Genomic DNA, 530,524 nt, shown 5'->3' with positions numbered 1-530,524 from the left:
AACTAACTTGGTGGGGGGTCCGTTTTATTTTAAAGGATATTGAAACTAAATACTGAATATAAAATTCAGTGCATGAACACACATTTATATTTTATCGAACTTTTTACAAAATAATTTTTCCCAAGACTTATTATGAGGAGCCTACTGATTTTTTAAAGATATTTTGAAAAGCTTCACGTACCCCCTGCAGTACCTCCACGTACCCCCAGGGGTACGCGTACCCCCATTTGAGAACCACTGGTCTAAGATATTTGCACAAGAAGCTAGACAAAAACCCTGGGTAAGATTTAGTGTTTTTGTAGTGTAGGGTACACAGTTAATGTGGGAAACAAGGAATCAATGCAAGTACACATACAGATGCCACCCAAAAAACCCCCCAGAATCATGAAGTGTAGGCATATCTCAAAAATTAGTCAAAATATTGAAAGGAAGTCTGGATGACTCACACTTCTCAACAATCAACTGAGCATTCTTTATCAGTATCGGAGCAATCAGTCACTTCTTATAAATGCTGAAGATCTTTTTACAAATGCTTCCATTGGTAGTTTAGAGATTTAGCTTTGGTAGTTCATGACGGCACAGACTGACAGATTCATCTACAGATTCTTTAACGGAGTCGAGTCGGGGCTCAAACCGAGCCACTACATTTCATTTTTGGGGGGAGTTCTCTGGAACATCTGGAAACTACTGTGGATAAAGAAGGATTCTTTATAAAATCAAGAAAATTACAGACAACCCAGAGCATTTATGAGACCGCGATACAACCTCAGAGTCTCTTCAGTCATCGGCTTCTTCAGTCTGTAATACAGAAAATTGAGAGAGCAAAGTAATGACTGTAATAAATTAATACTGTTGTTATTGAAGCAACAAGATTATATTAGCAAATTAAATTAATAGCATTTCAATACTTTTTAAATCAAATTATACACAGACAAACACAAAACCTTTACTCTGTTAGTGGAACAAAAAGTCAATGGCAACAAATTGTGATTCACCCCACAAGTCCTTATTTAGTGTGAGGCTCCTGATGTCAGGGCCAGTCAAATGAATATTTCAACTGATTTAAATCTCAAGCACTTTGGAAACAAAGAGACTTTATTAAAAATTCAATCAAACCCTTCATGACCAATCTCAAACTGAAAGAAAGCTCAGTAAGAGTTATTTTCGGCGTGCGCTCCGGCAGCCATAAAAGGCTGGACATTGATAAAACTCTGTCTCACATTAGTTTGTGTTTTCTTCCATTATTGTGTAAAAATAAACATGACTCGCAGATGACTGAGGTTTACATGGGAGGAAGGACTTCCTGTTTATGTGGTATAAAGGGAGAATACCCAGTGCCTTCCTTCAGTTCACCACATCAGACTGATGAGCTGGATCAGACGGACCACGTTCTTACTGCTCTGAACTGGAACTAAGCCGACTGGACGCAACTGGATTTATCTTCAGTATTTGGAAATTGTATCTCTTGTGTAGCCACTGACTCTGTGCTCGTCAGGTTTGTGATTTACCAGACATTTCCTGAACTAAATATCTACGTAATCAAAATCAAATGAGCTGTTTTGAACTGTTCTTCTTTCCCTTTGCAGATTTTCCTTTCTAAGGATCTGTCTGCCACGATGCTGCTGTCCTGGAACTCTGTGAAGCAGCACCTGGAGGAGACGGCCTCCCAGGCCTTAGACGTTTTCACCACCGGTGAAAGGACGACCTGGAGGAGGACCTTCCTCCTCCTCCTCACCTGCATCACGTCGAGCCTCCTGCTCGGCTCCCTGCTCCTCCTCTACCTCCTCTTCGCCGTGGATTACGAAGTGGAAGTCGCGGGTGGCATTACGGTCTGCTTCGGGGTTTCACTAACCGTTGCCCTTTTCGTTTCAACCAGAGCGAGATGTCTGGGGACTCTGTTTGTCGTTTCCATTTTCATGAAGAAGAGCCGGAACCTGCTGCTGACCGCCGGAACGAGTTTAGTAGTTCTTAAAAACGTCCGCAACACTCTGCGGAACCTGGCCCGCCTGACGGGGAGCATGATTTGCAACCTGAAGGCAAAGAAAGAATCCGTCGTCGCTCCATTTAGCAACTATGTCAAGATGCTGGAGTGGATCGGAGGCGTCCTCAAAGGGGTCACCGACCTGGGAGTTGTCAACCTTGACTCAAAGCTGAAGGTTTCGCCGAGAATAGAGTCGGACGTGTTGAGGTTGAGGCTGAGCGAGGCCGAGCAGAGGCTGAACGAGACCGTACGGTATTTTCACGGCGTCATGGAAACGGTCTCCTCGGTGACGGACAAGATGCTAACCGCCGTCAGCTTCCTGGTGCTGTTCATGTTCATAGCTGTGCGCGTCAGAAAGTACCGCAGCGACGTGAAGTACGAGAACAGCTTCATCAGCGCGCGGTTTGTCGAGTTTGACGCAAAGCAGAAGGCCGAAGGGAAGCCTCACGTTCTCCCGCTCACCCCGAAGGAGGAGAGGCGCTACGCCGCCATTCCCTCGGTGCGTCCCACCAGCAGCGAGGGGAAAGCCATGCTGAAGTTCGGAGCTCCGGTAATCTCCCACGTTGTGACCTGGGCCCTTTTCATAGCGGTGGACGCCTTGCTGTACTGCTTTGTTGATATTGTTACCAAGAAATTAACGGAGCTGAAGCCATTCCATGTGCCCCTGATGATCAGCTTCAAAGTAAGTTTTGGGATTTTTAATATAGGTTGATTTTTTTTTTCTTTTCGTAAAAAAAATGTAGATAGAAAAACAGAGAGTAAATTTCTGCAAAAAACCCCCAAAAACAACTCTGAGATATATCTCAGAAATTTTCTAGAAAAAAAAGAAGAAATTTTTGAGTTACAAAATTGAAATATTTTTGACTTTTTGAAATTTTCAGGGGTTTTTTCCCATAACATTTCTGAGATTAAGCCTTTAAACATTTAGATGAATCCAAATGTCCTTGTTTTTCTAGAAAATTTCTGAGTTTTTTGTGTAAGTCTTCTCCTCCTTACAGTGGCCCTAATAAGTCATTGTAGATCTTCCCTTTAATAATTTGGTTAATCAGAAGACTCGCTCTATTTCCTTTTCAGGGCATTGCGACTTTGATAGGCATACAGATTGAAGAAGAAAACCGTCAAAAGGATTTTTCCTACTCCGTGACTTTGTTTGAGAGGAAGTGTCTCCCTGAACCCGAGCTGCTGTTGTCTAACTCTGTGCTGCCGCTGAGCGCCATCCTCATCACCCTGATCATTATGGCTCTGATGGCTTCCAAAGTCTCCCAGCTCAGACTGATGGTCTGCGATCGGTTCTTTTCCGATGCCAGCAATGCAAGGGTGGAGTTCCTGCATCGCAAGATCCTGAGGAAAAGATTGCAAACGAACAAGAAAGAAAATGAAGGCAGCATTATGTCATTTATTCTAAAGGTTAGCCTATAAAATTATTGCATTATGCTATGTGTGCTAAATGTACGTTGAACAATGCCTCTAACAGGAAGTGTTTTTTCTCTCTCTCTCTTTAGCTACATTTCTGGTGTCCGATGTTCTTCCGACCCAAAGATGAGCCTCAGAGTATTGCTTAAAGATATGGTTCTGTTTACCCATAATGCTATCACATTCAATCAGTCGCAGGTTTGTTTAAGACACTGACTGTTTTTAATTTTTAAAAGAATGGTCCATCTTCAGGATGGAAGAAATACGGATCATGGTATTTAAAGAATACATTTGTGTGGATGCACAAAACCTGGAGTCAACTATGTTTTTTCCTGGTTAAGATCAGGAATGCTCTGATCTGACCCAACGTATCGACTGGAGATCGAAATCAAGACTTTTCGATGACAAACCTCGACCTCCATGACTCATTCAGCAGGTCCAGTGGTCTATGTTCTTGTTAGCTGCACCTCGAGAGACATGTGTCCCATGTGAGGCCAGATGTTTAAAGCAACAACTGAGAACACTACACTAAGTGCCGTACACATTACTTTGTCGCTCTACCAAGGCTGGGTCTCTAGATGACACCAGGAGCTGCTCCAGCTCCTGGTCTGTGTCATGTGACTGCGCTATGTTGTGTTCAGGTTCCTCTGGCTATTTGAGAGGAGCTGCACAGAGAGCAACGCAAACACTTCTTTTGGAATTGTATCATGTTCGATGCAAAGCACTACGTTTCTAAAGCAGGAGTTCAACTTTTTCCTGTAAGTTTTTTTTTTTTTACACAGTGAACAACGATGAAAAGTGTTACAAACTGTCGGATCAGCAAGTCAAATCAAAACAGAGCGCAAACAAGCTAAAGGTAGCTTCAGTACATCACCGACAGGAGCAAGATGTGAGATCATTGCAGATCCCTGAAGACTGTATGAGAAGACTGTATAATAACACACTTCACAGCATACTGTCTGTAGCTAGCTATTCTCACCAAAATAAACTATGTGGGCCAGCACATTGTTGACAGCATGTTTCTGTCTGGCAGAAACTACGGTTGGGACAAAATATGTTCGTTGTCAAGGAAAACTGCTACTCCAGTGCCCAAAACTTTATTGGTGAGTGAGTTAAGTAGTAAGCAATTACATTATGTTGACTGACGCACTGATAGAATAGAATATCTTTATTTTACAGGAACTTAGCATTGCTGGAAATTGACCAGAGTTTGCCAAAATGCTATTTCTAATTTATATATACAGTATATGTATGTATGTATGTATGGATGGATGTATGGATGGATGGATATAAGGCATTGAATTTAAAAAAGCATCAGACTGGAATTGGGTAAATATAATTAATTGTCTTGGATAAATATTTGATAAATACATCCTGACTGAGACATTCCAGTATAATCTGATTACTTGCATGAACGCCTGCAGGTCACTGTGTCCAGCTCCCCAGGGAAAACGTTGCATCAGGCTGATTTAAGCAGTGTTTGAGAGGAAGTGAAAACTGGTTGACATTGGTAGAGACAATGGAAATCAGCCAATACTCCAAGTTGCCTTATTGAGTTGAAACTGTAACTCACAGTTTCCCTAATATTTTTTTTGCACCAATGATAAACAAGAAAACTGTAAACTATCTTTTTGTGTATTCTGAAACACTAAGCTGACAGATCTGATTGAGCTGACGTACTGATGTGACAAAAACTATGAACATAATAAATATAACGTTCCATTAAACTGTGCTGTTTTCATTGCATTTGCTGTGATATGTCTACACACGTCTCTCAAACCGATGACAAACCATGAGTCGGTTCAATTCAGCTTCACCGAGTTCTCACTTTCATTGTGTAAGGAGACAGGTAACATTATTTTTAGACAAATATCAGACCATATTTCACATATAAATAGATTTTTGTGTGTTTTTTTTCACACAGAAGGCTGCAAGGAACCTCATTTTCGGTGCGAAGCATTCAGATGCTATGTCTGTGCATGCTGCAGAGTGTAGAGCAGCTCCAGTTGCTTATATAACCTATGACAGATATACCCTACATGTGCAGCAAGCAGCGCTATGTTCTCCCTTTTCCTGCGCTGTCATTTCCTGTACAGATCTTCCAGGAGTTTCTTCGCCTCTCTTAGAGCTCACAGCCAGCTTCGACTCCGAGAGGTGACGGCTGAGTAGTAAAAGGTCAAAAACTGTAGACTTGCATGCTTTTCTTTGGCACTATTTTCTGGTAGAAAAAATATGGATGGTATGATGTTTGCAGCCTAACGCTCCAAAGGGGGGAAACAGACGCATTAGTACATGAACCATCAATTATTAAAACACGTGTAAGTGAAAAAGTCAAAATTTGCTTCACCCTTTAAAAGAATTCAGCATAGATGATGATGATGATGATGATGATGAAGCCCAAAATAAACCTTGATATTTTGTTAGATTGTATTAAAAATGTCTTGAGCACTTTGATTTTTTTTTTAGCTTTAAGTTCCGTTTGTTGACTTATTTTTTTGTCACTATTGTGTGTATTTAGTATTTAGTTATCAGCATGTCAATCATGCGTAACGTCAACGTCTCATGAAATTACGGTTTGCAAAGCCTGCGGAGTCGCTTCAAACTAGATGAAATTCACATGTTCCCTTTTTAAAAATTCACTCAAAATTAGCATGACAATCAAATGGATAATTTGATAATTTAGTTAATGACTAAAATAATAATAAAAATGTTTGTAGTGTACATAACCCTTAATTATTATAAAGGCTTTTAAAGTATGTAACTATTAAAAGGCTCAGTTTTATGCAGAATTTCCTGTCTGCACGTTTCTGTTCTTCCATTTGGGTACTGCTACCAGAAACAGTCCCAAAAAAGAAGAAAAAAAAGACACCTGGTCGTTTTTGGGGAATACGTAAATGTTCTACAGGTGTCTGCAAAACCACCTGTTTAACAAAACCCTCTGAATTGTTGCACAATTGTATTATTTAGCAACTCCCAGCCCCTCACCTGGCTACCTACCCAAGTTAGGCTCCTCCCACTTCCTTACCAGACCGCTAACTTTGTGCTGCTGAATTGACGCCGCAATGGCTGCTGGGAAATGAAAAAACGTTTTGCTCTTGGCCGCAATCAATCAATTCTGAGCGTTTTGTCCATTTTCTCCCAGTCATGGAGAACAGAGCTGGGTGGCTTCATTTGATGTTTTGCTTGAAACGTCCCTGTGGTGTTGACAGAGATGAAGGAGTCCTTTGAAAACCACCAACAGGGCAGCAGGGTTCACCAAAAGACTTCGACTAACAGGAAGGTTCTGTTCGTCACAAATCTGCAGAAGTCGGCCATGTAAGTACATAGTATAATTATGTCTTGTGTGTTTTGTATTGTTGTCATTTAGCCCGAGCTAACACTGGGATCAATGACGCCTCTGCTTGTATCTCACGTTACGTCACCCAGAATATCTGCGCACTTACTGTCGGAATTGTAGTTAATTGAAAGCGATACTGTACATTGAGAAGATGCAGTGTTTGTGAAAACACGTTGGACACTCAGATCTTACTGATATTGTCATATTATTATTATTTAATTTTTTCACTTGTTGACAGACGTGCTTCTCCTCAGTCTCATCTCGCATATATATATATATATATATATATATATATATATATATATATATATATATGGTTTTTTTGTTTAAAAAGTCGCATTTGTGTGGTAAAAGAAAAAAGACTTATGAATAATTATTGTACTTATTGTTTGTCTTCGGGTTCAAAGATGTCTGTTTGTACCACTGTTTATGTGTTTGGAGCCATTTCCTTGTGTCTGAGGTGCGAATGTAAACCTGAGTCGGGAGGGCGGGGCCAGCAGCAGCTTATTTGCATAATCGTGACGTAGTCCTAAAACAGCGCGTTCCTAAATGAGCTAAAAACATGCGGAACTTATGGGGTGAAATCTTAATATCTGAGAATGATTTTGTGTATTAAACGTATTGAAAATGTTTTGCATAGCCCACTAAACTATCTTAGCCTGATAAAGGAAGCACAATACTGGATCTTTATTAAAACAAGATCTTTTATCAGTTGCTGAAAAGTTGCTTTAAGTCTATGAAGATACTTGCAGTAGCAACTAGACTAAAAATGCTTGGTAGATATTGCGGTTTTGCAGTGGGGCCATCGGCCAGGTCACCAGGAAATGTCCCACAGCTTCCAATGTTCAGTCCGCCTATGCCAGAGAGGATTGGTTTCATAGAACCTCTTTACATAACTTAAAGAAAATGAACATGTTTTGCCTCATTTTTATCTGTTTATTTGAATTCAAATGGCAAATCACGGTCGTGTGTTTATGCTGACTAATGGAGCACAGCTGGTTACATCATCCGGAGCGTGGTGCTGATGTCTCGTAGAAATGCGTTATGGTACAGTAACAATTCATAAACCACCACTTCCCTCATCAAGCATTGTACTGCCAGAGACAAGAGGAAGGAAGTAGCTTTTGCTCAAGCATGAGTAGACCTTCTGTGAGTCACACGCCGCCACTGACCCGTGTGGAAACCTGATCACGCTGTGTCTTAACTGGCCCTGTGGCCTAAAACCACGGCGGCACGCCAAGCCCAATGGGAAGCGGGCGCATGGTGCTCAGTGACGGCTGCAGACCTTTTCTTTTTTTTTTTTTACTACCAAAATGAGAGAATGCATCTCCATACATGGGCATAGCTGCAGCGCATGGGGCCCGCTCAGATCCCGCCAGATCAGCACGCACAGCCCGTCTGGGTCAATCACGTAAATCTGAACACTTTCATGCACATGTCTGTGTGTTTTTCATGAATATTTCATCAAAATGAAAAGATGCATTCGGGTGAGAAAAATCAATCCCGTTGCCAAGGGCAACAAGCACTGGGGAGAAATGGGGATTAAAGATTAAGGAAACTGGCATGAAAGAAGAAAAGAAGCAGATGCAAGTTCACATCTAGATGCAGTTTTATTGCACAACTACCACAATATGCAGTGTATGAATGGTACAACTATTTGTTTTCCTACCGTCTTATAAACATGAAATTGTGCTAAAACATGTCACCTTGAAATATTTTACATGACTGCATAGCATAAGCATGAAAGCTAAAAACATTTAGTGGGTTCTACAGACCAGCCCGTTGAGCAGACCCATCCTGAAAGCCTGACACAGCTGAAGAAATGTACCACAGTTTTATGTTTCAGTAGAAAGCTGAACGAAGTGTTGAGTAGTGTTAACATAAAGGGACCTCCTCCACCGTTACTGCAATAGATTCACTTTAAATGTCTAAAACTGTCATATCTATAAGAAACGTCTCTTCTTTACTGCTTTGATAGCATCTTGGTCATACTGCAGGGACACAGCTGGACATCCAGAGAGACTTTCATGTTCTCGGTCAGTTCAAACGGAGATGACTTTGCCTTCATAGGGCTTTCTGATCACAGCTGCAGGTCTGTCCACCTGCAGGCGACACACAAAACCAAAAGAAAGGTTAAGTCTCTTTTATGCAGCTCAGTGAATCCACCAGTAGCTGTGTTTCTATTGGCCATAGAATAACACAATTTGACATTTCAAAAATAAATTCGCTTAATAGAAATGCGGCAAATTTGAAGAATTCTAGTTTTTTGATAAAACGTTTTGGCACTAGGAGGAAGTGGGGTCTGTTTGGTCGCCACTTGTGCAAAAATGCAATGGCAACACTTTTTTTGCATCACACGAGTCACGTGATCAACAACTGGATTTTGCCACTGGCACAAACCACGTAGAAGACAACAATCAGTAGTTGGAGAATGATTATCACACGAACAAACTTACTCACGTGTGATTTAAAAAAAAAAGCATTTCTTATTTAACGGAAACTCCGCAATTGCAAAATTGTGTTTTTTTGACATTAGCTGAATATGATTTTTTATTTATTTATAGGAAACGCAGTTAGTGATCGCTAAGTAAGGTTATGTGGGTATAAACTGGTGCAAATGAGTTGTAGATTGCCCAAAGAGTTTTAAATCAAACTTTCAGCAGGATGTAGTTAGCAGACAGTGACTGTGATGAATTATTTGGATGTTGGAGGTATATATTGAACCGTACGCTGTGCTGTCTTGACGTCGATGCGTTCATCGACTCACCTGGTCTCGTTGCCTGATTCTTTTGTAAACTAAGTCGGAGAACGGTCCTCTGTGAATGAACCTGCCCTGACCCGGTGAGATGTGGAGCTGCCCGTCCTCATAAACCACTTTCCCTCTGGAGATGGTGACTATTGGGACGCCGTGGCACTCCATGCCCTCAAAGATGTTGTAGTCCACGGCTTGGTGGTGGGTCTTGGCTGATATCCTCCTGCAGAGTCCGAAACATAAGAACTTTTCAGTAATTGGCCGCAGCTGAGAGGAAAGATCTTCAGTGAGACTGACTGAGTCAAACAGCAATCACTAAGGTTTAACCTTCATGACTTTTTTTTTTTTCTCTTACATACAGCATAACCAAAGCCTCTTTCTGTCAGTAAAAAGCATTTCCACATGTATTTATTTCTTATTATGTAACTGTCCCATCAGTTCAAACACTACTGGAGTATTTACACATCATAATGCTAAAATTTGAATCTGGATATTGAGTGTGGTATGAGTTGCATAAAAATATGGAATGAGTATTTTTCAATTTTCACCAAAACAAATTTAAAAATGCATCTATTACATAAAGTAAAAAAAAAAAAAAATTTATGCAAAATCAGAACTCATGAACTTCTTTACAATAGAAGTGGATTTATTTTCCACAACCACTGCATTTATTTCTTAGTAACGTGATATAAGTGAACTCAAAGGTGTGTAATTCAGTTGAAGCTGATCTTCTTTCAACCCACACCTTTTTATCTATAAATTACATTTTGAGGTTTTCTCAGGAGATCCCACAGATCTCTGTCAGATTCAGTTCTGGACCATTAAAAACATACAATATCTCCACATAAACTAATTATGTTTAATTTGATTGTATGTCTGGACTGAAAAATATTCTGTCTGTATTTTCAGGATTCTAGCACCACAAAGCTTTCTTCAGATCCACTTCGACACAGTCCACTACAGGAGTTCCTTCCCACATTTAAACCCAAAAATATTCATACCCTGTGCAGATTTGTACATTTCCATGTACATTATATTCGATAATAAATGGAAAAATCTTTAGTGGAATTATTTCAATCAGATTTAATCATTTTGCATGTTTGCTGTGGTATGATAATGAGTTGATGATGATGGCATCGTTGCCATCACCCTAATTCTGTATTTTTTATAATTCTTCAGAAACAAGAAGTGGACTCTGACTGGACTACTTGGAAAGGTTAAAATTATTTCCAGTTAAAAGAAATGTGTTGGTAAAAATAAAAGATTAGATTACACATAAATCTGTGAGGGGTATGATTCATTTTGGACTAAATTGTATCTTTTTAAAGAATCTGGGATAATGACTTAACAGGTCTTCTAATTTCCTTTTTAAAACAAGCATCACTGAAATTATTTAAATTAAATGTAGGTTGTTGGGGACTTTTTTCCCCCTAAACTGCAGTAGTAAAACCTGCCACCAGCCTTACAATTTAAATGTTCTGGGTGAAGATTTACATTCTGGATTAGACGTGGATGCTATTTAGACAGGAAGTGTCAAACAGTGTAACAGTCTAAGCAAAGCTGCCCGATGGTTACAGCACACTGATGGCAGCACCTTGCCAAGCTTTTAACACATCCTGAGGAAAACACAAGCAACACGTCCATCATCTCCTGTAGCCTCTTAACAGCCAGAGGATTATCTAGACGTGTGATTCAGTTTGAAATCCAAACTTGCCTTCACCACAGACCACACACACCAACGCCTCAATACTATAATCTGGTATTGCTCAAGGAAGTAATTTTTTCTTTTCTTTTTTTTTTTAATTCAGTTACAATAATTTGCAAAAAATATGCATAGACTCCACATTATAAGTTAGTTTTGTCTTCACTTGTTGTAAAGATCATATGCATTTTGATTAATGAATCCGGTTGGCTCTGGAGTTGTAGCTTAATGTATTTTGAAGCCCATTAGTTCTGCTTCCGGATGCTGGAGAAAATCTCTCCGTAAACAACCCTCTGCGCTGTACGCACACTGATGCTGCCCTACAAATAAATCACATCCAACTGAAAGACCAGATTGGCATGCCAGAGTAACACCAGTCTGACTCAGTCTCTTCTTTAAATATGTCGTTTCCCTCCACCTGCCCTCCGCCTTTCACACGCCTCCAAAGTTCTCATTGTTACCCAGAGTCCTACATCACGGCCACCGCTGTGTGCGCTGACAAAAACAAGATGTGTCCTCATTACTCAAGCAGCTCAATTATGAGAAATGAGGCGACTCGAGCGAGTGTTGGTTACGCAACCGTTTGCGGTGCCTGGTCCCACCGGATGTTGTTGAGGCGACGCTTGTGCCGGGGGCGTAATTAATTACGCCGTTTCACAGATGACTTCACGGCCACGGCAGCTGAACACGAGGCGAGCGCGTGGTTGGAACGCGCTATGACATCGCATACACGCTACGACTGGAAGGACAGTGTGGAACCGAGAGAAGTCCAACATTGGCATGACTACCGGTGATCGTATAAGGGTCACACCAGTCTCCAAATGTAACCAGTGTATTAATTTACAGCACATTCAATGGAGAGATGATGACTTTGATCCAGTTTATGTACAGTAAGCTGTTGCACTGTAAAAACTAAATCTTACCAAGCAATTTTGGTCTAGTTTCTAGTGCAAATATTAGTTTTATCGTATTTCAAGAGTACTAACTTACAAGTAACTTTTCAGCAAGATATAGGACCTTGTTTTAATAATGGTCCCTTAATATTGTTGGAAAAGTACTGGTTATGAAATAAATAATCTCAGTGGAGGAACAAGAAATTTTAACTTGTATAATGTAGAGAAAATGTCTTGTTTCCGAGGCAGATTATTTTACTTATAATTACTACATTTTCATCATTATTAAAGGGGAGGTACTATTTGAAATGTTTTGAGCTTTATATAATGTTATATTATTTCCTCTTCAAAAACATACCTGGGGTGATGCCTGGATCCTTTCATGCGTATTTGAGAAATCCTTTAATCTCCCATGGCAACCACTCAGCTGGTCGAAACAGGGTGGACCTAGCTCCGCCTTCTTAGCGAAGCTCCTCCTCTGAGCTGTAGTTTCCAAGCTTACGAGCTTTCACTTCACAGAGCACTCCTCCCACCTACTTCCCCACTCAGCTCCTTCAGACTAGCCAGCAGCAATTAGCAAACACCTGGTGGAACTGTGCTTCTGCTGAGCTCATTATAGGAGCTACTTCTCAGTGCAACGCTGATAAAAAGTTAAAAGGTTTTTTAGAGGAGCAATGTTGTGATAATTTTCTGATGGAGGAGTTTCAAAAAGGAGCAGGAGATCTTAAAGAGAAAGAGGCCCAATTTCAAGGCGTTGCATTACAAAGTAAAAATTTTTTTAAGTCATATTATACATTGTATTTTTATAATACTGAAGGTAACATAGTTGTGCTATAAAATGCCTCTATGTGCCCTGAAAGCGCATAATACTGACTTAAAAAGAGCTCCTATTTCTTGCTGTAAGTTAGTTTTGTCTTCAAGTCAACTAAGATATCTTCCCTATAAACTAGACCAAAACTACTTGGTAAGAGCTTGTGTTTCTGCAGTGTAGAGATATTCCCGGAGGGCTCAATCAAGATCCAACAACAAACGGAGCAAAGCGCAGCCTCTTGTTATATAAGTCTGACACTACATATGCCACTGGAATGCTTCCTGGCCCTCTGTGTCTGTATATTTTGCAATTGCTCCACAAAACAGCTACTGTTTGTTTTAAATCTGGAATCAGGGTGCAATAATAATGGGTTCACTTGATTTTTATTTCATTTTTTTTTTCTGTTTTTAAATGCAACATTGTGACATTCTAAGCCGGTTGCTGAAAATAATCTGAAAACTGTGTTCTATGCTGTATGACTATTGGAGCTCCCACATGACATACACTGCTCAAAAAAATAAAGGGAACACTTAAATAACACATCCTAGATCTGAATGAAAGAAATATTCTCATTGAATACTTTGTTCTGTACAAAGTTGAATGTGCTGACAACAAAATCACACAAAAATCATCAATGGAAATCAAATTTATTAACCAATGGAGGCCTGGATTTGGAGCCACACACAAAATTAAAGTGAAATAACACTACACGCTGATCCAACTTTAATGTAATGTCCTTAAAACAAGTCAAAATGAGGCTCAGTATTGTGTGTGGCCTCCACGTGCCTGTATGACCTCCCTACAACGCCTGGGCATGCTCCTGATGAGGTGGCGGATGGTCTCCTGAGGGATCTCCTCCCAGACCTGGACTAAAGCATCCGCCAACTCCTGGACAGTCTGTGGTGCAACGTGACGTTGGTGGATGGAGCAAGACATGATGTCCCAGATGTGCTCAATCGGATTCAGGTCTGGGGAACGGGCTGGCCAGTCCATAGCTTCAATGCCTTCATCTTGCAGGAACTGCTGACACACTCCAGCCACATGAGGTCTAGCATTGTCCTGCATTAGGAGGAACCCAGGGCCAACCGCACCAGCATATGGTCTCACAATGGGTCTGAGGATCTCATCTCGGTACCTAATGGCAGTCAGGCTACCTCTGGTGAGCACATGGAGGGCTGTGCGGCCCTCCAAAGAAATGCCACCCCACACCATTACTGACCCACTGCCAAACCGGTCATGCTGAAGGATGTTGCAGGCAGCAGACCGCTCTCCACGGCATCTCCAGACTCTGTCACGTCTGTCACATGTGCTCAGTTTGAACCTGCTTTCATCTGAAGAGCACAAGGCGCCACTGGCGAATTTGCCAATCCTGGTGTTCTCTGGCAAATGCCAAGCGTCCTGCACGGTGTTGGGCTGTGAGCACAACCCCCATCTGTGGACGTCGGGCCCTCATACCATCCTCATGGAGTCGGTTTCTAACCGTTTGTGCAGACACATGCACATTTGTGGCCTGCTGGAGGTCATTTTGCAGGGCTCTGGCAGTGCTCCTCCTGTTCCTTCTTGCACAAAGGCGGAGGTAGCGGTCCTGCTGCTGGGTTGTTGCCCTCCTACGGCCTCCTCCACGTCTCCTGGTGTACTGGCCTGTCTCCTGGTAGCGCCTCCAGCCTCTGGACACTACGCTGACAGACACAGCAAACCTTCTTGCCACAGCTCGCATTGATGTGCCATCCTGGATGAGCTGCACTACCTGAGCCACTTGTGTGGGTTGTGGAGTCCGTCTCATGCTACCACGAGTGTGAAAGCACCACCAACATTCAAAACTGACCAAAGCATCAGCCAGACAGCATAGGTACTGAGAAGTGGTCTGTGGTCCCAACTGCAGAACCACTCCTTTGAGTGTGTCTTGCTAATTGCCAATAATTTCCACCTGTTGTCTATTCCTTTTGCACAACAGCAGGTGAAATTGATTGTCAATCAGTGTTGCTTCCTAAGTGGACAGTTTGATTTCACAGAAGTTTGATTTACTTGGAGTTATATTGTGTTGTTTAAGTGTTCCCTTTATTTTTTGAGCAGTGTATTTGTCACTTTTAGATCCTCACAGTTCCCCATGGGCATCATCCCACTGATAAACTGCGTATCTGGCTTATGTAACAGTAGTAAAAATGCTTCTCTAGAAAACATAATTTCCTAAAAAAGAAAAAAAGTGATAAGAAAATAGAAACACTGCATCCCCCCCCTAAAAAATGAACTATCCCAACATTCAGCTGGATTCAGATGTAAATTGTGTTCCGCATTCATTTGCAGCTGCAGATAAAAGATGACATCCAGACTTCTGGATGAAGCACATGCGTAATCAGCTTAGCATGTGTTAAGGTGGCACAACACGAAAGATAGAGTGCTTCTTTTTTTAGTTGCCTCTTATCTATAAAGTGTATGCTTTCAAGTGCTACAACTGTTATCTTATTTGTTATCTTTATGCGTTGAAGTCACGCATCTCCCTGGTGTTCCAGCAGCACCGTGTTCACTTCACCGCTGACAGAAGTGTTGGAATATTTGAACTGTAACATACAGTATGAGAACCTTGAGTTTTGAAGGTTTCCTAAGGATGGGGTCCTCACCTCGTCAGGTTGGGGTCCCACACCACCACGTCGGCGTCTGAGTTTTTGCCGATGCGGCCTTTCTGCGGGTAGAAGTTGAAGATTTTTGCTGCGGTGCTGCTTGTGATGGCCACGAATCGATTCTCGTCCATTTTGCCGCTGTGCTAAAGGGGGGGAAAGACAGGACGCAGAGAACGTGAGGGGCCCACGGCAAATGACGACAATATATGGAATTAGCACACAATAGGTCAGCACTTAACTTTGCAACCGGCAGCCCTCTCGTGCCAAAATATCATCTATAATTTGTGATTTGTAAGCAATGTTGCTCATAGTAAATCTTTCCAGCCTGGCTGAAAACACTCCCCACAGCAACAGCAGGAGAACGCAGCGTCAGCAACTCTGCAGCAAATCTGCTGCTTTGTGACTTTATTACATTTTCTGATTGCGATGCAGAAAGAAACAGAAATGTGCTTTTAACATTACTGTATGCAAAGAATACACACACATACACACCCCAGTTTGCATTTCTACCCATATTAGGACTTTGCATTGACTTCTATTTATTTTACTAACTGCATTCATGCCTAACAGACATTTTACGTAAGCCTAACCATTACTAGTCTATTGCTAACCCTACCCTTACCCAAAACTTAATTCACACTGTACCTCTAAACTTAACAAGCAGTAGACAATAGAATTGCAAAACTAATAAGGACCCGAAAAATGTCCTCACTTCCACAAATGGCCTCAATTTGTCGGTGAAAATGGGGAAAGTGGTTCCCAATATGCAGTATATGCAAGTACACGCCTACACACACACACACACACACAGAGTATCTATCCATCTTCACAGGGACTTTGTATTTGCTTCCATTCATCATTTATCAATTTCTATGGACTAACTGACGCCAACCCCAAACCTAACCTGGACTTAATTTATGTTAGCCCCAAAATGGCACCCCACAACATAATATGCGTTAGGAAAATGTTCCTTACAGTGTATCAAATACAAAGCCACACACACACAGAGATTAGGTTGTGACTATGTGCATTTTGAGATTGGAGTTCCTTTTTGTCCTTTTCACTTCACCATGTTGGAGTTACGTTTTAAATAGATAGTTACATACATGGCTCTTATTCTGATACATATCTCTTATTCCAGTGAACAATGGGGAGTAACACAGACTATCATTCTGCATTGGCTGCTCCTAAACAAGGACAGTGTTCTTGAAAGCATGTACATACCACTTGAATTTTTTCACATTTTTCCCTTTACAACCAAAAATCTTCAAATTTATAAGAAATTTTAAAGAGGTGTCATGCGATAGATCAACACAATGTAGTGCATAATGTAGAAATGTAAGCAGTTTGGTTCAGGTTAGACAGTAAGCTTAAATCTGTTTATTGATTTTGTCTCTGAGCTGTTTAGTGCCACACACAGCAGATGTTTAATGCAGACCTACCACTCCTCTCTCCCAGATGACAGACATCCTGTCCTCCACACCATTCACGCCATTCGGGATCTTAGTGAAGTCGTCTTTGCCCAGGGCCTTCTGGCACACAGAAAAGGTGCAGTTGTCCGTTCCCGTGACACTCAAATCATCACTACACACAAAATTATAAAATAAAAACTTTCATATTTTAAATCTGATAAATTCAGAAGAACCGTTAAAAATTAAAAAGTAAAAAATCGAGATACTGTGAAAGAATTCTATACTTTTAAAAAGTGAAACTCAATTTATATAGATTAATTACATATAGTGATATATTTCAAGTGTTTATTTCTCATAATTCTGATCATTACAGCCTGCAGGGAATGACCACCTGAAATTCTCTCTCAAAATTTTTATATTGTGAAAAAAATTAAATATAAGTCATGGTATCACACCCTAATCAGCTAGTGGACTCCTAACACCTTCAATGCACTGAAAAAAGAAAACGGGCGATCCAACTAAAAACATTTAGTAAATTTGTTCCAAGCAAGCTAATCAAGTTTATCCAAGTAAATATATTATGTTTAATAAATTGTCATGCTAAACAAATGTAAATAAAGTATGTTTGTCAAACTTAATTTGTTATATGTAATCAAATTAACTCGACTTCTTTTAAGTTGGGGCTCCATTATCTTTTTTCAGTCTGGGTCAGTCGGCTACAGTCTTCAGTACTCAGAGCCACTAAGCACAGATGAATCCTATAGTTGGGCTGCAAGGGCCTTACCTGGGTTAAGGAGAAAAGAATGGAGCTGTTGCTCTGTGGTCCAATGTGAGCTTTACACATGAAAGTGACATTTGCATTTCATTTGGAAATCTAGTACCTGGACTTCCATTACCTCTCAACAGGCTAATCGCCTCCGTGCCACGCTGCAATGATGCAGCACTTATGTGATACATGAGTTTCACTTTCTGAAATAAGTGTCAAGGAATATCAAACTTTTTCACAATATTGTAATTAAAATGCACCTATGTGCTACATACTAAATTGCTTGGCACATTTTGTCTTTATGTCCACCTACTTGGCCAAGAGGTCCATCAGGTACGCTGGGGTGCTGGGATCAGGTCTAAGAGGAGGGCCCATAACAAAACCAGCAGCATGGGCCCAGTCTTTGTGCCAGTAGTGGGACCCATCAGTGCCTAACCCAGCTGCAATTGGCTCCCCGAACACCACACGGCCTTTAAAACAGTCAACAAATAAAAATAAGACACACTTCAATTACAACAGAGCATCGTTTATTCGCATTTTCTATTTGGGCTCTTTGTCTGTCGTCATCACATCTGTGGAAAGGCTTATGATTAGATAAAAATATTTGAAAAAGTTTTTATAAGACCACTAGACAAATTAGTGTCCTAGACCACTGTAACAAACAAACCTAGTTCATAATTTTAACTAAAATAATGAGGGAGAGAGTAGTTCAGTTATGCTAGCCCGATTTTGACAACCTTAACATGTAGATGTGCTGCAGAATTTTTCTAGGTACAGCTAAAAAACCCCTCAAAGAAATTAAGGTGACCCACAAACCAACTCTGACAAATCATCAGAAGAGCTGGCGTTTAAATTAGCTAATTAATCACCGCTGTGTTCAGAAGATCACTTATTAATAACAAAATAAACATGATAAAGGAGTGAATGTTCTCTTCTAAGTGTGAAATGTTTGCATGTTTTTTTAGTGATGAATTTTGATGCTGTTGTCAGTCGGTTGCTTTGGTAGCAAGTCTGTGTGTAGTGTAGCCGACACAGAAAGCATTGTTCTGCGCATCTGCAAAATTTCTGAATGCGAACAATAACATGCAACATGTTTATGGTTTGCGGCCCCTGCCTAGTCTAGACACGCCCCTGGCGGCAGTAGCCCCCACTCACCGTCCCTTCGTGAATCAGCCACCACCTTGGCAGCAGATTTGCTCATGACATGGACCACGTAGAGCGGGCAGTTGACAGCGTGGGCGATGGTGATGGCTCGCTGCGTGGCCTCAGCCTCCACCTCCTCTGGCCGACAGAGTTCATGACCTTCAGGCCCCCTGATTCCCATGGACAGCATCTTCTTGGCCCCCTTTAGAGTCCCAGCAGAGGACAGACGCAACAAAGGCAGAATGAAGTGCAAAAGAAAAACAGGGTCTTCTAAAAGAGTTTATACCACATGAACTTTGGCTCATACGATGTCCAACCACAAACCGTAATGTTCTTTGTTAGGATTTTATGTGACAGATCAACACAATATAAGGCATAATTGTGAAATGGAAGAAAATGATGCATTATTTTCAATTTTTTTGTGTTTGGCCCCAGTTACTCTGATATCCCTAATATACAAACCCAATGCAACCAAAAGTAACTAAATTATTGATTGGACCCACGTTAAGTGTAATTCGAAGTCTGAATAAAACTGCAACCATTTTCCTTCTGATTCACAACAACTTTGTGTTTTATCTGTCAGATTAAATTCTAATAAGACACATTGAAGTCTGTTTATGGAGAAATCAAAGTAACTGGCGCTTTAAATGTTTTTATTTCATTGCAAAAAGCATAGCATGAATAAGAATTTTGGATTTAAAATTCAAATTCCTAAAAACTATTAATCATCAAAAGCTAATCAAAATTCTGCTCAGCAGCAAAAACTATTTATTTCCTCTTCACCGTTTATACAAGCAGCTTTTCTAGCATTTGCTTCCCCCTGGTGGTGGTTTGATTGAAAAACAGGATCCAAATGACCCTGTTCAGATCTCTTTAACAAGAAGCAGGTTCTGGTTCGGATGCAAGTCGGTTTTCTCTCAAAGTGATAAAGTCAGAATAAAGGCAGTTGAAATGTCTTTTAATGACCCACAAAAAATAACTGGGAGAATTTTTATTTAGCTGTTTTTTCTGAGTGCTTTTATTTTTCATGTGTATCCTTTTATGTAGAAGATTCAATGCTATTCTGAAATCAGACTTTTGTGAATTTAGCAACATTTTCCACTATAGTTTCTACCCTTGCTGTTTTCACTATAGTTGAAGCCCAGCTGGCATTAAGGTCAAACATTAACTCACAGCTACTGTACATCTGGCCTTGCATGTATGACGTTGGACATATTAGGGCCGTTGTTGATGGAGAGAAAAAAAGAAGAGTAAACGCAGAAATATTTAGATTAATCTCAGAAATGTCCTAAAAAAAAAAAAAAAAAATTTTTGAGCTTGAAAAGTCAAAAACTGGTCAAACGTTCGACTTTTCTTACTCAGAAATTTCTTTTTTTTTTTTTTCTAGAAAATTTCAGAAATTTCTTTTTGGCAGAAATTTACTCCTTTTTTGTTTTTTGTTTTTCTCTCTACAACAACCCCAACACACCGCCGTATTGATGGCTTTGCACTCGAGTCACTTTCAGAAGTCAAGCAAACGTCTCATGTGAAATCAGCGCTAGTGTATAAGTTCATATTGTTATGGGAAAGATTTTATTATGGACTCTAACATGGAAACAGTCGATGTTTTTATTTTACGAGTAACTTCCTTTTAAAATTGGACAAAAATCCCCCCATAAAAATATTTGGAACAGCAAAATACTAAAACTTCTTAGAACAAAAACTGATACAAACCTCTGCGATCAAATCCCCATTTTCAGCATGCACTTGAGCTATAGCTCCAATCTCTTTACACTGGGCGAAGGCGGCGTACAGCTCAGAGTCCTGAAGCATAAACACATCCTTATAGGCCATGAACATCTTGAAGGAGTTCACTCCCTTTTCTTTGGCCAGAGTTTCCATCTCTTTCTTGACCTGCATTTTGTTTAAAAGAAATGCAGCAGCTCAGAGGAGACAGCAGGACATTTGGAGTTTTGCCTCTTTTGACAAACGTAGTGCATCAGCAGGAGTCTGTGCCTTCACCTCTTCGCTCCACCACGTGACAGCGACATGCAGAGAGTAGTCACAGCAAACTTTGGCGTCGGCTGTCCTACGCCAAGCATCGTAGGCCTCCAGGAGAGACGTCCCCTTTTGGGGGATGACGAAGTCCAAGATCATTGTGGTCCCTCCGGCCAGAGCGGCCTGAGGAGAGGCAAACGTTACCGCAGAGGAGGAAGTTGGTGAATAAGAATAGCTACACTCACAAGAGATGAATAGGTCACAAAACATCTGATCCCTTCACTTTGTTCTGCCGGGCATTTGATGCCGGAAAAGAAGCAATTTGACCCTTTGTATGTCACATCACTTTCCTTAGAGCGTGGCCCACTCCACCATCAGAGTCGTTAAAACAAGCTATGAGCGTCTTAACGCCTGTAAAGCTCGTCAACAAACAAACACTTTTATTTAGTTGATTTCACTGTAAAAATGGTTGCATGGTGTTTCCATGGTGAGCTGCACAGACGAGGATGGAAATCAAACTTATTCCAACATTTCTTTGAGGAAAGAAGACTGCAATGGATAGCGGCCATCAGAAAGACTGGCAGACATTAGACTCTTTGCTGCAGCCCCAGCTCCAGACGATTTTAACAGGGGGGGCATCAGTTATTTTGGGGGGGGGGGCAAAATGAATACATAGCAATAATAATATTACTCAAGTAAAAGAAAAAGTTACAATGCAGTAAAACTACTCATATAAGTACCTTTTTTTCCAAAAACATTACTCAATGTAACAAGTACTACACACTTTTGAACATAAACATCAGTAGCCTACAGGCTACTAGTTAACAAACCTAAGATGCTGTATTTGTATCAGCTAGCCATCATTTCCATTACCTGCATCCAACAGCATTACTCAACTCAGTTGGTTAGTTTGGGGGGGAAAACTGTGCAAAGTTCTTTGCGTTTTGCTGGTTTGCTGCCATGATTCCAACGCACACCTGAGTAGCTCTGCACAGCAGCAGCAGGTCTCCTTCGCTGCCGGACAGGTGTAAACCCAGCGCGAGCCTCGTAGCGCTCATGTTGCGTTTAAAGGCGGCTCGGAAAAACAGGTCACAACGTGTTAACAACAATTAAACAGTTTTAATGGCAGAAAAAAGTGACATAAGGTGCTGATATTGGAAGTGCGGAAGCCCCTACTGCATCAAATCGATATAGGAATAACAGAGAAAGTTTCCCCCTTTGATCAGGATCTGAGGTAAAAACAGCAAACAGCTTCCAGTCCTGGGTGGGGGGGCGCCTGCTTTGCTGATTTGAAGCAAACTCTTTTTACGGGTTAAGAAGATTAACATTCATATATTTCATAAGTGACCTTGGTAAGATCCAATCAAATGTTGCATTATGGAAAAGGTACCCATCTCATCAACCATGAAGAAAACGCCCCAACATCATGTAGCCCTCCATGTATGAACAAAACTGGTTGACATCAAGACTTCTGTACGCTTTTATGTCTGCTCTGGTGTAAGAGAAAACCCTGTTTATGATATAGTGGTATAAATCATATAGCACAAATTCAGGCAGATTTGAGAGCGAAGGTATGGGTTGGTTTCTAAGCTAGTTACTTCTAACTTTTGTAAATTGTTACAAAAATGGTGATTAAACTGTCATGTTGTGAGCGTATAATATGAGACATAATCTGTGAAAAGATTGAGCTCCTCCACTTCCTCTCAGCATTACTATTACCGTCTGAAGAAAAGAAGAAAAGCAGCAGGCCAGGTCTTAGTGACATCATGTGCATACTGCTAAATATGCTAATGGGAGAGAAACAACTCACCCTTCCAGGAGAACTGTTTATCCTCTGTTGTTAGTAGCCATGCTAGTTAGCCTTAGCATTTATAGCAGACCCCACTGTGGTAAAGTAGTTATAGCATAGCACAGATGAAGGTGAAAAGGGTCAGCAGCATATACATGAGTGTGATTGACAGCACTAAGATTTGTGAACTGTAACTAACTCTGATTGGTTGTTCCTGACAGAGCTGTGTATTGGTGCAGCAAGACCATAAAGGAGAAGGCAAGGGAGCTTGATTTTTTTTAAAAAAAATTCTGATTACTTGTTTCATATTATACTATCACAACATAGTTATAGTTTTAACAAATATGTAAAAAACAAACAAAAAACCCCTAATTCTAAAATATTTTTTAAATAAAAGTTACATATTGTAGTTTTAAGGAGGAACTGAGTTATTTGGGGCGTTCCATGCCCAACTTTATTTCTCTGATTGTGTGTAATATTGAACCAATACTGCACCTTGGTCCCGATGTGGAAATCGTCCACAGCCTTGGTCCCCATGAACGCCAGCTCCATGTGTGTGTGTGTATCTATCCCGCCCGGGATCACCAGCTTGTCTGTGGCGTTAATCACCCGCACTCCGGCTGGGATCTGGAGGTTCGGCCCGACTTCCACTATTTTCCCATTTTCGATGTAAACGTCGCTGATGACGGAGCAGTCCTCGTTTACAACTTTTCCCCCTTTGATCAGGATCCTGCTGGATTCTGCCATTCCTGCTGCAGGCGGCTAGATGATGCTGCTGCTGCTGCTCAGTGTTTGCAATGAGCAGCGGGGAGAGAGTTTGTGCAAACTGAACTCTGCTCTGTTCTCTTTGTGTGCGTAAGGTGAAAGTTCACCTGTCAGCTCCACACTCTGCAGGAGACGTGTTCATGTTCAGAGGTGCTCGCAAAGGGAGGCGTGTTAAAAATTGGAACTGCAGTTTTACCTAATGCAACAAAAGTGATATATTTTCTTTAACTTCCTTAGATTCATTAATCTTTCCATAAGTCAATATATTTTAATCATTTATGCATGATATATATCTATATATTCATTGATCTAATGCGGTTCATTATCTCCTTTCTGAATTTCTAAAATGCTTCTTGACATGTACTTTTTAAAATGTTCCCCTATCACTTCATCTAAGCATTAATCTCTTAAGCAGAGTTCTGGACATGCATTGAGTCGGTCTGTTCCTCCTCAGCCTAGTTTGACATTTATAAGAAACTTATTAAAGACAGGATGTTATGACAAGGTGAGAGCGAGGCCAGCATTCCTCTCCTATCCCAAAATCTAAAGTTGTACCTCTGTAAAACAGTAACCAGGATTTGTTTTTAGTCCGCTGGTTTCAGGATCAGCTCTCCGTCCTTTCGCTTGTTGATTAATCAGTCGTACGACATTTTACTCTAAAATATCTTCCAGCGCTCAGCAGGCTGTGTCCAACTTTTGGTTTCCTCCAGTTCATCAACGATCATACCACCATTCAATATGAAATAGTGAAAACATCTTGACTAGCAACTTGTACTGTTTGTAATGCATATCTAAACCAGAAAAAAAAAGAACTTTATAATTATTTCACGTTGTTCCTCAGCGAACAATAAAACAATCATTACCTGGTTAGTGTCAGGACATCTGGGGAACTACTGAAATTAGAAAGTACAATAATGGGTCATTAGGGGTTTAATAATTTTCCAATTCAGCCCATCTGGAGGTTGAGTTCCTCTGACTGTGTGTGTGTGTGTGTGCGCGCGCATGGGTGTGTGTGACCTCAAGCAGCCGTTGTGAACACTCCTGTTGCATCTACCAGCAAAAAAAACTATTTTACACAGTAGAGCCACTGAATGTACTTTTATTTGACCTCTTACCTGGTAAAGTTTTAAGGAATTTTATGGAATATTCCACACTAAAATATTCAACTTGTTTAATTACTGGAAAAAATACAAAGCAAATATTATCAAAATAAAAATGAAACAGAAAGAATGACTGCAGCTGCTGACTAGTAGTAACTCATTGTCTCACGTTTTGCAGCGACTGCTCTCTCACACACAGTGTGACATCACCTCTACTTTATGATACAGGCAATTAATAAAGAAGGCAAGAACTAAAAATATTTTTAACACTGTTTTGACTTTTTATTTTATTTTTCTAATGTTTTCGTAAAAGGTGTGACGGGTCCAGAAGTGTCTGGAGACGGGACAGCTTTACAACGTTTTCGCATTTAAAAATGTTTATTATCCACAATTAACCATGGTATGAAAATCAATCAGCATCTTATTCTCACTCAACAGATTCCTGCTGTAAATGCGCTATCTCAAATATGACTTCATATTCTGATAAATGATTCAGTCTGCTTGCTTGTTTGACTGTTTGTTCTCAATATCTGACAAAGAGAAACGGCGAGGCTCTAATTTCGCTGCGATCCCTCTGGAGCGTGCAGACGCCTCTCTTTCATGAAGCCTTGCTAACCACTGGGAGAGATTAATATTTGAACTGCAGTAGATTTGTTGTCTGCGGCGCAATCAGTCCAGACAACTTCCGCTCATCCGTTAGCGCATTACCAAAACAAGACACATTGGAGGGAGACAAAGACGCATGCGGTGGCGAGATAAGCGCGCACCGGGCTTAGGAACACCTAACCTTCACAGTCGCAATAAACAATAACATGTGACTTAAGAGGATTTACATAAGATGAGAGGAGTAATCAGAGGGAACGGGGGGGAAAAAAACCCAACGAGGCAGCAATGGCATCTCCTGAAAAGTCCCGGCATTGCTGACTGAGGGAAAGTTGTGTTTCTGCTGGATTTGGAGGAAAGCCTCTGTTATCGTTTTTATTTCTGCCACACGCTAACATAGATGTCTCTTCCTTTTTTTTTATTTTATTTTTTAAAATTTTTTTTGCCACAAAGTGAATTTTGGCAAGCGTGGAAAACTGCGGCGTCGGAAAGGCAAGGCGTGCAGCGAAAAGTGACATGAGATCATCCTGCAGCAGATTATCAGAGCTTTCTGCTCAGGATTGTTTACTGGGTTTGGGCTCCGATTCACAGCGTCATCTGCATTCACTGCAGATTTAAAAGAAAAATAAAATCAAGTTCACATGGCATTCATGTAAGACAGTATTCACATCCCCTATACTTTTTATAGATACTGACTCATTATAACCACAAGCGTAAGTGTATTTATCTCGCCCGGAACGTTAGCTGGAGATAAGCACCAGCACCTCCCGACCCCACTAGGGGACAAGGGTGTCAGAAAATGGATGGATGGACTTTAGTGTATTCAATTAGGAATTTATCGTAATGGACGTAAACAACGGACTACATGACTGTGAAGCAGAAGAAGAAAATTATTTGTAATCATTTTTATAAATGTACCCTTAAAAGTAAAAACATTTGTTAGAGGCCATGTTTCATCTGGACAGATGAGACCAATTGGCTGAAATTGGTCTCATTGGTGGTGGTATGGTGGCTGCCACCACCATACCACCACTTTGAGGTATGGTGGTGGCAGCATCATGATGTGGGAAAGAGTTTTGAAGTTGGGTAGATGCTTTATACAAGACAACCCCTCGAGGTAAACTTGCTGCAAAACACTCAATACCTGGGGGAGGATCATTTTCAAACTGGCAACCCAGTGGTTGAAGGATGAACTCCTACAGCCCCTCAAAAACTCTGAAGTTTGTGTGTTATGCTCAGATTGTGAAAATGTCCACTGGACATGGATGCATCTGCCATAAAAGCTATTTATTTGAAATAGCTAAAATGTATTTGTGGAGAAGGTCTCCACAAACAAATGTTCCTCCTTTTTTTGTCATTTATTGCTTCTTGTTTCTTGAAAAACTTCTCAGATCTGTATGAACTGTTGTTTACGTCTGATCTGGTTAGACCAGGATTTTCTTTTAGGCGAAGTTCTGTTTTGGTTCAGTTCCGTTCTGACAGAGAGAGAGAACTTATTCTGTTACTTTTCCAATAAAAAAATGAAGCAAAAATAATTCTAAGAACAGAGATTTTTTTTTTTACATGTTTTTAATTGTATCAATATTTCTGCGTACAATAACCAGTCACACTCGCATGTTTGCAGCTTTATATTTAATATGACCCGTTTACAGAATGCAGGTATAATTTCTTCTTTTTCCCCCATATTTTCTGTAATATTAAGCGCTTGACTCAGATTCACCAATGCTGGTTATAGAACTGAAATGATTAATCAGATTAATTGTGATGAACCAATTATTGAAATCAACTAATTTAATAAGTGATTAATATTTAACTGAAGCATACAGACTCCAAAGAAACCCAAACAATTTTCTGAAAGAACAACATATTCAGAGCAGTACTGTGGGTACAGAAAAATATGCACATTTTGCATTTAAGATGACAAAACTCAGCTGCAGATTCATAATATTCACTAAAGGCTTGTTTTTGCATTTTAGGCAATAAAATGTTTTTTTTCTTATTTAAAAAAAATGAATGGAATATGTTTATTTGGATTATTTAAAAAATTTCTAATATTGTTTAAAAAAGGCTTGAGTGGATAAAATGAAGCATCTGCAGAATGCCGATTTTTTTTTTATCCGATTAACTGATTAATCATAAAAATAAAATCAACAGAATAATCGATCACAACAATGACTGATGGTTTCAGACTTAATCGAGCGTTTGTCAAAACGTTTTTGACCAGTGAGACTTAATCTGACTGATCGTCGGTTATCAGAAAAGAAAAAAAAGAAAAGTAGAGCAGGGCTGCGTTGTCACGAATCACACACCAGAGGGCAGTGTTCTCCTCAGGATGAGCTGGGACCTGCTGCAATGTTTACTGTACAATCCTGGGGTAAAAAAACAACAACATAAAAACAAAGCAATTCCAAACTATAGTAAAGAAAATAAGGCTCAACTTTCCATGATTGACGGGAACATTTGTAATGCATCATTAAAACGATGAATAGAAAACGCATTAGTCACTCTGAGATGTATTTTCAGTCGAGGAAGACGTGGGTGCGTAGGGGGGGAAGGCAAAATGATGTATTGCTATGGAAAAAAAAATTAAAAAATCAGTGTCGGTAATGACACCAAACTACTTTAGGGTATTCAGCACTAATTTGCAGCGTTGAAATAAAAACTATCTGCATAATAGGGCATTAAACGTAACTTAAAGCGGGGCAGGATTCCCCGACTCGACTCCTTACGGGAATCTGCAGCTCCCTCGCAACGTTCGTCAGTCACATTGTGGAGGCGAATGCATCACGAGGCGGCTGCTGAGCAGACTCTGTTAAAAAAAAAAAAAAAAAATGTTAAGCTTCCAACAATAGGAGGCAGAAAATGTGAAGGGAAACAATTAAATTACGCCTTGCATGAAGTTTGCTTTTCATTTTGTGAGGCAAATTTAGTGCCACGGTTAATCATTATGCTGTTGAACATGATTTGCAAAAAATATTCAAGAGCTTTATGTGCCTCAGTGCCCCTTCTGTATTGAAAAATAATGGGCCTCTATCCAATTAAAAACTGCATTAAATCTCTAAAGTATTACATGCACTTTACTGGTATCTCTTTGATGAGGCTTTTCTGCATGTGCAGATACAGACAGCACACTGAGAAAAAGGGGGCTTTGACGAACCCGCTCCCTCTTAAATTTGGAACAGGGGTCCTGGATTTTATTTATTTATATATATATATATATATATATATATATATATATATATATAAATAAAATCCAATTGTTTTTTCATGGGTAATGTAGGTGCAGGCGTGCATTTGAGCTGAAAATGAAGCCGAATTCATCGATCTGGAAGAACTTCCTCATTGACATCCAAAGACAAATCACACTGAAAAATCTGTCATTTAAGCAGCATTAGATATTTCATAACAGTGATCATATGTGTTTGGATAAAATAACACAAGATTTATGTTTTCCTTCCTCCTCTGATGGGCGGTGAGTCATTGTTCTGCTACGCAGACATGCGAATGGATGATTTATGTTGCCATCTGTTTGCTTTTGATCATAATTTCATCAACTTTTTCTTTTTTTTTTTTTTGCAGAATGACATTGCATGACAAGATTTTTTTTTTTTTTTTGCGACATATACACACACACTCCCACATGGACGAGCTCCTCCCCTTCACTTCCCCCCTTCCACCACCCCAAAAAACTTTACTATAATTACGCTCCCTTTCCATCACTGTCTCAAAACCAACAACCCTTAAAAAAACCCAAAAAAGACAAAAAAAAATTTGACTAAAACTATGATTACGAGCCACAGACGAGGACAGACTCGCGACCGACTTACACTCCCTCTGTCTGCTGGTGTTAATTAAAAAAGATTTGCAACTACATGTGTCTGCAGATAATCAAAATGTCTTCTGCAGCGGCTCTCCCAGATGCATCGGCACTCCACAAGCTCATTTGCTTGCTTGCAATCTCATGTTTGTTTCGAATTAATCAATCTAACCACAATTGAGTTAATTAATTAGTGTTTTAATGCTACTCTTTATAATTGCAGTCAGATGAGTCTGCAGACAAAGCAATCACATTAATGCAAATACAACTGATAATTGTTATCCAAACTCTCTCCCCTCTTCTCCACCCCTCCATGCAGAAGCTTTGGGGAAGAGCTCTTGTTGTGGTGTGAAGTCCTGAGGTTTCCTGCAGTGGCCACTAGATGGCACCATTGAGCAAAGTTTCAGTGTCTCCTTGCGGCTTCGGTGTTGAATTAGCTGCCCTATATTATCATTTCTCTAGTAGAGAGTGTGTCCACATATGCATTGAGGAATAAATGATGATACCCTCACTCATACATGGACGTCTACAGTCATAAAGCGACCTGTTAGTTTAAGCAATAAAAGTGGTGTAGCAGTTTGCAGGCATTTTGTGCGGGGTCTGTGGGGTTAGATTTTAAACAATTTTCCTGAGTTAAAATCCTGCAACTGTAAGAGCTAAAAGATGGTTAAATGAATAATTCAATTTAATACTTTACTTAATTTATTAGTTCACCAAATTCAGTTTTAAACACTTTTAAAGATAATTTCGCACTAAGGAAGGGCATTTATCGTATCGCTTATCACTTATCGAGATACAAGAATCTTGATTTATCGCTGTCACGATAAATTCCAATTAATTGTGTTTAAGACGCCTCAAAGCAGTCTGTGTTGTCTGGATTGTTAGTTTTTTTTCCCACTGTTTAATAAGTAAGAGTATCGATAAATTTGAAAATATGCTTAAATACAGTTACTGTGAGCAGTTAATGATATAAAATGCTCTTCTTTATGTGGCTGGCGGAGCATAATACAAATGTTTTTTTTCAAGAGCATTATGTGTGTTTGTGGGGCTATTAATGCTTTGGCAATCAGTCACAGTCATACAGATACCTATAAAAGAAGTAAGAAGTATTTCTTATTGTCACTTTTATTGTTATCGCAACTGTACTGCAAATTACCTTGGTAAAACTTCGAGTCCGTGTCGTCCACCCTTATTTCGCACAAATTTATTTATCAGTTTGTTCTTTTCTGTGCCATTTAACATGAAGTTAAACTTTAGAGTTAATGGGATATTATTAGTTTGTATGATCCACAACTCTGGAACAAACTTCCAGAAAACTGCAAAACAGCTGAAACACAGAGTTCGTTTAAAGACATGAGGCCCACCTGTTTAGAGTTACACTTGATTAGTAGTAACTAGAACACTGATCAACATATTTGATGTGTATTTGCTTGATATTTGACAAAATGTAACGTTCATAGCTTGTTTCACAATTAATAATTATATTAAGATGTTTATGATGTTTTTATGACATAAAGCTCTTTGAATTGCCTTGTTGTTGAAACGTCCTACATAAATAAGCTACGCTTGACTTAACTACATTGTAATAATCTGAAAATACATACAGTTCACATGCACTAAATAGTTTATAAACAAAAGGATGACCATGTGTTTCATATCGCTCAGTGCAGACTCATCATCCTTCAAACACGTTTAAAAGCTCAGATTACTCAGTAACAGACACACTTAATTAACAAGGTTTCAAAGTGTTTCATTGTGCTAGCTAAAGCTAGCGTTAATGGCTCCGGATCCTGTCTGTCACAACAGCTGCATCCTCCTTAGTAACACAACTATCAGCTCCTTCACTGCTTTCTTTCATGAAGTCATCTGCTGTTAAAAAAAAAAAAAAAAAAAAAAAAGCAGCAGAAATAGAAGATGGTTTGTGTTTCAGACACGCTCTTCGCCAAAAATATCAGTAAAGAATAAAAAATCGAATCATTCTGACTTGACATCCTCAGCCAACGTTGCCTCAGAGTGCGTCATTAGCATCACTGCTGTCATTTAAAAAGAAACGAGCTTAGATTCTGCTTCAGCACAGAAACTCTGACAACTAAAGGTTTCGTGACGATACCCAACTTTTCCTGAATTATGACAATAACTCAATGCAGCACATCTAAAACAATCAACCTCTGTTAAACGATCAAAATCTCTAGGATTCATTATGGGAAGTAAAGCAACACGTGTTTTGAACTGAACCATTGATAATTACAGATATGCTTAAGTGAAATCTTTTCTAAGGGTAATATTTACTGTACGCCAGATTTTATTTTACAGTGCAAGTGAGTCTGACTTCCTCATTACAGTAAACGCTTTCTCAGTAACAAAGTTTCATGACAGTTTTTAGCTTCTACTAGGTTGATGTATTCAATCATAACACCTCGTATAGATCAGTGTCTCTGTTGTGTTATACTTAAGCCTATAGTTGATTATAAATGCTAATTGCTTGAATATTTATAGCGACATGCCTGAAACTCCTTTTAGGTGCATCAGTATAAAAGAGGGAGGTGAAAAGTCAACAACTCACAAGTTCATCAATCCTACAGAGTTGAAAAAAAAATCTCCATTTGAAATCTATCAATTTGATTAAAAACATTTTGAGCACAAATGTTTTTTTTTGTTTTTTTTTTTAGTGACTAGAAGCTGATATATTTTTACAATTTTATTCTTTTTTTTAGGGGCAGTTCTGCCAAAGTTGCTCAGTTTGTGTCTGGCAGGTTATTATTGAGCAGAAATAGTTTGTAAAATAAGAGGTAATAATAATAGTAATAATAATGTAACGATCTTGGTTTTCTATTTTAAAGTTTAAATAAGGATCTCCCTCTAAGTGTCACCTCCCCCTTGGCGCGAAAGCAGCAAACTGTTTCTCAGTTGCCGCCTTCGCTCCCTAAAAACGTTCAAATCTAAATGTTTTCTTGAAACATTTTCATAATCATTAGCGCCATCAGTAACTGTGGCTCATTTTAAAAACTCCTGGCTTTGCATATGGGGGGGTGAGGGAGGAACGTTTTGTTTACCCAGTTCCTGGTGTTTTTCAGGAATACACTCCCATCATCCAGCAGAGAGAGAGGGAGCCATTATTCCCTCATCTCTTTAGTTTATCTCCTCTGATGATCTGCTCAGATAGATATGACAGCTGAATAAATATGCAAACGCAGAGCCGCGGCTTCCACACACTCCAGCTCCGAATTTCCATTCTGCTCTCCGATTTAAGGAGGAACAGTGCATCGCGATAACAATGGGACTCCTCGGGGGGAGTCGGATGAATGATCCCTTTTCTTCTTTACCATCTCGCTGATAAAACACAGATATCAGCCGAAGAGGAAGAAAAACTCGACACACTCCTCACTCATTCGCTAATTAAAAATCTCTTTTCACTAAATCTGCCATTGATACTTTCTGAGGAGATCTTTGAATATCGCGGAATAAAAAAATGGGATTCGTGAAATCGTCTTTAATTAACTTCAGTCGGCGGTGTCACTACTCTTTCTACCAGCTCTGCTGTGTCCTTCAGAATCTCCTCCGTTTGAAGTCGGGATGAAGCGATCGCATCACAAATGTTTTTCACTTAATTACCTGAGAGCTTTTACAGGACGGATGTGAAATGACAGACGCCATAAAATCAGATTATTAGACTGTAAAACTCTCATTCAGAGGAGAATATTCAGGGTTGTTTTTTTTTTTTTTCCAACGTCTTTTCTTTCAATATCAACATTTTATATCCTTTTTTTCCCCACTATGTTGAAAAAACACTTTTTAAGCTCTCAATATCAACATTTTTCTTTTTTTTATTAAGCGATCGATGTCCACATCTTAAACAATAAATGAAATAATTTGGAACTTTAATTAAAAGAAACTAAATATAATAATAATAATTAAAAAAAAAATCATTTTAAATGTTTAAAGAAAAACACATTTTTAGAATTTGGATCATTGCTGCGCTGCTGGACTTGAGCAACATATGCTGCCTTTTTATAGCATACTGGTGACTATCTCAGCTTTAATACTTTGGGCTTTCGCCTGGCCCCCAGTTCCCAGCATGCTTTGAAAACATGCAAGTCTCTTTTCAATCAGTTTTTTTTTTTTTTTTTTTTTTTGAGCATGGCATCGATACTGGCTACATCTGTGGCTCTCTTTGGCAGAAGGATCGCCTTGGGAGGGGGGGTCAGATTGACCCAGCTTTAACGCAAAACTGGGGGAAGAAAAAACAACCAAAAATGAGAGAGATGGCAACAAAATAAAGGGGAAGAAGAAAAAAAAAACACGGCTTCTCTATATTTAACCAAATCTGCAGCTTACTCGGGGAAAACACATGATGATGATATCCTCTTAACAGACCTCGCTAGCAGAATTACAGCAGCAAAGCGGGGCGGAGGGGGTAAAAGGTAGGACCAGAGAGGAGGCGCGGTTATTACAGCGCCGTCATTATGTTGTGACTGTGTTTCTGGCCTCTTTCACCTTCTGCGGTCAAAAGATCAGCTCTACAAAATTAGCAATTAACGCAGCAACACTGACTCTTTCAGGGGAAAAAAAAAAAAAAAAAAAGAAGCTCAGCATTACCATAACATCCCTAAATAAGCAGTCGCTATGTGATTATTTTCCTGTTGGGTTGCTGCTTTTTTTTTGGAGAGGGGGGGGGAGTGGATTTATTATTATTTTTTGCCTCCACACACTCGAAGAAGAAAAAAGTGTGGGTTTTTCTACGTCCAGCTGCTCTGACGTGGATCTAAAATTAGATCCCTCTTCACTGGCAGGTTTCGTGTTGTTTTTTTTTTTGCTGAATCTTAATTAACGATTAGTTAAAATAATTCTCGAACTGCTTTTTTTTTTTTTGTCCTCGGTGGAGGATGGTCTGTTATTTTAATTAAGCAGAGGTCAGATTTATTAACTCAGCAGGAGAGTGTGTGGAGTGAAACTGTGAAAATCAGCAACAATGTTACGCTCTCTGCCACTCAACATGTCGATGTACGTTTTTCTTTCTTTTCTTTTTTTTTTTTATCTCTCCTCCTTCGACAAAACTGTGAAACAAGGAGGGAGGAGAGGCATTGTGGGGAGGGAGACGATGTTTTTTATGCTTTTGTTGTTTGTGGATTTATTAGAGTTTCTGCTTCCCCCACCTGATGTTTGGGGGGGAGCTGAAGAGGATGACGTTTCTATTTTTTTTTTTTTTTACATTTTCTAACATTTTCTGCATTTTACATTTATAACACACAACAATAAATTTTCCCGCCAACACGTGGACATTAAAACATTTTTTTCTTCTTCTTCTTTTTCGACACTGAATCCATTAAACCCAAAATAGAAAGCGGCTCCAAAAGCCCCACAGCATGCGGTTCATGTTTTCTGCATTCGTTTGTTAGAAATCTCTGCAGGGAAAAGATTGCAAAGTGCGCTACACGTCTGTCTGCGGCCATGCAGCAATTACTGCCAGAAAGCTTTTGACTCCTCGTGATAATGCGATGCCTTTCAGAAAATTACACAGATTTCACATCAAACGCTGAGCATACCTCGGCGGCAGTTGGGAGCCTGGAAGAAAAAAGGGGGAAAAAGAAAAATCCTGACATTCATTCGTCCAATCCTGTAAAGCCCCCTGCACCTCTACACGCCTCATCCTCCCTGAATCTACAGTAGGCTTGATTTGTCTGAGGGGGTGAAAGACAAATAGAAGGGAAGCTGTTTGCTCTCCCTGGTCAAAACTGTAAAAATCTTCTTAATGAGTAATTTAGCGTCTTTATTTAGGAAAAGCGTTCCTACAAGCATAAAGTCACAGGCTGGAAGACGAGCTCTCCGCTCTATAAATTTATGTATATTAATAAATAAGACGTGACAAGGTCCTACAAATTACATTTGTGAATGTGTACACTGTGAAATACTTAAACTTACTTTAGCTTAAAAATGAAGGTTTAGCTAGAAATTAGTTTTGGTTTTCACTCTGAATTTGAATGTCATCAAGTTGATTTTAGCAAGAGACACGTTGTCCAAACCTTGATTTTTAAGATCTGATGGCTCATTGATCTTTAACTTAATAGTTTTCAATTAATTCCGTAAACCACGTAAATATTTCACAATATACAAGAAAACTGCCTTCAGTTAGTTGAACAAGAACACGTTTCTGTATTATTTCACTCGTGTGATCAAGTTAAAATACATACTTGTTTTCAGTTAGCTTAAATTCTTCAGTCGTAGCCAACAACAACTTGGGCAGTTCATTTCTCTGCCGTAACACATTTAGCAGCGAGTACACAAAGTTTATGGCATCAAGACCCGCCTCCTGGCTCTGATTGGTTGTTTTTGGTGCATTTCTTCATACGGCAATAGTAGCTCAGGAAAGAGGAAATGGATCGATCCATTCAGATGATCTGTCCCAATACAAATTGTCATGACATGACAGTTTTAACAAATATATGACATATTTTTATAACTGTTACATAGTGCAGCTTTAATAGAACATCTGTTTGATTCAGGTCTGTAAACAAGGGAAACTTCTAAAATATGCAGGAAACCTTCAGGCCCTTCAGGACCAACTCTGGACACCACTCATCTATACACACTACTCTGAGCGATCAGCCAGGATACTGGACATGGGAGTAAAGTTGGTGCACTCACTTTCTACTCTTAATGATTCGTTTTTCTGAGTTTCAAGCCATATAAAACAGCCAGACTGGCCTCAGAAGTCATAATCCTGACTTGAAACCTCAACCTCAAAATCCAATATGGGATTTCTGCGACTTTGTTTACGGAATTGACAGTTTCTAAATCAGTAAATCTGTCGCAAAGCTAGTTCTTTGCATATTTTAACATTTTCAGCCGTCATGTCCTGTCCAAACTTTATGACAAAAAAAAGACTAACCTGTCTTTTTTTATGGGCTTGGTTTGCCCATTTGATGAAATGCAAAGACTTTTCAACCACATGGAGACATGAACAGATGTTCCCCCAACTTTCACTTTTCAGCCACATATTTCATTGTTATGCTGAAGAAAAAAAACACTGTAAGAGACGAGTCCCTGTAAAACAAGAAGAAGCATACAAAATGGTGAAACGGTTCACATTTAAATACTAATAGTACTAATAGTGTTGTTTTGCCAAATTGACGATCCACAAAGAAAGGTGACCCAGACCAAAGATTTGTCAGTGTTTGCAATGGTAAAAACATCTGTAGCTCACTCTACAACTTCAATACTCCTCTAAACTCAAGGTCAATTTAAGTATCACAGTAAAATATAAACCTGCCCCCAATACATTGGGACTCTTAAGAGCATCAGACATACAACTCTCAGAGATGAACTTCCACAAGTACGAGATGAACACTGCCTTCCAAAGTGACATAAATTGTATTTTTCTATCAAATGTCTGCACAATCTAATTAGATTTCTAAACACTGACCATTTTCAAATGGCTTTATTCTCTGAATATGTGGTTTTATTGACTAAATCAAACTAAATCTCCGGATAGTTCTATACTGCCCACATTTTTAAATGCTAGAACTGACAAAATCTAGTTTTCTAATTACTGCTGTATACTGAACTGTCAGCTCTGTGTACGTTTACGCCTCTAGTTGAGGTAACTTTGCTCTACAGACGTCATAAAAATACAGACCCCTCTTAAGAAGTGCATTCCCAGTCCATGTGCTTTTATCTCGATGATGCTCTATGTAGCTATATTTGAGTTTTGTTCCTCGCTTTTCACTCCAAAGTTGAGCGGCCTTGTCACCACAATCTGGTACTATTTATACATGGTGCATTCAGTGGTCTGAAAAGTATTGCATTTTTGAATTTAATTTTTGACTTGATGATCACCAGTGAGGGCTGACTGAGCTTCTGTCCAGTCCCAAAGACTCACGGGGGGAACAAAAACTTCAAGAAACGAGGAAAAGCCTCGAGACTTTCGCACTACACTCAGGAACCAGCCAGAAACCCCTTCGGTTCCCAGACCCGTATCAGTTCGCAGTGGGGTGAGATCACATGGAACCCCCCCCGCAATTTCTGACATGGCTTAACTTGTTTTAATCGCGCTCGTTACTTTTCCTGCTGGAGGTTTATTGCCATCAGGTGATCTGCCAGCCTCCTTGCCGATCCGAGCCGCGTGTTTTCCTTTCTGGAGGGCCGGGCTGGACGGGCTCGGCGCTGACTGAAGCTCTGCGAACGATGGCTGAATCTAGCAGGTGCATTCGGCTCGCATACTTCTGATCAGCACACCGCCGCTCTTGTCTTCTTGTAATAAGCTCCTTCAGAGATCAGTATGTACACCTCCCCCCACCTCCAACCCCTTCTCTTTCCTGATACGATCTGGAGTATGTAGTTCTCTCTTTCCCTTTTATTCCCAACTCTTTTGGTTTTTCTTAAGAAAATGTCAGTTTAATCATATCTTAATGCTTTGATAATGGGTTCTTTTACACGGGCAAAGAACAGTCACTTCAGTGTCTTACAAGCCCAGGATGTGGAGGGAAGAAGAGAATGTCTCTAAATTAAATTTACCCAGGCCCTGCCTCTTGCACCGTTCGTGTGTGTGTGTGTGTGCGTAACAGTAGGAATCGAGGCTCTTTTTCACCCTCTTGACAATCACACAAAACATGTAATTGTTTCCCATGTGTAAGTGAGGACTATTAATATTTAAATGTCAGCTTGCCTGATTTAAATAATTGTGAGCGTTCAAGTGGCGACTAAGAAGACATGTCAGAGCGGGTCAAAAACCTGCCTTTCACCTAATCGTCTTGTGTGCTTTGTCTTTACCGTTCTTTTTTTTAAAATTATTTTTGTTTTATTTTGACTCGTCGAGCCACTGGTCGCACGAGACTTTGCTAGTTTTCTCCTCGGTAGGTTTCTATCCGGCAAGCGGAGAAAAGAGTAATATGTCAACAACAAACCGCCAGAAGGAAACCCTGAGAAGACGCGAACACGCAAATAAATTATTTGTAAAGTGTCACCGCTTGCTAACAAAAAGGAGGAAACGGTCCCCCGATGGAAGTGAACGTGCGACTGTGCAGGTGTGACGCCAGCTGCTGGGTCCCTGAACACACACACACACACACACACACACACGCCCGCACGCACATACACACAAAAGTTCCCTGTCATTCACAATGACAGGCAGGTGAGGCGGCGAGCGCACACTCACACATTCCCTTACATCAACTACAAGAGCACGGTTGTTAAGGTGTGTGTAGCTCCAACTCCAAAAAACGAGAACTGTGCGCTGAACTCGTACCGAGAGACGTGCGAAGGGAGGAAAAAGTGGGGGGGAAAAAGTTCTTCATGCTCTGGGGGGAAAAAAACCAAAAAAATAAACTAAAAATATAAACTGTATTGATTGGATGAGGGGGAAAAACCAGTGGCGGATCCGTAGTGCCACCCACTTTCAGCCATTTAGACGGAGCGAGAGGGAACGACCGCGGGGCATATTTAAACAGCCCTGTGGCTTTTCCATGTTGCTGTCAGTCTCTGAGACAGAGGCGCTGCTGGCTGCAGGCTGGTGCTGACCTACTTGTGACTCGTTATTGCAGTAAATTAGAGGGGTGGCTGATGCAGTTCCACAAAGGTAGTGGCGGAGGGGGAAGAAAAAGAACCGCAGCAGTAAGAACAAATAGCCATTTCTGCTGGAGTTCTAATCAGCACAGCAGAAGCAACCGCAAAGCATAGGAGAGGTCGGGGGGTTTGGGGGTTTGGGGGAGCGGGGTGTCCTGCCTGCGTAAACATTATCTGCGTCTCAAGATGGATCCTTGACTAATCCTGCTGCCTGAGCTCGGCGTTCCCAAGATGCTCTGAGAGGAAAGGAGGAACTCTGGTGGAAAAGGGGGGAAGAGAGAAGGCCGCAGATTTATCGGGAACCAGCCCAGTTCGGTTTTCCCGTGTCGATTCAGGAAAACCGACCCGGACCAATTGGACCAACGTCACCAACAGCTGCAAAGCAATTGGGCGCAAATCTTTGTTGATATTCTGCTAATATCGAAAATAAGATACAATTCCAGTGTTTTTCCAATAAATAATACATTTGAAATAACGCGTGAAGGATTCAACACGTTGGAACGGCACCTTCCAGTTTATGAACTGAAGCTCAGAGAGCTCTGGAGGGGGAAAAAGAAAACCATCATTGTCCTACTATTTTCTGCTGTCTTCATTGTTGTTTTTGACAGTAGTAACACCCGTCTGTTGATCATGTGACTTGTATACTGTGAAAAAAGTGTTTCAGTTGCTATTCTGCGAAATACATCTATTTGGATAGAGCTGAAAAAGCACCTCATCCTAGGACAAGAACGCTTTCCTGGAAAGTGAGTTGTTTTCGAAATTGCCGTGTTTCTGTTAAGCAAATTTAATTTTATTTCAATTTTCACAATTTTATGGTTAATGGAAACACAGCTACTGTGATATATGATACAAGGAAAAGAAAAAAAACACTGCTCCCAATGTATTTGTTATATAAATCTAAAAGTTGAGGTGTGAATTTGACTTGAGCCCTTTTGAGTCAATATTTTGTAGTTGCAGCTTTTGCTGCAGATACAGTAATAAACATTTTGAGATGTGGCTCTTTTAGACATCAGTAATTCCTGTCACACATATTAAAATTTAGACTTGAGCTTTAACTGGGTCATATAAAATATGAATATGAGTTAAGCTAACCCAATCAGTTTAGTTCTATCTCCATGTTCAGGGTCATTGAGAAGCAATTGTCTGCTGAAGGCATGGACTAACTTTTAAAGGGCATAAGATGCAAGCTTCTAGAAACAGTCCAAGCATAAAAAAAATCCAATTTTTTGGTAAGTTGATCGCTTTTGGTGCCTGGAAATGATGTGTTTCCAAAACCCCCAGAATTTTACTTAGCAACCTAACCTGAGATCCAGAGTATTTGTTCAGCTGATTTCACTCCTGCATGTGCCGTACAATGGCTGCTGGAAAAGACAAGCGTTTTGTTGTTGATGTGCCATGCAAAACCCACTTGCTGCATTGTTGGTTGTACAGGAGGCTCCACATCTGCTTTTCATAAATGTTCGGTTGTATAATTGCGCATTTGTTTTCAGCCATCTTCACGTGCTTGTATAAACTTTGAGTTGGGGGAGGGAGGGGGGTGGGCGGGGGTAGTGGTCAGGAGCAGCTAATTTGGATTTAAAGTGACAGGAGGCCCTCAAACAACTCATTTTGAAAGGAACTCAAATTAGGCAGATATGAGCAGACTAAAATCTCATTATCTAAGAATAATTTTGTGCAAAATGATTTTTCCTCCCTCGCCTTCTCATTTGTCCAGAGTATGTTCTGTGTCCCCTGTGTGGCTTTTGGTAAACAGCAGACTGAATTCCTTATGACATTCATCTTGCCAATATTCTACAAAGGCCAAAACGCAAAAAACAAAAACAAAAAAAAAGCTTCAAATGCATACTTTTACAAGGCACTGTCCTTATTAGAATCATAGTGACTTTGGCCAACAGTACAACATTACCATTATGCAAAAACGCATCCAACAACAAGGAAGAAATTCCCCTTTTATCTTTTAATTAGCCTGTTTGCATTGTCCGCTACTGTAAGCAGCAGTTTTGGTATTTATTTTCTGAAACGCAGGCTGCCACGTCGCCGCCGTCCTCTTTGATTCAGGCTAATGGAGTCCCACCACGCCGCACAATACGTATGAAAAGCTTCTAATTCCGAATCGTCTTAAAGGAGCACGGCGAAACGAGGATGCCTTTCACGACGCGTGTGCACAACATAAGAAAAGGAGAGAAAAGACTCGAGGAAAATCTCAATGTAATTTTTAGTTTTTTGTTCACATGATCATTTTGCTGCCATTCACAGGGAATGATTAAAGGGACTCTACTTATTATTGATCCCTGAACAAGCAACTGTAGTCAATCAAAAGAGAATAACAGATTCACATACATTAACGTCAGCCAAGTCATGATCGTGGCTGCGTAGTTTTGTGGTTGTATGACAGCAATAGAGTCACTAGAAGCACCATGAGTCATTATGAAATACCGTTTTGCAGGACAAGCTTTGGACAGACCACCAAAATATCTGGAACTCATCACCGTCTGATTTTAAGACCATGACTGACATTAAAATATTAATTTCAAGGCTTAAAATGAACCCGACTTGTTTTTATTTTAAAATATAATTGTTTTGATTCAGTTTGAAATGCATTGTTTTATATCTTTTTTAAAAAAAAATCAATTACAGAACTACGGCTATAGACATGTTGCAGTGTAATGTCATGCTCACAAGATCCTGCTCTATGTCTCCCTCCTGCAGGGCAAAAAAAAAAACTGTTAGCCGACGACGATACCATTGGTTTTAGCATATCACATACATATAAATATACAGTCTATGTGATGTATAAAAAGGAATGCAGTGCTTTGCTACAATTGGATAACAAGCTCAGGAAAAAGTTTTTAAAAAATTTAAATAAAAAAAAACATAGTGAGGGGAAAGGGAAGTAGGTCAGTTACGCTAGCTTGACTTTGACAACCTTACTACCTAGATGTGCTGCAGAATTTGGTGTGTTTCAATTCGGTTAACCCACACACCGACTCTGACGGATCATCTTGAGAGCAGGTGTTTAAATTAGCTAATCTTCTGCCACTGTGTTCAGATGATCTCTTATAAACATGAAGCCTGAAAAGATGATACTGTAACGGACTGAATGTTCAGTTCTTTGTGTGGGAAATGTTTGCATGGTTTTTGATGTTAAATCTTGGCACATTAGTGTTATTGTTGTCATCAGTCCGTTGCTATGGCAACGGGTCTGTGTGGCTTAGTCGACACGGAAAGCGAGAAAAAAAAGAATACGGGTGGTTTTGAGTGGTTTGACGGTTTTTCCGCTTTTTTTTACCCTTTGCTGTGGCGCACTGCACTAATTAATCACAGCTACAACTACAGGTTTCCTTTTCTTAACGGACTTGTTCTACCGCTGGATGCCAAGTAAAGGATTCATCGTTTTGCCCTCCAGTGTTGTGTGCATGCCCGAAATTTCCAGATGTGAACAGCTGCATGCAACGTGTCAATGTGCAGCGTGATACTGGCATTAGATTTCCTTTTATCTGTCCCTATCAAATGAGCAATAAAAGAAAAAAAAATTAAATTGCGTTCCTTAACGTGTGGATGATGACTGCATGTTCAATATAAAATCGAGCAATGCCCTTTTAACTTTGCTTCATTTTTTCAACTAGGAAACAGATTTGTTGACCACTGATGTGATGAGTGTCTAAGCCGTATCCTGCTGCTGCTGCTAACGCCGCTTAGCAGGACTCTGTCACTGGCACTCTGCTGAACTGTCAGGGTTACCATTGAGATGAATCTAAAACTGGCCACAGGGTTATTTTTAGACTTGGCTGCAGGATAAAAAGTTTTCTGAGCCTCACAAGTAGGTCAGCTCAAGTGGCGTTCACATCGAGGTTATATACAATTACTGAAAAGTAGCATCTCTGGTCCGGGGCAACTTTTTTAATCTACTCCCCAGTGAATCAGCAAGTCTGCTTCTTTCCTTACCGACTTCTTCTTCTTCTTAATTTTTTTATTTTTTTTAAATCTTCTCTAATCCACACACAGTTTGTTCTACGAGTCGGTTCTGTTGACGTACCTGATTTGAACGTCGTCAGAAAACAGCTGTTGGAAATTTGTACAGTTGCCGCAGCTTTTCCCACCCAATGGAGGCGGCTTTTTAGTCTCTGATCCAATAGTTTCTTTCTTTAAACCTCTTAGGCTGAACATGCATTACAGCAACGTGTCACAGCTTTCCAACGTTCAACCTTCTGCTTCCTTCCTGCTTTCGATGTTTCATTATGCTCGAAGTATAGCCACCGTGCTGAATTCATTTTCAGCTACGTTATACTTTTTTTATTTTTTATCAAGTTGCATTTGTTTTCGGTTTCCCGCCGGTGGACCTAGGTCCTGAAAGTTTTTTTACATTTTTTTTTCATTTGCCAGTTTCTTTGAGGTTCAAAGTGAATCCATGAATACAAAGAGCTAATACGGTCAATGCAAAAAAGAAAAGAAAAAACAACCGTGCGGTATCCCACCGGCGTGTTCAGCTGCATTAATTGAATAACAGTAGGAGAGCAGGTGACAGTGTTGGAGTAAAAATGATGAGTGGCATGTCCTGCATTCCAACTTTGACAGGTAAACAATCTAATTGATTTCTTTCTCCTTTTTTTTTTCCTTTTTCTTTCCGCGGGCCGTCTCGCCGGACTGTTCGGCGTCGCGTCTCCAGTGGAAGCGGTGACCATCCTCGGCGTTTGCGGAACAGACAAGCCCGTCATCTGTGGCGCTGAAAACATGTCAAGTTAGGACGAGTAATTTGCGGTGATGAATGACAAGTGCGGGCTCCTGTTCAGTAGACTGAGCGCTCATTAGAAAACACATTTTCAGATGTCGCCGGGCTCCTTTGTTGTCGCACTTTTTTTTGTCGGGGTAGAATAAACAGATAATGCTGGAATACTGCAGTGTCACCGAGATGAGCAGAAGGAACTTAAACCTCAATTGACATGTCTCAGGCAGCCGACTTTTTTTGAACGTTGACAGCCATCTGTGTGGATTCCTTTCACTCTCCACTAATGAGCTGTGGGTTGTGGAGACTCAATCTACACAGGGTTGTCCCTCGGGCCCTGTGCAGCTGCTGGGCACACACACACACACACCCACACACACACACTCTCTTGTGCATACACGTTTCCCTTCTCTCCACCAAATCATCCCCAAACACAAACTCACACTTACATTTTTCTATCTTCACAAGGACTTTTTCCTTTGACTTCCATTCGTTTTTTTGTTGGTCTTCATAGCCTGACCTTGACCCTACATCTGACCATGTAGGGTTTAGGTTTCATTCCAAACCTAAACTTAACCTAAAACTCAATTCACAGTTTAGTCCTAAATCAAACTCTTAACCCAAAGGCAACATTTCTTCTGATGGAGTTCAGGCTTTTTCTCTTTTAATAGAAAAAAAGGTGACACACTCACACACACACCATTGTACTTCCATGAAAGTAGCTTCCTTTCATTTTAGTAACATTTTCCACAACTTCGACTTTTAGTGGTCAGTTCTTTATCCTAACCTTAACCAAAACGTAAACCACACTGTACTCCTACACCCAACCAGTAGAGCACAGTAGACCTGAGACAAAAGTAAGGAACAGGAAAATGTCCTCACTTTCACAAATGACCTCAACTTGTTGGGGAAAATTGTGACAGTGGTCTGCTTTATATAGCATATACAAATACATATACATAAGCTGTTTCTCTGTAGAGACTTTCCATTGACTTCTGTTCATTTCTACATCCTAACCTGATCTTTCGCCTAAACCAGCGGTTTCCAAACATTTTGCAAATTAGGCCAGAATCCCAAAGTGTTAAAAATACTCAGGGGTCATCCAGTTTTTCCAACGTTGAACATAGAATACATTTGCTTTGAGTTTTTTTAGCTACTCACAAACAAGTTGAATGTGTAGTATTTTTTAAAGACAGAAAGTGGCAATGTTTCTGTCTTAATAAAAGATGTACAGTAGTAGAAGGTCCTAACTTTTTGGAAAAAAAATTTTCAGCTTTTTTTTTTGTCTAGAAAAACTTGTAGTCTATTCCCAGCAACAACAAAAAGATCTTTGTTGAAATCAAACCTTCAGCTATTAGCTAGCGTGTGTTGCAGTGGTCCAGTCAAAGTGCAGACCTGAATCCAAATTGAAAATGTCTCACACTCAAACTATTTTAGACATTCTCCAGGTAATCTGACTTATCTAGAACAAGTTTCAAAGATGAACAAGCAACCATTTTTCAGAACTGGTGTAGAACTAGACCAAAAAACATGCAGCTTCAAGTTGAATAAAAACCAACAACATACATTTGAATTTTCTTTGTAAAAAATAAATAAAAACATGCATTTGCATATGCACTATTTTCAAATTTAACAATACTTTGATTCCAAAGGGAAACTAAATTCTGCGTTTATCTTTCATACAAATTCCCATAAACTGGGTTGAAGTGTAAGAATGTCGCGTGTCAAAACGGGGGAAAGTTCAATACTTTGCCAGGCACAACATGCTGCTGCCTTCCGGTGTGTTTTTGCGTCTCACTGCGGTAATAATTTGTGTGGACGATGAGGTAAGCAAAACGATCAGGTAAACAAACGAAGCAGCGCCGTGTGGAGCAAATGGCAACCAGAATACGTCGGGTCAAAGTCTGACAATCCGCTGTTTTCCCCCTCGTGACGCTCCGTACCTGTAGATGCTGCGACAATGTGACGAGATCCATCTGATCCATATCACTCGCAAAAAGCAAATGAGCTGGAACGTGGCTGATAGTGTGTGAATAGAAAATGACAGGAAGAGCCTAATCAATGTCCTGCAGGGCTGGCAACCACGTCGCCTTTGTTTCTTTTTGTAAATACAAGCCTCTTTAACATCACAATGTGAGCCATTATCTCTCCTGGCAAGGTAAATTTTTTGGAGGAGCCGTCGCACAAAATGAGAGCGAAAAAATAAAACATACATTTTCTCTCAGTTTGGAGCGGATCAGTTGGAAGAGATCTAAAGTCATGCAAATGCTACGGCGGGAAAATGCTGGCAATGCTCGTTCTAATTATTCCATATCAGCACATTTGCATGGAATAGATTTTTTTTTTTTTTTTTTTTTAAGAAGGGAAGAGTTAATGATCAGTGGAGCTTGGGCATGGAGCCTGTTTAGGAATTCACAGCATTTTGATCTAATCACAGAATCAAAATATTCATGAAACACAATGATATCTCCCCCTAGCAGGCGGCTAGCCATTAATTTTCAAATTCAGGTAATTTATTAACACTTATCAGGGGCTGAAAAAGCCTTGCTCTGTGTTTGTAAAGTGGCTGAGAGGGAGAGGAGTTCGAGAAAACTGATTCCAGATGATTTATAACCATGTGCTAGGTGCATTTTCAACCAGGTATTCAATTAGAATGCATGTCCAATTTTCCATCCTAGATCTACAGTTAAAAACTCTATTAAAGCACCATTTTCCTTAGCATACATATCTATTATCGGTGTTCGCAGCAAATTTGATAACTTTGGCTCCGGCTCTGTCATTGTGCTCGTTTTGTGCTCCTTGCTCTCTTTCTCCCCGCTAATTAGAATATATTTGACAATGGACTACAAGGTGCTACTCAGGCATATTTTTCCCCAAGTGTGTTAACAGCTTGCTTTAATATTTATTTGTGCTATTAAAACTGTGGTGATGGCGTCAGAATATCACAGCCGCGGTCATTTGCCGCAACCTCAGAAGCTGCAGTGCCTGATCGTTCTCACGTTGGCTTTACAAAATCGTGGCCCTGCCTCGCAGCACACACAGATGGCACACACAGAGTTAATAACTCTTATGAATGCAGCATTTTAGTAAATCTTTCTAGTTATGTAGGCAGTATTTGAGCCCAGTTTTGAAACGGCAACAACTGATTCAGACTTTGCTTACGTGTTTGCCGTTTTGGCATTTAATGCTGACTTTTAAGTTAAACTTTCACATGACAAACAAAAGATTATTCTAGTTTCATTCACATCTGTTTGACAGGTGGAGACATTTCAAACATCACTTCACACCTGCTCCTATATAAAGGGTATATTTAAGGTCACTTAGTCAACTAATGTAGGTAAATAATTTACTTACGGGACAGGGACATCATTGTGTCAATTGGTAACTTTTCATCAAAGTTGACAAAAATCACGTGGGGTTCCCCAAGGTTTCATGTTGGGACCCCTCCTATTTAATGGCTACATAATCCCACTAGCTCTGGTTGTAACGAGATGAATAACCATAATAATGCAGATGATGCCGTCAACTGCAGCATCTTTAATTTTAGTAAGTATTCTAACTTTACGTCTTGTGCTATTACAATGATTTTTCTTTTTTTTTTTTTTTTGCTTTTATGTTTCATTTTGTTAAGCGCTTTGGATAGCATTTTTGCATTCCATCTTTTTCACACTTGTTCTTTGATAAAAAGTACTGGTGCTAGGATGAGGTATTTTTCTGGCCATGTCAAAATGTATTTATTTCACCAAACCGCAATGGAAACCTTTTTTTTCCACATCAGACGAGTCACATGATCAACAACAGGATGTTGCCACTGGCGCAAACCATGAAGACAGGAAGCAGTTAGTGGAGGATGGCGCGGCATGTTTTTAACGACTTATCGTATGAACAAACGTGATTTTAATTGTCTCTTATTTAATGGGAACACTGCAGTTGCAAAATTGTGTTTCTTCGACATTAGCAGAATGTCGACAAAGTTTTACACACTTTTGTAATGCAAACGTAGCTAGTGATTCCAAAGAAAACGGTGTATTCCTTGGTGTTCAGCACTGCGATAGACATTGTGTCTTTGGTAAATCATCATGGGAGTTGTGTGCACCATCTACGCCAGAGTGCAAAGATATCATCGCATGCCTACTATTGTACATTTACACATCTCCGGGAAACAGACGGCCACATATCTTCCAAGTGTTGCTCAAACAGCAGCGGTCTGGGAAGAAGGATGGCCCAAGGACAAGGCTCAAAAACAGCAGGGCTGGCCGCTTTTTTGTCTCTCACTAATAAAGTGGGATGGATTCAAGCAGCCCCCGAAGCTAAGCTGAGCCGAGCCCTCAGCTGCGATCGCGCCGTGATAACAAGATGGATCAATACATGCGTTGTAGAGGTTAAATGATGTTATGTTGTTGCTTGTTATTGGACATGGCGTGTCACAATCCATGATACTGACACCTTTTTTTTTTTTTTTTACCAAAGCCAAGGTAAGGTTGAAGGCCTTTCACTGATCCTGAAATAAAGGATTGTGTGCCAAAGTCTTCATCTCGACAGTCAACTGAACCTTCCTGGATAAACAAATCCATTTGCCTGGTTTAAATGTATGTGTGTGGGTAAAAATAAATTTAGATTTATTTGATGTACAAATGAAACATCTGACAATTAACCTTTGAAGCCTTTAAACAATAAAATTGATCACCTATGAATGGTTTTATTTCTAGTAGGCTGTATTAATCTACTTTGGAAACGGCAAAAGACACATACATGGGATACATAAAATAAGATTGCTGTCCTTTTTCTATTTGTTTGGTTATGTATTTTGTGTTTGTTATAACACATATTGCTGACTATTTTTTCTTGATTTGAGCAAGATGTCAAAGAAAATGAGTATTAGATTCTTTTCGTTGGCTAAAAATTCATACTGCCCAAAGAAACAGCCTAGACATCCAAGTTCATTTTCTACTGCAGTAACATTATCATTTAAAAAATAGTTAGAAAAAGGATAGCCTTGCCAAATAGATCAAGAAATCACTTTAATCAAATCAATGCTGCGACAATTATTGGCGCCCCCAAAAAGCTCATCTAAAGAAATTTGACATTTTATTTATTCATTTATTTTGTTTTGTTTTGTATTTCACTTTTTTCCAAGTTCAAAATTAGAATTTCATGAAATCCTGAAGTTCATGGCATCACAAACTCTCTCAAGTACTAGGAGATTTTAAAAACAGTTCTGGTGGAGCAGCCAAATCAACACAGAAATAGTTGAGTTGGCTCCTCCACAAAATCACCATTCTGCCAAGGCTATCACCCCCAACTCCAGTCCTAAAGAAAACCTGAGAGACAATTTGCAGAGAAGAGAGCACAACATAGGGTTCTGGATGATCTGTACAAAGTATTGATGGTAATGGTACCAGTAAGGGTGACTGTCACTGGTGATTTCGTGAAAACCCATTTCTTCATGCAAGACAATTCCCGACAGTGCGCAGATTAAACGTTGGTTTTCAAAAATTGTGCCTGAATTTAAACAGCAATGAAAGAGCAATTTTATTTTTAAAGTTTTTACATGTTCTGTTATGTTCACTCACCTACTACTTGGATTACTTTATTAAAAATGTACAGATGTACATACATCACATATTACCATCGTAAAATAATGACCCAAGTCTTTTTTTTTTGCCAAGTGTTATATTTTCGCATAAAACATCTTTTGGAAAGAAAGAGATGGATGGTTTTTATTTTTATTTTTAAAATTACCTTTTGCAAAAAAATTCTTGGGCCATTGTTTTAGGAAGGTGACGATATGCAACACCGCTGGAGAAAACTTTTTTTATTACTAGAAATAAAGTGTTTAGCATTCATGTAAAAATAAAAAATAAAAAAAAATCTGCAATACTTTGCTACTCATGCAGGAGAACAAGCCACTTGTAGTTCCATCTCCCAAATCTGTCTGTCTGAACAAGACTGATTTGAGGAGGGCTCTGTTGTACTTAATCCCGGTGGAATTTTGACCAAAGCACGACTCAGATATTTCATTAACCACGGCGTCGTCAGCCTGTTAACGGGATATACTATCTGTCATCACTTTTATGGCAATAATCCTTACAACTCCATCCAGATCCAGATTCTTGACGGCAAAAGCAGAGGCACGCAGCATTCCCCATTTATGGCGAACATCGAGCGAGGCTGTAAAACAAGCCAGAGATTTGTAGAATTTATCTTCGTAATTCATATTACCTGAAGAAGAGTGCTGTAGGATGAGTAATGTATTCTGGCAGTGGAAGGTACCTGTTGGAAAAAAAAAAAAAAAACATTGCCTTGAGACAGCTTTGTTTCAGCTTTGTTGAACAGGTGGTGTGATGAGGAACTCTAAGTGGCCTCTTACTCGTGCAAGTTTTAAATGTATTTAATGAGCTCGGTTGTTAACAAGTGGAAGAAAAAACAGGATTTCTCATACATTACCTGGGTTCACTGTGTTCACTCGTACCCCTTCACTGTCCTCTTCGTGTGTGCCAGGAAGAGAAGAGAACGCTTACAATTTTTTATTAATTTTCCTGAGAATCTGTTGGGGTGCTGTGGTAAAGGAACTAATAATGAAAGTGAGCTCCATGGAGCAGAAACATTTGGACGGTGATTTATTTATTTTTCATTGACTGAGGAAGTCTGTAATTTCTAAGAACAGCAGATCACGCACCAAATTAAGTCTTACCAGTCATGCATGCTGCTAGCTTGATCACTTAAATCCCTAAAGGAAAAACTAGGCAGTAGAGATGGACGAGGAGAAAGCAAACTTTGGTGAATTGGTCAGAAGTTTGGCACCAGTGTTTTGAGCAACCTGCAGACAGAACAATGATGCTTTGCTTAGACCGTGAATAATGTGTTACAATGATCCAATCTTGAAGAAATAAATAACAGTTTCCAATTTGGATTGTTAGATGATGCTACTTACCAATATTTTATGAATGATTACCAGAAACTGATGATGATCGTTTATTGTAAAACCAGAGTCGAGGTTTACCCCAAGGTTCCTGATTGGACGCTTGGCATAAAAGACAATAGAACGTATGGTTTCCATGGTAAAAGTTGTATACCTTTTATGGAGCTCAAACAAGGACTTCAGTTTATTCATTTAGTTGCAGAAAACTATTAGGGATTAAACTTTTTACACAAAGTATTTATGTGAGATGGTGAGCATAGAGACCTCATGAGACTTAAGAGTTGTAAAGCTGGGAGCCATATGAGACGTCTTTAAGATTATTCAAATCTTTCTAAAAAGGAAGCATGTAAACCAGAAATAAGTGCCCCAAAACAAAACCCATAATGGAGATAACTTAATCCTGGCATAAGAGACAATAGAACCGCACCAAGGAAATGACGTAACATCCGAAGACGACGACAGAACACAACTTCCTTCTTCACAAAATGGAAACAAAAGTGGAGTGGTGTCAGATTTTAGAGGTTGTAGGATTGTTTTTTTATATCTTTGGGAAAAGACCACATGTCATTTCTCCCTGTAGCGCTAGACAAGTACATTTGTTTTGGTTGTATTTACCCAGAATGCCCTGCACTATGGTCCGCTTCCTGCTGTTGGAGCATTCTCCGGCCTGCTTGCATCCACATATGTATTCGAACCACACTAGATTTCACTTTAATCAAACCGAGATCCAGTTTGCTTTTTCGGTCCGCATCAGAATTCAATTGCACATTCACACCTCCACAAACAAACCAGACTTTCTAGGCAAATGGGCCTATAGTTTGATTAAAGTGAACTATACAGGGCTGTTGTGAATGCACACTTAAACACAACACAACTTTTTCGTGAGACAAAATTGTAAAATTTTACTAAAACCAGTAACCCTGCATAAATTTTCTGTCCTGTTAGGAATAAACAGATGAGTTGCACACGTTAAGCCATCATTGATTTCATTGCCAGTAATACCTGATCGGATAGCTATTAATATGTTCCATTCACAATTTGTGCTGAAGTGCTCAGTGCTAATACCATGGAGGGCTGTAGCTTATATTACCAGTCACATTACTACAACCAGCAATTAGCAGCTTAGGCTGTACTTGGCTGCATGTTGACAACTCCGACTCTTGTTTCTGAGGTGCGCAACTTAGCAGTGTTGGGAGGGGTGGGGGGGGGGATTATCAGTGCTCCAAATTACATAACTGAACTAATGAGATACATACTCGCACAGTCTCAACCCGTATTCCCACCGGGTGCCTCACTGGCGGAGTGAAATATTCCACAGGTCCCTGTGGACTCGCAGCACATCGCTGCCTGTCTGGGGAAGGGAGAGCTGAGCAGACGGGTGAACACGGAGAGGAAAGAAATGAAGATGTATCGCCACCAAAAGGTCTGACTGACACAAAGCTAATAAGCTGTAATTGTTCAGCGGCTGGTTTGGAGCGTCGTGCCAGAGTGAACTAAGGTGAAAATGACTTCCAATACTGTGTTGTATTTTAGGATTGTTTTTTTTTTTCTGTAGCTGATGTCTCATTAGACAAAAAAATTTTAGTTTTCATACACGGGGGTTCATTCCCATCAACAAAACACGCTATAGAAAACGAGAGATTGTTAAAGTTGCCAGTAGATGGAGATTATGAATATTTCTTCTGGAAATTCAATACAAAGCAAACCAACTGTTTACTTGGTGACAAGAGTAAGTGTGAGACTAAGCGTGTTGGGAAGGAAAAACACTTAAAACAATGACATCTTCCTTTCTCTGAAGAAGTAAAAGCTTGTCTTCACTTCCTAATGATCTGGAACTTTGTTTATTTTCATTTCTTCAATCTGTCACCAACATTTCCAATGAAGTAATGACTGTCAGTGTTTTGATTTTTAGCTTTCATCAGATGTTGCGGTCAGTGCTTGAGTAGCTTTTTTATTTTAGTAATTTTTTTGGTTAACTACTTTTCATTTTCTTCTTCTTGAGTAAAAATAAACATATATATTTCTACTCTTGGGTATTTTTGGGGGATATTCTATCCACCTCTGGACAGCAACCGCTGAAAGTCTTGGGACTGGAGCAAAGGTTCATCTTTCAGCTTCAATAGAAAGTTAGAGTTCAAACCAAAGTATTCATGTTTCAGAATGGTCTCTATGTGTAGAAATAACCAAGGGGTGTGAATACTTTAGCAAAGCGCCGTAACTGGTGAGAATGTAAAATGTTGGCCGCATCTGCAGCTGTGTTTTGTCTCATTACTTATTTTATACCCACTGATTGGTACCTGCAATAAAAAGACCCAAACAAAAGGACTCTGCGTGACTATATTCTATCAAAAAACATCATAAAACTAATCTGCGCCAAAACTGGATATTTGTGACGAAGGCCTCGGTCGGCAGCGGAGTGTTCCCACACAGTGTTAATCGCGGGATTGTGAAGCGACTATTTTAACTCTCCGCAGCACAAAACTGTTGGAATTAAAGTCCAGCCCAATATAGAGACGAATCAAGCTAACTGGAGGGGACAGATTCACAGCATTATTTATCATGTTACAATGAGCTTATCCCATAATTACCGTATGGTAATTCCCTTATGGATGTCAGCTGTGTTTTTCCTCTCGCTCCTCATCCAAATTAAAATCTACACTGTCTTCTTTATCATTTTAACTACAGTATATTACCTCTAGTGCTAATAATGAGGCTTTTAAAAGACACTTACCTAAAAAAAAAAACTAAAAAAAAACCCTAATTGTTTTTGTTTGATTTTGGTGACACTTTATCAGGACTGGTAGTTAATTAATAGCAATTATACATTAACTATTAAAGGAGGAACCTTATTAATTAATAGCCTCAGATGCAATTAAATTACAGATGCACACACCAATTTAGCTACCAACTTTCCTTAATCCTGCGTAATTTCAAAGGGATTTGAGGAAGGGGGGAAAACGATTCATTATGGCTGCAGTAGGTGTTAATTAAGAAGTAACTAGGGGGTGCATCTAATATGGATGCTCTGTGTGTGTGTGTGTGTGTGTGTGTGTCAGGGCAGGCATGGGTTCAGGCAGGGTATTTATGGAACACAAACAGAACATACAAATTCAGCACACAAAGGCCACATTTCTTCCAAGAGTGAGCTATTTTACAGACGCAGTCTTGTTTTGCTCACGATGATGTGGAGTTGCGCGTTTCCGTCTGAGCAAAGCCGCATCGTTGTCTGCGTTTCCATTAACCGTAAAGCAGCGCAAATTGAAATTGTGAGAAGAAAAAAAACCCTCAAGGCTTTTGTGCTAGTATGATGTGGCTCGTCGGCCAAATCAAAATTCTATACTTTTATCAATTATAAATACTTTCTTGGCATCACGAGTCATGTGATCAGGAGCCGGATGTTACTACCGGCGAAACGACGGAGACGACACAGGAAGTAGTAGGAAGATGATGGTTTGGTTTGGGCCATTTTTTGGACAATGTGAGCGCAGTTCATAAAATGTTGCGTGTTATTCCATCGTGTTGAATCCATAATTTATCAGTACAATGCCAAATACAATTTCCCCGATACGCCGCTCCCAAGTATAAGGAGCTTGTTGCTCTAAAGTCTGAATAAGACGCAGACGTCTCCTCCGACGGATGAATTCTTAATATATGTCATGTAACTGCTTATGTCTGTCGCTGCCATGACTTTTAGTGACTTCAAGATTATTCACATGCAATTGTAATCTGATTTATTAGTTAATGGAAACACAGCAATTGTGAAATTGTGGAGTTTTTCCGACTTTAACAGAATATCGACAAAGATTTGTGCATATTTGCAATGGAGACGCAGCTTATGATAAACGGTTTCCATCCTTCATCATATTAAAAACTGCTGTCACTGAATCTCTGAACATTTTAGGGTCTTGTGCGCCACTGATTGTCAAGGATGAAAATCACAAGGACGTCACTATTCCAAACAGAAGAAAATGGCATTTGGTGCAGAAATTTTAAACGTGGTTGAAAAACATTTGACTTTCAAACTTCTTGCTGTTGAAATTCCTCTTTGCACTTCTCAGAAAAATGTTGCTCCCTCCCTTTCCACCCATGATTGCAGCCTACTACAACAGTTTAGTTAAAATGAGAGACAAAGAGCAGCTCGGGGGATCTTCTGTAAGGTTTAGAGGAGCAGTGCAGCTCACGAGGGAATATCCCAGGCAACATTCACGATGTCCGATTATGTTAATAGTAAATCCAATTATGCACTCACACCGTGGTGCTTGGAAAATAATCTGGGCTTGTTGCCCATTTGGTCCCAGAGAGATGGAAGCAGGTTTTCTTATTTTTAAAAATTTGTTGCATCACTGAAATGATTACCAAAATAGTGTAATAATAAAGTGAAAGGGAATGGTTCATCCAATATTCACTTTACTTTCCATTTACACTCTTAATAAGTCACTCATGGGATCAGTGAGCAAAGCTTAAAATACTGACCATTCATAACTACGTCACCTAATCCGACTGAGGCAGAATGGCGGACATTGGAAATGAGAGTGGGAAGCATTACATAAAGAAACTGTAAATGTTTTTCCAAGTTGTTTTATGACAGCGTAGCCATGGCTTCTATTTGTTCAAGCTGAGTTAATTTGCCTGTGGATGTAGCACACCTAGTAGTGGCTTATTTACTTTTGCAAATACCACTGGAAATGGCTAGCTTAGAAAATCACTAGCTGGAAGTAACTAGCTTAGAAAATAGCTAGCTTAGAAAATCACTAGCTGGAAGTAACTAGCTTAGAAACTGACCCATACCTCCTCTATCCTGACTTCTTTGTTGATTTGATAAACCTGTTACATGATTTATACCACTGTCATAAAAGGTGTTTCCCCTTAAACTGGAGTAGACCTAAAAATGTACCGAAGTCTAGACACAAGCCAGTTTTGTTGTACATGCTATGCTACATAATGGTGGAGCATTTTCTCTATGTTGACTAAAGATTTGATGCATACCTTCTCCGTTACACAATATTTGATTGCATCTCACTAAGCGTACTCATACATAGTATATATCTTCTTACTTGTAAAAGGTGTTTGCTGCATATAGTGATTACACCAAGGGCTGACAGTCCTTATCATAAGTGCTACCCATGGCTGTCGACCTTCCGCATCAAAAGGTTTATGATAAAATGACAAGTTTGGTTTGGATACTTGTCTGTTGGTGCAGCTGTCTGCTAAGCAACCTATGACCATTTTTACAGTGAAATCAACTAAAAAAAAGGGATATTAGGCTTCCAACTGTCTGTTTTTTGACAAGCCACTGTATCCCACATGGGTTGTTTTGACATCCGTCATGGCAGAGCGGACCACTTTCTGAAGAGTGTGATGTCAAAAGGTCAATGGCTGAAACACAAACCTTGTGCCGTTTTAAACACCAGCTCGTTTTTATCTTGGTAGTCTTTTGTTTCCTCAATCTAAACTAGTAATGGTGACTGCTAAATGCTGGGACGTTTTATCTTATCTCGTTCTCTGATTGCCACAGTTTACAGCAGCTGTAAGACACTTTTATGTCAAACAACTTTTGTGGTGTCACTCCAGTAGCGGTGTCTGGTAGTTATCGCTCTGTTCTGGATGTCATCTGGAGTGGCAGGCAGGAAGTTAGCTGGAGTACGATCGTAACACGCAATAACAAACACAGCTGTGAAACACACTCCTATGTGTTTCACAGCCAGCATTTTCTATTACCAATTACAGTATTGACAGGTTTGTGCTGTTCTTGTATTAAAATTTTTAATCTAGATCAATTAGGCTGATGAAACTTCATGCTAAAACACAAATTTTACAACATGTAAAAAAAATGATTTTGCCGCCTGTCTGCAGTTAGTTGTCTAAAAGAAGAAAGTACATTGGTGCCTTTTTTTTAATTTATTCGACCCTTAAAAGTGTAAGTAGTTGGATCTAGAATTTCACAATAAAACATTAGCAGTAAATTAGATGAACTACCGGTAGGACAATTTTATATGGCCTGTTACACAATGTAGTTGGTTAATTGTAATTAAATTTATAGTTGAAACAAATAGGCCTGACACAATAACAAATTTTGCTGGACGATAAATTGTCCCAGAAGTTATTATGACGAGCGATAATATTGTTTTGAAGCCACTGTCAAGTAATATAGTGGTAATGGCATAATAATGCAAGAACACATTCTTGACGATCAATAAACTTTAAGTTCTATTGAACATTTAACACTGAAACTGGAAGACCTAAAATAAAATACCCAAAATAAATAAACAGAAAAACAGAAACAACAAATAAAGTGCATCATGAAGTTTCTGTGCACAAAATCCTGCTTCAAAAAAGTGGCTACTTGAGACCAAAGCACCAGACTGAAGACTTATAATCCAGTTTTTGGTAGAAAGAGAAACAAGACAAAAAAAATTATTCAAATATAAATTGTTGGATTTGTTTTCAATTTATTTGGGACTAATTGATTTATTGCGACAGGCCTAATATTGAATAATTTGAGTCTAATAACAAAGTTGGATACAAAAGTGCATATAAAAAGGCCTTTTAAAATATTTCAGTCAGTATTTAATTCATGTCAACTGTGCAAAATCGGACATCTTTGTAGTTGGACGGTTGTCTCTTCATCTATATATTTTATAATACTCCACACTGATTTGAAATCATTGTGATAGAGGGTCATGTTGAACTCTTATAGGAAATAATCTGAATGTTCAGCCCAATAGATGAATCTGTTATCGCACCAAAGGAGTGTTTGACCTCTGAGGTATTCCTCAGTAGTGTTTTTTTTTTAACTTTGATAGGTAATAATTGTTCCCTGGCTCTGCAGCACGTTTTCTTTTCCTGCTGTTTTTTTTTTTTTTTTTCCTTTTTCGTAGCTTTTTCAGCCCTGATCCACGGCGATTTCAACATTCGCCGTTTGTGTCGCACATGAAACGCCCTCTGAAGCACCCAACTGTCTGTGTCTGCGCTAATTAATGTTTACTAAACTTGAAAGCCGGTATAGGCTACACTGGGAACCATAATTACAAATGCGCCTTCAACGGCAATTTGTTTCTTGGGTGACTGAGAACATTAAAAGTCCGACTTGAAACGAGGCCACAAAAGCTAACAAACACATGTATTTCCACTATTCGAGCGCATTTTGATCCCTCAAGACATGCTATCAGTGACAAGTCCCCCTGATCGGAGAAGAAACCGTGCAACGCAGTCAAACCAGCAATTAGTGCAAATTAGCCGACATTTTCAAAAAAGAAAAAAAAAAAGAAAAAAGTCTTTGCTCTGAAAATGGCTGCTTTGTAGTTCAAAAGAAAAATTCCCATTTTGGCCTTAGAGTGGGAGGGTTTCCAGCAAACGCTTAAATCCTAAAAATAAGTACTGCAATCTTCTGGCACAGACGCACTGTAATGCTTAAAAACAATTTAGCAACTGTCATCGCTGTAATTACAGTAACTAATTACCATCCTCAGCAAACAAATAGCTTAACATAATACGCAGACCCAATCAATTTGAAGAAATGCAAATTCTGAAAGTTAAAAAAAAAAAAAAAAAAAAAAAAAAGACAATTTGGCAATCCTGAAAGAATTACGGGGAAATAATACACTTTGTTTTATCCGCACATAATTCCCAGGGAATATCATATCATAAATATTTGCATTCAGTTCTTATCAGGACATTTGCATTTGCCTCTTATCAGCCGGCAAGCCAGGCACTGGCAGATAGGGAGGGCTGCCTCCACGCCGTACACACATTTCTAATGAGTCACGTCGCAGGCTGATATCATATTTTGGCTAGAACTTTATCACCAAAACGAGGAGGTCATTTTCTCCTGGAGTTGGCTCATCTTGGAACTGTCTTTTGAGTTTTTTTCTCCCTCTCCCTTCTTCTGATGTGATTCAGCTGAGATTCTTCTTCTTTTTTTCTATTTTTTTTTAAAGCCCACAAAAAGGATTATTTTCTCTCCTCCCCCCCCCCAACCGAAACGGGGCCCCGTATCAGTGGCACGTATGCTTGCAATGATTATCATTCTGTCATAAAATATTTCAGTTTTATCAGAGTATTATTTTATTTGCCACAGCATCCCTTCGGAACAGAGGCTCTGGGGGAAGGAGGAGAAGGAGAGAGGAGGAGAAGAAGAAGAAGAAAAAAAATAAAGAAAAGAGCTCATCTGCATGAACAGCAGTGGATGACAGGCGGGATTCTACGAACCGCCATCTCATTTTTTATTTATTTATTAATTTTTATTTTAGGTGAGACGTGTGCAACAGTTTCCGGCAGGGGGGAGGAAGAAAAAAAAAAAAGAATTTAAAGTAATTGTTTGATAACATTTTCAAAATGGTATTCCACAATAACAATTTCATGGTGAATTGCAGAGTATAATTATAAATCAGCCTTTTTTCCCCCTCTCCCCTCCTTTGGACAGCCGAGGAACACTGGGGGTCAAGTAAAGTATCCTAGTCAAATTCTCCTCTCATTAGCGCAATCGCTTCTCTCTGCTAATTATTTCCTCCCTGTCTCACCCGCGCTGCCTCTCTCCCTCCCACTGGAGTATTTCACAGACACATACAGTACAGAGCTGTGTAACTGTTTAATGTAATTTGCCTTAAAAAGGAAAATGCTGTTCTTGCAAAAATCCCCTCCTCCCCCATTATTTTTTATTTTTTCCATTATTTACAGCTTGATCGGACAAAATGCTAAATATTCTTTTGATGTAATGTAATCATGCAAATTACGAAAAAAAAAATGCACGCCAGTGTACGATTGGCTTTTCTCTCTCTCTCTCTTTTTTTTAAATTTGTTTTTATTTTTAATGTAATTGGGCAGGTGAAGTTTTGTATGCGGTTAAAAGGAACGGTTCGTTTTCCTGCCAACAGTGAGGAAGGGTGGGAAAGGCAGAGAGGAATAATTGGGAAAATTCAAAGACGGACCAATCATTAAAATGCGCTTCAAGGAAGGAATGTGACAAAAAAAAAAAAAAAAGATGATAGTCAAAATAAACACAAAATTACAATTTCTGCTACTTCTGCACGGAAATGTCAGAAATAATAATAAAAGGGGAATCGGTTTTGGTCCAGCCGTCGTTATGGCGCGACGCCTCCTGCAGCTGGGAGCAGCTGGATCACCTAAAGGATTCTCCTTAAAGCTTATCTCAGGCTTTGTTTAGACAGAGGAGGGAAGACATTCCACAAGGCCCAACTCTGATGGACTATCAGGGGAAAAAAAACCCACATTCTTACAACCAGCAGCTGCTCTTTTCCAAGCAGCACCTCAAAACGTTCACAGACTTTTTTTTTTTTTTAAGAACTATCTGGATTTACGGCTGCATGATATTAGAAAAGAAGTAGGTTTTTTTTTTTTCTTACCCTGCGATATATATTGCAGTATGAAAAACTACAATAGTTTTCAAAGTTTTTTAGTTTGCATTTGAGAGTTATTCCTAGGCTGAATATTTAATATATATATATATACATGTATATATATATATATATATATATATATAGATTAGATATACTGTGTATATATATTGCAATGGCGATATTGTTTGCCATATCTGCCCATGTTGTTCTTTCCTCTCCTTCTCATCTGAGCTTCCATCACTCTGTGACCTTTAGCATTTTGGTCAATGTCATCAGTATCAGGCGTGAGACTCTGTCCACCCGGCTGCTTATCGTCACCTTCCAAAAATAATGGCATAAGTCATTTTTTTACCAAACTCATTTTTGTTTTGGGCCAAATCAAGATCACGAATGCTCTTAAAGGGCCGGCTGTGACGGACTGTATTGATAAAAGCCGTCCGCAAAACTGTTTTAAAATGTCAATGAATTCTTAAAATTAAATAATATTGAACATCTTTTTGGTCCCTCCAGGACTTTACAGTTGTTTTGTTGGGTTTCTTTGCAATGAAAATCAAAGTGTTTCTGGTACTAATATGGAAATAATTTCCATATTTGCGCATATTTATGTCGGCGAATTACTTTTTATTACTGTCTGTACAGATCATGGATTACAATTTGACATTAACCAAGGCTGAGGTAGCTGTTTAGTTTTGAGAAAAATCTGCAATAAACTCCCAATTATGTATTGGTGCAAAAAAGTGAAGGGATTTGTTGATTTTTTTTTTTTGCATACATTTTCATGATAATTCGCAAGAAACTGGAGAGGGCCAGGACTGGCAGATATAATTTGGCAGGAAACAGAAAAGCTGCACTGAGTTGATTGATAAAATAATATTTAAACACACTTAGTGTTTAGTGCAGAACCTAAGAGGGCCACATAAAAAGCAGTGGCGGACCAGATTTGGCCCACGGGCGTCCAGTTTGACACATGTGATTTAGGCAAAATAAAAAATCACTTTAGGTGAAAAATGACATGGGCCAGTATTTTCGGAAAGTGACAATATTTAATTATAATGAAAAATGCAAGTTCACAACACTGGACTATATTACCCAGCAATTACCGCAGTCCAAACAGTACTTTGGGATATGAATATCTCACACGCAGACATTGTGTTGACGTGATATAAATGCAGCCCTAATGCAGACCCATTTTCTGAGTTTTTTATATTTTACTAAGAACATGATATCATATGATCACTGTGAATCTCCTCCTTCCTGAAAACTGAATGAAAAGAGGTCACTGCAGTGCATTGTTGGTGTTTTGTTTCGTGTATCGTCCAGTTCAGTCCCACTGAAATGATTTTGTTACCGTTTGGACCAAGAGAGCCAACCACTGAGAAAATGTACTAATGGATAAAAAATATATTGTTTATAAAAGCTTTACTATGCCAGTTCAAATATGGAAGATGAATAAAATGACTCTGACATGACAGTAAAGGCATCATTCATTGTCCTGCCTCTGTAGAACACAGTCTATGTCCAAACCCGTCTTTCCTTCTGTTTAACATGCACAAATCAGGGGAGCATCAATAATAAATCGTACTTTAAAGAGATGCTTGGACATGATTGTCCACAAAGTGTTAATTATTTCCATTAAGACTCCCATATTGTGCTTTTTTTCCTTAAAAACAAAGTAAACAAAAAGATGAGAAGCGGTATTACAGGCACTTTTTTTCGTCAGTTAAGCTAGTACCGTGACCGGACTTTAGGCTTCTAAGCACGACAAAAAGAAGTAGTTGTCATTGTCAATGACGGTTTCACAACTTGTAAGATTTCATCCAAAGTGCCTCTAATTGCTAAACTCGTGTTTGAACATGGCAGCTGTGTGCTCTTCTGAAGCATGAATAGCTTTGGGTCGCATTGAGTACCAGTTTAGCCAGCGTCTGACACTAGCTGGGACCAAGAAATTTGAGCTGTGCTTCAGTTTTTTATTTTTTTAATAAGCTTGTTAGAAAGATGACACCACATGGTACAACCGTTGAATAATGACAAATAACCGGGAGGTTATGGGAATGCCTTTGCCACAGAATTGAGAATATATATGGCGGCTTTATCTGCATTAGTTACTGTACGCCCGACACCTTGATATGGTCAGGATGGTATATTACGCCGTACCTTGGTCGTTCCGTTGATGTGTTGTATGAAACCTTGGATCGGGGTCGGATTCAGCAGATTTATGACTCTGAAGCACTCCTGTGCAATTCTCGGACCGTTTCTGTAGAAAATAACTGTTGAAATGCGTCGGCATTCGAAGTAGAAGATTATTGGAAATTTGCTGAATTCAAATGAATAATCTCAAATAATTTAGCACCACTTTGACAGCAAAAACACAAACGATGGATTTTTAAAAAATTTTTTTTACTTTTTAATTATTTTAAAGGAATTCCAGTTTTCAGGGTTAGACTTGAAACTTTTCTATTGAAAGTTTACGGATTATGCTCGACAGCAAACGCCACACTAGGAAGTCAAAGAATTAAAATGAGTTTTATTTCTGATAAGAGTGGTGAAATATGTGGACAAAATTGTACCAGAAGCTTAATGCCTACAAAATAAAATCATATCATAAAAATTAGCTTGTACTGTATTAATACAAGAGACATACAATATCTTTATCATTTAAAAATGTGTAGATTTATTTCAATAACTTATAGATTAAACAGACTGATCTCTTCAAGCTTTTATTTCCTTTAATTATGACGATTCTCTGCTTACAGCTCATCAAAACAGCACATTTAAGAATAGAATATTACATGAGAACAAACAAAAACATTTTTAATACAGAAATGTGTGCTTGATAGTTAATCCCTGCTTAATGTAGCTAATTTTTTAAATAAAATTAGCAACCTTGCTTAATTGGAGTGCATATTCTAGTTCATGGAATATGATTGTATGAATGACTATTTTGGAACTTGAAGAAATGAATAAAGTCAAGTCTGACCAAACAAATAGTTTAAAAGTGTCATGTCCAAAAATGCATATAAAATCCCTGCTCGCGATGAGTCAAACGTTTGAGCAGCGCTCTCTACTGGTCGTACTTCTGTAAGCTTAACCAAGGTTTCAAACTCTTAGCTGTGTATCAGCAGACTAGAACGCATCTTTTTCTCCGTCTCCTTTAAGCTGCTATCCGGGGCGCAGGTGATGAGCGTGTCTTTTGCTCATCACAGAGCAAAAGACACGCTGCTTTATGGGGCCCGTTTGTAAAGTTACACTGTCAAAAATTAACAGCAATAATTCGGATAATTTAGTTTGTCATGAGAAAAAAGATTTCAAAGTCAATTCCCTTTAACGAGCACGCAGGAAACGTTTCGTCTCGAACCGTACCGTCCCCCGTTTCGCATCGGTCATCTTTTCGGCGAGACACGCCAGGCGGACAGTCAGAAGTGCTATGCTTTGGTAATGCAAGGCCAGCCTCCACTATGACAGAGCCATCAGTGCTCTCTGTAACCCTTTTACTCAGATGTCGCCCACACACACGGAGTGAAATTGACTGTTTGGCGCTGGGGAAATAGCATATGATGGAAGACAAGGACGCTGCTGGGTGGAGTCAGGCTGATTAAGTGATTGGGACCATTCTGGTACTGAAAGGCTTTCTTCAATCCTGCAGATACCATCATCCTTGGGCTTTATCTTTGCTCTTGAACTTATTTTAAACACCCTCCATCCCCCGCCCCAACTCACCACCACCCTCTGCTCTCTCTTCATTACATACTGTCCTCTTCTTTTGGTATCCAGTTTCATTGCTGCAGATTCATCTCGGACATCCCTCCTTTCTGTCACTGTTTATTTTGAGGCCGAGGTTTTGAAGATTAGCGGTAGCTGCACGTTCTCTTAAAAGCTGCTGTTATGAAGGCTTGATTCGAGAAGCCAGACATGGCCTGTGCGACGTGTAGGGAAAGGACTAAATGTTTGTTTATGATGATAATAAACTAATTAGGCTGTCTAATAAAAGAAACAACAACAAAAAACAACACCTAGATGATTAATTTTAAATAAAACATTTGCTGTGCCCATTATTCCCTGTTTCCACTGTTAATAAACTGACTATTCTTTGTTGCCATCGGCAGCAGATTCAGTGCCTAGTGATCGCAACAGTATAAAGACTGGCTGGTTTTGACTAGTTGGATGAGATTCCATGTTCTTGAACCGATGTAAAGTTGACCCAATAGAACAAGCTTTGACCTCGCTTCTAGGATATACGACACCTATCTTATATTAGGTTCCTTAACAACGAGACTTTAGTCATGTTTGAGTTTTCACCCATCAAAATGACTTGCACATCAATGTTGTTAATTAGCCATTTGACAGCCATAAAACAAGATATTTAGTTAAACCACTGAGTTTATCCATGACTCTTAAGCAAAAAAAAGTACAAGGAATCTAGCTTATATCTACTTCTAACCTTTTATCCACGTGTTGTGTTTATTTAGTTCTTGTGTTGTTGCATCTTCCCCTTGATTTCCCCCAGCTGTCCTTTGTTTCCTACCCTGCATGTATTTAATGTCACCTGTGTCTTCGTTTCACTGTCAGGTCCTAGTCTAAAGTAGTGAGTCGTCTTATGCGTGCCTGTGTCTGCCTTCCTAGTGCTACCAGTGTGTGAGCTCCTTGTCTCATTGCTCACCTGTGCTGCCTGGACTTTGTACTCATCCGTGATCTACATTAAAACCATCATTTTGCAGCTCAACCCTGGGTCCAGTTGTGTCCATCCTCACCATCAACCCTCCAATCATGACAGGTAAACTTGAGTTAAGCTGCTTCCTCATCACTGTTTCTCCATCACTATCTGTTTATTGTTATTGCTTTTAGCCCCCCCCCCCCCCCCCCCCCCGAAAAAAAAATCAAGATTTCGTACTTTTAGAAATGTTTGTACTTCTGAAATTTAATGTTATTTTGAAAATATTCCTCTTCTCTTGACTGTGGCTCTGATTCCTGTTTTGGGCCTGTTGATTCCTATAAAGCATGAGAGGTTCGGACCCCTGATCAAACCCAAATTACTGTAAGTAATATTATGTTGGTACATATATTTACTAGACTCAACACATTTCTGTGCACTAAGCTATGAGCAGAGCATTAGAAAGTTAGCTAAAATTGTTTGCTAACTGGACTAATGACTGGACTAACAACGACTGGAGTCAAAAACACATTTCTATGAACTAAGTGAATAAGTAGAGCATTGGAAAGTTAGTTAAAATTTTTAGCTATAAAAGAGAATTTAGTTAGTTAGCTCTAAGAGAGCTACTGTCTGTAGATACATGTTCTGGAATCAAAAACATATTTTAGTGCGCTAATGAATAGGGCGCAAGAAAGTCAGCTAAAATCGTTAGCTAAAATCCCATGTCTATGAACTAGGATATGGGCAGAGCTTTAGAAAGTTGATTAAAATCAATGGTTGTCACTTGATTTAAATCCAGAATTAAAAAGATTTTTGTGCTTTTTTTTTAACTAGATAAACCAGGATTATATTTAAAATAGATCGTCAATATAAAACAGACCTGTGATCATAGCCAGATAACCGTGGCTATCTTTGGAAACTCTGAGCTGGCTTTTTTTGCTAAATTATCACTTTATTCCAGAAGGTATAGAGCAGCTTTATTTTCATTAGTTTAGTATTTTAATGGCAGCTTACAAAAATGAACTTGAAACAGATTAGGCTAACTTCCTTTCGTAAAACTACATCTGCAGAACACAAGCATAAATATTTTAATGTGAACAGTCAGGTTTACGAGGTTTATGTCTACAAAATAAAACCCGAGTTTATACAGTTTCATTCTGTGTTGAGCTAAAAACAATGAGTTCACCGTAACTTCATCTGTTGTTTACAGCTCGGTATTCCGGCTGCCTTCCGAATCCCACCCAAAGTGATCGGGTGTCTCCTTCATCTACATGATATCAATGCTCGTCTGCACCACAAAAAAAAAATGTAATTGCATCACTCAACAAGCAGGTTAAGAGATGGGGTGGAAGAAATTAGCCTTTTTTTTTTTATAGCGCAGATTTCCCTAGTTGTTTTAATAACCCATCTCAAACCTGTGATCTAATCTACAGGAACAGTGGAAGTAATTAAAGTTGAAATTAATTACTGCCTGAGCCTGATATTCTAATAATGGCTTTGAGTTTTGTAGCAGGAAGTTGATATTTTGTCGCTCGTGTTTTATCTCTCTTGGCCGTGCGTGATTCTCTGCTCTTACAGATTATTAATATAGTCAGGAAGGGAGCAGGAAATGGCAGATAAAGGCGGGCAGACTTTCCTTTCCAGCACTCCTCCTGACCACACTGGCCCCTCTTGACAGCTCCGAAGCCCCTCCCCACCGCCGCCGCCCCCCCTCCCCCCCTCGCTCTTCTTTTAACAGTCACTTTATCGTGAAAGTATTTAGAGGAGATACGGCGGTAGAAAGCGTGGGCCTTATGACTGCTTTTGATAGAAATTATACAATTGTTCATTAGTGGTTAAGATAATGCCCCTCACCCCTTCTGCCCCCTACACCACCACCCACCCACTCTACCCCCCCTACCCCCCACTCTGTTTTCCCATTGGGATCTCATTTAGGAAGCCCAGCATTCAGCAGTGCATACTGTTGGGGTTACGGATGTGACACACACAGGACCAGCCTCAGACAGTGCAGCAGGAAATGTCAAGTTAAGTGAAGGAAACAGTTCGGCCTGCACACTCTGCTGAGCAGGGTACGTACCTCCCTGTGTGCATGAGGAGGGTGGAGGGGGGGTAACGTGTGAGCTCGTGCTCCCTCTGCCCAAGTCTGTCACTCTTACAGTGGCTATCATGTTTTTAATGGAAAATGGTCAACTAAAATCAAATATTAAGCTTTGATAACCATGGTGGAGGAGCAGTGCCCTCTGAAGTGGAAAAAGCTTTCAGCTTTCTTTACACCGTATCCCTTTTCACCAACTCGGGGAGCTCCGGGTCGATTCCGAGAGTCGTGTTTGCTCCAATTCACGTCGAGATAATTCGGTCCTCGGACACCTCCTTTGTTAGATCTCATCAGTTTGTTTTATTCATCCCATCTCGGCGGCTGGGAGCCGCGTCCGCAGAGCGCCAACTTATTAATTAAGATTTCATCCCTGCGCCTACTTTCTTTTTCTGCGCGTTCTGCTGCTGGAGGAAGCAGCTGTTCATATTTTCATACATTTACATACTTAAAGGGATAGTTCAACTACTACTGAGCGATGGACCTGATCTCAACGTTGAGGCCACACACAAGACCTCCTTTAGATATGATGAGTCGCTGGGTTTCCATTACAAACGTGCGCAAAGGTTGGTTTTTTTTTTGATATTCTGCAAATGTTGAAAAAACACACATTTTCATTGAATGAGAAATGCAATTAAAACACACGTGAAACGGCTTGTACGTCATTAAAAATGGCTGCAACAGATGTAAATAGTTACATGAGCTATATTCATATTCATATCAACACTTTCCAATCATAAACTCAACTTTTGATGAGCTCTGCAGTGAGAGTTCTGCATAAGACCTGCCGCAGCCTTTTGTGTCAGTCTCTTTCCTCACTTCACTTCATAATTAAGTAACTCAATAATGCCTCTAAGCTGTAAGCACAGTGATGTTTTTCTATTAACAAGAGAGTAGTTTCTTTCTAGTTGTGGAATATTACAATTGGTTTTGTCTTCTTGACATTCAGTGTCTTTTGCAGTGGAAATCGGATGCACAATAATAATAATAAAAATAGAAAACCTCAAGACATTCAAGACGTACATACTTTTTACATAAGAGTTTCCAGCAAACTTCAATCAAGTTCCAGAAGCGTGGATTATCTTCAGCCTGTTAATCCTAAAATCACCAACAAATTTGAGATTATAAACATCTTGGTAAATCCCAATGTAATGTTTCAATGGTTCGCACTGACAAAATGGGGACAGTATCACACATACCCAATCGAAAATATCCAACAAAGTATCTTTCTCGTCAGTAACATCGTGTTTCGTCTAGGCAAGCGTCATCACAAAGGAACAGAAAAACTCACATAAAAAAAAGTATGGCCAACTGGCCGGCAGTCGCATTAACAAGAAAAGAAGAAGTATCATCAGAGCAGAACTTCCTTGCCAAAACTGAAGTCGGGTGACAAACACCCTCTTTCCCCCTGTCTCCTGGATCAGCTATAAGACGATTTCAATGACATGCAGAAGATCAACTGTTGGGAGAGTGAGGACTGGGAAGACAGGGGCTTAGAATCGCGGCCGGATCAGAATGAGATGAACATACAATCAGAGGCAGCGCCACACGGGCTTATCTGCCCTTTCACGATGGCTGTCATCATCTGAGAGTTCACTCAGCTTCTCCTCTGCCAAGATGAGAAGGCTTTTTTTCTGGCAGAAAGTTTCCCCCATTTTTTTTTTTTGCTTCAGGAGAAACTTCTGGAGGAAACTTGCAGTGCCGGACAAAAAGAACACATGAAAGTCATCAGGAAGAGGATGGGGGGGAAGGAGGAGGGTGCAGCAAAAATGAGAAGTCAGAAGATGTCAACCTGGGTGAATATAACAGAATCAAATACACGGAGGGCGAGATACCAAGCTGCAGGGCATACAGAAAAAGATTAAATAATGCATGGATGTGGGCAGGCATGGCTGTCGAACACACACAAGGCTTGAAATAAAGTTAGCTTCCAATTACAAGCCGCTCCTCTCTCTCTCTTTTTCCCGTTCAACTAGATCACTGATCTCCTCTAATGCGGAGGCACGCTTTCTGTTCCAAGCCCTCCCGCTGTGATATGTTATGCATGCATACGTAACGCTCCATAATGCGCACACCGCCACGTCCCCTCCAAAAACACAGTTTCCCCTCCACCCCCACCGTCCTCCCATGAGTGTCATTTTGATGCGAGCTAATGATGGACTGTCGGCATACTCGGCATATGTTGCATATACTTCATACAAGCCCCCCCCCCCTTTGGCATCGGTCTTGTCGGGGCTGTGTGGGAGATCCCGTGACATAAAATGGCTCCATTTCAGTGCACATCACTGAGCATATCCCATACAAGGCTGCGGCCAGTGTTTATAGCTTACCCCCTGTGAGGTATTGGCATCCAGTAAGCGGCTCTATATCTGAGGCAGCATTGTGGCTGGTGTAGCCGTCTCCCATGTGAGCCTCGCGACGCGAGGTGATTAGAGCGTCTCTGTCAGCGGCTGAGGGGGGGGGGACAGATGGAGCAACAGAGGACTTTCTTGAGAGGCTATGGTAATTAGGAGTGAAAGGAGAGAAAATGGCGGCTTCAGAGCGACCGGGTTCAGGGACGGGCTTTAAACAACGCCTTCCGAGCGGCACGGGGAGTTGTAGGCCTTTTGGCCAGTCAATGTGGCATTGTTGGGTTCGTGTTAACATGTTTGCGCATGCTGTGATGTTCTCGCCGCAGGATCACTGCTCTGGTGGAAGCGCTGTTCGTGGAACGGAGAAGCGGGGATTTCATTTTCAAGCATTAGCAAACATATAAGCAAACTGCTTATATTCAGCAACTGCGTCTGAAAGTTTGAGTTTTACAGTATCCCGCCTCCGCCACAATGTAAAGTACGTCACCTTGGCATTAAATAATAATAAACCAACTAAAAGAGACAAGTTTCAAATGTTTTAGAAAAGAGATTGACTTTAATAAGGGGAATAGTTTCAAGCTGACGCAATTCTGAATATTTGTTTATACAAGGAAGTAAGTTGATTGAAGTCATGATAGAAAAAAAGATTTTAAATACTATAGATGAAGCAGCAAATTTATTTAGGTAAGCACAACACATTGACTGCAAGAGTGCGCAAAACTTTGTCTATATTACGCTAATGTGAAAAACATCCACGATTTAGCATTTACAGTGTTTCCGTTAAATAAACGCAAAATTCTGTGGTTTAATGACCAAAGACATTTCAACCTTTATTTCTGGGAAGACTGAGAGTCCCCCCTGTATCCCAGAAACATTGTGAAAACAGTCCTAACATCTGAATTAGAACCGGCAATCTGTGTTGGTGTCCCTTAATGACCTAGCCAAAAAGCTTTCAGTGTGTTTTCATGAACAGAGTAAAGATTTTAGAAAACTAAAAAGAATCCCTGTTTGGAGTGAAATGGTTCAGGTTTGGTAAATCCAAGTGTTTTTGTGTTTTGAACTGAAACATATCCAATGCAGTTCAAACACAAGAAGTGAAGATTGCTACGTTTGGTGTTAGCAGCGAACGGTTAGCTGGTTATCATATTCTCTCAGAGAATACAATAGCTTAGCTCATTTGTATTTTCTCTGTCACTTTGTCATGGCTTCTTTTTTCTGTCAAATGCCAAAAAAAAAAATACTGCAACATAAAAATAGTTTAAAAGTGCTTGAGACATACTATGTTTTTGTTACGGGCTGCTATATACATCCCCAATAAGAAGTTAAAGCACATTTAGCTTAATTTAAAGCTCAAAGCTAATGCTAATTAAGTGTTGTAATCAGCTAACGGTTAGCTGGTCATCAACATGCCAGCTAACTCAATCAGAAGAACAAGACACTTCAAAAACGACTTCCTTTTTGCTTCAAAATAAGAGCCTGAAAACATAGCTTCAGGATGTTGAGCTTATAGCTTTATGTGGCGCTACTTCACCAAGTTAAGAGCAACTAAATACTACAGAGAAGAAATATTTTTCTGATACTGTGAGGTCGGAGATTCTTGCCTGAACAGGTTTCAGAAATTTAAATCTTATGTGTTTCTTCTCAGAACAAAATTATAAAACTTGGAAACATTATTTGGCCCGAATGAAAAGCTGTAAACATTATTTTAGGAATTACCTGCACATTACTAATGCATAATAAAAACCCAGATCTCTTTGAGGCTTGCAGAACTGACATTAATTCTTTCTTTTGACCCCCTTTCTAGTAAATAAAATCCAGCTTCACTTCATCAGTGTTAAAAATTCAAACGACCCCCCCTTTCTCGCCCTTCCACAAAGGGGATGATTTGTCCACACTGTGATTAATTGCTTTGTCAACCATCAATCTCAAACACCATGAAATAGCCACAGGACCTGCAGCCAGCAGGTTGCTGGTGAAACAATGGCAGTAAAGTCCCCCAGGGGCCACATATTAATGAGGCTATAGCCACACATAATAATTCAGCATTAAAATGTAATGCATTCTTTAATTAATTAAGTCTCGTTTATAAACACCCCCAACCCTATTTCTGTCGCTCCTCTTACTTGACCTTACAAGGAAGTATTTAAGGTTTTCTAGTGGTGCTTTAACATATTTACATAGAGTTAATGTGCCGATGTCCTGATGACGATTTTATTTTATTTTTTTCATCTAATGCAGATTGGGTTGTTTGCATATACCAAGATGCAGCCAGATGCATTATTAAAATAATTACCATGCAGATATTCATACATTTCTTCAGAATTACACCAAATAAATCAACAACAGCTATTTTTTTTCCTCCAAATTGAGTTCTTACAGGACAGTCTTTGATTTCTCAATCTGATTCTTGTACTTGAATGGACTCAAACCAGGTACAGTTGTCTGCAGTGGATCCAAGGTTCTCGACTTCAACCGCCCGCAGGTACCTGAAATCTGTAAATACTCTAAAAAGGCTTGTAACTGCTTATTTTAATAGCGCAAATATACCTAAATATGCATTAAGACGGACAGTGGAAACTATTTTCTATCTACAAAAACACACATGATCACTCGTGTTCCTGAAAAAGAATGCCGCTCCAGCCAATCGCGTGTCACGTTGCATTGTGCTTTTGGATTTGAGCTTCCCATGCTCTCAATGCTCTACGAAAGAATCTGAGAACAGGCACATTTTCCAATAATAATTTGGAGTTACTTTCCAGAAACAAATTCGTAAATAGGTGGTCATTACATGTTTTACTCCACTTCTATTTAATGGGTTATGAGGAAACTTTTAGGAAAGGTTTTTATTCCATATGGCATACTTCAGTTTTAAACACTGCAGAATGTAACGACTTGTGTTTCAGCTGGAAAAACTCTCAAAACTGGAAACCAGGGGTTGATGTGCGGGGATAGCAGGTCACATGACACAAACAGGAAACAATACAACCTCTCATTTAATTGTAACCTTTGTTGTAAATGATATGCTTAAGTTTCAAAACTTGGGTATCCCACGGGTTGAGATTTTATTAAGTCAAACATCATCATTATCATCGGTCATAAATCACCAATCAAAACGTTGTCTCTTGCTAGGATACGCCGTATAACAGTATGATACTTTCAGAAAAGTAGGACTGCAGTTTTTACTAGCTAACAGTAGTAAAGACCAGAATAAGCACATGAGATAAGAAAAACTGCATGAACAAACTATGTTCTCCATGGTTGAAATATGTCAGGAGAAATTTATACAAGGTGCACAATAAGAGCTGAAGGCAGTAATTTCATTTACTTGTGGAGAAATATTGATGTCAAATGATACGGAGCAGGACGGCAAACATTTCATATGGCAAGCTGAGAATTTCTTATTTACCCAGCATTATGAGAAGACACCAAATATCTTCTAAACCATACAATGAGAAATAAATGTGTCGCATGCAATTTATAAAATGCAGCTATGAATTTTGATCACTTTTAGTGCCTTCAGTTGTATGAAAAAGGTGCTGTCAGTGAGGAGCGCTCATTAAGACAAACTACCTAGAATGGAGGTCATGATCAGATTCACTCCTTATAGATTATTTAAACTTTCTGCAATAGGATACATAAAATAATCTGTTTTGGTACAAACTCTACGTTTTGGTCTTTACAAAAACTTTGTCAAAAACGGCTTTTCCATTTCTTAAAGTGGCATCTTTGTTTTAAGCCTCTCTACTAAGGGAGCAAGATATACAGGCATCAACATTGGTATCGGACAATGTTGGTCTTTTTTAAAAAAAATGTTTTTATTGGTACAACATGTAAAACTGAGCTAATATTAACAATCAATGATTATTTCCATCTTGTTGTTCCACTGTGTCAGAAGCATAGGGAAATACATGATATTGGTAAATATCAGTTGTCGGCCATGACAGCAGCATATTGGACATCGATATTGACCCAAAATTTCAAATCGGTGCATTCATGATCTTTACATTAATTCGTACATGACAAGATAAATATACAGGTGGAGGATTTTGCAACTGAGGCCTTTCTTACACTCAAACAAGGCAAATTTAAAGGTAGCAGTTAAGCAGACTGGTAAAGCACACATACCATCAAATGACCGCCTTCCAGCCCAGATACCAACAACCTGAGCATCAAATTTCATGTCGCACATGCTGGCTTAAAAAAAAAAACAACCTTACATTGGTTTCCAAATTGGTTGGTCACTCCAACATTTAAAAATAGGTCAATTTTTTTTCCAATCCAAAGTGTCTGCTAGGTTCTGTGATTTCAGAATGATGTATGGGGTAGATTTTTTTTTTTTTCACCCCTTTTACCCCTGGTAAGTGAAACTCTAGAGATTCCAGGCACAGCAGGCGCTAAAGTGTGTGTTTCTACCAAACTTCAGAGGGATGTGGAAAATACACATCAAGAAATTGGCAGAATTAATTGTTTTTATTCTGATGAGAGATGCTGTGGTACTGAAATCTCATTTTTGAAATAAAAAAAATATATATTTATATTATTTTTAATTCCTCCCTTAGGACGGTGTGTTAAAATTATCCCACTGGAATATTATTTCTCTTTGGAATACGAGCAAAGCTTTTCAGGATGCAAAATGCAGAACAGAAACTGCACTCTGAAGCATTTTATTCCTGTTTGGGGATGGAGAGAGCAGCATTCTGTCGCTGGACGTCTTCCGAGTTCAAGTTAGCTCACGTTAGCCAGAGCTGATTTGTTCCTCCACAGCCTCTTTAATTTTTATTGATGTCTGCAGACTTCGGCGCGACCCCGGTGATTAAATCAAACCTAATCGGGGTCGGCCGGTTTTGGCTGCACCGAAGCACCTCGACATCATCATCCTGCTGAACCCCAAGCTCTGCTCTCGCTTCACCTCCCAGGACTCCCCGGGCGAGCCGGCCAAACCGGGCCAAACAGCTGCTCGTCATACGTCTTGTCACAAGCCCTACTCGTACTCGCTTTTGTTTTTTTTTTTTTTGGACAGCGGCGCTCTTCCTTTCTCCGGGTTTGGGGTTCGGAATTTCACCGCGATCCAAATCAGAAATGAGACTTTGTGTTTAAGATTTCACTTCCAAGCTGTCTCTGCCTGTGGGACCTGCTCCTTGGGCTTTTCATCAGCTGCCATTTTCGACGGCATGCAGTAATTTCATGGCTCATTGCAAGCGCTGAAAACCTTTGAAACTGCAAATGTTAACTTTGCCTGGCCTGGAGCCATTTAGGAAGCGATTAATTTAGCAAACAGAAGTGAGCCACTTTCTCCTCCTAGCCTGCGCATAATTTTTTTTTTGGGGGGGGCAGGGGGGTTAGGGGAGAAAACTGGGGAGGCGGGTGTGGGTTTCTGTATTTGAGTACGAGTGAGCAATGTAATGACGGCTGCTGTAATTGTGGCGGGTGTGAAAATGGTTCCTACCTGAGCCCCTGCTTATCTGACTCATCTCTGCTGTGCTGAGCTTCCACAGCCCGGCTGATTGAGAAGAGGTGGAATCACTTGCGGCGTGCTTGACCTTATTTCTTGTTGCAAGTTGTTAAAGCGTCTTTAAAAAACCCCAAAACGAAACAAAAAACGTGTTTGCGGTCCCCCTTCACCCCCCAACAATGTGTTCAAATTTCCTACCTCTCATCAGGAATTTCCCATATTGTCACATTCCTAAAATAACCTTTTTGTGTTTTTTTTTTTGGTTTTTTGTTTGTTTGACAAAAGTGATTTTGTCAAAAAAAAAAAAAAAAAGACATTTCTTTTCAAAAGACGTCTTAGGCCAAAAAATGAAAAAAAAAAATCACTTTTGCCAAAAAGAAAAGGAAAAAAAAAAAAAAAGGAAGGTGACGATATATTCTTCGACTCGACGTGGAAGCGAGTGTTTAATTTGGATAAAAGGAAGGAAGAGACAGTATTGGGAGAGTGATGCGTTTTGGCTGTGGTGCAGTCAGGAAATAGTGTGGATCCCAGTGAGAGGCTCATGGTGTTTGCCCAGTATTCCTGGAGGCTTGTTTTGTCACAGACTCTGTGCAGCAAGGCATGGGAGCGGCAGAAGGCAGCGGGTCGGCCAGCCTTCCCCCACAGCTGTCCTCCTCCGTTCTGGCACCCGTTCTTCACCGAGCCAATATGAAAACAAATTCTCAGCCCTCTTTCGCAATTAATTTTCCCTCGCAGCAGACACAAAAAAAAAAAGAAAGAGAGGGAGAAAAAAAATCAGTCTTGACAACATAACATATAGCAGGTTGTGTACAGAAAATCTGGCTGTACACAGAAGCAGAACAACCTCACAAAAATCTGTTTGTTTCCCAAGAGTAATTTTTCACTCTGCTGGGAGCAGTTGTCTCGCACATATTCCTCCTCATGTGCATGTAGATCAGTGCAGGACTGTTGAAGTGGTAGTAAAGTGAACAAGTGCACTATGGGGAAATGCATTAATACTTTATAGAGCCAACATCCATTTTTGTATTTATGGGTAATAGTTGTAGCGTGGGTGTTGCAGGGTAATTTTAGGGAACGTCTCCTTTTGCTGTTTCCATTTCTGAGCTTTGGAAGAAAAAAAAAAAAAGATCCATTAATGTACATAAAAAAATGAGTTAATTTGTTACAGGTCAAATTTATGTATCCAAGTAAATACATTAAGTTGGACAAACTTAATTCAATCAAACTCATTTTTAAAAAAAAAGTTGGATCATCTGTTTTTGTGTTTTCTTTGTTTTTTCAATATGGGATCATGCCAGCTTTGCTCTCATTGATTGAAGTGTTAAAAAAAACCTACATTCTTGTTGGAACAAAAAAAAAGAAGGGGTGAGGGCTAAAATGCCAAAATAACACAGGAGGACAGCTGGGAACACACCAAATTCCTATTTGGACTCTTACCTCTCCAGCACGCCTGTGTGGCTGTGTCGGCCCGCGCTGCGTTTAGGAAACGACTGCTTCCTTTACCTGGATGCCCCCACAAACTACATCTGCATCCTGTTTTACCACCCAGCCATCTCCCCCATAAGCCATTAATTTTACAGAAAGCCGTTCACAATAACTATGAGATACTGGGCAGCAGCGTTCAAACGCTTTCTTCCTCCTTTCTTATCATAAAGGTCCCACATGTCTTGGCAATATCCCCAAAATACAAGAAAAAAAAAAGGAGAGAAGAAGATAAATTTGTCCTAATTACGTCCCTCGAACAATGTTGTTTGACGGCCAAAGACATCAAATTAAATACTATTTTGATTTCGCAAAAGTGGTGTCAAGGTCTTATATTTTCATTGCAGGTACGCTGCCTGATAAATATGAGGGAGAGAATAGTAATTATAGGGTGGAAATGACATCTGAAATTAAGCAAATTGTGAAAGGGTTTGCCTTTTAAATGGGTTTGAGCCAGGAATTAAAAAGACCATTAACTGGGAAGAGGCAGGTGTTATCCTCACGGCCCAAAACAAAACAAACAGATAGGGAGGAGGAGAGCGAGTGTGTGTGTGTGTGTGGTGAGTGTGTGTGCTCATGAAGAGAGATGCAGGTGTGTGCTGTTATCTCTGCAATCCCATGTCATTACCCAGTGAAGGTGTATTTAGCTGATTTACTTCAGTTTCAGTCTTGTGATAATTTCTAATACCTTGTCTGTTTTTTAATGAATACAGAAAAAAAAGCAGCTGGGTTATTTCTTAGCTGCTGTTTTAACAGAAGTTGGGAAGTTTTAGCCAAACATTGGGTTAAAAAAAACAACGTGTGACCCGCGGTGTGGAGTTAGTGAAGAGACAAGATGGAGTCTCATGGTTCTTCGCAGACATTCAGAACGAAACAAAAAAACCCGATCGGACTTTACTGAACCTCTAACACAGGAGATGCTGTTATAATGTTAAATCTGCAGCATGCAACTTTGATTTAGTTTTTTTTTTTACATACATGTTAAAACTGTTACCATGTCGTGACAGTAATATGAGACAGACAAATAATCCATACTTCAGCTTTAATGTCAGAGGGGTGAGCTCATCACTTTAGTTCACTCTACAAAACTACTTTGATCAATGAAAGCAGCGTTAGCCACTTACAAGCTAGTTAGCACAAGCCAGTGCTGTCTATGATCAACAATCATACTTCAACCATTAAGTCGATATAGTCATGTAGTATTTTGTTTTGTGTCATATTTTGAGTATAAAAACAAAAATTAGACTCCTTGAGATTGTTTTTGGGTGGATGGTGTTGTTTTGGTTAGCGCTGTAGCCCAACGAGGCGCTAGCTTTGTTGGGCTACAAGTTCTCACCAGGCATTTGTTTTTTTTCTGGGTTCCTTTCAGGTGAGCATGTCAGTTTGAATAGCTCCCAGTTGTGAGTATGTTCCTCACGGTTATTTGCATAGCACTAAAGTTGTTTGGTTATCTCCTCTTGACCATTAGAGATAGGCTCATGTCCTTCCATGATCCTGCAATGACGAAATGGGTATAGAAAATACTTTGTTTGACAGCATTACCTTACCACAAATGTTACTTGTTCAGAAAACTAGGTAAAGGTTTTTTTTTTTTTTTTTTTGCTGAAAAACTAATCCATAACTCAACATCAATGTGCGAAATTAACCGGACTGAGACCACCTCAACAAGTGAACTCTGGTTCCTTTAAAGCAGACCAAAAGTGGCAGGTCTGAATACACCTGTAGTGAGGAAGATCTGGCAGTATCCCCTGAGAATTGCCCAGCAAAGTTGTTAAAATGTATTTTTCAAGTGGTTTTCTGTACCTGAGGAGGTAGCGAACTAGTTAGATCAGTTTCTTAACATATGTATAATATCAGAACGTTCACTGCCAAGCTTTTTGGTATGTATCATAAAAAGTTAAAGGACGGTTCTTTTAGTCTTTAAACATTTAATGAATCAACCTAATAAATCTAAATAAGAATTTGTCACTGAGGATCATACACATAAAACAGAGATCAAATAAAAAAAGAATTTAATCACAAATCGCTAAAAAAAAATCCGTATGAAATGATTTAGTAACTCGCAATGTTGTAAAATTATTAAACTTGAACAAAGAAGTGTCATTCTGAGAACATTTGTCTTAAATGACCTTCATTCATCAAATGTTTTGTTTCATCAAAGCGAAACATTTGTTGTCGAAAACAATCCACTTGAAATTGTATTCTGTTAATATTAAAACTATCAATAAAAAAATTCAACAAAATGGCTAACGGACAGAGGCTAAACAAATGAACTAGCTAGCGTCTATTAGCTACTTAGCATGGAGGACTTGCTTGTTCTGGGTTTTATTCTCAATATTTCCCTGAACTTTGTTCGATACGAATGATAGTTTAAAGAAAACAGTGATACGGACGCCGTCTGACATGGAAGAAAAAAAGAAACTAAAAACGACGGCCACGCCTCAACAACTCATGGGAACATCTTGTTTAATTTGGGGCAGCTACTTCAAAAGAAAACTTGTGGCCGTGACTGGTTATGATTGTCATTACCATGGAATAAATAAGTCATTTCCAAGAAATATTCTTTTCTCCCATGTTGCCAGAGGGGCTCCGAAGTTTCACACGTTATTTTGAAGTTGCGTATGAAACTTCGCATGTCTTGCCGCTCCACTTTGTTAGGTGTGGTCTAACAGCAAAGGAGTTCCAAGTCCTCATTATAAAAAAAAGTTTTTAAGTTCTACTGACTAAATACTTTTCAGATTTGCAAACAAAACTTTTTAAATATTCATATTTCCACTGAGACCCATTTCTTTAAAGATTAGTTATTATTCTAGCAACAGTTGCTCATGCCAGAAACATATTTGTTTTGTTGAGCATTGTCTTCGTTTTGCACTTCCTCAACTAGCCTGCTGTTTTGAGTCGTTCTGAATCCCAGATTGAAAGCGCCCGAGTTTTTACTCATAAGTAAAGTGTTGCACAGAGACTGCGCCAGATTTCAAAAGGCAGAGAGGATCAGAGTCTCATTTCACCCCATTTTGTGTTGCCATAGTTCTTTTTTTTCCCTTCTTTTTTATCAAACCCATGCCTGTTCTTTTCGTGAGCCCAGAGAAATTCAAAGGTGATGAGAGGTCTTCTGCCTGATAGGACACAAGGCCAGTGTGGTGATCAGACAAAATTACATGACATCCCCCTCCCTCCCCCTGCCTTCTACACTACACTTGCCTGCTTTTATTCTCTCTTCTCATTTAATCAAAGTTCTTGCCGCCTGATGCTGCCCTCTCTCTTGGCCAGGTGTCAAACACTTTCCATTGATGTCAATGTGGTGATAATCACAAAGTCTATCCACAGATGCCAGCGCGCGCCGGCATTTCACAGGGGCACCGCATTCTCTGCTCAACACCTCTGAGGCATGTAAGATTATTTTCTCCCAATCTGAGAGGGAGAATAACCTCCATGAAGGAAGCAAATCACAATATAAAGTAATTAAGCACATTATCAACGCGGAGGTTAATTAGCGAGACCTTACACTGCAGTGCCACTGGTAGCATTGCAAACAGACAAAAAAAAAAAAAAAGAAACAGTCCAGCTTTCGGGTTCTCGTCCGCTTCCGACCGTGCCGCCGCGCGCTCGCAGGCGGGTTGATTGTCACCGTTTGGCGCTCTGAAATTGATTAAACAACTTGCAATCCAGCTTAATTAATAGGAACTATCTGCAGTTCAGAGCGACTTAGCCGAACGTCTCGGCGCTGCCCTCCTGTCCTCTTTTTGCTTAAATAATGGTAGAAATTAATTAAACTCTATTCCACACACCATGCAGCAAACCCCTTTAAACAATCTTTGATGCTACCGTTTACACTGAAAGGTATACGCATCCGGTGCAGCTAATACACGGCTAGCCCGGTTGTTTATGCCGTGACAGGAAACGGACCGTGCCCAGCTGCGGTATCACAATGCCGGGGATGACAACATGCTCAGCCTCTGTATCTCCGAAGTGCAGCCGAGTCCAAAATGGCACACTGACAACAACATACATAGTTGCTGCATAGAAACAAAAGACGAAGCATTCCTAATTATTGACAAGCAACATATATTTACTTTTCCTCATTTGAAAGTGATAAGCCCTTGAAGCTCCACTCAGTGTCTGCAGTGTGAAGATGTCCCTATCAAAAAACAACAGGCACACCTGCTTATTCAGGAAGACTTGGCAAGAAAACAGCGGCCCCTCTGCTGCAGCTCCGGGTGAAGCCATTAACTAACTTAACTTTTCTTTTTTCTCCACACACATAAAATGTTTTGATTGGTCCTTTTTTGCTTCATATCTTCCTTCACTAGAAGGGGAGGAAACACACACAGGGGTTCAGGCTTCAAACTTGCATGTACATTTCATTATCCTTGTTTCAGTAGTTTTAAAAGGCCTGGCTCTCTAAAGTGGTGATTCATGAGAACTCCTACCCTGAGGCTTTGGGCTACAGGAGCAGTTACAGCTAAACGTGCAGCCAGCCTTTTTTTTTTTTTTTTTTTTTTTTTTACATACTGTATCTCAACTCAGTTTCACTACAAGGGAAACTCTGGGGAAAAATACGTGTCCACATATTGGTCTATTTGGGTTGTAAGAGATGCCTAAATTGGATTATGAATTAGCATTTTGAGGGAAAAAAGGCAACGGAAACCTCCAGTTTTTGCTTTTTTGCTTTTTTTAATTAGGTATATATATATATATTTTTAAACAAAAATAACCAGAGCAAATTGCGATTTGGTTGTTTACTAAGACTACGTTCACACCGCACTCCACCTAAAAATTCCGATTTGAGCCACTCCCACATCGGATCGTTAACGAGCGTCTGCAGTCTGAACCGTCATGTCACATTTTATCCGACTTTTACGTCACTGATGTGAGACATGGATCGTAATTCTGCTTCGGAAGACGCGATTTGTGGAAAATCCGGATGTAAAAGATGGCAGAAAATGAATTGTAGACGGCGTGCTGCAGCAGACGCCAGCGGTCTTCTTCTGCGAATGCAGGCCGCTTTGGAGTCACAAACCATTCACACAGAAGTCTGCTTTTGGTCGCATTTAATTAGCCGTATGAATGACGACGTAAAAATGTTCAAAAATCATAATTGAACAGCAACACCCGCTTTGAGAACGTAGCCTAAAAGTAATAAATAAAAAAAAGCTATCAAAACCAGACTGAACATGAAAAAGTAATTTTCTCCTTTGTTAAATTACAAAACAAGCTTTTTCAGAAAGATGAGCTCAATTGGCCACACCCAACACAGATTAGCATCCGTACATGCTTTGGAACAGCTTTGCTCCTTGACGTTATGGACGGCTTTCTACAAATCACAAAACTATGAATTCTGCTCCCAGGCAGTAAATCCTGGAGGTGGACATCAGCCTTGGTTTAATGTCTTTAACTTTGGTATGCATCAGGGCAATAGCAGTGTTTCCATTATAAATGTGCTCAAATCTTTATTTGCTCATGTTAAAAAAAGAAAGAAGAAAAAAAGAGCTCAGTGTGTCATTGAGGTGTTGGAGAGACGAGCTCCTTACATTTATACACCGAATAAAGTGCTTCCATTGCAGTTTCGCAAAATACATCTATTATGATATGACCGGGAAAACCACCTCATCCTAGCTCATAATCTTTTTCGCAGAGATCCTGAGGTTTTTTTTCCCCCCCTAAATAGCCGCGTTTCCATCAAGTGAATTTCTTTTCATAATTCCAATTTGCACAATTTGAGGGTTAAGGGAAACACAGCTATTGATGCTAAGGCACACAAGCTTCAAAATCTGAAACGTGTGTGTGTGTGTGTATATTTTGTTATGACAGAAATTCAAGTAGATTTTCTCTACGCTGTGTACCCCACATGCAACATAAGAAAGAACAGCTGCTTCTTTGCTGTGAAGCTCAAAAAGCCAAATCGGGGAGCATTCTTCACCCCTCCCTCTCTGTTCTATCCATCCTGCCCCCCCCCCACCACCACCACCACCACCACTCCATCTCTCTTTTTTTTTTTTCTTAAATGGCATGAAGGTTGAGATGGCTGGAGTCCAAGATCATCGCGCCTGAGACCACACAGATGGGGAGAGATAAAAGTTCTCTGTGAGCCGCTCACAGTGCTGCCATTTTACACAGAAGGAGAAGGGACATGAAGAGGAGGAGGAGGAAGAAGAGCGAGGGGGGAGGGGGGGGGATAAAAGGGGGAGCCACCTGCGGCCGTGACATCACCACCGCCTTATCGCATATCATGTATCACCTGCAGCTCCACGTCAGGCCCAAAGAGACAGATTTCATCTGTCATCTCTGAGAGGATCTCAATATAATTTACTCTGCTGATCTGACATCCAGAGGAGAGGAGTAGAGTTGCCAAACCTAATCTTACAGATGAGCACTCTCCTTTTTCTGCCCAGTCATGTCCTTGTGTGCTGATGTGAAGGTGGGAGAGGGGCTCGGCGTATCGGATTCGACTGTCATTTGAAAAGCAGCATCTCGGGTTAAGTGGCGCTCTTATGGTTTTTCATTTCGCCGCGAACTCGATCCGTGTTGGGAGTCCGCCTGATGTTCCAAAGAAACATCCCATGATTTTGTGCGTTAACTTTTTTTTTTTCTATAAATGTTATATATTTGACAAGAAAACTTACATTTAACTCACTGAATGGAGAAGTTTTCCCAGATGATGTCTTCGCCGTTGCACGGTGCAAGAAATGTGTGTGTGGTGGGGGCAAGGGGGCGGGGGGGGGGGGGAGATTGTCGTAAAAGCCAGAAGCTAAAAACAGAATTGGTATCAAAAGCATAACCTAATTAGAAGGGCTAATCAACTTTAATGTCTTATTATTTAAAGGAGAGCAGAAAGATAATTAGTCTTGGGGTTCATACTCCGTTTCTTTTGCAGTCACGCTGCTAACAAGAGTTGATGCTGTCTAGAATGGCCGCCCACGTATAAGAGTTAATTGCAGGCCTTTGCCCTCCAGCACCCTCCTAGTCATGGAGACAACAGGAAAATTGGCCATTCCAGCCGGGCTGGAAATCGTTAATATTTAACGGCACTTTTTGAGAGTCGAACTGTCTCCACAAACTTAAGCAGACCTGGCATGACCTGCTTCAGACCTGCTGCAGCACATAAGGAACATATATGTTCCTTTAGAGCGCAGAGACTTTTAAATGTCACATTCTGCTTTTTTCTTCTAAAGATATTTTTAATTGAGAAGATGCCTTAAAAAAGATGTAATGGTTGTTGCATTGTTCCATTCAGCAGTTGCGTAGTAATAAAATTTAATCCACATTCAAATTTATTTGAGATTAATTTCAAATTTGAAACTAATTAGCGTAGCTGGGAGGGCTTAGAGCCACTGGGTCCTCTCTGAGACACAAGGGAATATCTCTATTTTAGTTCCTTTTCTTTTTTTTTGTATTTATTTTTTTCCGCTTAAACTTATACGGCTTACTACAACCTAGAAATAAACATAACAGGCACAATTGACTGTAATTTTGCATAATATTGCAAATGTAATTTCAGTTTTATTCGGTTCTGAATAAAGTATCCAAAAACGGTTCTTTTTTATAGACTCCCAGAGTAATCTTTACGTTGTCCTGTTCTACCTAATAATTATTTCTCATTTGTGTAACAAAGTAGCTTTTTGCTCACTTTATTTATTTTTAATCAAAGCACAGACGGATGTATTCAACTCCTTCTGTTAAATATGTAGAAGATCAAAATATTAATGAAAAGTGTGTTCAATGCCTGTTACAAGGTTATTTTTGCCTTACACTAATAAGGCGAAAATAACAATTTAATAACAATTTAAACCACATAAAAAAAGTCAAACAATTTTCCCCATGGTCTGAAGTTAAATCAAATCAAACTTCTTTTTTTTGTTTGTTTGAGGTTAGTTACAATAAATCTACAATGTTACTTTCTTCAAATTCATAAGTTTCTATACATTTGGCAACAAACTATTTCGAGATCCTTGTGTTAGGAAGTCCAAAAGGTTTGACCCATGTCATGGGCAATTATTCCTGACACTGACCAAATGAAAGTAAACTTCTGAATTTGAAGACATTTTTTAAAAAAAAAAGCTCTAAAAAATGTTCTTGCAAATTTTTACTGCTGTTTAGCAAATAGCCTGCTAAAAACCAGCCGTTTTGTTCTACGCTGTGCTTTGCACAGTCTGAGCTCTCATCCGTTGAGAAACGATTGCTTCCTGGAGGCGTGGACTTTGTCGGGGCTTTAAATTTGATCCAATCGCTAACGCTTGCCTGCGGCGACGTATGTAGCGGAGCAGTTTTGACGCTACGAAGCTCACCGGAAGTTTCCAACGCTGTAAACAGCAATTCTCCACTGTGAAGAGAGAAATGCCGATCCGCACGAGGCTGCTGTTAATTTGAATTCAATATCTGGAAGGATGACCGACTGAACGGCTTCGTTCACTTCCTCCGCTGCCATCGCTAAAACCGCAGCCACACTAAAGCGGCGCAGAACATAGACGTCATCGTTCGCAACTACTCCCTGTCCTCAGTTTGGAAATTCTACTGGAGAGACTCCAACTCAAGGGGAGAAAGTCCAAACTTTCCTGCAAGTGAGATTTTATTGAGCAGAATTGCACAGGATGGCAATGCTAAGCCGGCAAGAAGAAAGGAAGTTGGTAACTCTAACAAGAGGAATTTGGTCGGATTTAACTTAAGACAGTTGAGAAAATGTGTGCATGTGTCTTTTTATTTAGTTTAAACGTATGTCTTTAACTATGTATACAACCCTGGAAAAAATGAAGAGACCACTGAAAGTGACCAGTTTCTCTGATTTTACTTTGTATAGGAATATGTTGGAATAAAATGAACTACTGACAGCATGTCCTTTTATAGACTCTCTGAGTCTATAAAAAATTTCCACCGCATGGTGTACAGTGACACAGTTGGTAGCACTGTTGCCTTGCAGCAAGAAGGTCCTGGGTTCGATTCCCGGCCTGGGGTCTTTCTGCATGGGGTTTGCCTTTTTCTCCCTGTGCATGCGTGGGTTCTCTCCGGGTACTCCGGCTTCCTCCCACAGTCCAAAAACATGACTGTTAGATTAATTGGTCTCTCTAAATTCTCCCTAGGTGTGAGTGTGTGTGTGCATGGTTGTTGCCCTGCGACAGACTGGCAACCTGTCCAGGGTGAACCCTGCCTCTCGCCCGGAACGTAGCTAGAGATAGACACCAGCAACCCTCCCGACCCCATTAGGGACAAAGGGTGAACAGAAGATGGATGGATGGATGGTGTATTTATGTTTCTATTTATTTATCTTTGTTAATCTGCTCTGTGCAGTTTCTGAAAACAACAAACAGTGGTTTGGGTTTGGGGAGATTGAAGGTCTTGCACTAAATGTAACGAAACAAGCCGAGCAAAATGATCCAAAATGCCAACATGCAGTGACTGGCTGCTGCCAGGAAGACACAGGGAGATGCAATTTTATATTTTGTAGATTTGTTCTAAAGAAGTATGTTTTTTTTCTTCTTTTTTCCAGGCAAAAATGTAATATATATTTGCAGAAAATGAGACATGGTCAAAACAACGAAAAAGATGCAGTGCTTCCAGACCTCAAATGATGCAGAGAAAACAGGTTCATATTTATTTAGAAAGAGCAGTACTAATGTTTTAACTCAGGAAGAGTTCAGAAATTAATATTTGGTGGAATAACCAGGAATTTTTCAAAAGGGGTCAGTGCAGTGGCCTCTTAATTTTTTTTTTTGCAGAGCTTTATGTACATATGTACAGTATATGTGTGTGTATTCTAAAAGTAGTTCTAAATGACTTCTCTACACACCGGTCGACGCTTTCTCCTTCGGTCTAGTTGGTTGAACCGGATTTAATCCAGGGTTCCTAGAATCAGAAGGGTCGAAAACAAATAAATGCCATGATTTTTAGATTTTCATTGGGGGTGGGGAGAGTCTGGAAACCATTTATCCTTTTGCTTCCATTCCACATTTACGCGTTTTGTCGTTTTAGCCCATAAAACAACTAAACTAAAACACACTCAACCACTGGTGGGGAGTAAAACGAGGAAAGGCGAAAAAGTTCAAGAGACGTAAACATTTTAGCGAGGAGGCAGCGCGTTTGATCACGCCTACCTGTTACAAGAAGTCATTCACGGTACCGTTCAAGGGTAACTCCGTCACTGTCTTATGACTTTATTATTCCCTCTTAATCAGTTTATAAATATTTATGAATCACCACAGCCACCTTGGCTTGCTTTGCAGATTGAAGCCGCGGTGTGCTACGTTAAGTTCCAAAGCAAGCCTTCGGTCGGGCGCAGGCAGATAGCGTGGCCAGGAGATTTGTGACAGAGCGGAGCATGAAACCCATCACTTGATGAGTGGAAATCCCTACTTTCTAATTAATAGAGGTACACAGGCCAGGAGGATAAGGAGGATCAGGGAAATGAAATCAGCAAAAAGATACCATCACTCATTTCTGAGGTCCATTGTAACACTTCAGAATCTGCTGTAATGAATCACTCAAGCATTCGGCAGATACATTTGAATGGTTGTGGGGGGGATTCATTGTCCGGCGGAGAGCATTCGATAAGGATCTTTTCTCTTGCCTTTGCCTCTCTCCTTCGGCTTCTTCTTTTTCCCCTCTTTTGTCAGGAAGCCCCCGCCTGATCAAAAAGCAAAATCAAGGCTGGAGCAACAGGTATGCGCCCTCTGAAAGGCGGCCGTAATCTGCGAGCGAACTGGAAAGCTATCTCGGATTTAAGAAGAAAAAGGAAAGGGGGGTTGTGAGGGTGCTCCGAGAAGTTACAAGGAATTTGTTTCTGGAGATCCGCTCAAGGGTGAGACGAGGAAAGGTGACGGTGTAGGTTTCCTGAAAACAGGTGGAGTTGTAGAGTTACATGGAAGAAATACAGAATCTTTAGAATCTTGACTTTTTTTTTACTATATTTTTTTTTTATCCAGTCCAATTTGGGGTTCTTATAGTTTTGAGTTTCTCATTATAGTTTAGTTTTATTCCGTGGTGAACATATTGACCTTATAGATATAATACACTGAGAGTTTTTGTGTTTTATGAGTCTGTTCATTAGACGTTCGAACAATTTCAGTTCACGAACAAAAGCAGTTTACGTCACCCGTCGCCACCTGTCCGAAAATTATTTGCTAGTTCGCAAAATGGTGACAGCAAAAGTTGGGAGAAAACACCAGTTATTTGGTTATTCAACAATAATTGAATAGATTTCTTTAAATTGTATTTTTGTTGAGTATTCATTACCCAGTCAAATGCATACATAATCACAATACAATACTTTGACCTTTTTGAAATTTAGCACCTCAAAATTAACCAAAGTATGAAAAATAAACTAACTAAAACTACTACTATAAATAATACAAACTAAACTGGAACTAAACAATATTTAACTAACAAATATGAGCAAGCACACCAACGACGAATTAAAACTAACTGAATTTTACAAAGTCACAACAAAAGCTAAAACGACAAACCCAAAGCTGTTGTAGCCCATCTGTGAACAGCTGTTTTCAAGTCCTACCACAATTTCTCTATGGGATTGAGGTCTGGGCTTTGACTAGGACTCGCCAAAACATCCACCTCTCTGTGTATCTCTAGCTTGTCGCTTTGGGTTGTTATCTTGATGGTAAATAAAGCCGTAGTTCTCTCGCAGATGGAATATTTCTGCTGCATTCAGAAACTTCTAGCTTCTGCTACTCAGAAGCATCCCCCACAGCATGACGCTGCCACCACGCTCCACAGTGGGGACGGTGTGTGTGGGTTTTCTTCAACAGCGGCTTCCTCGTCACCGTTCTCCCATAAAGCTTTGAATGGTGAAGAACCCGGGCAACAGTTGTTGTCTGCAGAGTTTCTCCTGTCTCGGCTGCTGAAGCATGTAGCTCCTCCACCGTGATGCTGCCACCACCATGTTTCACTCTTTGGTAACCTGGTTACCATGACTGCGCTACCATATTTTTCTCTCTTTAGTCTCTTTGGGTTGTGAGGAACATGTCTTGATAGATTTCCACCTGTAGAACGTGAATCAAAACTGCCTGATATTGAAAACTGTTCATAATTTCCTCCAGTTTTATTAAATTTGATCCAGCTTAAAAAAACAAAAACCCGAGCATGATGCTGCCACCACCATGTTTCACTCTTTGGTGCCAAATAAACTCAAAATTTAAATGCCTTTCAACGCTTTGACCAAAGTTTTAATAACAATATTGAGAAATAAAGGTGTTGCATGATTCAGTCAATTTTGGGATGACTTTGGAAATTCAACTGTAGAAAAGAAATCTATATCTTTAAAAAAATAATAATTTAAATGTAGAAACACAATATGTTAGAAGAAGGTGACAAATTTCACAGTTCTTCTCTAGACGTAGTCTAAATAGATGATATGAAATAACAGAAATTGGTAATATAAGGTCTTTTATCCTTTTCAAAAAGAACTTCTAGTATAGTCATGTATTCGTTTTAGCTTATTTTATTGTGGTTGTATTCTTAACGAGCACCGATTTCGTTTTATTGTGTCCTGCCTTTATTTGTGTCATTTTGTAAAACACTTTGGTCAACACGAGGCGTCGTTGGACGGTTCTATATAAATAAACCTTATCATTATTTTTAGCATATTTGTTTGAAATAATGCAATAAATAAAAAATAAATTCCTATAAACTTCAACTTAAAGCCAAACTAAATAAAGACATTTTTAGCTTGTCTTAGAAAAATATATATATAACAGCACCATAGAGGATTTAAATGTGTGGGACCTAAAATAGAGTCTTGTGAAACACATTTCATTAAATAACATTTTAATAAGCTTTTTTTGGGTCACATTTATTAAGAGTTTAATTTCATTTACATGCAAGTTGAACCATTTAAAGTCGAGAAATTTCAGAAATTTGAACCGGCCTCAGTCTGCACCAAGATCCTATAATACTAAATGTTTATTCTAATTAATATTACATCTGAGATCATTCATTTTCTGTTTTATGAGCGGATCTAAATGGAGGCTGGTATTTTTCTAGAATGTTATGATGGTTCAAATGAGCCTAGACTTCGGTCTAAACTCATAAGCATCAAGGTCACTCCTTTCATTTGGGCCTTGACAGTGTTGGCCCTGGAAGGTGAAGGCGAACGGAAACCTGGCCAACTGGCGAGATTTATGAAAAGCTGTTGAATTTCATTGACGAAGTGTGGGTCAGCAATGGCAAAATTACCAGTAAATGAAATTATGAGCCTTATATTTATGCGTGTGTTTAGAATATGCAACGTTTCTATCATATTACATTTAATAAATTGTACAGTATGTTGGATGAACATGTAAGATAGACTAATAAATGGGCAGGTAACCCATATGCACCATTTCTTTCATATTCACTTTTTAAAGGGGCAGTGTTACGTATTTTCCAGGCACTTAGTGTCATTTTGTAGCACATTCAAAATGCTGCAGATGTCAAATGACTTGAAAGAAATTTGACTTCATAACTAACCGCCTTGAAATCGTGCCTCTGTCTCTTTAAGACGTTCCTGCTCCTTCTGAGACTCGGCCTTCAGGAAGTCATCACAACATGGCTCCTTTATTAACCCTTTAGCAACGTTTTCACCGGAGTCTCACTGAAAAGTAGCTCCTACAGTGAGCTCAGCTGATGCTCAGTTCCACCAGGTGTTCGTTAATTGCTGCTGGCTAGTCTGCAGGTCCACCCAGGACACTTTTGTTCATCTGAATGGTTGCCGTGGGAGAATAAAGGATTTCTCAAACATGCATGATCGTGTCAAAGCAACACTGTATGTTTTTGATGAGGGAGTAACATCATAACTTGAAATAAAGCAAAGAAAAAGTAAATTTGACACAACACTGCCCCTTTAACTGTTGGCTTTACGCTGAAGATTCAAAGACAGCAACATGAATACCAAGCACCTCTCTATTGAACAGTCCTTAACCACAACAAGAACTGTTACTGCAGCATCCGGCTCTCCCTCCCCGCCCCCGAACGCGTCGTCCTTATATCACCAGCCTGTAAGCGATGACGACGATAATGAAGATGATTCATCCGCAGCAGAAGATCCAGCATTAACCTCCGACCCGCAAACAGAGCGCGCCCAGGAAGAAGGGAGGCTTTAAACCCGCTTGTCTGTTCGCAGCCGCCGTGCAACATTAACGGTTTAATCTGCTTCCCTTTAAGGAATAAGAGAAATGCAAGCCTAAGCCCCCGAACATATTAGCCGCTCGTCACAAAGCTGGCAGGAACCGCGCGCGCAGCTCTTCCGACAATTTTTGGGAAACGCACAAAAAAAAAAAAAAAAATGGTGAAATCCGAAGGCAACACGAAACGAGAGGAAACAAACGCTGCGAACGCCTTCCTGTATCCCGCTTTCACAGGCGAGATTTACCAGAACCGCCGTTTATGTTCCCATAATGCACCGAGAGGACGTCGCGTGTAAATACGCGGAATCCGGTGTCTCCTCCGTTTAGCCCTTGTTTGTTTGTTTTTTTTTTTGCTTTCCACAGATTTGAGTTCTCCTAAGTGGTTTAATTCGAACCCAGGGGAGCAGAAGACCATGAAGGAAATTTAAAAAAAACAACAACTTATTTTTCCGTCCACATTTCTTTACTTTAGCTCTCACATCACCGACGCAATTATTTAATGTACTGTACACCCACTCACAGCCTGCGTGTGAGATATGAATATAATTGTACGTTGCTTTTTAATTACAGGGAGAAAAAAAAAATCTAACTTGTAAGATGATTGGGCTGGAAGGTACCACTGCATTGTTTTTGGGTTTTTTGTGTTTTTTTTTCAGTTTTCGCTCTTTTTTTTTCATCCTCGTTTTTCTGATTATGTGAGCTGGGCTCCTTTGCGAAGCGATGATAAGCAGAATTTCCATGTTCTCTGCATAATTAATCCATCTTTGCCTCTCTTCATGCCAACTCTGCCGTTATCACGGGCACATGCCTGAATTGCAAAAGAATCCTCTCTTCAATTGGAACTTATTGATATTCCCGAAGAGGAAAAAAAAAAGAGAGAGAGAAGGAGGAAAAAAAAAACTGGAAATCCTCAAATTTAAGCCACAGATTGTTAAATGGATTAATTTCGCGGCAATCGCAGGCATCTAACGCGGGGAGACAGGCAAAGCAAATTGAAAGTGTCTCCTGTTTGTGGAGTTTTAGTCCCCAAATGATAGGGGCTTATTGGCATGTTTTTTTTTTTCTCCTTTCCCCCCCGCCCCTCTCTTCATAGTGAGAAATTACCATTTATTTGCATGCCATAAAATACTTTTATATGGTTGAAAATTCAGAGGAATTTTCTTTCAATGCCTGTCGTCGGCTTCGTGATAACAACTTCGGCTCCCCACATCTGGACGCTTTTGATACTGCCTGAAAGGAATGTCTGAATATTTAATATTTTTATCTGCTCTCATCGATGGTTTCACCATTAAGGATGGCTCTGCTGTTTGCATGGAGCCTGGCAGATGTAGATTTATTTATTTTATTTTTTTCCTGAGCTGTCCACGGCCTGCCTTTCTGTGAATATATTGAAGCATTTTTTCCATTTTGCTGTGCACTGATGCCTCTGCATATGTAATAAACCAGCAGACACACTTATAAAATACATCAACAGACTGTATTATAACACTGCATTCAGATGTGGCTCCTCAGTCACTCGTGCTCATACAGGGAAATGGGTTAAGGGGGAGAGAGGGAGGGAATCCACTACATGCATCAAAAATAATTTACTTGACCTCATAAAATCACAAGATGTCAAAACACCGAGAGTGTTTGTGTGTGTAGAGCAGTTTAAATGTTATTTGCGCGACGCATCGAATCGAGGACATGATCGGAACTGGGTTGAAAGTCGAATCATATTCTATATGGTTATTCTGTTGTTGATTTTTAGTTGCACAGAAAACACAGAACACTTAAATTGTTCGATCTGGGAGATGAAGAAGAAGAAGAAGACGTAGTAGTAGAACTTAGGTCTAGTAAAAAGGAATGAGCTATGACTATAACCTTCAAATTGTTTTTCAAATTAGAAGAACCAAACATATGTTGGTATTTACATCAAGGAATTGGGGACAGTTCTGACTGCACTTTCCTAGTTATCGATATAGGAAACAATAAGACTGTTAAAACCAAGCTAATTGGATGAAGGTACAGATGTAAGAGGGATGGGCTTAAAAATAAGTTTGTATTTCGACCCACTCCTTTGACTGCTTAAATATATCTTACTACTCTTCTCCATTTGTTTGCTTTGCTTTTAAATTTATTTTGTTTGTATTTAACTTTGTTTATTCTTTTATTGCACTTCATTCAATGAAGTCAAACAAAACCATTCATTCATTCATTCAGTCATTCGTTAGTTTATTCCACACCCTTCGTTTCTTCAGCCTCGTTTCAAGGAGGTTCATTCCTCAAAAATGAACCTCCTTGAAATTCCGAGGCATATTGGTGATTTTAATCCACAGAAAGCTCGCCGGTTTATCCTCTGGAGGTGTCACAATCTTCTCTTTTGACCACATAGAGGAAAAAAGAAGAAGAAGCTGAGATTAGCTGTAAGAATGATCTGCCCCTATACTTCTTCCTTCCTCTTCCTCCTCCTCCCAAAAAAAAAGAGCTTTTATTTACAGATTTGCTCACTCCCATTGGGAGGGGCGTAGTTTGTTCATCCCGCCCCTCGTTTTAGCGTCTTTATCACCTCCCCTTGGACTTCGTTGTTTTTTGGGCTTTTTGGTTTTTGTTGTTTTTTTTTGGTGGAATCTTAAGATGCTTGTGGGGTTGTGTGGCTTTTATTGATAGCCATGTTTTTATATATATATAGTTGTTTTGTTTAGCTCCCTGGTAAATGGAAGGGACGGGAAGAAGATGGGAAGTGGCACACACACACACACACACACCACGGGAGAGAAAGTGAGAGCGAGAGCAGAGCGTCCCTGGAAAGAGCTGGCGCCGAGGCCTCCGGGGCTGCGGGTGGTGCTGGCAGCTCGGCCAGCGGAGTGGGCACTTTCTCAGACATCTGTTTGCTCACTGCTGCTGGAGACGATGCCTGGTTGGCTGGAGGTTTAGGGCGGGGGGTGAGGAGAGTTGCCGAAGAGGTAGCAACTTTCTTCAGTTGCATACTGGAAACTCTTTTTTTGTTGTTGTTGTCGTTGTTGTTGTTAGAGGTCAGCAGTTCAAGAAAACGTAACGCTTTGTTACAGCTTTCAAATAATTCTCCTTTTAAAAGAACAATGGTGGGAATTTCATCAATCAACCATTCATAAGACACATGTGTAAACACAAAACATGTGCATATGAAGATAATAAAGAAAGAAGGTTATCTGTGTAATGATACACCACTCTACTGAATCAATACACTTGATAGAATAGTATATTTTACAAAGGGTGTACTAGAAAATTTCCCTGGATTTCCTTAGTTTTGAGAGATCGGTGTTCAGCCGATACGTACATGTGAAGCTGATCTTATCTAAGGTCAAAAAATCGTTCACTGCCATCTTTTGCTCTGCCAGATGAGAGGTTAGTAGTCACCCCAATGTCGCCAACTCAGCGACTTTCTTGCTACGTTTCAGACAAAAAAAAAATGTATCAGAAACAGCCAAAATACAGTCGGCATGCCAGGCTCTCTAAAGCTCGGCGATCGGCCAAAGAACTGCAATCGGTGCACTCCTGATATTTTATCGTTTCCTTCAAAGTAAAAATTGGCCGTACTGTCTTTTGTTTCTTTAGACAGACGTGTTCGATAAGCAGAAATACAGCGCTCCATTTGTTTAGTTCTGACTTTTTTTTCTTTTTTTTTTTAGCAAATCTGATCTTCTCAAATTATAAATGTTATCTCTTACATTTTTCCCCCTCATACAGCACCGCTATTATAGATGCAGGAAAAAAATAGTTATGTAGGCTGGGTGCCACCCCGAGCCGTTCTCCCTCCTCCCACCTCCCATGTGCACTCCCACCCTCTTAAACTACACACACACACGCACACACACTCCCACTTTACTTCCTCACTAGACAAACCAATCCCCAACAGCCAGAGGGTGACACGACAGCAGGCGGACTTCCACCGCTGCTGTCCCAGCCGGGCTGCTGCTGCTGCTGCTGCTGAGGCGGCTCTTTAAGGAGGCAGCCGCTGTCCGCGCCGTGGCTGTGTCACTTCCAAGAGCCACCGGACATGTTGTGGTCCCGTAAAAGAAATCAACCTTGTAATTTGTCACGGCAGAAGGCCACTCCTGTGATATTACTCAGTCAGCGCAGCAGCTCAACCCAAACGTAATAAAGAGGAAGGCTGCAGCTGCTGCTACAAGAGAAACATACAGGCTGAATGTAGCCCAGTGCAAGGAATGTGTGTGTGTGTGTGCGGGCGCGTGCGTTTTTTTTTTTGTTTGTTTTTTGGCGTAGGTCCTTCTAAGTGGAACCGATGCCGTGCTGTGATCACGTGTTGTAAGGGGATGCTGTTTAGGGAAGTGGGTGGAAATTTATTTGGATAGAAAGAATCCACTGGGTGTAGTTTTATTTTTCTAAATTTACATTCAAACATATTAAAAAAAAAAAACTTTAAATTTTGTGCTTTATTTAACTTCATTTGTATAATATCATATGATTATTTATGTCCTAATTTCTGCGCACTCCAGGAAACAGGAATCTGAAAATATCTACATCTTAAAAAATAAGAGAAGAGTAATCCAGATCATTTTGGAAATATATATATATATATATATATATATATATAAACAAACATGTTAGCGTTTTTAGCTTTATAAAAAGCTAATATATAGATTTTATTATATAGCAAGGAACTATATATTAGTTTTTGGTACTATGTTATTTTGTTTTTTAGTTCAATTGATTCTGCATTGCTGGCTGTTTTTATATTATGCATATTAATTATATGTATTGTATATTATTATAGTGTTATTAACATTAACTCACTTTTCTGCTGCTGTTTTGTGCGACAAAAAAACAATCCCCAACACACTGTACGATAATTTAATAAGTATATCAATTATTAGTGTGTGCGCAGCATTTCTCTACAGTTTTTTAGTTTTTTTCTGCATTGAAAAGCAGAACTGTTTGCATCTGTAACACTTTTTTTTTTTTTTTGAATGAAGTCATAACAGCTCCTGTCTCTGTGCTCCCTCTAAAAAAACAAAAACTGGATGCATCCATGAAACATTTTTTTTTTTTTCCTGAGTGTTGTTACATTTTTAATGATCAGTCATTAAGCTCCAGTCAGACTGAGACAGATGCAAGCAGGAGACAGGATGACATTCAACATTGACGGGGAGCATCAAGCAGCCAAAAACATTGTTTTTTAAGAATGAACACAACTAAACGCCCCGACACTGAATGCCGCCGCTCCAAATGTGACTTGGCACTTCTAATCAAATGATTTAGCACATTAAATCAACCTTTAACCCCCTCGGCTCCCCGGTAATCAGATTATATGAGCGCGCTGCGCCGCATCTCGCAGCATACAGTATACCTTAACCTATTAATGTGACCAACCTTGTGTCAGTGATTTCCCCTGCGATGGAATCAGTATCATGTTAATTATCACAACCATCTGGTCTGAGCAGTGAAGAAAAAAAAAAAGAAAAGAAAAAAAAAGAGAGAGAGATCTCTATTCCTCTTGCAGATTTGTAGCTGCCAATCAAAAGTCGGCTTCAAACGAGCCACTGGGGCTCAGGAACAGCACAGGAGAAGCACGCTCCGGTCTCAGAGGATTTAGGAGTGGCGTTAAATTAATCTGGAGCTGGCAATTTGACTCCACTCCCTCACTGTGTTGTCGCTCTCGCCACAAATCATTATTGATTTTGGCGCAGGGTGCCTTAATATACCCCGAGATAGGCTATTTATGGGTGGTTAACATGGCCGTTCTTACTGAGGCCGTTCCCACTTGAGTTTGTTCTCGTGTGTGTGTGTTTGGGGAGAAGGGGGGTATTTAAAGTAGAAATATGTGTATCAAAGTATCACAACATTTCCACCAGTCTGACTTTGAATTGCTTCTGCCAAGATTGGCAACTGCAACAATTCTTTGTTTTTGACTCCGTGCCATGACATCAGCGTGACTGGAGCAGGACCAAAAGCTGCAGACGAGGGAGGAGAAAGGGGGACAAAAAAAACAAAAGAAAAAAAAGAGTTGAGCAAAAAAGAAATGTATATGTTTCAAACTTCAACGGGGAACAGCAGGAAAAGCCAGCCCGCCCTACATGTCAAGGTGAACCGCCGCTGACCCCTTGTGCCACATAAATTATTCCGCGGTTTCAGACTCCATCCCAAAGTTGTGGAATTGGGTTACGAGATAATTTCACAGGCCACTTGCTTGTCTTCCTTGGCAGTCCAACTGGCTAATTGAAGAGAGTGATTTCCAGTTTGGGCAGCTATTCAGAACATGGCAGTCAAAATCTGAACCATTCAAAGACTCTTCTTTTCTCAGGATCTTTTTTTTTCTTTTCTTTTTCATTTAACCAAATATTTCAAATGTTTTCATCTCGCACAGAAGAGACTAATTAAAAACACTCAGATTTGGACGGATGGTTTATCAAATAAAACCAAATGCAGGAAAGTAATCCATTCCTCCAGCTGAAAATCGCCATTTAGTTTACAAGCAAAACGCACCGATAAACAGAGTTTAACTAATCAAATTGGTGTAGTTGTTTTAATCATAAATTTAAATAAATTTTTGACACTTTCTTACTGAAGAAATTGAGTACGATTCTAACTATTTTTTTTTTTTAGATCAAATAAATTCTAATACATTAGATTTGATATATTTTGACTTCAGCACTAAACATAACAGGAAACATCTGGAAACGTGCATGTTAGTCATTTAGAAGAACAAAACTAATACTTTCTAAACGCTATCACAGGATACAGCAAATATCCAGAGTCATCTTTTTAAATATGCATTTATAACCCACAGGCTCACATCGATCGATGGCGAATAAACCTAATTACTAAGGAGTCGGTCCCATTAGTGTTAAAGTAAATTGATGGATTCAGAAGATCCACCAAAATAATTTGCTGAGTTCTCCTTGGCAACAGAACCCTGGCAGTTTCTTTCATGAGGTCTTCTGTCGCTTTTGTAAAAGGTTGTTCTGTTCTGGACCCTTTCTCCAAAATAGAAAACTTTCTCAATCATAAGTCATAAGGAATTCTGAACTGTGTGTATTACTTCATAAAACAACCCATGTAAGGATGTCAGCCTTAAAGCTCTGCTGGATTCTTCACAAGATGAATGATGAGTCAACACCTTCACTTGAATTCCAGTCTCAATGTTTGCATAAAATTTGGTACCAAAAGCTAAAAGTTCATGTTCTTAAAATGAGTCTTTTAGTCAACATTACTCATTCCATTTTGAAAAATCTTAATGACTAATATGCATTACACTGCAAAATTCTTTTTTTAAATTTTTTTTTTGTTTTACAGTGTAATAGTCATAATTTCTCTTTGTACTCTCATTTCTCTTCTGAATATCCTAAAGATTTTTCTTTTACACTCCAACTATAATAAAAACATGTGAATGTTTTCATTGTTTATCATATAAGGTTAGAATAGGAAACAAACTCCCACTTTTGCAAAAAAAAAAAAAAAAGAAAATGTCCTGCAGACATTTTAATATTTTTGCAGCCAAAGTGAACCCAAACTGTAAACACAGTTTGTTGTCTTTGCAACAGTTCAGTGTGAAAAGTGTACAGTGTGTTACTTTGGATTTCACTGCGCTTACTGTATTCTCGGTTCTGTACAGTATCGTCTGTTTTCATCGTGTTGCAGACACTGCTTTCTGCATCCTACTCCTTAAATGGATCTGAATGAATTACAGCAGATATGTACTTTCAGTTATACTGTATTTTTAGTTTATATATCTATATATATCTATATATATATAGATATAAATATATATCTATATATATATATATATATATATATATATATATAACTTTTTTTGGCTGTTATGTTTGCAGTATTGATTCCTTTCTATATGTTTAACATTGATTTTTACAGTACAGCTAAATACAGAAGCTACTGGAATCTGAAAATTGTGTAAACAATTTACAGTGCATCTTCTGGGTGATACGGGGTCAAAGTTCAGAGAAATAGTCAAAGCACTTGTTTGACTGTCGGCAGCAGCAATTGCCTTTATAAAGTCCTCCTGTGTGTTTGTGGGGGTGTGTGTGTGTGTGTGTGTGTGTGTGTGTGTGTGTGTGTGCAGGGGTGAACTGGTCAGCGATATAAACGGAGCCCTGTATTAACTACAAAGCTCCAGTAAAAAGGGTCGACCTAAAATAAACTGCCTGCTTTGTTCAGCATTATAATAAAGTAAAAAGATGTATATATATATATATATATATATATATATATTTTTTTTTTAACTCGGCATCAAAGTTATGAAAAAATAAAAGTATTTCCACCAAAAAAAGAGAAAGAAAAAACAAATAAACAAAAGGGACTAATTAGCGGAGGCGCCCCTAATTAATAAGAGGGGAGCGAAAGTGATTGCGGATCACATAAAGTTCACGACGCCGCGCGGCTACGGTGCCCGGGGAGGAACAAACCTTATCTTCAAACAAAAGCGCGAAACGTTTTCACCTCCCCAGTCAGTCCGTGCGGATCGCGGCGAAGCACAGGAGAGGAGAGGAGGGGGGGAGAAAGAGGAAGAGTACGGGAGAGAGCGACAGGGAGAGGGAGGGTGTGTGTGTGTGTGTGTGTGTGTGTACGCGCATTTGTGTGTTAGAGCGAGCGAGAGAGGGAGAGAGAGAACGCGCGTGCGTGTGTGTTACTGTGTGTGCGCGAGGGAGAGAAAGTCAGAGCCGGAGCCAGAGAGACGAGAAAGATAAAGGAAAAGACAGACGGAACGATAGACTTGTGCGTTTAAAAAAAAGTGCCGGTTCCTTCTTCTTCTTCTTCTGCCTTTATAGTTTCCAGCAGACAACAACAACAACAACAACCCCCCCTCCCCCTAAAAAACAAAAACACCCCTCACTACCACCAACCCCTCCAAAGAATCGACTGCTTGGATGAAGCAAAACCTATCGATCTGTCAGTAGCTACTACACCTGGATTCACTGAGCAGCCGCACAGCAGGCATGTCCCGAAGGAAGCAGAGCAACCCGCGGCAGATCAAACGTAAGTTTCCTCTTTTTTTTTTTGCTTCTTATTAAATGGGATGTTTCAGCCGAACAGTGAGAATGATTCTGAAGCTGATTCCAGGAGCGCTCCACTGTACCGCCGCCGTGTTCCGCTCGCCTGTCACGGCGCTTCCTTCGCTCGACCTCCGCGCTACGTTTGTGTCTTTTAAAAAAAAAAAAAAAAAAATTATTATTATTAATAATTCAGAAAAAAAACCCGACCACAGCTGAATCTGATTGTTCGACTGAGAACTTCCTGCAAAGTTGCAGAGGGGAGGAAAAAAAACGGACTTATTTACTTCATTTATAGTTGCGTTAAATCTGAAGTGCGGGGAAAGTGCACCACTTTGAGTCCTATAATAAAGCGATTGAAATTGTAGGCCTAAAATATCGAGACCAAGTTGAAAAAGTCATTGTTTTCCCACATCGATATGAAGTGAGTATGTTTGCAACACACACTCTTTACACAGAAGCTGCACACTGTCGCGTTTTTCCACCTTCTTTTTACAGTTTTCAGCTGTTTTTCTCCCCCTCTCATGCACACACACCGTCTGTCAGGTGTGTGTGCGTGAAGCATGCGGTGGAAAGGCGTGCTCAAGTAAATGTGGCATTTGTAGTTTATCTTAAATATATGTAAAATACACTGTATAGAATTGTTGCACCCAGTTATAGATTACACTCTTTCTTGAAATTGTTTTAAAAATGGATGCATCTTCCTTTTACACTGTTCCCTTTCATAATTTTTCATGCAGTTTAAAGAAGGAATTAGAGCATAGGATTATGACCTGCATGGTCATTTTCAAGTTAGTTATTTTTTAAAGAATTACAGCTTTGAAACAACTTAAGAGAAACAGAATGATTTTCTGCCGCCTGCAGATGAGGCAGAAATACATGGTGTTGTAAACACGCTGTTTTAGCTGTCATCTTAAGTGTGTGTGTGGGGGTGTGCGTGTGCTGTGTGTGTGTGTTCGGTGTGACAGCTGTATGTCGGCTCTGAAAGGAGGTTAGAAAGGGCAGATTGTTTGTAGTGTGGAAAAGCGGTTCGGTGATCTGTTGAGCTTAAAACGTTTTATTGAACGAAATGTTTCGTTATACTTATTGGGGTGTCTTTGCGTGTGTGTGAGTTTGCATAAATGAAGTAATGTGCCTGTTGATGCACAAGAGTGGCTTTCTTTACTTATTTTGGTGACCAATGACAATTTTGTGCAGCTTGGTTTTATTTCATTTGTGAAGACAATATTTGAATTTTTACAGATTCTAGAAAATTAACGACGGTTTGTTTTAAATTTTCTTTCTTTTAGTTCAATCTATTGTTGTAATTGTTTGACTTATATATATTTATATATAAAATAAATTAAACTTTTTTTCTTTTTAAAAAAAAAAAACTTTTCCTCTTAAAGCCTTTTAAATGGCTTTTTACACAGTACACTTCAAAAACTAACTAGAGAGAAAAAAAAAGACTCGATTCAGTTTTTCTGCTTAGTGTTCATGTTTCCATCAGCATTCACCTTAAAGCCAAAACAATGTGTGACGTGACAGCAGGCCCTCTGGTGTTTAGACCAATCCCGTCGGTGCCTCCAGATGTGTTGTCGTCGTGGTCGCGAAAGCAAGCCCGACTCTTATGTTCTGCTTTCGTCACTTTGACCTGGCCTTTTCCCCCCCCGCTGCATTAGCATGTCGTGTGTAAGATCTTGTTTTATATGTCGCTGGTGGTGTGTGGTTGGATAACCAAGCAGCACTTGGAAGAAGAAAGGTCACCAGGAGCCTAGATCCTCGTTCCCGCGCCGGGAACTCCGGAGGAAAAAAAGAAAATAAAGGCAGAGGAGGCAATACACAGAAAGTCAGGCACAGACAGTCATTCTAAAGGACAAAAAGGTTGTTGGGCGCAGTCCCCCCCCCACATCACCCCCACCCTTCTCTTTTTCCTCCCACCATCCTGCATACATTGGACCGTTATCTAAAATTGTGATTTATGCAGTATTTTAATATTTTGCTTATTCTTTCCCCTTGGGTGCTCTCTGAGCGGTGATAAAAAGGCGATGCTGAAAGAGCGCCATTAATTTGCTCCGATGACTGAGGAGATAAGGCCAGATAATGGGAAAGATAAGCAGAGGAGATATACCATCAGAAACCCGATTATTACCATTAAAATTCCAGCCCAGCAATCTGCAGCTGGCTGATAATTCCTTCTCCGTTTCCACCACTTTGGATGATAAGGCAAAAAATAGTCACTCAGTGCTCCTTGATTAGGCTGCCTGGATATCCTGATAATACAGTGATAAATTATGTATTTTCCTCCTTGTTTTTTTTTTCTTTTCTTTTTTTCCCCTTTTTGAAATGCTTCTTCTGATTTTTATATGTATTTATTTATAAATATATATCCCCGTCGCCCCCCCTTTCTGGGTGCCCTCCTTGTTGTTGTTGTTGGGGGTTTTTTTTCTCGCAGAAAGAAAGAACCCATTCACTTTTATTGTAATAAGAGTTTGATAGAAAGAGGAGATAGCGGTGGAGGTGTTTTTGTGTGGGAGCACATATCAATGTTATCAGCTCATCTCCCTGGGCCAGCTGCTGGCTGCTGTTGTTTTTAGCCTTATCACCCTGTGCCAATATGCCAATAAATTGCCCAGATTGTTAGTCATTTCAAATGTAAGGGGTGGAGGGATTCAGGAGAAATTGACAGGAATGATGAAAATATCGCTGATGCTCGGCAGAGTGCGATTAGCTGATGTAATATGATGGGCGAGTTCCACCAAGCTCCCCTCCATCCCCTCTTCACTCGCCTCGCTCCTCCCCTCGGCCGCCCCCGCCCGCCTCGCCTCAGCTTCTGGTGGAGTCCATACCTCCACTCGTAGTGAGAGGAGGAACATTTTGATGCTTAATAGGAAGGAAAGATACGGGCAGGCTGAATTGAAATCGGGACCTCTCGGAGTAATTTTTCTGTAAAATTGCCCCCAAAGTTTCGCGTCGTGCAAAGAGGGGTGTGTGGGGCAGAGGGGGGACATATAGATGATGTAGGGGGAGCGCGCCTTGGCCAGTGTTTATGGCGACACATTGAAGCACCCCCCTCGGAGGCTGGGCGCCGACATCCGATGTCAAATGTGCTTATTAAACTGACTTAGTGCTCTCCCCCTTTTACTGTTGTCTCCGCTTTATAGACCATCTGAGAATTCATGTTGCATCCTGCGGCTCTTTTACCCGCCATTGTGGAAAATCAAGCACCAGGCTGTGGTGATTACTGTAAGTTTGTGTTGGGCCTGGGCGGCCGGGTGCACAGGTTCCCACAGCTAACCACGAGGTCGTATTGTCAAAATGTCAAGTAGCTACAGCTGTACACACCGCTGTGTACAACAAGGATGCGTCGAAGTTAGATTCTCATCCTGATTCAAAATGATTCTTATGTTTGGAAAATTGCCAGTCACCATTTTTTCTTTTTTCATACATAAAGGAAAATATCGGGATTAAACATGTTAAACTTAGTAGTAGTTTTCTGCTACCTCTTTAATAAATTTTAAATACCAGCTGATATTAGCTGGTTGGTTAGTCAGGCTATGTGCTCAGGCTGAATGTGCAGTGAGCTACTTAGTAGACAGGCCGCTGCTAGCTGTCAAAAATGAGTGAAAAAATAAACTGAAGAGAACATCTTAATAAATGATGCATGGCACTCCTTAAGTTTTCACACAATGGCTTTATGTTTTGTTTTGCCACCAGAATCTTTCACATTTGTTCTGTTTTTAATCGAGGGAGAAATGTGCTAGTCAGCCAGCTGACTAGTAGAACTGTGAAATACGACATATTTTGGTAATGATCTGTTATAAAGTAAATAAAGGGTCAGTATAGTCAATAATAATAATATCAGTTATTACTTAAGTTTGATATATTCCCAAACTTCCAACCTCTAGGTGAGTTTGTCTAATTTACGTATATAATGTGCTTCACTTGGTGAAATAAACTTTTCATTAAGATTCTAATTGTTTGAACGGCTCTGTAGATGTTGAAGAGGTGCTGATCTAAGATCAGATGCTGGTAATAAAGCTGTGAAACAGCCCTTTAAAACACATGGTTTTATTTAATAATCTGTAGAGTATGCAGACAGTGAAGGCTTTTAGCTACTGTACTTGTTTTTGAGTCTCAAATTTCCAGAATTTGATAAAAAAAAATAAAAAAAAATCTGAATTTCAATCTGGCAAAAGTGTGAAATATTTTGCAGAAGCAAATTAAATAGATGACCAAATATCTGGCTCATGTCATGTCCAGTAAAACCCTCAGGAGAAAAAGCAACACTCAATTTCATGTTCTGTTTTCCAACCACTGCTAACTTCCTTTGTACGCGTTGACCTTTTAGCTAACGCTTCATGTGTGTACCCCTTGGAAAAAAAAAAAAGAAATGACAACAGAGTGTCTTTTCTTCGCTCATCCAGTCATTGTGAACCTGAACCTCAGCTGAGCAGGGCGCTCTGCTCCAGCTTAATGTCTGCTTTTTATCACACCAACCATTTTTTCCATCTCTGCTCCACAGTTAATCTCTCCAACTCCTTAGCATACGGCCACTTTATGTAACGTCAGCATACTGTTTATCATATCAGGTGACATTTCTATCTTGGAGGGGCATTTATCAGAGGCAGATTACACTAGTAAGGGATAAGGGGAGTGTTTACAGAATTGACTGCCAACATCCTGTATCTGAATGTGAGTGTGTGTGTGTGTGTGTGTGTGTGTGTGTGTGTGTTGTGTTTGCTCGAGTATACATTGGTGCGTGCGCGACGAGCATGTGCTTACGGGTTTTAGCAGAGCCGTCGGAGCTGTTAGCTTGATGTGCTTTACGTGTGTGTTTTTTCTCGCTTTGACTTCTCATCCGCTTTTTTTTCTTTCTTTTTTTTTCCCCTTCTTCCTCCAACTTAGCTCAGCTTTGCTTCGTACGCCGAGAAGCTGCGTACGCGCCGCGTTTCACCCTTGGCCCGCCGAACGCTGGCAGCCCGAAGCAGTCAGATGTTTTGGGGGTGTAGGAATCAAAAAAAAAAAAAGAAAAAAAGAAGGAGGGAAAAAAAAAACGTTCATGTGCCAGCTTTCCTGTATATTTAAGGGTCCTCCTTTCATTTGGGTGACAATCACGGCGCGTCTCTCGTGTTTCTCTCGTCGATTTCTGTCAGCAGAAGAATGGTCGTTGAATGCCAACTTTCCCTCAAACATCTGTTCCCTGCCAATAACAGCTTGTGCCGTTGCCTCGTCTTAGCTGAAGGATCCCCAATTGCCTCCTCACTTTTGACACAAAACAACAATACAGATGAATGTCATCTCCTTTCATTGTGTGTTTTTTTTTTTCATCTTTATTTTGTGTCTAAAACAAAACAGTTTTTTATTTTTTATTTTTTTGTATATGGTCTTTGTGCCTCCCTGGCTGTGATTGGTTCCTCTATTCCAGACTCCAAAGCTATAGGGCGAGGATTGCACGGCAGCTGCTGCTTCCTTTCTGTTTGAGACGGCGGTGCCTTCGCTGAGCTGGGGGCCGCTGGGGGCCGATGCGCTGCCGCTCCCCCCCCCCCTGCTCGCCCTCCCTTCAGCCTGCGGTGCCCAGGGCAGCGGCGGGAGACGTGGGCAGGGGTTGCCACGAAGGTGGAGGTCACTTCCTCTCCCAGGCTTCCTCTTTATCTTCCTTTTTCCTGAATTCCTCTGCTATTATTCCAATAACCGCCGGTTCAAGCCGCTGCCATTGTGTTTTCATTTCATTCGGGGGGGGGGCTGGATCTGTCACCACTCTGGATAAAAATGTAAATTTTTGAAATGTGTCTGAGACAAAACTTGAAGCCCTGGAAAGGCCTTTCAGTGCAGCTGGGATTAGGCTGGTTACTTATATGGAGTAAAGAAACAAAACATATTCTGATGGTTTAAAGTCAGCTTTTAATGGCCTCTTGAAGAGAGTGCAGAAAGGCAGGGTGTGCCCCTCCCAACCTGTTGCTGCACACCACCAATCAGCTGGCTAATGAATGTCACTCCATTTTTGGACATTTTTCCATCTTATATCATATCTTTGTCTTTTACTTATGTATTTATTAGTTTGTTTTGTTGATTTATAGTTTAATATGAACATGCCACATGTTGACAAAGTTTTGAATGTGAAAAGTAGAGTGAAGAAAAAAATCTACCCCTTCTCTCTATAGTCAATTGACTTTATCATAAGCAATTAAACATCAATCAACCATCCATAGAGATACATCTTTAATCCCAAAACAGACAATGTGTGTCTATGAAGGCACCTAAAAATCATGGCATATTTATGCAATATGATAAAATTAGCTTTTTAAGCAGACTTAAGGTCACATTTTGCTAGCATCCCAGAGAGAGTGAAGAAATGCAGGGTGTGCCCCTCCCAACCTGTCGCTGCACACCGCCGATCAGCTGGCCTGCAAACGCGGCTCCATTTTCTGGAAACATTCCCGTCTCGCTTCCGATCTCATTGTAGCATATTCACCCAATGTTATCAAATCTCACACAGATCTGCCTTTTCAATTTTCCCACATTTTGTTCCTGGAGCGCGTCCCTCTCTGTGTTTGTTCAGACTTTAGACCGGCGATGCCCACCGAGCCCCGGGAAACAATTGACTTTCAGTCCGCTTTAAGTTAATAGCCTTGTCGCCTCCTCGTTCCGATCAATATTGGTATTAATTAATCAGCATTATCAGGCACGGGATCTAGTTCCATTTGTTGTTACATCAGCAAAATATCAATAGAGAAAGTGGACTCCCCCGATCGTCATGGCAACTTCATCTCTCAGGTCAAAGAGAGTTTATCTTATCTCGCTGCAGAGAGTGGCAAACTGCTCAGGAATCTAGTTTGGACTCAAAGATCATTGATTTAAGCTTTTTTTCTCTCTCTCTCACAACCCCACCTTGTTGTGTTAGGAGGGAAAGGGATGGGGGCAAAAACAACAACAAAAAAAAAAAGAGAGAGAAAAGAAGGCGGCATTCTAATCGCAGCCAAGATGTGAGATTTAAATATTGATGTCTGAAGGCCATTAGAGCAAAAAGGGCCTCTGGTCTTGCTGTTGTTCAAGTACGTCCTTTTAAGACCCAGACAAAGCTGTGATTATCAGAGGTGTCACCGTAGAGTATGTCTGTATAGCTGACAGAGTGGGACTGCTGGAGGGGGGGTCAGTTTCCTGTTAACGCAGCGCTCTGCACATCCTGGCATTTCTACAGGCCTCTCTGCATGTTTGCTCCCATGATGGGATCGTACTTAGAAACATTTGGATACTTAAAATGATTGATTTGTGCGACATGAGGTTTTGCCAGTTTTGATGCTTTGTTTTTATGCATGAGAATATCAAAACACAACTTTTCCATGTCATTTTGCAAATTAATAGTAACAAAAAAAAAACCTCTTAGTAGGGTCAGGGTACAGGGTGTAACATAACAAAAGTGCCAACCAAGCATTGTGGAAGACCTGAGTGTCAAACGTTTGAGCAGCGTTTGTGCTGCAAAATGTTTTGCTTGTACCTTTTTAAGATGGGGGGGAAAAAAAGTTTTCAGAGGTCATCACCTGCCACCTCATTTGATTCACAAAAATGAAATGAAACTGGTGGTTTCAAATTGCTGTCACTAGAAGCAATAAATCAATTAATCAGATGATGAATTAAAACAAACTCAATAATTTCCATGTGTATGATTTGTCGTTTCTTCTGGGACATTTTATCGTCCAGCTTCACCCTAGATATGCTTGTTCACTGGGCTGATTGACCTTCGCTGACCTCTGGAAACGCTTATTGATATCTTTAAAAAGACAGAGGCGCACATGAATTTTTTTTTGCTGCACAAATGTTTGACACAGAAGGTAGGCCTGGTTTGATTTGAAGGTCAATCAACTTCACTTAAGTTTGAGGAGGATCAACACATCTTCTCCAATACATCTTGCAAATTAGCAGGTGGTTGTTAGAATCAGAGCGGAGTTGTTTCCTTCTTTTTTTAACACATAGAAGTGTTTAAAAATGCCAAAAGAGAAAATCTTGCAGATCAAAGTAAGAATCCTTTGCCGTCTTCCATGCAGGTTTTGAAGTTGTGCGTTTTTCGTCGCTATTTTTGCCTATCGGAAATGCAAATAAGTCCTGCACTGACCTCCTTTTTTTGTGTGCAGGAGACACAGAGAGTTGATTATAAATTTCCTCCAGCCAAGCCCTATAAATTACAGAGCAGAGTGTCTGGCTCTCATGGGAAGGTAGGCCTGGTGTGAACTACCCAGGAGTAGTCTTTGGGATCTACCTCGCCGTACTGCCGAATGTTCCTCCGGGCTGGAGCAGAGAGCACGGGTACTGCCTGTGCGTGTGTGTGTGCGGGTGTACGTGTGTGTTTTTTTTCTTTCCCCTTCTTTTTTTGCCTCCGGGACACAATTGCCTCATTTAACATTCTCTATTTGGCCTCTGCCAAGAGGGGAAATAGCCAGGGTGAGAGAGAGAGAGGCCGCCACACATCATGAATTCTTCTTTCATTTAACTTGCACAGTCCCTTTTCACCTTGGTGATGCGCACGGATCAGGAATGAAGATATTGCTCAATTAAGGGGGATTTCTGAGGTGGCTCCTGAGGTATTGCAGTTATTTTTGTGCCACGCCAAGGTTCTGATGTATCATGGATATGGATATTGAGTTCACCGCATCCGCGTGGCGCTTTGACATCCTCGGCAGCCCAGAAGAGAAACAGCTCGGCGCCCTGCAACAGGAAACTCGCCTTCATGTTCGCTCGAACAGTCCAGGGGTGGAAATGTGTCAGTCTCCGTCTACAGGCTTATAAATAACTTGTATGTGTGTGTGTGTGTGTATGTGTGCGCACGCGAGTGTGTCTATTCAGACCCGTTGTTTGTTTCTTTCAATCGAATTAGCTACAGATGATCAAATCATTTTCATGGATTCTGTCAAAACTGATATTAGGGTTTTGACTGAATCTTGGATGAGAGGAAGGAGAGGGGCCGTGTTGGGGAAAGATGAGTCACATCTTGCAGCAGGCGTTGTCACGTTGCGTTCTCGGCTTTGTACAATGTAAATATCGGTTGATGTTTGACTCAACAAGAAAGGTGAATTTGATCGTATTTTCTGCAAAAAAAAAAAAAAAAGGCCGGGGTTAGGACGGGGGCTTTCCGAGCTGGATAGTAGCTTGGCACTTCCAGAGAGTGATGGCCTAATAGCTGTTCAGTCTAAATCTCCGGCTTGGCAGGAATTACCGAGGCTGTATTTGTGGGGGTGCGGCGAGACGCGGAACTTTTGCGGCGGGTTTGAGACGCGCCCGGCGTTGCGGTTCAGGGATAGCTGGCAGCCCGAGGATTAAGCAACAAGCCTTTCACTTCGATTTGTTCATCAGCATTTTCCTGCCAGACAAACGCCACAAAACGCACACCGTCTTAAAGGTTTGCCGGAAAATCACTAATGACAGAGCTTTGTACACAGATAAACAATTTCTGTCAAATGCGTTGGGGAAATTATAAAGCAAACTCGGGAAACACGCTAATGCTTTAAAGAGGCTGTGTTTAGATTTGCACCAGTGCAAAGCCGGCAAAGCTGTTGACAGCACAGCTTACCCCCGTGATGCGATCAGAGGCCGCATCTGCCTGCGTGTGATTAGCGAGAGAGTGAACGGCGACGCACATATATACAAACCCGAGACGATGCTCAAGTGGAAACAGGTTGATGAGGATTGATTATATTTATTGCAAATTGCACAAATCGATTTAGATTGAGTGAGCGCACCGCTGGGCAAGCCACAAAAGGCCGGGACGTGTCGCGCGGAGCACGTCTTCTTCTTTTTATTGTCTTAAAGCGGGCTTTGTGAAGTGACACAGTAAACACCAAGAGAGAAATGCAGCCGCTATTATTTCACATTCAGCCCATTTTCTTTGTCTGTGGGAGTCTGCGTGTGTGTGTGTGTTTGTATTTCAGAGAATGCTTATCTGGTAATTACTAAAAACTGTTGACACTGAGCAAGTGCTGTAGCCAACTAAAATGCCTTTTTGTCTTATGATATCAGATTGGATTTTTATCTGAGGTTCATGCAATCGTGCATCCCTGAAAAGCAAAGATAACCGCCTCAAACTCCTTATTTCTAGCATGAGTGTAGAATTAAGAGGCTTGTTTAAAAAAAAAAAAAAAGAAGGGGTGGGGGAGTCATTACATCTGCTGCTCATATTTTTTTCTAAAACACATAATCTATATATATATATATATATATATATTTTTTTTTTCTCCTTTCTGGTTGAGTATTAGGATGTGTCTGTGAATCTTATGTCTGACCATAATCAAGTTCTTTTTAAGCTTCAGAAACAGGATAACAACTGGGTCAGATGATAAGCCCGGGCAAAAACGAAGGGGAGGGGGTGTGAAAAAAAACTCCTGTGATAGACGAAGGGAAAATCTGATTGATTGATGTCTGCTGGATTTGCCACCATCACAAGCCAGCTGACAGTTAGTTTGGGATCGGATGATTTTGCTCTTAAGATTGGGGTTGAGGGGGAGCTAGGCAAATATGAAGGACACAAAGGTCAATGGCTTCCCTCCTCCTCTCCGTATCTATCTCTCCCTCGCAATAGCTTGCTTTGACAAACTCTAATATGTTGCTAAGCTTTGTGGCGGCGGGACACATGGTCATAGTTTGTACTGTAATATCCTATAGCGGTAATCTCACGAGGCAATGATTGAAAGTGCTGGAAGAACCGGGTGCTCGCAGGGACCCGTTGACATCATCAGCTGCCGTGGACTGGCACATGTCTGCCGACTTGTTTGAACCGTGTTTTTCCCCCTTGGGACCGAGTAAGTTAAACAACAGCTACGACTCAAAGGGAATCTGTTATTGTAAGCAGGATCTGATAAGACGTTGCCACATTACGAGTTTGTGTAGCAAAGAGGGGCAAAAATGGAGTCTCCAGCGAGTGCGGTTTGGGGGAACGTGGAACTGTGACAAAGAGTGATTGGAGGCATATTGTAAATAAACACCCAAGTCTTTTGCGGCTCACTCGTGGTGTCTTGAGAAAGATGTTCCATGCTAGGTTTCAGCTGTTATTGGTGCTGCTCTGGAGTTGACCCTCTCTGGCTAAATAACAGTGTTGCCAGGGTTAAATTAAACCAAAGTAAACTCTTGCAAGATGCTTATTTTCCCTCTCCTTGAGCAGAACAAGCTGTAATATTTCCACTGCTTGGCATTTTGTTCCTTTAACCAGTGTTTATATTCAGTAACACAGGGCTTTAGCGGTAGGGATAGTAATGATACATCCAGCTCAATAGGCAAAATTGTGGCTTTCTTGTGATTTCACAACAAAATAAGTTTCATGAGTTTTGAAGAACCTGTTCACTGTTATTTCGTCTTTGATAAGCTAAAATCTTTTGGATGTGGAACTAAATTCAGAGAAATCCAACAGTCGTTGCAACTGCTGGGAAAATAATCCTACATAGCTCAGAGGCTAGCACTGCTGCCTTGCAGCAAAAAGTTCCTGGGTTCAAATAGGAGCATGTTTCCCTGTGCATGTGTGGGTTCTCTCAGGGTACTCCGACCTCCACCCACAGTCCTAAAACAAGACTGTCAGGTTAACTGGTCTCCAAATTTTTCTTAGATTGTGTGTGTGCACGTTTGGTTGTCCAGTGTATTTCTGTGTTGCCCTGTGAAGGACTGGCAACTTGTCCATGATGTACACTTTCTATGGCACAATGACTGCTGGCACTATCTCCCCCTGAACCTATTTGATGTTTTGAAAAACAAGTAAATCAAAATTATGGTGTAAACATCTGATAAGTTTACAGTGGTTCTCCACTTATTCAGAGTTCAGTGTTCTCGGATTCACCAAATAGCAGATTTTTCTATGGGATGTTGTGTTAAATTTGCCTGTCCACTCATTTTTCTTGGAACTAAAATACTCGAAAGAAAATTCAGCTTGGGTAACTGAGGTACCCAAGCTGAATAGGTAAAATGTACTTGACACGCTATTGGCTGGTATTTGCAAAGCTGCCAATCCAGTTGCAGCATTCATTTTCCTTGCCACTGATTGGCTGTACCGTCTATAGATAAGGAAGACTGGGCATGCTAACCTCTGCGGTTATGCTAAGATGGTTTCCATTGTTAGTATTATTTCATGTAAAGGTATATTCTGTGTTTTTACTATTAAAACATTTTGCTATAAACCTTTTTAGAAAGGATCTCAAGTATATATGGACCTATTCGAAAGTGGCTGTTGTCCATACTTTAGCCATTTCCAAACAACAGCTTTTTTTCCTGTTTTGCAGCATCTATTTTAGTGACACTTTCCTACTTTATGCACGTCTAGCATTTTCCCTGGAATCTCAATTAAAGATCTATAAAACATAATACCCGTAGTTTTCAAACTAAATTTCTAAATCCTCTGTATACATTGGTCTTCGATAACTAGTCTGATACATCCTTTCTTGTTATAAAAAAAATACTGTGAATTATTCTTTTAGTTTATTACTGGTGGTTAAGGGTTAGCTAATTGTCTTTAGCTAAATCTTCTCTGTTGAACTCTGAAAGTATTTTTTTTCTAACAAGAACACAAAATGGTGTCACATAAATGATGTAAAAGCAGTTGAGGCTTCTTCAGTGTTTTTGTACCTAAGTATATATTTTTTGGGATGAAATATTAGCATATATTGCAAATATAACAACAGATTAACTTAAAATCCATTTCCTTGTTTACTTCAAAGTAAGAATCTCAAGCACATTTACAGCACTGTCAGCTTTAAAAGAGACAAAGTCACATACTGGACGGCGCTTAGCTAGACAAACAGACTAAACTTCAATGAGACATGTCATTCTGTTCTGATATTGAAAGATTTCATGGAATTGGGCTTGTTGCAAAAAAACTATAAAATAAACAACAATGTGTCCTTACTGATGTCTGATGTTAAATAGGTTTTCCTTTGAGGGCCCACGCCTAACAGACATGTCCATTAGCTTTGTCTGGGAGCTGCTTTAAAGATCAAGGTCTCACTTGTAATGAAGTGGAAATGCAAATGCAAGTCAAATTCAAACTACTGTGGATCGCTTGTTTTAATCAAGTTTTCACACAAAAAAAGAAGAAATGTAGCCTCCATTCACAGCCTCTAACCAAACAATAAAAAAAGGATAATCCGGAGACAATTCCCATCCAAATAGAACCGGACATCATTTAGGGGAAGAGACAACAACTCTTTGTTTGTTTGAAGTGGTTGATATGACAACCTCCTTGTCAAAGACTCGGGGCGAATAAAAGGGATTTGTAATTACCATAATTATCTCTTATATGTTTTCACCTAATGATGTCCATTAAAATGCCCGGGACTTCATTATAGGCCGCTTCACTGTAGGTTGGCATACACTCATAATACGGCATGTTACATTACACAGAGCACAAGTAATGAACTTCTTTCATCAGAGATGTTTATCGCGCAGCACTTCTGGGGGGAAAAAAAAGCCAATGTACTTCAGCTTTTTGTTACAGCTGGATTATAACAATTCTCATAGTTCCCACTTATCTTTCACATTTTCTCCACATGTGATATCAACCCAATTGGCTTCATGTCTAAACAGGACGGCTCCCCCTAATCTAGACCGCTGTTCGTTTCATGTAAAACATCTCATTTTGTGGCTTAGGCTGGTGGCGGGCCTTATCGTTACATAATTCGCTGCCCTCAACGTGATTTTCTTTGTGGCAATTTATTTAAATTCCCCCATGTTTATATATTTTCTGTCTCCTTTCATTCACAATGATTGCCTTTTTTTTTTTTTGTAAGTTCAAAAGGCTCATCTCGGAGACTTTTGGTAACTCCGTAGATACGAGTTGGGAGGGGGACGAGCGGAGCCATTTTGTTGGAGAGCAGACGAAGGAGGAGTTTTAGCACGTGTCCATCTGTGACTTGAGGCATTAATCTAAAAGGCTGAACTAACTCCATCTGAGGGACAGATATAGCCCCCTTTTACCATCCTCACCTCACCAGGTACAGCGTTTGGGAGATCTTGGCTGAATAAATGCGTCGCCGTTCTGCTCCCGCGCTAAGGCCCCTTGGTCCCTTGCATGTGGCTTCGCTCCTGTGGACGCTTTTGGTCTTTGTCTGCCACCTATCAGCCTATCAGCAGTGTCTCCGAAGCCCAGTTGTATAATGCACCGTTTATGGCTTTGTGGGAGAGAGATGGCGGTTGGGTGGCAGAATAGCTCCAGGCCTTCCCTTCAGTGAGTGGATTAACGGCGGCCCGCTTTAGCGCTCTCAACTGCGGTGTGAAATCGGCCCTGCTTCGGCGCCGCCGATCAGGCTGCCTTTCTCTCTCACTCTCTCTCCCTTTTCCTTTCCATCTCTCTGTCTCCTCACCTCATGCAAAGCCTCTCCCAGCCATCTGTGAAATGTGGAAACTCTGTGTCTAAGTTGAGTTCAGATCCCATCCCCTCCGTCAAGCTGAGGCCAGCAAGCAAATGGGCAGGCAGTCGGCAGAGGGGCTTTGCAGGGGAGGAGGAGGAAAGGAAGGAGAGAGATGATGAGGTGGAGGAGGGTGGTGGTGGTGGTGGAGATGGCGGCGGTGGGGGATCAGCTCACTGATGTCGTGCCGCGTGTGCAGGAACCCTGCCTGTTCTCCGCGGGCGAGTTGGAGGAGGGTCCAGGCCTGGGTGCCGGCCGAGAGATCTCTGGTTCCTGCTTGCAGGTCCAAATCCCCCCTGTGTGTGTGTGTGTGTGTCTGTGCGGAGGCGAGGCGGTGGCACAGCTCCCCCTGAGCCCCTGCCCAGTCCTTTGAAGATAAGATGGTGATACAGACTCCCTTTCGGTACGAAGTGAACCGACCGTCTTTGTGCGACACACATGCCTGTCTCCGCAGGAGCCTGCAGCCGAAACACCTATGGTCTTTACTGAAACGAATCGGCTTCATGGCCTCTGGTCAAATTAGATTATGAATGGGTGACAAAATTCTAGATCATATGTTTAGGATATTCGGGGTTTCTTCCACCATTTTCATGCTGATAACGTTGAGTTGTGCTATGGCTGGTTCTGTATTTCCATTCGATTTCCCTCCACTGAGAAGAATCAACTCTTCATTTTACACCCGCTACTGACTCCCATTTTCCATGGCAACTAGTTGTCATCTTAACTCGGCTGATTTCTCTACCATCTCCCCTCTATTGCTCTTAATCATGACAGTTTTTTAAACATGCCTCCCCTCTGCATTTAAAAGCATATTTTGTGGCACTCACAGGCCAATTCTCCCACTTCTGGCTCTCCGCAACAGCTTTTCAAAAGAGCGTCCGTGGTAATCAGGCTTTTGAATTATGAACTCAACATTCCCTCTTCTTTCTTTCTTTCTTTTTTTTCTCCTTCTAGCCTGTGGCTTTGGGGGTTCAGATCCGTGCATAATGTCTGGTGATTGCGCGGCATTATGGTGGTTTTGGAAAGCCGGGGGTTTGAGGTCCAGCCACGCATCATCTTTCCGCAGACAATGTGGATCTGTGCGTCTCTCTGAGCTCATCAGGGATGGGGCGTTGATTGCTTTTTGATTCCCCTCCAACGTGGACGAGGTCCTGCATACATCAACTAATTAGAACGTACTTAGAGCATGTGTATGTGACAGACCCCACACTTCTCATCAGATCCTCAGCCCAAGTGCACTAACCACACACCAAAAGGCTTTACTCGATTCAAAAGAAAAACAGCTCAGTGGCGGGATGTGATGGCTGGGGTGCGTGGGATGGGAGTTGATGTCAGGGAGAAGTAAAACACTATGACTGAAAGGAAAATGGATAAATGACACTAATAAAGACGTCCTAAATGCCACCAAACAGATTCCCTCTGTTTTTGCTTTGGCTAAATTGTAGAACGGGAACAAAATCACTTAATGAAGAAGGCTAAAAGCTCAGTAGAAGCCCTAATCCAAAAAAATTCAAGAATCTCTAAGGTTTTAGGTCCTCAGTTGACCACGTTTTCTTAATGACTTCACATGGAGTAAACATGGAACAGTGGTGAAGCTTCTCAGGAAATTTGTTCTTGAAATTAATTCAAGAACACAACAAAGATTCATCCAGGAGGTCACAAAAGGGCATAAAGCAATTGAGCAAGGTAAGCGAATGAATTTTGCTCCCAAGCAGGAAATCTTGAATGAGAATGTCTGGTCTTCAGTTTACCATCCACAAACTTTATGTAACGCAAAAGAAGAATCTTATCGTCCAAAGCACGCTAGCAACTCTGTCTGTGGATAGCTGGAAAAAAAAAAAATCTAAGTTTTGGAGTTGCCTTGTCAAACTCTGAACTTCATGCCAACTGATAGTCAATATGCAGCCATTTTTGGGTTATAGCTTCACTACTACTTGCTAAAAGCATCTTATGGAAGTATTTTTGCGCAGGACAGTGTCAGGATGCTACAACTTGTTTGATTATCAATAACATTAGACTGTGACAAAAAACAACAAAACACCCTTACACATTTGCATGTGTAAGGGTGCAAATACTTTGGGTTTTTATAAGGTAAATAGATCAACTATTGAGTGCAACAAAACTCTCCAGACCACATTCGGGACCTTTAAATGGATGCTCAGGATTGCTTAGGGAGGTTGTTGCATCTACTTAAGCTGCATAAATTTACCCTATACCATCAATTCATGCACATTAATGAAATTACAGTGATGGAACATCAGAAAATATCTCCTTTCAGGTCGTTTCAGAATGCCTTCATAAGTCAGCCCGTGGGACCTTATTTCTGTTTCTTTGCCTTATGAACACACACACACAGAAACTCACCGAATGTCCTAGCCTCATGCTATGATCTGTAGAAGGTATTGGGGTGTTGCTATATATTTCATAAAGGCATTCTATTACACCCCTGTGGCTCATAGGTAACAGCACACTGTGGTCTGGTCCCCAGGCAGCGGAGAATAAAGTGTAGGACGTGGCGCTGGAACAGGAATCTAACTGCTGTTTCTGCGGCAAATCTTGACTTGGATCTTAATTCCAATAAAGAGTTATATATTTATAAATTTTTTTTTCTCAAAGCATAAGCCAAGCAAGAACACTCCACTCTGTGTTTTCAGCAGGTGTGCTTTATTCAATATCATTTCAGATAAGAGCCGTAATCCGGTGGAGGAGGAGGGCATGGTGATGTATATTGACCAGCTCAGTGATAGCGACGCAGCGCACCACTACCGTGCGCAAGTAGTAAATAACGATTTGTGTCATCGGCTCAATCAGGTGCTGAGGATTATGGAATTCCGTCCTCATTGTTGTCAGCTTCCAACTTTATCGGAAGGAGTCGGAATATTTAAATGGGTCACGACTCGGGGAAAGGGAAAATACAGCAGCGTAGAAAACTGCAACTGCAAACTTCGGTGTGTTTTATATCCATTTTATGTATTAAAATGTGACAGAGTGACTAGACCTGTCGTAATAAGCAAAGAAATCAATTATTCGCATCTCAGTAATTTCCAGTTTCATGATTTATCTTCATTTATCTCACTCCTTCTACCAAAAACTGAATGACTAAACTCTTCAGTCTGGTGCTTTGGTCTCAACTAGTCCCTTTTTTGAAGGACAATTTTGTTTAGAGACTTTATAATTAATTTCATTTCTTGCTTCTATTATTTTGTTTGTTTATTTTGGATATTTAAAATGTCTTCCAGTTCCATTGTTTAATGTTTGTTAGAATTGAACGTTTATTGATCTCTGAGAATGTGTTCTTCCATTACCACTATATCACTTGAAAATCGCCTCATACAAGATTTCTGCTTATAGCAATAACTTTTGAGACAATTTATCATCCAGGAAAATTTGTTGTCATGTCAGGCCTAAGAGTGACAAAGTTGTTGTAAAGTGGAGGGTTTCCCTGTTTTAATGAAAGTCTGGAAACATTGGTGTACATTTATATTCATCTCTCAGTACTTCGATCTCTCCACATTAAATCCAGTGGAACCAATTTCCTTCAGAAGTCGCTTAATTAATAAATGGTGAGTAATTTAATCCCAGCATAAACACATCTTTTGAATGAAGTTCTCAGATGTTTGCTAGACAAGATTACTGAGTTAACAGAATCACAAAGAGTAAAGGAAACACTGGACAGGTCAAAGTTGCGATTTTGTAGCTTTAGGAATCTCACTGTTCACACCTTCGTCTTCCACCACTCATCTACCAAGTCATGGCCGTTCTACTTAACTGACTCGTAGATTACACAGTGTGAAGTTTTGCACCTGAAAACACCATCTGTGCAGTGAAGCACGGTGGTGGCGGCATCATTCTGGGCAGTGACAGGGACGTTGGTCAGAGTTGATGGCTGGCTAGTGCAAGCAAAAGGAAAATCCTGGAGGAAACCCAGTTGAAAGCCAAAAGCAGAGTTGAAATTACATAGAAATCCAGATGAAACTGATGTTCACAGATGCACCGCATCAACTTAGACAATTTTACTATTTAATAAGAAATATGGAAGCCTTTGATTAGAGACATACTGTACTTTAGCTATGAAGTTATTCACCAGTCATTTGCAAATGCTGTAAAAAATATTTAAAAACATGTCAAGTAGCAACTAAGTCAGGGGTGTCCAAACTTTTTGTCACATGGGCCAAAATCAAATTAAAAGTAGTTTTTTAAAGAGCTAACTCCACAAAGAAATTGCCAATTTCCTTTGCCAACTCAACAATAATGAAAACATCTAATATTTTGATGAAGGAAAATAAATTACATTTATTTGTAGAAAATCTATGTTTAGACCAAAACCTGAAAAGGAGTTTTGCCCATTTGCCTCATTAAAAGAAGAGGATGCAGTTTGCTAATTCTTTGGGACTTATTTTGGAAAAAAGAAAAACATACAAAAACTTAGTCTATTTTCAGCACAAGAAAGGGAATTGGGTCACTCTCTATGAAAATACCAGCTGCAATTGTTCAGGTCTTTTAAATTAATTAAATGCAGATTTGGGTGCATTAAAATCTGCTTTAGAGTAAAAATCTCTGGGTAAATGTGGTCAGATTTACTATGAACTAAAGGACAATTCAAATTCTGGTTATTAAAAATGAATGTTTTGTGTTGTGCCTGACTTTTGTTTGATTAGAAAATCATTCCAGGGTCCACAAATGACCTCAGGTCACGCTTAGAAAGCTGAACTATCCTTGGACTGAGTATTTCAGCTTCCAAAGCTGCATTTTCTCTCTAATAACTTAGATAGACGCCACAAAAAAATCAATGAATTGGCAAATTTTTCACTAATTATCTAGAATTACGGTCCATAGAAGAATCAATAAATACTGAATTGTGACTAGGCCCTAATCCACTATCCTGTGTTTTCTGTAATATTCTTATGCGTTTAAAATATCTGACTTAATAAGGTCTTCCATAAAATAGAAAATAGTTGAGTTACAATATTTCCACTGAGGAGAAACAAATTTTGCTGCTTCCGAAGCTTCTCTTCCTTCTCGAGGCAAGCTAATGCACTAGCATTTGGCTAACGTTGGAAGAGCCCCTATTAATAATTCATTCATTTTGTTTCATGTTGCGATCAAAATTGCCCCAATATATCAAGAACAAACATTGATAAAAGTGTGCAGAATCCACACAAGCTATTGTCGGATTTTTGACTGCAGCTTTAGTGGGAAGTGATTGGTGTCTGTGCCACCTCCCTTCTTCCCAGACAGGATTGTTGCAGAGTTGCTAGAGCTCCAGCGGTGAGCCGGGTCGCTCGGGTCAGTACCACACCGCTAACAGTCTCACCTTTCAGAGTGACTTCCATCAGTGCAGCTCAGCCCCTCTGTTGCTCCCACATGCTTCATTTCATCAGGGTTTCTTTTATCTTGACCGGCCAGGCCCACGACCCCTGAGCACTGATAGTCCGACGCGACTGCCACAAAGCGTTACTGGGGCATTGTGGAGAGTCAGACAGAACCTAACTGGGTTAAGTTTTCTCTTCCATTTTAAGTTTGTGCCGGCGTGTGAGTCAACCTGACCCGGATGTGTGTTTCTGCGCCAAACGGTTCGGGTGTGAAACCTTCAAACAGAGTTAACCATAAGCAGGATCTGACTCAGAAAAGGCATTTTTATATGTTTGAAGCGTGTTTTTTAAAGACATATGGGATGGCAAAAGGTGCGACGGAGGTTTTTACATCTAATTCTGAAACACAGAAGCCCTGATTACGCTCTGAAATTTCCAATTTCCATGAACCATGAGTGTGTCATGTTTACTTTTCACTGCATGCCAGAGGAGAAATAAAATGCTCTCGGTTTCCTGTAAAGACGGGCATGAAAGGAAGCACCGAGACTTCTTTTAGCCCTTTCTCCGGTGTCGCCCCTCTCTACCGCTCAGGTAGTCTCTGCCATCTGACTGCTGTTTGAAGTCGGCACAAGTCGGCAATATTTGCTTTTCAGAAATCCTCGCCCACTCCGTGTCTCTTTTTGAAAATATGACCCTTTTCGCAGCCTCTATCGGTTCACCCTCTAAGAAAGAAATGGCTCAAATTAGCTGCTTGGTTCAGTCAGGCCTTTTCTGTATGAGGGGTTTCGGTTCATTTGTTGTGACAGGGATCACCCTGGGTGATGGACAGCTCTGGGTGGAGGGGAACAAGGGGGTGTTGGAGAGTGTGAGAAGCTAGGCGGGGTAGGGAGTGGCGGACAGGCCCCGGTTCAGACCTGCTGGGGTGCGATCTCACCAGAGAAGCAAGGCTTGGCCAATCTTAGGCACCCTTCCCTGAAAAGCAAGTGACAGAAGGTGACAGAGAGGGAGATTAGACAAAGCGTTTGTCAGAGACAAAAAAAGGGGGGGGGGTAAGGTGCAATTTTTCATATAGTGGATTCTTTGAAATCTTTTATGTTTTCTAATTAGAGGTGGACTGAAACATCAATTTGGCTCTGATAAGGACGATTAGTAAAACATTTCTTTTTTCTGATAAAGGAGCAAACCATCCATGTACACTGGCTGGTCATACTAACAACACTCTTCAGTATTGAAGTAATTACTGCTGGAGGAAGACACAGCTTTTTTTTCTAATATCATGAGTCAAATACATGTGAGATGATGTTTAAAGGGGCGGTGTTATGTTTTCTGGCCACATAAGTAACTGTGAGCTTCAGCTGTTATGAAAACGCTGTATTTTGCTGAATGATAAATTGTCACAGAAGTTATCGCAATAAGCGATAATATTGTTGTTTTGAGACGATTTTCAAGTAACATAATGGTAATGGCATAATAACACAAGTAGATCCTCTCAAAGATCAATTAACTTAATTTTCTAATAAACATCTAACTCTGGAACTGGAAGACATTCTAAATATCCAAAATAAATAAACAAAGCAACAGAACAACAAATAAAATGGACACTGAAGTCTCTGTAAACATTTTCTCTTCAAAAACTCCTTAGTTGAGACCAATGTACCAGACCGAAGACTTTAATCATCCAGTCTTTGGTAAACAGAGACACGCAAGAGAAAATCAAATAATCATGCAAATGGAAATGATCAAACTAATTTATTACATTATTAATTTATTGAATTGAATTGATTGAATGTATATATTAAAAAATAACTTAGAAGAAATTTGATTTTGCATCATAGCTTGATATAACACCTTGAAATTGGCCTCTGTTTCTTTAAGAACCTCCTACCCTGTCTGACATCCCCCGACCCTAAGCACGTCATCAGCACAATGCTCCTCTTTGATGTTCACAGGCTTTCTTATGAGCTCAGCAGGCGTGAAGTTCCACTAGGAGTAAATTGCTGCTGCCGCTAGTCTGAAGGAACTGAGTGGAGGAGTTGTGGGGGAGGAGTGCTCTGTGGGATGGGAGCTCGGCTGTGAACCAAGGCTTTGGGTTAATGGACACCTTGTTATATGAGCAGACGCTTATGCACCTCCAATGGCCGCCATGCATGAATCATTCAAAGCAACACTCAGGTGTGTGTTTGATCAGGAAATGACGTTATGACACGATATAAAGCTCAAAGAAGTCAATTTTTTGTAAAACTTCCTGTTTAAGGAAGCTCTATTTTCATAACGGTTGTTCATTCAGGCTGCTACAACAGAGAGCTAGGCTTCAGGATATGTTGGGTATTTTGTTACTTCCTTATTTTGCACTTTTAAAGGGTTGTTTCAGAACCAACTTTTGAAGGAACAACAAACCACCCGGAAGTAATTTATTCCCGCCTTGGGGCCGTTTTGTCAGCCTGGCAACTTAAATCTGCGTTGACTTAAGCAGCTAACAGGAACGCAGCAAAGTTGATCTCTGACAGACAGACAGACCTGTGTCTGTGTCCCACTTTTGAAACTTTTGGCAGAAAATTACAAATCTTAAAGTCATGGTTAGGATTTGCAATTTGTGCATCTGTTTATAGCTGGCAATGCTATTGAAGTTGTACTTTTGTGTTCCTGCTAAAACGGGGAAACCCTTTTTTTTTTCTTCTTTACAGTCACTTCTCTTTCTCACACACACAGTGTGACATCATCTCTGCTCCCAATTTAAATCATTATTGGCTCCTCACAGCTGGAAGGCTTGACAAAAATATTTGAACATTGTTAATCACAGAGAAATTGTATCTGGTATCTGCATTGACGGGTCAAAAATTAGAAAAACTTATTTTTCGGAGCACCACACTCTGATTGGCGCGTATTTATTTATAATATATACTAAATTAATTTGATGATGTATAAATTGCTTCACCTCTCTGGACCGCCACCCCTTTCAGTGTAATGAATTAAGGAGGTGACGTTATACTTTCTCCCGAAATACCATCCAGCACGAGTGCATGTTTTGCTGCCTTGGCTGCTATTTTTAATGGCATTATTCAAGAAGGGAGTGCGCCAGAGCTTTTTCCCTCATGGGTGCGTGTGTGTATGTGTGTGTGTGTGTGTGTGTTTATGTGTAGGTGGGTTGGAAAGGGGGCTGCGAAGCAGGCTGAGACCCCGGCGTTATCAGCGCCAGATGCACGTTGACTTCAGACTTTCAATGGAAGGTAAAGAGAGAGGGGAGGGAAATTAATGAGAGCCATAAAACCAGCAGGATAAATAATTAGCCAACTGGTTCTGAGATCCGTCCCCTCCTTTTCGTTTGCCGCTTCAAATAAATCCTCCTCGCAAAGTTTCTTTGTCAAAACTGCGAGTCGATGCCGGTAGTTGCATCTGTGTGCAGGCTCATTTGCATTTTTGGACTTTTTTTTTTTTTTTTTTTAGGCTTCAGCTGCTAGTATTTTTGCTGTGTTCACCTGTCTTTTTTTTTTTTTCTCATTGTGTACACATGAGTGACACGTTTCTCTGTCTTCCCACTGATAATTGACTGGACCGGTGCCTCCTTCCACCCTGCGCAACATGGATGGACACACACAAAAAAAGAAAAATACTTTGAAGCTGCTCATAAATCATCTGGAGTGTCACTTTTGTGTCCACACAAAATGTTTTGCTTCGAATAGTAATAATTGTAATGGGGGCTTGTTTGCTCAAGACTTTGCTTTGCACAGACAGCAGAAGCGTTTTAAACTGCACGTTTGTCCAACAAGTGATGTCACTTCTCTGAACCATCTACCACTTTCCTTTACTTCCCCTCGGCTCAACCGTCAGGATCAAAACTAATTTTTTGCTGCATTAGAGGACACTTTGTGCCAGTGTGCTGATCTGGAGTGTTTACATGCGATTCAGTCCCTGAGGATTTTGTATTATTGTTGTCACACTGTATGGAGCACAGCCACTCACATTGTTCTAATACACCAAGCGGTAGATTTGGGGGGGGAAAGAAAAGGAAAAAAAGCTGAGCAATCACAGAAAGACTTACCCTATCCTGCAGTCTTTTGATCGCTATTCATATGTCTGTGCTAAGTAATCTTCCCCCCTAATCTCATTCACAGATATAAATAAACAAGCAGTGCTCTAAATGACACGAGAGCACACGAGTGAACATCCAGGGGGATTATGGTAATTTTCTGGATAAATAGGAGTGTTTAAAAATGGGGGAAGTAAAATTGTTGTTTTTAAAAATGGGTTCAGACTCCATGAACCCAGAGACAGCAGATAATGTGCGAATAAACTGACTCAATAATGGATGAAGTGGCAGCTGACTTTATCTGAAGATGACTTTTTTAAGACAGGTCTGGATATATAATCATGAGGTGCTTATTGGTTTTATGGCATACGAAGGTTTCAAAATTAATGTCATTTTAATTGAATGCCGGTAAAAGAGCCAGTCTGAGTTTTCTCCAGCTCTGTGGAACATATAGGAACTATACCCCTTCCCCACCTGTTGCTGCACATTGACAGAAATAAACAAATTTGATGTTTGGAAATATCTCCTGTTGTGATAGCAACACTATTACTCCTATTAAGTTAATGGGTTTTTTTTAAAACTAAATGAAAAAACATTTAGTGGTGGTAAGTTTCCTGTTGCCAACTCATAGTAAGGAATGTTGCTTCTGGCTGTACCAAACGTTCTTTTTTTTTTCATGGGTTTCCTGGTGATTCTGACTACAAAGATGCACTCTTTATAGTTAAAACGTTTTGGTTTGGTTTTAACCCTCCAGTTCAATTGGAGGCCTGCAAGCAAAACCAGTAAAACATGAATATTTGTAACTTTTTGTATACCATAGCTTATGTCGCAGCAAAGTAAGTCAATTACAGTTTGATTTTTTTTTGCGGACTTTCATACAGAGATCTGAATAGTTTCTAAACATAACAGTGTGGCTAAGTTGGTAACAATGAGTAAATTATGGGAAGCTTGTTTCTGCAGCAGCAGTCTAGCTATCAATTCTACCAAATGTGTTATAAAGAGAAGGAACACTTATTATTGTAAATAAATAAATAAACTCCTGCTACGTACAGATGATTGTTACTTTTTGCTTTACATGAAACTAATTTGACTGTGTTGCACATTTTGGTTTAAAATTTTCGTTCAAGTAATGTCAAACTCCTCATAGCTGCAGTTTCCGAGCTCCCGCCTCACAGAGCAGTCTTCTCCCCCAGACTAGCAAGCAGCAATTAGCAGACACCTGGTTGAACTTTTATAACTGAAGGTGACATTGTTTCTTGATTGTGCTGTAAAATAGCACTGGGTGCCTGGAAAACACATAATGCTGCCCTTTCAAGTTTACAGTACTGTGAACATCCTATGTTAGCAAATGCGTAGCGATACAGACATAGCTTCAGAAACTACTAACACAATCAACAAAACACTGTGCAGATCAACGTTCCCACAACGCCAATTGATTCTTTGGGTTTTGGCCTTTTATTTAATCTTCTCTAACTTGACATTTGCTAAGTCAGAAATCAATTATGTCTTCTCTTCAAATGAAAGGCAAAAAAACCCTAGTATGTGGCTTTAAAGTCAGCCTAGCTCGCCTTTGACACGGTGCATTACAAAGGGAAAGGAAAATCACACTGCATACCTGATCCATAAAAAAAAATAAAAAAAACCTTTGAAATGGATTGCTGGGTGCGATCCAGTCTGGCACAAGTCATGGCATTGATGGCACAGCCTCTGGGTGTAGGGATGCTTGGCCCTGGACAAGGCGGTTGCTGGGCCCCGTATCAGTGGGCATGGGCCCATCCTCCGGGAGCTCCTAAGCCATGCTGTCTGAAGAAGAACTGATGAGGTTGGCAGCACATGTGGGCAACGTTGCAAGTTTTTTTGTTGTTTTTTTTTTTTACTTCTGTTAAACGCGGAACCCGATGTTATCATCTTTGGTCGCTACAGCGACAAACCGGCCGAGACGGCTTTCCGAAACAAAAACTTTGACTCTTTTATTATTCATCCCGTCTACACCAGTTGCGGACCAGTTCCCTCTTTAACCCTCGATGTGATGAGCGCACATTCTGCAAGTCAGGAAGCTGACAGCCGGAGGAAGTTTTCAGAAATGGTCGATAATCCGCCAAAGGGGGAGGCAAAGAAACTTCCATCTTTGATGAGAAGTTGAAAAGAGCGCGTTCCACTGTTGGCTTGGCAGAACGGCAGACATGGCCGCGGGGCGGGGCGGGTTCTGACCAGGGACTGAGCTGTTTTAATAGGGCTCACCCAGGGTTGACGAGAGTGCCGAACGCACTAAATCAGAGGTGTGAGCTGGGGCTGCCAGTACATATCTTTTGTCTTTCATTATCTTTATTTCCTTATTATTTTAAATGGCCAGTGTGTGCATGTGTGAGTGTTTTTTTTCTCTTCTTCTTCTTCTCTAGAAGCTTTTTTGATATCCATTTAGATTGGGGCTTCATTAAAAAACCTCAGACAATGGAGTGACTTCTAATTAAGAAGTGCCGCATCTGGCCCCTGGCACCCTATCCCGTTGTTCCATCTATTTTGCTGGGGAGAATTCATTTGTTTCTTAATTAAGAAAAACACCAATAGCGTGAAAAATCTGCTTATGGTACCTGAATCCTAATTAGCTAAACAGTGAGGGGAAGGGGAAATCACATTCCAGTAGCCCTAGAAATGAACTCAGAGCTGATAAAAATGAACTAACTAGCCTTGCATAAATCCAAGCTGTGGGAGAAAGTGTACCATCATTATGGCTAAGACAATATGCAAACTATCTTCAAAGAAATCAAATTGCCGGAATGTTTTCATTTGCATGTATTAACCATTAACATAATGAGGAGAAGTGACATTGGACCCGGATTGTGTGTCTGTTCGGATTGATAACTCCGCTGCATCTGCAAATAGTCTCCTCTGCAAAATTATGCTAGCAGTCAAATCAGTGCTGAACTGTGGAGGGAGAGGGAGAATGATGAAGAGAGAGAGGGAAGAGAGAGTGGAGGCTTTTGCGTTTTTGTTTTTTGTTTTCTCGTTTTATCGGGGAGCTCCGTGCAAACCTGCTGCAGTGTTGAATCTGAGCCATCACCCCCCCACACACACACACTGCCCAACAGCAATCCTTAAACGGCGAAGGTGCCGCGAGTCATTGTCTCTGAGACTCTGCGGAACGCCGCCATGTGTGTGTCTTTAGAGAGACACACATTTAGCCGGAGACGGACTCTCGAGCGAGCACACTTCATGCCCGTATCGGACATACTCACCCCCACACACGCGCCTTCACACACACACTCGTGCATACATGTGTCAACTCCCTTTCCCAACACACACACACACACATCCGAAGGCTTCCAGGATACCAAAGGCTCACTTATCTGCTCCGTAAAGACTCAGCATGGCCCACATTGGCGAGTTGGCGGGCAACCAGCCAAACCCGCTGTGTAGTTCCCCCACTGCAGGCGTCATGCAAAACACCCAACAGTCTTCAAGGTTCAAAATAATATAAATATATATATATATATTTTTTTTTTCCCAGCATGCTATTTCTCAGGATCAGCCTTTTAGGTCAAATTATTCAATTAAGTGTCTGTTTATTACTGATACCAAAAGCTGGGTGGCAGTTCTACTTATCACCTTTTTTGCAGATTGGTGTTCTCACGGAATACCACCATAAAGATTGCCTTGGCTGTAATTAAAATGGCACAGGGACAAATTTTGGTGCAGAGCTAAGAAATGAAGGAGGTAGGGCGAACCGCTGGGGCTGCATTCAGAGAAATTAAGTTGAGCCCTTAAATCAAAGTTACAATGTCTGTGTACCTAGCGTAGAAAGGGGGGAAATAATGCCACCTTGTCGTCATAGTGAGGTGGGACACGGTCAGCGAACAGGGTTGTTCTTTGTGGTTCCGACTGAAAGAAGCAAACCCGAGTCGGCGATGGGTTCTGTGCCTCTTCAGGCGCTTTCTGAATGCCAGCCGGGCCGGCGTCCATCCACCAGTCCAGTGTGTTTGATGAGCTGTTGGCAGACTCCGGGGACACGTGTTCCCCGTTCCTCGTGGCAGACGCACCTTTCACCATCTCTGACTCCAGTGAGCCTGCATGCGACTTCTCAGGCGGGGGAAGAAAAACCAAAAGGAATCAAAGCGTATAATCTGGGAGTGTTAAGCCAGAGAATAACGGGGGGGAGAAAAGAAAGACCTGAGCGACTTTTGGATTTCGACAGAATCTTCTGACAAAAAAAAAAAAATTTGCATTGTTATCTCAGATAGCTGGTGATGTTTTTACTTGGTTGTACATTTTTTTCAGGGGGTGAAATATGTAAAAATGTAAACCGAGCCTCTAACGACTCCCTTAATGACGCGGATCTTGCCTTTCCCTCTCGCTCTCTCTGCCGGAATCGCGTCTTAGCGGGCTTTCTCGGCGCGGAGGATGTCTGATATCTGAATATTAAAAGGGAGTTTCAAGCTCATCTGCAAATGTGATTTGCACATATCACACTCGTGCAGTCGTCAAGCTGCTTCATCGCCAAGCTTTCTGAGCAAAGAAGACATGGGGAGGGGAGGGGAGGAAAAAGAAACAGAAAGATGCACATATGGGTTGCTATTGATGTATTCCGTTTTTGACCTAATTTAAATCCCTGCCAAACGAGCTCATATGCATACTGTACATTTGCTAAATTACGGAGTGTAAACCTCGTCGTCTCACCGAGACAGGTGTAAACATCAGTGTTGTCATAGTGCGGCTACCTGTAAATATGATAATTGGGCCACTCTGCAACAGAGTCCCCCTAAACCCCCACCCCCAAAAAATAATTTGGACATCATTTTGACGGCCCTAGGGATTGCCCCATCGTTGAAACGAAGGTGGCCCATTGACATGCCGTACACGGCAGGATATAATTACAGCCGCCTGTCTTTGTTCCCGAGTTTGCTCTCAGAACACCAGTAATTATTTGTGATATTTTGGTATTCTTTTACGAGTGAGCTGCTCTCTGTGGACTTGGATCATTACACGGGTGAAAATGAAGTTGCGAATGAGCTCCTCCGCTGCCAAATCCCCAAAGTTCTGCAATTGTGTCAGCAGGGCTGAAGGTTTAGTCACGATATTTTTGGAGCAGTATTGCGGTAACTGTGGAGGCGGGTGTTTATTGTGTCGTTTTGTCATTTATTGTGATAAATTTCTTATCATGATAAGAATTTAGATAGATTTCAATTAATGGTGTTTTAAACCCCGCAAAAAACTGTCGTTTTTGCCAGGGTTGATAGTTTTACTATTTTCTCCACTGTTTAAGTGAAAGCATCAATAAATACTAATAAGTTTAAAATTACAGTTACTGTGTGCAGCTTAGTGATACAAATTCAATTTCTAGTCAAGGGTAGTGACTTTTATCATTATCACAATAATACTGCAAATTATTGTGATATAACTATAAGTCCATATCGTCAACCCCGAGATAACGACAGAAGTGACAATATAATTGCTGTCATGCAGTCACAGTCAAACAGTTACCCAACAAATAAGTAATTAATAGTTCTTATCATCACTGTTATTGTTATCTAAGGGTAAGCACTATCGACCTAAAGTTTTATCATGAGAATTTGCGGTACTGTTCTGATAATCATAAATGTGACAATAAAAATGTTTTATTACTACTATTTTAGGCAACTGTAAGACTGTGTGTCACAGCATTTATAGTCCCACAAACACAAATAATTATTTCTTGAAAAACAGTCCCACTTGTAATACCTTTCTTTGGGAGATGGGTCACATAAAGAAGTGTGATTTGTGTCTCTAAACTGGTCACAGTAACTCATATTGCTTTTAATACAATAAACATTGGATAAAACTAACAATTCCAACAACACAGACAGTTGGGGGGGTTTTAAACATAAATAATTAGGATTTGTTGTGGCAACAATAAATCTACATTCTTATCATGATAAGAGAGGTATCACAATAAACGATACGATAAATGCCAAATGTAACATAATGACAGGAATGTTGCTAAGTGGAGGAAGTTCCAGTACAAAAAAAAAACCTGATTTGAAATTTTATTTGGGGGATCTTGACACACAACGGCTCCCGTTCCTCCTGATTTCCGGTGTTGTCGTCGGCTATCTGCAGAGCGTCGGGCGGACGGCGCCGATAATAAGGGGGCAGTGCCAGAATATCTTTAGGGTATGAGGCGTGTCGAGCTGCGGTTTGTTGTCATGATAATCCCCTCATTTGTAATGTCGGGATCAGCGGGTTACGGCTCTCCACTTGCCTCCCGTGTCAAGGCTTGGGACCGGCGAGGTGGATTGTCATTTCTGAAGCAATATTTTGACAGCGCCTTCACTTTACTCGTACGCCGAGGCTCAAAGGTCAGAGCTGTGCCACTTCCATTTACTGTGCATGAACACTCAATCCCCGAGGAGCTCTCTACATCTCCCGCCCTGCCACACACTCTCTCTCTTCTTCTCTCTCTCACACACACCACTCTTTGTGCCTCTCGCTTGTTTTAGAAGATAGATGTCAGAGCTGCTCCCCTCGTCCAGCTTTACAGCGAGTTTAAGGCTCCTAAACTGCGGGGGCAATTACGGACTCTCTGTGTTTGCTACGGAGTAACTAGGAAAAAAAAAGCTCAATATGATGCCTGTTTTCCATTTCTGCCACCATTCCAATTAGTGTATCAGAGTCGGTCCTTGCCTACCTCCTATCACTCAGACGCACAAACACACACACACACGCATGCACACCCTGCTTTTTTTTTTTTTAACGTAATGTGCTGTGATTTTCGCTAAAACGCGACGTGTCAATGGTGTAGCTGTCATCCGTTTCCTCTGTGTGCTCAGTGCCACCCCTCGCATGCACAGGCGGGTTGTGTCAACCAAATAAGGCACTTGTCAGTAACACAAAAAAGACATTGTTGCCGGGCCATTGTTACCTGCTCTGCCAGCTATCATATAGAAAGTGATAGAGTGACGGTGTTTCTGCTAGCTCCAGAGCCCCCCCACCCACCCCCCGCCCACACACCCCAGGGGTATTATGGGTGTAAATCTACCTCTCACAGTTGCGCTCGGGGCTAGAGAGAGCATCATCATCATTAGCCACAGCAGATGGAGGGGCTTCAGCGCTGCGTTGTTTCTGCTGTACCAGCTCTGCTGCTGTCAGACTGTTTCTGCTGGAATCTGGTCTGGCACAATGCGAGTGGATGGGAGCAGCAGCACACAGTTAGTGATGAAATGGACATGAAATCAGTTGAAATGCACACACACACACACACACACATGTATATATATATATATATATATATATATATATATATATATATATATATATATACACACACCAGGAGACTGATTCATCATTTGTTTGTGTAGTTGTGATTGGGGAGGTTTAGTTAAGCACAGCTCAGATGGTTTGTGTTATTTTATTATATTTTGTAGACAGAGAAGAATCAACATGGTGATGACTGAAAATATGACAAAAAAAATTACAACTATAGGAACGTTTGGCTACAATTTTTTAAAGTAATTTGTTATATGTTTTTGTGTTATAATAATGTAAAAACGATCTTTTGTGTTTGAGCGTTTGGTCGTTTGATCCGTTAGACGCCCAAAACTCACAAGGTCTTAAAGGCGATGGATTCTTTCTTTCTTCATTTATTTTAATGACAATTATTGGGTATAAAAAGGTCAACTCTAATTCTATTGATGTCAAAAATGACATGCTCTAACAGAGTGTAATATCTGGCTATATTTGTTTCATATCTAGGTGCATCCAGGGCTTAAATATTATGTCTGATTTTCTCGGGCTTTGGGTCATTTTGCCCATTTGTTGATGAATACCCACATTTCAGCAGTTTGACTCTTTGGTTACATTTTATACCTATAAACAAACCATTTTGTAGCCAGGTGCTTAAACCATTGTGTATCAGTTTATTTATTTTTTGTTGTAATTCAGTATTTTCATGAATTATGGAGATAATACCACAAAATATCAGCTCTAACATATCATTTAGCTATATTGTATATTATTTCCCAAAGATTTTGTTTTGCTTCACCGTTCTATTTATTTGGCTCTGATGAACCCCTGGTCAAACCAAAATAACTGAGCAACCTGTTCTATTGATTGTTGTTGTTGCATAACGATTATTTGTCACTCCAGACTTTGAGCATGTTGCAGTTACTTTAAAGCATGAGGTGTCAAAGGAAGTATGACATATTTTCCTGGCGGACTGATTCAAGTTTGATGTATGCCCCATGGCAGACGGGTCCACTTCATATCGGAGAAGGTTGGTTAGAGAGCTAGCAAAAGTATAAATTAGGCAAAATAGTCAAATAAAAGGAAATAATTTCCTTTTTCTTGTTCATAAAATACATAAAAACAGAATGATCCCATTTATTTCTTGCCATAAATGCTCCACCAAACGGCATGTTCATTGCACTTTGATCAAGTTTAGAATCAGGTTTGGTACAAATGCTGTCCATGGGGGGTCATCTCGGAATTCCTTCATTTTCCGTCTCATTCCAGGATGAGATTTAATCACCAAATAAAATCCAAACAGTTTTCATAGCTCTTGAAAGGGTAAATGGGAGTTTTCCAACATCGGAATTGGGAGGCGAGACGTCGAAGATTTAAAATCGGCACGAGCCGGTAAAGACGGGAATCGCTGCGTGTCAACTACTTTTGTCACCTGTAGAAGCAAAAGTTTACAGAGATGAGAAATAAGGCCCAGCTCGCCAGCCGATGTAGGAAAACCTTCAAAACTTCATCATCCTTCATTCGTCGTTTCATCAGGCACACTGACGCAGCCGCCGAGCTTCCATGTACAGTGCAGCAATAGGTGGGATTTCATGCTAATCGCAACAATCATTTGTCAGCAGGGGAGTATTTATCTCCGGCAGCCACGAGCTGTCCATTGATGCAGCAGCATTTCAACATGTATTTGAGGCCTCGCTATCCAGGGACCAGCCTGTGTGTGTCCATGTGTGTGTTAGGGGGCCCAGTTTTCTCTGAAGCGCTGGCAGAATCCTAATGGTCCGGCGTGAGGATTTCACATGGCCACGTCAAGAATCACGAAGAAGGCAGGGGACGGAGGGAAGAGGGAGAGAGAGAGAGAGAGAGAGAGAGAGAAAGATCCTTCTCGGTCTGTGTTTTAAAGGACAGTGCTTTGAATGTCATTTGACAATTTCCTTTTAATTAGAACTAATTTACAGAAAGATGCCCAGCAGCTAATCTTTACAGGATAATTAACTTCTATTTTCTTTACTTTTAATTAAAAAGTGGGGAAAAAAAAAAAAAAGATTTAGCTGATCCATAAAGAATTGTTCTTTTGAAATGTTCATCAGACTTCACACTTCTTTTGGCATTGGTAATATTTAGATCCTATCTGCCGCTCGCAGTCTCTCCACTGAGTTATTGCAGCGATTTTCTCCCTCTTATCCGGGGGTATTAAGAAGTAGAACTATCAATAGCAGAAATAGGAACCAGAGGCAAATTAGAATTGAATTAATGAAGAATTTATTGCAAAAAGACCCCCACCCCCAGCCCCCACCCGCGTATCCTTTATAATACTGGGATGAAATTGACATCTTAGATATATCCGTTTCATAGAAATTCCTTGATGGAGAAATGCTGTTTTATCGACATTTTCTGATACAGTAATCAGCTTCCTTGTTCATAAAAAAGCTCTTTAATTTCTTTGAATTGATTCTGGACTAAAAGCTAATTGTTGCAGAGGCACTGTTTTTTCTGATATTGCTATTTGAGCCCCCCACCCCTGCAGGCTTGCAGTGATAAATTCTCCACGTTTTTTGGGGGGGGGGGTTCTCCCTTTTTAGGTTAAACAGCTGCGTCCTAATAAGTGTTTAAGTCACAGTACGATCGCCTTGTGGCTCAACAGAATGAAAAGTCCCCTCAGCCTCATCAGAGCTGTGGGAGAAAAGTCCTTCCTGGCCAGTTAGCACCTTCCAAACAGACTTTACTTAGTGGAGATAAAGTGAGCCAATATGAGGTGAGCGTGCTGCAGACAGAGCCTCCACTCATCTGCAAACGAGCCAGTGGCTGAAGATGGATGCCCCCACTTAACCATGATAGCTCCCTGGAGGAGCCTCACTCAATGGCTTCATTAAAAGTGAACGTTGTCGTGAAAAGCTCGCTTATAAACCAGTAATTAAGAGCACACATATTTTACCTGCTTTGTTTCAGCTGTCACCGTCACATGGTTAACTCACATTTCCTTATAAGTAACCGGCCGACTCGTAAATCACTCGGTTTGACGAGAAGCGGCGAGGAACAAGACTTTGTTTGATTCGACTGCATTTTAAGACCATTATTGTACCTATACAGATAAAACAAACTGTTAATTTAGTGACGTAGCGCAGGTTTACAAGTCTAATATGTAGCCTCCTTGCAAGACCAGAACAATCTAAGTAATATCCTGAAGTATAGAGACTGAGCAGTCCAATTGAATCTGATTACATAGACACTTTCAAATTCGGTTACATACCAAATTGAACAGTGAATTACACTGAATTAGATATACAAACAGTCTGACTGTTTGTATATCTAACTTGGGGTGATATTAATCAGTATTTTTAAGATGCTTAGGTACATTAGTTTATTAAAATCCACTTGCTCAGTTAAATGAGGTGAATTCTTAAATCATTCTGACAATTACTTTTTTCAGCTGATTTGCCCTTTCATGTTAGAAAAGCTACTGGTTCGTGCTTGTGACTAAAAACAAAACTGAAATAGTTACTGTATATCTTTTTAAAAATCAGTTTTAACAAGTTGGCATATAAACCATTCTCCTGATAGCCACAGCTAATATGTGCTATTCGGTGGCAACAACTGCCTCAGAGTTGGGAAGCTCAGCTTGCTAGCAGGTTTGATGTTAACATTAGCACCGTTGCTAAGCTAGCTAAAACTAAAAGACATTTTCTCAGTCACAGGTTCAAAGATTTATTTTTTCTAATAGAACTATTGGCAGCATTATAATGTTAGGACTCTATCAATTGAGGTTTTGTAACATTGCTGGATTTTTCTGATGACAAACAATTACACAACCTCAGGCAAGAAGTAACTTCAGCTAGGTTTAAATGCACACTCTACACACTTCTGTTTCTGACATGTATGGGGTCTTAAAAAGTTGGTGTTTTGTTCTGAACATCCTGGTCAGAAGGGAGATCCAAGACAGACTTGGATTTCTTCAAATACTGGCAAAAAAAAGGTCTTACCAAAAACTGTCCAAATCAAAACATTGTTTTTGGCTACCATATTTTTACCATTAAAAATTTAACACGGTTTAGATTGAAATGTTGGAATGTCAGTATGCGGCTAAAATTTGTTGATAATAATCAGTGATAGTTAAGGTAACATGTACAGTACAGACCAAAAGTTTGGACACACCTTCATAGTTTCCTTTATTTTCATGACTATTGACATTGTAGATTCACACTGAAGGCATCAAAACTATGAATAACACATGTGGAAATATGCACTAAACAAAAAAGTGTAAAACAACTGAAAATAGCCCTTATATTCTAGTTTCTTCAAAGTAGCAACCTTTTGCTGTGATTACTGCTTTGCACACACTCTGCATTTTCTTGATGAGCTTCAAGAGGTCGTCACCTGAAATGGTTTTCACTTCATAGGTCAACCTGCCCTGTCAGGTTAATAAGTGGGATTTATTGCCTTATAAATAGTCATGAAAATAAAGAAAACCCATTGAATTAGAAGGTGTGTCCAAACTTTTGGTCTGTACTATATATAGGTATAAAAGAACTGAAATCACATACAAGAGCTGAAAAACATATTTAACGTGTTTAATATCTTATTCGTAAGCTACTAGAGAACTTAGTTGATATTTTCTAATTTACACAGATGTACATTTTGTCTTTTATATCATAATGGTCTTGAAAGGTTTTTGAAAAGTCTTTTTGAATTTTGTAAACACCTGCATAAGCCCTGAAATGATAAACAATGAATGAAATACAGTATCTAGGTGATTATGCTGCTAGGGATTCACTGATATGTGCAGATATCAATATTGGCACATATCGCTATGGCCGATAACCAATATTTTACCGATATTATCTATATATTACTACCATTTCGACACCTTTAGAATAAAAAAAGCGACCAAAACACAGAAGGCAACAGATGGCAGTTCATATCGACTCAGGTTTATTCATTGGACCGATATGTTAAAAAGAAATTATGTGTCCCCCAATACCATTATATCATGTATCACTGTATGCTACCCAAACAAAGGATTTTATTTTAGTAAAATTTAGCAGCTTTTGAATTTATAAAGTAGTATACTAAAATATTGATTATTTAAAGGAGAAAAACAGTAGTTCTATCCAAAATTCAGTTTCTACAGTGTAGAAACTGACTGTCTGGTACAACAGAGGTGTCAGTGAAGCCCTTATTAGTTGGACCACATCGAGCGACTTCGTTGGACCCGTCGTCATATCAGTCCTCCACTCGGCGGTGCGAGTCTCCTCCTGCAAACTCCGGGCGGGGAGAGGGAAAGTCAGCAGAGTGAAGCAAGGACCCGGCTAACTCCACAGAGAAAGTGGCTGGCATCTGCTGAAGCCCTCGGGCACGCTCAGAGGTGCCTCCAGCATTTTAATGGCGTAGTCAAATGCCAGCATGTTTTCATGCTATTCCAATTCAAATTCATTGGATAAAGAAGTGAGAGCGTGGTATTCTCCTTCAGCGGCCCAGACAGAAGCGACAACTGGGCGCGACAACACAGAAACTTAGCAACTCTGGGAAACACGCCGGGATCCAACGCGGCGTCTGATTGGAATAATACACTCGACCAGAACTCTGTTAAGCTCCGTTTGTGAAATGTGAGCGGAATAAATTTATGTCAAGAAGAAGTACATTTTTATTTTTTTATTTTTTTTCTGAACGTGGGTTGAACAAACCAAGCTTTCATGAGAAGCCAATGGGTGTGTTTCAGTCCTGTTGCACATGGAAACTCCTAAATGAATGATTTCATCACGTTACGTTTCGATGCCGTGTCATCTGCAGCCCCTCAGAACAGTGTGTATTTAATGAGTAGGAATATATTTATAATGTCTCCCGCCTCCTGCCTTTTTCTCTCTCTCTCTTTTTGCCACACTTTCCAGATGAGTGTCGCCACTGAGTTTTCAAGCAGTTTGTTGACTGCTGATTGTAAGTGCCCGAATTTAGGAAGGCAGCCATTTCTAATCACGAGAATTACATTGCTTAGCAACCGGAAAATCAAGTTAAACAATACCATTGCTTATTCTTGCTCAACAGACGGCAGCTCGCAGAACGCATCAGTCTCCACTGAAGCTGCTCCACGCTCCTCCCAGAACACGCACACACATTTACACACACAAAAGCAACCATTCACAGACAATATACAAGTGGTTAATTTACTTTTGACTTGTGTTACGCCATTTGCTCCACATTTAGCTTGATCACAGACTGTGGAACTTGGAGGACTCGTTTTGGTAAGGAAAATGTTTGAAATGGAATATTCCTTTGAGGCTTCCTGTAGCATATTTAGGCTATTAAAAGTTGCATAAATGGTATCTCTTTCATTACGGCGATCAAGGATTAAATTAGAAGCGTGAACCCTGCAAGTCGCCTCTAAGACCAAGGGAGCCCTCTGCTTCCCAAAGGTCATTAGAGTTGAAGAGAGAGTCTCTTTTTTTATATTTATTTAACTCATCCCTCAAGTCGAAATCTTGCTTTCCTCCTTTGCTAAAGTTTCACCCGGAAGTGAGGAAGTGGCCGGCGTCAGCGTTGGCATGGAAACAGGCCAGAGTTGGCAGAGAGGTTGAGCTGCTGTGTGGCCCTTTGCTGGATTTTCAGGTTCTGCATTATCCATTGGCGTTTAGTCTCAGGTGCTCATGTTTTATCCCTAAGGACCAGCTTGGACACAATTTCAATGGATTTTCATTTTTGGATGGGAAAAAAATCCCAAAACAAAACTATATAGGTGGGTGCAAAAAATAAAAAATAAGATTTTCATGCTTATAGAGATCTGCTGCTTTGTTCTGTCAGATTCAATTACCTCACCTCTAATTATGGAGCTATAGAGGAGGCTGGGTTTGTGATCCCCACATCACACTGTGGAGCCTGCTGATAATGCGCGGTATCGCTATCACAGCCCGGCCACAAGCTCTCCCCACATTGCGGACGGTTGGAAAAAGCATCCCATGAAATTAGCAGCCACATCTACAGTTTTGCACATCTACATATTTCTTTAGAGCTCTTCCTTTTTGTGCGTGTTGTGTGTGTGTGTGTGTGTGTGTGTGTGTGTGTGTGTGTGAGAAAGAGAAAGGGCTGTGGATGAAAGGTTGACACATTTTTTTTCCCCATCATCTGTTTTTATCCACTAAGTCACAGACTAAAGTGTGGAGTGTTTACCTTACAGATATGCTTATTCCTCCACCTGTGTCCGTGCTCCTCTTCCTCTCTGCTCCTCTTCCTTGGTGACTCATTAATCCTCTGTCCATCATATGGTCTCAGAGTATCACCCCATTTTATAGACCCAGCGGGGGCATCACCATATCCCTCTCTGGAGCTCCACTCCGCATGGCCGATCCCTATCACACAGAGGCCATGCCACGAACAAAAGAGCCTCTGTGATCAAGCCAGCATTGGGCTAGCAACGTCTCTATTAGCACAGGCTGCTCCTGCTGCAGGAGTGTTTGAGTGATTTCTCCCGGTGGCTGATGGAAGAAGGGTTGCTGGGATACCTGAACAATAGTGGTATAACATCTATACCCAAAATGAGAACGATTAGATGAGATTTTAGTTGTAATTTTGCCATTTCCACTTTTTTGTTCTTTATTTTCCAATAGAGTGCTACTTTCATCATGTCTCGTTCTAAGATGGCTCACAATGCCAAAAAGCCCTTAGAGCTGCAGTATGTAACTTTTAGAATTTTTTTTTTTTTTTTCACATATTTGTTCAAACTGTCACCATGTCATGACAGTAATATGAGATGGATAATCTGTGAAAACATTGAGCTCCTCAACTTTTTCCCTGTGCTGCTATTGCAGTCTAAAGAAATTCACTGCTCCCAGTCAAAAACAACCAATCAGAGCCAAGAGCAGGGTTTTAGCGCTTAGTCATCCTTGTGCATGCGCTGCTAAATGTGCCAATGATTGAGAAACAAGTTACTGTTCCACAAAAACCATGTATCTGCTGGTGGCCTTGCTAACTAGCCTTTGCATCCCCATCGGGATCTTCTGAAGGGGTGAAGCTGTATCGTGATTGACGGCGCTAAGATCCTGATTGGTTGTTTCTAGTTAGCACTGGGAGTACTGGAAGAAGGAGCTCGATTTTTTTTTTTGTTTGTTTGTTTTTTTTCTACTGAGCCATACTATAATGTCATGACATATACAGTTTCAACAATGTAACAATGTACATGTATATATATATTTGAAAATGCTTTATAAAAGTTTCATACTGCAGCAACAAACTCTTTTTCTGAAATGTCTTAATATAATAAAAGTTTCACACGCCTATAAAATCACCCAGAGTGAATGAAATTTAAAACTAGATTTTAGCACCATTCGAAGCTAACAGTTAGCCAGTAACCAATATTCTCACAGCATTAACTAAATTGCTAGCATTTTGTCTGGCACTTTGTTGCTGTCTCTCTGGTTTACCAAGCAGCCGAGTATCTTTTTTTATTTAGAAAAAAATGATGGAGGGATTCTTTAATACTATTGTAATGAAGCGTCTCTTTGCTCGGCCTGTCAGTCTTAGCCAGCTATATTTACAATAGAACATAAGAAAATGCAACTTTGTAAACAGAAATGCCTAAGCACAATGTTTAACACACTATTAGCTGGCATTTAGCAAAGCAGCTAATCCAGGAGCTCCATTTATTTTCCTTGGTGTTGATTGGCTGTAGCTCTAAGAGTGGAAATAAGGCATATTGATTGTAGAAGTTAGCGTCTGATGTAGTGCTAAGATTGTCTTCACTGTGTGTATATATTACATATTAAGGTAAACCTGATGTTTGAACTATTAAATTATCCTGTTTTTAGAGGGACTGGCTGGATGTCGTCCATAACCCATGTGAATCCCAGGAATAACCTGTATTTCCTGTCTTACTTCAGTGTCTCAGGCTCTTAGCAGTTGCTTAAATTTCCTTCACCAGATGAAGTTGTGGTGATAGCAACAGAACAGTGCTTAGAGAGACAAATTTTAAAAAAGAAAGAAATGTTGTGACGTTTTACTGTCCCGTCACCCCTCACCTGGACAGGAACCCTGGTTGAGAGATGGTTTCTATATGTCGAGTACAGGGTTCCTCAAATCCAGGCTTCACAGATTATGTGCGCCTGGTCCAACAACCCGAATAAAACCTCTGAATTACCTCCTCAGTATACAGTCAAATTCACCAGAGTCCCACTGATGACCTCAATGTTTGACTCTGGTGTGTTGAAGCAGAGACGTATATAAAAGTTGCAGTACACCTGGCCTTCATATATTTATTAAGAACGTACAATCATTAAGTCAAGTCAAGTTTATGTATACAGCACATTTCAGCAACAAGGCAGTACAAAGTGCTTTACATCAATCATAATTAACAAAAATCTGTAATTAGACAGTCCATTCTATTTTAAAGAAAAGTAAAAGAAAAACAGAACAACAATAACCCACTCATCCCACCATCTCTCTCTCTTTTTTTTCTTTCAATCACTTCTGTGAATTGACCTGCATTCAAAGTTGAAAAACAATAAAGGAACAAGTTGGTAGTTCTCGGATGGGCTAGGAGGAACACTGGTGAAAAAAAAAATCCTGATTTTCTAAAGATGAAATCTTCCCAAATAGAACATTTTAGAAAATGAATCAATAAAATTGATTTATGGCCTAGCCATAATGCCCAACATGTTGCAGACCAGATGGAACACAAAAAAACAAGTTATTTAAGTTTAGCCATCCTTTAATCTAGTTACTCTAATATAAAAATAAAACATTTGAAAAGCTATCAAAAGGAATCAATTGTCACAAGCTAAACTTTCTTTTTTGTTTCCTAGTAAAGAATGGTTGTTTATATTTCTTGTCTCAGTTCACATCACAAGCGACACACGTGAAGTCCGCCGCAACACAAACCCTCACTCTGTTGTTTTGGGCGGTGCAGTGAGATGCAGGCGTCCTCTCCGTGGCGTCGCTGGCCATCTGAACTCCGGAGGAGGCTCGATAAGAGAGGCAGAGGCAGCAAACATTCCTCTGGCCCAGTTCGTCATCGTTCCCCCCCCCAAAGCCCCACCAACCCTCAAGCCCCCCCTATAGAAATGCACCGTCGAGCGCGGGTCACACGGAGAATGTGACAGGATTTTAAACAGTACACAACTAAATATAGCAGGGACACCACTATCAGAAAATGAGTTAGGAGTGTGGTGCTGGTCGTTTAGAAAGTCATTATTCTTATCATTGCTGTCTCTGAAATAATTTCAGGTCTCTCCATGCAATGAATACTGTATAATAAGCTAAACATGTGAGAATGCGGGGGCAAACTTTTTCGCAATCTACGTGGCTCTCGAGAAGTCGCCCCTCCTCACCCTGCCGGGCCTCCCCCCCCCTTTTTAATGTCTGGAATATTTCATTCCTTTCCATATTCAGGAAGGCCCACCAGTATCTCTATCAGTCTGAAAATGCTCCATTTAGTTACTATCTGCTAGAGTGGGGAAGTGAGATGCCCTTATTCTGAGTCTATTAAACCTCAATTCTATCTCATCTTATCTACCTAATCTCTGTGTCTTATTGACCATGAAGTTTATCTGTAATCTCCCTTTACTCTTATTATCTCGCAACACTGTAGGTCTATTTTCCGGCGCTGCTGTATTTTTGCGAGCAACAGAGGAAGAATCATTTAGTTGTACACACGGTTCTCATTCAGCTGTGTAATGGAATGTGTACAGACCGCGCAGTATAGAAATGTATTTCCCCCCCCACCCCACCCCACACACACACACACTTCTCTCGCTTTCTCTCACGCCGTCTTCATTTGCCTCGGCAGAAGCTTTTAACGCCAGTCATACAAGCTCCCCCCCACCCCACACCGCCCCACCTTGCCTTGATACCGTGATATTTATCTCCTGGTATCATCCTCAGCGATGGTGGACTCATTGAGTCACTTCACGCCTCACTTCACTCCTCTGCGAATCAGCAGAAGGCATCAGATAAGATCATAAAACTGTATCCTCATTTAAAAAAGCGCCACTCGGCCCTCCGCAGCGTCTATTAGAGAGCCGGCCGCTAATTCTTTTTCATGTCCGGGGCTCCTGCCGACGCCGGATTCTACAAAGGAGTAATTTATAAGACTAATGAAAAGAGCAAGCGGTTTGTGGACATCAGGGGGGGTCCCCACTCTTTTTTTTTATGAGGGAAGAAAGAGAAACGGGAAGAGGCCCGCCGGCCCCGTGATTTTCTTAGCTGAAATTATTGCTTTATTAAAGCTGAAGGGTCCAGCCGCCCTCCTGCAACAAGAACAAACACCGAAAGGCTTGTAGAGGAGATGAGTGCGCCCTGTTGGAGTGATGAAGACACAGGACTCAGGTGACAAGTGGGACATGAAATGCATCACTGGTTGACTCTACTGTTGCTTCTTTTTTTTTTGCAAGAAACTTAACAAGGTTCTATTGTAGAAAAAAAAAGAAGCTTTCTGGAAAACTCTGGAATTGGGTTTGGGATTTTTTAAAATTTAGGTATGGAAAAAGAATGTCTATTATAGTAAAATGTCATTTCTAGACTAAATCCCTTGAACCATTGTCTGAAATGGAAACCATTGTTTCCTTCCTCCCTTCTTTGCTTCACTGTGTCCTTCCTTCCTCCTTTATGTCCTTGTGTGTTTATACCAGTTCCACGTCCATGCTTACTTATTTTCTTCCTTTTCTCTCCATTTCAGCCTAGTGCCCTGCCTTTCTTTCCATCATCGTTTCATTTTCTTTCCATTATTTACTTCCACATTTACTTCTTTGTTGCATCTTTCCTGATTTAATCTTCCTTCTTACCCTTTTCTGTCCTTTGTGTCCTTCCTTTCCCCCTTCCCTGTGACTCTTTCAAATTTTACTTCCTTCATTTCTTCTTTCTTTCCTTTCTTCCTCGTGTCATTCCTTTCGTTCTTCCATGCTTTCCTCATTGCCTTTTGCTTTACTTGTATTTGCCTTTCCTATAGTCCTTCCTTCCTTACTTCCTTTCTTCAATATTTATTTCTTCCTTCCTTATGTTCTACTTTCATTCCTTGTTTATTTCCTCCCTTTCTTGCATTTGTTGTCTTTTTTCACAGTTCCTTCCTTGCTTCCTTCCTTGCGTCCTTCAGTCTGTCACTTTCTAGTTGGTGCAGGTTCCAAACATGAAACCTGCCTGTAATGTAAAGATTCTCAGGAAGTTCATATCTTACAATTTGTGGCAGGAAAGAGAACACTAGAAACTGAGGTCTGGGAAAGTATGGAATTTGTTTTTATAAAATGTGTAGGAACTGTGTTAAAAGGACTTTTTTTTTAGGTATATAAAAGCTGCTCCACTGCCACTAAAAGCTCCATTTCTGATACGGTTTCTCCTTTATAAATATAATAAAAAGCTAATTCTGTCCTTTGTCCCTTTTTTCTTTCTTTTAGAAACAAACTAAAACTCACCGTGTTTCATCATTTCTCTTTTTTTTATGGTAATTCCCAGAGGAATATAAAAAAAGAAAAACACACCGCAGACATGTTTTCAAGACACAGAAATGTGTGCAAGATGCACCATTATCTTAATAACATTCAGGAGCTGGGTGAGATGTGTTTTTTTGTGTGTGTGTTTTTTTTTCCCCCCCCCTCTAAGAACTAATACAATTCAGGTAGCAGTACAGTAATTCCATCAACAGCAATTGATTGAAGCCAAAAATTGTAATATGCAAATACCAAAAAGAGATGTACAGCTACGAGCAAAACTCTGAAATCATTTAGATTTAAAGAAATAATATTGCACAGAGAGAGAGAGAGAGAGGGGGGGAAAAAGAAAAAATTAATCACACGGAAAAGTGTCTCCTTTAAGATTGCACTGGTGTATTACCCGGAGGCATAGAATGTAAATGGAAAATCAACATTGTACCCTGTGATAAGGCTAACAAATTAATAAAAGTATTTTCTTTCCCCCTCCCATGCTGATGCCTGTATGAAAAGTCTAGAAAGGATCTTTTTTTCCCCCCCTCTCCATCTGAGTGAGGTTTTGTTTTGCAGGTAGAAGGATTAACACCAGGCTCACCTTGGCTGCGTGTCAACTCGCTTCTCTCACCAGCACGCCGTCACAAAGGGCTTCAGCTGCAGCTACAGTGGAAAGACTTTGTGAAATATTGCAGCAAAAAAAACCCCAAAAACATATTTTTATTGTCTGCACCTGAACTAAACGCCTGAATGTAGATGGAGAGCGTAGACAGTTAGGAGTTGCATGTGAATGGGTTGGATTGCAAGAAGAGCAACACAGAGAAACAGAAGTTCTTTATTTATTCTTGAAAGCCTGAAGGATGTGATGAAACTGCTGAACACATTCCCCCCTTATGTGTGTGTGTGTGCGCGTGTGTGTGTTCCCTTAGGTCCTCTGGAAGATGGCCTCGAGGAAGAAGAGGAGGAGTGCGTCTCGGAGGAGAACGAGCTCCTGGCCAAAGACGAGTTCTCGGTGGAGGAGAACTTCACGGCCGAGTTTGAGAGCGAGAACATGAGCTGCGAAGACATGGAGTACTTCTGCAACAAAGGTGAGAGGGGGTGGATATTAAGCATAACGCTGACTGCAAAACCCTAAAAGTTAACTTAAAACTTACTCAAATATTCCTGGCGGAGCTTGCAGGCGTTTGAGTCATTCCTTCAGTCCTGATATTTGATTCCGAGAGCGACGGTTTGATCTGAGAGGAAGATGGCCTCGCCCCTTTATAAAAAATTGTTGGAAAAATTCGTTTTGTCAGTGATGGCGCTGTGAGGTTTGGCTGTGGTATACCCCGGGCCAACGAGAGGCCTTGCGCACGCTCGCCAGCACCTGCCGCTGCTCCGAGGTCCAGCACTTTAAAGCGCCGCGGCGTCGCCAAGCGCGCTCCGGTCCTCTTTGAACTGCAATTCAATTAGATTGCCTCTTTGTGTGTTTGTTTCATTTCAGTCACACCTTGCCATCACAGGAGCTAATTTGCGGTCTGCTTCGGGTTACAGTGTGAAGATGACAGGCTCCCCGCCCCGTATCCCAGCCGAACCGTCCTCTTCTTACCCTCGGGTTGTGTGGCGCTCGCTGGCCCCAGGTGGGCCCCCCCTCCGCCCCCGCTCTCGTTGGCGCACGAAACCCTCAAATTTGACTTTTTAATGAAGAACCAGCGCTTTGAATGTCTGCCCCTTCGTTCGTTTTTCAAAGGAAACATTTTGTTTAGAGCTATTCCTTCCACACTTCTAAACTGATGTGCCTCGTGGGATTACATTAGTCGGGACAAAACAAATCTTTCATGTTTCGGGTAGGCTTCGCCCCAGTAATCGTATCAATACCGTTTTTCTTTTGTTCTCGGGGGAGGCGAAAAAGTTGCAATTGTTTAGAAATTGCAATTACCGGCGATGTCTCGGTTGTTTCGTCCCGTTTCTTTGTTTTTCTCGTATTGTACCCTTCCTTAAACTTCAAAGTACAACGCACTGAGCCTCTAATATACCCAATAGCCATGAAATAGATGGGTGCTGCATACAATGGCGGCTACAGTGGTTGAAGGGACGAAAAAAAGTCGAAAAGTTCCGGAAATCTTCAAAGAACCTTGAAAGAACCGCTTGATACTCCCTTTGTTTTGGATAAAACCTCCCGAAACTAGAACTCAAATCTTCTTTCCGTGTTTTTTTTTTTTTTTAAACAAACTCAACACTACACAGCAATCCCAAATGTCAAATACTTCTTTCCGTGGGCATTGGTAATCTGTTTCTTGTCACACACAAGCCTTAGCAGTCAGATTTTTTTGTATTACTTCCCTATCTAAGCTTACAGTAACTAAGTCCCCCCATTGCCTCCTAAGACCTAAGTGATGTACTATCCACTGCTCGGTTCTCCGCGTGCCAAACTCGGTGCTATCTTCAGGTGTAGCCGCACCCTCCCTCCCTTATGATCCCTTCCTCAATTAGATCTGTATAAAACTAATGTCATAGTGGCTTAAATTTACCCCACTTATGTGAAATTGCTGCGAATTAAACGGGATGCAATCCTGGAGGCATTAAATGGTTTAAGTGTGTTATTCCTCGACTATAGGAAGGGAAAAAAGAAGGAGAGAGAGCGAGAGAGAGAGCCCTTGATTAACTAAACCCTCTCAAATGCGATGGCGTGCTGTAATTAGCCCTGAGCGGACTTGAACGTGGGTTTTAAGGCAGCCACTCATCCCATGGCCTTTATCTCCGGCTGCTTCCCCGAGAATAAGGTCTCCCGTGTGAGGTTCCTCCACTGAGCAGCGGCTCTCTGGTCTTAGCTTAGCCTTGTATCTGTGTAGTCACTCTCTGAAATGGGCTTGTCAGGGGGACCTAAAACCTCCATTAAAAGTTTCAGTCCATAATAGGTATTAAAAAGCTGTAGGAACACAAAGAGGAGTACCAATTTTCATTAACATATGAAGCACTTATTAACTTTGATCAGAGAGCGGTGAAGAAGCAAAGCCGCTTAAAGGCGCAAAGGTCAGGAAGTTGAATGCCACCAAAGACTCAGCCATTTTGCCTTACCCTCGCAGAAAAAGGGGACTCCCCTAGATAAGTGTGCGGAGCACCTTGACGTCCCGTTTTTGGTCCGAGGCCGGGGAACCTTGAAGCCTCTTCATGGTTGAGTCCTTCATTGTGCCATGTGCTCTCATGGGATTTTTGGGGCTATTGACATATCAGCGCTCATTTCTTCCAGACCTTCCCAAAGTCACTTCCAGAAGTTGCATCTCGGTTTTCTGCGAATCTCTTCACTTCATCGCAGGTTGCTTAGGCTCTAATACATCTACATATGAGATCTTTGTTTTTCTCTTTTAACACCTGTACAGTGTCTTGCAAAAGTATCCGCTCTTTTTCAACATTAATTTTTCACATTTTCTCACGTTGCAATCACAAACGCCAATGTATCTGATTGCCTTTTGAATAGAGATGCACTGATTGATATTAATATCTGTATCGGAAACGATATTGAAAAGAAATCCAGGGTGTCTGTGCCTGATCCCAAAGGACAGATGTGTTCAGTTAAATCCTGTGCTTTGTGCTCTGAGAGACGTCATGCTTTATTACTTATTTTACATTATATTTAGAATTCGTAATTGAATTTTCTGAACCATTTCAAAGAAGGTTTGTTGCAGTTTATTTTTTACATGTTTGAATAAGGTAGTCAAACTATTGTTTTTGTCTCAGTTTTCTGAAGTTCTGTTGTTTTTTTACATGTTTGACCAGGCTTGGTGTATTTCAGTGTGCTGGACTGGTGCAGAGTTATCAAATAAGTTTGCAATTCAATACATTTATGGCTTTCTTTTTTTTTTTTAAAGAAACAGTTTAAGTCAATTCGGCACTGTTGTCCTGCATCGGATCGGTATCGGTCGAAGCTGAACCTCGGATATCTTCGTCTGTATCGGAAGTGAAAAACGTGGATCGTTGCATCTGTACTTTATAAGAGAAAGAGCAACACAATGTGGAATAATATTGTGAAGGAAGTGGAAGGGGGGAAAAAAAGGAAGCATGGTTAAATTTTACAAATCTAAATGTGAAAAGTGTATATATTCAGCCAGCTTTTTGGCAACAGTGAGACACGGTAGTGGCAGCGTCATGCTGTGGGAATGCTTTTCTTTAGCAGAGACAAGGACTCTGCTAAAGAGTCTGCTAAAACGAGATCAGGACAGAGGTTCACCTGCTAGTGGCTTCAATCAAAATGCATTTGAGTGTGACCAGTCAAAGTTCAATGCTACATCAAAATAACGATTCTGAGGCATAAGTTGGGAGTAAATGCTCTCCCCAAAGGATTTGAAACTGTAATATCAGCTACAATCATATTAAAACTGCTAGCTGTTTTTATTTAGTTATACAATACTTTATGTCGGTCATATTCGCCAAAGTTTGGGACCTAATTTTGATAGCAATTGTGGAGAGGTTAAAGCATGCAAATTGGAGAATATTTCAAAATACATTCACTGCCTTCGATTCGCTTGAATCAACTTCAGTTAGTTAGCACTTTTTTGTCACGCCATGGCAATTAATTGGGTTAATTGTGACACAAACCCGCGTTTATTAAAGTCCAACCTCAAGAAGAAGGTTTTGCAGTGAAAGTCTTTGTCGCCTCTAAAGGAGTCTGCTGTGCTTAAAACACTCTGCTCAAAACAACTGGGGAAAAATGGATCAGCACCCCGTGGAGAGCAAACGAGTTTTAACGTTCATGGCATTTTAAAGACAGCCTGTCCGCCTCTCAAAGTCGCAAAGACAAATGGACTAACATATAAAGAAATAACCTTTCTTCTCTCAGGTGATTAAACAAGAATCTTACCTGAAACAAGTTCCCCTCGATTTCACATTTATGGGAGCTTTTTCTGTTTGTGAAAAAGCGTGCAGATCAACACACACACACACACAAACCAACAACTCCACAGCTAAGATTTATTCCCCGCTGAAAGCGCCAGTCTCTGGAATTGTGAAAAAGACTCCTTTTCAGTGGCATATTTTTTTCTTCTTCTTCTTTTCTTCTTTTACTGAAACTGTGAAATTTCACCTTGCTGGTTTACCCCCTGTTTTATTGCTGGCTATATGTGGAGTTCAGCACAGGATGTTGCCACAAGCTGTTCCCTTTGAGCGGTCCAAGTCTTGTCTGATGACAAACGACTTCCCATCTCGGCTGCGACAGTAAATTTACATGTCACTTCATGTGTCTCATTTCCTGTGTAAAAAAAAAAAAAAAAACCTTTTTGGGAAGTCATATTCCATGATTATATTTATTTATTTTTGCCCTAAGACTGCATGATTTTTATTGTCGCTCCCTGTGTGTCAGGATATATCAATAACAACTAAACGTGAACGCTTGCGCTCCGTGCGCCGTCCTCTACAAACGACAGGAATTCCAATGGGGTGGAAACATTTTATCAGAGCAGAAGTGGCAGGTGAAAGCAAGGGCTGCAGGACTTTTGGCGTAGCGGATGAAAAACCCACCTTGACCCCTCAATATCCTCTCTGTGAGGAAATTCGCTCGCTTCAGTCGGAGGCATGGAGCGGGGCAGGGAGAGAGCCCTAGAATTAATTAGTCTTTGTGTAACGCAGAAGTAATCAGAATCTCCTGCAACACAGGAGGAAAGATCGCCTTTCACAGCTGCCAGTGCCCAGAATGGTAAATGTGGAATTTTTAATGCACAGTTGATGCTGGAGAATATGGGGAAATGCTAATTTGCGGCGCGATAAGATGAATCGAGTCATCCCTTTAGCCCCATTTGACTCAGTGGAGGAAATTAATCATTAATGTTTGTTAAGTATGACAATCTAACTGGGCCAGATCTACATGCTCAAAGACTGAGGCAGAACGAGATAAAGGCCCGGGCTGCAGACAGGGAGGAAAACTGCCAGATTCTGTAATGATGGGAATTTATTGGCATTTAAAGAGACAGTGCCGAGGCATTTCTCTAATAGCCTCCCTCCAATGGAGTGCTGGGCCCGCCACAAATTGCATGCAATTCCAAACCCCCACTTTTTTTTTCTTCTTTTTTTTTTTGTCAGATAGCAGAGAAGTCTTACAGCTATGCTTGACTTTAGTGAAAAAAGGTTGCTTTCTGGAATTGACTTCATCTGTTGCGGCATAATCTGCATCAACATGGCAGCATCCCGTATCAGAGGCGGAAGGAAGGGGGAACAGCAGTCCTCCAATCAAATGTCCTGAAATCATGACCCAGCTGCAGTGAAGGGTTTAGAAAGTGTGGGTAGGTTCAAATTATAAAGCCAAAAACTCCAGCGTATACCTTAAAGGTATAGCTCAGATTGATATCATGTAAAGTTCTGTGATATTATCAGTAATACTTCCCTTACCTGAAGTAGACAGATATTTTATCGAGGGGTGCAACAATTGCAGTTTTATTGATTACCAAGCTTTAAAAAGCCTGACCTGCAAATTCAGATTTTGAAATGTTGCTAAATATAGCAAGAAAGTCACTGAGTTGGTAACAGTGGGGTGGCTATGAGATTGGCGGATATGATCGGCTTCACATGCAAGTATCGGCCGATCTCTGAAAATTTATGAAATCGGGGACAATTTATTATTTAGAATTTTTTTTATTTTTTTTTACCCCTCCAGGAGGTCTTTCTGTGGGCTCTAGTGCCCCTTATATGAAAGTAGGCTGACAGAAAAGGGGGAAGGAGAGGGGGTCGCGCTATCCCCTACGCCACCACGACACGCCCAACAGACGATTTATCAATACATCCCTAATCCTATCTCAATGATAGAAAAATGACATATGTAGAAATGTTAGCTGGTATCAGTTGATTGTAGATATTTCAAAACTGTTTAAATTCATGGGAACCCAATGTTATTTAGGTTCTGAAACTATTAGATGTGTTCCTGGTCCAACACACCTGAATCAGTAGAATGAATTCTCTCCTCTGTCAAGTTGTCCAGAGTCCTACTAATGACCTGATTGCTTAACTCGGGTGTGTTGAACAAGGAACACAGCTAAATGTTTGTCACGTATGAACCTGCCGAGATCATACCATGAAGGGATAGTTAGGGACAACTGAAAGTAGCAGGAATGACTGAAAATTGGAAATCATATATGTATAATATAAACCCAATCCGTTCAATGTCCGTCATGCTCTTTCCAACCCCACAGGCATCTCCTCATCCCTTCATCCTGAAAGTGTTTAGTTACAAAAGTAAAAGTTGGTTTTCTCAGGTTGTGGAAGTCAGGCTAACGTAACGTTTCTTTGTCATATGCACAGTAGAAACACGTTTCTTGGTTCTTGGCACTACTTGCAGTTTTCTGTGTTCCTGTTGCGTGAAATAACATCCAACCCATTGCAAAATTTGTCCAATGTATGTGGCTGTTTTCTCAGCCAAATATTGCCTGTGTAACATTGCATTGATGGAGGCGGTGACAGAATGCCTGTACAAAAATCCAAAAGGTGATCCACTCTTGACGGACTTGTGCTTTGTTCGATTTGCCTCAAAAGATAGCACTTGGAGCTGGAAAATTATAAGCAAAACAAGCCAAGAATTCGGTACTTACCCCAAATGTTAATTGAAATTGAAACACCAATATATTCACAAATATATTTTAAAGCAGTATTTGTGCCACTGAATTGATGAGATAAAAACTCTTAGAAGCTAATCAAAGTCTTATATTAGCCACTTTCACATTCTAAATGTGTGGTAGCCATTGTAGATGCTAAACCATCTGAAACCATCAAATGAAAAAGCCGAAATTCTGACCACAAAAATCGAAGCATGCCTACGCATGCTTCGATTTTTGTGGTCAGAATTTCGAGTTAAGCAATCATTTTTGTTGCAATCTGATTTCCTAGTATAAAGCAAAACATAATTAGAGAGGACTAGTCATAGACGATGGAGCGGATCGATAACACAGTCAACCTTAACCTGAGTAACTTTAGTGAAGTTACATGGACATTGTTCATCTTACTAAACAAAATCTAACATAACAACTGTCTCATGTGAAAGAGCAGACATTTAATATAATTAAAATATCTATATGTCTCACTGACATTAACATTTGTAGCTTGTATTGAATTAAATCGCTAAAATCATCTTAACGCAGAGGCCTCATCTGATTAGCTGTTAGCCTTTTGAATAGTTCTGGGGATCTCTTCACTTTTCTACAAACCTGCTGCAGAATGACATCTCTGTCTAAGAAGCAACAACTCACACCACGACATTAGCTTCCAAAATAATTTATTGTGATACATTGACGTTGCGGCCGGTCTTTAGAATCTGTGGTCGGGATTAGAGAGCTCTGAGCTCCTTAAAGTCACACACCACAGATTGACATTTTTCAAGGGCTTTTCTGAGCAGAGACAAAGCTAAAAGGGAGAGGAAAAAGCCAATATGACTTTGTTGCTACCTTGCTCGAGGAATTGTTTGTGTAAATCGCCTATAAGCTTATTGACCCGAATGCGTGGCCCGCTGCGTGCGGCTGTGATTTGGCTGGAGAGCCGTCCTTTGATGGAGCAGCGATAGGGCTGATTTTAACAGCTCACTGGCTCCTCTTCCATGCCCGCCAACCCAGAACGCAGCGGGCCGCTCTAACTCGCCTCGCCTCCTCTCTCCAGCCCCTCCCCCCCCGTCCCTCCTGCCCTCCTTAGTCTTCCTCCACTCATCCTTAAATGCGACCATTCGATCCGAATTGCGAAAGGGGGCCCGAGCCGGACGTAAATTACAGTCGATAATATCGAGGAAGATCATTGACAATCTGTCTTCTTTGATAACACCGCAGAGGGTTTCATTTCGAATTATGAAACAAGGCTGAGTCTCGATTACTTAGAGCACAAATGAAATGGAGCACCTCAATCAGTCGGTTCATATCAGATGGATCTTTCAAAATGTTAAGCTGCAGCTGCGAAACAGTGGAATGCTGCTGCAGCGTTTCTTCCCTTCTCTGCTTTTTTTTTTTTTTTCTTACCGACATTTGGGCCCGGAAACTTCATCAAAGCCTCGTGACATTGTTCCCTGTGAGGTTGCCTGGGCGATTGTGTTTAAAATGCACTGCAAACTGCATTAGATAGAAGGCAGAAAATCCTTAATCACTGCTTAATTAAGGAATCATCTTGTAGCTTCATTTCCCGGGCTGTAATTAAACACTTCCAATACGTTTCGTTACAGGGCTTAGCATGTTCGCCTGAGATCAAGGTAGTGCCTTTAATGTTATCTCGCCAGCTCCTTTTTTTTTTTCCCCCCGCAAACTCCGCTCCATTGGAAGGAACTGTTGATACACGCCTTTGTTATGCTCATCATAATACGAGCCTGGTATGCTAAAGAGGTTCTCAGGGCCCAGCAATAAATAGTGGGGGGAATTGAGTTGAGTGGGCTCCTCGTTAATACACTGGGAGGAAGGAGGAGTGGAGGGAGAATTGCCAGCCCAGGCAGACATTTGTATAAGCAAAACTGGGTCATAATGACCTCATGGACTGTAAGTAGGACATTTCTGAAGGCTTCCCTTCAGTATCACTTTTTCTTCTTTTTTTTTTTTTCCCGTGCATCTCCTATTTTAGTGTGAGGCAGAAAGCTGACATCCTTTTGGCAACGTTTGCTGCCTTCTTTGAAGTGAGCCATGTCAGAGGGAAAAAAAAGCTAAACAAGCACAGTGTGAGTGCTTGATCTGGAGATGAACCAAACTGAGGATGGACAGTGTCCTGTGGGCTGTGGCACAGGAAGTGTGACAGCACAAAGCTGGAAATCACAAACATAAAGTAAACAACCAACGATAAGCTTTTTATATAGCGACGGTTGCGACATATCGAGCTGGTTCTCAGGTTGAAAAAGAGTATACATTTTCATCAATCTGGCCATGTTTATGGACACCACTGGTAAAGATGTGGAAACAGCATTCAAACAAATTTACATGTTATTGAAGTGACATATTGGCAGTTGTAAAAAAATAGATATTTCAGTACTATTCTTCACTGAAAAAAAGTCCCACACGTGAAAATAATTGTCCTAACCAAAATCACCACTAGCACAACGATTGGAACGCTCCTGAGAAATACCTTCAAAATACAGTAACAATGTGTATCCGCAGGGTTTTGGGACTAAAACCGCTCATGAAAACTGAAGAGCCCCCTCTGAAAATACCTAGAACTGCAGATTTTAATAATTCAGACACTAAATATCACTTAATATGCTTAACATGTACAGTAGAAACTGTCGTAGCACTACCGCAGAAGCTAATATCTACAATCTTTCTTAACTCTAACTGCTTGTAGACAGGGGTCTACTGTTAAATGGACCTGAGATATTTTCTGAATTTGTTCTTCTTAATTTGATCAGCTACCTATGAACTTATAATTAGTGATCCATGGTTTCTGGTCAGATGTTCCCCTGAGGTATAAAAATGACCACATGACACAGGGGCTTGTTTCTCTTAGCTTGTTTCAGGTGGTTACTAATCGTTTTTTAGAGAGGCACAGCAGGAAAAAGCTTTTTCTGTTCAACCATGATAAATGAAAACATGTTGAGTTTCCTTTCAGTCTGCTGAGACTTTTAACTGAAGCTGCGTTTTCTGGTCAGATGAGATTCATATTGATCTTTTTTCGACAGCCAGCTGTGGAGGGTTTGGTGTAAATTAGGATTGACATGTGGAATAGACCTTATGCCCACTGTCAAAAATAATAGAGGATGTGAAATACTGTGGCTTTGTTTTATCTGAATACTTTGTGAGTATTCATGGCATTATGAGGTCCAAACTACAAACTACAAGGAGGTTTTAACCCTTCACTGTTACCCAAAAGCACTTGCATGCAAGTCAATGGGTGTTCCGGTGTTCTCCTGACAGCTAAAGGGCTATAAATGTAAATCCAGTGACCTTAGGTTTACTAGACAACACCACAACCTTCTGAAGGATAATAATTTGAAATTGTAAGGCCAAATCAACACAGAAACAGTTCACCAGACATTAAGTAAGCGTTCTTCCTAACCAGATGATCTACATTGATCGTCTAAAAACGAATGGTCAAAGATCGAGCCCTCTGTACATTCCATCTTATGAAAAACATATAGGACAAAACTAAGTGGACTTTACACTACTGCAAATAGATTACTGTATTTCAAGGCATTCGAAACATCTTTATCAAGGGTTCCAATAAATGGCACTGTCCACGTCCCTTTTCTGTGGAGAATGCATAAAGTAATCCATCGTTTTTATCCTGGCCTGCCTGTCCTTGGCCGTTCATTATTGGGTTTAAAACATCAAAGGAGCGAAATACATCTGGTGACAAAAGTGAAGGAAAATGTTCCACTACAAGCCATCAGCCGCCGCACGCCCCAAGCAGGTTTCGCAGTTCGGAGACACACTGTGCAGCCGCTGTGTCAGCCACATTGGATTTATACACTGGAGGCACCTCCTAAGCGCTGATTTATGTTCCCATAAACTTTGAGCGCAAACTGTGCTTACTGTAGACATGCAAAAATAGATTTTATTTTTACAGTAAGTGTATCAGCGAGCGCTCAACAAGCCCTCCAGTTTGGCGCTACCGCCGCAGACTGTGTTTAACTCGGCCTTTTAGGTACTTACATCCTGCAGAGAGATACCCAAATATCCTTTAGCAGGGCGTGTGTGTGAGCCCCGAGACTGTAAATCAGCCCCCTACATCCTATAACACACATTCTAGCTCGCTCCACAATAGATCAAAGGGTAATAAATAGCCACCTCTCTCCCACACATTGCTTTCCTTCCTGTTCCACGGGGCTTCCTCCTGTCCCCGCAAGTCCTCATGGGAAGGCCTTTCACACAGAAGTACACAGCTGGGCCCGGTGAGCTCATCGCAAGCGCGCATGTACAAAGCTATACATACGCGACAAACACACAATGGCTCAAATGTTGCAGGAAAGAGATATAACAGCAAGTGATTCTTGCTGGGACACGATCCAAAGTCCATAAGAGTGTACCCTCTGGAAGGGCAGAGCAGTCCATAATGCAAGCACTCAATTAAATTAGGTCTCTGAATATTAAATTTGTGGAGACGTTCACTCTCATTTGTGCTTTGTGGGACTTATGTGTTTTTTATCTTATTTTAACCTTTTGCAGGAGAAGAGGACGGCAACCGAGAAGCAGGAGATGTGGAGATGGAGGGCCAAGGCGAGAAGAGCAGGAACGCTGCTGCAGGGCCTGAAGAATGGGATGGTCCAAGTAAGAACAGCATCTCTACCACTTTATTGCCCTGCATGGTTTAAAGGAAAAATGTTTTGGTGGTGACTAAATGAACAAGGCGGGGTGGGTTTTTAAGTAGGACTGCACATTAAATCAGAATTAAATCAGAAATATACCATTACACCTGATGGCAGATGGAAACCTCCAGGAGGCTAAAGGTCACTGAGAATGTTGGAACCACAGACAATATAGAGAGCAGCAAGGAACATGTTGATTTATCGCAACTGATATCATCATCATCAACAATGATGTCATCATACTGTTTATACTGTATATATTTGACCTTTTGCACGGGAGCTGCAATGGAAATTTCGTTGAATTCTGTTCAATGACAATAAATGCTATCTATCTATCTATCTATCTATCTATCTATCTATCTATCTATCTATCTATCTATCTATCTATCTATCTATCTATCTATCTATCTATAAGGTTTTCTAATGTAAATCCAGATTTATGATCAGAGTAAGAATCCACATTTTCTTTCGAGAAAATGATTCATAAATCAGCAAAGTCCAGATTTGACTTGTCGGTTTTTATTCTTGTCTAATTTTTCAGATTGGAAATCAAAGATGGCTCATTTATCAATCATTATTGTGGAAGACATATCTTGGTTAAAAATGTCTCATGTTCTCTCCACATGTCATTGTTACCACTCATGTTAGAGCAATTGTTTGAACATAGCAATAAAATGCTGGTAATATTTAAAATATCACTGAATGAAATGATTTTCTACTGTTTTGCAGTACAGTGTAGCTGTTGTCATGATGTAGCCCGTTTGATGACGTTTATCGCAGTTTATTTTTGTGATGATCTGACTGTATAGTTCTGCTAGATTTATGGCAAAGACAACATTTAGGAATTTTTAAAAAAAGATTTATTGACACTTTTTTTTTTTGGCATGTCGGTAAATGCCACAACATTTTAAGTCACGCCTTTAGCTTAGCACAGAGAGGAAGCTCCAAGAGAAGATGCTGCTAACTTTGGCGTCTTTAGAGGCTAACATTTAGCTGGATTCTTACAGTGTTTCCAAATTGTTGGCTTAATTTTCAAATTTCCACAACACAAATAGTTTAAAAAGTGTTTCTACAATGTTTTTGTGACCGTGTGTTGTTAGCTAACTAGACAATACAGCTGTCTTAGCCGGCTGTTAACATGAAAAGCCCTTTCTTATGTCAAACTAAGACACTCAAACATGGACTTAATAGTGTGTTCAGCTTAAGTCTCTCAGCTTTATATACAGGATTCTTAATATTAACTTACAATTATTACACTAAAACAATCACATGCTGACAGATGATGCTCTTTGAGACAGACTTAGCTTTGGCGTGAAATATTTTGATGTTTTAATATTGAAAGACCTCTTAAAACCATATCTCGTTAAGGTCAACTAAAGATTAATAAGTTGCTACTAAAGACGATGAAATGCAATCCAAAAGCACAGCTAGGAAGCTCTAAAATGCTAACTTTAGCAGCTTTAGAGGCTAACACTTAGCTAGATTCTTACATTGCTTCCAAATTCTTTGCAGACTTAGCTTTGATGTGAAATATTTTGATGTTTTAATATCAAAAGACCTCTTTAGACCATATACTGCTAAAATTAACTAAAGATTAATAAATAAGTTGGAAGTCAACACTATTCAGCTATATTAGGTGATTTAAACAAGACACATTTTAGTGACTGCTCTACTTAAAAGAATCATGTCATCCAACCTAGATGCACTTTCTCCAAAATGTTTGCAGGAGAGACGGATAATAGAGGGAGCTAGATTGTTGCACGGCAATCACTGTTCAGCCAAAGCCTGCACACACACTGCTGAACAGACAAAATATGACTCCTTTTACTGCATAAAATGACCTCCAGAATTTATTCCAGGTACACGAGTTTGTAAAAAAAAAAAAAAAAAGAGAGAAAGAGGGAGATGAAAAAGCGAGAGCTGTAAAAAAAAGAAAGAAAAAAAGAGTGGATTTGGGCAAGTTTCGCTCGCTAGCTCAGAGCCCCCTGGGGTGTGTATTTTATACTGACAGTGAATCAGTGTTATCACACCTATCAGATAATGCATTTATCATTAAATTTCACATTTGCATTTAAATCTGGGGAAGGAAATGAGCATTGCTGGCTAAAGATAAGAGCGCTGGGACGACAGTAATAAACCATCACTGTGATCAGTCAGGAGACAGGGCTGAGGGGGTCAACTCAGAACTATGGGGGCCGTGACAAAAAGAAGGCATCACAAGCGGCAGGAAAGAGGGAAGAAGAAGAAAAAAAGTGCTTTTGGGCGAGAAAACACTGAGCTTAAAAATACTGCTGTGAAAGAGAAGGATGGATGTAGCATGACTGGATGTATGACTGGCTGTAATTATGCTTCCTCGTTCACTTAGCCATTAGAATGAGAATTAGGGGCTCAGAGCCACGAGACTGGACAAGCAGGGAGAGAGAGAGAGGAAAGTTAGGATTTCATGGAAGAAAAAGTGTCTCTTGTTTTTAGTGAATGAAGTTAAACTCTGGAGGTGGTGACATGAGAGTTGATGCATATTTTATGTTTTACAAAAGCACAACATGTCTAGATCCAAGTTGTCAAAAACATCCTATGCTCTGTCCTAATCTGTGAAGAACAAAAATGACAACTGGCTGCATGACTCATTCGTTCTAGGGGTGGACCAAGTGCAGTTTTCTGACTCATCGCTGATCAGCGATCTTTAACAATCCTGAGGATTTTGGCTGATACTGTTTTTTTGTTTGTTGTTTGTTGTTTGTTTGTTTTTTTGTGTGTCTGAAATGGTGCTAAATATAGCAAGAAAACCTCTGAGTTGGCAACAATAGGGTGACTTTTGTCAACTGGAAACGTTCAGACATGACCTGGCAGTCTATTTGTCAAACGTCTCTCAGCAGAGCAAAATACGACAGTGGCTGAGGAAGATAAGATCGATGGGTAAGATCGACTTAACCAAAAAGCTAGACCAACTCAAAATTGCACACATTTGTGTTTCCCGGGAGAGAAACGATACATTGTTTTCATAAAGGTGTGTGTCGTGTGTTTGTGTTTAGCCCCTCTGAGTCAACGCTACTCCTGAACTGCCTTCAGCTATTCAGACATGTCCCTACCTCAAATCCAAAGACATTCCAAAGACACCCACATAGCATGATGCAGCCACCACCATGTTTCACTATGTGGATGGTATGTTCAGGCTGATGTACAGCGTCGTATTGGATGTTGCAAGGAGGATGTAAAGTTTGATTTTGGTCTCATTTGACCTCCTTAAGTGCTGCTGTGTTTCCTACAGGGTTTGTTTCTAACTACAAGAAGAGCTTACTAATTGTAGGGTTAGGTAGTTATCATATCATTTATCATTTATTGTGATAAGTTTCTTATGTGATAAGAGTTTTAATTTGTCGTTTTCACAATAAATTTCCATTTATGATGTTTAAATTTTTTTTCCAAAACTCTCCATATTGTTGGAATCGCTTTTTTTTTTTTTACTGTTTTCTACACTTTTTCGTTCAATGAGAGCATCGGTAAATATCAATAAAGTTGAAAATCTGATTAAAAGCATGTACTGTTGTACTGTGATACAAATCATACTTCCTTGTGTGACTGGTGCCCTAAAAATGGTTTTAAAGAGCGGTATTTGTAACTTTGATGCAGTCACAACCATACAGTTTTACCTGAACAGAAGTAAAGAGTTCCTGTCGTCACTCTGCTGCTCGCGATAGTACCACAAAATACTGTGATAAAACTTTAAGTGCATCTCTACTAGTTACTGTTTCAACAATTTCAGTTCAGAAATGTTCTCTGACAAACCCACTACCCCCAGACAGAATTATTCACAGGTGAAATGTGGGAATTTCCGCTACTAATTACAATTGTGCACTTTTCAGATTTGTATTCGCAAACTTTGAAAGTCATGTCTCATTTTCCTTCTGTTTTATCAAACTGCATAAGATCTGTAGCATAAGATCCCCATGAAATGCACTGGCGTTCGCGTAGCGTGGCAAAATGTGGAAAAGTTCAAGGGGTGTGAATACTTTTGTGGCTAGGTTATCGGTTCAACATCTCCCACTTGTTTGCTTGACATTTGTACTGTGTACCGGCCGATTAATGAGCGACGTACACCGAGGCTTTCACGCCCCGGCTGCGTTTTCTCAATGGGCCGGCGCAAAGTGGGCCGAAATTAATCTTGGCGCATAATAATGCCATTCACTCTCTCATCACTGCTGCCACGAAAGGTCATTTCCCTTTTTAATTTTTCCCATTGTGCCGGGAAAAGTCAGATGGGCATGTTATAATTTGAATAAAGGGGGGAGAATCAGACAATCAGATAGGGACATTTGAAATGACATGACTTCCTGTTCAAAGTGATTAAAAGCAAATTTATTTAGTTGGAGACTGTCTCCCCTTTAATCTCTTTGTAAATGTTCCGATAGTTTCGGCATTCAGAAGTTCTTTGTTATTCTTTGGCTTAAGTTTAAGCAGCTGTGATTAGGATCACCAACAGATAATTTTTAATCACAGCGCGCGTGCGTGCATCTGAATGGGCCGTGTTAATGTCCGCCACATTAAAAGCGAGCGGCGCCTTTTAATGAGGTGGGCTGACTCGGAACAAGCCCACCTGCTTTGGTGACTCTATTGAAGCACCTCCATGCCCGTTTTCCCTTTTGCTGAGTAACAACAAAAGCCTTTTACAATCTACATCCTGTAATTGAACGCTCTTTTTTTGTGTGTGGGGGTGCGCGCGCATATGTTCGCCGCATTTCATCTCTACTTTAGTAAGTCATGTCAAGTGCTGTCCACGATTGCCTCGCGTTCTCTGATTGTCTTGTCTGTGTGGAACGGTGGAGGAGCGAGCTGAATGAGTCACTATTAATCTGATAGCCGGCTCCTCTCTGTGTTGTTCAGAGAGCCGGGTCTCTGATGTGGAACACCCAGCGAGTTCCCTCTCTCTCTCTTTCACTCTCATTCCCGCTACAAGTATGTCCTTAAGCGAGTCTCCACACTGATCTTCTGTCTTGTGTTCACTCCTCGTCACGGATGTTTCCCAATCAGCCGCTGATTCCCGAGATAGGGCGTCGAGCCATTGTGTTCGTTTTCAGAGACGGGCGCCGATAGGGATCTGACGCGGCTTCTCCCACTTGCTCTCCTCGAGGCTAATTGTGGATGGTGTGCGTTAGTTAGCTAGCTGTGCTAATGAACTTGTTCTCTGTCTTATCTAAATGGTTTCTCGTGTAAACCACACCCTCTTCTGAAAATCAGGAAACTCCCAGGGTCTGTTAGGGATCCAGGAAGTTTTCATGAATTTCACCATTAAAATTTTGTATAAAATGGTAAGAAGTTGGTTTGTTTTTTTATTGCTTTTGATGGTCAGTGTAGCAGCTAGACCAGCTGCCTTACACCATAAAGGTCCCGAGGCCTGTCTGAGAGCAATTATTATATTTACTTTGGAGCATATGTGAGTTTTCTCTGGGTATTTTGCAATACCCATACATGGATGCCTGATACTTAGTTAGCCATTTGTATATGTATTCAGTAAGCTCCCATTGCTGAATGAACTTTTAAATGATTTAATATTATAAAATGATCGATTATTACTTGCGTAAACAGTACACAGCCGTGAGACGTCTACGTTCTTCTTTGGGTCACTTTGGGATCGTAAACCGTTCACACAGAAGTCTGACTGCGGTCACATTTAATTTCATCTAAGGGCATTAAGACCTTCTGTGTGACGGTAGCCGGCACAGCCATCCCACATGGAAACATCAAGTCCCGCAGAGCATTACCCAACCTGATGTAAAACCTGCTCTTTGGCCGAGGAAAATAACTCTAAAGTCAGAAGAAAATACAACCCTGTTGATGCTGTCGGGGTTACTGGAGGCACATTTTCATTAAAAGCTCACAGTGCCAAACTGAGGCCGTGGAGTTTGAAAGGCACGGGCATTTACAAGGCAGAGAGGATGCAGTAAAAGACACCGATGGTTTGGACTCCGACGTCCAACGAAGGAGCGGACCTGACCTGACATTAAGAGTCAGGATCACGTTCTTTTAGATGCTTTGATTTTAACCAGCAGTTTCTTCCCTCTTTTAAAAAAAAAATCATATTAGGTTGGCAGTACAGCTTTTGTACCAGGAAGGATGCAAAACAGCTTACAGGTTGACAAACTCACTATCACAGCAGAGGGAGAGCTTTAGAAGAAAATGGTGTTGTTTCACTCATTTGTGATTTTTTTTTTTTTTTTTTTGAATCACAAATGAGTGACCCACCACAGAAGGAGGGGCAGATGGAGGAAATAAGTGTGGCCAGAGTGGCAGCAGAAGAAATATGATTACCTTTTTACTCAAATCTCTTCTATCGGTGGACTGAAGGCCAGGTTTCTGCAGCCAGCTGGGCGCCTGCCAGGGCGAGGCAGGGGTCATCCGAAGGAGTGGCCATCTGATTCACCCAAAGATCACACTCACACACACACACTGAAATACTTGCACATCAATAAAAATTAAAAAGAAAAAAAAACCCCACATCCTAGACATTTATTTTACACCCCCTCCCTTCTTTCCCTTTCAAGACATCAAACATGCACATGCTGAAAGCACAGCTTCACTCACATATATAAAAGAAAAAAGTCTCATTTTTTTTTTCCAGCCAACCCAGAAGGGGGATTTGTGGCCAATCCATCTTCTGCCACACTCCAAAGAACAAAAACATGAAAAAAAAAAGAAATAAAACAATGGCCATTTCAGGTTTAATGCACATATGTCATGGTAGAAGAAAACCAAGGACCAGATGGCCGTGATACTGTGGCAGGTGCCTCGACAAATGTTTGCGGTCACCCGTGCTGCTATTTATATCGAGCCGAAACACAGACAGGCAAATATTTGCAACAGGACAGAGGGGCCCTTTATGTTGGGGGGTCAAAATGATCATCAATATAAACAGATGGGATCAGACGCTCTGGACACCTGTCAGATTAAAAATGAGCAGTTATTTTGATTGTCAATAACTTAAGGTAAACTAAAGAAAATAGAACAAAAATCAAAGTGTTATTCTAAAATGTGTTCTTTGTGACCCATAATTTTTTACCCACGGTTCATCAGAAGGATTAGAGGAGGAGTTCTGAAACTTTGTGTTCAAAGTACAAATCGGGGAAAGGTCAAAGGAACATCTAGAGATGAGCAAGCTGATGGCAAGCTTAATTAATTTTGACAATAAAGTTTAATGAGTAATCTCATTTTATTGGTGATCTTAACTTCATTGGCTTTCATGTCCCCATCTATGTGCGATAATGAAGGAAATAAACTGGACCTAAAGTGTAACCAGACACTGTAGCATCCCAACTGAGGTAAAACTCACAGATACCCGGAGACAAAATACACACGATGCTCATGGAATAATGTCTGCTTTCAGTGAATTGCCTAAACATAAAATATCTGAAAGTCATTTTGAGCTTTTTTCTAATTCCTTTATTCTCTGTAGCTAAAAGTAGCTGAAAATCAAGTAAAAATAGTTACTGAAGCTGTGTAAAAGAATATTTCTGTGTTGATTTGGCCTACATTTATTGGGAGATTTTAAACTATGCATTTAAAAAAAATTCATTTGAAATAAAAAAAAGTAATCCTTTTTGAAAGTAAAAAATATTTATATATAAACTGGATTTGTTTTTTTTGTTTGTTTGTTTGTTTTTGGCCTCTTAGCAGCTCCAACACAGGTGAGCTGGGTTTAGAAATGCATGTCCACTTGGACACACTATTACTTATTTCTGAAGGACTTTCTGACTCAGGTCTTCTGGTTCTGGTTCTGGTTCTGGTCTGCTCTGCATCCTCAGAACTAGAACCAAACATACAGGAGCCGCATTCAGTTTTCATGCTCCACTAGTCCGGAACAAACTTCCAAAAAACTGCAGAGCAGTCGAGACACTGAGGTCCTTTAAATCGAAGCTAAAACCCCACCTGATTACAGTTGCCTTTGATTCCCAATAACTGGAACATTGATCAATATATTTTTGAACCATATGTGATGATGATTATTCTTGATAATTTTGATGATGAGATTTGACAAAGTATTTTTACTGCTCGTTTAATAATTGGTTACTGTATGATGTTTTTATGGTGTAAAGCCCATTGAACTGCCTTGTTGCTGAACTGTGCTATTGCAAATAAACTTGACTTGATTCCACACAAATTGTGAAAGAATATTGAGAACACAGTGAGATGCAAAACAATATTTCATCTTACTATGTAGAGGACGTACAGCAATACAATGGTCTCAAACGTATTTACTTGGTGCTAAGCTAATGTTAGCATTTTCTCTGTTTTTATAGGACTTGTTGATAAGTCGGCTCATAACATATTATGAGTTGGAAGACAAAACATCCCCAGAGTTGTTCTCTTGTTTCCTAAGCTAGGACTTCTGCTTTAAGTGCCGTAATTATCAATGACTGGTATGTAGGAGAGTCCTTCTCACACAACTTGCTCCAAAGATGAGAGCAGTGGTTCGGATTCACTTCGCTCTTCAGCCTGGATCTTGGTCTGAATCTGGACTTCCATCATTTACTGGTTCTGAGCGTGAATAATTCCAGGTACTTTTGCGGCGAGACTTTACTGCGAACACATTTCAACAGCCAAGTTGCTCTCGGGGAACGAGAAATTTTTCAACTCATCACCCGAGTCCATTATAAAGTCAGGGTGTCGTCAGGGAGGGAGGGGCGAGCCGAAATGAAGCAGAGAGACAAACGGCGCACCCAGATGCAGATTAGGCTGCAGAAGATGAGGGTGTAAAAGGGATTTAATGGTAGGATGGATTAGAGAAATCCTTGTAACAATGTTAAATAATTATGGTTCCAGCCGAGATCAAAGCACCATTGATTGAACCCCTCAAGCCTTCAGCACGCAGAGTCTTGGAAAGCAAAGATTGGTAAACACGTGCTCAGACCACTCCGGCTGCTCCACTTAAATTGGATTGGAAATATTAGGATATAGATGAATCCTTCAGGAGGCTTTTCGCAAAGCTTTTGTCACCGGAAATGTAGCTTGGGAGCGCTATGAAAGGTTTGATAGTGTACTGTCTCGACAGAATCATAAGAAGAGGGTGTCGCAGCTGTCTCCGCTGATACCTAAGCGTTTTAAGTAGACTTATAGACACACTTGACTGTTATATCAGCAAACCGAAAACTTTCGGCGCAGGCTTTTCGTTCAAGGTTTTATTTATTTTTAATTTTTTTATCAACCTCCCCCTCTCCACCTCACCCCCTCCCCACACACACACACACTCCGTCTCTCCTTCGTCATGTAATCAAGAAATTTGGACGTGCATCATTGCAATTCCTCCACAGAAAGGGAAGGTTTTTATCTCGCTCCTCCAGAGGTTTATTCAAAGTCTTCTGACAAGTCTCACAAAACATGACTGACACTGCGATTGCTGATACAGATGATGAAAGTCCATCAGCCGGCTCCTCGGCGAGTTCTGGGCTCTGGGTAATGTAAAATTAAATTGCAATCAAAGTGCCTGAATGTAAACACCGACTTGCCGTCTCTCTAAATACGCTTTGTTTCTTAAGAGATTGCCGACGAAGGCCTCGCGTTGCCTGCGTCACCTGTGTGTGGAGAAAACACCTCCACCCTCCCCGAACCGCACACACAGTGATGAATGATGAAATATGCAACAAAGAGATTAGACAAATCACTGTACTCCTGTGCCGCTTCGCCTCGATGCAAATTTAGCCACTGATCCGCTGTATAAGAGGCTTTATGAGGGAACTTCATGGTTGTTAGTTATATAATCTAAAATAGGGCAAAATGCAATCACCGTTCTCATCATCTGAGGAAGATGTCACTATATTCTGCTCCAGTTTTTTCCCTCTTCTTTCTTTTTGCACATCTGTGGGATGATGCGCGGAAGCCGAGAACCGCCGTAATAAGATCATTGACTTCCAGCCATTTTGTCCGCATTTCTGTCCACTCACAATGGAGCCTTTTGACTGTAATTACGATTTTCAGATGATTCACGCAGAAAGAAGAACGGGTGGGGGGGAATAGAGCCGCTGCTAAGTATGGCGGTGTTAAAGCGCAGCTGGTGGTGATGGTTCTGCATTGGGTCGTGACACCCGTTGTGTCTTTCTTTAGAGCGTGTTTGTTCTGCAGCGGTTGCCCTCTGAGGCGCTGTGGCTGCTCAGGTTTTTTTTTTTTTTTTTAAGACGTATCCTTGTAATTGGCTGAATATGTGATGTGTGTGTTTAGCATTAGCATGGAGACTCCCCATGCAATCGGCGCTGGAGGATATAGCACTGGGTAAACTCTGGGATTGCTCTGTTGAAACTTGCTTCCATTTCTTGCCGCCCCTTCTTAAATAAAAATTCTAGTTGAGTGAATTTGGGTTAAATGATTAAAGTTTTCTTTTTTTCAATCCAAGTTCTCAAATTGTCCATAAATTCTTATGCGTTTGTTGAATTTTACTGTCAGCAAGTTTTCAGTTGGTCCCATCTGAGCTGATTTTCACTCAATGCTCCCAAATCCTCAATACTAGAATGAAATATTAATACCCCTGAAAACTCAAGCTCAGACAGATTGTATAATAAGCCATTTTTAAATATTTTAACAGAGTCTTAACTGGGTTCAGGTCTGGACTTTGAGTGGTCCGTTTTAGCCTGAATGTGTTTTCACATCTAAATCATTTTGATGTAGGTCTGGCTTGTTTTTGTCAAGTCTTTTGCCGCCTCTAACAGGTTTCATTCCTGCTTTTCTCAGTATTTTCCACCGTGCTTCACAGCCTCTCTTCCTGCTTTCCTAGCATCCCAACAGAGTGATGCTGCAACCACCGTGTTTCACTGTAGGGGCACGTTAAGGGTGCTGTTGCACTGTTAGTTTTCCTCCATAGCAAAGGGCTTTGGGTGTAGACTGCCAACCAAAGCAGGGGTTCCCAAACATTTTGGCCTGTAATTTTCTTAAAGAAACAAGACCAGTGAGTGAGGGTTAGTTACCTGGCTAACTCCTTATGAAATATATATTTCACTCTTCACATTTAAATTATGTTACATTTCATCATTTAAAAGTCATATTTAGTAATTTAGTGGAACAATTCCTTTGGTACATTTATTTATTTCATTATGCAAATGCATTTAATTATCCGATCAGTGTCTTGTGACCCCCTGGGGACATCGTGACCTCCACTTGGCCTACATTTCCAATAAATTCTGTGCTTGGTCTTTCTGTTGTGATGCTGCACAGAGAGCACTGTTGCCTTGTAGCAGAGGCTACTGGGTTCGGTTCCCAGCTTGGGGTCTTTCTGCATGGAGTTTGCATGTTCTCCCTGTTTCTGTGCGGATTCATCGGGGGCCTTCAAAGGAAAAATTGTATTTATACTGAGATTGCACTGCATAAAAGGGAATTTTATTTACTAACTGTGACCTCTGAATGAAAAAAAAAATCATTCAGGGTTGCAAGAGTAAAGGGGGCTGAGTGCATGTGGGGTTCTTTTTATTAAAAAGTTGAACAGCTAAACTCTACATTTTATTGGAATATCATGAAGTAAAATGAATGAAAAAAATTGTTATTGAAGCATGTAGCTGTGACTAAAAGTACAAGAAGGTAATGATGATACTTTTGCATGGAAGTGTACACTATTGTTCCTGTCTGTCTAGCGCACTTGTACCAGAGCACTGCCTTCACACTGATTGGTTGACAACCTTCTGTTGACGATTGTCATGCCAACCCTGCTGCCTCTTTGGAGGTGGGCGTGTGGGCAGGGCCTGTTTGTCGAGGGAATTAAAGTCCCCCCCAATAGTAGCAATAATCGCGATTCTGGAAAGTTAATAAAAAATGGCATGTTCTCCCCCTGATCGTGCGAATGTTGTGGTATTCAATTATGCAATTTTCATTGGCATATTAATCATCTTTTCAACAAACAAGCCACCGTTAATTAAAGCAAAGCATGGATAAAGACGTGTTGCCGGATCATCACTCCGTTTATCGCCGCGCGCACACCCGCAGTTGAGTAAATTCAGGCTGTGAGGTGAATTTCAATGGTCTCCCTGTTCCTTCGCTCAGTGTGTTTGTGCTTGGCTGTATAGGTAACCTGATATTTGTGCACATCGTGTTACAGGTGTGGAATCTGGGATGTTGTACAGAAAATAATGCAACTGATAATTATTTTCGTTATTTAGCTTTTTTTCCTCTCTCTGACATATTTTCCTGGCAGATTTGAATGAAAATTGTCACTGATTGGGTCTGCTACAGGTAAATCATTTAACTGTTTGTTATGGCTGCCCACTGGCCATACTAAATTATTGGCTCTCAAAGTGTACACACCCTGGTTTCTATCATTCTTCTTGTACAAGTCAACTGAAAACAAAAAGAAATGGAGGAAATAATATATCAGTATTTGGGCATTTAGTCATTGGCTAAAGCCAACATAACCAGGGCGGTTATAAAAGATAAAAATGATCTCATTGGACAAACGTATCAGTCAGGAAAAGGGTATCAAAAAATCCAATGTTACTTTATTTACATAAAGGACAATTCCATCAAGTATTGTTTAATTAACTTTGTTCTCCATGTTGATGCATCACAAAAAAAATTAGAAACAAGTCACCGGAGCAGAGACAGAGAAAAAAATTAAAACACCCATTTGTAAGAAAATAGTGACTGAATTCTTTTTGGGAGGGGGGCAAAATATACTTGTTGAAGTCATGAAGAAGCCATTCCATGCAAATTAAACTTTGTTTTTGAACTCAGCTTGCTTACAGAGTTAATCTGAGCTTTTTTGGGCAGGCAGGAGAAACTCACAGCTGATTAACATACCAGGCTTTATGGGATATTCACACGCTTTTGTTGTAGGTTTCAGCCAATAGGGTGAAAGTTTAAAGGAAACACATTAAACACATTACGATCTCCACCACATCACCTGACCACATGCATGTATGCAGGTAAGCTGGAGATGTAGAGGGATTTTATTTCTCAGCATCATTCAATCATATAACATTAAGACTTTGATATTACTTAGCAAGAGACTATCACTAAGTTTGTCAAATTAGTAGCTGTCTATTTAGCTATTTGACGGTCTGACTTTTATAGTAGATATTTAGTGAAGAACTGTACAAATGTACATAATTCCTCACTGCGCTAGATAAATGTTCAGTTATTAATGTTACCTATTAAGTACTATCGTCTCCTGTGGATTCAAAAAATGGTTAATGGAAGCAAAATGAAGAGAAATATCGACAGTGGTGTTCAATCACATTTCTGCAAAAAACACAGCAACAAACTTCTGACCAATCACACAACACTTCGCAAACCACTCTGTCAAAGTTGGATTGCTCTTCGTGAACAAAATGATGCAATTTTCGTCATGCGTCTACATAAGTCAGTGGATTTCCTTTGGCCTTAAAAGTGCGCAAATTGGAATTACGAATATAAGTCTGCTTAATGTAAACACACACATTTAGAAAACAACTCGTTGTTCGATTAAAGGTTTTTGCACTAGGATGATGTGGGATTTTTGACTGTATCGAAATGAGCACATTTCATAAAACTGCAACAAAACACTTTTTTTGAGTCATGTGATCAACAGCCAGATGTTAGTACTGGCAGGAAAGCCAAAGAAGTGGTTGGAGGATGATGGCGCTGCATGTTATTGACTTTTTGCGTAAACAAAATTATTCACACGTGATATTATTTCCATTTCTTATTTAACGGAAACACTTCTTTATGCAAAATTGTGTTCTTTCGACATTAGCGGAATATTGACAAAGCTTTGCGCACATTTGTAATGAAAACGAATCTAATAAGAGCCGATTTCTGCACTTTGGATGAAGTAGGTGGGAGCCTGAAGACATCCAGAACTGGTTTTACTTTCCTTTTTCCTCTGCCGTTTCCCCCTGTGTGCCTTGCGCATTGCTGGCAGGGGATGGAGATTACTGGGGATCTGGGAAGATACGGACTTCTCTCTAATCAAAGCTCTGCTGTCATTCAGTCGCTAAATAGAAGTAGGGAAAATGTCTTGGTGACAGGCTGCGCAAGTGCCGGCAGAGGAATGGGAGGGGGGAAAAAAGGAGAATTGAAGGCATCTGCAGACGTGCCGCTTGTCCCCCGTCCCTCATTGTGGAGCAACTTTATCAGTGCCAGCCGCTCACCCACTCGCTAAACTGGAGGGCCAGTCGCCTCTTAACTTAAACATAAGATCTTTGTGGTTTGAAGCACTCGGCTGCTCTGCTCCCAGTGTGGAGCTGAAAGGCAAACACGAGTCCAGTGTCGCCGTCTGCCATCAGAAAATCACACCTCATGGAGAACTTGTTTGTGCTGCGCTAGCTCGAATCTAAATGCACTCAAACAGACTGTTGCACCGGAGCAAGATCCCCCACCTCCACCAGCACCATCCCTCAAAAGGAGAAGAAGAAGAAAAAAAAAAGGGAAAGATGATGGAGAGAGGAAGCGAGATGGAGATGGAGAAAAGAGGCGGAGGAGTGAGAAAGGGGGGAGAGAAAAGTCAAAAACCTCCACATAACAATGCCGGAGAAAAATCAGAACATTTTCCACCGAAAGATGGGCCATTTCCAAATCCTTGTGCCCTATCAGACAAATTAAAGTAAATCAAGCATGAAATGAAGCAGAAGAGCCCGGAGATAAGGCTCCTTTAAGTCGTTTACAGATTAGGACAGAGGAAGAGAGAGAGAGGGAGAGGGAGAGAGGTGCATCTGGTCTCTGGCTGTGAAGGAGGCTAGTTTCTCATTTCACAATAGCAGGCTGTGTATAGGATTACTCTCCCCTGTCACCGACATGAGGAGCGGTGGGGGAATAGACGTCCACAAAAAAACGTGTCTTAATATGAACCCCCCCACCTCAGAAACCATTCCGGACCCGGGACCTCTCAGTGCCTGGAAGATGTGAGTCTGTGTGTGTGTGTGGGGGGGGGAGGGGTTCAGATGCCATGATAAGCTAACGCGAGCCGAGCGGCGTACGTCTGAGCCGCTCCATGTGTCGTTTTGGATGCCCCCTTCACCTTTTTCTTTTTGCTCAAGTGGCTTCATCACACACACACACAAAAACCCCAAAGCGGTCTGGGGATTGGCCGCCCCGCATCACATGACTGTGCGGCTGTCAAGGAGAGTTGGACTATGGGAGGAGGAATGGGGAGGGGAGTTGTTAAATTATATCCTCAATATAGTTTAAGGTTGGGTTTTTTTTTATTGCTCGGTAAACTGGGTTGTTTAATTTTGTATTTCCTGCCTCTGTTTTCTGCCTGACATCAGCAGATTATTTGCGGTTGTATTTTTAGGCCTCGTTTAATTGCGGAATTAGACTTTGGAGTGTTCAACACACACACGCCTTCGCAGCGACACACACGCTCCCCCGGAGACGCCCACCGTCTGCCACACGAGGCCGTGCCGCTCCCAAACGCCTCGCCGGGGTTCCTTCCGGGGTGGAGGGCGCTGGCCTGAAACCCACGACCTTGGCCTTGCCTCGCCTCGGAGCCTTGGGGGTAGCTCCGGTATCGCACCATCTCGGAGCATTTTAGAAATACTCCTGAAACTCAATGATTTAACCCGCTTTTTTTTACGCTGTTCGCATCAAAACTGGATGAAAAGGAGCTTAATCCATCTTATCTGGTGACTGTCAAACTGCTCGCGCTAAAACCTACTCACAAAAGACAAGTAGGTCACCCAGGAAAGAAATAAACAGAATTCCCTGTTACTCAGGGGAAGTTACAGCCTGGTAATTGACTTGGGAGAAGAAGCATGAGCAGAAGCTTTAAAAAAAAAAAAAAAAAAAAAAAGGAAAAGTCAGTTTCTGAATTAACTGCAGAACGTTGAACAAACAAGAAGACACTGTTTGCTGGTCACTTTCTTCTTTGGTGATACATACACTTGTATTTCTGGATTTCAAACCAACGTTAAAGATCAGTTTGAGATTATCTAGCTATGATAACCAGACTGCTTCAAATCATTTTCATCTCATTCAACAAAGTAAGATATTATTGAAAAGGGCCCATTTATTTTAGGAACTTTATCACTTATTGAAGCGCATCATAAGGATTTCTGTTCATTTTGATGATGCTCCACTTGATGGAAACATGTTTAAAATTAGAATGTTACTTCAGACCAATAAAGAGTCATTTTTAGACACAGGAATGTGGCCTTACTGAAAATGCCGTTTTTACTTCTATATGCAGACTAAACTAAAAATCTAGAAAAAAGAAAAAAAACGGCTAGATTTTGTGTTTTTCAAGTAATTATTGTGATTTAGCTCAAAATCTTAACCAACTTTGCTTAAATGTAACATAGTATAACCAGTTGGCATTCGATAGCAATTAGCAGGGCCTCCAGTCATAGAGTGTATGTTGCTTTAACAGACTGTATCCTTGACACCGATGATCAGGCTGTTTTTGGTGTCATCCATATTTTTTTGAAAGACATATAAACAAATGATTTCACATCAAGACTCAAACAGCAACTTCCCTTTTTAGTTTTTTCATCCTGTGTGTCACCCAAGCAGCCTGCAGTCCCACATACACACACACGCACACACACTGACCATCCCTCACTCATCCTGTCACGCTCAGGTAGAGTAATGTCCCTTTGATGGTTTTGAAATTTGAAAGAAAAGCATTTAAACAGATCAGATTGCCGCGGGAGCGCTTTGTGTCCTCTAGATGTTGTCTGTGATATCTGTGTGTGAGGACAGTCATTCTTTAAGTTTTGCTGTCTCCTCTTACATGCCTTCAGCAGGAACTGCAGTGCCTGGCTCAAAGATGGATGCCTCAGAGATTGTTGTCAGCCGTCCTGCTGCTAACTTCTCCAGGCTTTTTGATGAGACCGAGTGTCTGACAGCTGGTATATCTCAGGTGTTCAATGACGCCCAGCTATAGTGGTTCTGTTGCTGTTGTACTGCAGGACTGAGCTTCTGGTCTGTGTGTAGATTCGCAGTAGCAGTTCTGTAAAACGTCCTCATTTTATATTGTCCTGGTTAGTTCAATTTCTTTAAAGGGCAAGGCTACGAAAAGATGATTCAGTGAAGGCTTATAATTCAATATCAAATCAATTTGTTGTCATTTTTAAAAATATTTAATTATAGATGTGCGATATATCAGCATTTACATTGATATCGGTCAATGTTAGTCCTTTTGTAACATACTGGTAACAGGCATAAATAAATAAATATATATACTGTGTATATATATCAGTACTAGTATTGGCCCAAGTTTTCATATCAGTGCATCCCTATATTTAATGATATATATGACAGTCTTGGATCTTCATCTGATTACTGTGAAATCTATTTAGATAGTTATTAGCAAATGATTATTGGACTGAACCTATATGGGAATTGAACCCACATCTTCCCAAATGCAGGATGAGAACCTTTCCTACTGATCTACAACAGCATCCAGTCGTCTGCTGCACTAAGGTCTTTATCTTTACTTTATAAACCTGGCAGTAATACGTATTTACAAATACAAGAGCAAATTATTGTAAGCAGAAAACAAATGGTAATCAGTTTTCTGTATCCTTCATGTCTGCTGTGTGCTGATTTTGTTTGTGAATTTAAAATAGAAGTTTCAGCTACTTGGCTCAATCTGTTGTTGAATTAACATTAAAGAGTGTTGGCCCATTTTATGACCATACATGAAAATCTGTTGTGCAACCGACCTGAAGTGGAATATATAGAAGATGATTTACTAAATTTACCAACCGGCAATTTACTGAGAAATACCTCCTAGGTCATTTATTGACCAAGGTCACTACATATGATGTCTCATGTTGGTGAGAATATGATAATGTGAAAAAGTGAGTCTGAATATTTTATCTAAAGCACAGCTGCCCTAACCTCCTGCTTAGCCTGTAGGTGGAGACTCACAACTGAAATCCAATAATACCTTTTTTAAAATATTATTTATAAGTTTTCACTTGTAGTTTGACATATCAGGCTCAACAGACACAAGTTGTATTTAAAACAAAAACAGAATACAAATCAGCGTAATTCAAGCCATCAGTTTGAAGCAAGAGTCATCGAAGAATTTGTTCTGATTTCCTTCATAGTTTTCCTTCAAGCCGATCTTTTCCATCGAACTCATCAACCTCAGCAAAGGTCTAAAAGTCAATCACTCTCCTCTGTTGCTCTGCTGTGAGGTTTTACTGACAGACTCACCCACAAGGTCATGTTTGCCGTCAACATTAGTCAGCCCACTGTTGCCAGCTCAGCGACCTTCTTGTTATATTTAGCAACATTTCAGACAAAAATATAATTATCGGCAAAAATCTGAATTGGTCGGGTTTTTTAAATTTTGGCAAAACGATCGGCCAGAAAACTGCCATCGGTGCATCCTATGTTTGAATTGTCAGCTTATGACCGATCCCTATGCCAAACAGAGATGAAACAAAACAAAAGGAAACAAAACAACAAGAAAAAAAAACATGGTACTTATATTTAACCCTCTGACCCCCTTTCAAGATGCTACACCCATTGGGTTGATTTCCAGTTCAAAATGCAACTACCTCTAAGTCAGTGTGTTGGACCTAAAGGTAGGTGGAAAGGGGTGAAGTAGGAGGTTTTTTAGGGTTGGGGAAGAGGGTGGGGGTGGGGGACCCCCATGTATTAAAACAAATGTCCTTCTCAAAGATAATAGTGCGGGCTGCGGGTTATAAATGATGCATTTTGCTCACCGAGACCTGATAATAGCAGTTTGGGCACAAGGGGAAGAAAGTTCATCGCTCTCTTATCAAAGCTCTGTGACATTTCTCCTTCAGCTGTAAAATTCCATATCACATATCTGCTTTAAAGATGTGGAACCTTTTGTTGAACCGATAGAGCACGTTCCATTTCGTTCCAATACGGCTCCCCTCTCATGGTATATTAATTTATAGCCCATTTGCCGGCTCCGTAACGCGGCCTATCGGCGGAGATGACTGGGATTCGGCGGGACGTCTGCGGATTGCAGCACACAGGTTATTGAACTTTGAACAGCAGTAATTTATTTGCTTTGATTCAAAGGCGCTGCTTGATATCAAGGAGGACGGTGTGGTGTGTGTGTGTGTGTGAAGCCGGAGCCTCTCTCCACTTGCTCTCACTCATTCTTTGTTTTCCTGCAGCATCCGTCCTTACTGTTAATATGCTGCCGGTAACCGGGGGAAGAGGTGAAATCAACCAAAGGCTGCTAATCAGGCTGTTTCTTTTTCTAAAACTAGCGGCTCCTTTTGGTTCAAGTGGCGTCTTTGAACTAGTTAAGGAAGTTAAATTGTCGTTAAACACACTTTGGTCTGATCTGTTTGCTTTGAGCCTGCTGTAGGGAAAATGTGTCATCCGTCTCCATTAACACGTCCACTTCAGACTGCAAATAAAAAAAAAATACAAAAAGATATCTGCACTTAATGTGCACTGAAAGGAAACAATGACATACAGTCTAATATATGGCTGCTCAAAAGTAACATTGTTTACTTTGTCATCTGGAATAGAATTAGATATTTAAATGAAGGTATTTCCAACAATTCTCATAGTTTTCTGGTTTTATTTCCATTGATGTTAGTTGAAGCATTAGCATTTTACCTGGGATTTAGACATTTGCAGTGATTACTACATTCAAAAATCATGCTACATGTTGTGGTGGCCGCAGGGATGCTTTTCTTCACTGGGAATGGATTGGTAGATGGAGCTAAAAACAACCTGAAGAAAACCGGTTAGAGGCCACAAAAGGCTCTAAACACACTGCCAGAGCTACAGTTCAAAGCATGCTCATTCCATAGAAAGGCCCAGTCAAAGTCCAGTTTGAACTCCAGTTAAGGATCTGTGTAAAGACTTGAAAACTGACCTTCACAGACACAACAGTTTGATTGAGTTTGAGTTGTTTTGCTAAAAAGGGCAAGAAAAAAAACCCCATTTGTATAAATGCAAAATATTTTCTCATGGAGAAAATAAAAATAAATGCACACCACACTTTTCAGTCTTTAAGTCTTTAAAGGGGCAATATTTGTTTCATTGAATGGGGGCAGATATTATAAGTTTACACTTCTTTCTGCTCCTTTTCATTCAACACTTATTTTAGTTGTTACAAAATGCATTCAAATTTATTAAGTGAATGAAATGGAAAAACAAAATGAAAAATGAAATAATAGAGGTGTGATCTTGTGATGACTTCCTGAAAGGGGAGTTCAGAAAGAGGAGTTTTTAAAGAGACAGAGACCCAATTTCAAGGTGTTAAGCTACAAAGTCAAACTTGTTTTGAGTCATATTTTATATTTTTATGGTATTTCATAACAACTGAAGGCAACTTGATTGTACTATAAACTGGCACTTTGTGCCCAGAAAACATAATACTGCTCCTTTAACTGTGCAATAAGGATGAATACAACCATTTAATATCATAAAGCAAAAAAACAAAAAAACTGTTTTTTACTTGAATGACACAACCACTGCAAACCCTTCTAGTCTCTGTAAGGTTGGGCGAAAGGCGAATGCAGCGTACGCTTAGTGAAATAAAAATGCTTCTTTATAAATAACTGGAATGAAAAGAGAAAATTACAAGCTGAAGGATTGTTGAAAATCCCTTCATTATATCTAATGACATCATTCAAAGGTAGAATGTGGCAGTTCACCTCTCTGCCTGTCAATGGCTCACACCCCCTTATTCTTTAGATCATAGCAGGCTGGCGTCCCGCCACCGAGAAACTCATTAGCTCTCAGTTGTACGACACCGGAAGGAGAGGGGAACGCCCTGTTTCTCACCGAAAGACAGCAGAAAAGAAAGACAGGACAACACGCACACCTAAAAAAAGAAACAAAAAACAAACAGATGCCAGCAGGGAGCATCTTGGATGCTATCTGAGGAGGATCTCCCTACACAAAGGGACATTCATTGGTCTGCCAAGTATCTGTGGAGTGCAGAGACAGACCCTGGAGTCTAGCGACAGATGATGATCTTATCGAAGGGTGGGGGGCGTTGAGGCAGTGGGAGTAGGGGGTGAATGTGGTAAAGAAGTTTGGGTGGAGATTCAGATGAGGGAGAGGCGGAGCTCTTGAGCCCCGTGATGAGCTCATGTACTGTACTGCCAAGTGTGTGGCATTTAGGCATCGGATGGTGAGCTCAGTGTCCTAACACAGTGGTCCCCAACCTTTTTAGTACCGCGGACCGGTTGAGACTTGCGCGCAAGACTTCAGAAACAACCTTGACGTCGAGACGACCGACACCGATGCTGCTCCTGCTGTTTCTAACTCGTTCTGCTGCTTGTGGGCTCAATGTTGGCGCACAAGTCATAACCGACAGAATCCGGTTAAAGGATTTCCAAAATTTAAGATCCTCCAGACTCAACACATAAAACGGAAGTATTTAATTATTTCTTGCGCAGCCCGGTACCAATTGGTCCACGGACCGGTACCGGTCTGCGGGCCGGGGTTTGGGGACACTGTCCTAACAGACCATTACCAGCTTTTGGTTGGTTCTGCCTGCTGTACACTGCAAAAACACAAAATATTAAAGTATACACTTGAAATAAGATAATACTAACTAGTAACGTTTCAACAAGATATAGGAGCTTGTTTTAAGTCAGTAATTGTGGAATATTTATGAAAAAGTACCAGCTGTGACTGAAATACTAGTGGATCTAGTACTAGTATCAGTATGAAGGAATTATTTGCTTTAAACAAGTTCATATTTCTTGTTGGCTTTTTCAAAAAAAGAGTTGGAAGAGAGATGGAAACACATTTGCCCAAGAAGTACTGACACTGGTGGGTCTGTGTCATACCAGAGGCACGAAACTCTGAAAAATTTTAAAGTCCAGACATCCAGTATGAAGGGGAGTTCATGGAAACGTACTGATTGATGTTATGAAGAGTCGAGGGAAGCTCATTTTTTGTCATGGCTGCTATTTTGCAGAGACCCTCCACTTGTATTTGCAACAGATGTGACAAGCCATCTGCGAGCCAAAGTCCTCAGGCAACATTTGGTGTGGGATGCACACAACTGGCACCTAAACATGGTGGACCTCAAATTATATCATACCCTCTTTATTACCCTCTTCTTTTTGCATTTGCACATTACCTTCTACGTGTTTTCATTTTTTTGTTTGTTTGTTCGGTTTTGTTTTGTCACAAAAAACCCCACCCTGGATGTAAAGAGAAGGAGAAAGAGCCAGAGTTGTTGGCTGGGGAAGGCTTGTGGTGTGTATGTGTGTGGGGGTGTGTGTGTGTGTGTATGTGTATGTCAAGCGGGGCTAAACAGGAACTTGCATCCAAGCGGTTAAAGGCCGTGGGTCTTATCTGAGGACAAACAGAATGCATCAAGCGGTGGCTGTTGCTCTCAGTGATGACGGCCAGCTGTGCACCAGTGTTTAATTATTTCTGTGTAATGAGCTTACCCACCTTCCACTGCAGCACCAGGAAGGCAGCATGCAACAGCAGGAGCGGGGGGAGGAGAGAAGGACTGGGGTGTGGGGGGGAGCAGCGGATACAAAGGGAGGGGAAGGATGAGATAAAGCTGTCGAGAATATCTAACTTTAAGGCCGATTCCAAAACCACGTAATCTCTCCGAAGCATAAATAAACACTGAGTTCATGTGCTGATGCTTCATTAACTTTGCATCTGCATGTTCAGAAAGGAGCATGTTTTTATTTTAATAATTTTTTTTTTTCATAATACGTGACATTTACCTTTTTATTGTTGCAGAATTGACCGCCATTGATGAGGAATGCGATCGGGTCGTTTGTAGCCGGCGGCGTCTTTAGACACGGCCTGGATCGCAGCTGTACATGCAAAGCAGCGCATAGGCACACATTTCCATACCAACACAACAGACTGGCAACAATAGCGCGCCAACAAGATACATGGCTGATATTTACAGAGTAGGCCGACGCTGAATAGGTCGTTATGAAGCGGACGCGTCACAAAGTTCACCGATCGCTGCAGCTCATTCAGCGCGAGTCGAACCTGGTGGCCTCACGTGTTAACAAACGCTGTTAACCAAGCGTGTCTGGTTTGTTAAGACACACACACATGCTGGGTGGGGGAAAATAAAAACAAGCAAATTTGGGTTATTTTGCTTACCAAGGCTGAGGTCAAATATGAATGATTTAATAGGGTTGGAATCTGAGTTTGACCAAACATACTGGGTTAGGTTTTCATGGTTCGTGTGGCTAATGTCAAACAAATATGGGGTAAACTAGCCTGGTAAAAACCCTTGTTCTATTATTCACTTCATTCAGAGGGTCTGGACTAGGGGCTGTTAAGAAACGATTGCTTCCTGTAGGCGTGGAAGTTTAAAATTTTACCCAGTTGCTAACTTTTGGCCGTGACATATGTAATGCAGCAGTTTGATGCTATGAAGCAATTGTAAACAACCATCCTCCACTACAAAGAGAGAAGTGGCAAGTTGAATAAAATGGCTATCGCTCTTAATTCAGTATTTGGAGGCGTGGCCAACACAGACTGAACGCCATCGCTCACTTCCTCCACTGCCAATGCTAAAACTAGAGACAGGCTTCAATTCTAAAACAACGCCGAAAATTGACGTCATCATTCACAACTTCTCCTTCTGTTTGCTGATTGGTCCAGTTGAAATTCTACCTGAGAAATTCATTTCAATGGAAGAAATCCCAGACGTAGCAGTGAAGGGAGATGAGAATCAAGCTGAATTATATAGGAAGGCAAAAGCCTTCCAAGAAAAAAAGAAATAAGATTATTAAAAAATAATGTTTGGTTAAATTGACTGATTCATCCATCCATTTCCCATACCTATTTAATCTGTTGGTTTTTTCCATTTCAAAATAAAACACAAAACATATAGTCTCTTTGCTCACCCCACCAAGACCAATGTTAGGTTAAAACGACCCAACTTCTGTCCTAACACCATGTTTCACAAATAATCTCACGTAAGCACTGTCAAGTACTACTAGAGGTACGTTTGGTCAGATTTCCCTCGGCTTTACGGCGTTGCCAGAGCAACCGGTTTGAACTCCTAAAGCGCTGCATACTTTCTCTCTGCAACACACGCTGGAAACATCCTCCTCTGCAAACCACGTCACAGCCCGCCACGAGGTTTATCATAACTATTTGATTAATCGCCATCCTGGAAAAAAAAGTACACTGAATCTAAGTGATAAGATAGCCGGGGGCGTCGGGGAGGTGAGCACCGGTAGTACTAACAGTGCTATCCGGTCCCGCTGTTAATTAACTGCGGCTCTGCAGAGCGCTAACAAGGGATCTTGCTTTCCTGGAACAACAGAAATAGGCCTGCCACCAGCTCCCCTCAGCAGCCAGCGAGCCTGCACTGTCTCACAGAGATTATCTCCACACAAGACACCTTTCAAGTAAGGTTAGGGCTCCCTGCGTCTGAGGAATACCATCAGATGGATGCTCGCTTGATTTGCTAATCCACGCTGAGAATGCCTGGCTTTAACCTTCACAGTTTATATACATATATATATATATATATATATATATATATATATATATATGTAGGGATTTGATGCTATAAGAATAGTCAATGTGTCAGTTTAGCAGATTGAGGATGAACATGATTGTGATTTGAAAAGCAGAATTCTGACAAGACTAATTAAAAAAAAATAAAGAAATGTTATACTGTTGTGCTTTTAGGAGAGCTGGACGCGTTTCTCAAAGATGGCGAGCGTCGGATCCACAGCCGGCAGCAGCTTCCTGTGGGGACAACATGGGGCCCGTTTGAAGGAAAGATTGAGATGAGCACTGACACCACTGCACTGGTATGTCCTGTATACTAAACATGTAACACAAGAAAGAAAATAATGGAAGAAAGGGGGGGTTCACATCAAAATGCAGTAAAATTGTCATTTTAGGAGAGAATCGGCTTCAAGTAATCGAGCAGGAGTTGATTTGTTCTAAAACTCATTAGCTAAACTCTGCCATGGTTTAGAAACTATTTTTAAAAGTGTTGAAGGAATAGCAGTTTTAAGAGAGTATTCGTGTAGATGTGTGATTTACAATTTTTCAGCATGAATGTTGACAAGGCAGACAGAAAAGCAAGCAGACTGTGCAGAGTTCACCACATCCTGCTTAAAAAGGAGTCACTTCATTGAAAACACTGCAGCAGGGGAGCATTTCAGTAACTTTATTTTCTAAATGGAACCTCACTGAAAAGAGCTATCAAAGAGTCATATCAAAACAGAGAGCAAACAGGCTAACATTAGCCTAGCCCTCAGCAGTTGACAATGTAAACATTGTCCACTGAAGTGCTATTTGAGTTTATTGAAGGGGCCATATTATGTAAAATAAATTTTGTGATATTTACATCATGTTTTAATACTATTTCCTCACCATAAACATCCGTGGAGTGTCGATTTAATTCTTTTATGCATGTTTGAGAAATCCTTTAATCTCCCATGGCAGCTGCTGAGCTGTGCAAAACCCCTTGGGTGGACGTAGCTCCACCTTCAAGGCGCAGCTCCTCCTCTTAGCTGCAGTTTCTTAGCCTGAGCTTCCATCTCTCAAGGTGTGCCCCCCTCCACATGACTCCCCCACTCAGTTCCTTCAGACTAGCCAGCAGCAATTAGCAAACACCTGGTGAAACTGTTCATCAGTTGAGCTCATTATGCAAGAAACCCTGGTAAAAAGGGTTAATAGAGGACTGATGTTATGATGACTTCCTCAAGGGGCAGTTCCAGAAAGAGCAGGAGTTTTTAAAGAGACAGATGCCAAATTTCAAGGCATTTAGTTACAAATTCCAATGTTTTTATAGTCATATTTGATATACAAGGCAATTTTATAACAACTGAAGATGGCATAGTTACTTGATTGTACTATGAAATGGCACTATATACCTGGAAAATACATAATACTGTCCCTTTAAGCACTGTTGCTTGGCAAGTGAAGTCAGTAACATCTTTGGACAAAGTTGGTGGAGGGTTAGTGGCAGATCATAGAATTTTTCGCAGTCACTGTGAAGCAGCATATTGAGGCTAACCTGCAAAACCACTAGCAGGGTAACAACATTATCTCCATCTGGAGTTAGTCCCTCAACTTCACAGTTTCCAAGCACTTTAAGTGGCACGTGATTTTACAAAGCGTCAGATGTGACACTGTGATAGCAAATGGATATTGCTACAGGACTTAGTTTGGTATCCCTAGTCCTTTTGCATTCCACTAAAGTAAAATGTTACACATATTTTTAGCAAGTTTTAACCGCCTGGAAGATAAATGATAACAAGCACACATCCAAAGAGCACATTCTTACCATCACCCACGACATTCTGACCTACAGAGTTGACTCCTTTTGGATCAAACGTAAGGTTTTGAATTTATTTTTACGACTGAATTTGCACATGTCACGTCAAAACATTTTAATTGGTCGATTTAAAGCCCGAGCCATGCTTCAGCTGAATGAAGTAACTATTCATTATTTTCTAACAGTCTCCTGCACACAGAAGCTTCATATCTCTCATTTCAAAGATCCCAGCTGAGGCTGGCGTTGACCTGCTGCTCTGCTGGAGTGACGAGCCCTTCATGGGGGTTTGATCCTACATCCTACATTTGGATTAATTAAGAAATTCCCATTAAAGTCATCAACGAGCCTCACAATTCATCGTGTTAAAACACATAAGAAAAAGTCCACCCGGGTTTCAGACTCAGAGGCCGTTCCTTTCATTTTTTTTTTTTCTTCCCAAGATTCCTCGAATGCAGAACTTTTATTAAATCATTTTTGGAGTTTTCGCTGTTTTTAAGCTCCCCTCGTGGTTTTGAAGTCATCAGTGGCTTTAAATAACTTTGGTCGTATTATAGCCATGAAATGTGGCTTCTCTCAGAGTAAAGCCGGTTATCCTTGAGTGGAAAAGCGATTTGACAGAGCAGCACCTCAAGTTGCCTTCCCAACTGATCCACTCCATCTACGGTCTACAAGTATTCACACCCCTTCAACCTTTTTAGATTTTGTCACGTTAAAGCCACAAAATTCACTGGTTTTCATTGGGATTTTGAGCGATAGACCAACACACAACAGAATGATTCTGAAGCGGAAGGAAAAGAACATACAGTTCCGAATTTTAAGTGTTGCTTTCAATTTTGTATCGTTTCTGTAAGCAATTTCAGGGTTTCCCCCAGAAAATTGGCTAAGACCGTGGTAGGGGTGCTAGGTCAGCCCACTGTGTTCTTGTGTTAAACAATGTTAAAGGTTGACAGAAAATTTGAAATTATAACTAAGTAATTTTGTTATTGGAAGATTTTATCGACAATAAATAAGCAACGGCAATAAAGTTTAAGAAAAAGGCAAAAACAAAAACAATTAATGAAAATATATCTTTGTTTGTTTTGTTGAACTTCAGTTTAGCAAGTTAAGCCTGGAAGCCCGCCAGGCTTAATAATACACTGGGGGAAACTTAATATTCAGACATACTTTACTGATGCTGTGGGGTTTACCTGCTTTAGCTACATGACACGATGCTTCTGTTGCCTCGCCACTTGTTGTGCCAAAAATATGAACTACTTTTTGCTGTGGCTTCAGTTCATTTAGTTTGTGTTGTTCTTTTTCTTTTTTTAAAATAAAACAAACAAACTCCTGGGACTTTGTCGTAGAACATCTTCAAATCCAGCCCATTAAAATCCAAACTTTAAATAGTCCTGGTTAAAATTCCCTCTTTTTTTATGTACCTTGAGCCAGACTTTGTCTCCTTATGCATCGTGGCTTTAGATGCTAGAAATTTGATTCATTTCGTCTCTGGAATGGGCTTTGTAATGTTGGCTAAATGTTTGCGGTTCCATTTTCTGGCTTATATTTTTCCTCATGTCACTCTCACCCCCCCTCCTTCCCCGAAGAGCTGTGGCATTTTCAGGAATTAAAAAAAAGACATGCCTCAGTTTTAGATGCTTTTTTTTTTTCTTTTGTGAAAAAAACATTCAAATTTCTCCATTTAACTCAATTATGCAAAATTTTTTGCTGGTTTATCACAACAACAACAAAATCAACTGTAAAACACTATCAAACATTATCTACATGAAGCTCCCCCTCTTCCCCCCAGCAAAGTGCCCAAACAAACCTTCAGCTGTCTGGAAGCCCCTCAAACTCACCACACTAGTGTTTTTCACCTTCCTGAGTTTCAGTCTTTGAATATTTTCCAAAGATACAAACAAACTCATCTCCCCCACCTGCCGAACGCCACGCATGCAAACGATTATCGCTCTTGGCGGAGAGCTTGTTCATTTGAAACTAACTACCCTCTGGAGAATTCATCACTGTTTCCCACATCCTCCCCAACTTTTCTTTTTCCTCTTTTTTTTTTTTAAATGGAGTGAGCAGGTGCTGGTCATCACCTGTAATGGGCTGTGGAGGGGTTACAGAATATGCCTAACCTCCCTCGCAATTAAAAAGCCGAGGAAGAGACTCTGCCTTTGAGGATCTCCTGCGTGTCTATTCTCGCGGGGGCTTTTTCAATGCTTTGCTGCTCGCCCTCCTCCACTCAGAAGTTTCATCTCTCAAACAGGGTAGAGGCTGTTAGCAGCTTCTCACCATTTCTTATTAAAGGCTAGGTCAGCACGGCTGGCGTCTTTTGTATAAGCGACCTTCCTTCTTAGGGTTCATTGTAACTTTTTACTTTGTTTCTTGAGCTTCTGCATATGTCAGAAACTTCACAAGGGATTCCTCATATTTACAGTATGCGGGTCTCGGTTTTTTTGAGACGTTGTTTTCTCGTTACAGGCGCGGCATACTTTCGGGAACATCTTTTAATATATTGCAGCGTTTATCATCTCAGTTATTTCAGTGGGAGGCGAGGAAGGCGTTCGAATCCTGGAGACGGGAAGAAACCTGGACGCCGCACGTGGAGGATGGAAAAGTTGAGCTAACGAATGCGACCGTGAGGAGGAGGAGGAGGGGACGGAGAAAGCCTGGCTAGATTTGATGCATGTGAGGGCGACCGGCGCTGCAGAGCGGGGTCAGGAGGTGGCAGAAAGCAGTTTGAGCTAGAAATAAAGCCTCATTGCTTCACGGGCCTTTACCTCACCAAGGAGGCACGCTCAGTCATTCTTATGAAGTGTGACCTCCGCTCACTATTAAATCTCATTTTTACTCGCTTAGACTTTTTTTTTTCTTTTTTTTTTTTTTTGAAACCCGTAAAGGTGAATGAATTACCCATAGGCAGTCAGGTAGGTGGCAGGAGCGACACCTGAAAACACACGACCCGCCAGTGAGATATTGATATGCCCTCTCTCTGGAATCAAACATATTTCATTGCTCTGGGCAAGAGACACGCCGTTTAAGGCGGGACTTTTTTAGAGGTCGAGGTATTTTCGTCGAGCCGCTACGCGACGCGAGGCGCACAGAGCCACTCCCCGATGTGACCGGCGTTATGACAGATCTAGAGTTTAGTTGTATTTTCAGGTGTATTTCTAATTCAGTTAATCATGATTAGCTTTTAGAGTATGTATGCTAGTATTTTTAAATTATGAGTTACATATTGTTTAGTTTTATTTTGTTGTGACTTTTTAGTTATGATTAGTGTTTAGAGTGTGTTTGCCAGTTTTTACATGTTTTTATTAGTAGTTTCAGTTTTTTCATACTTTTAGGTGCAGAATTAAAAAGAAAAAGGTCAAAGTATTGTATTGTGATTCTGTGTACACAGATTGAGTAATGAATGCACAACACAATACAATTTTCAAACAATATGTTAAATTATTGTTGAGCAATAATTGACTCTGGAGTTTTATCCCAACTTTTGCCGCCGCCATTTTGCATTTGGCGCCACCAGGAGGAGAATGAAGTGCCGTAATTTGTTGACATGTGACGTAAACTGCTTGTGTGTGGGAGAAAAAAAAATCTATTTCACATCAGTTCAAAAGGCTAATAAATAGATTCATACACACAAATATGAAGGATATTCTATCTATGAATTCAGTATGTTTTAGCTAGTTTCATAAGTGCACAACATAGTTCCAGTTAGTTCTAGTTTTTCCCCTTTAATTAGCTGCAGCGTGACACTGAAGGACACTAAAGCAAGATGACTTGTTAAAGTGGCTAACGGTAAATAATGAAATTACTGTGAATTTCAGCAGCATTTGCAGTAAAGCGAACAGCAGAGGAGGCATTCAGGAGGAGAATGTGCTGGGTTAGTGCTGGCGTCTGGGGAGCTGTGTGCTGCGGAGGTGTTTCACATCCCAGAGGGAAGGTGTGTGTGTGTTGGGGGGGGAGGTTCAGGGGGGTGTTTGGCGTCCGCTGTGGGCCCGTTGGGGGTTTGGCTCCAGGTGGACGACGGGCATCGGTGGCAGAGCGGAGTGATGGATGATGCTAAGAAAGAGGGGGGGGGGGGAGTGGAGCGTTTCATATGGTTGTCCAGGCAGGCCTTGAAAGAGAGGTGTGAAGCTTGGAGGAAAAAAAAAGTGAAAAGAGATAGAGAGCGCCGGAGAGAGAGAAAAAGCAAAGAAAAAAAAACAGAAGGGAAAGAGCATGACAGGAAATCTGGGCATCTGCAGGACAGAGATAGGGTCATATCTCGACCGTTTATCAAAGAGGAAAGCAGATTTCACAGCTGATGGGTTGCCGTGGCAGGTCTGCAGACCCCAGGGGGCTCGGCTTGGCGTGATGGAGCGGGGCTCGAGTTATTGCTGCTGCAGACCTGTTAACACAAACACATCGCACTGTCAGCGCACGCCTGGCTTCTTCTGCGCAGCTCTTCATCAATTCTTGTATAACTTGAGGACTGAAGGCAAACATACAACTGGTTTATGTTTGTTTTGATAAAGAAATGCACAATAGAGCTGAACCGATCCGTTATTTTGGCGCCAATTTGAACTGATTTTTTGTAAAGCTCTGCAGATATAGATTTTTGATTCATATATGGACTTGGAATAAATACTAAAAATATTTTCTTTTCTGGGTAAAACTGAAAATCAAAATGGAGACGCTCAGTTAATCCATTTGTTTGCTAATTGCTGCTGGCTAGTTTGAAAGAGCTGAATGACAGAGTCATGGAGGAGTGAAAAGTTCAAAAGCTTGTTAACTGGAGCTCAAAGGCGGAGCTAGGTTCACCCAGACGTTTTTACACAGCTGAATGGTTGCCATGGAGATTAAAGGATTTCTCAAACATGCATGAAAGAATCAAATTAACACTCCAGTTATGTTTTTGTTGAGGGAATAACATTATGACATGATGTAACGCTCAAAAAAGTTGATTTAACATAACACTGCCCCAATGGGGAAATATATTTGGAGGGTTAGCTTAGCTTAGCCTCAACTGAGACAAGAGCAGATCAAGTATAAATCAAAGATGGAGTCAAAAACTTGAGTTGGAATGCTTTCGGTAGTCGAGAAGGTTCGAGTACAAACAGATAGCAGGCAAAAAAAAAAAAAAAAAAAACACACATAAGAGTAATACTGCTGTTGTTAGCTTCTTGCCCTGCTCCGCTCCTCTTCCTCCTCCTCCGCCCTCTCCTCTCCGTCTGACTGATGGAGCTGCCAGTGCGCCGCCTCATCCCTCACTTCAGTCACTGATCAATCAGACCATTAGACTCCAATTACAAGCCGAGCCCCGGCGCAGGTGAGCGACGAGCACATTCAGCCAGGGCCGCCGCCGACGACAGAGCGCCTCTCCGCCCGGCTCCGGCGCGCTCTCCCCAAATTAACGCAAATTAATAGTGACACGCCGACATAAATGTCTGCAATCGGCGGGGGCCAAATTAGCACTCTGGGTCGAAGCTATTGAGTAGCAGGTGTCTTTAAAAGCGGTAATTACCTACGCTGGACGGAACCGGGAGGAGGAAGGGCCCGGCCCCGCGGTTTGCCTGGAGTAACAGGCCTGGCCCCGGCGAGCCTGGCCCCCATTGTAGGTGTTAATAATTGATTGGGAGGCAAGCTATTAATGAGTAGCAGATTTAGAGCGGTGTTGTAAATGTGTGTTGATGAGGGTGTTGCTGCCTCTCATACAATGCCTTACCAACGCTAATTACCGGGGGGCTTAGTCAAGGTGCAACTGTAATGAGTCTGGATTCAATAGCGATCTGGTTGTTATGTGTTTTGAGGGCCTTTTAGTACAAATTACACAGTAATTGAAATGCATAAAGCTTGCTTAATTCCAGATAGGATCTATCAGGGTGTTGTGGGTTTTTTTTTTTTCCTATCTTGTCTTCTGTCTTAATTTTATTAAATTAGCTCGGCTTACTGTTATGACAGATTTAATCGTACAAGAGCCTGGAAGAAAAGGGCAACAATCTGAAAACGAGCAGGTTAAACGGATGTAACGAAGATAATGAAGGAGTTGAGGTAATGTAATCTAATTTACGTTATTTTAAACAGACAAGCATCGTTTATTTCTTATCTTACAAAACGATACAACACATCGTAACTGTGTCACGTATTTATTGTTATGATTGTAATCCAGAGATTTAAGCATAAATATAGAACAGCCCCTAAATCCAATAGTTTTTAATGTGTTGGTGAGAATTAGGTATGATTAAAAAAAAACTGGTACCAAAATACAGCATGGATTCCAGTAGTTATGGAAAGTGCTATTATTTTAGGGGCCCACTGATAAATCTGCCTCAATTTTCTTAATTTTGGGAGATCGGCCGATACTGGCATGTCAACATGGTCTTCTCCACTTTGTTGCTATATTTATCAACTTTTCTGTCTAAAATCAGCAGGTCAGCCTTATTAAAGATGATCATTACACCCCTACCATCTTACACTCACTTCAATGACATCCAGAGTGACCGACCAAAGTTTTTTTCTGGCTTGATGGAGCACAGAGGGACACAGTGAGGGCCCTCGCCCAAATGCTGCTACGGGCTGCCCCACAGCTGGCTTAATGAAGGCCACCTATGGCCAACACATTTCCCTTTCCTTTTAGACACCAAAGTTTGGCAGTTTAGCAATATTTCTGATAAACAAAATCACTCTTATTAAGGTAAAGCAATTCATATCAATACTCTTGGGAAGTTGCATCTATTACTTTGCTGACTGCATGCCAGCTACCTGAGCATGTCGTTGACTAATTACACAGAAAACACTAAAATATTAGACAGAAATGTATTGTTTTTAATAGAAATTTTCATTAAAACCTTTACTAAATCTTTTCTAGATATTTCTCAAATGTACGCATGTTAAAATACATACTACACATAATTCTATAAATATTAAAATATAGTTTGCGCTACATTATCTTAGCTGTAGTTGAGATTATGTTTTTTTTTTTTTTTATTTAGTTTATGAAATTATACCAACCTTCCTTCCATCAACAATGTGTAGAAACAGGTGGGGGTGGGGTAACGCTGTGTTGTTTGGTTCTCCGTACAAGCAGAGAAAACACTAGCTGTCAGTAGCTGTGTCTCCATTGATCATAGAATTGCACATTTTGACATTTTGGAATGAATTTACTTTATAAAAACACGGCAGTTTCAAAACAACTCTTGTTTTTTGTTGAAAAAACGTTTTGGTGCTATTATAAAGGTGTTTTTTTTTTTGGTCATATTAAAATTGGTTTATTTCACAAAATTCCAATGGAAACATTTTTTTCCATGTCACACAAGTCACATGATCAGCAATCCAAAGGTTTCCACTGGCACAAAACATGAAGAAGGCACCAGGAAGTAGTTAGAGGATGATGACGCCTTCATGTTTTTTATGACTTATTGTGAACAAACATATTCACATGTGATTTTAATAGCTTTTTTATATTTAATGGAAACACCGCAATTGTGATATTGTGTGTCTTCAAGATTAGCAGAATATAGACAAAGTTTTGTTCACATTTGTAATGAAAAGGCAGCTGCTTGCTGGTATCTTACTAAAATTAATTAAAAGGATGTTGTTGTTTTTTTTATCAGTTTGACACCATATCTTGTTGGAACGTTTGGTTTTGGCCCACAGCTCCCATATAGCTGGAACATCAATTAACCCTTCACAGATTTTGACATTAGTATCCAAGATTCACACTTCATATCACAAGTAAAATTTTGTAGGGTGAATTTCAACGTTATCTCAAAACATTTGTTGAAACATTCATTTAAAATAGGAATTTGCTTCACCTAAAGAAAAACAAGCCGTCATTTTCTGTCGAAATCTGCCCAGAGTTCAGTTTCACACTGAAGCAGGATCAGGTATTCTGCTGCAATGTGAACCAGAACCAGGTGCAGCTGGTAAATTTTCTGCATACACACACACACACACGCCCACGCCGACGCACACGCCAACGCACGCACACACATGCTGCGTTTTCACATCTTTACACGTGTTTTCGGTCTCAGACGCTCGTGAAAGCGGTGGCGAGTGGGAGGGAAGGAGCGGCGTCTGATGCTCTTGGCTGTGAACAGAGAGCTTCGGCTCTCAGACTACAGAAGAGCAAAAATGTCAAGATACTGTCCCGATTTTCACCTGGGACAGAGAGAGAGAGGTGCGCGCTGTCAAACCAACGGAGGTTTGATTATTGTGTAATTTTGTACAAGCCTAGGAATATGGGCCTGGAAAACGCTTCGGAAATTATTCAGCCCCATCACTCACGCTATTTATCTCAGCCCCCTTGTGCCCACCCTCTCCCTCCGCTATGTTTATTGTTAGCTACCCCTAAACTTTAACAAGTGGTGGCAGATTTTTCTGTTTCAGAAATTATATTTTTCTTCTTGTCATTGCTTCATTAATCAAGAGGAGGCATTCTGAAAAATGTTTTGTTTTGGAGGCTGCAATCTATTTTGTGTATGTGTGCGTGTGTGCGGGCGTGTGTGTGTGTTGTAGTTAATCTGCGCCCGTGGCAGGTTTCCCCTCCGAAACGCAGCGCTAAGCAGCGGTATCGCAGGCCTATTGTTGTAGCCTCTGTCATAGCAAGGAGAGCCTGATGCAGGCCTGGGCTCGCCTGATAAGGAAAAGAGGATTCAACATGGCTGGAAAGGAGAATCAGTGGGACTTGAGAGTGGAGTACGGATGGGGCAGATGTGCTCTCACACACATACACACACACAGAGTACATACAGAGACAGACAAACATACAGAAAGATTGCATGCACACTCACACACACACACACGCAAATCATAAACCATCATCACACTGGCACATGCCCAAGCAATTATTTACAGTAACATCCAATTACATATGCAAGAAGGCACCCCAGGATAGGACCTCTCTGTAGCATAGCTGCTAAATCATACACGCACGCACGCACATTCATCAAATATGCAAAAAATACAAACATACAAATAAACTTAACATTGAAAAAAAAGGCTGAGGTCTGCGCATTTCCTTTATATTTGCATTTAAACGTGGCCTTTGCTTTTGCACATGAAAGTCGCACCGTCTTGGATATGGTTCGAAAACGCTCGACATTATCACAACTAACAGGATTTAAATTTTCTGTGTTGGACACACAAATAATTTTGGCAAGCCGAACGCGGCTCCGTCTAATGAAATAATGGGCCCAAATTTTAGGCGGAGAACCAATTTGTGATTGCATGCATCAATTATTTCTTGGGCTTAAACCAATATCAGAGCCGGGGTCTCTTCAGATGGGTAAAATGGTAATTATCTGGCCGGCGTTCCCATACTCAGTGGTGTCCCTGAGATTTTTATCGATTGGGCTGCCGATGGCTTTCGTGACTCCACGTGGGGAAAAAAAAGGGAATATCAAAGCGCGTTCTGCTGAAGCAGACTTTATGTTTTGGGGTTTTGAACACATAATATCGATAACAGTGAGTGAGTCAGATATAAAAGGGAGAAGAAAAAAAAAGCATGTTGCCGTTTTTGACTTTTTTTTTTTTCCCAGTCCCACACCTTTAAAGTTTCTGTGTTCATAGCTGGAAGTCACAGCCGCCCACTGCTCCGCACATTAGCCGTGAAACAGTCAGCCAGCCAACCTGTTCCGGCTGCAGCTGAGCCTCACTGTTCGACAGATAAAACATGGTTGACTTGATCTACAAGTGAACCTGACATTTTGCTGTCCTTACATCACAACACAACTACCCAAACTGAAATGGCAGGTGCCCTGATAAGCAGAACAGGACCCACTGATTTGCTTTGTGCTCACTGTACAGTAATGGCTGCATGGTTTCCTGAAGAAGCCCAGCATGCAGTGACTTTATCACGTCACAAACACAAAGGAGGCAATCGTTTGTCTTTTCACTTTATAGTTTGTCGCCTTTTTAGATTTAAATCCGATGTTATCAAGCTTGATAACATCGGATTTAGCACATAAGTGATGGCGCATAAAGTGTACTGTGGCTGTCGTAGGAATTATTAGACTGCTAATGTCAGTTTCATTGAGCTCCCACAGTTGTACCAATCATAACGTGGTTAGCAGAAATCCTATAATTCATTGAAGTATGACTCACTAATATCTCTAAGATAACTAAAATGTTCGGATAATGCTGGCAGTGATAATATGATTTGGCTTTTGCTATAAATTTTTGCAGTAAATTACGTCTTTCAGAGTTATTCAAACGTCCAATAATTAACCTGATAATTTTTCCAGATGTAAAAGTCATCAAACTGCAAGTTATGATGGTTTGGCAAACGTCCTTTCTGAAATATGTCTTAGTCTACTTTATTACTAATAAAACAATATTTCCCTGGGAAGTGTTCAAACTCATGCTGCACACTAGATGTTATAATGCTAGTTATTCATAGTCATTTATGATTTAAGAAACTAAAAGTTTGGCCTTTTGTAGCCTAGTCTATGTATAATATGCAATCCTATTCGTTAAATTAGAATATTGTCAAAAGGTTTATTTTTTTAATAACTCAGTTCACAGCAATACAAATTAATCAGATATATAGGGATGTTTTCACACCTTCATTTCTGTTAATGTGATGATTTCCTGCTTGCAGCCATTGCAGACATGACACTTAAGATTAGGATTACTTTTATCAGACAAATAAAAAAGAATTTTAATTATACAGAAAACGTGGGCTTAAAGAAGAGTCTATTTAAGATCTGCTTCAAGGTTGTTGCATTAAAATAACTGCTCTTAATCTGAAAAATGACCCTCATCAGAAGACATATTCTAATTTACTGAATATAGATGTATTTATGCTCTATCCTCTAATAAAGTGTTTCAGCTATAGAATACGCAGACTTCTTCCACTTTCACCCTGTTTATGTTCTATGTTACACAGAATCTGGATATTTCTGCTTATTGTACAGCTACGATGTGTTGGGGGGGGGGGGGGGGACAATAAAATCGTTTATTTTTTAGGATTAAATCACTTGGGGCAACACTAGACATGAACCTGTAGGAGACTGAACACCTTGGATAAAAATATCATGACACTCATGTGAAATTGCAGAACAAAAATACAGAATTTGATGTAATTACTCTACGCAGAAAAGTTACAACTATGCAAAATGTTGCAAAAAATCATGCATGATAAAAATGTCACTTTAATAAGAAAGGTAGGTGCTTCTGTGGTTCCCACATCATTACTGACCTGAAATATTCCCCAACAGCCAGATTTGAGCCTCTTGCAAGTGAAGGAAAAGGTGTAGGTGCCCTATTTTAAGCCTGCTGGGCATTAGGGTGTAGCAGCAGGTGGGGGAGGGGCAATGTGGTTCTACTCAAATCTTCAAAAAAACTGGGAAAAACTCCTATCACTTTAAAAAGTACAAGTGTTGTTTTCTATGAATGCACTAGTGGACTCAGACAGAGACTGGATCTTTCCGCCTCGATGGTTTTCAGTCCATCAGGGTTAAGTAAGAGCTCAAGTTCTGGGATTTACTGTCTAAACTAAGCTTCTTGAAGCTTCTTGAAGTTTAAACCACGCAACAACAGCTCAATATAAACATGAGCGCTCAAGAACTAGAGATCGGTTTGGGCTGGCATTAGACTCACATATTTATTGCAGGAGTTTTATGAACTCAGACAACTGTTTTGTGGAAGATTTGGTTGAGATACGTCTTTCACTGTGATCTGCTGCGCCTTAACGCAGCCAACGAGTAAGCAAAGCTCCGTCTCAGTCTTTACAGAATGCCTTTAAGGCCACAATAGCGAAGCCGAGAAGTCCCTGGCTTCACGCATATCGCCTTGTTTTACAACCACGCAATATGTCTTCCCAAATGAACGATCATCCACCACTTCAGTACACAACAGACCCTCCAGTGCAGCAAAGGTGCAAGAGGAGGGAATAAGAGGGAAGGAGCTAAAAGAAAGGAAAAGAGAAACAAAGTTGAGTGGTGCCAGCTGCTTTGCCATCTGTCACTGTCATGGCTGTAATTTGGGATACTATGTTGAAGCAAGTTTCTTGAGAAGAGCTGGACATAATTCTCCTTGTTTTCATTTGCAAGTCCCTGACGGCCGCCTGGTGTGTGCCAGTGCAAAAGTGAACACTGAAAAAAATGTTTAAAGAAAGACGAGGATGGCAGACCTTGAAAAAACAACCTACTAATTTAGCTGTATGTGGGAAACGGATCGTAGTAAGGCACTCGATGTTTTTTTTCTTCTTTACATCCAGCCGGTCTCTGCAGGTCACTATTAGAAATTAAAGAGGTTTACTCGACCCTCTCCTTCTGGTCACACTGGCCAAGAGGAAAGTGGAAAATAGCAGAGGCTTAGCTCCCTCTTCCAAAAAGGATGGGCACCCTACAGGGATGCAAACCCCTGCTGGTAGACCTTGATAAGTCCTCCCTGTCCCCTAACCTTGCCTTAACGCCTTTGATTTTTCCAGCCTTGTTGGCTCGGGGTCAACCAAAGACAAAGGCCCAGTCCAAATGTCTCTAGATGGATGAACAACCAAGCAGAAGAAATCCAGTCTTCTGACAAAAAACAAAAAAAAAAAGAGGAAGTCCGCGACAGAGATAAGAAATCTGATCGTTGCTAAAGCCAGATGAAGGTCTGGAGAGTGTCTGTTCCCTCTCCTTGGTGGTCCAACAGCGCCTCATTAGATGGATTTGTGCGAGGCTGTCGAAGGAGGAATATTATACCACGGGTTTGTCTGCAGACTAATTGGGTAACAAAGACCGTTTCCAGCTCGAGAAACCCATCTTTTAACGGTGCGTGTGCTGAGCCTCTGATAAGAAAGTTCAAGTCTAATTCATTCGGCGAGGGCCAAGTTCACCATCTTTATCTTATTTACTTAACTCGGTGTAAATATTGCGAGGATTTTTATATGCAGCGGATTTAATAAGACCCCATTTCTCTGAAGTGCACGCAGGGATCAGACTATAGAAGGTGGCTAGGTGGTGCAGATATCAAACAGCTACTCGCCGGTTCTGTTCGTCGTTAGAAGGCAGTTCCAACTTTTCACGTTTCCTCTCTTTTGTCTTAACCTCCAGTCACGTTTCAATCTGTTGCACTTTAAACTGCAGTTAACTCGGTGCCATTTTGAACTCTTTGTCACATTGAAATGTATAAACTGGGGGTGAGTCTTCCGTAATATAAAAATCACACACACTAGATGCTTTTCTAAAGCATCCTGAAATTTCTAACTCCGCAAGTGAAGAGCAGGGAGTTCAAAAGAATATTAAAATCCAATACCTAAAGGGGGGCACCAAGGTTTATCTTAAGTCGGAGGCTTTATTCAAGCATCATGCCTTCTACTTTATTGTTTGTCTTTATTTACTGCCTCTGACTGATCCTAGTCTTCCATGCGTGGTTATGAGAGCAGGGATTTGTTGTGACCCCATTGACTGATTGGCTCCTGAGTTTCCATTTCTTCCTCTTTGAAGAAATCCCAAAGCCTGCGTGTTTATTCCAAGCAGGAGGAAAGAAAGAAAGGGGGGAAAAAAAGGGGATGATCTGTCCAGAGAATACGCCACCTGCCACCTTGACCCCCAGGGGCCATGGTAATATCCATGCAGGTGAACATTACCAACTTGGGGTTCTCTATTATGTTCTCCACACGCGGCTTCCTGCCGCTTGGGAGTCAGACTTGACTCGTGCGCCGAAGATCAAACAAGTTCTTCCCAAAAGGAATTGAAATGGGAAATTTGGAGTAATTCAAATAGTGAGTAGTGAAGCGACAGGGCTGTGTTTGGTCTCCCTGACCGAAGCCAAACACACTCTACATGTGGGTGTGTGTGTCCTCCGAGACATGATTAAGTCCTGGAGCACATGCATTACAAATATGGCTTTCACTTGTTTACGACTTCAAATAGTCGTCAGGACATAGGCGCTTTTAGATAGTTACAGCAATACACACGCCTTTGGTTGTAGAGTTTGCTTTCACAAAGGAAGGTGGGTATATTGAAACTGGATGCCTTAGGAAGGTGGAAATAAAATACAGTGAACATAAAAAGTTTGCACACCTCCGCTTTAGCTTAGCCAGGTTAGCCAGGTTTTTGTGGCGGAAAAAAGGAGGAGGGAACAATAGGTTTCCACCGTTTTAGTCTGGCGTATATTCTATACAGTTCAACGGAAAAACAAATCTGTTTGGAGGTAAATAATAAAAGAGACTGTGAAACTTTATTAAGCAACTTTTTTTTATTCAATTTCAGAATTCAGTCTTTGGAAGCATCTAGATCTGGTCACATTTTCCTGCTTTGCCTCGCTAAAGTTCTACAAATCTATCAGATTGCGACACCATTTCCTGTCCTCGTACGTCTTCAGGTGTTTTTATGTCCGATTTAGTTTAAGAATCGGCCATGGTTTCTCCAAAACTATACATTTTTTGTGTAGAGAGTTCATTTTGACAGATGCTAAGACATGCTGATTGTACTGGGTCCACTGGCAGATTATTTCACTTATAAATATTAAAGGAATTATTCATTTTAAACAAACTCCTATTTATTCCTGAACAGTTATTTGTAAGTTAGGTTTGTCTTATTTCATAAATATGAACATATGTGCACTAGAAACTGGACTTTTTGAGTTTTTGCAGCGCATCCTCCCAGATCAGCTTCCACCTAGGATTTCTGTCAGTTATGGAGAAACCTTATGTTGCCATCTTCTCATATTTTCACCAATTATTGACGACTCTCTTCACTCCCAGAATGGATCTTTTTCCAAGCCTCTCTCCTGACTGATACGTTTGTACAATGAGAGAACGTTTATCCTTTACTAATTTCTCTGCGAATACTGGCTCTAGCTAAAGTGTGTGAAAGAACAAATGAAAAATAAAGTCCTTCTAGGACAGCTGAACTTTAATTCAGATTAAACAAATTTCTCTGTAATTGATAGTCGCTGTGTTCCTAAGAAGAATGTGCTGCACACTATGCAACCAGGTTATTACATCTCCTTTTTTTTTTTTTGTCTTTTCCCAACATAGCAGATGTTTTTCAGTTGAAAAATGCATAATTTATCTTCTATTCATTTTTCAAACCTGGCATTCGGAGAGTTTTTATACTCTCTGTGTAGTTATTTCAATAGTTCAACTTAATGGAAAGTAAATGTAGGAGAGTGAAGAAAGAAGGGGGTTCATTACCTTTTAAATAAGCTGTTAGGGTTTAAAGTCACTTCTCCAGTTCAGTTGGTGCCTGATTCAAGACGACATAATGTTGGGCTGTGCTATTTACAATTAAGCACCGCTTCTTAATCAACAACCCAAACAGCCTGTCATCAGTCCGCTTCATTACGCTACGAGGGGGAAAAAAAAAAAAAACTCGTCCCAACATACAGAAAACGCACCACGCCACCCGTAGTCGCCACAAATACAAGCACTGTGTGCATTTCAATAGAGCGAAATAAGCAATAGCGAATGCAGCACATGAACTTTGATGCTTACAGTCCAGTCAGCAGGATAAAAGGTGATTTAAATGAGAAAATATTTACCGCTCATAGCGGCACCATGATAGCAGCAGCCAAATAAAGGCACATGTGATGGGTGTCCCTTTAAAGATTCCGGGAACAGCGGTGACTCTCTCTCAGTTTAATCGATTTTAAAATGAAAAGTCAATTTAACAAAGTTGAAAAGGGAAAGATGGGGCTGAGGGAAGAAAGAAAGAGAGAGAGAGAGAGATGGAGGAAGAGGGTAAGAAAAGGGGTAAGAGGGGGGGGAGCGAAAAAAACACATTCTCTTGCACTCAAGCAGTAAACTAACTGCCGCACAGAGCAGGCAGAGATTTCAGCTGAATTATCTCCCACCTCACATTTGCTCTTAGGCAAGCAGTTTAAAAAGCCAAGCGATTGAGCCAGTGATCCAATTTGAAATGCAGAAATGATTAGAGCAGCTTGCCTCATTTCATATCGAAAATTCTCTGATTTATGACAGGGCACCAGCCAAGATCTATCTCTGAAGGGAATTAGTGTGCGATTCCTGCATATTTCTGTTATTTAGTCTCCCCAATAGCAGATGCTCTAGCCTTAGAAAGAGGAAGAGAGGTAGCGAGGGAGGTGGGGGGGGGTGGAGAAAAACGGGACGAAGGCAGAGCGTAGCTATCTTTTCATTTCGGCAGATGTATCCACTGTCGTTTAAAAATAAAAGAAAAAGAAAAGAGGAGGAAGTGACTCAAAGGAAGACTTGAGAAAAACGGAGGCAGGCATTTTGCCACTGTAGTTAGGATGTTGTTATTTCAGAAACCTAGTTAGGATTTACACACAACTTGGATTGCGGTAGAGCACAGACTACAGGGTTGGCCTAGCTTTTTTTTTCTTTTTTTTTATTTGAGAAAAAAAAAGACCTCTGCAATTCATCCATCCTTGAGGCTAAAGAAAATATTAATACGCAGAGCGATAACAAGGGCTAGAGGAAAATCTCCCTTAATGAAATTTCCAGTTGACCACATGCAATTTGTTTCATCGCACTGAACAACTAATTGCAACGGACGTTATCAAGGTGTGAGTGTGCTGTCTGCTGTAAACTGACTGGTAGAACAGGTACAAATCCTTTATCCTCTCTCCCATGTTAGAAACAGAAAACATAGAAACTAGACATTCCTCATACATCGCTCTGTGTGTGTGTGTGTGTGTGTGTGTGTTCTTGTTCATCTCTAAAACAGGACTTGAGTGTCGCAACATGGCAACAATAACATCATTAATCATTTTTACAGTAAAATCACAGACACGACTATCATTTTTTATTTTTGCTAAATATTGCCATCTGTTGACATCTTTTACAGCAGTTCATATTAATTACATGCACTGTCATACCTAAAGTGTAATTCACTTAACAGGTGATATACAGCACAGACATTTTGTGTCAAGATCATCGAGTGCAAATTCATCTCAGGTTATCAGCTTAACTTCAGCAGAATGTTATTAAGAATATTGTTATTAGTTTCAGTAAGAAACGGTTTTCATAATTTCATAACAGATATTGGCAGACATTTACGCACACATATTGTCTGAAGTGTTACTTTTTGTAATTTGTAATTTCAAAGTAATTCGAGCTGTTTATTGTAAACAGCTCAAATTAGTCTTGAGACATTTTAAGTTTAGAGAGCATTTTATTTGCGTAAATCTCTTATTGTGAAGGTCTGAAGGAAGGTAGGTGTCTTAATGCAAAATCAATGTTTCTTTGCTTCTGGATTTAAGAAGTTCTCAGATCAAATGACACTTTTTCAAATAAACAACGGGTGATATATCTTGCACTCATGTCTGAGGATGTTGTCATTCTTACTCTTCTGTAAAAACAGCACATGTCGCAATGGATGCTAGTTTTATTTAATTTTTATCTACACACATTGTGACCAATTCTCAATTCACTTTGGTGTTGAGGTCTGTTAGCAACTTTTAAGAACTTTCGAGACTTAAGGACACCCAATAGCTTTTGTCCTTCCTGACGACGTGTCAACACTCCTGTCAGTCCAGCTGCATAGTGGGAAACAATTTAAACTGACAAAGTAAATCATTTTGAAGACTGTAGATATCCAGCTAGCTTACTTAGCATTAGCCGCTAGGCCTTTAATGGCTGAGTTCCCATGTTACAGGGAAAACAAATTATCTTTAAAAAACCTTACTTGTGCAAATACAAAGTCATTTTTATGTTTATAAGCTAAACATAAGGCTCCCACACCTGAGAACAGTCCCATGTTTTCAAGTGTTTTTAGTATTTGCATTTGCATTTGCATTTAGTTAGCCTCTGATCAGGCTTTCCCTGGCTGATATCAGTTTTTTTTTCCTTTTCAGCTCTGACCTGTTAGGTCCATTTATGTTTCTTTTTGTTATTTTCTTTTACTGTAACATGTGAAATAGACAATTTACTGCATGTTCTTGAATTGAGGCACTATCTTTAAATCCCAAAATTTGTCTTTAAGCTAAAAATAAAAATTCATGGGGTTGTGTAATGTGTCTATTGTCAGAAAACAGTTTTCTTAGTTTTGATTCATTTACTAAGTTTTGGCTTACTAAAACTTGGTAAATTGCTGAATTCGATGCTAATTCTTACCACTGTAATCTTTAAAACCAGTAACAGGGTATCATTCATTAAAGTCTTACATTTGTGTATCTAAAATTAAGACCTTGAAATGCCTTAAGTTCACCAAAGAAATGTTAGTTGTCATTAAATAAGTTAATCACAAGTCTTAAGTTTTGTCACAGCAGGACTTTTTAGTCTCATATTTTCCATGTAGTTAATTTTTTTCGCAGGACTTTTCTGTCAAGCAAATGTTTTAGTCGTGTGCAAACATCTTCATGATGGTCTTTGATTTGAGGCAGTTGAGGTTACCAGGAACTAGCTGCTTGCTTGCTTGCTAGCTAGCATTTTTTTTTTTTCAATCTACCATGGGAAAGTGGGTTGGCCCGCTTTTGTTGCCAACCCATAAAATGTTACGTGCTTTCTGCTAAAAATCTTAGCACTACTATGTAATATATCTAAATTTCTTTGTACATTTATCTCATGATAGATGTCCTAAATTTAATTCGTACTGGTCTTAAGAAGCCTTAAATGTGAGTTGGTGAAACCTGAGTTATTAGGTCAACCTTATGAAGGAAAATTATCTAAATAAATCTGATGAGTCTGATAAAGAGCATAGAGCCACAGTACACAGAATGTGTCCTTATGGATGATGCTATGATCTCAATTTTTTTTTTCTCCCAAAATAACACATTTTAGTGCTTCGCTGTCAAATTGAATCATATTGCCCTCCTCTTTCCGAGTCTTAGAATTTCCTACGTCAACACAGGACACATTTCACGACACGTTTAAATTTATTTAAGCCGGTCTTGTTTTTTATTAGAACAGTGCTGCGTTCACACCAGGTGGGAGCCGTAAGAATTCGGGGAATGTCTTGATATATTCAGACTGAGTGGTTTTGATCTCTCAGTTGTCTAAATCCTGCAGCTGTGGGATCAAGACGGATACAGTGCCAGGCGGTGACCTTGTTGGAGGGAAAGGGGGTCGGGGAGAGAGGTGCTTGTGATGAGGAAAATAATCATTCCCAACCGAGGTCCGTATCGATTTCACCTGCCCTGACCGTGAAGCGGTTTAAGAGTAGCCGGTGGTGGTGAAATGGTCAGCCGTGATATCATTAGCTCGTTGTTTACACGGGGAAACCGGGAGCGAGGAGGAGAAGGCTGAGTGTCACAAGCCACTTTCTTCTTCACCTCCTTCAGCTGATCAGAGGATCATGGTATCAAGGAGGGATTAGTAGCAACTTGGGATTTGTGTGATTGGTTAATTTATTGCAGTGATGGCAGGTCTTTCATCTATGGCAACATTTAATCAGCGCAGCCACAGAGGCTATTACAGGTTAGCTCCTTTCTGGAGTCAGACTGGATGTGCCATCAGCTCTATCACAATTCCCCCTGAAATTTCCAAATTATCTGGAACAGGCTTTAGCTCCTCAGTAATAAAAATTAGAACAGATTCCTGATAGAAGCTTTTTGCTCACACAGGGCCAATTATAAATAGTGCAGTCCTGGCTTGGAAGAAGGAAAAGAGGAAGAAGAAAAAAAGAAAGAAAGAGAAAAAATCCAGGTCTGAGAGATGTGCGCGGAAACTTATCGTTCAGCCCCGGCTCCGCTCTGATCCAAATCCGTGTGGCTGAAAATTTATATTAGATGTTATCACAGAGGCACCTAAGTCTTGAAAAATCAATGAAGGTTATCTTTTATGTTGCAGCAACTTGTGGAAATATTGATTTTCATTTTACAGCGAATTTGGAGCATCAGTTTGTAATCACTTCCTAGCTGACTACACTGTTTAGGTCACTGTATCTCTTACACAGGGGAGGGGAGGGGGGGACGGTAACGGAGCTCAGTGGGGAGAAAAAAAATACAAGAAGAGTATTGAAACCACTGGAGTGAAGGTGGAAGGTGGATAAACCAGAACAGAGTGCACAGAGATGGGAACTTGGAGGCTCCCGCAGCGATAACTGTTAGTTTGTTAAACTGATACTGAATGATAAGTGCAGCATTTACTCAGTTTAGAATTAATTAATCGTACTAAGAATAAAAATGATTGAATAAGGGCAAAAAAAAGTAACATTTGCAACTCTTTCACTGTGATACAAGTGTTAAATTTATAACTGTCTTGCTTGGGTCACATACCAGTATTACAATATTCATTGAATTTAAAAGTTATCATTTCAAGACCGCTTATATTTTTTTTATGTTCCAAGGGTTTAAAGTAGGTGCTTTGCCAAACTGCAATCACCAAATAGGAACTGGGCCAGAAGAACAAGCTGCTTCCATCAGCGGCTCTGGGCGGGTTTTTAAAGAACAAAAGCCAATCAAAATGTTGTCAGCTCAATGTTTAAACCTGCAGTTAATTTTGCTTTTGATTTTATCCAATCTGTTGTAGATTACTGTTGTATATTCGTCCCATAAGGTGGTGCTGTCTAGTAGTCGGAGGTATGCCCGGTTAGGACAAATGTAGCTCTAGTGTCTATTAAGCACCTACATTTATGTCTACTGTGTGTAATGTACTCAAATTAACAATCGTTAGTTAATGTGGGATTGTTTGACAACAAAGACACATTAGGTTTTTTTCATGTAACTTTAAACAAATGGTTAGATGGATGGACCACTGACCTAACCTGTTAACAAGCTTGTTGTACTCCTGCTACTGTAGAAAGAGCAGAATAAGCACTACTTGTAGACGACAAAATTAGGCATGCGTGCTACAGTCTGTGTATTAAAATTGAAAAATTAAAACAGAGGTATAATGCAAATTTGACTTTTTTTTCAGTTTTATATCATGTTATGACATCATTCCGTCATCAAAAATTGTTCATTTACGCATGTTTGAGAAATCTTAGAATCTCCCCTGGCAACCAGTCAGGGATGCCTAAACGCTTGTTCATACTACGCGCCGCCTATTTACCCAAAGTCCCACACTCAACCCAGTCACCCAAATGTTTCCATTTGCATTTGCAGACGCTCCGACGCCACGTCGTCATAATCCCAAATATGTCGCGTGCCTTCGTCTCTTTGTTTTGGTGGCACCTGCAGGCGTGGGTGTGCGTGTGTGTGTGTGCGTGTGTGTGTGCGTGCATCGCCCTTTTCAAAAGCACATATTTTAGCTATTTATTTTTATGTAAATCTGCATTTGGTGTGGAGGCGGAGAACGGGGAGGTGGGCGTTGGTGGTGGTTGCTGATAGGTTTCCAACAAAATGTAGCCAAAGGAAATAAAAGAAACTGATACCTAAATTAGAGAATTTCAAAAAGAAAAAAAGGAAAAAAAAGTTTTAGGAAAGGCGAATTTCTCTCAATAACAAGTGTGAAGATCTCCCATGAATGCAATAGATGGTGCAAGCAGCTGGAATATCATGAATTCCCGCAGGCGTGCAGAGATGGCAGAAGGGGCCCCTCTCACTGCCTGAATAAGAGATGGCTCCAGCCTGGAGATCTGAGAAAGGGTTAATCTGATTCCCATTTCAGATAGTCGTCCTGGCAACAATCGGCCGGTCTGCTCTGCTCCTTTGACAGGGGTGTGAGATTTTCAGGTTACAGAGATAGAAGACTTTATTGTGAGGCTAATTTGAAATGTGAAATTGTGGATGACTTAAATTACAGAGGTCCCCCCCCCCAACACACACACACACACACACACACACACACACACACACACACACACACACACACTCTCTCTTCTTTCTCTCTCTCTCATCTGCTGCCAGCACAGGATAAGAAGATGCCAGGAAGTATTAAGAATATCAACAGACACAATTTACTGTCTGTGTTTGATCAATTTGGCACTGTGTCTTGCCAACGCAGAGTTTTATATATATATGTATATATATATATATATATATATATATATATATATATATATATAGGTTTTGTTTTCTTACTGTTGTTTTTAATTTTGCACACAGATCAGATTGCTATCAGCTCCAGAAGCTCAGTTTGCTTTTTTTCTTTCTTCTTTTTGTAAATGATGCTCTTCAAATAGAGGGAAAGAAAAAAGAAATCTGTCCTCCAGCCTCCGACTCAACAGAGTTCATAGAAAGAGACACGGGTGGGTGGAGGAGTAGGAGGAGGAAGGGGGGTGGTGGGGGCACTGCGCTCATCTCTTGTGCATATCTGTGCCAATTCAGACCTTTAACATGCTCAAGTGACATTTGCATTTATCCTTGAAGGTTGTTGCCTTTTGCGGGGGAGAAGTAAGTGAAAAGCTCCGGAGAGGGCTGTGTTTTTTTTTTTCTCCTTGCATTAGTCAGATGGACAGTGTCCTGTCCCTGGCTCGCTCAGATGGAAAAAAGAGAAAGAAACAAAGTGTCAAGCTTGCACACCCAACCTATTTTTTTCTTAGCTAAACTATTTCTGTAGCGTCTCAATAAAGAGAGGGATGGGAAGGTAGCATGGTCAGAAAGTAGTGGCCTCAGATTTCTGACAATGTGGGCACCTTAGTGAGTTACAGTGCCTTGCAAAAGTATTCATACCCCTGGGACATAGTTATCAATTCAATTCAGCTGTACTTTGTTAATCCCAAATGGAAATTAAAAGTTGTGAATCATATAATCCACATTTTTATCAAAGCAGGAAGAATCTCCTGTAGCAGTCTGCATTACACCGGTTCCGAAGAAGCCTCTGACTGAATATATTTAGTCTGTTGTTTTCAGTCTGATGAAAATGATGCTCAGGGTTTGTCTTCCATCTTTGCACAATAATCTCCGGGGATCAATAGCAGATCCCTGGAGATCTGATTTAAAGAAGTGACTTTTTTCACTTTCGAAGTCGTTGCCAATTCAAGCCGTTTAGCAAATTAAAAAAAGCCGAGAAATGTCATGTGGGTTTGGATTCAGTGTCAGATGTAGGGTATCTGAGCCCCTACATTTGATTCAGGTGTGTTAGAACAGGACATGTTAAACTCATCTGCTTAGAATGACCTTGTCAAAGTCCAGATCTAGATCCATTAGTGAACTAGATGTTCTCTTCATCCAATATGACTAAGCTTGAGCTGTTTTGGAATTAAAAGTGATCGAAATATGTCTTGATTTGTGTCACTTTAAGTCTGCACACAAAGATTTTTCTCATTACATTGTAACAACATGCTGAAGTTCAAAAGGTACAAATATGTATGCAAGGCGCTGGGGAAACAGAACAGAGAAAGAATCTGGTGACACTGCACCATGGGAATGTATTACAGTGGACCTTGTTCTCTATCTCTATCGCTGTTAGATTTTTTTTTCTCTCCTTTTAGAAGAATAAAAGTCCACGTTTGACCTCTGACCAAGAAGAAAAACGACCTTACACGTTCAGAATAATTTTCCGGCATATTATAAAAACCCTAACCTCAATCGCCCTTTGAAATGGATACTGATTCTTTAAATTCTTCCACCGCTTGTTTCAGGAAATAGTGAGATCCTGGTGATAGCGCAGCACAATGTGCCCAAAGTTCACCGCAAAACACTCACTTCCTTCTCTCTGAAAGTCACCATCCTATTTATTTTCCTTCCGTTTTCTTTTTTTTTTGTGATTACTGGACACCTGGTGTATTCATCCTAATCTGGACCATCTGATGCTGGATCACCAAGTTCACTTTCTCCTTTTTGCTCTTCCTTTTGCAGCGATTTGTCATCATTCCAACCCATTCTGCAGCTTTTGTCTGGAGGCAGTCACACACACACACACACACACACACACACACACACACACACACACACACACACACACACACACACACACAAGCGCCTACGTGTATTTGTGGTTTATGTTACCAATGGGACACACCTTTCACACATACAGACATGCACATAAACATCCATGACTTTTACATTCTCCTCACTGGACTGAAGTTCCATGCTGTTTTAGCTCCTGAAATCGTCTCTTTATGGCCATTCAGGCAAGCCGAAAGCGTAACTCGGTGCTTATTAATATTTGTTTAATCACCAAAATAAGCAAATGATTAGTGTCTGTTATCTGTCCTTGACCAGAAGACGAAGAGCACGGTCCCGGTGGTGCTGAGCGCCGGCCCCAGGTGGCTTCTGGATGTGACTTGGCAGGGAGCAGAAGACAACAAAAACAACTGTGTGGTGTACAGCAAAGGTAAGCGAGCAAGCTCCGGCGTCCCGTTATCTCCCCTCACCTCGCCACGCCACAATCCTCAACTCGCCCTCTCCTCCCCCTCCTTCTCCCTCCTCTCTTTCTCGCTCTCCTCGCTCCTCAAAGTCGCAAACATTCACACATAATTGCATCAGCACAAGGACGCGTGCCGAGCCGCTTTTAGCGCCATATCTGCTTTTCTCATCCAAAAGGTCATTTATAATATCACTAAAACTCTGATTAGGAACTGAGAAACATCACTTGACATACAAAGTTAATGGTCTTTAAGATCTCACAAAGTAATTAATGCCCCTATTTTTTTTTCCCTCAGTTACACTAAGTGAATCACTATCATGGAGTAGATAGTGAGGAAAGCTTAAGAGGAGAAGGGTTCAGTTGCTCCCAGAGCAAAGCTGTACATCTAAGATAAATCAGAGACTTAAAAAGACAATACTAGTGAAGGACTCATATCAATGTGTTGAGAAAATGCAGCTATCTTTGATTTTTTTTATTTGTTTTTTACAAAAATAGGATGTATAAAATGCAAAAGCATTTAAATGTAACTATTTACAACTGTGCAGCAGAGATTAGGATGGAGAAGGTTCCTGGTCTGTGGGTTCGTTTTAACAATGCTGCTTCAAAACCGATAAAACGATCCATCATACCGGTTTAAAGGCCTTCTAATTATAAGGCAGAGAAAGTGACAGCTCCATGAAGGATGGAGTAATGCAGTGCTGCCCCTCCCCTACCTATTGCTGGGCACCTTCAGGCAGCTGGCCTCTGTGTTTCTCTCATATCTGACCAATTCAGGGGTTTTTTTAGAGTAGCAAAATGAAAAAACAGAACATTAGCTAGATGGTGCCTATTTAATGCTTTGCTTTAAATACAAGAGTTAGCAAACTACAAGCTATTTCAAAAAATCTGTTACATCAGACATTTCTAGTGTGAAATTTTTTCCTTAAAGCTGCAGTATGTACTTTTTATAAACAATGTTTATTTTATTATTATTATTATTTTTTTACATATTTTCATATTGTGACGGTATAACATCTTTTTGACTCTGTGTTTTCAGAAACAACCAATCAGAGCCAGGAGGAGGGTCTTAGTGCTTGTGCACATGCTGCTAAAGATGCTAATGGTGGAGAAAGAACTTATAATTGCAGGGAACCTGTTTATCTGCAGTCAACTGTGGACATGCTAACTTGCCTTAGCGATAACTGCGGGCTCTCTTGTGGGGAGCTAGCTGTAGCTTAGCAGAGAGTGAGGGCATGTGAAACGCATATATGAGCATGATTGACAGTTTGGTTGTTTCTGGCTGGGAATGGTGAGCCAGATTATTTTTCACAGATTGTGTGTGTGTCATGCAATACTGTCACGACATTGTGACAGTTGTAACAAATATGTAAAAAAAAACCTTGTTTCTAAAAATTATACACTGCAGCTTTAATACTGTAATAAAGTGAACTTGTACTCAATCTTATCATACAACATATTGTGCTGATGTCTTCTGGAAAAAATATTAAAAGCCTCTAAACCTCACTTCTCATGAAAGCAGGAGACTTCAGCAGATATAATAAAAGTGAGTCGTGACGGGCACTGAGCAGAAACACAGCACAGTAAATACGTAAATAAAGTTGAGCAACGGATCCCAAAGGGGCGAGGGAGAATAGGGGGCTCCATTTATCACTTTTCAAAAATGATTACCCCGTGACAATACCCCCAAAGCTGAAACGGAGCTTCTTCTCCCTCAAAGTGAATAAGTGGCAGGAGTGGGATTTGCAACCCGGATTTTCGGTCTCCCAATTCTCATCTACTAATCACTAGACTGCACTGGGGAGTTATCCTCTTAACCGGCTACTTAACTTTGTGCTCTTTATCACCGAATCATTAAAGTTTTGATAAGCTGTTAAAGAAGATTACACACTTCTTTTAAAAAATCTTCTAATCTTGGTGCACAGAGGCTGACTGTATGAAACAAAAAAAAAGGGCAATAACAAGATTTTTCACTTTTTTTTTTTTTTATCTTCTCCCCCAACAGCAGCAACTTCACAATTGTCAGCCTTTCGTACATGTATTCCAGAGATAAGATCGCTTACAATGCGGGCGAGCGCCATCACCGCGGTGGGGTATTGCTGGCAGTTCCTTTGTTTGTCACTTTTAGCTTGACCTTATTAAATTAAACACAATAAGATCTCCAGACGAGCCCTGGAGAGAGTCGTTCTGTGTTGTACCGTATGAGTTCATTACCCTAAATCCCTCCACAAGAATCAGAGCATGCTTGCCAACTGATAATGCTAAATGATCATGGAGAAAATGTTGAATGTAAAAAAATTAATTTAAGTCTCAGAATAGGGGTTGAAAAGCTTTTGTCGTCTTAAAGCATGTTTCAGGCAACTATTTATTGTCAATGTAAATGTATGTACTTATACCATGCTACACACTTTTTTTTAAGTTTACGACATTATAGTGAATAGAAAATAGGCTGTAAAATCATTTTTATACCATCTGAGATCAAATATTCTCAGAGTTGTAACTCTTTCCTCGACTCACAGAGCTCTGTAGTAATTTTTGCCAATAAGATTTAGATAAATTGACTTGACGTCGTTTTATTTTTATTTTTTTTCCTCCCCAAGATTTTTGCTCTTGGCTATCTCCCCCCCCACCCCCCCACCCCTACAAGGACTTGGAGTAAGTTCTGAAAGTGTTGAAGCGTTTGATGACGGCCAGGCGTTTGACTCTTGCATCCAGACTATGACGCCGCTCATTCTTCTCCATCGGCTTCTTTTACATATTTCAATCTATACGTCTTGTGCGGCCCCTCCGGAGGTGACATTGAAAAGTGAGTGCCGAAACTCTCAAATCTTTGTCGGGTTCAGTATTGAATTTTCACTTCAGTTTTGAAGTTGAGCTGGAATTGGGTTTTTCATATCGAGTGAAAGACCCAATTCCCCTCCCTCCTCAACTTAAGGAGGGGGTGGGGGAGGGGGACGCCTTCCCAGAAGTCTGACAGGAACTAACTTTATACCCGGATTGTTAATATCTTCACTCCGGTGCCGTTTCCCCTCTGTAGGCTGCTTCATTGCTCCCCGAGATGCGTTATTTATGGAAAACAGTGAATATCTAAATGCACAGTTTGCTTACAGAATGTGTTCTGGCTCACGTTTCACTGGTCGCGGTTTTCTTTAAGGCTGCCTGCAAAGATAGTAGCACTTCACTTTGGATGTTTGCCCGTGTGAGTCTTTGGGGAGAGAATATCTAAATAAAGAGCGGTGACTGGTTCGAGTGGCTCTGCCCTTGTGGCGGCCGCTCTGTCCTGGGATTTCCGTATTTCTTCTCAGTCTCTGTTCCAAGAACTTGTTGTATTGTGCAGAGATTTAGTGTGTTTTAACACATCGACATTGTCTATATTAAATCGATCTCTAGCCCTGATTTAAAGCTATAAATAGGCAATACACATAAAACACAAACTAAAAAATGTGTAATTGTCTGGGAATCTTGAAGAAATTCCTAGAAGCCCAAAGAGAAAGTAAAACAGAACTACAGATTTTGTGATTTAGAATAAATTAGTTAACTTTGTGCTGTTTCTTTATATTTCATTTATCAATATGTTTTCTCAAAGAAGCACCAATCAGAACTTTCAGCCAGATCCAGTGGCATCGCCTTTGTGTCGTCATAGTTACAGGATGTCTCATGGCAGATGAGGAGCGGATTTTGAGATGTATTTCTAAAAATATATATATGTTTTTTTAAACACCAGTGATTCTAAAGTTAGGAGAATAAAACCATGTCTGGAACACGTGGACCCCTGGTCCTTATCAAATATGAAACTATTGAACTCATCTTGATTTAAATCAACATAGTTCTAATCAGAACGTTCTACATTTAAACCCAGCCCATTTTTTTTACCTTGAATAAACCATATCCATATTTTAATAGACACCCAAAACATTTACAAATCCAATTTGTTTTCACTTTCAAACCCAATCTATCCTAAATTTAGCTAGGGGGCAGCTATTTCGATCCATTTTCAACCAGGAAGTTCTCTTTGGGATTTCCCGTTTTGTGCAGTTTCAACAGTCTGACCAAAGCTTCTTTCGGATGAACAGGCAAAGGCAAGCATTGAAACTATTTAAAGAATGCCCTAAATAGGGATTTAAAGAGATTTTTTTTTAGGTATTTGTACTCTTAACTGTTCCCTTTCTTCCAGCAAGGGGCAGCAAGAGCCCTGCAGTGGAAATAAGGAAAGGAGCAATATCTGGTTTTCCCAGGCTGTCAGCATGGCCCTGTTTGTTTTACATTAAACTCCCAGGAAGAGCCTTAGCAGCCAGCCATTACTAAAACTCTCAACTCCACCACTGCGCTAACTCATTATCGAGAAATCCACCTGGAACTCCCACAATGCTCTCTCCTCCACACTCCGACAGTTGCTTTGAACCTCAGAAGTTATAGGAACAGGCGGCAAGTCTGCAGAGTAATTATATGTTACAGTAACACTGGAGACCACGGAGAGAGAGAGAGGATGACAGACAGCAAGACAGAGAGAAACGGGTGGGGAATTTTTCTGTACAGATAAACAACAGGAATGATGAACACTGCAGCTGGAGAGGAGGGAAGACTTAACAGAGAAAGCAAATCCAGACATATTTTGATTTCTTTTTTTCTTATCATCTAACTCCTGCTGGTTGAGTACGTTAGCAGTTCAGATGCTGCAAATCTGTATGATTGGAGGGGGTTTTTTTAGCCTATTTAAGCAAAACCCTGATTTTGGTTTCAACCAAGCTGGTTTTATTTTAAAATGTAGCTATGAATGGTACCATAGTTAAGCCATAGCTAGCTGCAGTCTAGTTATGGTGGGCAACTAGGCTGTAGGCGGCTAGCTGCCTGGGAACTTAGCTCAACTGAATTTGGGCTAAATTTACAGGTCTTAAATCAGCTAATAATAAGTAGTTATACTTCTATGATTCTATGAAAAGCAAAACAACAAAAAAATCTATACAATAAACATGCTTACTTAGGAATTACTAAATTTAGCTCCACATTTAGTTCCACATTTTATCTCAAGTTTATGAAAATGAAGACGCATATAAAAAATTGCTGAAAAATAACATTTGAAACTTTGTTAGATTATTTTAGATAATCTTTACTTAATATTATACAGTTCTATTTGTACTTTTTTGTCTCTATATGTGGATAATACAGTGGAATCAGAGTGTTTTTACTGAGGGTTCTCTTCGCATTAGACTGTTACAGCAGTCTTTAGTGCTAAAATAAAACATATGTCTCAACTCACTGAGCCTTCATTGTGCCTATTGTTACCTGGCATCTGAATCCAGTGGAACCACATGTCCGTTGACTGTGAGCACATTATGTGGCGTTATTCAGAGGTCACCCAAACTTTTCAGCTGTAAGCCTCTTAAACCAGACCGCATCCGGATACAGCATGTCCACTCCGTCTCCAGAGCAACTCAGTCTATTATTGCTGCCGAAATTCACCAATGTGACGAATGTTCTACGTAAATCCAGACAGAGCAGAATTAGCTAACTCTGTCTTTGTGTAATATTATGTTCTCCAACTCATGTTCCCTCCCTTCGTTACCTCTGCAGACCTCTCAGACGTACGTTGAACTAGTGGGATCTATCTGACTTTTTTGGGGGGTGTTAATAACCATCCCTGCCACATCTGCTGTGAAAATGTCTATATTTTCTCATTCATTTCTGCTCTGCTCCCATGCAACATGCATACTGCATCAAACGGTGAAAGGAGGGGTGGAGGGGGGACTCTTACAGTTCAGCATTTAATTGTTCGGTTGAACCCCGGCTCTGTTGGAACGACTGCGGAGAATAGGAGGAGGTACGCGAGGTTATTATCTGTTATCTGGGAACATAGCGAAATAGTGTGACGGAATAATAACTAAACAACCGACACAATGTCAAAATTTCATTATCAGTGTATTAAAACAAAATTGTACCCTAAAGGAGTTCCCCCCACACCCCAGTCAGCCCCCCTCCGCCACAGCTCCAAGCAGCCGACTAATTATGTTTAATTAAAAGACAACAGAGATCAACAGAATCATTTTCATTTGGAAATTATTAATGATTCCACTGCAACAATAATTGATTGCAGTGAGCCACGCGATAACTTGGTACGGTCAGGCTGGAGTGAGCCGGGGATTGGGGGAGTACGGGGGATGTGAGGGGGGGAGGGGGCTGCTGTTGATTTAGGCTTTTTGGCACTCACTGCCTGAGAAACGAACGCCTTTTAACCGAGGTTTCTCAGGCAGGAGTTTAGAAGAAGTTTAAAAAGCTTCCTGAAATGAGGAGAACTAAAGCCAGTCTGTTTTGGGGGTTTTTTTGCATCTCATAAGCATAAAGCATATTTGCTCCCTTAGAGATTATTTTTAATTATGTTTTTTTGACACACTTAAATGTTACAGATTATAAAATACATTTTAACATCAAGTATAATCAAATTTTATGCAAAATAGAAAGACACTTCACCTATCTTGCCTACTGGTGTTGGTCAGAAGGACCGATGATGCAAAATTTGCAGCCTGGCTTCTGTCAGCCTTGGAACAGCTCGTGAGAAATCCAAAGCCTCAGAAATGTCCCTTTCCAGACATAGAGAGGTTCAGTATTTTATTTTGTGTTTGAATGTCTTTGCATCAGGGCATTAAGTGTTGCTTTTTGAGATATTTCAGCCTTCATTGTGGTCAGAATCCGCCAATTTGTAAATTTGGGTCGATATCGATATCCAATTTTAAGACTGCTGTTAACCAATATTCACCGATATTGTATTTATTTTCTTCTTACACTTTCGACACCAGGTCGAACTGATCACACCCCCTACATTTCTTTTCCGCTCCATTTAAAGACCCCACGACGTTGCGTTGTCACTATCATTGTCACATTCCCCCCTGACCCTCTTCTTCCACATGGTTCAGAAAGTGCAATTAGGAATCCTAATTGCACTTTCATTATTTACTTTATAAGGTAAAATGAATAACAAGGCATGATGGCGCTCAGTGCACAAAGCATAGAATTAGACTGAATAGATCCGCCTTTATGGATCAGGCACAATGTCACCGATTCCTGATCTACAATTTTTTTTCAATATTGGAACCAATACAGATGTTAGTATCGGATCGGTGCATCTATGGTAGCAATCACGTTTTCACACTGGGTCAGGTTGGTTTGGTAGCTTTTTTTTTTCTTATTGAGGGAAATCAGAAACCCACTGCATTTACTAAGGTTGTCCCTCGTCCTGCCATTTTTAAAAAACGTGAGAAGAGAAAATGAAAAAGCAAAAAGAAAAACAGAAGACGACTGTAAATGGACACTACTTTCTCACTTCACTACATACATACAGACTCCAGACGCTTCCCCTCCGTCAGCCTTCAGTGTGCATTGTGTCCTCCCACCATGCTGGCAGTTGCACCCACATTCACTGCAAACGCTCACACAGCAAACATCATAGAAATGCTTCATATTGTTTGCTGACACATATATGCCCATATGCATTCATTTTGCGCTAAGCCTCCCAACCCCCAGATAAAAACCATAATACGGGGGCTGGATGGGGGGGCACATGTTAGCCGCATGATGGACACTGATGAGGGACAACACTCTTGTTCGCACATATATCTGTTTACCTTGTTGTGTTCGCCATCTAGGCCCGATATGCAATACGCGCTAGCAGCGTGTTAGCGATCCAGTCGGTCCCACAGTGGACGTGTGCCACTGGGGGTGCGGCGCTAATGAGCGTGGGCCGTCCTCAGAGCAGGAGGGTTTGGGTTGTGCCATTCACTCTGCATATTTAAATGCCTTGTAGAGCTTAAGTAGGCCCACTTTTCCATGTCAGGGCAGCGTTCAATCCTGCTGCGACCATTAATTATGATACCATTGTGCTCCAGTGTGGCTAATAAGAGTGATGTACTGCACCCTCGTGGCACTATAATCATCTGAGTGAAGTACCTGGACTTCACGGCGCTCGCGTTAAGCACCACGTGAAGAAGAAAGGAGCCGCAGTGAAGTGGGAGCGTTTCTTCCCTCGCTGCTGACCACCGGCTTTCTCCTTGATTTGACATGAAAGTGTGGCCACCGATTTCAGTTAGTCAGCGAATGAATATCTAATCAATAATAAAAAATATCTAATATCTAATCAATAATAAAACAAAAAGAACAGCAAGTCTTTTTCATTTATTAATGCCAGGGAAATGAGTTACAACAACCTGCGTGTTCATGAAGTTTTTCATATGTTGTCATATTACAATCACAAATTCTCAGTAGAATATTTTTGTGGGTTTTATGTGACCAACATGAAGCACTGAATAAATTTAAAGTCGGGGGGACTGCGTCTCTACTATGAGCGCACCGATCGCCGATCTTTAAAGATCTCGACCTGCCGATTCAGATTTTGGATTATACCGTTTTGCTTTGTTTCTGGAAAGTCACTAAATATAGCAACAAAGCCACATTTAAGCATCGGCCAATCACCCAAAATGAATGAAACTGGGCCGATGTATCGGTGCACACCTGGTCTCTACTAGAATTACTTATCTAGCCTCCTGAGATCCAGAGAAAAAAAAGTTTTTGAATTTCTTATTTCTTTACACTACATGACTCTTTGGAGTGAAAAAACATCACTGCAATTGAAAAAATTTCAAAACATGTTTTTATTTATTTTTTAGAGTACGTCCTTTGGAGAGGACATCGCGACTCTCTTGTGGCAAATATAAACACATTTCGAGGCCCAGGATGTCCTCTGTACGGACCAATAGGATTTAACACAGTGGCATGTATGGTTTCAGAGTTATGAACAAAAAACCTATGTGCTCCACAGAGGACAAAAATGTATTGCTGGGTCTCAGGAGGCTAGAGATTAGAATTTTGCTCCCTCTTCTTTCCAAAACAAGCCCAGTTAGATTGGATGGATGGAACTTATAACAGTGGTTCTTAACTCGGGTTCTATCGAACCCTAAGGGTTGTTTAAAGTTGTGATGACACGCCCCGCTTGGCCATCACTTGCTGCAGGGGATCACGTTACATTGCTTGCCCAATCGGTGCTGCGGGGAATTTAGTGCGTGCATTAGTCAACAGCTGTCGTAGTTATACGTCGTGTGGTTTCTTAATATTTGAATTCATACTAAATATGTCGAGCAAAAAAAGAAGAGAAGGAACAGACTTTGCTGCGAAGATGACATGAGAGTAGCACTTGCCAAGGTGAAGCCATGCATATCTGAACTGGTCTCCCAAAAACAACAGCAGAAGTTACACTGATTAACAGGTGTGTCATTTGGTCAATGCTTTATTCTGGCCCCAAAAAAGTATTTTGTGGTTTCGAAACGACAAAAAACTGATGAAATTTAAAATAATAATAAAAAAAAAAAGTTATTAAAAAATGTTAAATTCTTCAAATAAAATCCAAATTTATTTTTAAGTAAAGTATTAAAAAATATATTTTTGGGGGCTTAAATTCTTTTATGGGGCCGAAATATTTTTGGGGGGCCAGAGTAAGGTCATACCGTAGTTGGTTGTGAGTTCATGCACTGTGTTGGTTTTGTTCTTTGAGCAAGGTGATGTTCATGCACGGCTCATTTTGTGCACCAGTAAAAAAACCATATACCTACAGTATGTCTTGAATTTTGAAAAAAAATCATATTTTATTTATCACTAAAGAAGGGCTCAGTGAATGCGCATATGAAACTGGTGGGTTCGGTACCTCAAAAAAGGTTAAGAACCACTGACTTATAAGATACTCAATTACTGTAGATTTAGGTCCGGACTTTGACTAGGCCATCCTGTGATAGTAATATGCTTTGAACTAAACCTGTATTTAACATTGACATTCTGGTGAAAGATGAACCATCAACTCTCACTCCAGCTTCCCCACAGCATGATGTTGCCACCACCATGTTTCGTGGTGAGAAATATATTTTTTATGTTGTCTGAAAGCAGCTGGTGTCACTGGACTTTATTTTGTTGTCAGATTTCATATATATATATATATATATATATTCTTTTTATTGTCGCTCTTTCTCATAAAATCCCTACATTGTAGTCTGTGATTGCAGCGTGACAAGGTGTGAAGCAGCTGAAGGGTGAAGACTTGTGTGAGGCGGTGTGTCTGCACAGGTCTTACAGGACGTCTTTCCCTGGCTAAGTGGGTTTTAAGAAGCTTCCTCTTAATATTTGGTGCGTGTCTCCTCAGCAAGCCTTCAGTACTGCTGGAGGAAAAAAAAAAGAAAGATCACATTCCATTACATTAATCACTGCAAGTTAATGTGATTATATGTACTTTATATTTCCCTTCTTAACGTCCCTTCCCTTAACGGCATAATCAATGACCGTTTTATATTCATTGAAAAAAGTTCAGCGGATATGAAAATAAGCCTCTTGCGACTTTCCCTTTTTTAATCTACTCTGGGATCTGGGATCGGTAATTAAAGAGTCCGACTTCCCTATGTGTCTCCTAAAAGAGGGCCCTCAGCCTGCTTCTTGGGGCCTGGGCACCATCCAGCCCCCCCAATCACCCCAACCCCTTGGTCTCTGCCGCGCTTAAGTAGGTGTGAAAAGCATTGTCAGTGTGCGTTGGGATAAAGCTCCGCCGTTGGACGCCATTGGTCAGAGTCGACCCCTCTCTCCCTTACAATGCACATAGGCACACATAGATAAAAATCCAGGGGAAGGTTGGTTGGAATAATCAGGGACAAAAGTTGAGAGAGGAGGTCTTTTAGAGACATGTGGAGGGTGGAGGGGGTCTGTTTTCATCTCTCTGAGGACGAGAGAGAAGGAGGGAGAGAGATAGAGGGAATCGCTGAGGTGGAGGGTTGTTTAAAGCGTCAGTCAGTGTGATGGAAAGCCACATGGTTAAAGTCTCTGTGAGGGCCGAGACAGGGCCGTGGCGAAGGGGTTGGAGGGGGGAGGGGCGAACACCCGAATGTGACGCTCCGACATGCTACGAAAAGATGGAAAAAGGAAACGCACAAAAAATGGCTATGATTTCCAGAAAGAGAGGAAATAAACACGCTACTGTATATGTGATAAGCTAGTGTTGAGAACACAGAAGGAAATAAAAATTTACTCTAGCTACTTAGCACTACATATAAAAGGAGCTGGGTTCTTTTGTTTTGTCTTTTGATAATGTATACTCCTGGAAATCAATTTTTAGCTATGACCAAAAAAAAAAACCTAATCAGATGTTCTTCTGAAGAAATACCTGGAGATATGACTAAATTGTTTTGTGGGGGTCGCCACCGTCTTCATAGAGGAGAGCTTCGGCGATAACCTTTCATACGAACCTTCGCAGCTAATCCATTTTATTGATTGTGTACCCACCTGTGTGAAAAACAGCGCAGCGGCCGAGGTGTTTAGAAGCCACGTATCGGGGGCCATATCGCACCTCTTTCCTTTCTTATTTCACGAGACAGAGCAGCACAAGCAAAAAGCCACCTCTAACACACGCACCTTATCGGCCGGTTGCTTTATCTTGTGATCTGGTCCAGGGATCTTAACTGCTCTGGACCTCGGGGCGACGATGAACCGTAAATAGCTCAGTAGCGGTTCTGCAGGAAGAGATCTGCCAGAGAATGTGTGGGAAAGTAAAATTCTGGACAAAGACAGAAAAAAGTTCTATTTTAAAATTAATGTTCATCAACTATAATTATCTGCCTATATATCTGTATCTTTCTATCTGTCTATTGCTGTCTGTCTTTTTATATGTTTAGCTTTTTGTCAGTCTTTGTATCTGTCTTTCTTCCTTTATATCTATCTTTATATCATCTATCTATCTGTCCACTTCTTAGTAAATTGACTTTTAAGGCTTTTTTCTCTAAGTCTCATGTGTTATAATTTTGTGTCTTATCAGGTGAAAACTAGTCTAATATCAGATTGACATTCCTAATAGCCAGACATTATGTCACATTCTTTCAAATTCAATCAGTTTTGTACCATTTACATTCCATTTGATTATATGAAATACACATCATTCACAGGAGCCTGTCAGTTTAACCTCTATCTGTATTTGCCAAGGCTGTCCACTGTTTTGAAGCACTGCAGTCCACACCACGAGAATCACCTCTTCAAACAGGCCACGTTTTTTCCTTTCCCTCAATTCTCCATTGATCTGCTTCTGTGCATTACTATAAGCAGCCAACTTCTTTTACTAACTTATTAGATTTAGATTCCTGACCCTTACAGCATTTAAGCTCTGTCAGTTGACTCTATTCATTCAGAATCACAAAATTCTGCTGAGCTAGGTAAGTGGGAGCCCAGATTGTTCGTTACCACAAGACTTTCGAGGATAGCGTAGCATCTGTAGCCATGCAGATCTATGTAAGACCTCTCTGAGCAAGATGAAAATCTCCCGAGGATGACCTCCACCGTTTGGACCGGAGGTGTTGGAACAACTGCGTGCCGGGACTGACAGCGGCTATCAGGAGGCAAAAACATTCACCGAACTCCCCTCCCCCCTGGTTGACACGAACACTGGCTTTCCCACATGCGAGTCTGATGCATTCCATCTTCAGCGCCCTACGCGACCCGATGCACTCCGCATCATCACTCACACGCCACACCGTGGGCGCTTCATGTAGAGGGATGTCGGATGTAGATGTGAGTCTAAGAGTAGTTCGACGTGGCCGTAGCTCCCACAGATGCTAGGGTGCTGTCCGGTTTTGTTTACTGTAGCACTCTTTCTTTCTTTTTCTTTTTTTTTTTACATATTTAACAACACCGCACCTAAAGCCTTGACCGTGAAATTTTCTGCTTATGAGGTGAACCCTGAGGCTTTACTGCCTGAGCTCTGCTGAACTCTGCCTGTCGCCGGCGCTTGACAGAGACCGGTGCCTCCTGTTCTCGGCGAGCGCGTGTGAGAGGAAGAGACGAGCAGACAGCCGTGCTGTAGGTACAGTAGCGTGGCGGAGCAGACATCGGTGTCGTCCAGGTCAGACAGGGCCATCCATCCTCTGAAGCCCCAGGGAAGAGAGAGAGAGAAAAGAGGAAGAGAAAGGGAGAGCGTGGAGGAAAGACGTAGTGTGTGCATGAGGAGGAAGAGAGAGAGATGAGGGGATGAAGGGGGGGGTGGGGGTTACTGATGCACTGTTTCTCTTAACTCTGTCAAAGCCACTCCATTGTGCTCCCCTGTGCAGTGAGTGGAAACCAATCTGTCATCGCTCCACTAGCCAGCACACTGGAAGAGGGCTAGACTGCTGGAAACACAAGTCTATTCAACGTGAAATGTAACTGAAATCTGAGCTGTTGGATAGCTGGATCGAAAAAAAAAAACCCTTGATGTTAGATTTATTTATTTTTTTTTTTGAACCCCACTCGCTCACACACTGTGAAATGAGGGCTGAGTACAGTATTTGAGTCGAAGCGAGATAGGTTTCTCTCATATCTTGCCCCCTTTTCTTCCCCACAGAGAGGTGATTGACATGTTTTGTTGATAGAACTCTATCCAAAGCAATGTGTGGTTTGCATAGGCATGAAGGGCTTCAGTTAAAACCTCCTTGTGCAGTATCACCCGGCAAGAGTCGGACTGCTTTTGTTTAAATTTCTCTTTCTGGCACCGACGGTATTTAGACAGTCGCAGTGACAAGACAAAGCCTTCCGGCGCTACTGTACGGGTTTCAGCTTAGCTTTCTTATTCCCGTTCGCATCCCCATCTTCCTCACACCTGTCACCTGCTGTTCCGAACCCCAGCGTCAACATGGGAGCTGCCCTGATCTTGCTAAGCCTGCATACCGTTGAATGGCGGCCACTAATGCTGTGTTCCAATGCCGTTCGGAGTCATCGCTCCCCCTGTCCCTTTTGCACCATTTTCCCCTGTAATCTCCCCACTCCTCGCTGTTGTGGGGTGGCATGCCCGCTGCTCCCGCCACTATTTTCCATCCCCTCTCCTTCACAGAATCAACACCTCCACCATTTTAATCCTTTTGACCCAAGCCCTGTGTGTTTCCCTGTATCAACAGCTTCTGGAGATTACATCCTGCTTGCCTCCTTAGAGCCGCAGGCTTCAGTCAGTCGGACTGCAGCTGCCCGGCACATGCTAGGGTCTTAGTCAGACACTGCTGGGTGTGATAGCCACTGTGGCTAGTTAGCTCGGTCAGGGTCAAGCCAGAGAGTGGGCGGATTTGAAGAGCAGTGGGAGAGGGATGGTAGGGGTTATGAAATAACAGAGGCTTTTTGGAGACTTAAAGTGGACTCTGGAACTTTGATTCTTATGTTTGGACTGACCAAATCAGCAATTTTACACTGCAAAACTAAAGAAATGGCATATTTTCAAGTATTAATTCCCTTACCTGTTGTAGATAGATGGTGCATCGCGGTGAGTTTGCAGAATAGTCAAGAAATCTTCACAGTAAGTCAGATGAAACCCAGTTTTAGCTCATTTTAGCTAGTTAGCTTCATCCAAAGTGAACAGATTCACAGATCTTTATTGGCAGATATTATCACACAACACATTTTAAAGTTGGATTGTTGGAGGTTGTTGTCTGAAATTATCCATTATATGTAGCTAAGTCTGCCTGCTGGGAGATGACTAGAGATTCACCAGTCAGTGAATCAATTGGGAACTTTGTCCTTGATTATCTGTGATCTAAATAATATTTCCTTGTTCAATATTCAATACACACATCAAAACTGGGAACTGGGTTGTATTTGATGTCTAAATACATCAACCAACAGTACGTAGGATGATTTGACATTTTCAAATCGTCCTGCATACCGTTTGACGAGTTCATGAACAATCGGATAAGGTTTAAGGTCACAAGTTTTGATTCATAAATACGGATAATGTTGGAAACCCTTCACTTTCTGTTGGAGTCAAATTTATCTCCTCAATGTGCAGCACATTTTTCAACATCAGCAGGTCAAACCTCAATGAAAGCCAGAGCAAATTTTTGACAGGCAGCTGTTTGTGTGGCGGCAATGATTATGGTGCATCCCTGTGCTTCTCCAGTCCTCGTCAGTCTACATGGACATAAGTAATCGGAATAAACAGCCGATCGAAATAAAAATGCATAATGTAAACGGCTCAATCAGAAAATTGGTCAAATTTTAAAGGACATTTATGTGTTGCTTAGCCTGTGGCTTAAGTATGGAGTGCAGTAACATCTCAAGCAGTATTAGAACCTGGTCACACAGAAATCAAAAATGAAAACATTCCTGTGGTTGTTTTTTATGTTCGGCTTATACGGAAGTATCACTTCTTCTCTTGCGTTTTTTTTAGGGAAAGTTTTCAACTATTTGCATGTCTCTGCTTCTATTGTGCACAAAGCCCTGATGCGTGTAAACGCACGTCATATTTGATTAATGAATTTTGTGTCTCCGTAAATGATACATTCGGATTACATAAATCTGAAAGCACTTCAGTTGTTTAGAAACCACTTGATAGAGCTTGAAGCCTCTTAACATAGCTTTGTGGACTTGCATGGATTTTGTTATGCTAAAAAAAACCAACAACAAACTTGAAAGTGTTTGTCTTGCGAAAGTAGTGTAGTTGGTTAATATTCGCTAATATATCCGAGTTGATAACTTTCATGCTTCTGGTAAATGTCTCATACATATGGCTCATACTTACAAGCCAAATTTAACTTAAAAAGAATTTGATGAAATGTAGCCAACACTGTCATGTAGCACTACCAACATGTTTGATTCTAAATCATACCTGTAGCACGCTGCTTTTAGCTAAAATCAGCTAGAATAACAAGCAGGTATGATTGCTAGTATACTGCTAGCTGTTAGCTGCTATTATCTACAATCAGCTAGCTGTCATCTTTCCATCGCTTTGTAGTATCCTTCCATTTTCCACAATTTCACTGTGACATGATGACATATTCCTAAGAAAAGAAATGACAATATTATTGATCATGACCTACCTTCAAAACCTATCCCTTTAAATTCAGTTTTTCTTTCATAGAAAGTGTATTTCTGATGTTTGCAGCCACCGTTCTTGGTGAACCTTACTTGGTATGCTTCAGACCTTCGAGTGCTACAGAAAGAAACCCAGTGATTTTCTTTTAAGCAGGAATTTGGCAACAGTGGAGACATGAAACTCCCTTTTAACAGGAGGATAGCCATCTGCCAGGCCCTGCTGGAATGAAGGGAGAGCAAAGACAGAAAGGCCACAGTTCAAAGATCACACTGAACTGAGAAATATGAAACAAATCAATTCATCTATTTGTTGCAGACTACATTTCCGGAATATTACATACCCAAGAAGAGCTGTTGTAGCTAAGATAGAATCAGTTTTATTTTTCACGTAAAGTTAGAGCTGATGCTGAAACCAGGTGTCGTTCCATAGTTTGTTCCGGAAGTGAACGCTCCTCCTCTTTCATGTCCCGTTTCTGTTAATGGGGGCTTTGCCTCTTTATTGACGCAAACTTATGTGATCGCTACATTTTTCCTCATGCTCGCTTCTCCTGTGGGCCACATTAAACCGAGCCCCCCGACCCAGACTCTATAGTTAAATGAAAGCCTGTCAGCATGTTGCCCCCTCATATCGGAGAGCGGGCCCTTTCATACAGACGGCCTCTAAACGCTGATTAGTGAGCATTTTGATTAAAATTCCAACATGTGCGATCCTCTGGTGGAGCCAATCGCCCTCCTCCTCCTACGCCTCCTTTACTGGTTGCGTCTGTGCGCGAACATACAGTGAGACGTACATTAACACACACACACACACACACCCCATTCTCCCCTCCCTGCCTCCGTCTAGCCGTACCATTCTCATGCCTCAGCAGAGTGCAAGGCTGATTTAAGGGGGCCCTTACAAATGGGAAGGTTGCGAGCGAAGACAAAAACCAGAGACAAATCATGGCGCGGCCGCCTTCAAGGTTCCACCGGCAGAGCCGCACAACCGCGGGGGGGCGCGGGTGAAAAGCGGGCAGAACGGTGAAAAATACACACACACTCCATCCTGTCACAACGCTTTTGGCTTATCTTGAGTGACTGTCAAGGCTGCAAATATCAGGGAACGGACAGAAATATATAAAATTAATAAGCCGCTGGATGTTGTTGGGAGTTACGACGCTTCATAAATCCTGGTTTGATCGTGGCGGACAAGGCTTAAATCCGTTGCTTCCTAATGCGCCCAGCAAGTGATTTGGATTGGATTTTCTTCTGTTTAGGAGATAGAAGCCCTTAGCTGGCAAAAGTAAGATTTCTCATCCACCCCTCCCTTTCTTTCCTTTTCCCTTTCATGAGTGACAAATATTAAAAAGAAGGCCTGAGGGAAGTTGGCAACCGTTACCACCTCTAATAGAAGGGCACAGGCGGAGCAAGGTGAAACTGGGGCCAAAGGCAGAGAAATGCTGTTCAAAGAGAAGCGAGCGGGAGAAGGAGAAGAGGGAGGAAATGCTCCAAACTTATCAGTTGTACTTCCTCTGTCGGGTCAGGGGGTCCTGGAGCTTTTGTTTGTTTGTTTGTTTCTCATACTGAGGGGATGGATGCTATCTCTCTCGCCATCCAAGCAGGTCTGCTCTGTCGGGTGTCGCTGGTAATATTTCATGTCAAGAATTAAGCCCGCCTGCCCACCGACTCCTTCCAACAGCTACACAGCCACCGCATCCATCACCGTCCCCAGTCCTCTCTTTAGGATTGGCTTGTGTAGCTAAATGAGGCTAAGAATCCACTCAGGAACCGTTCTTATGTATAGGTTTAATGCGTGTGTCCTCTGTTCGCATATTTCAGTGAAAAATTTATTTTATGGAACTAATTTTCTGAACAGCTGATGGCTTTTCACGTTGTAATCGTTTAAGTATTCTCATTTTATTGACTGGTTTAGTCTTTAGGTTTTTAAAAGGAAGACTGAGAAGACTTAAAAATGCACTTTAAACATAGGTTTAAGGCTTGTGTTCGACAGAAAATGTTCATGTCTTCATTAGTTCTGATGAGTAAGCAGTTATCTCAATCTGTGTGTTTAGATATGTAGCAAAAACTGTAGATATCTTACAAATCACGCATTGTTTTAAAAAAATCTCTAATCAGTGTAGACGATTTCAGGCTAAACTAGTTTATACATTGTAGTTTTTATGTTTTCATCTATGGGTTAATGCCAGAAAAACTATTAAAGTACAAATTTTTTCTACTCTCAATTAGAATAAATATTTCACAAATGAAGAACTCTATTTGAAAGTGTAGAATTAACCATTTTTGTTCAATCAGAGATGCAAATGCAGTTCAAATTCCAGAAAATATGTAAACAAAGCCTTTAGTTTCACACCGACACGTAAATTCGAAGCAGAAGCTAACATTAGCCGGATTAGCGGCTAACAGAAAGTCACTGGTTGTCAGTGTTTACGAATGGTTTTCATCATGTCTGTAACTCCTTCACAGGTTTCTAATGTGTATCTAAACTACTGATGCACTAACTATTCAAAAGGAATCCAGGTGTCTTTTATGTTTATTTAGCCAAGTGTCACCTAGTCTGTCAAAGCTAATGGGAAACTCAAGAACTACTTCCTTTCTGCCATCAAAATAAGAGGGCTACACATTGAATCAGCAGGGCTTCAAGTTCAATACTAGCTGCTGTGAGGAGCAGAAGAACAAATCCTTCACTCAAAGTTTAAGACCATAAAGGTAAGACAGGATTCCTAAACAGTGTCCTGTGTTTTTATGTCCACAATTAGCAGCAAAGTATCTTTTTGGCAAAATACAAATGACAAAACATTTGTTTCTGTTCATCTGGCCGTGTGCACTTTAACCACAGGCAAACTAAAAGCCAACATAAGACTGAATGATTTTCCCCAGTGTGAAAATCATAATTAAATATAATGTTAAGAGTCCATCACTTACCTGGTGTGACACTGTTTGAATGCCAGGTGGTACTTTTAAAGTGCCAGGTGGCATTTCTCCTGTGTGTGTGTGTTTGTGTCATGTTGGTTTATTAAACATAGCAAGTAACAAATGCTACACCTAAAAGATGCAAACTGTGATTTTTATTTATCTTTTTTGCATCCCATATGTCCACTGCTGACTCTCCAGTGTTGAATAACCAGAAACTCTTTCACTCGGCTGATTAAAGACAAGCAGGGACGTTCTGAAACTGTCCTAAAACATTATTATCCTTTAAGCCATTGCTTTGGTGTGGGTTGCTTTCAGGACAATGGATTAGGGACCACAGCCTCTTCTGAATACTTGAGATCCTCTGTAAAAATGCTTGGAATTACCTATTTTAATAACTCGAACACCAAATATTGTTTAAAATGCATTAATACGCATATCAGAAACCATCTTGCCACAACAACAGAAGGTAACATCTGCAGTCTTCCTTGTTTCCATTCTTATGGTTGTACAGCCAATCAGCAGTAAGGGAAAGTCAATGATGATCCGGGATTGACTGCTTTTCAAACACATCAATAGCACGTCAAGTAGCATCGCGGTATTTCAACTTCCCATGACTCATTTTTTTTCACCCAAATATTTTATATGTTCTTTACAAAAAGATCCATAGTTACGTTCCACACAAAAATCAGTCAATGCTGAGTCCATTTTACCTTCATCATCTTGCTTTATGGTGTGCCACAATGCCAAGCAACAAAAAAAACTGTTCACACCCTCCTCAGGATGCGTGTGGCTTATACATTCTCCAACTGACTGTGACAACTAATAGTTTGGTACGAACACCGGTACACACCATTGATATTTCCATTTTTCTTTTTTGCCACGGGCCTTCAATTGTGGAAACACGGCAGCGGAGGAATCCTCTAATTAGACGACTTTGCCCATTCTCCAAGGCTTCGCTTGTCAATGAAACGTTGTCAGTGACGACGACGCCCCTCTGAACGAAAGACTCGGCGGTTTTGAAGTGCAAAACGCGCGTCACGTCGTCTCACTCAGCAACATCCAGATGAGACGAGTTGTCAGCAGAAGCGAAGTGACAACAAAAACATCTCTGGTGGACCAATTCGGCATAATGACGCCCCCCCCCCCTCATTCTCTCCTCTCCCCCTTCCCTTGTTCTATTTGGGAGAGGTCATGCTTTTTGAACACAAGCTGTAGTAAAGTAAATTTATTCCACTTATTTCTTGTAACGGCACCAAAAAAAAAAAAAAAGTAATGAGGTGTTGGAGATAAATATATGAAGACAATAAGCCGTGCAGTTGTTCTCCAGTAGCCTGCTTTTTTGAGTCAATTAGCACGTTTTAGAGACTCCAAAGAATATCATTGGCTTTTCAATATGCCGCATTTGACTTTTTAAAAAAATTTTTATTCAATTACATTATGTGAGTTCTGTAGGGGATTCAAGGCACAACATTCATAACAGAGGGGTGCCATCTTTGTTGCAATACTCTCCGACACTCCCCCCCCCTTCCCACTGCACACGCCTGTGGCGGTCGCCATGAATTATTCAATTTTCTTCGTCCAACACGGCAAAGCGAACGGGCTCGGCTGTAAACAGATTTTCTGCTCGCCGTCCTCACAGATTTAAAGCATGCGGGACGGCGTGAGAGCCAAAGAATCACACGAGCGGCCCCGTTTGACCTTTTCTGACATTGAGCTCTCCTTAACTCAGAAAATCGTTACTGTTTTTGGCTTGTTGTTGAATTCCTTAAAAGTGGATAAGCGTACTCGTATTGCTCAGTTGTCTCATTTGTTTATGTCATCAGACACATTTGGTTTAAAAAGTAGTCGGACATGATGAAGTCTAATAGAAATAGAGTTGGACTCTGGCTATGGATAATCACCTTAGTTCCTCACTGACTATTGTGCCCTGAAATAGAAAATATGTATATTACATGGACTTCAAATCCCTGAAAAACGTTTTTTTTTTCCTAGAACAAGAAAATTGACACATCCATTGCCATTACTGCTGCTCCCATATTTGGCTAATGGAGATTTCACATTACAGCACCATGAAATATGCTCAGCACTTAACAAAAAGAAAGAGAAGAAAAACTTTTTAAACATCTCCCAGAAGAAGAAACGAGAGAGAGAATGGAATCTACCAGATTTGTTTTCTTCTTCTCTGCCTTTCTTTTCCCGCCACGTCATTTTCGCTGCTGCACGGATGAGCCCTGACCTTGAACCGCTCGCATCGACACGCGCAGATCTGTGGCGGTGACACATGTCGCGTGTTGGGGGAACGGGGGAAACGGGAAGCGGAGGAGACGAGAGGGAGCAATCTTGGTCCGTCGCCCGGTCGGAGTCGGAGTCCGCCCCCCCGTGTCAGAGGACGGCCATGTTTGGCCCCAAACACAGGCTGCACCTCATCCACTGATCTCAGCAAGAGAACACCTTTTGGATGGAGGGGGAGCGGAGGGGGAAGAGTAAGAGGGTTCAAAGCTGCCCTTTAAGTCTTGTGCGTGTGGAGAAGAAGATGAAGAGTGGAAGGGAAGAGAAGAAGAGCCTGTCTCCAGATCCCGCTCTTGTAAAGATGACCTGGCTGAAGCAGAGCCAAGCTTCCCTTCCCTCCTTCCTGTTGTGCGCCTCACTTGCTCTCTCGCACAAACTACAAAAGGCAAGATGCTCCTCGCAAAGAGACATTCTTAGAACTGCCCTCTGCTTGCCTTTCAAATCGCAGGTTTGCAATCATGAGGCTGAAAGCACGTCAGCTACGGAAGAGGATTAGGGCCACTGAGAAAAAAAACGAAATTCTGACTTTTTTCTTTTAAATTTGACTTTGATTCCAGAATTCTGACTTTAATCTCAAAGTTATGACCTTCTCCACAGAAATTCTGACATTTTTCTCAGAAATCTGTTTTCTCAGGGTCATATGCTCGTAACATAATTGACACATACCTAAGAATGTTTATCTATTTATTTGGGTTTTGACGATGGACACAGAATTAGACTTCTGGGTTTTAGTCAGAATTTTGATCTTAAAATCAAATTTCTGGGGAAAAAAAGTACAAATCCTGAAACAAAATTCAGAATTGCAAGAAAAAAAGTCTGAATTCTGAGGAAAAATTACAGAATTCTGAGAAAAACATCAGAATTCTGAGAAAAGCAGCAAAATTTACAGAAAAAAAGTTTTAATTCTTAGAAAAAAAAAATCATAATTGTGAGTCTAAGGAGAGAATTCTTCTTTTTTTGTTGTTTGTTTCAGTGGCCGTAATCCTTTTCTGAACATTATCACACTTTGGATGACATTACCACACAAATCGACCCGATGTTTCTGCACAACAGTGTAACGCTTGACTGGACTTTTTTTTTTTTTTTCTTCCCTCACCCTGATAGATTGCACTGCGCCCGGTGGAATAATGTGTAATTGACTCACAAAGGCTCTGAAATTGAGATCAAAAAGCTCACTGAGCAAGATTAACATCGTTATTTTACAAAGATGGCTATTGTCACCCAGAAGACAAGCGCCATTGTGTCCCGGGGTTCTTGTGAAAGTATTTATCTTGGAGCATCAAAAGGCTGCCTTTCACCTTCAGTCGGAAGCTAATTGATAGACTGAGACCTCGTTTCTGTGCGCCGCATCAAGCAGAGACGCCGGGACTTTAAACGTGTCTGTAAATAAATAAATCATAAAGTTTGTTTGTTTTTTTTTTATTCTCCCGAGTCAAAAGGAGTCCCTTTTTTTTCTTTTCTCTTTGTCTTTTTTTTTTTTTTTTGCGTTTGCACCAACCATGAGGCTAAAACCCCCAAAGACTGGAACGTTTAAGGAAAGCTCTTAAATAGCGGCTCTGAAGCCGGGTCTGAGCTTTTGTCATCACGCTTCAAGAATTTTTCTTTTAATGTACTGTAATGTGAAATTCAGTGGGGACACGTTTAATTGAGTTTTACACAAACCAGTTGGGAGTAGCGCTGGAAGGTAGGTGATGTTGAGGTTTTTAATCTCTGGCTCCGGAGAGGCTTGTTGATGGAGTGGTTCTTTCTCTTTGTGGGGGTGGGGGGGGGGAGCCTAAGAAATGATACATCCGTGGATAAAACCAATTGGCAACCCTCAAAGGGACGTGGGGAGGGGGTTGAGGGGGGGTTGATAAGGCAAATCCAGCACTTGTAGAGAAATAAAAGAATCCAACTGTTCATTAAAATGGGAAACAAAACAGGCGATTGAGAAGGAAGGCAGCCGGCTCGGTGGAGGAGTGAGCGCAACAGACAAACAGAGCCAGAGATATCAGAGAAAAGGATTGGAAAATAATCAAGGATTTGTGAGAAGAATTAATAAGAAAGATAGACACAAATAAGGACTTTTTCTTTTTTGTTTCGGATGATTTGGAAAATTAGGAAGGATGGACGGCAATAATTAAACAGTTGAAACTGTGGCATAAGCTACATGGACACCGATTAGAAGGAATGATTGAGATATAAAGGTTGCTTCCTTTTTGTTTTTATTGCTTTAGACTGTAAGGCAGAGGGGCTTTTTGTAATCAGAAGGACAAGATATTCACCGGATGGACAATAGTTAGAAACGGATTAATGAGGAGCTTTTCGCTGACTGTAAGTCGGCCGCCTATTTCCTGTAACTTGAATAGAATCTGTCGAGAAAATGGAGGACCTTTGACCTTCAATGAAAGGCTTCTTTCACCGTTGAAAACATTTTTGTAGCATAAATGTTTTCAGAAGACCAGACAAAAGCCGATAGGCAATCAAATCAAATAGAAAGTAAATGCTTAGCGTTAGCTATGAGATTAAAGTTCTTTAACATTAACAAGATTAGCTTTATTTATGGGTCTACTTCTGTTTGTCAGACTTTCTATTATTGATTAGAATTTAGTGGTCTGACCTAACGACTATTTTTCACTGATTCTGATTAAAGAACGTTTCCAAAACAAACGTTCCATCACAAAGATTGAAAACTCAAAGGATAAAACGGAGCTACGTCGCTGCACTCTGTTTAGCCTTCCTGTTCTTTACTAAAGGTCTTGCTCTCTCTCAGCAGAAATGTAACGGTTTCCTCTGCCTTCATCTTAAAAATAATTACTGATCATTCAGTATTTTAACGACGTCCACACAAAGTGTTGTTGTTAGCACTGAGGTATGTTGCATTCAACTACTGGAAAAATATTGGATTTACAAGCTTTCGTAACACTTTATTTGACGGGTTGTGAATAAGACTGTCCTGACACCATCATAAACATGACATAACACCTGTTATGAACATGAGTAAGTCTTTATGAATATTTCTGACTGTGGTCATAAAGTGTCATTCAGTAAATCATGACACTTTTAATACAAAGTTAACTTTATTCAAAGTGTCTTTATGACAACTTTACATTAACCAAGAAATCATGATCTGAAATAAATTTGTTACAAAAGTATTACTGATTAAACTTTAGCTTTAATAACATAAAGCCACATAATTTTGAAAGTTTAATCAGTAATACTTTTACAACAAATTTATGTCAGATCATGATTTCTTGGTTTTTTTAGTCAAGCATAAAAAATGTTTGCTTCAAGTTGGGAAAATAAACAAAAGTGTCCTTCGACGTTGGAATTCCGAAATGGAATCAACCTCAAAATCCGTCATAGATAACCACCTCTGCTTTACCACCTCTGCTTTGCTACTAGCTTAATTTTGCCAATGTCGATGAATACAACACACTAGTTTGTGGCTTAGCTATTAATTTTTTTCGTATGGTTTGGCTAAGAAACTCCATGCCAAAGCAAATGTTCCTTGTATTTACTAAACCAGGGGTTCATAAACTTTTCCAAACAGCTTTAGCGTCTGGGGAGGAAACCCCTTTTCAAACAATATGTAAATATGTAAAAAACACCCATTTTTACAATGTTTTTCATACTTTTATTCAATATTCAGTCATTATTACATTTGTCCCCATACCTCCTGATTTTAGATGGGCTGCTGGACAGTTTCTTCTGTCTTTTTCTTGTCTGAAATGTTTCCATTTCATGCCTTCTATCTGTGCTGGCTTGAGGAGCAAAGCAGCTTGATGAATTTGACTGGCAACCAATCAGAAAAATTAGCATGACAAATAACATTTCAATAAATTATTCCAACTTATATTTTATAATAGTAATTGGAAAATAGATTCAATGTTTTGACACAAAATTATGATTAAAAACCGTATTCCTTTTTATTTTCTTTTGCTTTATTTCTCCTTACCTTCCCTCCAACCTTCTGAGGCCCGCACTAGTGGCCCCCACTTTGAAAAACACTGTACTAGCAGATGCAGGCCATGTCCCGTCAGTGGCACTTCTACCACAGTTTGAGAAGCGCAGGTCTGGAATAAATCAGCCAAACTGTGACATTTCTGTGGTCTGCTGGAACACCTAGCGCTCAGCGAGTTTTGAAATGTCTGCGCTTGCTCTGAGCTCTGTGCCGGATATCTCTGTGCGCCGCGGCCAGATGTCGGCACGCTCTTGCTGTCGGACATTCGTGACAGTGATTCACCTCCCGGAGGTTAGCCGTCTCCCACACCGTGACCCCGCTCTCTGTAATGAGGTTTGGAGTCAGGGACTTAAGGTGATGCAAACAAAGGGCTAATGAAAGCCTGAAGAGGAGAGGCTGGCGGTAAGGTGAAGCAGGGGGGTGAGGGGGGTAAAAGGAAACCAGCAGTGAAATATTCAGCACCACTTGTTTGATCGGGCGCTGAGATATTCTGTTGGTGTTTTGTGTGAAAGAGAGCCATTCATCAACATATCAATAAATATATGGAGCAGATTATTATTGCGTTTGTTTACCATGACCCCTCCCCACCCCGCTCCCTCCGACCCTATCATAAATAATGTTCCTGCCGCTGCTGCTTGTATTAATTATAATTACAATGCTGATAATGCTCTTTTATTGCAGCTGAATCAGTTTTACAGTACTATTAAGACCCACAAGGTCACAGAAAATGGCCGGGGCGAGGGACGGCTCCTTGTAAAGCCAGAGCTCAACCTGACGAAGGGAAGGAGGAGGCAGCGGGCCAGGCAAGACAGGAGGCTTTGAGCCACAGACGTTTCTTTATTTCATTTACGTGAAAATATATATTGTTTGCCAGGTCTGGTCAGTGTGAACTTTGAGTGTTTTCAAGGAGGCTTTGCTTTTGTTTTTTTGTTGTTTTTTTTTTTTTCCTTTTCAAAAAATTATTCAAAATGTTACAGTAGCTGTGTCATTCTGGCAGTAGAGGAGGTGCACCATGTGCTGGTTTAGTCCTCGACCTTTGACTGTTTGCTGCATGTCGTCCTCTTTCTTTCCACACCACTATAAATAAAGTCCACTACCACCAGCTGTGTCTCCATCGACTGTACGGCTGCGCTATTTGACATTTCAAAAATAAATTGGCTTAATGGTAACATGCCAATTTCGAAAAAAAGATAAATTAGTTTTATGATAAAACCGTATCTATAGATATTGGTTTATTTAGCAAAACTGCAATGAAATGCTTCTGTTTTTTTTTCCTCATCACGTGAGTCACATGATCAACAACCGGATGTTACAACTGGCAGAAAAGACAAAGCAGAAAACAAAATATTTGGAGGATGATGACGCAGAATGTTTTTTTTCATAACTTATCACACGAACAAACGTAGTCACATGTGATCTAAACTGCGTTTTATTCAATAGAAACACCACAATTACAAAATCGTACTGTCGTTTACTCAGCCAGAGGTGCTGGTGGCAATGTAAAGCAACAAATAAAATACACCTGAAGATGGGTTATCAGCAAAGAACAAAATATATATATATATATATATATATCGAACACGCGTTTGGATATATATATATTCTAATCTCCATCCATTTACAAAACAAAGAAAATGAATAAATTATTATTTGGGACCCTCCCCTGGTGATGGCCCTGGTTAGCCCCTGGCTTAGCTCCGGCCCTGTAGATAGGAGCATGATCTCCATGTAACCAGTTGATTTTCAGCAGTCACGTGAATCTGTTTTTGAGCACTTTAAAAGTGAAGCCACACGTTGTCCAAGCAAACCCCCGTGACAGATTACAAAGATGGGCCGGTTGCCTCACTTCCTCGCTTCTCTTCGGCTCTCGTTTGCATTTCTTGACAGTTCACAGGACAGAGTGTGTGTGTGGGGGTTTTTTTCTACCCAAATGTCGAATCTCTACTTACTCTAAATTCATAAGGCACCCCACTGGCCCGTTCCTCTGTTTCCCCCCCTCCCGCCTTCCTCATGGGTTCGACTGTCAGATGGCCCCACAACAATGGATCTCAGCAGCTTATCAACCGGCTCCAACCTTTGTAGCTTGCTGTGTTCCTTTAAAGAGTGGATTTAGCATTGCTTGGTGAGGTTCAAACCGCCAACTCACGACACAGGTTTTCTTTTTTTTTTCTTCTCCCCGCTCCAAATCTACATATCTGTTTAGTTCATTTTCACATTTAAAATGCATTGCCACACATTAAATTGGTCTCCTCCCAATATAGGGGGGGCAGAGGGCGGCAAGACCACAGTGGTTTTTCTCTGGTGTGTCTTCTCAGTGCATCATCACCTGTTAGAATAACTGAGCCTGTAATCTTTACAGTCAACATGATCCTAATTAGTGTTGTGCATACACAGGGATTTTACCAAATTAGAGATGCATATTTACTTCCATGTTTCTAAATAACGTTGTGGGTGCGCAACTGTAACTCTCATGCACTCAGTATTTTCGCACCATTAATAATCAGTAGTTTATTCCCTTTCTAGTGTAAGTATGGGGGGGGGGCTCTGTGTTAAAATGACCCATCATTCCCTTGTGAATGCCTGCATCTGTCATGAAATTATACAATCCATCAGCCCTCATTGAACTGGGCGTTGACTCCGAGCCGGTCGGTGAGGGTGAGGGGGGTGAATCTTGATTATGGACTCTGTGATATTGTAAACAACTTGAGATTCCTCTGAATGTTTTTGGAGTAATCAGTTTGTGCAGATGTGTCTCCCCACCATCCATTCTTTTTCGGCAGGCGCCATCTTGAACGCTCATTTCCATTCCACCATCCCATTCTGCATACAAAGCAGATTTGCAGATAGTTAATCCTTGTAAGTTATTTTCTTTTTTTCGTTTCTAAAGACAGGTTATTAGAGTGTGCCCCTCTGAGTGTGTGTGGGTGTGTGTGCGTGGAGGAAAATTATGTACTTTTTTTTTTTTAGAGATGGTGACAATGAGCTGCGTCTCAAGGCGAGAGACACAGTAAATGTCTGTTTTCACCTCTCACCCTAACAACATCCAACCTCCTAAAAAAAAAGGAGCATACACCAGGTACCCTAGCAACCCCGTCAGAAACACCCCACCTCCCCTCCTTTCACCCTTCCCTACACACACACACACACACACACACCCCTTCTCTCCAGCACTGCCACCCAAATTTCTTCGAAACGCCTGAGGCTAGAAAGCTGGTTACTCTCCCCCTTGGCTTCCAGCTCCAAATTATTTGCTAGAGTTAGCTTGCACCCATCATTTCGCAAGACCAACTACCAGCGCCCCCCACCATCAGCACCCACCCAACACCGTCTCAAACATCCACACCCCACACCCTCTCCACCTGTCACCTGTCAGATGCACCCCACCCTTAAGTGGCCGGTTATTTTGCACTGGTCTAAGATGTCTTTCATATCATGGCTCATTAAAGCGCAGCGCAGCAGGCAGCATATTTACATAGGCTATACCGGGGGAGGTTTTAATTTGCGTCGGTACAGAGCATGACCGGAACTGAGCAATGCATCGCCAAAATGACTTCTTCACACGCCGGCCCACCTCCTTCCCCTCCACCATCTGAAAACATGTAGCCGGGTATAATTGCTTGAACCGGGGCACAAAGTCTGAGACAGAGCCCTTCGCCGAGGGGAGGCCGAGGTTTCTCCCCCGGCGACAGAGCGGGGAGGCCAATCAAAGCCGGGCGAGCGAGCGAGTGGTTGTGATCATCCGACTGAATATATAAAAACCATTAGTCTCTTCAGAAAGTCCAAACTCTTTCAAGCGGTTTACAACTTTCTGATGCTTACTCACTCTGACTGGCTGCCGTTTTCATGGCCCAGCGCAAAGTCCAACCGTACTGCCAAACGCAGCCCCGCTCTCGCCGCGGTAATGGCCGCTTTTATGCTTATTTAGCAATTGAGAGGCTTTTGTTTCACTCTTATGCCACACTTTAATTGGTACAGCAGAGCTTCTGTAGCTTTTTCTGTGTTTATTGGTTGTATTATATATTCTGATGATTTTTTCTCTTTGCCTGTGATTTGTTAAGTTTCTACGTTTTGTATAATTAAATGTCCCAAAACACACTGCTTTGTCACATCACAACCAAAAATCATACAAAGTAGCACATAATTGTAAATTGTAAGCCAAGGTGCATAGTTTTCAAAATAAAATAAAAAAACAAAAGTGTTTCATAGATGGTTTTGAGCACCCTTTACCCCAAAATAAAAGTCTGTGTAATTTTTAGAAGTCACCTTATCAGTTTTCATATTACATTGGTTGGTGAAAACTAACACTGTGCATTACTCTGAACAGTGAAACAAAGTGGCGGCAGCATCATGCTCCTGAGCAGAGGTAGGAAAAGTTGGTCAGAGCCAATGGGAATCCTGGCAGAAAAGCTGTAGAAGACTTGAATGGGTGGAGTTTCACCTTTCAGCAGGTCAGCGACCCAAAACATACAGCCAGAGCTACAATGGAATGGTTTACATCAGGGAAGTTCAGGTGTTGCAATGGCCCAGTCGAAGACCAGACCTACGTCCAATTGAGAATCCGTGGGAAGACTTGAAAATCAATGTTCCCAGATGTCCTCCTTCCAAACTCACTGAGTTTGTGCTTAGAAAAAGATTTTATATGCACCAAAAATAGTACACACATAAACCAGCAGCAAATATGAAAAGTCTTCTGTAATTTCTGCAATCTTTTCATGTTTCAAATTTCAAATGGATTTATTTGTCAAGGAACAGTGTACATTAACCAATATATAATTTAAGTGTGCCAGAGTTAGCTAAAATGAGCTAATTGTCATTGTCAGCCCCTTTGCTAGTTGTTAAAACCAACCTAAAAAACAACTAAATTAAAGTCCCACATCATTTACAGTTACACAATAAAATTACACATGAAACATTACATGAACCATTAAAGATCAGTCATTCTTCATCCTGTGGGTCCTAATGGAGACATTGTTGACTACATTTAAGTCAAGTTACTTAATGTATTTCACTGTATTGGTTCAATTCACTTAAGTTTTTTTTTTTACCAGCAAAATGGTTTGAAAACTACCTATCATTTTTCATCCCAATCCATTGAAGTTTGTATGAGAAAATACTGAAAACTTCAAGAAGCAATAGTAAATGTACAAGGCACTGTTGAGCTTTGTTTTTTTTGTTGTTTTTTTTACTTCCTTTTAGAATGCTAATTATGTATCTGACAAAACAGTCAAGCTGCCAGCCCTGTGAATTTTCCATCCCAAACTGCATCCTCAGATAGGATCTCCGCCGAGATTCACCTAAACCGAGCCGTCCCAGGAGCGGAGACTCCCGTATAAGTTGAAGATACCGCTATCAGCTGCCAGTTCGGCAATCTATTCAAAAAGACAAGAAGCTACGGAGGCTAATATTGTCACAAGAGGCTCCGTGTCACTCCCAAATGACACAGGACTCTGGGATTTTCAGCAGTCGCAGAGTCTGCTCCTCAAACATTTGTTCTCCTCCCACATCTCTCTAAGGACTCATTGCTACAAACTGGCTCCTGCACACGCACTCCAAATAGCAGGCTGTTCATCATGCATTGTCATAGAACCCCCCCCCCCCCCCCCCACCCTCCATCCCACCCTTACACAAAGACCCCCTCCTCTGTCTAGTCCAACCAATGCTCCTGTTGGCCCTACATCCCACTGCACAGCTCCGATATCAATCAACGGCAATGAGGCTGGCTCGGGTTTCCCTCATCATGGCGGACCTGCGCCGCCTCGCCCCGCGCCCAGGCACCACACCCAAGCAGGGAAGGGTGCCGCGCCACGCCATGTGGGACCGGGCAGATAGGTGGGAGAAGTGGCCGGACAGACAATCGAGCAGACAAGACACGCAGCCGTGTGATTTCAGAGTAATTTTGGAAAGCATATTGTCTAATTTTGCCATCTGTCTGGGAGGGAGTGATGGCAGCGCGGAGCTCATTTGCCGTCTGCTTGCTTTATTGCGGCTTTACGGAACAAGTTTTTTGGAGCGGGACGCGGGGCCCGGGTGCGTCGCCCAGCGCAGCCGAGAGGCGTGTCCGTTCAGGCACCAGGCTCCCGGCACTCCATCAACAGCTACTGTTTGTCTCTCGCCGAGAAGCACATCCAAAATAACATACTTACGTATTAAAGCTTCGATCATTCGTTGGCTTGTGATTAAAAAATATACAACAAAGAGCTTGACAAAGGCCATCTGAGCTCGAGGATTTGCTCAGATTTCTGAGGACAAGTTGTGGGGAAGAATTGTTTTGCACCCAGCGTCCGTTTTGAGCGGTGCCTCCTTCCACCAGGCCATTATGAACCGGGTCCAGTTTGCTCTCGCACACATACATCGCTGTCACACATTGTGGATCACGTCTGGTTCAGCTGCTCCTTGGCTCTGACATTAATACAGAGCAGATTGGTGGAGATCTGCAGCCCTTGTTGTTTGATCTTTCCTCCTCTTGCCACATTTCCTGGCACTGCCCCCCTGCCACACCGCGTGGCGCAGGCAGGACTGGCATGGCCTCAACGTGCCTGCCAGGTTTGTTCTCTGTCTTCTTCGCCTTCCAACTTATTCCCTTATGCCCGCTCCATGGATTCGGCTCTGCAAATTACAAGAGCTCCCCTACCCCCAGCGACAGCCTGGATTCAAGAGACCTTCAATCTATCAGTTTGTCTTCTTCAGAGAGTAGCGGTGCTACCTCGGCCTATGATGTGTCACTCGCATTCCTTTTTTCCATCGTAATTGTCCTCTACAGTAAATTAGGTTATCTTCCTCATACTCCTTTCCAAGTTGAACTGAGAATGGTGTTCTGTGAAGATTCGGTGTTGGCACAAATTACATAAACTATCACATATTAGAAGTATTAAGCTGTAAGGCCATGACTAAACATAGGATACAAGCCAAGAAGAACAAAAGACTTCCCTGAGCCAGCAGAAGACTCAAGTTGAACAAACACCGTGTTTTATTATCAACCCATCCCCTTCCATTCTCCATTTGTTCAAGACCATCATTTAGCTTGTTATGGCGTCCCTGTCAATGGAGGAATTGAAGTCGAGTCTCAATAGAGGAAAATTTTAAATGTCACATTATGGAATGTATGAATTAAAAGCAAACACGTTTCGGAGGTGAAGGCAGCATCAGCGTCTCCCGAAGTGTTTGTTCAAAGGAATGACGTTTGCCACACAGAAGTGTCCTTCCTCTCACGGTTCTCCCTTGAGGCTTTGATCGGAAAGTTGGCAAAAAAAGAAGAAGAAAAAAAACATCTAATTGTGTGTCTTCACTCAATTTGTGCAGTCTATCTTTTTGCTTCCCTGTACCCCCAACTCACCCTCCCGTTTATGACTCGGCATCAGATCTCAGCCTTATCTTCCCCCCTTTTCTGCATTAAGCACTTCATTTGTGACTAATGGCACGCGCGCGATCGTTATCGTCCTAATTTATTCCAAGTTTAAGATGAAGCGGTGGATAAGGTGCGCGAGACAATAAGTTGAAAAAGCCAGCGTGATGCCTCAGTTAATGAGGCACATATTTTTCCTTTCTTTTTTTTTTATTCTTTTTTTTTGCACCGTCGGGGTCAAAAGCAGAAGGAACACTGATTGAGAGCGAAGCGAGGAAAAACTGAGATGGCATTTCAGAAAAGAGAGGTCGAAGGAGGGCTGAACCGCGGTTTTCTTTGCTCTAAATGAGCTTTTGAATGAAATGTGAGATCAAACCTTGAAATGGAAGCTTGCAGATCAGCTGGAGTTGAAGACTGGCTAAGGCCTATGAAGAAGAAACTGATAGAGTAAGAAACGGAGGCCATGGACTGTAGTGAATCCCGACCATTTTAACCAAAGTAGCGAAAGTTATAAATTTAGAACATGCTAAGTTTTGAGAAAGGGTCATGTTTTATGTCCAACATCATGAAGCTGTAATAATGTTATCACCTGGATGGAAAGTTCCTCATGGGTTCGACTGTCAGATGGCCAAACCAGTTTTCAGGAAACTAATCTTGATAAATATATTTACAGTGCATTGCCGGGGTATGCCTACCCTTTGGAGATTGCACGTTTCATCATGTTGCAACCACACATTGCTACATTTTTATAGACAAAGTAGTGTATCATTGTAAAGGGGAAGGGAAATACTTTTTTCAAAATAAAAACTGGAAAAGTTTTCTTTACTGTGAAATTCCTTAATAAAAATCAGTGCAACTAATTGCCTTCAGAAATCACCCAGAGTGTAGTCTAACCCTGTGGTTCTCAAACTTTTTTCAGTGATGTACCCCCTTAAAAATATATTTTTAGTCAAGTACCCTCTGACACGGGCAAAACATTTTTGGAATTAAAAAGAGGTACAGTGCTGTAAAATCACTGTCTGATTTATTAAAGCCAAACAACTTATATCAGTGAACCTGACAAATACATCCATATTGCAAACATTGCATGGTTAAACAAAAAAGAAAAACAGAAGACGGTGACCACCAGGAAGGTATAAAACCAGTCAAACCGTTTTATTTTAAAGGATATTGAAACTAAATACTGAATATAAAATTCAGTGCATGAACACACATTTATATTTTATCAAACTTTTTACAAAATATTTTTTCCCAAGACTTATTATGAGGAGCCTACTGATTTTTTAAAGATATTTTGAAAAGCTTCACGTACCCCCTGCAGTACCTCCACGTACCCCCAGGGGTACGCGTAGCCCCATTTGAGAACCACTGGTCTAACCTAAATCCAGCTGTTGTGTGATACAATCAGAGGTTTGTTAGAGATCATTAGTGAATGAACAGCATCACAAAGAGGACAGAACACAACACAAGTCAGAAATAACATTGTAAATTATGTTTAAAGCAGTGTTACTTGATATAACATCGGACAGATTATTGTTCAATCTGTCATTTGGCAGCAAAGACGGAAGGATTTACCAGAGTCCACTAGGAAGCAAATCAACTTCAAAGACATGACCTTCCACTACATCTGATAAAACAGCAATATATATATCAAAATAATTTACCATGACTCCCACGCTCAGCTCCTTCAGACTAGCCAACAGCAATTAGCAAACACTTGGTGCGACTGCAGCTCAGTAAATGGCTGGTAAAACCGTTGCTAAGGGCTTTATGGTAGTTGTGATGACTTCCTGAAAGCTGAGTTTCAGAAAGACCAGGAGCTTCTTAAAGAGACAGGAGCCCAATTTAAATGCAAATTCAAATTTCCTTGAAGTCATATTTGACGTATAGGTATTTCTACAACAACTGAAAGTGTCATAGTTACTTGATTGTGCTGTAAAATGGCACTATGGACCTGGAAAACACATAATGCTGCCCCTTTAAAGCATTAAATCTTCATTATTACAGATGTTCTCCAAAATATTGGCTGCTTTTGTTTAGTTAATCTTCACAGAAACTTGAGGTATTCCTTGACTTTTGTTGATGGCCATGAAAGTAAACCGCTGTCATCCCTGCACATTTTCCCAAACCGTAGGTGCTCTGCTCACAAAGAAGGCATTGTCTCTACCATGAAACTCTCAGACGCCACTTTTCCTGCTCCACTGTGATGGTTTCTTACATGGCTCCGGCTTCATATATCGAATTCTTTATTTTTGACCAAAGGCGGCCCAAAGACACAGAGCAGAACAAGAGATGAGCTCCATTCATCGGTTTGGCAACTACTCCCTCTTCCATCCACAAAAGAAATGAAAAGCCTCTCTGAGGAGCGAACACGACGTCTCCTAATGTGAACACAGGATCAGTGTGTGTCTCAGGCCTCCTGGGCAACATATGGAGCCCTCCAAGTTAGCGTTCAAACTTCCTAGCGGCTATTGTGGAGAGTGGCGCTCTGAACGGGGCCCTCTGAGAGCTAATTAGAAACCCTGGTGCATAAACCTTGCCTTGGAGTTGCTGTGGGCTGCAGCAGGGCCTAAAACAAGGCAGGATCTGTGCTGCCTGCGAGATAATAAACACGATTTGCATATAATTGTCAACGTCTGGCATCCTCTGACGATGGCCAAGCAGCTCTTCTGAGACACATCGATCAAAAACAACAACAACAAAAAAAAAGTTTGGGCAGAGCGTTTGTTTACAGGCTTCCGTAATGTGAGAACAATGTTTGGACTCGTTCGGGTATTTTTTTTCGTAAGAGTCCTGAATCCCAGTAAGTCCCCCCGCCCCCCGCTAATTATTCCTCTCACCCTCCACCGCCTCAAACTTATGATTGGTTACAGATAATAAGGAATCCCTACAAAACATATTTAGCTGCAGAGTAATTAAGCTGTATTAGACTTCATTCATACCTGCCAGAGTGTAATACTGCACTGTTACACGGTGACGCTTTCAATTAATGAAAATGTCTAAAGCGGCATACATCTGGGATCAGCGCGCAGGCTTCCAGCTCCACTGTATTTGTCATGCGCTGTAAGCCAACACAATTACACAGACCTAACTGTAATTGCAAAAGTAGCAGCTCTCACAATGGCGGAAATAGAATTATCTCGACGGGGGAAAGCGCTAGCAGGTCCAGTGGGTCATGAGAAAGAGGGGCGGAACGGACGGGGTGAGAAAGAGAGGGAGAAAAACGAAGAAACGGAAGGAAAAAAAAAGTGCAACCTTTTACCAACCTGTAAATCATGCTTCACTTTTAAGCGGAGGGGAAATAAATAATGTCTGAAAGTGCAATGATTTTGGTGATTTAGTGGAGCTTTTGAGAAACGTATTACTAGAGGTGACAGCCAGTGGGAGATAGGCAGGTTGTGTTAAGAGGAAAGGATAAGAGGCTATGACATTATGTCTGCGGGGTTACAGTGTCAGAGTCAAAGCGTGAGCCACTATTACTGGATCAATACTCCTCAGTTTTGCACTTATCTCTGGGCTGATGGTTAGCAGCAGCTTCTCTGGGTAAACACAGGTACTAAATGCCACTACTGAGAGACCCCCACCCAACCCCCTCCTCATTTTTCTACTGAGAGAGAGAAGCATTGGATCAGGAAATAATAAATGTCTAACGTTCTCTTTTCCCCCTTTTTTTGCAAGCAAGAAATTCTATAAAAAAATTTACTTTGGCTATTCTTTCGCTGTTCTTAAGGGGATAGTTTTTGAATTGAGGCTATGTGGAAAGGTTTTAATAAACAGATAACATCTGATTAAAGCTGCAGTATGTAAGTCTTACAAAAATGTGTTTTTTGTGCATATTTATTACATCTATCACTATGTCCTGAGATTTGAGACAGATAATCTGTGAAAAGACCAAACACTTCCACCTCCTCCTTGTGGTCCTACTGTCATCTGCAGAAATGCTTCATTTTTGACCAAAGGCAGCACCAATTGGCTGTCAGAAACAGAAACAGCCAATTGGTGTTTCTGACCGTGCTAAGGAGGGTCTTAGCACTGTCAATCAACTTTGTGTATGCACCACTAAACGTGTTAATGGCGGTAAAACAACTTACCGGTCCAGGAAAATTGTTCATATGCTCATATGCAGTCGTCCGTGGACATTAGCAATCAGGCTATGGCTAGCTAGGCGGGATAGACAGATTGGATCATATATTTGTAAAGAGTCAACTTGAATAAATTTAAAACAAGTCACAAACCAGTGGTTATTAAACTTTATATGACTACAGTTATATGTACTTTATGAGCAATACAGTTCTGGCTGTGTTACCAAGAAAGTAATAATGAAAAATTGCCACTATGTGTAGAGACCAACCACAAAAAACAAAGAGTAGAAAAATTTGGAGTGAGACTTTCCTGTGTAAGAGTCGGCAACCCGGTAAATAAATTTACTTGGCATCATTATTTGGTATGAATCCAGATTAGCTTGACCCAGATGCTAAAGCTAATAGTTCAACTTCTACGCCTTGTTATTCCTCAGGAACGCCATAATATTTTATGCTAATACTGTTTCATGAATCTTTAAACTGTTGCTACACAAGCTTTTTGTGAATATTTTTACGTATTTGAGTTTTGTTGTCTCTGAAAGTTGAGATTAGAGGGAATCTGCCATCAATGTGAATGTAAAGTATTTCCAGAAAGAGTAACTGCCTGTTGGAGAAGTAAAGTTACGTAAAATTAAAATCTGTATGTTCTGTATGACTGTCTACTATAAAATGAAGGGGTGTAAAAAGCAAAGTGTTGGTCTTTTAAGCTGGTGCTGTTTTATTGATTTCTATCTTGAGGCAGTTACACTTCAGAGATTCTTCTATTCTTTGTACAAGATTCACACAAGAAGGTAATTGGTGGTGCACAGCCTGCTTCCTCCATTTACTGTGTCAACAGTTGTTAAATTTTCTATAAATAATAATCCAATGCTAACATGACAGTAGTTTAAAGTTGTTTTGGTACAGTAAAAGTCACCTGAGTATTGTCCCCTCGCAACCTAGCTGTTACCTTTAGCCTCTGGATCCAGCTAGTCAGAAATCAGAGATAGCACTTCATACCCACTTCGTATCTTCATTTAGCTAACTAATTTAGCTAACTTGAGATTAGTCAATAGGTAGTCAGAGAGCAATTTATGCCAAACGTTTAATATCTTATAACAGCTGGGGTCTCAAAAATGTCGTAGCAGTTTATGCTAACACTTTTTAAGGAACCTTTATTACATTATCACAATATGTAACTTATGTTTATTGAGAAAATAAATACAATATAGCAGTCTAAGCTAACCATATTCCCTTCACTTTTACACTACCTTACTTCCCTGTCAGTTACTCTGACTAGAAATGCTTTGCATGTTCTCAGTTAGCGTTTCTGCCAGGAAGATTATTGGTGGTACACCCGCTCTTGGCTCCATTTCCTCTCTAAATAAACATTGGCTTCTCTCTAAATAGCTTCCCCATTAACATAACGTCGGTTTAAGAGGGTCATAAAGTAGAGTTTGCATCAACTGTTATGATGTTTTTGACACTGAAGTTGCTTTAAGGTGGTGAAAGTCGGCTTTGATCGGCTTTAGCGGTTAGCTTTAGCCTCCAGGTACAACTAATCTGAGTTCATACCAAAAGCTATCTGCTGCAGGTGGGGCATTACCAACTTATGGCCTTTTAACAGAACTTCGCTTGAAAAATTCATATAGCTTTAGCTTATCCCTGTTTAATATATGCTATTAACACATCTATTTAATTTTGGAATAGGTTTTGTTTTCTGACCATATAGGTTTTCTTAAGTCCTGTCATTTTTTTTACACCTTGGGTATAAAAAAAACCTATTCCTGCTCTCACACAGGAAAAAGGAAACACTGTCACAGTGAGAAACAAGAAAAAAGTGTGTACTTTCAAGTCTTTCATTAAAACTTCTGAAGCATCCGAGTTAATCCTTGCTGTACATAGAACAAAAACTCAGCATTCAACAATTAAAAAAAAGAGCCAAATAAGAGAGTAGGGAAGAGAGACACAGAAAGAAAGAAAGATGAGGAGGGTGGATGGGTTTGTGAGGGAGGTGGGGGGGCCTGACTACTGGCCTGATCGCTACATATTCATATTCCTATGCAGGCGTTATCACTTAAAAGGCTTTCTAATTACAACAACAAGACAAAAACTCCTTGGATTCCTTCCAGACCCGCTAAATGATAAAATAAGCTTGCACTCTCTCTCCTTCTTAATCTCTGCAAAGCACCTTGGAGCCTCATCTTCCAAATACAGGCGAATGAATGTGAAAATGCCATTTGGAGATGCAGGTGTGACATTTGATAAGAAACTTCTGGATTAAATATGTTCTGCTAATGAGGAACCCAGCTACCCCATCAGGGCAAAACTATTGGTCGGGATTGTGCGTGCGCGCTGATAACGTTCAGCACGCAGGGAAAAAAAAACAACAACAAAAAAACATCCCAAATTCATTATTAATAAACAGCCGTAGTCTCTATCACACGGAAAGTCTGGATCCTTCAGTGGAGAGACGGGGATGTTGCGTCTCATTAGGAGACGCGGAGGGGGAAAAAAATAAGGGGTGGAGGTATTAACTGTTTTCATATTTTGCTATTTGGGACATTTTTTTTTTGTAAGGGGTGTGGGGGTGGAAGACACAATTTCAAAGGGTATGTTAATGTTGCATTGAATGTTGGAACAAAAGAGTTGAAAGTTTCAGGGGATCTGGCAGCGAGTGTAATACTCTGGCTATAGCTAATACGCTAAAAAAAAAAAAAGAAATGGGGGGGATAGCAGCAGGCTAAGCCATTGGTGCAGCAGAGTGGGAAGTCCCTGGCCCCGGCTTGACATTTAGAACGATTTGGAGAAGATTAAAGCCGCATTACTGCTGTAGTCCGTAATGTGGGCCTGTAATGAGGTGCGAGTGCATTACCGGCTAACTTCGCCAGGACGGTATCTGCTCTCTTCCTTTTAAAGGCTGAGGGAGAGGATAGAGTTGCCTGTACGAGGCCAATGGTGGAGTTTTGGAAGTCGTAGAGAAGGGGAAGGGACTCCAGAGGAAACGCCAGCTAACGGCGGGTTTGCTACAGCTGAAGACTTGTCAGTCTAAACCAGCTTAGTTCAGCCAGCCAGTAAAGTGTCTCAGACTGACAGGCGGCACTTTGTTATCCGGACCAGTAACTGGAGGTCCATGTCATGGCAGGCTGGAAAAAAATTGTGTATTCAAATAGAAATTAGAAAAAGGAATTGCAGTAATTCTGGCAGCTGTGCTGTGACTGTAATTATTTTTGGCCTTCATTTTGTTTTTTCTTCTTTTACACACAGCGGAAGAGCTAAATCTGAAGCTGGAACTGCTGAGCAAACAAGCAAACAAACAAAAAAAAATGCAAGTGCTATCTGCAAAAGTAAAAACAGAGGTAATTTCACGTTTAGCGCGTGCAAATGAAGGTCGCAGGTGTCGTCCGTCTGCTTAAAAACGCTCTTTATGATGTTAATTAGCTGTTAGCGTCATTTTCCTGCCATCAAACCGTGAGAAGTTCAGAGACCCCCGCTGTTAGTGGGGAGTCGGTGCCAAGAGCTCCACAAACAGGACGGGGCCGGCGCCGATAACGAACAGGTGATGGGGCCCGATGCCTATGGCGGCGGGGATGTTGCCGAGACAATTGAATTGGGTCGGGAGAAATGAATCTTCCGGACAGCGTATCTCATGTTAAAACAACACACATTGCATGCAATTTGCTCATGCGGGAGGGTGATAAAGTGTGCTTATTTAAAAGATAAACAAAAGGGGGGGGGAACCAGTGCAGTAAATTGTGCATGTGTGTTTATTCCCGATGAGTAACGCCAGAGGTTTATAGTCCCAGACACAGCAGCCATACTTTATGGCAGCTCTGTGGAGGTGATAGGAGTATTTATGGTACTGGAATTTATGCTGTACTGTATTCAGACTGTACTCTGTATTTAAATGTACTTGAGAAGATTTGGCGTTTGGTCTCGTTGTTTGAGTAAATGCCTTTAGAATGGTGCTGCCCTTTTTTTTTTTTTCTTTCTTTTACAAGAGGTCAGATTTATTTTTCCGGCGGAATCCGGACTCCCAAGGTTAAATTCAAACATTCCAAGTTTTACTCGAGCTGTTCTCAAATAGAGAGTTGGGTGTTGGGGGGATTCACCTCCTCTCTACCCCCCCCCCCCCCCATCCCCCCATTCACTGCCACAGCTAATCTTAACCCCCCTCGCAATAACATTTCCACTCGGCTTCCTCCGACTCCAGACATATTTGCTCTCCCTCGCTGCTTGTGTCCTGTTAAGATTTAAACAGCAAACACAAAAACGCAGGAAGATAACCTACGAAAAAAGAAAAAAAGAAGAGTGTTGTGGGAGAAGAAGAGGGGGGAAAAAAAGCTTTGGAGAGACTTGACTCCGAATATTATTTTAAAGACGGGGATCTGAGAGCTCGCAGCGCGGCAGTGGAAGGTGCGATTATCTGCCGTGATCCCCCCCCCCCTCTCTCTCTCTCTCTCTCTCTCCGATGCACCAGAGTCATTCATCTGCCGATCCTCCTCTCCCTCCACCCCACCACCCCCAACCCCTTATGCAAAGGCAGACCCCCCTAATCATGTCGACACCGCGTGTCAGCGCCGTGGATGAGCGGGGCCTAGAGACGGGGACGGCTCTGTAAACACGAGCAGGCAGCGCGTAGGAGGGGAGGGGGGGCTTTCCGTTCCCACCACACACTCGCTTGGAATGAGCAAAAAAAGAGGAAGATTTAGGGATTTTCGCGGGTTCCCAACTTTGTAGCATCAGCTCAGCGTGTTTTTCGGAGCTTTCTGGGTGCTGCCGATGGGATGTTGTTCTTAGCTTATGAAGTGCCGCCTGCTTGTTATAAGCTATCTCTCTCTCTCTCTCTGTCTTTTTCTTTTTTTTCCTTTTTTGTCAATAGAATTAGAATTTTTGGTAGCCGAATCCGTTCTAGGGTTTAACTCTTCGGTATCTGCTGACCTTTGCTGCTGGCCTCTCATATTCAGATAACAAGCAGAATCTTTATGAGGAGCTCTTATTATGCTGCTGGCGCCATTTTTCATTTGACCTCTAGATTTGTGGAACTTTTTTTTTTTTTTTTTTTTTTTTTTTACACCTTTGTCGGTTATGAACTATCCTGACAGAGCAGTAAATCTAGTGTGGGCCAACCCTTCTATAAACAAGCTAATACAATTGGCTGTATCAATTGGGACGTATATTAAAAACAGTGAGCTGTGCTCCCTCTCTCTCTCTCTCCCTGTCAGGATTCTATTATGGAGCGTGCTCCCGCCCCTTGTTTTGATACAGCGGTAATTTAAAGAGCGATCTTAATTGACTTATTTTTTTTCCGCATGTCTGTCGGAGAGCTTGCGCACGCACTCCCAATAAGAGTCTTGTTTCTTTATTGGGCCACACACAATGTACTGAGTTCAATTTTACCATTCATAATGAATGCAGCCTCGCCATTCAAATGCAGCCATAAGCACACAGCAGATAAGAATTTAATTAAATGTAGATTAAAACCAAACAGGAAAACACACTGGCTGATAATTTTTTATCACGTCCCCTGGTCATATTTTTTTTTTCCCTCTGCCCCCACCACCTTCTCTCTCCCCCCCAACCCCCCATCCCTCCGTTCATACTTTCGACTTGTTCTTCCTTGGGCTATATCTTTTCAGCTTGCCAAAAGTGGCGAAACATCTCACCGTGGCGCCGTGAGATTGTGGCAAAATGCAAAAAAAAAAAGAAAACGAGGGGCGGTCACACGATTAATCAGAATCCTTGTGTCTGGGGGAAGATGGAGGCTGGCGGAGGATTGAAATGGGGGGGTGGGCGGGGGCAAAGAAGGAATTAGTTGCTTCATCCCAAATTTGCATCATATTTCCAAAAGGACGATCCCAGCACTGTAGGCAAGGGGAAACATATCTTGCTCTCTGCAGGAACAATTAAATGTTTTTCCACAATGGGGAATAAATGTCACCTTCAGTATCAAAATGTCCATACTTGCTAAACATGTTGTTGCACCGAGTGCCTCGAAAGCATGCCTGAGCAGGGAAAAGGGGGGGCGAGGGGAGGTTTTTTTTTTTTTTTTTTTTTTAAAGTGGACCACAGCCTCGGCTAACGCGCTGTGACACACATTCAGGAGCTGTTCACCTCGGGCTGTAATAGTGTGTCGAACTCCACTGGGGATACAGCGAGCAACTCCAAGGCTTGTCAGGGATTTCCTCCACCGCTGAAACCTTACACCCGGGCGCTCGCTTACTCGTAATTTCAGAAGACTTTCACACTTTCACATAGGAGTTTCCACCATGTTGTACAGTTTAATTATTATGAAAACTGACAGGCTTCGTGTTAACTGTTGTTTTTTTTTTTATCTTTTTTTTCTTCTTGCTCTCTCTATATCGATGAACGTTAATTTCTCACCACCTGGCGTATTCACACTAATTCATTTGGATTTTTTTTTTTAAAACACTTAACACAAAACTTAAAACAGTTACCTAAATGGCTTTTATAATTAATTCTAAAACAATGAGAAAAAAACCAAAACTTTCTAATTGGAGTGTAGGTGTGGGCGATACTGACATAAAGTTTTATCGTGATATTTTGTGGAACTATTGTGATAACAATAAAAGTGATTAGAACTATTTATAATGACGTTTCTTAGTGACTGTATGACTGTGACGGCACAACACAGTGAGAATAGACCCACAAACACAAACACTGCTCTTGAAAAACATTTTTAATACGCTGCAGGACACCAGTCATATAAAGAAGTATGATTTATATCTCTAAACTGCTCACAGTAACTGCTTTTAATCACATTTTCAAATTTTTTATTGATACTTTCATTGAGTAAAGTTTTGATGGATTTTAACTTTATCGACTGCAACATATTGTGACAACAATAAATTAAAATACTTAACAAATTTATCACAAACGATACAATAAATATCCCTCTCTCAGGAGTGGACGATATGGACTTAAAGATTTTCATGATATTTAGCGGCACTATTGTGGTAGCGGTCATAAGAACTATTTATTATGACTTGTATAGGTAACTTGTTTTATAGGCTGTGACTGCATGACACAGCAATAATAGCCACACAGACACAGATACTACTTATGGAAAACATTTTTAATACACTTCTATAGGACATCAGTATTTTAATTCACTAAGCCACACACAATAACTGCTTTCAATCATATTTTCAAATTTGGGAAAATAGTAAAACTAACAATCCCGACAATACAGACAGTTTTACTAGGGATTTTTAAGTGTCATTAATTGGAATTTATCAAGACAGCAATAAATCAGAATTCTTAAATTCTAAAATGACATTCATAAAAATGACATGAAATTTATCGTGATAAGTGATAAGATAAATTCCCAGCCCTGTTGAGGGTTGGACCATTGTCCTTTTGTGTGTGCATGTGCAGGATTGTAAAACCTGATTTCAGACGACGTTGTTGAAGACTTCCTGCTGGTGCGTCAGCAGCGAGGGTTAGACATCCCTGTAGCCGTTGCCCGCCCTGGCTGCCCGGCACCCGCTCTCCCCGCCGCCGCTTCTCAGTTCCACTCTATTACCCTCACGCAGGCCGATTGGCCTTTTCTGTGGGGAAAAGAGCAATTTCCTGTCGCAGTCTGTTTGATCAAGTGCTAAACCCTTGTGATCAATAGAGAGACAGATGTCGGCTCCAGATGGCCGGGTGGCGATACCTGGGGCAGCGTGGGGGGCTTGCCAGGACGACAGAATGGCAATGAGCGAGGGCAGCGGCTGCGCTCCCCGATGCACCAGCCGCCGAGGCACGATGTGACAAACGCAATTAGGCCTTTTAGCCGCAGATTATTTATTTCCCCTCGCAAAGCCACTGAAAATTTAATTAGCACGTACTTTAAGCAATATGTAGAGTTACAGGGGTGCAGAGACAGAGGGCACGCCGAGGTGGGGTACCACCGACTGCAGTGTGTGTGCTGTGAATACCGAATCAGCATCCACGCAAACAAGTTGGGAGGAAGAAACCCACATGTTACGGTGGAAATTGGGTGAGCATTCAGAACTTGAACAAACGATTTCAGCAAATCGATAAACGCCGCATTCCAAAATGGACGACAGGTGCATCTTTCTGGCTCTCCGTCGTTCTGGAGAGGAGAGGAAATAACTGCCAGCACCAGAAGGCCAAAATAGACTTTTTCCAAAGAAGAGGAGGAGAGAGCCTTCCATGTTTTAAAAGGCAAGCATTTGCATTAGGGCTGGCATTCACTATCCACCCCCCACCCCAAATCTCTTCCTCAAATACACACACACACACGCGCACCCCCCCTCATACACCCACACACACGCAGACCGGCCAGCCAGCCCATGTGGCGTAGGGCCGGAGCCATGTTGGAGGAACCACTGAGGCGAGCGGCGGTGGAGCGCCACTCTCCCAGGAAAAAGAAAAAAAGCTTGCCGCCATTGGCTCCGCGCCGTTCACCTGCCCCCACCGAGGCATGATGGGAAGAGGGTGGGGAGGGGGACACGGGCCACGAGGCCACAGCTGGAGAAGAGTCAGGGGTGCAGGGGGGCTGAGAGGGAGGGAGAGTTAGCTAGGCCGTCCTGTCACGAGGGGTCTTCTGGTCCCATTAGCAGGGCTTGGTCAGGACGGACCCCCACCCCCCCACACACACCCCGACCAGCCTGCCGCCGCAGCGGGGGCCGCAGTAAACACATGTCGACTGGCCACAACCAGGACACAGGCAAGCACTTACCCGCAGAGAGGGAGAGCTAATAGAGATCTCAGTGGGACAAACCTGTCCAAATAAAGAATAAAAGCCGAGCGGAGAGCAGCCAGTCAGGGCTGCGCTTTAATAGTCTACGCCGCTTTGCTGCGGGATGAGGAGAAGCCGACGTCTAACGAGGGACAGCGGTTTGGTACACTGTAGGAATGTCGCCATTGTCTGTTTTGAACGCTGACAGCACTGCCTAAACTTACTAGAATATGCTGAAAACCATTTTATTTCTCTTAGGGTGGGGGGTAAAATGGACGTTTTTATAGAACTGAAAACATCTTATTAAAAGAGATATGGAACGAATACATTTCTAATTGAAATACTCTGATTTTGAAGCATCCCAGAGCAGAAATAGCTGCTAATTCACATTTGTTTCCCCATCCCCCCCCCCCACCTCTTATAAAATGATTACAACAGCATTACCAGGCAAACATCCCTCAGCCGGAGAAACGTCTTTCCGTTTCAAAGCAAAAACATTTCATTTTATCCTTCTGTGAAATAAAAAAACGCTTACTCAGTCACATCTCTGCGCCGTTTGGGTCAAAACTGTTTGTTCTAATGTCCTCAAACGACTCCTAATTGAGAGGCTGGGTGACATTGTTCTGTGCAACCACTCTGAATGTATACAGTAGAGAGAGAGAGAGAGAGAGAGAGAGAGAGAGAGAGAGAGAGAGAGAGAGCAGTGTGCCAGGCTCCCCTGGGACGACTCTTTAATTTGTCCATTCTGACCCACGTGCCATTCGCTCAAGGCCACCATCTCTGGGTAACAGATTGCATCTGCAAAAATAAAACCAAAAACACTTGATAGTAAAATTTGTCTGGATACTTTAGTATGAAATGAGAGATATTTGGGATGATGGGAGAAGTCGCTTAATGCAAGATGAATGATGTCTGTTGCCCTGAAATACAGTAAAGTCTGCCATATTTGTGACATTCTGTCTCAAAAAAGTGGGGGTAGAAAAAACATAATTAAACATTTGAGCTCTTATCGGAGGGGGGGGGGGACGGTTTATTTTTAAAATGACAACATTTTCCTTTTTGATCAAAATCTGTTTCTCGCAAGACTAAAAGAATCATAAGCATGCTCCGGAAGATGTATATGCAGACAGGCGTCTGTGCTGGCCTGCTATGTCTGAGGCATCTCTGCATCATCGCAGCAGGTCAGCCACCGGCCTGCAGCTAGAGCATGAGAAGAGTGCCTCCTACTGGCAGAGAGGACACAATAACACAATCTGTAAGAGCTGTATTGATAAGAGTCAGCTAAATCTAGTTTACTGTGCCATCACTAATAATAATATTATTAATAATAATACTACTTGGCTTATTTGACCTTATATGTGATGCTTGCAGTGGGTTCTAACTGTGAACTGGCAGAGCTGTGAGTCATCCTAATGTGTTCATCTCTGCTGATCCAGAAACAATCCAAATATTTACTGGTGTCCATGAGCAGGATTTGTTCAGTGTTCGTCCGGTCCGCTGTCAGGTGCAGATACAGACATTATCCGCCTCGTTCGGCGACTTGATTTATTTATATATTTTTTTTGCCACATTTGGGAAGCCATGGTTGTGTCACGGTTGTGAATTCCTCCTGCGATGCAGCTTTGTTTAAGAACAGGGAGGCGACCGTTTCTGGCGCGCAGCTACTTGATATTCGGAGGTGAGAGCGGCTTGTTCCCATTTGACCAGGAGGAGCCGGAGCTGATTTGAAGACAAGAGGAGTAGAGGTCTTTAATTACAACCCTTCTCTGTGGCTTCAGGCACCACTGGCCTCACTTCACAATTAAGACCAGCAGTTAGTGCAGAGCCAATAGACGGAGATGAGAAATGTAAGTAGCGGTGGAGAGACAAAAAAGAAAAGAAGAGGAAAAAAAGAAAGAAGGGTCCGCATTAATAATCAACTTCACAAAGGAGATTTGAGTTCCACTCTGAATCTGGAATCACATATTAAAAACTTTCTAAAGTAGAAAATAAAAGCCCAGAAGCACTTTTGTGTGAGAAAACCCAACACATCTTTCGCTCAAGCGGTGCTGGTAAAATTGATGTAGCAGTGTGGTTTAGAGGTTGATTTTAATTGCTGGGTACAAATTCTGAATGTTTGACAGCTCAGGTAAATTAGGTACGTTATAACCAAGTACAGTTAGTTCAATAATGTGTTTTATTTGACCTTGATTTAACCAGGAAACATCAGGAAACCAGAGATTGAAAATCTATTCTCCAAGATTGCTCTAGCCAAAACAGTATTGCCAACGTGGGTCTTAAAGACAATTATCTGGGTTGCCTGGTCTGTGTACCTGTCTTCAAAATAAACAAAAAATAAAAATTGGCCAGACACCAACGAACAAATAGGTAGTGAAAAATGTATACGTTTGGTTGTGGCAATAAGCCCAACTCACAAGGTAAAAAGGACATGCAAAATATTGAGATTTTTTGCTGATTACAGCTCTGTAATCAGTTTAGGATAATCGACTCCCAGTCCGGTTTATACATTGTGATTTTATTTCAATTGAAGGGTGCTTCTATTGCTACAAAAAGATAGCTTTGAAAATACCCCGAGTTGTGTTTCACAAATCCAGAGCTGTGTTTTAAAGCTTCTCTGTTGAGTGTAGAATAATCAGGCTCAGGTTTGATAAGTCTCCATATTTTAGGTATTTTGATCTTTAGTCTGTTATCTGTTTAGCTTAGCGCTGCCTTGAAACTCCTACAGATGCTAACTTTAGCATTGTTAGCAGCTCTCAGTCAGTCACTGTTTTCTCACAGTACTGATAAAGCATTTTTATCTTGTCTGTAAGTAAAGATAGTTGCCAAACAAACAACCTAAAAGCTCTAAATGCTTAAGTACTCTTGTGTAAGTATTCTTGATCCAACTGGTGGGTTTTGTAACTTTGTCACACAAAACAACAAAACAGCTTCCTTTCTTTTTATCTTTTATTTTTGGCTTTTTTAGACAGGAAATGGGCAGAGAGGGAACGAGTGAAGATATGCAGCAAAGGTCTCAAGTTTGGGAATCGAACCGTCCCAAGACTGCAGACTCTGTATGTACGGGGAGCGCCGACGTCCTGACACACAGTTTGCTTTCTTACTTCAAAGTAAGAGTCTCCAACATAGAAACTGGGTGTCAGACTTCAAGAACTCATCTTCATATCCAAGCTGTTTTAGCCCAAGCTGTTATTGCTTGGGCTAAAACGCGTAAAACAAGCTAAGCATTAGCATTAGCTCTCTTGCGAAGCTAGCAAACGCTCTCAACCACAATCCTTATGACAATTCGTAGCCTTTACAAAGCTCATGTAGTCATTCGTAATACAACCCATATAAACATAACAGCCTCTCTGGTCCCCACTGAACACCAAACTAACGTATTTAGTTTTACTCCAAATGTTTATGTGGAATTTGTTAGAATTACACTAGTTCACTAAATGCCTGATTAATTAATTATTTTATTTTTATTTTTTTAGAGTTTTGATGACTAATATTTAATACCCTCCAGAATTCATTCTTTTATAGAGCATGATGCAATGAGATAATGCCAACGGGACCATTTTTAGTGCTCCCAGAAGCCCCATTCAACCCTTCCTATAATATGTGGCTGCAGTGCAGGGAGACTGTACTCCAGAGCCATAATGGCCTCAGCCACAGTAATGTGTTTGGACAGATGGGAGAGGCAAGTGCTGATGTGCTTAACTACGCATTTTACAGCTAAACTATTAAAGAGTTGTGCTGTTTACACACCAACATTTGAATACCTGTCTTCAGGCCAGTTTAATTATCCGGGCCCTTCTGTTATTTCTGCTGCTTTGTTGTCTCTCAGCTTTTTTTTTTTTTTTTCCTTGCACGAGGCATGAGAGATTTGTTTGCAGCTTCATTAAGATATGGTGTTGGTAGCGGGTTTGCAGGAAGCAAAAGTAAATAAATAAATAAATAAATTTTAAAAAATGTGCCGAAGTATCTCGTACTCCATTCTCCCTGCCTTCTCCATGCAAACACAGATACTGTACACATCCATTTTCTTATAAAGTCATTTAATGTGAGAAAATAAATAAATAAATAGAAGAAAAAAAAAGAATGCCCTGTGATGCACACTCTTTGAAATCTCTCGGGGCTTTAGGCGAAGGGGAGGAGACACACGCGGCCCCTGGTCCCTCCGATTCATCCTGAGACGTTTGATTAGCTCACGAGTGCTTATGCTGGGGGCCAAGGGGGAGAGAAGGGTTTGCATTATAATTTTGCTTCATGAATTCCTTCATATGTTCATCTTAAGCCGCATGTTCAAATAAACCATTAATCAAAGAGGAAGAGAGGGACGAGGGCATTTAGCCAGCGGAGCCAGCAGTCTCGGGGCCTCGGCGAGCCGGTGGATGTGGTGTGTTGAGAGGCGGTCGGAAGCGACGCTTTTTAATTATCTGGACTACATACAGGATGCCGTTTTTGATTGTTTTAATGAGGCAGCTGGCCTATTGTCTCCCCCTTAATTCCTCCATTGTTTTTAGAATATGTCATAGTTCTTTATTCTTTTATCAGGTGCTCTGCAGGAGGATTTAGACAATAGCCGTCTTTCCAACTGCATTGGCCACTGCACAAAGGCAGCTCACACTGCAGACAGTTAGCAGGCAAAACAAGAGCACTTTCCTTCAGCCTTTTCCCCAGTTCCTCAACTTAATGCGTTTGGTCGTTTGCTCTAACTCTTGACCCCCCCCGCCTCCCCCAGACCTCTGGCGGCTCACCTGGATTTCTCAGATTTGAATCACCTGTAACGAAAAGGCAAACAGCCGTGACAAATCTTCCTAAAAGAGCTCCTTTCGCGGGAACGTTTGTTTTTATTTGTCCGTTGCACGGTCGACGCCTCCGCTCAGGCGGATTTCAGCGCTCTGCTTTTTGACGCAACGCCTTGCAAAAGTATTCATGTTTCATCAAAGTTTCATGTTGAACCACGAGCTGCTTTGTGTTGCAGCGGCGCTTCTACGCGACAAACCACAGCGAGGTAGAATTTAAAATGATTAGACAATGAAAGTCGGACGTTTGTGATAACGTTTAAATAAAAGTTCAGCGCAACAAATTGCCTTATGAAGTTAATTGGTTTCCGTTGCACATGTGTTGCAAAACTTTGTCAATATTCGGCTGATCTCAGAAAAAAAAACCCACAATATCATCTTCCATCTACTACTTCCTGTCGTCGTCTTCTTTGTGGTTTGTGCGAGTGGCAACATCTGGTTGTTGTTTTTGTGACTTGTGTGATGTGGAAAAAGTGGTTCCATTGCAGTTTTGCCAAATAAATTAAAAGAAAAAATATATATACTGCTGATCCTAGAGCAAAATCTAGGATCACTACATGGAACATGGAAAACTAGTTTTTGGTGGGTTTTGTTCTTACTTTGATATTGCTGTGTTTCCATTAAGCAAATTTATTTTTAAAATGTTCAATTGCACAATTATACGGTCAATGGGAACGCAGCTACTCAGTGTGCTAACTTTAATCTCAGTATAAAGCCAGTCATTCGGTGAAGGTCTCCGAGGATTTTTAGAGAACATTAGTGAACAAACGGCGTCGAGAAGATTAATGAACACACCTGATGAAAGATTCAGACTGGAACGATTCTATAAAATCAAGAAAATCACAAACATCCTTGAGCAGTCTATTCATAAGAGGATGCTCTTTTATCTTACTCAAAAGCACCTTTTGTAGCTTGTTTTAGGTCAATAATTCTTGAATATTCATTAAAAAAATGCTAGCTCCAATGTCAATTTTTTTCCCCATCTTACTTGAAACTTACTTGTACGTTTGTCTTGTCTTATTTCAAATGTTCCAACATATTTGAACTAGCAACTAGAAAAGAAAAATGTGGTACAATTTTGTGCTTCTGCAGTGTGCCTTCATTCAGAAGCCCTTATCAGATTTGCTGGAATACTGACTGCTACAGGAGATTCTTTCCTGTCCACAGCCATCAGCATTTTACAACAACTTTGGAAAAAAAAAAACTGTAATATGAGTTTCAACATCTTATTTCCCTCTGAGATTAATGAAGTGTTGAACTGAATTGATTTGACAGGTCAGGGAGAAAAGGTTGAAAGCAGGGTAGGAACATTTTTTTAAAAGAAAGTCAAAATAAATCCCATTTTCAATTCAAACAAAAATCACCCAGAAAGCACTAGTGTACGGTTGGTGGCAGCATCATGCTGTGTGGATGCTGCTCTTCAGCAGACGGTGCATCTGGTGAGAGTTGATGGCAAATATGATTCTAAATATCAGATAACTCTGGAAGAAAACCCATGAAGAACTCTAAACCTTCCAGATTTTTATTTTTTTTAAAGAGTTAAAAAATGTCCGTTTTCCACTTTACAATTATACTAGTTTGCTTTGGTCTGGGACATAAAACTCCATAATTATGTCGAAATTATGTAATAAAATTAGCAGCTGTTTCATTTGTAAAGAATGAAGCAGATCTCAGATTTCAGGTTCAGTCTCCTCTTATGTTTTGCGTCTCACCTGTGAGGATGCGGCTGCGGCGCCATCTTTATCCTGCGGACAGGCTCCATAGAAAAATCCTGCTAACCTGAGCGATTGTTTCCCCAGTTCCAGTTCAAACGGTTTTCCTGCCGCCGGAAGCGAGTCACTGCAACGAGCTCAGCGCTGCCTCGGTGAAACTGGGACACTCGGTCCTGAAACTCTCTTCCAGCCTGTTCACACACACACACACACACACACACACACACACTCACACGCGCGCACACAGCAGATGGATGTGCAGCAATCTTGGCCGGAGGGAAAGCATTCGGAGTCCGAGTTTTGTTAAAACGCAGTCCAACTTTTTCATCAGACGTCACGTGAGGACGCCATCTCTGCTTCTGGATTGATCCAAACAAGCCCGACTGGTATCTGAGAGTCAGGATCTCGTTCTTGATTCTCTTTGTAAACTAAGAGCATTTGAGAAACTCTGAACTTTTTTTTTTATGGCTGCTGCAGCGATATACTCCTCATTGTCAGCGGCAGTTTTGTATCTACCTTGACGGTGACTCGGGCAGACAGTGGAGAGGAGTTTTGTTATTTTAATTAGGAGATAAAAATTCAAAGGGTCTCTCCAGGCGGTGTGTGGTATGACAGAACCAAGGAACGACGAAGCAGAGAGGGCCTGAGAGTGCGCGTGTCGTCGCAGCAGATTGGCCGACAGATATAGGCGTCGCTCTTTAATGTGGTGCTGGCACGCGCGCGCGCCGTAGCAGGGAAGAAGCGCGCACGCAGACAGACAGCGCGTTTTTCATAGCGTGTCGCCGCTCTGACGTGTTTGTGCCGCTCTCATTTTCAGGGAGTCACAAGCAGGAAGTCCCGGGAATGTTTTAATCAGGATAACAGACGTTAAATCTGATGCTTTGCGTTTTAATTAATAAAAAGGAAGTATTTACCTCAGAGGGTTAACACTGGTTCACACATGATCTATCTGTAGTTGGGTTTTGCGTATCCAGGGAAACAGAAATGTGGATTTCTTTCCACCCGTTCAAAGGCGCCCCCGGAAAATTCCATAGGGGTGGCCAGACTGGGCCGGTAATAATTTTAAGAAAAAAATTAAAAGAAGTAATTTTGTTTCAAATGTAATTAGGAAATGCTAATCATAAGCTGGTTGTGCTTTGTTGAAGGATAATTCATCTTTGCAATAAGTACATACTGCTTTGGTTTTATCCAAAAGTCCATCATTGTGTTTTTTTAAGTGAACATGACCCAGTCTCATCTTTTCTCTCCTATATGTGAATCTGCATTGTTGACCGCAGTACAAGACTGTGTAACGAGCTGCTTTGAGCTAACTAATAGAAAGGCTTTTAGGTCAAAATAGGTAATTCAGTTAATTAGTGTTAAGCATATTTAACACGTTAACATTTTTAGATTAATCCACATGCATTAGCAGGTTAATGTAGACTGTCCCAATGTTTTATATTAAAGCTGCAGCATGCAACTTTTACAAAAATGTTTTTTTTTCCATATCTATTAAAACTGTCCCCATGTTGTGACAGTATCATATGAGACGAATAATCTGTGGGAAAAAATCAAGCTCCTCTGCTTCCTCCCAGTGCTACTATTGTGTTCTGCAAAAATGCATTGTTCCTGGTCAAAAACAACCAATCAGAGCCAGGAGGACGGTCTTAGTGCTGTCAATCAACCTCGTGTATGTGGTTCTTAATGTCCTAATTATGGAGACAGGAAAATTGTCATCGGTGGCTATGCTAGCTATGCATTGGTTGCTATGTTAGCCTGCCCTGGATTAGCATTCATGGCAGGCTGTCTTGTGGTGAACCAGCTATAGCTTATCAGAAAGCTGGGGATTGGGGGTGAGCAGGAGAGTGATTGACAGCACTAAGACCCTCCTCCTGGCTCTGATTGGCTATTTCTGACTGAATGGTTCATTTCTGCACTTTGTACTAGGAGCACTGGGAGAAGGCAGGGGAGCTAGATTTTTTTTTCCACAGATTATCTGTTTTATACCGTCACCACTTAATGATAATGTTAACAAATATATAAAAACGTTGTTTTAAAAATAAAACTTACGTACTAATGCTATTTTATTTTACTTTTTTTGTTATGAATTATGCCCGTCCATGACCTGAATATAATTCTTTTGTAGGGCCAGTGGGGTGGCCAACATTTTTCACAATGGGCCGTTAGCCCCAGCTGCCCCCCCTTTTGGGGTCGCCACTGCTGGTTCACCTTCATCCACTCCGCAGTGCTGTTTTAAACCTGGTGACTCACTGATGTTGTGCAGACATGAGTTATCAGCGCTGCAGACGGGTGGGGGCGCCTCTACAGCCTCCGCCCCCTTCACACCTCTCCTCAGGACTCTCTTTATTCCACACCAGCCAGACCTCACGCCACGTCCCCTCTCAGCCTGACGCTCCGTCGGTATGTTTGCACATCTTTGAAAGCCAACAGCGCGCTCTAATTAATTGTCCATCCTCCCTCAGAAACAATGTCCTAATTCTGCCATTTAGCGGGAGCGTATCATAGTTTGTTGTTATCTCCGCAGCCAGATTTCTGTAAATAGTCATATTAAAAACTTTAATCTCTTCAATGGGAAAATGAAGTGCAGCTGAAAAGCCTGTCATGTGCTGAGATAAATTTTTATCAGAGCTAAAACCTTCATTCTCTCCTTTTGCCCCCTCAAAGCTCTCGCACACACACACACACACGCACACACACCCTCCTCTGTCTCTGACTTAATGAATATGTTCAGAAGATTTCAGAGGAATGCTTAATCCCAAAACACAACAATCTAATAATGTGGAGGACCTGTCTCAGTGCTGCAGCTGACAACAACTCTGGACATCAGTGTTTCCCCAGCTGAGGTCGACGTTGCTCTGAATATGGGCGGCACACTGTAAAAATACTAAATCCTACCAAGGATTTAGTTTCTAGAGCAAATATCTCATTGCACTTGAAATAAGACAAAAACTAACATACAAGTACATTTTCAGCAAGATATAGGAGCTTGTGTTAAGTCAATAATTGCTTAATACTTATTTTAAAAAAAAAGGACTAGTTCCACTGGCACATTTCTTCACTAGTATATTTTTTCCCATGTGATGAGTGAAAAAAATCTGTCAGTGGAGCTAGTACTTTTTATCAATATTCATAAATTATTGACTTAAACAAGCTCCTGTATCTTCCTGAAAAGTACATTTTAAGTTGGTTTTAATTCCAGGCGTACTAACATATTTGTACTAAAAAGTAGACCAAAATACTTGGTAAGATTTTGTGTTTTTGCAGTTCAGTAGTATGGAAACTGCTACAATTTGGTTTTTTTGTGTGTTGAAAATCCTTTGTTTTCATTGGTTTCTTCTAAAGCCATGCCTATTATGGCACATGGTGGTGGCAGCATCATGCTTAGAGAAAGCTCTGCTTTAGCAGGAGTAGGAACCTGGTCGGTTGATGGGGAAAAGAATGAAGCTAAATCTTGAGAAAACCTGTTAGAGGCTGCAAAAGACTGCAGTCTGTGGTGGAGGTTTGTTTATACAGGAACAATTCTGTTCATTCAGTGTAATGCAGAACAAAAAGAAAACTTGTAAATAAAGTAAATTCATCACAATTGCAGTCAGTCCATGTTTACTGTAGCAAACATCAGAAAAATACAATTATTGGTGTGCTGACTATTATTTATAAGGAAGAATAGTTGAAGTTAATAGTTAAAATCCCGGTAGAGTTCAATAAACTCCATGTTTCCTGGGATGCCTCAGAAACAACCACTGGGGATGCAGACGGTGTCCAATAGTTGCTATGGTAACTTGCTGACCATGAGATACCATTTTTTGACTTTTTTTTTTACCTTCCTGTTCACCATGAATAGTTGTACAGTACATGAGTTCTTATCCAGGATAGAGGTAGTGGAGAAAAGAAATGTGTGACGCCATTTTTATTCCAAAGTGAAACAGAAAATCATGACTTACTAATAAGAAGGAAATTAAAACTCTAATCAACCTGACTTTTCAGGAATACCAGTAACTGTCTCATCTGCTGTTGCATTCAATCTTATTTTTTAACCATAAAAATGCCATTTAATGTATTTTTTCTACCGTCCCATTGTGTGACATCCTGCACAAAGGAGCGTTACCATGGATTCTTCCTTCCAACAGCTGTTAGACTCTAGAACCGTCACCGACAAACTTTAGACACTAAGCCGCCTGTCTGTGTTTCCTCCAGGCGGTCAGCTGTGGTGCACCACCACCAAGAACATGATGGAGGGCGAGGAGCTGGTGGCGTTCGCCGTGGACTTCGACTCGCGCCTGCAGGCCGTCAACCACATGTCTCTGAGCGAGGGCATGTACCCGGCCCGGCTGCTGGACAGCATCCAGCTCCTGCCGCAGCAGGCCGCCATGGCCTCCATCCTGCCCACCGCCATTGTCAACAGTAAGCGCCCGTAACGCTTTTCCACTCCCTCCACCTTCTCCTCTCCTCTCTGCACCCGCCCGGTCACCTGCCTTTAACGAGCGGCGGCGTCTCCGGCGGGTCGTAGATTAACCCGGGCGAGTCTCTGCGTCACAGATAAGAACCGTCGACCTTGGAAGTTTTTTTTTTTGTTTTTTTTGGGAGGGGGGTCACATAAACACGCGCTGAGGCCCCCGAAGCGAACGTGTTAATTGCGGAACGCTCGCCTCATGCAAATAGTGTGTTTGTTTACTCAGCAGAGGGCTATCTGGGTTCAGCTCGACAGGGAGGCTGCTGGAAGCAGATGGTCCAGTGTTCTTGTTTGCCCTTGAGAAAGGGCTAGCGACCTCGTGCTAGCGGCGCAGCGATAGGCTGCAGCCCAGGATTTGGTGGGAAAAGCCTTTTAATGCAGGCTTTGAGAGTCACCACTGGAGAAGAGGAGTGTTTATGTTCAAGCTTTTTTATTTTTTATCTTCGCACTCAAACTTGTTTGCGTCCTCATATCATGTCCCCCGGTTTGTCCCTCCTCTGTTCAGAAGACATTTTCCCCTGCAAGGCGTGTGGAATCTGGTTCCGGAGCGAGAGGAACCTACAGGCTCATCTGATGTACTACTGCAGCGGGCGACAGCGGGAGACGGAGACGGTGGTGGAGGACGGTGATGGCGGACCCCACCAGACCCCCAGCGTCTGCCCCTTCCCTCAGTGCAACAAGAGCTTCTCTGGAGCCAGGGCCCTGGAGATCCATCTCAGCACCTCGCACAGCGGTGAGCGGCAACGGCACAGCTCCAAAGAGATACGGATCTGGGGAAAAGTACTAGCTCCCCGTTTTAATTTGTTCAGTTTTTGCTTGTTTTGTCACAAAACTCAACAAACTGAGTGAATAGTGGCAGTTTTAGATGCTGATTTCATTTATCAAAGGAAAGAGCTGCCCAAACCGATGAATTAGCCAAGATCAATCCCATTTTTTGGAAAGCTGAATAAAATTTTGCTCACACCTGGAAATGGCCAAACTTTGAAAATCCAAAATTTACAGAAGAGTAACCAGTTTGACAGCATGAAGCAGGCAACAAAATGTGAAAAAATGTGGGAGCGTCAAAACACAAAATCTTACCAAGTATTTTCAGTCAAGTTATTGCACTTGAACTAAGAAAAGAAAAGTAACTATTCAGCAAGATATTGGAGCTTGTTTAAGTCAATAATTCATTAGTGTTGATGAAAAAGTTATAGTTATAAACGAAACAGTCTGCCAGTGTCATGATAACATTTCCTGGATGATAAATTTTCCCAGAAGTTACTGCGATAAATGATAATATTCTTGTTCTGAGACCATTTTCAAGTACCGTAATAGTAATGCCATAATAACCCAAGAATACATTCTCAGAAATCAATAAACTTCAAATTCTAATAAACATTTAACACTGGAACTGGAAGACATTTTAAATGTCCAAAACAAATAAAACACCAGAAACAACAAATAAAATGAATCATGAAGTTTCTGTAAATACAATTGTCCTTCATAAGAAAAGGCTGGTTGAGACCAAAGCACCAGATCGAAGACTTTTGTTATCTAGTTTTTGCAAGAGAAAAACAATGAATCATGCAAATGGAAATTAATGAGCTCATTTTAATTTAGCAAGCGATCAACTGATTTACTGCTGATTATAACAGGCCAAAGTCGAACAAGACATTTTAACTTATAATATGGAAAAAATGTCCTGTTCCACTGGCAGATGATTTCACTTATAACTTGTACTTTAATGTACATCAATATCATCAATATTAATGAATTAGTTAGTTTTTTGTTATTTCCAGTGTACTAAGATATTTGCTCTACAAACTAGACCAAAAATACCTGCTGAGATTTTGTGTTTTTGCAGTGCAGAAGGCGTCTCGTTGGCCTGGGCGTCAAACTAGTTCAACATTTCAGTCAACAGTCAAACATGGTGGTGGCAGTGTGATGGTCTGGACAGGGCCGGACTTACAAGGCAGTGGGTCCCCGGGCTGGAGACGCTTTTGGTGTCCTTTTGACGAAGGAAAGATTTTACTAATGCAAATGACTGTATATTAGTTCATACATCAGCAGGTATGAATTCATGTGTGATAGGTTCAATGGCTCCCATAGCCAATATCTCCATGCTGCTCCCAAAAAATCAACTACAACTTTATAATTTTTAAATACTTGAATATTGTTTCTGTTCAGAAAAATCTCATAGTAAATACAACTCACCTAATTTGGGCCTATGAGTTTTAAATAGTATAGATTTGCAAAAGCACATATTCATTGAAAAAAAAAAGAATAAGAAAGGAAAACATTCAGGCATGCCCCAAAAATTGAGGCCCTGGGCTACTGCCCCTGGAAGCCCTTTATAAAGTCTGGCCCCGGGGCCCGAGCTGCTGTGATGCTTCAGGCAAATAACGAAGCAGAAATGGATTTATAAGGAGCAACTTCACACTGGGATAGGTTGGTTCAACTTTTATCTCTTCAAAAATAATTTGAAAACTTTTTTTTATTATTATTAAAACTTGAGGATTTTTGAGAGATAAAAGAGAAAAAACAAGATATACATTTTGATTATGTATTTTAAATTTGAAATGAAAATGCTTTAGAAAATTGGACAGTTCTTAACATGAGTATGGAAAAAGTGTCACTTCTTTTAAGGAATATACATATCCGGCTGTCTCTAAGCACAGCTGACAGTTTATTGTGTTAAGAAAAAAAAAATCAAGTGAATGGGAATAAGCTTGGCATAAGGCGCGAGCGTTTGATGGCGTCTGCAGTTAACTCTAAAGGAGAAGTGGGAGACGAGATTCTGAGCAATTCTCCTCTTTTATCTCCCTCACAGGTGTCAAAATGGAAGAGAGCCTCCCTCCTGGCACCAGCTTGAAATGCACAATCTGTAACTACACGGCAGATTCTCTTATTACATTCCAGCATCACATCATGTCTCACCTGTCACAGGCGGCCTTCAGATGCAATCACTGCCATATCAGCTTCCAGAGCCACAGGGAACTCTTACAGCATCAGGACTTACACGGGCACGGCGGCAAACTTCACAGGGAAGGCGACGGCACCGAGCATTCCCCCAGGGGTCCGGAGGACAGCCTACAGCAGCAGCAGCAGCAGCAGCAGGGCCGTGCAGAGCTGGCCAACAAGAAGGACGCTCTGATGGGAAGTCCCAAAGGGGCCCTCAGCAAGGAGACGGCCACAGACGGAGAGGCTGACAAGGCTGAGAAGAAGCCCATGCTGTCTGCTCAGAAGGGAGAGGCCCACCCGGGCAGCAAAGCCAGTTTTTCTTACACCAGGATCAAGTCAGAGCCCTCCAGCCCCCGACTGGCCTCCTCCCCCGTGCAACATAACATGCCTACGTTTCCCATGGGCCCCTTCTTGTCTCAGTTTGCCTTCTCCCAAGACATTTCCGTCGTCCCGCAGGCTTCGGAGATTCTGGCGAAGATGTCAGAGCTGGTCCATCGGAGACTGCGCCACGGCGGGAACAGCTACCCGCCTGTCATCTACAGTCCCCTGATGCCCAAGGGGGCCACCTGCTTCGAATGCAACATCACCTTCAGCAACCTGGACAACTACCTTGTCCACAAAAAGCACTACTGCAACAGCCGCTGGCAGCACATGACCAAGTCGCCGGACTTCTCGGCGCTCTCCGAGAAGGTTCCAGAAGCGGTGAGCCCCAACAGCGGTCACAGTTCTGTGAGCCTGCTGGCCGGCTGCCACCCGACGGAGGCAGACAGCAACCTCATGCAGTCCGCGTGTATGAACTCCAACGTGTTGGACATGATCAACGCCGGGGGCAAAGCCCCCGACAAGGATCTAGCGGGGCAGGTGAAAAAGGTGTCGACTCCGACTGGGGCAGAGGAGCGGCTCAACGGGAAGCAACTGGAAGGGAAGAGCCTGAGCACGGGGTTGGTGGAAAGTGACAATGACCCCAACAAGACCACCTGTGAAGCCTGCAACATCACCTTCAGCCGTCACGAGACGTACATGGTCCACAAGCAGTACTACTGTGCCACCCGCCACGACCCCCCCATGAAACGGATGTCCGCTAACAAGGTGCCCTCCATGCAGAGGACCATGAGAACCCGCAAGCGCAGGAAGATGTACGAGATGTGTCTCCCGGATCAGGACCCCCAGAGGATCTCTTTGGGGCAGCCGGGTTTCCTCGGCGTTCCTCCGATGAACCCTTGCACGTCTCAGGAGGCAGTGGAGAGTCTGGCCGACCGCTTTCACCCGCGCTGCGACATCTTCCCCAGCATGGTACCCAAACACCTGGAGGCCTCTCTGACTGTCACTAAGCCCATTCTGCCTCCCAAATGCAACGCTGCGGAGCAGCAGGAGCTGGACGCACCCATTGATCTCAGCAAAAAGTGTTCACCGGTCCCCGACAAGACATGTAGCTCTCCCAAAAGACTCTTGGACTATCACGAATGTGCAGTGTGCAAGATAAGTTTCAACAAAGTGGAGAACTACCTGGCACACAAACAGAACTTTTGCCCTGCGACAGCTGCTGCCACGGCTGCTGCTGCTGCCGTGGCTCAACAGCAGCAGCAGCAGCAGCACAATGAGAGCAGCGCCTTGGAGTCTGCTCTGTTCCCAGATGTGAAGAGCGAAGGGAATAACAGCCCAGATGACGGGTACGATAAGAGCCCTGGCAAATGCGAGAAGAACGGGAATGGGAAGGTGGTGGTGCAGAATGGAGGCATGTTCCCCCCTCACCTGGCGCCTGTGCCGGGACTTAAGCCTTTCACTGAGCCTCAGCTCATCCCATCAAAAGACGAGAACAAGAATATGTTTCTGCCCCACTGCCTTTATCCAGGAGCAATAAAGAAGGTGAAAGGTCCCGAGCAAATATCGCCGTATTTTGGGATAAAGCCGACAGATTACGTGGCAGGGGGGCCGGTGATGCAGGGAGAGGCGACCGAACAGGAACAGAGCGTCAACGGAGGAGGAGAGACGGTCACAACCAGAGAGCAGGCTCCACAACCTACAGCAAACGGCTGCCCCCACCCCGGCAAGGAACCCCTTCCTCTCCTGCCCAAAAACCGGGGTATGGTCATCGTCAACGGGGGGCACAAGCCGGAGGAGCGGTCCGGCACGGCGCCACAGCAGCAGCAGGAGAACCAGCCGCAGTCAGACAGCCAGCCTTCCAATCCCTCGCCCACGTGGGGCGTGGAAAACCAGGCCGACTCCAACGAGAACATGTCCCCGTCCTCCAAGTCCCCCGGCGAGGAGGCGGCGGCGCCGGTGGCCAACAAAGGCGTGAACGGCTCCGGGAGCGGCAAATACTGCCGCCTGTGTGACATCCAGTTCAACAACCTATCAAACTTTATTACCCATAAGAAGTTTTACTGTTCATCACATGCTGCAGAGCATGTAAAATAAGTTGGAAAGAGACCCAAGACTTGTTCTTCCGTCCCCCTCCGCTCCCCAACCTCCCTACCTTTAAACCAGACTTTTCCTCCTTTGTTTTTGGTACACTGTTGTGTCTGGAATAGTGCATCACGCAGTGCTAAAACGCTGCTTGTGGACAATCAAGAGAAGCTTCTTCTTTCATTGTTTCAAGACTTAAAAATGCAAAACCCATTGGTTTAAAAAAAAGAAAAAAAGAAAACGAGAATCGAGAATAATATTGGTGCCACGTTCACATTAATTTATTTTACAATCAGTATTATTAGGAGTAGTGATCTTAATTTAAATTCAAAATGAAATTTATATCAGAGTTGTTTGTAATGTTATTGTATAGTCATTCTTGTGTAGCACACATATTGTTTACACTGTAATGTAGGCTCAAAACGAAACAATAAACAAAAACGAGATGCATTTTAGACTCAAAAATAGCTACTGAGGCACTTGTGTATTCTTATTTGCTGTACCAGTTTCCGTATGCTCAAAATGTCTCCTGCAGATTACTGCTAGTGACTTACAAACCCACCGTTTGGAGGCAAGTGCCAGGCTCAACGCTGCATCTCACATTTTGGCATACATACATGGCTTTGCATACATATGTGGCTGTTTGTCCTTGTCTCTTTCGTTCAACTCGGATGTGGATGTTTTCATGAGGATGACGACATTCTTGTATAGTACTCGTATTTCTGTTCGATGATACACTTTGGTCTCCCTTTTTGAAATTTTGCTCTCAATGCAATACTTTGTAAATGAGGGAATGTTACTGAAAGCAGTATTATGACATGGGGACTGTGCATATAATTATTTGTTACCCCATTTAAAAAAAAAAAAAAACAAGACAAAAAAACTAAAAGACGCTGTACGAGAATTAAGTTTATTGCTGATGAACAAGCCGGGTGGGCGGTCAGTGGGGAATACTGATGTAAAATGATCATTCCAATGTCCTGATTATGGGAGAAAATGTTTCTTAAAACGTTGTTGCTATGCATGTATATGGATGGAATTAAATTCCAGATCTGTTGGAAATTTTTATTTTGATGTGGTGTCATAATTAAACTTAAATCCTCAGGATAAACCAGTGGTCTTTGCTCTTTTTAATTTTTTTTTTTTTTTAGCATATCTGGATTAAGAAAGCTGATTAAAAAGATTTGGATTTCAAAAGAACATATTCAAAGTCCACGTTTAATGCGTGTGAATATGAATTCTGATATATGAAGCTAAAGGAACTGAAGCTACCAGTGCTTTGGGGCCATAATGTTAAAGAAAACAAAGAAGCTGGACGGTGACGTGGTGCATGTGTCGCCCCTCCCCTCCATAAGATTCATGTAGTCTTTTTTTTTTTTTTTTTTTTTTTTTGCCACTGGCCAATCTCACAAAGAGCCTGAAATAACAACTTGGGAAGATTTGATGAATCAAAGACAGAAAATGCTTCATCATTTTCATTTTTCATAGAAAAAAAAGCTTCCAGTGAAGCAGAAATAGGCCCTGAAATTGACTTTCTGATGAACCTTAGCGCGGCGTGTAGACGGTCTCCACGAAGAACGGCAAAACGAGCCGGCTGAAATTTTTAGTGGGTATCTATAACCTATTCAGGCGTTGCTCGGCCCCCGTATCCGTGGCGACGGCTTCCTCTCTGGCGGGTCACTCGCTCTGCGGACCGGCCTGTCGCTGGCTGACGAGCTTCCACAGGTGCTGGCTGACGGCAGATGGCTTCTTGTAGATCATTCGCCGGTCTGCTCCTTTTATGTGGACGTGATTGGCCGATGGGTAGGACTCCTTCAGGAACCTCTTTTGATGTTCGGCGACCATCTGGTGCGGGAGGAATGTGATTTAGCATAAGCGTCGTTGGTTTATAGCAGGAGGAAGTGAAACTCACTTGGTTTAGGTGTTGAGGCATTTGCTCATCAAAGGAATCCCCAGTGAGCATGCTCACCGATATCCGGCTAGAGAGTGGCTTAAACTTTGTGATGTCCCTTTAAAGCACAAAAACAGTTTTAAAAAAAGTGTCTTCTGGTTTTAACATCCGAAAAGGTACAATGTCAGACGTGTTTGTCTTACCCGACTTGAGCGACGCTTTCGTTCATAAAGTAATGCTCGTCCACAGCGCTGCTCTGGTGGGCGGGGTTACTGAGGAGGTACTTCTGTCAGGAGGAGAGACAAAATTTAGCCTGACTTCAAAATAAATTAGGCCGAGAAATTCTGCCTACGAAGATGAGCATCCTGATTTGATTGTTTTAGAGAAGGCGATGCATTCATCTTTAAAACCAGCAACAAGATCAAGAGTTTAATTTTGAAAGAGCACCAAAATGTACAACTTTCAGGCTTTTTTAAAAAAAAAAAAACATCATCTGATAAACATTTTTAATGATCTCAAATAGTTTACATGTGCATAAGGTTTCTGTTTGTTTTTGGTGGAGATTTGTCTGGGTGTGGTTGTGTCGCTGCAGCCTAACATGGCAACGCTCCGTCTGGAGAAGAGGACAAAAGTCCTCCATGGACCGAGAAGCATAATAAACTTTATTTTTAATTCAACTAACTAATAACACTGTTGTTGAATAGCAAAACGCCACACGATGATTTGACTTCTAGCTTTGTACTGTTCTGGCCGATCACTGATATTTAAAGGGGTATTATTATGTAAAATTGACTTTTTTGAGCTTTACATCACGTTGTAATGTTATTCCCTCATCAAAAACATATCTGGAGTGTTGCTTTCATCTTTTCATGAATGTTTGAGAAATCCTTTAATCTCCAGCTGTGCAAAATGCCTGATTGGACCTAGCCCCGCCTTCGAGGACAAAGCTCTGAGAATGTGTTCTTGCACTACTCGGATATTACCAATATTACTTTAAAATGGTCTCAAAACAATATTATCTTTTATTGCGATAACTTCTGGGACAATGTATCGTCCAGTAAAATTAGTTATTGTGACCAAATTCCAATATTCCATCATTTTCTGAAGTCCATCTAATACATCCCTTTATACCTCAGGGTTGATCAGAACACGAACAATAAAAAAACTCCTAATAATCTCATTCTCCAGCAGTCGAGTGGAGCAGAAACCCTGGTGTGACTGCGGACCGGGTCAGTCAGAGCTTACGGACTTCAGAGACAAGCTGAACTCTATGAAACCGAGCCGATCTCTCTTTACCTCCATTCATCATCCAGAAGTTACTGGACCGGCTGCCTTAGAAGTTATTAACGTTGTAGCAAACATCTGCTCTGGCTCAGCTGGGCTCTGTGTGCACATCATAACCTTCCCTGGCCTGACGACAAGGTCCTTGGAGGATTCAAGCACAATGATGTCCTTATCTCCTTGGCAACAACTGTAATACTTGAAAAGCTGAAATACCCTCCCCCCCTCCATCGCTGCTGCCATCAAATGGTGGGCGGCTGCCAGCAGGCGTCTTAACAAACCGCTAACATCCTTCACTTCAGAAAATGGCAGAGATGCAGAATCAGAAGGGCAAATATCAGGCTAATAAGTTTTTATTTTTTTATTTGTATTTTTTAAATTAAATGCCAGCACCCAGCAAAGAGCTTATCGCTCATATTACTGTGTTTGACCTGTGAGGAAGCTTTCTAAGCAGCAGACAGACAGGGAGAGTCTGCAGCACCGTGTCAGTCCCAGGCGAACCCGGCCTCGCTTTTCGTTTATTAAAAAAAAAGAAATTAAGAAAAAATGACGTGTGGCGTCCTGCAGTGATTCGGCGTGTCTGACGGTTTGGAGACAGAAACGCTCCTTCAACAGTCGCCCACTCTGCTTTCGAGGAGAGGGGGGAGGCGGCGATTGTTCCCGCGCTAGCACCACCCTGTGGCTGAAACGGGGAACGTTCTGCCTTGTGCACTGCAAAAACACAAAATATCACCAGGTATTTTTGGTCGAGTTTCTAGTGCACATATCTTAGTTTTGTCCTGTTTCAAGAGTACTAATCAACAAGTTACTTTCAGCAAGATATAAGAGCTTGTTATATAAACAATTCCTTAATATTGATGAAGAAAATACTAGTTCCATTGGGAAATTATTTCACTGACAAGATGGGAAAATGTCTTGTTGCAAGTTAAATAATCTGCTTATAGAACTACTACTTTTTCATCAGTACTAAGGAATTATTGACTTAAAACAAGCTCCGATATCTTGCTGAAAAGTTACATGAACGTTAGCACATTTGAAATATGATAAAACTAAGATATTTGCACTAGAAACCAGAACTCTCTGGTGAGATCTGGTGAGATGCGCCGGAGACCAACGCCCCTAAAAGCCACCTAGAAGACATTTCTTTCACCTTAACAATTCTGAAAAAGTTTGAGATTTTTTTTGCTGTTGTTTGCAGCTGTGAAGGCCGTCCTGACCTGCCGCTGGATGACTTCCTCCGAGACATTTTCTCCTTTCAGCATCGGCTCAACGGCGCCCAGGATGATCAGCAGGCGGCTCAGCCCGGTGGCGGCCGAGAACTGCCGGGCTTGGAGTGACGGCAGCAGCTTCCCGTACCTGAGGAGGAAGAAAAGCAGTTGAAACAAACAACAGAAACACACAATTTAGAGGCGGGTTTCTGTTCATCAATTTTGTCCAGTGAGGAGATTTAGCTGAATCAGTAGCAAAAGTTTGGCTGAACACACTTTGGGATCTGTAGAGGCAAAAGAAATCTGTTTATTAATGACAGAAATGCACCAAATAATAAAGCGTAGAGTAGGTTTGAATTACATTTGTTACTTTCAACTGAAGTGTAAAGAAGTGTGATTTCTATCGCTGATGCAAACAGTGACAGGATTTAATCGCATTTTCTAATTTATTGATGCTGTCATTAAACAAACAGTGGAGAAAATAGTCAAACTAAATGTCCTAACAGTTTTGTGAGGAATTTAAACAGCATTAATTGGAATTTATCGTGACAACAATAAATCACAATTCTCATCATAATACTAAATTCATCACAATAAATGATAAACGATAAACAATACGATAACCCATCAGTAAGTCAAACTCATGCTATGCTGCCTTTTCAGTTGAACAAATTGCCCAACGTTCTTAAAAACAGAAAACATTTGCCTGGGAATTTTTTTTAAAAACTCCCTTTTTTGGCAGATGAGAGAAGAAGAGCTGCAGGATTTTGTAACTCAGGAGGCCCAATCGGTTTCGGCTCACTGGTGCTCTGAATTGGCTGGTCTCAGCCTGTGGCACCCAATCAATAGCGAGGCGCGGCAGCTGCCGACGTCGCCGTGCCGACACGCAGCCGGCGCCGAGCGCGTCGTCGCCCCGCGTGTCCCGAGAGCCTCGTCCCTGGTTCTGCCTTATCTGGATCTCAGATGCTCTCAGTTTAAACATCTGATGAATCACTCTCTGCATTCGGAGGCTACAGTCCTGGAAGGCATGAGGACAGGGAGGCTGATTTTTATTTCAGTAAAGCCCCAAAACAGGAAAAATAAAAGAAACTACTGTCTCTTACATTTTTAGACTTCAAATTTAGAATAGATTAGAACAGAATGGAGTAGAAAATAGAATATAAATGTCCTTTATTGCTCCACAGTAGGGAAACTCAGACATTTTTTAAAAAATGATCTGGTCCTACATGAGTCTAAACAATTAAAATCTAAGGTAAATTTGACAGAAACACGTTTGTATGGAAGAAGGTAGCAGCACTTGATTAACTGATGATCAACAAGTGTGACAGACTGAATAAAAGCAGGAGTTTGTTGCTCTGGAGCATGAAGGTGTGTGTTAAGATGAGGCCAGGATCAAAAGACACAGAAGCAATCCAGTAAGGCTGGATTCAGAAAACATTAAGACTTCTATGTACTGTAAGTCAGCACAGACAGACTGGTCATAATTTCCTCTATGTGGGGCGATCTGCAAATGCTCGATACTTTCATGAGAAACTGATCTTATCGAATGATCCACAAAGGCCTGAAAATCAGCGATACTCCTGTTACTGTGAGAGCCATGCGGTTAACAAGTCACCTCCATGCTGCCAATTTAGTGAATTTGCTGCTGGATTTAGCAACTTTTCACACAAAAAAACAGTCAGCAGGTCAAGCTATAAAAAAAGAAAATATTGACGATCAGCAAGAAAACTTTGCGTACTCCTTGTTTTCCTTGTTAAGTACTCAAACAAGAGGACTTCCAAACATAATCATCCAAACCAATAATCAATGCTCAGAGAAAGTGACAATAAAATCAAAGACCTCCGTCCCTGGCGCCACAGGTTTCAGTTTGTACATGAAATGATTACAAACTAAAACATCAGACTGACCTGCTCAAATATGTAAAAAATAAACTGCAACAAATGTTTTTTTCCAAATGGCTCAGAAAATGCAATTAGGAATTCCAACTATGATGTAAAATAAATAATAAAGCGCGACGTCACTCAGAGCACAAAGCATAGAATTAGACTGGATAGATCTGCCCTTATGGAAACCCGATCTAGAATTTTTTTCAATATCAGGACCGATATTAATATCAGATCGGTGCATCGCTGCAGAAAGGCAAGAAAATGATGGACAACTGAACATCCTCTGTATAAAACTGCAATGGAAAAACAAAGTCTTCAGTCAGAGGTTTCGTCAAATTTATCGTAATACAGACTGCTACAGGAGATCTTTCCTGACCACAGTCATCACCGTCTCCAATAACTTTAATTAAATTAGACACGACATTTAAGTTCCCTTTGGGATCAATAAAGTATTTATATTTGACAGATGGGTTGCTCTTTTTACACCACATTGATCCAAAAGCTCCACAGTTAAAGTCGGTGGGTTTTTAACCACAAGTCACATTCTTCAGCACTTCTTTATTCGGCTCCTATCGCGCTGCTATCATGCGCCTTTCATGTGTAAAATAAGCCATTCCACCTGTGCTTGATACGACACATTTCTACATAAACCTCAGCTAAGATACATCAGGCATGGCTCCGACAAAGTGTGTCAGCTGTGATTGGTCAGATAAAGCCCCAAACTGCGGGGAACATATTCAGCTGTTACTCACTGAGATAACATGTCTGCCATATTCATAGAAAGGCAAAAAAAACCAGCAGTCCTTTCTGGACAGGCAGCAGGGGGGGGGGGGAATGAAACAAGTGGGATGTAATAATTCCCCGTCTTCGTGAGACAGAGAAAACTTTGTGTATCAGACTTCTGAAGAGTGACGTTTTGACATTTTCATCTTCCTTTCCACAGTTTCCCTCTGAAGTCATTCTGGCACCACAATTTCGAGCCGACTCTTCGACCCGGCTCTTAAAAGACATCTCAGTCTCTGCACATTTTCCACCTGTCACCCTTCTGCGTACCACATGGTTCCAAAAATATATATATATATATTTTTTTAAAAAGTAAAAAAGATGGGGATGGGGGGGATAAAAAAACGGGCAGAGGAAAGTCTCTCCCTATCTGCCAGCCAGTTCCAATCTAGTCAAATCATCCCCAGGTCTGGCATTCAAACATTATTTCAAGGATTCTCCAGCCACCTGTCCCATTCCTGCCTCCTTTTCCCCCCCCCCCCCCATTTTTAATTCTGCCCCTGAGTGAGGATTATGCGAGGCAAGGCATGCGTGTCAAAGGGAAATTTAGTGGGTAAAGACAGCCAAGATTGGTGGGATGAATTAAACAGATAACGGGAGGAGACGAAGTGGGGGAACCATGTAGAGCAAAACGCCTCACCGATGTTGGTCATTTCAGAGGGGCCCTTTTTTTTTTCCTTTTTCTTTTTTTTTCTCCTCCCCACAGGAGCGAGGAGGCAATATCTAAATTAATAAAGTGATGAAATGAGTTTGTGCCGTGGACTTTCTGCTGTTTGACTTTCCCATCTGGATTAGTGCAGGCTGAATGGACGCTCTGTTACTTTTGTTACGACTACGCAATTCACTGTCGGAATTTGGCCCCGTAGCGATAAGCCTCCCCCCCCTCCGTCTTCCTCTCTTCTTCCTCCTCTTCCTCCTCCTCATTACCATCTCATTCCATATGCAGGGCCTCTGTTACCTGAGAGCGTGCTCACGCACAAAACACCAACTATTACAGCGAGCGTGGAACATTTAAACACCAGGCTCTACTGTTACGTCAAAATGTCGATTTCTTTCTTTTTTTTTTTTTTGTCCTCTCACTGGACCCACACAGTGTGGTCCTTCTTATTGTTTATGGAATATAACAATGTCGTGTGACTCGGATCAAAGTTTAGACGCTTCAAAGGGCATAAAATGATTCAGATTCAGTCTCGATTAATCGTCGATTTGTGTGACGATTAATCGGCAATTAATTTTACAGCGAGTTGCAACAAAAAGTGAAAAAACAAAAACAACACAGCAACAATTAACACTGAACTAAATTCCACCAGTGGAGGTTTAAAAACAGGAAACTTGTTGATCAAAAACACAAAGTGCTGGTAAGACCAATAAATACATAATACTCAAAATTTGAAATCTCTCACTTAAAGAGACAGAAACACCCAGTGGAATTAGGGCTGAAACTAAAGATTATTTTAGCAATCAAATATTCCTTCAATTATTGTGACGATTAATAATTTAATTGGATAAAGAAATTGCACATTCTGCACATTAAGCTTTTTCTTAAACAATATTAGGAATGCATTAAAATATGCAAGTAAACAAATAATGAAATAAATTTTTTGCATAAGAAAAGAAACTAAAGCAGCATTCCTCTAAGGTACAGTTCATCATTTGTAGCAAAGGATATTTGCAGATATTTTTTGGACAGTTTTAGCTTAATTACTGCTCTGACTATGTTTTGTTTTTTGCAGCAAACTGTCTTTTTTAAGAACGTGTACTCCAGTTGATAATTAATCGATTACTAAATTAGTTGACGATCACTTCAACAACTGATTCCTCACAATTAATCTGATTAATCGTTTCATCCCTACATGCAACAATGCATGATTTTGATTTCCCAAATGATGGCATGTCTTTATAAATTCACCTGTTCACTGCTGTTTATATTTAGCGCAGCTGTTTGTGACAAATGATAAATGTAGTCAAGCACTGTGATATTTAATAGGCAAAAACCAAAACACTGGATGTAAAAATGACATATTTTGGAGCCAAAAGGAGCTCCAAAATATGAAGTAGGCCTCTCTGAAACAAAAAGTTCTCCATCGGAGGGATAGGAGTGAGCAAAAATGTTCTCAGATAAGAAAATGTGCCGTTCGAACTTCTTCTTTAACATCTTATTTTAGAACAAAACATCTCCCTGTGTCTAAATATTATGTTTTTAAATAAAATGTAAAAAATGAATGGTTTTCTCCAAGCCTTCCTTCTGCATATTATACCACGATAATTAACCATTACAGCAGACTTACAGAGCTTGTATGGTGGGACGGGGCCTAAACGGATTTTGTGTCGAAAAGTAAGACTTTCAGCTGCTTCTGTTCACTAATGCTATGTTTTTGCAAAATGACTCATGGCTTTGTTATACAACTATCTCTGTGACACAGTTTGAAGAAAGCAAAAAATCTGCTCCTTCCGAGAAAAATCTCTTTTCCAAACAGCTAACATTATAAGCTCATATTCCAGTTGGACACTTTGTTATTACTACTTTCACCTTGTATGGATATAATAGGGCAATGATGCCAGATTTTCTTATATATATATATATATATATATATGAAATTACTTATCAACAAGCTTTGACAGTATTCTGTGCTGATTTTATTCTTCCTTTCTTTCCTTCATACATTTTACATATTGATGGAGTTCAGACATGGAAATGAACACAAATACGAGCAACAAGCCTGAAAAGTGCAAAAAAGAAAGGAATGAAAAAATGTAAAATGGATGTCCGTTAAAAACTCACCTGTTATAAACTGTAAACATATATTGTTAATCCTGCAAAACGGGACTAGGACACCCACTATGAGTATAAGTGCAGAGTTGATTGTTCTGGTCTAACCAGCTGAAAAACAGAGCAGCCATGGTGTCACCTTGTGAACCAGACCCATTTCCATCGATTTGTTGTACAACTAGGTCCCTCATTATGTATTTTTAACATCACATGCTAGACGGGGGGGGAAAAACAGGGAAAACTGCTGCTCTTCTACTGAATAAATACACCGTTACATTAATACATAGATAAAATCAGGAGTGGATGTTGTTTGTACTTTTAGAAAAAGCTGAACTGAATTATACAGTCATGTTGGGATTATGTTGTTAAGAAACTGCATCTGATACTGTCCTGGGAAAATGATGCAGAAGGAATGAAAACAAGCATTTATGGTGTTCTGTAAAAACTAACACCTTTGTTTACATACACAGCACCTTGGTAGAGACGTGTAAAGAGGCATAAATAAATTCATGTTTTTTCTGCAGAAGCATAATCTCACACTGGAAAACATGCACGCATTTATTACTAAGCAACCGTGTCTAACAGAATAACCAGAGCCCCACTTATTGGCATCCCTAACAATTACCATAAGATACATGTAACTGCTGTTTTCTAGGTTACATCTTACTTCTTAAGTCTAGATGAACCTTTAAATTAGCAGACCATGACTTCCTGTTTCACAGGAGCATAAACATGATGTGACGTGAAACGGCCACTTTTTAAATTTGGAAAAATAAAGAGAACTTAGTATTTATATAAGGCAGACATGTGCCGAGTTTCATTATTTAGGAAATGGCTACTTTAATATTACAGATGCAGATGTTTATATCTGTATCGATCCGATAGTGAAAAAAATTCTGGATCTTGTATCAGTAACCATGTATTTGATTCACAGAGGCGGATCTATGAAGTCTAATTCTATGGTTTGTCTTCTGAACGACATCATGCTTTATTGTTTATTTTACATTTTATGTTTGTTGCAGTTTATTTTTTACATTTAGGACCGAGTTAGTCAACCTGTGGCTTTTGTCAGCTTCAGTTTCTTTATGGTTTATTATGGTGAAAAATTAATTGCCAAGCGGATTGAGCTTAATTAGCTCTTTCCAGATCCCTATAAGTCAAATCCTCCTGGCTGCATTTCCATCTCTCACAATCAGACACCGATCGGCAGGGAATGTGGGAAGATGCAACCAAACTCACAACCTTCTGATTGCCATCCGAGTCACAGCTGCCCCAGTGCAGACAACAGTTCCAATTATTGTACTTTCTGATTCCTAATCACTACGGCTTCAGCTTCCACCACGTTCACACAGTCAGACCTAAAGCTGCCACTTCAGAAACAACCCAGTCGATTCTAATCAGGCTCCTTTTTGCAGGAGCAGGCCTGCAAAAGTTTAAACTGCTACGCTGAGAGCGAACACAAGGTGTCACTCTTGCACCGCAGCAGACGCCGTTCCCTCCTCTGAACTCTTCCACTTGGCATAGATTACACCAGGGTAAACACACGTGCACACCCCCCCACACACCTACACACACACACACACACACACACACACACACACACACAGGAAGATGCTAAAGGCTCACAGTGCGGACCGCTACAAAATGACCAGACACGGAGAATTTAACGTGTTTCTATATCGCTTCACTTCCAATCTCAAGAACAAAGTCAAAGCAGGTTTTTTTAAAAAACAATGTACTTGTTTAAAAACTTACTGAGTTTTTGCATATAAAACATACAAAACATACATTCCAACCAACACTGAACAACCTCCTACTCCCAATCAACACATGGGGTATGAAATAAAATAAAATGATGCTAAAACTATTAAGTAAAAAATTAATAAAAAATGAAAGATGCTGTATAAATACACAGATGAATATACAGGTAAATGAAATAACCTTTCAATCATTCAATTCTAATGTCTAGATAAAGTAACAAGATCTTATTAAGGAATATTAGTTATAAGAATTAATCTTAATCTTAATGGGTGCTGTTCTTTTATTTTATTCCATTCCACTCATTTGTTTCAGATTGTACTTTCAAAAATGACCAAAGCAGAGTTTCCACTAGGGAATGCACCAATCCATTTTTTTGTCTGATACCGATACGATATCTGAGGTTTAGTATTGTCCGATACCGATCCAATTAAGCCAGAAGTAAGTGACAGACTGAGAGAAAAGAACAGCTGAGGATTATCTCTGCTAATAGTGGTTAAACTACCCATTTACACAGCATTTTGATTTTTAATTTATAGTATAAGTGGAATGTGCTGCATGCCGTAAGCAGATGTAAATAACTCTACAGCCGAGTACAGAGCAGATTGTTTTTTTCCACGCACCGCTTTGCAACAGGAAAACGGACTTTTTGAAGAGCAAAAAACACTCAACAATGAATAACTAATTTTTGCAAATGAACGCTTATTTAATTTAGACTAAATTGGGGATGCACCGATCCACTTTTTTCCCTACTGATACTGATGCGGATATCTCAGGCTTGGTTTACCGATCGAATACAGAAAAACAGTGAATCTGAATTCTGAATTGACAGAATTTTTTTTTTTTAAACACAGACATAAATCTACTGAATTACTAATTTATTTGACAAGTCTGCACCAGTACAGCACACTAAAGTACACCAATAGCTTCACAGGTTTGGTCACAAGAACAACACCACTTTATAGATTTGAACCACATTAACATTATAGCTGTAACCACAATGTTTAAATATCAATATGTAACAATCTTTCTTTCTATCTATTATCTATCGATCTAACTAAAAGTAACAGTTGTGTCTGTCCTATAGAGCTGGGTAGAGATGTCTGCCTTTCTGGGAGGGTAACACAGGGTGACACACACACACACGTGTATCATACTTTAGTGTTTATGTGAAGCTGACAGGGTGTGTGTTTCTGAGCAGGTTTTGATGAGCGTATTAACGAGGCAGATTGATGAATGAGCTGCAAAGTGTCACTTCTAATCCAGACTCATAAATCGGTCATAATTGCAGCCAGACGCAGACAGCTGTGAGGCTTCGTCACCTGATGGGATTCCTCTGGGTCTGTTTTCAGGTGTACACACACACAAAAAACAATGGCTGTCGTCTTTTTCTGTAGTTTTCCCCCTTTCTTTTAAAACAGACTTCCTTGACCACTGCAGCAGCAACGTTAATATTTTCTGACATAATTAGCCCATTTTAAGGCAGACAGCTTTGGGCTCCCTCTCCTCCTCTTACGCTGATAGCCGCCACTTCTTCTTTCAACATGAATAATTAACGATTGATTACAGAAAGGAGTTCAATAAATGTACGAATAATTTAACAATCTAATACAGAACAGCTTTTTCTTCATAAATATTAACCTCGACACAGCTCAATGTTTCTTTTGAGGACTGGATCTCGTGGGAATAAACTCAACTTCCTTTTTTTATCAATTCTTCAAAATGAAACTGAGTTACAATTAGTCTCTTATGAGATATGTTTTCATTTTATTCAGTTTGTATTATTTATGAATTATATTTTAGGGCTAACGGAGTTGTTTTTATTATTTTTTAAACATAATAAAAAAATATTTATTTTTATTTTTACAGTGACTGTTGATGGTATTCTCCCACTTGGATGTCTTATCCTTTTACAATAATGATTTTATTTTTTTACTTTTTTTTTTTTTTTTACAAAACACCTTTGATGCAAGAATGAAAAGGTATCTCTACAAAATAATGCAAATTTATAACATATTTAACATGAAATAAGTGACTGAATTATTATTCAGTCCCATTAAACTTTAGCTGCAATCACAGCACTGCAAACTTATTTTATTTTTTATGTAAAATAAATATTTAGATAAAAACAATATTAATGCATTCACTTATTTTATGTTAAATATTTTTATAATTTTTTTTATTATTTTGCAGAAATCAATTTTCATTTCGACATTGACAAAAACAATCTGTCCAAAGAGCCCCATTTCACTGATTGTGACTGATCTGTAAAAGTAACAAAAAGTAAAAAATATCCAAGGGGGGTGAATACTTTTTAGAGAAACTACCTGCCTAGAAATTCAAATTGTCCAAAATCAACCAAAAAAAATAAATAAATAAATCAAATCAATCAAAGCATAACGGCTAACACTAAAAGCAAGGAGCTGACGAGGAAACCTTCAAGTGGTGCTCTTGTGAAAATTGAGCTGCTCTAAACTCAGTGAGGTTCCATTAAAACAGCCAATCAGCAATCATTAAAATCTGAGGACTGTTCCATTAGAGAAGAGTATTCCCTGCTGCTTCTGCTCTCTGAACAAAGAACTGTTGCCATGGCGCTCATTAGTTTTACACTCTCGGCACTCGCAGATTGTGGATTAAATGTGGTTATTTACTTTCTGTTAAATACAAAATGAAGACAGGTGCTATTTTATTCTCTGTTTGGGAGAAAACCTCACTGATGAAGAGCTGCAGGAAATGATCGACGAAGCCGACCTGGATGGTGACTGAGAAGTCAACGAGCAAGAATTTCTACGGATAATGAAGACGACCAATCTGTACTGAAGTGTGTTGCAGTTTTAAAACCTTTTCAGGATTAAATTCTGACCTTGTTCCAACTATTTTTACTGTAGCTTTCCTGGAACTAAGACAGGCTCTCTTTGTAAATAACTTTTTAAAAATCCTTTGTCTTTGTACAGGTTCTTTTTTTCTATAAGACAAATAAAAACAATCACAGTTTCGTCTCATGTTTAAACTGATCGTGAAGTGTCAGTTTGAGAAGTTTTCCTTGCAGAGGAAAAATTGTAAAGTAAGCAAAGTGTGAGGGATTTGGCAGCCCGATCTAGTTCTTTTAAGTCACAGAAATAATTTAAACAAATGTAATATAAGTAGTACCAATAGTACCTTTAAGTATTAATACTTAATTATAAATAAAATAAGCAGAAAAATAGCCAAACTCCCACTGGATGAGCTGCAACAAATTTGAGTCCTTCCAGTCTGATGAAACCAAAACGTAGCTTTCTGTACGACAGGGAAAGCGAGGAAATTTGTCGGAAAACTGACATCTCTCATTGTCCTCAACATACCTCTAAACATACAACTGATCATGTAATGAAATAGCTTCAATAAAAGCTAGAATTTTCTAGATCCAAAACCAATTGATAATCTGACAAGACTTAAAAATTTGCATTGTACTTCATCTAATCTTTCACTTTACAGGAAAGATTATGTAAAAATGTTTGTACATTTCTAGATGTGTAAAGCTTATAGAGATACAGGAATTTGGGGAGCAGCAATTGAAGTTGTCTGGCTGATCATAGATTTGTAAAAAGCTTGACCTGACGATTCCAGTTTTGGCCAAAATAAAAAATTTTGCCTGAAAAGTCTCAAAATATAATGATAAAAGTTGCTAAGTGTGCAACAGTGGGGTGACTGTTGTTGACCGCTCAGATTCAGAGGTGATCTGGTGGGCAGGTCGGTCTGTCAGTACTCTCTCATGCAAAACGGGACAGATTTTCAGACACTTGCAAAGGTTGATACGATCTGTGGATAAGATCCGATTCTCATAGGTATTGTCCAGTCGCCCATCACCAAAAATTAAGGAAATTTGGGTGGATTTATTGGCGTACCCCTAACAGGAATCTTTCAAATTAGTCCAAATTTATGAGCCACTTTCAGACTTTACAGTGAATTAACAGTAATGTTCAAACAACAATTACAAACATTCATCAAAAAAATCTATAGGCTTCCGAAATTCTTATTTGTGAACTTGTCACTTCTCAAAGAGGGTGTTGTCATGCATGCAGCGTTTCCAAAGACACACTCGACCCTCCCCTGATCTCTGCCGTGGATTCATCATTAGGCCCAATAACCTCCGCATGAAAGGAGCTGAGACACCAGCTGTGATGTCTTCAAACCCCACAAAACGAAGAAGTGGACCCTTAACAAAACCGGCGCACAGCAGAGAATACCTACACACACCTTTCTCAGGAGACGGTGGCAGTTCGTTCTGCAGATTGTAAGAGGAGTGGCTTTAGGAGCGAGCCTTCGTTAACGAGCTGCTCTTTGATGTGGAAATCCTACTGGTCCCGGAGCAGAGCTCAGGTGCCGTCCTGCTCCTTTAACCCAACGTACCAAACGCTGTCAGACTTTTGACAGCTAATACACGCTGAGATTGAAGTTGATCCACGCCGTCAGCAGGAAAAGAAAGAGCTGTTGTGAAACGTGTTTTGCTCCCCGAATGGAAATAAAGTGGAGATGATAGAAAGGGGTTTTTTTTCTCTCCACCCAAAAACTAAATGTAAGTCTTTGGTTCATTTCATCTCTACTTTGCTTTTGCACCGAGTAATTGGATTGCAGCTGCAGTCATGTTCTCATTTAAATGAATGCCTATTAATCAGAGGATAATTGGACACATACCCCTGATAAATGGTGCTGCTCCACTTTGAGTCACATACAAATTAGGCCATTTTCAGGGATCCATTTCTTATCTGGCTTGACTCGCGCTTACATAAGCCACAAGCTAATAGTGGTCTTTGGACGTGCAACATCCTCATGGGCATAACTCAATTATTACGCCTTTACCACTTTCCTCACTGCAGGTTTTTTTTATTGTTGGATTTCACGTATATTAAATGTTAGTGAGGAATTCTAGCTGACACTGCACAATGCATAACGTCAACGCATGCAAAACACAGAGTTGGGTTTTAAGAAGGAGAACTAGGAATTGATTATTAGAACAGAAGACGAGCTGTAGTTACAAGTCACAGTTAGATCTGTAAATTTGAATTTTTTTTCCCATTTGTTTTACTTTTGTGTAACCAGGCTGTTGAGTGGCTGGCTAAATAAATGAGATATAAAAATAAATACAAGGGTGTTTTAGAGCCATTGTAGATTGAAAAAAAGAAAGCAGAAGTACATTTTTGCCAAAAACCTCAGAAATTTTCTAGAAAAATAAAACAAGGAAAGTTGAAAAAGTTGATAATTTGCCAGAGGAAAACTCTGAAACTTTAACATCTCTGACATTAACTTGGCAATTTCTGACTTTGAAAAATCAAAGTTTGCTAGAAAAAAAAAGAAATTTCTGATTATTTTCAGAAATTGTCTAGAAAAAACATGAACATTTCTGAATTCCAAAAGTTGAAATTTTGACTTTTGAAACAAGGACTTTTCCAAGTTTTTTTCTAGAATATCTCTTAGAATAATCTCAAAATTTCAGAGTTTTCTTTTTTCTTGTAGCAATCATTCGACTTTTCTACAATTCATCAAATATCCTGACCAATAGCAATCTCTACTTTTTAGAATCAAATTTCTTAATCATTACTATGTGCACAAACAAGAAATGTCACACAAAGTCTAAAGAGTTTGTGTCCAGGATGTGTGGGGTCTGCTGAGATGTTAGCTGTCCATATTCCCTGGACTTGTATAAGTCCTTAATGAAGGGAAGGTCAGTCCTGATGGTTTGTTTCAGTTGGGACCAGTCCTGTTTTGTGGATGAGCCAAACCATCAGGCTATATGTTAAATTGAATGTAGAGAACTCAGTAAATAATCACTTAGGATTCATTTTAATGGGCTGCACATCACCAAGAGAGACTGTCAAACACATAACGCTACTTTACAAACCTTTTCCCATTTGCCGTGAGCTAACAGAGTGAAGCATGTGCAAGCACTTCAACGTTGACCTGATAAGACACTTGAACATTTTCGAATGAAGGAACCTGCCTGTGCGAGATAACCATCCGCCGAGGGGCTTTCAGGCTGAACATTTGACAACAGAGAAAATCCTCAACAATGCGTTTTCTTAAACGTGTTTATCAGGCGCCCCTTGGATGCTAGGCTGTCAGTGAAATATAAAAGCTCTCGACAGTTCACTAAATTATACACTCGGAGCAAAAATCTGGAGTGGCGTCGTACCGCTCAGCAGCCACACAGGACAGACTGTGCTTGTTCCCGATCAGAAAGGCACCAAGTGTTGCGTAGCTGGCATTTCAATCAACAGTTCCTCCTCTGCACTCTCATGTATGATAATTACAGAATAATGGAATATGTGCTGCGACAATGACTGCCACTTAACATGAATCGTGCCACGCAGATTAAAGCGGTGTTATTACACTTTCCGTAACCCGGTCCCAACAACACTTTGTCCTCCCCCCATCCTTCCATTCATCTGTTTCAGGCCAGCAGACTACAGCCGGCTAATGTGCTTCCTGGGCCTCCGATTAATCACGTTAATGAGCCCCACCCAGCGACGACAATCACATGCACACGTGAAACATAGCGTCACTTCTGTGTGCTGCCTTTAATTTTAAACCTTTTACTTTTTAAACGTAACACCCTGGACTTTGTGCCTTTTTCTACTCAGTTTCTTCACTTCTTCCTAATATCTATTTCCAAGCTCCTTCACCCCTCGACCTCTTCCTCCTCTCGCAGACAAAGAGTCTCCAATGAACTCACCAGTACTCCTTCCATTGGTCCTCTTCAAAAACGTCCTCTGGGATGGGATCTATCAGCACCAGGTCTGACACCTGCCTGAGGACAACAATGACACACACACACACACACCCACACACACACCCACACACACACACACACGTAGACTTGGATGAGGTAAGACTTTAACTAGGCTGGACCACTTTACGCTGTAATGAGTGTGAAATAGATGGCACCGTTCCCACTGTCATGATGCAGATTTGTCATTTTATGGCAGCCATGCACTTTGAGGTAATATTTCCATTTGGAAAGGATTCATCAACAATAGCGTTCTCTCTCTCTGAACGACAGAAACATTGTGGCAAATAAAGCTCTAAATCCTTCAGCCTGGTGCGGAGAAGTTGACGTGTTGATCACCGAGTTGTCGGTGAGTTGACTGAATTATGCCAGATGACAGGAAGTGGTGTTGGACCATCTTTAACTCAAAATCTAAATTTGACCGGGTCGGTAAAGCAAACAAACGTGTTTTAGAAAAAAAATAAATAATAATTCTTTTTAGACATAACCTGGATTTGAGGGAATCCAGGTTATGTCTAAAACATTTTAGACATTTTCAACATCAGAAGCAGAGTTTCAAAAGTTTGGGAATTTGCACAGTTGCAAATTTTTTAATAGGGAATCAATGGAAATAATAATAATAAAATATAAAATATTAAAGGATGTCCACAAATGAGGATTTGAGATTTGGGGAAGCACAAAATTTATCATAATCTTGATTGAAACATTCAGTTGTTGTACTTATGATATAGTATATCTATCCAATTGCTCTATCACATGCACACTTCTTAAAGTAAATAAGCATTCACTATGCATTGACTCCATCACATGCACTGTTAATTTCTAAAACCATTTATTGACTCCGTACTTCTAAAGCTCCAGTATGTAACTTTTATAAACAATTAATTTTTTTTTTATATTTATTAAAACTGTCAATATGGCCTGACAGCATAATATGAGACAGAATCTGTGTGGGGAAAAAAAAGTCTAGTCCCTGTAGTCGTACTGCCATATGCAGAAATACACCACTTGATCAGAAACAACCAATCAGACCCAGGAGGAGGGTTTTAGCGCTGTCAATCATCCTTATGTACATGTTCAATTCAAATTCAAAACTACTTCATTAAACCCAAAGGAAAATGAAATGTTATTGTAAGTCAAAGTAATTACAAATTCGTCAAAGAGTTATTATAGACAGTGATGGCTGTAGGCAGGAAACATCTGTAGCGGTCTGTAAACATTTTGCTTTGCCATAGGCAAAACAAAATTTCCACCTTAACTACATTGACAACATTGAGGTGAAGTGAGTTTTAATTTTATTATTCCACAAATTGACATTGTTATCTATGGTAAAACACACCCTTCCCTTGCTCTCTGCTACGCTATAACTAGTTCCCCCCTGCTGCAAATGCTAAAGCTAGTTAGCATGGCCACCGCTGATGGCAGATAAACCGTTTTTCTGGAATGGTAAGTTGTGTCTTCACGATTACAACATTGAGCAGCATGTACATGAGCCTGATTACATAATCCTGACTCTGGTTGTTTCTGATTAGGGGAATTGCATTTCTGCAGATGGCTGTAGGACCACAAGAAGAAAGCAGAGGAGTTCGAATTTTTCACTGATTATCTGTCTGATGTTATACTGTCAGGACATGGTGACTATTCTAACAAGTATATAAGAAAGATATATGTAGATAAATTAAAGTTACAAACTACGTCTCTAAGTCGCTCATTTGACTACATGAAGGCAAATTAAGTTTTAATTACATTATTCCACAAATTTACATTGATATCTATGACAAAACAAAATGTTCATATTTTACTTTGGGCTTGATCCAGTTTGTCTAACTTTTTTCTTATTAATTACTTAATTTAAAAATAAAATCTCTTTAATTCTATAATTGCAAAACTTACAAGCCAAACTTCCCATCACAGATATCCAGAAATTTACCATCCCTTTGCAAACGTTAATATGTTATGACAAACAATGTTTGTTTTTTAGCAAGTTTTACATACGGAATTTTGAAGAAGCATCTTAAATCTGCAAAAATCTAAATATGTGAAAGTGCAACAACATCCAGATTCAGTGGCTTCAATTTGGCCCAGCAACGCCTGACAGCTTCACAATTTTTATAGACTGACAGTGTTTTTCTGAAAGTGGATCCTCGACAGGAAAATTGTTACGACAGTGATATCTCTGACAGCCTTCAACCGGTGGGAATGCACACAGTTCTGACATGGTGCGGGAAATATCTCAAGCAGAGAAGTCAACAAAACAAGAGTTGAGACAATATGGGATTCTACAGGGTTATACCCCAGGAAGGCTCAATAGAGTTCAAACCTGAAAGTGTTTTAAGCAAGGCAGAAGATCTATATTAAGAACACACAGGAACAGAGGGGAACTTCTCAAACAATCAGTTGGTTCGTGGTTATGGAAAGTTAGTGAATATGGATTCTTTTGTCAGGTTAGTCTTGTGTGAACCACTGTGTTGTAGCAGGTCAGAAAATCTAACTCCATAGAAGGTTGTTTTCAAATCATCAGGTTACATTTAACTATGATTGCATTATAACAATAATTTAGATTAGGCTTGTTTCTCAAATTAAAAGTACCTTTTTGAAAATAACAACCTTCAAGCAGCTATTAAATATACTTTTTGTTAACCCCACATTTCTGTTTTTATTTAATTTTCCCCCACTGGCCTGGAAGAAGCTTTAGAGTAGCGTAGGAGATACGTAACACTAGACAGCAAATGGTACTTAATTTTTTTTTTTACATTATTTTTTTCTAACACATTCTTCATTTGTTTAGTGTTTTGGTTCAGGGCAAAAATACAGAAGACTTAGTGATGAATGACCTTTTAAGCCAATAAAGGCCTTTTGCAGTGACTTAGCATGCATTTAATCACAGTGCATAAAAAAATAATCATAATAATCTGAAAACAATGGAAATTAGCTCCACAAAAAAACTGGAGCTCCAAAGGCTGCAAAACCCAACAGTGGTGTCACTGCAAAAAGTTTAGGAAGTGACCAGAAATCATCTGCTATTGTTGCAGACCGACTGAAAGTCTTTCCGATTGTTCTCATAACATGAAAGGATTACAGTTTACTGGGAGAAGCTAAACACATCTAATACAATTAATTTGTTTGGAGGTTATACAAAGAGAACTACAATCCCCATCTTTCTTCATTAACCTTGTTTGATGTAAAGGCTTTCCTCTGCCCACACTGAAACATTCCCCGTGGCAGTGGGCTGCCCTCTTTCCAATCACAAAACCCAGAATACACTTTTTGCTAGAAAACTGTCTGACTTCTTCAGCTAAAACATTTGATTCCGCGTCAGAAGACTTACGCATCGTGAATGTGGCTGTAGAACCGGCTGTTGAGCGCTCCGAGCTCTGAGCCGACGAGCACGAAGGGGGTGGCTATCCCAGCAGCCTGCAGCAGTCGGTGCAGATCATCCACCATCCTGCAACACAACACGCTCATCAATCTATGCGGGAAAATCAGGGCGAGCTGCAAACTGGGTCTGGAGGGTTTATACCGACTCAAGGTTACCAGAATGAAAGATGGAGAAGCCAATAACCTACATCGAAGTAGGTTTAAGACATCATCATTAATAGGAATAAAAAAAACAAAAATTGCCTGAATTTGCTATTATAAGCTAGCTGGGGTTGAAGAGGTTTCAAAGTGTCAAAGGGTTGAAGAAGTCAACACACATTTTTGGATTTTGAAGATTTAATTTTTGGAAAAGTTTAATAATTTTTTCCATCATTGCTCTCCTTGGGTTCCCATAGTTCAGAGTGATGTCAGCACACCCAAGGCCACCATCTTGTTTGGTAAAAGTGTTTTACAGATTCTACTTATTTGGACTCAACGGCGGAATATCAGGACCAGGCAAACATTTATTTAATTTTAATTACGAGAATAAAATCACAATACTATAACAATGCAGACATAGTAAAATGAGAATACAGTAGAACGACAATAAAGTCTAAATAATACGAAATTAAAGTCTTAATATTACCAGGATAAAGTCGCAAAATTAGCAAAATGACAGTTATTTTATGAAAACTCCTCCATGGAACATGACAAAAAATTAAAAGGAAGAATGTTGAACGTCTCATAATGTTCTACTTTGTCATTGGTTTTACAGATAAGGAATTACTTAATATTTTGTGGTTTTCAAAGCGGAGGGGCCACCAGAGGGCGGTAGAGGTGTGCCTCGGAAAGCTGGAGCGAAGATGAGTGGAAAAAAATTTAAAAATAAAACAAATTGAATCCAATACATTTTCAAACCATAAATTTTAAATTACATTTTTTGAAAAATAAATCAAATCTATTTTTCAAGTATTATTACAAAATATAAGTTAAAACAATTTATTGAAATGTTGTTTGCCATGCTTGTCCTCAAGGTAGCATAGCAAGGCCCTGCTGTGGAAGACACTGCGCAAAAAAACTTTCTAAAGGTCAATATTTCTGTACATATTTTGTAGATTTGCCTGTAGGCTTGCAAAGGGGGTCCCAGACCAGAAGCTAATGCTGTTTGTTTCATGTCGTTTTTGTGATTACAATGTGAGAAAGTGTGTGGATGTGAATACTTTTGCACAGTACTGAATATTTCTTCTTCTCTGTTGCACAACACTCTAATTCTTTCCAGCACGTAACAAGTGTAAATACAATGAAACACTCTGAGATGAAGAGAGGAACTGGGAATTAAATTATTAATGTGATTGTTTTGCTTGACAGGATTCTAACAAGCAGCAGTTTGGAGCGCTGATTGAGCACAGTCTTTCAGCCTACGACGCTAAACGTTCTTTGGCTTTGGCAGCTAAAAGACAAAGATCTCTGCAGAATCCCTCTGCGTTTAATATTTGATCATAAACTGAAAACGCCGGCGTGCCATGCTTTGAGCCTCAGAGGAACGAAGTGCCGGGGTTTCCTCTGCCATCTACACATGAGCTGCTGCTCCACACATTAACTCTCTGGAACCGGCTGCATCTTCCTGAAGGTCTCCCACATTACGACTGAAGTTTATTCTGCTCTTGCAGAATCTCGCAATTCCCTCAGAATGTTATTTTCTGATCTTTCAGACCTGAACTTGACCTCCTGGTAATGAAGCTGATATGAAAAGACGTCCAACTTTTAACTGTTCTGTGAGCAGCATGAAGTCATCGAGCCTCCAAATTGTCACTTTTGCACAAAAACTGAACAAAAAGTTTCTAAAAAAAATGCTGAAATTATTGCATATTTTATACGTCATCAACTGCTTACCAACACTACACAACATTCTCAAAAAAAGTTAGAAACTAAAAAAGGAAGTGTATTCCATAATAATATATCTGGCAGTGGAACTGGAACTTTTGATTAATATTAAACAACTATTGACTTAAAGAAAGCTTCTGTATCTTGCTGAAAAGTTAGTTTTGTCTTATTTCAAGATTACTAAGATATTTGCACCAGAAACTGTAATAAAAATACTTTTTTTGTGCTTTTGCAGTAAATGTCATGAAGTGATTTTTTTCCAAGGAGGAAGGATTAAACAAACTAATAAAAAAAATTAAAGCAGTTTGAAATTATTCTGCATCTTCACATATCAATTTAAAATCTATTTACGGAGATATGACGAGGTGTTTGTCCCACATTAATTTCAATGTTAGTAAAAAATAAACAGTCAATAAAAAAGTCTTTTTAGTTCATCTTTTTTTATTAATGGGAAAAAAAGACATTCAAACAAACTGAAATCTGTGTTTAGAAAAAAAAAATGAATGGCTCCCTAGATACCTGCTCTTAACAGTAACAACATCCAGCGTTTGTTTTAACTGGAGCCGATTCTGAGGGACTTCTGATCCATTCTTCTTTGCTAAATTACAGGTATCTTACAACTTTGGACCTCTCCCACTGATGCCAACTGTGTTGCTTGATCATGAACACCGACTTTTAATGGTGACAGTGTTGCCTGCAGTCCTTCAGTTGTTGTTTTGTGACCTTCTAGATGAGTTGTCAAAGCCTTTATGGAGTAATATTAGTAGGCTGGCCACTCCTGGGAAAATTCACCACTAATGCATGTTTTTATTTTCCCCCTCATTTGACTTTTTCATCTCTTGCCCAATGGTCGTTGGGGGAGTCATTTTGACATTAAAATGAGTTTGATTATCTGAAATATTTATTTATCCAACAGGAACAACTTTTTATGTCCCATCTGACCCAAACGGTCCAAATTAGATTAAATCAAACGGTAATGTACCTGAGAACATTCCGACTTCACCTAGGGAACCACTGGCAACTGGATGCAACGTACTCACCGTCCGGTTGTGGACGCCCCCCAGACTTTCTCCGTCCCAGTCGTTTCGTTCTGCATGAGCCGCTTGCTGAACCCCAGTCCCATCCTGTCATATGTACAAACCTGATGGAACAAACGAACAGGTCAGCCCTGAAAGTTTGGTTTGGTTTTAATGTGTGAGACGCTCCCAACAGTAATCTTCCTTAACAACCAAGATGCTCTGTAATGATCTTGACACAGTGGCCAGTGTTGCTCTGCGTCTCACTGCTGTTCTACTTTAGTTGTTTCTGTGTAACTACACTCCTCCCAACAAGCCAGTGACCTAATTTGGGTCACAGTTTCAGACAAACAACATGGGGCAGGCTGTCAGCCTGAGCGCTGCCGAGCTGAGTGTTGCTGAGCAAAAAGGAACTGACAGAGCGACAGCGAGGACCGACTCTGCATGACCCTGACAGCAGCAAACAACATGGCCACAAGAGCAAAGAGGTCACCGCTTTAGCTCAGCACTACCTTCTACCCTGTGAATCCTTTCTTTCTGACTGTTGTGTATAATTTACTTCTTTTTTTTTTTTTTACATCGTAAACATGACAATTTGTCACCTTTGTCACGGAGGAAAGTTTCTCCTGCACATGGACCCAGACGTCTGAGGACATTCCTGTTGGTGCATCCAGTATAACTAATAAAAACAAGACTAGTTAGCACTCAGTTAAACTCAGCAATCAATCAACATAGAGAATGATATACGAGACAATTTATTACCGGCTGGTTTTCCCCGTCCTTTGCACAAAAGATGCAACTTTTGACCCAAACCGACATCAACCATCTGCCCGTCTGGAAGTACAAAGCAAAATAAATCAATCAAACTTTATTAGGCTTTGCTGAACTCTTTTCATCTCCTCAAGAATTTAATAAACCTCCACAGCTGGAGAAACACTGGTAGAGACTCCATAAAACAAAAACATGCTTTATAGTGCAAAATATTACTGTAAGCATCTTTTAAGTGTGGATACAAGCTAAAAATGTCTATGCTTACCATTATCAACTTGAATTTCAAGATGAAGGTAATTTTTCAAGATGGCCACCATTTATGAACCTTTTAAACCAGTTAATGCAATAAAATGTTACATATTTTGTTGACTTGGATGAACTTTATGTCACATTATTTGTTTTTGACTTTGGTCATCCTATTCATCTGAAGCCAAACATGAAGCTTTTTGCGAGTCCCACACCAGTCGTCTTTCAGTGGGTGTATTTGTATGATTACGAAAATGGTCTCAAAATGGCAATATTGTCGTTCATCGCAATAATTTGTAGGACAGTTTATCGTCCAGCAAAATTTGTAATCATGACAGACTTAATTTCTATGGTTCCGAATATGTAGAATATGACTTGACACCAAAACCCATTTCAGTGCAAAAATTAGATTTTCCTCGAGAGCCAGGGCGGACACTTTGAGAATCGGCCGCCATCTTTAATTGTTGAGGTGCTTGCATTTCTTTAATTAAATGCAAGCCCCTAGGAACATCTGTACAAAATTAGGTTCTTGTATCCGCATGTGAAAAATTCTGCTGAAATATTCAATTATCTCCTGCACATATTAATACGAATTTTGAAACAGAATCAGTGCATTTTTCAGATTCGGTATACCTTTTGGCAGGAGCATCTGTCCTTCTCTTTGCAGAGATGCATAGTTGAGGAACGGAGGAACGATCATGATCAGCAGCAAGCACTTTCCGAAGTTGATGAGGATGGAGCTGTAGGACTGCCTGGCTGAGGCGTCAGCTGGCCGCTCCACTCTCTGTTCCCGACCACAAAATGATGGAAAAAAGGGAGAAGACAAGATTGGGAGAAGACAGTGTTTCATAAATGACAAAATGTGATTTTAAGAATCTGGAGAAGAAAATTTCACTTTTCTCAATCTACAGTGGTTGAGAAAATTGTACAGCGAATCGTGCAAACAAGAAACTTAAAAACATATTTTCATTTAAGCATTGTAATGTTATAGGTAGCCAGTTGGGGCATCTGTGAAGCATGTCAAACTTAAAGAGCTCACCCTAATGTCAGCCACAATGTGTGATGAGTTATTCAAAAAAAGCTATGAATGTATCATTTTTATTGACCAAGAGAGTAGTTTGTTTGTTGAAAACTTTTTGTAACATGTTTTTTGGACCTAGTTAGAAGTCTAAAAGGAGACCACTCAAGAGTGATTAAATAAAAAAACAGGAAAATATTGAACCTCAACGTGGGAACAGAGTGGAATTTTAGAACATTTTTTCTTAAGAATAGTAAAGAAATGCTATATTTTTTCTTTAATTTCAACAAATGTCAACACTGCATAGAAGAAAATGTATCCATCCTTGTTTTTCTTTATTTTAAATAATGGGAACAAAATGGCAGTTCTGTAAAATGACCTGTAGTAGACTTTAAGTTGTCTTTTTTTAAAACATTGTAGCGTGATTTAAATGGATTGAGGACAAGTACAGGTGGGTTGTACTTGTAAAGGTTGCAGACCAAAAGATTTATTCACTTTTCTATCCGCCTGTGTTGCACAACTACAGTACGTCATTATGTTTACCACGTTTACCTGACATTTGTTCTCCTCTCTCTGTCTCTCTCCCTCTCTACAAATAAAAATTCACTTTGAATATCCCTGTAGCTTGCCTTTAAAAAGGATAAACAAGAAAATATCGAGAAACTTCGCGGGGTAGATATATTATAACAATGTTTGAATGTGTAAAATTAACTATTTGCTTCCTGAAAGCAACAGCAGTCAGTGGACTGAACTGTGACGCGCTACATGACCGCTAACAATGCGATACCTTTTTATTCGCGTTGACTGGGTCACTGCCTGCTGCCTCAGGTTCTGGTTTCCGACGCATTTTGAAAAGAACCTCGGAAAAAGTCCATGCAACATCAAGAATGAATGAAACCCAATGACTTCCTGGAGAAACTACGGGGGCCGGCGAGGGACAATCTTCATGCTAAACAAGTTACATTAACTCAACACCCGCATAATATGCATACTACTACTACTACTACTATTACTACTACCACTACTACTACTACTACTACTACTACTAATAATAATAATAATAATAAACATTACTACTACTACTACTACTGCTATTATTATTATTATTATTATTATTATTATTATTATTATTATTATTATTATTATTTACAGATATAAATGATCATATAATAAAAACATTTCTTTTATTCCATTTTCCAGGCAAGTCTGCTCTGCCATTTAGCAGCAGCAGTACCTTTACTGGCCTGCAGGAGTCATTGTATCCCACAAATCCGCTCTTGAATTTGCCTCTCTACAGTACAGTGTCCCTCCCGCACACACCAGTATCAAAGGCAAAAGGATTAATCACCATTGTTTTGTTCTCTCCTTTTCAACAAAAGTTTTTAATCCAAATGAAAAAAATAAAGGTTGATAAAATAAACAAATAAAATATGCAAGTACAATGTAATCATACAATAAAATATGGTTAGATTAGTCTTAAACAGAGAATGTGTTTACTGTCTGTCGGTTTTGCTCTTCTGAAAGCTTTACAAGCAATCAAGCCCTCAACAAATATAATAACCTGCTGATTGTGAGCAGGACAGCTGGGTTCACTTTAAGCAACTTATGCAAATACATCTCTTTTTTTCTCGCAGTCATGTACAGTCATATGGTAAGACACGGAAAAATTTGTTGTTTGTTTTTATTGATGTGAATCAGATAAGATGTAAATAGTTTTTGAACCTGGAAAGATCAGATCCAGAAAACTATTGCAAAAGAATCCTTTGCAAGTGGGCACAAAATTTCAGTCATTAGATGTGCTATGTCGACAGACACATACCTCAATTGACTAGCAACTAGAATAAAAGGTGATTTTATAGTGCACTTACCCTTGGAGGCTGTATACTGTGCACATCACTTTTCTGATTTTTAGTTAAATACATTTAAAAAACATTTTTTCCTCTATGCTTCACAATAATGACATAACATCTCACTAAAATACATTGAAATTTATTGTTGTTGCATTGAGAAATGTAGAAAAAAAAAAACAGTTTCAGACTGTGTGAAGTATTTGCAAGACAACATGGGAAACTACAACACCAGACGACCCCTTGCCATTTTCCTGAAGAGGAAAAAGCCAAACCTGTTTATTTAGCAGGTGACTTTAGCCATGCAGAGGATTCATTGCGGTAATTAAAAAGCTCGGCTGGATGATGATGAATGTCAGCTATTTGTGTAGTGTCAGGCTGCCTGTGTGTGCGCTTGCTGTTTGTGCGTTGGGGTATCTATGGTTGATTAAAGGTAATGATGCAGAGCCATCACAGCCTCTTGCTTCTGTTCCGGCTCCACATAATTAGAACTGAGAGAAGGATGGCCTCATCGCAGAACTGTTGCTTGGCTCTGCCGTGTGTTGTTGTGAAGCAGCGGCCTGGCCGCTCGCCTCTGCGTGGCCCATCGCAAATCCTGGGTCTATTCAGACTTCTTGTGGGGGAAGTGAGAGGCAACTTGTTGCATCAAAAATTTCGTTTTTACCTTCTAAACAAGATTTTCAACTGAAAAATGCAGAGTGTGCTTGACTTAAAGACAAAGAGACATTTTATCCAGTAATATCCGTTTCTATGAGAAAACTATTCCTTCAAATCTTTGAAATGGGCGTGGTGGTCTCTTATGCTTACAGTATGACTTACCTGAGATGCCAGTTATCACATGTAAAGTGCCGTTTTGTTTATTTTCTTGCAAACATTTTAATCCTTAAAAAATGGATTCTCATAAAATGCTTTCATCTAAAAGCTTTAAACACAAATCAGTCGTGCAGCTTGTGCAGCTTTTTGTGGCTAAATCACGTTTCTATGTCTTGAGAGCGAGAAGAAAGTGTCCTTTTCTCTTTGTTGTTTTCTACATTTCACATGTTATTCTAACCGGACATTGCTCATAAAAAACATCTGCCCTCCAGCCGCCTGCAGAGATGCCAGGTCACCTTGACGCTGCGCTGGGTGTTTTTGGCCATGTCTGGAGGCATCCTTCCCCGCCCCTGCCCTGACATTCTGCAGAGGCAAACACAACGCGTTTTATCCTTTCACTATGGCGCCCGTCCAAAACAACACATATACGATGAGACAGCTGCGGAAAACAGATGTGGCAAAGTTCGAGTGCAAATAATAACCTATTATTGTGACATTTTTGGAACATGTTCTCATTTCCTCCCTTGCAGGATCTTTTCTGCTTCCTCTCAGGCCAGGCTTTCTGCTTAATCTCAAATCGATGAATTGATTTCTTTTCTTTTTGTCACACGAAAGATGGTTCTCTGGCTCTCAGTGTCTTATGCCTCATTCTAAGACTTTAGGTTAACCTGAGCTAATTCTGCAGCTACGCTGCTATAGCCTTGGGCTGCTGGAGGACCACCTAGCCAATTTTTCTCACTTTCTTCTTCTACTACTCTCCAACTTGCCTCATTTGCTGTTATTTTAACTGATAATTTTATGTTTTCTCTCAGTTATCTTTCTCTCCACAGAAGCTACAGCTGATCTGCTGTTTTGTTTTGTGCCTTCCTCTGTCCCCTCTCCTGCTATTAACTTCTTACTTTTCATTCATGTGGAAAGCACTCCTACATCTGCCCTTCTGTTTTTGTTTTGTCCATTCTGCTCTGTATTCTCAAACCCCCATTTGGTCGTGGCAGATACTAATAGCTGCTGAACCAGAAGCTATTAGCGGCGCTTGGCTTCCGGTTCTGCTGGAGGTTTCTTCTTGTTAAAGGGGAATTTTTCCTCTCCACTGTCGCTACATATATGTTCAGTATAAGGGACTGCTGTAAAGTTAATGACACAATGAAAGTGATTGTTTACTGTCACTACATGCTTGTTCAGGAGGAGTGAATGTCAATAACTCCATGAAATCTGCTGGTTTTGCTTAGTTTGAAAACTTGTTAAAGGAGTAGTACTGAATTTTCCAATTCAATTCAGTTTATTTATATAGTTCACAACAAATACCATCTCTAGGCATTTTACAAATAAGACAGTGTCATTTTATAGCACAACCAAACAACTATGTAACCCTCAGTTGTAATAAAAATGTTGTTTTAAACACAACTAAAGACTTCAAAGACACCTTGAAATTGGCCCTCTGTCTCTTTAAGAAACTCCTGCTCTTTCTGAACCTCCTCCATCACATCAACATTCATTTGTTTAGCGTTTGCAAACATCTGTCGGAGCTCTGGTTTGGAAAATAGCTCATATAATAAGCTCCACAGTTGCGCAGGTGTTTGCTCATTGCTGCTGCTGCTAGTTTGAAGGAGCTGGAAGGCGGAGCTTGGCTCCCCCAAGTGTTTTACAAACCCGAATTGTTGCCATGAGAGATTCAATAATTACTCAAACATGAATGATGAGAGAATAACTTTATGACGGGATGTATAGCTTAGAAAAATTTTAATTAATGCACTGTTTGATAACTGGGATGTATGATGGAATGGAAAGGATTGTTTTACAAGATGTTTGTTGTGAAATGGCGCTATATAAATAAACTCAAAAGAAAACTGACCTGAATAAACTTTCACGTTGCACGTGTTGAGCCACTTGCCTCCAGACTTTCTTTGTGCTCCTGAAATCAAACCGTGTGTGAGATAGCATGGCAGGGGAGCGATGAAAAGCCATTTCCTCTTTGTCTTATCTGTATTGTCACATACAGAGCCGGTTAACTGGCTGATATTTCCGCACTCTGCTATCTGTACAACCAAAGGCCATCACTAAATCCTGCGGGGGTGTTCATGTCTCTCTGCATGCAGGTTTGCCTTTATGAACTTCACCCGGCTGAATGGGTCTGGTGTTGCTTCTCTGCAACGCATCTGCACAAAGGAACCTGTTACACATAAGCAAGCAATTGCAAACGACAACAAAAGCATGCTACGTTTAAAAACAAGATTCAAAATGGTCAGAATCGGATGTGCTGTGGTGGCGCCGGGGTTAAGCACAACCCACATATGGAGGCCTTAGTACTTCAACGTCGCAGGTTTGATTCCTGGCCTGGCGACCTTTGCTGCATGTCTTCCCCCTCTCTCATTACCCAATTAACTATCAAATGAAGGCCAATAAAACCTTTTTTTTTAAAAACGTTCAGAATCTACTTAACCCTTATTGGCAACTCTGGCAGAGATCAGGTGTGCTGTGGTGGCGCAGGGGTGAAGCACAACCCGCATATAGTAAATAAATATTTATATCTCGTAGAGAACTTCTGGATAGATGCAAACTACATCTTGTTGCTTGTACTTGTGACAGTGCAATGACAATAAAGTTGAATTCTATTCTAAATTTTTTTCTATTCTATATAGAGGCCTTAGTCCTCGACGCAGCTGTCGCAGGTTCGATTCCCAGCCTGGCAACCTTTGCTGCATGTCTTCCCCCTTCTCTCATTACCCTCTTTCCTGTCACAAAAAGGCCACTAGACCAATAAAATCTTTTTTTTTTTTTTTAAACTCTGGCAGAGATGTCCCTGAATGTGAAATTTGATCTGAATTCATCTATCTGGTGGAACCAGAAATTCTGCTATTGGAAAGCTTCTCTCGTTAGATAAAATAATTCAAACATTTATTTTACGATCTAAAATGTGACAAAAGCAGAATATGAAACAGTTTCTCTTCAGCCGCTTTGCTTAAGCTCATTTCATATACAAACCATGTCATCCAAGCAAATGTGGACTCACTGGTGGGGAAATTCACATTTTCTGCCCATCTGAGACTGTTGAGCTAAATTAATTATACAAATGTTTGTTGTCGCGTTAGTGTTGCAACCGCAGGCCTCTTCGGGTAACATCTTATGAATATATTTGACATTTTAAAAGCAAATATTTAACCGATTACGCATATTTGTGTAGATGTAGAGCGAGTTCATCAGAGTCTTTTTCTCTTCCGTTTATTTATGAGTGAGATCTCAGATGTTCAGGAGGGTTTACTGCACAGGCATCAGTCCTCAGCCTCCATGTGGCCTTCATTGATTTCACCCCCACACTGCTGAAGCGCACCATCAATCAATGCAGTAACAAGTCTTCATTTATATTTGAGAAATGCAGTCTCTGACTCTGCCAGTGTGGCGTTGGGGTGTTGTCAGTGCAGCCGTACAGGCAGGCCTGCACCTTGCTGAGGGGACCAGATCGTTTTCGTTATGACTGCCACAGCACCATGCATGCATCAAAATGGAAACAGAAGCACAAACATAAGTTTTTAACATGCAGTTTCTAAAATGAGAATAGTCACGATTAACCTGCTCACTACTGACAACATTAAGGGAATACTATCGGATGACCTACTCCTCAATGATCTCCTCTTTTGGTTGAAGTTAAGAAAATACCCCAGACCTGGTGTTTTGTTTGTTGTTTTTTTTGTCAGACTTCTTTTTTTTTTATCTCTTACACCTCAGTTTACACATGTACTGCTCTCTGTTCCATCAAAATCATTCGCAGAGGCGAAACTTTTAACTTCTCAGTACAACAAAATCTAAAGTTTCCCCCAGAAAACTTGTTAAGCCCGTTGGTTGGGTGCTAGAGCAGTCATTCATCCAGCGACCCGTTGTGTTTATGAGTTAACAAATGTTTAAATTTGACAGGAAATTTTAAAATATCTCTTGATTATTATGTGTTATTGAAAAATTGGAAGATTAATACCTGAACACCATCTATAAAGTCTTAAAAATTGCACACATTTTAAAAGGACTTAAATAAATAAGTAATGCTTAGCCTGGTGGGGGCACAAGTAAAGCCTGGTGGCCCGCCAGGCTTATAATACACTTGGGGAAACCCTGAAATTTCTTGTGTTAAAAATAGGAAAAGATCCAAGATAATGCGCCCCCTATAGATCCATTTCCCTCATTGATCATTTTAAAAATTTTGCCAAAAAACTTGCTGTCAGGTTGGTGCTGCATGATCTGTAGGTGTTTGGACTTTTAGTTTCATTTGTGCTTCTTATTTGAAGAGCATTCATTTGAGTTTATCACTTGTATTAGTTCAATTAATCCCATTGTTTTTGTTTTGTTAGATTAGTTTTTATTTCTGTTTACTGTTCAGGTTTCCATTCCCCCTTCATTCTCTTTACTTTGTTTTTTTTTTTTTTACTTCACCTTCAGTTGGACATTCTCCTCCTGTTTCCAGCTGTTAATCATTTTCCTCATTTGCCTCCACCTGCTCCCTTCAACAGTCATTAGCTCTTCTGGTCCCTTTGTCATTTCCATCTCTCCCTCAGTATTTAAGCCCCTCTTCCTCTTTCATTCCCTGCTGGATCCTCCGTTTTACCTTCCGTTACTCTCTGATTCCTGGTCTCTGTTCGGTCCCTGATTCCCAGTTGTTCTCTTCTCTGCAAGTGTACCTCACCTGGATCCCATCTTCATTTTTGAAGTTTTCATCTTTCCTTCAATGCAGATGGAACAAAATTATCTGTTTGCAGCGTTTAAATCAATAATACTAAAACAAAACAAAAAAAAAAAAAACACAAGCACAGATGAAGACAAAACCCAAATACCTAAGGTGTGTGACAAAATCAGAATATCTGAAACAATCTGCCAGTATAAGAGTGGTGAACCTGCTGCATTCTAACCTAATCTGTTTCCAAGTTTGGTTATCTTCTTTCTTTCTGAACTAGATCATGATGACACTTCCAGGTTGGTGGCAACTGACACTAATCAAAAGACGTGTTTTCATTTTCTTGGAGCACAGCAGGTTAAATATGTTTAACTTTATGAAATCGCTGTTGTAATAATTGAGGCTCTCTCGTCAAGTGAAGGCAGGTGAGTTTTGTTGTTAGTTAAAATCTCTTCAGTGAAAACAGTTGGAGTGAAAATTACTGGCAAGGCATTTCAGCAGAACCGAGCCCGTCACAGGTGAAGCGTCCCCATGAGCCATGCCAGTGTGTCAGCATGTGCTAAAATAAGAACGCAGCCATCGCTGATATTCCTGAGCTTTCCATACAGTGGTGAGGTGTAGCAGTTGACTCAAGTAAAACATCAGGCTACTGATTTTTTTTCTGTTTCCACAGAATTCAAAAGTCAAAAGCGGAACTCTGAACATATTGGTAACACAGTTTTAATGCTTTATATTGTGACGATATGAAGCAAAGGATGGAAATTATTTCTCACTTTTTTTCCCCCTTCTTTTTTTTTACTGATAATCCCAATACTTTACAGTCTAGTGAGAATTTGGAGCTTTAATTGGACGAGGTGACTATACTGTGCTGAAGATAGTGAAAAGAACTTCAGTCATTTTAGATGGGAAAAGATCTGTCTAAAACTATATGCAATGATTTCAGTTAGAAACAGTTTACTTTTACCAGATCCAGCTGTAAAGCATACATCAGATGTACACTAAAGTAACAAGAACTATTAAACTATTAAGTATTAAAGTCTAACAGGTGTTAGAGTGTAAATTGTCTCCACAGTCTTGGGCACTACTCATACTTTTTCTTCTTCTTCATGAAAAGTACCGTTTTGTGTGCCACAAGTCGTGTAAAGCCCAATATAAGGGCAAACATATGGAAGAATATGCTTTTGTCTAAAATCAAAATTGTCGATGGTGAGATGGACGGAGCTAAATACTGAAGAAGAAAACCTGCTAAAGGGAGGAAAAGACTTGAGTGAAACAAAACCAGACGTAGTAGATTCAAGGAAGAGGTGTAAATTAAAACGTATTCATGTTTTAAAATGATCTAGTCAAAACCCAAACCTAAATCCAAGTGAAAATCTTTTTCTCAGAAATAAAATTGCAGAGTTGTTGTAGATGGTGTGTTGTGGATCTCCAGTAGCAGTCAGTCTTCCAAAAATTCAGAAGAGGCCTCTGCCTGAAGACTGATGCTGTATGACAGTTTCATGGCATGCAAACAGCTCAGTATCCCTGCAGCAGAGTCCATATTGCACATCAGTTGCTGGAAAGAACTGCTAACCTACCTATTTTGCTTTTGCCACTCCTTTTTAAATCTCTGGCTATAGAAAGCCAGGAAAAGGAGATGTTAGGTAGGGAGATTGTGCCTATTGTGATCGACTGAAAAGTCCTTTTTAACTCCTCTGGAATTTGGGGTCAAAATTCAAGTAGGCCTATTATTTGAGCTTCTGAAATGCAAGTAAGTTATTCCAAGTGTAAAAACAGCTGAACTTTGGTTATAGACTATAGTAACTGTTCAAAAGTTTATAAAATAAATAAACACCTGAGCAAAAATCCTTCCAGCACGCAAAACCAGACGGAATAGTTGTGTGTAATGCCTCAACAACAAAAAAAGGAGCAAAAATATTGAAAGGAAATATAATCCCTGAAATGTTGTTTGCATGCTAAAAGTGAATTGAGCTGAACAGAACGTGACCATCACCACTTCTTTGCCCCTTTTACAGGCAGAACAATTTTGGATCAGCATCACCTTAAAATAAAAAAGATGTGACAAATTGTTCTCCGATGGGAGTGACAGCGCTCACCAACATGGACTCTGCCTCTGGTTTTGAGCATCCAAGCTCCATTAGCGTCTGTTCCTCCTCTGCTGGCTCTGCTTGAGCCCCATCCTTGCTGCTGTTAACATCCCAGGATGACAGCTCTTCCTCCCCCTGCCTTGCTGGGACCTTCCGCTTGGTACGGTCCGCTCCTCCCCTCTCCTACGTTTCGCCGATGGTAGTTTCTATTGGGAGAAGGTCAAATGACTCCGCATGTCTGCCTCTGTGTACATTCCCGCTATGGCACACGCCTGTTGAGGAAACATTTCCACCCACAGCCAGTCAGTCAACTCCTCTACCCCCCGCTGGGAAGCGTCTCCAAGCGTCTCCAACGGGACGTCGCCGTTCCCGGGCTTCGGAAAGTAAGTAATCACGCGCTGGTTCCGCAGCTGCCGGGCTAATGCCGGTAATTATTAGCATTTTTTTTCTTTCAGGACCGGCCGGTCGTTTCCTTATTAATGTTTAACGTTTGAAAGAGTTGCGTTTCCATGCAGCTGGTCCCCTGTCGGGTTAAAAATAGTTCCAAAAGGGGGATGCAGTGATGCTGCCAGGGCGGCGCAGGTGAGTTTAATTTTTTTAATAAAGGGGTTATGCTTTTTTTTTCCTGCTTTGCCTCCCCTTTTTTTGGATTAATTAAATGTACATTTGCTTCCTGACAGTCAGTTCTCTGTGCCAAAAGTAAATTAATGAAAAAGTGATTTGTGGCGCTGCCAGGCGGCTCATTAGTAGATCAAATTCACTATATTCAGAAGGGACGGTCTTCGAGATGTCGGGGGTTCGATTCCCGGAGCCGGACCACTTGCAGCATCTCATTCTCTCTCTGCTGTTATTCCTGTCAAATTACTAATGAACAAAAGCCACTAGCATCACATAAACATTGGAGAACCCCCCCAAAAATACTGCAGACAAATAAATCAGGAATTAAAATAAAGTTATCCTAAACAAATGTATTTTATTTAAGCAGATGAATTATAGCCAGTTGACTGATCCTGGTGCATTTGTTAATTAACATGCATTATCCCTGCCAAATAAATTCATAAAAATAACAAAACCATATACACTGTATTCCTATAAGAAGTGTGGAAAGTTCTGCAAAGCTCTGAGGAAGGCAGACTTAATGAAATGAGTCATCTGAGTGAGGCCAATGGCTCCCCTCCCCTGCAGAGCAGTGTGTAGCTAAGCCTATTAAAGCATTGCATAATGCAATACGGTGTAGTCCCATAAGGTGCAGAGTGAGCTGCCTGCAGGGTTCCATAGCTGGAAGCCTCTGTGTGTGTGTATATGTATATATATTGTTCAGTTTCCTTTTAATCTCTCATTATACGTCTCTAATAAAACGTCTCAGGCCAAACAGAGGGGTCGAGTTGTTCAGAGCTGACAGGAGGGGAAACTGGATCACTGTTCCCAAACTTGCTCTGCTGCAACATCCTGTAAGGTAGTTGGCTCAAGGTCAATGAGAAGTTAGAGGTTGATGAAAGTGGGAGGCTCTAAAATAGTGAAGTCACTCTAAAGTGCAATACTTTAGATGTTTGAAAAAACAAAGGTAGTTATTTTTTATGCAACTTGGGAAGATGCATCCCTCAGAGATTCACCGAGGTTCTGTGGTTGATTTCCAGTTGCTGGCCCACCTGTTGATTTTTGCTGTCTGTGATGTGAACGTAAAAAACCGTTATAAATGAACACAGGCCACAAAGAGTTATAGCAAGCAATCACTTTTATCCATACACCCATCCATCAAGAGGAGCCAGTTGAGGTGGCTCCTTCATCTGGTTGGGACGCATCCCACGTGACTGAAACTTTAAAAAAATAATTTCTTTACTCTGTGACTGTTTCCACATTGTAGACTTTTGTTGCTAGTCTGAGCTGGTAGTGGTTGACAAATGATGCATTTACTGACCAGGTGAAAGATGGCATGTCTTGAGTTTCCGGTCAACACTCACAGGTCTTGACCGACTAAGCTGAAAATTGTCTGATTCAGGTCACTGGGTGATTTCTTGGTGCACATGAGGTTATTTATGGCTCAAATTGGATGCAGGATTGATTGGGAAAGCCATTTCATCAGAAAATCGGATGAACAGCCACTTCTTCAAGGTGATTGAGTAATTTTTTGCATCCTGGAATGACGAACCATCTAACGAAAAGGTAACCGTGCATAGTGTTTGGCTCTTTAACTGGAATAATACACTAATTGTTTCAGCTCCATGAACTTTAGATACACTTGTTGAGTTCTTGTTTGAAATGTCGCAGCTGTAAAGCTTGGAGGTCACACACGCACACCCCCCACCTCCACATCCCCACACACACACACACACACACACACACACCTTGGGTAATCGCTCTCTCGATCAAATTGTGCACGGTGCCTGTGGCTTTGATTAATCCGTCCTCTTGCCGTCATGAATGTATGCTTGCTGTTACCAATTGATTACTGCATACTGCTGATGAAACTCAAGTGAGTTCATGTCGTAAAAACGATTTCAAACACGCTGTTTTAGAGGGAACTAATTCAATTAGCGTCATAGATTTTCTAATCTATATTTCATGTTCATCTTTTTGATCTTTTTTGTTTTTTCAGGCTTATTTGATAAGATGAGCTTGTTGAGGTTATCAAACCTTTAGTTGTGTTGGTACTGAAATGTCAAATTGCCAACAACAGATCTCACTTTGTAAGAGGGTTTTTGAACAAAATAGTTTATGGTTGAGGCATCTGTTTTCTTTGTTTCTTTTTTCTAATCTAACAGTTTTTTTTTAGTGAACACCAAGCCTGTAATATTCAGCAATTAATCTATTCATCAATTAATTGCATCACAAATTTAAGTTAGTTTAATGATTTCCCTTCTGACGATTAATATTTTTGAAGGGGAGTTTTGTTTATGGACATGTAATCCTTTTTTTATGGTTTTGGTTGTAAGTTCTTTGTATTTCAGTTTTATTTGTTGTTTTGGTTGTCCTGTTTTATTTCTGCATATATAAAATGTCTTCCAGATCCAGTGTGAACTTTACAAAATTAAAGTTTATTGGTCTTTGGGTGGGAAAACTTGCACCATGACAGGTCTAGTGAGCACACACTCTCCTTGTGCTCATTATGGGAAGGTGAGTGAGTTCAAGTGCTCCCTTTTGGATTTTTGTAGCTTTTAAACACAAAAACTCCCCGTAAAACAACACAAAGTTTTGCAGTGGTTTTGATTTTTTTCTTGAATGTTGATATATGAATACACAGTGGGGTTGGATGCATTTGAAATATATGTCAGATTCTCCTTAGGAGTTATTATATCAGGAAAGAACAACAGCGCTGGTAAAGACCTGCCTGTATCTGTCTGGTCCATCGATACTTTAAAGGGACACTTTCATTCAAAATTAAATATATACTGTTATTAGTAAATAATTTATAGATGCTCCATGAAACAAAAATAAAAAAAATGTCCCCATGAAATAAAAAATAAATGTAAAAAAAAAAAAAAATTTCATGGGGTGCTTCATAAGTGTTTTTTTTATATTTATTTTGTGACATTTATTTTGAAAATCTTCTTTACGTATTTCAGACTGCTATTTTTCTCATGTCTATGTAGATAATTGGGTCACTAGCAAAGACGTCCATTTAAAGATGATCAAACTGTTTTGGTTGATATTAATAAGTTTACTTTGATTAATTACAAAAATAAATAAATAGAAGTATTTAATCAACTCGTGGAATGTAAATACTCTCTTAACTGCAGTTTAAATAAGAAAACAACAGATATCTGATGCAAAACTTGTTTAACTTTGTGCTTATTTAACTTTACTGTGACAAGTATTACTTCTTAACAAAATAAGATTGAAATGATGTGATTAAATGATTCAAACCCGTTAGTTTTTTTTTAATCACATCCCACCACCACTTGAAATACCTGCAAGGGAAATGTTGTGGCGGTAAACAGAAGATCGCTGATGATTCCAGGTGGGTTTGAAAAGACATTTTAATTCAGCCCTGCTACCTGAAGGAAACTGTTGGACGAATGCAAATGCAATCATTAGAATTTCTTTTAGGTGGTGGCCAGACTGGGGACAGTGTGGAGATGCAAAATGCATATATACGGTGCTGCGTTGGAGAGGGCAGATGCAAAACATGAGTGTATTGACTTGCGTCGTAATTGGAAGTGAAGGGACCAAAATGTTTGTGTCTTTGAAATAAGATGCATAGACCAGACTTCTACAGACCAGAGGTACTTATGCCAAGAAAAGCTTCCAACCAAAAATCCGATGCGGCACGTTAAAAAGCGCAGGGATGATGGCCGATTTGTTGTCTCGCTTCCACCTGGGTGATTTTTTAAATATTTTTTTTCACTGCTTTTGTTGGGCTGCCTCTCTGTTATCCCACAGTCTAATCATGATAATCTCCAAATGGATTTACGGAGGGGATGAACGTCCTCGGCAGTCTTCTCAAAAGAGCATGCGAAGAATAAGTAAGGTCGGGGGTTGAACTGCCGAAGAACGTGGCTTACACAGTCTTGCTCCTGGTTTCAGTCGCTTACAGCCTTACCTACAAGCAGTAAATGGCTCCGTGGAACTGGTTGGGGGATTAGAGGATTTGCAGCACTAAGCTACAGGAACCCAGCCCAGTGACCCCCTGCTCATGTCTCCTCCTCCTCCTCCCTTGTATCAATCCACTCTCGTCTTTTGGCTCCGGGGTGAGCCATGTGACTAAGATCAGAGTTCATATGGTGGGATAAAGGAAGTTGGAGACAGACTTTGGAGTGTTCATAGATTGATTTAATCGGTTCTCCCTTTGATTGGTTTGACAGTTTTGAGTCTAAAGATTTGCCATTTGTCCACAAATCTCCAGATTTTACACGTGTCCCAGAATCTCACATCCCTTGTGTTAATTCGTCGATAATGGGACAGTACAAGAACGTGCGTCTGGGATCCACGATGGGAAGACGGTGGAGCTGTCAGCAGCAGACTGCAATCTGATTTGGCCCCATCAGCAAAGTTGAGCAAGCGTTGCCTTTAGTTCCACTTGGAGACAGCCTGGAAGCTAATTGAGTCCCAGCAAGGGGACGGAGGTCATTGTTGACTGACACTCCACGGGGCGTTTGTCTCTGTCAGCCTAATATCACACTGTGAAGTGACTCAGCAGAGAGCGAGGCCTCAACCCGGCCGGCCACGCGCCTTTAACTCAAACTGACAGTACTCCAGTTCCCGTACATACCTTGCCACCAGCAACTCTGCTGGAAACCTGAAGTTTTCCTTTTGGTTATTCTGCTGTTGTCATCATGAACAGCTGACATCAACTCCGAAGGACTGAAGTGGAAAAGCAAGCCGTTCATGTTCCGTAAATGGCGAATTCTTTGAGCAGGGTCTCGATAGTTCTCTTGTCCTCAGCTTTGGGTCTTGTAAGTTGCTAAATCAGATTCCTGATGGTTCTGCTAGATGGAGAACAAATTTTCTTTTTGGATTACGTTGTTGTTGGATTTTTTAAAAGGATGATTATTGTTGGTTTAATTTGATAATTGCGCAAATTGGAATTATGAAAAATTTGCTTAGTGGAAACTCGCCAATTTCAAAAAAACAATTTTTGCAGTGAAACCTTTTGTTCTAGGGTGGGGTGGTTTATTGGCTGTATCAAAAATAGTATATTTCAAAATTTTAGACAAAGACAATAGACAGTAGTAAGTGGTAGGATGATGGTTTGACATGTTTTTTAATGTCTTGTGAACAAACTTAGTCTTGTATGATTTTAATTGTGCTTTTTATTTAGTGGAAACACTGCTCTTGCAAAATTGTGTTTTTTAGACAATTGCAGAATATTGACATTTATAGTAGAAATGCAGCCAGTGTTCTTTCTTTTCTTAATATTAAGAAAGTAAGTGTCAAATGGCTAAACCTTTGATACTTGCTGTTCATTTTATCACAGTTTGAAGAGTTTCTTCAACATTTTGTGTTTTTAAACTTCGAAAAAGGCTGTAAGCAGCAAGAACAGAGAAATCAGTTCCTTTTTCTGCATGTGGTAAGGAAAGGAGCACAGCTATGAGTTGGGAAGTTGTGAGAGGGCCCATCCAATGCAGCATACATTACCGTAGTAACCATGCCAACTTCAATTTTCTGATCAGTCACACAATAGTTGTAGGACACTACTACACCAGTTCTTGCCAGATTGTGGGTGAAGAGAAAGCTGCAAGAACAGAATGTCAATTTATTTTTTCTGTGCACAGACATTAACTCACCTTTTTCAGGAGGATAACAATAGGTTCTGATTCTAAATTTATTCTACTGGAACAAATATGTCTTTTGATGATGTATAGCAAAGAATGCTCGCCTGATTTCACTGACAAATTGCTCACTACACTTATCATACCTGTGGAAGAGTCGTATCATAAATTTAGGGTGTGATGGATCATCTGGATCCGTGAGGTAAACAACACTGTCCATTTTAAAGGTGCCTGCAGTACTACTGTTTCAGAGAAATTAGTTGCCACAAATTAATTCCATTGCATTCACTAAAAGTCTGAGAATCAAACTTGTTTTTAAAAGGGAAAACAAAACATGTAGAACAGCGGGTCCAGTGGACCATGAGTCTACGTTTCACTAGAGTTTGATTAAAACTAGGGCTGAGGCTTTAAAGGGGCAGTATTGTGTAAAATTGACTTTTGTTAACTCTACATTATGTTATAATGTTATTCCCTCATCTAAAACATACCGGGAGTGTTGCTTTGATTCTTTCCTGTGTGTTTGAAAAATCCTTTAATCTCCCTTGGCAACCATTCAGCTGTGCAAAATGTCTGGGTGGATCTATCTCTGCCATGGAGGATAAAGCTCCTACTGGAGCTGCGGTTTCAAAGCTTCCAAGCTTCTGCATTACAGAGAAGCCTTTCCTTGCGACTTCCCCACTCAGCTCCTTCAGACTAGCCAGCAGCAATTCGCAAACACCTGCTGGAACTGCGCATCTGTGGTGCTAATTATACAGGCTACTTTTCAGTGCAACACTCTGAAAACATTATCAAAGGTTTAATAGTGGAGCAATGTTGTGATGACTTCCTGAAGTGGCAGAAAGAGCAAGTTTTTTAAAGAGACAGAAGCCCAATTTCAAGCAGCTAAATTATGAAGTCAAAGCCATATTTCATATATTAAGCATTTTCATAACAACTGAGGGAAACATAGTTACTTGATTGTGCTTTAAAATGGCTCTATACTTCCCCTTTAAAACTAGGGCCAGAACGTTAATGTGTTGATTTTAATGAATTAATTACATAGTTGAATTAACTAGTATCACATTAAAGAATTAAATACAATAAATCTTTTTAAAAGTAATTTCAGTTAAAGTTTCTGGCCGGAACCATCGTGTAAACTAATTTCTTGAATGCTCGCAAATTCGGCGCACAAGCGAAATCTGTTAATGACAACAAATTATTTTTTAAAAACTATAAAGTTTGAAAAATGGTTAACTTTAACATGAAGTTTTTATCTGTTGCCAATTAGATCTACAACTTTAACATTTTAAAGTTACAGTCAGTATGATATCACCATCGCTGCCAATTGATGCTAAATTCCGGCAGCCGTTGTAGGAAGTTTTATTTGCTCACAAAAGGGACTCTGATGAATTTTTATCCAAGAATGCACAAACCAACCTGGCACGGCTGATTTTCTCCTGGAAGATCAGATGGGATGCCTCCAGTAAGATAACAGGCAACTCCAACAGTCCAACGCAAATCTGAGAGTCAGAAATGACAGAGAGGGGCTCATTCCTAATTGACTGATCATTACTATAACAGCATTGTGTTTCCTGCCAGGCAGTTGTGACCTTTATTGGTTCAGGAAACAGACCGCAATAAGGGTCGGTAAGAGCCATCAGATACAGGCGAAGATATGAATGGAGGAGAAAGGGGCGATAGGGGGATCTGAGAGGGGAGAAACGTGAGCAGTGGGGAGGTGCAGACGACGGGACGGACAAGGGACAGCAGAGAGGAACAGAAGGGAAGATGAGTCATATCACTGCAGCAAACCGGGCCCTGATTGAGATGTGAACACAGAACCTGCACTAAGACTTTTAGGTTTAGATTTGTCTTGGCAAATGCTCCGCAGTTTCATCCCTGATGGAGGTGTTTGTGTTGAGCTCCAAGAATAAAATGTTCTTACCTATAAGTCTCTCCAGAAAAGTGAAAAGGCTTCATGATCCAGTTTATGAGTAGAGCAGAGTTGTTGTTGTTTTTTATGAGTTAAACTCTAAAGGTGGGTGGACCTGCATTGCCTAAAAATACCCAGCCCTGCCTGCTGTACACATGTGGCCTTTACTTGCCTTTTTTGTTCTGCTGCTCTTCTTTTGTAACAGTTTCCACTCTAACTTCCTGCTGGGCCAGCTAATCCTGCCACAAATCGATTCTCTACCTCTGCTGCTCCATCTGCTTTCTCCATCCACGAGTCCCGGCTCATCTTCATTCACATTGTTGGCTTCTTTAGATTCATGAAGCTGAACTCATGCAAGCATTACTATTTACATATGGAAAGATGAAACATGAGGACATGCTGAACATTTGTAATGTGATAAAACGTAATTATTTTCAATAACAAAGATGCACTGATATGAAGATTTGTGTTGATATGAATATCCGATGTTAATATTGCTGTTGTAGTCGATTACCGATCACTAAAACATGCCCAACTTCCTTCCCCTACAGAAACAAACGGCAATAAGATGGAAGTAGGTATTTGCTGTCGATATCAGTCCAGGTTTACTTATTGGGCCGAGACCGATATGTAAAAAAAACAAAAAAGACTATCGGCTGATACCGATGTTTTGTTTACTTGATTGTTAAATGATGGACCACCATAAGGTCTATTCTGAGTCCACATCGCCTACCCATCCTCCTCATGTTTGCTGTGACTTCAAGCAAATTGTGTTTTCTTTTAGCAATGACTTATTGCATTGCAGAAAGTATTTACTCTGTCGAAACATTTCCCAGCCAAAAGGTGAAATTTCTGCAACTCCCCCAAGTTACCATGAGTCTGTTGGCAAAGGCTTTCCAGCAATTTTTATGTGTAAACACTTCTTGAAACACATTTTTCCATGCAATTCCCCAAAAATGCATCATTACAAGTCAGTCGGTCACATCAGAGCTTTCTAGTGCATACCACAAAGTATATCTCTGACATCTCTGAAAGGAAGTGTTGTCTTAAACACCGGCGGTACCTGCGGATCCTTCTGCGAGTCTGAGGGATTCGCCTCGGTCCATTACACGCTCGGATGCTGATGGTGTTTGTCAGCACGCTCTGCACAGCCAGAGACAATTAAGCTGAACCACAAGGTTGATTTAATGAAGCTTGGCAGGAAAAACATCCTCAAACAAGTTTTGCCTTTGAGATGGAAGCAGACGAGAGTCAATGCCGCCACGGGGGTGAGCAAGACTGCTTCACCGAGTACTGATGGAATAAAAAGACAGGTGAACAGAACTAACACAATGTTTCTTTGATCAAACCAATATCTTCTTTTTTTCCTTTTCCTGGGGCTTCCCAAGACAAGTCAGAAGGAAGTATTTATTCCCTCCAGTTGGAGAGAAGCATTTTGGAACAGATTGTAAACCCTTTTGGTTCAGATGAGCAGCAGGTCTACTCTGTGTTCTTCGCCCTATTTCTGCATCTAAGCTAGGCAGCATTACCAGGAAGCTAACTGCAATCACTCTCATCTTACTGTTTCCCACATGATCCTGACAGTAAGGTGAGGGTTGAAATGCATAAAGACCGGTTAATCAAGAGCAGAGCGTTGACAGAGCCAGCTCTATGAGACAACTAAAGTTTAAGGATGCACTGATCCACTTTTTTCACTTCCAATACCGATATCTGAGGTTTAGCATCGGCTGATACCAGTCCGATTCAGAAAAACAGCGCTGGATTGACTTAAAATGTTTTTTTTTTTTTTAAAGAAAACAAAGACATAAATGTATTGAATTACAACCTTATTTGATAACTCTGCACCAGTACAGACCACTGAAATACACCAGTAGATTGACACGCTTGGTCAAACATGTAAAAACAACACAACTTTTATCTGTTCAGTAGAACAGCCAATGTAAAAATACATAATAAACTGAAACTGACAAAAACAATAGGTTGACTGTTTTTGGTCAAACGTGTAAAAAAAAAAAATGCAATAAATTTTCTTTTAAATGGTTCAGAGAGTACAATTAGGAATTCTAAATATATTGTGAATAAATAATAAACCAAGATGTTGCTCAGAGCACAAAGTATGGAAAAATAGACTGAATAGATCTGCACTTATGGATTGGGCACAGTGTCACCGAGACCCGATCTAGAATTTCTTTAAAATATCGGGACCGATACAGATATTAATATCGAATCGTTGCATGTCTACTAAAGTTCATGATGCTGAATCATAAAATGTTTTGCTTTGGTTTTGCTTCGGTAATCATGAACTACTTTAAGAGTTGTTGTCGTCATAAACCGAAGAATAACTTTTAAGAGTAACAAGTTGTTAAAACATGTTAAAAATATTTCTCTTTTTTTTCCTCTTTGGTTCAACTTTCTGGGAATTACTGATTCCAGAGTAGAAAGGATCATCAGTGTTGACCTTCCCTCCGTCCAGGCCTTGTACAGGTGTAGGGTCAGAAAAAGGGTAGTTAACATCTCTGCAGAGCCCTCACATCCTGGACACAAACTGTTTGGACTTTTACCATTTAGGTCAGCTGTACAGAGCAATATTCACACATAAATTCCTGGTTTGTGTGCACAAACTTGGTGAATAAAGTTTAGCTGTAAAACAATAGAAAGTTGCCTCAGTTACAAGGTGTTTTAGCTGAGAACATCATTTGTTTTACTGACTTACTTCTTTGGCAGAATATTGTGGTTTAGCTTGTTTGGCTTGGTCTCTATTTCAGCATTCAGCAGATCTCCTGCAACACGGCATTAAATCAAGACCAGGCTAAAGGGGCGGTATTATGTAAAATAGACTTTTTTTTAGCTTTATATCATTCATAATGTTGTTCTCTCGCTAAAAACATACCTGGATTGTTGTTTTGATTCCTTCATGCACATTTGAGAAATTGTTTTTTAACCTCCCCTGGCAGCCATTCTGTCTGCAGAAACGAGTGGTGTAACCAAGCGCTGCCTTTTGCACAAAGCTCCTTACAGAGCATTCCCTCCTCTGTTACTTCCTCACTCTGCTCCCCCAGACTAGCCAGCAGCAATTAGCAAACATCTGGTGAAATTGTGCATATGCTGAGTTCATTATAGGTTCTACTTCTCTGTGCAACTCTGGTGAAAATGTTGTTAAAGGGTTAATGGAGGAGCAATGTTGTGATGACTTTCTGAAGGCTGAGTTTCAGAGAGAGCAAGAGCTTCTTAAAGAGACAAAGGCCCAATTTCAAGGTGTTAAATCGCAGAGTCAAATAATTTTTTTTATGTTTGATATATGCCAAATTTTTATTAGAATTGAAGGTGTTTATGCTATAAAATGGTAGTATATGCATTTATATACATAATACTGCACATTTAAAACTGGAAAGTCATTTTCCCACCAATTGAAAACCATTCGATTGCAATACTGCTAATTTTGTGATGATGACGTTGATTAACCTTTTTATGTTTTACTTTTTTCCTGTTATTGGTCTTCATAGTGTGAGTGTTCTGTAAAGTCTCATCTCCAGCCAGACACTGCTATTAAAACGGTGACATTGAGCCAATGCTATTTCATATTAGAATCTTTCAGTGCTATTCTGTGGAACAGAAATCTCAAGAAAATAGTTATTTTTACGGGAATTTTTCTTGACAAAATCCAAGAAATCAAGAAAAAAAATCAAGAGAACTGAATCGATATTAGATTTGGTTCATTTGTGAACCTCTTGTTGTAGTCAAACCTTTCTGATTGTCTCATCCAAATATCTGTTGTCTGACCACAGAGACGGGCGCTAGGTTTTCTTACATAATGCTACGTTTCTTTGAATGCAGGATTTTCATTTTGCTTGCCACCTGTGCCGTCTCTTTTATAGCTAGCCTTGAATGAACTCCTGTGATTCCTGCCGGCGCGCTGACAGGGTGTCATGTTGAAATCTGACTGAAATTGTTGAAACTGAAGGTGGTGTGGAGGAAAGGAACACTAGATTACACGAGTCGCTTTTGTTTTCCTCAGCAGCTTGTCGGGTGTATCCCTGTCGGTGCTTGATTGGCAGCTGAAAGCTGGCTGAGTCCCAGCCGGGAAAAAAAAAGACACAAAGTAAACAAACGTGCTGAGGCGGTTAGACGGTAGGATGGAGAGGAACCGAACACAGCAGCGTCTTAACAGTGGAAATAAAGGGAAATGTGAATGTGTTTACATGCTGGTCATGTAGCAGAGCAGCCTTTTCTGCTAAAAGACATTATTTTAAGTTCTGGTTTTCAATCATTAGTTTTGATTCCTTACATCAATTTTACAATCACTTCACTCACTGGGCATATCTTATTGCTTTACCTATCTTACACTCTACCTGATTTTTGCATTTTTTGTGTTTAAGCCATTTTTATAAGAATTTTCACAATAAAGGGAAGTCAGGTCAAATTAGTCGACTATCCTTTTGGAAGCAATTGTCTTTAATTACTATCAGGAGGTCTAAATCCAAAAAAACGAATTTGACAATAATTTTGCTGATTCATTTCTTGTATATTAAAGGATTTTTAGATATTGTCTTTCTTTGTATGAATTTAAAACCCATTCGTGGACATTACTGTGGACATTGCTGTTTTCTAAACTGCATGTTGCTAGACTAGGCAATTTTAATAGATGTTTGATGATGATTACAAGCATCTTTAAGAAAGATGTCAAACTCTAAATTATGTCAGAGTTTTCTTAGTTTGTAAGAGAAAAAAATCTGGAGATGACTTGGCTTTCACTTTTAAAAACATCTGAAGAGGAGACGTAAGATATTTTATTGTTTATTTGTTTAGTTAGTTAGTTTTTACCACGATCTACTATTACTGTGTTCCCTTACAACCTCTTAGTCTTATACAGTTGAGGCCACAATTATTCATAATCTTGACAGATTTAAATTTTAAAATGTTAATTTAAGAGAGTTTTACTATTTGGAAATGAGACGGGTATCTCTCAAAAACTACAAACCATACAAATCCATACAAATCAATTTGGAAAATAAACAAAAATATTACTTCCTATAATTGCTGACCAGTTTTTATTTACATGTTTTCGCTGCTACTTTTTAAATATTTGATGATGGTAGGCCTCCATACCATAACCCTAGTCTGTATATCCCACCACAAATTCTCTATGTGATTAAAATCTTTTCCACCTTTTGCCGTTCTTCTCCCTCTGACACTAAAAGTCAAACAGACCCACCATACTGTTTGACTTAAGCTAACAAACAATCATGCTAGCTGTTAGCCTTCCAGCGCAGTGAGGATTTCTTCCCTTTTAACGTCAGAACTAAGCATAAAAACGCCAAAGTATGTACTGAGTACAATGTATGCAGAATAATTGATGCTGGATATTTCACACACTCTTGTGGTGAGATGGTGTGGGATACGTTTCACTTTTGGGATGAGAGAAAGACGGCGCTTCAGTTCCGTCTCTGTCCCTCCACTCATCTCATTACCGACAGCAGAGGGTGAGAAGTGAGGCCCGTGTAGACCTCTGCATTAATTATTGAATCCTATCTTCTTTTACCTCAGCTCCTCCTCCACGCTCCCGGATAACCTTTACATAAAAGAGCAGAGGCTAACTCCAAGGTTAGCGAGACGAAAAACGGCAAACAGATCGTTTGCCGTTTGTGGGATTTCAACCCTTCCGCTGCTAACCGAACCCATGTGTGACATGTTTGCCTGCTCAGACAGACATACAGCCTCCCCGTTTTTAAATTACAATTTTATTGTTCCAGTTGAGCTTCATGCCCAATTAATTCCATTCAGTTATAAATGGGGCGACGAGGTAAGGCAAATGATTATTAAAAATGCCATTCGGCTCCATTCAGTGTGAGGCCGGCTAACCAAGGCCGTGGAGGTCAGCGTGGCCCAGGCTTTTAGACAACTTGAGGGCGACTGAACATCTCCCCCAATACCCATCTTTCCTCTGACCCCTTGCCTTTTGTGCTGACTGTTTGTGTTTGTGTGTGTTTGCTTTCTGCAGATTTGAAAAGGCAACATCAAACCTCGACCTCCCGGAGCCCCGTAGCAAAAGAAAGAAGACGCTGCCAGGATGTTCAGCACCAAAAGGTCAGCAAGATGTCGCTTTGGATCAATTCTTGTGTATGGATGATGAAAAAACATCAAATAAAATAAAGCTCAGCGGAGATGCTTGGGAATTAGAAAGATGAACATGGTAGTGGCTGATATTTCAGTGCGACAGACATGACAAAAATACAAGTTAAGGAGTCTGTGGTGATAAACATAGTTTTAAATACTCTCCTTGAAGCTTTGGTAGGACGCTGAACACTCCTGTGCATTTTTAATGTGGCCCATGGTTGCATACAGTCTGCATGAATGATTCATCGGTTTGGCTTTTCTTTTTTGACTGCAAGCTGCAAACGGTCACATTGTGTTAGTAGAGTTTATGCAACATGGACTGAAGGAATCCCCCCCAAAAAACCCATGTTGAACATTACCCAGTGGGTTTCCAAGAAACAGAATTTTGTGTAAACGTGTGGACTTTCAGAGTAAAATAAAAGCTCACAATAGAACATAAACCCATGCTACCTTTTTGTTAAACTGTCCCACAATTTAATTTAAAACATTTTTATTTAAAGGAAATACCTGTATTGTAGTTTTGCAAGCTATTTTAAAATATGGCGCGGAATAATGGCAAAACAACAAATAAAATGGTTATTTTTGTTTTTCTCCAAAACAAAAATATCAAAGAAAAATTTACTTTTTCGAAAAGAAAATGACATTTGCTAAATTATGGATTAATCCCATGATTATCATTGATATAGCTGTCCTGCTAAGTAGAAAATATCATGCTTTAAAATAAGCGACCAAGGTTTTTGTGGCAACTTGCGAATTTATCTTTTGATTTTACTTGTTTTTTTTACTTTTACAGTAAAATAAATCCAAACAGGGCACAAAGATCTCACATTCTTCACCGATAAGAAGGTACAAATTCAGTAAAATTGTACAGTTTTTGGGGGGCAGAAGTTTCCGTACTTATAAAACTAACCTAAGAAGAATAATGTTTACTCTTTTGATTTACTGTTGTTTTTCCTCCACTCCTTACTAACCTTGAGGAGATATGTGGTAATGAGTGTTTTTAGATTTTTAGTGGAAAAGTGTCATGTTTGATTTTTTTCAGCTCGGATCTGTGATTAAAGCTGCAGCATGTAACTTTTCCAAGCATATGTTTTTTACATGTTGCTGAGAAATGCACCGCTGTGGACCAAAAACAACCAATAAGAACCAGGAGGAATGTTTTTGTGCTGTCAATCAATCTCGTGTATCTGATCTAAATATACTAATGGCGGAAAAACAACTTACCGTTTCAGGAAACCCATTTATCCACTGTCATCGGAGGCGGTGCTTGCTAGCATTAGCATTTGTAGCAGGTTGTGTTGTGAACCAGCTGTAGCATAACAGAGAGCAAAGGGAAGGGATGAGAAACATGAGTGATTTACAGCGATAAGTCCCTCCTCCTGGCTCTAATTGATTGTTTCTGACTGAGTGGTGTATTTCTGCAGTTAGCACTGGGAGCACTGGGAGAAGGAAGGCTATAGGTATTAGCTTCTGTGCTAATGCTAAGACGATTTCCATCTTCAACCAACGTTTCAGAACTTGGTGTTAGGATCTTTGTTTACATTGTCACTTCTCACAAAGATCTCTCCAACTTTTCCCACCCCCGCTCTGTAAATATTTGATTTACTTTCGAAGTAACCTGTGGACTGGTACCGTATTGATTCCTCATTCTTTCAGCGTCGCACTTTTCAAAGTAACCCACCAAGTTCAGCACTTAGGTCAGCATTAAAACTTTGCTGCTGTATATACAGTTAGAGTTTCCACAGGGAAACTTAAACGTATAATAATGTGATGTTGTCCCAAAGCTGCATCCATTCAGCCGCCTGACGCTGCTGTGTGTAATCATCACTGTACAGTGTGTGCGGAGATTATTAAACCATGCCAGGCCTCCGTCTTCGAAGAGCTGCGTCAGCGCGGTCGATGACACAGATATGCTCAGAATGACATGTTCAGCTGCCATTTTTAAAAATTCAAACGTTGAAAAGCCTGCCTCACTTTTTTTCCCCTCCTTTTTGCTGATCAAGACACAAAGTAACACGGGAAATCTGTCATCCAGAGATTGCTGTGCAGCAAATTTTAAATCAGACCTCTTCTTTTTATCGTTCCCTGGAGTCACAACACTCGCAGAGATTTCAGTGGGAGAATAATTAAGAGTTTTAGTAAAATTGAATGAAATATCTTAATGTTTCTGGCATCTTTAGATTCAGCTTAAAGAAGAGTGTGACTGTTACTCCTCTCTGAGAGGGAGCAGAGTCTCAAGGTGGTGGTTGAGTTGAGTGTTCAGCTCACTCTGTGATTGATTGTTTATGTCTACATGTGAAGTAGGACCTCATTAATTCAAGTCTTTAATTCTGGATGAGGGCATTTATGACAATATGTCAACCATATATCTAGCTTACACTGTTTTTACTGCCTCTGTTCCTGTTCAATAAAAAAAAACCTATTTAAAACAAACTAAAACTACTGAGCCTGGCAGGGGGTCAAGTAAAGTCTGATAAAGCCTGGCCCGCCAGGCTAACTGTACACTTCGGGAAATCTTGGTATATTTATGTATTAGATTGTTAAATCATTAATTTTTGGAATCATAAAGGAGCTTTGGAAAATTTTTATTCCAATTTCTTTCTAAAACATAGAAACACACAAAACTTGACAGCATCTTTTCACCACTGATGCAGCCCGGACAGCTTTTTACCAACTGACTTCAAATCTGTGTATGTCGCTGTGTTTCCATCCAACTGTCACACAAATTTTGAGCAAAGTTTTAAAATGTCGCAAAAAAGGAAAATGTGAGTTTCTATCTACTGGCTTGGGGTGAATGAACCAATACTTAAAAGATTTGCTTAAAAACATTGATGAAAACACCACTTAACATTATATTGCATGTATGTATTTGTCCATATGAATAGAACCTGTTTGTCTTATAATGTGTCTTGACATGACATTTGTTGGGAACTGGAGATATTACACTGTTAAAGTTGGATTAAAATATGTTTACCTCTTTTTAAGAAATTGTGACAATTGACTGATGTGGCAAATGGTCAGTGCACATCTCATCAAATTTATGTTGATCAATCTCTGCTGAACATTTGGCAGTAGAACTTAAAACACATTATAAAGAGAAAAGCATTTCTAAGCAAAATTAATCAAATTTCTTTTGTGCAGCAGGACAAATGAAATGAAGTGAAAAAGCTTTCTTGTATGGTATGGTGAACTGCTTTGCCTTGCTTCTGGTCATCTTTCCATCCTGTTTTGTTTCAGTTCCAGTCACAATCCCTGTAGATTAAGATGTTTCTTTGCAAATGGAAACCCTTATAAAACACACCTTTACTGCTCCCTTGTTGACATCAATGCTTATATTTTTGAAGGCCGTTTTTCTATTAAACCTAATCACCACAAAGCTTTTCTATTCTGGGTCATGGTTAACCTAGAGTAGCATGAACCGTGACCCAGTGTCACGGTTCAGTTAAATTAAGCTCCAGTTCGTTGTCTGCCATGTTGCCAAATAAATCTTCCTCCAAGCTGTTTGTGAGGACACAAACGATGCATATATGAATCATTGCTAGCAGCTCTGATGGAACATATTTTGTTTCCCTGGAAGCTGTGATCAACACGTCTCTAGGTAGAAAGGAAAGTAATGACTGTGCATTTGTTTTTAGCATATTGTGCACAGTATCAGTGCTATGGTTTTAGTGATGCACCTGAATGATGTTAGCATTACGAAACGAGTCATAACAATTTCAAGATATAAAGAAAAAAACCCTTAATTTTATCTGTTTGTCATTGCTAAACTTTCCTGGCGACGGTACGGCTGCTCCGATCAGCGGACAATGAAACGTCTCTTTGTTGTCGTGGTAGCCAACCTTGCATGTTGCTATCTCTGTTAACAGAATCTCATATTCAGCGCTGACCCAGTCTCACCTGCATATCCGTCCTTGGCTCCGAGCTGCTGACATCAAGGGGCCTTGCACTTGATTATTTATGTATGCAGAAGAAGGAGAGGATTGTGTCTGGGGAGCATAGTGCATGCTGGGATGCATTAACCCTCCCCAGAAAGGTCCGTCGTTCCAATCATGACGGTACAGCCTGCCACCTCGATGCCAAACCGAGACTTCACCTCACACTCCCCTGGAAGGTTAGTAGAGACAGTCTGAGGCCCAAGTTGAATATGTAATGTGATCTGCAACAGGTTGGACTGGACTTGATTGATTCTGTTCAATACTAAGTGACAGCTTGATTTAATTCTACAGTCAGTAGCCCAGAGGCGTCGATTGTAATGAAATGGCAACGTTTTCCAGTTGTGCTAGTCATCATTTTGGCCATCTGGTTCCAGCTTCTCATGGTTTAAATTGCATGTTGAACTAGGGATGATTATGCCTCAGCAGTACATCAGTTCTTTATCAACAACAGAATGATCCTCTGCTGGGGGAAATGATATCTTCTCATGATATGAAATTGACACTATATTTTCCTTCAATGTGAAATCTGTCTCATGAAACTCTCTCTAGTTATTGCGTGTAAGCTAATATGAAGGAGTATTGATATGTGCTTTAAGCTTGATGCCCTTTTGAATGGTTTTTAAAGTTCAAGCTCTAATTTATAGCAAGAAGGAAAGCACTTCTGGAGTTGCTATGTTACATTTACAGTCGACTAATTAAGGGTGCTCGTCAGGCCAGCCGTAAGCATTTGGTTATGTGACAATCGAAGTGGCCTGTTTTAAAATTGTTTTTATGACAACATAAGATGCAAAGAAATGTGTAAACATTCTGATAACATGAGGACTCGCTAACTGTTAGCTGCTAATGATGCTAAAGTTCGCAACAGGTGCGTTCCATGCTTTTTTTATGATCAATTTGGGCTGTATTTGATCACTTCTAGTTCAAAATTGAACACAGTCTTCCTTATCTTCAGGATTGAGTGTACAGTCAGAAAATGAATTGTGCTCCCGGATTGGATGCTTTGTAAATGCCAACTAATTGCGCATAAAGTAGCATTGTATGTCATGTATGTCCGCTTCCTAAGATGCATTTCCTTTGAGTATTTTAAATATGCTCTACAACAAAATCCAAAATTGGTTAATTTTCCTCAAATAATTAGGAGTCCTTTTCCGCAGACAAATCTGTGCATCAGTGAATCCATAGAATAGTGAACTGCGAATGGGAGGTTGATCAGTAACAACAGCACTAAACCTTTAATATATGTTCTGATTAAAACTGTACTGTTCTTAGGTTTCCCTTAAATATTTCAAAGACTTAACATATTCTCAGAAGTCATAAGAATTAATATTGAAGACCCCAAATTCACTATTTCAAGAGACAGTGAATATGTTAAAAGTAGCAATTTATTAAAAAGGCAGTGAACACACGCGAATACACACGCACACATACACACGTTTGTATTTCTACCCATATTAGAACATCATTTTAGTAACTGAATTAATGCTTAACCCAGACATTTTCTCTAACCCTAACCATTTCTAACCCATAATATGGATCCACCACATTAGGACATGACTTTGGTTCCCATAAGGCCCATCAGTCTTCAGAAGGTTAGTAAATATGCCAGAAATGGACCCAAAAACAAATACACAGACACAAGCAAATCTAGTCCTTTCATGCTTTGCGTATGATCTGTTCCTTAAACTGCTTCGTTCACATTTTCAAACTGTGGCAGCATTTTGATCAGGCAGGCCCCCAGTGTGGCAGATCGCCGGCAGTAATGTAGCCTAAGCACCGCTAAAGACTGAGTAATGAGGAGAGGGCTTTCTGCTGACACAGGAAAAAGGACGTATCAAATGTCAAGGGATGGATTAATTCAACTCCCATCAGGGGCCTGTGCACGAGAAGACCAAAGAAAGGGTCTGATGTCACTTAATGAGCAACATAATATTTACATGTTCAAAATGTAGTAAAAGTGTCATGATAAAAGCATTTGTGTTCTGATCAGAGGTTAATGTCCACAGAGAGCTGATATTACAGAGGCCTACGTTGTTTAGTTGGACTTTCAGTAGACTAAAGGCAACATCCTTTATTCACTTGTGGTGCAACTTTGACACCAAGGTTCCCAAATCCAGACCTTCATTCAATGTCTGATGGAATATTCTTTAAAACTTAACCAATGAATTATAAACCTTGATATTCCTTAAAATTTGTTGATAGAAATGATCTTTTCCCCATTCTTCTAAACCCACAAGCCATTTAATGTCATGGAGACTGCATTGAGTTATGACTCTTTTCAACTGGATTGCCGTGTTTGGTTCAGGTAGAGACTTGCAGCTGTATTTCCAAACTGTTCCCTCATTAGGAGGCTCCCCATAGCCGTAAATGTGACACATTTGGATGCCCAGTAGTTGCCGTCCTGTTAACTTCTCAGAGCCCTAGGTAATGGGGGCAACTGATGGGTGAGGGGGATGAAATTTAGGCCAGTCAGCATCAGGAGACGAATGCAGTTTTTGAGCAACTTTGAAATGAATCGGCCTACTGTGGGTGTTTGCATGTACTTTACTCCCCCAGCATCAATCTCTTCCCATTGCAACACCCAAGTAATCAAGTGCAAGGTCCCGTATTGGTGATCAAGATTTCAGAGCAGCCGTCTCATATCTAATTACATGTAATGAGGGTCATCGTTTGGGGAAATGTTCTAAAATTTGCCAGGATTACCTGTTTGAAGTGTCACCAGCGTGTTTTTTCTTGGCCACATGGGGGCACCAGTGGTAGTGCAAATTAAAATGTGCTGTCATAATGAGTAGTAGCGTATGTGAAGATGAGCATACATGTGGTTTAATTTGAGATACCTGCTGCTCAACTGTTTCGCAACTGGTTGCTGTCAAGTGGACCTACACAATAACAATCTTTTTTGTAATGGAAAAAGATTCTCCAGTCTGGTGCAAATAAACATTCACACCACTATATTTATCATTACTAGATTTTGATTTGAACCTAAAATACTTTCAACACATACCTGGAGTGTTGCTTTGACTCCTGCATAGATGTTTGAAGAACCCTAGAATCTCCAGTGACAGCCATTTGGCCGTGCCTCAACGCCAGCTAATGCAGCGTGCCGCCTATTCCTCCAAAGCTCCGCCTACTTTCCCAAAGCTCCGCCTCGGAGTTTGAGCCCCATCCAAACTCCTGCACCAAAGATCATCCCTCCCTGCTGAGCACTTAAAAACGGTTGTTAACGACATCAATGGACGGCATGGAGAAGCATTGTTCTGTTAACAAGCAATTACACTATGTGCCTGGTGGGCAACACATAACACCCCCTTTAAGCAGTGTAAATACCTTGTGACAGTTCGGTGCAGAGGGTTGGTGTAAAAAGAAGAGGTTGCCAGAGATTTGGTGAGGTAGATGATGTTTTATGATAAACATCAAGCACACAGTCCATTTGTTTTTATTTTATTTTAATGTTGCCCACCCAACATCCTCTTTCCCTGGATAATCAGGAAACAAGCACTTAGTCTGGTTTTAGCACCAATTAGAGGTTCCCTTCTCACCTTTCATAAATATGAATGTTGACACCAAAGGTAAACTAAACAATATAAAAGGTCATTATTTCATAGGATCTAAAGTACAAGTTTGCTCTTCGAGGCACATTGTGTTATTTGTTCCATCACCTCCTCCTCAGTTTTTCCGCCCCAACACTTGTCAGTCATGTTGATGTCTGTTGTCAGCCGTCAGCTGGAGGCGATAAATCTTCTAGAACAAAAAAGTAAAGTTTTTTTTGTTTTTAGGTGCTTCACAAACCTCATGGCATTGGTTAACAAACACCCATTTTACGTTCACTTGAAACAAAAGCAGAAAGTTAACGTGGGAGTCGAGAGCTGGTTCAAGTTTTAATTGAAGGAGATTGAGGAAGCGGCTTTACGTCGCATCAGAAGGTTTAATCAGTTGGACTATACCGTCACTCGTATCAAATCTATGTACAGAGGTTGAATGTCAGCCAGTGACACGGGTGAAAGTGAGCCTATTGGCCGTGGGTGCAGGGTGATGAAACTTTGATGCAGCTTTATTTAGAACTATATTTTACAGGATTACGTTGCGGGTCTCCCATTTCCACTTCAAAGGTTGAGCTTTCACCACTGCTGAGGGTTGTGTCACTGTACTCCCCAATGATGGCTCCTCGCCATTTTCAGCTCAAGATAGAGGTTTTGTCATGCAGAAGCCTTCCAAAGCTTTATTTGTTTGAACCTTTTCTGTTTTGCTCTGTTAATCCATGAAGCAAGAGTTGCAGAATTTGTGTGTTGCTTTCTGAGAGATTAGATTAGTTCTGTATTCACTTGTGGCTGGATGAGGGTGAAAGGGAGCGAGAGAGATTGGTGTGCTGAGGAGTTCTTGAACTGACTCTCTTTATTTAAAAAGAGGCTCTTTAGCTTATTTTAAGAGGCACCATTCTATTCTGAGACTCCACTAGAGAAAGAGAACTTTGCACGATATCACTGTTAAATATTTATGCCATGCTGCTCCTTTATGCAGGCCAAAATTCCACTCAATAAACCTTCATTACAATGATGGGTAGTCAAAATAACCAGTTTAAATATGTTGGTTAGAAGGTTTTTCATTGCTAATAATAATGCCTGTATTGATTATTGCATAAATTCAGATTGATATTAATAATTTTGTCATTTCACTTTTTAATCAAGTTCAACATTAAAAGAGATTTATTTTTTTCCTTGTACTTTGATTCATCCTACAAATTTAAGTCTACCAGGAGTATTAACTGTTTTAGGCTTAACTATATTTGTAAAGTTCTTTCATTGAAAAGATTAATGCTAAATATTGACTGAAAATCCATTTTGTTGTGTTCCTAATCAAACAAATGTCTGCTGCAGATTTGCCTATTTTTTCAGTTAGTAATGCAGTTACATCATAAAGAGCAGAAATATCCTCTGATCATTTCCTGTCCGTTTTATACCAACTACAGTACGAATAGTATGGGAGAAAAAAAAAGTCAACATCTTTGCAGACGACTTTGTTTTTTACCTGAAAATGATGAATAAGAAAAACATCAGATTTCCCTTTAGCATATTGGACATTTGATAAGACAAAGAGACTCTTTATTAGCAGATGGTAGGAATGAACTGAAGAACAGAGCCATGGAAAAACCTTTATTTATCCTGTACACTAATAGAAAATCTAATGTTTTTCTAAGTGAGTTTTCTACCAAAATCACTTTCGGGTTTTTGCAATGTTTTATTATTTATTTAATTTAAAAAAAAAAAGCCTAAAATAAGCCAATAAATACCTTAATCATTTCCCCTTTAATAAGTTTGCCTTAAAATCTTTGAGGAAGTGATTTGTGAAATGTTGCCCACATTGCCTTTCACCCTTCGGTCCCATCTTTTCCTCGGGTCGACGCGTCCTCTTCGCCTTCTCTTCCAGTCGTCCCGTCTTCCTCTCCTTGGACCTCCCGCACGGCAGAGGCAGTGGAGCAGCTACTGCCACGGGGAGATCACTGACCTGAGGTGAATGCACAAGAAGATCCAAATGAACATTTATTTCATTACTCACGGTGAACCACCAGCAGCAGATTTCAATGTCATTCCAGGCTCTGAGGAAAGCAACAAGGTCACAAACGGCACCGTCATAATTGCGCCGTTGCTCCTGGAAGCAAAAAGCCGCAGTTTGTCTAGAACATATTTACTTAAGGAGACATTTGCAATCCCTGCAGCAGCCATTTTCCTCTTTATTTTAAAGGTTCATTATGTTGTTATGCCTTGCAAGCAGACTGAACAAGAGGCAGGAGAGAGCCCCTTCAGGTGGCTGGATGTGTTTGTTAAAGCGCGGCCATTGTCTCTGAAAACGCTAGAAACTCATGCCAGCACTTCTGCAGCTATGCAGCCTTTTATCCCTTTAGCTCCGATTATTCCACGTCTTTTTTAAAGATGGATCGAGAGTCAATAAATTACATTCTTTGCACAAAAAATAAAAAAATGGCTTCAAACGAGCACCGTTTAGCAGTCAGATAAGCGGCGGGTACCGCTGTCTTCCTCTGCCGTGGGATCTAACTCAATTTGCTGACTGCTGTGACATTTTTGTGATCACTAGGGGGAAAAAAAGGTGCAGCGCCTGGATTTACTGTCACAGAGCCTCAGATTTCCTTTTTCTTCCCGGATGAATGCGCAGTGAGCTCACACTTATCTGGCAGGGAGCGTTTAAAACATGACAATGATCATTTGTTTTCCTGCCTTTTTAGAAAACTGACAGACAAGCAATAAAACCCCCAAAGACAGCTTAAAACCAAGTGGGTCAGCTGGAGAACTTCATCTGTATAGGTGCTGGGCAGAATTTAAACGAAACACAAAAATGAAAGCTAGTTTTAGTCTCTTTATGTGATTAGATGTGACATCTACAGTATGTGGAGGGTGAGTGTCTCTGTAAGTGGGTCTGGATTTACAGGTGTGTGTAAGATATAAAGAGCCATGTGAGGCCTCAGACGGCTCTTAAAAGGTAAAAGCCTCGAGATTTACTTCATGGCCGGCTAACCCACACTGGCGGTTATTCTAATTTACGGCATTGCAAAAGATGCTCCCGTAAATTTTCAATGTAATTACTCAATCTGATTTCTCGGATGGACGAGAGGCATTTTTAAGACAACAGACAAATGCAAAACAAAATGGGATATATATATACAGTATATACTGTATATATATATATATATATATATATATATATATATATACTGTATATGAATGTATTCACCTTGAAGCTGATGGGTTGTGTTTGCCCTTCATTTGATGCCGTTTGTCCATGAAAGCAATGTCAAAGTTGTTATTGCCTCCTTAGAGATGTTTATTTTTAGTTACACTTAAGTTGGTTTACTCTTAAATATTTAATAGAAAACAGCAATAGAAGTAGAAATTAGATATTATATTTTCAAATGCTGACTTTATTTATTAAGAGTAAGTAAAAGCTATCCAAATGGACTTGATCCAATGTGAAAAATTTATTAAACCTCTTTTACATTATCGTTTAGCAATTTCTGCTTTAATTCAGATGAATTAGAGGGTTTTACAAGCTGGAAATACCTGTTCAAGGTCGCACAGCTTTGGATTGCAGCTTTGCAATATCTTTTCATGGTTTTAAAAAAATCATGAACATTGACCATAACTGAGTCTTGCAGTTCTCTAGCTGATACTCTGAGATCTTTTGTGAGCTGCTAGATGAATCATAAGTGCACTAGTAGTTCTGATAGGCTGACCACATCTTGGAAGCTACTTCATGTTTTCTCCATTTGTGGATAATGACTTTAAATATGGTTTGCTTAAATCCCATACTATTAACAAAAGGTGTACGGGATTTTTATTTCCCAAGGCGTGACAAAAATAAAAATGCTACAAACTGCCGAAATTTCTGTGGGGAGCAAATACTTTTTACAGTATTGTATGCTGATTGGAGGGTGACATAAGAAGAGAGAGACTTTTCCTGTTCATGCTTCCCAGGGTTCACAGGAAGGTAGCAGTGTCAACAGCTTTCTAGTACTCATCAGCCTCCTACATAGAGCCAACTGTTTCCTCCTCATCGCTCCACTGTAGTGTAGCCTTTGGATATTTTTCTTTTTTTTCCCCTTTTTCATGATGTCTCCCTCTTTCACACTAATGTAGGAACAGCTGAAGTGGCCTGGAGGGGAAACAGATATAATGGACAAAGTACTCCAGCTTGGGTAAAATCTGACGTCTGGTTGGTTTTGCTGGAATGCCAAGCGTTCCAGATGTACACGACATCTACGCTCAGCTTTTGGAAATGGACATAAGATGGTACATACTGTAGGCCACATATGTGACCATCAGGAAGATTTGGGGTGAAGTAGCTAATACATGGGTTGCCATTAACCCTAGAACACGGACTAATTTGTTTGGACTTACTGTATGTGGTGGTTGGGATTGATGATAAGCAGCCTTTCTACAGTTATCAATCTAAATTATGCATCACCATAAATGTATGTGTGCATAAGACTCCATCAAGAAGAGAGGACCATTAATACCAATGTTATGGAGAGACCTACCTCTCTGTTTCTACAGATTTAATGGTGTGAAGACCCTTAGTGTGACTTCAGATCACCTTTGGTTCCCTCACTCTCCAGAATACTTCAGTGACATTCTTTGTCTGAAGGTCTTGCCCATTCTAAGCATCTGGTCCAAGTTTTTCTACAGCTAAGCACACAATCAGATAAAGCACAAGTCTGTTAGTGATCGGTCTCACCAGCTGACCTGCGTCAGATGAACTTACAAAATCCAACTTACTGCTGATTCGACTGACCCTCGAGGGTCAATTGCAACAGCAGAGGGCAGACTTTGAGAAGCTCTTTTCACAAAACACTTCAAGCCTGGACTTGGTTGGCTTCTGGTTGAGGTCAACCCACTGCTGCTACAACCCTGACTCACCAAGTGAGGCGGTCACGGATTCGCATTCACAATCCCATGTAGGCTGATGGCAGAAGGATAAGGCTAATGCGACGCCCAATGGATTTAAGGCAAAGACAGACTGCCTAGTGGGTACCAGTTATCCACTTCACTGTTGAAGTACAAAGGCTGACCAGATCAAAGGACGTTAGCTAACTGTTTTTCGTAGTCGTAGTGATGATGAAAATAAAACAAAAAAAGTACACACATTAAAATGAAATGCTCTATCTGCCATGTTCATTTTCCACTCCTTACCTCCTTTTATTGCCGATGACGGCTTCATTTTTGAAAGTCCATGTGTGTCGGGACATTGCCAGCTTGATCTGTGATTTGTAAACGGCCAGAGAAAGCTCAGAAGATGCTCTGGCTTTTTGTCTTCTGATGGAACTAGTTTGTGAAAGTGGTTCAGAAACTTTTTCTCAAGTTGAGGTTATGCCTCAAGCTTCTGATATGGGATCATCAATGTAACCGTTGTAATATAGTCTAATTTCATTTTGACCACTCCGTTGGGATGCTAAACTTTTGTTGTTTCTGAGAATAGTTTTGAAATGTCTTTGGTCAGATAAAGTTACATTAGAAGTAGGAAAAAAAGCTGCCGTTTATTAAACATGAAGCTTTGGCTAACATCTGGCTATCTTTAATTCACGTAAGATGGAGAAAAGATTTAACTGACCTTATGTTGAGCTGGGTTTGACGTCACCCCAACATAACAACGTTCCACTTAAAATTGTAGAACAATGTCTGAGTTTAAACATGGTGATGGCAATAGAATTGTCCGCAGTATCTCTTGTGGGCATAATTTTAAGCTTTACCTGTCATAGGAAAACAACACTTAGTTTGTTCAATTTAGAGTCACAAGTGCTACACAGAAAGTTGATTTTAGATGCGCTCTTACAGGTCTGTCATGTAAAATAAACATATTGATGTGAGGAGCGGCCATATTGAAATGTGAAATCATCCATACAAGTTGTAACGGGGGCTCGTCTGGAGCCCTGCTTTCTGATTAGAAGGTCCATCTTTGGAGAATGTTCAAAGATTCTTTGAACATTTTAAAAAATTTTTACTGGAAATTATTTGGAATTATCGAGTTCCCACTACAAATGTAATGCAACGTTAGTTTAAACTATGTAGCTTTGCCATTTTCAAATAGCTACATTATTTTATCAGCCGTCTGCCACTTGGTGAAGGTTTTCACCTTTGAGATCAACCCACAATGTGTTTTAGATTCATCTTTTAGATTATCAATACATTTTATAAAATAATTTTTTAATTTCTACATGTTCCAATTAGCTAACTGGAGACCAGTAAAATAAAAATATGAGTCAGTTGTTACCAACTGCTCTGGGAGTTGTTTTAATCCCCCAGGTGTTTTTTAAAATTTTTTTTTTTATATGCACTTTAGAAACACTGCATGGTTACGAAATCATTTTTGCCCCCAAAACCTGTGCACCCCCCCCCCCCCCCCCCCCACACACACACATACTAACTCCTACATATGCATCCACTATATATATTCATGCAGATATTTCCCATTTGTAAGTTCCACTGGAGCATCTCTAAATGATTTCTGACAAATCTACCCCCAGTGGTACCGAGGCATCTTAAAATAAACTGCCCTTTTTCCCTCCGTCTCCTCCTGGCTGCTGCTGGATTTGATTCGCATCTCCCTCCCCATTCCTCCCCAGCGCCGTCGCCTGGGGTTGGGCCCGTGACTCATCAGAAAAGAAGAAGAAAGTTAGATAACGCGGTGGGGCGCCGAGCACAATGCGCTCAGCATTACTTATATAAAAATGCTATATTGTCGTAAAGGAGGCAAGGTCGGGTTCAATAACCAAAGGAACGCTGGGGGGGAATTCACATGAGCCGAGCCGTTCGGTCCAGGAGCGCTGAAAGATTGGGAGGATAATCTATTAGAAACTAAAGAAAAACTGAAGATTTTGTAAAAAGAAACAAAAACAATAATGCATACATATTTATTGCAGGAAAGCAAATTATGTCCTGTTCACGTAGTTTAAAGGTTAACAATCAAAGAGTCTCTCATAAATAAATTACAACTCTCAATTATTAATGTTGTTCTAAATAATGGATGCATCCGGTCTTCAGCTAAATAAATTATTTGACAGAAATGGATATCAGAAAAGCAATAGTAAATTGACTTAATTATTCAACTTACTGTGTTTATATTGTGCTCATTTGGGTTTGTTATAGTTTCCGTCTGACTGGAAAAAAGATCTTCAAATGAGCAAGATGGTTTGTTGTTGAATGGAAGCATTTTCACCTTTAAACCAAGAGCTGGATGTAAATTAATGCTCAGCTTTTTAGTAACTCCGTCTTATGAATTATACAAACCGGTCTCCTGTGTGTGTGGGCGTGTGTATTTTTTCATTATAATTTTTTTTTAATTCAAATCCATGAAAAATAAATCTTTCATAGTGAGACTCTTGCTGTACGAACCTCAGCCGTGACCTTACACTGCGTCCGACGAATGCTGGCTGTGTTTACCGTGTTGCGGTTTGCTGAACACATCCACCTCCCAGAGACTGGGAGCCGTTTGATGTCTTCATCTGATCAAAGGTAAATCACACTTGTGACCCGCTAGCTGCGAGCCGTCTGCAGACTGATTGCAGCCGGTGATGTGTTTACAGTCCGAGGGCCCCTGATTAACTGCCGGGAAGGTTGTTCTTCATCTGCTTGCAGGTAAATTAAAGCGGGGAGGCGAGAGAGGCCCCTGTCGGGAGCAGCTTTAGCACATCACGCTAGAGTAAACCGGATGCAAAGTCAGCGAAAACCACTCTTTTTTTTTTCATTTTTCACCTGCTATAGTGTATTAGCTACATCGTTTAAAAAAGAAAATGCTGATTTCAGGGAAAAGACCCAGGATTTCCCACTTATAGAAACTGTAACAGCTACAGCTGCAATCTGAGATTTGGTAGGCCACATATGCGAACATGTAATTAGCATTTAAGATGGATCAGGTTCAGGGTGTGGCATCAAACTCCATCAATGCAATGCAAGCAGTTCTAACCCTATAAAATGTTTGACTTTGAAGGCACACTTGCTTTTCATCATGATTCATGTGCACCGTAATTGTTGTCACAGGAAAGGACCTCTGAAATGACCTGATTTAGTCTGTGCAGTTGTGTATTAAACAGAAATATTGTTCGGTCTTATTCTTTTACCCTGCTTTGTTACATCACAACCAAAACCTTCCATGTGTTTATTGTGATTTTAGGTGGCGGATCAACACAAAGTAGTGCATCAATAATGTGGAAGGATACATGGCTTTTCAATTTACATCCTGGTGGCCAGTGAACCAAATTTTTAGGGCAGCAGATTTCTCCTTTTCTTAGTGAGATGGGAATAATTGAAAGCAATATGGTGGACCTGGCTCAATAAAGATGAGCAGCATCTAAAGTTAACTGAAGTTTAGTCTTAGTTTATCTTACAAAACGACAATGCGCAGAAAACATCAATAAAAGATGCTTTGCACCAGATATAGTCTGTTAGTTTCCATCTCTAGTCCTGAGCAGGTGAGTTAATAAAATAGTTTAATATAAAGTACACATTGAAAGTCCCCATATACCCTATAAACAATCACTGTACAAAAGTCATAAAATTGCAACCATAAACAGTACTAAATGCCAAACTTCTGCTCTGTAATCACTAATGCCAAGATTACAGTTTTTATTTATCAGCGATTTTAGTCTTTTTTTTAAATTATTTGTTCTTTAATCACATCTGGGTCTTTGTTTGTTTGCTTACATTTTTTTTTAATGATTTTTGGTGTGAATCACCCATCTAAAGACCTAAAGCTTAAGATGCTTCAGCTTAAAATGGGGCTATGCAATTTCCGGCACATAGTTGCATTTTATATCACAATGATGCTGTCACAATGTGAGCTTTAGTTATGAAAACAAAGCATTGCAAATTTGAGTCCGCATCATAGCTGTATCTGACGCCTCAAAATTGGCCTCTGTCTCTTTAAGAATCTACTATCCTTTCCGACACTCCCCCTTCAGCATGTTGTCACAACAATGCTCCTCCAGGATGCCGTTTACAACCGTTCTGGGAAGTAGTTTGTATGATTAAGCTCAATTAGCCAGGTGTTAACTAATTGCTGCTGCCGCTAGTCTGAAGGAGTTAAAACACCTTTATCAGATGTTGTCAATCTTTAGCTGAAAAGTGGATATTCTAAAGAGCAAGCAGATAGAAATAAACTCAACTGTAGAAAACTTTAAAGAGTAGAATGTCTTTAAATCAGTCGGTGAGTACAGCACATTCAGATTCAGGGTTTCTTTCTGTGCATTTTAAGCCTGGCGGGTCACCAGGCTTTACTTGCCCTCACAGACTAAGTGTTGTTTATTTCAAATAAGTTTACACCAGTAGCAGTGACTGTAAAGACAGATTAAGCTAGGTTTTTAGTTGACCCGTTCAGGACGTACACACCAGCCCGTTGGCCTCACACGCCATCATTTCCAAATTATGCCGCCTTCACATGCGCCTCAGAATTTTTGTAAGTTTTAAATAATTTTAACACAAAAAACACACTAAACCTGTTCCTGCCAACGGGCTTATTGGGTTTTCTGTGAGAAATGCTGAGATTGTACTCTAGTCTGTAAAAGATTACAGCCAAAAAGGCCACACTGTATTAATTTGTCAGGTTTCTTTCCACTGGAGTCAACCTTATTTACTAGGAGGCTTTAAGTTTCTCCTGATGGATAAGGTCATTATGAATGAAACCTGAGCATTACGGCACCATTGGTTTGTGAAATTACAACATCCATATTTGATGACCCCTGTTGCTTGTTTTTTTTCTGGAAGCCATTTCTCTCCTAATGCCTTCTGACCCGCCATGCAGATCGCTTATTCCCGATCCGCCGGTGGATGCTACGCCGTGCGGAAATCAGAAACGCATGATTTCAAATTTTTAGGAGACGCGTCGGTCTTCGGTCGGAACTCAAAACAGTCCCTGTCATTTTGTCTCTGAACAAACCCTGATTGGTCTCAAGGGCACAAACACGAAACGGCCGCTGATGTTAACATTTGTCAGCGTGGCAACCGGTGAGATGGAGTGCTGCGTGGACATGAATGTTTAATTACATGCACCCTGACACCGCTGCTTTTGCTTTGAATACTCGCATACAGCCATCTGTAATGAGCTTTGTTTGTTCAGTTTGGGGGGGTAGAGGAGAGGATGAGTTGATATGCTGTTGCAGATGCTATCCATCCAGACAAAGGCTGCCCTAAATGTTAATGATGCCAGAAAAATGAGTGGATAGACCAGACCGTCTGCACATTTGAACCAAAAGCACAAAACAGTAGCCAGGTCTCAAGGTACGGAAAGTGACTCATCAAAACGACATCTCTTTTATTGTTTGTTCTTTTTCTTACTAAATCTGTCTCTCAGGATAAAAAGGCAACTTCAAGGTTTTATAATTTCGGTACCTTTTTTCCCATCCTTCAGAAGAATTTGTCCCCAATGTGATGAAGCGAGATGACAAAAAAAACCCCCGACACAACCTTGAGAGAGATTTCATTTTTTATGGCCTAATTATTTGTTTTGTTTTTTGGGAGAGGGGGATTGTAGTTTTTTTTTTTTTTTTTTTTGTCACAATAAGTCAAACTGATGAAGGTCGTACATGATGCATGACTGAGAATGAACTTTCATTAATTCATTTCTCTGTTTGTTTCCAAACTATCCTCTCCTTCAAAAGACCTTCAAAGCATTTTGTTTTACTTTTACTTCCCACTGTCTGGGTCATTTTAAATCGCATTTTGAAACCTTATTTTTATTCATCAGCATTTAATTGAGGCCTGATACTGTAAATTTTCTGTTGTGATGTTTTATTTTATTTACTTATTAATATTACTCTTATTACTTTTGTGTATTATTATTTTTCTCTTTCTCTTTTCATACCATTTTCAAAAATATATATTCAATTATTGTTGAACAACCAACTCACACTGGAGTTTGTGAGCAGTGCCAGGAGAAGAATGGAGTGTTGTAATTTGCCAAAAGTTGACCTAACTGCTTGTTTGTGGCGAAAAAAAATCTGCTTCACATCAGTTCAAAAGACTAATGGATTCATAAACACAAAAACAGAGGACATTTTATGTATACATTTTTTATGTTTCTGTGAGTTTCATAAATGCACAATATAGTTTTGGTTATCGTTTTTCCCCATTAATTACTGTTTTTATTTATTTCCGCTAACAAAAAAGGTGGGTAACACCTTTATTTGACGGGTTGTGAATAAGACCGTCCTGACACCGTCATAAACATGACATAACACCTGTCATGAACATGAGTAAGTCTTCATGATATTTATGACTGTTGTCATAAAGTGTCATTCGGTAAATCATGACACTTTTAATACAAAGTTCACATTATTCAAAATGTCTTTGTTATGACAACTTGACATTAACCAGTTCATGACTGGTGTTATGTCATGTTTATGATGGTGTCAAGACAGTCTTATTCACACCCCGTCAAATAAAGTGTTACCAAAGGTTTTCTCAACATCAGTGTTTGGTATTTCATTAGTTTTAGCTAACAATAATAACCTTGTTGCAAATTTACTCAAACGCAGCTTTAGATCTATGTCCATGGAGCCACCAAGCACAACTCCTAAATGTAACCGTCTCCAGTTACATTTGCACAACTGAAAAAGTGACTCCATGCACTTCCCAGCCTCCTGACCCAGCCACGCGTTCAGACGTTACACACATGCAGACGGCGGCTTTAACTGTCCCTGATAGATGATGCATTTCCTGACCGTGCGGAGCCCAGCGTAGGAAGCAGACACTAAAGGCAGCGCGCTGAAAACCAACAAGGCTGTTATGACTGCTCCCATTAAAGCAGCATTTTAGTTATGTCGATACGTTATTCAGTCGAACTGCCATGGCTGCTGTTCTCAGAGTGATACCTTACTGATGAATCTTTAATACAGGGTGGAATTCAGGAGCTTACTGGCTAATATACTTGTGTCAAGCTACAGAACAAGAATACAAACAGTTCGGGGTGACTTGAGAAAACAAAATATGTCAGATTGCTCAGGTTCCAGAGAATGAGTGAAAGAAAGAAAGAGGGCGATGTACTCAGAAAGCCGTAAATATTTTTCAGCTGCCTGTAACCGCCGCCCATCAAGCGGTTGTCTTTTGTTGCCCCCGTATTAGTGCAGAAGGTGACATGTGACAACTGCTGGCACAGCTGGACCTGCCTGGTGTGTCAAGAAGAAATAATTTGCCATGGAGAGTCTACCTGTGAGCTGCAGTGCTTATTTTTAGCCAATTAGGCCTCGGCACTTCCATGGTCTTGTTATACCAGGACATGTCTTGGAGGTTGATCGCATGCAAGCAGATTTGAGACTGAACCTAAGACATTTTAGAGAAATTTTTCTTCACCTTTTATTAATAAGTTCAATTATTTAACACAAATGTGATTTGGGAGGGGATTTCCAACAAAGACTGTGATGGTAGGCTTTCCATTTGCTTCACGTCTCCCTAAAAAGTGATTTTTTGGGGGGGGAATACACTTGAAATAAGATACACTTATTTCAGAAACACTATTATATGTTAGCACATTTGAAATAAGACAAAGCTAACTTATAAGTAACTTTTCAGCACATTATAAGCTTTTGTATTAAGTAAATCATTTCTTAATTTTGATTTTAAAAAAGTTCTAGTTCCACTTGCAGATTATTTCACTTATGACATGGGAAAAATATCTTGTTATATGTGAACTAATCTACCAGTGAAAGTAGAACTTTTTTTTAATTACTATTAATCAAACCCAGCACTTACAAAGGTTACCTAATAATGCCGTGTTGAGTGTAGATATTTAAAATGGAATGTTTTTCTCTTTTCTTGCCATTTAATGTAACATAACGGTTCTGAAGGACTCAGAAGGATCATATAAGTTCAACTAATATGACTTTTAGTTGGAGATAGAAATGATCAGAAGTTCTTGAATTTGTTGGGTGATTTCTCTTTTACATATTTCTCACTTTTGCGATAAGAAGCTAATCATTTTACCAGAGAGAAATTAGCTTTCGGTTCCTATTGCCTATGTTATCACAGGCTCTTTGCCAAGTTCCTGCCATCCCGCTCAGATGCCCCCGCTTTACCATAAAACAAGTTTTATTGCAAGTCCAATTTTCTCGCCATCCGTCTTGGGTTCACCCTGAGTAAAGTGTCATGCAAAACTAATGTTTATTACCCAAACCTGTCAGGCTTCCTGGGATGAGGCTTTATGATGACGGATCAGCTATTCTTCAAACTCCAAACGTATCAGCAGGAGTTCGGTGAGTGAGAAACGGAGGCATGTGGTTAATTCAGGAAAAGCGTATTTGTCATTCGCACACTACTCTCATGGAAAAAAAAAAAAGAAATATGAACAGACTGCAAAATTTGTCATAATTATAGTCATGTTCACAATTTGACCCATCTCAGGAGACAGGTGGGGCCAGCGTTCTTCTGTCGCGAGTGCAACAACTAAGAGACTAAACTGCACTGTAAAAACAGATGTCTGACTTTTTTGTTACTGACTACTTGTTATATGGAAATGAATATGGTGCAGCCAGCAAAGAGAGAGTACCAGAGATACGATGTGCTTGGAAATTGAAGAAATGATTAGAGCTGATTTACAAGGAAGGAGTACAACGATTCACCGATTGAAGTTTTGTGGCTGATCGTCTGTCCCTAAAAAGACTCACCTGCTGTTTCCGATTTTGGCCAGTGACGATTTTTGGCAAAATTTTAGCGACAAAGTTGCCAAGTTGGCAACAGTGGGGTGACTATTGTTAAGTTTCTCAGGGCACAGCATAAAGAGACAAGTAAGACAGGACAGAAATGACTGATGATCAAGTAGTCACAATGATTTCTCAAGCAACTCGTTCCACTGCCTGGGCATAAGGAGACATGACAGATGCTGCTGTTTCCAAAGAGGTATCAAATTTTCCACATCAGTAGGAAGAGCACATTGATTTCTCCTTGGAAACAGAAACACTATTTTATACCTAATATAGTTTTTAAGAAGCCTTTGGACAACTCTGGCAGGAAATGTTTCTAAACTACAAGGTAAATGAAACAGATTATAGATTATAAAGAAAGATGCAGGCATTTGGATGAGAGGAACATTTCAGTTTTTTCTGGTTGCAGTAAAAATTCCAATCCATTTCCAAATCTTTGAGTTTGTTCAAACCTGAGGTGAACCAGCCTCCTATAGCCGCCTCCATGAAAAATGCAACTAAAGCCACACTCCGGACCCTCGTTCCTCGTTACGCTTGACATGGCAGCTGAAACCAACATATACTCCAGTGCCGTCATCCATACAGTTGCGTAATGCCCCCCTCCATCCCTTCTCAGGCTGAAAGCCCAAGGACGCTGGGCCACAATTATTGTGAAAGGTCATTTAGTGTAGCAGAATACGGCGCATCCACTCGGCTGCATGCATAATTCAGGATGACGAGCTCAGGGGTTGAATGTAATGTGTTCGCCAGCCAGTAGTTGCACTGCCCAGTCGAGTGTGTGGTTTTTTGGGGGGTTTTTTGGAGTTGGAATAAATGAAATCCATCCCAGTTTTTGTTGTGGAGAAGAAGTAATGTAAAAAGTCATATCGGTGAAGGATGTCTTGTCTGTATTGGTTTTGTAGCAGTTATGTAACACCAGTGAACTCTACCTGTTTGATGAGTCAGGCGTTAGGGGAGGAGAATACATCTGGTATCAAAAAGTCGCTCAACTTGAAGTGAAGCACAATCACGGCCAAATGACACAAATGTCTTTGCAAACTTGCAACTTCGGTTTTTATGTTGACAGTTCTACTACCAACACAAAATATTGTAAATGGTAGGAAAGACTTCAATATAAGGTGCACCAATTGCAGATTTCTGGCTGATTGCAGATTGCCAATCTATAAAAAGCCTGACCAACCAAATCTGATTTTTTTTTTTTTTTTCTTGAACGTCACTAAATATATCGACAAAGTCTTTAAATTGGCAACAGTTGGGTGACTGTTGTTAAACCGCACGTGACGAGATGTGACCTGTCAGTCAGTCAGCCTTCTCTCATGAGGGAGCAAAAGGGGCAATGGCTCACTTCAGACCTTTGCAGAGGTAGATAAGATCAGTTTCACATGTATAGACCAATTTTCAAACAATCAAATCAGTGGAGTCCCACCTCCAATTAAAAAATTTTCAGCTATCAACATTTGCATTGAAATAGTTTTTGGCTACTTTAATAACCCCTAAAAATGACACCTGGAAGATCTTTTTTTTCTTTTTCTTCTTTTGGTTAATCAAGCTGCGTAAACTGAGGTAGGAAAGGCTTTGGGCTTAATGGGAAATGCTTAGAAAGCACCAGGACCGTGTTCTCAGGAGGGGTTGTCGCCGGTGCAGAGCTTGCTCGACATTGGTAGAAAACTGGCTTATTAATCATTGTCATGTGACACACTTCTTTTCCAAGAAAAACATCCAGAGCCAATTGAAGATCTGTAGGAAATTAGACGGTGGGTACAGTTTTCCATAAATCCTTGTTCTACCCCCACTTCTCTCCTGTTGAGTTCTGAAGATGAACACCAGACTTCATATAAGCCGGGACATCTTGGATATCATTTGACTTATGGATAAAATAAAGTTGACTTCTGTGGTGTGTCATGACTCATTAATAGTGAATAATCTTAATACACAATCCATGTGTTGGGTTGCTTCTCATCCAACAGATAATCTGTTCCAAGAACCCTGCCTTAACCAAAGATTTGGTTCAAAATGTTTTCCAAAAGCTTAGTTCAGCAGGAAATAAATGGTGATGGGACTTTTGAAATGTTAATTTTTTCAGGCTTCCCTAGAAACATGTAGAAAAGGCTCAACCTGTAATACAAAGTTACTGCTTGTGCAGCTACATTGGCTCTTGTAAAAGAGTCGAGGCTTTGCACATCGTCTTTCTTTGTACTTCCTCTAAGGAGTGAAGAAATTGGATTATTCCTAACATTCAACTGTTTAGTTCTTAGAATTAGTTTTATGGGGAAAAAAATCGTGGCTCAGAAGTTCATGAAAACAAACCCTGGTTTGTGATCATTCAGTGAGTTCTGCTGCTAATGTCTGTTTTTCTCTGTTCCTCTGTACCTGTTAGTAGTTCCCTGCAACAAATGTGTGAACATGAGAAAATCACACCAAGAGTTCCTCTCGGCTCTGCATGAAGGTGTGAGCGAAAGGGAACATTCTCTGAGAGGGGAGTTCTGTTGAAGCATAGTTTCCATTTTTCTGCCTGTACTACTTTGATCAACGTCAGCAGAACCACAACAGCTCAGGAACAAGACCTGCCCAGGTCTTGTTCCTGGTGAAGGGTCTCCACTGACCCCTTCACCATTTGCTGTTGGATTGGGACAAATACATTAGTGTCCGATTATTTAAGTTCTCTAAATTAAGGATGTGGGTTCACCATGTGTCAGACTTGTTTGTCTTTGCATCCCCCAGATACTTTCATGGCTGGAAGTGTGGGGAATTGGAGTCAAAGCAAACACCTCAGACCATTCTTGAACTATATTTGCTTTGTGACAGGACGCATTATCCTACACTCGTCAGGGAATACTGTTTCACTGAAAGGATTGTCTAAATGGTCTGAACTCGTTTAGAAACTTTCCAGTCATGCCTATCTGTGGTTTTACATTTTAAGAAACGCTTCATTCACTCTGCCACACATAAGCCATTGCTTAGGTAGGTGGTATAAGGCAAAGTAAGGTCCAAATGGATGGCAGGACCCAGTGAATCTCAGCACGTTGCCTAAAGCACCACATTTCTACTGATGGTTTGTCTTCCAATAGTGGTTCGGATTCTGATGCCATGTGTTTCCCAGGTAACAGATGTACAGTACATGTACCCTGCCTTCAGACCAGCTCAGTTTCTTCCAATCCTCTGCAGTCCAGTTCTCATGGCAGGTATGAACAGGATCCACCAGCCCCGTGTTTCCACCGAGAGAACTATCGTTCTTGAACTATAGCTGTTTGGCTGCCTTTGAACTTTGGTGGTTTGAGAGCTGACACCCGTTTCCATCAGTCTGGGGAACAAAGCATGCATTGCCAAGAGTGGGAGTTACACAGAGGAAAGCATAGTATGAATATGGCAGAGCTGGCTGAGGGTGCATTGCTTCTATCTTTACATGTCTTCCTTTAAGTCATTTTTACTACACATAGCAGAGAAGCTAATGCCGTAAAGTAGATAAGATGAAAGCTTTGTACGGTGGTACACTGACCAGGCACTAATGCACGTGGTGTGTCTCTGCTTTCCGGCACTCCAGTCAGCCCAAAAGTAAAATCAGCTGCTGGGTTTCTTCAACAGACCAATTCAATATTCTTCGCTGGCAGGCTTTTTTTTGTTTTTTTTTGTTACTTTGTTCAGTTTGACCGTCTTTTTTCTCCAGGTCTTGACCGACCTATGGGTTACATCACGATTTGCACAGAAAAATCAGCGATTCTGAGGTGGAAACAGTTCATTTTGTGAAAATATTTTCTGTGGAAACGCGAGATACTGGTTCGAAAATTGCAGAAATTGAGATTTAGTTAGATGTACAGTAAGTGGCTAATGAGGACAACCTAATTGCATTCACTAAGCTTCATAATTCTTCTAATAATTGCCAAACACAACACTTGCATCATTTATAGAAGTTGATTTCCAAAGTCACTTCAGGTTATGTTTTGACAGATTTTGATGCGGGTGAAAAGAGTTCAGCAGAAATATGTGGAAAAAAACCAGCTTTATAGACTCAGTTCAGCTTCTAGAAAGGGGGGGAAAAATATACCCTGAAGATTTTTATGTCTTCACATTACTGGCTGTCTGATTTTAAATGTCAAATCAGTTTGTTTTATTTTTTGTTAAACCCAGTTGGCCCAGGGACACATTCCCTTCTGTCCCCTTTGTGTGCTGTGTATGACAAAGAGAGCTGTTTTTTCACTGGACGTCTTCATTTCAGGCTGCCAAGCAGCCGCGGGGCACACAGCGCTTACCGCGTGTGTGTGTTTGTGTATCTCGCGCTTTTATGGCTCTTGGTCCAAAGGTGCAATATTTCATAGTAAGTGTGTTTGCACGACTGTGTTTGCTGACACTCTGTTCACACTTGGCAAGTAGTGGAGGATGCATCGGGGTTTTAGAACATCACGAGTTAACTGTTTCAACCGAGTCATGGTTTGAGTTCTACGCTTATTTTAGGACTTTGATCTTTTAGTCGCCTCCCAGATGAAGAAGTACTTAGGTTTTCCTGATTTGGTAAAGACCAGATGTGCTCCGTAATAAGAGGCTATGTGTTTAAAATGTGGAGATTTGTCCGGCTGCTGTATGTCTCTGTACTTGTACATCAACACTATGATGTACACCATGATGTAAGCTGTTTCTAAAAATAAATCTGAGAGGATTGTCTGGCCTCATGATGAGTTTTGATACAGGATAAAAGTATTTATGTAATGCTGCCCACGCCCCGCAGCCTCCTGTGCTGCAGACTTTGGCCTCTTGCAGAAATCTTTTTATTAAATGCCCAATCAGTGTCGGTCCCCCGCTAAAGGATTTATTTGATGCATCACAAAGACAAAAGTGGTGAGACAAGAAGACATTTCTCACTTTGCTGATTGCCAGGGTTCTGACAGTCTGGAAAAGTATGGAATTTTGTTTGGACAGACCTTTCTTTCTCTCTTTTATTTGTTTCTGTTCTTTCATTCTTTGTCTCGCTGCTTCTGTCTTTTATTCTTTCAATCCTTTTCTTTGTTTTGTATTTTCTTTGCTTCTGTGTTTGTTTCTCTTCTTTATTTCTGTCATTTTTCTTATTTCTTTCATTCTTTCTTTTTTCTTATTTTCTGTTTTGTTTTTCTTTCTCTTTGTGTTTCTTTTTTCGTTCTTTCTTTGCTTCTTTCGCTCTTTACTTTCAACAGTGTTTGGAAGCACTGCCGTTAATCTCAGGTACATCACTTTGACCGACCACATTTAATTTAATAATGGTTATCGTCTGGATACCAAATTTGTCCTTAAGAACTTTTCTTTCCTGATTTGGTAAATCCTCTGACAGAGTGTTCTTTTTTTTGTTTGTTTTCTGATATTTCACTTTTCCATCAATGTTCTGGTCGGTTTCCTCACTTTCCAACTGGCTTTTCCAACGTATTCTAATGCGGTCGGGCAGATTCAGGATAGTGCAGTGCTTCTTTGCGAGGACAGGCATTACAAAGCACAGCCATTTTTCACCCTCTGCTCTGAAGCGTAATCATGCGCTGCCCAAGTCAAAGCAGGCCAGGAAACAGATGGGCTAGGCGGAGTTTCATTACCCAAAATATTTTACGAGGAGAGCAGAATTTCTCATTTCTCGGTGAGATGGAACCTGGATTCTCCTCCGTGCTACGTTTTGAGCTTTACAGTCTTGGAACATCCTGCAGAATAGTAGAAACGCTGTAAACCTCTGAGAGAGTATCCTGAGCATCATGGCTGTCTCCCTGCTTTAACTCAAACACACATTCATTCCCTAATAATGGACTGAATCTATTTACCTTTTTGTTTTATTGTTAGAATGATTATTATTTGGTAAAAATAAAATGTTCGACTTATAATCAGATTTGATAAAACATGTGCACTCAATTTTGTAAAATGAGCTGAACCATGTAAATTCCTGAATAAATATAAATATAATACAGATTTCTGCAGCTCTAGTCTCTACCCATACCTAATTTTATTATTGCAGATACATTTCTGGAAATGTTGTGAAAGATGTGAAACTCAAAGAGGGAAGTTGTTACAACTGTAAGGAGCTTAAGGATTTAATGGTAGGTCAATTAACTGGGTCTCAATTCAGAATTATGCAGCGATTAGCTTTTAGAACAAAGAGTCCTCTGCAGAGACGAGAGCTGCCGTGTCATTTGTCTGTACAGTGAAGTGAAGCAGTTTGTTGGCAGATAGGGGGCAGCAGAGATGTTCTTGTACAAACCAGCATCCCCAGCATTCCTCTGTGGAAAGATGCATTCGGTTTGGGGAAGAGGGTGAGGAACTGGAAGTGTGGTTTAAAAAAAAAAAAACAGGAAAAAGGATTTGGGTCAGATGTGGCCTGGAGTTAAGGAGCTGTCACACTAGAATTGAGCTCTACAATTGTCGCATTTATCTAGGAGGAAGCATGCATGCTGCCATCAGTATGAGGTGGATCACTCTGCATCGCCGGCAGCACATCTATATTCTGTTTTGAGTTCCTTTTGCGTCACTGGGATGCATTTCTGCTAAATGGGAAGTTGTCATCTTTTGCATTTATCTTCTTTATCCATTCAGATTTTTTTGTCCACCCTGTTTTTGGTTCCCACATGCCTCCTGCTCCCGGTCAGCAGGGGAGGATTTGGGTGAGTGAGAAGCGGGGTTAAATTAAATGAGTTGTAGAGGCTTTTCTCATTGCTTTATCACTAATGGAATCCAGATAGTGTCAGCTCAATATTGATCTTTTTTTTCCCCCTCCACTGAGTCGCAATCACATAAAATGCGGACCCTAATGCTTGGGAAAAGGACACAAATGTGCACGCCTGACGGCCTGCAATCTCATGCCTAGTCAGAGCAAACAGGAACAGAGACGGCGTGACTCATCACCAGATGGCCGAGCCGGAGCGTGGAACATCTCCGCCGCCACCAGGAGCCCTTATGCTTTTACCACCTGGAAAAGAGCCAGATGACACGCTGCTGGAGCCAGGCCACCTGGGAGACCGCGCACAGCCAGAACCGGGGCAAACGGGCACCGCTTCACAAAAGTATTCACACTCTACTGAACCTTTTTTTATTTATTTATTTATTTTTTTACATTTTGTCATATTTTCGACAAATGAATTTATTTAAGTTTCATTTTTTGGTGTTTGCTTCAGGTCTAAAGTACGACTGATGCATTCCAACACAGGAGTATGTTAGAATCTGACCTTGTTTTGTCCACAGTTTTCACTCCACAACGTTGCTTTCAGTTTTTGAGCAGTTATGAGGCAAACCTGAAACTGCTGCTGTGCAAGTTACTCGACAAGTTGTTGCTAGGTAACCAAAGTGTGAGTGAGTTATTTGATGCCACCAGCCTAGCTTACTTCGCTATGAGAGGTTGAGCAGCTAAAGTCTTTCCTCTGTCTACATCTCCCAGAAATGCTGTTCGGTTCGGAGTTGGACTTCAGTGAATATATTGGATATTCTATCAGATGTATTATCAATTAATATTGATTATGTGTCTATCTCAATTGATATTGTTATTGATTTATTTATCCTAAATCTCCACATTTTGAACCAATATCCTCCACATCATGCTGCGTGCGCCGTGTATTCAGGGTTACTTGTGTAATGGCAATGAAATAAACTACCAAGTGTCCTACTCTGCTAATGAGGACAAGATCATGTGACAGAGCCATGCTTTAGCAAAGCAGTTTGAGGCATTGATGCTGTTATCTCCTCTGCGCCACAGTCAATGGAGCCTCCCAGGTACGTAGCAGCACCTTTTATTGCTGTTTGCTCCAGAAGCTTCTCCCCTCTGTAATGGGATGTGAAACCAGCTGAATTTTAAGCAGTCTGTTTTGTAGAAGGGGCGTACAGAAGGTGTTGTGAGGGGGGGGGAGTGATTGTGCATTTTGCTTTTCAAATGTAGACTTCTGGTGAGCAGGCCTGGTGGGGAAGGCTTTCTGTTGCATTTAAATGATCTATCAAGGAAATCAAAGGAGTCTTTTTTTGTGGTTAGGGCTTATCCTAAAGCTTAGGCTTTTAAAGCTTTTATGAAAATTCCTTTAGAGCTGCTTGCTTTTCCCTGGAATTGTTTGGTCTTTGGTTTACACTTAAACTCTTTTCTGATTCTGACTGGTTAGGAACCACTCCCAATCGATTTTGCTGAAGGTTGTGCAAAGCTAAGGAGGGGGAAGAAAAGGTTTATTTTTGTTCTATAAACTCTTACCCAACAGTATTGACATTTCCTCCTTGGACAACAACATAAAGAGACTTCTTTTTTTTCTTTAAAGGAAATGATTAGTTTAAAAGCACTCATCGAAGGTACCGGTCATTTTTCGGCGGTAGCCATGGCACCAGCGCTGATTTTGCTCCAGACGGCGGAACCATCATTACGCCGCTTTGTGTCATATTGCACACTAGCTTGTCGCCGACACATCATCCGTTTCCCTGAATCGTTTCTCCCTGCCGTTGATCATAAAATCAGAGCTGTTTGGCTACACGGTCGGAAAGCGTCCGCGTGGAGCAATGATGGAGGAAAGGCGTTTTTAAAGAAGCCGCTGTGGCTTATTAATTATGAAACAGATGAATGCTGTGAAATAATTATGGTTAATGGGAATGGGAATTATTCAATTTGCTGCAATGTCCAGATTAAGACTTTTACTGTAATCGTGAAGGAGGAATCTAGGGTCATCATTCCTCTTTAGTTAAGTCTGTTTAGTGTTTCATTATAGTAGCCTCAGCTTTTTATTATATTAAAAAAGTACATTTTGTTATTCAAAGACCCATAAGGTATAGAACAGTCTTAAGGTACAAGTCCACGATTGCAGGTTATTGGTTCATTTTACAGTCTTTTTAATGGCATTAGTATTGAAAAAGCACATTGAAGTTTCTTTAGAAATACATAAAAGAAAGGCTAATGAACGAGTGACTGGAAAATCTAAACAGAACCAGTTCTTCTGGTGGATTCCGAGGTCAGCTGAAGTCTGTCGAGCGCTGCTGGTGTAGACATGTTGCTAACTTGCTTCCAGCAATCCTAGCATGCACAGATGGTGCAGCGTTTTGGCTGATTGTGGGGGAAAATAAAGCCTAATGGTCCACACAAAATTGCAACAAATCAGCTTCACTGTGTCTGAATGAGTCACAGAAACACGTTTTAGGTGATCTAGAAGCAAAGGGTGGGGCTGCATGTGAGAATTTACACATTTAATTGAATTTAAATCTAATCAAGATGGTTGTTTACATTTTTCCACGTTTACATTCCATTTTAACTCCTCTGAATAACCCAATAACTCTTTCAGTTCGTAGTTTTGCTTCTAGAAGTTGAAGACATGGATGGACAGAGTGAAGCTGATTCACCCTTTGTAGGCTACGCCTCATCGTGAAGTGCTACTACAACAATAACAACCAAGAGATGAACAGATTAGAGTTGTCAGATTAGAGTTGTCACAATACTAAGATTTCAAGCTTAAAACCAAGAAGGCTACTCGATGCCATTTTTGATATCGATGTACAATCTTTTTGAAGGTTCTTTCTGGCTAAGGGCAAAAATGAATTATAATGTTTTTCCTATTATAAAGGGAAAGTTTTCCCTTTCAGGGAAAGACCAAAAAGAGAACAGTTCAGCCCTTCTTTTTCAAAATTTTTACAGCTAGGAAGCACACCTTGGCTGATGCACAGAAACCTTGTGTCTGCCAAAACTAGACCATTAGAAAATGGTCTAATTTTCTAATGTTGGCATCCGTGAAGCTAATCTTTAAACACATAGCGTTAGCTTACATCATATTATTTGTAACGCTAACTACTTCACTGTGGCAGATGGTGGAGCTTTACTGACCTTTTCCAGTTGCCCTTTTTCATAGCTAGCTGATGACATGACTTACGACAATAATTAACAAGCCCATGTCTTTGTTCATTACCTTGGGTTGACATTTAATTGCTTACCCTCAAAATGTTAGTAGTTTTGTGCAGTTGGTGAGGGACCTTCAACATTTATTCCTTTTTGGGGGTAGATTCAACCATAAATTTGATAAGCTATACCTTTTCCGAAGCCACTGATTGGCCACTGTTGCCTTGGTTTCTCCATTTAAAGTTGGAGTAACTTGCTGTTTGAAGTAGTCTAGAGCCTTGATAAAGTTCACCCTCAGGGAAGCCAACGCTCAAGGTTTTTGATGACATTTCCATTCCTGAAGGCAGACTGGCCATTTCCCTTTGATCCCTTTAAGCGCCACCTTATAGGATCTGGGTCTTAATGTCTTTGAAGGAACCTTGTGGCCTAGTGGTGTGCTAAATAGTTCTATATCTGCAGCGACACACAGGCACAGTTTGACATGGGCCTTGGCAGAGCGAGCAAAAAGACCACTTCAGGACATGTTTCTAATCTGCACTACTGTCCCTTAAATCAGGGCAGGAAGTGGATTTTGAGCCGAGGAGCAAGCAGAAATCCAGTGGCCCAGTTAGACTGACTGACTGAAAGCTTATGAGAGAATGAATGAGAGAGATCATGCTTATTGCTTATTTTGCTTATTTTGTTCCGTAGGTATCAAGTAAACATGGATGGAACATAGGAAGTGGAGCATGAAAATGTCCAGATTGGACGGTTGATGACAGGCTGATTTGGTGTAGAGTTTGGCCATGAGATGTTTGTCTCCTGTTATAGAGGACAAACGTATAAATTCACCTCACCCTTTTCAGTGTAAACAAGGCATGTGAGAAGTCTTCTCAAGCATCCCCTTCCTGAATGTGCCTCAACAATATTAATATCCTGTGGTTTATGAGCCACAAACGACGTGAAGTTTCAGTATCCTAAATACTCAATGGTGCCTGGGATCATCTTAGCAAACACAGTAGATGATCTTTTAACATCACTTGGTTTTACGTCCGTACAGCAGACCCGCTTCACTCCAGTGGAATAACTGGACTGCACCATGTGTTTCTAATGAGAAAAACAATTGGTTTGACTAGGACTTCATATGATCTCGTTTTGGACATACAAGCATTTTTCTAAACTTTATTTATTTCAAAGTCACAAAACTAAAAAATGTGAAAACTTGAATGCTTAAAGCAACAGTATGCAATTTTTATAAAACTGTTTTTTTTTATACATATTAAAACTGTCACCATGTCAGTATAGTATGAGACAGATAATCTGAAAAAATCTAGCTCTTTAGTCTCCCAACGCTCTGTCAGAAACAACCAATCAGAGCCAGGAGAGAAGGTCTTAGCGCTATCAATCACCTTTGTGTACACACTGCTCACATCCTCCCCCTTCCTCTCTTCAAATTAAAAGCTAATTGAAAAGTATTAAGCTGTGTATCAAATGCATATCTATACATCTAGACTTCTTGCCCACATTTCCAAATCCATTATATTCCCAAACAGGCATTGAAACCTCCAAAGTATGAAACACTAACTTTTCTGTACTCCCTCCAGCCTTCCTGTTATTTGCTGAAAGACTTACTCTCTCTCGCTCTCTCACAGCTCAAATGGACTGACTATGGTTCGAGACATGTCAGAAATTTTCATTTTAAATAGAATTTTACATCTTTGTGAGTCTCCTGAAAAATCATGGCTACTTTTGCAGGTTTTGTGAGTTAGTTGCATCCAAAAGTGTCACTTTCAGCTGACCTCTGTGATTCCTAGATGTTACGGATAATATTCAGCAGGTATCCTATATATTATAAAAAATAAAATAAAGCAAAATAAAATTGAGGGCTTTCTGGAGTTAAAATTGTGTTCTACTAGCACTTTGTTCTTCTTACTGGTGTAAAACACCCTGGCGATGTGATTACAGTGAATTTAAGAGGCTCTGCTTGTTTTATTGAACAGAATATGAGCAGAAAACTCTGTATTCTACAGGAAAGGTAAATATTTTTCTGTAAATGCATCAGGACCAGGTCACATGTTGCCGTTTTACACTTGAATATTTGTCGGTGTGTGTTTGCGACAGAGATGCAGAGCGTCTCACACCTTTAAAAAACAACACAACGGTGTGTGTGGCAGCTGCTTTGCTCTCTGTCGGATGTGATTAACATTAAACCCAAGGGCAACAGCGTGCTGCGTGTGTGTTCGTATGACTGCGTGGCCTGACTGCGCCACACAGTGTGGCACAGTCAGGCCTTTGCATGTGTCTGAAAACATTCCACTGTGACAAATATCCAGCTGCGAGGGTTATGTAAGCTGCAGAAATCCAAGTCCAAAGATTACGAATTTGTTTGACTGTTAGCCTCCTGCTGGACACATGTTGTCCTGAACAGATATCATCAATAAAGTTATGCACTGGAGTCAAAAGATACTATATTTTCCTAATTTAACAAAAAAAAAAAAACTTTTTTATGCATGTTTCAGTGGTATACCGACAAACTAAAAGATGTTACATCAATGTCAAAGTTAAACTTATTTAAACAATACTTTAATAACAATTTTGACCAAAGTGCTTCACAAAGGGTACAAGCAACAATGTTAAAAAGAACATTGAAATCAATAAGAACAAAAACTAGGATACAAACAGGTCTGATGGAACTCAAACTGGACTCGAATTGAAGGCCAGTTTAAAGAAATTAGTTTTTAGGAGAGATTTTAAAGACGGTACAGACTCTGCAGAACCAACGTCAAGGGGCCTCCTGTTCCAGAGTCATGGGGCTGTAATGGCAAAAGCTCGATCTCTTCTGCGCTTTAATTTGGCCGTCGGCTGGCTGCACTAAGAACATCTGGCTAGAAGATGTGAGTGCTCTTCTTGGACTGTAAAGGTTAAGGAGAACAGTTAAATTATTCAGTTGCCAAACCATTCAAAATTTTACAAGTGAAAGAATCTTAAAGTCAATGCAAAAACAGAATAGGTAGCCAATGTAATAAATCATATGGTTATTCACATCCTTTCCTTGTTAAATATATTAAACTTAGCAGAGTTAATATTTCTTCATAACTTCCGCACTCTTCTCTGTAACACCGATTATTACTAAGTATGCACAGATTCACTTTTTTTCATTTCCGATACGATACAGATATCTGAAGTTTAGTATCGCAGGTACCGATCTGATACAGAAAACCGGTGCTGAATAGACTCAAAACATTTCTTTTTTGAAAAACACAGACATGAACGTACTGAATACAAATACCTAGTATAGAAGTTGTTTTTTTTCAGTTTTGGGGTCAATTCAGATATTAATATCGGATCGGTGCAACTCTAATTATTACTTTCTGGGCCCATATCTTGACTGAAGGTGAGCCTTTGTATTATAGGCTTATTAAACTCACCACAGGAGCCCGAGCCAATCAAGAAAATAATTTTGGGTTGGGTTTGGGCCATCAATCTAAACTCTACTGACAGAGACCTTGGTCAATATGGGAGATGTGCTCAAAACACACATAAGTTTGTTTTTCTACTCATTTTAGGACTTTGTATTGACTTCCATTTATTTTAGGTACTGCATTTATGCCTAACCCAGACATTTTCCCTTACCCTAGCAATTATTGGTATGTTTTTAACCTTGCGATTAACCAAGACCTAGTTCACACCTTACCTTTAAACCTAACCCCTGACCCTAAACAAGTGGGTCTACCGTATTAGGACCGGACTTGGGTCCCTATAAGGCTCGTTGGTCTCCTGAAGGTTAGCAAATATCCCAGACATTGTCTACTAAACAAGTAGACACAGACACATTTGGGTCACTGCCAGAAGTTATTGCCCTGCCTCTAAAGTATGGGATGATCCATTAAATACCTCTCCAGCCCTTACTTTTATTTTCCTACAGCTTTCCTGCAAATATTTACAGTATTCTCAATAATCCTTATAGATACTGTATGACGGCATGGAGCACTCAGAGACAATTGGCAAGGATTCCTTCATGTGTTACGTAAGAACTGGCCCAGGTTGGTGAAACACCTCACCACTGATAGAGATGCAGGAGTAGTACAGCAGCCAGCTGGTATCATTCTCTTTATTAGATTTCACCGTGAGCGAGCTTCATACCTCCATCTAAATTTGTTTCCTGCTCTTTCTTCCTGCTATTTTTGTCGTGGAATGCAGGAGATTTATTTAAGCAGTGTTTAACTTTTTTTCACGGTAGAGCTTGTGCTTGTTTCCTGAAGGCCTTCTTTGGCTTCAAGTGAGAAAAATGTGTACAGGGGAATCAAAGTAAACTCATTAGTAGCTTATCATTTCACATGTTCCGCAGCTGAACTTCCAATTTTGGAAGGTGTTGAAATGGAAATGAAGGCCCTTATGTCAGCAGCTATCAGACTCAGGCTGCCTTATTCTGTCCAGCTCATGGAGCTTGCGTCTGGGTCTTCTGGATGGCGACCCGGGGAGGGCGCGCTGGATCAGGGGTGGCCTCAGTATGCAATTCCCTGTCCAGAAGCAGAAGCCAGCACGCTTGTTTGTTCAAGAAGATTGCGGGAGATTTGTGGTGATGGATTAATGGTGGCAGCGCAGTGGCGCAGAAGAATCTCCTTGGGGTTGGGAGGAGGGTGAGGGTGAGGGAAAGTGATGTAAAAGGGAGAAGTTGTTGCTTCATCCTGCCACACCATAATTTATAAATAATGATGAAACAAATAAAGGTGTATGTATACTTCATTGCTTTAAAATTCATAGGAATATATTATGAATTTCTTTGCAAAATAGCTCAAGCGGAGTGAGACTAGATTGAGAGGATCTATGACGTTTTAGAGACTTGTCACAAATTTTCAAACAAAATAAGGTCCAGAATTTGACTGGGGCTCAGTAGTACCTGAAATTGCTTGCATATAATTATTTCATTTTATTTCTGGCTCTATGTTGGGTCCTCAGTCTCAAGTCTTTAGCAGAATCTCACAAGTTTTCATAAAGCATAGTGTTTTGGGTATATTCCCACAATGGTCATCTTGTCACTCTCTCATAAAAGCCAGATTTGTAGAGTGAACAACTAATGGTTATTGAGCCAGCAGATTTCCACTGTGGATCACCTCAGCTCCACCCGGGGTGACTGATCTGTGACTAATGCTATCCTTATCCAACCTCTCAGTTTAGGTCAATGACCGTATTTTGGCTGGTTGGCAGTGGCTTCATCTGAATTCTGGATCATGAAGTCCGGATCAAATGCCCTATAGCCAAAGTTCAATGAAATAAATTTTTTTTTTTAAAACTGTTTGTTCATCCTCAAAGGACATCAAGTGTTGTCGCAACTCATATCATCCAACTATCTTCTAAGAGTCCTTACGGATGACGCTGCAATTTTCCAATAGCGACGAGTTTTGCAACAAATCTGAAGAGGCCTCTGACTGAAGATACTGTTGTTGTATCATGACCTGGTGATGGCTCAATACCATGAGACTATTTTATACAAATACACGGCAGTCATGTCTGCGTTGTCGATGACTCAGTTCAGCATTAGTGCGGATAATGCAGCGCAGATTATTACTGTTTGTACCGCCATATTTAGACGCTCAATCCTATGGATCTACGTCACCTGTGTGAAGCAGACCCCTTGTGTTGGTGTGTTTGTGCGCAGGTAGGGCCTCTAATCTGCCTGGCTGCTCACAGACGTAGTTTCAGTGTTTATTGGCGGATGCAGCAGCTTAGCTCTGGGAGTAAGGCAGTTCAAGCAAACATGTTTGTGTAGGTTTTATCCCAAGTTGCCGGGATATACTGAGGTTTAAATGAAGTCTCTGATATTTTTGGTAAAACACAACAGGATTAAAGCATGACTGCTTTCTTTAATACTTCTCTGCAGATTTTCTCCTCTGCAGCTGGTTTGCGGGAGGTTACGAAAGTTAATCTTTCAATTTTTCTCACGGCTGTGACCAGGCACAGGCAAGTACGAGATAGACACCGTATGATGACTTCCTGTAAAAACCTGCAATATTAACAAAATTAAAAACAAAAATGTACATTATCGACTTGCTTTTATATAAATTTAAGCTCACTTTTTCATTTTTACAAGTTAATATTAAATGTTTTATTGCTAATCTGATTTTGAACATTCAAAACTAAAAATGACGTTTAAATTATTTTGTATTTTAAGCAATAACATATTTTCTTGTTTAAAAAAAAAAAGGGAACTGAGTGGCATTTTATTTTTGATACGATTCTTTTGCCATCTTAAGTAGCTGCTACAGCTACTGTATTTGGTTACTCGATTAATCATCCGAATAATTGGTAGATTACTCAATTACTAAAATAATTGTTTACATCAGTGTTATTGTTGTTATTGTGAATAAAACAGGATTTATGTTTTCAATTTGACAAGAAAAGAGACATGGAGATCACATAATTTGACTTTTTCCTATAAATCCAAATTCAAACTTTCAAGGACACATTTTAATCCAATCTATAAAACATATGAATAACAAGCTTCATGAGCCGCTTGAAGCCTTGTTTTGTTTTTTGTTTTGTTTTCTTTCTGGACATGTTTTAAATGTAAGTCCTCTTAAGTAACCTTTTTGTTTTATTCGTCGGAAGATGTTGAGTCAGACTAAATGTCATGTTTTTTCTCCGTGAGACATGAAAAACAGTTACCAGGAAACAAAAAGGCTCTGAGGCAGAGGTTGCCATTTTCTCCCCGCCATTTACTCAATCACTATAATTTGGAATGATTGGTCATTTAAAAAAACAGAACAAAAACCAAAAAAAACACTGTTTGCATGTGAATGCTTTATTCTGTTCAATTCTGTGACCTTCACTCTGCTTGTTTGGAGTTCATCTATCAAATGAGAATCTTATGGAGCCAAGAGCAGAACAACTAACAGGACAGCGTGACATAGGAGGAAAGATTTCAACGTTTCTCAGCTTGTCATGCCAGCAGTATCCTCTTCAGACCTGCTCAAACACCAGATGGAAAGTGCGCCGCTGCCTCAGGCCAGCCAGCAAATCAAATTCCTAGAATCGCCTTATACTCCAGGCGGGTCGATTTGTGATCTTTTTCCCTTTAATCCCTCTGCATCTGCAAGGATTTCTTCTGTCCACAATTGGAGTAAAATTCTCAGAAATCCTCGGATAACTTACACATTCTTGAACTTTTTCAACTTGATGTACCTTCAGGCTGCCTTTTTTTTTTTCATGACATATTCAAAAGTTACCCAAAATACTGACATGAACTGAAGTCCAACACTTTGGAATTGGATGTGAACACAGAAGCAGATGGGCCGTCCATCCATATTCCTGTGGTGACACCTTCTTGTGTGGAAGGTGGTGCATGGAGGCCTTGCTGCAAGAAGCGAACAGATGTCCCATTTGAGCGGAGCTGTGCTGGGAATATCAAGTGTAGCTGCCTGCATCGTGCTAGTTGGCTGCTGTAGCATGAAGACGGGCTGTTCACCAAGCGCTGCCCAGCGGGACAGATCAGCTACCTCTTACACCGGCAGCATAAAGACCTGCCTACAGCACGTCCAGCTCATGCAGTGCATTCTCGCAGTGGCATCTCCTCTCTTAATAACATGGATCTATTTGAGGAAGAAGTTTGACACGGCACTAATTTTCAGTTGGTAGGGTGTGGTTATTGTTTTGAGAGCTGCTGTTAGACCCCAAAAGTCTTTAAAAGTCTTAAATACACATATATAAATTTAAGGCTTCAAAATGTCTTACTTTTTTTCTAATGAATTTAAGTTGGCCTTAAATACATTAACCAAAGGTCTTCATATTTAATCTCGTATATTTTGTCAGGCAAACATTTAAGTCATATGGAATCATCTTCATTGTATTCTTTGACTCAAGCTGGTTTAGGCTACCGGTAATTAGTTGGTAATACACCCATGCTAGCTAGCTGTCATGGGCTCTGCCTTTAAATTTATCAACAGTTTGCTGGACAATGCTCATTTTCACCACTAGCTCACTTCTGTTGCCAAACCACACAATGCCAGGTGCATACTGACACAAAACAAAAGCTTTCTGTTACACATGTGTTAAGTTTAACTCATAATGGTCTTAAAAAGTCTCACATTTGAGTTGGTGAAACCTGCAGAAACCCTGATTTTGTAAGGATGCTTGTCACTTCACAGTCTTCCCTGGAAGCACGTTCCTTACCGTTAGCTCATTTGCGCATTCGCTAAAAGTTTGTTGCTCCCCTTGTGTTAAGACCATAACGCATTTATTGATATTAAACTACTACTTGCAATAAAAGACAATGTTATAATTCACTAAATGAATTAATGACTAAGAAGTTGATCTTTTAAACTGGCTTTATCATGTTTTTGTAGCAGTTAGCATGGATAGCCTGCTTAGCATTACTGTATCTACGTGTGTTAGTTTATTGGCTACTAACCATGACAAACAGAGGTTGAAAACTCTAAAGGCAAAAACAAAGTCACTTTGCTTTGCTCCATTCAGCCTTGGTGTTATCTGCTGAGGGAAAACTCTTTCCCTCCCGTGGTTTCTTACATTTCTATGCTTCCTCTGACATTTTAAATGCCTTAGTGTTATGGAAATGCCTGCCTTACAACTGTAACAATTTTCTCACCAGTTTTGTCTGTGCAAACTGCTGGTGCTTATGTCTGGTGTGTTCACTGTTTTGAAAAAGATCAGATTTTTGACTTTGCCACCAACTAACGAACGATACAAACATAAGGATCTATGAAAGAGGGCTAGTTTAGAAAAAAATATATTTTATTTAATGAGTCAAGGAGCTAAAATATAGAGCTGAAAATCCAGCCAGTCACACAGTAGCAGAGTTGCAGTTTTTCTTGCTCTATTCGTTACTTTAAGAAGACTTAAGAAGCAAAGTCTCAAAGTTGAGCTGTGCAGTGTTTTATTTCCAAAAATAATTGTGGAATTTTTTAATTACATTTTTTTCAGAAGCCTAAGCTCAATTTGCTGATTATCATTTCTTTCTTTAAAATGCCACATTTCAACTTTGAATTGTGAGCTACAAAGTTACCGTGGCGTCTAATTTGCTTTTGCTCAGCGTGCATAAAAATCGAAGTACAGATGAAGCCGGTTTTGCTAGTATGCAGCAAATGCCAGTTAAACCACGTAGACAAAGAAAAGATTCAGGAACTGTTGAGGGTTAGAAAATTCACTAGCAACTTTCAGAACTGACAATTCTGATGATATGCAATCTCAACACACTATATGTAATAAAATATTCTAATACAATTCTGGGCTGCCTGAGCTCTATACAAGTCTGGAATGACTGTCAAGGTCATCCTAAATTATTTATTAGCTTTTATATTATTATTTTAGAGCATGGTGGTGATTGCTCTGCCTTTATTTTATTTTATTTTATTTTTTGCATGTTCCTCTGTAAGAGTGACAAACTTTTAAGTCATGTTACGCTGATGCAACCCTCAGCTGAGGCATTTTGTTGTTTCTGATTTGTTTTGTTTTTTTTGTTTATCTGAGAAACTTTTTCTCAGGATGAATCACCATTTAGATCCTTACGGATGAGATTATCAGTAAGGATGCACCGATCCACTTTTCTCATTCCGATTCCATTACCTACTGGTAATGATACCAATCTGATACAGAAAAACAGCGCTGAGTTGACTTAAAATGTTTCTTTTTCTAAACACAAACATAAATGTACTGAATTATGAAAGTATTTGATTACTCTGCACCAGTACAGCACACTTAAACAGACCAGCTTTATTGTGTTCAATCAGTGCAATTAGGACTATAACAGCCAATGTAAGACAAATAATAAAGAAGCTAGACTGACAAAAACATTTGGTTGACTAGTTTGGTTAAACATGTAAAACTAAAGTCCAATAAACCTTGTTTCACAAAGTGCAGTGAGGAATTCTAAATATAATGCCAAGTCAATAATAAACATGATGTTTCTCAAATCACAAAGCATAGAATTATACTGAATAGATCTGCCCTTACGGATGGGACACGTCTTCACAAATAGACAATCTCACATTTTTTTCAACATCATTGATACAGATATTAATATCGGATTGGTGCACCTCTAGTTATTTACTGCCCAATCCTTTATGTAGTCCAGAAGCTTTATGTTGCTGAGCTTCACATTAATGCAGGAGGCAAATAATTGAGATTGACTTAAAGTTGTTGCTGCATATTAAGAAAAATCTTTTCCGGATTTGCAAAACGATGCAAACTCTCTTAGTGCACTTGATTGAACCGAGAAGCGTCACTTGCTCCTGCATTGGACCAGACTTCAACTTGTCTCCAGTGATTTGGTGTAAGACATGATTGACAACTGCCCAGAGAGCTCCTGGAGGCTCCGGCTTCATTTGCTAAGCCTGTCTGGACTGTCACTCTCCATCTACAAGCTGTTCTTACTCCTGGAATCATGGATTAGATGCTTCTTACTTTTATTCAGAGGGCTGTAAGTCTCACCTAAACCATCTCTGAGATCCTAATATTCTTTTATTCACTTGTGGCAACTTCCTCTTCACGTTGTCTTAGCTTGTACGTGAGTTGAAACGCGTCGCACAACAGTAGGCTAATGTGTTTGCTGGATGGGTTTCAGTGAGCTGCAGACAGTGCCAAGATCTGCCACTGCTGCAGTCTGCAGAGCGCCACCGGGTCGACCGGCTTGAGCCGACGGGCCTGCCAACTGTCGGGGGTGGGGGAAGGCAGAGAGTGGGAGAATGTAAAGAGAAGAACGTAAGATGAAGGCTGTTTGGGAGCAGATTCTGCGTCCTGAAGTAGGGTTAACCCCACAGATAGATATGACCACAGCTTTCCAAATCCCAGAAAAGACAGATGCCATTAACACCAGCAGCGGCAGATGCTGATGCCTCCAGTCAACCAGTCGGTGCTTTCTGTTTTGGTAATGAACAGATGTGTGACTGAGAAAGAGAGAGAATGCAGGAAAGTTGGTGGATCTTGTGTCTGTCGAAGGCCTGGCATCCAGGCAGAGACAATGGAGACAGACTGCCGTGTTGGTAGGAGTGTGATATTGAAACACACGCCTGAGGAAACATGCAGCACATCAATTCATCTCCTGGTCATCTCTGCTGTGTAAATCGAACCTCTGTCGGCAGAGTGGCAAAGATAATGTTTGTAGCTTGTTATTTTGAATAAATAGACTGACTGATGTGACTGATATTACAGCTTGGCTCTCCTTGTTGGATTGGGGACCTTTTTAAATCAAGAGACATAAAAGCTTTGAGTAGAATTGCACCAAGAAAGGGTCTTGGAACTCCACCCGGCAGCATATTTCCAACCAAAACTGTCTGCCGAAGCCTGGATCTGCTCTTGTCCAGCACCAGCTGTAATTCCATTAACCATAAAATTACGCAAATTGAAATTCCAAAAGAAAATCTGCTTAATGGAAATGCCAATTTTGAAAGAGCTCAAGTTTTTGATCTCAAACATTGATAAGAAAAATTTGTACTAGGATGAGGTGGATTTTTGGCCGTGTTGAAATGGATGGAAACACTTATTTTGCATCACACGAGTCAGAAGATCAGTCCACCAGAATGTTACTACTGACGACAACGACAGCCAAGATGAAAGGAAGTGGTAGGAGGATGATCATTTGTTTTGGGGGCTTTTTTTCTGACGATGAGCTCTGACAGCATCATGCTGTTCACAAAAAGTTGTGTTATTTCAACATGTTGAATCCATAGCTCTTCTGTAAAATCGTCAACTACAATATCCCCAAAACACCGCATACGTAGCCACTCCCATCTGATCCAACGGAAAATTGTGTCGGACGATGTGCACTGCAATTAATATACGTTAAAGTCAACGTGGCTTCACAAATTGCTCGATGCTTACAACTACTTATCTTAAAATATGACATATAGCTTAATATTCATTAATACGCACAAACCGTCTTTGGGGTATAGCCAATCAGAGCCAAGAAAAATGAAAGGTGCTCTTGAATAGCATGTCAAGTAGCATTTCAGCTTCCTCTTACGTATTTTTTTTTTTTCAAATATTTTAGAAATGTTCTACAAAACAATCTGCGAATAGTTGGATTTTCTGCCAATAATTTGGAGTCAATTTCCAGAAAGTTTACGAGTAATGAACCATCAATAGACGGAGGTCTTCTAAATTCTGCTAACATCTGTTGACCGTCATATTAAATATGCATATAAAGTAGTTTCAGTGGCAGATAAAACCTTTTTTATAACATAAAATGCTTAAGTTAAAGCCAGTGCTACATATTTTGCACTGCTTGTTAAAAATAATTTAACAATTAAATCAGATCAGTGCCATGTTGCTGGTGGCGACACGTCGAGTCCTTCTTGTTCAGAGTCTGAATATGTCCACAGTGAGACAGCAGGGCTGCTCTGTGTTAGTCCAAGGACACGGTATAAATGAGATAGCTGGCGTCTCGCACTTTTTTTCTTTTTTCTTTTTTTGCTAATTAATTTGGGCAGCCAGTCGAAGGTCCGTGCTTGAAGAAACGATCCCTGTTTCATCACCGCCTCTGCTCTGGGGTCAGGTTGGAGGCTTGTTTCACCAACAGTCTTGTTGAAAGTGAAAAGAGGGATTAAGATGATTCTGTGAACTTTCTCTAATGGGGGTTTCTTTCCTCCTTAATGGAGCCTCCATCACAGCAGAGCACCATGAATCAATGTACTCTCTGCCCACTCTGGTCCCTGCTCTTCTAATAAACCATCCCAAACATTCATCTGAGGTGAATATAAACTATAAAACCTCTCCCTGTTCATTAAAGACCAGACAATTTCTCAAAATAATTAGATGATAAAGGCCATATCGACGATTGGCCGGATAAACATGATTATATTGGCCAAACTTTTTATATCCGTTTCAGTTGCTTTCTTTAATAAATTGATTTGGAATAACAAAACACCTCGACTAAGATGTTGTATAAAAATTGAACAAATATCAGTAATAAAATTAAATCTTATTCACATGTGATTTTTACTGCATTTCTTATTTAAAGGGGTTAGTATTATGCAAAATTGGTTATTTTTGAGCTTTGCATCATGTTATAATGTTATTCCCTCATCCAAATCATCTCTGGATTGTTACTTTGATTCTTTTATGCATGTTTGAGAAATCCTTCAATCTCCCGTAGCAACCATTCAGCTGTGTAGAACATTTTGGGGGAGTTTCTTAAAAAGACAGAGGCCCAATTTCAATTGCAAAGTCAAATTTCTTATGTCATATTTGACCTCATATTTTTATGACAACGACTGAAGGTAATTGACTGTACTATAAAATGACACTCTGTTCCTGGAAATCACATAATGCTGCCCCTTTAATGGAAATACCACAATTGTGAAATTGTATTTTTTCTACATTAGTAGAATAGCAAAAAAATAATAAATAAATGCGAACATTTATAATGGGAACGCAGCTTTTGACAAAGAATGTTGTGGTTGGGCATGATCTGGTGGCGCTATGCTGCATTCACTGACTGGGAAAATGTAGTTTCCTGAAAGCTGATTACCAAGGATAGCAGAAAAAGGTCTGATTTCACTCTCCTGTTGATTTCTGGGACCACATGCCGGTTATTAGTTTGTATCCTGAGCCAGCACTAGAACAGATTACTTCATCGCTCCTACAGTCTGTCCTCCATCTCCAGTTGTAATGATCTGATAGATTCTGCATGCTAAGAGCTGCTATCGCTAATTTCTGCACCGCGACAAGACAAAGTGGTGTCATGTTCTAACCAGCATGTACGCTGACCAATCGTTCTCCGTTTATTGTCGGCTCTCTGCCAATCAGATCAGGAGGAAGATCGTAGACTGACTGCAACACTTGAAGGCTGTGTGACTGAAGGGCTGAGTCTGCCGGAGCGTGTTTCCCTGCATTTAGTTATACACAGAAGGGGCAAAATGTGTCACAGGAAAAACATCTCCTTCAGTCATAATAAGCCACTGATATTTTCTCTTCTTTCCATTCATTTTTTTTGCTCCAAATCAGCTTTGTGTCGGCAAAGTCCTCAGTGAGAGGCTGGAGCTGAGAGGTGTTTCACAGTGATATAAATACACTTTGGAGAAATATCAGTCTTTCCACCAGCTGTGTGCCCTCAGGCTGAAATGTTGATTTATGGGCTGTTTTTTTTTGTTGTTTTTTTTTATCTAAATAGAGATGTTTGATACTGTTGACAGATGCTGCTAAGTGACAGAGAAATCATTGGATGGAGTTCCAGGGTTGGCTGGCTGCTGTGTGTGCTTCTGTTTGCTCTGTTAGGAGCTGGATGAAAATGTCCAAACTGACTTTAAAAGAGGATTACCTTTATACTTATGATGAATAACTTTGTCATTAATAAATGGAAAATATATATATTGGCAAATAAACGCTTCTTATTATTACCAACCAGTTTTTCCTGTTATCTATGGGTGGGCAATTATTGCATTGTTTATCATTTATTGTGATAAATTTATAATGATAAGAATACTGATTTTTTTTGTTTTGACAATTAATTTCAATTTATGATTAAATCCTCCAAAAACTATCTGTATTTCACTATTTTCTCCATTCTTTGTTCAATGAATATACTCTTGCAAAATTCTTGAGATCCCCTTTAAAATGGCTATAGGCGCCTGGTTTAACAGTTCAAACACCCAAACATACTCGAGTAGACACAATGGAAATCGCCTGAGCTCTACGACAGAATCAAACATCTACAGGCTCTCCTGGATTGGCTACCTTGTAAACGCCAGCCGATAGCACGACAGGTACCATTAACTGAGTTTCCATTGACCATATAATTGCATAATTTGACATTTTGAAAATAAATTTGCTTAATGGAAACAGTAATTTTCCAAAAAGACAATTTTGAAAAAGCTCTCGTCTTTCAATAAAAAGTTTTTCCTCTCGCATGGGGTGGGTTTTTCGCCGCATCGAATCTGTAATGGAAACCCTTTTTTCCACATCCCTCGAGTCACATGATCAACAACCGGATGTTGCGACTGGCACTAACCACAAAGACGACGACAAAAGGAAGTAGTTGGAGGATGGCAGTGCAACATGCTCTTTAATGACTTGTTGCGTGAATAAAATTATTCATGTGTGATTTTAATCGTGTTTCTTATGTAATGGAAACACCACAATGGTGAAATTGTGTTGGGGTTTTTTTTCGACATTAACGGAATATTGACAAAATGTTGCTCACATTTGTGAAGGAAACATGGCCGTTGGGTCTTGCTTCCTATGGTGCATTTTATTTTGAATATTTTAGAAATGATCTCCTGAAATATCCGCAAACTTTCCAAGGGTTTTCCACAAGTAATTAGGCGTCACATTCCATGAAAAATCCACAAACACTCAACCATAGATGGTCAGGGGTCCACTGTAGTTGTTTCCATGTGCCCAACTGTGTATCCATCATTCTGTCTCTTAATAAAAAGCAGAGAAGACATTTAGTAGGAACCTGTAGTTCTCATCTTAAATCCTAATATCTACGTGTTAATTGCTGCAGGCATACACTGCATGTACACCATCCACCACTTGGTTATTTCATCATCAGAATATCCCTGTGTCGGATGTGACTATGGCAGAGGTCTACTTAGATCACTTATTAGTTACACTATTACAGTTGAAGTGCCATGAAGTCGCGCTCTGCATGGCGGCAGACTACCTGATATAGAACGTCACTGTCACAGGGTAAGGTGTGGACATAGTGTTAGTAACAGGGGGTTTAATCACAGCAATAAACGCAATAATATTGGAGTTTGTTTCTATCTTTTATGGGGTTTTTAAAATTTTTCTTTGGATTTTTATGCTTTTTTTTATTTTTTCAGCTTACATGGAAACATAAGAGTTGGTGTTGACAGACAAAGGTGTTAGGGTTACAAGAATTTCTAACCTTTGGGTTTGCACATCGCTGCAGTTCTCATTTTATCACGTGGCAACAGAAACAGATTAGGTGAAGGTTTTCCATCTCTATGATATTTCTAAGTGTTCAGAAGTATTACGTAAAAATGTAGCGGGCGGGCGATGTGGACTTAATGTTTTGTCACAATATTTTCAGGTACTATTGTGATAAAAAAGTGATAAGAACTATTTAGGACACAAGTCACATAAAAACGTGTCACCCGAAAGTGCAGACAATAGCTGCATTTAATCATATTTTCAAATGTACTGATATTTATTTGTGTCAATAAATATCAATAGACCTATACTGAACAAACAGTGGCAAAAAATAGTAAAAATAATTCTAACAATACAAACATTTGGACAATAAATCAAAATCTTGTCATGATACAGGATTTATCACGATAAATGATAAGCGATATGATAAATGTCCGTCCCTAATGTAGTGCATTTTCTGTTCAGTCTGTTTTTTTTTATTTTTTTGCTTGTCCTCAACAGTGAAATGAAAAGACAAAACCCTGCCTTTCTTAGCTGAAAAGGGGAAAAAAGACATTAACGGGGATGCAGGTGGTAAATGGATGGCAAAATCCCATCCTTCTGACAAAATGCATAAACATCCAGCAGGTACTAAAACATGTGGGAACCCTCAGCTGAAAAGCATTAGGACAAAGTGCTGGCTGTCAACTACGGCGCAGCATGAGCACGTCTCCTTGAAGAAAATTCACGTATGTTTGGAGATTGTTTTTCAATTTACCGTGAGGCCAGAGTGGAAAGAAGCAATCTATAACCAATCCATCAAATAAAGCGATATCTCTGTGACAATGATGTTTCTGTTGGAGAAGATTTCAAGGAGTGCCAACAGGATTACACTCAGAAGCACTTAGGTTTTTTTAAATTTTCCCTAGCACAATGTTTGACAGCAGGTGGCTGGGGGGGCGATAGATATTAGCCTTCCAGTCATTTTAGAAAGCAATTTTCACGTCGTCGCTGTTGTGCTTTTGCGTAGCCAATGCTAGGATTTCAGAGCAGGAGGGAACGTGTTGATGTGTCTCAGATGCTGAACGAAAGGAAAATGGCTTCTGTAAGTACAGTGGTGGCCTAACATACGACCATTACTTTTAATGGTCAAAAATGATTAGCATTCACGACCGCCCAGCTGCGTTAATGAACAAATACTAGCTTACTATACATCTTCAGCTGCAGCTAATTAATATAGTTAGCTCACCCAGTTAAGCCTACATTAGTTTTTACAACTCAAGCGTTATTTTTAAGATTATTGTTTTTAAAAATATTAACTTATTAAACAATAAGAAAACAAAAACACCATTTTAGCAGGACCTAAAACCATTTTCGGTAGCCAACACCGCTAGCAGAAGCTAAGGCAAATTTAAGAAGATATTGAATGAATGTATAAAGTAACAATGCAGCACCTTTTAGATATTTACAACAAACTATTTTAATATATCTGAGAACATTTTTTGACCCTCATGCTAACTGTAAACAACTTCAGTTAGCAACTGGCGGTCTTTGAAAGAAGAACAATAAATAAAAGAAAAATACTTAGGTTTTACTTTTTTACTTTAATCTTTCCCATTTAAAAAGGTAGAAATGTATTTGGTCTGGTCTAATGCAACAATGAATACGGTTTTTCTTCTGAAATATGAAAATAGATATTTAGAGGAAAATCTTGTGGAAAACAATTATCTTGTCATATAATAAACATTACATTTACACATGTGCAGAAGAGAAGAAATGAAATTCTGTGGTCTGTAATCTGCCTTGTGATGAAATAAAATGACATATGCAGCCATTATTTTAAGTTTTGTTATATGGCTGATTTTTCAGGGATTAAAAGAGATCAAGAGTGATTGCTTTGTGGCTTGGTTCTGTTTAACACATTATTGTTAAGAGACACCAGTTATATACAGTATGTACGCAGAAATTAGAATCACTTACACTTTTTGAAACTTAATCAAAATCTACTAAAACTGTTAAGTAAGCGCCTTACAAAAGTCAGTGAATCAATGTATTCTTCACTTTTCTTTTATCTGTAATCATAATCTAAAACATATCTGAATGTTGGCACTGTGTTTTATTTGCCATACACATACACAATGACTGTGCAGATCCTGATTAGCCCTAAGCTCCTTCGGATTTATTTTTACTTGCACCCTGTCTCATCTTGGCAGGAGATCTCACCTCCTCGCGACTTTAACAGCTCTGACTGAATCGCTCACAGCTGGACAGCTCCTCTGCTTTTATTCTCCCAAGTACTTCTGACGTTGCCCTCTGCCTGCCTTTGCCACAGGCTGAAGAAAGTGAGACAATTTTTTAAAAAAGAGTTGGGATTACAGACAATTAGTTTAGAGAGGGAGCGCATATTGGACCACCCACTCGGTAAAACGGTGGGCTTCGTTTCTCTGTAACATCTACAAACAGTGAAAGAGATGAGAGGCTTCCTTATATAAATGCCTGCTTTCAGGTTACAGTGATTAATAATCCAGCAGAATATCTTTTTTTTTTCTCTCTCTTGCCGTTTTCTTTTATCTCCACCAAACAGGGCGTTTGGCCTTCTGTTGTTGCGGTCACCGCTTTATTTACATGGGCAGCCTGGCTTTAAAACCTCATTGGTCAAATCCGCCACATCCACCCTTTGACACAGATTGCCGCCGTGGCATTTAGCGAGGGCCGACGAGCGTGACACGGCGGAGGGCGCCGTACATCATTATGAGAAGTGGTCCGACAGAGGAGCGGAGAGCGGCGCAGTCAGGCCGGATTTCATTAAAGCTTCCGGATGCTGCAGAAGTCCTCGTTAAAATGCACGGCCACAGGTCACTACTGGCCCCTCTCCTCCTCCTCAACGAGGCTGGTGTCCCTGGCGCCAAGCATGGCCGACTCATTACTGTTAGGCTTAAGGTAGTCGGCTGTCTGATTGTTGCTGTTGTTGTGACTGCCTGACAAACCGAAATCTTTGCAATCTGGTCAAAAAGCAATTTGAAGCAAACAAACAGGGTGGTGGGAAAACTGGAGAGATCGAACAGGACTACAGATTTTTTCTTTTGCTTGTGTGTATATATATATATATGTGTGTGTATATATATATATATATATATATATATATATGTTCCTCCAAAGTACCAATGTTACTTTGGAGGAACATTGGTACGATTATGTGACACCTAGTGGTACATTTGCAGCTTTCAGCCAACAGATTTTATCTTTTGTTTGTAAGAAAATATAATTATATATATATAATTATTTCACTTAATCGTACCAATGTTCCTCCAAAGGACATAAAGTCCGTTCCAAAAACAATAATTAATCAACTTGCTTCGTCAACTTGCATGCTATGTCTCCAAAGTAGTTTGTTTTTAAGCTTTGTCAGTTTTTAGCCGGAGTGATTGAAAAGGTTTTTCTCTTTTTACTTTAAAAAAGTTACACAAGCAGCATTCACAGTATTGTTTGTGCTGCCAGATGTCAGAATGTGGCAATGAAAGTATTGTGCTGTTGTTTAAAGCAGAGGAAGTCGATACATAGACGCAGCTCCCCTTTTCTCTAATTCTAATCCGTCTTAGTGGAGGAATGATAAGCACATTTTGACGTAGCCCCAAATTTCCCGTTTTTTCTGCATCCAGTGGACCAAACTGCGTGGATCCCTGTAGAGTCGCACATTTAACAATGCCAGCCTCCTGTCACAGGTCAGACTGCCACTGCAGAGTGGAGAGCAAAATGGCCTCCCTCTGGTGGTCTTTGGGGAAGTTTGCTCCTAGATTTTTTTTTAATCTTTGTTTACCTTTTTTTCATCCTCCCACTTTGTCAAGAATGAGCTCTTTGCTTACAGAACAGATACTCACTGACACCTGGCTCAGAATGAACCCTGTTTAACACTTCTCACACTCCAAAACACACCAAACCTGCAGCATCTCCAAACCCTTCATCGCTGCTGTGAGGGTGATGAAGCTGCCTAATGCTTTCCAAACACTTGCTAGCACAGAGTCTTATTACATGATTGTGTTAAAATCTGTAGCATCTGTTAGGATGTCCTCTTCACAGGATCAATAAGAAGTTTTAGTTCATTTTTCCGAGCTTTTCAATATATTGCAATTTTGTCTTTCTTTTTTTTTAAGCAAGACAAACAATGGAAGCATTTTCTTACAAGCAGGTGACCAGCAACATGTGAGGGAGGGGCTGCTTTTCTCGTTGCTTCTTCTTTCCGTTCATTATAAGGATTTAAAACTTCCGGAATCTCATGGTGGAAGATTTTAGCTGTTTTGAAATTTTGATTGGACATAAGTTGATACTAAAAACGATCCCATTTCCAGCTGGTTAACTGATCCAGCTGAAGTTTTAATTATATTTTGTTTGTTTACTTTTTACATAAAATTTTTTCTTTCACTTGAGGTTGTTGGAACAAAGTTTGTTCTGTCAAAGTGCACTTGAAGCTCAAGTGCAGAACTATTAGAAAGTTCTCTTAAGTGTCATGACTTCAGATTTGACTTTGAGTGTCACCGTTGTACAGAATGATGTTGTTTGCACACAGATGAAAAGAGAATCATGATCTAATTGCTTCTATTGAAAGCAGACAAAAACCTTTATAAGTCTTAATTTGATTTAGATTTTATTAACTTGAGTTTTCTGCTGTTTATAACAAGCTGGTAACCTGTTAGTCAGGCTGTCTGCTCACGTAGTTCGACAGAAATATTTTAATAGTCTTGAGACATAAACTTTTTAAAATCTGAGTATACCTTGACCTGGTAACCAATGACTACAACAGCTTCCAGCTCCAGAAAACTTTGTTTTGCATCCCACTAAAAAGAAATAAGACGTGAAGAACATCATAATGGACATAATGGATTTCACTGATTTTGAAATAAATTTTTCAATAGCTTCACAAGTTTGTCAAAGCTGTGATATATTATGTATGCAGGTAGTCTGTGCAGTCTGTACCACTAAATTGGTACTGCCTATTTAGACATATTTTCTTGAACTCACAAGCGAAACACAGCCTGCATTATCATAATAGTTTGTTTTTATTTTCTCTTCTTTAGAAGTGCTTCAAAACACAAAGTGGCTCTTGAATAAATGGGCATCTCTTGAACCTTAAAGCCTTGCTTTGAACAAAGCTTGTGCACAAAAGGCCTCCTTTTTACCCAAGTTATTGATTTAGTTTCATCTTTGTCAGATGATCTTTGAAACAAACTAAAAAAAAACCCAAAACCTCTTCACACACACCCCCACACACACACACATATGTTTGCGTGGCTATCTTTGTGGGGACTTCCATTCATTTCTACAGCCTAAACCTTACCCTATCTCTAACCATTACATCCCTAACCCTAACCAAATTTCAATTCACACCTTAGTCCTAAAGGGGACCAGGCTTCGGCCCTCACAAGGAGCAGTGGGTCCCCACAACGTAGTATGTGGGGACCATTTTCCTTATGGTCCCCACAAGGTATTACAAACAAACGCACACACACACACACTTTTGTATTTTTATCCATATTAGGAATTTGTTTTGACTTCTATTCATTTTAGAAATCGCATTTGTTCCTAACGTTAGCACTTATCCAAGCCTTTACCAGTATGTTCCCAACTTTAAATAAAATGCACAACATATCTCTAACTATGGCACCGATCCACATTTTTCACTTCCAGAACCGATATCTGAGGTTTAGTATCGGCCGACACCGATCCGGTACAGAAACATTGCCAAATTGACTGAAATTATTTCTTTTTTTTTCATCACAGACATGAAAATACTGAATTACACATTTATTTGCTAACTGCACCAGTACAATAGCTTCACAAGTTTGGTCAAACATCTAAAAACAACACAACTTTAGTATAACAGCCAATGTAAAATAAATAATAAAGAAAGTGAAACTGAAAAAAGCTTGATCAAATTTAATAAACTGGACTAAACGGTTTAAAATGGTTCAGAAAGTGCAATTAGGAATTCTGAAAACAATGCAAAATAAAAAAAGCATGATGTCACTCAGAGTACAAAGCGTAGAGTTAGACTGAATAGCTCTGCCCTTACATTGTCATCGTTATCCAATTTAGATTTTTATATATATATATATATATATACAGTATATACATATCAGGACCGATACAGATATTAATATCGGATCAGTGCATCTCTATCTCTAACCCTAAAGGGGGTTCGCCGCATTAGGACTGGGCTTTGGGCCCCCTCAATCCAAGCAGCAACTCTGTTAAACCAAGTTAGGTTGATGAGACGGTAATTAGCATCAGCTCCCAAGGGAGAGCGGATAGGCTTCACACCGCGTCGCATCCTCGCCACCCTGCTCTCTTTGTCCTCTGTTGCTGCTAATAGCAGCAGGTCTCGGCTTCTCACTCAATCTCCAGCATCATTATGTGCCACCCAAACAAACTCTCTGCTTCCTCTGAGTAGTTTCTGACACATCCAGGAAGGTTTGCTTGGTGCGAACGTATGCAAACAGAGCAGATGTGAAGAACATGAGCAAACTCAAATTTAGGGCTGAAACGATTTATTCGATTAATCGCGATGAGTTGATTATTGAAATACTCTTCAACTAATGTGGTAATCGATTAATTGCTAATTGGACTATATAGAATTTAAAAAAGGAGACCATTTGCTGAAAAAACAACAGATTAAGAGGAGGAATTTAGGCAAAACTTTACAAAATATATGTACATTTTGGATTTTAAATGAAAGCACCTTCGTCTGTTAATGTGTTTTAGCCAAAACTCCTCATATGGCATAGTTTTAGCTTCACTTGGTTCAAATTCACTAAGAGAATACTGTTATTTTTGTTTTAGGCAGCAAAATGTTTAGGAAAAGTAACTGAATTTTTGGTTTATTTGCATCTTTCCATGTATTTTTAATATTGTTATGAAAAAGGCTTAAGTGGTCAAAAGAGAAATCTGTAGAATGGGCCAATTTCTTTTTTTATATATCAGATATTTCTTAATGTATCAGATTTAATATATCAGAGTTATCAGTAGAATAATCGTTAGTTGCAGCTCTGCTGAAGTTATGATATCTGGTTGAACTTGTTCAACTTCAGTCTAAAAGCGCAGCTGTGAACATCTGCTTTGGTTTCTCAGACCTTTGAAGGAACACAAGCGGTAATGGACGTCGTCTCCATGGAGATTATGCGTTTTCATTAGGCACTTAGACTCTGTGCCACGTGTGCCGCCTCGGACCATGAGGCTTGGGTGAAATGGCCAGAAAGATTCTGTTCGCTTCAGCAGTTTTGCCGGAATGATTGAAGGAGCGTGCGACGAGCCGCAGTGCTGGGACTCGTGTAATGCTGTTTCAGGACTTTTTGCACACTGGAGACAGATAGTGTTCTCAGGAGCAATTCTTCACCCTGTTCCTCCCAAGTTTTTTCTTGGTGTATTTTTAAACTTTCTCTCCTTTTTTTGGCTATTTTTCTGTCTGTGAGTGTGTGCACCCAGTGGAGTTGGGGGTAGTATTTTTTTTTTGTGTGTGTGTTTTTGTCTGGATCCCTTTGTGAACTTCCAGTCTGTAAAGGGGCCAACTGGATGCTGAGTGCAGGATTAGCTGTTCAGATTAGCCTAGTTAGCTCACTTTTATCTGTAAAACGTAAACCAGAGATCTCGTTAGCCTTTTAATAGGCTTGGTGTTGTTGTTGGAGACAGATTTGATTCGACCTCAGTCAGTAGGTCTTTGATGAGTTTTTTTTACGTAAGCTGTGTTGTTCCAAAAGCCTCTGCTGCTGGAATGTTCGACCTACAAACTGGCTTGTTTTCTATTTTTCTACTCTGACCAGCACCAAAAAAGGCAAAATAACCTTCATTACAGTTGGCCATGTTCAATATATCATCACTGACCCAGCAAGTAACATTGTCCTAAATCAGTAACAACTGACTTTCAGACAGATATCTAAGCTTCTTACAAAACTGGACACTAATATAAGATATTTACCTGTTACTTTTAGTTTGAGCATTTTAAAGATTCTCTGATCCAGTATTCTAATCTAATCTATATATCTCAGTTCACTTATATGCAGATTGTAATATGTTTGGATTGGTATTTTTACCTAGTGTTTTTCTTTTTCTTTGAATGTGAAAAATTACACAGTTACTGTCTGCTTTATTGCTGCAATTTGTGTCCAAACATATTTGGATTCAGGAGTTTTTCAGATTCCAAGTTTGGCTGCAGTTCCCACAAAATATTTCCTAAATGAACCTGTACCATGTACTTTACCATGTGATTTTTTTGTTGTTCTTGTAATTGTTATTGTTATTATATATGCATATATATTTTTGTTGCTATTGCTTGTTGTTTCTTTCTCTTTCTGAAGGTGTAGAGCCAGACTTCTGGGGTGTTCACTTGTGTTCTCTCTATACTTTTTTCTCTCCTTTGTCCCTATCTCCTTCTTTCCAGTTTTTTGCGATTTCACAAAAAACTGGAACCTGAAGTCAGGCATCAGTTCAGTAGTTTTATGCTTTAACACGCTTTTAACTAGCAATTTATTGAACAGACACGACCGTCGGGGCGTGTCGTCTTATTCTCGACTGCATTCTGGTCCGTTTGTCAACAGATGGGTTTTATTAAGCCTTTTCAAAAGAGGCCACCAGCGTGATTTTTGATGCATGAAAGAGAAGCCGCTATCTCTGCTGAATAAATTGGCTCCAGTTTTGTGACTGTTTTCAGTAAAGTCCAAACCCCACCTGACTCCTGCTGCTCTCTTCCCTTTCCCTGCTGTTTAATCCTTCTGTACAGTAGACAGCTCTACACCGGGGCGGGGAGGCGAGTGATGCTAATGAATTCACCCTCAACAAGGGTGTGATTAACCTATTGATTTCTTTTCCCTCACTTCCTTGCCACTTGGAAAATTGCCTCGCATGATTGCATTACTGTAACGCAGCCCGTCGTCGACACCGACCATCCCAGATGCAAACGCTTCAGATCAGATGCAGTCATTCTCCCTTCACGGCCTTCAGCTGTGAAGGTCACCTGTTCCGTCCTCGTTCTAACGTTCCCTCGCTAGCGATGCCTCCGCGCTGCGGTCTCTCCTCTTTTCTTCGATGGTGTCGGTAACCGGTTCTACTCCTTTGCTTTGTTTCCCCCTCTGCAGGCTGAAGCAGAAGTCTCAGTCGGTGGATATTGCCAGTCAAGGTTTCTCTCCTACTCTGGTGCCAGCCTCGCCCCGCAACAAGGCTGCGCCACCTGTTGCCAAGGCGACCACCGGCCTGGCGGTGCAGGAAAACAACACCACCAACTCCCAGCTGCGCTCTCCTCGATGTGTCGAACTGAAGAGGGGGTACACCATAGGTAAATGACGTTGGGGACTCTGGGGCTGATCTGTTGGTTCTGCAGATTAAAATGTAAAATTTTCTACTTTCAACCTGTTTCAGTTTAATTTGACTTTGATGCATTAAGTTGGATCCTTTTTTAAATCCTGTGCATACACTTTAGTGTACCTCTGAAACCTTACCATGCCACTTTTAAGGCTAGCTCTCCTTTGCTGCCCAACTCCCAATCGATCTCCTGCCAACAAACTCTAATTATAGTTCCCAGATGAGATTTACCCCTGGTATGAATTCTATTTTAGGCGACTGCAATGACAATGTGGGGGCTAATTGTCTGCTCTGGCTCCATTTCTGGGTTTCAAGGGTCTTTTGCTGCTGTGAGAGTTGAGTACACTTTGGGGAATTGACTTCACACGGCTGATGAAGTGAGCCTGAGTTAATCTAATGGTGAACTGGGGACTGTAATGGTTTCCAGTTCCATTAATTGACGTGGTTTAGCTAGCAAGTTGCTCAGGATGAAGTAAGACAGGAGGGAACACAATACATTGTTCTGAAAGTGATCCACCATGTTTGGATTTCTCAGTAATTGCATTTCTGTGATATGACAACCACATCCCGGGGCATGTTGATGATGGTTCCTGCTTCTTAATAAAGCGCCACTATCCTACTGGACATTTTCTGATTGAAATGGACCCTTATGTGTAAAGAATAGGTGCAGAACATTACCTTCAGCTCATGAGAGTTGGGAGAGACAAGATAATTCACAATATTGTGTATTATCTTTTAAGAAAACAAGATGAGGGGATACTTTCACATTGAAATAAATAAAAATTTCTATTTGTTTTTGTTTTCACAAATATAGGCAATTTCACAAATCAAAAACATTGCTTTTAAGAATTTGCAGTCAGTATAAAATTGTCCTGTTGAGGTTTGAGCAAAGTATTTTGAACTTTAGATGAATAAATGCAGTTCAGATTCATCCATCCATTTTCTAACACCCTTGTCCGTAGTGCGGTCGGTAGGAGGGCTGGTGCCTATCTCCAGCAAACATTTCGGTGACCCCTCTTGCCCGAAACGCAGGGCAACACAGAGACAGACAGGACAAACAACCAGACACACACACTCACACCTAAGGAGAATTTAGAGAGACCAATTAACCTAACAGTCAGGTTTTTGGACTTTAGGGTTAAAGGCAGATGTCAGCTTTAGCATCATAATGAGCTAGTGGTCAGCTTGTCCCGGCATTCCTATGGTAGTAACGCATTTTCTGGGTGTTTCTTGTCACTTTTTATTTTCCTGATAGATCTCCAAACCAGTGTGAACTACACTTGCTTTTTCTAAAGCACCAAAGTCCAGTGTGGTGCTGGACTTTCATAAACAGTTGACTGCTGTGTGACGTGTACGTTCTTCTTCTGCGCATGTGGGCCGCTCTGAGGTCGCAAACCATTCATGCAGAAATCTCATCGCGGTTGCATTTAATTTGTAGTGTGAACGATTGCGCAAAAAAAATAAAAATATTCTGATTTCAGTAGAAAATAGAAATTGAGTATCAAGACTCGCTGAGATTGCATTTAGTGCACCGAAGTCACATGCTGACCGCGTTTTGCTACAGAAACTTCATTTCAACCAGATATATTGTGGCATTTTAATTTTGCTGAATCTCTTGCCTAAAGATGTCAGCGCACCCCAACCTGCTACTAAATAAAAAGATAACTGCACTACGATGGCCGCCTCCATCCTAAAGCAGTTTATCTTTCATATCATTTTCTGTAGGAGTTCTCTGCGAAGTAGGGTCTCACTGTGTGCCTGTGCAGTTAGTCATCTAAATCAGAGCAGCAGCGTTAGAAAGAGAGGGCAATGTCTGGGTGGGTTCAGCCACATCGAGGATTCAGGAGTTGCATAAAGATGTTTGTGTGTGTGTGTGAGAGTCATCATGCATCGACTTGTCTCCTGCCAGCCAGGATTGGATCAGGAATTGATCTGTGGTCGTCTGTATCAGCTCAGTGGGCGATAGTCGATAAAGGAAGTTTGGGGATTAGGTCTTGCCTGCCCAGGTGGACTGACTGTTGATATTTTAGCCGGCTCTTGTCATCTGTGAGCTGTTCAGCAACAACAGAGTTCTGCTTTTTAAAAGCACCGAGAGTGGCTATAAGTCAGCCAGTAAATGAAGCGCGTCTTTGACTTATTGTACTTTTACGGGCTTTTAGCAGCAACACAACAAACCGTGCGAGTCTTGAACACTTGAGTCATAGGAGTTAATCATTGGCCTAGATAAACAGCGGTCAGATCAAGGCCAGCATTTTCACTCTGACTGCAGAAATAAGGCATCCACACTGCTGCAGCACGTAATGAGACATTGATTAGTGAGTTCCCCCAACTCTCCGGTTCCTGTCTTGATGGGATGCTGCAAGCGTAGCCCTGTGGCATTTCATGGAGTCATACCCAGGCCAGGCTTCTCCTACTGGGCTGATCACGTAAATTTATTCTAATGGGACTCTAATAATGTGGCCATGTTCGTCTGCAAAGCTTAAAACAGTTCTGTCATTAGAGGCACCCAGCGTCGTCGCAAAAGACATCTTAATGACCTGACAAATGAGACCCCCCCCCCCCCCCCCCCCCCCCCCCCCCCCCCCCCCCGCCTGGGCGGCGTTTGATGGCGTTTGGAGTCTTCCTCCATTAAAAGCATGTGTCCTTAGACTCGAAATGAGGAATCGCTGTTTAACCAAATGTCAGCAGGGCCAAAAAGAAGAGGAGTCAAGGACAGTTTTACGTGGTCAGAGCGAAGCGGTTCTTGTTTTATCTTGGAAGATTCACTACACATCCCTGTTGCTATAGAGAAGGGGGGCAAAACTACCCAGGTCTTAAGGTGAAGGAAAGGACAGAAACGATGCTCAACTGGGGAAGAGGAGTCAAACTAGGCAACTGAGATGATAAAACAGGAAGCAATGAGATGAAATGAAAAGATTAAGAAAAAAATGAGGGGCATAGAAGCAAGACGAATTAATTGCAGGGTAAAATAGAGGAAAGAAATTGAAAGCGAAGGGTGAATGAGACACAGTGGAGGAGAAATTAGATAACTGGGAATAAGAAGAGGGAAGGAAAAGGAGCTGAAAGAAACAAGATGAGAGGAAATCGAAAAGAGAGAGGCTTGTAGGGTAAAGATGGAGACAAATTAAAAATGACAAAATTGTGAAAATCAAAATTTGAAGGATTATGAGACAGAGGAGGGCAGTGCGAGGAGAAGGGTAATAATGGGGATGTTCAGGTAGAAATAAAGCAAGCAGGCCAAGTGAAAGAAGAAGATCAAACATAAAGAAGGAAGTTGATGTAAAGACATCAAAGAGAGAGCACAGGGAAAGGCTCTGTGCTGTGATATACGGTACGGTAAAGATGAAGAAACAGGAATGCTAGAGGAGAGGGAAGGGAAGCTGGACCCAAAGGAATTGAATGGAAAAGGTTCTGGAGAAAGTGTGACACTTGATGCCAGGTCTCCTCGGACTCCCAGCGTTTCAGCCTCTAAGTGCCTTGACCTCGCCTGACCTTTTTACTTCTTAATAGCGGCGTTGGCCAATTAAACGGACCATCTCCACAGAATTAGCCTCATTTACAAGCTCCAGCAGCCAAAAACCACCTGGGAAAAGTGTTTGATAGCCCAGTGCTGGTACTGATTTACACACAGTTAAGTCTTTTCAGGTCTTATACAGAACCCATGTGTAGGCATGGAACTGTAGGAGATTTTCACGGTACGATAACCTAAGAGTCAGCACGTCCAAATTTAAGTCAAAGTGAGATTTCATCAGATGTTGACGTTACGCATGGCTGTAATAAGCAAGATGAGGTCGCAAACTAGCATGGAGCGGACATCTCAGAAAAATGGAGCGAGGTTTGGACATGGAAATTTTCCAAATTTTGTTCCTGTAGTAAGGGACAGACCAGAGGACGGGAGCATTCGCTACCTCAGAACTTACTTGGCAAATGTGTTTCTCTCATCCCTTTATTGTATTAACTCCTTTTTCTTTGGAAAAGCCAAAAGCAATTAAAAAACTTTTTAGCCCAATTGAGGAAGTTGTTTCAAATTTTGCCAATTCCACCAACCTTTTCCAATGTGACACTTAAAAGAAGAGCGTCAAAAAACGGCGATGGAAACACGGCTAATGCTGCCTTCGTAGGATGCAGGAATCGTGCTAGTTTTCACATCGTAGCTTTTTTTTTTTTTTGCTTTATGTGGCTAGTTTGTATTTCCAAATGACCTCATTGATTTTCCTTTTAAGCGTAGCAGATCAGTGTGAGCCATATTTTAGCCAGCTGGCTACCAGTGGTTAGCTTAAACACATTTTCTCTGACATTCAAAAGACTCTTTACAGAATTTTGAATGCAGAACCTTTTCAAATCTTGATACATGGTGATTCTGTTAACCAGTCCGATCATATCCATATGGCTCCCATTTTATATGCTTTCTGCTCTAATTCCAGCTATGCTAAGGCAGGTTGTGCCTCACCTGAGACCCTTCACCATCCCCCCCATAGGCCTGTTGGTAACAATGGAGAGTCTTGACAACATGTCAGTGGATCAGTCGGTATCTGCCTCCCTCCCTACCCTCACCCATGTTTTCCTCTTTCTTTTACTACCATTTTTTGTTCCTCTGTGCTTCATCTCTCTGCTATTTCTTGCTCTCTCTCTCCATCTTTTTTGAACCCACCCCCCCTTTCTCGTTATTGTCTAATGCATTTCCTGCGTGTCTGACCAGAGGTGCGGGGGTGGAGGGGGGGAGGGTTTGGTGTGAGGAGATGGCTAATCCGTCACAAGGACAGACGGCTCCAGCAGATCGCTACAAGCTGTGGCACCAACCTTGGCTCCTTTTGCAATGTTACGCTCCCTGTCTGACTGAAATCGTATCAAGTCAAGTATTGATTTTTCTGCAGATGAAAGTTTTAGTAGCAGAGCTGAATCTGAGTTGGATACAAGTACACCAATCACCCGTTAGAGCCTGGGTGGGCCGTCCTATCACAAGTAATTTTTTGCTTGGAGTGGGAAAAGTTGTGTTTTTTGTGTGTGTATTGTTGGGTTATAGACAGAATCTGGACTCCTTGCTCTGCTAGCACAGCAGTGTGGTCTATCTGGTCTGCTGACACAGGAAATGCTAATAAACGAGAGGGAACGCCACATGCCGGTGAACCGTAGGGCCTGTAGCGCGGCGGGCCCGGCTGACTGATTATTCTCCTGTTAGTTATTCATGGGATTTTCTCTGCCGGGTTAAAAAGGGGACGTACCGACAAACCTCGCTTGGTTTTAGGAGGGCGGCGGCTTTTCCATTAGCAGATATTCAGTAGATTGAAGAAGGTGTTGGGTTGGGTGTTAAGTCGCTACCTTGCTGCTCCTTTACTTCTGCTTTCTGCAGCTTCTTAAAGGTGTGCTTGTCCTTTAAAACTATTCTCTGTGTCACCCAGCAGCTGCATTTTTGCGTCATGGGAAGTCTGGAAGTGGTCGTTCTCAGGTGGCGCATCTCTGTCTGTTAACGAACAGACGGCAGCCGGAGGTGCCAATAACACCCAGCGCCGTTTTTCATATTTGTAATCATCTTTAAAAGGGGATAAAATGTGTTCTTAGCAGGATTCACATTCCAGTTCCTACTTTAATTTTGAACCTTGAATACTCTGAGAAGGGCGAGGGCATTTTGTGGGACGGTTTCACTTTGTTCAGTCCAGAAAACGTCTTTCCTCTTGTTTTTTTGCTCAAGCTAACTAGAAGCGCTTGTCGAAGATTCCATGCTGAGAAAAATACCAGTAATTACCTATTCAGATGCTTGTCACGCTGTTGTTGTGAAGTCTTTTTTTTTCTTTTGCTGGTCTTTTATTCCGTAATGCTCAAATCTCTTGGGAAGTCCAGGTAAACAGCCTCCTGCTCTGAATAGCAACTACAGCACCTAGCTAAAGTATTAATACACCTGTAGTATCACATTTTTCAACCAACTAAAATATATTTTAGCGTTTATATATTGGTATTTTAAGTAATAGTCCAGGTGTCAAACTCGAGGCTCAGGGGCCAAATCCAGCCCGCCATGGCTGTTAATGTGCCCCTCAAGACTTTAGAGGAATGCTTAAATAGAAGTAGAACAGACAAAAAGTTAGTTAATTACAGACTTAGACTTACTTTATTGTAATTGCACAAAGACACGGACGTAAATTTAGCAGCAAAATGTTGTTGCTTGGCTACCGGAGTACGCAGAAAAAATACTGAAAATTGTGAAAGGTTTGACTGTAAATCTGTTCCTGGTGCAGATAAATAAAAAAATAAATAAAAACATCAATAGATAAATTAAAATCTAGAATAAATATTATACAAATAATAATATTTTGCTAAATATATATAACAATAAAACTAATACGGAACTATTAAGACAGTCAGTAAAGATATTGCACTTTCACACAGTTTAGTCAGAGGATTATTGGTGTTGAGGAATCTGATGGCCAATGGGAGGCAGCTATTTCTGAGTTATGTGCATGTTATTTTTATCAATATAATCAAAACTGTTTTTATCTGTGTACTGCCAAATTACAACAATGTGAGGAGATGTCTATTAGTATTTCAAAACAAGAAGTACTTATTGAATGCAGAGACCGGTAGCTATTAATATTTTAGCAGTTTGTTAATGATAGTGACACACAATGAGACAATTTGGTAAGTGGAAAGAACATGTTTCTTGGTACAATATGATGCAATTATTTTTTTTACAAATAAAAATCTGAAAAGTGTGGCATACACGTGTAGTTAGCCCCTCTAATCTGAAGGCCAACAAGAAAATGCTGCATTTCGAATTCCCATTAGAACTCAACAAAATAGAATAAAAAACCCTTTTATTCCCCCGTAGTGGGGAAATTCTGGTGCAAGTGTCAGGCGATCTAAGCCCGCAGATTCACACAAAAATACAAATATAAATTTCATATTTACAGAATTTAGGATAACTTCATGTATGATAAGGGCAAAATTATAACACAAAATACGCACTGCGATCCAAAGGCATGTGAAGTAGTGAGTGTAGTGTGTAAGAAAAAAAAGAGAAATGACATGTATGATAAAGTAATAAGAAGCCCAGAGCCACCGTCTGTCTTTGAATGCATCACATCGTTTAACCAGCTTATCAGAATCTCCAGACGAGTCATTTAAGAAACTCAAAGGCGGATGCAGTCATCTGACATGAGTCAAGGTTAGCATCCATCTATGCGTGCTTCTTTCTGTGAATAGCTCTGGATTACGGCTTTGTTTGCTAATTAGCTCTCACTGACGTGTGGTCTACTCCACATCAGCAGGCCACACTGAGAGCTCCTTCTGATCCTTCCGACCTCAAAAACTTTCTTAGCAACGGCCCATGTGATACCAAAGACTGATCTTGGTGTCGGTGGACGTTTCAGGAAATATTCTCGGTCTAAGGGTTTTTTATTTTCAAACGGCTCCGCCTGAGCATAGACCGAAATCCAACTGAGACTGGAAGGAAGGAAAACTGATTTCCAGATGGTCTCCCTCTGATTGAGCTTTAAATATTTTGGAAAGACAGATGAGCAACTCTTTGTTTGATAGATACCCTCAAAGACCTGCAATTTGTTCTGAAAATGGTGACTCTTCAAACTAAAAAAGACAGAATGAACATAAATTCATGTCACACTTTTCAGATTTTACTCATTAAAGCATTCCATGTCACACCCCTTAACTTCATGACCTACTTTGTTTTGCTCCATCATATAAAACCCTACACTAGTAAAACACTGAGACAAAAGGTGAATATAAATGGAAAATTCACTTCAACTACATCAAACACATGATCCATAGGTTTCCATATCTGTTACAATCATATTTCATATTTTCATATTTTAATGCATTAAAACCATCTCAAGTGATCCTTCAAATTTCTTAATAATCTCACTGATGATCTGTCATTGGTCTGTACTGCATGGTAGTAAATAACATTGCGCATATCTAAGTTTGAAAGTTTAAGCTGCTTATCACTCTAAACACCATTTCTCCTCTCCTTCTCATTAGGAGAGATCAGATTACATATCGTTCATTAGCCGACCTCTCTCACTCTTCCACCAGGGTTTCAGCTGTAGCTCCTACTGCAGCAGTGGAGCTTCTTTCATTGTGCTTCAATAGTTCAAATCTCCACGTGTTGTATGGTTTTCATACTTAATCAAAATGTCTGTTTTCATTACAGGAAATGATAAATAGAAAACTGATCATCTAGTAAGGTAAAGGTTGTGAGGTCGGCTTTCTTTCTATTTACTCTCCCTAAGCTGTCACCTCTACATCCACTCTAATGGATTATTACCGGCATTTCAAATACAAATGCATACAAACCTCTGTCGGTATTTCGCTAATGTCGAAAATACACAATTTTGCAATTGCTGTGTTTTCATTAAATGACAAAACGCAATTAAAATCCCACGTGAATATGTTTGTGCACGCAATACGTCAATAAAAAATGTCCCGTGCTGTGATCGTCGAACTACTTCCTGTCGTCTTTTTCTTCACGGTTTGCGCCAGTGGCAACATCCGATTGTTGACCATGTGACTCGTGATGCAAAAAAAAATCCTGGTGTTCACTCATTCACACGTGTCATCCTGTTTTCACCCCCAGTCAGTGACGCCGTGTTGAATTTTACAAGACAAAACTGTTTTGCTACTATATTGTAAACCAATCCCCCATTTGAGAAAGGGAAGGGCGACTATTTGTGCCACTATAAATGTGCTATTCCTGAGAAATGTAGCATTTTTCTTTCACTCTGTGATTTTTCCCTCTGCTGAGATATTCAAAAAATAACAGTCAAGGACTGTAAGGCATTTAATTTTGGATTAGGCAATAAGGTTCTGGAAGTTTATGGGCAATCGGCTCGGGGCCAGAAATATATAGTATATGGACCAGAATCTTTACTATTCTTAATATTGCAGAGATTAATTTTAACATATCTGAAAAGTAGAACACTGTTTCTCAGCATGTTGAAGGAGCGTCGCCTTGTTTAAGCCTCAGTTAGCTTGGTGTCCTCCTGACTATTGAAGTGTGAAAGAACAACATAATGAGATCCAAAGAACTGCTTAAAGCTTTCAAAAAGAAGGCCTACTGCCTGATCCTCTGTTGTTGTTTTTTTTTCCTTTCTGTTGAAGCAAGTTCAGTCCAAGAGCAGACTGTAGAAAAACGTTAGAGTGGAACATATTGCAGGCCCCTGCTACGTTTGATGAGACAGCATGCCTACCAATGAGAAAGAGACTGCATAGATTTAACTTCACTGATTGAAATTCAATTAGGAACCTTCTTTTTCTAAGAACAACAAGCCTATCGTTGTATTATTTGGACAACTAGAGCAGAGAACGTTTAGTATAGACCACATTCAGCATTCCAGGAAAAGAAGCTCACACCAGCTGTGAATCACCTTGATGGAAGTGACATGGTTGGGGATGCTGATCCCTGATGAATCCTAATGTGTATCAAAAGGTTGCTCGAAGAAAATGTGAGACCATCATTTAAACAGAACTGGACCCTACAACATTGTAGTTACCCAAAGCATACCAATAAATTTTTATCTCATTGAAATGCTGAGGAAGGAGTGACAAATGTACAGAAAAAGGTGGGGTAGTGTAAAACAATGTGCTACATTGTTTTACATGTAGCACATTGTTTTACCAGAGAAAACGCTTTCTGTATGTCTTCCTCTGGCATGTCGGTAAAAAGAGTTCAAACCTGTGGAACGCTGACAAAAAGTGTCAAAGGTTTGGAGTCCATCTTTTCTTACAAACACTATACATTGAAGGCAACCTGCTCACCACTACTGTAGATGCTACAAAGTTAACATCGTGAGGGTGAGATGGCGAGAGAACGTGTAGGAAGTGTGTTTCCCGTGACCCTTTGATAGCAAACATTAAAACTGAGCTGCTGAACTGCTGAAGGGTTTCCTTTACATTGGTTTTGCTGAACATGTCCAAAACCACACGACTGGAAACCCAGCTGTGAAGACGGAGTGTACGGGGAAAAATGAGAGACCTCGGGCTCGACATCCGCCTCGAACGTGAGCGATCAACCCAACCCCCGTCACAATCACGCTTTAACATCTCCATTCCCAAAATAAAGAGAGATGGCTTAAACAGTAACGGGAGGACGGCAGTAAAACGTGAATGAAAGCGGTGGGATAAGAGCGATTGGGCACACTGACAGTAGAACCCACGGGCATGCCGCTGTGCCTTTTGCCAGCGGTGCCGCTTGTGTGCGCCGAGATAAGCCCGATCCGTCTTGCCTTGGCATAGCAAGCTGGCCACGTAGCACCAGAAGGCAGCTTAGCCTCTTTACAAATCCAGAGGAGCCTCTTTTTCCTACCCATCCTTCCTCCCACTCAGTCGTTCTGTCTCGCTACTGCCTTTGTGGAGATTTGAGGCTTTTCAGTCGTACTGCTTCTCTCAGTGTTTGACTCTTGTCTGTTGGCTCACCAGACCAGCATTACCTTGTTCTTGTTGAGTTACAACCTGATTGGGGATGCTGGGTACTGCTAGTCAGATTTGTGCTCGGTTCTCCTTTTTTCCCCCTCTCTCCTGTTATGTTTTGTAAACTAAAGAGTTTTCTTGTATGGACAAGCAAGTCAAGAGTAACCTAACTGATTATCTTATTTTTCGGTCCTTCTAAGTCTTATCCATTAGCTGAATAGCTAAAGTGGCCTGAAGTGTATCGTCTCTCATGCAGAGTTCTTCTGTTTCTGTTCTTTCATCCTGCTTAGATGTCGTCTTTGCCGTGCATCTCAATTTAATTTTTCGATCTTAACTGTAGCGGCTTTGCAGTTGTTTAGACACCCCTGGTTCTGTTGTGACCGTCTGGATGAGTTGTCCATTTGCTCTTGGAGTGATTTTGCTAGACCAGCCACTCCAAGGAAGTTTCACCATGTACTGCTCATTTTTGCTCTCACTGGGGTTCACTTTAATCCCGAAAGCTTTAGAAAAGGTCTTTTGAAACTCTTTCTATGCAGATTGATTTTGCTTACTTAGTTTTGCTTTTTATCTGTTCTTGTACTTCTGTAGATCGGGAAGGAGTTAATGGAGTTAATAACATACTTCATGATTCAGCAAAAACAGCCAATAATACCGTTCATAAGGCCAGGTTTGTTTTATTAACTTTTTTTACCTTAATAATTAAAATCTTAATTTGAAAACTGTACTTTGTGCTTACAACGGGTTATCGCTGATTTTGCTTGATGATCTTAAATATTAATCTGTGGCAAACAGACAAAATGTGTAAGGGGCACAAATACCTTTTCTGCAGCATTATAGTTCATGTTGACTTACCGATGCGATGTAAACATGAAAGCTGATCAGGTCATGGCTGTTTCAGATTTGTGTTTAAAAGAAAGACTTTCTCAGCACACATTTGGTTTTCTATGCAAGCTCCAAGGTTTCAGTCAGTTTGGGTAAAATTTGTACAAAAACCTCCAGAGTTGATCCAGAGAAAGCGCTGCTGCCTGAGGTGCCACAGTTTATTCTGCCTGTTGATAAGAAAAGCCTGACGACAATGTGCCTCCAGGGCTGCATGATTCTGGGAAAAAAAACCCCCTCAAATCTCAACGTCGTTGCAAACCCTAATTGGGATATCTGATACATCTGGGGTATTATTACGCCCCGGAAACAACAGAGAGCTCATTTGTTTCATTCAGGTGGATCTCGCGTTAGCCGCCTGCGGTGTAAAGTACGACAGAGGTGCATCCCGGTGCCCGTGAGTCACAGACAGGAAGGTCAGTGTACCGGCCCCGCGAGGGCTGGCAGCCATTACCACAAAGGTTAATAGTATGCTTTAACTGTTTCTAGCCGGCAGTGGAGAGGATTTGATGCTAACGTGGTTACAGGCAGAGAATGTCACCTCTGTTTTACCCGGTTTTGACTTTTTACTCCACGCTTATTATTCTCCACGCTCTCGCCCGGACTGGACCGGCGCTGGAATTAATCACTGCCATCTAGGACTTTCCTTTTTATGACGGCGGCTGATAAAACGACGAATAAAGGTGATTCAGAAGAAACGGCGTGACTTCAGGGGACTTTTTACTACGACTTTATACATGTTTCGTTTTACTGTTAGGCTTGTTTGAAAGAGTTGCTTAATGAAGTGAGCTCATTTTACTGCAATAAAACTCAACCGAGAGACGATTTAAGAACAAGTTTTGACTTTGGCTCTATTTCTTTAAGGGCATTTTTACACTTCTAGTGCATATACTTCGGTACGAGTCAGTTGATGAGGTTTAACTTGTTTCCTTTGCGTTTGATACGGTTTATTTTCAAGCAGAGAAAACTCCAGATGAATCCAAACACGTCACTACAAACCACACTGGAGCATTCAGTCTGTTTGTTGTCAGATGTGTCTGGTGAAGGAGTTCCAAATATTAATACAGGAAGTGGAGGTTGTGTTCTGAGCTGATAGAAAAGTTACAAATGATTTTTGTAACTTTAATCATACCTCAGGTATGATAACACCCCAACACTAACCAATTTGAATCCAAAAGAAATTCCATCAGTAAATTAAGCTACGTTGGCTTGCAAAAGTATTCACACCCCTTGAACTTTTCCATATTTTGTTGCATTACAACCACAAATGTAAGTATGTTTCATTAGAATTTGAGCACAAAGTGGTATACAATTAGACAGAAAGTTATACATGATTCAAACATTTCCCAAATCTTTGAGATAAATGGCCATTTATCTCAATGATGTGCATGTAAATGGGATGTTTTGTTTTTTAAATGGTAAATGGACTGAACTTATATGGCGCTTTTCCAGTCATTTTGACCACTCGAAGCGCTTTACACTAGAGTCACAATCACCCAGTCGCACTCACAAACACACAGATCGGTAGGCAATTTGGGGTTAAGTGCCTTGCCCAGAGGCACATCGACATGTGGCAGGAGGAAGCTGGAATCAAACCTACAACCTTCCGATCGCAAGACGACGACTATACCAAAGAGCCACAGTTGCCCTATAAAATACATAATATGATGTTTAAGACTATTAGGGAAATTCTAATGGACTGATCATAACTTTTCTAAACCAATTTGAGCTGATTCTCATTTCTTTTTAGGAACTGTAATCAACAGCTGTAAAAAACATTGTTTTTTTCCAGCCTTCTTGCTACTGTAAATTACTGTTTCTAGCAGCAACCTCCGATTGTATGTGTGAGAAACCAAACTCTATAAGAGTTATATTGTTTTAAAACAAAGATTTGCTGTGGACATTTCAGTCAGTACTTCACTTTAGAGATTAGCTCTGTTAGCATGTTTTGCTAACTGAAATCAGCAGTCTGTATTTATTCCCTGCTTTGAGTCTGATATTTTCAAAAACCTGTCAACATTTCCAAAACCGGCATGTTCGCAGGACGTTCACTTTTACACAAACCTGACCGCACATACGTTGACCGACTTCGGTTGGACCACGCTGGGCCATTAAGCGGTCAACAGTGATTGTTGATAGCGCAACCTGTCAGAGGTAAAAAGGTTTCTCTCACCAACCAGTCACCAGTCAGGGCAGATTCCGGTGACGCGCCGATATCTGGGCACATCTCTGCCCAGCAACAACAGCACTCACAGATTACAGGAGAGCGACAGGCAGAGTGTTTGCTCCGGATGCTTAATGCATTCAGGATGCAGGCGTTTGTAGTAGCGGTCTGTCATCCTCTGGCATTCTCACTGGACAGTAGATCAGTATCACATTAGCTTTTTGTATTTTTCTGACATTTTCCCACTCGTAAAATGTCCTCAGAGACGGAACAGTTCCGAGGATTTTCAGTGACGTTTGAATTTTTTGTCTTTGCAAAAGCAGGACTTCCAGTCCGCTTTACCTTCACTGGTGCCAAGGGCAGCAAATGCAGATTTTTGTCCACCGTGTATTATTCTGTCATGCGTATGAGTCGACGCTGTGCAGATCTAAATCATTGCACTGAGTCACAGCTTGGCCCAAAGCAAAAACGCCACAGAGATTTGTAGCAACCAAGGCCACTGTTTGTTTTTTTGTTTTTTCTTCTTCCTTTTCCAATCTTTAGACAGCTATGAAAGCATAAATGTTTCCTTCTGTTGTGCAAAAAAAAGAAAAAGAAAGAAAGAAAGAGAATAGCCACTGTGGGGGAAAATCAGCTGAATTTACTGCAGCTCTGCTGTAAAAAGATCTGTGCCTCGGATTTATTGGCCTGCCGGTGTAATTATGTTGACCGGGAGTCTCTTGGTGGCCCTCCTCTCGTTGGGCTCAATTTATAAATGCCAGTGAGCCAGTAATCCCACCGTTTTCCCACTTAGTTTGGAAAGTGCTGCAGCCATCCTGTGCCTGGGATTGATTACATATTGCTCAAATGAAGAGTAAGCAGTTTTCCGCTGTCGATTGCTTAGACCGGCCCCTGCTATTGATTTATTCCACAGCAGAGGGAAAATAAGATCTGCCACTTCGCATAACTGTTGAAATTTGTTTCTCTTTAGCTCATGAATTTATAGACATAAAACAGCTCTGTTTTGGAGTTTTTTAATATACTTATTGGGAAATAGAAAAAGCTCTCTTTAGGTGACGGAAGCCAGAGTAAAGCATTATTTAAGAAGTAGAAAAACGACAAAGCAGGTATGAAATACCACTTCTAGAAATTATGAGAGCAGAATGCCATTGGTGCCAATAGTCTGGCTCTTTAAATGATCAATAACATTGATTCCCCAGTAATGCCAGAATTATGACCTAATAAAGCAGGTGGTATATTTGTATACCACATGCAGGAGAAACACAAAATGTTTTAACGATCTTTAGTAAAACATTACTCGATTCTCATTTTTGCTCGATTCTCATTTCCCTTTTACTGCTCATCTGGGATTTCTCCCATTGAGTTGGATTTCTCTGGTTGAATTTCAACTAGCCCAATCAGCAAATGGGGTTTTGAATGATGCCTGTGTAGGGTTGCGGTTTGGCAATGGCAGCGGAGCAATCAGTCCATGTCGGCTGTGATACCAAATATAGAGCAATTAAAGTCAACGCAAGAAGAATGTTTGTTTTTTGTTTGGTTTTTTTTTTTGCTGGCAACATGAATACTTTTGAGAATGTGGTGAGGAATTATGTACATTTGTACAATTCTTCATAATAACGCATATTATGAAGAATTGTACAATTCTTCGTACAGACCGTCACCGCCACATCACCATACCATTGGGAGAAGACCCCAGGACAAACCCAGACCCTGTTACTTTACTAAGATCTATTTTAGATGTGTGACTTATTATCTAATCAAAAATACTAGGGATGCACTATATATTTGCATCAACAATGATATTGGCTGATGTTAGACATTAGTCTTTTTTTTTTACTTATTGGTATCGGTACAGTTGCTTTCGAAGGGTCAGAAATGGAAATATAGATGATAGGTATAACATCAGTAAATATCGTTTGTCAACCTTAACACCATTATTAGTATCGGATATTGGCCCAAATTTTAATATCAGTGCATCCCTAAGATATATAAATCAAGACAGACTCACTTCTGTTTGTTACATTTATGCGCCCAACCAACCAATTCCTATCCTCATGGAGACATAATTCTTTGAGTGCTTTTTATTTATATTTTTTGTGACTTCCATTCACTGTCCTTGCAGTCTAATCAGTGACAATAATGGCAGCCGATAGGGCAGCTGGATCCGGTCCAGAAAGGTTGGAGTTGAGGACAATTCCACCTCGAATAAAGCTTATCCACATCCACCTTGAACCCTGCTCTTCACCTCTTCCCATCCTTACCTCCTTCACCCCTCAGCTTTTAATACCACAACACCGATAATGTTATATTTTTAGGCTTTCCAGGGCCACATTTGCTTTGCTGCTGTTGATCCAGCAAAGGCGATCTTAGAAGAACCGCTGGCCTCTAAAGGAAACCCTGCTTAAAATGATTCCCCTCACTCAAAAATTCAATTAGAGTTTACTTTCATGAATAAGTGCATCCTAAAAATGCACTTATTTAGGACAAGTGCATTGAATATGCTTATTGCAGATGTCTCATCTAGAATGCATTTATGCTTTCAATTTTGAGGCACTTTGTAGCAATTATTATAGAGCTTTTTGGAGCAACCCAAAATAGCATTGATTTAAAGAGACAACACATTAATCACACAAGGCAGTGTTTACCGGGGTTATGGCCGCCTGCTCTCGCCGCCATTTCTTTCCGATCCCTCACAATGTCGGCGTCGGTCTGTTCAGACATTTTAAAGCAAAGGCTGTTGGGCATTTCTGTGCCATGTTGGTTTGACTGTAGCATGATGTGATGTCGTCTTTCCCCGGGTGTGACGCCCTGATGTATTGTCCTCACAGGAGGGTAAATGCTAAGATACTCTCCCTGAGCTAACCTCCAAAAAATATATGTACATATTGTTTTCTTTTCCAATAAATGTTGATTTTAGGTTGTCCTGTTCCCCATTAAACAACTATAGATTTGGGATTAGGAATACTTTTAATAGTTTATTTGATATTTATTTTTCAGAACAGTTTTGTCTGTGTTGTACAACAAGACAAAATGTGGGAAAACAGTCTGTAGTACTGCTGACGTACCACAGGGTTCTACATTCGGTCCTCTGCTTTTTAGTCTTTATATTAATGGCTTTCTAGTAATGTTAATTCTCAGATTCATGTAGATGAAACTTTTGGATATTTACAAGCAGCAACAAAACAATAGCATTCAGAAAACCTGTCAAAATCTCTGCCTGGCATTTTAATGTTGGTCAAACCTTACCCATATTCTTTCTGACTTCTGTAGAGATCCAGATTTACAGTAGATGTTACAAGGCAGGAAAACACTATCAGTACTACAGGGTTTTAACTAAATATAATTAATTATTTTAGGATTAAATACTTAGATATTGTAGTAGTGGATAACATTTGCATGATTTGGCCCCTCGTACTCCAAATACCTTTGTTAAACAAACTCACCAGGAGAGGCTGTAGCTGGATTTCCATTGACGATATAATTGCGCAATTTGACATTTTGAAAATAAATTTGCTTGATGGAAACACGCCAGTTTCAATAAAATGTTTTGACAGTAGGATTAGGTGTTTTCTTTAGTTTTTTGGGTTTTTTTTACCAAATCAAATTGATTTATTTAGCAAAACTTCCATGAAAACACTTTTTTCGCATCATGCGAGTCACGTGGTCCACAACCGGATGTTGCCACTGGTGCAAAGCACAAAGAAGAAGAGGAAGACGTTCTTTGAATCCATAAAAGAGAGGTTGGTAACTAACCAAATTAAACAGCTGAAAATTGTAGACAATGACTTATGATTCAGATTTAGATTACATCTCTATTCTATACAAGTAACCACATGGCTATACAAAACCTTGTGTTTATATCCACAGATGTGACATGCAAGGTGAGTATGTTTCAATAATAGACTGATTATTATCAATGAGTCCCTCCCTACACAGTTAATTACATCTTCACTGGTTCCTAATTGTCTATAGCTGCTTACCCGAAAGGTTGGATCCATTTAACCACGGAGACATTCATGCCTTAAACGATGCGATATGTCTGCCGCTCGTTATTTAGCCAGCAACGTATCCATCCAGCGCGTCTCCTGGGATTGGGGGGGTTAGGGATTCATTATCCAGCTTAACGTACTTGTGGAAGGAGCGATGTCAGGTGATGGATGAAAAGTGTCTGAGTTGAGGACAGCTTTACGTGGTGTGGGTGGGGGCCTCCAAACCCCCGTTTTGCATTCTTCTTGAATTTAAGACGTCTGTCTGGCTCTTGAGTTTCGCTCCCTCTGCGCGCTGGGGTTTCTGGGTGCCATCTAATTCCTGTCTGGGGCCACCTTTTGAGGTTTTGTTGTAGGCAGGTGATTTATGGCAGGTTTTTATTTTAAGGTAATGATGAAATATACGACTGTGTCTGAGTTTAAAGGAAGGTAATTAACTCCTGCGGAGGGGTTCAGCTCAGATAAGCTAGTGGACGGTGACATAACAGCATGTTGGCTTTGTTTATTTGCCTGGCAGTGCCTGTGCTGTGGCTTCCGCTTTCTGTCTCCCCGTCAGGTTTATTGTCGACTTAACCTTCAGCTCTCGGCTTGGCTTTATTATTTTAATAAATTACCGTGCATTGAAGGGAGCAGCGGTGCATGTCTGATGCATGTCCCTTCCTCCCTCACCCCTCCCTCGTCCCGCGTTCGCCTCCTTTCCCCTTGTCTGCTTCTTGCGCCTATAATTAAGTGTCTTCTGGAAGCCGTCGTGCATCTCGTCATACGTGGCTCTCTCGCAAGGGGCCAACATGAAGTGCATGCACAAAGGCAGAAAGAGCGACTGACTGATGCGTCCCTCCGGGTAAGCCGGCAGTCATCCGTTGCTGAGGCCGCCCAGGCTCTCGCTGAGCCTTCAGACGGCGAGGCCGCCCACAGAGGACGGATGACCCTGAGCTGGGGCAGCGGACGAGGCGCTGAAAGATGGCCACCGGTCTGGTGCCACCGCTCATCGATCACCGCTCGCCACCCTGCAGAAGTGTCCTGAGAGGTACAAGCCAGGCAATAACGGCGGGTTGAAATGTGGCGGCGGCGGGTCAGTGTCCGGCCGGACAATGACGCACCACCATCACCTCCGCCGACTCATTTCCTACCGCTGATAAAAGCGTTAGGCTTAAATAGGGAGGCTTATCTCCACATTCTCTGAACGGGAATGTGACTTTCAAACAGCAAGTCTGTTCAGCCCTTACTATGTATTTCGTTGTTTAAAATAATGTCATGGCAACAGAAAACGGGATAGTTGGAAAGTGGAAAAGGTGAAGAGACTTGGATCTTTTTTTTTTTTTTACAAATAAATTCATGTAATCTTTTCAATTCTTTCAGCTCCCCTGAGTCAGTACTCTGTAGAACCACTACTTACTGCCATTTCACCAGCAGCTCTTCTGGGAAATGTCTCCATCTTTTCACTTCAACAGGCTGACGGGTTTATTCCATTTCACTTTGTGAAATAGCTCAATCTCAGTCAGTTTTACATCCTTTTTTCTACGTTCCCAATTGGGAATGGACAAGTTCGCACCTCATCCACGAATGGACGAGGTGCGAACTCGTCCACAAATGCACAGCTAGCATTTATGAAAACGTTTAGCACACTTAGCTTCGCCTAGCTTAATTTTTCTGTATAAATTCAAAAGCCCTGACTTAGTTGGCTGTTTTGTGAACTATCAGTTGAATAAAGTGACGTCTGTGTTGAACTTTTGCTTATTGACTGCTAAGAATTCCTCAAGTAGTTTGACGTTTATATTACTTTGAAGTGGGTGAAGACTCTTCATGCAACAGTTCCATTTTCTCACCTCACGTTCTCCACCCATGATGCGGTACATTACATTCTGGACCCAGAATGCATCACTGTCAAACAGTAAACGGTTCAAAATAATTTTTTGTCCTGCAGGCTTTCTAAGGGAAGCCTGTGGTCAGTTAGGCAAAATCAAGGTTGATGTACTATGTTGTAACATGTTATGTCATTGACAACATGGTTAAAGTTAGCGCTTTAGCGTTAGCTTCTGCTAAATAACCATGCTGATATAGTAATAGACCGATGGAGCAGAACTAATGTTTATGATTAATACTTAAGAATATAAAATTAGTTTGATTTAAACTATTTAACTTCAGTATTGTTAGAGACTTTTCCAGCCTCTAACAGTTTTTATTTCAAGATGTGCATCCATAACATCAACTCTGACAAGCTTTCCTTTTGCCTAAAGAAATGTACTGTCACAGAATGATTCTGCCACCACCATGTTTTACAATGTTTGTTGTTTTTTTTACGGATTCTCTGAAGTGTTAGTTCAAACATGTACTTTGATATGTAAGTCAGAAATATGCATCTATGAACAATCTTCTAAACCTTTATTATTATTAGTGATTGAAAATTAAGGCAATTGGTTTTGCATAATTTATCATCCTTTCTCTTTCTATCCGTTTGTCCTTTTATCTCTATACTGTTCCCGTTTTATCGTGTTGTGCCTAAGCAGATCGGGAATAAACAAAGGGACTGTAGACCTGGTTGAACCAGTTCTGTTCCTTCTGTCATAACAAATGGGTTACCAGGAAGCACCTGTGGGTCTGACTTACTTTACTCCATCTGCTCCTTCATTTCCCAGTCATACAGAGATGCTAAGCAGTTAAATCTGAATGCATAATGTGAAATAAACTCTCAATCTGTCTTGTTTGGTTTAATTATTGTGTTACCATTATATGGTGGGATGTGGACCAGACTCAATATGTCTGGCCTTCCTCAAAAAATTAGGAAACAGATTTTCTTTTGTTGAATGGTGGATGATTAAATGGGGGAAAACACAAACATACAGCCCGTTGTTAAAATCACATGCTTTCTAGAGAAAATATCATTTGAGGATTTGATCATTTTCCCCCTCTAGTTTGGAGAGTAATCCCATAGAAGCAAAAATCATTTGAAAAAAGGTAACTTTGTCCTGACAAAAATCGACTCTGTACTGAGTTATGTCTGAGAATAATTCTGACATAATACAAATATTTATTGTGGTCACACAAGGGTTAGTACTGTAGATGTCAGCTTCTGCAGTAGTGCTAAAACAGTGTCCACTGTGTGTATTAATCTATGTTAAGGTATATTTGGTGTCAGAAGTGTTACAACTGGCAGTTATGGGCGTTAAACTTTTTCAATCAATATTAGAATAATTGGTGAATCGCGCCACACACCAACAGTGGCCAATAACCTGAAATTTGTGGAAAATGAAAGTAAAAATAAAGTAGACACAACAATTCTAAAATCCAAAGTAAAATAAATAAAGTGAATGCCTATGATCAACACTGTGTGAAAAAAAAAGATTAAAAAGACAAGTTAAACCAACTGTTGAAACCAAACTGATCTTCATTCACTCCTCCGGGATGATGATCGTAAAAGTACAAAACCCGTGGATTGAGTGGTCTCGCCTGTTCAAAGGCTATCGTTCTAAAATCTTGCCTTTCAGGTGGATGCAACTTTGTTGCAACATTCTCTAGACAAAATGGACTTTGCAGCTCTCCCATTCAAGAAGCACTACTTCATTCACACCATATAGCTTCATGCTAACTGAGGCCTGTAGCGTGTTCTCTGTGGGGAGGGCGGTTACATCGCGTTACCTTCGAGTAAATTTGCTGGGCTGTACACTCAGTGGAAAATGTCCAACTGCCTTCACCTGTGAATAAATTACTCAGTATGGAGGGAAAGTTGTTTCAAAATGGCCCTTGTAAACTTTTCCAGATTTTAACAGTTGCTTCTCTGAAGTAATTTCCCATCTAAAATCTCAAAACAAGCACGTTTCTTCTAGCATTTTTATTTTACTTTTAGAATTGCCCAATGTTAAGATTGTACTTTTGACTCGCAAATTACATTCCTACCTCAAATGCTCCTTTGCTCGTCCTTGTCTGCACTCTTTCACTGGAAGCCCAGGCTACTGGAGGATTTTATGATCAGCCGTGATGTTGGGGTTATGAGTCACGGACCAAACGACCTCACTGCTGCTCACAAAAGTGAATAAATGGAAGATGGTGCAAGTTCAATATTGTGTTTTTCTAGTGAAATAACGACTGGATGAAGCAAGTCAGTTAGATATCCTCACAGAAAAACGAAGCGGCCCTTTTTCTCCAGACGATTTGGCGAGTCAGCTTGGCATTATTGTGGTCTTCACAGACACCGCAGCGCTGTTGATTCAAGTCGCCCCACTCAAATATTAATATATTTGGATGCCGCTGGCAGTGCGGAAAAACGTGCTCATCTGTTGTAGTGCTTGGCAGGCTTTGGAGAGGTGAAATCTGAGAGAGGGTGGGATTTTTCTGACAAGGGCTGTTTAACACCTGTGATTGCTGCCATTGTGCGGATGCCTCTGCCTGATTCCTCCTGGCGGCAGACTCTCTTTATTGGTCGTCATCTCGTACGAGCCGCGGCATAATGGAGCAGAACAGCAGTGAAATTCCGAACAATGTATGTTGGGTTTTTACGCTCCGGCTCCGCAGACAGCTTCAAGAGACGCCATCCGACATTCATTACGACGGCAATGACTATCCAAAGCCGTCGTGGCGTTCCTCCATAAAGCCCCCTAAACAGAACACACACTGAAAGACTTGCTTGTGTTTAGCCAGCAGGTACATTTGCGCTGCATGACTGAACTCTGCTGCATTTATGTGCCGTTTATTTCAGCTGTAAACGGCAGATTGGGATTGTGCGAGAACTTGTCCCTGCATTTGTTTGCATATTAATGTAGCCATTCAAGTGCCATGCTTATGTAACCGTCTCTGTTAACTTGGATTAGCTCTCATTCCCTAGTCTCTCCCTTTGACAGATGATAAAATCTGGTGTAGAGCTCTTCTAAGGCACATGGCAAACTCAGTCAGCTTGTCATGTGGCGCTCTAGACTCCAGATGCCAAATTACATTGATCTTTTTTCTTTTTTTTTGCAATTCTGCAATTGTTCAAATTTAACCAAAATATTTCACAAAAATAGTAAAAAAAAACTTTGACTTTATGTGACTGGCTCCCACCTGCAGGTGGCAGTATTTCTTAGTTCTACAACACTTTTGACTCTTCTTTATTGGGCCCCAATACGGCGAGTAGCAAAACGTCACATTTAGCATCATACATAAGAGCAAGTATTGCACAATTCCTTGCAAATATTTCTTAGTTAGCACCACAAAATCTGTGACTTGATTGCAAAAAAATCATATAAACGATTGTGAAATTCTTTAGGGACTGATAACTGTGAAACAATGTTAAATAAGATTTATTAGTAAGAAGTACTTATCGAATGCGGAGACAGCTACTTATTAATGTTTTAACAGTTTCTTAATGGGTCGCAACTGGCTCTTGAGAGCTTTCATGATCTTCATATGGCCCAAACTGAATATAAGTTTGACACCCCTGCTCTAAGGCTTACGTAATTATTTTTGGCCCATGAGATAATTCCACGTCTATTTCTGGAAGAGAGATTTGACATTTCTTTTACTTTTATCAGATAAATGCCACAAATGTTTTACATTTAACTTCACATGTGCTTACAGTGTTAAACGTTGCTTGTTTCCAATTGAAAACGTTTTACAGTCAGATCTGAAAGAACGAATAACTTTCTAAATTGTTGACATTTTCTCAATGAAAATTCCAAATTTGTTCATTTTTAAAAATTTGGACCCTAGATTATTTTAAAACTGTCACCCAAACACGATCTACTTGTGATGCCCAAATTACAACACGACTGTACAACAACTCTTTTTATTTGTCATTTGAGCTGTTTTAGTTTCACAAAACCAATTTCACATGGCATGCCTCTTCTGAGATATACAACTACACTCTGCTAGCCTCATTCAAAAAATAAATTGTGTAGATTTTGCTCCAGAATTGGTCACAGGGCAAATTGCAAAGGGCGTTTATCCAATTGAATCTATAACAAGTTGGCATGAATCGGTTCCTGGAGTCAAGGTATTGAAAAAAATATAAGTTCAGAAAAGAGCTAATCGTTTTGCAAACACAAACAACCAACAGGAAAAACCTTTTTGCTTCTCGATTTGCTGCGAGGTGATCCAGAAACAAACTGACAGAGGTGGGTGTTAGTTTTTTTTTTTTTGGTTTGTTTTCTATGTTAGCGAGATGGAGGTTGCTTCAGACTCTAAATGAAATCAACATTAGAAGTTAAGTGCAGGGGTTTGCCGTGGTGGCGTAGTGGTTAACGCGACCCATGTTTGGAGGCCTTGAGTCCTCGACGCGGCTGTCGCGGGTTCGACTCCCGGACCCGGCGATGTTTGCCGCATGTCTTCCCCCCTCTCTCTCCCCTTTTCCTGTCAGCCTACTGTCATATAAGGGACACTAGAGCCCACAAAAAGCCCCCCTGGAGGGGTACAAAAAAAAGAAGTTAAGTGCAATAATTCTCTGCTTAGCACTGCATCTGAAACTGATCTGGATAGAAAATTAATAAGAAAGGTGATGATATAAATTATGAATGCAGTGTAAACGCTGGCAGAAATATTGCTGCATCTCTAAAAGATGTAAAATAAATAAATAAATAAAATCACACTCCGAGGACCAACCTGCTTCTCACAAATAATTTATGGAGATTCAGAAAGACATAACACCACAATGAGTGCCGGTTAGCTGCTTTGCTCCAGAGTCTCTTTTAATTACCTCTTAAAAACAAGGAAATCGCACATCAAACACGCCGGCTTAAAGTAGAACAAAGTCACTCGTGTAATTTCCATGCAGTGATGCTCATGTAGTTGGATGAGCACATGGGGAATTCTTTCATTTTTCCTCTTTGGTCACAGCACAGCTTAATTAGAGGGTGAAGGTGTTCTTACAGGAAGTAGTTCCAGACTGTTATTGTTAGGATGTGTGCTGTGTGTTCCTCAGGCAAAGTGACGAGCAGAACTCCAGGCCGTATGAGGAACTCGAGGATGACTTGATGACAGCTTCGGGGCGGCCATGCAGCCGCGCGGTATATCACCGGGTCTGTTGGCGTCGCATTGAGCCCATCAGGGACTCGGCTTGACGCGATGCCAGGCGGTCAGGAAGGAAGAGTTAGTTAGATCAGATCCTCCTGGAAGCTTATCAGCTGCCGCTTCAGTCAGGGTCCAAGCTGCTGGCTCTAGCTTTCAGTTAAAGGTTTTAGTACTGATGTTTAAAGTTATTGCAAAAAATCACTCACGCCTCCTTGAACTATTTTTTGTTTTGTTTTGTTTTATCACGTCATAATCATAAATTTCATGGTGTTTTATTGTCGTTTTTTGACGTGGAAGTAAATTGATACATGTTTTTAATAGGGGTGGGCATTTTATTGTTCATAATTTATCATTTATAGTGATCAATTTTTTATCATGATTAGAATAAATATTTAAAATGTTTATTTTTAGACGCTTTATATATTCAGCTAACGTTTTTAATAACCGTGTTTTTATTTAGAATAGAAGAATGGAATAGAAAGTGCTCTATTCTACGCTATGTTCAAAATTAGGGTTGACCTATTCATGTTTATTGAATAATAGGAACATTTTTTAATTAACAAATTCTAAGTGAAAATGGTCTCCATCTGCAGAAACAAAGCAGGCAAAGGTCAGATCAGGGTCTGCAGTACCCTAGATGGCCAGCAGATGGCGCACATTTCTTGTTGTGCATATACAGCCATCATCATACAAGTTCAGTGCTGGCATCTGTGGTTGCAGCTTCATCTGGGCAACCACAAAAGCAACAAATGACTTGCTGGCGTTATTCCTGGAAGAAAAACAAAAACTGCTCCCACATTCCCACATTTTTTAAGTTACTGACTGCGTGAATAGTGCTGGATCCGATTTCCTCGTGTTCCTTGAAACATTTTTAGAGGTTTCTTTTGCAACGCTGGCAGGATGAATAATGTACTTGAGGGTTCCAAGTTCATTTTCTGAGCCTGCTGCCCAATTATCGCAACTTTCTTCTGTCCATCACCGTTTCGCTGTCCAGTCTTCATTTGTGTACCTTCAACTCCCTCCACTTCCCTCCTGCTGCACCAGCAGACTTCTCTAACCATTTCTGCTGTCGTTCTCTGAATACTTGACTTAGTAAGTCACCTTAACATGTACGACTCAAAAGGATCTGAATATTGTAAAAAGTTGTTTTTTTAGCAAGTGAAACTTAGACTTTAGATACATTTGTTAGATATAAAGCGAAAATGTCATGCTTTTCTTTCTTGTAATTTTAATGATTGTTTTATTTGTAATAAAAATCCAGAATTATTATTCTACTTTTATTAGCTGCACATAAATGCTCTAGAGCTGGTGGTTGTGGTTCAATAAAAGGCCAGTTTGTCGAATGCAGTCCTGTCTTCACGCGATCTGCCCTCACGCTTGTAGACAGTTAAACCTCTGATCGTTGCATGCCGACATGATTTCACATCAAGAGACATAAACAGAGCTGACTCTCCAGCTTATTATGAATCCAATAAAATCACAGCATTACCATTGTTAAACTGCTTGTAATGTTTAAATTGGAATCCATATGCTAGGTTTATAGTAATATGCAGCACACAAAATACATTTGCAAACTGCTGTACAAACAGAATAATGGCAACATCATTAAAGCTGTTAGCAAGACTTTTTCTATGAAATCAATCAAACTCACTTTGGACAGTTTTTAACCTATAGAACAACATGTCATCATACTTTTTTTTTTTCAGATTTGTTTGGATAGTTTGTTATAAAGTGTTTATTCCACTACCCTCCTGAAAATAATCACCCAACCAGGGAGCATCTGATGACACCATATGAGACAGATAAACGCCTGGGCTTCATGCGAAAAGACGGCGTGAATGTCCTGAAAACTTCATTTCTGAAAAAATTATTCCGAGCAAAGTTATAAAATCCTTATAGACTGGTCAGTGCTTTATATTAATATTATTTTCAAATTCTCTCAATATTTCCTGCAGAAAACACCCACTCCTACTTCTTTGATTGCCAAGCAGACATACTGCACTTTTAATAAGGTCCTTTAATAGGTGCGACATAAAATAACTCTTTAAAATCAGAATGTCACCATATGTGGTCATATATGAAGAACGTACTATACAGATTATTACTAGTTATAGTTTAGAAGAGGATTATAAGGAAGACTATTTATTTGTAGACCTTATGCTGGCTAAAACTGCGTATCAATGCATAATAAGGTACATTTGGTGTTAAATTAGCCCTTTAAAGCATTTTTAAAGGGTCTCAAGTGTTCTCATATTTTAACTATTTGCCTAAGCATTATGAATGTGTTATAATCTCTATCAAATTATGTCAAATGTTTCTCATTCACCATAGCTTGGTAAATTGAGCCTCTTGTGATGTCATCGACTCAAACACAATGCAGTTTGCTGTTGTGGTTTTTCTTTCCCCATTGTTTAACATTTTCATTATATTCCTACAATAAGGAAATGCAGACTCCAGCACATGTGAATGCTGAGATTAACATTTTTCAGAGATGTCCACAACAGTTAAATTACTTAAAAGTTTTAATATTAACAGTGAAGCTTTCCCCTCCGATAAAGGGATTCCGGTGATAGTCGCGAGCCAGCAGGCTGACTGAGGGGAGCCTCTCTGACACTCGAGGCTTTAAAAAGTTGCCACCAATGTGAAGCAGTTCCTGTTTTGGAGCGTGCAGGGCGCTGAATGCCTTCCAACACCACGGGTTTGAACCTGTGACTTGTTGTCGGCGCAGGTTTTATGGGATGTCCGCGCTGGTTTGAAAGCTCGTTTGAAGCCTTCGCTGTTTCGGCTGAACGCCCAGCTGCGGGACGGGGCTGTAATGGACTACATATTTTCCATCACGGGCGGCGGCGCTAGAGTTGTCAGAGACGCCATTTCTCAGAGACTGTGGCCGGGACACGGACAGGAGACAGTCCCGGGCCAGCTGCACGGTGCTGGGGCAGCACTGGAAGACAGACACACCCTCCACCACAAAACAGGTCTGTTTATAGTGTCGAGCTATGCTAGTTGACAGTTCGGGCACCCAGCCAGGGAGAAACGTTGTTTCCTCGAAACTTTGTGCTACCTTTAAAAAAAAAAAAAAAAAAAGAAAGTAGCGTAAATTTGAGTTTCTTGCCTCGAGTTCAGCTCATGCTCCTAAACGCACCATAAGTGGAGCAAAAGCTTCTGCACAGCTCTGAAGTTGGCTTATGATTCGAACCTCGTGATTTGACGCTATTTCACAACTTAAAAAAAAAAACAAAACTCTGGCACTGAGACTTCTGCTCAACAGAAATCACATTCTTACTGCGTCTATAAACTGTGTTATAAACTATTCGTATTCTGTTCCGGAAATCCTGTCCTGGTTTGACCTGTCTGAGAACTGAGAGGCTTTCTAAGATTTTAGTGTAAAAAATAAATAAATAAAACGCCACAAAACAAACAACCAAAAAAGTTGTATAATTCACAGATAGAATAAAGGTTGCACAAATCACAGACTATTTTAATTTTAAAGAATCGCCAGGGAGTCTAAAGTTTTTCAGTTCAGATTTGACTATTTTAAGTGTTTTTCCATTCCTTCATGTAGGCACAGGCTAACTTCACTGTTTAAACAAACAAACCTTTAGCCTAGTACTTTCAGACATTGTCTACTTGTCAACTCTGCACAGAAACAAAGGCCTGCTGGTAATTATATGTTACTATGCATATAGTAGATATGCAAACAGTACATGCAAAACATGTATGTACTGTTATACATAATTACTAGACCTAGGCTTGCTGTCATTGCAGTACAGGTTGCTGCAGGGCCATGCAGAGACATTTAAAGGGCCACATGCTCAAAGGTTAAGGGTGGCACCAAGCTTTTAAAAGTCGACATAAAAATAAACCTTGACGTGTTCAATTAAAAAAGAAAATGAATGATCACAGCGCTGTCTATCTCAGAATGGAAAGAAAAGCGGAGACTGGTAATTCTTCTTCCAGCAGACAAGAAACCAATATTGGCCAGAAAAAAAGGCTAATTGGTGCATTTTAGTTCCAAATGTTTTGGCAACATTGGGAACTAATGTTGGTCCAATGTGTGGCCCATGGGCCATTTGTGGGCCGAGAGTCAGAACTAAACGTGCTGAAGCAGCCTTCAGTATTTATGCTCCAACACTCTGGAATAAGCTTCCTGCTCAGTGTAAGAGTGCTCACACCTTGAGTTTATTTAAAACAAACAATTTTATTTGCAGTTGCCTATTCGTAAAGAAAAAAGAAAAATTCTATTCAATTAATATTACATTTAAAATTTTCAACATTTAATCTGCTTGATTTTTTTTTTTTATCACCTCCGATATTGCTTATCGGTGGTGATATAATATTAAAAAAAAATCATTTGCAGCTTCTACCACCATGTATGACCACAACTACAAGAAGCAGAAGTGAATGCATGTCTGTTTACGCAATAAACATTTGATCTATTGCAAAAAAATATTGCAGCACTTAAGCAGAGCAGTTAAGAATCTGTAGAGACTCGGCTGGTAGCTTTGTGAACTGGAGCATCTATAGGCTTTTAATTCATCTGATCCACAACAGTTAAGTTAAAAGGTCAGCAGTGCTAAGTAGCCGTGAGAAGAAAAAAAAACAGTTTCTACTGAGCTAAAACCCAACGCTTTACTCCTGCTTTAACTGTTTCCCTTTGCTTTACCCTGCATGTAAGCATGTGAATTTTACATGTACTTTGCTGCTGTTGCATTTTTTTTTTTAAACTGACTTCCTGCTCAGTGTTTTGCGCTCACACTGAAAGTCATGCTTTCCTGTTTAAAGGGGCAGTATTGTGTAAAATTGACTTTTTTGTGTGTTACATCGTGTTGTAATGTTTTTCCATCATCAAAAACATACCTGGAGTGTTTCTTTGAGTCTTTCATGCATGTTTGAGAAATTATGTAATCTCCATGGCAACCATTCAGCTGTGCAAAACAGCGGGTAGCTGGTGACCGAGCCCCGGCTTCGAGATGCAGCTCCTCCTCAGAGTTGCAACTTCCAAGCTTTGGCCTCACAGAGCAGCCCTCCCCTGCCATTCCCCCACTCGGCTCCTTCAGACTAGCTAGCAGGAATTAGCAAACAGCTGGTGGAACTGCATTTCTACTGAGCTCATTATACAAGCTACTTCTCAGTGCAACGCTGATGAAGACATTGTTAAAGGGTTAATAGAGGAGCCATGTTGTGTTGACTTTCTTAAGGTGGAGTTTCAGAAAGAAAAATGGTTTTTAAAGAGACAAAGGCCTAATTTCAAGGCGTTATTTATGAAGTAACATTTCTTTTAAGTGATATTTGCCCCCTTAATTCTGTCTTACTAAACTGTGGACAGTCGAGGAGTAGCTTGCCGGGGTCGCGTCCTCTACGGGTCGACCCCACTGCGTAACAAGCGGAGCGTTCCAAATATTTCCCATCAGCAGTCGGCTCACGCTTAAATGCGCTCGCCAGGCAATGAAGGAGCGTGTCCGGGGGAGCTTCTCACATCAGGGAGCGTCTCCACGTTAATGAAGACTTGGCCTCTCACACTCATCTTCTGATGTGACCCATCAGCATGTTTTCTTAGCTTTGAATCGAAATCGGAGAATAAGAGCGTTATTGAAATTAAAGGCATGAAGAGCTCCAAGACCTGTGGGAGTAGAACACTGAAGACGTCGCGCTATTAGTCGGCTTTAATTGGTTGCTGTGAAAACTTGCAGGGTAAGGACTCATTCTGAAGTACCGATGCGGTATGGGGGGGAGTTCGGCTCAAGCAGAGACATTGGGCTTCAGGGCTCGGTGGCGGACAGGTTAATTGTTCGATCTAATTAGGACAAAGATTAATCACATGCATGCTGCTGCTCTTGAAACGCCACTGACGGCATTGGGGTTCATTAGCAGTCCCTCCGCCTGTTGTTGCCTCTCCAGCAGCAGTTTGAGACCGTGGGCTGCTGCCCCTCAGTAGGAACAAATGAGACTAGCTAGAATAGAAGTCAGGTAGAAGAGGTTACAAACTGACACGGTTGGACATAGAGCTAGGTAAATGAGTAAATTAGTGCACCTAATTTACTGTATTTTGACAGTAAATTTCCTTAAATCCATTTTGATAGAATTTTCTTTTTTTAAAGGTTTTGTTGACTTTTAATTTGAAAGTAGTTTGACAGGAAACAGGGTAATGAGAGAGGGGGAAGACGTGCAGCAAATGTCGCCAGGCTGGGAATCGAACCTGCAACCACCGCCTCGAGGACTAAGGCCTCCTCAATACGTGGGTTGTGCTTTGCCCCTGCGCCACCACAGCACCCCTTAGTAGAATTTTCTAACAGACTTTGCAAAGTTAGCATTATACATCATGGAAAAAAAGAAACTTGTAAATTTACAGCTTGCCAACCTTGGATTTTTTTGCAGATTCACTAAGTCAAGTTTATTTGCACAGTACATTTCAGCAACAAGACATCAAAGTCATCGATTGTGAAACAAGCAAGAAACATTGCAATTTGTCAAATATCATTAAAATCATGAAGCTAATTCACATCAAATATTTTGATGAATGATACACACACTACTACCCACATGATACGACTGGACAGTCAATTGTCCCAGAAGCTATTGCGATAAACGATAATATTGTTGTTTTGAGATCATTTTAAAGTAATATGAATCTGATGGCTGAACATTGCATTCTCAAAGGTCAATTAACTTTAAATTTTAATGAACATTTAACACCAGAACTGGAAGATATTTTAAATATCCAAAATAAATCAAACAAAAACATCAACAAAAATGTAATCATGAAGTCTCTGTAAACACAATCGTCCTTCATAAAAAGGGCTAGTTGAGACCAAAACACCAGAATGAAGATTTTTTTATCCTCCAGTTTTTAGAAGAAAAAGGGGAAGAAAAGAGAAAAACGATAAATTATTGCAGATTGGAATCATTGAGCTCAATTAAACTAATCATGCGATTAATTGATTTATTGCTTATTGTGACAGGCCTACTAATCAAACAGGAATAAGCCTTAATTTAAAAGAACCCAGTGTTTCAGCTGTTTGGCAGCTTTCTGGTTGTTTTGCTTCAGAAACATGTCGAATGTTAAGCTCTGTTGGAAAAAGGGGTTCTGGCGTATCAGGACCAGATAAGAGGCAGAAACAGCAGTGCATGTTTGCCTTTCCCTTCAGCTCTATCATATGTCCCATGCAGAGCTGGAGGCATGTGTGGCAACTCCTTGAATGAGATGGAAAGCCATGCAAACGCATGCAAACGCATGTGACCTGCAGTCACAGAAACAACGCAGCAGGTCTGGCCCATCAGCCGCTCCGTCTTGGATGTAATCGTCTACATGTGACTCTCAGTTGGAAGACCCAAAAAAAATCACACGTCAGAATGTGTATGCATCGAGTTTGTGTTGTGTGGAGGGCTGGACGTTCAATATATATCAAATCTCGATAATCACTACACAGTATAAAAGTGTGCATGTGATATCATGTTTAGTAGGCTTTTATATTTCACGTACGATGCACTCAAATCTGGTTGTTTTTACTGGGTTTTTTTGTGAATGCTCATTGCTCTTGACGACAACCTCCACACTGAAGAGAGTTGGTATTGTAGAGCTCACTCTGGTGTGTTCGCTGCTTGGTCAAAAGATTGGGATTTTTAAGTTGCTCACCAGGATCAAATCCTCCAGCTCTGCTCACTAGCCAGATTTTCTGTGCGTCTCTAGTTGGCTCGCCAAGCATTATTTTTATCTATCCTGCTAGAAATAACCTCCAGTTTGTGAAGCTCGCTGAGTTAAGAGGCTATGATATCACCCAAATGGATTATTGTGCACCTGTACTTTCCATTAACAAGAGATGATTCAGTGGCACCTCTGCGAGAGAGAGCAGGTTCATCCCCCACATCCGCCTGACATTGAACTCCTCCTGCACCTCTGAGTCGTTCCTGGCCCAGAGGGCGTACGCCCATTTGAAGCTGTTCACGCTCAGCCTAAGGACGACGACAGACTCCGCCGCAATTATCAGGATGATTCAGAAAGCGCAATCTGCTAACGCTCTCACCGTCATAATGGAGGATTTTAATCACATTAATTTCCAAAAAGTCCTTGAGCGGCTCTTGTTAGCCAAAGGCGGCCCGCGCTCGCCTTTGCGAGGCACTCCTAAGACCCGCTTGCGTCTCATTCGAGGGGAGGCATCGGCGACGAGCGTCCCTGAGGGGGCTGCAGAACGACAGGGACCACCTGTTCTCACGCACCTCTTAGAACTGTGACCAGAGGTTGAACTCGTGATGCGTTCAGGACATTTGTTGCAGGAATCAGCAGCAAACGCAAGTCGGCGGTTTCCCCTAGCGAAAAGATTGATGCTTTAGCGAAGTTTGTACATTATGATGAAAGCAGAAAATTGACAGCTTCTCTTGATGTGCTGTGAGAGACCTCGATGTTTGCAAGTCGAATAACGTTACACACTTTATGCTGTAATTGCCGGTCTTCAGATATTTCCACGTCAGCTTTTTTTCCTCGTTGAAAAAACGTTAGACGTGTGTGCCGGGTACAGCTGATGTTAAGGGAAGGTAATTAGGACGTGTTCTGAGTGACTCAGGCGCTTTTCTTTCACCATCCCTTCGGCACACTGCCTCAGTAAACATGCAGGTAGTAATTTCCCTCACTGGGATGATGCAGAAATCCAAACCAGGCGTAAGCATGCCTGGAAGTGATTTTTACCTTCAGAGGGATTCTTTTCAAAGTTTTACCTTGACTCTGCTGCTCGTAAAGTTTCTGTGTGTGCAGTTTTTACTTGGAGCTTTTACTTTATCTGCTGGTTTTGACATCTTTGATAAGGTTTTATTAATCTCTGCAGTGAAGTGGGATAACTGACAGTTGTCGCACAACTACAGCCTAAACAAAATACAAGGTTTAAAGGGGCGGTGTTGTGTAACATTGACTTTTTTTAGTTTTACCTCATGTTATGTTATTCCCTTATCAAAAACACACCAGGAGTGTTGCTTTGATTCTTTCAAGCATGTTTGAGAAATTGTTTATTCTCCCATGGCAACCATTCAGCTGTGCAAAACGGCTGGATGGACCTAGGACCGCCTTCAAGGTTCTACTCCACCTCAGAGCTGCAGTTTCCAGTTTCTTCTGTGAGGCAGAAGCTCGGAAGCTCCTCTGAGACTCCCCCAGTCAGCTCCTTCAGACTAGCCAGCAGCAATTAGCAAACACCTGGTGGAACTGCTCATCTGATGCACTTATTACAGGAACTACTTCTCAGTGACAAGCTGGTAAAAACATTGTTAAAGGATGTAAAGTGTAGCCATGTTTTGATGACTTCCTGAAACCAGAGTTTCAGAAAGAGCAGGAGTTTTTAAAGAGACAGAGGCCCAATTTCAAGGCAGTAAATTTCAAGGTACAATTTTTTAAAGTCATATCATATATATATATATATATATATATATATATATATATATATATATATATATATAGCATTTTTAGCAGCTGAAGCTAACATAGTTAATTGATTGTGCTATAAAATGGCACCATGTTCCTGGGAAATACATTATGCTGCCCCTTTGAACAATGTTTTTCAAATCTCTCTGTTCTGGAGACTAAATTCTCTGTCAGGGAGCATTAAAATATTATGAAAATATTCTTTAACCTGAAATCACAGTTTTATCAGCTATTGTAAATTGAAGGATTATAATTGTATCCAAATGGATTTGGACTTTAGCTTTGTTTATTCCAGTAGCAGTAATGTTTACATTCAGCTTGACAATGTTTTATGTCATTTAGTTAAATAGAGAGTCAGCTATGTATCTTATTTATGTTTTTTTTTTCTCCACTGTGACTTAATCTTCTCAACTAGCAGAGATTAGTGATAGCTGGGAGTCCTTCATGTTTTCTTTAAAGTTGAGCTAAACTGACCAAAACTCCAAAGGTATGAAATGGTTACGTGGGGAAATGAGCAACACTTAGGTTGACAAATCCGGCAAAGTTAGGCAGAAATCTTCATGTCTGGTTTGTCTCTAAATTGCCAAACATTCACTTAGTATTCGGTAAATAGACTTTAAGAAAAAGCAGTTCTGTTTGTCGTCTTTTGTTTTGTTGGAGTCTACTTTAGCATGTGGAAAAGAAGATGAAGAAAAACAGACAGTTCATAAACATGTCCGACCTCATCCCCCCTCCTCCTCAGTTGTTAGCCATGCAGATGGATTTGAAGAGACACTGTCTCCATTTTTTCACTTGATCTCAGCAGACTTGTTTAGCTAAATGGAAATTGCTGTGTGTGTGTGCGTGCGGGGGTGGCCGTGTGTGTTGCATTGCATTACAGACTTTACTGATTCTCTTGTTTTTGCCCTTTAAAGAAATACGTTAGAGATTTGATGTAACTAACACCACTACAAAAAATAACTTAAAAGGGGATAAATTATGCTCTTTTAGATTTCTCTCTACCAAAACCCCTCAGTAATGCTGGCTCTTCTGTGCACAGTTTTTCTAAATATTTAGAAAAGTCTAATTATCTTCCAACCCATGCCCATCTGACTGGATCCCCTAGTATTGAGATATTACAAGTATTCGTTGAGGCGTCTCAACGAATACCCCTCAAAATGCTTGTAACTGCCTAATTTAAATGTTCAAAAACCAAATATGACGTTATATCTATTAATACGCACAATGGGAACAATGGCCCTACTACAGAATGTAACTAGAATCTATCTACAGTCTTCCTTAAATCTTCCTCTTGGGATTTAAGGAAGTTACAGCCAACAACCGCCAAGAACAATAAATGGTGCAACAGAATTAGTTCCTTTGCAAACAGCAACCAATAATGTGCAAAGTAGCTTTGCGTTGTGGTGTTTCAGCTTCCGAAGCTGCATTTTCTCAAAATATTTTACAAACATCGACATTCTCCTACTGTTTGCACTTCCCACAGCAATTAAAATTCTGGACAAACCTTAACCAGAGATGCGCAAATCAATCGGTATTCAAGTATTCAACCGTTAATTGAATACTTCAAAACTTAGAGATCCCACCACTTCCATAAATACATGATGTATTTTGGTCCACTTGTATGAGGTTACAACTGAAAGAAAATGCTTTCTTCATTAATTTGACTAAAGGCTGGTTAGGAAACCTTATGCCTACAACTGATAGCCAGATAACACATCAACACAAATTGCTAGATTTAAACAAAATCTGCTCATGAACACCTTCATAAAACCACTAATCAATACAGTTACACACTAATCAATATTCATGGTGTTCTCACTCCTGATATTCAGATAGGGTGAGCTTGACTGGGGAACAAGATTTCAACATTTGTTTCAACATTTTCCTGTCAAATGAACCAAACCTTTCGATCAACCTGGTGACCCCCTCACCAGTAGTGGCGCTGCACCAAGAACAGCTGAAGGAAAGGACATGAAAACCTCTGAACAAGACACTGAGCGCATCTTTCTTGTAAATGTAAACCAAAATGGAGTGGTGTCAGATTTTAGCAGTTGTATTATTTCTCTTTTGTTGTCATTTCCCCCGCTAGCACTTGGCTCAGTGTTTGGTTTGGTTGTATTTACCCAGAATGCCCTGCGCTTTAGTCTGCTTCCTGCTTTTTTTTGCGGTTTCCAGTCCACTTGGCGTTCTAGACAAACAAAGTAAAGTTTGATTAAAGCGGACTAAACAGGGCTGGTGTGAATGCACCCTCAAGTCTAAAGTTGCACAGCAGTAAACATCAAAAGATGGCAACCATTAAGCACTGAAATCTTAAAGTGAAGTATTTGGTGACCCACATACCCTTCCTTGCTTTAGACCTCAGTACTGGACTCCATATGTCTACATTTGGTCATTGTGGCTGGTAGTTTGTTCAAATCTTGACTTAAGAACAAGACTGTTTGCTTTTAGCTCAATAAATCCTGATAATGCAGAGTTACTGTCCTTCAGAGCTGAGGTAATCACTTTCCTGCTATTGATCCATGCTGTAACCTGATAGGTTAGCGTTGCCGCTGTGATGCTGCTGACGAGTACCAGGACTTACTGCCAAAATGCACTTTTGTAATGCAGACTGCACAAGTTCTTGACAGCCCTACACTATTGTTTCCTGTCTTTGTGGCGGCGTTCTATGACAAAGCAAAGGCAACAATTATTTTCTTCATTCTGTGCCGAAAACAGTTGTGAGTGCTGGTCTTTGATTGCTTAAGGCAAATCATCACGAGTGATGCTTGTTGTCATGGTAAAGATGAAATGAGAAAAAACTGAAAAATGAGTGTACATGATGTACAAGTGTATAGATAGTATAGAGATAGTGATGCTATTGACTGAGCTAAATCATGGCAAACAGAGCTCAGCCATTTATCGAATCCTACATTAAGTCACACACTTACCTTCACTGTCGACTTGGAGACAATTATTGCCCAACATGCAAGAACCTTAAAGCTAATGGTTGGAAAGATCTCAGTGTAATTAGCAAGCCTAAAGAATGAATGTATAATACAGTGAGGAGGAAGAGGCTGTGGGCTTTAACATGACCAAATTCTCCTGTTTCTTCTTAGTTTTCCTAATTGGTTGTGGCTGCTTAGCATCCCAGATACACAATATATAAAGTAGGTTTTAATCTGACTCAGTATGGATACTGGTGAGGCTTCGTCATAAATTAATTAATCAGTTTTTTTAGACTCACAGGGTCTGTTTCTTTTCCTACTACTAATTCTGAACATCAGTTGTACCTGTTTTATATACTCATGTGTTGTGTTATTGCATTTGTTTCTCTTAAATCTTAATCAGTAAGACTTTTTTCCTTTTGATTAAAAAAAACGTTAAAAAGCTCATACATTTTGTAATGTGAAAATTTATTAAATGTAGAAGTAAGAGAATGCCTTTGGAATTGGACCCGTAATGGGTAAACACCAGAGACATTTATATAAAAAAAAGAGAAAGTATAACATAAAACCCCCAAAAATATATTTTGACCACCTAACAAAAATAAAAGGTAAAATTATATTTTATTGATGAGAAAGTGAAAACAAAAAACATGTTTTGAGTCTCTGAATTGGATTAAGAAATAATTATTAAGACCTTGGCAATTTTCCTCAGATGATTTCTTTTCCCAAACATTTTTAATGTGATTTGCATTTAGGAGGGTTAGGGCCCACGGCTTCCTGAATACATGAGACTTCCTCTAAAGGTGCTTAAAGCTGACTATTTTGATAGTTAAAACACCAAATATACCTTAATATATTTGCACAGTGGAAATGGTATTGGCAATACTGCAGAATCTAATAGCTATTGTCTTCCTTATTATTGCTACTTGAGATATAGCCAATTATATCCAAAGGATAAAGCAACCATCAGCAAATAGTACCATCACATCTCAGTATTTCTGCTCCATTTTCTTTTGAATATTTTGGGGTAAAAAAATCTACAAATAGGTACATTTTCCACAAAAAAGTGGAGTTATGTTCTAAAGACAAATTCTTAAATAGGCAGGGGTCCACTGGATAAAAACGTTGGATTTGGGATGAACATAGCCTGTAGATCTGAATGTTTGTGAATTTTATTGTGTTGGTCTCCCATGAAGCCAAATGACAATTTTGATACATTTTACTTATTACTATCTATTCTAAAACAAAGATTTTTAGCACCCAGTCCAATATCACGGTTCTTACTCCATACTGCTTGGCTCTGCCTGTGTTTACCGTTGCAATGGCTGGAACAGTAAATCAGAGAAGTTGCTTTGCTTTTCTTTTTAAAGGAGCCAGGGAAAGGCATTGACGCCTGTTAATTAACCTCTGTAATTGCAAAAATTCCTTATCTGTTCTAGCTGAATTATTTTCTTCTCGTAAACTAATCAGTTAATCGTCTAATTGCTTTTGGCCTCTTCTGGTAAACACAATATGTAGAGGTTTTGCTGTGTCAGTGCCCTCCACATTCAACCATTGAAGAACAACAGAAAAAGCCTTCCAGTTTTAAGACCAAATTACACATTAAGAAACTAAACGCACAAATGGATGTACTTAAGCATCTCTCTATTTGACTTTCCCTCTCAAACTAAGCCTTCTGCCGAAAAATGTTTCTCAATTGCAGCTTTTTCACCCAATAATATTTTTGCCATTTAGTCTGTAGTAGGTTTGTCACCATGGAAACAGTCATGTACATGTTAGTAGGTTTGTCACCATGGAAACAGTCATGTACATGTTAAGAATATTAATGTTGCAGAACGCTATCATGACACACCTCAGCGCAGATCAGTCTCCATTTTAACACTGACGACTCAGCAACGATGCATCCAGTTTGTGAGACGAGGCGATGCACCGGGTTCACAAGAGTGAGATCAGGCCAGGTTTGCGATATATTGTGCAGCTTCAGTTTTAAAGAATCTGTAATCAGTGTAAAATACTTTGATCCCGTTTGACTACTCTGTATTTATCACTGCTATGGCTCATTTTAAGGTGATTCCACCAAAAGACAATAAAGGTGCCACAAATTCCCAATCTTCAGAGAATCATTGTTCGAAGTAGGAAAATGAAATTCAAGTTTGACCAGTCTTAAGTATTTTATGTTGTCAATGGTAGATGATCAAATGCAGTTCAGGTTTCTTGAAAATAAATGAAATACCCATTTTTATCATCAACACTATGGCACAAATGAGACAGTAATGGCAACATCAATTACCACCTGCCATTAATTTGAACAGCCTAATATTCTTTCAGATTCACTTAACTGTTTTTACACAAAACTGCTAACTGGAAACAGAGTATTTTCAGATGTTGAGTGGGAAAAAGTTCCATGTTTAGACAGCACTATGAAGACGCATTAAATCTGCTATAGTGGTAATGCGAGGGCGCTAGATGGTACTGTGATTTTAACATGTAGTCGAAACATGCATGTGCATTGACCCTTAGCTTCAACTCAGTAGCTTTCACCTTATTTAGAAAACAGTAATTAGTTTTTGATTAACCAAATGTTAATGTCACATAAATTTCTTATCAGAAGTTCTATTAAGCTGAACAGGCTAAGTAGCACACACACAGTACAGTGCTGTCCACCATTGTTTTTTGTTAATTGCTTTTACACCTGCGGGTTACTTCACACCTCCTGCCTGTTTGTGGATTTTTTCGTAGAGCACATCTAAAATATTTGAATTAAAATACAGGTTGCGAGGCTGCAATAGCTAGACACAATGCTACTTGACATGCTATTTGCTGGTATTTCCAAACCAATCCTGGTATTTTTCCTTGATGATGAATGGCTGTAACTCTAAGAGTGGATCTAACGAAGAGAGTGGATATTAGCTTCTGCGATAGTTCCAAGATGGTTTCCACTGTGCGTATTAATTCATACTAAGGTATATTTAGTGTTTGAACTATTAAAACAGACAGTTGTAAGTGCTTTTAGAGGGCATCTCAAGTATTCACAGTATAAGCAAAGTCATGTTTTTATACTGAGCTAACCTCAATCCTGTACATAATGGCTACTGATACTGAGATTGTTTTAAATCCACTGTCTGTCGCATACCTGCTTCAATAGAAGTCAGCCTTCAAAACTCCTTATTGTAACAGAACTGAATTAAAAGGGCTGCAAATGATGGTAGACTAAGTGGTGGTTTGTTCCACTTCAGCACCAATGAGGCTCTTAATGTGATTTGCAGATGTACAATGTAATAAATCACTAAATGATTATTATTAAGTCTGGAGGAAAATTTGTCTGCACCAAGCTCTGATGTTTGTTCATAAAAGTAAAATCATTTCCATTAAGTAAATTAAAGAAGTTTGCATAAACTGTTCACTGATGCATTTTTAATTAAAATAGCCTCCTCTGCTTAACACAACGAGACCAGAGGGCAGAGCCCAGACATTAAGTAGAAGCCGGAATGACAGTTAGTTAGATAAAGTCCAGCCACCGTGTAGTCTATATACTCTGACATACAACATGCTTCTCCAGGAGACGACGTCCTGTTTTTCCAACGTTTTCACGTTTCGTACTTCAGGCTGATTCAGTAATCCCGTGTGATTCACTATGATTCACCGTGGTTCAATATGGAAGGAACATTTTCCAGCAGGATGATGACAAAAGTTTTTAATTATGGAGGACAAGCTGTTGTAGTGAGCCTGACAGAGTTTCAGGTTATTCTCTCATTCATCATGTCGCTGCCAACTTCCCGTCATATAATTAGAGATGGGGAATGGAAACTGCTGTGAAATGTTAAATCTGCTAGGTTTTATAAAAATATATTACCAATGAATAAATGACGTGAATGTAAGCTAATTTGCTCAAAAAGTAGGATGTATCCCAACAAAAACGGCTGGGAAGAACTGGTTAAGATCGCACTTGAAAGGAACTCCTTGGGGTTCCAGTTCAAGTCTGGGTCTCCTGTTTCTGTCGGTGTGCTACCGCCTGCGCTTGTCTCATTTTTTTGGGTGAGATGTTTGTGTTTGAAACGTAGGAAGAACAGAGAGTGAGTAATAAAGGTTTGCAATGCACAGTTAATGCACAGAGACGATCAATCTGGGGATGGTGTTTGATTCCAGTCTTTTTCTGTAATTTCACTAAAACAGCATAAATCCAAAGTTGAAGATTTGTGGACAGTTTCCAACGGCGATATAAATTTTAGTCAACTTAGTTTGAATTCACTGTGGAACATTGAGACTTCCCGTTATGCCCGGTTCACGCGGCAAGATTTCAAACTTATTGCCCGATTTTCAAAACCTGAGAGACCTCCCAAGTGACAATTAAAAAAATCTAAGGTATAACAGGTTTGGTCATACAGTGTGTGTTGTTGTAGCCACACCTGAGCCGATTTCACTCATCAACATTCAAATTTGAGATGGGAAATCTCACAAAACCTCTCAAGACCAAACGTGAGTTCAGAGTAAACAAGCATAGCCGACTGGGAAGAAGCAATGGCGATAGTTTGTGGACTTTAACAGCGAAACCAATAGAGAGAAAAAGACTCCAAAGCTGTAATTTTCTTATGTTAAGGTTCCTCCTGTCTATTAGCATTGCTAACATGTTAATTCATACACTTAACTTTTTTTACTTTACTTGGAGCCCTTATTGGGTAGCTTAAAAAAGTGAATCTTCCGCCGTAAAATCCGCCTCCGAGATTTTCTACGTGATTGGAAAATGTAAAAACAGATTTTTAAATTGAACTTCTTTTTTTTTCCCCACACTTTCTTCTCGTATTCATGTTCTGTGCTTTAACATTCTTATTGACTGATGTAGCCATTTTTGAACAAAACTGTATCGGTCAGATAAGTAAAACTTGGTCAGTATTAACCAGTTTTTATTTACGCCCTGTTGCTGTGTGTCTGGAGGTGGGATGGTCATGTGGGATTGGTTTGGACATCTGATAATGGTAGTGATGTCATAAGTCTGGTCGTGTTTTTTTTTTTTTTTCACTGTTGTCAAAAAGGAAATATATCTAATATTGATGATTATTGTTTTTTTGTCCAAAATAGCAATATTAACATATCTACATTGATCCATTCCTTCATGCTTCAATTTCATGTTTTAAAAAATGTTTACTTTTCTGCATGTAAATGATTTTCTGGAAAAAAGGTGCTACAGAAACAAAGCTCAACTAGCTGTGTAAAAAAGAAGTAAGCCAGGAACGCAACGGGAGTGAGATTAGTTGACAGGGGAAGAGCTTTAATGAGGGAACGGGGCAGATCCAGTTCCTCCTGTTCTGACGCGGGATCCCGCTCACACTTCGCCAAACACAAAAAGTGCAACTCAGCAAAGTTTCTAATAAAAGCCGAGTGGCGCTCTGTGTGGGCTGGCTCTGTAACGTGGAGCTGAGGAGTCCTGAAACTGTTGGCAAACTGTGGCTTCCTGTCTCCCTGTGATTCCCTGTGCTTCAGTAGACGGCTCCACCACCACGTCGCTCACTACCAGGAAATACTGCTGCTTCTAACAGCTGCTGCTTTACAGCTGCACCACTGTATTCATGTCTTCATTTTATTGAACACATTTTGCCCTTTCCTTCCTTTAGGTCACGCTCAAAAGCTCTCCGAGGCTATCAATAACGACAATTATTTGCTCTTGTTAGTGTGATACATTGCGTTTATATTTTCACGCCGCAGCACAAGAGATAATTGGAGCATTCATATGTGTAATTGCTTTCCTGCACCTTGGGAGATATTTACGGTTTTGCAAAGTTTATAGAAAAGCATCGCTGCTTTGCTTTTATTGTGATCTGGTGGTGTAAAATATTCCAGCCGCAGCCTTTTAAATGGAAGCACGTTATTGACAGAGCTGGTTGTGTTGGACTGGAGCCACATGTGAAGTATAGAAACATGTGTCATCTACCCCGGTTTTAACACCAGCAGCAAAATTAGATCAAATGTCTCATCAGGTCTCCCAGTTGAATGACATTACAGTCGTAAATGCTTTAAATGCTCATTAAATCGCTACTAAAAACCAAGTGGACACGCAGTAAATGTGTGATGTCCGATTCATGCCCTGCCTCACACTTTTATCCAACATTTTTTAAACCAATAAACGCTGGAGCACGCCGTTTATCCTCTGACGTCTTCTCAGGAATAAACGGTGAAGCCATGATGTTTTTTTGTGTTGTGAAGCAGGGATGTTATTGCTCTACCTGCGCTGGATTGGATTTGGGATTGAACTTAATGGTGAGCTAATTCAGTTTTTTTTTTTTTCTGTTTTTTTTTTATATATACGTGGCTTAAGGGTCCCTGTTTTTTACAGGCAATCATAAACTGTGCCGGCAGGGCTGCTGCTGTTCACCACCTTTAATAGCATTAGATGCTGAAGGCAAAGCTTGTTTCCTGGGGGTCTCTAGAGCCAAGCTCCCCCTCCTCTTCCTGTCTGAGGAAAGCAAACACCTGTAGCTGTAGGTCATGTTAAATAAGATGGAAGGAATAGAATGGGCCTAAAATAGCGTTTCTACCAGAAAGGTAATAATGTAATGATGTAAAGCACTTTGAAATGCCTTGTTGCTGAAATGTGCTATACAAATAAAATTTTATTGATTGATTGATTGATCACTCGGATCAAAAAATATTGTGTTAAAATCGCAGGTTATAATCATGCAAATATGCTTTTTTTGGTTCCACAATAGCCTGGGAGTGGAAACTCTGTCAATAGCAGTTGGCTTTCGCAAATGGTGCTGTGTAACGCCGACCTGAAGGTAAAAGACTAAATAGTATGTATCCAGAATGTATGGACGCATACATTCTGGATACATACAGACATCAACATTTTTTCTTCAAAAATGTTGATGAAGAAAATGTCTGGGTTGACTTTGATGACGCTGAAGTCCACAAACCAGATCCTGACTTCCTCGGGCACAGAGGAGCTCACCACTGTCCCTACCTGGACTGCAAACTTCGGAGACAAGCCTCCATTTGTTCTGAGCAAAGTTGTTTAGCACCTGTTCAGCACGGCTGTGGTGCAGAGCTTTTCTCTGCTGTTTAAAGGGGAGGAATTCTAAAAATATCATCTGGGGAAGGCTGGCTGGATACAGCCAGGAGGCAGGGGAAACAAGGCAGCGCGGGGAAATTGGCTGCTTGTGTATTCTATCAGACCCAAAAGGGAATGTTTGTCATGAAGTCGCCTGCTTGAGGTTTTCATGGCTGTTTACAAAGCGAAGGGGGGCTGTATATTTAGCTGCCGTGATTCATGCTCAGCAGATTCCATGGCTACAAAACAAAGGAGGATTTTTTTAATTATTATTTTTTGTCATGCTTAGTATTATTCAAATTATCAATAGTTAATAACTGTAAAAACTGATTTCAGATGATTATGATCAGCGATGCACCGATGATCCACTCTGTTCACTTCGGATACTGATGCAGATATCTGAGGTTTAGTTTACCGATCTGAGACAGAAAAACAGCTGAATTGACTTAAAACATCCCCTTTTTTAAGCAGACAGAAATGTACTTAATCACAAATTTATTTGATAACTCTGCACCAGTGCATCACACTGAAATACTCCCAATAGCTTCACAAGCTTAGTCAGACATGGAAAATTCAAATTCAGTTCAGATTCAAAAATACTGTATTGATCCCAAATGGAAATTAAATGTCGTTGTAACTCCTATTAATTCAGAATTCTTCAGAGAGTTACTGTAGATGTTGATGGCTGTGGACAGGAAAAATATCCTGTAGCAGTCTGTGTTACAGCGAATTTAAAGAAGCCCCTGACTACAGACGCTCTGGTTTTCTAAGACAGTCTCTTGAAGTGGATGGTCAGGGTTGTCAATCATTTAAAAAACAAAATTAAATAAAAGCACAGATACAATTTGTTCAGTCAGTGGAATTAGGACTATAACAGCCAATGTAAAATAAATCTTAAAGCATGATGTCGCTTAGAGCAGGAAGCCTAGAATTGGACTGAATAGATCTGTCCTTATGTCACTGATACCTGATATAGAATTTTTTTCTATTTCCCCACCGATACAGATATTAATATCTGATTGGTAAGATCCTGATTTATCTTCAATAACTGTAATGAATACAGTGTAACAGTATACAGTCTTAAATTAATTTTGCCTGTACTGTCTGAATCTGATTTGTGTTGTTGAGATCACTCTTTGATAAAAGTATATTTTGAAAACATCAAATCGAACATTAGATTTCTCACTTTTTTTAAAGCTCCTGTTACAGATTCTAAACCAGGATCATATCAGGGAGTGAGAAGTGAGCTGTTGGATTGTGATGAAGCCCGTCCAGCCTGATGAGAGGCGGCCTTTGTTTTCCCTGACACACAGCAGCTTCTTTCAGCCTCTGTCCCAGTCTCAAAGCCTCCCTCTCACAGTTGACCTCCCCTCCCCCCCTTCTTGTAATTCAGCCGCTAACGAGCCACTCAGAGAGGCTTTTATTGGAAACGACAACAGTAAAAAACGGCTCAACGCCAGCCGGAGAAACTGTTGTTTTACTCCAGTGAGCAACAAATTGGATAACTAGGGAGTTCCGTTCACCTCTGTAAAGATTTATCTTTTTTGTTTTTTTTCTTACCCACTGTGTGGTTGAGCGAATATAACTGCATTATCAAGACTGCCGTCAGCCAGCGGCGCATTTCATCGTGCATGTCCTGTGTGGCCTCTGCATACTCCAGTTGCTTCTGACTTTGGCATTTCGAGCGAATTGTGTCGTGTGATTGTGATGCATGGCATACGGTGGCGGTGGGTACAAGCTGTGTTCATGTGCCGGTCATTAAATGTAAAAGAAATTCAACAAAATGATCTGCTGATGTCATTATTTGCTCCTGGAACCCTGCAGATTGCATTGAGTCAGTGGACAGTTGCTTGTATCTAGTTGTTGACTTTGCAGTAATCCCTCATTTTGAGCTTGCAGACAGGAAGAAACCTGCAGCAGAACCACAACCTGACTCAGTGTGATCAACATATTGTAATAGAAATTAGTTTTCATCTCCTATTCCCGACATCAGATTCTTTGCTTGCACTCAAAGGGGGCACTATGCTGTGATCCTAATTCAGACACTAAATCATTTAATTATTCAACTCAGTGACCCTTATTTGGTGACAGTCAAAGTTTTCTTTGTCTACCTAAACAAAAAAAAAACTAATGCTTTGGCCTTCATGAAAAATTTAAGGTTTTTTCTTTAAAAACAAAAAAACATTTCAGCAACAAATCAGTTCAAAGCGCTTTACACCTTGAAAACAATACAGTTACCAGTTATGACATAAGTAATAAACATTACATTTTGTCAACAAAATCATCAAGCAAATAGGCAACATACTGTATATATTTAGCAATTTTCCATGTGTTACGAAACAGAAGCAGCTGTAAACAGGTGGGGTTTTAGCCTTAATTTATGCAAAACTGTTTCAGCAGTTTTTCACTTTTCTGGAAGTTCGTTCCAGATTTGTGGTGCATAGAAGCTGAATGCTGCTTCTCCATGTTTAGTTCTGGTTCTGGGGATGCAGAACAGAACTGATACAACAGCAGCAGATCTTTAATGTACTGTGGTGCTGAGCTGTTCATTGATTTATAAACTAACAGAAGTACTGTTGCATTAATCAGTGCAACTAAACATGAACGTCCTAGATCTTGCTGGGACATTAGTGCTTTAATCCAGGAAATGTTCTTCAGCTGATGGAAGATTGACTTTGTAACTGTCTTTTTTTGTACATTCAAGGATGACAAAATGAGGTTTAAGTGTGATTCAACGTGGAAATAATTTAAGAGTTTATCTAGTGCAGGGAGATTTAAATGTTTGTAAGTTAATGAGTTTTATATATGCAGGAAATCATAAGATCTTGTATTTTCTACCTTCTCCTTTTCGAACAAATTTTGTAAAATTGCATCCCGATGAGTGATTTTTTTTTCTGTTTTTAATGTTTATTGTCTGTTTGAAATAAAATAATTAAATCCTGTAAATGTTCTTGAGGTGATAGAAGGCTGACTTTGTAACTGTGTTTATGTGTTTCTGAAGGTTCAAGTCTGACTTCAGACTTAGACTAGACTTGTACTTTATTGATCCTTTGGGAAGACTCCCTCAGGAAATTGAAGTTACCAGCAGCTCCCAGGCAAAAAACAAAGATAACACACAGTAAGCAAAAATGCAAAAGAATACAAAATTACAAATTAAATACTAAGGTACACACTAAATGTGAGTAACCAAAACCTTACATTATGCAAGAAAAACCTTAAATTATGCAAGAAACAAGGAATAAGAATATAGAATATGAGAATATAAATAGATATAAATACAACACAAAAAAAATATAAGAATTTGGCGGATAGATTGACCATCACTAAAACCAGACTTCAAACCTGATCAGTAGTTTTTCTAGCTGTAATAGCTGAACCTGTGTGTTAACTTTTGGGGGGTGGAGCAGTTCAACAGGTTTTCCTTTCAAGCAACAACAAGCCTGAGCTGTTTCCACTTCAAGAGGCTATTTCTGTGCTCTGCAGTGTGCCTGGAAAAAAAACGTTAATTTCTTCAGTGGGTCAGTTTTTAATTGCAGACCATTCACAGAATCACCATGTTCCATCACCCCTGCTGCTAATGCATATCTCCTTTTCTCCTGCACTGCCCATCTGTCTGGCTCTTTTCAGCCTGCTTCCTCCCGCTGCCCCTACTCTGTTATTTCAGCTTTTTTGAAATTATCTCCCACTTAAGTAGAGCGCGCTTCATGTTAAAAGCTGTGTTTGCGGTGAGAACAAAAGCGTTAAGTTGGGCTGGAAGTTGCTATCCGCTGCACTGGAATGACCCGCAGTTAAACAAAAGACTCGCTCGGATTATATTTCGGAATAAGGCGGCGTGAAATCAGAGATGTGACGCGTCGCCTCCAAATAGCAACACAAAACCGATCGTTCCCAATCGGCAGCCCTGCTATGTATTTTCTTCCGGAAAGCAATCATTCTTCCAAGGTTTTCATTTGGATGCTGAATAATTGATTTGGCAAATACTCACGGTTTGTGCATACACTGTGTGTTTAACACAAAATATTCATACCGCTACAAGCTATTTAAAGTTAAAATGAATATCTTATTACACAGAGAAATAAGCAGCCACAGTGCAAAGTAACCCACCTTCAGAGTGCATTTATTCATGAAATGTATTACAATTATGTATCTAAATAATGTATTAGTGAGGTAAATACATATGCTCAGGTAAATATTTGATATTTGGTAGATACGTAAGAAGCAATGAGCTAAGCAGTTTTGTTTTTTTTTGCAACATTAGGGACTGGTTTGGCTATGAGTAACAATAAATAATTACTTACAGCAATTATTAGCAAAATTAGTAATTTAGATGAAAATGACCAAGTCGGTGCACCACCTGATTATCCCAAATTGTTCAGTCTCAGTTATTGTCTCTAAATACCCTGAACTCCAAGGCTGTATGGGGATATGACAGCACAATGTTCAGTAAGTGAAAACCATTTAGATTGTCAAGAAGAAGTCAGATTTTTTAGATTAACGAAATACATGATACAGTTAAAAACAAGTTTCTGGGAGATCAGTTCAGTCAGGGATCGTTACAGATGATTGGGACCTCAATCTGATGTACCGGTTTGGATCTGGACATCCTGCAATTCTTTTTATAAAGAAATTCCAGATTGGTCAAAATTTTTGCATTCATAGTCAGTCTTTCTGTGTACAGATGCATTTAGTTTTTTTCTATATTCTGAAGGAGGTTAGGGTTAGTTCAGGTTAGCACTTTGTTTTAGCAAGTAAGAAACTGTTTGCTATTGTGCTCACATGTTTAAAACTTTGTCAATTAGCTTTGCATGTCTAAGGGGTGAAATAGATGCACGCTCCAAAGTGATTAGCTGTCAACCATCTGGTCTGCTTGGATGACGGTTGTGTAATAAACATCCACAAATTACTGAACAGATTTTAAAATGTCATGAAAACCCTTAGAAAATATGCAAAGTCAAAAAGTCAGCTAACGTGAAGAAAAAAAAATAGTGAAAATGTTGACCGTTTACCAGTGATGATCCAGCTCTAATGATGCTCCAGGGTTGATTTTAGGAAAGTATTTTAACAGCTCTGATAACACCTGAATCAGCTCTGATCCTTTCCTCTCCTTCTCATTCTCTGCCAGGCAGTCCCAAGTCCCAGAAATAGCAGCACTAGTGTATGAGTCATGTTTTTGAGCCATATATATATATGTATATATATATATATATATATATATATATATATATATATATATATGGAGCCTGAAACAAGTGGCAAATAAAGGGAATTCTTAAAGATTGGCAGAAGAAGGCAGGGCTGTGGGCCAGTGGTTATGAACTGAGTGGCCAGTACTTTGTATCTGGGATGTCCTGACCTATATTATTCCTTAAGACAAATTTAGTAGAAGCCATGGACCAAAGCCAGTCCCTTGGGAAAAGCTTCTCCATTCTCAGAAGTCTCTTTGCGGTTTCTTTTATCTTATGCCCCTCTTTGCTTCAGTCTTTCTTCTCATGACTTTCAATATTCCATCCATCCCCCCCTCCTTCATCCTTCGTCTCAATTTTCCTACTCCATAAGCCCGCCTCTATCATCTTCTCTCGTCATTAATCCATTTATCATCTGCAGGCCCTCATTCTACGCCTTTTTATCGTCCCAAACGTCAGCTGCTCTTATTCTCTCACCCCTCTCCAAACATTCACCTTCACTTCTACAGAAGAGAAGATTCACAAGAGAAGATGAGAGTCGATTCTTTAGGAGTTGGATGAAAATGAAAGCTCTAGTTTAATTTTAGGGAAGCTACCAACAACGATTTTTGCAACTGATTCTTTTGATGATTAATCAGATGAAGCAGGAAGAGTAGCCATCTTGCTGTCCGGCAGTTCTGGGTTGGATTCCAGCTTCCTCCTCGCCACATGTGGATATACCCTTGGGCAATGCACTTTACTAATGCTGCAGCTAATCATTATTTTAGCAATTGATTATTTTTCTTAATTACAAGTGAGAACTACAGTATGTCATCATTGAGTTGCACACACTAACTGCATTTAATCATATTTTGGACTTTACTGACATTTATTAACGCTCTTGTGGAAGAAACATTGGAGAAAAAAGTACATTTTATTGAAAATAAAATTTTTAACATCAATTTAAATTTATTGAAACACTACATGACTAAAGAATAAAAGAAATCAAATAAACTATGTAACAAATGCCCACCCTAACAGAACAGACCATAAACCTTTTTTTGTTGTTGTTGTTATTATTATTATTATTATTATTATCTCAGATGCAAAATGTGCTTTCACATCAACCTGCCAGTTGGACTAGAGATGAAAATTTTCCACCTGGCTATGACATGTATTTGCATATAAACGTTGGTTAAAACATATTGTCCCATTTTTTAAAAGAAAACTTGAATTTAAATGTATTATGTATAAGAGTTTTGTTCAATTTTAGCTTAATTACTGCTCTAAATCTGTTGAACTTTATGCCCTTTTTTCAGGTTGTATAGTTACCAATTAATTGATTTGCAAATTAGCTGACAGATATTTAAGTAATTGCGATTAATCACAACTTATTGCAATTAACCACAGTTTAGTTTGATTAATCGTGATTAACCAAAATTTATTCCGATTAATCATAATTACTCGTGATTAATCCTGATATCAAAATCTATTTGATTTCCTTTTAAAGCATCACCTCTTCCAATACCTACAGCCCACTTCTTCATTAACTGCTTTCCTGAATCGTCCCTCCATTACCCAAGCAGCACATATAGCACTGAACCCTCCCCTACAACCTCAAACATCCTCCTTCCTCCCTCTGGTTCAGTCCCCACTTTGCTTCTTCTTCTTCCCTTCCCCAGCTGTAGCGTACCCCTCTTCCCATCTGAATCTTTTCCCCTCCTTTCCCCCGATGGAGGTCAGCTTGGTCTGTTTCAGCTGGGACAGGCGACCGGGGGCGGAAGGCAAGGTGAACTGCTTTCAACGGCCGTCGGCCCGCTATGTGCTGGGCTAGGAGAGGAGAAGGGGGAGGAGGAAGGAAGGCAGAGCGAGGGGAGGACAGCGCGATAGAGAGAGAGCTGGATAGAAGCAAAGCAAGAACCAGCAAGAAAGAAAGAGAGAGAGAGAAAGGGGTCCGGCGCTCGCTCGCAGCTCGTATCGCTGGCTGGCTCGCCCGCTCGCTGTTGACGAATGAGCTGTCTACCCACGGGGCTGGGAAACAGCAGCTTGTGACAAGCTGGGGGAGAGAGGAACATGAATGTAATGCGCACCTTGCCTCGTTTGCTTTCAGATACCGGCCAGAAGAAGACTCCAGAAAAGAAGGATGGGAGGCGCATGTCGTTCCAGAGACCGAAAGGGACCATCGAATATTCTGTGAGTAACGTGCAGAAAACTCGGAGCGCTGCGTGTTAATGTACCTCCAGTCTTCCTTGTGCCTTTTCCATGCAGCAGCAGTAATAGCAGCTGCTACTGGCTCCTGCAGCTTTGAGCGACTCCAGCAGTATAAGACATGCAGCAAGAAACATGCAGGAACTGTCTGACAAGAAGTATTTTATAGATTTTCGTTGCCTAACACGTGTGCCTCATTCCTGAACTGTTTATATAAAGGGATGTGTGTGTGTGTGCGTGCGGGCGTGTGTGTGTGTAAACAAGGCTTAGAACGTGCGTCCTGTTTGGCAAGGCGACGTTCATCTCCATTTTGCATGTTGATGTTTGGGAAAGAGACGGGGTTGGTGTTGGTGGGTATGGGGGAGGAAATGTGACAGTTCTGTTGGGTCTTCCAGCTGGACCCGGAGCAGGACACGCAGGCAGGAAGCGCTGGCGGGACGCAGATTTGTTTTTCCTCTCACTCCCCTTGGCGGCACAGCGGCAAACATTCCACCACAGAGATCGCTCGGTTTCGCGAATGACCTTCCAACTGTGTTGTCATTTCTATTGATTTAGCTGTTGTGTGGCAAAAGGGGAGGGAGGGGGTAGAGAGAGAGGGTAAGAGAGAGAGAGGACTCCTGTTCCCAGGCATGAACTGAAAACAGAGCTCTCTCTCTCTACTTCCACCTTCCCTGCTTATGTTCTTCAAATGACCCTCAAACCCAACTGCAGTCAGACGGCGTTTTCCCACCTCTTTTCTCCGTGGCAACCACCGAGAGTGGCAGCGACGCGTCTCCGCGGCGTGAAAAGACGAGAGGAAGGAAGGGAGTGAAAGAAGGGAGGGAGCAATGGGGTTGTGTTGTTGTCATTCCGACTTTCGTTAAATCCCTAAAATCGACCCAGCAGCACCTCCACCTTCTACCACCCTGCCAAGCCTGTCAGTCCTGCTGATTGACACGCTCCTTGTTTACCTTGCCTGGGTTCCAACAGCCTCCACCATTCCGGCACATTTCCTTCACTCTCAACTCTGAGTCACATCCCCGACACACGCAGGGTAGCAGAGTCTGCCGGACGGACAGAAACGCTGATGGCTAGCAAACATAAGGGAGAGGCCAGAATTCATATGGCATACTAATCCCGTTCTGGTCGGCCATCCCTCTCTGTCTCCCCCCGTGTTGCCCTCCTCTAGATTACTGGTATTGTGATGGATGGATGGAGCTCCGCCAATGATTTCGTTCCTGCGACTTGACACGGTGCTGCAGCGGCACGCGGTGTGAAGGTGCTCAGGGTATGACCGAGTCCCATTGATCGAGGAGTAGCTTTATCTAAAACTCATCTTCCGCACAGGAGGGGGTCGTGGGGGATGGGGGCGACTGCCGCCGCTGCCGCCAACGTTTCCTGATTTCGCTCGACAGCAGATAAGTTTATAAATAACGCCTGGTGTCCACAGGAAAAAGGAGAATTTCCTCTCGTGGCTGCCTTATCGATGCCATCTCCCTCCATACCCCCCCCCCCCCCCCCTCTCTCTCTATTGCTGCTTTAGCTCACATGCCGGCTTTTCTTTCCCTTTTTTTTTGTATTGAGAAATAACCTGTGCAGCTGCAGCCTATCTGCCTAGTCACTGATAACGCCAGTCCATTCAGCTCTGGTCTGAGCTATTAGCTGACCTGCATCCAATTAAAGAGAGTTTCAAGTGTCAGAGAACAACCTGGATTTGTTCCCTGTTCTGTCACACCATGGATTCTTTAGGCTCCCGTTGGTGATTTGGATCTCCCACAGCGCTCCAAATTGACTCATACTGTATGAGGACCAGCTGGGGCTTAGTATATGTGTTCAAAGCCAGAATGATTTTCTTAGTTTAATATACAATGAAAGTTCTTTATTGTTTTAACAGAGTTGGCATTTATTAGACAGTTACCTTACAGGAAGACCAGGCCTCAACCCTGGTCTGTATGGACTTAGCCTAGCCGTTGCCTTAAGCTGTCAGGAAGTGCGGGTGGTGAGAGTGGTGAGGCAGATGCAGCGGACCCAGGTATGATGAATATGATGTTTTAATGAAAATAACTTAGTCTAAACAACGAGCAGGAGTAACACACACTGAACACGAAGAGACTAAACATTGACGACAACAAGGCTAGACATTGACGAGGACCCGACGACGAACAAGGAACACAGGTGGAGTTAAATACACGGGAGGGTAATCACAGAGACGAGACACACCTGGGAACAATCAAGGGGAGGACAGGACAACGAAGAGACTTAACGACACAGAAAACTCTAAATAAACAAGGAAAAACACAGATCATGACAGTACCCCCCCCTCAAGGGCGGCTACCAGACGCCCAAGAAAAAAAAAAACAACCAAAAAACCCAGCAAGGGTGGGTGGAGGGGTGCCGGACGGCGGGCCAGAGTCCAAACCAACAAAAAAAAAAAAAAAACAACCCACCATCGTGGGCGGAAAAACAAGAAGGGCCAAGAGTCCAAAAACAACAAAAAACTACCCACAGGGTGGGCGGAGGCAAAGGAGGCGGGAACCACGGAGGTGGTCCGGCGGTCGTCCGCGGCGGCGGGAACCACGGAGGTGGTCTGGCGGCCGTCCGCAGCGCTGGAGGCGGGAACCACGGAGGCGGTCCGGCGGCCGTCCGCAGCGCTGGAGGCGGGAACCACGGAGGCGGTCCGGCGGCCGTCCGCGGCGCTGGAGGCGGGAACCACAGAGGCGGTCCGGCGGCCGTCCGCGGCGCTGGAGGCGGGAACCACGGAGGCGGTCCGGCGGCCGTCCGCGGCGCTGGAGGCGGGAACCACGGAGGCGGTCCGGCGGCCGTCCGCGGGGCTGGAGGCGGGAACCACGGAGGCGGTCCGGCGGCCGTCCGCGGGGCTGGAGGCGGGAACCACGGAGGCGGTCCGGCGGCCGTCCGCGGCGCTGGAGGCGGGAACCACGGAGGCGGTCCGGCGGCCGTCCGCGGCGCTGGAGGCGGGAACCACGGAGGCGGTCCGGCGGCCGTCCGCGGCGCTGGAGGCGGAAACCACGGAGGCGGTCCGGCGGCCGTCCGCGGGGCTGGAGGCGGGAACCACGGAGGCGGTCCGGCGGCCGTCCGCGGCGCTGAAGGCGGGAACCACAGAGGCGGGACCCCAGGAGGCGGTCCAGCGGCTGTCCGCGGCCCGGGAGGTGGCGATGATGAGCCCCCCGAGGCAGGGTCTCTGGTGGAGCACAGGGGGTCTCGGTGGGAACGCCGGGGGTCTGAGTCGGAACACTGGGAGTCTTGTGAGGAACGCAGGGGGTCTTGGTCCTCGGGGTCTCGGGAGTCAAGGTCTCGGGGGTCAGGGTCTCGGAGGGAACGCAGAGGGTCAGGGTCTCGGAGGGAACGCAGAGGGTCAGGGTCTCGGAGGGAACGCAGAGGGTCAGGGTCTCTGGAGGAACGCAGAGGGTCAGGGTCTCTGGAGGAACGCAGGAGGTCAGGGTCTCTGGAGGAACGCTGGAGGTCAGGGTCTCGGGTGGAACGCTGGAGGTCAGAGTCTCGGGTGGAACGCTGGAGGTCAGGGTCTCGGGTGGAACGCTGGAGGTCAGGGTCTCGGGTGGAACGCTGGAGGTCAGGGTCTCGGGTGGAACGCTGGGAGTCTGAGTCGGAACGCAGGGAGTCTCGGTAGGAACGCAGGGAGTCTCGGTCGGAACACTGGGGGTCTCGGGAGTCGGGGTCTCGGGAGGAACGCAGGGAGTCTCTGGAGGAACACAGGGAGTCGGGGTCTCAGGAGGAACACAGAGGGTCAGGGTCTCAGGAGGAACGCAGAGGGTCTCGGGAGTCGGGGTCCCGGAAGGAACGTAGAGGGTCTCGGTTGGAACACAGGGGGTCTCGGTCGGAACACAGGGGGTCTCGGGAGTCGGGGTCTCGGAGGGAACGTAGAGAGTCTCGGGAGTCGGGGTCTCGGCGGGAACGCCGGCTGATTCGGCCTCGGGTGCGCCGGCTGGAACGCCGGCTGATTCGGCCTCGGGTGCGCCGGCTGGAACGCCGGCTGATTCGGCCTCGGGTGCGCCGGCTGATTCGGCCTCGGGTGCGCCGGCTGGAACGCCGGCTGATTCTGCCTCCGGTGCGCCGGCTGGAACGCCGGCTGATTCTGCCTCGGGTGCGCCGGCTGGAGGTGAGCCGGAGCGGAGCCTCGGTCCCGGCTGCGGGGGCGAACCGCAGCGAAGCCTCGGAAGCGGCTGCGGGGGCGAGCCGCAGCGAAGCCTCGGAAGCGGCTGCGAGCCGCAGCGAAGCCTCGGAACGGGCTCCGGGGGCGAGCCGCAGCGAAGCCTTGGAAACGGCTGCGGGGGCGAGCCGCAGCGAAGCCTCGGAAGCGGCTGCGAGCCGCAGCGAAGCCTCGGAACGGGCTCCGGGGGCGAGCCGCAGCGAAGCCTTGGAAACGGCTGCGGGGGCGAGCCGGGACGAAGCCTGGGAACCGGCTGCGGCGGCGAGCCGGGACGAAGCCTGGGAACCGGCTGCGGAGGCGAGCCGGAGCGAAGCCTCGGGACCGGCTGCGGAGGCGAGCCGGAGCGAAACCTTGGGGCTGGCTGCGGCTCCGGAAAGCGACGAGGGGCCGGGTCCATCGGCGGCTCCCATCGCTGTCTCCGAGCTCGCAGCGGAGGAGGTGCTTCCGGAAAGCGACGAGGGGCCGGGTCCACCGGCGGCTCACGTCGCTGTCTCCGGGTAGACGGCGGAGGAGGTGTTCCCGGAAAGCAACGAGGGGCCGGGTCCACCGGCGGCTCACGTCGCTGTCTCCGGGTAGACGGCGGAGGAGGTGTTTCCGGAAAGCGACGAGGGGCCGGTTCCACCGGCGGCTCAGGTCGCTGGCTTCCCGGACGAAGGAATCGACGGGGGCCGTACCCGGGGGGTGCTAACACCAGCCTTGTTCCCCGGAAAAGCTCCCGCTGCAGGTCGGCGAGAGCTTCAGCTAGCTCCCTGTCCTCCCTGCTGGATCTCCGCCTCGGTCCGCTCTGCTTTTTCGGAGGGAACCTCACTCCAGCTGGGTCCATAATAGCGAGCCTCACCGTTCGGTCTGGTCGGGTCCTTCTGTCAGGAAGTGCGGGTGGTGAGAGTGGTGAGGCAGATGCAGCGGACCCAGGTATGATGAATATGATGTTTTAATGAAAATAACTTAGTCTAAACAACGAGCAGGAGTAACACACACTGAACACGAAGAGACTAAACATTGACGACAACAAGGCTAGACATTGACGAGGACCCGACGACGAACAAGGAACACAGGTGGAGTTAAATACACGGGAGGGTAATCACAGAGACGAGACACACCTGGGAACAATCAAGGGGAGGACAGGACAACGAAGAGACTTAACGACACAGAAAACACTAAATAAACAAGGAAAAACACAGATCATGACATAAGCTTTCTATCCAATTCCACTCAATTCTCATCTCCCTTCAGTGCTTCATCTGGGATTTCTCCCATTGAATTCAATTTCTCATGATGAATTTCATCCGGGACGATCAACAAACAGAAGGAGGTGTTGTGAACAATGATGCACACAGCTTCGAGTAAGCTTCATAGTGTAACTTTCTTCACGATCAAGCTGGAACATTACAAACATTGCAGCCAAATGTTAGCGATTGGGTAAAATGAGATCTAGTTGTTTAAAACTGCAACAGAGTCCGCTTTAATCGACCTCTAGTTCATTTGCCTAGAAAGTACAGTTTGTTTGAGAGGTGCGGATGCATAATCGAAGTCTGATACAGACCAAAAAAGCAAACATTGATCCACCTACAAACCTAGATCTCGGTTCGGTTGCAGAAAACTCTGGCGCAGTTCGAATGCATATGTAAACTCTTAGTTGAAAGAAGACGGCTCCAAAGCAGGATGTAGACTGTAGCACAAGGCATTCAGGTTAAATACAACCAAAACAAACGCGCGAGTCTAGTGCTAGCGGGAGAAATGACTTGTGGTCTTTTACCGAACACAAAAGAGAAATCCTACAACTGCCAAAATCCGATGCCACTCCATTCTTGTTTGTATTTTGTGAAGACGAAAGTTACGTTCAATCTGAAATCTCAATCTGAAAATATTGCTGCATTTCCAAGTGCCTGCTTCATGCCACACATGAGTGTTTGAAGTTGAATTGTTTCCTATTCAGTGAGTTCTATTTCTGTGTGAATATTCAGTATTTTCCCATCAATCTGAAAACCCAACCCACTCTAAACAAACAGATCATTGGGATTAGCTTAAATCCAAAGATCACATAATTTTATCAAGAAAGTTTAGACTACTCAATCTATGCCACAGTGCCTTGAGTTGAGCTTTCATTTTTGTTCAGATCAGGCTAAAAAGTCAAAGTGGCTGTATGAACCTCAAATTGTATATTTTCTGAACTTTTATTCGTTCAATTGAAACTTTGTTGCACAGAACTTTCTTCTGTCCGGATGGAATATTTTGCTTTTGTACAAACGCTGTTATTCAAAACTCAACTATATTGATGCTTAGGGCATGGCATACTTGAGTCTTGTATGCTCAGATTTCTTGGTTACAATCCATGTGACCAAAACAAACTACTTTTTAGATTAAAGCCTAATAGATCACAACCTGGACATTTGATTTTAACACCCTCTAAGGCTCCTAAGTCAAATCTTGGATACTATCAGCAAAATAACTAGAAGCATTGGGAAAACCTCAAAGATGTCATCACTGTTGCAATGATCTGCAATTATTTTAGAATGTTGAATGGCATAAACTTCCTTTCTCTATAACTCAGAGTACTGGATACCAAAGTTTTAGTTGGTTGCAAAAAGAAGTGAACAACTATGTTATTTCCCAGAAAACAGAATCTCTCTTCAAATACTTGTTAGTGCGCTGAGTTTTCAGCCCCATTAGCAGGGCGTCCACAGGGATCACAGGGTCAGTCGGTCACTCGTTCGTTTGAGAAGTCAGTCGGTCATTTCTTCGCATGGTCCAGGCTGTTGGATTAATGTAACAATTGCAAAGGAAATTGTCCAGAGAATGAGTTCAGATGAGCAGTGATCCTTTTCATACAACTCTCTACACCAAGCAGAATAAATTGCCAGTATTACCTCAATAAACTTCACAGATTTTCCAGGTTCCCACAGGTTATGTCCTGTTTACTTAGGTGGTTTCTCATTTCCATAGTGGCTGACATTTATGCTTTTGTATAAAATGTAACAACTACTAGGCGGTCTTGAATCATAGCCAAGACAAAAACCTTCGTTAAACCTGCTTGTAAATGTTGATGCCTGCATTGTTACTGTTGGCAAAATGATGCTAAAAACACAAGTATTTTTTGTTTCTAGAGCAAATGTCTTAGTACATTTTTTCACTTATAACAAGGGAAACATGGAAAAAAATATCTTAGTATAAGTGAAAAAATCTGCCAATGGATTTATCAGTATTCATTAATATTTAAAATAAATATACATATTGAGACATTTGCACTAGAAACTGGTTACAAAAACTTGGTGAGATTTTGTGTTTTTACTGTGAAGATCAGTAAAATATGGCTGAAGATGGATTTTAAATTAGTTAAATTGGAATATGAGTAAGAAAACTACAAATCTCCCAACTTTGTCTGTACTAGTTGAACTAAAGCAAAAAATTGAGCTTGAGTATTAACAGTAGACTTCTGTTTAGGTTTGATAGAAAACTAATATTGTGGTCTTTTACACTGGAGAACATGTCAATAGATGATGGAGAGATAAACAGTAGTAATACTGTAGCTGGAGCATTGACTAGAAATTCTTTATAAATTTAATCTTTTTTTTTTTTAGACAAAAATGAGTCCAACACCGAGTTGGCTCTATGATCTCTGTGTCATACTGGAGCTTTTTTGTGGTTTTGGATTTCAGTGCCATAAGGTTCATGGGTTTCTGACTGGAAAACATGGGTGATTACAGCCTGAAGCATCGAAGAAGCAGGTTAGAGCCTGACACGAAGGAGAATCCTTGAGGACTTGGAAGTGAGACAGCAACATTTCTCCTTGAAGTGGATGGAATAATGTCACTTGCTCCCAGGTCACTTGTAGCAGCTCTAAAAATAGGCCTGCAAATGATCACCAAGGGTGTAGTTGCACACAATGCACATACCATTCGGTAGTAACGACAAAGTCACCATGGCAACTGTCATGCTAAAGCCGGGCCTTATCCGTCGGTATAAGACGGAGAGTTATGGCTTGAGATGGGATTATGAGGTGGATTCACCCTGAAGTCAAGTTTTATTTTAAGTTTTTTTCTTTTATTTCATTCCCAATGTTGATGTGTTCAGATTTATTTTGAGTCTAATACAAACAAAGCAATTCAATGACCTCAGTCTAAAAAGGGGTCACATGTAAAAGTAGACAGTCAGCAGCTTCACTGGTCACAGTTAAATGTGTAGATCTGTGATTACATCACATTTCTCATGTTGACCATTTACGTTAACACTCAAAGTGCTTTACTCATGTTCTGCACTCAATGTTATGACAAGATGGAAGCAGACTGTTTAACGGAGTTATTAGTCTGGTCATTCATCCAAACTGCCCTTGCTGTATCATTGTCCGCCCTCATTAGACGTGGTGGCCATTATCTGGACATCAGTCACCTTCGAGCTAGCTGCCAACCTCGCCCTTCTTTACACATGGAGGGCGTCACCTCAACGGAAGGAGAACACATTTCTCGTTGCGCCCTGAGATAAATAATGAGCCATATTGATCCAGAGGATAGGACGATAAGGTCCACTGAACATTAGTAACCGTAACCATGCTTTGCCTCCTTCCCACGTCCTTCTGTCAATGTGTCATTGACAGGTCTTTATCAGTAGCTCATGTTTGCATGTCCGCTGGTTAGAGATGGATCCTCTTTCAGTACAACCAACGGTTACATCTCTAAAGTTTTAGAGCAACCAGATATACACGTATCAGCTGCCATGACACCTCTGTTATGGAGGACGTTGGGGGCATTACTTAATGGTTCATCTGTATGAAGGGATTAATTAAGCCTAAAAAGCAATTGTAAATAAACTATTTGAAGGGATTTGTGTGCCAGCATCAGCCAGACATCTTGCTTCGTCACTGTTTATTTTATTAAACCCCAGATATTTTACACAAGGCATGCCGGAGCAGACGCCAGGTGTACACAGAAGCCATTAGACATTGATTTAAGGCCTTGTTTGGCAGAATTTAGCCAAATATGAATAGTTCATCCTTTAGATATATATGAAAAAGAAAGTCTTCTCTGCTCTCTTGATAAAGGAAAAAGCAGTGAAATGGCTGTGCAATTGTGAAAACCAACATTAAACTAACACCTTAATGATTCAGTCCTAGCATCCTAGCACCTGCCATCTATTAGACACAACTGGACCAACTCTAAACAAATTTCAGCTTTTTTAGTAGGATTTTATTGACATTTGTTCACCCTTTAGCCAAAGCCATATTTCGCCGTGCTAAACTGGCTGTTAAGTCTCACAGACACAGAAGTAGCTGCAGGAGTATTTAATTAGTACTGTCCGTGTTCCACATGGGGTAATCTTCTATATCTGGACTATGCAGTAGGGTTTGAAAGACAAAAACCATTTCTTCCAAATAAAATATCCAGACTTGGCTGAAATCACACACACAACTTTGTGGAATTTTTGATTAACACTAATCATGAAGATTTGGGAACATTTCCAAAAGATTACTTTGCCACAAAACAGTACATAACATCAGTAAAAGAACAGAATATTGATGTGCAACAAAGGTGGTGGCAGCACCTGTCTGACGTTAGCAATTTGATCAATTTGCAAAGCAAGTTAATTATGACTCATTTCTATTGAGTGGTACAGCCGGGGTCTGTGCAGATGGACATTCTACTTTGTCTGTTTCTATTGCGACAGCGGCCCATACTACTGATCTGTACCACAACATTTCTGGGGCCCCTTCATTCCTAGGTTGTAGGACAATAGCATGGTACAGTTAGGGCGGAGCAACTGGCATCACAGAATACAGTCCACTGACTGGGGTATAAAGAAACATTACTGCTTGTGATGAGCACAAGACATACTAGTGCGTCACGTTTGTCTGCGCAGCATTTAGATTTAACGCCACCAGCCCTGTGAGAGTCTGAGTGTTCATGGAAACCCTCTTTTCAATACGGAGGTCCATAAAATTGTGTACCGAACCTCATCGACCTCACAGATGCTGATGTATTGAGACTGAATGCCGAAACTGAATCAAAAGTTAGTAGTTTTAGTGAAAGACAAACACTTTTTACTGTTTTTCCCCCCCAGATTTACCCCTCTTACAGGTCATAAATGTCACCTTAATGGTTTCTTTCACAAAAACCTGGCATTTTTACAGCAGTAGATTTTGTGTAGATTTTTTTTTCTGTCCTCCTTTATGTAGGACAGCGGTAAATGGCACCTAGGAAGAATCTATGCTCAGCTGACATACCAGGATGAAAGGCTTTAGTACAAAAGGAGCCTGATTAATTCTTTATCCTCCTCAGTTAAATAAACCAACTCATCTTCTCAAATGAGATTTCCCTTTTAAACTGCTGACCACATACAAAAGTCGTCTCTCAAATATGTTCGGGCCTGAAAATACTCGTGGAATGAGAAATTTGCTGTTCCATCAGGACCCACCGAAGAAATAATTTGAAGGTCTTGGAAGTGCTCAAGTTATTATCTTGCGTTTTATGGTCCTTTTGTAAAAATACAAGTGTTTGTGTCACAGAGACATCTCTGATCTCCCTGACACCTCCCATCCTCTTTCTGACAGGATATTTATCAGTCCGCCTTGCTGCTTTTGTCTGAACGAACCGTAGGCCTCACTTTACGGCCCCGATAAGGTGACAAGTTTTGTAGTGCATGGCTACTGTCAGAAAGGTGTCTAAGATGAGCAAGTTGTTAATGGTGAGGTGGAGTTTCAGATGAGAGACCGGGCTGTCACCACATCCTCTTCCTGCGGTGCAGCTTTAGTGGTTTCCTCTTCTGCAGCAAGATGAAAGTCGTGGAGGTGTTTCCTACTTCTATCTTGAACATTCGTTTGCTTGACTCTATTGGCAAAATCCAACAATAAAGGGTTGCATGTTGGTGCAGTTGGGAGTACTGTTACTCCCAACTGTTACTGTTTCACCAAGAATGTCATGGGTTCGAAACCTGGCCTGAGGTCTTCCTGCAAAAGGTTTGCATGTTCTCATCGTGTGTGCAGTAGTTCTTTGAGTATTCCAGATTTCTTACGCAGTCCAAAGCCATGTTTGCTAGGTTAATTGGTCTCTCAAAGTTCGTTCTATATATTGTGCTGTAATGGAGTGACAGCCTGTACTGTCAAGGTACTGCCAAGACCAGTACCTTGACAGGACCAGTATCTTGACAGGACCAGTATCTTGACAGGACCAGTACTTTGACACTTGCCTCCTTGCGACAAAGTACAAAGCCATTGACCTCATCCATATGGTGTTTTCTGAGTTGCAGAGACTTTGCCTGTTTTCACTACTCTGGTTGCAGCCTCTATTTATTCTAATGTCTATTTTGATTGAATAATTGCATTAAATCTTCCCTGATGAGCAGGCAGTATAAATCCAAAGGTAACCGATTACCTCTGAAATATGAGAAATGCTCTCTAATTTGATTTGTTTCCAAGAAAACGATGGAATTAACATTTAATCAAGCCAGATAATCTAATTAGCTTAAAATACCATCGTTATTGCTCGTCTCTGCGTTGGCGGTCCAAGGAAATCTGTCTGACACTCAAAATCAGACATCTGGATATACAGGAGGCAGCATGTGAAAGATGTGACTGATGTTTTTGAAAGGTAAGGGTGCAGGACAGATGTGCATCACTTGCACTTTATTTACACTGCACTTATTGGGCTTGCAGTTTACCATCCAATCTGTGCTGCACAACCTCTTCTGCATTGTTCAATGTTGGGGTGGACTCACTGCTGAGTCAGGGAGACTGAATCCCAGCAGCGTGACCGAGCTCAGCTCTTATTAGTTTGTTCCCCCCAGAGGTCGGCTCCCATCTAAAGTCAGCGAAGCCCACAATAAAGCCTGCATGAGAACGCCGCGAACTCCCCTGGTTGTCTCCCGTTTGTTGTTTTCATCCCTCCCACGCTTCTTCAAAGCTCTCTAACCTGAGATTGCATTATCGCTGATCAGTGACAATGCTTTTAACAGTCAACGTTGTATCTGCTGAGATTCAGCTGGTTTGGCGCGCAGCTGTTGTTTCAAGCCCAAGTCTGTTTTTATGTTATAAAGAGAGTCTCGAGACTCTCCTCCTCCCACTCTTTTAATTACTCAGCGGTGGAAGATGTTGTCGTCAGTAATTGACCAGAATCGCACGAAACTTTGCTTCAGAAAGCTAATGAGCTGCACTCTGGAGCCAAAACCGGTGACCCAGAGAGGATTCCTGTCACTGTACTTTTGTGGTGATTCGTCTTTTATGGAGCTTTCCAGTTGGATTTCTGCCATCATTAGCTACTTTCCTTGTATGACTTGCCCGTCAGTTACACTGAGAGTCTTCGCAGAGATGATTTATCAGTGGAGGTGTCACTCCCCTGGATGCTTGGAGAAGTCTCTCCTCATCCGTAGCCTCTTCTTAGGTGGGCGGCCGACTGGATGAATGGGACTGGAATGTCTTAAGAGACTTAAGAGAAAACCCTAACTGAATCCAGTTATGGTTTTAAATTGTTTTACCTTTTGTGTTTAATTTCATCAAAAAAAAAATCTTATTTATTGTATTTAAGTAGCTTGGAAGTTATTTCAGTGTAATAATTTACTTACTGTTAGTTGCTGCATGCTTGGCTTACTCTTCACGTCATATTATCTTTGGACATTTTCAGAGCTTCTGGACATTAGCCAGATTCAGTCAGCTGGACTCTGTACTATCCGCCTTGCTGTCTGACTAATGAAATCCAGCACCTTTGGGGAACTTAGGTAGAAAAAGTGTCTAAACTACAGATGACCCATCTGATAATATCTGCCTCGGTTAATTTGTAAAAGAAAAAAAAAATTAAGAAAATTTAACTCATTTCAAAAATACTTTGTTGATCCCAAAGGGAAATTAGATAAATTCAGCACAGTTTTGCTGGATCTAATTGATATCTGCCGATACTAAACTTCAGATATCAGCATCAGTATCAGAAGTGACAAATGTGGCCTGGTACATCCCTGATCTAAACATTGCATTTATTAGTGTTTTTCCCTCTTCTTCCTCCAAAATTATACCATAATTCCACAGAAGTGGTCTAAAAGGTGACATATGATTATGCCTCACAAGCTGCGCCTCTGTTTTTAGCTTAACTTCCTGTCTGCTGTTGTCTTGAGACTCTGTGCAACATCTTCCTGGAAACTATTTCCCATATCGAAAACTTGGAGAGGCTGTCATTGTTCTGTGTTTTTCGTGGGGATGTTTGAGGCAGTCCCATGACTGCTGCACCAAAGCACACAGTGTCTACATAATCTATGCTAAAAAAAAATGCACAGCTCAGAGTTCGTCCTGCCAGGCTGGTTATAAGGGCCTATGTCCCCTGAGTGCACTTTCTTCCCTTACACCACATTTCCTGCACACGCCGGCGGTTTCTGACACCATCAGCTTTATTCGGAGGCCAGAAACTCCCAGGGGGCGCGTTGGACGCTTAACTATTTCAGACACATGAAGCACATCTCTGTTGTCTGCATCCTAACTGGTGGAGACAAGCAAACGCACCTGTGTCACTCTGCGGGGTGCTGCAGCTGAGCACAGGGTGTAACCCACAACAACCTGCAAGGTCTGCTAAATCTCAACTAACAGGAAGTGTTGCCTCCTCCTCTACGGCTTGTTGGATGTGATTCAGGATGATGTGCTTAAAATGAAATAAATACCTCGAGCTGTGCAGAGTAGTAGTCAGACTATCAACAGAAAGATAATATTGTGCAGGTTTCTGGAGCAATAATAAAGAAAAATGATGAGAGTAGTTGTAGGTCTTTTTTTGTCAAAATGTGGACCATCCGACTTTTCTCATATATATATATATGTATACCTTCTGGATCAGTAACTTGTATATATACAAACAGTATTCTCTATATTTCCTCTATATTGCCTCTATATTTTCATATACACTGAATAAATAAAATTGCACTATATTTCAGCGTTAGACAAAAGTGGTTGGAAGTAGAACGACGTTGTTTTTGCTCTTTGTTAAATCAAAGTTAGATTCTATTTGTGCCAAGCTTGTTACTTGTAAAAGTCGCCTCACACTTTTAAGTAGTAGAGAATGCTTCTCTGCTCAGCCCTGTTCTATCAGCTCAAACTGCAACACATCCAGAGTGGCTGCTCTGCTGTCTCTGTTCAGGTTATTGAGTTGTTGTTGAAGGATTGGTTCATCTCTAGGTAGCACTCTCTATTCTCTATTGTCAAGTTTCACTCTAGCCAGTTAATGTCTGGTTGGGTGTGTCTCCATTGGCAGTGTGTTCCTCACCATGTCTGTGTGAAGGAATGTAGGCATTTTCTTTAAGTATTGTATTTCTTTTTTTCTTATGTCAGTATATCTCCAGCATTTCCTTGTTGAACTACACAATCGTGCCTCCACTGATCCTTGTTTTTTATGATATCTATTAATTCCTCAGTGTTTCATTATTAATAATATTACTTGTATTTTATATATATATTGTTATATATATATTCCCTAGTTTGGTCTTTCCTTCTGTTTCCCGTGTGAAAAGCAGCCGAGAAATATTGCGATGTATTATCATCGTGACTGCCGTTGGTGCGTCCACAGCAAGAGCATTAAAAACACGTCTTGCTTCAAGTTCGCCGCATGTGCACTTGGAATGCAGACGCTTGACATTTCGCTCTACATCCAGCGTTTTGCACGTCTGGTTTACATTCAAAGTCTATGTGGAGACGCGTCTAAATTGCTCTAGGCGTTGCTTTCCGTTGCCAGCCTATTTGTCCGAAGCACTTCATGTGTCAAACACTCAAAACGCTTCAAATCGCTTCAAATCACACCTTGACGCGGCTCCACATAGACTTTGAATGTAAACCAGATGCGCCTGATGCGCGAAACGCGTTTGTTGTGAACCCACCACATGAATTTTCATGCTACCCTTTCAGGAACCTGTTTTAACTTTTAGCTACAGTCTTAAGCTTTGTGTATATTGTTTGTATTAAGAAAAAAGACATTATGCTTGTGGTTGACAAGATAACACAAGATATTCTTGTCCATTTACATTCCTGCAAGCAACAACGTACAGTTTTTCTCCTGGTCAGCAGCCGACAGCTTTAATCGGAGTTCATCCCAGGTTCTAACATGCAGAACACAAACCCTTTACAGCAATCGTTTCAGAGCTCTGCTCTTCAGATATTTTCTCTGTCTGCTTCATGGTGTGTGTCCCATCTTCATGTTTGGCCTGTGCAGCAATGCCTCAGAGCAGGAGCAGCACGGTGATGTTTCTGTCCTCTCTCTTGTTTTGCGGTCCAGGTGGAATCGCGGGACACGTTGAACAGCATTGCGCTCAAGTTTGACACCACACCCAACGAGCTGGTTCAGCTCAACAAGCTGTTCTCCAGAGCAGTGGTGCCTGGCCAGGTGTGAACCGCCGTGCTCGCCTTCACTCCAGCCACCCCACGAACACCTCAGGCTCATTTCGCTGCTCCATTGTGCATTCTCAGTGGTTTGCCGTCATCACAAAGTGACTCTATCGCTACGTTTGTGAATATATCTGAAAAATTGTTTTTTTCCACCTACTTTCTCAGTGCAACTGGCTGACTCACTAACCACGTCTCTGTCTGTCCTAATTGCCTGCTAATTACAGCATCATTTGTCCCATTAGGCTGCAGCACATTCTGTTAGACCCATTTTGTTTCTAAAAACATTTAAGAACACGTGTGATTCTTGGATTCAACCCTCTGATGCTGATGTTCCCACATCACACAAGCTAATCACCTATTACCTGCCAAACGCTTTGCCAGCCTCCCTGGCTTTAATATTTGTTCTTTTCGTCTTTTGTATGGGAAAGTGACTAATATTTCTATTTGTTTTTGTCTCTGCATTTCCTGGCACTAAAAGTGAGCCAGTCGAAGGGAACCCAAACCGCAGCTTGTCTAGCTGGCACTCCGCTCTTAGCAGACATATCATTTAGCACACTGTAAACAGGCAGCAGTAAATTCACTTACTGAGACTGAAGATATAACTCCAAAAATGGGGCAAGATTTTATTTCACCCAAAATTTGTAGCCAAATTAAGATTAATGCTTAATCTAAAACAAATCCCAAAAGAGAGTAACAAGTGATCGAAAGTTAAAAGCAAGGCATCGGCATGGGACATGTCTAAAAGCAGGCCAGGATTGGTTTAATGCAAACCCTGCCTCTTTGTTCTCAGTAATTACCTAAATTAATCTTGGAAAACATTCATTGGAATTTTGTCACTTAAACCATGGTGTTCCGCAAGGCTTAATTATAGGTCCCACACTTTTTAATCTTCACTCCCTGTCTTTGGGTGGTGTAAATAGAAAAACTTAAGGAGTGTTGCATCCGTCTTCCATTATTGTTGAACAGCGTTAAATATGAGATGTTCCATGTCTGGTAGCTTTTTTGTTAATTCCCCCAGCAGATTTGTAATTTGCGTATCTGAACAGATTGATGTAGCTGGAACAAATTTAACAACATTCTCATTTGTCAACATTTGTGACAGAGCATACTAAATTAATAAGTAAATAAAATAAATAAATACATATTAAGAAAAATAATTTAGCTCTGTCTGAATAACTTTTAGACTTGCGTCTCTCTCAGAGTTTCTTAACTTTTCTACAGAATTCCTGTGATATGACAGCCTTTTATTACTAGAGGGAGAACTACACTATTACTGGCAACTTTCCAGAAACTTCACTTTAAGCACACATTTTCACTATTGACTTGCTTTGAATGCCTTATCCAGGGAAGAACTACAAGAAAAATTAGCAGTAGCAAAAATCCAGGAAGTCCTTAACCAAGCCCTGGATTAATCTTGTTCAAAACTCTGTAAAAAAAAAAAAAAAAAACTATGCACATGGTCTTTATTCAGGCTTAACAGTATAGTATACAGTGAGAATGAAACATTTCTAAGCCATCCATATTATCAGTTCCTCTGTCCTTTGTATTTTTTCTTTAAAAAGGTATATTACAATAATTGATAGGATCTCCAAAACACAAATTGTTAGCTTGCTTTTGAAAAGCATTTAGGCTAGCTTATTTTGCGGTTTCATCACACAACATTGGGCGTTTTAAAAATGGTTGTTTCCGTTTGAAATCTGGTTCTGTGTGAGCAGTTAGTTGCTAATCTGTAGCTAATCTGCAACTTTCACCCAAAACGTTGGAAAGTAAAGAATTTCATTGCTAACATGCTAACAGCTTGCCAGAACATGGCATAGAACAAAGTGTTTTTCTACCATCGCAAAAATAAATATCAGTCTACATAATTAGTTTTGAATTAGTTTAAGATATTTATAAACATTTAAACTGGCTTTCTGTTTTATTTCTTTATTTATAAAATAAATTAAATGGTTAACATGGTTACAAGTTTCAGTGCTTACATGCCAACAGCTTGCCAGACAGTGGCCTAGAACAAAGAGCCCTTCTAACATCTTAAAAGAAACATCAAGCTACATAATTTGTTTTAAATTAGTTTAAACTATTTATAAACCTCTAAACTACACTTCCATTTAATTTCTTTATAGGATTGTGGTTATGTTTTGCATTCCTTATGTTGATAATTGACCAACTTTTTGGTGCACATAACCGAATAATGGAAATATGACAAAAGGTTTCCAAAAATGTCTTTACTTTGATCATTTCAAGATACTTTAATATTTTAAGAATCACTTTTGCTGGATCTCACTTAGACTAGCCTCCAGCTCTGCTGTGGATTCAGAAGTTCTCTCTTTTTAAAACGAGGGCATGAAAGGAAGATTGTAGCTGCTCATTCGCTTTCCTTAGAGCCTTTAAAAAATACCAAACATCCTTTTAAATTCGCCATTACTCTACTCTGTAGGTGGTTTATAGAGCTGCTGAATGTCCTGCTGGGTTATGGGAATTGAAATGGATTGTTTTTGAATTGTGTGACATTTTAGAAAGTAAACGGTGACAAAATTTATTTGAAGAAAACCCATTGCCCCATCAATAATGTAAAACAAATGGTCAGCTACAACAGAATAAATGCCGGCACACGCTCTAAATGTTCTAACCATGAAATGCATGAGACATTACATCCAGTTACTGCTAATTCTCACACTCTGTCCTACTGTTATGAATGTCACTTTCCCTCTGTGTTTACTCGGTCGATAACATGAGACTTTGACCGTGGTTTCATGTTATTCACCTTGTCAAACATACACTTTTGCTGTGCGTGACAGAATCTCTGTCGTCACCTGTGTTAGTGTGAGAGGTGGGGTGCGCATTCTGTGTAAATACAGACATGGGTTATGTTTGCAGGTTCTGTACGTTCCTGATCCCGAGTACGTCTCCAGTGTCGGAAGCTCCCCCTCCCTCAGTCCCATCAGTCCCCTGTCTCCTACCTCCTCTGAAGCTGATTTAGAGAAGGCGACGGTATGTTGATGCATGATCTCTCACACACACACACACACACAAAACACGGGATTATACATGAAATCAATAATGGCAATAAATAATTTGATTCAAGTATCTATTTTTTTTTCAAGAGCAAAGCAGCATCAATATTTACAGAGCTGTAAATGAAACACTGGACTCTTCAAGTGCATAGAACCTTAAAGTAAAATGGTTTGTGTTGATTTAATGAGTTCCTTATTGAATATCTGTCTATAGTATCTGATTTACACCTGTAGCATCCATATGCTTTGAAGATTGGGGAGCTAATGATCCTTCTAAGCTACAGAAGTTTCTTAATTTCGATCTGATTAATCGTATCAGACAAATGATTCAGTTGATTGTTTGCCACTTGCTGCAATCAGCATCAGCTGTTGATTATCTAAAAAGATGGAGCAGAAACTTAATTCAGACGCATCTGCCATCCTTAGCAGTCTGGCTGTTACGGCTCTTGAATAACCGGAGGCTTTATCTGTTTTTAACTGGTTCATTCAATAGTAACACCAGCTCCACATTCAGACACTGGACACTGACCTGATTGGACAGTGACTTACCAGTTTCTACAAAATTAGGAATCACTGAAGATAAAATTGGAGTTGGACCAAATCAGAGATTTTTGTAAAGCTCAGCTGATAGATATGATCAATTTTCTGAATAATAATGATTAATAGAATTTTTTTGTTTTTACCTTTGATAAAAATTGGGGAAAAAATTTTTAATTATCAAGGGAAAAGCAAAGGACTAGATTTAAAGTCTTTCTCTGCATTGCTGGAAATGTAATTTCAAAGATTATAGAACAAAAATATCTGTACAAATAAAAACCAACCGAACAAATATCATGGCCATTTCTCCATTATAAAAATGATTATAACTTCCCCTTAGAACCTATAAGTACACAATTTCACAATGTATTTGTTTTTTTTCTGCAAGATCCACTCAAATAACAGCCATGTGCAACCTAACACTGTAGATTTATTATATACATTTAGAATCCAGGTGACGATGTTGGTCTGAATCCTCACACTAACTTTGTAATGCCTTGTTGCTGAAATTGTGCTATATAAATAAAATTACCTTACCTTACCTCAGAGTTTAATGCAACTTTGATGTCAAATAGGATTTTACTGACATTTTAAACCAAGAATCAGAATTTACTTTGTTGATGCCCAATGGGAAATTGCTTATTTGTTGAGAGGCTACTCCATCCAAGAGTTAAATATTAGCAAACATTAGCAATATAATATCACACTTATGTTTTTAACAAATTTTACAAGTAATTAAAATGTGACATAAATATAAAATGAATAAATAAAATTCAATAATAAGTATATACATGGAAATATGCTAAACAAGAACCTTACTGCAAAGGTAGCATTTTTATCTCCTTGTGGCATCTTATTAGATAATTAGTAGATCTAACGTTACTAACCTTACACATCTCTGCTTGTATTTTTTTGAGATTTCTGATTCTCATATTAACTCTGAAATTTCTAAAAGGCTTCCTACATTTCTGACCCTGTTCAAATTCAGTTGAATTAAAAATTACTTTATTGGTCCCAAAGGGAAATTAAATGTTGCTGTAAAGTCGACAATGGCTGTTGCCAGGAAATATCTCCAGTAGCAGTCTGCATTACAGCAAGTTTGAAGAAGCCTCTGACTAAAGACATTCTGTTTTTTTAAGCAGATTACTGATAACCGAGCCACTCTGGACTCCATTCATCCTTCCAGTTATCTCCTGAAATGTAACAACCTGATGAACAACTGATAGACTCTGCAGAAAATCCACTTTTATTTCTAGAAAGTTTTTGCTTCAGCAGACTTCATTTCTGAAAAGCTCTGATATTGAAAATGGCTGCCTTCAAGTCATCTTCGCTTGGTAACCACTTCTGTTTCAAAAATGTGGTGGCTGGTGCAACTTAATATGGTGCGTTCACTGATCATAAAAAAAAAAGATTCTGAGAAACTGAACATCAATAATGAATGATCAAGCTAAAAATGGTCCATTTCCATTCTCTGCACAAATGTACCTGAATGCATCACCCATCAGCATGCATCAGAACTTTATTATTTTTTGCATCAGCCTTATTTTCTTTGGAAGAATCAACTTGGAAATCGTTGCTAAGCATGAGGCAGAGAAGAACGCCGTCTAGGGCGTTTTCCACAGGAACGTGAACGTGTGAAATAGGCTATTATTGAAACGTTCCGCTCGAGTTCTCTGCTTTAATTAGTAACCGAGTTGATTGGATTCTCCATTTGTTCTCTGTTTACCAAGACGATGATGTGCGACGTAAATATGGTTAGTCTCTAGAATTAAACAGAGGAGTTTTATCTCTGCTCTGCAAGATGGACCAGCTAAACAACACGCAATTCCTCCCATTTACACGCACAGCGACATGCAGAAACGCTTCAGATTGATTCCCTTTGGGGTGTGCGCGCGCGCGCGCGTGTGTGTGTGTGTGTGTGTGTGTGTGTGTGTGTGTGTGTGTGCGCAGCGAGTCCAGGTCTGATCCAGTCAGCCGTACATATCCTGTCCTCACAGCTCTTAAAAGCAGCAGCGTAAGCCGTCCGCTTCAGGTACCGTCTGCAGCATCTCAAAGATCCAATCACCGAGCACCGCAGGGCGCCTGCTAGTCCCTTAAGTAATATATGACTGTTTGTTGGTCTCCATGGAAACGGGGGATCTTGTTTTTGTGCATTTGTAAGAAAATGGATGCTGCAGGTCCCTTCCTTCCGTCCGTCAGGCCGTTTTTAGGGGCCTGGAGGTTCTGACACGTGCGGCTGCAAAAAGGAAAAGAAAGACGCCCCCACATTTATTTACCACTTATCTATTTAGGTCATTGCTTGTGAAAACAGGAGCATCTTCCACGGCTCTCGACGGGGGAGGGATGAGAGAGAGAGAGGGGGCCATGACTGCATGGAAATTAAGCCTTTAAAAGTGATGCGGCGTCTGATATTTAGAGCAACTAATGAACGGAGGCCAGACAAGCAGCCAGGCAGCAATTATTCCAGGCAGAGGAAGTGTGCTTGGAAGGCACATTACCTCACTCAGTGTATCAGCACTGTGTTTGTGTTGGTGGAGGCAGCGGGGGTGTGTGTGTGTACATTTCTGGATGTTAATGTCAGCGGCAGCTTCCTCGCTTTCGGTCTGTGAATTCATGACAGAAAGATGCAGCATTTAGTTGGGGTTTATATATATATATTTTTTTTAAAGATTTTTTTTTAAGGGCCTTTAGTACTCCCCCTGCTTCTTGTTTTCTCCAGAAACGCAGACGTCTCTTTAATTACGAGCCTATTTTGGTGCGCAGCACACTTGTCTCAATGAGGGCATTATCCAAATGAATGGTTCTGGAAGGTGTACAGTAATAGCAGCGCAGTCAGAACGGAGCTGGTAAAACCTTGATGAAGATGAGTACCCCGAAGAGAAACGGCTTTCAGATTGATCTCTATAGGAATACCATAGAAGACTATTGCAAGCGCTTTAAAAATCCCGTTAGCTATGAAAGTAACTCTGAAAATAATCGGAGCTGTTTCTGTGAGGACTCTGTTGAAGTAGAGGTTTTCATACCTATTGAATTTTTTCACATCTTGTCACATTTCTATCACAGTCATTGATGTATTCTGCAGGGATTTGACATGATGAACCAGGATAAAGTCGTTGTTTTCAATATTTCTTACAAGTAAGTCTCAGTAATGTGGCAGGCAGGTTTGTTCAGCTCCTCTGATTCAATGGTTTGTAAAACCAGCTTTTGATGCAACCGCAGCTGCAAGTCTTTTGGGGTTTGTATCTACTGGCTTTGCACATCTAAACAGTTCACTCACACTGGATGAAGAGCGTCTGTCGACGGCAAATTTCAAGTTCAAGTTTGATTTATGATTGGAAGTGAACTTTTTGATATTCTAACACAGGAATATGCTTTGATCTAAACAGTTCCATAGTAACTCTGGTTGTGTGTTTGTCGTCCTGGTAGATGGTGAATTTTCACCCCGTACTCAAGTCAGTTATAACATGTTTTCTTCCACAACTTCATAGATATGCACTGATTCACTTTTTCCACTTCCGATAGTGATACAGATATCTGATGTTCAGTATCAGACGATACAGTTCAAATACTTCCACCACAACAACCATGTGGTTAATCCACATGGTACTTCTTTCTGTTCAAATCTGACATAGGAACAAGCAGCTTACGTTTAAACAAACCTACATTTGTCAGCCCTACCTAACACATTCTCTCAGATAGAAGAGGCAAAGAAGAACACATTCAACAATATGTACAACAAAATACTTTCATCTTGTTGCAGAGAGTTCCCAGAGAACTGCATCTACCCTGTTCAATGCCAGTTTGTAGAATAGCGGGTCTGGGCAAGCGTTTTGTGGAGTACGTAGCTCTCAGGTACTCATGTTGGTAAAAAAGGCCACTTCTTTCTAAACAAAGAGTTTTTCCTGTCAATTTTTATTCTGGATCTCTCTGAAGGAGTGTAAAGATGGTTCAGAAGGCCTTGAAGTGCCTCCCCGGCAAGACTTCGCCTGTTGGCAGGGAATTGTGGCCCGTCTTGACGGCACGGATCATTGGTTGGTTGCCTGTCTGGTTCTGTGTGTTTACGTGTTCGCATGCGTAAGTAGCTGGCTGACTCTGGGTTGACCCCCCTGCTGCCGTCGAATTATTTGGCAGCTGACTGTCTCTGGCCCCGTCCCTCTCTGTGGTCATCTGTGTGAGCGCCCGCGTCCTGTTGGTACTCTCTGGACCTTCCTTGCGCTCATGCTGACACGCGGGCCTGCACACGTGCCTGCTCACCCTGGTGGTGCAGCTACTACTGAGATCTTTTTCCTCTTTTGGCACCGTTCTACCTCTCTCTGCACCTCCTTCTTTGCTCTCTTCTGGGTCGTGGTTTAAAAATAATTGTGAATTAATCAGAACTAGTTTAGATCACCTGTATATCACTTTTTTAAATGTTGGAATGTATCCAATGTAAGAACATCATGCACAAAATGGCAGGTAGGTGAATAGCACAAGATCAGAGCTGCAGCCTGACAAACCTTAATGACAATCATTTTGTACTTCTTCATCTCCTGCAATATGCTCCCATTCCCACTGGAGGGAGCTGTGGGTTGGTTTTTGGGTGTTTTACTGTCAAGGTCAAAACTGGGTGGCACCTGCAGGCTTTTAGTGCTACAAAAAATGTAACAAAAGGCAAATGAAATGTTTCTTTTTACTCTAATTTTCTAGAATTTCTCCTTGCAAACCTTTGTTCGGACAGAAGCCACACAGTGCTTTAGTGTTTATGTAAATCTGAAATTATGTTGCTTTATAGTTTGTTGACATCTTCAACAGGTGTCAACTAACAATGTTATCTTCCAAGTATACCTCTCAGAGGTTCAGGATAGGATGTGACTCAGCTCATAAATAAAACCCAGATGAGTTTTCAGATGCCAACCTTAGGACCTTACCAACCATTCCTTAGTTTATTCATTCTCTGAGTGTGCAAAAACTACACTGGTTGGTTCAATAGCAAAGAAAAACTTTTAGATTGTTAATTCAGGATACTGTATTTTGTGATTTAACTAATCCATCTGAAATCCAGACACAACACATAGGCATAATTCACCCTTTCTTCCGGTTTGCCTGAATATTCATAGCATTAAAGCTGTAAATTGGCCTGTAATTGGCAGCATGATTATTACCCAATAAAACTAGGGATGCACTGATTGCAATATTCTCTTCCATCACCAATCTTTAAAAAGCCTGACCTACCGATTCCATTTTTTTTTTCAAGCATTGCTTGTTTTTGTTTTTAGAAAAATAATTTAAAAATAAATTGATAAAAAAGCATTTAGGGTTTTTTTGTTGTTGTTGTAGTTGTTTTTGTAAGTGTCTCTGTTGCCCTGAACGTTTCTGGCGGAGCAGATTTATTCCTAAAAGATAGATTTATAGTTGATGCATTTAAAGTCGGGAGCGCGGGCCAATCACGCAGCTGGCGTCTCTGCACATTGTCTCGTGTGCTGTCGCTGCTTGATCTCTGAAGTTTACCTCAGCGCAGCTCAAGCACGCCTCCTTTCACTAAAACTGGACACAGACTGACCTGAGTTTGTCAGATTGCTCGGCGATCTGATAAACTCGTCCCATAAACTCGAGCAACTAAAACAGTTTATTTTTAATTGTACTTTTTGATTTGTTGTTTTTAAGACTAGTTGTAGGTTTAAATAGCATGTCACTTTCGATGTTTCCCAGTAACATATAATTACCGAGTAATATTTTTACATTTCTTGTCTACTTAGCATCTTTTAATGCAAAAACACGGTGAACCACCTCGGCGTCCTGACCACCGGGATTGGCAAGTTTTCTGGGATAAACCCTGATTGAGCAATGGTGTCCAAACTACTAAAATAATTTAACTAATTTAATTGTTTCTATAGTCTTCTTTCATATTTTCACTTTTTTTCACATGTAAGTATTGACCGATTGCCAATTCCCTAAAATTATTAGTGCACTCTTAATTACAATAGCACGGGATGCAGCGACAGTAGTCATACCACTTGAACATTTTCTCAATATGTTCCATTAGCTAGACATATTTGACCTGTAAGGGAAAAGATATGCGGTTTTAAAATTATGTTTATAAGTTAAAACTGAACATAGTGGCGTACATTTGGATTTAACCCCTCTGTTACTCTGATACATTTTAATAAAATCCAATGCAACCAGCTGCCTAAAGAAATTCCATGTTGAGTAAGTTAAGTCCATTTGTGTCTAATGTAAATTCTACAAATCCAGCCGTTCTGTGAAGAGTTTTGTTAGAGAATATTAATGAAAAACAGGATCAGGAAGACATTATTGGAAAGAGTTTACATAATTCAAGCTTATTTGTCCAGCACATTTCAGCAACAGGACAGTTTAAAGTGATTGACATAATGAAAACATCATACAGTTACCAATTGTGAAAGACGTAATAAACATTACTGGAGTCACGGTTCTTTCGTGACGGAGCTAAAAAACAAAAATGAATTTAAATCAAAAGCTAATTACTGCCATGCAAACCCATTATAAAATTAAACCTTTTCTTTCCAAGAATAGAGGATTGTTTATCTTGACTGAGTTTTAGTTTATCTCCTTCTTTGGGCTTTTTCTTTTCATCCCCCCCCCCACCATGTTTACCGCTCTGGTTGTCTAGACGGGGCTTAGTGTGCAGGATGTAATAAAGCTGCAGGTGAGTTCAGTATTCCACCTCTCAGCACCACTCTGAGGCTTCCAGGAGGCATCCAATATTTTCTCAGCTGGTGCCAGAGGCCTGTGCAGGACAAACGCTGGTCAAATATTGAGTGATCAAAACAGAAAAGCAATATTTGCGTCTTATGTGAAGTATTTTTGGCGCGGTGGCACCTAAAGCTGTATTGATCTGTGAGCTGCACTTTTCCCTTGGAGCTTGTTAGCAATCGTAGCAAGCCTACACTTTAAATCATTAAGTGGGACTTTTTCCCTGGGGTGTACTTGGAAAGATTAAATCAGTCACTTAAATCATATAAGGACAAGAGTTAATTTGCATATATTCTCAGATTGCGAGTCTGCTGTTGGAACTAGCTGCTGTTTAGCAGAGGGCATGAACTCTGGTTAGGTATTTAGCACTGTGTGGGGAGAGGCTTAATTAGAAGTTGTTTGTGACAATGAAAGGCTTTTAATACCAGTAGAAATGATTGTAACTTTCACAGTTATCCAGCTTTCTACAAGGTTCTGCCTGTCTGAGGTGTTGGATCCAGTAGGGCAACATGGATATCAATCTCCTAGAGAAACTTCTCCGTCTCCTAATCAAATATGCCAAGGACTTTTCAAGCTAGATATACCCTTGGAACATGACCAGAAAACCTCCAAACCGAGGTGTCGTGAAGAAATCCTAATCAGATGCCCAAACCATCTTGCATTTTGATGTGAAAAATGGAAAACCCAAATCCAACACTCATAACCCAGACAACAAGCCACTTAAAGTCGTCTTCTTGAGGCAAATTCTCGATCTGATGGAACAGTCCTACTTTGGAAAAGCACTTATTATCTTTTTTTTTTTTTACAAAACATTAATTTATGATGTCTTTTCCATTACAAATGTCCACACTGTCAGAATATCAAAACTTCTTTGATATTCTGCTATCAAAAAGTTTTGCAATTCCGTTGTTTCCTTTACATAAAAAATGCTATTAAAATATGTGAATAAGCTTGTTCAAAGGAAAAGTCAATAAAAATTATAGTAGCAACGGAAGTAAACGGTTACATGAAATATATATATGTTTCAGCCACACCACTAGCACTCATCGTCAGACATCAGAGTAAACATCAACGTCTTATTGAGGCGTTGGCGCGACTACGTATTAACTGGCTATGGGAAACTCTAGTAGGCTATTTTACAGAAGGGCAATGGATTCAACACATTGAATGATAATGTCAACTTTTGATGAACAATGTTGTGAGAGGTCTTTTGGCGCCAGCTGCACATTGTCCAAGGAGGCCAGTTTGTCTACAAATAAGTGCCTTGCTGCTGTATATAAGCTGGCATGACTCACGTGATTCGAAAACATCCATTGCAGTTTTCCGAAATACACCAATGTCGATATGAACATTGGTGTATTTCGCAAAAATTTTTTATTTGAAAAATGTGATTTTTTTTTTTTCAATTGACTTGTTTCTATCATGCAAATTTATTTCCATAATTCTAATTTGCGCAGTTATACTGTCAATGGAAACGTGGCCTGAGATGCTGTGAGCTAACTTCCTGGGTTGAGGTTGCAATGTAGCAATTGCTGGCAGTTTGTCTCAGTAATCGCAAAAAACATGGCAGGATCAGAGGAATAGATGCTTCACACACATCATTCCTTGCCAGTAACACACATGGGACGGGTTGGGCTAACAGGCTGACTTCAGCCAGCGGTAGTTTCTGCAATAGCTAAGATATCCAAACCAGGCCTTGCTCTACGTCTTGGGATTCATGCGGACTCCTCTCTTGCTTTGGTGACTAATCAGATAGTTGATCAGTTTGCAGGCAAAATGGGAAGTTGGTATCTCAGACACAAACATGGCTCTGGTTGGATCAGAGTTTTGCTGGGTCTGACATAGACCCAATCCTTCAATAAAGAGAAACAGACCAGCTCCATTGACTGTGATGAGTTTTGTTTTCTTCCCTTTGTCATTTATTGAGATGAATTTCATGGTTGTTAATGGCTTGTGGACGATTTGCAGCTGATTGGCAGAAAGTGTGCCTTCGCCATCCACTCAAGCGGACACTGTGGGATGTTTGATGGGTGTTATTTTGTTGCCAACACATAACACCCCTCTTTGAGAGGTGCCAGACTTAATGACAGGGCATGCCAGACTGTTTCTGTTGTGAGGGAGGACGTGTTTGGACGCCGGCGGTTGCTCGGTTAAATGCAGGTGCCTTGCCGCACGTGTGCTGGTGGCAAAGTCTGTTCCGCTTTTCTTTGTTAAAGTTGAGAAGTGCAAGGTTGGATTAGAATGAGTCACAGCTCAAAGTGAAGTGCAGCTGTGCGGCTCGTTGAGCTGTTTAAACTCTGCATTCGGAGCTCTGATCTTAATGTCAGTAACAATAGGATAGTCGACTGATCAAAGACGCAGTTTTTTTTTGTTGCTCTTACTGCTTTAATGCTCAACTGATTCTTCTAGATTTCTTCAGTCCGTCATTTTTTTTCGATTTTCTGAGGTTTTTCATGGGCGAGCCCTCTCAGCCTTCCCAGGCCGCCAGCGTCTAGGCTCAGTGTGTCGGTGTGGGTTAGTAGCTTCAGACAGTTTGTCGGCTGAGCTGGGAGACGGAGAGGGGGAGGCGTAGGGGTTGGAGTCAAGAGGACAGCAGACAGTTATTATACGCTCAGATTCTCTTCTTTCAGCTCTTCACTGCTACTGTAGCTCTCTCCTGCCTCTCTCCTCTACGCCCTGACGTCCTTCATGACCAAATCCCCAAATGGAAACTCCTACACAGATCTCACAGTCCTGAGGTGTTTTTTTTCCTCTTCTGTCCTTCTGCAAATCATGTCTTTTCATTGCTGTCGGTTCTCTTTTTTTCCCCCTGTATTCTTTGTCTGTGGTAACAACTGTATCGTCTGTTTCTGCCTTTCTATTTCATTGTTCTGTATCTTACATCCAGACCTTTTTCTTGTTGTCCCGTTCAGTCCGATTCACACTCCATCTTGTCGACTGCTGTTCAATCAGTCATGCCAGCAGGTGTCCTTGTGGACAGACATCAGACAGTTTGTCGACTGCATGGCAACAATGCCATGGTAGATACACTGCCCGGCCACGCCTTGTGTTTCCACGGCAGCACACACACCGTCTGCAGCGTTACCATAGGGTATAGAAGGTAGCAGTGACAGTAGTGCTTCGTAATGCTTTTTGTCCTCATGTCTAAGAGGTGGTTTGGTATTATACCTGCACTCAAAACGCTTTTTAAATACATATCGTATAAAAAATCTTTACCTCCATTCCTTTTTCACATTCTGTGATGCTACAATAACAAACTACAATTGATCAGAGTGAATCTTTGCCTCACATGCATGGCAATCTACAGAAATCCAAGCTAGGTACGTGTACAGTTTAGTTAAATTTAACCTCAGCGCAGTTGTGGAAGAAATGGGTGTAAATGTCAAGAGCGGGTTAGGAAGTCTGTGTTTCCCCTGGACCAAATCTTTTGCATAGGTGAACCAGAGGAGACAAAATCTCCATGTGAGATGCAAAGCAGTCAAAACAACAAACTCAGCAAATGCAAAAATATTTAAAATAGCAACGAAGAGATTAGAAAGAATCAAAGATTGGCTGAACACTGCTAATTCCACAGATTTTAACAAAAACAACAAAAAAAAATCATCTGAGAAGACCCTGGAGGCGGCAGAACTCGCACTCCAAATGACATCTTTTCATTGAAGCTATTTAAAGTAACACTATTTTATTATAGTTGATAAATAATACAGCTGTTGGTTTCATCTGCAGCTTGTTATTGCAGGGCAGCCAGATTTAAACACGCGCGTAATAAGTCCAAACGAAGCCCAGCAGTCCAGCCTTGACTCGAGGGCATGCTAATGCGCTCTCGTCTGAATGTTTTTCGCTCGTTACAGCCTCACAGGATGCTCATTGTTTTTGGCTCTTCGCTTTCTTCCTTTAACTAGATTGTACGTCTGTGCAGAAAAAGATGTAATACATTTAGAGACTCGAACACGTTAGTTTGATCAAATGAGACGCAAATTAGTCACGCTGTGTGTTATCAAATGAACCGAGGCATGCGGGGAGGGGGGGTTCCTCCCAGAGTTCATGATTTATCTGTTTTGTTTTGTACTTTGTTTAGTTGTAAATTATTTAGAGGTTTTTATTTGTGCCTGCACTGTAAAAACGCAAAATCTTACCAAGTATTTCGGGTCTAGTTTCCAGTGCAGATAACGTTTTAGCAAGATAATTGCTTGCTTTAAGTAAATAGTTTCTTAATATTGATGAAACAAATACTAATTCCACTGAAAATGCAAAATTTTATCAAGTGTTTTTACTTTAGTATTTAGTGCAAACATCTTAGCACACATAAAATAAGACAAAACTAACTTACAGATAACTTTTTATAACATGGAGATCTGGGGAAATGTCTAGTTATAAATTAAATAGTCTACCAAGAGAAACTAGTATAGTTTTTAATCAGTATTAAGAAACTATTTTCTTAAAAAAAAGCTGCTATATCTTATTGAAAAGTTGCTTTTTGGTTAGTTGTGTAATTTCAAATATACTAAGATATTTGCTCTAGAAACTAGACTAAAACTACTTGATAAGATGTTGTGTTTTTGCAGTGTGTATTTTCCTCTTCCTTTAAGAGTTTTTGCCTCTATTTGTGCAACAAATTACAAAAACATGTCTTTTGTTTCCTTCCTCTCTTTTGTACCCCACTTTCAACCACAGCATTTTTTTTTTATGTACGGGAAATCTATTTTCTTATTTTAAGGTCTGTCTTTCTTTAATACTTCCTCTGTAATATGATTTCTGTTTGTAAATGTAATCTGTCTTCTGATGCAGCATGCTGCTGACTCTAACGAGGATCTCGATAAACACAAACATAAACTTTCCCTTCCCTTCTGCTCCCAGGAGTCCGATGCCCCCGCCAGGCCAGAAGGCGTCCACCCCCCGGTGTTCTCGGCTCTGCGCCAGTCCAGAGTGGTCTCATCCACCTCCGAGGAGGAGGAGGCCCTGACCGAGAAGTTCCTCAAGATCAACTGCAAATACATCACCGACGGCATGGTGAGACAACGGCAGGCAGCTGCAGCCGGCAGCGTGATGCGCAGACAGGCTGCAGAAACCGCTTTCACCCACTTCCTTAGATGAAAAGGAAGTGGGTGAAAGCGGGTCTGTTGGTGTTGAACTAAGAGAGCGAGTGAGCTGCAGAGCCGCCAGCTGCAGACACTAAACACATTTAATATCTGAGCTTATTTTAAAGCCTTACTACAGAAACAGCTTAGAGCCATTAATCAGTGCTAAGTTGTTACACAGGTTAAAGAGTAAATGTTTTATTATCATAGTCAAACAAAATCGCAAAGAATGTTTAAGGACAAAAACGAAAGTCGCTCCATCATGGAGCCGAGTGAGGTTTTGATCAGAAGAAGCAGCGAAGTCGAGACTTTAAAGAGGCGGAAAATCTTTTTATTCAGACATCAGTCAGCCTTAATGTACTGTGGCTTCTGTTAGTGGTGAAAACGTGGAACCACAATGTAGGAAGCACTGTGTGTTTTATATTTCATCCACTGTGGTGTTCAACACAGGGGGGGTCGGCTGAACATGAAACACTGAAAGCTGAAAGGTTACTGTGACGATTTAAAAATGTCTGCTGGAGCTCAAACATTTCATCCAGCTTTCACGTTGTCAAAAGGAGGAATAAAAACGACTGAAAGGCTTTCAAAAGGCCAGTCCCGCTTGCACAGCGTTGTATTTACAGAGTCTTTGAATATCTCAGTGGTCCAGAGATTTTCCTTCCAGCACCATCTGGATCTCTCTGGCGTCCAGCGTTTCGTACGTCAGGTATTAAATATTAAATATTAAAGTATTTAATATTTAAAGTTATTTAACATTTGTTATTGTATCTACTTTTCAATTAAAGTGATCTTAATTATTTTAAATTTATTTTTTTGATACAAAATGTGATCATTTGTCTCAAGAGACCCTGAATGAACAGTTTACAAAGCTGACCCATTTCTTTTAAGGAGACAAACCTTCAAAACCTTTTATTGTTTTGGATCTGCAAATATTCACAGATCCAATTCCAAAGAAAACTGGGATTATTGGTTTAATTAAAGTTTTCCAGCTTAGTTTATTGTGGAGCAAGTAAAAAAAAAAAATTCCCTTATTTTCCTTTTTTTAATTTTTTTTTTTGGTCCAGTAGTCCTTTTGACTTGACAATTTTGGCCTGTTCAACAAGAAGTTTGGACATACCCCTCTCCTAAAACCATTAAACTTTATTTTATTTTCTCATAAATATAAGCTTACTGGGTTTTGACATTTGTCTATAAATGTCTCTATAAATGTTAGTTTTCAGCTGAAAGTAGTGCACATTCAGTTTCATCAAATTTGTTAAATTAAATTACATTTTTATGTAGCAACTTCAGAGCTGCCAATAGGGAAAAAAGTTGCTCTGCAGCAAGTTATTAAAAACTAAATGGATCTAAATGATACCCAGTGTTGAGCAGTGTGTTTTATTTCAAAATTTTGTCTCAATTTAACATTTGTTTCAGACAGGAAGAGACCTTCCTGTAGAAGAGCAGAACAGAGAATACTCCAGCTCCAGGAATAATTTCAGAGCGGCTCGTCTGCAGCCTGACAGCAGCTGTTTGTTTCAGCTGGATGCGGTTGGGATGGCTGTTAATAGGTCTGCAATGACTTCAAACAAACTGTAGCTTCATTTGTTATTTAACAAAATCGTTAGCTGGTGATAAAAAGCCACAACCGTGAGTAATTTCTCTGCATTTTAAACTCTGACCATGCGTTCAGTCCAGCCCCCACTCAGTGGCTGTTAGCTCTGGTTTTGGCATGTGCAACACTGAAAACCAGGTGAGCTCTGTCAGAGTGAGCGTATGTGTCTGGATGACCGCTCTGCTCCGTGGTCCCCAAAACACCCAGTAACACTAAAATTCAACATGTAGCGACGAATTTTTACTCGAGGCGGTTCATATCTGTTTACCTCTCCGTTTCCCAGGGCGCGGTGAGCGGGGTGCTGTTGGTCACGCCCAACAACATCATGTTCGACCCCCATCGCATGGATCCGCTGGTTCAGGCCCACGGATGCGAGGAGTACGGCATCATGTGTCCCCTGGAGGAGGTGCAGTCGGCCGCCGTCTGCAAGGAGATCACCGACCCGAAGATCAGAGAGGCGGTTCCCGAGTAAGAACATTTCCTCTGCTCCGTTCTGGTGCTAGCACACCTGTGTCAGTAGAGAACAACGATTAAACTCTTGAAATGAGCTGCGTGATGTCAGATGTGTCTCCAGCAAGACGAGGAGACGTCTCCATCTCCTAACATTGAAACTACAAAAATAAACTTGCTTAATTAAATAATGTCAAAAAAACCAAAAAGTTTTTCAATAAAAAGTTTTAGGAGGATGTGGTTTTTCATCCGTATGAAAATTAGATGTATTGTGCAAAACTGCAATGGAGACAGGTTTTTTTTGCATCACACAAATCACGTGATCAACAGCCAGATGTTACTACCGGTGTAAACGACAAAGACGACGACAGGAAGTAGTAGGAAGATGACGGTTTGTTTTGGATTTTTTTTATAGACAACATGCAGCTGGCTAGAACAGAGCTCTCACAGCATCACACAGTTCATAAAAAGTTGTGTCATTCCAGCGTGTTGAATCCATAACTCTTCTGTAAAATCATCAACTACAACCCGTAGTTTGGTGGTGTAGCTAAAACGTCTGAATAAGACGCCGACGTCTCCTCTGATGGCTGATAGACGATCAGGGCTAGAACCATGACTGAATTATGACTATATATCATGTAAGTGTTTGCATCCGTCACTGCCATGATTTTTAACAGCTTATCACATGAACAAGCTTATTTGCATGTGATTTTAATGTCAATTCTTATTTAACCGCAATTACAAAATTGTGTTTTTTCAACATCAGCAGAATATTGATAAAGATTTGCGCACATTCACAATGAAAACGCAGCTTCTGTCTCATTTTAATCAGCGTCATTCTCTGCTGCACCCAGGATCAGACGTCACAGTGCACCGCTCTTTAATTCTTTCCCCCCACGTGAAGAAGAAACAGCAATTATACCAAGGTTAATGAAGTGTGTGTGCTTTCTCACCTCATTATGCAGCACAAGGACCTTCTACAGGCCTCCCATGTTTATTCTTTGTTTATTTTATCTTGGGTTTGTTTCAGTGCCTCTGAAGACAGAGACGAACAGCACACGGCAGGATGAGCCGCAGTTTGCCAGCTTCCTTAGAGACAGAGGCGTGTTTAGCTGGCTGAGTGTAGCTAATGGCAGGTTTCTGTGCCAGGTCCAGCTGTTCTCCCAGCTGAGACCCAGCGTCTGCGTCTTCTGTTTGTCCTTCTCTCTCGCCTGACCTCTTTTCCTTCTGCATGTGTCCTACTGAACACGACGCTGGGCAACAAGTGGAGCTATGAAGTGTGTGAAGCCTCTTAAATGAGAATGAAGGTGACGTCACAACTGCGAAGGCAAAAATTATACATGGATTTAAGCATTTTTTTTGTCAAGATTTTGTTTTGAAAATCTTAAAAGTGTGGCGTGCATTTGAGTTCAGCCCTCTCCAAGGAAACCATTTGTAAAACCATCTTTTGCTCCAGTTAGAGCTGCAAGTATTTTGTCTCCACCATTTTTGCACATCTAACGAGATTCATATATAAGTCAACATTTGGACAGAAAGCTCCTGTAAACCAGTGAAATGACTGACAATTTACTTATTTCAATTTGGAATATTATATCATGAGACAACACAAATTAAATTAGCAATTTAGTGTTGTCTGAAACGTAAAATTTAACCATGACATGTAGTAAACGTCTCAGGTAAACGTGGCTCATGGCACCACTTCAACAGAGCGATCCAATCAGGAGGGGCGACCTGAATTTAAAACAAGTTTGATTTTCATGCGACTCGTACAATCAGCAACCAGTATGAGTACTGGTTGTGAAGTGTTAAGTTCTTCTCATTACCCCTTGTATATTGAACTAGAGACAAGAGACTCAGTCTGATCGTAAAACTTGCTACGCGACTGGAAAATTGTCTGAAATGTGCCAAAAATCATGTGGACCAGCCCAGCTTTATTTCAGCAAAATTTCAGCTGGTTGCACAGACTCATTGTGTGGACATGTGGCGCACACTCCCCTTTTATTTAATTTATATTTATTTATTCTTTTGCTTTGTGTGGTTTATTATTTAGGTGGGCAGCTGGCTGCCAGTGACTCACTGTTGTCTGCTTTATGTTTAGGAAGAAAATTAAAGTGTGAAGATTCTGTCGCTTTCAATATTATGCATTCCATTTTGATTAATAATAATAGAATTACGGTTGAGAGAATTTTCTTTCTGATTTACAATTAGAAAGAATTTGGGGTGTGCTGTGGTGGCGCAGGGGGTTAGCACGCCCCACATTTGGAGGCCTTAGACCCGCGGACGTCGTGGGTTCGACTCCCGGTCCCGACGACCTTTGCCGTCCTTTGACCTTTGTCCTCCTTCAAAAAATGGCGCCGGCACAGCTCCTGTCGTGTGCTGTAACTGTGAAATAATTTCCCTGCTGGGATGAATAAAGTAAAAATTATTATATAGTAGTTTTTGTTGGTCTAAAACCCCCCAAAATATTTTTGGATGTTTGTGGTTGTAATGTGACAAAATGTGGATAAATTTGAAGGGTTTTTCAGAGCATAATATTTATCAGCAAAACTAAAAAGTATAATTATGGAATTCTGGTTGATATAATGTTAGACTGTATTGTTGCTCAAATCTGGACAAATCTGCTTCAAAAATTTTGATTTTGATTTTTGAAGCAAAATCTGCTAATTTTCTTTGTTCTGTGGTTAGTTTTGCTCCCTGAATACAGATCATTTCAAAAGTCGAAGGTCCAACTCATAGGTCACTATTATCGGATTTATTCATTTAGGACGTTGTCTTGAGTCTCCCGTGGTGTTTTCTATTTACAAACCGAAGTACACTCCCTAGAGACATTGCGCCTCCGTTGAACATCATCCTGGTTGTGTCGCAACAAATCCCATTTTTCTCTTGTTCCCGCTGAGCGGTTTGCACCCTCTGCTCTTCTTCTCTTCAAATTTGTGTTAAGGTTCCTCTTAACCATCTCACTTTTCCACCTTTCGTTGTCAGTGACCTGGAGCCTCTGCCAGCTGAAAGACACCCATCCCAGCAGAAAGACCCAGCGGAGCAGCGCCTGAAGGACCAGGGGCCCAACGGAGGCGGTGGCGCCGTCCCGCGCAGCATCGAGGGTTCCATCTCCGAGGACGTCTTCACCGAGACGGAGCTTTCCCCCATCCGGGAGGAGGAGCAGGCGTCCAACGAGGACCTCCGCCAGGACAAATCGTCCGGCGCGTCAACGGAGTCTGTGCAGACTGTCGCCGCGGCGGCAAGCACCCGCGACCCGGCTGGCCCGCCGGAGGAGCCAGACACCACGAAACCAGAGGACAATCCACCAGATACTGCCACGGTGAATGACACCCAGACCCCCATGGGGCCCAAGCAGCACAGTGTAGAGAAGCCACCAAGCACACCCACCAACACCACCAGCAGCAGCACTAGCCAGACCCAGGGGCCCAGCAGCAGCAGCAGCAGCAGTACCCCTCGCCCAGGGTCCCAAAGCTCAGTCACTACTTCCGTCCCTGCCAGCCAACAGCCGGACGCCAACCAGGAAGCCGACGTTTCCAGAACAGACACTATGCAACAAGGCACGGAGGACAAGGAGAACGCAGAGTCCATGCAACAGGACGACACACAGAACTCTGAGGGTAAACACACTTTCTGAGAGACTTTTACCCCAAGCTGCAGATGCAAGGACCTTTGATTGAAGCCAATCAAAGTGAGCCAATCAAGTCCTCTTCTCTCTGGTTTCTGATAACCTTTCTGTTTCCACTCTGCCTCTGAGCGGGCAATCGGAATACAAAGACGAAAGGAAAAGGCACGCTCGCCGTTGCTATCGGTGTCGCAGAAGCGTCCCTGGCCTTACGACGGGTTTTCTGTGGCGCTTTGATCTCCAGCCGTGGTGGCCTGGGCGATAAACTAAAGCCCATCAAACGCCACAATGCCACAAACGTACACAGGGCACCCAGAGGGAAATCTCTGAACAAATAAATCCCACATCAAAACGCTGTCTAAGACAGCATTCAGGCTGCTTTTATTTATATCTCGCATCCTTTTCTGTTGCTGCTTTCATGGCTATTTATACAAATAGTAAATCCCACATTCCGAGGCAGAATTTATCTGGTTTGATTTTTCACTTCCTCCTTTGAAGGTGATGGCCTAAGCCCTTGTATACACGTAGTCTTTATAAAAAAATTTAAAAAAACAAATATGTCCGCCACACATTAAAAAATTATATCGTACTCGCAGGATTGGTTTCCAACACGTTTTCGTCTGTATTAACCTGCAAAATTCTGCCATTGAGCGTTGTTTTAAACATCCTAAACCCATAGGGGGCAGTGTAGTTCAAAGCTAAAACGCTTGTCAGCCAATCAGATCGCTTCAAAACAACCCTGTCTTCCTGTTAGGAATTAAACAGATATATAGGTTGAACTACTTTTAAATAGCATATTAAAACTGTTTGTAATTCTTAATGCACTTCCAAAAGTCAATGTTTCTCTACGTATTAAGTAGCACTGTCTGTGGCTTGGAGAAGTCTGTGAACCTTTTGACTAAAAGTGGTTAAAAAAAACAACAAATAAACTAACTTTAGAGCAGTATTTCTGGAAGCTTAATAACTAACTTGGGCCTTACCTTTAATATACACATATTTAATTTTAATAAACCTGAAAATGAGTCACTGCTGTCTTTATGTTCAATGTCACGTACCTTATTGACTCAGCTGATCCCACAGTGTTTGTTTGCCCTCAGTCTTGCCTGTAGCACATTTCTTCATACTTCAGAAAAAAGCAAAGGGCGTCCTCTACAGAACTTCAGGAAAGTATTAGATATACAGTGTGGAACAAAGTCATAATCAGTAATTACGTTATGGTGTTTCTGCAGTGAAACATAACCCAATTTGTTGCCGCAAACAGGAGCAAACTATAAAAGTCTCCGTCTGCCACATTCAGTGCACCTAAAAGCCGCTGCAGTTCTAGACGTTACTGTGATTCTGAAACGGTTTCTCCCTCCACGATGAAGCAGCATAAAAAGTGAGAGGCAGGATTCTGTTTGGTGATTATTCCCACGCAGATGTCTGGGCACCGCTGAGCGGCCCGTTATTCGGAAACACATTCACAAGGCCCACACAGGAAATGGCAACATTGAATCCAAGCTACATCAATCTTAAAGAAATGCAAGGCCTCCCCTTCAACCTCCAGGGGTTGTGACCTTTGACAAGGCCTCTGATACTTTCTGTACTCCATTTACGCCATCTATTACCTTAATGGCATTCAAAGATTAATGCAAACAGAATAAAGGATAGAGGAAGGACTGGTTTGTATTGGATTTTAATTGGGGCTTTTAGAGTAAAGAAAGGTGAATACAGTTGGTCGTCACAGTTTTCAGATTTGTATTTGTAAAAACAAAAAGTGTTGAAAGCCTTTTCCTGTTCCTTCCACCTAACAAATATAATTTGTTAGTTCATCAAATAAAATCCCAATAAAAGTTTCTGGTTGAAACCTGACAAAATGTGAGAAAATTAAAAGGAGTTGACATATTTTCATTGAAGTGTCATTGGAGGTACTTTAATTATGAACTAAATATTGAATTTTCAATACTTGAACTCATTCACTAATTTATTGAATATGATTGTAGATTAACTTCACTTTACCACCAGCTTTGAAGCATAGGGGAGGATATATTACTGTAAGCTCAGACTTGAAGGTTGTATTCATGTCCTTGTCTCATTTAGGTACTGGGTCTGCTGAGAGGAGGCAGCACCGCTCTCACAAGTTCCTGTGTCTGCGAGTGGGGAAGCCCATGAAGAAGACGTTTGTTTCCAACGCCAGCGCCTCCATGCAGCAGTACGCCCAGCAGGGCAAGAAAAACGAGTACTGGTTTGCCGTGCCACAGGAGAGGTCAGTGTAACGGCCAGCAATCCTGAGCCGAACGCATGTTGGGTCAAATTCCAGGATTTAAAATCCTAGACGTTTGCTCGCACTAATATTAGAGAAAATCTGAAGATATGGAAGGAATTTACAACCACCCCACACTTGGATTTGTCCCTTTTATACAGCACAAGTCCCTTTTAATATGTGACAAACTCAGTTAGCTTACTTCCGAGGCCTAAAACATGCTAACAGATGTGATCATAAACTACATGATTTGCACTGAATGCTATGCTAAACATAAACTATGGACCTGGCGTCGTTTTGTGTTTGAGTTTTTCCAAGTTGGCTCAGCCAGTCTTGGTGCTCCGCTGCCAAGTAAGCAGTACTCGAAATTACATTTGGAGCTCTTCACACAGGAGGGAGACACATTATAAGTGACTGTCTGCTTCCACACGAGTCCTCGTAATGTGAAGAATTATTCCCACTTGCACTAATGGCTTAATTTGATAAGTTACTTTCATTTAAAAAGCCATTCATTGAAGCCAGATTTGGAGCTAATGTAATACAGCACTGTGCTGATTTAGTGTCGAAGTTAGTTTAGTTAGTTACACATGTTCTCGCTCAGGCTGGTAATTGTGGTCAGAATAGATATCAGGTACTTCTTGTAGAGGCATAAATAGTGTAAAAGATGTGCGAAAAGTTTTAAAATAAATCCATATTTTGTAATCTCGCGCAGAAAAATATAGCATTTAATTTGAGTCGGTATTCAGTAGACAACAAATCCCATGTTAGGAAATTACTTTTGCCTAAAGCACATTTAATATATTGAATCACAATCTTGATAGCTTAGGTTCAGTGTTTGGTAGGCAGCCATTGTAAATCCGTTGCCATATGTTAAAACTCTGCTTGTGGATAACACATTTAGCCACTTGGCTCCACATTTGCTGTTCTTGATGCCCTCATCCAATAAGGATCATCTGACCAATCAGGTCAGAGCGCTGAAGGAAAGGTATGCAGACATTGCGTTACTGGAAAAGGAAGAGTAGCAAGGAAAGTAAATGTTAATTTCAGCTGATAAAGTCATTGCCATAATGTACAAAGATCACAAAGTCACGTTCAATCAAGCAGCCCTGTATATTTTTTCTATAAGTCTCCATCTGTAACCGCTTCATAAGACGCTGACCACTCTTCATCTTTCTCCATGAACTTGGAAGGTAAAGCTCATCTCTGCTTGTCTCCACTTTATAATAGCAAACCTGCTGCAATGCACGTTTCTCTCGGGTGTAACAAACAAAGACAGGGGCAGAATCAGAGCTAACATTAAAATCTGACGCTGCTCCTTATTCCTCGCCTGTCTTTCCAGATAAATGATTACAGAAGGCCAACGTGTGTGTTGGGACATGATCCTAGATTTTTCAGATTGCCACAACAATCCTTCATGGCATTGTTTATTCAGACAGGCTGCTGTAACTTGACCTAGATGGGAGGCGACCTGTGAGATGTGTTTCTTAGTGTTGTGTCATTAGTGAGTGAAGAGAGAGGCAGCTGAAAGACCCACGCTCACCTGTGACCCTGAACACAGCTTTCCACTGCTCTGTGTGTAGTTTACTTAGATCATATTAAGAACCTAATTGTAAGACTTAAAAAGTGGAACACTGAGGACCTTCCAGACGACAAAGGGTTCTTACAACTTCTACACCAATAGGAGTCGGTGTTTGATTTCAGTGGTAATAGTTGAGTCAGTATTGCATTTGTCCTCTTTGTTCACGTATATTGGAGAAAATGTGAACAGTATGTTTGACCTCCCTTGTCTGAGAATAGAATTTTTGTTTTCATGTTAAGATAAAATTAAATATCAAGTGTACAGAAATACACAACAGATTCCACAATGGTTACAAACTCTTTTACATCATGTCCATATGAAGAAAATTACAGATAATAGTGGTTATTAATAAAGGTGCACCAACCAATAAATCGACCCTGATTTCCTTAATTTTGGGTCATTTGCAATCAATCAATACTTACATGTGAAACTAAACTAAATTAAATTAAATCAGCCAGAAAAATCCGAATCTAGTTATAGTCCGTCATTAATATCAGATATCTATTTCGGTCACAAGTTTTATTTCAGTGCATTCCTAGTTGCTAAGATAGAAAGTTCCTTTTGCTAGCATGTTAAATGTTACAGCTTTTGACAAAACAATTCTAGAAAGACTATTGTTTTTATCTCTGAAAACAATGTGGCAGCATAACTCAAGAATGCAAATCTGCATCAGAATAAATCTCAAGTCTTCTGGGACATGCGCAGAAACCAAGCAGCATGTCAGCACCAACAGCGTGTACCATCACTCAGGGTTGGTGTTTTGCTAAAAGTGGTTCTCTTTGCTATTGAAGCATCTGATGCTCTGAACTTTGCTGTTTAATTTTGGCTTCATCTTTGTTAAATAACTAATAATGTTTCTTTTATCAACTCATTAAGTCACAATGCAAAATATCAATAGCATTCAGCTGTTTATTTCCAGCTTTAAACATTAAAATTGTATCTGGGTTCAGTTTTTTTCCTCCTATTTTTTTAAATTAGCTCAGCATTTAAAGCAATTGCACGTTCACCATGTGCTTCTTCAGATCGGAGCACCTGTATCTGTTCTTCATGCAATGGAGTCCGGACATGTACGGCGAGGGAGTCAGAGGGATGGGACAAGAACCCGGGTTCATGGTGGTCAAAAAGAACGTTGCAGCAGAAACCCCCGATGATGAGCCCATCACCGACCTTAATGTGAAGGAGTGGGAGGTAAGGTCAAGTTTCCTCACATGGCCAAGAGCCTCGTCTTTGTTGTTGTATCAAACCTCACAGATATGGATTAAGTTTACAGTTCTATTCTGGTTTAATCCATATCCTGTGAAACCCCAGTTGTATGTGCTAGGTTTTCTATTCATTTGAATGCTAAGTTAAATGTTAAATAATTGATTTGCTTTCATTACGCAGTGCATATTGTGAATATATCGTGTAGATCTTGTTTGAGCACCATTTGAATTTTGTAACCGTCAAGCCTCTGTTTTGTATTCTACTTCTGTATTTTTGCTCTGTTTTCGTACCACTGCATTTTTATTTTTATTTTTAGTTGTAGTAAATCTATGTCAACTTTCTTATCACTTTGCAAGTTATGTAAAATGTGTCACACTTGCTTTGCTTGGAAATGTGCTTCTCTGAGCTTCCAACCAAAGTGTTTTGCATGTTTGTGTAATTTCTTTTTTTAAATCCTCCGAGTCACTGTATGGTAGTTCCATCACATGTCGTGTGATTGTCTCGAATGTCGATCAGCATTTGTCACCTTCAGTTGCTGAATGACAAATGACCGACACCACAATGAGTTACTTATGCATTTTTTTGGTTATGAAAGACTCTGTGAAGGGAAAGTGACACTGATGTGGGTTCTTCCTCTTTGCGAAAAAAAAATCTGTTTAGGGAGGAAGTGATGATGGTGATGACTGCAGATTGAAATTTTTGCTTCCAGGTCAGTTTGGTGCTGCTTTGTGCTGAGTAGGATAGGATCTTCTGTAGTCAAACGAGACTTGTTTCCACCCCGGTGATTAATGCAAGGGGTACATTCATTGTAGCGAGAAATTGAGACGACGGAGGCTGTGCCCTGCATTTAAATTTTAATGAAAATGAATGATGTAGGAAACAAAGTGGACTGATTTGTCTGTAGACTTCTGGCAAACAGAGGCCACATGATCCACTACATCTGAATAAATAAATAAATAGGAATCAGAAGCAGGACGTTTTAGCAACCTGAAGCAAAAACTTGTTGTTTTCATAGTTTTTTTTTTTTATCCAGCTGTATATTTTAAACTTGAAATTGTTTATTCAAATCCCCATTTTAACACACAAGACAACCTGACAGTTTAAAAACACTCTGGGGCAGGGGTGTAGCTGTCTCTTTAAATTCTGTCGGTTATGAGATGGGTGTGATGGAGTTCCTCTTTTAACCAATAGGATGCCGGTTTCCGTCCAGTCCAGTGTCGTCATTGGAGCTCAGTCATCGCAGCGACCCTTTGAGGGTCATGGTGGTGGGGGGAAGCTTCTATTTCAGTCCACCAGTCTCCCAGGCTTTCTGCCAAACTCGCTCTGCTAGTCTCGGAGTGACACGGAGAAACTTAAAGGAGGTATAATGTGACTGTCCAGCTTTAACACCAGCCAGTGAGCAGGAAATGTTCTCTAGGAGGGGGAAGGACCAAGAGACACGGGAGACCACTAAGTACACCTGTGTATGTTGCTTCTGCTCTCTTTCATGTTCTCAGCCTCTAGCTGCATATATTTCTTTATGGACAGTTGTTGTTGTTGTTGTTAGCGCGCTAGGCTAACGTGCTAACGGTGCATATTTAGCCTGGTGGGTCTTTAGCCCGTTGAGTTTTGCGGCAGTTTTACGGGAAGATGAGCCGCTCCTGGCTCACTGCTGTTTGTATTGACTCTGTCTTGGCAACGTGAGTCGCTGTAAGCTGTTAAAATGTCCTGTAGTAACACGTCCCCGAGTTATTACACAGCCCATTGTTCATTTACTTTTGACTTGGCTCGTTTGCTCTTGCTTTCTGTCCAAAGTATACAACTCTTACCAAAATACAGATTTATTTTTTGTGACATTGTTTCTGTTTGTCTTGGTTGAGTTAAATATTCATTTCTCAACTGGAACAAAACAACTTTAGCGAGAGTAACAATAATTATTATGTATTAAGGACTAAAACTTTAAAGCATTTTTAGCAAAAAGTTGTAGCTTAATAGCAACAGAGTAGAGCATATTCTTTAGACAGTGTAAGACTGTATCACAAAAGGTATATACATTTCTACAGTAAAATCCGCACATTTAAACATTTGTTTTAACACCTTTCTGACCATTTTAAACCATCACAATATTTTTCTTATGTTTTATTACCAAAATATGTAATTTATATATAATGTGTGTATAACAGCAACATGTTTGTTAAAAAAAAAAAAGCTTATGCACTTCTAAGATCTTAAGCACATGTGTATTTACCATTTGGTTAAAGTAAATCTGAGATGCTGAATCAGACAATCTGAACTCTGTTTAACAGCCTTGTGGTCAAAAATGACGTGTAATAGCAGCTGGATATTAGGTGTCCATTAAAACAATTCAGAGCTTTATTCTCACCTCATTAAAACATATGATCCTGAATGGAAAGTCTGAAAAAATACTGATGTCTGAGCTAAACATAGAAGTGCAATAAACAGAATGTTCTCTTTCAGACCATCCTACATCCTGTTTTTGCACATTTTCAGCACGTTATAAGCTTTACTGATCTAATATTGCTCTATCGACCATCTGTGGTGAGAGTTTTATTTTATATGTAATTTGTGTATTTATGGAGTTTTATTTTATATGTAATTTGTGTATTTATGGCAGCTGTGATTGTTCATCAGCACGTAGGCTAGAAGTTCTCCATGGTGCTGTCTGGTTGTTGGATCAGTAGCCTAGCAGTCTGGATTTCAGCGCTGCTGCTGACAAACCGCTCCAGCAGGTTTTGTTGCATTACGTTGACCTCAGCTGCTGTGTGTTAATGAAGAGGATTCTCACACTCAGGATCTCACTGCTTTGCTTTGCTTCCTCATCAGTGCAATTTTTTTCCCCCACTTATTTTTAAATGGAACTGCAGGACCTTTAGTAGTGAGGTATAATGCGTTGCACAAACATGCAAAACAACTAAGTGCTCTTCTTCTCTCTCAGCTCTTAACAGAGGCCATCTGTCTGTTTCAGTTTGGGTATGCAAACTGAGCTTCACTACTTCTGCTGGTTAACTCTTTCAGGACTCACCTTTTCTCCCCTCAGCCCCCAACATGGCCGGCAAACAAAAGCAGTCGAGTTTTTATGTTTCCACTTGTTCCTGTGTTTGTGCTGCCAGGTAGTGTCTCTGACGGAGTACCACCGTCGGATCGATGCGCTAAACAGCGAAGATCTGCGCTCGCTCTGCAAACGACTCCAGGTGCCCTGACCAGCCCTGCTTACCCCTCTGTCTGCTCTGCCCAGCTCAGCTTCCACCCCTGTCCACACGGCCACCTTTAGGCTCCCCGCTCCAGGCTTCCGTTGTAAAAAAATAAAATCACACCAAAATAAAGATACGGAGAGTAGACGCCGTAGCGGGGATAGTTGTAGATTATTACTTAAAGGGTTCTTTGAAAATGCTTGAATTATAAGAAGGTGTTTTCAAGGTTTGGAAAGTGTTTGATTTCTGTATGATGTCCTTGAAAGTGCTTGATATGCAAACTGCATGATTTGGTGATAAAGTGCAATCTAAAGCTTGATCAAAAGCCTAAATATGGAAAGGGTTATTTACAGTTGAAACCAGATATTTAAAGATAGCAAGACAAATATGTACTCTTTTTTTTTTTTTTTTTTTCTCACCGTCTAAAGTTAAATTAGACCAAACTTAAATTTTTTGGTCAGTTGAAATTATCGAAATTATTTCTGTTAGCTAAATGCCAGAAAACTTCGCTAGAATATTTTCTTTAGAGATGATTTTGCAATTTTAGGTGTATAGGGTATGTGTATGAGAGATATTTCAAAACATTAAACTTTGTTAGATTTAATTTTACTTTGTTCCTGCTGTAGAAGGTACAATACTACCACAAGATATCAATAATAACAGTAACAAATGTCATTAGTAGTGGATTGAAACAGTCTTTTTCTTTTTAAGTTCATTTTTGTTTTTATTGTTGCTGGAAAAGTTTGAAAACTTGCCTTGGAAAAAGTTCTTAAATTCTACAGTGTGAGAAGTGTATGAACCCTGTAATTATATTTACACTGGCAGAAAGATTAAAATGGTTTATCGCTTTGATGCAGAAATTGTGCGCTTTTCACGTGACATCAGTCTTATCTGTGCGTGTCAGGCTTCCCCTCTTAGACACATGGAGCATTACAGGCTGTTCATTCAGTTGCTCATAAGTTAGTAAATGTTGATGTTTAGTGATTGTATTTGAAATGGGCTGTTCAGTGTGTGAACGGTTGGGATGTAGACGGCATAAATACTGGCCAAAGACACAAAGAGAGTCTGTCTCAGTGATGAGAGGACGGAGTGAGACTCCCCTTACAGGATGAAGGATCTTGTCCAGAGACAAAGCAGGACGGCAGGATTTGAATCGGGGCTGAAACCGGAGATGGTTCCCGGCCGCTGGTGGCCAAGTCCTCCACAGTCGGCCTCTGTTATCGAGGAAGATAAATAACCCTCCACAGGTCTTTTGGTAAGGGAGGGGAAAAAAAGTGAAATTGAAGAGTTGCAAATTATTCATGGGGTTCATTTCCTCTTCAGTTTGCATCCTCGTCTCCCAGGCAGCATCTCTGCCTGTGCTCTCTGTTCTGCCAAACCGGTCCGGATCATCTGGCGTTGCAAGGAGGCAGCAACACATTCAGCTGTCTTCATCAGATTCTTGAGTTTACAGTGTGATGCTAGTAAACGATCTAGCTATGGTTCTGGCAGTAAAACTAGTTTCAAAGCATGGTTTTATTGTTATTGTTAGTTTAGTTTAAAGCTGGACATCTGCTGCTCCTATAGTTGATTTTCTGTTCCCGGGGTTAGTTACTTGTCGATTGCTACGTTTCTATGCAGCCTGACTGTTGTCTGTTGTGATGGAGAACAAGTAGTGAAGCTGCGACTGAACCCGGTCAGTGTCTATGCTCTGTGGAAGTAGCTTCGTAGTGCACACGGACCGCTAACAGTTGTTTGTTTGTAGATCACCACCAAGGAAGAGGTGAACTCCAAGCATGACACATCGATCAAAACCGAGCTGGAGCCGGAAACGTTCAAACCCAACCTCAAAGAACCCAGCGAACTCCTGGAGGCCGACCAGATAGAAAAGGTTTGTGAAGCATGAAACATCCATCACCTACGAGCTGGAAGTTACCAGCATTTAGCCTTTGTGATGATAGCTTGGTGTGTACTCGCTGTTTCACTCTGTCATTTCCTTTATTACAATGAATATAATAGACAGAGTTGTAATTGGTTTACTTTTAGGCTACTTTCAAGCAGGGTCTCCTCATCCTTTAAAAAGTCTTATCTAAAGTTTGTAGATATAAAATTCAGCAAGTTGACCTTAAATGCATTGGTCACAGGCCTCTAAATTTTGTCATTAAGTCATACTTTAAGTCATGTACATGTAATGTTTTTTCCTCGTGAAACTTTTCTGTCAGGCAAAAGTTTAAGCCGTACTCAGACATTTTTGTTCTGCTGGCTGTGAGTAGAAGTAGCTGAGGCTAACGCTAACTTACTGCTAACATGTCCTTGCTAGCAAGTTTGGCAGGTAGTTTTTTGCATCCTATGATAGGTAAATTTGCACTTGCCTATCATGGGTTAGTGCAAATTTATCGCCAGCCCACTGAAATTTGTGCATTTCTGTAGCGATCTAGGTTTTAAATTCCATTCATAAAACCTAAAAGGTCTCAAATCATTTTAAATCCAAGTTGGCGACGCCTGCAGAAAGCATTGATGTTCAATTCCTGTGACCGCAATCAGACTTCTGAGTGAATGGCTTATAAGCCCAAAGAAACCTGCATATGCAGAAGAATGTTTTGAGTTTTCTTCTGCTTTCATTTGTTTGCATCACCATGTTAACATTATAGAATAACAAAATGGAGAAGAATAAAAAGCAGAAGAAAGTTGACTTCACACAGCAGAACACCGTTTACGGAACTAATGCTGCCGACCGTGAATCGTTTTAAAAGTTATTCACTAACAGTATCATCACAAGATCATAACAAGATGAAGGAAGCTGAAAGAAACAAAGCACAACTAATAGCAAAGGCCTTATGTTAAACAGTTTGAGTTTTTTTGACCTTAAAAAAATTTTTATTGTCCTGGGGCAGAATTACGATGCACGTCTCACGTCAATGACATAAAATATGTGCAGCATTTGGACAAAACCATTGGATGTCCGTCGCATTTGCCTGAACAAACACTCTTAACATGCTCCATGTTCTATGGAAGAGAATGGCCTAGTCAAAGTCCAACTGAGAGACTGTGGCAGAAAAAAAATAAATCATTTAAACTTTACCTTAAGCTATATTATGAAAAAAAATTTCATTGGACCACAAAAAATTCAAATAAAATTCATGTAAGTTTGTAAAACGATAAAATGTGAAAACCTTGTTCTTCAGTCAGCTGTGTTTCATCGTTGTGTTTGGGGAATAGATGCTGCAACATCTGTACTTCTACAAATCCAGCTGCTGTTGGCGGCTTAGTGACGACATTCAGCAGGAACACCTTCACCTAACCAGTCCTTACATAGACACACTAAAGAACCTGGCTAATTACTTGGTGAAGCAAATGTAGACGCAACTATATAAGCAGATTAGTATTTTTGAAAGGTAAATGATTAAAGCGGTCTGTGTACATAAAACTGCCCATAGACTGGCAAATCTCTTGAGCCGTTTAAGATTAAAAACTGTAACAATATTGACAATATTAACAAGACTGAACAGATCTGCCCTTATGGATCTGGCACATTGCCACCGATACCTCATCTATATATTGTTTTCGGTATCCAGGCCAATACAGATATTAATATCAGATCGGTTCATCTCTAGAATCTAGCCTGTGTCTTTTTTATGCGTCTGTTAGAAATAAAGTGTACACACTTCCCTCTTCCTCCGCCACGTCCGTCGGCTTTATCTCCCCGTCCAAACAGCCGCCGTTCATCTTTCAGTGTGTCTCTCTGATGAAGGCCTGCTCCTCTTCCTCCTCTAGTGGCTGAGCTCCACGTTTTGAGCTAAGCTGTTACTCTGCTTTAAACTCCAGACGGTGTTAAAATGTCACCACACATGTAATTGAGCATTGGTGGCTGTGGCCTTTTCACTGCTTCTGTGTCTTTTTCTTTTCTTTTTTCCTCGTCACGATTCCTTCATCATCGCTGTGTGTTCCCCACACACACACACACACACACAGCTTGCCAGGAATCTCCCCCCACGGACCATCGGTTACCCCTGGACGCTGGCGTTTGGCACGTCAAAGCACGGCATGAGCATTAAGACGCTGTACAGAGCCATGCAGGGCCAGGACACGCCGGTCCTGCTGGTCATTAAGGACAGCGACGGTCAGGTGAGCAGAAAAGCTGTGCTGCTGTACAGCGTATTAATATTTCTGATCCGTTTCTGCCTCTGCTCACAGTCTCCTTTGTGTGTTTTCTCAGGTATTTGGTGCACTTGCATCTGAACCCTTTAAAGTCAGCGATGGCTTTTACGGCACAGGAGAGACCTTCCTCTTTACCTTCAATCCAGAGTTTGAGGTACGGCGTCGAGTCACTGTCATGCTCTGTCACATTAGAAAAGATTTTGCCCCTTTTTAAAAGTTATTCAGAGGAACTGGAGGTTTGATTTGTAACAATAAAGGGAGTTGGATAGACTTCCTGAAATGAAAAAGTATCAGCAAAGGACAAATGCAAAACCTTTCATGTTCTTTTGCTAAATCTTAGCTCTTTTCATTCACCAATGAGAGCTGTTCTCTTCTAAATCTTGATTTGTTCTTCTGCATGTGATTGCAGCTAAAACACGGCTGAACACCTGCTCTGTTCACAGGTATACAAATGGACAGGTGACAACATGTTCTTCATTAAAGGAGACATGGACTCTTTGGCTTTTGGTGGAGGAAGGTAAGCCAGAAATTTCAAATCATGATGAGACATTTATCCCAATAACTGATAAACAGTACGATAAATGTTCATCCCTAAGCGGATGAAACCTCCTAACCGGAATTGTAGCTTAGATTTACCACATCTCTTCTACAGAAATGAACCTGAGTACTGGCAGTAGCATCCAGCGGTGTAAAATGCCTCCTGTGTGTGTGTGTGTGTGTGTGTGTGTGTGTGCGTGTGCGTGTGTGTTCTGTTCCAGCGGTGAGTTCGGCCTGTGGCTGGACGGAGACCTGTACCACGGCCGGAGCCACTCCTGTAAAACCTTTGGGAACCCAATGCTCTCCAAGAAGGAGGACTTCTATGTGCAGGACATCGAGGTGTGGGCTTTTGAATAACAAACCTGCTGCAACACAGGGAAAAAAAACAAGTCCTACACACAGGACCAAACCCAGGGAGCGGTCCTCCTTCAGAACAGTGGCAACATCCCAAACCTAACTGCACACCACCAGGTGCTCCCCTGTCTGGAGGCCAGATACTGGATGCTTGTTGTGCGTTAACTACTGCAGTTATTAAGGAGCTTTGTTTTATTTTCTTTTGTTTTTCTTTGTGAAAAATAAACCTGTGTGTGTATCTTATTGCAGCCCTGTGCGGCGTCTTTGCAGAGTAGGGAGAGTACGAGGAGAAATGCAAGGGAAGCAGGGTAGGGACCGCGCGGTCACTAAGGCCAACTGGACTTCCTGAGGCTGAGGTTTGGGACTGCTGCAAGAAAGGAAAGCTGCCCCACCTGGTGCAAATAGTGCATCAGAACTCTGAAGAACCTCAAGGAATCCCCCCTCTCCCACATCACCACACCACCACCACCAACTTCTGGGATCCCAGCTAGAACTCCAACTCACTGTGCTGTCGGCCGTTACGGAGAGAGACTCAGTCGGAGGAAACCGAACACATTCCATTTCTCTTGATCGTGGAGTGTCAAAAGTGGTGATTTGTGGTGAACTTACAAAAAAAAAAAAAAAAAAAAAACCCACGTCCGCATCCGGAACCGATGACGTTAAAGCGAGCGAATACGTGCTGTGTGTGTAGGTGAAAGGGGGAGGGGTGAGTTTGTCCTCCCCTCCCTCCTCCCTTGAGGCTTAACTTATTGAGTATCGTGTGTCGTAGTCCTGTCGTTCACTGTCCATAGCACACCGTCTGAAAGCACATAGCTATAACCAGACCACCCGTCGTCGTAGCGTTCCGTTCAGTGGGTGTATGTGTGAGTCCAGCTGCCGGCCGGACGCTGGCTCTACTGTTTCGTAGACAGTAACGTGTTGCAATAGATTTGTGGAATATGCAAATAAACTGTCCTGTGACCTCAACTAACCCCACCGGGCGGCGACTCTTTGGCCGCCGTTTGGAGAAAGAGAGAGAGGAACGTGTAAAGCTTTTACGTCTTGATACACATAATTGCTTCTCTGGGTTTCATTTGAAGGCCTGAGATGTGGTTACCTGTTTTACATGCATATATGACAATTATATATTGTATATATGATTATATAACTTTATATAATCATATATATTTTGCTGTTGAGTGTGACAGTGATATATTTGTGCTGATAGTTCAGCTGTTACTATATATTGTATATTACCCTGTAAATTAATGGTAAAATAGTAGATTTGTTGCAATATATATATATATATATATATAAATACATTATGCTATATAAATATATATATATATATAAAATAAAGTGTGAATCAATGGGTTGCTTTTAGCACTTTAATCTGGTTCAAAAGCGTCAAGGCCAGGTTCTCAGATTATCCTAGAAGTAGCTGTACAGTATATTTTTTTCCCTTCCTGTTAACTGTTACTAGAAAGCTTGCTGCTACCAATAACAACAGGAAAATGTCCTAGTGCTCTCTGGAAGGACGAGGATTACTCTGAGGATGTAACGTTTGGGGATGAAACGTTTTAAAGACAGCAGCAGGTCTCGGTTTCTCTCCGCACATAGTCGCCATGTGAGTCTGAGGCAGATGCGCATAATAAAGGCAGGAGAACAACATAACACTTCCCCACAGAGTCCTGACTTCCCTTTTTCCTTTTTTTTCTCCCTCCCCTCCCTCCTGGTCTTCCACGCCAGTATTTGTGTCCATGTGGAAAGTCACAGCAAGTAAATATGGTTACCTCTTTAATTTCACCAGAGCATTGTATCAGTGATGTACAAATACTAATAAAGCTGAAGTAATTGTTGTAACCAGCGAGATCTCTGCATTTCTGATTCTTCTCTTCCGTTTTATCTTTAACCTGCACAAAGTAGCACGCAGTTTTAAGTGGGCGGTAAATGCTGCTGCTTCTTTTCTTACTTAAAACCATATTTTAAATTATGGTGTGCATCTGTACCCATAAATAAAATTCAGTGCAAGGAACTCGTCCCAATTAGTACAACCTGTGTGTAATTTTTGAGTATGCATCCGTGTCGTCAAATGAAGACCTTCATTGGAAGGTATTGAAGATGCAAGTATGTATACAACTTTTATAAACAATCTGTAAAACGGTGAGCATGGTGTCAAGGTGCTTTCCTTTAGTACAGGAATAAAAAATAAAACTGAAATAACATTTGCAGAAACATAAAAATATTTGTTAAAACTTTCACTATGTCCTGACAGCAGGACACAAAAAAATCAAGTTCCTCCCTCTGGTCCCAGTGACCAATCAGAGCCAGGGGGAGGGTCTTAGCGCTGCCAGTCACCTCAGACGGTCCCTTTTGCTCCCGGTTAGCTACAGCTAGTTCCCCACAACAGAGCCTGACGTGAATGCTAAAGCTAGCTAACCTGGCCACTATAATGGAGGATAAAGGGTTTTCCTGTAAAGGTAAGTTGTTTCTCAGCCTTTAGCACATTTAGCAGCTATTTTTGCAGTTTCAAGGCGAATGAGTGCAGGTTTCTGCCTCTAACTGTGTGAAGCTGGTGGAAGTTTATCCTAAAGGACTTTAGTTACACCTGTAAATTGAGGACTTGACGCCCATGCTTGCCGTAATTTTGAGAAGCAAATGTATTTTTTTCTTCCTCTTGACAATTATTTGCCAATTGTGTTGGCATATAATACGAGATACGTATCACGTCTAAGATAAGTATCACGCTATAACGTGATGGCACTCTAAATATTTTTTTCCTGTGTGATAGCAATGTGCTTCCATACAAATCAAACCAAAATTAATACTGTTCCATCTGAGGACAGTCGGCAATAAAACCCACTTCCGTTTTTCAGTTGAATGTGTTTGGCTCATTTGTCTACACTGGGCCACACATATATACAAGCATGAACAGCAGCACACGCCTAATAGGATTAAAGATAAAAAAAGTGTGTAACAGCCCCAGCCCCAAATGAAGGATTGTGGCTTTACTGATGAACAGTGAGGTTTATTGGAAAGTAAACCCTGAGTTTCATTGTAATAGCTGTATGCACAAACACACACACACACACACACACACACACACACACACACACACACACACAAAGGACAGTGTAAGCTACAAAAACACAACCAGAACATTTCAACTAAAAATAATATTCACCTCTAAAAATATCAACTCTAATTCAAAACTATGCCCTAGTGTTTATATACAACAAATTCACAATTTCAATCGATTAAAAAATTAGAACCGTCCTTATTTACAAAACAAACAAACCTTGTGCCTCTATCAAGGTGTTCGCTAATAACTAGACACATTTTAACACGTTGTTGTAACTTGTCTTCTGTTCCTTTCTGTCGTTAAGCTGCCATTTTACAACATATATAGAGCAAAATAAAAATAAAATAACATCAAATCAAAAACTGGAAGTCATATGTTATGCAAAATAAATCGAGATAAAGGAAAAAAGCCCTTAAGATGTCTAAATGAGAAACGGCCACAGTTTAACCTGAGTTCATCAAACACTTTTCCTCACAAAAAACCTCTTTTGATGAGGAAAACACTGTTGAGCAGATTCAATGGGAAACCAGGTGATTGTGTTTTGCACATTGTTAAGCCCATATCAATTACAGCCACATTGGCAGAAACTAGTCTAAATGGTTGGGAAAAGTTTCATTTGTCTTAATATGAATGAAGTTATTTGGAAATGTTTTAATGGTTTGAAACATCTCCTTTACTAGAAGGTGGGAATCATTTCAGAGTTTTTCCTGGTTACCATAGCAATAGCAACTAATGGGACACTTCTACCTGACTGATGATGTCACTAGGATCAGATGCTTTGTGTCATAGATCTATGACATCAGCTCTGAAACCTCTTAAATAGTTGGTCACTTGTGTTCTAGAGCCAGACTTGCAGAACCCAGCGGATTTATAGTTAATTGTTCTCTCATCATTGTTAGACAGAAACGGAAGATGGATTCCCGTCGATTACCTAAGATTATTAATCCTTTGCTAAAGACAAGACAGAAGACGGAACCAAATGAAGAACCGAACCGACTTCGAGAACAGGAAGAATCATTAAACACCTATGTTTCTTACTGGTCTAAATATACTAAAGATACGGAACCTGAGAGAAAAATGACGGAAAGACTGCTGAGCCAAAGAGCTCCCTACGCGTCCACAGCTGATAACAACGAGGTTTCTGGAAAAGACAAACGGTTTGAAAAGCCTTTAAAAGTAAAAGAAATGGCTAAGCGGGAGCCAAATGAAGGCTTTCCGCCTATATTTCAAAACACGCGTCCTGAAAAGGTTCCATCTCAACAGGATTGCAAGAAAATTGTTTATAACAATCTGGAGGAAATAAAGAAAAAAGAAACTGCTAGTTACATCCTTTTGGAGGAAAAGCGTCGTGCAGAGAGGGCCAAGCAGCAGTTACACCAAAAGTTACAAGAGGAACAAGAGAGGGAGAAGAAAGATAAAATGAAACAGATTCTGACTGATACATGGGACACCCAGGTTCAATATAAAAAGCAGAAAGACATGGAAAAGGCTGAAATTGAAAGGCACCAAATGGCTGCCATAATGGAAGCGGACAGGTTGTGTCAAATTGAGGACATTGAGACGAGGAGACACAAGAAGGAGAAAGATAGAAAATTCTTCAAACAGGACGAGACTGAACAAAATACAGAAGCCAAAGTCACAATGCAGATACATGAGAGATTTAGTGATAAAAAGGAAGATGTTCAGTTTGAGTCAAACTGTCCAAAACATTTGAGTGAGAAAAGGCTTCGTGAAAAGTATAATTTTCTAGAGGATTGTAAGAAGGTTGTGTTTGAAAATCTGGATTGTATAAAGAGGAAGGAAGTTGCCAACTTTGTTATTTTGGATGAAAAGCGTTGCAAAGAGAGGGCCAAGCAGCAGCTACACCAGAAGTTTGAAGAGCAACAAGAGAGGGAGAAGAAAGTCAATTTAAAAAAGTCTCTGGCCGAAACATTGGATTCTCAAATTGAAGGTAAAGAACAGAAGAAGAAGCACAGAGTTGAAATTGAAAGGCAACAAATGGCTGCCATAATGCAGTCAGATAGACTGCATGAAAATGAAGAAATGGAAATGAAGAGACAGAAGAAAGAGAAAAGCCAGAATTTTTTGAGACATAATGAGACTCAACTTAACAAAACAGAGCAAAAGAAATCTATTGATGACAGTTTAAATGATATATTAAAGAAAGAAACTGATTATGATGTTATTTTACAAAATAAGCAATGCAACAAGATGGCCAAGGATGAAGTTGCCAAATTATCACATCAAATACAGCAGCAGGAGAAAACTCCGAAGCAAAAACCTCTGGCTGATGAATTGGCTACTAGACATCAGTACAAACAGACAAAGAAGGCTGAAATGGACAGGAATGAAAGGCAAGAGGTTCTTCCTGGATATCGAGGTGAGGAAATTGGAGCCAGGAGACAGAAGAAGGAGGTTCAGCAGAAGCTGCAGGACAACTTTAGTGAGCAAAGAAGAACTGTTTTTTATCAATCGGTTGTTCCAGATAATGACAGTGACATTGATGACAAGGACAGGAGTCGTGAAATACGTCAACAAATAGTGTACAACCAACTGTCCCTTATAAAGAAGAAAGAAGACGTGAAAAGGACTATTATGGAAGACAGGTCATTGAAAGAAATGAAACATCGGGAAGCTGCAGAGCAGAAGGTTGAAAAACTGGCGAAAGAGAAAAAAGCTGCAGCTACCAAATCTCTGACCGACTCGTGGGATTACCAAATACGACGTAAACAGCAGGAGAAGAAGGAACTTCGTGAGGCTGAGAGGAAAGACATGTTATCCTTAATTGAGTTAGAGAGAGTGTGTGGAGGTGAACGTATTAAAAGTATCCATCTTGAGAAACGCAAACAGCCTGTTTATGACGATGTTAAGGAGACTCTGCCAGCAGCAAGACCAGGGAGAAGTTGCTCCAAGTCCTGTGAGGGAAGAACGACATATTCTGATAAACATGATGAAGGAAAAACCAGCAAGGTTTGCAGACCTGCACTGAGCCGTCAGAAAGTTACCAATACCAATACTGTCAAACTTCCCTCACTAAACTCCAAATCTGTGCACTTCTCTGAGAATTGCCAACATAGTTCTAAAAATGGAAAATTCCCATCCAAGGAAGTTTGGGAAGCTGCTCTTAAGCTGCCGGCCCCATGACCCGACAAGCAGAAGAAGATGGATGGATAGATGGATGGACAGACGGATGGATGGATGGATGGATGGACGGACGGACGGACGGATGGATGGACGGGACGGATGGATGGATGGATGGATGGACGGATGGATGGATGGCACTTCAAACCACTCTTTCCTTTTCTCTTCAGCCTGTCTGTGAAAACAGCGCCTTTCACTTATCATTTACAAAACATCTTTGTAATATTTTCCTTTAGCAACGTCAGACATATGAGGCCTTAGCTTTGAAGGTAGCATAAGTCATTTTAACAAAAGGTTTTCTCTGGGTGCTCCAGTTTCCCTACAAAAACAATAGACAGACAGACAGACAGACAGACAGACAGACATTGTAATTTGCTCTCTTAGTAAAATCAACTAATCTTGCTTTAAACTAAAGTTTTCTCCGGGAGCTCCGGTTTCTCTACAAAAACAATAGACAGACAGACAGATAGACAGACAGACAGACAGATATTGTCTGTAATTTTATTTATTAGTAAAATTAAGTAATCCTACTTCAAATATAAGTTTTCTCTGGGTGCTCCAGTTTCTCTAAAAACACAATTGACAGACAGACAGACATTGTAATTTGCTCTCTTAGTAAAATCAACTAATCTTGCTTTAAACTAAAGTTTTCTCCGGGAGCTCCGGTTTCTCTACAGACACAAATGACAGACATACAGACAAACAGATAGATATTGTCTGTAATTTTGTCTATTAGTTAAATTATTCTATTTTAAACATAAATTCTCTCCGGGTCTCTACAAACATGATGCTACATAGGTTAGCTAGCTAAAATAGATAGGTCTATCAATAGGTAGGCAGGTAGAAAGATACCTGCCTACCTATTGATAGACAGACAGGTGTACCTACCTGTCTATTAGGTAGGTATACCTGTCAGTGCATAAGACTGACATGACATCATAAACATGACATAACATCTGTCATGAACATGAAGGAGTCTTTATGAATGTTCATGACTGTTGTCATGAAGTGTCATTCGGTAAATAATGACACTTTTAATACAAAGCTGCATTAAAAGTGCCAACTTTGCATTATTTTGAAAATAAAGTCACTTTAATGCAAGATTGGCACTTTTAATGGACTTTCACTGCAACTTCTAGAGCAACTTTGCATTAAAAGTGTCATAATAATAACATTAAAAGACATTATCTGTCTTTCAATGTTATAATAATGACATTAAAACACATTAAAAGACAAGGACAGAACTGTATTGAATTGAATATATATATATATAATGATGACATTAAAAGTGACACTTTAATGTCATAATTGAAGGTGTGAGGCCTTTAATTATGACAATTAAAATGAAAAGGCCTCCCACCTTATATATATTAAGTTATATATATACATATATATATATATATATATATGTATATATATGTATATATAATGACATTAAAATTAGTCATAAAATTGTGAAGACTTTTAATTATGACAATTAAAATTAAAAGGCCTCACACCATATATATATTATGCTTATATATTGATATATATAATATATATGACAACACATATATATAAATATATAAGCTATATATATATATATATATATATATATATATATATATATATATATATATATATGTATATATAATGACATTAAAAGTGTCATAAAATTGTGAAGACTTTCAATTATGACAATTAAAATTAAAAGGCCTCACACCATATATATATTATGCTTATATATTAATATATAAGCAATATATATATATATATATATATATATATATATATATATATATATATATATATATATATAATGACATTAAAAGTCATTATATATGACATATATGATATATATGATATATGATATATATATATATATATATATATATATATATATAATATATATATGACACTTTTAATGTCATTATATATATATATATATATATATATATTGTGTATATATTAATATATATAATATATGACAAAACATATATATTATTTTACAGATGTACAAGACTATGTATGTATGGACTATAAGGGGTTATAGCAAGAAATATAGATATTGTGTATAAATATAAATATGGGAGCTATATGCACAGATTATACAGAATATATAAGAATGTTAGGGAAAGGATTATAGATAAATAATGGCAGATAAAATTTACAGGTTGTATGTGTGTGTGAAGAAAACAGTCCATGATATGTGTGTGTGTGAGGATAGTCCATGTGTTATTGTTGTATGAGAGGATAGGGGAGTACAGTCCTTATAGTTTATGTTTTATGTCAGGAGGCGTTCAAAAGCGTGACAGCTGTGGGAAAGAAGCTGTTTCGGTGCCTGGTGGTTCTGGTCCGTACGCTTCTGTAACGCCTCCCAGAGGGCAGGAGGGAAAAGAGTGTGTGTTCTGGGTGAGTGGAGTCCTTTGTGATTTTCCTGGCCCTTTTCAAACAACGCTTCCTGTAGATGTCCTTGATGGCAGGGAGCGGTGCCCCGGCGATATACTGGGCAGTTTTCACCACCCGCTGCAGCGCCTGCCGGTCGGAGACAGAGCAGTTCCCGTACCAAGCTGTAATACAGTTGGTGAGGATGCTCTCAATGGTGCAGCGGTAGAAGTTCATGAGGATCTCTGAGGACAGGTGGTTCTTCCTCAGGGTCCCCATGAAGAAGAGGCGCTGATGCGCCTTCTTAATGAGTTTGGAGCAGCTGGTCGTCCAAGTCAGGTCCTCGGAGATGTGGACTCCCAGGAACTTAAAGGTGTCCACACGCTCCACCACTGACCCTTAATGTGGATGGCTGGATGTGGGTCAGCGTTCCTCCTGAAGTCCACGATAAGCTCCTTGGTCTTCTCGGTGTTCAGCTGCAGGTTGTTTTTGTCGCACCACTCAGTCAGACGGTCTACCTCCTCCCTGTAAGCGGCCTCGTCATTATCTCTGATGAGGCCGATCACCGTGGTGTCATCTGCGAACTTGATGATGGCGTTAGAGCCATGGACAGGTCTGCAGTCGTAGGTGAAGAGGGAGTAGAGGAAGGGACTCATCACACAGCCTTGTGGCACTCCGGTGTTTATAATGATGGTGGATGAGAAGTGGTTGTCCAGCCGGACATGTTGAGGTCGACTGGTCAGGAAGTCGAGCAACCAGTTACACATGAGTGGACTGATGCCGAGGTCTGTGAGTTTGGTAATGAGTTGTGATGGGATGACAGTGTTGAATGCTGAACTAAAATCTAAGAACAGCAGTCTGGCGTAAGTGTTCTTACTGTCCAGGTGAGAAAGGACAGAGTGCAGCGCTATAGAGACTGCGTCCTCTGTGCTCCTGTTCTGCCTGTATGCAAATTGGTGGGGGTCTAGTGTGGGGGGAGACAGGATCTGAGGTGTGCTGCCAGCTCCCCAGAGCACGTTCTGAGGACTCGTCCAGGTATGCCATCAGGACCCGCAGCCTTGTGGGGTTTAATCCTGCTCAGAGCCGCTCCTACGTCAGTGGGGAGGAAGTCAGTAGCTATTGGCCTGGGGTGGTAGCTGCTTTGGTTGCAGTTGTGGTATTCCCTCTCTCAAAACGAGCATAGATGTTGCTAAGTTCGTTGAGGAAGGAGACATCAGTAGAAGCGGGGGTGGTATTGGGGTTCTTGTAGTCTGTGAGAATCTGAAGGCCTTGCCACATACGTCGGGGGTTGGCGTTAGAAAAATGATCCTCCACCTTCCTTTTGTAGTGGTGTTTGGCCTTCTTGATTCCCTTCTTCAGCTCAGCCCTGGCTGCACTGTAAGTCTGTGCATCCCCTGACCTGAAGGCGATGTTGCGGGCCTTCAGCAGGAGACGAACGTCTCGGTTCATCCAGGGTTTCTGGTTGGGGTACATGGTAATGCGTTTGCAGGTGGTGACATGTTCTATGGTGGTGGAAATATGGTTCAGTACAGATGAGGCGTACTGATCCAAGTCTGTATGGTGGAAAATAGTCCAATCTGTATTCCTGAACCGGTCCTGGAGCACAGCGTCTGAGCCCTCTGGCCACACCTTTACTGTCCTCACGGTAGGTTTCACACGTTGGATGAGTGGTAAGTACCGAGGTGTGAGGAACAGGGAGAGATGGTCTGATTGTCCGATGTTGGGGGTGTCACACTGTAGGCTCCAGCCAGATTGGAGTAGACATGGTCCAGGGTCTTGTCTCCTCTGGTGTGGCAGGAGACATGTTGGTGAAATCTGGGAAGAACTGTCTTCAAGTTGGAGTGATTGAAATCACCTGCAACAATAAAAGCAGCCTCAGGATATTTGGTTTGGTGTTTGCTAATAGCCGCATAGAGTTCTTTCATGGCTAGCTAGGCATTAGCATCCGGGGGGGGGGGGGGGGGGGTACACGGCAGTGAGGATGATCAAGGTGAATTCCCTTGGGAGGTAATAAGGTCTGCATTTGACCATTAAAAACTCCACATTCTGTGAGCAGTGACTCTTGGTAGTAGCAGAGTCTGTGCACCAAGCTTTGTTAATATAAATGCACAAACCTCCGCCTCTGGTCTTGCCGGAGTCATCTGCTGTCCTGTCGGCTCGGTGTGTGTGGCGTCCACACGTCCATATGTATATATATACTGTATATATATATATATATATATATATATATATATATATATATATATATATATATATATGACACTTTTAATGTCATTATATATATATATTGCTTATATATTAATATATATAATATATATGACATAATATATATATACACTGCTCAAAAAAATAAAGGGAACACTCAAATAACACATCCTAGATCTGAATGAAAGAAATATTCTCATTGAATACTTTGTTCTGTACAAAGTTGAATGTGCTGACAACAAAATCACACAAAAATCATCAATGGAAATCAAATTTATTAACCAATGGAGGCCTGGATTTGGAGCCACACACAAAATTAAAGTGAAATAACACTACACGCTGATCCAACTTTAATGTAATGTCCTTAAAACAAGTCAAAATGAGGCTCAGTATTGTGTGTGGCCTCCACGTGCCTGTATGACCTCCCTACAACGCCTGGGCATGCTCCTGATGAGGTGGCGGATGGTCTCCTGAGGGATCTCCTCCCAGACCTGGACTAAAGCATCCGCCAACTCCTGGACAGTCTGTGGTGCAACGTGACGTTGGTGGATGGAGCGAGACATGATGTCCCAGATGTGCTCAATCGGATTCAGGTCTGGGGAACGGGCTGGCCAGTCCATAGCTTCAATGCCTTCATCTTGCAGGAACTGCTGACACACTCCAGCCACATGAGGTCTAGCATTGTCCTGCATAGGAGGAACCCAGGGCCAACCGCACCAGCATATGGTGTCACAATGGGTCTGAGGATCTCATCTCGGTACCTAATGGCAGTCAGGCTACCTCTGGTGAGCACATGGAGGGCTGTGCGGCCCTCCAAAGAAATGCCACCCCACACCATTACTGACCCACTGCCAAACCGGTCATGCTGAAGGATGTTGCAGGCAGCAGACCGCTCTCCACGGCGTCTCCAGACTCTGTCACGTCTGTCACATGTGCTCAGTGTGAACCTGCTTTCATCTGTGAAGAGCACAAGGCGCCAGTGGCGAATTTGCCAATCCTGGTATTCTCTGGCAAATGCCAAGCGTCCTGCACGGTGTTGGGCTGTGAGCACAACCCCCATCTGTGGACGTCGGGCCCTCATACCATCCTCATGGAGTCGGTTTCTAACCGTTTGTGCAGACACATGCACATTTGTGGCCTGCTGGAGGTCATTTTGCAGGGCTCTGGCAGTGCTCCTCCTGTTCCTTCTTGCACAAAGGCGGAGGTAGCGGTCCTGCTGCTGGGTTGTTGCCCTCCTACGGCCTCCTCCACGTCTCCTGGTGTACTGGCCTGTCTCCTGGTAGCGCCTCCAGCCTCTGGACACTACGCTGACAGACACAGCAAACCTTCTTGCCACAGCTCGCATTGATGTGCCATCCTGGATGAGCTGCACTACCTGAGCCACTTGTGTGGGTTGTGGAGTCCGTCTCATGCTACCACGAGTGTGAAAGCACCACCAACATTCAAAACTGACCAAAACATCAGCCAGACAGCATAGGTACTGAGAAGTGGTCTGTGGTCCCAACTGCAGAACCACTCCTTTATTGAGTGTTTCTTGCTAATTGCCAATAATTTCCACCTGTTGTCTATTCCTTTTGCACAGTTATATTGTGTTCTTTAAGTGTTCCCTTTATTTTTTTGAGCAGTATATATATATATATATATATATATATATATATATATATATATATATATATATATATATATATAATGACATTAAAAGTGTCATTATTATGACACTTTTAATGTCATAATTAAAAGTGTGAAGCCTTTTAATTATGATAATTAAAAGGCTTCACACCTTATATATATTAATTTCCCAAATCTCTCTGGAGTCACTTAAATAATGTCCAACTAAAGAACAGAACAGAATGTTAGGATGTTTCTGTGTGAACAGAAAGGTGTTTGGTACTGAAACTATGACAGGCCCACTTCATGAACTGTGAACTGAAATAGTAAAACTCGACTCATCATGTCTACTTTTCTATAGATGGACAAACATTCTTGTAAAAAAGGCCAACAGCCGCATAATGTTCAAATAAAAATAAGGGTAATTAAATTTCTAAGTATGATTTTCAAATTCTACCTTGATAATAAACTGGTTTTAGGTTTATTAATCCTATGAATTTAGGAAAATGTTCCTCAAGTGACTTTAAGGCCTCTAAATTGTGTCAAATTTTGTCATTAAGTCATACTTTAAGTCATGTACATGTAATGTTTTTTCCTCGTGAAACTTTTCTGTCAGGCAAAAGTTTAAGCCGTACTCAGACATTTTTGTTCTGCTGGCTGTGAGTAGAAGTAGCTGAGGCTAACGCTAACTTACTGCTAACATGTCCTTGCTAGCAAGTTTGGCAGGTAGTTTTTTGCATCCTATGATAGGTAAATTTGCACTTGCCTATCATGGGTTAGTGCAAATTTATCGCCAGCCCACTGAAATTTGTGCATTTCTGTAGCGATCTAGGTTTTAAATTCCATTCATAAAACCTAAAAGGTCTCAAATCATTTTAAATCCAAGTTGGCGACGCCTGCAGAAAGCATTGATGTTCAATTCCTGTGACCGCAATCAGACTTCTGAGTGAATGGCTTATAAGCCCAAAGAAACCTGCATATGCAGAAGAATGTTTTGAGTTTTCTTCTGCTTTCATTTGTTTGCATCACCATGTTAACATTATAGAATAACAAAATGGAGAAGAATAAAAAGCAGAAGAAAGTTGACTTCACACAGCAGAACACCGTTTACGGAATCGTTTTTAAAGTTATTCACTAACAGTATCATCACAAGATCATAACAAGATGAAGGAAGCTGAAAGAAACAAAGCACAACTAATAGCAAAGGCCTTATGTTAAACAGTTTGAGTTTTTTTGACCTTAAAAAAATTTTTATTGTCCTGGGGCAGAATTACGATGCACGTCTCACGTCAATGACATAAAATATGTGCAGCATTTGGACAAAACCATTGGATGTCCGTCGCATTTGCCTGAACAAACACTCTTAACATGCTCCATGTTCTATGGAAGAGAATGGCCTAGTCAAAGTCCAACTGAGAGACTGTGGCAGAAAAAAAATAAATCATTTAAACTTTACCTTAAGCTATATTATGAAAAAAAATTTCATTGGACCACAAAAAATTCAAATAAAATTCATGTAAGTTTGTAAAACGATAAAATGTGAAAACCTTGTTCTTCAGTCAGCTGTGTTTCATCGTTGTGTTTGGGGAATAGATGCTGCAACATCTGTACTTCTACAAATCCAGCTGCTGTTGGCGGCTTAGTGACGACATTCAGCAGGAACACCTTCACCTAACCAGTCCTTACATAGACACACTAAAGAACCTGGCTAATTACTTGGTGAAGCAAATGTAGACGCAACTATATAAGCAGATTAGTATTTTTGAAAGGTAAATGATTAAAGCGGTCTGTGTACATAAAACTGCCCATAGACTGGCAAATCTCTTGAGCCGTTTAAGATTAAAAACTGTAACAATATTGACAATATTAACAAGACTGAACAGATCTGCCCTTATGGATCTGGCACATTGCCACCGATACCTCATCTATATATTGTTTTCGGTATCCAGGCCAATACAGATATTAATATCAGATCGGTTCATCTCTAGAATCTAGCCTGTGTCTTTTTTATGCGTCTGTTAGAAATAAAGTGTACACACTTCCCTCTTCCTCCGCCACGTCCGTCGGCTTTATCTCCCCGTCCAAACAGCCGCCGTTCATCTTTCAGTGTGTCTCTCTGATGAAGGCCTGCTCCTCTTCCTCCTCTAGTGGCTGAGCTCCACGTTTTGAGCTAAGCTGTTACTCTGCTTTAAACTCCAGACGGTGTTAAAATGTCACCACACATGTAATTGAGCATTGGTGGCTGTGGCCTTTTCACTGCTTCTGTGTCTTTTTCTTTTCTTTTTTCCTCGTCACGATTCCTTCATCATCGCTGTGTGTTCCCCACACACACACACACACACACAGCTTGCCAGGAATCTCCCCCCACGGACCATCGGTTACCCCTGGACGCTGGCGTTTGGCACGTCAAAGCACGGCATGAGCATTAAGACGCTGTACAGAGCCATGCAGGGCCAGGACACGCCGGTCCTGCTGGTCATTAAGGACAGCGACGGTCAGGTGAGCAGAAAAGCTGTGCTGCTGTACAGCGTATTAATATTTCTGATCCGTTTCTGCCTCTGCTCACAGTCTCCTCTGTGTGTTTTCTCAGGTATTTGGTGCACTTGCATCTGAACCCTTTAAAGTCAGCGATGGCTTTTACGGCACAGGAGAGACCTTCCTCTTTACCTTCAATCCAGAGTTTGAGGTACGGCGTCGAGTCACTGTCATGCTCTGTCACATTAGAAAAGATTTTGCCCCTTTTTAAAAGTTATTCAGAGGAACTGGAGGTTTGATTTGTAACAATAAAGGGAGTTGGATAGACTTCCTGAAATGAAAAAGTATCAGCAAAGGACAAATGCAAAACCTTTCATGTTCTTTTGCTAAATCTTAGCTCTTTTCATTCACCAATGAGAGCTGTTCTCTTCTAAATCTTGATTTGTTCTTCTGCATGTGATTGCAGCTAAAACACGGCTGAACACCTGCTCTGTTCACAGGTATACAAATGGACAGGTGACAACATGTTCTTCATTAAAGGAGACATGGACTCTTTGGCTTTTGGTGGAGGAAGGTAAGCCAGAAATTTCAAATCATGATGAGACATTTATCCCAATAACTGATAAACAGTACGATAAATGTTCATCCCTAAGCGGATGAAACCTCCTAACCGGAATTGTAGCTTAGATTTACCACATCTCTTCTACAGAAATGAACCTGAGTACTGGCAGTAGCATCCAGCGGTGTAAAATGCCTCCTGTGTGTGTGTGTGTGTGTGTGTGTGTGTGTGTGTGCGTGTGCGTGTGTGTGTTCTGTTCCAGCGGTGAGTTCGGCCTGTGGCTGGACGGAGACCTGTACCACGGCCGGAGCCACTCCTGTAAAACCTTTGGGAACCCAATGCTCTCCAAGAAGGAGGACTTCTATGTGCAGGACATCGAGGTGTGGGCTTTTGAATAACAAACCTGCTGCAACACAGGGAAAAAAAACAAGTCCTACACACAGGACCAAACCCAGGGAGCGGTCCTCCTTCAGAACAGTGGCAACATCCCAAACCTAACTGCACACCACCAGGTGCTCCCCTGTCTGGAGGCCAGATACTGGATGCTTGTTGTGCGTTAACTACTGCAGTTATTAAGGAGCTTTGTTTTATTTTCTTTTGTTTTTCTTTGTGAAAAATAAACCTGTGTGTGTATCTTATTGCAGCCCTGTGCGGCGTCTTTGCAGAGTAGGGAGAGTACGAGGAGAAATGCAAGGGAAGCAGGGTAGGGACCGCGCGGTCACTAAGGCCAACTGGACTTCCTGAGGCTGAGGTTTGGGACTGCTGCAAGAAAGGAAAGCTGCCCCACCTGGTGCAAATAGTGCATCAGAACTCTGAAGAACCTCAAGGAATCCCCCCTCTCCCACATCACCACACCACCACCACCAACTTCTGGGATCCCAGCTAGAACTCCAACTCACTGTGCTGTCGGCCGTTACGGAGAGAGACTCAGTCGGAGGAAACCGAACACATTCCATTTCTCTTGATCGTGGAGTGTCAAAAGTGGTGATTTGTGGTGAACTTACAAAAAAAAAAAAAAAAAAAAACCCACGTCCGCATCCGGAACCGATGACGTTAAAGCGAGCGAATACGTGCTGTGTGTGTAGGTGAAAGGGGGAGGGGTGAGTTTGTCCTCCCCTCCCTCCTCCCTTGAGGCTTAACTTATTGAGTATCGTGTGTCGTAGTCCTGTCGTTCACTGTCCATAGCACACCGTCTGAAAGCACATAGCTATAACCAGACCACCCGTCGTCGTAGCGTTCCGTTCAGTGGGTGTATGTGTGAGTCCAGCTGCCGGCCGGACGCTGGCTCTACTGTTTCGTAGACAGTAACGTGTTGCAATAGATTTGTGGAATATGCAAATAAACTGTCCTGTGACCTCAACTAACCCCACCGGGCGGCGACTCTTTGGCCGCCGTTTGGAGAAAGAGAGAGAGGAACGTGTAAAGCTTTTACGTCTTGATACACATAATTGCTTCTCTGGGTTTCATTTGAAGGCCTGAGATGTGGTTACCTGTTTTACATGCATATATGACAATTATATATTGTATATATGATTATATAACTTTATATAATCATATATATTTTGCTGTTGAGTGTGACAGTGATATATTTGTGCTGATAGTTCAGCTGTTACTATATATTGTATATTACCCTGTAAATTAATGGTAAAATAGTAGATTTGTTGCAATATATATATATATATATATAAATACATTATGCTATATAAATATATATATATATATAAAATAAAGTGTGAATCAATGGGTTGCTTTTAGCACTTTAATCTGGTTCAAAAGCGTCAAGGCCAGGTTCTCAGATTATCCTAGAAGTAGCTGTACAGTATATTTTTTTCCCTTCCTGTTAACTGTTACTAGAAAGCTTGCTGCTACCAATAACAACAGGAAAATGTCCTAGTGCTCTCTGGAAGGACGAGGATTACTCTGAGGATGTAACGTTTGGGGATGAAACGTTTTAAAGACAGCAGCAGGTCTCGGTTTCTCTCCGCACATAGTCGCCATGTGAGTCTGAGGCAGATGCGCATAATAAAGGCAGGAGAACAACATAACACTTCCCCACAGAGTCCTGACTTCCCTTTTTCCTTTTTTTTCTCCCTCCCCTCCCTCCTGGTCTTCCACGCCAGTATTTGTGTCCATGTGGAAAGTCACAGCAAGTAAATATGGTTACCTCTTTAATTTCACCAGAGCATTGTATCAGTGATGTACAAATACTAATAAAGCTGAAGTAATTGTTGTAACCAGCGAGATCTCTGCATTTCTGATTCTTCTCTTCCGTTTTATCTTTAACCTGCACAAAGTAGCACGCAGTTTTAAGTGGGCGGTAAATGCTGCTGCTTCTTTTCTTACTTAAAACCATATTTTAAATTATGGTGTGCATCTGTACCCATAAATAAAATTCAGTGCAAGGAACTCGTCCCAATTAGTACAACCTGTGTGTAATTTTTGAGTATGCATCCGTGTCGTCAAATGAAGACCTTCATTGGAAGGTATTGAAGATGCAAGTATGTATACAACTTTTATAAACAATCTGTAAAACGGTGAGCATGGTGTCAAGGTGCTTTCCTTTAGTACAGGAATAAAAAATAAAACTGAAATAACATTTGCAGAAACATAAAAATATTTGTTAAAACTTTCACTATGTCCTGACAGCAGGACACAAAAAAATCAAGTTCCTCCCTCTGGTCCCAGTGACCAATCAGAGCCAGGGGGAGGGTCTTAGCGCTGCCAGTCACCTCAGACGGTCCCTTTTGCTCCCGGTTAGCTACAGCTAGTTCCCCACAACAGAGCCTGACGTGAATGCTAAAGCTAGCTAACCTGGCCACTATAATGGAGGATAAAGGGTTTTCCTGTAAAGGTAAGTTGTTTCTCAGCCTTTAGCACATTTAGCAGCTATTTTTGCAGTTTCAAGGCGAATGAGTGCAGGTTTCTGCCTCTAACTGTGTGAAGCTGGTGGAAGTTTATCCTAAAGGACTTTAGTTACACCTGTAAATTGAGGACTTGACGCCCATGCTTGCCGTAATTTTGAGAAGCAAATGTATTTTTTTCTTCCTCTTGACAATTATTTGCCAATTGTGTTGGCATATAATACGAGATACGTATCACGTCTAAGATAAGTATCACGCTATAACGTGATGGCACTCTAAATATTTTTTTCCTGTGTGATAGCAATGTGCTTCCATACAAATCAAACCAAAATTAATACTGTTCCATCTGAGGACAGTCGGCAATAAAACCCACTTCCGTTTTTCAGTTGAATGTGTTTGGCTCATTTGTCTACACTGGGCCACACATATATACAAGCATGAACAGCAGCACACGCCTAATAGGATTAAAGATAAAAAAAGTGTGTAACAGCCCCAGCCCCAAATGAAGGATTGTGGCTTTACTGATGAACAGTGAGGTTTATTGGAAAGTAAACCCTGAGTTTCATTGTAATAGCTGTATGCACAAACACACACACACACACACACACACACACACACACACACACACACACACAAAGGACAGTGTAAGCTACAAAAACACAACCAGAACATTTCAACTAAAAATAATATTCACCTCTAAAAATATCAACTCTAATTCAAAACTATGCCCTAGTGTTTATATACAACAAATTCACAATTTCAATCGATTAAAAAATTAGAACCGTCCTTATTTACAAAACAAACAAACCTTGTGCCTCTATCAAGGTGTTCGCTAATAACTAGACACATTTTAACACGTTGTTGTAACTTGTCTTCTGTTCCTTTCTGTCGTTAAGCTGCCATTTTACAACATATATAGAGCAAAAATAAAAATAACATCAAATCAAAAACTGGAAGTCATATGTTATGCAAAATAAATCGAGATAAAGGAAAAAAGCCCTTAAGATGTCTAAATGAGAAACGGCCACAGTTTAACCTGAGTTCATCAAACACTTTTCCTCACAAAAAACCTCTTTTGATGAGGAAAACACTGTTGAGCAGATTCAATGGGAAACCAGGTGATTGTGTTTTGCACATTGTTAAGCCCATATCAATTACAGCCACATTGGCAGAAACTAGTCTAAATGGTTGGGAAAAGTTTCATTTGTCTTAATATGAATGAAGTTATTTGGAAATGTTTTAATGGTTTGAAACATCTCCTTTACTAGAAGGTGGGAATCATTTCAGAGTTTTTCCTGGTTACCATAGCAATAGCAACTAATGGGACACTTCTACCTGACTGATGATGTCACTAGGATCAGATGCTTTGTGTCATAGATCTATGACATCAGCTCTGAAACCTCTTAAATAGTTGGTCACTTGTGTTCTAGAGCCAGACTTGCAGAACCCAGCGGATTTATAGTTAATTGTTCTCTCATCATTGTTAGACAGAAACGGAAGATGGATTCCCGTCGATTACCTAAGATTATTAATCCTTTGCTAAAGACAAGACAGAAGACGGAACCAAATGAAGAACCGAACCGACTTCGAGAACAGGAAGAATCATTAAACACCTATGTTTCTTACTGGTCTAAATATACTAAAGATACGGAACCTGAGAGAAAAATGACGGAAAGACTGCTGAGCCAAAGAGCTCCCTACGCGTCCACAGCTGATAACAACGAGGTTTCTGGAAAAGACAAACGGTTTGAAAAGCCTTTAAAAGTAAAAGAAATGGCTAAGCGGGAGCCAAATGAAGGCTTTCCGCCTATATTTCAAAACACACGTCCTGAAAAGGTTCCATCTCAACAGGATTGCAAGAAAATTGTTTATAACAATCTGGAGGAAATAAAGAAAAAAGAAACTGCTAGTTACATCCTTTTGGAGGAAAAGCGTCGTGCAGAGAGGGCCAAGCAGCAGTTACAGCAAAAGTTACAAGAGGAACAAGAGAGGGAGAAGAAAGATAAAATGAAACAGATTCTGACTGATACATGGGACACCCAGGTTCAATATAAAAGCAGAAAGACATGGAAAAGGCTGAAATTGAAAGGCACCAAATGGCTGCCATAATGGAAGCGGACAGGTTGTGTCAAATTGAGGACATTGAGACGAGGAGACACAAGAAGGAGAAAGATAGAAAATTCTTCAAACAGGACGAGACTGAACAAAATACAGAAGCCAAAGTCACAATGCAGATACATGAGAGATTTAGTGATAAAAAGGAAGATGTTCAGTTTGAGTCAAACTGTCCAAAACATTTGAGTGAGAAAAGGCTTCGTGAAAGTATAATTTTCTAGAGGATTGTAAGAAGGTTGTGTTTGAAAATCTGGATTGTATAAAGAGGAAGGAAGTTGCCAACTTCGTTATTTTGGATGAAAAGCGTTGCAAAGAGAGGGCCAAGCAGCAGCTACACCAGAAGTTTGAAGAGCAACAAGAGAGGGAGAAGAAAGTCAATTTAAAAAAGTCTCTGGCCGAAACATTGGATTCTCAAATTGAAGGTAAAGAACAGAAGAAGAAGCACAGAGTTGAAATTGAAAGGCAACAAATGGCTGCCATAATGCAGTCAGATAGACTGCATGAAAATGAAGAAATGGAAATGAAGAGACAGAAGAAAGAGAAAAGCCAGAATTTTTTGAGACATAATGAGACTCAACTTAACAAAAAAGAGCAAAAGAAATCTATTGATGACAGTTTAAATGATATATTAAAGAAAGAAACTGATTATGATGTTATTTTACAAAATAAGCAATGCAACAAGATGGCCAAGGATGAAGTTGCCAAATTATCACATCAAATACAGCAGCAGGAGAAAACTCCGAAGCAAAAACCTCTGGCTGATGAATTGGCTACTAGACATCAGTACAAACAGACAAAGAAGGCTGAAATGGACAGGAATGAAAGGCAAGGGGTTCTTCCTGGATATCGAGGTGAGGAAATTGGAGCCAGGAGACAGAAGAAGGAGGTTCAGCAGAAGCTGCAGGACAACTTTAGTGAGCAAAGAAGAACTGTTCTTTATCAATCGGTTGTTCCAGATAATGACAGTGACATTGATGACAAGGACAGGAGTCGTGAAATACGTCAACAAATAGTGTACAACCAACTGTCCCTTATAAAGAAGAAAGAAGACGTGAAAAGGACTATTATGGAAGACAGGTCATTGAAAGAAATGAAACATCGGGAAGCTGCAGAGCAGAAGGTTGAAAAACTGGCGAAAGAGAAAAAAGCTGCAGCTACCAAATCTCTGACCGACTCGTGGGATTACCAAATACGACGTAAACAGCAGGAGAAGAAGGAACTTCGTGAGGCTGAGAGGAAAGACATGTTATCCTTAATTGAGTTAGAGAGAGTGTGTGGAGGTGAACGTATTAAAAGTATCCATCTTGAGAAACGCAAACAGCCTGTTTATGACGATGTTAAGGAGACTCTGCCAGCAGCAAGACCAGGGAGAAGTTGCTCCAAGTCCTGTGAGGGAAGAACGACATATTCTGATAAACATGATGAAGGAAAAACCAGCAAGGTTTGCAGACCTGCACTGAGCCGTCAGAAAGTTACCAATACCAATACTGTCAAACTTCCCTCACTAAACTCCAAATCTGTGCACTTCTCTGAGAATTGCCAACATAGTTCTAAAAATGGAAAATTCCCATCCAACGAAGTTTGGGAAGCTGCTCTTAAGCTGCCGGCCCCATGACCCGACAAGCAGAAGAAGATGGATGGATAGATGGATGGACAGACGGATGGATGGATGGACGGACGGACGGACGGACGGATGGATGGACGGGACGGATGGATGGATGGATGGATGGACGGATGGATGGATGGCACTTCAAACCACTCTTTCCTTTTCTCTTCAGCCTGTCTGTGAAAACAGCGCCTTTCACTTATCATTTACAAAACATCTTTGTAATATTTTCCTTTAGCAACGTCAGACATATGAGGCCTTAGCTTTGAAGGTAGCATAAGTCATTTTAACAAAAGGTTTTCTCTGGGTGCTCCAGTTTCCCTACAAAAACAATAGACAGACAGACAGACAGACAGACAGACAGACATTGTAATTTGCTCTCTTAGTAAAATCAACTAATCTTGCTTTAAACTAAAGTTTTCTCCGGGAGCTCCGGTTTCTCTACAAAAACAATAGACAGACAGACAGATAGACAGACAGACAGACAGATATTGTCTGTAATTTTATTTATTAGTAAAATTAAGTAATCCTACTTCAAATATAAGTTTTCTCTGGGTGCTCCAGTTTCTCTAAAAACACAATTGACAGACAGACAGACATTGTAATTTGCTCTCTTAGTAAAATCAACTAATCTTGCTTTAAACTAAAGTTTTCTCCGGGAGCTCCGGTTTCTCTACAGACACAAATGACAGACATACAGACAAACAGATAGATATTGTCTGTAATTTTGTCTATTAGTTAAATTATTCTATTTTAAACATAAATTCTCTCCGGGTCTCTACAAACATGATGCTACATAGGTTAGCTAGCTAAAATAGATAGGTCTATCAATAGGTAGGCAGGTAGAAAGATACCTGCCTACCTATTGATAGACAGACAGGTGTACCTACCTGTCTATTAGGTAGGTATACCTGTCAGTGCATAAGACTGACATGACATCATAAACATGACATAACATCTGTCATGAACATGAAGGAGTCTTTATGAATGTTCATGACTGTTGTCATGAAGTGTCATTCGGTAAATAATGACACTTTTAATACAAAGCTGCATTAAAAGTGCCAACTTTGCATTATTTTGAAAATAAAGTCACTTTAATGCAAGGTTGGCACTTTTAATGGACTTTCACTGCAACTTCTAGAGCAACTTTGCATTAAAAGTGTCATAATCGGGGCGTGCTGTGGTGGCTCAGGGGGTTAGCACGCCCCACGTTTGGAGGCCTTAGTCCTTGACGCGGACGTCGCGGGTTCGACTCCCGGTCCCGACGACCTTTGCCGCATGTCTTCCCCCCTCTCCTCACCCTCCCTACTGTCAAAAAAGTATGAGCCACTAGCGCCGCAAAAACTCTTCGGAGAGAAAAATGGAAGAAAAAAAAAGTGTCATAATTATAACATTAAAAGACATTATCTGTCTTTCAATGTTATAATAATGACATTAAAACACATTAAAAGACAAGGACAGAACTGTATTGAATTGAATATATATATATATAATGATGACATTAAAAGTGACACTTTAATGTCATAATTGAAAGTGTGAGGCCTTTAATTATGACAATTAAAATGAAAAGGCCTCCCACCTTATATATATTAAGTTATATATACATATATATATATATATATATGTATATATATGTATATATAATGACATTAAAATTAGTCATAAAATTGTGAAGACTTTTAATTATGACAATTAAAATTAAAAGGCCTCACACCATATATATATTATGCTTATATATTGATATATATAATATATATGACAACACATATATATATATATATATATATATATATATATATATATATATATATATATATATATATATATATGTATATATAATGACATTAAAAGTGTCATAAAATTGTGAAGACTTTCAATTATGACAATTAAAATTAAAAGGCCTCACACCATATATATATTATGCTTATATATTAATATATAAGCAATATATATATATATATGTATATATATATATATATATATATATATATATATATATATATATATATATATATATATAATGACATTAAAAGTCATTATATATGACATATATGATATATATGATATATGATATATATATATATATATATATAATATATATATAATATATATATGACACTTTTAATGTCATTATATATATATATATATATTGTGTATATATTAATATATATAATATATGACAAAACATATATATTATTTTACAGATGTACAAGACTATGTATGTATGGACTATAAGGGGTTATAGCAAGAAATATAGATATTGTGTATAAATATAAATATGGGAGCTATATGCACAGATTATACAGAATATATAAGAATGTTAGGGAAAGGATTATAGATAAATAATGGCAGATAAAATTTACAGGTTGTATGTGTGTGTGAAGAAAACAGTCCATGATATGTGTGTGTGTGAGGATAGTCCATGTGTTATTGTTGTATGAGAGGATAGGGGAGTACAGTCCTTATAGTTTATGTTTTATGTCAGGAGGCGTTCAAAAGCGTGACAGCTGTGGGAAAGAAGCTGTTTCGGTGCCTGGTGGTTCTGGTCCGTACGCTTCTGTAACGCCTCCCAGAGGGCAGGAGGGAAAAGAGTGTGTGTGCTGGGTGAGTGGAGTCCTTTGTGATTTTCCTGGCCCTTTTCAAACAACGCTTCCTGTAGATGTCCTTGATGGCAGGGAGCGGTGCCCCGGCGATATACTGGGCAGTTTTCACCACCCGCTGCAGCGCCTGCCGGTCGGAGACAGAGCAGTTCCCGTACCAAGCTGTAATACAGTTGGTGAGGATGCTCTCAATGGTGCAGCGGTAGAAGTTCATGAGGATCTCTGAGGACAGGTGGTTCTTCCTCAGGGTCCCCATGAAGAAGAGGCGCTGATGCGCCTTCTTAATGAGTTTGGAGCAGCTGGTCGTCCAAGTCAGGTCCTCGGAGATGTGGACTCCCAGGAACTTAAAGGTGTCCACACGCTCCACCACTGACCCTTAATGTGGATGGCTGGATGTGGGTCAGCGTTCCTCCTGAAGTCCACGATAAGCTCCTTGGTCTTCTCGGTGTTCAGCTGCAGGTTGTTTTTGTCGCACCACTCAGTCAGACGGTCTACCTCCTCCCTGTAAGCGGCCTCGTCATTATCTCTGATGAGGCCGATCACCGTGGTGTCATCTGCGAACTTGATGATGGCGTTAGAGCCATGGACAGGTCTGCAGTCGTAGGTGAAGAGGGAGTAGAGGAAGGGACTCATCACACAGCCTTGTGGCACTCCGGTGTTTATAATGATGGTGGATGAGAAGTGGTTGTCCAGCCGGACATGTTGAGGTCGACTGGTCAGGAAGTCGAGCAACCAGTTACACATGAGTGGACTGATGCCGAGGTCTGTGAGTTTGGTAATGAGTTGTGATGGGATGACAGTGTTGAATGCTGAACTAAAATCTAAGAACAGCAGTCTGGCGTAAGTGTTCTTACTGTCCAGGTGAGAAAGGACAGAGTGCAGCGCTATAGAGACTGCGTCCTCTGTGCTCCTGTTCTGCCTGTATGCAAATTGGTGGGGGTCTAGTGTGGGGGGAGACAGGATCTGAGGTGTGCTGCCAGCTCCCCAGAGCACGTTCTGAGGACTCGTCCAGGTATGCCATCAGGACCCGCAGCCTTGTGGGGTTTAATCCTGCTCAGAGCCGCTCCTACGTCAGTGGGGAGGAAGTCAGTAGCTATTGGCCTGGGGTGGTAGCTGCTTTGGTTGCAGTTGTGGTATTCCCTCTCTCAAAACGAGCATAGATGTTGCTAAGTTCGTTGAGGAAGGAGACATCAGTAGAAGCGGGGGTGGTATTGGGGTTCTTGTAGTCTGTGAGAATCTGAAGGCCTTGCCACATACGTCGGGGGTTGGCGTTAGAAAAATGATCCTCCACCTTCCTTTTGTAGTGGTGTTTGGCCTTCTTGATTCCCTTCTTCAGCTCAGCCCTGGCTGCACTGTAAGTCTGTGCATCCCCTGACCTGAAGGCGATGTTGCGGGCCTTCAGCAGGAGACGAACGTCTCGGTTCATCCAGGGTTTCTGGTTGGGGTACATGGTAATGCGTTTGCAGGTGGTGACATGTTCTATGGTGGTGGAAATATGGTTCAGTACAGATGAGGCGTACTGATCCAAGTCTGTATGGTGGAAAATAGTCCAATCTGTATTCCTGAACCGGTCCTGGAGCACAGCGTCTGAGCCCTCTGGCCACACCTTTACTGTCCTCACGGTAGGTTTCACACGTTGGATGAGTGGTAAGTACCGAGGTGTGAGGAACAGGGAGAGATGGTCTGATTGTCCGATGTTGGGGGTGTCACACTGTAGGCTCCAGCCAGATTGGAGTAGACATGGTCCAGGGTCTTGTCTCCTCTGGTGTGGCAGGAGACATGTTGGTGAAATCTGGGAAGAACTGTCTTCAAGTTGGAGTGATTGAAATCACCTGCAACAATAAAAGCAGCCTCAGGATATTTGGTTTGGTGTTTGCTAATAGCCGCATAGAGTTCTTTCATGGCTAGCTAGGCATTAGCATCCGGGGGGGGGGTGGGGGTACACGGCAGTGAGGATGATCAAGGTGAATTCCCTTGGGAGGTAATAAGGTCTGCATTTGACCATTAAAAACTCCACATTCTGTGAGCAGTGACTCTTGGTAGTAGCAGAGTCTGTGCACCAAGCTTTGTTAATATAAATGCACAAACCTCCGCCTCTGGTCTTGCCGGAGTCATCTGCTGTCCTGTCGGCTCGGTGTGTGTGGCGTCCACACGTCCATATGTATATATATACTGTATATATATATATATATATATATATATATATATATATATATATATATGACACTTTTAATGTCATTATATATATATATTGCTTATATATTAATATATATAATATATATGACATAATATATATATACACTGCTCAAAAAAATAAAGGGAACACTCAAATAACACATCCTAGATCTGAATGAAAGAAATATTCTCATTGAATACTTTGTTCTGTACAAAGTTGAATGTGCTGACAACAAAATCACACAAAAATCATCAATGGAAATCAAATGTATTAACCAATGGAGGCCTGGATTTGGAGCCACACACAAAATTAAAGTGAAATAACACTACACGCTGATCCAACTTTAATGTAATGTCCTTAAAACAAGTCAAAATGAGGCTCAGTATTGTGTGTGGCCTCCACGTGCCTGTATGACCTCCCTACAACGCCTGGGCATGCACCTGATGAGGTGGCGGATGGTCTCCTGAGGGATCTCCTCCCAGACCTGGACTAAAGCATCCGCCAACTCCTGGACAGTCTGTGGTGCAACGTGACGTTGGTGGATGGAGCGAGACATGATGTCCCAGATGTGCTCAATCGGATTCAGGTCTGGGGAACGGGCTGGCCAGTCCATAGCTTCAATGCCTTCATCTTGCAGGAACTGCTGACACACTCCAGCCACATGAGGTCTAGCATTGTCCTGCATTAGGAGGAACCCAGGGCCAACCGCACCAGCATATGGTGTCACAATGGGTCTGAGGATCTCATCTCGGTACCTAATGGCAGTCAGGCTACCTCTGGTGAGCACATGGAGGGCTGTGCGGCCCTCCAAAGAAATGCCACCCCACACCATTACTGACCCACTGCCAAACCGGTCATGCTGAAGGATGTTGCAGGCAGCAGACCGCTCTCCACGGCGTCTCCAGACTCTGTCACGTCTGTCACATGTGCTCAGTGTGAACCTGCTTTCATCTGTGAAGAGCACAAGGCGCCAGTGGCGAATTTGCCAATCCTGGTGTTCTCTGGCAAATGCCAAGCGTCCTGCACGGTGTTGGGCTGTGAGCACAACCCCCATCTGTGGACGTCGGGCCCTCATACCATCCTCATGGAGTCGGTTTCTAACCGTTTGTGCAGACACATGCACATTTGTGGCCTGCTGGAGGTCATTTTGCAGGGCTCTGGCAGTGCTCCTCCTGTTCCTTCTTGCACAAAGGCGGAGGTAGCGGTCCTGCTGCTGGGTTGTTGCCCTCCTACGGCCTCCTCCACGTCTCCTGGTGTACTGGCCTGTCTCCTGGTAGCGCCTCCAGCCTCTGGACACTACGCTGACAGACACAGCAAACCTTCTTGCCACAGCTCGCATTGATGTGCCATCCTGGATGAGCTGCACTACCTGAGCCACTTGTGTGGGTTGTGGAGTCCGTCTCATGCTACCACGAGTGTGAAAGCACCACCAACATTCAAAACTGACCAAAACATCAGCCAGACAGCATAGGTACTGAGAAGTGGTCTGTGGTCCCAACTGCAGAACCACTCCTTTATTGAGTGTGTCTTGCTAATTGCCAATAATTTCCACCTGTTGTCTATTCCTTTTGCACAGTTATATTGTGTTCTTTAAGTGTTCCCTTTATTTTTTTGAGCAGTATATATATATATATATATATATATATATATATATATATATATATATATATATATGTATATATATATATATATATATATAATGACATTAAAAGTGTCATTATTATGACACTTTTAATGTCATAATTAAAAGTGTGAAGCCTTTTAATTATGATAATTAAAAGGCTTCACACCTTATATATATTAATTTCCCAAATCTCTCTGGAGTCACTTAAATAATGTCCAACTAAAGAACAGAACAGAATGTTAGGATGTTTCTGTGTGAACAGAAAGGTGTTTGGTACTGAAACTATGACAGGCCCACTTCATGAACTGTGAACTGAAATAGTAAAACTCGACTCATCATGTCTACTTTTCTATAAATGGACAAACATTCTTGTAAAAAAGGCCAACAGCCGCATAATGTTCAAATAAAAATAAGGGTAATTAAATTTCTAAGTATGATTTTCAAATTCTACCTTGATAATAAACTGGTTTTAGGTTTATTAATCCTATGAATTTAGGAAAATGTTCCTCAAGTGACTTTAAGGCCTCTAAATTGTGTCAAATTTTGTCATTAAGTCATACTTTAAGTCATGTACATGTAATGTTTTTTCCTCGTGAAACTTTTCTGTCAGGCAAAAGTTTAAGCCGTACTCAGACATTTTTGTTCTGCTGGCTGTGAGTAGAAGTAGCTGAGGCTAACGCTAACTTACTGCTAACATGTCCTTGCTAGCAAGTTTGGCAGGTAGTTTTTTGCATCCTATGATAGGTAAATTTGCACTTGCCTATCATGGGTTAGTGCAAATTTATCGCCAGCCCACTGAAATTTGTGCATTTCTGTAGCGATCTAGGTTTTAAATTCCATTCATAAAACCTAAAAGGTCTCAAATCATTTTAAATCCAAGTTGGCGACGCCTGCAGAAAGCATTGATGTTCAATTCCTGTGACCGCAATCAGACTTCTGAGTGAATGGCTTATAAGCCCAAAGAAACCTGCATATGCAGAAGAATGTTTTGAGTTTTCTTCTGCTTTCATTTGTTTGCATCACCATGTTAACATTATAGAATAACAAAATGGAGAAGAATAAAAAGCAGAAGAAAGTTGACTTCACACAGCAGAACACCGTTTACGGAACTAATGCTGCCGACCGTGAATCGTTTTTAAAGTTATTCACTAACAGTATCATCACAAGATCATAACAAGATGAAGGAAGCTGAAAGAAACAAAGCACAACTAATAGCAAAGGCCTTATGTTAAACAGTTTGAGTTTATTTGACCTTAAAAAAATTTTTATTGTCCTGGGGCAGAATTACGATGCACGTCTCACGTCAATGACATAAAATATGTGCAGCATTTGGACAAAACCATTGGATGTCCGTCGCATTTGCCTGAACAAACACTCTTAACATGCTCCATGTTCTATGGAAGAGAATGGCCTAGTCAAAGTCCAACTGAGAGACTGTGGCAGAAAAAAAATAAATCATTTAAACTTTACCTTAAGCTATATTATGAAAAAAAATTTCATTGGACCACAAAAAATTCAAATAAAATTCATGTAAGTTTGTAAAACGATAAAATGTGAAAACCTTGTTCTTCAGTCAGCTGTGTTTCATCGTTGTGTTTGGGGAATAGATGCTGCAACATCTGTACTTCTACAAATCCAGCTGCTGTTGGCGGCTTAGTGACGACATTCAGCAGGAACACCTTCACCTAACCAGTCCTTACATAGACACACTAAAGAACCTGGCTAATTACTTGGTGAAGCAAATGTAGACGCAACTATATAAGCAGATTAGTATTTTTGAAAGGTAAATGATTAAAGCGGTCTGTGTACATAAAACTGCCCATAGACTGGCAAATCTCTTGAGCCGTTTAAGATTAAAAACTGTAACAATATTGACAATATTAACAAGACTGAACAGATCTGCCCTTATGGATCTGGCACATTGCCACCGATACCTCATCTATATATTGTTTTCGGTATCCAGGCCAATACAGATATTAATATCAGATCGGTTCATCTCTAGAATCTAGCCTGTGTCTTTTTTATGCGTCTGTTAGAAATAAAGTGTACACACTTCCCTCTTCCTCCGCCACGTCCGTCGGCTTTATCTCCCCGTCCAAACAGCCGCCGTTCATCTTTCAGTGTGTCTCTCTGATGAAGGCCTGCTCCTCTTCCTCCTCTAGTGGCTGAGCTCCACGTTTTGAGCTAAGCTGTTACTCTGCTTTAAACTCCAGACGGTGTTAAAATGTCACCACACATGTAATTGAGCATTGGTGGCTGTGGCCTTTTCACTGCTTCTGTGTCTTTTTCTTTTCTTTTTTCCTCGTCACGATTCCTTCATCATCGCTGTGTGTTCCCCACACACACACACACACACACAGCTTGCCAGGAATCTCCCCCCACGGACCATCGGTTACCCCTGGACGCTGGCGTTTGGCACGTCAAAGCACGGCATGAGCATTAAGACGCTGTACAGAGCCATGCAGGGCCAGGACACGCCGGTCCTGCTGGTCATTAAGGACAGCGACGGTCAGGTGAGCAGAAAAGCTGTGCTGCTGTACAGCGTATTAATATTTCTGATCCGTTTCTGCCTCTGCTCACAGTCTCCTCTGTGTGTTTTCTCAGGTATTTGGTGCACTTGCATCTGAACCCTTTAAAGTCAGCGATGGCTTTTACGGCACAGGAGAGACCTTCCTCTTTACCTTCAATCCAGAGTTTGAGGTACGGCGTCGAGTCACTGTCATGCTCTGTCACATTAGAAAAGATTTTGCCCCTTTTTGAAAGTTATTCAGAGGAACTGGAGGTTTGATTTGTAACAATAAAGGGAGTTGGATAGACTTCCTGAAATGAAAAAGTATCAGCAAAGGACAAATGCAAAACCTTTCATGTTCTTTTGCTAAATCTTAGCTCTTTTCATTCACCAATGAGAGCTGTTCTCTTCTAAATCTTGATTTGTTCTTCTGCATGTGATTGCAGCTAAAACACGGCTGAACACCTGCTCTGTTCACAGGTATACAAATGGACAGGTGACAACATGTTCTTCATTAAAGGAGACATGGACTCTTTGGCTTTTGGTGGAGGAAGGTAAGCCAGAAATTTCAAATCATGATGAGACATTTATCCCAATAACTGATAAACAGTACGATAAATGTTCATCCCTAAGCGGATGAAACCTCCTAACCGGAATTGTAGCTTAGATTTACCACATCTCTTCTACAGAAATGAACCTGAGTACTGGCAGTAGCATCCAGCGGTGTAAAATGCCTCCTGTGTGTGTGTGTGTGTGTGTGTGCGTGTGCGTGTGTGTTCTCTGTTCCAGCGGTGAGTTCGGCCTGTGGCTGGACGGAGACCTGTACCACGGCCGGAGCCACGCCTGTAAAACCTTTGGGAACCCAATGCTCTCCAAGAAGGAGGACTTCTATGTGCAGGACATCGAGGTGTGGGCTTTTGAATAACAAACCTGCTGCAACACAGGGAAAAAAAACAAGTCCTACACACAGGACCAAACCCAGGGAGCGGTCCTCCTTCAGAACAGTGGCAACATCCCAAACCTAACTGCACACCACCAGGTGCTCCCCTGTCTGGAGGCCAGATACTGGATGCTTGTTGTGCGTTAACTACTGCAGTTATTAAGGAGCTTTGTTTTATTTTCTTTTGTTTTTCTTTGTGAAAAATAAACCTGTGTGTGTATCTTATTGCAGCCCTGTGCGGCGTCTTTGCAGAGTAGGGAGAGTACGAGGAGAAATGCAAGGGAAGCAGGGTAGGGACCGCGCGGTCACTAAGGCCAACTGGACTTCCTGAGGCTGAGGTTTGGGACTGCTGCAAGAAAGGAAAGCTGCCCCACCTGGTGCAAATAGTGCATCAGAACTCTGAAGAACCTCAAGGAATCCCCCCTCTCCCACATCACCACACCACCACCACCAACTTCTGGGATCCCAGCTAGAACTCCAACTCACTGTGCTGTCGGCCGTTACGGAGAGAGACTCAGTCGGAGGAAACCGAACACATTCCATTTCTCTTGATCGTGGAGTGTCAAAAGTGGTGATTTGTGGTGAACTTACAAAAAAAAAAAAAAAAAAAAAACCCGCGTCCGCATCCGGAACCGATGACGTTAAAGCGAGCGAATACGTGCTGTGTGTGTAGGTGAAAGGGGGAGGGGTGAGTTTGTCCTCCCCTCCCTCCTCCCTTGAGGCTTAACTTATTGAGTATCGTGTGTCGTAGTCCTGTCGTTCACTGTCCATAGCACACCGTCTGAAAGCACATAGCTATAACCAGACCACCCGTCGTCGTAGCGTTCCGTTCAGTGGGTGTATGTGTGAGTCCAGCTGCCGGCCGGACGCTGGCTCTACTGTTTCGTAGACAGTAACGTGTTGCAATAGATTTGTGGAATATGCAAATAAACTGTCCTGTGACCTCAACTAACCCCACCGGGCGGCGACTCTTTGGCCGCCGTTTGGAGAAAGAGAGAGAGGAACGTGTAAAGCTTTTACGTCTTGATACACATAATTGCTTCTCTGGGTTTCATTTGAAGGCCTGAGATGTGGTTACCTGTTTTACATGCATATATGACAATTATATATTGTATATATGATTATATAACTTTATATAATCATATATATTTTGCTGTTGAGTGTGACAGTGATATATTTGTGCTGATATTTCAGCTGTTACTATATATTGTATATTACCCTGTAAATTAATGGTAAAATAGTAGATTTGTTGCAATATATATATATATATATATATAAATACATTATGCTATATAAATATATATATATATAAAATAAAGTGTGAATCAATGGGTTGCTTTTAGCACTTTAATCTGGTTCAAAAGCGTCAAGGCCAGGTTCTCAGATTATCCTAGAAGTAGCTGTACAGTATATTTTTTTCCCTTCCTGTTAACTGTTACTAGAAAGCTTGCTGCTACCAATAACAACAGGAAAATGTCCTAGTGCTCTCTGGAAGGACGAGGATTACTCTGAGGATGTAACGTTTGGGGATGAAACGTTTTAAAGACAGCAGCAGGTCTCGGTTTCTCTCCGCACATAGTCGCCATGTGAGTCTGAGGCAGATGCGCATAATAAAGGCAGGAGAACAACATAACACTTCCCCACAGAGTCCTGACTTCCCTTTTTCCTTTTTTTTTCTCCCTCCCCTCCCTCCTGGTCTTCCACGCCAGTATTTGTGTCCATGTGGAAAGTCACAGCAAGTAAATATGGTTACCTCTTTAATTTCACCAGAGCATTGTATCAGTGATGTACAAATACTAATAAAGCTGAAGTAATTGTTGTAACCAGCGAGATCTCTGCATTTCTGATTCTTCTCTTCCGTTTTATCTTTAACCTGCACAAAGTAGCACGCAGTTTTAAGTGGGCGGTAAATGCTGCTGCTTCTTTTCTTACTTAAAACCATATTTTAAATTATGGTGTGCATCTGTACCCATAAATAAAATTCAGTGCAAGGAACTCGTCCCAATTAGTACAACCTGTGTGTAATTTTTGAGTATGCATCCGTGTCGTCAAATGAAGACCTTCATTGGAAGGTATTGAAGATGCAAGTATGTATACAACTTTTATAAACAATCTGTAAAACGGTGAGCATGGTGTCAAGGTGCTTTCCTTTAGTACAGGAATAAAAAATAAAACTGAAATAACATTTGCAGAAACATAAAAATATTTGTTAAAACTTTCACTATGTCCTGACAGCAGGACACAAAAAAATCAAGTTCCTCCCTCTGGTCCCAGTGACCAATCAGAGCCAGGGGGAGGGTCTTAGCGCTGCCAGTCACCTCAGACGGTCCCTTTTGCTCCCGGTTAGCTACAGCTAGTTCCCCACAACAGAGCCTGACGTGAATGCTAAAGCTAGCTAACCTGGCCACTATAATGGAGGATAAAGGGTTTTCCTGTAAAGGTAAGTTGTTTCTCAGCCTTTAGCACATTTAGCAGCTATTTTTGCAGTTTCAAGGCGAATGAGTGCAGGTTTCTGCCTCTAACTGTGTGAAGCTGGTGGAAGTTTATCCTAAAGGACTTTAGTTACACCTGTAAATTGAGGACTTGACGCCCATGCTTGCCGTAATTTTGAGAAGCAAATGTATTTTTTTCTTCCTCTTGACAATTATTTGCCAATTGTGTTGGCATATAATACGAGATACGTATCACGTCTAAGATAAGTATCACGCTATAACGTGATGGCACTCTAAATATTTTTTTCCTGTGTGATAGCAATGTGCTTCCATACAAATCAAACCAAAATTAATACTGTTCCATCTGAGGACAGTCGGCAATAAAACCCACTTCCGTTTTTCAGTTGAATGTGTTTGGCTCATTTGTCTACACTGGGCCACACATATATACAAGCATGAACAGCAGCACACGCCTAATAGGATTAAAGATAAAAAAAGTGTGTAACACCCCCAGCCCCAAATGAAGGATTGTGGCTTTACTGATGAACAGTGAGGTTTATTGGAAAGTAAACCCTGAGTTTCATTGTAATAGCTGTATGCACAAACACACACACACACACACACACACACACACACACACACACACACACAAAGGACAGTGTAAGCTACAAAAACACAACCAGAACATTTCAACTAAAAATAATATTCACCTCTAAAAATATCAACTCTAATTCAAAACTATGCCCTAGTGTTTATATACAACAAATTCACAATTTCAATCGATTAAAAAATTAGAACCGTCCTTATTTACAAAACAAACAAACCTTGTGCCTCTATCAAGGTGTTCGCTAATAACTAGACACATTTTAACACGTTGTTGTAACTTGTCTTCTGTTCCTTTCTGTCGTTAAGCTGCCATTTTACAACATATATAGAGCAAAATAAAAATAAAATAACATCAAATCAAAAACTGGAAGTCATATGTTATGCAAAATAAATCGAGATAAAGGAAAAAAGCCCTTAAGATGTCTAAATGAGAAACGGCCACAGTTTAACCTGAGTTCATCAAACACTTTTCCTCACAAAAAACCTCTTTTGATGAGGAAAACACTGTTGAGCAGATTCAATGGGAAACCAGGTGATTGTGTTTTGCACATTGTTAAGCCCATATCAATTACAGCCACATTGGCAGAAACTAGTCTAAATGGTTGGGAAAAGTTTCATTTGTCTTAATATGAATGAAGTTATTTGGAAATGTTTTAATGGTTTGAAACATCTCCTTTACTAGAAGGTGGGAATCATTTCAGAGTTTTTCCTGGTTACCATAGCAATAGCAACTAATGGGACACTTCTACCTGACTGATGATGTCACTAGGATCAGATGCTTTGTGTCATAGATCTATGACATCAGCTCTGAAACCTCTTAAATAGTTGGTCACTTGTGTTCTAGAGCCAGACTTGCAGAACCCAGCGGATTTATAGTTAATTGTTCTCTCATCATTGTTAGACAGAAACGGAAGATGGATTCCCGTCGATTACCTAAGATTATTAATCCTTTGCTAAAGACAAGACAGAAGACGGAACCAAATGAAGAACCGAACCGACTTCGAGAACAGGAAGAATCATTAAACACCTATGTTTCTTACTGGTCTAAATATACTAAAGATACGGAACCTGAGAGAAAAATGACGGAAAGACTGCTGAGCCAAAGAGCTCCCTACGCGTCCACAGCTGATAACAACGAGGTTTCTGGAAAAGACAAACGGTTTGAAAAGCCTTTAAAAGTAAAAGAAATGGCTAAGCGGGAGCCAAATGAAGGCTTTCCGCCTATATTTCAAAACACGCGTCCTGAAAAGGTTCCATCTCAACAGGATTGCAAGAAAATTGTTTATAACAATCTGGAGGAAATAAAGAAAAAAGAAACTGCTAGTTACATCCTTTTGGAGGAAAAGCGTCGTGCAGAGAGGGCCAAGCAGCAGTTACACCAAAAGTTACAAGAGGAACAAGAGAGGGAGAAGAAAGATAAAATGAAACAGATTCTGACTGATACATGGGACACCCAGGTTCAATATAAAAAGCAGAAAGACATGGAAAAGGCTGAAATTGAAAGGCACCAAATGGCTGCCATAATGGAAGCGGACAGGTTGTGTCAAATTGAGGACATTGAGACGAGGAGACACAAGAAGGAGAAAGATAGAAAATTCTTCAAACAGGACGAGACTGAACAAAATACAGAAGCCAAAGTCACAATGCAGATACATGAGAGATTTAGTGATAAAAAGGAAGATGTTCAGTTTGAGTCAAACTGTCCAAAACATTTGAGTGAGAAAAGGCTTCGTGAAAAGTATAATTTTCTAGAGGATTGTAAGAAGGTTGTGTTTGAAAATCTGGATTGTATAAAGAGGAAGGAAGTTGCCAACTTTGTTATTTTGGATGAAAAGCGTTGCAAAGAGAGGGCCAAGCAGCAGCTACACCAGAAGTTTGAAGAGCAACAAGAGAGGGAGAAGAAAGTCAATTTAAAAAAGTCTCTGGCCGAAACATTGGATTCTCAAATTGAAGGTAAAGAACAGAAGAAGAAGCACAGAGTTGAAATTGAAAGGCAACAAATGGCTGCCATAATGCAGTCAGATAGACTGCATGAAAATGAAGAAATGGAAATGAAGAGACAGAAGAAAGAGAAAAGCCAGAATTTTTTGAGACATAATGAGACTCAACTTAACAAAAAAGAGCAAAAGAAATCTATTGATGACAGTTTAAATGATATATTAAAGAAAGAAACTGATTATGATGTTATTTTACAAAATAAGCAATGCAACAAGATGGCCAAGGATGAAGTTGCCAAATTATCACATCAAATACAGCAGCAGGAGAAAACTCCGAAGCAAAAACCTCTGGCTGATGAATTGGCTACTAGACATCAGTACAAACAGACAAAGAAGGCTGAAATGGACAGGAATGAAAGGCAAGGGGTTCTTCCTGGATATCGAGGTGAGGAAATTGGAGCCAGGAGACAGAAGAAGGAGGTTCAGCAGAAGCTGCAGGACAACTTTAGTGAGCAAAGAAGAACTGTTCTTTATCAATCGGTTGTTCCAGATAATGACAGTGACATTGATGACAAGGACAGGAGTCGTGAAATACGTCAACAAATAGTGTACAACCAACTGTCCCTTATAAAGAAGAAAGAAGACGTGAAAAGGACTATTATGGAAGACAGGTCATTGAAAGAAATGAAACATCGGGAAGCTGCAGAGCAGAAGGTTGAAAAACTGGCGAAAGAGAAAAAAGCTGCAGCTACCAAATCTCTGACCGACTCGTGGGATTACCAAATACGACGTAAACAGCAGGAGAAGAAGGAACTTCGTGAGGCTGAGAGGAAAGACATGTTATCCTTAATTGAGTTAGAGAGAGTGTGTGGAGGTGAACGTATTAAAAGTATCCATCTTGAGAAACGCAAACAGCCTGTTTATGACGACGTTAAGGAGACTCTGCCAGCAGCAAGACCAGGGAGAAGTTGCTCCAAGTCCTGTGAGGGAAGAACGACATATTCTGATAAACATGATGAAGGAAAAACCAGCAAGGTTTGCAGACCTGCACTGAGCCGTCAGAAAGTTACCAATACCAATACTGTCAAACTTCCCTCACTAAACTCCAAATCTGTGCACTTCTCTGAGAATTGCCAACATAGTTCTAAAAATGGAAAATTCCCATCCAACGAAGTTTGGGAAGCTGCTCTTAAGCTGCCGGCCCCATGACCCGACAAGCAGAAGAAGATGGATGGATAGATGGATGGACAGACGGATGGATGGATGGACGGACGGACGGACGGACGGATGGATGGACGGGACGGATGGATGGATGGATGGATGGACGGATGGATGGATGGCACTTCAAACCACTCTTTCCTTTTCTCTTCAGCCTGTCTGTGAAAACAGCGCCTTTCACTTATCATTTACAAAACATCTTTGTAATATTTTCCTTTAGCAACGTCAGACATATGAGGCCTTAGCTTTGAAGGTAGCATAAGTCATTTTAACAAAAGGTTTTCTCTGGGTGCTCCAGTTTCCCTACAAAAACAATAGAAGACAGACAGACAGACAGACAGACAGACAGACATTGTAATTTGCTCTCTTAGTAAAATCAACTAATCTTGCTTTAAACTAAAGTTTTCTCCGGGAGCTCCGGTTTCTCTACAAAAACAATAGACAGACAGACAGATAGACAGACAGACAGACAGATATTGTCTGTAATTTTATTTATTAGTAAAATTAAGTAATCCTACTTCAAATATAAGTTTTCTCTGGGTGCTCCAGTTTCTCTAAAAACACAATTGACAGACAGACAGACATTGTAATTTGCTCTCTTAGTAAAATCAACTAATCTTGCTTTAAACTAAAGTTTTCTCCGGGAGCTCCGGTTTCTCTACAGACACAAATGACAGACATACAGACAAACAGATAGATATTGTCTGTAATTTTGTCTATTAGTTAAATTATTCTATTTTAAACATAAATTCTCTCCGGGTCTCTACAAACATGATGCTACATAGGTTAGCTAGCTAAAATAGATAGGTCTATCAATAGGTAGGCAGGTAGAAAGATACCTGCCTACCTATTGATAGACAGACAGGTGTACCTACCTGTCTATTAGGTAGGTATACCTGTCAGTGCATAAGACTGACATGACATCATAAACATGACATAACATCTGTCATGAACATGAAGGAGTCTTTATGAATGTTCATGACTGTTGTCATGAAGTGTCATTCGGTAAATAATGACACTTTTAATACAAAGCTGCATTAAAAGTGCCAACTTTGCATTATTTTGAAAATAAAGTCACTTTAATGCAAGGTTGGCACTTTTAATGGACTTTCACTGCAACTTCTAGAGCAACTTTGCATTAAAAGTGTCATAATCGGGGCGTGCTGTGGTGGCTCAGGGGGTTAGCACGCCCCACGTTTGGAGGCCTTAGTCCTTGACGCGGACGTCGCGGGTTCGACTCCCGGTCCCGACGACCTTTGCCGCATGTCTTCCCCCCTCTCCTCACCCTCCCTACTGTCAAAAAAGTATGAGCCACTAGCGCCGCAAAAACTCTTCGGAGAGAAAAATGGAAGAAAAAAAAAGTGTCATAATTATAACATTAAAAGACATTATCTGTCTTTCAATGTTATAATAATGACATTAAAACACATTAAAAGACAAGGACAGAACTGTATTGAATTGAATATATATATATATAATGATGACATTAAAAGTGACACTTTAATGTCATAATTGAAAGTGTGAGGCCTTTAATTATGACAATTAAAATGAAAAGGCCTCCCACCTTATATATATTAAGTTATATATATACATATATATATATATATATATGTATATATATGTATATATAATGACATTAAAATTAGTCATAAAATTGTGAAGACTTTTAATTATGACAATTAAAATTAAAAGGCCTCACACCATATATATATTATGCTTATATATTGATATATATAATATATATGACAACACATATATATAAATATATAAGCTATATATATATATATATATATATATATATATATATATATATATATATATATATATATGTATATATAATGACATTAAAAGTGTCATAAAATTGTGAAGACTTTCAATTATGACAATTAAAATTAAAAGGCCTCACACCATATATATATTATGCTTATATATTAATATATAAGCAATATATATATATATGTATATATATATATATATATATATATATATATATATATATATATATATATATATATATATATATATAATGACATTAAAAGTCATTATATATGACATATATGATATATATGATATATGATATATATATATATATATATAATATATATATAATATATATATGACACTTTTAATGTCATTATATATATATATATATATTGTGTATATATTAATATATATAATATATGACAAAACATATATATTATTTTACAGATGTACAAGACTATGTATGTATGGACTATAAGGGGTTATAGCAAGAAATATAGATATTGTGTATAAATATAAATATGGGAGCTATATGCACAGATTATACAGAATATATAAGAATGTTAGGGAAAGGATTATAGATAAATAATGGCAGATAAAATTTACAGGTTGTATGTGTGTGTGAAGAAAACAGTCCATGATATGTGTGTGTGTGAGGATAGTCCATGTGTTATTGTTGTATGAGAGGATAGGGGAGTACAGTCCTTATAGTTTATGTTTTATGTCAGGAGGCGTTCAAAAGCGTGACAGCTGTGGGAAAGAAGCTGTTTCGGTGCCTGGTGGTTCTGGTCCGTACGCTTCTGTAACGCCTCCCAGAGGGCAGGAGGGAAAAGAGTGTGTGTGCTGGGTGAGTGGAGTCCTTTGTGATTTTCCTGGCCCTTTTCAAACAACGCTTCCTGTAGATGTCCTTGATGGCAGGGAGCGGTGCCCCGGCGATATACTGGGCAGTTTTCACCACCCGCTGCAGCGCCTGCCGGTCGGAGACAGAGCAGTTCCCGTACCAAGCTGTAATACAGTTGGTGAGGATGCTCTCAATGGTGCAGCGGTAGAAGTTCATGAGGATCTCTGAGGACAGGTGGTTCTTCCTCAGGGTCCCCATGAAGAAGAGGCGCTGATGCGCCTTCTTAATGAGTTTGGAGCAGCTGGTCGTCCAAGTCAGGTCCTCGGAGATGTGGACTCCCAGGAACTTAAAGGTGTCCACACGCTCCACCACTGACCCTTAATGTGGATGGCTGGATGTGGGTCAGCGTTCCTCCTGAAGTCCACGATAAGCTCCTTGGTCTTCTCGGTGTTCAGCTGCAGGTTGTTTTTGTCGCACCACTCAGTCAGACGGTCTACCTCCTCCCTGTAAGCGGCCTCGTCATTATCTCTGATGAGGCCGATCACCGTGGTGTCATCTGCGAACTTGATGATGGCGTTAGAGCCATGGACAGGTCTGCAGTCGTAGGTGAAGAGGGAGTAGAGGAAGGGACTCATCACACAGCCTTGTGGCACTCCGGTGTTTATAATGATGGTGGATGAGAAGTGGTTGTCCAGCCGGACATGTTGAGGTCGACTGGTCAGGAAGTCGAGCAACCAGTTACACATGAGTGGACTGATGCCGAGGTCTGTGAGTTTGGTAATGAGTTGTGATGGGATGACAGTGTTGAATGCTGAACTAAAATCTAAGAACAGCAGTCTGGCGTAAGTGTTCTTACTGTCCAGGTGAGAAAGGACAGAGTGCAGCGCTATAGAGACTGCGTCCTCTGTGCTCCTGTTCTGCCTGTATGCAAATTGGTGGGGGTCTAGTGTGGGGGGAGACAGGATCTGAGGTGTGCTGCCAGCTCCCCAGAGCACGTTCTGAGGACTCGTCCAGGTATGCCATCAGGACCCGCAGCCTTGTGGGGTTTAATCCTGCTCAGAGCCGCTCCTACGTCAGTGGGGAGGAAGTCAGTAGCTATTGGCCTGGGGTGGTAGCTGCTTTGGTTGCAGTTGTGGTATTCCCTCTCTCAAAACGAGCATAGATGTTGCTAAGTTCGTTGAGGAAGGAGACATCAGTAGAAGCGGGGGTGGTATTGGGGTTCTTGTAGTCTGTGAGAATCTGAAGGCCTTGCCACATACGTCGGGGGTTGGCGTTAGAAAAATGATCCTCCACCTTCCTTTTGTAGTGGTGTTTGGCCTTCTTGATTCCCTTCTTCAGCTCAGCCCTGGCTGCACTGTAAGTCTGTGCATCCCCTGACCTGAAGGCGATGTTGCGGGCCTTCAGCAGGAGACGAACGTCTCGGTTCATCCAGGGTTTCTGGTTGGGGTACATGGTAATGCGTTTGCAGGTGGTGACATGTTCTATGGTGGTGGAAATATGGTTCAGTACAGATGAGGCGTACTGATCCAAGTCTGTATGGTGGAAAATAGTCCAATCTGTATTCCTGAACCGGTCCTGGAGCACAGCGTCTGAGCCCTCTGGCCACACCTTTACTGTCCTCACGGTAGGTTTCACACGTTGGATGAGTGGTAAGTACCGAGGTGTGAGGAACAGGGAGAGATGGTCTGATTGTCCGATGTTGGGGGTGTCACACTGTAGGCTCCAGCCAGATTGGAGTAGACATGGTCCAGGGTCTTGTCTCCTCTGGTGTGGCAGGAGACATGTTGGTGAAATCTGGGAAGAACTGTCTTCAAGTTGGAGTGATTGAAATCACCTGCAACAATAAAAGCAGCCTCAGGATATTTGGTTTGGTGTTTGCTAATAGCCGCATAGAGTTCTTTCATGGCTAGCTAGGCATTAGCATCCGGGGGGGGGGTGGGGGTACACGGCAGTGAGGATGATCAAGGTGAATTCCCTTGGGAGGTAATAAGGTCTGCATTTGACCATTAAAAACTCCACATTCTGTGAGCAGTGACTCTTGGTAGTAGCAGAGTCTGTGCACCAAGCTTTGTTAATATAAATGCACAAACCTCCGCCTCTGGTCTTGCCGGAGTCATCTGCTGTCCTGTCGGCTCGGTGTGTGTGGCGTCCACACGTCCATATGTATATATATACTGTATATATATATATATATATATATATATATATATATATATATGACACTTTTAATGTCATTATATATATATATTGCTTATATATTAATATATATAATATATATGACATAATATATATATACACTGCTCAAAAAAATAAAGGGAACACTCAAATAACACATCCTAGATCTGAATGAAAGAAATATTCTCATTGAATACTTTGTTCTGTACAAAGTTGAATGTGCTGACAACAAAATCACACAAAAATCATCAATGGAAATCAAATGTATTAACCAATGGAGGCCTGGATTTGGAGCCACACACAAAATTAAAGTGAAATAACACTACACGCTGATCCAACTTTAATGTAATGTCCTTAAAACAAGTCAAAATGAGGCTCAGTATTGTGTGTGGCCTCCACGTGCCTGTATGACCTCCCTACAACGCCTGGGCATGCTCCTGATGAGGTGGCGGATGGTCTCCTGAGGGATCTCCTCCCAGACCTGGACTAAAGCATCCGCCAACTCCTGGACAGTCTGTGGTGCAACGTGACGTTGGTGGATGGAGCGAGACATGATGTCCCAGATGTGCTCAATCGGATTCAGGTCTGGGGAACGGGCTGGCCAGTCCATAGCTTCAATGCCTTCATCTTGCAGGAACTGCTGACACACTCCAGCCACATGAGGTCTAGCATTGTCCTGCATTAGGAGGAACCCAGGGCCAACCGCACCAGCATATGGTGTCACAATGGGTCTGAGGATCTCATCTCGGTACCTAATGGCAGTCAGGCTACCTCTGGTGAGCACATGGAGGGCTGTGCGGCCCTCCAAAGAAATGCCACCCCACACCATTACTGACCCACTGCCAAACCGGTCATGCTGAAGGATGTTGCAGGCAGCAGACCGCTCTCCACGGCGTCTCCAGACTCTGTCACGTCTGTCACATGTGCTCAGTGTGAACCTGCTTTCATCTGTGAAGAGCACAAGGCGCCAGTGGCGAATTTGCCAATCCTGGTGTTCTCTGGCAAATGCCAAGCGTCCTGCACGGTGTTGGGCTGTGAGCACAACCCCCATCTGTGGACGTCGGGCCCTCATACCATCCTCATGGAGTCGGTTTCTAACCGTTTGTGCAGACACATGCACATTTGTGGCCTGCTGGAGGTCATTTTGCAGGGCTCTGGCAGTGCTCCTCCTGTTCCTTCTTGCACAAAGGCGGAGGTAGCGGTCCTGCTGCTGGGTTGTTGCCCTCCTACGGCCTCCTCCACGTCTCCTGGTGTACTGGCCTGTCTCCTGGTAGCGCCTCCAGCCTCTGGACACTACGCTGACAGACACAGCAAACCTTCTTGCCACAGCTCGCATTGATGTGCCATCCTGGATGAGCTGCACTACCTGAGCCACTTGTGTGGGTTGTGGAGTCCGTCTCATGCTACCACGAGTGTGAAAGCACCACCAACATTCAAAACTGACCAAAACATCAGCCAGACAGCATAGATACTGAGAAGTGGTCTGTGGTCCCAACTGCAGAACCACTCCTTTATTGAGTGTGTCTTGCTAATTGCCAATAATTTCCACCTGTTGTCTATTCCTTTTGCACAGTTATATTGTGTTCTTTAAGTGTTCCCTTTATTTTTTTGAGCAGTATATATATATATATATATATATATATATATATATATATATATATATATATATATATATGTATATATATATATATATATATAATGACATTAAAAGTGTCATTATTATGACACTTTTAATGTCATAATTAAAAGTGTGAAGCCTTTTAATTATGATAATTAAAAGGCTTCACACCTTATATATATTAATTTCCCAAATCTCTCTGGAGTCACTTAAATAATGTCCAACTAAAGAACAGAACAGAATGTTAGGATGTTTCTGTGTGAACAGAAAGGTGTTTGGTACTGAAACTATGACAGGCCCACTTCATGAACTGTGAACTGAAATAGTAAAACTCGACTCATCATGTCTACTTTTCTATAAATGGACAAACATTCTTGTAAAAAAGGCCAACAGCCGCATAATGTTCAAATAAAAATAAGGGTAATTAAATTTCTAAGTATGATTTTCAAATTCTACCTTGATAATAAACTGGTTTTAGGTTTATTAATCCTATGAATTTAGGAAAATGTTCCTCAAGTGACTTTAAGGCCTCTAAATTGTGTCAAATTTTGTCATTAAGTCATACTTTAAGTCATGTACATGTAATGTTTTTTCCTCGTGAAACTTTTCTGTCAGGCAAAAGTTTAAGCCGTACTCAGACATTTTTGTTCTGCTGGCTGTGAGTAGAAGTAGCTGAGGCTAACGCTAACTTACTGCTAACATGTCCTTGCTAGCAAGTTTGGCAGGTAGTTTTTTGCATCCTATGATAGGTAAATTTGCACTTGCCTATCATGGGTTAGTGCAAATTTATCGCCAGCCCACTGAAATTTGTGCATTTCTGTAGCGATCTAGGTTTTAAATTCCATTCATAAAACCTAAAAGGTCTCAAATCATTTTAAATCCAAGTTGGCGACGCCTGCAGAAAGCATTGATGTTCAATTCCTGTGACCGCAATCAGACTTCTGAGTGAATGGCTTATAAGCCCAAAGAAACCTGCATATGCAGAAGAATGTTTTGAGTTTTCTTCTGCTTTCATTTGTTTGCATCACCATGTTAACATTATAGAATAACAAAATGGAGAAGAATAAAAAGCAGAAGAAAGTTGACTTCACACAGCAGAACACCGTTTACGGAACTAATGCTGCCGACCGTGAATCGTTTTTAAAGTTATTCACTAACAGTATCATCACAAGATCATAACAAGATGAAGGAAGCTGAAAGAAACAAAGCACAACTAATAGCAAAGGCCTTATGTTAAACAGTTTGAGTTTATTTGACCTTAAAAAAATTTTTATTGTCCTGGGGCAGAATTACGATGCACGTCTCACGTCAATGACATAAAATATGTGCAGCATTTGGACAAAACCATTGGATGTCCGTCGCATTTGCCTGAACAAACACTCTTAACATGCTCCATGTTCTATGGAAGAGAATGGCCTAGTCAAAGTCCAACTGAGAGACTGTGGCAGAAAAAAAATAAATCATTTAAACTTTACCTTAAGCTATATTATGAAAAAAAATTTCATTGGACCACAAAAAATTCAAATAAAATTCATGTAAGTTTGTAAAACGATAAAATGTGAAAACCTTGTTCTTCAGTCAGCTGTGTTTCATCGTTGTGTTTGGGGAATAGATGCTGCAACATCTGTACTTCTACAAATCCAGCTGCTGTTGGCGGCTTAGTGACGACATTCAGCAGGAACACCTTCACCTAACCAGTCCTTACATAGACACACTAAAGAACCTGGCTAATTACTTGGTGAAGCAAATGTAGACGCAACTATATAAGCAGATTAGTATTTTTGAAAGGTAAATGATTAAAGCGGTCTGTGTACATAAAACTGCCCATAGACTGGCAAATCTCTTGAGCCGTTTAAGATTAAAAACTGTAACAATATTGACAATATTAACAAGACTGAACAGATCTGCCCTTATGGATCTGGCACATTGCCACCGATACCTCATCTATATATTGTTTTCGGTATCCAGGCCAATACAGATATTAATATCAGATCGGTTCATCTCTAGAATCTAGCCTGTGTCTTTTTTATGCGTCTGTTAGAAATAAAGTGTACACACTTCCCTCTTCCTCCGCCACGTCCGTCGGCTTTATCTCCCCGTCCAAACAGCCGCCGTTCATCTTTCAGTGTGTCTCTCTGATGAAGGCCTGCTCCTCTTCCTCCTCTAGTGGCTGAGCTCCACGTTTTGAGCTAAGCTGTTACTCTGCTTTAAACTCCAGACGGTGTTAAAATGTCACCACACATGTAATTGAGCATTGGTGGCTGTGGCCTTTTCACTGCTTCTGTGTCTTTTTCTTTTCTTTTTTCCTCGTCACGATTCCTTCATCATCGCTGTGTGTTCCCCACACACACACACACACACACAGCTTGCCAGGAATCTCCCCCCACGGACCATCGGTTACCCCTGGACGCTGGCGTTTGGCACGTCAAAGCACGGCATGAGCATTAAGACGCTGTACAGAGCCATGCAGGGCCAGGACACACCGGTCCTGCTGGTCATTAAGGACAGCGACGGTCAGGTGAGCAGAAAAGCTGTGCTGCTGTACAGCGTATTAATATTTCTGATCCGTTTCTGCCTCTGCTCACAGTCTCCTCTGTGTGTTTTCTCAGGTATTTGGTGCACTTGCATCTGAACCCTTTAAAGTCAGCGATGGCTTTTACGGCACAGGAGAGACCTTCCTCTTTACCTTCAATCCAGAGTTTGAGGTACGGCGTCGAGTCACTGTCATGCTCTGTCACATTAGAAAAGATTTTGCCCCTTTTTAAAAGTTATTCAGAGGAACTGGAGGTTTGATTTGTAACAATAAAGGGAGTTGGATAGACTTCCTGAAATGAAAAAGTATCAGCAAAGGACAAATGCAAAACCTTTCATGTTCTTTTGCTAAATCTTAGCTCTTTTCATTCACCAATGAGAGCTGTTCTCTTCTAAATCTTGATTTGTTCTTCTGCATGTGATTGCAGCTAAAACACGGCTGAACACCTGCTCTGTTCACAGGTATACAAATGGACAGGTGACAACATGTTCTTCATTAAAGGAGACATGGACTCTTTGGCTTTTGGTGGAGGAAGGTAAGCCAGAAATTTCAAATCATGATGAGACATTTATCCCAATAACTGATAAACAGTACGATAAATGTTCATCCCTAAGCGGATGAAACCTCCTAACCGGAATTGTAGCTTAGATTTACCACATCTCTTCTACAGAAATGAACCTGAGTACTGGCAGTAGCATCCAGCGGTGTAAAATGCCTCCTGTGTGTGTGTGTGTGTGTGTGTGCGTGTGCGTGTGTGTTCTCTGTTCCAGCGGTGAGTTCGGCCTGTGGCTGGACGGAGACCTGTACCACGGCCGGAGCCACGCCTGTAAAACCTTTGGGAACCCAATGCTCTCCAAGAAGGAGGACTTCTATGTGCAGGACATCGAGGTGTGGGCTTTTGAATAACAAACCTGCTGCAACACAGGGAAAAAAAACAAGTCCTACACACAGGACCAAACCCAGGGAGCGGTCCTCCTTCAGAACAGTGGCAACATCCCAAACCTAACTGCACACCACCAGGTGCTCCCCTGTCTGGAGGCCAGATACTGGATGCTTGTTGTGCGTTAACTACTGCAGTTATTAAGGAGCTTTGTTTTATTTTCTTTTGTTTTTCTTTGTGAAAAATAAACCTGTGTGTGTATCTTATTGCAGCCCTGTGCGGCGTCTTTGCAGAGTAGGGAGAGTACGAGGAGAAATGCAAGGGAAGCAGGGTAGGGACCGCGCGGTCACTAAGGCCAACTGGACTTCCTGAGGCTGAGGTTTGGGACTGCTGCAAGAAAGGAAAGCTGCCCCACCTGGTGCAAATAGTGCATCAGAACTCTGAAGAACCTCAAGGAATCCCCCCTCTCCCACATCACCACACCACCACCACCAACTTCTGGGATCCCAGCTAGAACTCCAACTCACTGTGCTGTCGGCCGTTACGGAGAGAGACTCAGTCGGAGGAAACCGAACACATTCCATTTCTCTTGATCGTGGAGTGTCAAAAGTGGTGATTTGTGGTGAACTTACAAAAAAAAAAAAAAAAAAAAAACCCGCGTCCGCATCCGGAACCGATGACGTTAAAGCGAGCGAATACGTGCTGTGTGTGTAGGTGAAAGGGGGAGGGGTGAGTTTGTCCTCCCCTCCCTCCTCCCTTGAGGCTTAACTTATTGAGTATCGTGTGTCGTAGTCCTGTCGTTCACTGTCCATAGCACACCGTCTGAAAGCACATAGCTATAACCAGACCACCCGTCGTCGTAGCGTTCCGTTCAGTGGGTGTATGTGTGAGTCCAGCTGCCGGCCGGACGCTGGCTCTACTGTTTCGTAGACAGTAACGTGTTGCAATAGATTTGTGGAATATGCAAATAAACTGTCCTGTGACCTCAACTAACCCCACCGGGCGGCGACTCTTTGGCCGCCGTTTGGAGAAAGAGAGAGAGGAACGTGTAAAGCTTTTACGTCTTGATACACATAATTGCTTCTCTGGGTTTCATTTGAAGGCCTGAGATGTGGTTACCTGTTTTACATGCATATATGACAATTATATATTGTATATATGATTATATAACTTTATATAATCATATATATTTTGCTGTTGAGTGTGACAGTGATATATTTGTGCTGATATTTCAGCTGTTACTATATATTGTATATTACCCTGTAAATTAATGGTAAAATAGTAGATTTGTTGCAATATATATATATATATATATAAATACATTATGCTATATAAATATATATATATATAAAATAAAGTGTGAATCAATGGGTTGCTTTTAGCACTTTAATCTGGTTCAAAAGCGTCAAGGCCAGGTTCTCAGATTATCCTAGAAGTAGCTGTACAGTATATTTTTTTCCCTTCCTGTTAACTGTTACTAGAAAGCTTGCTGCTACCAATAACAACAGGAAAATGTCCTAGTGCTCTCTGGAAGGACGAGGATTACTCTGAGGATGTAACGTTTGGGGATGAAACGTTTTAAAGACAGCAGCAGGTCTCGGTTTCTCTCCGCACATAGTCGCCATGTGAGTCTGAGGCAGATGCGCATAATAAAGGCAGGAGAACAACATAACACTTCCCCACAGAGTCCTGACTTCCCTTTTTCCTTTTTTTTCTCCCTCCCCTCCCTCCTGGTCTTCCACGCCAGTATTTGTGTCCATGTGGAAAGTCACAGCAAGTAAATATGGTTACCTCTTTAATTTCACCAGAGCATTGTATCAGTGATGTACAAATACTAATAAAGCTGAAGTAATTGTTGTAACCAGCGAGATCTCTGCATTTCTGATTCTTCTCTTCCGTTTTATCTTTAACCTGCACAAAGTAGCACGCAGTTTTAAGTGGGCGGTAAATGCTGCTGCTTCTTTTCTTACTTAAAACCATATTTTAAATTATGGTGTGCATCTGTACCCATAAATAAAATTCAGTGCAAGGAACTCGTCCCAATTAGTACAACCTGTGTGTAATTTTTGAGTATGCATCCGTGTCGTCAAATGAAGACCTTCATTGGAAGGTATTGAAGATGCAAGTATGTATACAACTTTTATAAACAATCTGTAAAACGGTGAGCATGGTGTCAAGGTGCTTTCCTTTAGTACAGGAATAAAAAATAAAACTGAAATAACATTTGCAGAAACATAAAAATATTTGTTAAAACTTTCACTATGTCCTGACAGCAGGACACAAAAAAATCAAGTTCCTCCCTCTGGTCCCAGTGACCAATCAGAGCCAGGGGGAGGGTCTTAGCGCTGCCAGTCACCTCAGACGGTCCCTTTTGCTCCCGGTTAGCTACAGCTAGTTCCCCACAACAGAGCCTGACGTGAATGCTAAAGCTAGCTAACCTGGCCACTATAATGGAGGATAAAGGGTTTTCCTGTAAAGGTAAGTTGTTTCTCAGCCTTTAGCACATTTAGCAGCTATTTTTGCAGTTTCAAGGCGAATGAGTGCAGGTTTCTGCCTCTAACTGTGTGAAGCTGGTGGAAGTTTATCCTAAAGGACTTTAGTTACACCTGTAAATTGAGGACTTGACGCCCATGCTTGCCGTAATTTTGAGAAGCAAATGTATTTTTTTCTTCCTCTTGACAATTATTTGCCAATTGTGTTGGCATATAATACGAGATACGTATCACGTCTAAGATAAGTATCACGCTATAACGTGATGGCACTCTAAATATTTTTTTCCTGTGTGATAGCAATGTGCTTCCATACAAATCAAACCAAAATTAATACTGTTCCATCTGAGGACAGTCGGCAATAAAACCCACTTCCGTTTTTCAGTTGAATGTGTTTGGCTCATTTGTCTACACTGGGCCACACATATATACAAGCATGAACAGCAGCACACGCCTAATAGGATTAAAGATAAAAAAAGTGTGTAACACCCCCAGCCCCAAATGAAGGATTGTGGCTTTACTGATGAACAGTGAGGTTTATTGGAAAGTAAACCCTGAGTTTCATTGTAATAGCTGTATGCACAAACACACACACACACACACACACACACACACACACACACACACACACAAAGGACAGTGTAAGCTACAAAAACACAACCAGAACATTTCAACTAAAAATAATATTCACCTCTAAAAATATCAACTCTAATTCAAAACTATGCCCTAGTGTTTATATACAACAAATTCACAATTTCAATCGATTAAAAAATTAGAACCGTCCTTATTTACAAAACAAACAAACCTTGTGCCTCTATCAAGGTGTTCGCTAATAACTAGACACATTTTAACACGTTGTTGTAACTTGTCTTCTGTTCCTTTCTGTCGTTAAGCTGCCATTTTACAACATATATAGAGCAAAATAAAAATAAAATAACATCAAATCAAAAACTGGAAGTCATATGTTATGCAAAATAAATCGAGATAAAGGAAAAAAGCCCTTAAGATGTCTAAATGAGAAACGGCCACAGTTTAACCTGAGTTCATCAAACACTTTTCCTCACAAAAAACCTCTTTTGATGAGGAAAACACTGTTGAGCAGATTCAATGGGAAACCAGGTGATTGTGTTTTGCACATTGTTAAGCCCATATCAATTACAGCCACATTGGCAGAAACTAGTCTAAATGGTTGGGAAAAGTTTCATTTGTCTTAATATGAATGAAGTTATTTGGAAATGTTTTAATGGTTTGAAACATCTCCTTTACTAGAAGGTGGGAATCATTTCAGAGTTTTTCCTGGTTACCATAGCAATAGCAACTAATGGGACACTTCTACCTGACTGATGATGTCACTAGGATCAGATGCTTTGTGTCATAGATCTATGACATCAGCTCTGAAACCTCTTAAATAGTTGGTCACTTGTGTTCTAGAGCCAGACTTGCAGAACCCAGCGGATTTATAGTTAATTGTTCTCTCATCATTGTTAGACAGAAACGGAAGATGGATTCCCGTCGATTACCTAAGATTATTAATCCTTTGCTAAAGACAAGACAGAAGACGGAACCAAATGAAGAACCGAACCGACTTCGAGAACAGGAAGAATCATTAAACACCTATGTTTCTTACTGGTCTAAATATACTAAAGATACGGAACCTGAGAGAAAAATGACGGAAAGACTGCTGAGCCAAAGAGCTCCCTACGCGTCCACAGCTGATAACAACGAGGTTTCTGGAAAAGACAAACGGTTTGAAAAGCCTTTAAAAGTAAAAGAAATGGCTAAGCGGGAGCCAAATGAAGGCTTTCCGCCTATATTTCAAAACACGCGTCCTGAAAAGGTTCCATCTCAACAGGATTGCAAGAAAATTGTTTATAACAATCTGGAGGAAATAAAGAAAAAAGAAACTGCTAGTTACATCCTTTTGGAGGAAAAGCGTCGTGCAGAGAGGGCCAAGCAGCAGTTACAGCAAAAGTTACAAGAGGAACAAGAGAGGGAGAAGAAAGATAAAATGAAACAGATTCTGACTGATACATGGGACACCCAGGTTCAATATAAAAAGCAGAAAGACATGGAAAAGGCTGAAATTGAAAGGCACCAAATGGCTGCCATAATGGAAGCGGACAGGTTGTGTCAAATTGAGGACATTGAGACGAGGAGACACAAGAAGGAGAAAGATAGAAAATTCTTCAAACAGGACGAGACTGAACAAAATACAGAAGCCAAAGTCACAATGCAGATACATGAGAGATTTAGTGATAAAAAGGAAGATGTTCAGTTTGAGTCAAACTGTCCAAAACATTTGAGTGAGAAAAGGCTTCGTGAAAAGTATAATTTTCTAGAGGATTGTAAGAAGGTTGTGTTTGAAAATCTGGATTGTATAAAGAGGAAGGAAGTTGCCAACTTCGTTATTTTGGATGAAAAGCGTTGCAAAGAGAGGGCCAAGCAGCAGCTACACCAGAAGTTTGAAGAGCAACAAGAGAGGGAGAAGAAAGTCAATTTAAAAAAGTCTCTGGCCGAAACATTGGATTCTCAAATTGAAGGTAAAGAACAGAAGAAGAAGCACAGAGTTGAAATTGAAAGGCAACAAATGGCTGCCATAATGCAGTCAGATAGACTGCATGAAAATGAAGAAATGGAAATGAAGAGACAGAAGAAAGAGAAAAGCCAGAATTTTTTGAGACATAATGAGACTCAACTTAACAAAAAAGAGCAAAAGAAATCTATTGATGACAGTTTAAATGATATATTAAAGAAAGAAACTGATTATGATGTTATTTTACAAAATAAGCAATGCAACAAGATGGCCAAGGATGAAGTTGCCAAATTATCACATCAAATACAGCAGCAGGAGAAAACTCCGAAGCAAAAACCTCTGGCTGATGAATTGGCTACTAGACATCAGTACAAACAGACAAAGAAGGCTGAAATGGACAGGAATGAAAGGCAAGGGGTTCTTCCTGGATATCGAGGTGAGGAAATTGGAGCCAGGAGACAGAAGAAGGAGGTTCAGCAGAAGCTGCAGGACAACTTTAGTGAGCAAAGAAGAACTGTTCTTTATCAATCGGTTGTTCCAGATAATGACAGTGACATTGATGACAAGGACAGGAGTCGTGAAATACGTCAACAAATAGTGTACAACCAACTGTCCCTTATAAAGAAGAAAGAAGACGTGAAAAGGACTATTATGGAAGACAGGTCATTGAAAGAAATGAAACATCGGGAAGCTGCAGAGCAGAAGGTTGAAAAACTGGCGAAAGAGAAAAAAGCTGCAGCTACCAAATCTCTGACCGACTCGTGGGATTACCAAATACGACGTAAACAGCAGGAGAAGAAGGAACTTCGTGAGGCTGAGAGGAAAGACATGTTATCCTTAATTGAGTTAGAGAGAGTGTGTGGAGGTGAACGTATTAAAAGTATCCATCTTGAGAAACGCAAACAGCCTGTTTATGACGATGTTAAGGAGACTCTGCCAGCAGCAAGACCAGGGAGAAGTTGCTCCAAGTCCTGTGAGGGAAGAACGACATATTCTGATAAACATGATGAAGGAAAAACCAGCAAGGTTTGCAGACCTGCACTGAGCCGTCAGAAAGTTACCAATACCAATACTGTCAAACTTCCCTCACTAAACTCCAAATCTGTGCACTTCTCTGAGAATTGCCAACATAGTTCTAAAAATGGAAAATTCCCATCCAACGAAGTTTGGGAAGCTGCTCTTAAGCTGCCGGCCCCATGACCCGACAAGCAGAAGAAGATGGATGGATAGATGGATGGACAGACGGATGGATGGATGGATGGACGGACGGACGGACGGATGGATGGACGGGACGGATGGATGGATGGATGGATGGACGGATGGATGGATGGCACTTCAAACCACTCTTTCCTTTTCTCTTCAGCCTGTCTGTGAAAACAGCGCCTTTCACTTATCATTTACAAAACATCTTTGTAATATTTTCCTTTAGCAACGTCAGACATATGAGGCCTTAGCTTTGAAGGTAGCATAAGTCATTTTAACAAAAGGTTTTCTCTGGGTGCTCCAGTTTCCCTACAAAAACAATAGACAGACAGACAGACAGACAGACAGACAGACATTGTAATTTGCTCTCTTAGTAAAATCAACTAATCTTGCTTTAAACTAAAGTTTTCTCCGGGAGCTCCGGTTTCTCTACAAAAACAATAGACAGACAGACAGATAGACAGACAGACAGACAGATATTGTCTGTAATTTTATTTATTAGTAAAATTAAGTAATCCTACTTCAAATATAAGTTTTCTCTGGGTGCTCCAGTTTCTCTAAAAACACAATTGACAGACAGACAGACATTGTAATTTGCTCTCTTAGTAAAATCAACTAATCTTGCTTTAAACTAAAGTTTTCTCCGGGAGCTCCGGTTTCTCTACAGACACAAATGACAGACATACAGACAAACAGATAGATATTGTCTGTAATTTTGTCTATTAGTTAAATTATTCTATTTTAAACATAAATTCTCTCCGGGTCTCTACAAACATGATGCTACATAGGTTAGCTAGCTAAAATAGATAGGTCTATCAATAGGTAGGCAGGTAGAAAGATACCTGCCTACCTATTGATAGACAGACAGGTGTACCTACCTGTCTATTAGGTAGGTATACCTGTCAGTGCATAAGACTGACATGACATCATAAACATGACATAACATCTGTCATGAACATGAAGGAGTCTTTATGAATGTTCATGACTGTTGTCATGAAGTGTCATTCGGTAAATAATGACACTTTTAATACAAAGCTGCATTAAAAGTGCCAACTTTGCATTATTTTGAAAATAAAGTCACTTTAATGCAAGATTGGCACTTTTAATGGACTTTCACTGCAACTTCTAGAGCAACTTTGCATTAAAAGTGTCATAATCGGGGCGTGCTGTGGTGGCTCAGGGGGTTAGCACGCCCCACGTTTGGAGGCCTTAGTCCTTGACGCGGACGTCGCGGGTTCGACTCCCGGTCCCGACGACCTTTGCCGCATGTCTTCCCCCCTCTCCTCACCCTCCCTACTGTCAAAAAAGTATGAGCCACTAGCGCCGCAAAAACTCTTCGGAGAGAAAAATGGAAGAAAAAAAAAGTGTCATAATTATAACATTAAAAGACATTATCTGTCTTTCAATGTTATAATAATGACATTAAAACACATTAAAAGACAAGGACAGAACTGTATTGAATTGAATATATATATATATAATGATGACATTAAAAGTGACACTTTAATGTCATAATTGAAAGTGTGAGGCCTTTAATTATGACAATTAAAATGAAAAGGCCTCCCACCTTATATATATTAAGTTATATATATACATATATATATATATATATATGTATATATATGTATATATAATGACTTTAAAATTAGTCATAAAATTGTGAAGACTTTCAATTATGACAATTAAAATTAAAAGGCCTCACACCATATATATATTATGCTTATATATTAATATATAAGCAATATATATATATATATATATAATGACATTAAAAGTGTCATATATATATAAGCTATATATATATATATATATATTAATATATATAATATATATATGACACTTTTAATTTCAATATATATATATATATATATATATATATTGTGTATATATTAATATATATAATATATGACAAAACATATATATTATTTTACAGATGTACAAGACTATGTATGTATGGACTATAAGGGGTTATAGCAAGAAATATAGATATTGTGTATAAATATAAATATGGGAGCTATATGCACAGATTATACAGAATATATAAAAATGTTAGGGAATGGATTATAGATAAATAATGGCAGATAAAATTTACAGGTTGTATGTGTGTGTGAAGAAAACAGTCCATGATGTGTGTGTGTGTGAGGATAGTCCATGTGTTATTGTTGTATGAGAGGATAGGGGAGTACAGTCCTTATAGTTTATGTTTTATGTCAGGAGGCGTTCAAAAGCGTGACAGCTGTGGGAAAGAAGCTGTTTCGGTGCCTGGTGGTTCTGGTCCGTACGCTTCTGTAACGCCTCCCAGAGGGCAGGAGGGAAAAGAGTGTGTGTTCTGGGTGAGTGGAGTCCTTTGTGATTTTCCTGGCCCTTTTCAAACAACGCTTCCTGTAGATGTCCTTGATGGCAGGGAGCGGTGCCCCGGCGATATACTGGGCAGTTTTCACCACCCGCTGCAGCGCCTGCCGGTCGGAGACAGAGCAGTTCCCGTACCAAGCTGTAATACAGTTGGTGAGGATGCTCTCAATGGTGCAGCGGTAGAAGTTCATGAGGATCTCTGAGGACAGGTGGTTCTTCCTCAGGGTCCCCATGAAGAAGAGGCGCTGATGCGCCTTCTTAATGAGTTTGGAGCAGCTGGTCGTCCAAGTCAGGTCCTCGGAGATGTGGACTCCCAGGAACTTAAAGGTGTCCACACGCTCCACCACTGACCCTTAATGTGGATGGCTGGATGTGGGTCAGCGTTCCTCCTGAAGTCCACGATAAGCTCCTTGGTCTTCTCGGTGTTCAGCTGCAGGTTGTTTTTGTCGCACCACTCAGTCAGACGGTCTACCTCCTCCCTGTAAGCGGCCTCGTCATTATCTCTGATGAGGCCGATCACCGTGGTGTCGCCTGCAAACTTGATGATGGCGTTAGAGCCATGGACAGGTCTGCAGTCGTAGGTGAAGAGGGAGTAGAGGAAGGGACTCATCACACAGCCTTGTGGCACTCCGGTGTTTATAATGATGGTGGATGAGAAGTGGTTGTCCAGCCGGACATGTTGAGGTCGACTGGTCAGGAAGTCGAGCAACCAGTTACACATGAGTGGACTGATGCCGAGGTCTGTGAGTTTGGTAATGAGTTGTGATGGGATGACAGTGTTGAATGCTGAACTAAAATCTAAGAACAGCAGTCTGGCGTAAGTGTTCTTACTGTCCAGGTGAGAAAGGACAGAGTGCAGCGCTATAGAGACTGCGTCCTCTGTGCTCCTGTTCTGCCTGTATGCAAATTGGTGGGGGTCTAGTGTGGGGGGAGACAGGATCTGAGGTGTGCTGCCAGCTCCCCAGAGCACGTTCTGAGGACTCGTCCAGGTATGCCATCAGGACCCGCAGCCTTGTGGGGTTTAATCCTGCTCAGAGCCGCTCCTACGTCAGTGGGGAGGAAGTCAGTAGCTATTGGCCTGGGGTGGTAGCTGCTTTGGTTGCAGTTGTGGTATTCCCTCTCTCAAAACGAGCATAGATGTTGCTAAGTTCGTTGAGGAAGGAGACATCAGTAGAAG

At 40.7% G+C, this 530,524-nt stretch overlaps 8 protein-coding genes and 1 long non-coding RNA gene across 25 annotated transcripts; 6 read left to right on the top strand and 3 right to left on the bottom strand.

Moving 5' to 3' along the window:
* Positions 1 to 1,288: 1,288 nt before the first annotated feature.
* dcstamp (dendrocyte expressed seven transmembrane protein) lies at positions 1,289 to 5,097 on the top strand. 2 transcript variants are annotated; one of them, XM_028019203.1, is made up of 4 exons: positions 1,289 to 1,495; positions 1,587 to 2,663; positions 3,056 to 3,388; positions 3,484 to 5,097. In XM_028019203.1, the coding sequence occupies exons 2-4, from the start codon at positions 1,617 to 1,619 to the stop codon at positions 3,541 to 3,543; spliced, it is 1,440 nt and encodes a 479-aa protein (XP_027875004.1). In that variant the 5' UTR covers positions 1,289 to 1,495; positions 1,587 to 1,616; the 3' UTR covers positions 3,544 to 5,097. The 2 variants fall into 2 exon arrangements, with proteins under 2 accessions (XP_027875004.1, XP_027875005.1); XM_028019204.1 differs by having other exon boundaries at positions 1,289 to 2,663.
* Positions 5,098 to 8,322: 3,225 nt separating this feature from the next.
* On the bottom strand, positions 8,323 to 23,399 carry dpys (dihydropyrimidinase). 3 transcript variants are annotated; one of them, XM_028019200.1, is made up of 9 exons: positions 23,090 to 23,399; positions 20,830 to 20,988; positions 20,542 to 20,721; positions 18,841 to 19,030; positions 17,999 to 18,155; positions 16,950 to 17,091; positions 15,508 to 15,650; positions 9,499 to 9,706; positions 8,323 to 8,833 (listed from the first exon to the last, which is right to left on the bottom strand). In XM_028019200.1, exons 1-9 carry the CDS (start codon positions 23,339 to 23,341, stop codon positions 8,774 to 8,776), a joined length of 1,491 nt encoding a protein of 496 aa, XP_027875001.1. In that variant the 5' UTR covers positions 23,342 to 23,399; the 3' UTR covers positions 8,323 to 8,773. The 3 variants fall into 3 exon arrangements, with proteins under 3 accessions (XP_027875001.1, XP_027875002.1, XP_027875003.1); XM_028019201.1 differs by having other exon boundaries at positions 21,679 to 23,230; XM_028019202.1 differs by having other exon boundaries at positions 21,703 to 23,230.
* A 74,722-nt stretch (positions 23,400 to 98,121) lies between these two features.
* Positions 98,122 to 266,564, top strand: zfpm2a (zinc finger protein, FOG family member 2a). 5 transcript variants are annotated; one of them, XM_028017833.1, is made up of 8 exons: positions 98,122 to 98,544; positions 142,788 to 142,946; positions 153,936 to 154,037; positions 178,616 to 178,740; positions 204,147 to 204,258; positions 260,077 to 260,283; positions 260,838 to 261,065; positions 263,145 to 265,693. In XM_028017833.1, exons 1-8 carry the CDS (start codon positions 98,505 to 98,507, stop codon positions 265,691 to 265,693), a joined length of 3,522 nt encoding a protein of 1,173 aa, XP_027873634.1. In that variant the 5' UTR covers positions 98,122 to 98,504. The 5 variants fall into 5 exon arrangements, with proteins under 5 accessions (XP_027873634.1, XP_027873635.1, XP_027873633.1 ...); XM_028017834.1 differs by lacking the exon at positions 98,122 to 98,544 and adding an exon at positions 98,786 to 98,982 and having other exon boundaries at positions 263,145 to 266,564; XM_028017832.1 differs by lacking the exon at positions 98,122 to 98,544 and adding an exon at positions 121,406 to 121,451 and having other exon boundaries at positions 204,150 to 204,258; positions 263,145 to 266,564.
* An 8-nt stretch (positions 266,565 to 266,572) lies between these two features.
* On the bottom strand, positions 266,573 to 293,249 carry LOC114144735 (uncharacterized). Of its 2 annotated transcripts, none has more exons than XM_028017836.1 (11): positions 293,101 to 293,249; positions 291,929 to 292,085; positions 291,041 to 291,112; positions 290,881 to 290,957; positions 290,303 to 290,403; positions 287,350 to 287,466; positions 283,968 to 284,042; positions 270,071 to 270,209; positions 267,776 to 267,858; positions 267,594 to 267,690; positions 266,573 to 267,526 (listed from the first exon to the last, which is right to left on the bottom strand). In XM_028017836.1, the coding sequence occupies exons 1-11, from the start codon at positions 293,158 to 293,160 to the stop codon at positions 267,359 to 267,361; spliced, it is 1,146 nt and encodes a 381-aa protein (XP_027873637.1). In that variant the 5' UTR covers positions 293,161 to 293,249; the 3' UTR covers positions 266,573 to 267,358. The 2 variants fall into 2 exon arrangements, with proteins under 2 accessions (XP_027873637.1, XP_027873638.1); XM_028017837.1 differs by having other exon boundaries at positions 291,929 to 292,079; positions 293,101 to 293,242.
* An 8,695-nt stretch (positions 293,250 to 301,944) lies between these two features.
* On the top strand, positions 301,945 to 473,550 carry oxr1a (oxidation resistance 1a). Of its 6 annotated transcripts, none has more exons than XM_028017968.1 (17): positions 301,945 to 302,100; positions 315,837 to 315,922; positions 371,795 to 371,991; positions 423,079 to 423,161; positions 438,567 to 438,674; positions 441,554 to 441,667; positions 453,796 to 453,948; positions 455,894 to 456,078; positions 459,043 to 459,677; positions 461,762 to 461,927; positions 464,526 to 464,691; positions 467,817 to 467,897; positions 469,642 to 469,767; positions 471,849 to 472,001; positions 472,093 to 472,188; positions 472,478 to 472,551; positions 472,793 to 473,550. In XM_028017968.1, exons 2-17 carry the CDS (start codon positions 315,906 to 315,908, stop codon positions 472,926 to 472,928), a joined length of 2,490 nt encoding a protein of 829 aa, XP_027873769.1. In that variant the 5' UTR covers positions 301,945 to 302,100; positions 315,837 to 315,905; the 3' UTR covers positions 472,929 to 473,550. The 6 variants fall into 6 exon arrangements, 5 of the variants coding, with proteins under 5 accessions (XP_027873769.1, XP_027873768.1, XP_027873770.1 ...); XR_003595540.1 differs by lacking the exons at positions 301,945 to 302,100; positions 315,837 to 315,922 and adding an exon at positions 319,987 to 320,063 and having other exon boundaries at positions 472,793 to 473,081; positions 473,175 to 473,550; XM_028017967.1 differs by lacking the exons at positions 301,945 to 302,100; positions 315,837 to 315,922 and adding an exon at positions 319,987 to 320,063.
* On the bottom strand, positions 463,229 to 471,850 carry LOC114144794 (uncharacterized). The gene is made up of 3 exons (XR_003595544.1): positions 471,356 to 471,850; positions 470,688 to 470,696; positions 463,229 to 463,239 (listed from the first exon to the last, which is right to left on the bottom strand). It is a non-coding gene; the product is annotated as an uncharacterized LOC114144794 (long non-coding RNA).
* A 12,994-nt stretch (positions 473,551 to 486,544) lies between the features above and the next one.
* Positions 486,545 to 489,359, top strand: LOC114144791 (oxidation resistance protein 1-like). 2 transcript variants are annotated; one of them, XR_003595542.1, is made up of 5 exons: positions 486,545 to 487,803; positions 487,895 to 487,990; positions 488,280 to 488,353; positions 488,601 to 488,889; positions 488,983 to 489,359. XR_003595542.1 is itself a non-coding variant. In XM_028017972.1 (4 exons), the coding sequence occupies exons 1-4, from the start codon at positions 487,723 to 487,725 to the stop codon at positions 488,734 to 488,736; spliced, it is 387 nt and encodes a 128-aa protein (XP_027873773.1). In that variant the 5' UTR covers positions 486,545 to 487,722; the 3' UTR covers positions 488,737 to 489,358. The 2 variants fall into 2 exon arrangements, 1 of the variants encoding a protein (XP_027873773.1); XM_028017972.1 differs by having other exon boundaries at positions 488,601 to 489,358.
* A 12,474-nt stretch (positions 489,360 to 501,833) lies between these two features.
* LOC114144792 (oxidation resistance protein 1-like) lies at positions 501,834 to 506,599 on the top strand. 2 transcript variants are annotated; one of them, XR_003595543.1, is made up of 5 exons: positions 501,834 to 503,833; positions 503,925 to 504,020; positions 504,310 to 504,383; positions 504,619 to 504,907; positions 505,001 to 506,599. XR_003595543.1 is itself a non-coding variant. In XM_028017973.1 (4 exons), the coding sequence occupies exons 1-4, from the start codon at positions 503,753 to 503,755 to the stop codon at positions 504,752 to 504,754; spliced, it is 387 nt and encodes a 128-aa protein (XP_027873774.1). In that variant the 5' UTR covers positions 501,834 to 503,752; the 3' UTR covers positions 504,755 to 506,599. The 2 variants fall into 2 exon arrangements, 1 of the variants encoding a protein (XP_027873774.1); XM_028017973.1 differs by having other exon boundaries at positions 504,619 to 506,599.
* Positions 506,600 to 517,871: 11,272 nt separating this feature from the next.
* On the top strand, positions 517,872 to 522,638 carry LOC114145169 (oxidation resistance protein 1-like). Of its 2 annotated transcripts, XR_003595624.1 has the most exons (5): positions 517,872 to 519,875; positions 519,967 to 520,062; positions 520,352 to 520,425; positions 520,661 to 520,949; positions 521,043 to 522,638. XR_003595624.1 is itself a non-coding variant. In XM_028018615.1 (4 exons), the coding sequence occupies exons 1-4, from the start codon at positions 519,795 to 519,797 to the stop codon at positions 520,794 to 520,796; spliced, it is 387 nt and encodes a 128-aa protein (XP_027874416.1). In that variant the 5' UTR covers positions 517,872 to 519,794; the 3' UTR covers positions 520,797 to 522,638. The 2 variants fall into 2 exon arrangements, 1 of the variants encoding a protein (XP_027874416.1); XM_028018615.1 differs by having other exon boundaries at positions 520,661 to 522,638.
* Positions 522,639 to 530,524: the final 7,886 nt, after the last annotated feature.

Source organism: Xiphophorus couchianus, chromosome 5, assembly GCF_001444195.1.
Source record: "Xiphophorus couchianus chromosome 5, X_couchianus-1.0, whole genome shotgun sequence".
Classification (NCBI taxonomy): Eukaryota; Metazoa; Chordata; class Actinopteri; order Cyprinodontiformes; family Poeciliidae; genus Xiphophorus; species Xiphophorus couchianus.
This window is presented reverse-complemented; position numbering and strand designations above follow the sequence as displayed.

Bases quoted from the DNA above. Each gene is read 5' to 3' on its own strand.
- dcstamp (XM_028019203.1), top strand. From the start codon at position 1,617: ATGCTGCTGTCCTGGAACTCTGTGAAGCAGCACCTGGAGGAGACGGCC. The intron at 2,664-3,055 runs GTAAGTTTTGGG...TTTCCTTTTCAG, and splicing joins CCCTGATGATCAGCTTCAAA to GGCATTGCGACTTTGATAGG. The intron at 3,389-3,483 runs GTTAGCCTATAA...CTCTCTCTTTAG, and splicing joins TTATGTCATTTATTCTAAAG to CTACATTTCTGGTGTCCGAT.
- dpys (XM_028019200.1), bottom strand. From the start codon at position 23,341: ATGGCAGAATCCAGCAGGATCCTGATCAAAGGGGGAAAAGTTGTAAAC. The intron at 20,722-20,829 runs GTGAAGGCACAG...AACAAAATGCAG, and splicing joins TCACGTGGTGGAGCGAAGAG to GTCAAGAAAGAGATGGAAAC. The intron at 9,707-15,507 runs GTGAGGACCCCA...CGGACTCTGCAG, and splicing joins TGGGACCCCAACCTGACGAG to GAGGATATCAGCCAAGACCC.
- zfpm2a (XM_028017833.1), top strand. From the start codon at position 98,505: ATGTCCCGAAGGAAGCAGAGCAACCCGCGGCAGATCAAAC. The intron at 154,038-178,615 runs GTAAGAACAGCA...TTGTGCTTTTAG, and splicing joins TGAAGAATGGGATGGTCCAA to GAGAGCTGGACGCGTTTCTC. The intron at 260,284-260,837 runs GTAAGCGCCCGT...TCCTCTGTTCAG, and splicing joins GCCCACCGCCATTGTCAACA to AAGACATTTTCCCCTGCAAG.
- LOC114144735 (XM_028017836.1), bottom strand. From the start codon at position 293,160: ATGCGTCGGAAACCAGAACCTGAGGCAGCAGGCAGTGACCCAGTCAAC. The intron at 290,958-291,040 runs GTAATAAATTGT...TGTTTTTATTAG, and splicing joins AGGACGGGGAAAACCAGCCG to TTATACTGGATGCACCAACA. The intron at 267,691-267,775 runs GTAAGACAAACA...TGTGCTTTAAAG, and splicing joins GAAAGCGTCGCTCAAGTCGG to GGACATCACAAAGTTTAAGC.
- oxr1a (XM_028017967.1), top strand. From the start codon at position 320,002: ATGACGGTACAGCCTGCCACCTCGATGCCAAACCGAGACTTCACCTCA. The intron at 320,064-371,794 runs GTTAGTAGAGAC...CCCCCTCTGCAG, and splicing joins ACCTCACACTCCCCTGGAAG to GCTGAAGCAGAAGTCTCAGT. The intron at 438,675-441,553 runs GTGTGAACCGCC...TTATGTTTGCAG, and splicing joins GAGCAGTGGTGCCTGGCCAG to GTTCTGTACGTTCCTGATCC.
- LOC114144791 (XM_028017972.1), top strand. From the start codon at position 487,723: ATGAGCATTAAGACGCTGTACAGAGCCATGCAGGGCCAGGACACGCCG. The intron at 487,804-487,894 runs GTGAGCAGAAAA...GTGTTTTCTCAG, and splicing joins TTAAGGACAGCGACGGTCAG to GTATTTGGTGCACTTGCATC. The intron at 488,354-488,600 runs GTAAGCCAGAAA...GTTCTGTTCCAG, and splicing joins TTGGCTTTTGGTGGAGGAAG to CGGTGAGTTCGGCCTGTGGC.
- LOC114144792 (XM_028017973.1), top strand. From the start codon at position 503,753: ATGAGCATTAAGACGCTGTACAGAGCCATGCAGGGCCAGGACACGCCG. The intron at 504,021-504,309 runs GTACGGCGTCGA...CTCTGTTCACAG, and splicing joins CCTTCAATCCAGAGTTTGAG to GTATACAAATGGACAGGTGA. The intron at 504,384-504,618 runs GTAAGCCAGAAA...TCTCTGTTCCAG, and splicing joins TTGGCTTTTGGTGGAGGAAG to CGGTGAGTTCGGCCTGTGGC.
- LOC114145169 (XM_028018615.1), top strand. From the start codon at position 519,795: ATGAGCATTAAGACGCTGTACAGAGCCATGCAGGGCCAGGACACACCG. The intron at 519,876-519,966 runs GTGAGCAGAAAA...GTGTTTTCTCAG, and splicing joins TTAAGGACAGCGACGGTCAG to GTATTTGGTGCACTTGCATC. The intron at 520,063-520,351 runs GTACGGCGTCGA...CTCTGTTCACAG, and splicing joins CCTTCAATCCAGAGTTTGAG to GTATACAAATGGACAGGTGA.